This window comes from Ptiloglossa arizonensis, chromosome 12 (genome assembly GCF_051014685.1).
Source record: "Ptiloglossa arizonensis isolate GNS036 chromosome 12, iyPtiAriz1_principal, whole genome shotgun sequence".
Lineage (NCBI taxonomy): Eukaryota > Metazoa > Arthropoda > Insecta > Hymenoptera > Colletidae > Ptiloglossa > Ptiloglossa arizonensis.
Window position 1 is genome coordinate 8,571,996 of NC_135059.1, and position 576,716 is coordinate 9,148,711.

The 576,716-nt window shown below is 41.7% G+C and overlaps 10 protein-coding genes and 2 long non-coding RNA genes across 23 annotated transcripts; 5 read left to right on the forward strand and 7 right to left on the reverse strand.

The window, feature by feature from the left end:
• Nucleotides 1-20,013: 20,013 nt before the first annotated feature.
• Nucleotides 20,014-34,161, reverse strand: LOC143153137 (uncharacterized). 3 transcript variants are annotated; one of them, XM_076324012.1, is made up of 5 exons: nucleotides 33,662-34,094; nucleotides 30,593-30,733; nucleotides 25,224-25,822; nucleotides 20,481-21,804; nucleotides 20,252-20,410 (listed from the first exon to the last, which is right to left on the reverse strand). In XM_076324012.1, exons 2-5 carry the CDS (start codon nucleotides 30,708-30,710, stop codon nucleotides 20,382-20,384), a joined length of 2,070 nt encoding a protein of 689 aa, XP_076180127.1. In that variant the 5' UTR covers nucleotides 30,711-30,733; nucleotides 33,662-34,094; the 3' UTR covers nucleotides 20,252-20,381. The 3 variants fall into 3 exon arrangements, with proteins under 3 accessions (XP_076180126.1, XP_076180125.1, XP_076180127.1); XM_076324011.1 differs by having other exon boundaries at nucleotides 20,014-21,804; nucleotides 33,956-34,161; XM_076324010.1 differs by having other exon boundaries at nucleotides 20,014-21,804.
• Nucleotides 34,162-46,459: 12,298 nt separating this feature from the next.
• On the reverse strand, nucleotides 46,460-52,753 carry LOC143153143 (116 kDa U5 small nuclear ribonucleoprotein component). Of its 2 annotated transcripts, none has more exons than XM_076324025.1 (8): nucleotides 52,648-52,753; nucleotides 51,372-51,646; nucleotides 51,024-51,295; nucleotides 50,259-50,947; nucleotides 49,960-50,189; nucleotides 49,172-49,890; nucleotides 48,076-48,356; nucleotides 46,460-47,508 (listed from the first exon to the last, which is right to left on the reverse strand). In XM_076324025.1, exons 2-8 carry the CDS (start codon nucleotides 51,615-51,617, stop codon nucleotides 47,003-47,005), a joined length of 2,943 nt encoding a protein of 980 aa, XP_076180140.1. In that variant the 5' UTR covers nucleotides 51,618-51,646; nucleotides 52,648-52,753; the 3' UTR covers nucleotides 46,460-47,002. The 2 variants fall into 2 exon arrangements, with proteins under 2 accessions (XP_076180140.1, XP_076180139.1); XM_076324024.1 differs by lacking the exon at nucleotides 52,648-52,753 and adding an exon at nucleotides 51,906-52,119.
• A 214-nt stretch (nucleotides 52,754-52,967) lies between these two features.
• On the forward strand, nucleotides 52,968-56,134 carry LOC143153144 (ras-related protein M-Ras). The gene is made up of 3 exons (XM_076324026.1): nucleotides 52,968-53,168; nucleotides 53,329-53,645; nucleotides 53,742-56,134. Exons 1-3 carry the CDS (start codon nucleotides 52,979-52,981, stop codon nucleotides 53,829-53,831), a joined length of 597 nt encoding a protein of 198 aa, XP_076180141.1. The 5' UTR covers nucleotides 52,968-52,978; the 3' UTR covers nucleotides 53,832-56,134.
• Nucleotides 56,135-66,470: 10,336 nt separating this feature from the next.
• Dtn (transmembrane protein 132C dtn) lies at nucleotides 66,471-325,939 on the forward strand. Of its 4 annotated transcripts, XM_076324340.1 has the most exons (11): nucleotides 66,471-67,223; nucleotides 215,382-215,948; nucleotides 216,018-216,456; nucleotides 253,395-253,538; nucleotides 274,741-275,014; nucleotides 310,491-310,634; nucleotides 315,272-316,117; nucleotides 317,897-318,335; nucleotides 320,664-321,085; nucleotides 323,038-323,318; nucleotides 323,455-325,939. In XM_076324340.1, exons 1-11 carry the CDS (start codon nucleotides 67,127-67,129, stop codon nucleotides 324,209-324,211), a joined length of 4,410 nt encoding a protein of 1,469 aa, XP_076180455.1. In that variant the 5' UTR covers nucleotides 66,471-67,126; the 3' UTR covers nucleotides 324,212-325,939. The 4 variants fall into 4 exon arrangements, with proteins under 4 accessions (XP_076180455.1, XP_076180454.1, XP_076180456.1 ...); XM_076324339.1 differs by having other exon boundaries at nucleotides 215,382-216,456; XM_076324341.1 differs by having other exon boundaries at nucleotides 215,382-216,456; nucleotides 320,751-321,085.
• LOC143153192 (uncharacterized) lies at nucleotides 161,782-166,148 on the reverse strand. Of its 2 annotated transcripts, XR_012993729.1 has the most exons (3): nucleotides 165,524-166,148; nucleotides 163,349-164,855; nucleotides 161,782-162,000 (listed from the first exon to the last, which is right to left on the reverse strand). XR_012993729.1 is itself a non-coding variant. In XM_076324133.1 (2 exons), exons 1-2 carry the CDS (start codon nucleotides 165,741-165,743, stop codon nucleotides 164,713-164,715), a joined length of 363 nt encoding a protein of 120 aa, XP_076180248.1. In that variant the 5' UTR covers nucleotides 165,744-166,148; the 3' UTR covers nucleotides 161,782-164,712. The 2 variants fall into 2 exon arrangements, 1 of the variants encoding a protein (XP_076180248.1); XM_076324133.1 differs by having other exon boundaries at nucleotides 161,782-164,855.
• On the forward strand, nucleotides 193,200-194,077 carry LOC143153403 (uncharacterized; the record flags this gene model as incomplete). Its single annotated transcript, XM_076324524.1, has 1 exon — nucleotides 193,200-194,077. A coding segment is annotated over one exon (621 nt), but the record flags the coding sequence as incomplete, so codon positions are not given.
• On the reverse strand, nucleotides 283,698-301,936 carry LOC143153404 (uncharacterized). Its single transcript, XM_076324525.1, has 9 exons — nucleotides 300,590-301,936; nucleotides 285,249-285,526; nucleotides 285,180-285,183; nucleotides 285,032-285,109; nucleotides 284,908-284,971; nucleotides 284,489-284,584; nucleotides 284,135-284,227; nucleotides 283,949-284,050; nucleotides 283,698-283,828 (listed from the first exon to the last, which is right to left on the reverse strand). Exons 1-9 carry the CDS (start codon nucleotides 301,631-301,633, stop codon nucleotides 283,698-283,700), a joined length of 1,890 nt encoding a protein of 629 aa, XP_076180640.1. The 5' UTR covers nucleotides 301,634-301,936.
• Nucleotides 325,940-330,384: 4,445 nt separating the features above from the next.
• LOC143153316 (uncharacterized) lies at nucleotides 330,385-332,491 on the reverse strand. Of its 3 annotated transcripts, none has more exons than XR_012993763.1 (3): nucleotides 332,054-332,491; nucleotides 331,760-331,910; nucleotides 330,385-331,652 (listed from the first exon to the last, which is right to left on the reverse strand). It is a non-coding gene; the product is annotated as an uncharacterized LOC143153316 (long non-coding RNA). The 3 variants fall into 3 exon arrangements; XR_012993762.1 differs by having other exon boundaries at nucleotides 330,385-331,699; XR_012993761.1 differs by having other exon boundaries at nucleotides 330,385-331,910.
• On the forward strand, nucleotides 331,807-338,219 carry Atf-2 (Activating transcription factor-2). 2 transcript variants are annotated; one of them, XM_076324345.1, is made up of 8 exons: nucleotides 331,807-331,932; nucleotides 335,680-335,775; nucleotides 335,947-336,040; nucleotides 336,123-336,268; nucleotides 336,342-336,670; nucleotides 336,741-336,957; nucleotides 337,045-337,390; nucleotides 337,466-338,219. In XM_076324345.1, the coding sequence occupies exons 2-8, from the start codon at nucleotides 335,725-335,727 to the stop codon at nucleotides 337,867-337,869; spliced, it is 1,587 nt and encodes a 528-aa protein (XP_076180460.1). In that variant the 5' UTR covers nucleotides 331,807-331,932; nucleotides 335,680-335,724; the 3' UTR covers nucleotides 337,870-338,219. The 2 variants fall into 2 exon arrangements, with proteins under 2 accessions (XP_076180460.1, XP_076180459.1); XM_076324344.1 differs by lacking the exon at nucleotides 331,807-331,932 and having other exon boundaries at nucleotides 334,242-335,775; nucleotides 337,466-338,218.
• LOC143153314 (large ribosomal subunit protein uL16m-like) lies at nucleotides 332,624-334,557 on the reverse strand. The gene is made up of 7 exons (XM_076324347.1): nucleotides 333,930-334,557; nucleotides 333,749-333,845; nucleotides 333,616-333,684; nucleotides 333,393-333,550; nucleotides 333,187-333,318; nucleotides 332,936-333,046; nucleotides 332,624-332,862 (listed from the first exon to the last, which is right to left on the reverse strand). Exons 2-7 carry the CDS (start codon nucleotides 333,786-333,788, stop codon nucleotides 332,647-332,649), a joined length of 726 nt encoding a protein of 241 aa, XP_076180462.1. The 5' UTR covers nucleotides 333,789-333,845; nucleotides 333,930-334,557; the 3' UTR covers nucleotides 332,624-332,646.
• Nucleotides 338,195-399,085, reverse strand: LOC143153313 (uncharacterized). Its single transcript, XM_076324346.1, has 3 exons — nucleotides 398,773-399,085; nucleotides 344,726-345,147; nucleotides 338,195-344,492 (listed from the first exon to the last, which is right to left on the reverse strand). The coding sequence occupies exons 1-3, from the start codon at nucleotides 398,795-398,797 to the stop codon at nucleotides 344,148-344,150; spliced, it is 792 nt and encodes a 263-aa protein (XP_076180461.1). The 5' UTR covers nucleotides 398,798-399,085; the 3' UTR covers nucleotides 338,195-344,147.
• LOC143153315 (uncharacterized) lies at nucleotides 339,262-362,225 on the forward strand. 2 transcript variants are annotated; one of them, XR_012993760.1, is made up of 3 exons: nucleotides 339,262-339,845; nucleotides 339,930-340,347; nucleotides 362,176-362,225. It is a non-coding gene; the product is annotated as an uncharacterized LOC143153315 (long non-coding RNA). The 2 variants fall into 2 exon arrangements; XR_012993759.1 differs by lacking the exon at nucleotides 362,176-362,225 and having other exon boundaries at nucleotides 339,930-340,759.
• Nucleotides 399,086-576,716: the final 177,631 nt, after the last annotated feature.

Here is a 576,716-nt window from a genome sequence, read left to right on the forward strand (position 1 = left end):
TCTCCCCCTTCACCCCAACGACGATCGCCGCGTTACCAGCCGGGTTACGAGCTCCCCTCTATTCGTGCTCCGATACCTCACCCTTCTCGCTACCTACCCCTCTCACCGACTTTCGTTCCACTCTCTCTCTTCCCGTGCATCTCCGATTCTCTTTCGTATCCGCGGACGCAGAAACGAATCCCCCGGCTAGACCGCGATCCTTCGCCTATACCTTTCCTTCTCGGTTTTTCTTCCCAGTTCTTTTTTTCTTTTTCCCACTACCGTTTCGTTTTCTTCGATCGTTCTCCTCGACTCGGTAACCTCCAATTACAGCGCGCCGGGAACGGAAATCGGCGCTCGGGACGCGGCCAGATGGGTTTCCGCGTGCGTTACGAATAAACCGTGCGACAAACCCGTTTACGTTGGAAAACCTGTGCCGGTTGGTGTCCTCCTGCCCGCTGCGGGACGTACGAATGGACGACGACCGACCGGCGAATAAAACCAGCTGGATTACAGGGAAACCGTCGCCGGACTTTTATCGCGAATGGTAATTTCGCGCGATCGTATATACACCGGATTGTGTTTACGTCCCGAGGTTTTCGTTACGCGTTCACCGTTTATTCGCGCACGGTTTCTCGTTCGCGCGTCCAATTTCAACGTTTTCGATTCGACGACCGATCCGACGTCTTTCACGAAACGTTCCGCGGCAACGGTGCGCTCTCGACCGCGCGCGTTAATAGGAAAACAAACGAAAGGAAAATGAAGGGCCAGCGTCCTGGCTCCGGGACTCGTAACACACGTTGCGCTCGTATTTCGTTGAATTTTTCGCCGATCTTCGTTTTGTCACGCGTACGTCGAACGAGCTGCTCGTCGACGAAAAACTAATTCAATTTGCGTTTGTAAATTAAAATCGTTCTTTGGATCTTTCATCGCCGCGTTTCGAAATCTTACACTTTTTATCTACAGGGTGTCTCAGGGTGTTCCGATTTAAATTCCGTGGGTGCGTTATACGCGTAGAAACGAGAAAAACCGTATCGTAAATTTACGAGCGTTTCGGTCCAAGTTTGAGCGCGAAATTCGAATCGAGCGAAGACAAACTCGTCCACAAGACGAGCGCGGGGACGAGTTGACACTGTGGGGTTAATACAGCGTATTTTTCAAACAGAACCTAATGGAGAATACAGACGAGGTGTAGGATCCGATTTCGAAACATCGATCGATAATTCTATCTTTTCGAAACTTTTTTTTATCTCCTCCAATTGAAATTCACAATTCGAGGGAACGGGGAAGTAAACTGGAAATTTGACAGTTTCGAGTAACTTTTTCCACGAATATTCAATGCGTACATGCATAAATAGTTCGTTGGATTATTGTCCGATTTGTACGGTAAGACTTAGCCGAGTTTTATCGATACACCGTTTCAAAATGTCGGCCGCTACTCGTCGATACGTTATCGACGTCTCTGAAAAATGTCCACGTGCACTTGTTCGTCGTTGCAACATTTTAATCTCTCGTCGTGCGATTTAAGTTTCGATAACGCGTGTCGTAATCAACAACAAAGTTGCAGCTCTCACTGTCCTCGCGAACGCTTAATTTCTTTTCGAACTATTCACCGTGTAAAAGTTCCTCTTTAATATTTTCAAAAAAATACATCCGAACGTAGACAAGACCCTGTGATTCTTATGTTCGATTTTCTTACCACGAGTCTCGCACGACACGGTACAAACAAATATGTTAACACTACATTTTCCAATCGTTCGAAAAGACTGCTTTCGATCGCTTTTGCGGAGAAATTCACTACTATATAAATTCCACAGCATACTTTCAAAAGACGTTACGTCTTTCTCTACTTCGTAGACACGATCGAGTTCATCGATCTTTCCGCGACATATACGAGGAACACCTTAATGTACCAAAATCTATCGATAATTTTAATATTAACTGAGCGTTCACCACCAGACGAGCACGTCCATGATCTCGTAAGTGTTCCTCCAGAAAGTACGAGGGTAAATTAATCAGAGAAATCGTATTGGTCAATAAACGGAGCGATTTTCCGCCACCGATCGGTAGAAATTCGCTCCACTTCGAGCGTACCTGGAAACACGGTTTCCGTTTGCGTAGAAAGTATTCAAATCGGCTAAACGTCACTCGGTTTACCCGAAATTCGTCAACCGAGGTCTCATCGTTCGTATAATTTACACACTGGCCGAACGAGATCGCCGCGTGCGGGTAATTGTAGTTAGGATGCACGTAACAGGTTAGTTCCCGACATGTTCACCGTCCCGAGTTGCAGTCGAGTGAACGCGCATTTAATGGGCGTGGCGATCGTGTCGAAATTTTTCAACCACCCTAAATACCTGGCTTTGTCATCGAGGAAGCCCCCCTGGTCCCCCACGGTGCTAATTAATACGAACATCGAAGCCCCGTCCTCGAGTTCGGTCGTTGAAGGACCGTGCGTTTTGTATTCTCGATCTCCTCCGAAACGATCCGGAAGGGGCAATTAAGAACACGGAGACCCGCATGGAGACCCGAATCGGTCCGAGGTAACGTTCACGTTTCCCGACCAGTCGGGAAACTAATTGAAAACTAGCCCGAAGCTCGTCGGTTTACAACTCTGCGGCGCGAGTAACAATCGACAAGGTTAACGCGCGCGTTTACTGCGCTTCGAATCGGAGGAAACCTGGTTTGGCCACCAGGTAAACATCGAAAGGTGTTCCATACGTCAACCCTGTTCGCTCTCGTCCATTGTTCCGTTCGTTCCTAATCCGAATCATTGTCCGTACGCGAGGACAGCTCACCGTGCTCTCCGCCATTTTGGTCCCAGTCGAAAAACACCACCTAAGCGTCTCTCGTTCGTATCTAATCCAAACCGTGACGATATCGCGCGACGTTCAACCAATTCGGAGTCCCTCTTGTCTTCGTTTATCGTTCACGAGAGTTATTAACGAGGTTCGAACGAAATTTCTCGAATCGACTCTGTGCGCTTTTCTCTCGGAGCTTTCTACTCAGTGTACCGATCGGTGAGATACTTTTCGAAGAACGTCGAGCGAAAGACACCATCGAAGCTCAATTTTCCAAAGACACGATTTCTTCGCGGAGATGCTCAGAGAACGGTTTCACGAGTAAACACGGTTCACGGAGTTGTTTCGCGGTTATTTCCAGGTTCGAGGAGTGGTTTTCATCGCGAGGGAACGACGACGAACGACCCACGGTGAGAATTTCATCCGAGGTACGTGTAAACGGGATCGCCGCCCGCCAAGTGTCCGTATGCGAGTCTTCGTGTGCAAGTACAGCGTACAGATCTCCGTAACGTGCAACCCGCTCGCTATTTGCGCGTACGCCGCGCTTGCGCTGTCGAACAATCTTTCGATCCACCGACGCTTTCGTCTCGCCCGTGGACACACCGTGGTCTTGACGATCCTCCGGGCTATTATTGGAAAACTGGCGCAATTGGCGCGAGCTCGCTCGTCTGTGAAGCAACGTTCGAGAAGACCACGATCCTTCTTCGGGTGCAACGCCCGTGACGCTATCGCGCGTTTGCTTCGTTTCCCGTGTTCGAAAGCGGTTACCAATCCGTCCCGGTGTCAAGGACGCGCGAACGCGTTCCACGATCCTCGTTGACGATCGGTTCGGTCGAGGAACTCGATCCTGAGCGACACAACGGTCGAGTTTACGGGAATTTCGGCGAACGATACGCCGCGGGACCAAAATGGCGGCCCGCTTCGACGAAGAGCGACGGTCGACGATCGCGCGCACGATCACGAAACAATTGTTACGGTGATTCGAAAAATTTAACGAACAGTGTTTTTCCTTAGTCGGTTCCTCGCTGAACGATGAATACCATCGAACGATAAAAGAGAGATTGGAAAAAATGTCAATTGGATGAAATTTGATCGAGTTTCTTTTGTTCTTTGCTTCGTTCTCGTCGTGTCGATCCATAGATCGAATTCGTCTTTCGATCAGGGCGTAGTTTTGCTACATAGTGATTCATCTCGCGCGTGTTAACGCGTTCGTGCGCATTGTTGCTGGAAAGTCGATCGAATTTGGAAAAATTCAATTCGATTCAAGAGCGAAGGTTTGTTTCAAGGTTGGATTCATCGTGAATTGGAGTCTCGGGAACGAGTGACCGAAGAAACTTTTCACGATGGAAATACGTCGAGAGACGTTGTCGTTACAGGTTCAAATTGTGATGTAAAGTTTATTATGATAACGAATCGTAAATAGAAGAATATAAAGTAAAAGATGTGCAAAGAAATGCAACTTGGTACCCAGAATGATAGTGTCGTGTGGACTTTTTGATTTTCGGCTCGGAACTGAACAACCTGAAGCAAAATCCATTACAATGGCTGTCCTTAAGGCTAACGTCAGCCATTGAGTAACGACGTCTGACACCCTTGACATCGTCGTTGCGTTTGTTCCAACAGTTACCGATACTCTGAAGAATCACTGCATGCGGTGTCGTTGCAAATGCAGTAACGATTGGAAAAATTGCACCACCTTGAAACTATTGGGTTGTTCGGAAAGTCATTTCGTTTCTTTCGATGAGAATGAAACACGATTTTTCTAGAGCGTGTAAACGTTCTATTAAATTATATATTCTCCATTTTGGAAAACGAAATCACTCGAATAACAACCCAATATGAATATTTTTATTCCAATTTCTACACGAGTGGAACTTATTGTATATCGAAGCTTCGATTTGCGTAACAGAGACAATTTAACCAGACCACAGCGTTTGCAACGTATCCGAGTACTCTAAGAACTATATTTTTACCAACCGGTGCAATTTCTCCGATCATTATCGGTAATCGAGACACTCGAGTTGTCCGATTGCACCGTTCGTTCGAATTATTATACTTCCGTCATCGAGGTTCGTTAACCTCCCCCCCATCGAGTGACAATTTCGTTGCTCCGTTACGAACATACCGATCGATCGTGCAAAAACCTTCGTGTACCTACCGGTGGGTGTTCTTAAACGGGTTAAAAATGAGCAAACACTCGTAACGAGGTTGGTTCGGTCGTTAACCGTTGTTTCATCGGTATTAATTCTCGTGCTCCGTGTTTTCATCGGTTTGCCCGAAATCGTTCGGTGTATCCACGGCGGTAGCATTAATTACGGGCGTTTTTAATTACACCAGTCAGCTATGAGCCAACAAACAGCGCACTCCCACCACAACGATCGACCTTCCAATCCTGACACTCCCTGGGTGTACTTTAAGAACTGTTCCCCCTTCTACCTCTCCCGAACAGTCAGAGGACGCCGACAAAAATATTCGCATGGTGCGTGCGTTCCTTTCCCCTCCAGGCCCCCTCCCCCTCCCCCCATTCACCGCGGCAACCGTACGGATCTCCCCCCTGGTATACGCGTCGTTCGGGAACAGCGACCGCGGGCTTCCTCCCGAGGCTTTCTCTGGAAGGATCCCTTGGAGGGCTATCCCCACCAGGAGGGCCTGGACGGATGGTCGGTCGTTCGGCCGTGGAACGCGGCTCGAATCACGAGCGAATGAGACGCCGCTAGACGGCCACCGTCGGCTATCTCTTCCCTTGGTCCTTTCTCCGCTTCCTCGGCTCGTTCTTTGTCCACCGTTCCGCGAATCGTTCCCTTCTTCGTGTACACGGTACACTGTGTAGGTGATACGTGGGCGGCCCCGCGATCGGGGAGCCGTGGAGTCCGAGGATACCCCGAGGACGTCGGTGTGTATTGGTATTCGTGTGCAGGAGGATCTCCAGTGAGTCTGCGCCGCGTTATCGGTCGATACAAGCATTTGGGAAACCTTCCACGTGTTTCGTGGAGCCGCGTGAGGCCGATCGTCGTCCCGTCTCTTCGCTCCCGGCTCCCGGCCGCTCGATCGAACACGAGTCGTCGAAATCGTGCCGCTCCCTCGTGAAACGTTCCGCGAAACGAATCGACGATACCCCCTCCCCCTGTCCCCCGACCCGCCGCACCGAATCCGGAGCGCTGTTGATTCTCGTACGTCGATCGGTAACGGTCGCGCCGGGGAATCGGTTTCGCGACGCGCTCGTTGCGAACCCACCTACGAGGTTACGGGTTATCGTAACGACCGCCGGTAACGCGGGCCACGATTGCGTCCGTCGCCGCGCAGCATGACCGTTTCGCGATATCGATCCACGCGAATATTAAGCGCGCGCGATCGTCTTCTTTCGCGGCATCCTACGATCGCCTACGTGCAATCCTGTCGCAGACGGCCGCGCCGTTTCGATAAACGGCCTACAAAGCCTACGCGGAGGGGGACGGGCCGATGCTTGCATTCCCTGGAGCCCCTCCTGACATCGGCTGTACGTGGGTACATTATTCATTCTCTACTACATTCGGCAGCAGGAGGGTGCGCGCGAGTGTGTGCGTGCGTATCCCTCGTAGCCCGATGACGCGACATGCACTTGCGTTCTCGTTGTGTGAGTGCCAGCGAGCGAGCGCGCGCGCCCCGTTCGTACAGCATACGCGTGTCTCTTCTCTCTTTTCCACCCGACGCGATCCCTCTTTCTCTCCGCCAACCCCCTCCCCTCGTTCTACCGCGACCGCTCTTTTTCCGTCTCCTCGTCTACCCCTCCGGTCTATCGCGTCTATCCTCGTCCCGGCTACCCGGCGTACCGATTCACCGTCTCCGTCGCTCTCCGTCCTGTTTCTTTTCTTTCCTCTCTTTTTTTTCCCGTCCGCCTTATCTATCATCCCCTTCTACGTTTCTCTCTTTCCCGCCTTCCCGTCCGTCCCCCCGGCGCTGCTATTTCTATCCCTGTCGGGTTCCCTCGGCCCGTGTGTACGAGTGTGCGTACGTATAACCGCGCGGCGTAAACAGAAGCCAGTGAAAGGATAGCTCGGTGGGATGGAGGGCTACAAGGGCAGGCCGCGATGGGACGGGAGGTTGTGGAGGGATCGAAGGGGTGGCGGCATTAGTGCGTACCGACCGGGGCAACAGGGCGCGAGAGAAGAAAAGAGGGAGACCGAAATCGTCGCGTTCGTCGGTGGAGCGAGCGAGAGAGGGCGCGCGTCGAACGAAGAGAGCGTGAGGGCGTTCGTCGAACGGAGAGAGAGAGACAGAGCGCGAAGGGAAGTGGTTACCGTAGGGAGCCGATTGCACACGATGCGCGGGACTGGAGTCGTGAGCGCGGTCGTGTCTCGAGCCGCGTACGCGACGTGGTACGAGACCTTTCGCATCGTGTGCAATCGGCTCCGCTCTAGGCGAGCTCACCCCTCTTCACTTCCGACGCTCGCGACGCACTTCCCTGGGGGAGGTTGTAGCCAATCAGCGGTCGAGTTTCCGTGGCCCGCGGCCGCAGGCTGACTCCACGTCTCCCGTACCTAATGTAGGTTGTCGAAGGTAGGCATCCTCCGTACCCTCCTTGCCTTTTTTTTACCTTCGTTCCCTGCCTCCCGCTCAGCCGAAGTAACGAAGGTCATCCATGGGGCCCTGTACCCGATTCGATCGCTCGTTTCTCTTTCTCTATCCTTCTCTCTCTTCCTCTCTCCCTCTCCGTGCCCCCTTCCGACGAGCACCGCGTCTTCCGTGCTCGCTCGCGAGAAACCATTCGTCAACGAGGCGACGCGGTACAGACCATTAGCTCTTGCGAGGCGTTCGGCAGGATCTCGGCGATGTCTGCGAACGCGTTACACGGAGAATTCGTGCAACGATTATCCTCGGAGGGACGACCGTGCACGGTTCGCCTAGATTCTGCCCAAGATTTTCCCGACAGCTGCTCAAGGTTTTTTTTTTCGTAATTTATGCCTCGAGCCCGATACCTCCGTTCCGATCGATTCGACCGAAAATTTGCACATAGGTCGCGCTTTCGAACACACGTTCCACGTCCCCGTTGCCGCGTTTTCGTGTTTAAAAATATGACGCCGCGGTAACTGAAACATTAGCTGTCGCGCATACGCGCGTGACGTGGCGCTGAAAGAATAACGCGAGTAGATATCTTTGGCACGTACGAACGTTTCGAGATCTATCTCGGGGAAACGCGATCGCGTTACCGTGTACCAGAAGGTATTTATGCGACGATTTATGAACGATAGAACCGTCGTTGGATAATAATCGTAGAACGTTACGCTCGAAGCGAAAGAAATGGAGAAATTAAGTCCAGCCGTAGTTATTTGCATTAGCGAAAATTCTGTATTGAACAATTTGACTGGTTGTATATAGTTGGATGAAATTCCTCTAATTTACAATTCGACGCAAAAATGTTGACGTAATCGGGGGTGGTTACCCATTTGGTGCAATAATGAGTCATCGTACGTGAAGATTTTAATATTGATAATAATACTCGATTGGTCGTACATGTGTAATGTTACGAAATTCCTCCAACTTACGATCGATGCATCGATATGCATCGATACATTGCGAAAAATGCATCGTCCGTAATTAGCAGTGATTTTCCATTTTGTCGTAATAATAAGTCATTCGTCGTGAAGGTATTAGGAACACCGAGCGAACGATGGATAAATCGAACAACGTTTCATCGTTTTCTCTAGTTTTTCAACTTCGAATGACGGTGCTTTTCCATTGACGATAAATCAAAATGATCGTTGCGAAATCCGATTTACACGCGTTTCTAGTTTCCTCCCGACGAAGTATAATACGATTACCATTTACTATTTATTCGAGTTTGTCGACAGAGATGCTCGAGTAGATGTTACTCGTGCACAGATGTGAATTTTACCGTACAAATCACGAGCTTTTGCAATCATCGGATCTTTAGCTAACCGATTGTCTAGTTTTATCGTTAATAGAACACGTAATGTTTAACGATACGTACCTTTGGAATATCGGTGTCCTTCCTGACCTTCTTTATTTTTACATAATATTTCTTCACTTCGGTCCCCCATTTCGTTATACTCATTTGTTGTACCCAAGTTCTATCCACTTTGTACTTTAATGATTAACCGAAAAATAAACCGGCTCAACCTATTCCACTTGTTTCTATAATACGCTAGATAAGCCCTTGATACATCTCGAGCTTGTAAATCGTTCTATTTTATAAACAAAATTCCTCGAATTCGGTTATATTCGGTAATCGAATTCCATTTCGAACACTTTCTACGAAGGTAAGCAGTTGCTCGTTATCGGGGCACAAAAATGGCTATACCTTGGGAACGAGATCGAATGGAACACACGTTAGGATAAACTATTATCATTGTTAGTATACTATCCTCTGCAGTAGCACGGAACAACGAAAAATTCGTTCTTGACACGAAACGATTTCGTTAGTTCGGAGGAGTGGTTTGCAACGACTGAATCAACACGTGTCATTTATCTAAATGCTGTGTCATTCGTGTCTTAGGCTTGATAGAAATACAATGTTTCGTAAATATACTCGAAGAATATTTGTATACGACGTTTCTTTATCAGCGGTTGACGTTATTCTTTGCTGAACGTTATCGCGATATTCGAATCCAAAGATTCGAAGTTCTCGACCTTATTAATAAAGTGGTTCGATATTTTATTACATCGTTAAGAACGCTAAGTATCGTTCTTTGATGTACTCCTATTTGAAGCATCGTTTCTTATTTCGGTGTCTTCATTTGAACAACCACGGTTTCCTACTGGTAAAAACTTCAAACGAATTCCTTAAAGTATCGTCCTTTGGTGTGCCTCCATTTGAAATATCGTTTCTTGGTGTATTCCCATTTGGAGAATCATTTCTTGATGTATTTCCATTTGAAGTATGGTTCATTGGTGTACCACCATTTGAAGTATTATTCCTTGATGTGCCCCTATTTAAATTATCGTCTCTTGGTGTACCTCCATTTGAAGTATTGTTCCTTGATGTGTCCCTATTTAAAGTATCGTTCATTGGTGTGCTTCCATTTGGAGTATTGTTCATTGGTGTGCTTCCATTTGGAGTATTGTTCCTTGGTGTGTCTCCATTTGAAGTATTGTTCTTTGATGTGTCCTTATTTAAAGTGTCGTTCATTTGTGTGCTCACTGAGTACTCCATACTTATTTGGAGAATCATTTCTTGATGTATCTCCATTTGAAGTATCGTCCCTTGGTGTACCACCATTTGAAGTATTGTTCCTTGATGTGTCCCTATTTAAAGTATCGTTTATTGGTGTGCTTCATTTAGAGTATTGTTCCTTGGTGTGTCTCCATTTGAAGTATTGTTCCTTGATGTGTCCCTATTTAAAGTATCGTTCATTGGTGTGCTCCCATTTGAAGTATTGTCCCTTGGTGTGTCTCCATTCGAAGTATCGTTCCTTGATGCATTCCCATGTAAAGTATCGTACCCAATTCCAGTGTTCTTACACAAAAAACCACGAAACAATCTTATTTAAACAAATACTTTAAACTTATCGAACAACCTAGTATGTCCCCTCATTTGTATCTTTCGAGGACACGTAACCAAGCTGACAAATAATTTGCACTATTATCGAGGGTTACTCGAGCTACTAATAATGCTATTAATTAGATCCCTTAATCCATACATAGATTCTAATTTACAAACACAAAAATAAGATCAAACAGTAAATAAGTAACCAAGCGCACCAAGTATACGTATATTATCCGTATAATTTTCAAGAACGATCTAGTATAATCTATACTATTATCGAGGGTTATTCGAGCTACTAATAATGCTATTAATTAGATCCCTTAATCCATACATAGATTCTAATTTACAAACACAAAAATAAGATCAAACAGTAAATAAGTGACCAAGCGCACCAAGTATACGTATATTATCCGTATAATTTTCAAGAACGAATTTCCTTCGCACGTAAACAATCCAAATTTGTTCGTATATTTTCGTTAGCATTGTGCTCGGAGGACTGGCGATCCTTTCGAGAATTTAATTTCCGCCATCGCGCGGAGGCCCCCCTTAGTGTGACACCGCTTGCATCGAGTGTTCGATACGGTGCGTTCCACGCACTCTGTGCCCCATTGAATATTTCTCTTTTTTTCTTCGATGGCGTTCGAATCGATTTTCGCAATCATTGAGCAGCAACGTTGACACGAGAATATTCCGACGAGAGTGTCATCGGTTTCTCTACGAATCGCGATCTGCGATATTTGATCACGGTTTCGAGATTTCGCGCACGTGGAACAGACCATGCTTCTGAAACGAGGAAGACGCGAGCGAGCACGTTCCAGTCGGTCTTTTACAGAAGCAGAACGTGCAACAAGTACCTTATTAGGTATTATTAAATCGGGGTTGTTACACCGACAAAAGAACCTCTCGCGAGCTTCCACGTAAGAGCTCGCAACGTAAAAGCTTACTCGTCATTGTTGCCACCTGCACGGATTTCTTCGTGGATCTACGAACGTTCTTATCTCCCGCACGAAACTACGGATCTCGAGTCGAAAACTAAGGATTTCCGGTCTTCCGCCGGCATCTGGCGCCACGAGTCCATTTCCGGTCCGGTCGAACGAATCGATGATTACCGTTGCTTCGTCGTAGGATTACAAAATGGAGTTGGTGATAATTTGGGTAATTTACACGTACGAGTGTGAACAGTAGCTTCTGAACTTGTAAATTACGCTTAGAAAAGAAAATTAGCAACAATGTTTCCATCTTGAATTAAATAAAAATCTGTAGCCTCGAACTGAAAATTACGTGGAATTTCGTGGATCCTTGTTGAAAAATTAATAAATTTACCGTACATACGACAAGTTTTCAATCTTGTAAATTACACTTGGAAAAGAAAATTAGGAGATTTATGCATTTCTACGTAAATTTAACGCAAAGTTTTAGATTTTACGCAATTTGTACAATCCGTATATTTGCGTAGATTAATGTAGATCTATGAAGTTTTGTTTCTAAGTGTAATTTGCAAGATCAGAAGCTACTGTTCACAGTTGTACGTGTGAAATTATACAAATTATCATTAATTTCGTTTCGAAATCCTAAAACGAGGCACGGTAGATTTATCATATAGCCACCGATATTTTCAGAAAAAACTACGGAATTCTATGGATTAATTTTCATAAATTCAACACTGTTACTATATTTCTTTTTCCCGAATGAAATTTACAAGGTCGAAAGCTATTGTTCACGGTAGTTTCACGCGTAAAGTTACACAAATTATTATCAATTTCCTTTATCTTATCCCATAAAGGAGCACCGTAGATTTACAGATTCTTCGAGAGGTAGATACGAAATTCTATGTATTAATTTTCATAAATTCAACGCTATACAATAAATTCAAGGTGGCACCACCGATACTCGTTTCGTGCCCCGATGCAAAAATGGCGAGGAAACGAGCTGGAAATGGAAACAATATCGGTGCATTCTGAACAACTTACACGGTTCGAGTCCCAAAGGTTTACAAATTGTGCCAATAATCGCCATAACTCGCCAAAAGGAATGTTCTTTGTTCCGAAACGAACAATTAGTACACCGTTGTTTCGACGAAACAACGTCAAGAGTAAGGTCTGGGTGTATTGAAACGAAGACACGGTTTGTGGTTATTATACATTATGATTTATTGACGAGCAACGATGCAACACGATTTTCGAAAACAATTTTTTAACAAAATATCGGAGCGAACACGCTAACGGCTAATCAGCGATAACAAATATTGTCGTTATTTGCCGAGAGAACGCAGCACTGGGTAATTTTCGAACGAAATGAACAACCTCTGCGATGAAATTTGTCGTTAACTGGATACTCGAACGATCTATAATAATTACTAGACATACGTTAATATTAATACGCGTTTAATAGTCTCGTTATTATGTTGCGATTTAGTCTACGACAAATTTCGTTTCCTCTTGCGTTGATTTTGATTTAACGAGTGAACTGGCAATGTTTAGGACCGTTTTCTTTTTCTTTTCTCTATTTTTTCTTTCTTTCTCTCCTGCGAGTACAGTTCGAAACAACCGAAGATACAACATACGGGGATGAGAGAAGGTTCGGATACTTTTTAATAATTGTATTCTTAGCGATTATTGATATTCTTACTTCGATTACATTCACAGCTTGCTTATCGTGGAAATACTGTACTGAATTACATAGGTATGTAGTTATTTATGGCGACAATAATATCGATAGTAACTGTAATAATTAGCCGCGATCACGTCTCGGAACGATCTCGATCGCGACTACGTTCTTCACGGTACAACGGATCGCGGTACACGCTTACGAATTACGATCTTAAAATTTTCCAAAAAACGTGAAACGAAACGTAACGGTGCTAGATGATCGATCGATAAAACAACGTAAATCTTTCATCCGGTAAAATCTCAATAACATTTCAAAAATCACGAATAAACTCGCGTAACCTCTCGATCGATCGACGCGATTTCAACGACTTATGACGCGCGCCTTTGTTTCTTTCTTTGTTTTTTTTCCTTTTTTTTTTGGCGTTCCACTTGTACGGGATTTTAAAAAAAAAAAAAAAAAAAAAAAAGTAATCGTCATCGAGATGATCAGCGATTCAAGGGTCACGTTTACGAGATAAAACACGTTTACTTGTGAGAGTTTCGACGACGAAGACGTCACGACGGTTCAACCGATCGAGAAACAAGAAAATACCTCGTCGATAGAAATTCTTGATCCCTCGTTAGGGCGCTGGTACCGACGTACCTGCGCGTTGAAGTCTTTTCGCATCGCTAACGTTAAAAACGATTCGTTACGCGCGGTTCCTTATTGTTTCGTGTCGTTAAACAGGGGAGTGTACAATCGTGTCCTGACTCGCGTTGTTTCAATTCGCGAGACGATATTCTCAATGTTCGAACAACCATATCTGTGATCTTGAGTTCAGTTATTGTTCATCCTGAACAAGAACTAAACTGAACAACTGATAGTTGTTTCTATCAGCGACGTGATATTCGCAATGTTTGAACAACCATATCTGTGATCTTGAGTTTAGTTCTTGTTCACGATGTTTCGTTGTTTCTGTTAACGACTCTATATTCGCAATGTTTGAACAACCATATCTGTGATCTTGAGTTTAGTTCTTGTTCACGATGTTTCGTTGTTTTTATTAACGACTCTATATTCGCAATGTTTGAACAACCATATCTGTGATCTTGAGTTTAGTTATTATTCACGATGTTTCCTTGTTTTTATTAACGACTCTATATTCGCAATGTTTGAACAACCATATCTGTGATCTTGAGTTCAGTTATTATTCACCGTGTTTCCTTGTTTTTATCAACGACGCGATATCCTCGATAATTGTTCAAACAATCATATTCAGAGTTATCCAGAGTTTAGTTATTATTCACCGTGTTTCCTTGTTTTATTAACTTTCTTTCTTTCTATTAACGACGCAATATTTTCAATGTTCGAACAATCAGCTTAAATATCTCGTGTTCAATTTTTCTTCACAATGTTCTCCTCTTGTTTATCTTAATGACCCTACAATCTCAATGTTCGAACAATCAGCTTAAATATCTCGTGTTCAATTTTTCTTCACAATGTTCTTCTCTTATTTATCTTAATGATTCTACCCTCTCAATGTTCAAACAATCAAATTAAATATCTCGTGTTGAATTTTTCTTCACAATGTTCTTGTCTTGTTTATCTTAATGACCCTAAACTTTCAATGTTCGAACAATCAAATTAAAGATCTCGAGTTCAATTTTTCTTCACAATGTTCCTCTCTTGTTTATCTCAATGACCCAATACTCTCTATGTTCGAACAATCAAATTAAAGATCTCGAGTTCAATTTTTCTCCACAATGTTCTCCTCTTGTTTATCTCAATAACCCTAAACTCTCAATGTTCGAACAATCAGCTTAAATATCTGTTCAATTTTTCTTCACAATGTTCTTCTCTAGTGTATCTTAATGACCTTAAACTCTCAACGTTCGAACAATCGTACTCGCGGTGTTCGGTTCGCAATCAAGTTTCGAAGGTACGCGAACATCGAAACTATCGAACACGTGTTTTTCAGAACACGTTTCTAGAACACGCGACTCGCGAATTCGATCGTTCGAACGACAATCGAGAACGTCGTCTCCCGTACACAGAAACAACGCGAGTCTTCTCACGACTCGAAACGCGAACGTCCCTTCACGGATCGACGTTACGTGTAAAATGTTCACCTAATACGTAAAATTCGCGCGGTGGCTGTTCGTGGAAAATGTCGGACATTGAAACGGTCGAGTGATAATATTACATCGTGGCTATCGTTTCGCGAATCACCGAGCTCGAAGGTCGTCTCGCTACATGTTCAACGTGTTAATACCGATAATAGGCGGATCAATGGATAAAATGACGATCGATCGGTGACTTAGGTGCAGAACGTAACTCGTTTCTTCCCTTCGGTGTCGCGATTTCGTTTTAAAAAAGGCCGTAGAAAAATAACGTGTAAAAATCTGGGTCCCTTTTTAATTCGCCATAGATTCTAACGAGCAACGGCTCCGATACGTCCTCGTCTCCGCGAACAGGCAGTTCTATTTCTTTTCTCCGGTTTTCTCTCTCTTTTTTTTTTCTATTTTCGGTTTCTTTTTTTTTTGTTTTTTTTTCTTTTTTTTTTTGATTCTTCACGTTTGATCGAAATCGCGCGATTTCGTCGCTTCCGGCCACGAAAACCAATTGACGCAAATTTCGTTCGGTAATTCGAATATCCGATTCCGTCGTCGAACAGCGGATAACACCGTTGTTGTTCACTAGCTCGCGCTAAACGATGTTCAACTGCACGCGAATGCGTTCGCGTACGCAAGATTAGAGCGGGATACAATTGGACACCGTGATCGTACAAGCTATACATACGTCTATTAATTGATGCGCTGCTTTCCTACACGAATATTATTATATAAATGTGTTCGTCGTCGTCGTTGCGTGTCATTTCTCATCCGTTCTCGTTTCTCCGTCGACGAGTTTTCCCCGTGTGTTTCGATCCGCGTCGATTCAGCGCGGGACAATTCGATCGCGATTGGATACTCGCGTACACACCTTGGTTGTTCGACGATCGTGTACACCGCCGTTTAGAAGCACTGGAACGCTTATAGAGAGCAAACGTAGAATCTTTGCGAATCGAACGATTCGAATATTGAAATATATTTGAAATTTCGTATCGTCGAAGTAAAGATACGAGTAAATTTCATACGAGGAAACTTGAAAACTTGAAATTGAGATACTAGGAATCGTCGCTCTATGCAATATAAAAAAAGTGACATTTTTTTTCTTCATATATGTGTAACGATAACTACAATCGTGAAAAATAATATCGAGAAGTCAGATTCGGAGAAGTATTATCCGCAAGAATACGATACTCTCGCGAAAGCTGAAACTTTACGTAACGATCGTTCGAATTTTCGAAAATGATAGATTCGAATGAAAGAAATTCTCGAATCGTTCGTCGAAGCTTTCTTTCCATGGAAAACAATTACTCTATGTATCTAGGATACCGTGACTTCTAAACGGAAGTGTAAACGTGTACGCTTCTGTTCGTAGAACGTCGCGCTCTCGATCGACGAGGGTTCGTCGAACATCGAACCATTTTCCCTCGTGTTCGAATATCCCGATGGTTAATAATTTTCCGAGTTCCCATCGAATCGAGTTGCTCTTTATCGCCGTTCTCCCCGCGCAAACGGAAGCGATACGACGATCATCGTCGCACGTACCAGCAACGTTTAAAAATCGCGCCCAGGCGTGCACTGTGCGCGTCTCGCTCGATCGTTTCTCGTTCGATCGCTTCATCGAATCGCTTACGTCGATTTAATATATTACTCGGAAATCAATAACAGCGATATGAGTTCATTTTAGAAGTTTTAAAAAATAAAAACTTTGTCGTACGCGCGCGATGGCGACTCGCGCGCGCGCATACCATCCGTGTGATGCGCGCAGGCAAGCGGACAGACAGACAGACAGACAGACAGAGAGACAGACACCCGTGCTCGTTCCCGACGTTCACAAACGCCCGCGTCTCGTTATTATTACAAAAGATCGCCGACGTCTTGTATAATTTACTAGGGGCTAGGATAAAAAACGCGTCTCGTCGCGCCACGACTAGCGTCTACCCCATGTTTCTCTTTTTTTTTTATCTTCTTCCTTTTCTTCTTCTTCGTTTTTCATCACGAGTCGAACCTTACAGTCTTACACCGCGTTGAACCGGTTGTATAATATACATATATATTATATATATATATATTTTTATGTATATTTATATATATATATATATATACTGTAATAGACGTTAATTAAATTGCACTAATACATTGCACACGTTTTCCGACGTTCTTTGGCATCTCTATGAAGTACATGTTCCTTTATGTGTCTAAGAAGGAGTGACAACACGCGAGGGTAGCTGGGCGTGTGGGGAGGAGTGGGGATAAGAAAAGCTTTATCAGTCATACGTTCACCGTGTATTCTTAAACCATTCACCCGTTATACCGTTGTCTCTACGACCCCTAACGGTACGTTTTATATTTATATATTTATATATATATATATATTTTTTATGTATATATATATATATTTATATATACGTTTAATCTCTCTATCTCTTTGATAACCGGTTACGATCTCGCGGTTGAGAGAGTCGTTCGCCGGAATTCTCGATAAATCCTCCGACTTTTTAATAGACACGCATACTATACATGCATTGCAAACATACGGTAGAGCTTAACGCGTCTAAGATGGCGACAACGGGGTATCGAACACCGTAGTCGTTACGCGAACCGAAGACGCCACGGAATGGCTTTGGAATTCTGACTTGAAACGGTTTTGGAATTCTGAAAAAAAGAAACGGTTTAGAATTCTGAAAAAGAACGGTTTTGGAACTCTGAAAAATGGTTTTGGAATTCTGGCACGAAACGGTTTTGAAATTACGAAAGAAGAAACGGTTTAGAATTGAAAAAGAAGCGTTTAGAATTCTGAAAAAAAGAACGGTTTTGTAACTCTGAAAAATGGTTTTGGAATTCTGACATGAAACGGTTTTGAAATTACGAAGAAAAGAAACGGTTTAGAATTGAAGAAGAAGCGTTTAGAATTCTGAAAAAAAGAACGGTTTTGTAACTCTGAAAAATGGTTTTGGAATTCTGGCACGAAACGGTTTTGGAATCCCGAAAACGGTTTAGAATTGAAAGAAAAAAAATCGTGTAGAATTCTGAAAAAGAAAGGGTTTTGGAACTCCGAAAAAATGGTTTTGGAATTCTGACATGAAACGGTTTTGGAATCCCGAAAACGGTTTAGAATTGAAAGAAAAAAAATTGTTTAGAATTCTGTAAAAGAACGGTTTTGGAACTCTGAAAAAATGGTTTTAGAATTCTAAAACGAAAAGGTTTTGGAATTCTGAAATGAAACGGTTTTGAAACTCTGAAATGAAACGATTTTGAAAAAAAACCCTTTGGTGTTCTAAGAAAAAAATACGTTTTAGAAATTTTGGAAAAACAATTTTCAAATTCTTGGGAAGAAAGGTTTTCGAATTCCAGAGGAAAGAAAAAAACGGTTTCCAAAGTTCCAGAAAAAACGGTTACCCGCGTGGTGCACGGGAAAAACGATCATCCATCGTTTATTCTGGATATTCCCGTTTCATATGTCCCGTGTTCTCTCCCCGTATTGAATATCGCGATCTTTCGTTCGCTTTCACTTGTACCCGAGTTGCGGACGTTCTAGTTCTCGCTAGCCGCGGAGGATGCACCGTGGCGTCTTCGCACCCACGCGTAACTCGTCGCGTTTCAACGTGAACGTTCCCACGCGAGCGTAGAAGCGGAACGCGTTTGAAAATCTCGTTTATAATTATTTATTTATTTCTTTTTTTCATTCTCTTCTCTACCGGGTACCCGCCGGGGAAAGAGTCGGTGAAACGACGAAGTAAAAATTGATCTACTCACTCTTCGCATTCCTCTGTAACACGACACTAAATTCCCATTAAAGTGACAACTCACGTAGACAATTCTGGTATCTCCGAAACACACATTGTCTTTTTCAAACTTTCAAATTCATATCCACGAAAAAGATACCCAACCCTAGAACTACCCAAGTGTTTCAATTAGACTTGTTTAAAGTTTCTTTTTAAAATCACTCGATCGTTAACGTTGTCTTTGCCCGCGATATTTACATACAATTATCAAAAGAAACATTCTAATGGTACTCCTAACTCAATCTCCCCTTTCTCTCATCTAACTTCAAAAACACGTACGCGATCTCATAGAAATAGTAATACGTACACACGTTGATGAATAAACTTTCTGAAGAAGATCGATACCGTATGAAATCTCTTTCTTGAAATTCGGACGAACCTCTCCCCGTAGGTACCCACCTAACATCATCGAAGACGTCGGGAGCGCGCGTGGAACGTTCGTAGGAAGCGGGACGACGAAAATATATAGGTATATGGTAACGTACAGCCTTTGGGTTGGTCACATTAGGAATCTCGTTTCTGTAGGAGCGTTCTTACACGTGGTAATAATAGTAGGAAGTAAATGGAAAGAAATGGCAATTATCCCGAGAGAGAAATGGGGAGTCTCGTGGATTTCGATGATTTTCAAACGTGTTATGGAACCCGATACCTCGAGTGACTTTCCCCCGTGAACCGTCGCTCGGTTCCCTCGATATTGACGAACAACAATCGTCACCTAAACGTATTACAGCCACCGGTACGTTCACCCGGTCTAGCTCGCTAAAATCTGACCCTCTGGTGCATTGAAACATTGCAAAATCCACGCACAACGCGTGTCCAAAGTTTCGACTACTTACGTTCAACACGGATCCCTCGTTTGGACTAGATCGATTTGCAGAGAATCGACGCAGAACTGACTCGTCATCTTGTACATTGTCTACCATATATCGCTACGTTGACGTTCGTAAAAACAACGGGTCACGTTAAATTTCCTACTACTATAATTCGTTCAATACTAATACACCAAGATCTCCACTTAACCTCGTGTCGTCCATACCCCAGTTGCGTATCAATTTGTCTAAACTCGAGGGAACGTAAAAGCGATTATTCTGTCCACGTTAACGTACAACATCTGGAGAGACCACTATCTACGTTTCGTCGCGAGGTAGTCTCTATCAGACTCTAGAGACCACGTTTTATAATACTCGAAATCCGCGAGACTCGTTCCTCGAGCAATTACCAAAGAAAGCTACTGAACGGTATCCGTGGTCGTTGAACCACAGCCCGGTTTACGGTGGTTGCTGAGAGGCGGTGTTGAAGTAACTGGCCCTTTGGTTCCTGTACTGAGAAGCGACAACGGCCTGGGGGTTCGGTATGTGCCGGATACCAAGGTTCGGTTTGATCTTCATCCCGAAACCGGAGATTCTCTGATGCGGTTGCGGTATCCGTAGCGCCACCTTGCTGGCGAGATTCGCGGTGCTGAGCACCAACGGATCCACGTTGTTCTTGTCGGTGATGCATCCGCTGAGCAACGAGACCGCTGCATCGGACAGGGTGACAAGATTCGATTCCTGGCCTCGTCGTTGGTCCAGATTCTTCGTTTTCCCTCTCAACGGGCCACCGGTGGAGGCGATCGCCGGTCTGGTCGGCCTGGTGTTCAACGGTGGTACCGACGAGGCTGTAGAACTGGACGAGGAACAAGGTGACGGTGTAGAGGACGAAGCGGATGACGAATTGGCCAAAGGGTTGAAATTACCGGATAGATTGGCCGAGAGATCGAGAACGTTGTTGTGAACGGTGCCACCGCTGCTCAGATCCAACGGTGTCTCGTACTTGGAGTTGTTCGGTTCCAAGATGGCGCTCGATGCGGCGAAACCGCTCGGTTTCGCGACACGTAACGGTGCCAACGGTGGCGGACCCTTCTTCTTCGGTACCACGTTCACCTGGACAGGTGCAGCGACGACGGTGGCGGTTGCGGTAGCGGTTGCGGCGGTGGTGGTGATGGTGGGTTGTTCCTCCTTCGTTTTCGACATGATGCTCTTCAACGCGTCCCGCATCTGTTTCTCGGCCAGTAGGCTCCTCACACGATTAGCTTTGCTCTCGCGCAGTTGTTTCTCGAGTTTCTCCCGGTCGAGGTTCTCGATCTTCTCGCCGTTGCTCGGGCCTCGTTGTTTCGTTTTGTCGCTCGCTTCGTTCACAGCCACCAGGCCCAATCTGCGCAGGATCTCCTCGTCCTTACGAGGTCGGTCCGCGTCGAGATTCACGGTCGTGTTCCCGGTGTCCGGTTCAACGTCGTCCGATTTCGATCTGCATACGGCCGGGTTCCTCGTTTCGGATCGTTCGGTGACCAGTGACGAGGTCTCCTCGCTCTGTGTGCTTATGTTTTGCGCGATTCGTACCACCTCGTCCGGTATACTGTCGATGATCTCCTCGATCGTTTCCTCTGTGTCGCCACTCGGTGGGTCTTTCGCGACCCCGTCCTCCCTTACCGCGTTGCTGGATCGTTGTTGACCGATCGTCGTCGCTTTGATCTTCTCCCTTCTCACCGCCCTCATCTGCAACAGCTTCTCCTTCGCCTGACCGCTACCTGTACTGGACGTGATCCTCGGCGGACACGGGGTCAACCGTACCTTCAATTTCAGTAGATCCTCGCGCGGTGTGGTCGTGATCTCGGCTATCACGCGTTTGTTGCGCCGTTTTCTACGTTTACGGTGCTCCAGTCTGGCCAGCTCTTTGGTCTTCGTGCTCTCCGTGCCGTGGTTGGTCTGCATCGGCACCAGATCCGGTGTTCGGATCACTGGCGTCACCTCGCAACGGGGTTTCTTCGATTTCGGTTCTTTGTCCCGTTCCAAATTCGTCTCCAGGGACCGCGGTGGCTCCGCGCTGCTCTCCAAGATCCTACAGGCCTCTACCTCGCATTCTCGGCTGGGTTTCGGGCTCGGTGGCGGTGTCGGTGGCCTTTGAATGTTTTCCATGGTCGTTGTGTCCTTGGTCGTCTCGTCGTTGTAAGGGCTGACTCGCGGCACGGGGACAACGTCCAATTTTCGCGCCACATGGTAGAACAGCTTCATCGGCTCCTCCTGGAACGTGACACATCATCGCCTCTCCTGTGCTATCTGACTCTGCGGGGTTTCTATGCTGATCTCGAATCGATTTCTTTTTTTTTTTGCGCAGCTAGGGTAGGTGTCCTGATTACTGACGCTTTAACTCTTATCGATTCTATCAGGTTGTTCGATAAGTTTTAGCGAACGATATATCGGGGTGTTCGGAAAGTCATTTTGTTCTCCATAATGAAGAATATGTAATTTAGTAAAATGTTTGTACGCTTTGAAAATATCGTGTTTCATTTTCATAAAAAAAAAAATGAAATGACTTTCCGAACAACCTAATAATTTACTTTGTAGATTAATTGAGCAATTGGTAGGTAAAAAATTAATTAAGGAGTGCAAAGAAAGGAGTTTGGTTATTTTGGAAGTTGACTAAAAATCAATATACTGTGGAGCATAATGTTCATTTGTCGTTCGATACAACTTATTGAACAACCTATTGTATCGAGTGTGGCTCGATATACTCGTCATATATTTTAGACCAGCTTCAATGTCGAGTGCAGCTCAACACAACTAGCTTACTGCTTAATAAAAATGAAAAATATATTTCATAGACACTCTGCACTGTCGCGATACAACGTTTTATTAAAACCCTCTGTTTTTTGTCTACTTTGTAAATTAATTGAGGAGTTGGTAGGTAAAAAAAAATAATTAAGCAGTACAAAGTAAGGAATTCGGTTACTTTGAAAGTTAACTGAAAATCGTCCAACACTCGAGCACAATGTTCATTAAGGTTTCTTTTATTTGTGAAAATTTTTGTAAACGTTGAATATGACGGATTAATTACCAATTGATCGAGAATGGAAATGATTCTTAGGTATCACGATAATTTTCATAATTTCTACTTACGTAAGTTGCTTTTTTACAAATTGCAAATTTAATATCGAAATCAATTATTGTACATTATTCCGTTATTGAATAAAATAATTTAAACGACAGTTATAGGAACACTGACACTTATTGGAACATTTACCTTGGATCGTAAATTTTTTTTTATCAATTAATTTGATCACGAATCGATTTTCTCCAGATAGAATAGTATCGATAATAAAAAATAGAAACAATTTTAATTTTTTCCAAGAAAATCTGATCGTATGTATAAATAAGATGTGTTGGACATACTATTTGTGAATCAATTTTTTTACACAAATAGATCAGTTTTTTTAATCGATTTTTTAGTAAATCAATTTTCAAACTTTCGATCCACATCGAATAAAAAAAAATCGATTTTTTCCAACAAGAATTGACATCCCTATTTCGATGTGTGTAAAATCAGGGGGGTAATTTCGGCCATCTTTATTTTCGTTATGGAAAACGCGTTAATCAACTTATTAAATAGTTACGTTAAGGAGAGGCAACTCTGATGACCTTGACCTTGACACATATCAAGAACACTCACTCGAGAAACACACGATAGGTTTCAATCGTCACTCGTTATCCGTGGCTGTTATCGACTCAACGAGTTATTGTTCATTAAAAATGAAAGACGACGAAAAATCCATTTTGCGATAGAATTTGTCCCCGTTTCGGTAAACACAAAGTTCTTTTAGAAGGGATCGTTGTCCAAAACAATAATAACGTGCCAAGTAGTGTCACTCGACCTTATAGTCGTTGAATCATATTTCTAAAGATTTTGTTAAAAAAATTACTTTTTTCCAGAGACCTTTAAATATCAGTCGACCTAGTTGTCGTTGAAATATATTTTACTAAGACAATTTCAAAGATTTTCTTACAAATATTATTTTTTTCCAGAGACCTTTAAACATCAGTCCATCTAGTTTGAATTATATTCCATTAAGATGATTTTCAAAGATTTTCTTACAAAAATTATTATTTTTTTCTAGAGACATTCAAGTGTCGTTTGACCTAGTTTGAATTATATTCCATTAAGACGATTTCAAACATTTTGTTGCAAAAATTATTATTTTTCTTCTAGAGACATTCAAGTGTCGTTTGACCACGTTATTGTACCTTGTAAAATTAATTTCAAAGTTACCAAAAATTTGTATTCTTTTACAGAGACCTTTGGATTACCCAATTCGTTCAAATTGTTCATTTTATTTTGTTTCTCGTTTCTCGAGAGAGAAAGATTTTCCAGTTTCTATTTATACGTTGCTCGAATGAATACCAATCGCGAATTTATGACAAAAAATCAACTTTACGATGTTCGACCGTTATTAATTTTTCATTATCGGGGAGAAACTGACTTGCCTCGGTGCACGTCGTTTTACACGGTCGTTAACGGATGATTTGTTTAAAATACCAACACGTGGGCGGAGAAAGGACACCTCCTTGCAACACGATGCTACATTGGCAGTAACAATGACACTGGATGAGCAGTAAAACTGCTCTTTATCCGGCCACGGCCTACGGTACAACCACGGTTCGTGTATTGTTTATAGGTAGCTATACCACCTACCTACCTATCAACACATCACACTGATCGGTGACCATTAGTCACCGATTAATACGTACCATAAGTGTATACGTTGTTGTACCTCTGACAGTAGCCTTCGTTAACACAGTGTTTTAATATTAGCAGCCAATGTTTCGTAAACTTTTGATTTTAACTCGTTTTAAATATTTCGACGAATTTGCAAAACTTTATATTGTCGATACTATCATTGATCCAATAATAATAATAATAATAATAATAATAATAAAAATAATAATTAAAAAACCGCTAAAGTATAAGGGTTATCCAGAAAGTAATATTCTTTTTGAGATAATAACAACTATACGATCACATTTTTAAAAGTTTTCACTCGTAAGACACTAACTCTAATATTTGGAAACTATTAAATAATATTACTCTTATTAGTAATTCTATAAAATAACAAGTACATAGATAAACTATCGAATAGTTCTACTTTTGACTCCGTGATATACAAAATCTTAAAAAAAAAACAAAATTTGAAACTTTAACACGTTCAACGTCACGGTGGTCACTTGTGACCGATACTTCAAAGTTACAACGATACTCTAAAGTACTTACAAGCCACGAATTCTAATATTTGGAAACTTTTAAATAATATTACTCTTAGTAGTAATTCTATAAAATAACAAGTACATAGACAAACTATCGAATACTTCTACTTTCGACTCCGTGATGTAGAAAATCATATAAAATCAGAACTTGAAACTTGAACACGTTGAACGTCACGGTCACTTGTAACCGACGCTCTATAACACTTACAAGTCACGAACTCTAATATTATACTTGCAAACTTTTAAATACCATTACTCGTATCAGTAATACTATATTACCAATAAGTCAACGTACCAAAGATATCGATACAAAAAAAAACTTTTAAAACTCCAATCGTACAATTATCTCAAACCCGATATTACTTTCCGAACGACACCGGATATAAGGAAACCATTAGACTCACTCTCTTCCAGCCGAATATCCGTGCAAGGTCCAGGAGTGTCCAAGAATGATCCAGTACTATCGTTTTCGTGACACCGTGTCCCTCGTCGTCGTACTTCTGGCACATCATCTCTATCGTGTTCACGCTCGTTCCTTGCGAATTGCTCTCCTCCCAGCCTCTCTTCAGCATCAGGAGTCTGACCAGGTGTCGAACCGTAACACCGGCCGGACACTTTAGGTATCTGGTATTCCTCACCCGGATCGTGTCTTCGTGTTTCGTTTGGTCTTGGCTCGTAACGTTCCGTGACCCGTCGTGGTTTTCCGGCGAGCGAGCCCGCGCCTCGTCTTCCGGTTCGTCGAGCTCGCACAGGCTCAGACTGACGAAATCGTCCAAGGTCAAGTCGAGGGCACCCAACGGTGGGACCAAAGGTGGACATTGCGGGTTCACCAGCCGGAAGTGACGCCTCCGTTCGAGCTCGGACCGGAAGAGGCCCGGTACCACGAGATAGACCAGTTGTTGTAGCTTCACGTCCGGCAGGAGTGGTGGAGACGTAGCTACGTTGCATACGGGACACGCTCGTGCACCGCTGCTCAACCGTCTGACTATGCAACCTCTGCAAACTGAGCGTCGTCCATTCTTGTATTTTACGTTCGTCGAGTCTGTTACAGTTTTAGGTTTACATTGGGAATTGTTTAGGAAGAGAAATTATATTCTCAACGTCGTTTATTCTTTTTCGTCTTTTAAGAATTGAGAGTCGTTCATCTTATATTTTACGTTCGTCGAGTCTGGTTTAGTTTTAGTAAATTAGGAATTGTCCAAGAAGAGAAATTATACCCCTAACGTCGTTTACTCATTTTCGTCTACTAAAAATTGAAAGTCGTTCATCTTATATTTTACATTTGTCAAGTCTGTTACAGTTTTAGGTTTACATTGGGAATTCTTTGGGAAGAGAAATTATATTCTCAACGTCGTTTACTCTTTTTCGTCTTTTAAGAATTGAGAATCGTCCATTCTTGTATTTTATGTTTGTTGAGTCTGTTACAGTTTTAGGTTTACATTGGGAATTGTTCGAGAAGAGAAATTATATTTTCAACGTCGTTTATTCTTTTTCGTCTTTTAAGAATTGAGAGTCGTTCATCTTATATTTTACGTTCGTCAAGTCTGGTTTAGTTTTAGTAAATTAGGAATTGTCCAAGAAGAGAAATTATACCCCTAACGTCGTTTACTCATTTTCGTCTACTAAAAATTGAAAGTCGTTCATCTTATATTTTACATTTGTTAAGTCTGTTACAGTTTTAGGTTTACATTGGGAATTCTTTGGGAAGAGAAATTATATTCTCAACGTCGTTTACTCTTTTTCGTCTTTTAAGAATTGAGAATCGTCCATTCTTGTATTTTATGTTTGTTGAGTCTGTTACAGTTTTAGGTTTACATTGGGAATTGTTCGAGAAGAGAAATTATATTCTCAACGTCGTTTATTCTTTTTCGTCTTTTAAGAATTGAGAGTCGTCCATCTTGAATTTTACGTTCGTCGAGTCTGTTACAGTTTTAGGTTTACATTGGGAATTCTTTGGGAAGAGAAATTATATTCTCAACGTCGTTTACACATTTTCGTCTTCTAAAAATTGAAAGTCATCCATCTTGAACTTTACGTTCGTCGAATTTGTTACAGTTTTAGGTTTACATTGGGAATTGTTCGAGAAGAGAAGTTATATTCTCAACGTCGTTTACTCTTTTTCGTCTTTTAAGAATTGAGATTTGTTCATCTTATATTTTATGTTCATCGAGTCCGTTTTAGTTTAGTTTTAAATCAATCTACAGTCAAGGCTACCTAACCTTTGCTTCTTTAAAAGTGAAACTTGTTGAAGAAGAGATTACATTCTCAACGTCGTTTACTCTTTTTCGTCTTCTACAAACTGAAAGTCATCCATCTTGAATTTTACATTCGTCAAGTCCGTTTAAATTTTACATCGATCTATAGTCAATTGTACCTATCTTTTGCCTCTTTAAAATTGTCACTTGTAAAAAAAGAAAACTTACACCTCAACGTCGTTCACTCTTTTTCATTTTCTAATAATCGAAAGTCATCCATCTTGAATTTTACAAAAATACTTTTTAACATATTATTTACACGAATTCCTATTTTGCAAAACTGTTTGGAAACTTAAATTCGTTATTCAAAAGTACGCAATTTTCGCTCAAGCAATTTGTTTCTACGTCTCGTCGTTTTTAAACTATCGAGGAAAGTGTGTTTCTCCTCCCCAAAATTTGAGGGTGGATTTCACCCCCTAGAATTTATATAGTAACGGATAATAAAAAAAAATACGTGTCAAATATTTTTCTAAGAACTATATTACACGTGAATTTCGTTAAAATCGACGATTTTCACTTAAATAATCTCCCTTGTCATTTAGGATGCAACTTTACTCGCGCGTCGATACAATATTTTACCGCAAATTTCACCCTGCCGATGAAATCTCTACCGAGTCGATTCCAGCGAATTAGAGCACACGATAGGGAGAAGGGGGTGGTTAGTCACCCTCTTCGAATTTAGACACCCCCAGAGAGCAGAGCGAACGTACAAGCTGTTTCACGCGTGGTTCATTCCATGCCGAATTGGATGCACTTTGGTGCATTGTTTCGGATTCGACTGAAATTTTGATGCACGTAGTCTTTAGCGATATTTAACCTTCGTGATACCGATGTACCTGTCTGGGTCAAAACAGACCCGTAACTCGACCTTCCTTGCACAAATAGAAGATTTTCCAATAAGAATGCTTGTACGATTTACACGAGTAACTGCATTATTTAGAGTACCTTTATACTATAATCAATACATACCTACTTTTACTATAAAAATAAATGCAAAATCTGGAAGTAGTCCACATATTGATACAAACTATTCCATAATAATTATTCCACGTATTGTAATTGTATATGAATTTATTCCACGTACTATAATTTTTCTCAACCGAATTAGATTCGTAGACGTATCTATGGTTTAATGTTGAAATGAAACAATTTTGAATCTTTTAAATTTTGCATTGTTCTTCGATCCCACCTTCGAAGTAGAAAATTTTGGTTTCGTTCATAAAAAATTCGTTATTCGTCGTTATTACGTATATTCGTTTTTCCAAAAGCTGCCCAAAGCTGACACTGCTGGTAAACAAATACATTTACCAATATAAAGAGAAAAAAGAAAACAGTGATTTTGTGCAGTGAAAATGCATCAGGATTCGTTCCAAAGGACTTTCCCTTGGCAACTTTCCTATGGAAAATCGAGCGAAAAGACATAAATCGATCCTTAATTAACAATAATACCTGCGTGTTCTCGAAATTTACTTTATTATTTTTCGATGTTCTGGAAATTTATTACTCTCGAAATTTACTCGATCGTTTCACTCTCAAACTTATTAAACTTATCAAATGTTGTAATTGCAACAGCTGACGGTGAAATTTTCGCAAGATCGCGATCGTTTCTCGAATTGTTTCAAAAATTGCAACAACGACCGACGAAATTTAATTCTTATCGCGCGCATCATTGATTTCGTTCGTTCGTTGCAAGCGATGCAGCAAGGTCAGCGACAAGTTGCGGGTATATTGTTCAAAGTTTTACGATATTCTAATTGCGTCGACGTTGTCGTATCGGTAAATCGTTATTTCGCTCGATAACGTACGCTTCGTAACGCCTGCGCATTTTATCCTCGTTGAACTATGACAGAAACAATTGTCGAAACAATAAAGATACAAGTGTATATCACGCTACAAACATCCACAAACATCTCGTGTCAAAATATTACCACATGTTTGCCACTACGTTACAATTAATAGATCGTTCGATAAGAAATTAAGCTAAGTCATTTTATTTTTCCAAAGACGATACAACTTTTGATGAACATGTGTGAAGTATATTTACAGTTCAAAGTTGAAGTATCAGTATTTTTTTTCCAATGGAAAAAAAGACAAAACATACCGAACAATCTAGTATTATGATATTTTGAGTACAATATTACTCAAGTATACCCTGCAATTTTTCCAAACTTTACACTTAATTTTTGTTTCATAATTAATTGACCATCAAAAGAGATCACGGATTTGAATCCCAGACAAAATATGACCAGTCTCCTATGTTTGTCCCTGTGACACAATTATTGTCAATAACGATGCTCTATTATTCAAGTATACTCATTTTTCCAAATTTTACATTCATTTTTCTCATAAGTGACTAGCCATCTACGGCTAGAATTTCGAATACGATCGTCGTACGTTTAAAGATTCGCTCCCTGATGTTTAGACATGTATTTCTGAATCAAGCTGTGTGGACCAATGGGAAACGAGAAGGTGAAACACTACCTACGAGCTAAACGATGCAATGGACAAGGAGAATCGTTGTTTCGCTCATTCCTTAAGTTCTTGGAGATCAAAGTGCATGGTAGTAATTTTCAAATATCAGTGGATAATTTAGAAATTTGTAAAATACAGGAAATCATAGACGTAGGATTGTCTCATTGTATTGATAAAATATAACGATGTTTGGTAAAATTTTAAATATCTAAGTACATTGGAAATTTCTTAAATAAAATTAATTCTCGTTCTTGAATAATGTTTAATATCGTGCAATGGTCACGTTACGAGTTAAAATAAAGTTCAATATCGCGGTGTAAAAAGTAGAAATGTTCGTTAATTTGTCGATGTGTCTGTTACTTTATAGTACTCTTAACGAGAATAATGCTATTTAAAAGTTTACAAGTATTTGAGCTCGTGTCTGTACGCGCTTTGGAGAATCGTTGTAACTTTAAAACGACGCTACCCAGGGACCACCGTGTCGTTTAACGTGTCAACCAATAATAATCAAGAATCTGAAAAGTGGAAGGGGGCTAGGTGGAGCGGGCGACCGATGCCCGTTTGCCCGTTGCGTCTTTTGGCTCGCGGGTAGTGTTTCATTTCCTCGTTTACCAATAGTGGCTGCTCCGAAGCGTTACGACGCGAAACGATTCACGCGAGAAGTAGATACGGTCGTTCGTGGCACGACGCACGCGCGTCGGACCGATTTACGTTACCGAACACGTCCGAACCGAGTTCCTCGGTAGTTCCGAGTCACCTCGGACGCGTTCGTGGGAAATCGGGCTCGAGCTGCGCGACCGAACGTACACGAGCACCGTAACGTCCCGAGTGTGTTCCGAAACGTCTCTCGGGCGTTTGTTTCGCATCGTCGGCCGATATATCGCGTATGTTCGAACACCGGTGCGTCTTTCCATTGCAAATGAATGCTAATGAGAGGATGACACGCGATTCGGGACGCGCGGTGAATCCTTCCGATCGATTCGCGCGGAGAGCGAGAATTTCTTTTCTTTTTTTTTTTTTTTGATTTATGGAAAAAGAATACTAACAAGAATGGAGGCATTCCACGAGCGTCGTTGCGTCAATGAGGTAGCCCCTGCAGAGAGGACACACGATATGTTCGTTCAAGTCTTTAACCAGCGGCTTCTCCTTCTCCGTTGCCTCCATGTCGCTGTTCGGTTCTGAAACAGCTGTGCGATCCGAACGTTAATTCGCGGCTACCGGACACCCAGCAGCGACGATTGGAACAAGAAAAACATATTGCTTTCGATAATCCGCGAGGCGTCGCACAGTGGAGTACTCGAGACGAAAATCTGAGCAAAATTATTTTAAAATATGATCGATCTTCAAGTTATCGTAAATTCTATACATTATATAGAAGTTCTATATACGTCGTAAATTCTATTTCAATTTTCGAAGCTCGAACCGTCTATTATATTTTTCAAATCTACAACGTGGATTCCGTTCCATTAGTGGACGAATAAAGAAAAAAAATAAATATTCGTGTACACTGTTTTTCGTACCGCTACCAGTGATAACGCGAGAACTTACAATAGTGACAACTTACGTCGAATAAAAAAATAAATGTTCCTGTACTATTTATCGGATACACGATTATTTAAATTGATAAGAAAAATGGTGCTAAATTTTGGAAATGGACTTTTGGTCAATTTTTCGGGAGAAAACTCCACCGTGGTTTGTTTCCCTGGCGAGCGACGACGCGCGCGTTTATTTTACGCGCACGTTGCGTGTAGATACACGTGGTGTGGTTAGCGCGAGTTCACGCGCATCGTCGCGATATTCGTTTCGTCCGCGGGGACAGGATCTTTCGGTTGTCTCTCGCTTTATCTAAAATTAAATCGTGTAACGGTCGCGTTAATACCGACCGCCTACGCGTCGATACGCTTCCTAATAACGGCCGGGAGGATTCCTCAAAATGCCGGTAGTGAGCGTGCGCGTGTGCACGTAATTGGGTTAGCGCGTACGCACACGCGAACCGGCGATTTCCATTTTACGGCGAGGACTCGTACGCGCGCCGCCGATATATTTAGAATAATGAAATATCTCGTGGTAGTCCGGGGGAAGAAACGAGTTACGGCGGGACTTTAAGGTCTATCTCTTAAAGGGGATGTTTTCTCTCCGCGGTCTCCCCTTCCTCGTGGCGGAGAAGCATTCGATAATATTTTCGATCGAGCAACGCGCGCGCGCGCGCGCGCGCGCGCGCGCGTGCGTCCGCCGGTGGGTGTCGCGCGCGAGTGAATCGCGCATTCGCTCGAGCTATGCCGGCTCGCGCGCGCCAAAATCGCTCCGCGGCCGGTCGTCGACGAGTCGGGTTCGTCGTCGAAGATATTTTCCACGGGACCCGTTACTCGAGCATAGATCGTTCCCCTCGCTCGCAACGCAAATAGATTGCATAACTCCGTATGTTTGTCGGTGCCCGTTCGCTCGTACGACGCTTCTTTCCGCCTTTTTCCCGTTAACGACCACCGGTGGTGTGGTGACCCGTGGTCTGCGCGAACGCGCCAACGGTTTTCGAGAAAACGTTTCGCCCCGCGGTCGAACGCGTCGTCGGTGTCCTTCGGTTTATAAATATTCCGGTTTATTCGAAGACACGGCGGGGAATGCGTTCGACGCTCGCCGATACAAAGTATCTCGGATCGGCGGTATCGCGACGAGGGACAAACGCGCGCCGAACAATCGAGGTTCCACGCGCGGAAGAGACGGACGTCGGTGGCTTGGAAAAACTAGGTTTTTAGGGCTCGTATCGAGAGATCTCCCGCGCGATACAACATTAGGCCGACGCGCAACGATGCGACGATTTTTCCGTGGCTCGAGCACAGAATATTTCACGTCCGGAATATTTCGGCGGTGAAGACAAGAGCGTGGACGATGAATGATCCGAAAAGTAATTCGGAAACTCGGGTTCGGCGCTCGCGTGAAAAACAATTCGCGTTCACCAACCCGATAAACACAGCCAAGTGGCACTGCGCATGGCGAAACGAACCGGGCGGAAAGAAAAGCTCCCGACCACCTGCGTCGGCGGTGACACGGTCGACTATTTCGCGTTCAAGCGATTTCGGTTCGCGAACGATACGCCAAGGACGGGAACACGACGGAGACACGAAGTGGGGTCACCCGGGAATGGCAGGGGCAACGAGGAGGTGGTAGAGGAGAGGGTGATAGAGGGAGAGGGAGAGGGAAAGGGAGAGTAGAAGGGCCTCCGGACTCGAACTTGAGAAAGGTCTGGCGCCGTGCCGGGAGAAACCGAATTCGTTCGCGGTGTTCCATGCGAGCGGTATCTCGAGGGAGTCGCGATCTCGATTTTTCATCGGTCGGACGAACGAGAATTCGTTCTCGATTCCGGTCACGTACCGCGCTCTCGACGACCGTCGAGGCCGCGTAAGCGAATCACGGAGAAATAATATCCGATCGCGAGAACGTCCAAAGTCACCGTCGTCACGGCGAAAACGACGCACGTTGATCGGTGTTCGCACACAAGGCCGACTATTTTTCACCTAACCTATGTCGCTGACTGGATCGTACTTTGTTTGCACGAACAAACGTGCGCGAGGTTGCGCACCCTCGCGAGATCCGATTCGCGAAGGATTGAGGTTAACTGTCGAAAAGGAAACGCGCAAAGGAAAAATTCGGGCGAGAAATAACTCTCTGGTTCGTTTTGACGCGTAAAAAGCGTCCCGGCAGTCGTCGGTAGAAATACAAGGACGCTCGCGAGTTCGTTACGGGATCGCGCTCGGTCGGTTACTCGCGGCGTTAACCGGCACTGGTTGTTTACCAAACTTCCTTATCTCCTGCGCGGGCCCGTGTCCTTTCCTCCTCGCGTCCGACATTCTCTCGCACGTTGTTCGCGCCTCGTTCGATCCACGAGTTCGCCGCGTCTCTCCGGCGATTAATACGCGGACCGCGAGCAGCACGGTGGCTATTCCAGGCGACAGGATCTCGCGGATGTAGCATCGCGGCGTTGGCGGCGCTCCTATCTCCCGGTAGAGAATCGCGAGCACACCGTGGAGCGATACCGGGGATCGTTGGGCGATTCGCGCGACCACCACGCGTTTCAGGGGCGGTATAGAGTGGCTTACCGGACGTGTGTAGGTGCTTACCAGCTAAGCGAGAGAGACGATCGTCGTGGCCAGCGAGCTGCCGTCCCGGCTGGCAGCGGAACGTAGCAGCGGACGTGGCAACGACGGTGTTCTTGGTTGCCGTATCGGTTCTCGCGGTGCAGCGGCCGAGGAGAGGTGGCAACGCCGCTCCGTCCGTCGGCGTGCGGCGCCCCGAGGCTCTCTCGCGATAGCGCGCTCGTCGTCGCTCACGCCGTCGCACTCCTCGCCACGGCCGTCGTCACGAACCCGTGACCGCGAGCAATCCTGATAACTTGCACGCCGCGAGCTACGTACCATCACGTCCCTGCCGACTGCGAGCACAGCGCCGCGCACATGTCCGTACGACGACTTCGACCCGATTCCCTCCTTCTCCTTTCACGTCGGTTTCTTCCTTCCTTCCTTCCTTCCTTCCTTCCTTCCTTCCTTCCTTCCTTCCTTCCTTCCTTCCTTCCTTCTTTCCTTCCTTCCTTCCTTCCTTCCTTCCTTCCTTCCTTCGCCGTTCGCGCTCCCTCCCTCCCTTTCTCGCTAGCGCCTACGCTCTTCGCCCTTCCCCACCCCGTTCTCGCTCTTCTTTCGTCTCTATGTTTTCCTCGTACGCGAGATCTCGGTCTCGTCCTACGATCGTATCGGTAAGTTGCGCGTCGTCACTACCGTTTTCGCGCGTCACGTTCTTCTACGTCGCGGTCTCGTCCTCGTCGTGTCGCGGTCGCCGTGGTCGTCGTCGTCGTCGTCGACGTAGTTGTCGATCGACCGGTGGGTCGGTAGGCGCGCGCGCGCGCGCTCACGCTCTCTCGCTCGTCTCTCGTCTCTTCGTTCCTCCTTCTGCCGTACGACGATCTTTCCCTGTCTCGCGCGCCTCTTTCGCGCGTCTCTGTCGCTCTCTTGTTGCTTCCCTTCTCCGCGGGGGGTACCGTCCCTCGCGACTCAACGTTAACGTAACCGCTCTCTCGGCCACGACTCGATTCGCTGCACTCGGCCGACTCTCGAACGAGCGCGACGATACACGATGATATCGCGAGGCGGTGGCGGTTGCGGTGGTGGCGGCGACGGCGACGGTGGCGGGTGCGACCGGCGAGCGGAGCAAGTGTGCGCAGCGGTGGCGCCGAACTGCGGCCGTAGCCGTTGCCAGATTTCGATACGGCGCGATTAGAACGACGCTGCACGGAAACGACGGGAAGACACGGCTCTGTCGCGTATCGACCCCGCCTAAACCCCGCCTCGCTGCGACGGAGTCGCACGAATAACGCCGACCGTCGGCGAGCGTCGACGAACCTGCCCGTTTCCCTTTTCCTCGATCCCCGTGTCCTTTTCCGCGATTCCCTACCTATCCTCTTCGTGCCCCCCCTCCCCCGACTCTTCCTCCGATCGGGCTACTCGACGTACCCCGTACCCCTCCGTGCCCCATCGAATCAACGAATTCCAACGATCTCGCCACGGATCGCGCGCTCACGGCCGTTCGAACGTTCGTCGCGACGATCGATCGCGAAACGCGTTCGCATCGTTTGTACGCAACGCCGATGAACGCACCGACGTCGCGCGAGACGTTCGCGCTCGTGGCTCCGAGGGCACGGGGCCACACCCGAGAAGGAACACGGTATCCTTCGCGAACGAACCGTCGCTAATTGCGAACCGTTTCGCAACGGGTACGGCACCTCGGTGCGAATTGTCGCGACGTCTCGAAGACACACAGCGCACGTCTAGCGTGGCGAGTCTCGTATCTTTCGGCGGTTACCCCCTCCCCTTGCCGCGGGAACGCAACTTCGTGCGTCGAGATGGTCGGTCCACGGGCCAACGATCGGTGAGTGTAAATTGTCCGAAACGAGCGCGTTCCTCGTGTCTGGAAATGTAAGCGGAACAGAAACCCTCTTCGGCCAATCAGCGCGAGAAACTCGTTGGACCGATACATACGCGTACGTCGCCCGAGCGTACGGTCCCTTTCCAACGTCGCTCTAATTATTGGACGCATCGAGTACCGTCGCTGCGCACCAAGCGTAAAAAGAAGCTTTCGAGCAACACCGCCGTGTTGCGAACGCCGACTCGTCCGTGCCGCAATAAAAGTATATCGACGAGCCGCGCACGATAAATGCGGGGGGAACGCGTTCGACAGTGGCACCGCGTGCTACATAGCGAACTACGGTGCATCGTCGGCGGCGTGGCCGCTTGTTATTGGGTCGCTGGACGCGTAACGTCCTTTCCTTTCCGATCAAACTTCGCGCACCGTAAGCGGGTACGCGTCTTCATCGCGACGAAAGCCTAGGAACACGCTACGAAAGCTCGACGAGCGCGCTGTCGATGGACGAGGCCCCGTGTCGCGCCATGGCGCGCTCGTAACGGCAATTATCGACGATCAAGTTCTAGTACGCTCTCAGAGGGTGGATCGTTGTTAGGAGAGAACGTGGAAACGGACAGGTAGTTCGCGGTGCGTTGTTCCCGTGACAACGTAGAGAATCTAGATACCTGTACGGGTATCTCTACGCGTTTGTACAACGAGCGCAACGTTGGTTAGAATCGTAAAGGTGACCCACAAATTTCCATACGGGGTTAAGGTTATATTGTTAACGTGTACGATACGGTCAGACGTACGATCGTATTTCGATTGGTCAATTCCGTTGATTCTTAACGGAAGTAACCAGACGATCGTGAAATTCAAGCTTGATTTGTTTTTATTTTTTTTATATTTTTGCAACTGATTATTAACACAAACGCTCCAATCGGTCGTCGAATCGATGCAAGTTCAAATTATTCTCACGTTTTTACACTCCGTATTGTTCCACGCATTTTTAACACAAACGCTACTATTTGTCGTAAATTTGTCGTAAGTTAAAAATATTTTCACATTTTTACAATCCATCTCGTTTCATCCATATCGACTTTCAACACGAAAACTGCGATCGGTCGTAAAATCGATGCAAGTTCAAGGTATTTTCGATACTTTTACATTCCTAAGGCCGATATCGTAGCGCGCGATTAATTTTTAACGAAAACGCTACGATTGATTATCCAATGCGAAGATACCCAGTCGCTCGAGACTCGTGGCATTGCTCGAAGCAAAGGTTCGCGGGTTTAGTCCGCTTTAGCGTTCACGGCCGCAGTTCATGCGCCAACCATGCTGAGAGATTTATCATCATCGATTATTAAGCTGTCCTTTATATTAAACGTTTCGTTCCGCGAGCGGTAGACAGTTCTTAACCTAGAATAGAAGTTGAATACCTGGTTGTAACGAACTGGTGAACTCCGATTCGAAATCTACGTGAAAGGTTGTTTGGTTATTGAAATTTTTTAACGTGCGATGTAACGATCGGTGACGTTACCGTCGGTGGAGGTACGCGATTTACAAGCGTAAAAGATGGATCTCTTTCGCGTCGTGAACGTCACGTTTTTCTCGGTAGCTTCTTACGGGAAGTGTCACGTTTCGCGAGCGGTATACCTTATATACTAGTCCTTAACCTAAAATGGTAAACTACCTATGTAGATAAGTATATATTAGGTGTCTAAGTAGGTGAGTATCTCTAGGTACCTATACCTGCCAGGGAGTAAAACTCGGACTCGGTGATCGATATTTTTCAAAAAGATCGATTAGCTATTAGAATTATCTATCGCGCAAATTACCTAACGATTAATAACATTACTGCTCCGAAAGAATAATTTGTGGATAAAATTTCTATTCTTTATAGTTTTTTACGGTAAATCTCGTTCCATGAACGATAGATGGTCTTTAATCTAAAATAGTGTGCAGACACTTGGGTAATCTGGTACCTATATATTTGCACTGGTACCTAGGAAGATAACTACCTATATTAAAGTAGCTACACACTCAAGTATCTAGACCAACCAGAGACTTGACTTAGAATTCAACGATCGGTATTTTTGACAAATATTTCTCGCGTAAAATAACGATAAATCGTATCACTGTTCCGAAAGCACAATTTGTAAGGAAAAAACATTTTTTTTGCATCGTCAAAGTCGCTCTGTTCTTTGTAGCTCCTTGCAAGAACTTTCTGGTTACGCGAGCGCTTTCAGATTTCATCACGACGCTATTAAAGGGGTTAAAATGTTTCGTATAGTCGCTCCAGTGCGGTGAAATGTTTCCAGAAGTTCCATCCGATACCCTGCAATCGATTACCAAAGACACGAGTGACCATCGACATTGTGGTTTTCACAAAATCGGTGACCCGTACGATACCGGCGGCACCGGCTGGTTACAATCTCGCAAGACTGGAAACTCGAACCCCGTATCTCGTAATGTGACAGATTTACGATCCGGTTAATAATTCGAGGCGTTGGTTTCTCCTCGATACGCGTATCAACTTTGCACGGAAATGTGCTAATCTACGCGCGTTCGACCGTGTACAATTCGACGACATCTTTCAGGAAAAATTCGTCTCAATTGGATTGCAATCGTCTTTCTAACTTTATGGTATCCGAATGCATCTATTGAAACTGCTGGAAATAATACTAGTTGGCAGTTTCGTGCGTGAACGAGCGAGGGTGTGTGTGATTCTGTGTGGGTCGTCGATCGAGACGATTAAAACAATTAATATTATATATATAATAGTATTATTAATAATATTGTATAATTATGATAATACTTAATAATAATATCATTAATATTATATATACAATAGTATTATTAAGAATATTATATAATTACTATAATACTTAATAATAATATCATTAATATTGTATATACAATAGTATTACAATAGTACAATACATATATATATATATATACAATAGTATTATTAAGAATATTATACAATCATATTATCACTGTATCAATACTTAATAATATTAACGTATGTGAACTACATTATCCGAAAATCGTTTTTGAAAATGTCTTCATTTTGCTCCAAATATTCCACCGAGATTCATTCGGTGATAATGTTCTTATTTGTGAAGAAGACACTGTAATTGTTGCAAATCGTTCGATTGTTACGTTCGGGAGCAGGACAACGCGCGACAAACACGCAAAATAATCGTAAGTGCATCGCTCGTTATCAGCTGGTGCATCCTATGCAGCGTAGGAAACGCGCGCGTTTCAATGTTCCGCGAAATGTTTCGCATCCTCTTGTTCCGTTTCGCGGGCACACGCTCGTAAAGGCGTCGTCGCTCCGCTTGCGACGGTTACGCATACAAGCGCGCCACCGTCCCCCGATAACACGGCGTCACACAACCGAGCGTACCCCGCATTCGAGAAATATCCAGCGTGCAGGAACGTCGCGCGCCGGTACATCACGAGCCATTGTAAATTTAAATTGTCGCGCTATTTATAGAAGCTGGTAACCGGTTGATCCTGATTGGCCGCACGGTCGACGCTTATCGGCGATGTTTCTTCGAGCGTCGCGCACGGAATCGTCCCGAGTTTTCGGCACGATGTCGCTGGAAATTGAGTCGCCGAGCGTCGCCGGCTCGCGCAGCGTCGACGTCGCTGTCTCGACGTAAACGTTCACCCTCCTCGGGCCCTAACTCCAGAGTCGCGGATTAGTGTACCGAGACTTTATTGAACAGGTTGATTTTCGAGTGTTAAGTTTCCTAAGTTTAACTTTTATCGAGACTTTATCGAATGGGTTGATTTTTGAATGTCTATTTTTCTAAGTTTAACTTTTATCGAGACTTTATCGAATGGGTTGATTTTTGAGTGTCTATTTTTCTAAGTTTAACTTTTATCGAGACTTTATTGACTGGGTTGATTTTTGAACGTCAATTTTTCTAAGTTTAACTTTTATCGAGACTTTATTAAATGTAGTCAATTTCCAAGTGTTAATTGTCGAGTCGCGGATTACTGTATCGAGACTTTATTGAATAGGTTGATCTTTAAGTATCAACTTTCCTAAGTTTAACTTTTATCGAGACTTTATTGAATGGATTGATTTTCGAGCGTCAACTTTTCTAAGTTTAACTTCTATCGAGACTTTATTGAATGGGTTGATTTTTGAGTGTCAATTTTTCTAAGTTTAACTTTTATCGAGACTTTATTAAATGTAGTCAATTTCCAAGTGTTAATTGTCGAGTCGCGGATTACTGTATCGAGATTTTATTGAATAGGTTGATTTTCGAGAGTTAACTTTCCTAAGTTTAACTTTTATCGAGACTTTATTGGATGGATTGGTTTTCGAGCGCCAACTTTCCTAAGTTTAACTTTTATCGAGACTTTATTGAATGGATTGGTTTTCGAGCGCCAACTTTCCTAAGTTTAACTTTTATCGAGACTTTATTGAATGGGTTGATTTTAGAGCGTCAACTTCTCCAAGTTTAACTTTTATCGAGACTTTATAAAATATAGTCAACTCTCAAGTGTTAATATTCAAGTCACGTATTGCTATATCGAGATTTTATTAAATACAGTCGATTTCCAACTATTCATTTTCAATTCATATACATACATCAAGATTTTACTAACCCTTTCCACTCGAGGGGCGACTCTCGCTCGCCAACCAATGCACCGAAATTTTTTCAATTTCCCTAATTGCCAAGGAAAACTTTATAACTAATACAAGTTTGAGTACTCCAATGGGATCCATCTTAAGGGCAACAAACTACATTCTGACAAAGATTAAAATAAATAATTTCTATTTTCATTTTTCACGAATAATTTCAGCACAGTATACTTATGAACAATGAAAGCGATACTGGACCAAGTGTATTGCTCTAACGAGAACTAGAGCACTATATTCAATCTATATTTACTCCAACAGTATGAATATAGATTCTGTCGATGAAAATTTATAATTTCATACACGTCTATCTATAACTTGGACAACTTATCTATAACCTAGAAGTTATCCATAATTCATAACTTAGATAATTTAATGAAAATTTATAATTTTACCTATACGTCTATCTATAACTTAGAAAAGTACTATCCACTTGGACCAAGTATTAATCACATAATTCGGGACCAATTCAAGTAAATTCAACGCAAATGATTTTTCAAAATGTTTCCAAATTATTCCACACTCACCGACACGGGTAACTCGACTTCTTCGTTTCTGGATGCAAACGGGTTAACAATTGCCCAGATCGTCACGGAAGAACCAATCTTCTACCGCGAGGAAACCTTGCTCCCTCCAATTAAAATTCACGAGAACATCTCGACCGGAGCAGACTCTCCGCGAACGTATCGTTCGCGACCATTAGCTGGCGGTACACTGGCATTCTTTCCGCAAGGAGAGGGATTCCGTGCGGAAAGAACGCTAGTTGGACGTGTACGAAAGGGTTTTTATCAGAGGTCGAGGTCTCGAACGTGTATGAAAATACACGTGTGTACACGTGACACGTGTGCCCTGTATCGAGGATTTGAAACTCTCTGTTCTTCGAATACGAGTGTAACGACACGAGATACGTGTATCGTCTATTAGGAAATTAAGTATCCGTACGTGTACCACGAATTGTGAATGCACGTGTACGGGGATATTTAAGTGTGTATCCGTGTGCGTACACGTGTACTTTGGTACATTTATGTGTTTATTAATCAATTAGCAGGAACTTGCTAAGTAGGTACGAGTATGTAAATGTGTTGCGTGTAAAACAAAGTATGCGTGTAATATAGAAATACAACGCGGGTAATGAAGTGCAAGTGTAATACAGAAGTACAGGTGTAACACAAAATACGCGTGTGATATAGTAATACGCGTGTGATATAGAAATACACGTGTAATATAGCAATATGCGTGTAATATAGCAATACGCGTGTAATATAGCAATACGCGTGTAATATAGCAATACGCGTGTAATATAAAAATACACGTGTAATATAGCAATACACGTGTGATATTGTAATATGCATGTGATATAGCAATACACGTATAATATAGCAATACGCGTGTAATATAGCAATACACGTGTAATATAGCAATACACGTGTAATATAGCAATACACATGTAATATAGAAATATTTCTTTACCGTAGTTACTTTCTCTCGTTAAAGTCAAAATCATTTTTTTCCAATTTTCGTTCGACGAATACAGTGAACAGAATCTCCAGAATTTGAATTGAAACAAGAAAGAATTTCGGGACAGGTAATGTCGCACCGTTCGAAAGCTTATACGAGCAAACATCGACGTTAATCGTCGTCGCTCCGGAGGCCAAAGCTCAAGATGAGTCAGCATGGAAGAATAGTCGTGGTCAAAGATCGACGTGAGATTGCCACGAACACGGGAAACAGAACGGAGAGGTTTGCGATGAACGCTTTCTAATTCGGCGCACTACTTACGGTGATACGAGTATTCAAATCGCGCTCGAACCAGAGACCGATACAATCATTCTCAAGGTGTATTAATGTTCTTAAATATCGTTTACTCGTGTTCGCGACGCGTCGAGATTCCTGGCGCGAAATATACGGAGCGAGAACGACGCGCCGAGTAGTCGTGGAAAATTTCGCAATTTTGTAAAACATTTCGAGAGAAAAGAAATGAAAGGAACAAGGAAAAGTGTATTTAATCGCGTTCGAGGCTCGAAACTGTAGAGAGAGCAACGTATTTAGGAACAGCCAAAAAAATACGCAATCTGGTGAAACCCTCGAAAACGAAGAAAAAAGAGAGGAACGAAGCAAAAAGAAAAGGGTATTCACTCGCTCGTTTCGGAGCGCAGCGCGCAACGATCACCATAGAGTGAAAGAGAGGGAGAGAGGGAGAGAGGGAGAGAGAGAAGCACGCGATTGCGCGCGGTACGCGGAACGTCGTGGGTGGGGGGTGCGAGACGGAGAGAAGAAACGAGGAGTCGGCCGATCGATCGGCGGCCGCGCGGTAGTCCGCTAACGCGTCGCGACCGTCGCCTTGAAAAGAGACAAACGAGCCGAACGAACCCGGTTTTGCGTCCATCGGGCCAGCCACGGCTCTCTGGTCGATCGCCGCACATGGGCGGACGTATGGGCATGGTTACAGCCGGTAAAATGGCGCCAAGCTCCGACCACTCCGACCACCCATTCCTCTCTGCGCAGTTGCGGCTCCGCCCACTGGATGCGCGCGCAGCCGGTCGTCTCGCGCTCTACGCGCTCCCGTCCTCGAATCTCCGACACCGTGGCTAAGCGCGCGGTGCCACTTGTTTCCTCGTTTCGTTCCTTTTCTCTCTCGTTCTCGCGCGCACGAATTCCACGAATCGTACAGTCTCGCGCGATCGTGCACTCGGAAAAAAACGTGTGTACTGTTTACGAAGATGATCCTCTGGGGCCGTTGAAACCATTAGGAGGAAAGAAATGGGCTATTGCGGGAAGCTGTAACTTTCGGTGATCCAAAATGTAGGCACGCTGCAGAAAGAGGTGGCTCCCTGTGAAGAAAATTCTCGTTATATTTCAAAGACTAATGTACCCCTGGCTGGTTTACGATTGGCTCGTCCGATCTAGATTATATGTTCGAGCGGTGAACACCAGGGGTCGCGATTGTTGGGGATGGAATATTTTGGTTGAACGAAAGTGCAATTTGCGAGTGAGTTATAATTGGAATCCTTTTCTTGCAAATCAGAATAGTTTATTATTATAAATAAACACGTTTTCGATGTTTTATATTCGATATGTTGTACGAGAGAGTTATTTTCGAGTATATAATATATGCGTTCATAGTCAACATCGATAACTTTCCTAAGACACATATGTGTTCATAGTCCACATAATAGTTTTCTCTGGACGCATACATGCGTCCGTAGTCAACACCGGTAACTTCTTCTGAACGTATATATGCGTCCAGAGTCAACATCGATAATTTTCTCGAGACGCATATGTGCGTTTATAGTCAACAACGATAACTTTCTCGAGACGTATATGTACGTTCACAGTCAACAAAGATAACTTTCTCGAGACGTATATATACGTTCGTAGCACTCAAAGGGCTGTCCTCTGTCGAAACAGCGTGCGATCCACGCATGTGCGATACAAAGCCAAACTCTGTGTTGTTCTTTTCGATAGACAAGATCAGTGCATCTTCTGTTGCGTGAATTCTTGACCAACATTTATTTTTCTTTATCGACTCGTCTCGTTGCATTTAAAAATTCTTAACGTCGATGCATACGTTCATGAAAATGATGAGGTTAACCCTCATCGTACCAAGATGGAGTCCCTTGTGTACCTCATTATACGTTTCTTCGATGCCATTCTGTAATTATTAGAAATATATTTAACTTACAATTTCTCTATGGCAAATATTACCAGTCAAATATTACAGAAGGATACAAAAAAAATTGAAAACTTTATATTCGTCAAAATGAAGTTTAATCCCATTCGATATATTAGGGTATACATTCATAATGTGCAGGTCATTGGTTCATCGTTTGCAACGATTTTTACGCGTCACTTGGAAAATTAAAATATTTGAAACGGAAATAATTCCAATTATTGATTATTAATGCTCGTAGGACGAATGTGGGTCGATCGAGACCCGTGTTTTACGACAACTAAAACTTCTACCGATCGGGAAGGCTTGGCGATACTCGAGCCAATCACAATCTGTGTCATTTGAGCCTCCAGGTAGGTGGAAAGTAATTTATGGCCATTTGTCACTCGTTTGACAAACGTTAGCTGCTTTGCAGACCTTACGTTAGTCATCTCTCAGACATTCAACAAAGCAGTCGAAGTATTCCAAGAGTTTCTCCGCACCTTTAGAATGGCCGAACATTTGAATAACGATAATTTTGTGTAGAAATTGCGCAGAGAATTAATAAATATTAATCATTTTCTAAATATGCTGGTTCCTCTTTTCTCTATAATAAACTATTTTAAAATAGTTTAACTATAATAGAATATTTTTTTATAATAAACATGTATTTTTTCCGTACAATAAACCTATTATTTTTATAATAATTAAAAATGTATAACTAAACCTATTTTTTATAATAATTAATAAATTTTTGATAATGAACCTATCTTTTATAATAATTAAAGAATTTTTTATAGTAGACCTATTTTTTATAATAATTAAAAATTCTTTTATAATAGACCTATATACTTTCTCTATAATAAATCTATTCAAAAAATACGAGGAAAAAAATGACACTTTGGAATCTGTTTATGCGTAATTTGGGCATGGGTCAGAAATGATCCAACTTCGATCTTCACGAGATTCGAGGTTCGTTTTTAAAGAAATGAATTTTTCAATTAGTAGAAGACTCTGTTATTACGCGAATTTACTCGATTTTAACATTACGTTGAATCATATTAAAAGAAAGTTCAGCAAGAGACAACGTGTATTCAGTTTAACGATTAAATTTAAATTCTCTGGTTTGTTTGCATACGGTTCTATATATACAGTCTTATCCTGTTTATTTTGGGGTACGGTAGATGAGAATGGGGACTAGAACAAAGTTCAGCTGATGTCATCTAGGCACCGTCATTCCTGGACTATGGGTTGTTTTTGGTGAATTACAAAGGCAAGCTTCGGTTGATGTCATCTGGTGATAGATTATCTCTGAACGATGAGTCGTCGATGCACTTGCATCGATGCATTTGTATCTGTGGGGACCTTTAGTCTCTCGTCTCGAAAGATCTCAACGAACTCGCTGCGAAATCTTTTATTCTTTATTGTTTGTTTCATTTTAAACGGGTTTAACCCTTCAGTAAGCAAAAATATAAGAAAAGAAACAAAGAAATTATACGGTACAGTTGTAGGAGGCTAACAGTCCCGTAACAATATTTCTAAAAGTAACAGGGGAAGAAAAATTCTAAAAGTAACATTTATTTCTAAAAGTAACAGAGAAAGAAAATTCTATCGAAACGATTAAACTGACTGAAAACTGACTGAAAATTGACTGAAGTGAAGTTTTCAACTGAAACAGTTCTATGAAGTACTGAATGTATTAATATTCTTAAATGCTTCGAAAAGTGTAACGGTTCGTTTATCGTATTAATGAACTAACTCAAGAAAAGAATCGTTCATTCGTTTATTCGACCTTTTTTCTTATCTTTGTACCTAGAATCCATACCTGTGATATTTCTCACCTGCTGACAACCAACCTGTACTCGAGAGCGACGCGTCTCGCGATTTAAGTTCTCGAGTCACTGCGCCGGAGTATCGATTCGAACATCGCCATTTTACCTCGGGGACTGCCCGTGGTGCTTTTATTCGATGCCTCGTTTCCGTTAATAAAGCGGGAAACTTTTTATGAACTTCGTGAGAAATCTTCACAGTTATTTCACGGATGTATCGTCGAATGGATATGGAAACTGTAGTAACAGGAAAACGGGGTTTCGTGTGATATTATAATAGTTCTTTAATGTTATATCTTTACATTAGAATCGATAACTGGAATTATTACACAACGATACGTTCGTTACAATGTGTGATTGAAGAGGACATCCTGCAAGCTCGAGTAGTTATTTCACGGATATCCAATATTGTCGAGTGAATAACGAGAAAACGTTGAAATTCGTATAAAATTAATTCTTCAATGTTGTATCTTTACACTAGAATTTGTAACTGGAAATATTAGAAGCGATTCATTCGTCACGAGTGATTAGAGAAAACATCCTGCAAGCTCGAGTAGTTATTTCATGGATAATCAACATTGTCGAGTGAATAACGTGAAAACGTTGATTTCGTATAAAATTAATTCTTCAATGTTGTATCTTTGCACTAGAATTTGTAACTGGAAATATTAGAAGCGATTCATTCGTCACGAGTGATTAGAAAAAACATCCTGCAAGCTCGAGTAGTTATTCCACGGATAACCAATATTGTAGATTGGATATGGAGACTGGTGTAACGAGAAGACGATTTTTCATATAAAATCAGTTCTTTAATATTGCGTCTTTACATTAAAATCGATAACTGAAATTATTATAAGCGATTCAGTCGTTCCAACGAGTAATTGATAAAGACATCCTGTAAGCTCGAGTAGTTATTTCACGGATATCCAATATTGTAGATTGGATGTGGAAACTGGTATAACGAAAAGACTTTGATTGTGTATAAAATTAATTCTTCAATGTTGTATCTTTACACTAGAATTTGTAACTGGAAATATTAGAAGCGATTCATTCGTCACGAGTAATTGATAAGGACATCCTGCAAGCTCGAGTAGATACAAAGAGTAGACTAACGAGAAGATTATTTTCCTTACAAAATTAGTTCGTTACCAGTAACGAGTAATCGAGGAGAGCTTTCTGCAAGCTCCGAGTATATATTCCATGAATGACCAACATCATCGATTACATCCGGAGACTCAGTTAACGAGAAGATTACTTTTTCGTACAAAATTACATCCTTAAACTCTTTTCGCGCGTAAACCAACGTTGTCGCTTGGATACGAATACTCGAGGTAAGGAGAAGACGATTATTCGTAAAAAATTATCTCTTTACTGGTAGATCTTTACACTAGGCTCGGTAACTGGAATTTATTACAATCTGAAGGTTCGTTTACAACGGATAGTTGAGGAGTACATCCTGCCTGGCCAGCTCGAGCAACATGGGATCGTCGAAGAATTTGTTTATCGACACGTCCTCCGAGAGCCCTTTGCGTCTTCGTGTTTTCAACATGAACTCTCTGGCCAGGTGGGTGGCCGGTTGGGGTTCCAGCGGTCGAATCGTGATGCTTTTGTCCAAGGGATCGCCAGGCACGATCTGCCAATGGTGAAACACGGAAAGACAGAACGCCTGGCCTTGGGTGTGGGTACGCAGGTCGGTCTCGAAACCGAAGCTATCGATCGCTGGTATGAACGCCTTGATGGTGTACAACGGGCTACCAGGAACTGGTGCGTCTTGGGTCACGTGTCCTCTTCTTTTGGCCAATACCGTGTACACGGCCGAGACGCAATCAGCCGGGGCTTGGACCTCCACGAACAGGTAGGGTTCCATCAATCTGGGTGTCGCCATAAGGAAAGCGGAGTACGCCACTCTTCTCGCGGTGGGAATTATCTGACCACCTGCAAAACCAATGGAGTCAATCCTTGGTACGTGTTCAACGTTTTCGGTGCTGCACACACGCACACACACACACACAGAGATCATGGGACTTGGGTGCAACGATAGAGGTCGCTGTAGAGGGCAGTGTACTTCGAGGAGGTACATTGGGTTGTTCGTTCAAGTGATTTCGTTTTCCAAAATGGAGAATATAGAATTTAATAAACCGTTTATACATTGTAGCAAAAATCGTGTTTCATTTTCACCAAAAAAACAAAACGACTTTCCGAACAACACGATACATTTCAAACTGTGCCTCGATTTTATCGATGTTACTTCTAAATTAACATTATTGCAGGAATAATATAGTTATAAAAGTACGTTCGTAAACTTTCAAATAGCATTATTCTTGTTGAAAATACTATAAAATAAGTACAGCCACAAATTATCGAATACTTCTACTTTCTACGCTACGTTTCGAACAGATATCGTGACCATTCTTAAATATAGAAAATTGGCATGGCGGTCAACCTGTTAACGATACTTTAATAATAATAAGTAACACTATGTAAGTATAATAGTTCACCAACCCCCTCGATGAAGAGGTTCCTGAGCGATCACCGCGTCCAGAATCTTGAATTTCACATTTCGAATCGGTTCCTCGCACAATGGGCCCTCTCGAGTGCCCCATTGAAAGCCCTGTATGATGGCGTCTCGCGCGCTGTTCAGCAACGATTTGTCCACCTCCGATGGCAGTGTGTCGTCTACCAGAATATTGGGCCCAGTGGCGTCTGGCCCGAAGGCCCATATACTACGCGCAGCCAGCAAGTCCCAGTCGTATTTCGTTTGGAAAAACTCCCCTAGTCGTTTTCTGCAAGTTTCGACAGAATCGAAAGTACGAGAGATACTTAGTAAGAAGAGTACAGAGAGTTGAATTTTAGTTTTTATCGTTTGAGCAGAGATTCTCAAACAATAGATCGAGAGTAATTTAAACGTTCGTCAGGAAAGTTTTCCATTGCACAATTAAATAAATTTGTATATCACCTGAGTGATATTTGTTGTTCGAACCAACACCTCTTTTCGAAGTGTGCAGTACGAGCGAGTGTGTCGTGGAAAAATGACGTGAGATCATTCACTTCGAAATCTTCAACATTTGTCGATTTCACGTTCTTTCGGTAAGCGTCAAACACGAAACGACGCGTTCAAACGTACCTGTTTCGCGTAATTGGAACATGGATACAAGTTTAAGAAACCCTATCTTGGAAAGTAGTTAGCTTCGAGTACATTTGATTTCAAAATCTTCGAAATTTTTCGATTCCATGTTTTTCCACCGATCGTCAAACATGAAACGACGCGTTCAAACTTACTTGTTCACGTAATTGGAACATGGACACAAATTTAATTCCAATTTGATTCAAAAATTTCCGAAGTTTCTCGATTCCACGTTCTTCCATTGATCGTCAAACGTGAAACAACGCGTTCAAACTTACTTGTTCCACGCACTATCTATACATATTCCGTTTCTATATGCTCCATGAGACCCCTTTCGAGCGAATTTAAATAAAAAATACCATTTTCGAAAGCGAATCCAAGTATGAAAATCCTTATCTTGGAGAGTGGTTCGCTTCATGGATATTGCTCCTCTTTCAGTAATCGTCAAACGTGAACCAACCCGTTCAAACTTACTTGTTCCACGTGATTCGAACGTGTTCCGCCTCTATGTCCTCCGCGAGGCCCCTTTCGAGCGGCTCGGCGATCATCGTCAGCTTGTTCCGTTTGTTCGGCGTTTCAGCGAAACACTTCAACGAGCTAGTTTCCACCACTGTCTCCGCAAAAGCGACCACAGGATCGGCAACTTTAATGTCGATCTCCGAATACATGCGACGCAAGTCGTGCATCGCGCAATCCAGGTACAACTCGCCGGTTCCCAGTACCACGTGTTCGCCGCTCTCCTCGACTCTGGTACCCAACAGCGGGTAACTCTTATTCACCTTTCTCAGACCGTCCAACATTTTTGGCAGTTCTGACGGATTGACAGGCTCGACCGCGATCTTGATCACGCTTTGCGTGTTGAACTTCAACGGTCGAAAGATATGCAGATCGTCCGAGCTGTTCAGATCCGTGATCGTGCTGGTTTTCACGATCGGTCTGTCGATACCCTCTATGAGCACCCAATTGCCCGCCGGGACTCTGTTCAGCTCGATCGAGTAGCGTGCCTCGCTGATCCACAATCTACCAACGGTGAGAACGCGCGAATCCTCCTCGTCCGTGCGCGAATACGCTTCACCTAACACGCGAACGCGTTGTCCAGCCTCGAGGGTACCGGACATCACTCTTCCGAGAACGACGAACAACGTGCAGTCCTCGGTGGGGTACATTTTCGTGCTGTGAATCATCAATCTTCCCTGGAAATATCGTTTAACCGTTTAGAATTCTACCAATCGTCTATGAAAATATGTAAATGGTCCACTAACATCAGGATCACAGTTGACCATGTTCTGGGCGAGAGGCGAATCCATTGGTCCTGTGTAGACGTGTTGAACTTTAACCGGTGCATGGGATTGTGGACTGGGAACGTGAGCCACGCACATGTCTACCAGTCCGCACATGTCCCCTAGAAAGCGCGTGCAGACGAGCCTCAACAGAGGTCTGATGTTCATCTTCATTTCCTCCGATGTTAATCTGATGCCCAGTTCGTCCAACACTATGGAATTAAATAACGATTAGTACAACCTATCGATTGAACGCGGTGATACGTAGCAACGTTACCGACCATCGGGCAAAGTCGTGTCAACATCGCCGACAACCTGCGCGAATATTTTGTACAACGGTTCGAGAATGAATTCGATGAAACTGCGCTGCGCCGTATTGTGGGGCGGTTTCTTGGTGAACTTCCGCGTCTTGGAGTTGAAGTATATGTCGCCCCACAATCGTTTCGCGAACTCGTTCGCGTTTAACGTGGGATGGGTCTTTGCGTATAGCGCGGCGAACGATTTCAGGGTGAAGCAAACGTTGTACTCTGAGCTCGCGAAACAAACGTTCCCGATCGCTGGCGACACGAACGACGGATTCTCGTTGTCCGAGTAGAGCGCTATCAGCCCGTTGATTTCCTCGATGATGTGTCTCAGCTTGTAGTACGCGTCCAACGGTGGTAACTTCAGCTCCAAAATGAGACGGTCTATCTTGTTTATGCAGACCGTCAGCGCGAGTTTTTCTTGCAGAGCGTGTTTCAGTAAACGTTCTGTGTTCAACATCACTCCCTCGGCGGCGTCAACGATCAGTATCGCCCCGTCGGACAAACGTATCGCTGCTGTCGCCTCGTCGGAAAAATTTACGTGACCTGGTGTATCGAATATGTTCAAAAGATACGATTTGGACTTGACGTCCTGCAGCAACAGAGTAACGGGCGTTGCCTTTGTCGACACACCTCGTTGTTGCTCCGTGAACAACGTATCCGTGTACCTGTCGAGGCAAACGAGTTTTTTATTAACGAACGATAAAAGGGGATGGACGAAACATCTGTAATTCGCTTGTATACCTCAATGGTTTTTCATCTGTCACGCTGTGCAGATAGGGATGAGTTTGTCTTACTAGACAATCCACCAGAGTGGTCTTGCCGTGGTGTAAATGACCTAGTAAAACAACATTTCGTATCAGATGTGGAGCATCCATCATATCGGCTAAAAATTCTATGCTGTACGTTGTATCTGGAAGTTGTTGTTGTTTTATTTGAAACTTTGGTTTTCTGGTGGGTGCTATCAGTGGTTTGTCCAATGGCTGAGCATCTTCCTCTTGTACCAATGTTTCCACCTGTAACATATCGCTATTAGATAAATTGTAATTACAAAAGCATAGATAGAAATATATCTGTGATCAATGTGCATACTTCTGGTCCATAAACTTCCAATGCACTAGGATAATATCTCTTATCTTCGTGCAATACAACTGCCATAGAATTGCCTTGTTCAGATTGTTCTCTAGATTCGTCTTTGTCCTCTTCCATCTCTTCATCGGAACGTTCTCTGTCTTCGATGTCGTCCCCGGCATTTCCGTATTCATTTTCATCTTCGCTATCGGAGGCCAAATCGGGTCCAATGTAGTTGCCGAATTCGTCGTACAGATCCGCGTCCATGATGAATCTTGCACTAACTTAAATAACAACTGCAAATACCACGGTTCGAGTTTATTTACTTGGCATAGACTACTTTTACTTCGTTCGTGACATATTCTTTGTTTGTTTTATTTTCTTTAAATAACCTTAATTACGATTGTTTACATCAAGTGATTCGCGTACATAACCTCAAAGCCGACAAGTAACCGGTCACGTGTAGATTTGTGAAAGAAACGATTAATCGTTAACCAATGTCACTGAACGCGACGCAACATTTACGAATTACGTTCATTAAGGCCGTACACTTACCAAAATTTATATTATATACAGCGGACGTTTAATCGATGTTGTATTTATAATTGGTTACGGTTATGAAGCGTACATTGCGCGAATCAATGTGATAAAATAAATAACAACATGTTTTTAAATATCTTTAATCGCAACATTAATGGTACGGAATATAGAATTCCACGAAACACTTGTTTACGAATAAATTACACGCGTGTTATTCGCATTGCACAAGATACACAAATCGTGTAAACTGTGCAGAGTGAAGTAAGCGGGAAAACAACATGACGTGCCAATATAACGAAATCATTTCTATCGTGTGATTTTATCCTGTAACGAGGTAATTTCAAAATGTCATCGAATACGTGTATGCGATCCACGAATTTGCGCATTTAGAAGTGGTGACGATTCTTAAATTCGGAATTGTCTTCTCATAGATGAGATTAGATCAGCTAAACATCGTTGGTATGATTGCGAAACACGCCGTGTTGACTGCAATGTACGCCGCTAGGGTAGTTAATGTTTGCGCGCAGGTCGTAAAAGTATACAGGACCTATCATACACGGCACTAATGTTAGAAGTTTACACAAACATACTTTCTACATAGATACGAATGTTGCCCACAGTGGCCCAGACTGACAGCTGGAAGAACGCGAAGCAGGAGTGGCAGATCATGTAAGGTAAGTGTTCTTTGTTTTGTCGAGGAATAGATAGGTTTGAAACGGTTAAAGGACGATATTATAGACCGATCGGCTCTACTTACGCGTCGAAAACTTCTCTTCTAATTTTGTCCTATTAAGTGTAATTGACACACCCGCTACATTACAATGCTCAATGTTACTTTTCGTTTCTCGAGTTCGCGTAAACAAAATTATCAACTCCGGTGTTACGTTAGACGCGTTAAAATATCCGTGAGCAACGTGTTGTCACATTCGTCGTTTTAATTAAAATAACCCTTTCAGGGCACCTTGGCTAGACAGTGAAGCTTGACAACTGACGAAGAGCCACACTGCTAAGAATACATTAGAAGAGTTGACAGAATAGGCAGAAGAAGGCAGAGCAGTGGGGGAGGGGGTGGGAAAACAAAAGGCGGTATGACACGACCTCCTAATAATGACAACCTTATGACCTTCAAGTTGGTCGTAGTTGGCGATGGAGGTGTTGGAAAGAGCGCGCTCACCATACAGTTCTTTCAACAGTTATTTGTTACCGATTACGATCCCACAATCGAAGATAGTTACATTCAACATACAGAGGTAGACAAACAATGGTGCATTCTAGATGGTAAGTAAAACTGCATTACATTCAAACGGCTTTGTTGCGTTTAATTTTTGGTTCTACGGTCCGAGACAGTGCTATCCGCTATTTTCTGACTATGCTTGGCGCATTATACTAAACGCACAATGCATCCTTACATGTACAAAGGTTTATTTGTATCTAACAGTGCTAGATACAGCTGGTCAAGAAGAATTCAGTGCCATGCGCGAACAATACATGCGCAAGGGTGATGGGTTTCTGTTAGTGTATTCTGTGACCGACAAACAGTCGTACGAGAATATCATGAATTTTTATACCCAAATACTTAGGGTGAAGGATAGAGATGTATACCCCATGCTTCTGGTAGCCAATAAAGTTGACTTGGTACATTTGAGAAAGGTTACAGAGGAACAGGGAAGGGAATTGGCACACCGTTTGGGTATACCTTACATTGAAACTTCTGCCAAAGATCCACCGTTAAACGTAGACGCAGCATTTCACGAGGTAGGGGACGAAGAGAGTAGGTGGATAAGACAGAAATTATTGTTCAGCTGGCAAGTAGACTAGAACGGTTAAGAGGCTTGAATCATTTTGTCCTAGGTCGTTCGTATTATCAGAAATCAACCTCCGACCGAATTGGAAAAAAACCGGAGGAAACGGAGACGTTCAGGGAAATGTAATCTTTTGTAAACCTCGAGAATATCAAGCAAGTATATTGGAGGTTGCGCTACGATCACGCGCCGCCTTCCCGAGGAGTCACTTTTTTGTCGCAAAAGTGAAACGCACCTGCCAAAACAAAAACAAAAGAAAAGAAAAGAAAAGAAAAAGAAAAAAAAAGCAGAATGGGTCTTCTGTCCTCCATCGTATATAGGTTACTACGACTTGTGAATTTTTCCTTTTCTTTTTCCATTCACGTATATGATTTCGTAGTATTAACGAGCGTCGAACGATTGATATCCCACCCCTGTATAATAAGTGTACAAAATAGTAACGATAAGTCATGCATTGATCGAAAGGTAAACAATGCTCCACCTATCTTCAAGACGCGATTAGATTTTTTAAATGGAAACCAATTCAGTATCGGGTTAAGACTTGAAAAAAAAATGGAAAAATTCGTCGGAGATATTGACTGTTCATCATCTCGATAACACAAGACCGCATCTCTGTACACGCGTACACATCAATTTTCTACCATCGACGAAACACTATGGAATTGAGCGTTTTTTATTGCACACTGCATACATAATTCTATAGAGAATCTTTTTACTTCTTCACGTAAGATCTTGTCATGAAATGACTATAATGGTTTCGTATATCGACTCAGCTCATTTTTTAAACAGCTGTCGAAAATCATAGCTTTAAGCGTATTTATTTGTGTTCCATTAAATTAAGCGATACTTTTCTTCCGATATTGTTTTCGTATTGTGATATATTCCACGACGGTCCGTCGTTTCTTCGAAACAAGTATTTTTCTTCGTATACTACAATAATTGTTCTTGACCGAATTCACGCGACGGTGTTCATTACGCGTGTATATTGTTTGTTGCACGGTTTCTTTCTTTTTTTTTTCCTTTTTATCGAATTTGTCCGTTTCTTGAGTAACGTTCGTTAAAGAAATCTTTCGGTCGACGAGTATTCGGTTTTATCAGCGATTGTGCATTAGGTGTTCCAAGCCTAATGAGTAATTAATATTCTGAATCAGGAATAAAAGTATTCAATGTGAGGCAATATTGCCTCTGCTATTAGATTACTGGCTTTCGTGCACACCGAGGTCTGATGTAAATTATCTATCGCGTTCGAGTTTACAAAGAAAGCAAATATACGTAAAACATTGATTTTAGATTGCCAGCCCAGCGAGACTAGTGCATTATTAGATAGCTACGTTTTATTTCGACATTGTGCAATTAGCAGAGTATTATGCTTTTGTAACACGGGCAAAATTTCATTGCTATATATTATATATACAATATATAATATCTATAACATGTACAATATATATTGTATATTATATATTATATATCATTCGTTAATTTCGTTCGTCACCGATTTCTGTTATCTTAGATTCGAAACGTTCGTATCGTATCGAGTACAATGCTGCGAACTTCGATTATGTCAGACCTTTTTATATGTATTAAGAAAATAATGCCATGGCCTACATTAGTATTTAAACGTAAAAGAAAAAAGAAGAAGAAGAAGAAGAAGAAGAAGAAAAAAAATGAAAAAACAAAAAAGAAAAAAGAAAAAAAAAAAACAAAACGAAAAAAGAAAATAACGAAAGAAAACAGAATATGTACGTTTAAGGCGAGAGCGCCGCGAAGCGCGCGGGTTGCGCGTGTAAATAACTCGAGACGAGTGCGCGAAATTTATCGGTGAAACGGAGCAGCGCGCGGTACCGGTGACTCGTTACCGCGTATAATAATTGCATCGAGTTATTTACAGTGTGCAACGAACGCGCGATAAAGCGACGACGGGGAGGCAGTTTACAAATCGCTCCGAGATGGTTGTTCACAAATTGTTCCGTAGCGAAGAACCGAGCGCGTTTACGTTATAATTTCCGCCGCCTTTGTGCCCGTAAAAATGTACGAGCTTTACGTTACTCGTTGGAAGGAAGAACTGTTCGATCACGGTATCACGTATATAGGCGTTAACGCACGAAGTGCTTTTTCCTACGTGTAGGACACGATGAGAAACCGATTAGTTAATTTTCAAACGGCACGACGCGATACGTAATTGTGCACACAAACGTCTTGGTGCGAATTAATTGATCGATTGATTAATTAATTCTAACAGTGAAACATATTTGCCTTGAGAGAGAGAGAGAGAGATAGAAATATAATCTGTATTATCGAACAACGGTTAAAGGTCAGCGTGACACACGGACTCCGGGTAGTTGCCATACGTAGGAAATTTGCTTAACTTTTTTTCTTTCTTTTTTTTTTCTCCTTTTTTCTTTTTTTTCTTTTTTCTTCAACAGAGAAACGTTATCGTCCGCGCGTGGATTTCAATATCGTGGAAAATCCGGGCGACGATAGCGTTTCGAATCGAAACGACGACGTGGAACACGTTTGTCCGTACGCAACGAAATATTACGAGTTTAAAAAAAAGGAAAAAAGAAAAAGAAGAGGAAGAAGATGTTCAAGATACAAATGATGCATTTTGCTCCGTTTTGATAGTTTCGTTTGTCGGCGAGAGACTCGTAAAATTAAGAGTATTACTTTAGCCAATGTATTCTCGCAGATTCGGGGACAAGCTCAATGCGTAGTTTAAAAATTGCACCGCACGAATAACGAAATAACGAATTGTACAAATTTTACCGAAACATTCGCACACACCGATCCCGCGAATTTACGAACCCGTGTACGGGTTCGGAGTACGTACGTACGGTACCGTACGGTGAATTTTATCGTTGTACACGTAAAATTGACAAGTTGTACGCGCGAGTATGTTAATTTAGCGCGTTTACAATATCTGTCGGATTTGTGGTACGGCTGATTTGATTTCTATACCGCGCGGACGTATTGTCCGCGCGTAACAATACCGTTTATACATTTCCCACGTGAATTGAAACGAATCGCTGTTGCTGCTACTGCTGCTACTGCTGCTACTGCTGCTGTTGCTGCTGCTGCTGCTGCTGCTTTATGAATGTATGCGTTGTAAATTGATATTTTGTTGATCGTACTGTTATCGTTTAATAAGCACCATATATATATATGAATATAATATAATAATATTGTGTTATACGTGACACGTCTGTTCGAACGTAACGAAATGTTACAAGTTTGAAAAGAAAAAAAGAAAAAGAAGAAGAAGAAGAAGAAGGAAGTAGTGGAAGATAGAGAAGAAATTGAAGATACAAATGATGCATTTTGCTCCGTTTTGGTAGTTTATGTTTATGTTTAGACTTGGATCTTATGTGTAGACTCGTAAAATTAAGAGTTTATATCTATCTATATATATACATATAGATAGATAGATATATACGAAACTATCATATAGTTTATGTTTCATATATATATATAAAGATTTTGAAAGAATTGTTTTGAAAAAGATTTTGAGAAAATCGTTTTGAAAAAGATTTTGAAAATATCGTTTTGAAAAAGATTTCGAAAAAATCGTTTTGAAAAAGATTTTAAAAGAATCGTTTTGAAAAACATTTCGAGAAAATCGTTTTGAAAATGATATTGAAAAAATTGTTTCGAAAAAGATTTTAAAGGAATCATCTTGAAAAAGATTTCGAGAAAATCGTTTTGAAAAAGAATTTGAAGGCATCGTTTCGAAAAACAGATTTTGAGAGAATCGTTTTGAAGAAGATTTTGAAAGAATCGTTTCAAAAGAAAGATTTTGAAAGAATCGTTTCAAAAAAAAGATTTTGAAAGAATCGTTTCAAAAAAAAGATTTTTAAAGAATCGTTTCAAAAAAAAAATTTTGAAAGAATCGTTTCAAAAAAAAGATTTTGAAAGAATCGTTTCAAAAAAAAGATTTTGAAAGAATCGTTTCAAAAAGAAGATTTTTAAAGAATCGTTTCAAAAAAAAGATTTTTAAAGAATCGTTTCAAAAAAAAAGATTTTGAAAGAATCGTTCCGAAAAAAAAGATTTTGAGAAAAAGGTTTTGAAAAAATCGTTTCGAGAAAGATTTTGATAGAATCGTTTCGAAAAAGATTATATATACATATATAGATATATACTCTTAGATATATATGTATATATATGTGATACATATATATGTACAGGTATATGTAACTTTAGATGGTCACGTAGTTACGTGCAACACAATATTATTAATATCGCCGCTTCGTTTAAAGCCCGTGGGTTCAATGGTAGATGTTGTCGCATCGGGGATATAATGTGGACCATCCGTTCGGGTCGTTCGATCGAAAATTTCTCTACAACGATAATTGTATCGTCGACGAGCGCCGCGTGGATTCTGTTATTAAAATTAACATACAAGCGTACACGTTGTTCCGGTATCGACGCGTTGAAAGTTGCATTGTTTCGTTCAATGGATGTTCCTTCTTGTAAATTGGATTACGTAGATCGGAGCGCGCAACAGTTTCCGCGGCAAGCAGTCGCAGTTCGAAACGGATCGGAGCAGCGATTATCGCGACGAAGAGAGAGAAAGATAGAGAGAGAAATAAAATAATTAAATAAATAAAAAAGGGGAAAGAAAAAAAGCTGTGCATACCGCGCGTACGCGTACCGCGCGATGTTTTAGAGACTCAGGATATTTAGCGTTCCTCGCATGTCGTAATAATCTGTAACAAAAGCGCTACACGTTTTTTATCGCCGTCCATGAGAGAGGATCGTGAAAAGGACAGAGGGAAACGGAAGCTCACCTGTCGGTTATACGCGCCAGTTAAGACGATTAGTAGAAACGACCACGATACACACGCATAGAGTCGAGCCGAGTGTCTTCGACGTCGAACGATGAAGAAACCGATCAACGTTGAAGGGACACCAATCGGTGAGGTGCCAGCAAAATTTTCGCGTTAGCGCGCACGCTTTTAGAAAAATTACAAAAATGAGAGAAAGAGAGATAGAGAGAGAGAGAGAGAGAGAGAGAACAGAAAATAAGAAAGATGGAAGGACGACGAGAAGGATTATCTGTAAAATAGTCAATATGTTGAATCATTGTGATATACCAAGTACGAGGGAGATACGATATAGCGAATGCTGTGGTTGTGAGACGTCATCGAAGATCGTTCTTCGACGACACTGTTGCAGACAGGAAGTTCCTTTTCGGATGGAATGAATCGAAGGATCGACCAACGCGCGGATATCGTTGATCAAACGATCGTTGTCCGTGAACGAAACGAGAAAAAAGTATAAAAATGGAAGAAAAAAGAAAAAAAAGAAAACGAAAAAAAAAAGAAGAAGAAGAAGAAGAAGAAGAAAAGTAACCTTCTGACTTCGCCCTCGTTTCCCTCCTCCTACAGTGTTTACTACTCGTTGCTACACAGAAACTATCGCACGTGTCAGTATAGCCGTATAACGTAAAAAACTCCTAAACGAAACGAAGAGTGTAACAAAAACAAATCATATAAATGACGCACAGGAAACAATGAACTACGCGTAAATAAGAGAGTAATAAGATATAAGATGGAGTACGATCGTTGCCACCGTTCTTGTCCTATAGATAGCTACGAAAGGTATATATAAAAAAAAGTACATATATATTTTGAAACGAAACAAACAAAAAAAAAAAACGAGAAACGAAAATTCCTCCCCCCGACGATAGTTATATACTTATATTATATACGAGAGATGCCGACGTAAATACGTTATATATGTGTATGAAAATAATTATGTGTGTACACTGTGCGCGTGTGTGTAATGTGTAACGTGTATGTGTGCGTGTGGGTGTGTGCGCATCGGTGCGATACACGCGTACACGGTAAGTGCAACTACCGCGAGATCTTTTTCTCGGTGTATGCGTGTGTAGTACGTATACGTAAACGCGAACGGTGTGGTATATATTTTTTGTTGTTGGAAATGTGCGTGCGTGCGCACGTGCCTGCCTACGTGCGTGTGTATGTGAGTGTGCGACGCGTGCGTGTGTCACTAATTGTGCAGGTCACTGTATGAAGTACACAATTGATAATAAATTATAAACACGTGTTTACAAAAAAAATTTTGACGAAATGGTTTTGGACAACTGATTTTGGGACAAATTGTTTTTGAGGTAGGATTTTGAAAAAGTCGTTTTGAGAAAGATTTGGAGAAAATTGTTTTGAGAAAGATTTTGAAAGAATCGTTTCAAACAAGATTTTGAAAAAGTCGTTTTGAAAAAGATTTCGAGAAAATCGTTTTGAGAAAGATTTTGAAAGAATCGGTTGGAATAAGATTTTACAAAAATTGTTTTGAAAACGATTTTGAAAAAGTCGTTTTGAAAAAGATTTCGAGAAAATCCTTTTGAGAAAGATTTTGAAAGAATCGTTTCGAAAAAGATTTTGCAAAAATTGTTTTGAAAACGATTTTGAAAAAGTCGTTTTGAAAAAAAGATTGAGAAAATCGTTCTGAAAAGATTTTGAAAGAATCGTTTTGACACAGATTTTGAAAGAATCGTTTCGAAAAAGATTTTGAAAAAGTCATTTTGCAAAAAAGATTGAGAAAATCGTTTCGAGAAAGATATTGAAAGAATCGTTTTGAATAAGATTTTCAAAGAATCGTTTTGAAAAAGAAACAAAAAAATTTTTTTTAAAAAAACCAAATTTTGAAAAATTAAAAAAGAAATTAACAACAAGGGAGGAAAAGAATTGTTTAGCCTATACCAATTCTCTTATCATTCACGATCGAAACCAGCCGGTTATTCGAGCATCTAAAACAGTTTAATATATTGACTGAGATAAAAAAAAAGGTAGAAAGAGCAATTCGCTGGGGAATTATCGGGCGGCAAGTTTCCGCCGCGATTGGAAAAAGTTTAATTATATCGACGCTTCTTGTCGCGGCACGTCGTCGGTTCCGCTTGGCAATCGGCCTCGTCGCGGGAATTATCCGCAAGCTCTTCCAACTTTCCCCCACTCTCGAACGTTTTACGTGGCTTTAAGGGGAGTTAATGCCGTGAATTGTCCCAGCTGGCGGAAACCACGTATTTTTCGACGGGTTTCGCTTACCAAACGACGTCGTCTTCTCCTATTAAACGCTCTAAAAAACACTCACGGTCGTTGTCGGTGTTCCCGGATCGCTTTAATTATCGTCGATTACGCCGTTTCAATCCGTACTCGGCGAGGCCCGCGCGTCGTTAACTTTAATGTTTTAATGATAATATTCCGTGGCCGTGAGTGCAAGCTCGAGCGCGGGCACCGTTCCCTGTTTCAACGGAAGTCACGTGTACTCGCGCGTTACGCAATCGTGGCCCGCGATCGTCGAGCGTAATTCACCCCGTGCCGCGCCAGTTTTCTCTTTGATATCAGCGCGCTTTTCCACGGTCACGCGTACCGTTTTGTTCGTCGACGCGCGAGGATGCTTCGAAACGAACACCTTCCCCTTTTGATCCATCTCGTGCACCGCGAAAGGAAAAAACGGATTATTAACACCTTCGCGGCGGATGACTCGTTATCGCGTTAAATCGGGAACCGTTCGTTTCGTTAAATCGGAAATTAGAGGAGTTTCGTAATATCATCTAAGGTGAATCGTATCATTACTATTATTAATAACACTTTACGTAGGATGATTCGTTATCGCGTTAAATCGAAAACTACAGGTGATTATAAGCGCCGTTATTTTGCGTTAAATTGGAAATTAGAAAAATTTCATACTATTATCTAAGGTGAATCAAGTCATTATTATTATTATTAATAACACTTTACGTAGGATGATTCGTTATCGCGTTAAATCGAAAACTACTGCTGATTATAAGCGCCGTTATTTTGCGTTAAATTGGAAATTAGAAAAATTTCATAATATTATCTAAGGTGAATCGAATCATTATTATTATTAATAACACTTTGCGTAGGATGATTCGTTATCGCGTTAAATTGAAAACTACTGCTGATTACGAACGACCTGTTTTTGCGTTAAATTGGAAATTAGAAGAATTTCATCGAACGATGTAAGGTAAATCAATTTATTATTATTATTATTAATAACACTTTACGTCGAATGATTCGTCATCATGTTAAATCGAAAACTGCTGCTGAATATGAACAACGCGTTTTCGCGTTAAATTGTAAATTAGAAGAATTTCATAAAATTATCTACGGCTACTTATTTTGTTATTATTATTAACGTTTTCACGCCGGGTGAAAATTATTATCGTATCGCTGTCGATTTTCAAATCGAAAATCGCTGATTACGGACGACGCGTTTTTGCATTAAATTGGAAATTCGAAGAATTTCATCAAATTATGTACGGCCACTCATTTTGTTATTATTATTAACATTTTCCCGTCGGGTGATTTATTATCGCATTAAATTGAAAAGCGTTGATTTCGGACGACCCGATTTTGCGTTAAATTTAAAATTAGAAGAATTCCATAATATTCCATAAAATCCTATACGGTCAATCAAATCGTTAATAATATTATTAATATATCTTCGCGTTGGATGACCCGTTATCGTGTCAAATAGAAAACTAGTGCTGATCACTTACGGCGTGTTTTTATGTAAAATTGGAAATTAGAGAAATTGCACGAAATTATGTATATATGGTTAATCGGATCGAAATAAGAATTCAGTCCACGTTTGTTGCATTCGTGAAGAACTTTCAGTTCTCTATCAAATTCTTCAAAGTTTAAATTTTACTGTGTATTCAAGGGATGTCAACGATGTGTCGAAAGCTGAGAAGTTGAGCTCCGAAAGTGTTGGAAAATTATACGTCCCGCCTCAATCTTATAGTCTTTTAAACTTATGGCGATAGATGGCACTATGTGTCGGTAAGTTTTCTTTTTTAGTTAGTTGGTCCGTGTACGTACGAGGGACCGTTCGAAATTGTTACCAAAGTTATTTTTCCTCTCCCGTTTATTGCTTTTTATTTTCATTATCGTTGTAATAAACATTTCGTCTTGTCGAAATTCGTGTAACTTACTACGTGTATTCGATAAAACACTTTCGTTTCGCAACAGGAAGAAATTGAGAATCTTATCGAATCGAACGTTTTGATTGTTCGGAGGCCGGCAGTTAACAATAAGTAAAAATTGATTATCAAGATATTCTGATAATGTTATATTATAGATATAACAAACGTTCAAACTACATTAATTAGTCACTTTACTATGTAGATTCATCCTCTGAAATATGGACATGTATATCCGAATTACTCTATATATCTGCGCATTAACATGTTTCGTGCTCTGAATTGATTTTTGGTTAATAATAGACTGGAATAATAGTTTAGCTTTTGATTAAATATCGTACAGCTTACAATATTTAAAATAATGAAAAAAATGTAATTAGTAAGAAAAGGATGTAGTGTTTAAGATGTGCTAAACAAGAAATCCATAAATTTAATTTTTAACGTTACATATTTATTTACAGTTACAAAGGCACGTTATGGCGAACTTTGTAAATCGTTCGAACGAAAAGTTCAGCGTGGAGCATGTATTTGATTGGTCGAAATCGCGTTGAACATTCGGCGCGTCTATTGTTCGGTGGTCGTCGCTATTATCCGCAGGTTAGATACATTTAGATGCTCAAAAGCGATTAAAATTCGATGAAACTCCGCGTTGAGCGCTTGCGTCGGTTTCGCGGGAACACGCACCGACGCGATCGGCAAAATCGCTCGAACCGCGCGCGAATCGTATAATCGTGAAAATACGATAAACTCTCGTGTAAACGCGAGTTCCTACAACGTGGATTCTTGTAACGCGACGAAGATATCGCGAGTACTGTGTTTTCGTATAACGCGGCTTCTTGTGTTTCGTTGTGGTTTTGTTTTTTCGACCCAGTCACTCTTAACCTAACAGTGCATCAGTGCCGGAAAGAACCGCTGGAGGAACGCGTCAGTAATGTATCATCGGTGCCCTCTATTCGCGATACAAGAAGGTAGGTATACGTAATACAAAAGTATTTTATAAATGAAGTTTACGAAAGAAATTACTTTCGTGGAGAAAGATTCTCGTACGACAAGATTCCCTGTAACGCGAATTCCTGCAACACGGTACACATTAACCGCATTATACGAGAGTTTACTGTATGCAAAAGTACGAAATAAACGGAGCTCGTGGCACGAAATGCTCGTTGGAGCGTGGATCGGTGAAAAAAGAAAAGTGAACATCGTCCTGGTCGGTATCCCCTGGCCTCCCCCTCCCCTAACCTCTCGGTGTACCGACGGAGTCCCTCCCGAGATCTCCTCGGAGACGTTCGTTCGATTACGTCGAGCAGTACGCGCAGCGAACTATAACCGTGCGCCACGTTGCTCGTGCTGTAATTGGAAGCTCGGGGTCTCGCGCCCCGTTTCCATTGGACGTGTACGGCAAATTACGTTGCACGTACACGCGGATATCGCGCCCGTTTCCGAGACCTCTGGCAACGAAACCGTTTCGAGAGATCAAAGGATGCGCGGCCCTCGGTGTGCGCTACTCACCGTCGGGGAGTGAGCGAGAAGAAGAAAAAGAGAAAAAAGAAAGAGAGAGGGAGAGAGAGAAAAAAAAAGAAAGCGTTTGACCGTCAAATGCGCAACTCTCTCGTCTCCCGACAGAGGGGCTTGCGCGATTGATTAATAAACGCCTCGGTTAAACAAAAGCGTCCCGCTGAGCGGTTTCCGCAGCGGTCGTTGGGCTTCGACTCGGGTCGCGTGCGAGCGACCACGACCCGACGACGCCATTGTCGCTAGGGTGAGCTACTCACGACTCGATAGTTTCACGGAGATAAAATCGTAGCGATCGTTTCTTTGTGGCCCTCCCCTGCCCCGCTCCGGGTATACCATTCGGGAAGAAAGTTGGACGCCGAGGGTGGAGGGGGAAACGGTCGAAGAGCGTTGCAACCGTGCTGCACACGAATTCCCTCTTCCACGTGGAACAACCTGCTGGATCTCGGCCGGATCCTTATCCGGCGCATAGATCTCTTTGCTAAGTCCGGAAGGCGTTCGAGCCGTTCCCGAGATCGAATCTTCCGCCGGTAGACGGAGGTATCTGGTATCGATCGTATAAAACTACCGGCGGACCGTTTACCGTGTGTATCGTTGAAATTTCCCTATGTCAATCGTGCGAGGACGATCTCACCGACCGGGGCTCCCTCTCCGCGGAAACGGGCGCAAGCACGCGCGAATCCGAGCCGCGGTTGCTTATCGGAAACGCGGGAACCCCGGCCCGTAAAATATGCATCGGAACGGTAAAAGACTACCGACCCGACGGGGATGTTCCTTTCACTCGTGTATCCTGTGCGTGAATATTCAACGACCCTGTGCGCGCGCGCGAGTGTTGTGTGCGTGTGTGCGCGCACGACGATAAGCGAAACGCGAGCGAGCGAAACGCCCGCGCGGCCGTGTCTCGTTCTTATTGTTCGGTACGCGAAGAACTCGACGGAAGCGACGCGGTGGTATCGCGCGACGTTGTCGCGTCAGTGCCAACGGACCGTTCGTTTTTCTAGTTTTCTGTTTTTTTTTCCTTTTCGTACGACGAACGATAGCGCGACGTTATCGGCGTTATCGCGAGATCTCCCGTCGCCGGTAAACAGGTCCCGTGCACCGCCGTTTCGCTCCGCCTTTGTTTATGCGATCGTACGTACGTACGTCCGCGAGTACCGCGAGTCGTTTTCTCTGTTACGGGTCACTTATCCGCCCCGAGCCGATGGCACACGTTTCCGTGATAACGCTTATCGAATCGCGCAAATAAAAGCGCTTCCGCGGTCGCGAGTCGCGAATTCCTCGCCACTGATGAACGCGGTATAGTTACGCAAGACCTTTGACACTTTACGAACGGGGGTGTCGAGCTTCACCGTTTCGCAGTCTCCGCCAATCGACGTGGCTCCGGTTCCCGTGTAACGACAGGCCGTCGAATTGAAATACGGAGTACGCAACGTTAACGGACTCGTCGTCTCTGAAATCGTACAGTTCGACACGCTCGCGAAACCGTGGATCCGCGAAGAGTCCCAGGTCCCGTGGACGTAACAATTACTCGTACGACGTGTACTCTATAATCGTAAAACTCCCGTGGGTTCCCATGAAACTCGTGCGTTACGTTGCACAGCAGTACGGTGCCGTTCCGTGCGACGATCGTCGCGACTCGACGCACGGATTTCTTGCATTTCGCGACGAATCGTCCAGTCGGTAGGTCCTCGTTGGGCGAGCCAAACGTCTCGATTCGCGACCGGTGTTCGATCGCGAATAATCGACGTTGACGCGAACGATTCGCGTTCACGATTGTCCCGTTGAAAACGGGCATTTCGTTTCTCGGTTGGCCCGCGATTCGTGCGTAAAAACGGCTCGCGCGGAGTGGGAGTTTATATCGAAGGTAAAGCGAGTCCTCGGGTGGTTTGTTTACTCGTGGAACGCCGCAGCGCGTCGCCGAAGAAATACGACGGGTCTCGAGACAGAGGGTAATAAAGAAAAGGAAAAAGGGAAAGAATATATAATATATATATATATATTTATTGTATATATATACATATATATATACGTGTCCAAGGCCCATCGAACGGTTGAATCGGCAGGGAGCGTAGGCATAGGTCGTTCGACGAAGCCGCTCTCGCGAACGTGCGAGTCGGAGTGCGCGCGCAGCCGGTGTAGGTTCAGTCGTACGGTAGTCGTCAGAGGGCAGGCGCCCCCTCCGCATCTCTCCCCGCCTGGTCCGGCCCGCAGCGCGGCGCACCGTGTGTCGAGCCGAGCCGAGCCGAGCCGAGTCGGTCAATACTCCGGGCAACGCGGCGGTGAGAGCACATCACGGTCGTCCGTACTCGTGCACGCCGTCGTCACTCGCAACAGATTCCGTGCGTTTCGCGTCTCGAGCGCGTAATATCGTGGTTCGGCGCCGGGCGTCTTCGGTAGGGGCGCCGGAGTACGGACCGCGGACACGCGTATCTATTCTCGACGGACAGCTCGCGAAACAGACGCGAATGAAACGCCGCACGCGCGTAGCACACAGCGGGACACGCATATAAGAGAGGCACACGCGGTGCGAGTCAGCAGCCGCGCGCATCGTATCGGATCGGATCGGATCGGATCGGATCGCATCGTTCTCTTACGATACACCGTGCGCCGCCGAGCAGCAGCAGCAGCAGCAGCAGCAGCAGCGGCAACAACAGCAGCGGTGTGTGCCCGAGAGAGCTGGCACCGTGTGCCTCCACCGCGAGATACGTTCGAACGATGCGAGCCTGCTCCGTGGGAGAGCCGTAGGGAGTCGAAGGACAGTGTCAGGACACGTTCCGCGGCGTTGAGACGACGCGACACGCGAGACCGCTGAGCGGGTTCTCCACGGATTTTTGCGGTAGTGTGCCGGTGGGCTTAACGCGGACAGTGGGTGCATTCCCGTGCGAGGAACCGACGAACACACCGGGTGAGACCAGCGTGTACCCGACCGACGACGACGCACGACGATGCATCCTGAAGCGTGATGGACAAACTCGCGTACGCAGCAAGCAGCTTCCAGCTACGCCTCGCCGGCATAATCATGGATACGTGGATATTCTTCCTGTTCGTCGCCATTGCCGGTGAGTCTGCACAATAGTCTTTGATAATCGGCGGAGTCTCGATTTTTCTCTCTCTCTCTCTCTCTCTCTTCTTTTTCTCCGTCCGTCTCCCGTGTCTCGATCTTATCGATCGTCGTTACGCGTAATTGGGCCGATCGACGCGTTGTTGTTCCCGTAATTGTTCCACGGGTCTATCGATTCGACGCGGTGGTACGCGCTGCGTGACTCGGTCCCGCGTGCTGTCACTCGACGTGTCAATACGCATTACGTATGCACAACAGGCACGTGCGGCACGCTGAGTAAGTGCGTCGTATCTGTGCCATGGTTGAGAGACTCGATTCATTCAAGAGATCGGAGAGAGAGGGGAGTAATCGACGCCACTTTCGTTCTTAACTCGGTGGATACACCACGATGCTCCGCTTTTCGGAGCGTTTCAAGGCTCCGTGTGGACAGAGTGCCGTCGGTGGCGAATCAGCGTTCGTGGAATCGACGCGCGGCACGTTGTCTCGCGTTCCGTTGCGGTTGCATCGCGTCGCGTAGCGTATCCGTGAGAAAACGATCGGTCTCGGCACGCGTTCGCCGTTTCGTTTCGCCACTACGGATCGCGTTCGGTCGATGTTGTGTTTGCTTTCGCTGCTATCGTTCGACCTCGTGGGGTAGGCGCCACCGGGTACACACACGGACCACCGGTGTACACCGGGGAAGCACGGCTACAATGCCAGATGGCTGACATTCTCGGTGACGAGCAAGGGGATCAGGGAAGTCCTCTTTGTCCCCGTCTGCTCTTCCTTCTTCCTTCGTTCGGCCGTGTTACCCCGCCTCCGTCCGTTTCCGTCTCGCTTCAACTCGAATTCTCGATCCATCAGTCTCCAGCACGTTACAACCTTCTATTTCAACGCATCGAGGCGGATTCGTCTTCTCCTTTGCTCTCCGTGTACCGTCCTCGTCTTCTTCGCTACTTTGACTCTTTCCTCCACGCAGCCGGTTTTACTTGTAATACACCACCGTCCCCCCGGCTGTCCTTTCTCGTTGTGTCTCCAGTTCGCGCAGTCACCCCGTGTCCTCTTCCATTAACTTTGATATACCTGCGTCGTTTTCTTACTTCTCGTCGAACTTTATTAACACGTTGATTGCCGCCAGAGTTTTCCTATGTTTGAGGACGTTCTCGACGTATGGTCGAATTGCAACGCGTAAGGTACAGATACTCGATAGTTTATCGGTGTACTTGGTATTTCATAGCATCGTTAACGATAGTAACGTTACTTGAAAATTTACAAATATTGAAGTTCGTTCTTTAATATTTTACAGCATTGTTAACGATAGTAACGTCACTTGAAAATTTACAAATATTAGCGTTCGTTCTTTAGTATTTCAGAGCATCGTTAACGATAGTAACGTTACTTGAAAATTTACAAATATTAAAGTTCGTTCCTTAATATTTTACTTGAAAATTACAAATATTAAAGTTCTTTCCTTAATATTTTATAGCATCGCTAACGACAGTAACGTTACTTGAAAGTTTACAAATATTAAAGTTCGTTCTTTAATATTTTATAGCATCGTTAATGATAGTAACGTTACTTGAAAATTTACAAATATTAGCGTTCGTTCTTTAGTATTTCAGAGCATCGTTAACGATAGTAACGTTACTTGAAAATTTACAAATATTAACGTTCGTTCTTTAATATTTTATAGCATTGTTAACGACAGTAACGTTACTTGAAAATTAACAAATATTATCGTTCGTTCTTCAGTATTTCGGAGCATCGTTAACGATTGTAACGTTACTGAAAAGTTAGCAAATATTAGTGTTCATTCCTTGTATACGCTTGAAAGAAATGTTTTAAGTTCACAGCGCCGGTTACACGGTAACCACCGTGGCATTCAACGCGTTAATAGCGTGTCGTGGAGCGTTCCAACACCCGACGTTTCCCTCTCGACTGATGAATTTTTTCAGCGGTAACCGCCGAAAACAACGAACGTGTTTTAAAGCTCGTAAATCGCTTTTCGACGAATCCCGCCCGGAGCTCGAGATAACGGTACACGGGGATCGTAGTTTTGGCATCGAAACGTTCCGATTCGATTTATATATTCACGGATAAAGCTCTCGATGTCGTGGCCAAAAGCGAGGCCTAAACGATCACTGAGCGATCGGTTCCACGCGTTCTACGAGCCTGCCCATCCAGCCCCACGATGGAACGATAAAATGACCAGCGAATCGAGCACAGTTGCGAATACAGTCTCAAATATGAATTTATCGCGAAGGACGAACGTTTGTCGTTACAATTGTCCGGTGATACAGCGAAGAACTTGGCATACGTATGATCAGTGAGCAAAGAACGACTCGATGCGAAAATATTCGTTCAATGCGACGACACTGTGCTCTGCACGATTATCGGTTCACGTAAAGCGAAGCTTTACTCTTCTGTAATCGTAGAAAACTCATAAACAAACACCAAGTATCGGTTGAGGTACGTTTTCACGGTGAAAATCGTGACGTTGGTCTTTTGCGACATTGTACGATAACGGTAGTTGTTACGACAGCGGATTCAATGTCGCGACGAGACAACAGTGTTGTTTTCCCATCGGAACTGTCGTGGCAGTAATCTGGAAATTGTAATTTCTTGGTAACAAACTTCACCGTTTCGAGAACGGTACGAACCGGTGGTGAAATTAATTTATCGCATGGTTTATTGTATTGTTTATCAGAAGGTATTGTGGAAGTAAGGAACGAGTCGGAAAATCGTTTCGGTGTTACGACAGTTACTGTCACGTGAGAAGTTACTGTTGTCGATGTTAGGTACGTTTGGTATAGCCAGAAAAGTAAGATGCATCTCATGTGCGAGGAGTGGGGGAAGTTATGGGTGTACTTATTGTATCGGTATATTAAGTATACTGTTATATTGTATACTCTATGATATAACAATTATATTGTAGACTATGATAACACAGTTGTATTGTAGACTATGATACAACAATTATATTGTAGACTATGATACAACAATTATATTGTAGACTACGATACAACAATTATATTGTAGACTATGATAACACAGTTGTATTGTACTATGATACAACAATTATATTGTAGACTATGATAACACAGTTGTATTGTACTATGATACAACAATTATATTGTAGACTATGATAACACAGTTGTATTGTACTATGATACAACAATTATATTGTAGACTATGATACAGCAATTATATTGTAGACTGTAATACAATAATTACATTGTAATCTATGGTACAACAATTATATTGTAGACTATGATACAATAATTATATTGCAGATTATGATATAACAATTGTATTGTAAACTATGATGCAACAATTATATTTTAGATTATGATACAACAGGAACACTCGTTACTCCTAAAAATAAGTAACATCCCATTTGTAAAGTATGGGTGAAAATAGTATAAGTAGAATGGGAGGAGTAAAGGGTGTACCTATTATATTGGTATACCAGGTACAAGCTATAATTGTAAAATAATTATACCAAAGTAAAATAGAATAAGAACACTATTTCCTCTAAAAATCAGCTGAATCCCATGTGTAAGGATTACTGGAATGCAATATGGTTGGAGGAGGAGAACTAAAGTATAATTCTATACCGAACTACAATATAATAGGAACACTCTTACAATTCCCACTCTGCCCATTCTGTCTTCCCCCACTCTTTGCACAATGGGTTCAGCTTATTTTTAAAAGTAACGGGTGTTCCTATTCCATCGTAGTTAAGTATACAATTGTACCTTATACCTGGTATCCACATACAACACGAACATCTGTACTTTTCCAATTCTTACACGATGAATTCAGCTTACTTTTACAAATAACGGGTGTTTCTATTCTATCGTAGTTAAGTATAAACTGTAACCTTACACCTAGTGTACTTATACAATAGAAACACACGTACTTCCCCCACTTCTTACACAATGCACTCAATTTATTTTTAAAAGCAACGAGTGCTCCAATTTCATCGTAGTTAAGTATACAATTATACCTTATACCTGGTATCCCCATACAACAGGAACATTTGAACATCTGTACTCCCCCGAATTCTTACACAATAAATTCAGCTTACTTTCACAAATAACGGGTGTTCCTATTCTATCGTAGTTAAGTATAAACTGTAACCTTGCACTTAGTGTACTTATACAATAGAAACACTCGTAGTTCCCCCACTTCTTACACAAAACACTCGGTTCATTTTTAAAACTAACAGGTGTTCCCATACCAACGTAATCTTGAACTCCTATTCCATAGTTGAATACACAATCATACCGTACACCTGGTATACCTGTATTCGTCGACTTCGTCCACGCCCCTTTCATCCACGTTTTACACCCAAGATTCCACTTATTTTCCCCCTCGAAATTGAACACACCAGTCGTCACCTTCGGTAAGAATTGACGAAAATTTCCAAACCTTTCGTTTCATTTCGACGATCCCATCACGAGACATTTTCTCCCAAGAAACTTACGCGTCGCGAGGTACCGGGGAGTCGGCTACGTGGAACCTCGATACGGGCCTGTACCTTCTATATCCGGTTCGATAATTGCTCGACACACGGTCGACCGATGGACGGATCGGTGGATCCTGTCGCGATGCTCGATTTCGAAAACGATCGAACGCCAACGGATCGAGCGCACACAACTCCGTAGCTTTCTCCCGCGGTTTTGTCCGTAAATGGCATCGCCGCGATACAACCACCACCACCACCATCACCACCACCATCACCACCACCATCGTCTCTTCTTCTGAGCGCAGCACGATCGGCGAGGAGTCGACTACCGGTTAAAAGCCGGGATTTTGACGCAGCGCGGTTCGATTTCGAGGGTTTCGCGGGAAAAAAGGGCAGTCTGAAGTTCCCACTTGGCGAGAGGAAAGTCGAGATAAATACGCGCAGGAAATTCGGTAAAAGCCGCCGGTATACGGATGAAGCGGCACCGCGAACGGAATTTTTCCACGAGAAAACGAACGAAACGCTCGGCTACCTTCGCGGTTTATTTCACGGCTACAGCTTCCGCGCGCGCGCGTCCAATGGGAGAAATAGAGAGAGGAAAAACAAAGAAACACACGCGTGCCCGGGTACACTGAATTGGGGAAATAATTAAGTCGTCGCGAATACATCGCGAGGTGTTTTTCGAGCCATCGAAATTTTTCCGCGAACGAAACGCTCGAGTATCTTCACGGTTATGGTTTTCACGCGTGTGCGAAATGGGAGAAAAAGAGAGAGAGAAAAAATAAAGAAACACACGCGTGTGTGGGTACACTGGATAGGAAAATTTTCGTGAATTCAACGCGAGGCGTTTTTCGAGCCGATCGAAATTTTTCCGCGAGACGACGAACGAAACGCTCGAGTACCTTCACGGTTATGGTTTTCACGCGTGTGCGAAATGGGAGAAAAAGAGAGAGAGAAAAAATAAAGAAACACACGCGTGTGTGGGTACACTGAATGGGAAAATAATTAAGTCGTCGTGAATCCATTGCGAGGCGTTTTTCCGAGATGATCGAAATTTTTCCGCGAGACGACGAACGAAACACTCGAGTATCTTCACGGTTATGGTTTTCATGGTTATGATCTTCACGCGTGTGTGAAATGGGGGAAAAATGAGGAAAGAAAAACACACATGTGTGTGGGTACACTGAATGGGAAAATTTAAGTCATGAATCCATCGCGAGGCGTTTTTCCGAGACGATCGAAATTTTTCCGCGAGACGACGAACGAAACACTCGAGTATCTTCACGGTTATGGTTTTCATGGTTATGATCTTCACGCGTGTGCGAAATGGGGGAAAAAAGAGGAAAGAAAAACACACATGTGTGTGGGTACACTGAATGGGAAAATTTAAGTCATGAATCCATCGCGAGTTGTTTTTCGAGCCGATCGAAATTTCTCCGCGAAGAGACGAACGAAACGCTCGAGTATCTTCACGGTTATGGTTTTCACGCGTGTGCGAAATGGGGGGAAAAGAGGAAGGAAAAACACACGCGTTAGATGAAAAAGAAGAATTATGCACGATCCTCGAGCGATTTGCTCGAGTGCGAGTTCATGCTACAACGGACTTGCTCAAACGGTGAACTTGCTGTTGTAAATTTCTTTAGTCATTTTAATCACCTGTTTTGACTGGCATCTCGCCTTGTAACCTGTTGTCAATTTAGATTGTAATGTATAGTTTATTATAATATGCAGCGATCTCGCGTGTGAAGTAGTATAATGAATTGTACACGCAAGAATATCAAATTAAAATATGTACGGTAATACTAGGTTGTTCGATAAGTTTCGTCGTTCGATAAAACTAGGTTGTTCAATAAGTGTTATCGTTCGATAAAACTAGGTTGTTTTGTCGTTCGATAAAACTAGATTGTTCGATAAGTGTTACGTTCGATAAAACTTATCGAACAGTAAGTACTAGGTTGTTCGATAGTTTCGTCGTTCGATAAAAGTGGGTTGTTCGATAAGTGTTACGTTCGATAAAACTTATCGAACAGTAAGTACAAGGTTGTTCAATAGTTTCGTCGTTCGATAAAACTAGGTTGTTCGATAAGTGTTACGTTCGATAAAACTTATCGACCAGTAAGTACTAGGTTGTTCGATAGTTTCGTCGTTCGATAAAACTAGGTTGTTCGATAAGTGTTACGTTCGATAAAACTTATCGACCAGTAAGTACAAGGTTGTTCAATAGTTTCGTCGTTCGATAAAAGTGGGTTGTTCGATAAGTGTTACGTTCGATAAAACTTATCGAACAGTAAGTACTAGGTTGTTCGATAGTTTCGTCGTTCGATAAAACTAGGTTGTTCGATAAGTGTTACGTTCGATAAAACTTATCGACCAGTAAGTACTAGGTTGTTCGATAGTTTCGTCGTTCGATAAAAGTAGGTTGTTCGATAAGTGTTACGTTCGATAAAACTTATCGAACAGTAAGTACAAGGTTGTTCAATAGTTTCGTCGTTCGATAAAAGTAGGTTGTTCGATAAGTGTTACGTTCGATAAAACTTATCGAACAGTAAGTACTAGGTTGTTTAACAAGTTTTATTGAACGACAAAACTTATCGAGCAATCAACGATAATTTTGTATGCACGAGAACAGTATTGTGTCTTTCTTGACTCTCGACTTGGTCAGAAGCCAAGTGAACAATTCATAGCGAAGTAACTAAACCTTTGACTGTGTAACAAACGAATCTTCGTCTCAAGGGTACAGAATTATAGTTGTAGACTACGGTGGTCCTTAATCCTCCCTTGCTGTACTTTGACGAGTCTGACTCGTGGTATAAATTTTGGACCAAACACTATTATCACGAGTCAGTGGAACGAAGATCGGGCCATATATACTAAAATTAGTTCAATAGAGGAGATAACGATCGAAACATTCGAAACGATTGCCGCAGCAAAGAACCTAATTGAAATTTTTTGTTTTACAATACGTTATTTACTTTCAGATGTATTATTAGATTCCTTCTAACGAAATCACACTTGAAGACACTCAGAGGACTATAATTTCTATTAAAGTATTATCGTTTATCTATAAAACATAGTTATCAAACTTTTATTTATCCATTATGTAGAATTTATAGTATCATTATTTATATTAGCTTGTTCGGAAAGTCGTTTCGTTATTTTGGTGAAATTGAAACACGATTTTTTTAGAGTATGTGAACACTTTATTAAATTATATATTCTCCATTTTGGAAAACGAAATCACTTTCCGAACAATCCAGTAGAATTTATAGTATCATTACTCATATTTCAAAGTATCGATTGTTTATGCGATACTTGCTTTAGTATAATAACAAATTTCATAATATAAAAAACAATATATATATATATATATATATATATATATATATATATATATAACAAATATACATATATATAAAAGAAAAAAGAATTAAATAAGTGTGAATTAAATCTCTCTCTTCCCGGATATCGTCTAGGTAAACGTTACGACATGGAAAAAACTTTAACACAAACGTCCCTCGTTGTTCAACGACCTCTGACACGCGTGAACCTCGTTGTTGGGTTCGTTCGAACGCGCACTAAATAAAAAAAAAAAAAAAAAGAAAAAAGTAAAAATTAAATCGAACCGCTCGAAATATTCCCGCGTTCGCGCGCGATCCTCGAGCGATTCGCTCTAATCGAGGGGCGCGTTTACGCTACAACGGAGCCACTCGAGTAGCAAAGTTGCCGTTCGAGTTCATTCTCAACACTCGAAAACGAACGAGGCGTGCAAGCAACTCGCCGATGATCTCTGTTCGCGCGAATCGCGAGCGCCGATGGCGCCACCGTGCCGGATGAAACGCGTATAACGCGTTATTTTCAATGGAACACACTCTCACACTCTCCTCCTCTCTCTCACTCTTGTTTACATCAATCGCCGCTTGAGAGATAAGCTTCCGCTTCGTCTTGTTTCGCGTAGATATTAGTTTTCATTCATCGAACGTTTACGGGCTCGTAACGAGTCAATTACCGTTGCGCTTGCGTTCTGTGTCGTATTTGAGTTTCAGTCTTTCATTCGTCGCAAGATTGTAGTATGCATTATTCATCGTTCAACGGAACTATTATTCCATGCATTTTATTCACGTTTATCCGCGTTCGTCGTGCCTTTGTGCCTTTCGTGGGTTCGGTGGGGGTTGGTAAACCGTGTATCTCTCTTTGTCGTTGTATCGCGTTCGGTCGTTTCACGCGAACGAAAAAACGTACCGGTGTTTTCGCAATACGAAGTTATCCCATTGAGATCACGGTCCGAGAAACGTGATACGAGCGTAGAAAGTCATCGTAGCTCGGAACGAGTGAACATTTTTTCTCCGATTACCCGTCGTTTCCTGGTTCCGATATTATTGAACGTATCTTGCATAGACGACGAGCACCGCGGCACACCAGTCGACGCGAGATCGAAACTCGTACACGATTCATCGATAACTATAATATTAACGCTTTGATTAATTTCCGATCGGTGCTAAGGCTCGCTTTAACGAGTCGTTCATCGGGATGGTACGCTCGGGGCGGAAGAGTAAAAAATCTCCCGATTGTACGAAACTCGTGTTTTTAACTGTAGATAATACGGATGTGTGTTTCTTTCTTTTTTAGTTTTTTTTTAGCTTTCGGTGCCAGAGAATACTCTTGTATTAATTTCTTGCAGCGTACCATGGAGAACGTTCGATAGTTATTGTTCCTCCATCGTGATAATTATTATTCTTTTCGAGACTCTCATTGTGCACTTTTTTAAAAGGATGCACGATATGTATGATGTATGGTGTAATTTTCGTGTATATGTATATTAATGTTTTTTTTTAATTATTTTATAGTATTATAATTGTAGTATAGTTTTAATATGGATTGCATCTAAAATTTCAAGGGTGTAGAAAGAAAAATTTTGACGCAAATTTTCAAGTATACGAAGAATTGTCTTTTTTTTTTAATTTATTCTACAACATTGATATATGTAAAATTCATACATAGTAAATACACTAGAAAATAAAATTTCCAGTCAATAGTATATACTCCATATATTGCACTTAAAATTTCGAGGGTGCATGAAAGAATTTTACGCAAATTTTCAACTATACGAAAAGTTCCTTTTTCGAATCTATTTTATAATATTAATACATGTAAAACAAATACATAGTATGTATAATATAAAATAAATCTTCCAGTGAATACTATACACTCCACATAATACCTTCAAGATTCGAAGGGTGCACAAGAAACATTTCACGGAAATGTTCAACTACCTAAGAAGTCGGTTTTATCCAAGCCTCGCCTCGCTGGAGAAGCCACTGTACAACGAGAGATACTAAGGAGACACAGGAGCATACCCGGTCGCAATCTGTCACAGTACGACGACGCAACGGGTCGCGAAATAGGGAGGGACGCGTTAGGTTTAAAATTGCCATTATTCGATGCTTTCACGAAACACCGTCCCAGGCCAATAATCTACCCATCCATCCATCAGTTCGCGTGTCGCGAGTAAAGTTTCTCGCTCGGTTAAAGTTTCCGAACTTTAATCCCCACCACTGCTCCCCACCCCCACTCCTCTCTCCCCCCACCCCGTTACTTCCAAAAACGTGCGCGTCGAAATAGCTGCATCGAGTAGTTCCGTCGCTCGCCGATGTTCGTCGTACGCTTCCCGTACCCCCACTCTTTCTGTTTCATTATTCGTACGAGCGATATATCATACTCGAGGCCGCGCACGATCTAGGAATTCTCATTACCTTTTCGCGGCACGGGCACATTCATCAGGTGTCAAATAAAATTCGCGCCGGTTTTCTTTACTTTAAAGTTTAACGAAGATCCACTCCCGGTTACGCGGCTCGCTTCGTTGCGCGTTCACGTGCGCGTTTACGTGCGCGGTGCGCGCGCATGCGTACGCGCGAGACAGTGTTGTTTCGCTATCGCGGGCCGTCGGGACGAATTAAGAAAGTCCGGCTCGGGGGAGCGCGCGGTAATCTGTTATCTTTGTTAACCATTCTAACCCGTCCACCTCGCGTCGCTGTCGACTTTCACTGGCGAACCGAAGTTCACGATGGAGTCTCTCTATTGTTCCATATAACGTCGCCGCCTCGTAATAGTCGCATCAAACTTTAAACTGCCTGAAATAATTAGGGGCTTCGCCTATCTCCGACGTTCAGACGGGGTAGAATGATTTTCTTCCCGTTTCAAGGACCGGTGGCATCTTGAGACGTCGCATCGTCTCCCCAGCCACCATCGACTACGTTTGCCTTCACGTTAGAGGTGTCGGGAAGTTCGAATAGCCGCAGCGATCCGAGGAAACGGAAAAATTGAACTGTTCGAAAGAATCGAGTAGCTCGAAAGGAATTGAACGACTCGAAAGAATCGAGTGGTTCGAAAGAAATTGCATAACTCGAAAGAATTGAGTCTTCACCGTAAACCAGAGTGGTTTATCTTTGATAAAAGATCTCTGTAAAAGTATCTTTGACAAAAGTATCTCTGACAAAAGTTTATCAATCCTTCTTACTCCTGTGAAGTCTCCTTCGTCAACTTACCAGCTCCCTACAGTACAAGATATGCTAATCATCGATCTACTATAGAGAATTAGTTAAATAAACCCAACTCGGTTAATTTTCATCAGGATGAACTCTAAATAATTATTGAAAATCTGAGTTACGTCTGAGTTAGGTCTGGGTTAAGTCCAATACAATTTTCAATACCTATAACCTTTACATTTTCGCACACTACTCATTTCAACACAAACATTCTCTCACACTACTCATCTCAACCCAAACATTCTCTCACACTACTCATCTCAACACAAACATTCTCTCACACTACTCATCTCAACACAAACATTTTCCCACACTACTCTACCCAAACCTTCATCACAAACCAAAGCACTGAAACCCCTCTTACTCAGGTGACGTCTTGTTCCTCAACTGATCATCCCTCTACCATACTCGTACCTTTCGTGTATCCGTCAATTGTTATCGCGTTCGAACCACGTTGTTACACCCCTCTCCCCTCTCCCTCGTCAGAAAGGAACTCTCGTAAAAATTACCCCGTAAGAGGAGGCACGCGTGAAAAAGTACACGGAGGAAGCTCGCTCGATCGACCGTCGGCGCGGGTGCGTCGGTGGTCAGGGTCGACGCCTCTCAAGATTTCGCGATACACGTTAGGTAGGTCGTCTTGGCAACGAAGTCGAACGATTTCACGGGGTTTCTGGTGCCAGCTACTTCGACCGTTATAACGAGCTCCGAATAGCAGGGGGCAGAGGGAGAAACGGATAACGAAGGTACACCGACGATGAGCTACACCCGAACACGCTTTACGAATTTTTTTCTCCAAATAGTTGCTCGGTCACGTATGAAACGTTCTGTGTTCTTTCGTTTCGATCGTACGCTCCAGGATCGTTCCGCTCGAAAAATGTCCCGAACGTATCGGAACTCGTGGTTCTTCTCTTCATTTTTTTTTTTTTAACTTTGAAACACAGAGGAAACACCGTAGGAAAAAGTCTCGAGGAACGCGTGTTAGGTTCAGACTGCGATTCTTTCAGATTTTTTATTCGAGATCTATCTTATTTCAGATTTTTCGAGACGAAACTGTACGAAATTTTTCCATCGAATTCGCACGCGTGTTCTTCGTCGAAACTTTCGGAATATAACAAATTTTTTTTCGTACAGAAGTCATTGAAATTAATGGTGTAACGGTTATTTCAATACACTACCCTTCGTTGAAAGCACCATCTTCATGGTTGTGGCGATTTAGGCCATTCTGCTCGATGGAAATGAAAAATGCAAAGAACATTCTGTTCTGTGTTTTCTCGCAGAAACGATCGTGAGAAAACATTGAAAATGCGAGGTTAAACTGTTCCGTGACTGTACGAAATGAAATAAAAAAGAAGAAAAATTGTTCGGTTGGTAATTTTTCTAAATAGGAGCTCTGTTCGGGAAATTAAATAAAAAAAGTATCGAATTTTTAAGCTTCCAGAGTGAAACGATCCCTTAAATCGTCGAGTAGCTTAGCCACAAATTGTAATGTACGCGGTTGTGGCACGATCGAGCAACAATTTTTGTAAACACGAGCTGTGCACGAGCGTTTCTTTATACCTTGGGATTTTCGGATTACTCTGTTACGGTTCCAGCGGAATACAATTACGCTTATTCACCATATATATTTTTTATCCAACACCCCCATTCGTTTCATCCTCGTATTCGTTTATCGATATTGCACCTGTGCATATTTGTACGCTAGCGCATTAGGTGCAATATTTTCAACGATCACGGAACAACGTTGACCAAGAGTTCAACGCGATAGCTTCTTTTTTCTTTTTTTTTCTATTTTTTTTCTTTTTTTTTCTTCTTTTTTCCTTTTTTTTCTATTTTTTTCTTTTTTTTTTCTTTTTTTTCGCAAATTTTAATTTTCGAGTACGAGTTAATTGCATCCATCGCGCTGGATTTTCAACGAACAGGCCAGTAGGCTTTTCAGGTACACTCTATAAATTTCGACGAAGAGCGTGGACAAATTATCGACATATAGTCATAACGTGTATCGAAGATTGGATGAAATATGGCCTCGCGTGGAACGAGGTGCGGATACTGGGTATAGTATACACTGCTGTTCAAAAGTTTCGAGCGTTCCTCGATCTCTGCAAATGTGTAGCTTTTTTTTTTTTTTTTTTTAAGCGAACGTGTACTTTCTGCTCGTCTTTGTAAACGTTGCACCGTGTCGAGAGTACACGTCGATTAAGTGCGATAGGAATTGCGTATCGTGAATGTTCTTTGTGAAGTTTACAGACTGTTCTCCTCTCCTTGAGAAAACACCAAGTATCGATTTTTATCTCCGCTCGAATTATCCGGTTCTCGTCGATACCGTTTTCTAGATAAATGACACCGGCTTTTCGTTATCGAGCAACAGTGTTTTTATATAGATGAATTTTTATTCCGATAAAGTCCGCGAGAAGAGATTGCCGAGAACTCGTATACCGCAATTGTAATGTTCGGTTTCGAAATTATTCTTACACACTGTTGATACGTTACGATAATATATAAAACTTGTATGTGTGTGTATACGTACGAGAAAGAGGTTGTTTAAAAGTTCGAAGGGTACTTAAAAACTTTCGGACGACAGTGTACATGCCTTGTAGTTCAGGATATGCAAAATTTATTCGTATTGTTTCATTTCGTGAGTTTGCATCGTTGTATTATTTGCAATCTTTTCTTCGAGAATTCGAAATGTGATGAATATTTTGCGAGTATTCAAAATGGAGTTCAAAATGTGGTACATGTTTTGTGAGTACTCAAAATGGAGTTCAAAATGTGATAAATATTTTGTGAGTATTCAAAATGGAGTTCAAAATGTGATAAGTATTTTCCAAGTATTCAAAATGGAGTTCAAAATGTGATAAATATTTTCCAAGTATTCAAAATGTGATGAGTATTTTCCAAGTATTCAAAATGGAGTTCAAAATGTGATACGTATTTGCTAAGTATTCAAAATGGAGTTCAAAATGTGATAAATATTTTCCAAGTATTCAAAATGGAGTTCAAAATGTGATAAGTATTTTCCAAGTATTCAAAATGGAGTTCAAAATCTGATAAGTATTTTCAAAGTATTCAAAATAGTGTTCTGCTTTGGTAATACGTTCTCTCGAACGCAGAGCCACGTGTAACGTTCTTTCGACCACTTCCGGTGTACGTGCAACGCAACCTCCGTTTCTTCGTGTTTTCCTAAGTGGATGGCTTTTCACGGTAATCATCTTCTTTGAGTCTTCCGCGACTTTAATCTTCTCTGCCCATAAAAAGAGATCCAATCGCGTCGGGTCTGGAAACCGAGATGGTCATTTCACTTGTTCGTTATGTGTAACATATTTTATGAAACAACGAATCAACAACGAAACAACGAATAATTACGTGTATCGCGGTGCGTTAGTGTAGGAGTGTATTAACGTCGAAGGACGTCGTTTTGGTTATTTATTCGACCGAACGAGGTAATTTAATTGTTTAATAATCTACACTGGGTGATCAAATTGTTGTAAACACTTTGAAACTACTACTTATTTGAGGTTTGGTCAAAAATGGAAACGAAAGTGCCCTTGAAACAATATTCTGGTTTTTCAAAATTGTAGTGGTACATTCATAATATCGTATAATTATTTTAAAGTTTTCGCAATAAATACATAAATAAAAGTGCATGATACATAATACAAAAGTGCATGATAAAATGTTCATACATATACATCTTTCCAAATATTCATATATATATATTTTTTCATTGTAAAAGCTTTAAAATAATTGTAAGATGTTACGAATGCAACAATACATTTTTTAAAACACTAAAGAGTCGTCTATGAATAATCTCCAGCAGAAAATTTTCATTACTAAAAGGTAATTATCCTATTAGGATAGGAGTAAACAATTTCGATTATTATTATTCCACACCGTTCGATTTTTCCAATTCGAAGTCATTCCAATATCTCACTCCACCGTTAACTTCGTTTCACGATCAGTTATTGAAAAGAATCAAAACGTTTCGTGCTTTTCCTATAAAATCTAGAAACCTGTAAAAGTATCGAGGTTTCTAAACTTGAAAAAAAAAAAAAGAAAAGAAAAAGAAATATTTGTCTCGCGTCGTATTTGCTTCGTAAAATTACGCAAATTATCAACCTCTGGTGGCTGTGTTTTCGCGTCTTCGAAATTACGAAAGCCACTCGAGCGTTTCGTTTCGAGCACTCCGTTGAACAAAGTGTCGAACGTTATATGAAAACCACTTTCATTCGGCGTCCATCGAGCCCACTCAACGTTTCTTTGCACTCTTAATCTGCTCGTGGATCGCGGTTCGGTCGTAGCTGCTAGTTTTACGCCGCCCCTTCATCGATTCATCGGCTAGTGACATTGAAAGATTTACCTAAACCCCGTTAGCGAAATATATGGGACCTTTTGAAACGCTCCCGGGTGCATCCGACCTGTGATCCATTAGAGGGTTGTATCAATGGTAGTGGTAGTATTTATTGTTTCCTTTCGGATTACGATGCTCTCGTTCTCTCTTCTTTTATACACATATCTGTGTTATTTGTTCGTAAACTGTATAAACTATACGAAAACTATACGAATTGTATATAACCATCTAACAATAATAAAAAGGCAATATAAAATACAAATTGACAAAAATAACGCAATAGCAGAAGTAACGAAAATAACATAACGGCAAAAATAATAAGAATGAGAAAATACAACCATGTGACGATAATCAAAAAGCAACGAAAATTATAAAATACAAGCTGACAAAAATAACGCAATAGCAGAAGTAACGAAAATAATATAACGGCAAAAATAATAAAAACGAGAAAGTACAACCATGTGACGATAATTAAAAAGCAACGAAAATAACAGAATACAAGCTGACAAAAATAATACAATGGCGGAAATAAAAAAAAATTACGTGATAGGAAAAATAACCACAACGACAAAATATAATCATCTAACAATAATGAAAAAGCAACGAAAATAATAAAATACAAAATAACATAATGATAGAAATAGCAAGAATAACGTAACAAGAAAAATAACCACAAGAACAAAATATAACTATCTAAAAATAATAAGAAAGCAATAATAATAACAAAATACAAATTGACAAAAATAACCTAACAGCAAAAATAACAACAACAACAAAATACAAAAATAACAGTAGAGGGTTGTAAGTATAAATAAAGTTATCGATCGGGGTGAAGCTATCGCCCGAACAGACTTTAACCCTCGCGTGGGTCACCACGGACCCGGAGAGACTTTTCGTTTCCAAACGTTCAAAATATTGGAAATATTTTCCAAAACTGAAGGTATCTTTTCAAATTTCGCACATCGATTTATAAATTCGACGATTTACTTTATTTTACGGCTAAGAAACCTTCGTGAACGAAAATTTACGTAGTAATTAAACATTCGAAAGTCAGTACACGCATCTATGGGAATTTAAGTTTCGACGAAGTTCGGTATAAATGAAACGATCGCGATATTTCGCTAATTAATTCTTTTTATACATCGAATGTAGTTGCGAAAGTTTCGATAAACTTCGACAGAAAAGATCGCGGTATTACGATAATTAATATTTTTTTTCAAGCATCGATCTGCGTTCGAAGTATCTCTCTAAAGAAACACACCGATATGGACGTCCATCGGGAATACACGAAAACTCTTCCAGCCACTCTGTGTTTTTTACGAGATCCCCGGATACGGTAGCGAAATTTCGACTTGGAAATTTCGCGACCAACGATGACGAATGTTTTTTAAAAGTTCCATCGGTGACGACCTCGGTTTCGAGTACGCAAACCCGGCTACCAAATAGAGCGAATATTCTAACAAATACTGGAATTGAAAAATCGGGTTTTTTCCCGAAAGTCGATTTTCGTACAAACCCTAGTGGGCAGGTAGAATGTAAGCCGTGAGCTACGAGGAAACCCTGTCGAGAGACAACCATGGTGCCTCAGGACCATGGTATCCCTCGAAACTCGAGGGGTAGCAGGTGTTCCGCGCGATGCACGCTTTGTCCTGTTACTTTTTATTTTTACCTGTCTGCCCATGCCACTGTACGCGAAATCCACCCGCGCCACGATAATATGGACAGCCAGCTGCGTTGTTCTCGGTACTGGAAAACTGGGTTCCTATGTTCCAGTGGTTGGTGTGTCATTGTGTGGAACCGCTTGAAGAAAACCTGGTCAAAAGTGTGTGTAATAGAAATAATTTGCATTTGTTTGTTTTCGTTCGTCTGTTTTTCTTCTCTGTTGAAGAAAACCTGGTCAAAAGTGTGTATAATAAATATAATATACATTTGTTTGTCTCTGTTTGTCCTTGTTTGCACAATGTTTTAGACTATTTATCACTAGGAGAATCACTCCAAGGGTTAAATCGTAAACATCCGAGTGTGATCGCTTCTTTTTGATTTTGTATAATTGATGACGTTTGAAATTGTTTGACAAAAATAATTTTATGCGTCACGATAACATGAATAGCCAGCTGCGTTGTTCTCGGTACTGGAAAACTGAGTTTCTCTCTTCCAGTGGTTAGTGTGTCATTGTGTGGAACCTCTTGAAGAAAACCTGGTCAAAAATGTGTATAATAAATATAATATACATTTGTTTGTCTCTGTTTGTGCCTGTTTGTACGATGTGTTAGACTATTTAGCACTAGGAGAATTACTCGAAGGGTTAAATCGTAAACATCCAAGTGTGATCGCTTCTTTTCGATTTTGTATAATTGAAGACGTTTGAAATTGTTTGACAAAAATAATTTTATGCGTCACGATAATATGAATAGCCAGCTGCGTTGTTCTCGGTACTGGAAAACTGAGTTTCTCTCTTCCAGTGGTTAGTGTGTCATTGTGTGGAACCTCTTGAAGAAAACCTGGTCAAAAATGTGTATAATAAATATAATATACATTTGTTTGTCTCTGTTTGTGCCTGTTTGTACGATGTGTTAGACTATTTAGCACTAGGAGAATTACTCGAAGGGTTAAATCGTAAACATCCAAGTGTGATCGCTTCTTTTCGATTTTGTATAATTGAAGACGTTTGAAATTGTTTGACAAAAATAATTTTATGCGTCACGATAATATGGACAGCCAGTTGTGTTGTTCTCGGTACTGGAAAACTGAGTTTCTCTCTTCCAGTGGTTGGTGTATCGTCGGTAGAGTCGATCCAACGGTGAACAGTTTTTTCCTTCTTCTTTATCCAGGGACTTAGGGGAACGTTCGCGTTTTCGGTAGCACGAGAACGTGGAAGAATCGTTTCGGACATGGTCGTACCCGAATCGGGGCAAACCCTTTGAATCGGCGCACGAGGACGAGGAGGCTCGGTAAAATGGAGGATAGCTTGTGGAGAACGTGGTGGAAAAGCCGAAAGTCAAATATAATAGTTCCTCTCTCTCTTTCTCTCTCTCTCTCTTCGTTTTTCCCCTATTCTTTCTCTCGTTCTCTCTCTCTCTTTTTCGTTTTCTCTTTCTCTCTTCGGCTCTTCCGCTTTATTTGAAATCGATCTCCGGCTCTCGGCCACGAGATACCCATATCCGATTCGACGAACGCTGGCCCGCGTATCGAATGGCGGAACGCTTTTTCCCGTGCTTGTCGTATAAACGTTCTGTTGCCATGTCGAGGATTTCGCTTCGGCCATCGCGAACAACCGGCGCACAAAGCCGCCGTTTCGCATGCATTCCCTGAGCTTGTTATCGCGGATCTAAAACACGTTTGATCTCGTTTCGTGTCCCGCCCTTCGCCTAATCGAATCAACTTCTGTGTATCGCGCGCGCCGCTCGCGTGTTCGCTTATCGATTACCATTCTTACTTATCGCGTGCGCGCGCGAGCGAGTAAGAGGGAGATATTTATAGATACATGCGTGTGTGTATATATATATATATATATATATATATATATATATATATATATATATATGTATGTATGTATTTATTTATGTATTTACGTATGTATATATGTATGTATGTATGTATTTATTTATGTATGTACGTATGTATATATGTATGTTATATGTAAGTATATATGTATGTATAAATGTAAGTATATATCTATGTATATATGTATGTATGTATGCACATATGCATGAATGTTTGTAGGTATGTATGTATGTATGCACATATGCATGAATGTTTGTAGGTATGTATGTATGTATGCACATATTAATGAATGTTTGTAGGTATGTATGTATGTATGTATGTATGCACATATGCATGAATGTTTGTAGGTATGTATGTACGTATGTATGCGTGTGTATGTCTTCAACTTTACAAGTAACTCAGTTTTCGAGCAGGTAAAAAATAACAACACGATGACGAATGCACTTTTTGCTACAATCTTTGTATAAATACCCAAAGACACTTTAAAACCGAGTTACTTGCAAAACCGAAGACAAACGTACCGCAATTAGACTCAATTTCAAAGTGTCCATACATTTGTCCTCGGTTTCGCAAGTAACAATTTTAAAGCGTCACTTAACTTTTTCTACGAAAATTATAGCAAAAATTGCATTCAGCATGATGCATTCTCGACCTACTCGTACCTTTTATCGACCTCCATTATTAATATCGTACCCAGTCCATTCCTTCGTTACGCGCGCCTTTTTCTTTAATTTGCGTGCAATCCGTTGCAACCTACTGCACGTTCTCAAGTAAAATTTATCACCACAAATGTACGTGTCTCGCAGCGTACCCTATTAGCATCTACCCACTCTCGCGTCAATGGAAACGCCTACCTTCGTACACCGATATCGTTTGTAACTGCAACCTTTTTTTCTCCACAAACTCCGCGTAGAACAATAAACATCGTACCTTTGGATCGCCGTGTTTCAACTTCTCGATCGTTGCATCGATTTCGAAATCGCGAAACGCGCGAACTCGGTCGGTAACATTCATCAAGAAGAGGTTAGACACGTGGCACGACTACGAGTCGTCCCAGTGGAAACCCGCCTTAAGGTGGAGAACAGAACGACTCTACGCGTTGAAAGATACTACACATTATAAATTAACGCCAAAGCTGAAGTAAACATTCGATCGATACAAGTCTTCGTCGTTCAATTTGCAATAGTACGAACTGTAAAAAAATACCGGGCACATTTTTAAAAAATGATTCCTTTCGTTACGTCATCGCGTTCAATGGTTATTCTTCGTTACGGGGCATCGATGTGCGCGTTTCCAACCAAACGTGACGACGTGCAATGAAAATTCCAAAAAAACTATTGTATAATACGTTCTCCGGTGATTGACGTTCGAACAATTCGATTTTCATGAAAATTGTCGAAACGTTGTTTGTATTCGAGAAGTCGAATTCGGACGAGAAATTTCTATATCTTTCGTTTATACGTTCCGGGGTAATTGAAATTCAATTGTTATCTCGTTACCCCCAACAAATGTCACAATAAAGATATCTTTCGTTCGTACGTTCCGGGGTAATTAAAATTCAATCGTTATCTCGTTATTCGCAACAAATGTCACGATAAAGATATCCGAGAGATTTCAAGGTAATCGATCAGGATCTCGAGATATTCTCGCACACAGTTTCTGACAACATGGTTTCGCGCGAAACGAGTTTGAAGTTTCCAAACGACGCGTCAAACATGGTCATACGTATACACGCAAATCTGTTACGCTCTTTGTACGTCGAGAAATAGATTCGTTTAAAGATTGAGGAGACCTTTCGTGCTTCGTTCCGGAGAAAAGAAACGAAATGCAACGGATTTTTTCCCCCCACTCCTCCCCCTACTTCCTCTCACCTCCACGTGCTACAGTAGATACGCGAGATTGGAGAGATCGTTCTCCCCGCGTCGATAATATATCTTTTTGTTGTAAAGTTCAGATTATAATATCTAGTTTATTATAATATGCAGGAATCTCGCGTATCTAGTAGTGTAGTTATTGTATATATAAGAATATAAAGTTCGAAGAAATGCGTATACAGTGATATGTCTTGATGTGAACGACGACAGTGTCGTGTGGTCTTTCTGATGACTTGGAACTCGAGTAAAAAGAAAAAGCAAATCGAAAACTGCCAAACCATTGACAGTGTCCAATACGGAGACAGTTCTTAAAACTGACATCGACATCTGGCACCCTTAAGATCGTTGTTGCATTCGTTCCAACACTTCTCTTTCCTTTTTATTCCCCACAGAAGCTTCGAACCATCGTTCAAGACGAAAAAAAAGAACTCTCTTAAAAATTTCGAACCAGTTACCCCTTCACTTTTCACCAACGATCGTGGAATCCGTCTCTCGGAGGAATTCGACGAGCGTGTCGCAATCGAGGGAAGGGAGGGGGTAGTCTCGATAATCTTGTCGCGGTGAGATTGAAAAGCACCAATAGCGGGAGTGGGTTGGATCGATGGATCGTACCCGGCTTGATGGACTTTTTGATTGCCGCGATCGAGGGACGGAGTCTCGCGTGTCGTGGCGCTTCCGTGAGATAAAAAAAAAGAAAAAAAGAAAGTAAATATTATCGACGGGTGGAGAAAAAATCTCTCCAATCTCGTCCCGACAGTAGCACGTGGAGGTGAAAGGAACCGAGGGTAGGTGAGGGGAAAAAAAAAAAAAAGAAATCCGTGGTCGATGTTCGTCGCGGGACGAAAGAATGCATTTCTTCGTGCCTGGGATGCAACGGCTGTGAAATTGCATCGGCGCTACTTTTGTCCGCTCGCGGGTACCGGGATAGGTAGGTACCTGCCCGCACGAGAAATTTCTCGCAGCTTCGCCAACCCGTGGCCCTCTCGAGCACACGACGACCCTCCACGGGAGACCTCTAAGCCCGGCAACCCACTTGCACCCTCCTGCTCTGTGTTCCTCCGCGTGTACATAAATGGTTAGGGTGGTAGGGGAAAGTCGAATGGGATAGTTCGCACGGTGATACAGCAAACCGCGCCATTGCTCGTTGGGCTTGGGGCTCGGTTTAATTTCGCGTAATGGCCGATTCGTGGACCACGGTGTGCACGGCTTGTCCAACGAGAAACGATCTTTTATCCGATTGTCGTTCGCGGTGCGTGTTACCAACGGTGAAGCGTAATCCTTTGGGGATGCGTGGACACCGTGGAGCGAAATTTCAGGTGGGAATGGAGTCGGGGTGATTCGGTGGTTCGAAATTAAATGGAAATTGAAGAGTAAGGAATTTGTGTCGGAGGTACTGGTTAGAAGAGAATGCATTTGAAAATGATGTCAGTAACTGAGTACAGTGTACCTAACTGAATGTGTACAGAGTAGACTGAAATTTGAGGTGCAATTGGAGTCAGAGTGATTTTGTGGTTTGAAATGAAATGAAAATTGAAGAATAAGAAACTTGCATCGGTGGTTCTGTTTAAAAAACAAAATGCATTTGAAAATTAGGTTAGTATGGGTGTACCTAACTATATGTATACACACTGGACAAAAATTTGAGGTGAAAATGGAGTCAGAGTGACTCTGTGGTTCGAAATGAAAAGAAAATGAAAAATAAGAAACTTGCATCGGTGGTTTTTTTTGTTTTTGAGGAGAATGCATTTGAAAATTAGGTCAATATGCGTGTACTTAATTGTATGTATACACAGTGGACCGAAATTTGAGGTGCAATTGGAGTCAGAGTGACTCTGTGGTTCGAAATGAAATGAAAATCAAGAATAAGAAACTTGCATCGGTGGTTCTGTTTAAAAAACAGAATGCATTTGAAAATTAGGTCAGTACTTAACTACAATGTGTGTACCTAACTAAATGTATACAGAGTGGACCGAAATTTGAGGTGCAATTGGAGTCAGAGTGACTCTGTGGTTCGAAATGAAATGAAAATCAAGAATAAGAAACTTGCATCGGTGGTACTGTTTAAAAAACAAAATGCATTTGGAAATTAGGTCAGTACCTAACTACAGTGTGTGTACCTAACTAAATGTATACACAGTGGACCGAAATTTGAGATGCAAATGGAGTCAGAGTGACTTTGTACTTCGAAATGAAAAGAAAATGAAGAATAAAAAACTTGTATCGAAGGTTTTGTTTTGAGAAAAATGCATTTAAAAATCAGTCCAATATCCGTGTATTTAAGTGTACATGTGTATACCCTGGATCAAAAAATTCTGTGCTATAAATGGGGATAGAAAGTCTCTGGGACTCGAAATGAGACCAAAACGTGAAATATAAAAATTGCACAGATGTTTCGTTTTCCAGAAAAATATATTTGTGAATCAATTTGCTACGTGTGAATCTAATTGAGTGTGTATACACCGTGGGCCAAAATTCGGAGTACAAATTGTAGAAAATAAATAGGGTAAATAAACTTGCACTGTAGGATTCGTTTTCGAGAAAATACATTTGAAAATCAATCTAGTCCACGTGTACCAAATTGACGATCGATACATGAATGTTACCAGAAACAGTTACCCTGATTCTTTTTTTATGGTATTATAATATCAGGTATTTACCATTAAAACTTATCTATACTAAATAGTTATGAAATGGTTCGTAAATAAATACAACGAACGTAATAATCTTGATGCAAAAATCGTATCTATTGTATATACTTCTAGTTGGTGTGTCGTATCGTGTCGCTCGTTCGACAGTTAATGTCGATGGCATAAATGATAGTCCTGATAGTAAACAGTGCCTGACACTGTATCCTATACAAAAACGATCACAGTACCTGTCTGTTGTAAAATCGCGCGCGAACTATATTGTTTTTCAAATGCATCTTTCTCCTGTGCAGGTCTTTTTATCCTAAAAATCCAGAGAAAAGAATTATGACAATTTTGTGGGAAATAATAATTAGAAAGATTAAGAAAAGAATCTATCAATAAGTAAAGGAAGAATAAACGAATGACCATGTATAATATTTCAATATTTGTTGAAAATTATAGTAATGGTGCTTATTCAAAATCATTAGGAATAGTAACTATAATGGATCACGTTTTCCTAATGTAAATTGAAGCTTTAATAAATATCACTGTAAAAAGAAAAAAATGTCTCGAAATGTGGTTTTCAAACTTGTAACAGTAACCATTGCACAAAAGGATGAATAATGTACCGCGATGTGATATACTAAAAAAAGATTTAAAGAGATGGCATTACCAACAAAGCGAAACCAAGTTTCGAAAAGATTTTTAATAAGCACGACGGAAAGTGGGTTTTGCTTTAAGTAAAGACAAGATCCCAAGATAAGTGCACCGAAACTTACTGTGCTCGAGTAAAAAAAAAAAAAGAAAGAAAAAAAAAGGGGGAAAAAAAGTTAAATAAAAGTATTCACCCTGAGAATATACGGCGGATTTTAAGAAAGAATAATTTACATGGGAGAGTGGCTCGGATGGAACTGTGCGTTAGCGATAAAAATAAAAAATTGAGAATGGAATTTTCGCGATATTTACTCGAGCGAGGAGTTTTCTATTTGGCGATACATTGTCTACACGGATGAGCGTAAATTAATCTCTTTGGTTCGGACGACCGGGCACGGAGTGAAGCAAATTAGCAATATAAAATGCAAAATCTTCGAGCAACTTTGAAACACGGAAATCGGGGCCGTAATGATTCGCGTGTGCTAACGGGGTGGAGCACGCGCGCTTTAACGAGGGAAATACGGACCAGTGACGATATTCGTGTATTCTGCGAAAGAATTTCAAGGAAGGTGTACGAGAATATTATCCGGATAACCGTTTTAAATATACACCCTTTATTGCTCGGGAATGAGCATTGTACAACACCTCGGGGTATTATATTCACCTCGTCGGTTACCTAATTTAACGTAATTAAAAATTCCACTCGCGATAAAGAAAATTCGAAGCATCCCGAGAAGAATGTACGGGAATATTTTATAAATTCTTTTATACATCGGGAGCGTCGATGTCAAATGAATTTAAAATTAGTCAGGGATGTGCTCACCGAGTATTAAATTTTCGTTACTTTTGACATTAACGGTGGAACATTTTTTTTAACCAAAAATCGACCACGTTTTCGTTTACGTTTTCGTATTTACCTCGGTCACCTAATTCAACGTAATTAAAAATTCCATTCGCGATAAAGAAAATTCGAAGCACTCCGAGAAGGATGTACGAGAACGTTTTTTAAATTTTTGTAAATATCGATAACGTCGATGTGAAATGAATTGAAAATTGTACACGATAGTGTCGTTAAATATTAAATTTTAGGTACAATTTTTTTCAGCGATGTACAATTTTTTAAGTAACATCGACGAATGTTTATCGTGACGTGTTCTCCGACGTTGTTTCGTATCCATTCTCGTATTTAACGTACACACTCGATTTAATCCTTTCTCGAGCAAGGAATGTTCAAAAGTGCACACATCTAAGACATAAACTCTGCTTTCTTTTCTTACATTTTCCTATCTGCGAAGAAAAGAGACAACGAAGATACCGACGAAAAGTTGCAAAAGTTATTTTTATTAAATGGAGTACAAAAACCTAGCTCCAGTTATGTAACATAAGCTGGTAGATGACTATATCCTACACGGCGTACATAATCTCGTTCGTATATGTACGTCGGTACTGTTTCGGGCCAAACAATTTTCGTCCAATCGATTCACTTGGTGACCCTTTAGTGCTCTATCGCTTTACAGTATCAATATTATTTTGTAATACGCTTAATTTGAATATGTACCTATGAAATATTTTTCATACCGTACACTGATAGGTTTATCAGCCATACAACGAATAAATAAACAAGTATCGTAACTCTAAAATTGACAAGAGTCCGACTTGCGGCTCGAAAACTGTGAAGGAGTCATTTGGCCGAGAAAAACCACCGCCGTTACGGTTACGTAGATGCGCCGCACGGTCGCATATTTGTGCCAAATTGAGAGTGCTCGTCGAAATTACAAACGGTGCTCTTACGGTCGAGAAGACGCGTTTTCTCGCATGCTTTATACCGCGGAGTCGGTAAAACACGCTAAACTCCATCCCCCACTCGATATTATACGTACTCGGTTGTGCTTCTTGGCTCGCGTGGAAGAATCGTCGAACGGATATATAGGTCGAGTCGAAGAAGCGTCTCGGTTCTATTCAAATGCACACACCGTCTACTTGGACTACGGGTTAAAGCGTCGTCGTCGTCGTCGTCGTCGTCTTATACGCTGGAATCGATCGCACTTGACTCCCCGTCTACACGCACCGTTGCATACAGCTCGAAATGAATCTGGGTCGCCGGGGACAACGATCGACTCAACGACGGGGTTATTATCGAGAAACGAACGCAAGCCGTGCGTGTAAATTTCTATCGTACGAGTCCGCGTGGGCCAGTTGTGGTGGGGGGTTAGAGCCCTTTGCGTGGCCGCAGTCGTATTCACGGAGGCGAGGGAGGAGCATCGGTTCGTTCGCGGTTCGTGAACGCCGATCGCTAACGACGAGCGCTCGGCTTATGGATTTCAAACGTCGCAATCAGCTTGTGTACTTATGTACACCGAATCTGTCGGATCAACTCGAGCGAGGTTTCCTGTCCCTCATCCACGCCATCCCCACCACCGTGGTACCGAAAGTCTGGAACATTAGTCGTCGTTAAATCCGACAGCGACGAGCCAGAGCTTCTGTTAACGTTTTCGTTGCGCGGCTTACGTATCCATGCGGTACGCGAGGGGTGGGGATTGGTCGGTGGGCGGTCGGGTGGGGATAGGTTCGGCTGGTTGTATCGACGCGGGAAGAGAGCGAGTTTCGCTTCGATTCAACGTACCCTGTGCCGTGCGAGCGAATCAAACTTCGTGAATGTCGCGGTAACGCGTTTCATTCGCGAGTGACGCGCCCTGAGTGGCGTTGATCCGGGTGTATCCGGGTTTCCTCGTGAAATTTCAGGCTCGCGTCGGATCCCGCGACGATATGCATCGCACGAACGCGAGGGGTGGTTCAGGGCAGGGTACGCGAGGAGAGTGGATGTTCAACGACGCGTGTCGACGGAAATCTGATTTGCAACGTCGATAGCTTTTCGCGACCGCTAATAGGGGTAGCTATCGCCCGACGCGTTTCACCGAATCCGTACGGATCTCGTGCGGATCGCGTCACACCGTGAGATATTTCCAACGGTTTAATCCCGTCTCTCGCGAAACGCGCGGGAACGACGCAACGCGTCGTCACGTGCACAGCCCGGAACTCTGAAGGTGTGTTTTCACGCGACATTCGGTAACACATCGTTTCTATGCAGTTACGCGTTACAACGAGATTTTGTTACTTTTGGAACGGTTTATGAACGGAGGTGTGCGCGTGGTCTGGAAAAGAACGAGATCCCGACGAGACCGCGAAAGTATTTCGAACGTGTGTAGAAAATTTGGAAAATCTTTAGGTTCTTGAACATTTTGGAAACTTAAACAAGTGATAGGTAATTATATACCTATGTATCTATATATTTATCTATGTATCTATATACCTATATATCTATATACTTATATATATATATATACACACTTATATAACGTATACCTATATAATACCTACATATTATATACTTACATATATCTACGTACTCAAATACCTATCATTTATTTACGTTCTCGAAATTTTAGAGATTCCACAATCCATTCGAGAATTTGGATCTATTCGAAAAAAAAATTCTCCTTTTCTCTAGATTTGAAATTTTCGAAATTTTGCACACCGCTACGTATAATAAATTAATTTTACCATCCGTTCGCGAAACGGTACAGTTCGTTACCGCGAAATCGAAATTTTCAACATTAGTAACTACCGCCACGACAGTCATAAAAGTCACGACGGTCCATACGCGGGAACAAGACTGTCGCACTGTCGCGACTTTGAATTCCCTGTCGCATTGTCGCGACGTTCAATTCCCTGTCGCATTGTCGCGGCGTTGAATTCCCTGTCGCATTGTCGCAACGTTGGACTCCCCGTCGCGAACACCGACTGCCACGCTGTCGTGCAGTGTCATAACGGCCAGAGGCACGACTTTTACCGTTACGTGAAAACGCACCTTAACCCGATCCCCCGATCAGTTGTTGGCTCGTATTTCGTAGCTCGAGGCACATTTGTTTCGAGGGATTTTCTTCGGGCGCCTCAACAAAATCGGAAAAAATGACCGTGTGTTGGGACGTGAGCCGTGTTTACACGGATTTTGAAAATGCGTTTGCGTAGATTTGAAAAGTAACGTTTTTTTTTCAACGCTGCAACTTCGACAGGTTTATCGATTACGAAGACAACGTACCTTAAAGTATTAGGTTGTTCGGAAAGTGATTTCGTTTTTTTTTCGGTGAAAATGAAACACGATTTTTTTTAGAGTGTATAAATATTTTATTAAATTATATATTCTTCGTTTTGGAAAATGAAATGACTTTCCGAACAACCCAATACACAGTCCGCGAATGTTATCCCGTATTAATTTACACGCTCCATCGAGATATTTGAGAAACGTTTCCATTTTCCTACCAGATCTGCATGCTACCTCTCGAGTCGTCACTACTGACCCGGTAAATTGGATTTGTGTGCTCGGTAATAACTATTCGGCAAAGCTGGAATTTTTTCACGTTGAAATTTCCTTATTTGAAAATCGGATCTACAAACTTAATAAAATTATATTTATCTTGTTTCGTAATATGCACAATTCTGATATACTTCTTTTTCTTTCTGCGTGTGATCCGTTCTCTATCGCGATCGAAGCAATGTCTTTTATACTATACATTAATGGGTTTTTACTCATAAAATAAATAAATGAAGTAAATGAATAAGAAGCAACTAAATAAGTAAAGTAAACCAATAATGAGTAAATAAATAAATAAAGTAAATAAATAAGAAACAAATAAATAAATAAAGTAGATAAATAAGAAGCAAATAAAAAAATAAAGTAAATGAATAGTAAGCAAATAAATAAATAAAGTAAATAAATAAGAACCAACTAAATAAGTAAAGTAAATAAATAAGAAGCAAATAAATAAATAAAGTAAACGAATAATGAGCAAATAAATAAATAAAGTAAACGAATAAGAAGCAAATAAATAAATAAAGTAAATAAATAAGAAGCAAATAAAACAATTAACTAAATGAATAGTAAGCAAATAAATAAATAAATAAATAAAGTAGATAAATAAATAAATAAGAAGCAAATAGATACGAACGACCGTAAGGAACTCTAAATTTGCAACGTACGCTCAATTTGTGACTATCTACAGTCTAGATTAAATGATGTTTAATAGAGTGACAGTATTCGTAGTTAAAAATCGTTGCAACGTTCGCTTTCAAGATGTTCGAGCAGTGTCCTTATTGCGACACTATCGATGCGACAATTAAGGCCATCGTCCTTGGTCGAAAAACACACTTACGCGGCGCTCGGGCCGAATATTAAAAATAAACCTATTTCTCGATGCAACATATCAGGTTTGGGCTCGTGCAACACGATTAACCGTTCCAATTTGCGGTTGCAGATCCACTCTTGATATCGGGTGGCAGTGATTGCGGTAACGTTACCGGCTCGATCGCGCTTTGATACGTTCCGCTCTGACTGTCTTCGACTCGATCTTTTCCCGCGAAATTTTGCCACGCGGTGAGTATAATATGTTGCACGTGCGATCGGCTTTCCGCCGTCTAAACCGTTTAATCGTAGCCCGGTCCACCATTTTCTCGAGTTTGCTCGACTTGGAAACGAGCACGCTGCGTTCCGCACCGTGTGTACAGGATGTTTCAAGAATACGTGTTCTTCAGAGGACGCATTAGGACGAGTGAAGAATCTTATACGAACGTACGTTTTATATAATCGAGTTGAGGACGATCGAAGAAATTGTTGAAAGTGTCCTCTTCGTTGTTCAAAATTTTTATTTCGTGGCTGTGTAAAATTTGTACTGTGCGCAACTGAGAAGTTGACCTCTGGAAGAAATTGAAAATTGTATCGAATTGAACGTTTTAATTGGGCTTCAAATGTTAAGATTTACTTATTTTGAGGAATGTTTATCGAAGTCCGTACTTCAGGGAGTGAATCTATATACTATAACGAATAAAAAATGTTAAACAAATGTATGTTTTATATATCTTAATTTTCTACTTGCGAACGATCCAAGAAAATATTCAATGTGTTCCCGTTGTCCTTCAAAATTTTTATATCGAGATTGTTGAAAATCTTTCGTGCACTCAACGAAAGTCAAAGATGTACTGTGCGGAACTGAAAAGTTCTCCGGTCATCTTTTCAGTTCCAAACTATACACGATATACGAGGAAAGATACAAAGTGGATTTGAAACTATTCGTGGAACTTTGAACATATTCTTCGATCGTTCATAACTCGAAAACTAAGGTATATAGAACACACGTTCTAAAGACATTTCTCGTCCATTTTAGTACGTAGATTCACTTCCCGAAGTATGGACTTATATTTCTTGGTGTTGAATTTTCAGTTTCTTCCAAAGGTCAACTTCTCAACTCGGCTCAGTACATTGTTGGCTTTCGATGAATACACAATCGATTTCAAACGACTCTAAATTTATAATAGTATAAATAAATAAATAAATATATATAAATAGTATAAATAAATATATATATAAATAGTATAATTAAATAAATAAATAAATAAATAGAAATAAAAATTTTGAAGGACGAAGTGGATGCTTTAAATATTTTCTTTGATCACTCATAACTTTAAAATTAAGGTATATAGGCATTTGTTCGTGCGAAATTGTTTACTTATCTTGGAGCATACATTTATCTCCTGAAGTATGAATTTTTTAAACACCCTGTACGGTGACTGATGGTGGATTTTTCGAAAGGCGCGAAAACTCTCATTTACATGCTACTTATTATACAATAATTTCTGGAGAAAGTAAACGGAAAAAGCAAGGTCTCACCGTATTCATCGTAAACATACACAATGCAATATCCTCCATCGAAAAGTTTCCTTCGTTGTACCCCAAACCGTTCGATTATCCACAAAAATTTCGTTCTTCTTATCATACGAGCGCGTCGACATTTCGAACAAAAATAGGAACCGTCACGTCGCAACTATAACTTTTTAATCCGCAAGAACATATATCCCGCGCGATTGAAATTCATCTCGGTAAACGCAAACAAGAGAAACACGATACGATTGATTCGATCCATTTTCGGGGATAAAAATCCATTTGCGCGACTCGTTTGCGCTCAAGCGGAGGAAAAACTCGAAATATTCGACCCGTCAATTTCAAACCTGTACCAAACTGGTGAAATAATGATTCGAACTTACCGCGTTTCACGCGTTTGGTATTTCAATTCGGTGAGAATCTCGCGCGTGGAAGCGATCTGTTGAACGTGAAATGATCTGTGAAGAAAAATCGAAAGAGTACGTTAAACGCGTAAACGTTCGAGCGAGTTTCATCGCCGAAGACGAAAATTTGCGCTCTGCTTTCGAACGAAAACCGTATCGATCTACCTGAATAGAGTCATTTACTGTTCGTCGACTGTCTCGTGTACAGTATGCGCATACCAATAGGACATTGTGGATATTTTGCGGTGGTACGACTTTTCTTTTGAGAACGAGTCGAATGCCACTCGAACGGTTTTGTCGAGTCGAGTCGAGTCTGGTGGAATGGAGTAGCGGTTGCACACGTATGGCCCCGTATAGGAGCACGCCTTTTACCACATCGAGCGATACGAGGCGCGACAGAAAGTCGATAGTACCAGCGGCTGGTCTACGCGCTAATAACCGGGGAAATGGAGTGGGAGAATAACGGACTTTCGTACCGTGTACGGTGCATTGATAAGAAGACTGTGGATATTTCGCAGTCGTGCGACTTTTTCCCCAACGAAAGCGCTCGAGTGCACTTGGATTCTTTTATCGAGTCATTCACCAGCGGCTCGGTGAGTGTACGTACTTCGGTGTAAGCTTTGCGTTTTTTTTTCTTTTTTTTTTTTTATTGTATCGATCGAACGATTACGAAACAGCAAGTGTGGTTTTAAGTTGAGCAGTGGTGCATAATTAGGAATTAGGGGGAATCCAAGCGAGAGAGTATCAAACACCATGGATACTTTATCAGTGTTCTCTTTGAATATATTCTATGGGATCAGAATTCCATAGAAGGGTTTACAATTGGTTTAGTAGTTTAGTTATGGAGTATTTGTTACTGTTAAAGGATTTTTTTAGATTTATGTATTTCTTCGTTTCTCTCGTTGCTTTTAGAAATAATGTTTCTCTACGACAATTACGTGCCATTTTTTTGTATCTCGGTTTACCAAAGAGTTCGAAACGTAAATGGGTAAATATAGGTATTTATTGAACAGTCGTGTGGCTGTTTCGAAGAGAAGCACTGGTACGTGCGAATATTTCGGGTACAGCGGGACCAATGGTAACTGACAGACGTTGAGATGATAAAAAATGTCGGTATTCTTATATTCCCGAACGTGGATAAATGGTTACTTGAAAAATAATCGTGAACGAAGTATACGATGATTTTTGTAGTTTTTTGGAAATTAAAAATGTACGGAAAGCTGGCGGAAAGTAAAAACTAGCGAAAACTAATGAAAAATAAGGAAGAATAGTGAAAACTAGTGAAAACTAGTGAAAACTAGGGAAAACTAGGGAAAACTAGTGAAAACTAGCGAAAACTAGCGGTAATTAGTGAAAACTAGCGAAAAATAACGAAAGCTAACGAAAGTTAGCGAAAGGTAGCGAAAACTAGCGAAACCTGGCGGAAACTGGCGGTGACTAGTGAAAACTAGCGAAGACTAGCGAAAACTAACGAAAAGTAACGAAAGCTAGCGAAAGGTAGCGAAAACTAGCGAAGACTAGCGAAAACTAACGAAAAGTAACGAAAGCTAGCGAAAGGTAGCGAAAACTAGCGAAAGCTAGGGAAAACTAGTGAAAACTAGCGAAACCTGGCGGAAACTAGCGGTGACTAGTGAAAACTAGCGAAGACTAGCGAAAACTACCGAAAAGTAACGAAAAGTAACGAAAGCTAGCGAAAGGTAGCGAAAACTACTGAAAACTAGCGAAAGCTAACGAAAAGTAGCAAATACTAATAAATACTAACGAAAACTAACCAAACCAAACCAAAACTAACCAAAACTAACGAAAACTAACGAAAACTAAGAAAACCTATCGATAATATTGGATACTTTATTTCGAACTATCGGAAATTATCCCCGAAGTTGACCCTCGATAGTTTACCACCGCTCCCGAGCACCCACGCTTGGCTATCGCGTCTGTTCCACTTCCTTCGTCCGTAGCTCGTTGTCAGTGGTGGGGGACGTTACTTTGACCAACGCGGACGCTCCAACTCCCACACTTCCCGATGCGTGGAGCGACTCGAACGCACGATTTTTCTCTCACCGTGTGCGCGTTTCAACTCGCAGCACCACCTACCGACTCCTCACTCGGTCGCGTTCGATTCGCCGCTATCGCTCACTCGCGACTCGCGCGAACGGTGCGCGTGTCGCGTGACTACGTTCAGCGTCGTGTTTGTTTCTCGCGCGTCTCTCTCGAAGCCAACTGGGCCGCGTGGTTTTGCATCGCGACCGATTTGAAAACGTCGAACTCCGTACGCGTAATCGAGTTTGCTCGCGTGGGCGAATTCGCGGCTTAAAATTCGACGCGACGCCGTTTGCCACCGCGTTTCTCTACGGTGTCGACGACACGGATCGTAGTTTCGGATGTCGCAGCCAGGCCAGCGTTCCACCTACCCCCACTCCATCTCACACAGATTCTCGCGCGTGTGCCTCTGTGTACGCGGCGCAGGGCTTGGTAACCGAGTTACACGGTGCAGTGCGCTTACCGGTGATACGAATTACAGGCTTGCAGCTCCATAGACGTGCACGGCGTGTATATTACCTCGTTACCGTGGCCTCGAAGTTCGACGTTAACTCCCTCCGCGAGACAACAGCTCGCTCGACTTGCTACCCGCCGTTCTATCCGGAATCGAAGGGTTCACCCGCTGGAACGTGAAACGTCGTTTTTCCGCCGGTTTGAATTTCCCGCCGCGGTAGGCCGACTTTACGCGCACTGGTTCGCGGGCGGAGCGTTAATTTCTTTTTGTTTCTTTCAGCGAGAAAATCGATTTCTCGTATCGAGACGGATCGGAGATTGGAGAATGGATTGGCGGAAATTCGATTGTAAATATGTCGATATATAGGTGGGATGTCGGTCTTTTGAAGAATTTATTTATGATTGGTATTCTTGGGTTAAGAATCTCTTTGGGAAATCGATGTATCGTTGTGTGAATATTAATTGTTTGAAAAATTGATTCAACATTGGTATTTTTAGGTTAAGAAACTCTAGAAAATCGATCTACCTGTGTATGAATATCGATCTTCTTGAAAATCGATTCAACATCGGTATTTTTAGGTTAAGAAACTCTAGAAAATCGATCTACCTGTGTATGAATATCGATCTTCTTGAAAATCGATTCAACATCGGTATTCTTAGGTTAAGAAACTCTCTAAAAAATCGATCTACCAGTGTATAAGTATCGATTTCTTAAAAAATTGATCCCAAATCGGTATTTTTAGGCAATCTAAATTTACACGTACGGTTAAATTTTCTTACAAGTGTTTCGATATGTAAAGAAAAACTGTGGAAAAATAGTTTACCGAAACAAGAAAAAAAAATTGCGTTTTATTTTGAATCGATTCCATTTTAGTATGTTAAAAGAACTGTTTTCTTGGTATAAAAATAATTGGTCTTTGAAAAATCAATCCAAGGTAATCAAGTGATGATAATAATAATAATAATGAAACAATACAATGATTTTTCGCAGACTTAAATATCTTATCTTCGTTTCTGATCATTGAACATTGTCGACCCCGCGATATTAGTTGTATATATACATCTATATATGTATTTTATTTTCTCTTTTTTAGAAAGAAACTTTTAGATCATTCGTGTGGGCAATATTTAACGCGTATTTGCCCGACACCGGAGTTAAAATCGTGCTAATCCATATCTGGGTCAGCGGAGGCATTAAATAATATTCTATCGTCGATTTTCATACATCCGTCACTTACCGTACGGGCTATTTTTTTTTTTTTTTTTTTTTTTTTTTTTTTTTTAAACCACCGAACGAAATTTATTAAGCAGAAAATAACGGGTGAATATCGTCGTTTGGAAAGCTCGCAGCGTCCGATGGAATGAAATTTAACGCAAACGACGTTTTTGTCCGACTGTACTTTAATTCAATCGATTGCACAATCATCCGCCTCGACGTTAATTGGTAAATTCCGTTTTTCTTTTTCATCGAATTGTTTTAACGTTGCCCCAACCTTGAAAGTTCATTATCAATCACAATTACCATTTACTACATTTATACATACAACTTACAAAATTCTCAAATACTATTAGATTGTTCGAAAAGTCATTTCGTATTTTCGGTGAACATTTTATTAAATTATATATTTATCCATTTTGGTAAACGAAACGACTTCCCAAACAACTCAATAAAATTCGACAATTATTAAAATTCAATAATTATTAAAATTAGTCGATTGCTTAATAGATAACTTCAAGATATTATTTCATTTATTCTCGAGGTGTTTGTTGAACAATTTGTCAATTTCTACACAATATCTGGGAATCTCTATACCTCCATACATTGAGGTTCCAGCTTCTTCGGCCATCTTATCTGTTCATTAGTTTCTGCGAAAAGAATCTCAGAGGTTTCACCATTTTGCAATATTTCGTATTTACCGACAATTTGCGTAACAATCCGGTGAGTTTCTTTTCAACAATAGAGAAAGATTCCGTTCTTAAAATCCGAGAAATTGATAACGCGTTGTTTCGTCATCGTCACCGTTGTCGAACAATTTCTCTTCGTGAAATAGAATTCTCAAACGATCGAAAAAGTTGAAAAAAATCCATTGGTCGCTAAGTCGTAATAATATGGCGGATGTTTTACGACGTCCCGACTCAGCGCGCACAATTTTTGTCGGGTTGATCATTTGTTACCCGCTGAAACACCGGTCTATGGCTCTCGGTTAATCCTGGGGCGCTTATCTTCAATTACAGTTTTTAAATTTTTCAACGCGGCGTAATATTTCTCCGCAACGATAGTTTCATTAGCTTTTAACCGTTTTAGCTTTTTCGCGTTCTACGATTCTTTTGCTGTCCCTTCGCGCGCGTAGCGGTGTTTTTTTCGAGATTTACCGACCGATGTCGTTGTCTCTTTCGTTGCGTTGTTTCCTCCGTTGTTAATTCGTCGAGTAACGAATCCTTTGGACGACGAATATTACGTGAAATATCACAACGAGACGCGTAAAGAAAAGACCGAGCAACGATCCGTGTTTCACGAAGAAGTGAAATTGTATTTCTTTTCTTTTTACAAATAGATTGAGAATAAATTGTTTTTCGTATTCAGGAAAATTGATATATTATTGTTCACCTTTGGTATATTTATCATACTTATATTTACGAGAATCTGCTATTTTAGATTCGATCGAGATTCTCGAATACTTCCAAGAACCCGAATATTTTCACGATTCCCGACCTCCTCGAACAACGAGACACATTCGAGATCTCGTCTCGTCTCGAACATCGAGATCTCGATACATTCGAGACCCGGTACACCTCTGGTTCGACGCACCAGTGGTCCGTCTTCGATCGATCCGTTCGTAAATTCGATCGGGCCGTTACCAGGGTCCGCCTAATCGACGGGTATATTAATTAATAATAACAAGAATGGACGCGGGCTCGTAACTCAATTACTCGGTCGGTCCGGCACGCTGGTTGCAATACGGGCTGCAAGGCTCGCGTTGCATCTTGGTACACGCGAACGGGCACGTACATTACCTTGTTACCGTGTCCTCGAAGTTGGCGAGCAACTCGCGCGACGCGAGACACGTATACCAGCCGAGTTGCTCGCTTGCCACCGTGCTATGCGCGACCTGCACACCTACGTATTTCTTCTCAGTTTTCGTGGGGCCTCGCGACCCCCACCACCATCCTTCTACCGCATTCGTTCAACAATAACACGATGAATTGCCACTCGTGATTATTGCCTACCCAACGATAACCTCTGTGTGCGTTTTGCTCGTGTTACTCGCGTAATTTCAATTGCGAAAGTTGACACTGTTCCGCTAAGGGACGATGGTGGGGGGTGTTAGAGAATTACGTCGTGCATCTCGGTCCTCCCCACTCTTTCCTCTCGAAAAGTTTCGTCGCCTGGGAATATCGAGGGCGCGTAATGGTGGTGGTGGTGGTGGTGTAGAGGGAGGGGGGGTTCTAAAACTGCACCGCGAGGGTGAAAAAGTATATCAACCCTCCCTCTACCCAGTTTCGATCGCACAGTTAGGAGAATCGTTTGTTCTCTCGGCTGAGTCGCCGAACCGCGCGAGAGAGGTGGTGGGGGGGGGCGTTGCAGGTTCTCGATGATGCGACGGTGATAAGTCAGAGGGAAGAAACACGAGTTCGAGGGTGGGGGGAGCGCCTCCATCCCGTTCCACGGGCATTAGTCAGCCGAAACAGGCGGCAGACACGTACTACGTTCGCGTATATTGTGCATGCTGCTCGGGAACATCGACCGCTGCGCCTTTAAGGAGGAAAAATGGAACGGTGGCGTCTATGTGTATACACCGTGGACCGAAATTCGCGTACAAACGAGGTCGAGGAGCGGTTCCACGGCTCGGGGGAAGACGTTTTCCTGGGGAACGCGTTTGGAAATCGATCCGGGACGCGTCTACCTAACCGATGACGTTACGGATTTTATTACTGAGTTGAGTCTTTGCATTTTTGCGCGGGATACGATTGTTAGGTATTTGTCTTCCATTGGTGGTTGTTAATTCGTTCTCAGGGTGGGCAGATGGTGCTTTGAATGTTTGTAGTGGAATTCGTAACGGTGGTCATTGGTTAGATGCACCGAATTGATCTTCGAATGCAGTTCTCTCGAGAACGAAGCTTTCGGTGAAGTTTCATTTGTTTATATTTTTCTCCCATTTCTACAATAAATTTTAACTCACTGTGTATACACACGAGTTAGATGCACGTTTACTAAATTGTTTTTTTCGAAAAGAAAGCTGCCGATGAAATTTGGTTATTTTATATTTTCGACTTATTCGGAGCTATAGTTTCCAATTTCTTACCACGACTTTTGGATATACACACATAATTAAATGGACACGTATACAAATTGATCTTCGAATGTATTTTCCACGAAAACGAAACTTTCCATACAGTTTCGTCGTTTCGTACTTCGATCTCATTTCGAGCCACAGAATCTCTCCAACTCCGTTTGTTCTATCAATTTTTATCCACTGTCCGTACGCAGTTCGTGTACAAGCGTTATTGCGGGTCCCCCAAGATGAAAAACTGGGGACTCGGTAACATCGGAATAGGAGCGTTTTGGTGGCGGGCCACTCGTTGGAGCGGGTCGTCGATCCCCGTGGTCTCGAGTTTCAAGTCCCACCGGTCTGTGCCCTTTTCCTCTGCAGCATTATTTACATATTACACGCGACGCATAAAGTAGCGGCGGGAGAGACATGCCCGCGCGCGTTTCATTTTTCCCGGGTTACTTTACGCGCGGATCCACAGCGTCACGGGGGAGGGGAACAGGTGAAAATAACGTGCACTTTTTTCGTTTAGAGGGAAACGCATATTAAAAAAATGTAAAAATTGCATCGAACGGAGATACCTTCGTAGATCTGTGAAAAAATCTTCGTAGATCCCACAATCACTGTTTCGAAGGTGTACTATTATTTGGACGAAACTTTCTCGAAAATAAGTATTATATTTTCAGAAAATGAGACGATGGTACAAACTAAACCTGAAAATGTAAAAATAGTTAACAAATAGAGTTTGATTTTTTCTGGAGATTTTCTATATTCGTTGAACAAATGTTTTCGAAAATTTGAAGGAATAAAAGTATGACGAGTCTCTGTTAACAGTAATATTTCCAAATGAATGAACACATTTGGTTGCAAGTTCAATTTTACAATTAATTATACCATCGTTACAGAGGTTATTTAGTTATATTATATTGGATTGTACGGAAAGTCATTTGGTTTTTTTTTCGGTGAAAATGAAACACGATTTGTTTTAGAGTGGATAAACATTTGATTAAATTACATATTCTCCGTTTTGGAAAACGAAATCACTTTCCGAGCAACGCAATATATTGTATTGGATTGGTCAATTAGGACAAGAAAGAAAACGTACGAACTTTGGCTCTCGAGAATCTTTCGGACGAGCAAAAACACTTTCGTTTTTCAGCTTGAAAAGCACGCGCGAATTGTAGAATTTTTGCTCGCCGGCGACAGAGGACGCTAATTGTTCCATTTGTTTCAATTCCCAACGTATCGCGGTACTTAACGGAGAAACGAGGACCTGGACCGTATTACGACCCTGGTTCATATTCCCAACCCCTCCCCTAACCCCTATCCACGGCGCGTGTCCGCTCGGGGATGAAACGATCGTCTCGCTATCGGGTACAACGAAAATACCACGATAACACGGAGTGTACTGTGCGTTACTGGAAAGATGACAGATGAATGGAGTACGATTGGTTATACTGGATTAGGCGTGTTCTCACGCACACGTGATCTCAATCGCGGTGTATCATTGGTCGAAATGGTTCTCATCCACTACCAATTGCATCGCGTGACGAATAGAGGGGATGAGTATATGTACACGAGTATACTAGGTTGTTTGATAAGTTTTCATCCATTGTAAAAAATACTACGATACTTTGAATAATTGTAAATATACGAAACTTTACACATGCTCGTCAAACAGTAGTACCATCTTTAGAAAAATAAAACGACGAACCTAATAGCTCCGTTTCTTATAGAGTGATGAAACTTATCGAGCAATTTATTACATAACATGAAAGTATTTTGTAAATTATGTTTCTAAAGCAAATTATTATTAAGAACGAGTCGACAGATGTACTAGAAACTTTGCACATGTTTATCGAACGGTGGTACCATCTTTAGAAAAAATAAAACGAACTAATAGCGCCATTTTTTATCGAACGACGAAACTTATCGAGCAACCTACCTATTAATACAGTATTTTTTTAACGAATGCCAAAGCCTTGAAAGAATAGGATTTTCGTTTTAATCGGGAAAATTTAACAAATGCAACGATAACATTTTCATTAACGAGAAACCAATAATGAGAAAAGTTTATTATTGCATTGGTATCGTCTCATCAACACGTGGTGAAGTACAAGCATTTGTTTTATCGGTTAGTGTGTCGTATAAATCGTTCGATTGGTTTCAAGAGAGACACCCTTTAGTAGCGGGGATAAACTTTTCATATTTATCGTGTACATCGGTTTCTCATTTACCGCGACAACACGTACAATAATTTCTCTCACATTGTCCCTGGGCTATTTCTACGCCTATGTGTGCGTTACTCCTACGCCTATGTCAATGCTCGTCGAAATCGGTCGAGCGTGTGATGCGACACGCGACGCGGTTCCTTTGACTAGAATTCACGGCTTGGTCTTTTTTTCTCGCAAGATCAATATGTATCCTGTTTCTTCGAGTCATTAGTTTCTCGAATGTAAGTTCTTCCTTCGCACTCTGTTGAATATACTGTCCGTCCGCGAGAAGAAGGCATATTGTGTTTACATCGTCACTTACAGTCTCGTTAGCTCTCCTGACCTTGCTATTCGTCGAAGACGATGAGGAAGATCGTTTCACGATCGAACGAAACAAATTAATTCGCAGCACAAAACAATTTTCGTATTATTTACGTATTACTAATGAAAAACTTCTGCTAATTGAAAAAGTGAGTTCAATTCAATGTCCTCAATAATCGTTAATGTCTTGAAATTCATTCATAACTGAAATAATTAATTTCCGTTCATTAAAGATGATACAGATCCGTTTAAACTCATTTCTATTTAGATAAACTGTGCATAATTACAATTTACACAAAAGTAAGCCGTATTATAATTGAAAGCATAACTTTTATGTTTCCTTACATTACGAACTCTCCGAGGAGCTGCTCCCATTTAAAGCCCCTCGGAGAATTTGTGATCTGAGGAAACATAAAAGTTATCCTTTTAATTAAGCAACTACAAAGCAGTGGAACGAACAGAGAGACTATTTATAACGGGTCACGAATGACGACTTATAATGAGGCAATATTGTATAATACCATACCTAACTGTATACCAGGTGTACCTATCCATATATCAAGTATAACGTTATACCTTGTACCAGGTATATTTATCTATATACGAGGTATAACGTTATACTTTATACCAGGTATATTTATCTATATATGAGGTATAACGTTATATTTTATACCTGTATATCTAACTATACACTAATACAATAGGTACTTCTCCCACTGCATTCATGATGCCTTCCCCCACTCCTTACAAATAGAATTCGGTTTATTTTTCTGAACAGTACCAACGTACCTGATCCATTACGACCAATCGTATCCTTGTTCCGCCCTCTCGTCAACTTTCCAACCACGCCCAGTAGAAATTGGGCGGAGTCAGGTACCCCTCTCGTTTCCTTTCCAGCCATGATTTGTTTACTGTTACAACGAATTATCATTATCTAATAGGTATTTCTCTTTTACGAACAGATATATAAAGTATAGTTTTACTGAAAACAATACGCGAAAGTGTTACTTACAAAAGTTGTAAGGTATACAGAAATACATAATACAATGAGAATGAATTGTTCACAAGTGGAGGAGATTTAGAAGTCAAGTTTGTTTCTACAAATGGCACAGTAGGTAGAGATTGGGCGGAGTCAGGTACTCTGCCCGCCTTCGCGCCGCTCCACTTACTATCTCTCTAGTCACGCATAGTGGGGGTTGGGCGGAGTCAGGTACCACCCCTCTCGCCTCCGCGCCGTCCCACTGACCTTCTCTCCAACCACGCACAGTACGTCTCGTCGTCGCGCGATGATGCGGTAATAGCGGTTCGCTGTTACGGTGTCGTTTCGAAACGCGGAGCGGTAAAAATAGAACGCTCGCGTGTTTACCATCGACGGAACGCTTTGTTCTCGACCCTGTCGAATCTCGTTTTTCGACAACTCGATTTCGCGAATCGTGCTCTCCAACGGGGAGTCGTTGCTCGGGTATAACGACACGTTGAACTCTCGTCTTTTTTTCTCTCTTTCTCTCTCTCTCTCTATGACGACGAGGTCGTTGTTTTCCGCGCGAATCTCGTTAGGTCCGCCGCGCGGAAACAAAGAGCGACGCGGACTACAGGGACTCGAAATTATTCTTTTTCCCGGACACGTTTTATTAGCGATCGCGTCAAAAGAAGGTTCCAGCGGGCGTCTCAAAGTGACAGTGAGAATACCGGGCGATAAGAGGGCACGAGGGTGAGGCTGTTCCAGCGGTAGGTCGTCGTCGTCGTCGTCGTCGTTGTCGTCGTCTGTGTCGGAGCTCCACGGGACACTCGAGACGAGACCGCCGGCTCGCGAACAGGGTGGAAGCGAGTGCCACTATAGCATCGCGAGTGCCGACGGCAGTCCACTCAGACCTCCTCTTTTCTTCTCTTTTCTTCTCTTTTCGCCCGCTTTCCACCTTTTTCATTTTCTCTCCCTCTCCCTCTCTCTCTCTCTCTCTTTCATTTTCTTCCGTCTCAGAACGAGGCTTTCTCGCGAGAGCTCCTCCACGATCACACGATTATATTGTAAAAGGTTCGCGAGGTCGTTTTGCGAGTCATCGTGACGAAAGCAGGACACAAAAGTCTCGGTGAACGAGACGCGTGAAAATTGAAATTTTCTCCAAGGTTGTACAGTCTCTGTACTCCGGGGGGCGGGGAGAGGGGCGGATCACGTCTTCTTTCAGGAAGGGGGACACCGGTTCGATCTTACGAAAATAGTTGGCGACCAAAGTGGACCGATGGTAGGTCGAAAGGTGGCCCGGGAGGATTTAAAGGGTTGACGAGCCGGAAAGTTCGATATGGCCGCGGAATTTTTTAATTAGCGGATACATCGAATCGAAAGGAAGGGATCCCGATTGAAACGGGATTCCAAGGGTGAAACTTTTTTAATATGCTCGGGGGAAAAGGTTCATCGGAAAAACGTACTCGAACCGGGGGTATTCGAGTTCGAGAAGTACTTAAGGTTAAACTCGATGTATGATAAAACGTTCGTTCCGGAGAGAGAGAGAGAGAGAGAGAGAGAGAAGTGGAGGGGAGGGTGGCGAGTCGTTATCATAGTTTCCGTGGAAAACTCGATAGCTCGTTCCTTTAACGCATTGGACCGTATCAAACTTTCATGGGGGAGGAGCGTATCGCGCGTGGGAGGGGCGGGGAGGCGTCACCGGAAACGGTTGTAACGCTGCGAGTATTATTTGTCGAAACTCGCGAACCCAGTCGCGCGTTGAATCGTTTCGAACTTACGGTATGCATAATGTCCGACGCGGATCTCTCTTTTTCGCGAGATGCTCCGTGTACCGCGGCTGATGGTACTGTGCCAGAGTCACTTTTGACTCGCACCGACATTTCATTAAATATTCGTTTATTCACTTATTCGCGGCAGACAAAATTTTTAGTACAAAAAGAAGGTGAGAGAAAAGAAAAATAAAACTTTGTACGAAAAAGAAGTATTACCGCTCACAAAGGTTGGTAAAATAATTATTGTACAATACGATGCAAGGGTAGTTTTAAACATTTCAAGGATTGTTCATTTATATCTGTTTTTGAGATTCGTGTATTTTGTGGTGGTTTACAGAATAAAATAGCGTCCGATATTCAATATATTCGTACTTTGTCTTCTACCCATCAAAGGGTTTAACCTGATTACTAAATAAATTTAAATTTGATCACAATCTGTCAAAAGCGGATATATACATCTATGTATATTTCTTTTATTATTCGAGAATATTTGCAATCGATTCTCTTTTGACAGATTATGAGCAAATTTTGATTTATTTAGTAAATCCGGTCTATATATATTATTATTATCCGAGAATTTATTTATTATTATTATCCTGTTCAATTCGTTTTGACGTCAGCAACAACCCTATGATATGAAAAACGTACAGTGCCATTTAATAAAGTCAAAGTCACGTGACTTTTTCCACGCAAAAGCTACTTTTTGAGATTCAAAAATATACGAGAACATGTCCATCGAATATTAAAAAAATTTTGTCCAAAACATTTTCCAATCGCACTACCGAAAATGCCTACGAAACGATGACAAATCTTGACAATGTATTATTATTTGTATCAAACGAAATATCAAATATTATCTTCGAAGTTAAATGGGGAAAGGGGAAATTAATTTACGAGTACCATTAGTTGTCAATTTTGATAATTGTCCACGAACATCGTAAGCAAAGACACCGTTAATAATAATCGTTGATAATCGAGCAATTTTAAAAAGAAGTTTCAAATGAATCGAATCGATCCCTTTGGTAGCTAAGTGAATTACAATAAATAAATAACTAAACGAATAAGTGTTTCGCAAGGTTTGTAGAAGCATGGTGGACCCTTTTGTTAGATTTGGTGTTAATCATGCGAGCCTTTGTCCGACCAAAGAAGCCCCGACCGAAATTCGATCGGGCACACAGGACGGTTCGCTTGGATCCCGTGTATTCGTTCCCCTCCCTCGTGTCTCTCGAAATTACGAACCGTAGAGTGCAAATCCCTGCGCGAATTTCGGGAACGAACGATTTATGGAGAGAGTTTGAAAAGTCCCCGTGAGCGTTGCACAACAGGGGTCCCTCCCGTTGCTCTTGCAACTTCGTTGGGGGGCCGGGTGAGTCGCGTTAATGACTTCTGGTCGGGAGTTGTGTTTTTGGAAACACGCGCTTATTCGACGATACTCCTCCGCGGCGAGCGGAGCCGAGCCGAAAGTTTCGGCCGCGACCGCGGAAGAGTAGAGCCAGCCCCGTGGCCCATTAATTTCCGGGGTCGGATTCCGCGAGGATAAACCGCACGGTCGTGCTTTTATTGCGTTTTAACCGCCACTATCCCCACCACCGCGCCAGCCCCCCACCATCGCGCCAGCCCCCCACCATCGCGCCGAGCCCCCACCACCGAGCGCAGCACCACCGTCGGCAATAGCCGTGCCCTTTAAACACTTGCGCGAGAAGAACCCGCGAGGAGATTGTGGAAGCAGATCGATACTTTAATATCCTCGTCGTTGAACTCGAGAATTTATTAATTGGAACGAGTGGTGGTCGGGGGGAGGAGGAGAAGGAGGAGAGCGAGGCTGGCGAGCGCGTGCCGGCCGTAGTATAAAGAAAAACACGAACGGAAAAGAGCGATATTTCAATTTCGCTTCTCGGCCCACTCGACGCCTCGGGCGACCCTTCAACGTTTTCCTTTTTGCGGCGCGTTTCGTCGAGCGCGTTACAGGGGCTCGTTCCTCGCTCGAATATCGGCCGCGAATATTCCGATCGTTCCGGCGCGTACCGCGCATAAACAGAGGGGGTCTCTCCTCCTCCTCCCCTCCCCCCGTCTTCACTCTTATCCCCACCGCTCGTCGGAATCTTGGAAACACGGAAGCCAAGGATCTAGCGCACGATCGTGTGCATACCAGACGCGCGACATGCGCGCGGGTATTCGTTTTGGCTCCGGACCCCTATCCATTGGAATATTTCTTTATTTAGTTATTTATTATCATTTACTTATTTATTACTATTTACTATCATTTACTTATTTACTACTATTTATTATCATTTACTTATTTATTACTATTTACTATCATTTACTTATTTACTACTATTTATTATCATTTACTTATTTACTACTATTTATTATCATTTACTTATTTATTACTATTTACTATCGTTTACTTATTTACTACTATTTATTATCATATACTTATTTATTACTATTTATTATCATTTACTTATTTACTACTATTTATTATCATATACTTACTTATTACTATTTACTATCATTTACTTATTTACTACTATTTATTATCATTTACTCATTTACAAGGGATAAATCATTTGAAATACGAAGAAAAATAGTGATTAATAAGAGTACGAACAACGGAACAATTGAAACTTGATTTACGATACTTATTAACACTCTTTAGAATTGTAGAGGAATAGTATGAATAATCTTTTTTAGAGGCACGAAGAAGATCTAGAGGTCAAGTTTGTTCCTTTAAACGGAGCCACTGAGTTTTTATGTCTCGCGAACTCCGTCCGCCTGAATATCTTTCTTATTTAAAACAATACACGGGAAACTTAGTTGCGAAAGTTGCAAGGTTTAAAGAGGTATATATAATACGGTAAGAGTTGCGTTTCTTACACCTCTCCTCTTACCACGGAGATTTAGAGGTTAAGTTTGTTTCTTTATATGCAACGATTAATTTTCTATGCTCGATTTTGATACGGTGAATTCTGAGTGGACATGTATCGAAGTACGGTTATTCTTTAAGATACATCATTGTGTTCGTTCTATTACTTTCATTACGAAACGTGTTTGAAGATACACCCGGTAGATTTCAAATCTTAAAAACGGTAAATTTTAGGACAATTGTACTTTAGTACCTTTACATTCACTATAATATCATAACGGAGCATAAAAAATTGATCGTCCCCATTTGAAGAAATAAGCTTGATCTGTAAATCTTCTCCACGATCCATTCGTAAAAAAAAATCATTCTCACTGTATTACGTGTTTCTTTAAATCTTGCAACTTTGGTAAGTGACACTTTCGTGTATTATTTTAAATAAGAAAGATATTCCGGTGGACAGAGTTGGCGAGACACATGTGTATGGAGTACAGGGGCGAGGATGTGCACGTGACGGCGGGAACACGGTGCAACGCGGCGAACGTGCACGGCAGCTAGGAGGGAACGCCGTAGGAAACTTGACGCGATAAGGGCGAGAAGGAATTGCGTGAAATTCGGGTTTTGTTCGTTTATTTATTTAAACGGTCGCTCCACTTCACGGGGCGCGCGTACGAGAGGGAAATAATAAGCGCGCGAACGAGCGAGGTACACCGAGCGTTTGAGAAATTAATAAAGTGCAAGGAGATGAAATTTACCAGCTTGCAACCGGTTGGTCTGACGACGAGCTTAAAAATGTAGAGAAAATCGGGGCCGAACTTTTAACGCGGTGCAATGCATACCTGAATGCCGTGTTCCACCTGATCAAAGCGAGAGACGGTTATTAACAACGTTTAAAAATTTCATGTGTCTTTTCTACAACAAAAAATGTTCTATGAAGGTATGTCTTATATACTTTAATTTTCGAGTTATGGATCGAAGAAAATATTCAAAGTATTTCCTTCGTTGTTCGACATTGTTGTCTTGGGGCCGTTTAAAATGTAGATTAAATATTTTTCTTTTATCGAAACGACATTACGTAGATTCGATTTAAGATTAAAACCGTGTATTCTAGTTGTTCGTTGGTAAACTACGAAAGGTTTGGAAACATTCTCGAGGAAACACAAAGTATCGAGTTCGTTCGTTTCGTTGATTGTATACTCTACCGGTGATCGATCGTTCGATGTTGTTTCGACTTCGTTACTGTTTTGTAGACCAGTGGAAAGTCTTTCGTTATCGAGTAACAGTTTATATAAATAAATTTTCATTTCGTCGAAGAAGTTCGCGAAGAGAGATCGTTGATATTTGTAGCGGTAAAATATATAATTACGAGCGCAATTTTCATCTGAAATTATACTCGAGTAACGTCCAATTAATATCCAGGGGTAGTATTTCGTGGAAAACGTTTGTATACCTCCGAAAAAAGGTTAATTTATTTTAAAGTTCGAAGGGTGCTCGAAAGTTTCGAGCTGCAGTGTATATATTCGGTCCTTCGCTACTCGTCGAAACGAGTTGGAGCAAGACGGTTGTGATATCTTTCCGTTAAAAGTGAACCTAACGAGAAATAATTTTGAAGCGTTTCGCGTACGGTCTAGCGAATGTGCACGAATTATACCAGGTTAACGCGAATAAAAAAAAAATAACAACGATGATTGTCCTACCGTTGTTTTTTATTAAGGTATGCCCAGACCCAATACTGTTCTTAGAAAATGCGAGGATAGAAAATGGTCGAAATTTAATAATGTACAATAGTCCTCAACAATTGGAGATAATTACAAAATTATCATACATTGATTGCTATAGTTTATTTCTTTTTTCAGAAAACGTGGAATTAACCGTTAGTATGGAGTAATAAATGCAAACGTGTGAGAGAGAGAAGGAAAGAGTTACGAAGGAGATGTCGAGAGTCTAGGTGTGAAATGTAGTTTATCTTATCCTTATATTAGTTTGTTTTTTTGTACGTTATTAAGTTTCGATACATAGTTTACATGTAAGGTTATCTTTCATTTAAAGATAACTTCAGTAAGGTTATCGTCACTATTAATTTTCTATCCAAACGCAATACTAATAATAGTTTGCTCGGTGGTCAGAAGATAATTCTATAAAGATAACAGTTATAGAACCGAAAAATAACAGTTAAAGAATCTATATGATATTGGTTCTTCAGAATAGTAAACAAAACCAAAATCGGTAAAGAATTGATGTAATATTGGTTCTTCCGAACTGTAACCGAAATCGAAATCGACACAGAACTGAAAAGTAACAGTTAAAGAATCTATATAATATTGGTTCTTCAAAACAGAAAGCAAAACCAAAACTGATACAGAACTGATATAACATTAGTTCTTCAGAACTGTAACCGAAATCGAAATCGACACAGAACTGAAAAGTAACAATTATAGAACTGAAAAGTAACAGTTAAAGAATCTATATAATATTGGTTCTTCAAAACAGAAAGCAAAACCAAAACTGATACAGAACTGATATAACATTAGTTCTTCAGAACCGTAATTGAAATGAACTCCAACCAAATATAAATATCTATAACAATTATAAAATTTGTTCGGTCCTGGTAACTGTTTCAAGAATCCAAACCGATATTCTAATTGTTTTCAATTTCCAGTCGAGACACATATTTTTATGGGAACAGTCTCTCAACTGTTCAAAATCTCAACTGTTCAAAAAAGAAGAAATCGACCATAGATCTTGATTATTTGTAACGAGAAGGTGGAGGCAGGTTAAATAACAACCCGTGTATCCCTTCTGACTACCGTGGCGCGCGTGTCGTTAAGAAACTCGTTCCCCCGTAACGTGGTGTGCAACGATCGACGATCAGATATCGCTACGCGCGTACGCTACTGCCGGCGCAAAGTTCAAACATCGGATAAACGACGTTTCATATGCAACGGTGCACGGAGTGCATACACGCGCAAGCACCCAACGAGTATTCTGGCTACTCGATAATTGAACTGCACCGACAACCAACGGAATCGACGCAGCTTCGAAAGTACCCGGGGGTGCTTTAATTTCACGGCCTTCGGTGAGGGGAGTTGTGGGGTGGGGGGTAGCTCGATAACGAATAAAGTAGGAAATTCGAGACGGTGAAATAAGCAGGAAAAGTCCAACTATTGTCACCTTCGCGCGCAGCTCTACGGGAATGGAAACGCGAACCACCGTACCGGGCGGAGATAAATCTTCCTACAGGAGGGAATGTTAAGAAACTGTTCATTTTTGGCATCGCTCGTGAATGAAAAATTCATGCAGTATCTTTCGGTGTGTCTCCCGAAGTATAAAGTGTGTCTTGATCGTTTCCACGAATAAGGATGAGATAGTTGTTAAAAGAGGAGTCGAAAATGTAAATATCGTGAGGTTGGTGCTCGTCTGTAAAGAGTGTATATAATATTTGATTATTTATTATTATTTTATTATGTACTATTGATCAATTATGTATTACCATTTCATTGTTTATTATTATTTAATTATGTATTATGAATTATTCATGTATCGTTATTTAATTATTTATTATTATTTATTATCGTCAACGGAGGTAAACTCTTCAGATAATACGTACAAGTATCAGCTGATTCCCCTGATATTTATAATAAAATATTATATTTTATTTTAATTACTACTTATTCTATTTACTATTTATTCTATTAAAAAAAAAAGTTCTCTTTTTTTAGAGATCACCCCACTACCCATTCCCTAAGAAACTGTGCAACATTTATCCGAAAGATTTGTTCGTACGATGAATAATTCACGAATTGTCCAAGAAGACATACCCTTTATATTTAACCCTTTCGTAGCCACGGTACTCGATCGATCCACTCGCTCGTAAATATCGCCATTTTCCGGACCTCGAAAAGACGACTCTCGAACGAAAGGAGCCACGATTGGACTAATCTTACCTGGTCTGGAATCGACGCGTAAACGAAGTACGGTGACGTTTTCAACACGGACCGATCATCGCAGCCCTAGACGTCGAGCATCGTTGAAGAACCGTTCGTTTTTCTCCCCGCTCCTCGTTTCTTTTCACGACGAAACGCGAAAGTCGTGGTACGAGCCCCGACAGACGGTTTCCGCGATTACTCGCGTCATTTAATGCTATGGTAATTGCTTCTTCGAACCCGCGCCGACGGCATTACCGCTTCGTGGGATTGCAACGAGCATATGCGCGTATTACCGGGTGTCAAGAGTGTAACGTCGTTGCCACGGGTGTGCGTTGGATCACGGATACCGTGGCGTCGGTGTGTCGACGTCGACGTCGTCGTCGTCGTCGTCGTCGTTCTTGATTCACTCGTTCCAGTTTCCGCGACGCATTCGTTCGTTCGTTCGTTCGTGCATTTGCACATTCAACGCGACATCTGTCCAATATCTATCCGGAAGATCTGTCTCCCCTTTCTTCGGGCGAGCGTCTATTTTCTCGTCTCCTTTCGATTCATAATTCACGTCTAGACTCGTATCCAATCACGACGACATACGTAGATACCGCCCCGAGACGAATCCACGCTTAGCTGTCGCGTGGTTGACGCGATTCGTGGTTCACCCTAGCAAGTCGCGCGAGGGGACGCGCCCCAGCGCGGTCAGTTGCAAGGGGTAATGCTCTTTCGCGGGACGACTACGTGGGGCAGTGTTGCAAGCTGTAGGGGCGATTCGGTGATATGTGTGCGTTATTCAGGAGACTGGGGTGAATCTACGAGAATAGATATAATATCTATATATCCATAGATTGGATGAGAATTGTTAACGAACAATACGTGTGTTTTGTGCTTTGATTTTCGAGTTGCGGTTGATCGAAGGAAACGTTCGAAGGGAACATTGGGAAGTGTTCGCGGGGTATTTGAACATTTTTTTAACGGGATCGTTCGAAATTTGTACCTCGGGGAGTTGAGAAGTACAAGAAGTCGACCTTTGGAAGCAATTGAGAGTCGTATCGAAAGTTTCGATTGACCTTCAAAGGTCAAGAAATACATACTTTAGGAGATACGTATCGAAGTTTGTACTCCGAGAGGTGAATCCACGCGGTAGGGCGGATGAAAAATATTAACGAACACGTGTTTTATATTCCTTGGCTTTCTGAGAAGGGTAAACAATTTTTTTCACGTAAAACGAAGCTAAATTGCAGGAGTTACGATTAATTTGTTGCCACGATTTTGGCCGTTCTGCTTCTCTGAAATGAAAGTCTTGGAAATTATTTTATTCGCTACGAACGTGGCTATAACTGGTATTAAAATTGTAGGAAAATATCGAAAATTTAAAATTTAACCATACTTCAATGTCAGACGATTTTTTATGATTTTTCATCTTTAAAAAAAAAATAATGCTAAACACCGTTGGAATTGAAAAATTGTATTCTCGGCGATAAAGATACAAGTGTTGAAGATTCTCTTCGAACTTGGTTGTCGATTAATATTTAAGATATTTCCTGACAGTAGTTTGAAAAAGTATAGTTTCGAGAAAAATGTTTGGAGTGTATCGTAGCAGTATCTTGATCTTCTCATTTGCATTTCTCTTGCCCTGACATTTCTCGATACGCACTTTACGTTGTTCCCACGATTCATCGAAGAAGATACATCTGACTCGATCGAGCCGGATCTGACCAAGAAACATTTTATTTCTCGTGTCAGATGCACATCTGCGTGCCACGGTTGACATTCTCTTTAAAAGGGGTCTCTTTTAACGTTAAAAATTAAATATATTGCTTCGTTGTTCAACACGTCTTAAACTCTGCAACCTTTCCTCGCTAATTACACTTTTTCCATTATTATAAATAATATGATCCGTACAATATTTAATCAGAAACAAAACTATTAATCACTATAGCGTGGATTGTATTTTTCCTTCAAACCATTTACAAAGTTCACCATAATATGTCTTTGTAAACAAATATGTAAAGTTACAAATTCAATTCATCGGTTTATTATCTAATGCATATTAAACTCTACACCCTGTTCTTATTAATTATATTTCGTTCACTGTTATTAATATTGCAAGCTAGACAATATTCAATCAGAAACAACACTATTATTCACAATAGTGTGGATTGAATTTTTCGTTCGAGTCATTTACAAATTTCACCGTAATATGTCACTGTGACTGTAAATAAATACGTAATGTTAAAAATTAAATACACAGCTTCGTTGTCCAACGCATCTTAAACCCTACACCCTGTTCTCACCAATTATATTTTCTTCCCTATTACATATGTATATTCCAAGCCGTACAATACTTAGTCAGAAGCAAAACAGTTAATAAAGAGGTTAAAAAGTAACGGACCGAGTAAGCTCGGAGAACTCCTGAAATAAATGCTCAGAGACCAGCTCGGTCGTCAGGGAGGACGTTATAATCGAACATCGTGTCTCGTTCCCTCGTTCGGGTACCAGTTTTGGGCGTGCACCACTTGGAAACGAATCTTCCGTTCCCATCGATTCTTCGAAACTCCGTGGCGAGCTTAATTTAAAGTTGACGGTCATCTCGGCGGGATTCCTCGTGGAATTAACACCCAGGTACCGGGAAGCGATACGAGAGACACGTATAGCCATCACGGCTGGTGTCTTCCACCCCCTGGTCCAATTATCTTTTTCTTTTTTTTTTTCTTCTCTCTTTTTTGTTCCCTTCTATCATTTTTCCTTCTCTCCGCGACCACTCGCGAAACGTTTCCTCCAACGGGCTCGTGTACGTGCGTACACGGTCCTTTTCGTTATGAATACTTCATTCGGCCGCGGAGTGTTCAGCATTCAGGCCGGAAAAACAAATATCCGCCTGTGAAATCCGGTCTCGGTATTCCAACCGGGAACGAAGAAACTCCATTTCTTGAGGACGGATGTACTTCTTCACGGCGCGGGGACAGTCCCCTCCCCTTCCCCCACTCTTGTTCCCTCTCAACGTCATTCCGCATTCCGTGCATCAGACGGATTAAGTTTGTGCACGGAGCATAGTAGACTGCGGCTCTTAAATTGCGCTGATCCGGCCCGGTCCATCCCCCTTCTGTTCCAACCCCTTCCGTTCGGTGTGGAGGACCACCGGCATCCGGCCTCCAGTCAGTCGCCAGTTTTCTGGCCAAGAACCCTTCACCATCCGCCGAGATCACCGTGGAGATCACCACCGCACGTGCACACGTACAGTGACACCGGTTGTACGTGTACATATGGTTCGTCCGTTAGCTTTTCACCGAATGGCGGCGCGTCTCGAAAATTAGATCAAGCCGCAACGAGGCCTCGTTAGGACCGGTCACTCGCGTGGTCCACTTAGCCGGTCTACGCGGAGGCCACATGTAAACACGCTTCCGACTTGGCTCTCGCTTTGAATGCAAAGGCGAAACGCCGCCGTGCGCATTTAGATGCGGCCGAGAGGAGTAACGAGACCCCTTATGAATAAAGCGCGATGGAGACGGGAGACGGAGGCGGAGGCGGCCACTGGCCTACGAAAGGCTACTCGGTTTCGAGAAACTGTGTGCGTATGTATGTGTGTATGTGTATGTATGTATGTGTATGTATGTATGCCGAGAAGACGACAATTAGGACAATTCTGAAGTCGTTTCGACGCGTTTAAGTCGCGTGGATTGTTCTTTTTTTCTTTTTTTTTTGGGCAGAGTTGGCGGAGAGAAGGTTTCGGAGAGTGAAAATGGGCGAGGAGGGTTTGAAAATTTCGAGACGAGACCGGAGAACTTTTTTACTCGGGAGATCGGGACGAGAGCCCTCGCGAGTGTGTCGGGTATGTCGAGAATCTTGACAGTCGTCCGGGTTCTTGAAAATATTCGGGAATCTCGAATGTATTCGGATTCTTGAGAATCTCGAGAAATTGAATTAACGATAGTTAGATACTAGTGTAACTGTATGTCTTTATAAAGTGTGTTTATAGTTGTAACACATTGATAGTATGTGTTATAGGTATGTATATACCTACGTAACTAGAGACCTATATGCCTATAATACCTGTATGCCTATAATACCTGTATGCCTATAATACTCATATGCCTATAATACCTATATGTCTATAATACCTATCTATCTAATATATCTATATGCGTATATGCTTATATGCCTATATGCCTATATACCTATATGCCTATATGCTTATATGCTTATATAATATATCTGTATATTTGTATATATGTATATTTGTATATTTGTATATTTGTATATTTGTATATTTGTATATTTGTATATTTGTATATTTGTATATTTGTATACTTGTATAACTGTATACCTATATACCTGTATAGCTTAAGTAATGAAACGTGTATGTTAAATTGAAGCATTTGATGTGCTATGATACATGAAACAAGAGACGAGTCTCAAGATTACGTAAGTGAAAGTAAAATTGTGTACATATGTTTGAATGTTTTTACAACATTCTCTGTACCGTTTCGTTGATTTGTACCTTTTTCAAGATGAAACCTTCGATCATTTTCACGCGAATCGATTCTTAGTGTAAAAATTGGAACGATGAAACTGAACGATCGTTGGGAAAGGGTGTAAAAAATAGACTTGGGAAATTATTAGGATTCTATGGCAAAAGGTTTGGAAAAAGATTGCGTTTCTTCGGAGTTCGTTTGATCATTCTGCAGGTAAAAGTACGACCGATTGAAAATCGAGTATTCTTACGAGAGACTTTGTACTATATTTTGTACTCTTACTCGAGAATTCGATCCCAGTGTCGAAATCGTATTTATCGTATCAGATCACATAGCGGTGATAACCGTGACTATGGGTACGTTGGTATGTGACGCAATGCATAACGGAAACTTCACGAGAAAGATGGCCCGACGCACGAAGGTACCACACCTTGGTCGTATCGTTTGTTTCGATTTGAACCTGCTCGGTTCTTTTCTGTGTGGTCTCTTTCTTTCGACGACTTTTTCTCGTATTTGCCTGTTACATTTTTTGTATCTAGTGTGTTCTATTTGTATATACTAGAATATATAGATATCTTTCTCTTGTATTTTTCTTTTTTTTATAACTATATCTTCATTCGTGTCAACCTTCTTAATGTTATATTTTTTGTATCTAGTGTGTTCTATTTGTATATACTAGAATATGTAGATATATTTCTCTTGTATTTTTCTTTTCTTTTTATAAATACATCTTTATTCGTGTCAACCTTTTTAACGACTGTTACATTTTTTGTAGGTAGTGTGTTCTATTTGTATATACTAGAACATATAGATATCTTTCTCTTGTTTTTTTTCTTCTTTTTTTTATAAATACATCTTTATTCGTGTCAACCTTTTTAACGACTGTTACATTTTTTGTAGGTAGTGTGTTCTATTTGTATATACTAGAATATATAGATATCTTTTTCTCGTATTTTTCTTCTTTTTTGTAATTATATCTTCATTCGTGCCAACTTTCTTAATGTTACATTTTTTGTAGGTAGTGTGTTCTATTTGTATATAATAGAATATATAGATATCTTTTTCTCGTATTTTTTTTTTTTTTAAATAATTATATCTTCATTCGTGCTAACATTCTTAACGACTGCTCCATTTTTGTACGTAGTGTGTGTCTTCTTCTATTTGTACTAAGTTGCTCAATAAGTTTTGTCGTTCGAACAGTATCGTTCAATGTAGTAACTGTTCAATGTAAAACATACTCAACAATTATGTACCAGAATCGGAGCACATATTAGAAACAAATTTCTCGAAAGTAAGCGATGAATTTGAAAACACAATGAAAAGTATAAAAGAGGAGCGAGTTGGAAATTAAAAGAAACGTGAAATATCCCGCGAAGAATTCCATTTTCCATGGTGTTGTACCTCGACACATTCGTTGCGTAGTATTTTTCATCTTTTAATAGAATTAAAAGAAAATTGTGAAATTTCACAAATTCTTACGTATCTGTCATCAAATCTGGTACCAATGTTTCTTTTTTTCGGATTATATGTATAATAATAACAATAATAAAAAAATCGATTCGTGTTTTATCCACACATGACTAAAATTGGTAAATTTTCTAAATTTTTTACAAATTAAAGGGTTCCTCCGTTCGCACCGAATAAACAAACGAATACTCGAGAAAACCACGACACTTTCGACAATTCGCGCGAAAGAATATCGGTGACACCGTTTAAAAAAAAAAGAAAAGAAAAGAAAAAAGAGAAAAAAGCTGCAACCGTACGTTGCACCACTTACCCAGAAAGGAGATTACAACGAAAAAGATTCTCCTTCGTGAGGCATTCAACTTTTTTTTTTTCGATCTTCGCGTAGGAAAGAGCTTGTTCCAGATTCTAGAATCATTCCGCGCGGAGTATTATTAATGCGACGCGGCGGTGTCCATTTGTTTGCCCCGCTGTCGCGGATGTATGCTCGTGGATTAATTTCGCTATTTGGCACGGATTTGACAATTTGGAAGATGAATCGCGAGAAATCCAGTCGCAGATTAGCCGTGTCCGATGATCGTTCGCGACCAATTTCACCGACTGAGAACATACATTTGGAACTTTCGTTAAAGATAATGAAATTCCGTGAGAAACGTTCCGTGACGTGTCTCAACGACGAATAATATCTCCCGGAGTGTATTTTTAATATTTAATCAAGGTTCCATCGATTTGCAGAAATCATTAATGACCATGTGTGTTCTACATTTACGTGCAACAAATACGTTTTCACAAGTGCGTGTACATTTTGTTCGATCGCACGATTTATTTATGACTGGAAGGAACTATCGCGATTGTACATACTTGTACGAAGTTTGGTTGAGAATAGAATTGTTAGTGTCTTTAAAACTATACTTTGGTTTCTTTAAAAAATGTACGTGTATATATGTATATATATTTCTTTTTTCTAAATAAATATATATTCTTTCTCTTTTAATGTATGTACATACATTTAATGTATGTGTACATATAAATACAATTTTTGTTATATGTATATTTTTAAAAAATAAATATATATTATATATATGTACATAACAAAAATTGTATTATATATCTACACATATATTAAAAAAGAAAGAATATATACTTATTCAAAAAAATATATATATACATACATATACATTTTTTAAAGAAACCAAAGCATCGTTTTAAAGACACTTTCGATTCAATTCTCGATGAAATCTCGACAAACAACTAATATCAAAATGTTCATAACAATTCGATCGTACTCGTCCGAGAACATTCGATATTCACACGAGTGCATCCGCGAAGTTCGAGTACACGGTATTTGTTTCGGGTTTCGCGTTTAGGTACGGGTCGTGCAACGTAATAACCACGATTTTATCGCCAAGTCGGTAAAACCCCGAGATATTTATTATACCGAGCCATTCCCAGAAACGCTGCGTACGGATAATGCACGCCCGGATAGCGATGCATTCGGAGCCAACGTTGGTACGAGTTGCAGCACCGAGATGCACCGATCAATTTGCATCTACGACTACTTTTCGACGCCTCTGATTCCATCGTTTCGTTTCACGGAGCAACCTCGAAAGGAAATACGGTGGATTAAGTGGCGCGATAACGAGCAATAATTTGATGGGATCAATTATATAACGCGGTGGCGTTATCGGGGCAACGGAAAGCTTAATAATTCACGCGCACGGCGAATCGATACCCACAGCTTTCGTAGTAATAATAATGTACTACTAATTATACAAATTAATCGATACGTTAGTTCGGTGCATACGAAACGGTGCAGTGCGCGATGCAATCGTTGTTGCACCGAGCGAACCGCGTTCAAAATTAACGGGAAAATAAATCGCACTTACGAACGAGTGATAATCGAGAAATCGTGTCTTCGATTAGTGTAAAAATTTGCACGATGTAACTGAACAATCGTTGGAAAAGTGTGTAAAAAATAGACTTGGGAAATTATTAGAATTCTATGGCAAAAGATTGCGTTTCTTCGGAGTTCGTTGCACCGATTTGACGTATTGATTATTGGACGGAATTAGTATTATTATTATTCATTGGACGAGCCGAGTTTAAAATTAGCAGAGGAGGAATCTGAATTTGCGAACGAGCGACTGTTAGTGCTGCGATTAGTGTAAAAAGTGGAACGATGTTAGCGAAAGACCTTTGGGAATGGTTTGGAAAGCTTGATGAAGAAATGACAAGTAAATTATTTCGATCATATGGCGAGAAATTGAAAAAAGAATTGAAATTCGATAAACTGACGTTCAGAATTAGTATTGCATTATCATTACCATTCGACCGATGAGTGACGTTTGAAATTAACAAAGAAAGAAAGAAAGTTCGTGAACAAGTAACCGTTATGATTGCCTCTGATTGTTATAAAAACTGGCACTGAACGATTCTTGGAGAGTATGTGAAAAAATGACACGTGAATTATTATGATTCTCTAAGTTTAAAAAAAGGTTGCATTCCTTTAAAGTTCAGTAGATAAAATGACGTTGCACCTGTACCGATCTAGTGTACCGGTTGATTTTTATAATTATTACGTACGGTGTTATTACTATTAATATTCCGGCCAGTTTGATCGGTACAAAATCCGGAACAATATAGGTTGCAAATTCCCTGGAAAAGTGACATGGAAATTATTCCAATTCCACGCGAAGAATTCGCGATGAAAAGGAAAATCTTATTACTTAAATATAATATTATTATTATATCAAAACCTTATGTTAATGTTCCGTTCACTCTGATCGGTTCAAAAATTGGAACAATATAACCAACGGTTGTGAATAAAAAGAAAAATCTTATGATCTCATTACAATATTATTATTATTATACAAAAATTTTATACTACTATTTCGTCCACTCCGATCGGTACAAAAATTGGAACACTATAACCAACATTTGCGGATAAAAAGAAAAACCTTATTATCTCGATACAATATTATTATTATTATACAAAAACTTTATACAATTATTCCGTTCACTCCGATCGGTACAAAAAACCGGAATAATATAATCAACGGTTGCGAATTCCTCCAAAAAAAAAAAAAAAAAAAAAAAAATCAAATATAAATTACCCGAATCCCCGTGCAGGATCAGCGATAAAAAGAAAATAAACCCGATGTTCCGCCGGAGGTTCGATGGTGAACCGTTTCGCGCCCACCGGTCTTCGTCGTTCTCTCGAGGAGACCATGCGCGCGCGGTAGGTAGGTAGGTAGGTAGGTAGTATTCCATTTTTAAGAAACAAGCGAGCGAACCGTTTGCGCGCCGGTTTGCAATTCTCGTCGGCAACGGAGCGAGCATTATCAGTCGAATGCCTCCGCGTCCTGAAAATTAAATCAGACCTCGACAAGACCTCGTTAAGAACCTCGGGGCGCTCGCCGCCGCTTATGCTTGTTACACGAGCGCACCGAGTGGTGGGAGGTAGGTGTTTGGATCGAGGTGGGTCGGTGTACACGTTACGTTGATCTTTTATATTAAATCCGTGCCGCGCGGCTCGCGAATGCAGAGATGTGTACTACTACGTGTGGGGTGGGTGGTACGGGAACAGTTTCGAGGCGACAAAGCGATCCCGTTTCGCGAACGTGTATATTCCGAAGCCGCGTGTATAATTTTTCCAACGACTTTCACAACGTCGACGCGGTGCTCGGGTGCTCTCTCGTATCGCGCACAGAACCGACCGACCGACCGACCGACAGGCGATACACGGTCCTTGTATTAACGAGGATACCGGCATCGCTCCCGTATATTAAATCGCGAATTCCGTGTCAAGGTTTCGAACCACTTCGCGATACAAGAGATACGGGACACGGAGGGTTGAATCTCGCCGAGAATTTCCATAGTTTGCGAATTAAATCGTGTTTCATCGGTATCCTCGTTAAGCGAGGATCGGGTCGCGCTCTCGCTTCTGGCCGCCCCCCACCCCATCCCCGTTTCTCACTCCCCACCACTCCTTGTCCGATGGAGCACGCGCAGATGCACACGGACAAGTGGATTCTATGCATTCCAACCGATTCCGCGAGGTGTTCCGCTCTGCCCGCGCGTACCGTGTTTTCGTTAGAATGCGTCGGATGGCGCTGCTGTGAAATTGATTAAGATTGCGCCGTGAGCGCGACTCGCTGACATTAAATTACTTTGCCAAGAATTTCGCGAGTAATGGGACACGTTCGCCGTTCCAAAAATATACTCTCGCAGGCGTACATCTCGCGATACAAACACACAGAGAAACAGGGGATGGGGGGACGTTAACGGTGTTCTTAACGGCGATAAGAAGAGGGCGAGTTTTGTTACCCGGCTCGTATTTTCTTACATTATCTTCAGCGACGTTGCGATACGATTGCGCGTTATTCAACCCCCCCTTTGTTGCGCGGTATCGGGCACAATGCGAGGATAATTTCGTTTCCACGGCGCGACGATCCGACGACGTTATTTCTGCGCGAGGTTCTTGTTTTCATCGAACGTATAGCGAGGGAGGATATGAACGTTGTACGGATGGTTGGCTGCTCGTGAGTTTTCGTATAAATTAGGTTATGGATTTCAATTGGCATTAGCGTGGGGGATAGGTTAGGTTTAGCGAGTAGTACGACTTGGTAGTTAGGGATTGCGAGTAGTACGAGTAGTTACGAGTAGTGTGTTAATTTTTATTTTAATAAACATGGAAATAGATACAAAGAGAATTTCCCTATTGTTCTTATTTCCTAACAATTTCAACCGTCTTGCGAGTCACGTCCATCGTGGTTGTCGCGGCTCACCAACCCCACCATCGACCGTCTGGCTCCTCTGGATATTACACGGTGATTGCGAGCTTTTCACCGGAAGCCTTCGCTGCTTGAAAATTAAATCAAGCCTCGACGAGACCTCGTTACAACGGACACCGGCGCGCGTTCCCGGTACTCGTCTGCTACTCGTCGGTGCATTTTACGCGCGGGATTTTCGCAGTAGGAGGAAGTTCACCGGAATGGGTTCTCGATTTTAGGGTGAAGGTGTCGATTGGAATTTTTGAAAAATTTATTTATTTATTTTTTGTGATCTTTCACAAAAGATATCGTATAAAGTATACCAGGCTGCAAGAATAAATGGTTCGGGGTGTATTTCGATATTTTGAAAGTTGTCAAAGTTGTAGGGTTTCGAACAGGGACTTTCGAAATTAATTTCTTTTATATATTTTACGCAATGGGTACGATCCGCTAAAAATACGAGGTTTAAAGAATATTTCGATATTTTGAAAGTTGTCGAAGTTGCAGGGTCAAAAAGTAGATTTTTTTTGCACTTTTCAATTTTCAGTTGAAAGTGTACTTGAAAATTCTGAAGGTTAATAAGCTGTAGGTTTTCGAGTGTGAGCTTTGAAGAAATCAATTTTTTATGTTAAAAAATAGATTTCTTTTTGCACTTTTCAATCTTCAGTTGAAAATGTACTTCAAAATACTGAAGGTTAACAAGCTGTAGGTTTTCGAGTATGAGCTTTCGAAAAATCTAGTTTTTTTACACTTTTTATTTCTTCGATCTTTGGAAAATACTAAAATTGTAATTTTTTGAGTACGACCTTTCAAGAACTCGATTTTCTTTCACACTCTTCACTTCTTCGACACTCAAAGAATACTCATTTGAGAGAATACCTAAATGTATCACAGTTGTAAGCTTTTGAACACGAACTTTCAGAGCAACGAGCTCTTTGAATTATTTTTTCACTCCTCGATCCTCGAAAAATACACACTTGATAGAACACTTCCCAATCGCGAAGTTTACCAAAATAGTAATTTTTCGAGCGCGAGTTTTCGAGAACTCGATTTTTTTTTCAACATTTTTCGCATCTACGACGCTCGAAGAACACTCATTCGAGAGGATGCTCGAAAATCTCGAAAATTACCAAAGTTATAGGCTTTCGAGTGGCGGGCACCGCTGCCACGGATGTAAAACGTTGAAATGGCCGAGCAACGTGGCCAGCGATAATCTGGTAATTTGATCATTTGATCGTCCTCCGTCGCCGAACGACGAAGTCGTTAAAGCAATTTGACCGGTATACAAGAATTTAATATCGAACGATCCACTGGAAAAGACGTACCATGGTGAGGGAACACGTGGAATAATATCGGGAGTTAAACCCTAGAAATTCCCCGAAATTATTCACATTCTTAACAATTTTATCGATGCTGTTAAATTGAGCACAAAGAATCTTGGAAAGTTCCCAACTTCGAATAAAATCACGTCTCAACCTTGCAATGGAAGTGTTCGTATCGAAACAAGAAACAATATCAGGGTAGGTAATGGTATCCTTCGAAACATTAAGAACAAACACTAATTGGGTAATTAGTTAATGAGACACGATGACAGAGAACGGTTTCTTAATTAAGAGTTAGCCATCTTTGTGGATTCTGCAACCTAAAAACAAAAGAATTTCTATTATTGGATAGGAATACTAGTAGGTCTACTGGTAGGTGTTACTGTTGGCTACTCGAGAGACAATTGTGTCCTTGTTTCTTGGACTTGATGAACTTTTTTGGCTCACGTTACCCAGATGCCATTAGTTTTCTATTTCACACAGTTGTATCGTCCAGAGCTGCGCAATGTTACCTAATAATTAGCTAATAGGTTTTCGTTTTCTATCGATTGCTCGTCTGCTCAGTTTATGGGGCAAAACAAGTCCAATAGACTCACGAGCTATCTGGTGGATCACCTTTCTACATCAATGCGACCTTCATCGGTTATAGACAGTCTTGTGCAACCCTTTAGTTTGTTACCTAAGTCCGGTTAAGTGGAACATTAATCGACGCTACTTTAGAGGCAAAAGCTTGAAACAAGTTGATAGTTAATGAAGGGGATATTGCGATAAGCTAACCGTGTATAGTCTTCTCGAGTACTCAGTTAAAATTGTTTGGAATTCGTTCGCGTTAACATGGAGAATAGTTTTACGAGACGAGTGTTGCATATGCAAAACGGTCCGTGGTCTGAGAAAGGAAAACGAAAATTATATATACGTAAATTAATTACCGCGGAAAGTATACCGTAATGTAACATTTAAACTATTCATCGAATCGTTAATATTATTTCGGAACACCTTTTCTTTAAGCGAGGTCCGAAAGTTGATTTTATCGAAACGATAAAATTGAATATAAAGAAAAGTATAAAGTATGTGTTATAAAATATTACAAATTAATAATCACAAAATATATATCGTAAAGTTAAATTTAAATGAATCACCGAATCGTTAATATTATTTCAAGACACCTTTTCTTTAACCGAGGTCTTCGGTTCAATGTCCAGAAGTTGATTTCATCAAAAGGATAAAATTGAATATAAAGAAAAAGCATAAAAAACATGTTATAAAATATTCCAAATTAATTACCGCGGAGAATATACCGCAAAGTAAAATTTAAACGAATCACCGAATCGTTAATATTGTTTCAAGACACCTGTTCTTTAATCGAGGTCTTCGGTTCAATGTCCAGAAGTTGATTTCATCAAAAGGATAAAATTGAATATAAAGAAAAAGCATAAAAAACATGTTATAAAATATTCCAAATTAATTACCGCGGAGAATATACCACAATGTAAAATTTAAACGAACCCCGAATCGTTAATATTATTTCAAGACACCTTTTCTTTAACCGAGGTCTTCGATTCAAGACCCAGAAGTCAATATCATCAAAACGATAAAATTGAAAATAAAGAAAAAGTATAAAATATATGTTATAAATATTCCAAATTAATTACTGCGGAAAATATACCATAATGTAAAATTTAAACGAATTACCGAATCGTTAATATTATTTCAAGACACCTTTTCTTTAATCGAGGTCTTCGGTTCAATGTCCAAAAGTTGATTTCATCAAAAGGATAAAATTGAATATATAGAAAAAGCATAAAAAACATGTTATAAAATATTCCAAATTAATTACCGCGGAGAATATACCACAATGTAAAATTTAAACGAATCACCGAATCGTTAACATTATTTCGAGACACCTTTTCTTTAACCGAGGTTCGCGAATTCTCGAAAACTCGTACTCGATGGCCCGTGTTCCAGTCCAAGTTCCATAGCATCGCGTCGGTCCATTGTTCGCGTTAACGTTCGCGCCATAAAATACGAAAGATCGAGAGAGCAACGGGGAACCGGCACGGGGTGCAAATAAAAAGCAACCGTTAACTTGGAAGCATTGCCCGGCCGTACGTTCGCCTAACTTCGATCCGAAGTTGCATTGTACACCGTCTCGAAGTTTCCGTCGTCAGTTTTTGAAACACCGGGTGTACATGTTTCCGCGCCGGACAAAATGTTTCCGTTAAAACGCTCCGTTTCTTCCGCGACTGTTGGCTCTTGCATCTGTTGCGTTCGTGTTGGAGCGAATAAATTGCGGATCCGGTATTGATTTTACACGCGAAGCACAACCGTTGGAAAAGAAGAAGATGGAGAAGCAACGACGACGTTGACGACGACGAGAATAAAACGAACCATCTCGCTTTGCCTCTATTAATCGGTTTACTTTCCGAAGGGACCGAGGGGGAATGGGCGGTTGGAAAAAAACATTGAAATTTACATTCACCCCCCGGTGGGGGGTTTTGGAGTTCGTTTTTTGCGGGTCCCAGTCGCCTTTTCCCTCGAGGTCGATGTCGTTGAATTATACGAACCAGGAACGCGGGAGCCTCGGCCACGTCGCAAAGATTTACATTACTCCCTCCCTGCGTCGAATCGCGTAACGCTAAGCGGCTTAACCCTTTCTGCTGGGCGCCGCCACGACGAGAGCTATAAACCGAAACATGGAACACGGGGGATAAAACGGGCGGGGACCCTCGTACGTAACGCTATCGCGCATGCGCGTATCTTACGCGATCGCGGGTCCACTGGGTGGGGGGTATTGCACTGGGTGGGAGTCGCGAAAATGGGGTTTTCAATGCCGAGGAATGTGAAACGAGGAATTTTTAATCATTGAAGTTTTTATCGTACTCTCGATAGGGCCCCACAGGTTCCAGGTGGGGCATCTTGTAATTGTAATTCAAGGGATAAAAATGTTCAACTCAGAAAAGTGTGGATCGGAGAATTTTTGATGGTTGAAGCTTTTATTGTACTCTTGATAGGGCCCCACAGGTTCCAGGTGGGGCATCTTGTAATTGTAATTCAACGAATTCATGAAAATAAAACTCTTCAACTCAGAAAAGTGTAAATCGAGGAATTTTTAATGATTGAAGTATTTAATGTACTCTTGATAGGGCCCCACAGGTTCTAGGTGGGGCATTTTGTAATTGTAATTCAAGGGATAAAAATGTTCAACTCAGAAAAGTGTGGATCGGAGAATTTTTGATGGTTGAAGCTTTTATCGTACTCTTGATAAGGCCCCACAGGTTCTACATGGGGCATCTTGTAATTGTAATTCAAGGGATTCGTGAAAATGAAAATCTTCAACTCAGAAAAGTGTGGATCGAGAAACTATGAACGATCGATACGATTTTCATCGCCATCGCGGGCCTCAGATTGGGCCTTAGCTATCCTAAGTGAGCCGTCTTGTATTATTATATAATCTAAGAGAGTCGTGAATACAAACATCTTTGGCACAGAAAATGTGGATCAAGAGATTATCAATGATTGAAATTTTGATCTTAAGCTATCGTGAGTCCTAGCTAGGGCCTTAGGTGGGATGTTTTTTTATTTCAAGAGGTTTGTGAAAACGGAAATTTTCAACGCAGAAACATGTAGATCGAGGAATATTGGATAATCAAAGATTTCATCATACCTTATGATGATCGTTGGTCCCTCTTTGAGGGGCCTTGTAATCTCGGGATTCGTGAACAAAATTTTCAACCTAGAAAAGTACGCATCAAGAGATTACCAATTACACAGTCGTTTCTCCCGTGAACAGTAAAAACATCTGAAAGCTGCAACGAGCCACACAATGATTCCTTTCTCGCGATCCAGTTTCTGATATCGCACGCATAGATATATTGTTTCTCGTAGGAAAATCTACATTTATTAAATTCACTATGTGCTCCGCACGCGTACAATATCATCATTCGATCATCCCCCATCGAGAGAAAAATACAAATACCGACTAGCAAAATTTGTTTGCATCCCTCTCGATCGTAGACCGAGATGAGAAACACACTACGACGCAGCCTGAACTTGAAACGTCGAACAGGACGCGTCTTTCTCGAGTAGAGGGGAGAGCGTTACGCGCGACATTGTCTATCCCCACCCTTGGCCGCGGCAGGGGGCGGGGAACCACGAGAGCGACATCGTCGGGCGTGTTCGTGTCTGGTCGTCGTACGAGCGAGCGAGTGAAACGCCCGATAACGGACCACGAGTGAGATCGTGTCGAGGACGAGGGTGTAGACGCGACCCCGAAAGAGATCGTGGGGGGATGACTCGAGCGAGAGGTGACTTACGTTCACGGAACATCGAGGTAACCGAGAAAAGGGAGTTGTAACGCGTCGGTGCCGGTGAGGCACGATCCGCTGAGACAGCAAAAGGAAATCCTCGGCTTCGCGGTAACTGACAAGAAGACTCCTGCTAGCTCGTTGTCAGCATCTTCTTCATCCACCGTGTCCCTCTGTTTCCACAACCCCGCCCCCCGTTTGTCCCTCACTCCTCCCACCACCCCACCCTGGCTTGAAACAAACCCGTAGGGCGGTGTTAGGGCAATGCGCGCGCGGCCACCTGCTTTGCCAGATTCCCGGTATCGCTGATGAAGCGTCTACCCGTCAATTAGACGCAATTTTGGCAGCAATTAACGGAGTTAGACCGTCGGGCCGAGTATCTTCCGCTTTCTTACCACCGCAGACCGAGATACCGCCGTTTTTATTCACCGGCCGTCTCTGCGGAGCCTCGTTAGATTCGTTCCCCCTTGCACCGATAGCCGAGATGTTGGCTTCATTTTACTCGAGGAACTAATTGCGTCGAATCGAGACCGTGGATAGCCCCACGATACGGAAGAAGAAGCTCGTAAGAAGTTTGTTTCGGTGTTTAGCCTCGAGGGGTCTGTTCAGCTCGGTAGGTAACAAAGAACGTTTCCTTCGTTCCTTTTTCTTTACATCTTCGCAAAGATACGGACAATGGCATCGCCTTGAAAAGATTACGGCTGGAGTTTGGAAAATTGGAAATGTTACTTCGAATCGAACCCCTCGTGTACGGGGTAGCTTGACAAACACTTTCGTAACCGGCTATATCTCCGGAACCAACCGACCGACTCGAAATTCGAGACGCGTGGAAAGTAAATGTTCCACCGTGGACCGAACGAAAAGTAACCCGATATCTCCCGGAAAGCTTCACTCCACGTTTAAGGGAATTAAACTCGATGAAATCGAACTTGGTAATTATTTGGAAAAATGGCCTCCTCGTCAATTTCGATGCGATCGAAATATGTTGTCAAGGGTGGTATTTCGAAGAACTTTTTACTATACGTGTTACCATCGCTCGTCTTTAGTTTGCGAGATATTTGCAAAAAATGTTTGCACCGAGGAATATACAACTGCGTAGATTGTACAATTAAATGCTTTGTCATTTTTTGAACGTATCTAGAGTAAATTAAATACACGTAAACATTCGTGATACTATTGAAGTAAGTTTAAATTCTACTAGAGCTTCTTTCAAACTTGTGTTGCTTAAGTATCGTAATTTACGTACTTTTAATGTCCGTGACTGACCTAAGTACGTTTTACGTGTGTCTACTTCGATGCATGTAATTCTAAGCACACCGTGTACTTTTTCACGTCTATTCAAACACAACCGTAGTGTTTCGCACGTATTTAACCGTACGTGTATCAACGTGGCCGGTATTTTAATTCGTATAAATTTGTAAAACACGGTTACTAATTTGCGAAAGGGGAGCACGATTACACGAAATGTTCATGTTACAAATAGAAAAATAAATTTCAAAACCACTCTCCTTAATGCAATTTATTCCATCGATCCTCCGGCTTGCTACGAAAATACCTAACGTTTTTATACTTTGTAGCGATAAATTTACTTTGGGATAAAAATATTCCTAGCTGTTGAAAAACAGTATTCGGAAGCAACCGACGTTGCTAATGCAATTAGATGGAATTTGTAATTTTCCGCATCCGCGTTTTCTCTTGAATTTTCGGGATTTCAGTTCATTTTCGTACAACTTCAAAATTTCGTAAAACCGTGTTCTTGTTTTTCAAATTAGTTGCTGTGTTTCGAAGATTGTACGAATTATACTACGCATACGTTAATGCACGTGCATTTAAATATTCAAATATATACCTGTACACCTGGTATATACCTGAAATAATACATACGTACTCTAAAATTGCACGGTCTTGAGTATGATTTTTATATATTGATAAAATTAAAATTAAATTAAAAGTACGCATCCTCAAGACCAATTTTAGATTACGTATGTATTATTTCAGGTATATTTAAATACACGTGCATTAACGTATGCGCACTTTAATTTATACAATCTTTCAAACTCAGCAATTTTATACATATATAGTTACACCAAAATATTTCTGTGCCCTGTGCTTCATTCACTCTCACACGTGGCATCGAACAAAAAAACAAAAAATTCTACATTATTTTGTTTATCCGCGTCTTACTAACTAGTGTAACTATTGTCTATTTTACAGGTTCGTCTAATTCTTTACGAAACAGATGAATAAAAACTGATGATTTTTATCTCAGAAAAGTTTTCGTACATTACTGTATAATACGATTAAGAATGCCACCTTGTTCTTTCCAATGACCTTGTTCTTCGAAACATTGTATAAAAAACACATACGATTCAATACGCGTTCAGAAGCACGATTCCTGGTACGAAATGGTCCGATCGTTCCAACTCACCGATAAAGCTTCCCCCACCATAGGTTCGTGTCGTTTGGCTACCGCCCACCGCGCTGTCACTCGTCTCGCGATTCACGGTGGGGGGAGTGGCCTTGAGCGGCCAGTTAATTCCGATCAAAGCGCAGCGAGCCCCCGATCGCCGAGAACCGCAGATTTCGTCGTCGGCGTTATCGGCGCGGCGTTATGGACGAATATCCGCGGGTCACGCTGGCGATCCGGGCGTACATCGCGATGAGTATAAATTGCGTTCAGACCGCAGTTAACCCGAATAGCCCCAGCCGCTGCCGGCTATAGAACGGGCTCGTAACTCCCGTCGAGTTTTCGTACGTGTGTACGTGTGTCGCGCGTGCACGCTGGCGCGAATAAACGCGCGGAGCGTGCAACGGCACGCGAGCAGTCGCGCATTCCGCGCACCGAAAAACCAGGGCTGCCCCCCCCCCCTCCCCCACTCCTGTGAAACGAAATAACGAAAAATTGCAACGGGCCACTCTTTTGTGAAAACTTACGCGCCAACGGAAATAAATAACCACCGCCCGGTGTTTCCGCGAGTTCTGCGGAACCGTGCGTAAAAATTTTTCTCGCGCGTGTTTGTTCTTCCCGAGCCGGAACCTCGCGAGGCAGCGTTTTCTAAAATTTAGCGGAGGGGTGGAATTTGCAACATAAGGGAGCTGCGAAATGGAATTTAAAACGCAGGAAATTTGGATGATAGATGTACTTTTATAGTATCTTACGCGATCGTTACCATTGGTGGGGCCTTATGACAGTAAGTGGGAGGACTTGTATTTCAAAAAGGTAACGAAACGAAGTTTTCGATGTAGGAGGATTTGGATCGGGAAATTTTGAACGATAGAAGTTTTTATGGTAACTTAACCGCTTGTGAACACACTTGACGGGGCCTTACGGCATTGGGTGGGGGGCTTTATAATTCATGGTAGTCGCGAAAAAGAATTTTGAACGTAGGAAATGTTTGAATCGATGAAATTTGGACGATAGAAGTTTTTATGGTATCTTAACCACTCGTGGGCCCCCTTGATGGGCCTTACGACAGTAAGTGGGACGACTTGTATTTCAAAGAGGTCGCGAAAAGGAGTTTTCAATGTAGAAAGATTTGGATCGAGAAATTTTAGTCGATAGAAGTTTTCATGGCATCTTACCCACTCGTGGTCCCCTTGATGGGGCCTTACGTTACTAGGTGAGTCGTTTTATAGCTCATGGTACTCGCGAACCAAGAATTTTCGACGCAGAGGAACTTTGATCGAGAAATTTTCGCCAATGTAGTTCTCAACGTATTTTACATAATCATGGACCTTGGATGGGCCCTAGCGACCCTAGGTGGGAGGTCTAGCAATAAAAGAAGGTCTCAGAAAAGAATTTTTAACGCAGAAAGATTTAAACCTAAGGATTATCACCGATTGATGTTTCTCTCGTATTTTAAGCGATCGTGGAATTTAGGTGAGGCCCTAAAGACCCTAGGTGGGGCACATTGTCGTTCAAAGGAAACAAAAAAATCCACATTTTTATTCCTAGATCCTAAAAAATAGAATCGAGAGATTATCGACGATCCAAGTTTCTATCCTATCGGTTCAACCTCCTCGAGAACGAATTACCATGCACGAGGTGATCTAAAATTTTAAACAGTATTGACCCGTGACATCTATCAACATCGCTACCATAGTGTGTTCGTGACCATGTTGGATCACTGGCAGCATTAATTGTGAATATTTATTCACAATTGTACCGGTTACTTCCACGTTACGATATTTAAAATAAAAAAAAAAAAAAAAAAAAAAAAAAAACGAAACTAAACGTGCACATGCGCCGCTACTTATCCTCCGAGGGGTTTAAACGTGTCACTTATCTCGTTTAAATGTCCTGGTTCCGAATTTTAGCCGAGAAAAATCGCACAAACGCGCTATCTCACCGGATTTTCGTTATATTTATCCCTCCGCCGTATTATTTGCAATATTTATCCAACGTGGTAAACATACGATGTATTCGTTATTACGAACGTTCCACGAGTATTTTTTTCCCCAGCCAAAGGCTTTTTCCTTGGCTCTCTCTATCTGGATTGGAATGGAAACTCGACGAACAACCGTGCTGAAAAATCTCTGACACAGAATTTTTTCTCTCTTTGTTCCATCAGAAGGGGTGGTGGGGGTGCGCCTTTTAAAAATCGCGAAAAGCGACTGACACGGTGGTAGGTCTGTCACCGCGACGTTCCAAGTTCGATTTCGACGCGTGTCTCTTTGTATTCGATTAAAAGCGTTCTGTCGAGCGTCGCGCGGAATATTATGTCACATTGGGCGCGGTTCCGCGCATAAATCGGAAATGAAATTTTTACGTACCGTGTCCCGTGTCGTTTCGTTGTTCCACTAACACGTTTACCGGCACGCCAGTTTTCCATTCTTAGGGGTGTCCACGATATTTGTTCGATAGTGTAACTTGTGTAAACATTCGATAATTTGTCAATGCACTTGTTATTTCATAGTATTACATTACTAAAGAAAGTAATGCTATTTTTTTATTTGTACGTTCAAATATATTTTCTTGAAAATATTAAAAAGAAACCATAGTGCAAAATGTGTAAACATTTGATAATTTGTCAATGCACTTGTTATTTTATAGTATTACATTACCAAAGAAAGTAATGCTACTTTTTATTTGTACGTTCAAATATATTTTCTTGAAAATATTAGAAAGAAAACATAATGTGAAATATGTAAACATTTGATAATTTGTCAATGCACTTGTTATTTCATAGTATTACCAACAAGAGTAATACTATTTAATGTTATTTTTTCATTCGTACGTTCAGAGATATTTTCTTGAAAATATTAGAAAGAAACCATAGTGCAAAATGTGTAAACATTCGATAATTTGTCAATGCACTTGTTATTTCATAGTATTACCAACAAGAGTAATACTATTTAATGTTATTTTTTCATTCGTACGTTCAAATATATTTTCTTGAAAATAGTAGAAAGAAAACATAATGTAAAATATGTGAACATTTGATAATTTGTCAAAGCACTTGTTATTTCATAATATTACCAACAAGAGTAACATTATTTAAGTTATTTTTTCATTCATACGTTCAGAGATATCTTCTTGAAAATATTAGAAAGCAACCCTTACGTAATGTCTTCAAAAAGAAAATTAATCGTTCACGAGGACAGTGAGAATTATATTTGTGTAACCGACATATTGAAACTTATATCGTAGAACAAGCAGTTAACTAATTATTACAGCGCGAAGTGCATTTTATCTATAAAAATTTTTCACGAAAAAACCACCTCTAGCAACATTATCTCTTACGCACGTTTAAACATTCTTACCCGTACGAAATAAAGAAGAAGTATACGGAAGCATTGGAAGAAATCAATCGTAATCCGATACGCTCACTAATCACCCGTTTGAAATCCCCGCGCATCGTTCCCCCCAAAAACCATATCACCAATATTTCGTCCAATCCGAACGTAAGACTCTGGAACTGAATTCTTCGCGTATTACGTAACAAGCAAAAAAGAAAAAAAGAAAAAAAAAGAAAAATAACGAAAGAAAAGAAAGAAAAATAAAAGATTCCATTCTTTGCTCTTAAATTGGAAATCCCCGTTTAATCGGTAGACGGTTTTTCTCGGCCGCTCGACGGTGCCGGATCGCTCGTTGCGCGAGCCGTTCAAAGGCTATTCGTCCGCGTCGCTTTAATATCGTTCCACGCCACTTTCGCATCCTACTTACGCGGCGACTATCTACCGCGGTAATGAAAATGCCTGGCGGTCGTCCGGTGATTAACGTTCGAACGGGAATAAATCGTTGCTCGTGTTTCAGCTCCCGACCGACAGTATTTCAAGTTTTTTGTTCGCCAGTGAAGAGCGACAGGCGTATATCAATCGTGTAGAAACGTTACCACCGTGGCGCGGCGCACCGCGGCGCCACCGTCGCACGGTTCGGGGTCTCTTTGCAATTCCGCGCGTGATTCAGCTACCGGAATCCTCTTACCGTTTGCCTCTCCTGGCCATTGTTCGACCGCGAAGCTCGGTTCGATCGTTTCCGGTGGCGGTCGTCGGAACGCCGAGAATTCCTGCATCGACTTAATAACGTCGGGTGCGTGTCGATCTGTATTCAAATTGGCCGAAGGAAACGGGCGGCTGTGCTGCTGGCCCGTGTGTCCGTAACAATCGAGCCGGTCGCTCGGTCGCTCGGTCGGGGAGCCCTCGAGAGTAGTGCCATCTAGGCGCTCGTACCGGGAATTACGTTTCTCGATTTCCTCAGGGCGTAACCTAACCGCGTTTACACGGGCTGCCTCCTCTACGCGCGCACCGCGCTGCGAGAAAATTGATCGAGCAATTACGCGAACGGGCTACTCCTGACCGTTTATCGGATTATCGGAGAACGGCCGCCGGGGGGTCGACGGCCCCGACTTACCTCGCTTCCGCTCGAAAATAATCGAAACGGAGAGACAGCCAGCAGGAACCGGCGCGAAATCGCGATCGATCCCGGCCACGATCGAATAACCTGCATTTGCCAAGCCGATGTGCCAACCTTAGCGTAAAACGGCCGTTCGACCGTATAAGCTGGCATTCGAACTCAGCCCGGCTCTTGTTCGATGATCGATCACGGTTTCCGTCGTTTTATCGCCCCACCGTTTCTCGTTGCGCGATAAAGTCCACGGTACTGTCGGGAACGATGCAACCGCGAATTCTTCGCGCTCGGAGCCCGGCTGGCTGGAGGGACTCGAGACAGACGTCTCGCTCGATCGGCTCGTATCGCGAACTCTAGCGAGGGAATATTAAGGGGAGGGTGGAAAAGAGGCGTTACGGAGAGCGTTCGTTTGAAAACTTGAAACTTTCGTATCTCGAGAGTAATAGGTTTTTCGGGCACGGTGTTAAATGTAAAAGTTTCTCGGGAGGGTTTACAGAGGGAATTATATAATTGTTTTTTTATTCGTGGAACGCTCTCGAGGTTATTCGAAGGGTAAGTTTTCTTAATGGGAATCTGTATTGTTATTTAGAGATTTTTATTTCACGTGGAGAAGGAACTAATTTTTGCGCGGAGTAGGTTTTTGTCAGATTTTGTTTTGGAGTGATATTTCATGAAGTAACGAATTTTTTCTACTTTGACGAAACTTTTTTATAATTTGTTACGATTATATGTATTCAAAGATATTTCGTATATTAACGAAACGATTTGAACGTGTAAGTTACTTGTGTGATTTATTATGTAATAAAAGTAGAATTTAAAAATTTACAATTATTATTGATTTGTAATCGTTCAATCGTGAGAAATTATAAAGAAGCTTTGAAGAAGCTTTGAAATAGTTGTAAATGTTAAAAAGTTGCTACGAATCGAGTTCGTATTCGATTCTATTCTCGTCGAAATTTCCAACAAAATAAATAGTTAGTAAAGTCATATCGTTTTTTTTTTGGTGAAAATGATACACAATTTTTCTAGAGCGTGCAAACATTTGATCAAATTATATATTCTCCATTTTGTAAAGTCACTTCGTTTTCTTTTAATGAAAATGAAACAAAATTTTTTTAAAGTGTACAAACATTTTATCGAATTATATACTCTTCATTTTGGAAAACGAAATCACTTTCCAAACAAACCAATACTTTTAACGCTTACTTTGAAAATTGTATTGTTCGTCCTTGAGAAGAATGCCGACGAGTGTCACCATCCCCACTCCAGCTCACGCGAGTTGACCACTCCCCTTTTCCACGCGCTGCGTCATCTTACAGTGCGCCGGTCAACTTCTCGCTCGCCAACAGTACATTCTTCCCGCGTAGTGCTACAATTAATCCATAAACTTTACCGATGCAATTATCCCATATATATATATCGACAATCCGATAAATTAGTGATACTCGGACCGTCTTTTAGCAGTATAACGTGGAACGTTGCTTTACTGAAATCAAGAGCGAAGCGGAATCAAAAATCGACAATTCGCTTCTGCGCGCACGGAGGGGCACTTTGAAGCGGAATTCGGTGCGTTGTCTCGTGTTCGATCGGCAACGAAGCTTCTAGAATTGATTGATGAAAAAAATAAAATAAAAAAAAAAAAGAAAAATATGCAATAACGTTCGACATGGTGCGTGGAGCGACTGTTTTTTCAACGCATTGTACTGAAGCGTACACGTGCACGTGAAATTCAGCTCGAGGGGTTAACGCGGTTTAACGTAGATATATACTACCTCGGCTTGTACAGGCGCACGAAAATGTACGCGTTTCTGGCTCGTACTCTTATCGAAGATAAAAGGGTAAATAAATAATGGCGAGTTTCGTGATCTCGTCGAAAATAAAACCGTTCGGAGACTCGTCTGGTCGTTTGAGTTGTTCTCGCGGAGTTGTTTGCGCCGCGAGCGCCATCTAGATCAAAAATGGAGGTTGGACACTGTGAGGACAAGTGGGACTTGCAAGTGGGACTTACAAAGTGCACAAAGATGCGTTTTGAGTGCACATAGTGCAGGATTTAGGAATGGATGAATTTTTGTCGAGAAATTAGCAATCTTTGAATAGTAACTTCGTTAAAAATTACTGTAGAATCGTGATTTTTTTTTTAAACTAAAGCTCGAAGTTTATACTTTACGATGCTGTATTTTTATTCTCGATATCGTGCATCTTCGTTACTGTAGTCTCCGAAACACAAGGGCATGTTCACAATACCGAAGAATTGTAAAGTTTAACGTTTTTTACGCAGTTGGAAAAATTTTTTCATTGCATTTTGCATAGACCGTTGCAAAGTTTGGAGTATCCCCTTTAATCTGAGAGGTGAATCGAGTCGCTGCGATTTTTTCTCGTAAAGTTACTGCACTTTAAATGAAAAATGTACCGCATTGAAACAACCCCAACACCACGTGGAGGTTCCACGGTCAGACACGTACTCGATGTGTGTATGCGTGTGTTTCGAGTGGTCTTTTTGGGTGTTTAATGTAAGTTGTTCTAAGTGGGTTTTGTTTGAAGGTGTTACATTTGTGTTGAGTGTAGTTAGAAAACGAGTATTGTCTCCATGCTGCTTTATAACCATACGTACATTTACGACAATACTCGCTTTCAAACTACACTAATCCCGAAATTTGCATAAAATCGGGTAAGGGCTACACCGAAGTAACTATTTCGAGCAAATTTGTGCAACTAAGCTCGACGTAACTATAAAGTTCAACGCGTGTTAAATACAAATACACAAAATCATCGAGGTACTTTTCGGTGCTTTTGTCAAAAGTCGATTAAAAATTTTACGAACATTGTCGTCGACGAATTAGAATTATTTATATTCTATATATTTATATTTATCGTAATCGCGTAAAATTTACCTTCTTTAAGTGTATTATAACGCTCGATTCAGTTTGCACGGATCAAATTAAACGAATTTAAATAAATTCAATTAAATAAATTCAAATTAAATAAATCGAATTCGTGGAGAAAGTTCAAAATTTACGGTAAATATTTGCATTCTCTTTTAATAACTGGTTCGATACATTTGAAAATGAAACAATTCGGATAATATTAGAAACTACGTCGTTTTATTAACGCGTTAACATTCGTAGACATTGAATTTTTTATTTTTCATCATTGGACAGAAATCGTTATTCTCCAACCACGTACGAGGAAATTATCCATACGAGGTACGGATCCCGTACGAGAGGGGTTGAAAATCGTCATCCCCTTTGATGGTTACCTTTTCTCCCCTAGATGCTCTATCGATTCTTGAAATTAACCTTTTGCACTCCTTAATTTATTTTTTACCCAACAACTCCTTTAATTAACTTCCAAAATGCATAGAAAAAGGGGATCTCGATAAAATATTATATCCCAACAGTGTAGACTGTGTAGCAAATATATTTTTCGTTTATATTAAGTAGTAAGGTCATTGTATAATGTCGAGCCACACTCGACATAGGAGTGATAAGGTCAACAACCAACTTCTTAATTAATTTCTAAAACACATGGAAAAAAAAGGCATCTCAATAAAATACTGTATCTCACCAGTGTGTAAGAAATATATATTTCGTTTATATTAAGTAGTAAGGTCTTCGTATAATGTCGAGCCACACTCGACATAGGAGTGGTAAGGTCAACTACCAATTTCTTAATTAATTTCTAAAACACATGGAAAAAAGTGGAACTCAATAAAATACTGTATCTCACCAGTGTCTAAGAAATATATATTTCGTTTATATCGAGTAGTATGGTCTTTGTATAATGTCGAGCCACACTCGACATAGGAGTGGTAAGGTCAACTACCAATTTCTTAATTAATTTCTAAAACACATGGAAAAAAGTGGAACTCAATAAAATACTGTATCTCACCAGTGTCTAAGAAATATATATTTCGTTTATATCGAGTAGTATGGTCTTTGTATAATGTCGAGCCACACTCGACATAGGAGTGGTAAGGTCAACTACCAACTTCTTAATTAATTTCTAAAATACATGGAAAAAAAAGGACCTCAATAAAATACTGTATCTCAACAGTGTGTAAGATATATACTTTCGTTTATATCGAGCAGTAAGGTGATTGTATAATGTCGAGTGTGGCTCGATATTGGAGCTGGTGTAAGAAATATAATGTCGAGCGACACTCGACATAGGAGCGGTAGGGTTAAACCTCGAAATTGCAACGGTACGCTCGTAGCCGAGTTATCACTGTCTCCGTGCTGTCCGTCGAAGCGTTTGCTCTAGCCAAGCCCGTTTGTGCATCCCGTATAAGCTTTCGCGCAGCGAAGCGACCGAGTTGATCGATGACGCGTCTCTCCTGCAACGCTTGTCGTCATTATCCCCCGTGTCAGTGCGCGCTCGACTTTCCAGGGATTATGAAGCGTACTTCGTAATCGACCCGCGTCAAATTATCGATGATTTCGAGCGGGTGGAAAAATGCTCCGTCCACAGCAATTGCGTTTTTTCATCGAGCCGTCACTTGCCCCCGTCGAGCGCCAACGCGTAGAGTGTTGGGGGAAAAAGGAAAAAAGGAAAAAAAAAAAAAAATTGAGGCTAAACTTCAACGACACGTACTGTACTCCGTCGAAACAAACGGTGGGCTTAGCTTGGGTCGCGGCGGAACACGCATTTGCTGTAAATAGAGGAAAAAATCGTTCCGTGGTGAGAAAATTGCTTTAAAAAATTATCAAAATCGGCGAAGAAGAATCGATAGGTCGACTTGAAGTATTATTATTATTGTGATCAGTATCTTGGAACGTGAGAGGGATTCTTTCGATCGACTCGGTGGCCGAGATTTTCGCACGTGACGTAATACGATGATTCTACTTTCATTTCTAATTCGAAACAGGGGAAGGTTTGAAAAGAGGCAACTTTCAGACCAAATTTCCTCTTCGAGACCCCGATTGTTGCAAAATCGGTGCACGGACTTTTTCGATCGTTTCCTTTATTGATTCGGTGACCGAGATTTTCGTATGTAAGGTAATACGATGCGTTTACTTCCATTTCTATTATTTACCAATTCATCGGACAAAATTTATCCTTCGATCCCAGTTTGGACCGATAGCTTCTTCGATTGTCTCCTTTATTAACTCGGCGACCGAGATTTTCGTATCTAACGACACGACCATTTCTATTCCTAATTTAAAACAGGGGTAGGCTTGCATCGATCAAAATCTATACTCTTATCCCAATTTTTCACCGATCGAATGCTTCGATCATCTCTTTTATTATCTCGGTGACCGAGATTTTCGTATCTAACGACACGACCAGTTCCATTCCTAATTCAAACCAAGGAAATCCTTGTGTCAACCCTGTAATGTATCCATCAAAATCTATGTCCTTACCCCAATTTTGCACCGATCGAATGCTTCAATCGTCTCCTCCATTAACTCAATAACCGAGATTTTCGTATCTAACACAATAGGACGCGTCCACATCCATTCCTAATTCAAACCAAGGAAATCGTTGTGTCGACCCTGTAATGTATCCATGAAAATCTATGCCCTTACCCCAATTTTGCCCGATCGAATGCTTCGATCGTCCCTTTGACCGATTCGGTGACCGAGATTTTCTCATCCGACATAACGCGTCCGCGTTCGCTTCGGAGCGTATCGCTTCGAACCCTCGGCCCGCTCGTGAAAATACGTGTTCCTTCGGTCCCGATCACGGAACGATCCGTGGACGATTTCATTGGCGCGGGGGAGCGTAACAATTACCGTGGAAAAAGCGTAAAAGGGTCCGGCGGAAACCGGTCACGAGAGCATTCGTTACGGTTTTATTTGTTTCGGCCGGGGCCAGAGGCGACGATCGATCCTCGCCAGCGTCGCAGCCGCCTTTGCCTCCTCCTCCACCACCTCCACCTCCACCACCTCCTCCGCTGCCTCCGCCACCTTCCGTCGCCTCTTTCTCTTGGTATCTCGGTGACTTCGGCTCGCTCTACCTACACCAACCTAATCGATACTCGACCCGACTCGTCTCGATTCGACAGTGCTCTCTTTCCCTCCTCAAAAGAGACTCACTCGAAGAGGACGACCGCGTCAACCGTGTCCGTGTTTCTTCCACGAGCTTTCGAGTCGCGAGCGGGAATCTAATCGCTCGATCGCGCTTAGGACTCGGCCCGCAACTTACGCTCGGTCTTCGCCGCTCGACGTTCCGCTCGGTCCTCCCAAGACGGTTCGTAATTATCGGACGCAAACTGAATTGAGCCGGCCACACCGCCGAGGGTGGTTACGTACCGTGGCTTCGAAACGCACGAGGTCTCTCTCTCTTCTCTTCTCTTCTCTTCTCTTCTTTTTCTTTTTTCTTTTCCGTCGCGGCGACGTCGATTCGTTTATCGAGATAGACTCGCCCCCTTGGTATTTTCCGCGTCGCTTTTACTTCTCTCCGCTTCAAACCCCCTCCCGTCATCGTATATACACTCATTGGACTGGATTTCCGCGACGCCGGTTCTCCGCGAGGCGTTAAAACGGATCCCGTTGTTAAGCGAAAGGGTTTCTCGGACTACTGGCAGAAATTTCCTCGAGGAACTTTCTCTCTTCAGCTATTTCTCTCTCTCTCTCTCTGTGTCTCTCTCACACTCTCTCTTGAGTTATTTTCTCTCTTTTTCTTCAGCTATTTTTCTCTCACTTACTCTCCCTCTTTTGAGATATTTTCTCTCTCTCTCTCTCACTCTCTTTTGAGCTATTTTCTCTCTTTCTGAAGCTATTTCTCACTTTCTCTCACTCTCTTTTGAGTTATTTTCTCTCTTTTTCTTCAGCTATTTTTCTCTCACTTACTCTCCCTCTTTTGAGATATTTTCTTTCTCTTTCTTCAGCTATTTTCTCTCTCACTCTCTTTTGAGTTATTTTCTCTCTTTTTCTTCAGCTATTTTTCTCTCACTTACTCTCCCTCTTTTAAGATATTTTCTCTCTCTTTCTTTAGCTATTTCTCTCTCTCTCTCTCTCTCTCTTTCTCTCTTGAGCTATTTTCTCTCTTTTTCTTCAGCTATTTTTCTCTCACTTACTCTCCCTCTTTTGAGATATTTTCTCTCTCTCTCTCTCTCTCTCTCTCTCTCTCTCTCTTGAGATATTTTCTCTCTTCTTTCTTCAGCTATTTTTCTCTCTCTCTTGAGATATTTTCTCTCTCTTTCTCGAGCTATTTTTCTCTCTATCTACCTATCTATTCATCTGTTTCCCTCTAACCCTCTCGCGAGCTATATCTCTCTCTCGAGCAATTTCTCGCGTTCTTTCCCCCGTTAGGCGCACAATGTAAAACGGTAATCTCGTTTTCCCGGGCGTCGGATGATCAAAGAAAACTCGGCGGAAAGCTCTCCGCTGAAAAGAGTAACGGGACGACAATTTGCAATTTCATCGAGTCCGGTGTTTCGCGCGATGGAAAATACGACATTTAAATTGGAGGGAAATCGTTCGGGGCGCCGCGTTTTTTAATTCGACGACGACTACGCGTTAAAGGAACCCGACAGGGGGAGAGGGGGTGGATTTTTCGTCGCGGGAAAAAGTGTCTGGGAAAAATGAAAAACTTTTCACTTTTCACCTCGGTTTTGGATTCGTTTTGTTTTCTTTTTTCTTTCTTTCCAACGACATCGATTCCACGCGGAAAATCGCGTCTGTGGAAAAACGAACGTCTGGGGAGACGAGTTTCCCGCGAGGGAGGAAAACTCTTTATTTTTTCCGCGACTTTCGCTTTTTTTTGTGTATTTCTATATTTTATTCTTTTTTTTCTGTTTTTCCTATCGACATTGAGTAGACGTGGGAAACGAATTGTGAAAAATATAGGCGCGATGGAGGAAAATGCATCGCGAAAAATATACGCAAGATAAAGGAAAATTCATCGCGAAAAATGTGCGCAAGATAAACGAAAATGGTTCTTTATTTTCTCTTGCATTTTTCGATTTCCCTTGTCGTTTTCAACGACGTCGATTCTACACGGAAAAACGCGCAAAACGAAAGTCTGGGGACACAGTTTTCCCGACACGAAGAAAATCTCTTTTCCGTGTTTTCCGATTCGTTCTTGTATTTTTCTTTCCTGTCTGCATCGAGTAGACGTGGAAATTGCATCGTGAAAAATCTACGCACGATAAAGGAAAACGCTTCTTTATTTTCCATTGCATTTACTGATTTCCCTTTTCATTTCCAACTACGTCGATTCTACGCGGAAAATCTGAAAAACCAATGTCCAAGGATACGATTTTCCCTCAAAGAAGAAAAACCATTAATTTTTTCCGCCTTTCCCGATTTTTCTTTTCATTTCCAACTACGTCGATTCTACGTGGAAAATCGGAAAACCAACCTCCGGGAAGACGATTTTTCCGCAACGAAGAAAAACCATTAATTCTTTCCGCGTTTCCCGATTTTTCTTTTCATTTCCAACTACGTCGATTCTACACAGAAAAATCGGAAAAACCAACGTCCAAGGAGACGATTTTCCCTTAAAGAAGAAAAACCATTAATTTTTTCCGCCTTTCCCGATTTTTCTTTTCATTTCCAACTACGTCCAACTACGTTCATTTCAAAACCAACGTCCAAGGAGATAATTTTCCCGCAACGAAGAAAAACCATTAATTCTCTCCTTGTTTCCCGATTTTTCTTTTCATTTCCAACTACGTCGATTCTACACAGAAAAATCGAAAAAAAACCAACGCGGAAAAACTCTCTCATTTCTTCTCTCCCTACCTCTCCCCCGTGCCTTTCGATTTTCATTTTATCCCTTCTCGTTTTATCCTCTTCAAGCACGTCGATGAAACGGCGAGGGGCCGTAGAATTTTCGTCGATTCGTCGCGCGGCTACGTTCCCTCCGTCGGTTTTAATTGGACGACGCGATGTCGCGTTACAAGATCGCGCGAGCGGGCTCGGGCTCGGGCTCGGGCTTGGGCTCGGGCGCGTGCTCCCTCTGCTCGCGTCTCCGACTCTCTCTAATGTGTTATGAATTATGCACTGGAGGGTTAAGTCCCTTTTAGTCCCCCGGCTTACTTTGACGAGCCTCCTCGCCCTCCTCTTGTATCATTATACTGTTCAAGTAGAATTACCAGCGCCGCCCGCATTTCGTAGAGACACAGTTATTGCATAATTTCTCCGCGCTCGCTCGCCCTCGTCTTGTCCCCTAAGCCTTTGAAGACGAGCACAGAGCGGTTTACGCGAAACACACCAACTACGGGAAGCGTTTCATCGTGGCACCGCGACACGCGTTTCTCGTACCGCGGTACACCGAGGATGGGGGCACGCCAAGCAACCGGGACGTAGTCGGGGGTAGATAGAGAAGGCTTGGGGGCGGCTGGGGCGGGTGGGTTGGGGTGGGGAGAGAAGAGGCTTTTACTTTTGAAAATTGGAAACGCTTAATCCCTTTCGAACCGTACCAAGTGGTTCTCCTTGGAAAATTCAACGTCGTAGACGGTGTTCCGTTTTGTTTCCCTTAAGGTGGGTTGGTACGTACCGTTTGCTAAGGTACCTAGAGCGTGTACGAAACACAAGGTATCAACTGAGAACCAATGAATAAATGCTTGAACGTGAATGAAAGATTCGTGGATTTGGAGAAACGATGAATTTTCGACCCGAGAAATTTTGTATACGAAAATTACTTCTTCGGAGAGAACTTTGTCAATTTCTAATAGTTTTTCAACCGTACTTGTAACGTACGTGTAATCGACAAGTTTGTTTTACACCTGTGGAGCAAGTTTTTTCTTTTATTTTAAAATTAGATAGCTCGAGGAGGGAGCAAATTTTTGGATAAAATGTCCTCTTTTTTTTTGTATTTTGAAGTTGCGTAATTTTCCCGTTGGTTTTCAAATTTTTAAATTCACCCTCAATTTAATTAAATTCCATCTGTTTTCAAATACGATCGTTCTTCTTATCGGGAAAGCTTGGAAACACTTGTAAAACGTTGTTACCAATTTAGTGATACCTGATCAATCTTTGAACAATCTATTCTTACTTAAACGTACCAAATGTATCCCGAATAAAATATACACTGACTCGTTTTATTTTAAATATGTCCAATTCGATAGATCCCTCTGTAGTAATCACTAATGATTACCAATGGTTTCGAAGCATTCGTAATAATTTAATTATCCACTTTATATCGATAAAAAGATATGGACACCATTTGGAGCAGTTTTGGCAACGGAGATGGTACAAGGATTTCGATAGATCCCTCTGTACCTTTACATCTTCTAATAAAATCATCACTAATGTTTACCAATGGTTTCTAAGCATTCGTAATAATTTAATTACCCACTTTATATCGATAAAAAGATATGGACACCATTTGGAGCAATTTTGGCAACGAAGATGGTACAAGAAAGAAAAGAAGGCTTTCGAAGTATCGAAGCATTAAAGTATCCAAGACCCTATATACGACCTGTTATCGCGATATGTACCGGGTAGTACGAAACTTTTCGTAACGTCTCTGGAGATACGTTCGGTACCGTACGATACGTATGTACGTATTATTTCGACGAGTGTTTCCTTCGCGTTTGCCACACGAGCCGGTGGAAACTCGTCTCTCACGATTAAGAAGTTCGAGACGAGCGGTTTAATTGAATTCCGTTAATGCGGAGTCGAGTTCCGTTCTCCCGATATCCTAGGATCGAGTGGCTCGTTCGGTTCCCAGCATCGCCGCACGTTAACGCGTCGATACGATCCCGCTAATTCCGAGCTCTCGTGCGTCGCTTCGAGTCGTTCTCGTCGTAGACGACGCGAATTGCCACTTCTTCGCTCTTCGTACGGCTCCTCGAGCCTCGTAATCGCGGCGAACGTTTAACAAACACGAACGATCGAACCGACGAGTCTGGTAACGGTACAACGCTCCGGGAAAAAAAAATACGTTTTTGAATATTCGACGGGGGGGGGAAAATTGCACTCGATTCTTTCTGCAAAAGTAACACTCGAGGGATGAATCATGGATGTAGGGTATCTCTTCTGTACTGTTTTTCATTGTAGAGTGTAGTTTGTAGGGAGTATTAATTGTAATAAGAATAATAACAGTATTAGTATTATTAATAATAATAGTTGTGATAGTAGAGTGTAGTTTGTATGGAGTATTAATTATAATAAGAATAATAACAGTATTAGTATTATTAATATTAATAGTTGTGATAGTAGAGTGTAGTTTGTATGGAGTATTAATTATAATAAGAATAATAACAGTATTAGTATTATTAATAATAATAGTTGTGATAGTAGTATAATAATAGTCGTAGTGGTAATAATACTAGTATAATAATAGTAACAGTAGTATAATAATACTAGTATAATAATAGTAATAGTAGTATAATAATACTAGTATAATAGTAGTAATAGTAGTATAATGATACTAGTACAATAATAGTAATAGTAGTATAATAATACTAGTATAATAATAGTAATTGTAGTAGCAGTAGTAACAGTAGGAGTAATAATACAATTATAGTAATATAATTGTTATTATGTTTATGATTATTATTACTACTACTAATTTTACTACAATTATTATTATTATTGTTTTTCTTCTTTTTCTTCTTCTTCTTCATCTTCTTCTTCTTCTTCATCTTCTTCTTCTTCTTCTTCTTCTTCTTCTTCTTCTTCTTCTTATGATTATTATCATTATTACTGTTGTGGTTAATCTGTATAATTACACTTTGGATGAACCTTCCAAAAGAAATACCTTGCCAATCTATGATTAATAATAATAATAACCATTATTATTATATTAACTTCATTTTACCGATAATTGTCGTAATATTATACGAAACAATATTTATTCTACATATTTATAACGATACTTCAGTTTCTCATACATACTTCGGTATGTATCGATTCAAGTAACGATACTTCAGGATACATTTGAGGTTATTTTTAAAAAATTACACTTCGGTTAAGAATCTCTGTGCCTTTGGTTTCGGTTCCATTGAAAAAGAAATCTATTTATTTATACACTATCGAACAATCTTTTTTTAGTATTTTGCGTCTCGAGAGTGGACAAACTTGGCGCTCGAAATAATGTACATAAGCGCGACATGGAATCGAAATTTGTTCTTTTTCAATTAATACTCAAAGATGGACTAAATTCGCGGATCCGGGAGACTCTTTGATACGCTAGGTCGGCGCCACATATTTTGGACGCTCAAGGTCGCTCGCTCAACCGCGAGCAACGTCGCAAATTAACCCCTTTCTCGTGGCGCAGCTACATGCCTCGGTAATTAACGGCCATAACCGAGGGAACTCGGGCAACGTCGGTTAATTGAGCGAAACTGTGCTTAGCGACCGAAATAGTAAACGATGAAGTAAAAAGGAGGGGTGCTATAAATTTTCGAGCATGTTTAATGGGTAAGTAAAAAAAATTTTATTAAACCGACTACCGAAAGTGGATCGAGTCAGCGGGTTTGGACGAGGAGGGGGGGAGCAGCTGGACCATGTAACGAGATTCGCCAGAAAATATTTGTCCCGAGTTTTAATTATTACGAGAATTTGTATCTCGTTCAATGTTTTTTTCGTAAAATTTCGAACGTGTGATATTTCGAGTCGGTCGATCCCCATAAAATCTTTGCGCAGGAAAGAAGAGTCTGATTCTTTCTGTTATTGAAATTCAATGGATTATTTTATCCTATCGGTACACTTAGAAGTAAATTAGTAATCCTTCTGCGCAGAAGCATTGCCACGAATTCGAGAAATACTATATCTTACGCCATGTTTATCGCTAAAAATTTGTTTCATCGAAAACGTAAATCAAACGAACGGTATTAAATCAATTATCTCTAACTCAACTATCGGTATTTCCGTTTGTATCTCGGAAATAAATCGATCTACAGTACGTGTAATATTTTTTGTTAAAAATAATCTTCTAAACACGTTGGCAAAGTTTCGTCGATTTAGATACGGAACAGTATGTGTTGTATCAGAGGTATGCAAAAGTTTTCGTAATTTTTGAATGAATTTTCTTTATCGCGAGAGCTCGAAATACGTGCCCGTGATGTGAAATCGATAGGTTTGATACTTTTTTTTGTTGTAATTAACACGCAAAGAAAGACTAAATTTAGTTTCTCCGGGCTCGAGTACTAACTTGATACGTTAGGTCAACGCCATTTTGGACGCTCGAAATGTTTCCAGGGATTAAAAGGCAGTATCCCAATGCTCGCGTGTCGATTGCTGGAGATTACAATCTTACCAACCTTGTTCTTCCCTCGTCGACTGAATTTAATATTTGTTTTTACTCCAAACTCTGAATATCATTTATTTACAAATACTCGTAATATCTACTGTTTCGAACAGATCGATAATATCTACAACTCTTACGATTTTGTTCCTAAATATATTCTCAAAGTTTTTATCGAACAATTTTGCGAATTTATCGTTCAATCTGACACATATTATTCACATGTATTTATATATACAAATACGTCCTCTCTGCGTTCAACGTATGATTTTACACACTACGATTAATATGTATTTAATTATTCACAGATTAACTATTTTCCACGGAATGTAAAATAATTTAAGTTCAAAGTGTGCAGAATTTTATTCGTCTGAATTTCTAAGATTGCTTTGTACACATTATTTTTTATACGTTTATTTTTATCAGTTGCCTTTTTTCTTCGATGTTATTTTTTTTAATATCTATCAATCGCTTTTTTTCTTCAATATTATGATTTTTAACTTTTCATCTGTCGCTTTTTTTCTTCCGTGTTATTTTTTCTTTTTATATACTTAAGTTATGTTAAATTTTCCAACGTTTCCACGGATCGCGTGGATCGATCGAAAAGGGTGGACTAAATATGCAAGTCCGCAAATACTCTTAGGAATGAATTATTTTTCTTCGCGATTGCGACACGCGTGGAAGCATTGCCCCGAGTCCGAGAAATATCTTGCTTGATATTTATTACCAACGTGTACGTAAGAATTCATCTAGAATTCGTTTCATCGTTGTAGGAAACAAACGTACTCGCTCGAAACGTTTCCATAGATCTCACAGATTTATTAAAAAGGGGTAGACGAGATATGTAGTTCCATTGACCATTATTTTTCAGGAACAAACTAGTTCCTTCTACGATCTGCATAGAGGCATATCCACAGATTCGAGAAATACCCTAGACGAAGTGTTTATCACCAAAGTGTCTTCAAACAATCCACCAACCTAGAAAACAAACTTACCCGTTCTAAATGTTACCATATATCGCACGAATTAATTAAAAAACGAACGAATAAAACATACAATTCCATTGATACACTTAAGGATCAGTTCCTTTTGCATTTACAAGGCGTTTCGAATTCTCACATATTTGAAAAATAACTTACGCAAAGTTGATCACCAAAGTGTCTTCAAAAACTCCACCAACCTAGAAAACAAACCCACTCGTGCGGATTAAAAACAGATGGGGTCTGCTTACAGTCAGTCTGTTTAACAAAAAAAAAAGAGATCACTGCGTCCTCGAACGAATCCGAAGGTCCGACTCGTCGTTTTCAGGCTGTTGAACCGACCCGTACACCAACGTTTCTTTCGTCCTGGACGAGGAATTATTGTTCCTGAAAACGTGCTCGCGAGGCTTATCTCGCGGCCGCGTGCACAAGTTGGCGTGACGGAAAATGGGCGGGTGCATCTATTTTCGTTCCCCGGTCACGTAACCACTATGCGGACGTGCATTACGCGTTGCTACTCGGGGGTATTCATCGAGGCTGCGGCTTACACCTCGCCTCGGTGGCTCCCAACAACGAGTATATTCTTCCACGATCGTGTACCGTGTACAATCGATCGTCCAAAGAATCGATTACGCCGCGTTTTCGATACAGGGACCGTGCGATTAACACCCATCGCACAGACCGTGACAGATGACCCGCGAGAACGCGTACCGACGACGTCAGTTGCTCGTCGCGGCAACTCGCGTCCCCTGTTCCACGCGGTGATTGCACACGGGCTGGCTCGTGGCGCTCTTAAAAAAAAACTTGTCTCTTTGACTTTTACGCTCAATCGGCCACGTTCCGCGACGATTTATCTCAATGCTCCAGCCAGTGTTCCCCACTCACCGGCCACGTGTCGCGGATTATCAATCTTCCCGCGGACTGGTCCGAACCCTTCCGGATCGGTGCTCAACTTTTTTCGATTCCGCTCCGGATCGTCGCCTCGCGAGTTTACCGATCGATCACCCGTTCATTGCGCTCGGCAAAGTACAGGGTGATTCGTAAATGTACGTTCGCTACTTCAGCGGGTGAATGCGTTGAAAGGTGTATCTTGCGGTTCGAGTTATGAAGGATCGTAGAAACTGGTCCAAACGTCTGTCTCGTGTTTCGACAGTACTTACGTATATCATTGGATATACGTAATTTTATGAAACTCTTCTAATTGTCACTTGGACGCAAAGATTCGATAGATTTTGTTATGTAATGCTCTGCAGATTTTAAGAATATAAATTCCTTAAGAGCCTTGTATTCCAGCTTAATTAGGTCACGTCTGGAATATGCATCGATAATCCGGTCCCTCGAACTGGTAGGCATAAATATCTTATTGAACAGGTGCAATATAGATTTCTAAGATTTGCATTTTATAAGCTTGGATGCTATATGAATATTTACGATCATGTTTACGAGCCTTTTCCATTCAAATGTAAAATCTCTCGAGTTTAAGTGACTCATTGCTGACTCCTTGTTCATTTTTTAAATTATTGACACTCATATACGCAGTTTGCTAGTGTTATCCGGTATTAACTTACCGGAGTACTTTGGGTCCAAACAGACCCACGCGCGATACGATTAGGAAGATTTTCTTTAATTCTTCGTAACTTGAAACAAAGGTACATAGGATACACGTTTATAGGACGTTTTTTACCCATTTTAGTGCGCGAAGTATGATCACGCATTTATGAATCACCCTGTACATATTTTCGATGTCTGTGTGTTCGTGGCCTCTCTCTGTCCGATTTTGCGCGTATTTATAGACGCGCGCGTTTTTAGCTGCCACTTCCGCGCGCCGTGACGTATTACGCGATAAAAATTGCCGACCCGACCTTTCGTACGCGGTAATTTATGCCACGATAATCAACGTAACGAACGTTCCGCGGAATAAAATTCGCGTCTCTCTGAAAGTTCCCGTGGAACTTCGACGGCCACCAAACGGTCGTTTTTGAATATCTTTAATTAAATAAACTTTCGACGACCTTTTCAACCAGTCGTGTTTTCTCCGTTTGCATACTCGCGAGACACTTGTTCTACCTGGTACTCCAAATTGTCGCACGTGTCTCTCATAGTGTCTTCCTCGACTCGTTTTTCGATACCTTTAATTAAAAAAGCACTCAACAATATTTTCCACCCGTCTTTTCTCCGTTTGCGTACTCGCTAGACACTTATTTGACCTGGTACTCCAAATTGTCGCAAGTGTCTCTCATAATGTCTTCCTTGACTCGTTTTTCGATACCTTTAATTAAAAAAACATTCGACGATATTTTCCACCCTTCTTTTCTCCGTTTGCGTACTCGCTAGACACTTGTTCGACCCGGTACACCCAACTGTCGCACGTGCCCCTAATAGTGTCTTTCACGACTCGTTCGTCCGCGTAAAATGCACTCGGCGAGCGTCGCGTCGCGGGCGTCGTTCACCTGGCGAATCCTCGGAATACCTGGAACTCAACACGTGTCCCACAGGCGCGCTTGACACTCGAGTCCCCCCGCTTCCTCCGTCCGTGTGAACTGCGCGTGTATTTTTATTCTATCGTGGAACACCGACCGGCGAGAAATCACGCGGCGGTTAACGAAAACTCTACTTTCGGCCGTATTGTGCAACGCGCGTGTCTGCCAACCGCTCGAAAAACGAGGGCTGTTTGCAGTCGTGGACGGTGCAAAATTTTTGGCAGGAGAACAATTTTTTTTCTTTTTCTTTTTTTTTTGCGGAAACGAATTCACCGAGAGACACCGTGTCTTGTCCACTGATGGAATTGTGTCGAATTTTAACGGTGAACGTGCATCGAGAGGAAACATTCTTGCAATTGTTGGGGACCAGAGTAAAGGGTCTTCTATACCGTGGACGATACGAATAGGACGATGGGATTGGTTGTTCAGAGTCAAAGTCTCCGGTAGTGGTGGCTGCTACATTATAGATACACTTTCGTGGTTCGTGATCTTCCAACGATCAAAGTATAGGCACAAGTCTCGGTACTCGTGAGTACCACGGTACAGAATTCATGCTTAACGGCTAGGTGAAGAATTTGATGAAATTTCAGCTACAAATGACTCTTCTTTAGAGTGAACATCTTTGCAACTGATGAAGACTGGAATAAGAGATCTTTCAGGAAAGTCTCAGGAAGAGGTAGCTATTAGGATATAGATACTTTGGTGTTCGTGATCTTCGATCGATGAGGTTATAGGCAAAATCCTTGATACTCTATAAGTGTTATGGAATGACACGTCCAATAGTTGGGAGGAGAATTTTGTTAAATTTCAGCAGCAGAAATAAACCATGAGTAAAAATATTCCTACAATTTCTGGAGACTAGAATAAAGGATCATTTGTACCATCGATGATTCAAATAGGATAATAGGATTGGTTATTCAGAACTAATGCCTGCGAAAGAGATGGCTGCTAGGCAGTTCATCATCTTCGATCGATGAAATTACAGACGAAAAGTCTAGGTACTCTATGAGTGCTACGGAATGATACTCACGTCCAATAGCTAGGTGGAGATTTTTATTAAATTTCAGCAGCAAAAATGACCCTTCTTGAGGGTAAACATCTTTAAAGCTGCCGAAGACTGAAGTCAAGGGCCCTTCGTACGAGAGGACTAATTATTCCGAGTCAAACTCTCCGGTAACGATGGATATTAGGGGATAGATGATTTTGTAGTACGTGATCTTCGGATCAATGGTGTCACAGGCGTTAAAGTCTCGGTATACGTGAACACTACAGATTGAAACTCATGTTTAGCGATTAAGCGGGTGGACCAGGTAGAATTATGTTAAATTTCAGCAACAAAAACGATCCTCCTTCAGAGCAAACATTCTTGCCACTACTAGAGACAACTGGGTAACTTTACCAACTTACGATCTGTGCACAGTACTTATCTACAGTTCCTCGAAACGTTGCGTTTCATTTACCTGGAGCATTTTAGCAAAAGGTATGTAACAACGATGCAAACGAAAGTAACGTAGTCTAAGCAAGACAGGCGCTACTGCTCGAGATTGCGCTCGAAGCTATACAGGGTGGGGCAAAAACTTTCTCCACCTCGAATACCTCCGTTATTAATGGTCCTGTGAAAAACTCTGTTAGGGCAAAGTTACCCCTTTTCGAGAAGCACATAAAACATGAAAACAGAATTTTCTCCCAAGGTCTTCACTTTACGAGTTTTCAAGGTGGTTCATATCTTTTTTGAACGAAATGCTATCTTTTGCAACATGGTATACGGAACAACTCGGTCCCTGAGATCTTCGATTCGATCGAATAATTTTCTAGAACAAAATAGTAGTTTTTTCATCTACAAAATTTTTTTTACAAGATTTCAAGTTCCTTCCAATTTTCTCGAACAAAATACTATTTTTTTCATGAACAAAATTGTTCTCACAAGGTTTCAAGTTCCTCTCAATTTTCTCAAACAAAGCACTATTCTTTCAATCACGATCTACGAAATAATTCTCTCTTAAAAAATCTCAAAGTAATTCCTATTTTATTCTCGCACGAAATACTATTTTATTGCAATTTCGTTGATCACGACGCGCGGGAAAACTCGGTCCGCGAAACCGACGATTCGTGCAATATCTCCGACTCGTATGAGTCAGTGTCGGCGATGGTGGGGGGAGCGGTGGCGGTGATGGTGGCAGCACCGTCGATAGGTTTGACGCGGCTGATTATTTTCCCGGATCCGGGGGCCATTCAACGGACTCTCGCCATTGGTTCCGGCCGGCAGCGATGCCAAGGACGTTCCCGCGGGACACTGGAATTGCTTCCGCTCGCGTTCGAACCGGCTTTCGATATTCATGCCCGGACGAAGGAACACGGGAGCCCTATATTCCGATGGGGGTCCGCTGCTATGGCGGGGAACGCGGGCTGCCGCTTCGATGGATTTGTTCGCGTGCAGGGGTGTCCTTTTTCCGTACTCGACGCCGACTGAAGTGCACTCGTCGCGATCGATCGATTGGAAACTATTCCCGGCCATTACGTAGAAGTAGTCACCGGAGGGAGAAGGACGACTTTAAACGTTCGGTGGGGAGCAAAAGGGTAGGGAAGAGAGACGGGGAGGGGAGTCTGGCGGCGGTCGTGGTTTCAGAGGACGACGGGGGACGGGGGAGGGGGAGGGGGAATTGAAACGCGCGCGGAAGGGGAGACGAGCATCCGCTCCCCGCTCGGGGCGAACGATTCATTATGCATCCGAACCGAGATCTTCGCGAGTGCAAACGACGATAATGCGTACGAAGCTGCCGGCGTGTACACGTAACCCCGTGCCACCGGTCGCGATAACGACTAATAACCGAGGTACAATAGGGCCGCGCGGTATCAATCGGAGCTCCTTGCGTTTCATTATTTTATCAACGTGTATTTACCCATTTATGAATCGTATTAATATGCATTCGATCATTTATGGATTAACTTTCAATCTGGGATTGTAAAATAATTTACGGTTCGAGTGTGCAAAAGTTTGCCCGTTTAAATTTCTATCAATTTTTTTCTTCAGTGTTGAGGTTTTCAACTTTGATCTATCGCTTTTTTTTCTTCAATGTTATTATTTCGAACTTCTGTCTGTGGACTTTTTCCATCGATGTTATTTTTCGTTATGTACTTAAGTTACGTTGGATTCTGCAACGCTCCCATTATTTATTTACACATTGACTTTCTCTCTTGGAATGTAAGATAATTTATGTTTAAAGTATACAAAGTTTTTTCCGTATAAAATTCTAGCTTTGTTTTTTTATACATTGATCTTTTGAGTCGGTTCATAAGGGCTTATCGAAAGTATAGCATTTAAATTGTTATGTAAAAAATAATTGTACACTTCCGAAACGTTTCCATGGATCACGTGGATCGATTAGAAATGGATCGACAAAAATATGCAATCTCAAAGATGCACTTAAGAATTAGGTTTCTTTACGATTACAAGGGGTGTAGAATTCGTACAAAATTTATACAAAGTTTATCACCAAAATGTCCCCAAAACATCCATCAACCTAGAAAACAAACCCCCTCGCTCTAAATTTCTCCATACATGACGCAAATCGATTAAAAATGAATCGACAAAAATATGCAATCTCAACGATGCACTTGAGAATTAGTATTCTTCGCGATTACAAGGGGTGTAGAATTCCCATGGATTTGTGAAATAACTTGTACAAAGTTTATCACTAAAATGTCCTTCAAACATCCACCAACTAGAAAACAAACCTACTTGCTCTAAATATCTCCATACATGACGCAAATCGATTAAAAATGAATCGACAAACATATGCAATCTCAACGATGCACTTAAGAATTAGGTTTCTTCACGATTACAAGGGGTGTAGAATTCGTACAAAATTTACACAAAGTTTATCACCAAAATGTCCTTCAAACATCCACCAACCTACCAACTCTAAATATCCCCATAGATCGCGCAAATCGATTATAAATGAATCGACAAAGATATGCAATCTCAACGATGCACCGAAGAATTAGTATTCTAGCTGCACTTCTGACACGATGCGTTTCTGACGGAACGAGAAACGTCTCATCGCGACGTGTATCATCGAAACGTCCCCAAATAACGATAATGTGCACAAAGCACTGGCGACGTGTATACGTAACCCGTGCCATTGGTCGCGATAACGAACCAATAACCGAGAGACAAAACGTGGAATCAATTGGTGCTTTTTTCCCGACGTCTGACGCGCCCCCGGGGGCGAATCGTTCCGTGGAGCCGGGGGAGGAGGTGGGGGCGGTTTCCTCCGTTTTTCAACGCCAGTGTATTCCCTTTGATACGCGCTTTATGACCCTCGAAGAGTTACAAACGAGACCGGGGCGAGGTCTCGGTACACGGTGACGGGAGCACAAAAGCTTTCGAAATTGCGAACACAATAAGACGGAGCTTGGGTACACATAGGCGCGGCGATCATGGGAGCACACTTCACGTGGAAATCTGCGTGAAACGATCCGCGATTTTTCCGTGAATTTTCCTCCAACGTTTAAAGGAGTGCGTGCCTTCGTATCGATGGAAAATGATATCGCCTCGAGGAAATATTCCAGAGAAATCACTCCGCGAATTAATTGCATTTTTGTTTCGTCAGAAGGGGGTTGCGTTGTGGATTATTTGAAATAATTGTTGCAATTGTAAGTAAGCAAATGTGGTTGACGAAATTTATTTTGATAGTGATTCTAATGATCGAATTTGAAAATGAATGGAATTTTATTAAATTTTGACGTTGGCTATGGAAGGATCTATGGAAGGATAATTTTTAAAGTCGAAAATTGCGAGAAAATTATGCTACTTTGAAATAAAATAGAAGATATTTTACTTTTTATTATTTTACTATTTTACTACAATTTTTGGTCATTTTTTGTTACGGTAAAATTTCGAGGAAACTTTTCCTCATTTTCCACGTATATGTATATTCTTTAATATTTTAAGATATTTTTTTTTCTGTCACAACTTATCGACATTTTGTCGAAATAATAAATATTATTGTCCATGGACCTTCTTATCGACGACGTGCAATGGTATCATTTTTTTTACGTTGATCTGGAATAAAAAATTAAACGAAATTCCTTTTGTAATAAATTACGCATGAACCTAACTCCTGTTTAAGAAATATAATTTCTTTTTCTAAGAAAAATAAATATTAATTCTTTCGATTCGAGAGAGATCCCCGAATCGTTAATTTATCGTTAATTTCGTATTTTTAGTACAGAATGCAAAATACGTTACTAAATAGTTTTCGAATAAATCAAACTATTTCAGTCACTTTAAAAGTGTTCACTTCTCTTTGAAAACACCTTCTATCTCCAAATTCACGTAACGATTCCAAACTATGAACTGCATTGTACGTAGCTTGCAATTTCCCTGTGTCTTATCACTGATCTCTATCATTAAGGGCAGAAAAGGTAGGAATCGACTAAAATGATATTTGCAACGAAAATGAAGAATCGTTTTATTTTCTTTCGCTTCACTGGCTAACTGAGTTATATCGGTAATGAGTCGAGATTGTATCGAAATAGCGTATTACGAAGCACTTGAACGACTTTCAAAATAGAGAAAAAATCGCGAACCAACTTCTACTCGGTACGCATATTTTATTCTCGATTGTTACTTTTTGCTCGAATCTCGTACACTGGTACCTACACTCTAGGTGGTACAAAAAAAGAGCTGGAAGATAATTGAAGGGAAAACGTGGAAGGCAAGAACGCTTGGGGTAGCTGGTTATCGAGAAACCTAGAAAAAGTTGGTTATCGACGTAAGGCTTAACGCGTTTGCTGCCGTATTATTTATACATCGATACTTTTTACGATACGAATGTCTCGGTTGGCTCCGTTTTCGTAATACGACCTTCGTGTACGAGTAATATACACGTAAGAATGCAACAGGGTGAGTGTGTCTCTTACGGAATATTTTCGTCGAATTGGTCAAAGCGTGCTAATTCGTTACACGCGGGTACACGTTTCCAGAGATAAGGCTCCTGTTACCAAAGGTACGTTCACACCGTGGAAGCAACGAAATTACAAATACACGTATTGTCGGTCACAAAGCCACCGATGTCAAAGGTATAAATTACGAATAAACTTGGAACAGGGAACAGAGGAACTATGTATTCCAAGATTATACCCTGCACTTATCCTGCCGCTTTTATGCGGGACACGTGTTACCATTTTCAGGCAAAAGTACGCGAGAAATATCCAAGCTTTGTTTCCTACGCGATAAGAGAACCTATGCCGATTACAGGCTCTGTGGGACAAATTCAAGCCTATGGCATGAATTTCTACAATCTACCGTGAAATTATTTACGGTCTGTTACACGGACCTGTTTACATTATCGACCATCTAAATTTCATTATTATCGTTTATTATTCATTAGTTATTGTTACCTACTTACTGTTCGTTGTTCATTGTTCACTGTTCATGGTTTGATGTTTGTTTATTGTTCACTACTTGTTGTTCATTAGTTATTGTTCATTGTTTATCGTTCCTTACTTATTGTTCTGTTCACTACTTGTTGTTCATTGTTTATCGTTCCTTACTTATTGTTCTGTTCACTACTTGTTGTTCATTGTTTATCGTTCCTTACTTATTGTTCTGTTCACTACTTGTTGTTCATTAGTTATTGTTCATTGTTTATCGTTCCTTACTTATTGTTCATTGTTTATCGTTCCTTACTTATTATTCATTGTTGATTGTTCATTATTTGTTGTCCATTGATTATGGTTCATTGCTTATTATTTCTTACTTATTGTTTCTTACTAATTGTTTTTTACGTATTGTTCATTGTTTATTCTTCATTACTTACTGTTCATTGTTCATTGTCTATTCTTCATTACTTAGTGTTTATTGTTCATTGTTTATTTCTCATTACTTACTGTTCATTGTGCATTGTTTATTCCTCATTACTTACTGTTCATTGTTCATTACTTGCTGTTTATTGTTCATTGTTTATTCTTCATTACTTACTGTTCATTGTTCATTGTTTATTCCTCATTATTTACTGTTCATTGTTCATTGTTTATTCTTCATTACTTACTGTTTATTCTTCATTGATTATTCTTAATTACTTACCGTTCGTTGTTCATTGTTTATTCTTCATTACTTACTGTTTATTCTTCATTACTTACCGTTCGTTGTTCATTGTTTATTCTTCATTACTTACTGTTTATTCTTCATTGATTATTCTTCATTACTTACCGTTCGTTGTTCATTGTTTATTCTTCATTACTTACTCTTTATTCTTCATTATCGATTGTTCATTATTTACTTTTCATTATTTATAAACAAAATAAAGAGCGCACGAAACGCCAATAACGTAACGTCACTAATGATCCGTGTCCCTTCTAGACGTTGATTAAACTAACAGAACCTTGGGAGTCGCCTTCGGGGCGATTGTGCCATAAAATATAATTAATAGTAAATTGGTTCGAAACTTTTGACCGACAGTTTATATCGAGACAAATTGTACAATTTACGGCAAGTCTACTTGTATAAATGGTTCGCGCGAGAACCTTAACGTTTACAGCTGAAACTTTTTCCCAGTTTGGATTGGATTCTCCTTTAAACTTCATTTATGCGACACGATGCTTGTGCGTTAATTCACCGTTTACGTACCGCTCGAAACTTTCGAGCACTCTTCGAAATAAACGAACCACTTTTCCTGCATTCGTAAACACTTCGAAAATATTATCCTTCCATACTATTTTAACCGTACTTCGAATATAATTTCGAATGAAAATTTGGAGGACCGCCGTCTATTTATCCGCAAAACGGTATCAAGGTTGAACCAAACGTTTCGTATTTCCTCGAGGAGAGGCAATTTGTAAATTTTCCTCGTCCTTCCACAGTATATTTACAATACGTAATTACACGTACCTGTAGACGATCGTAAATACGTGTATCTGTACCGGGAGAAAATTAATTCGTAACTATTCGTGGAAATATTTATTTTTTTATTTACAACACACGTTTCATTCGTGAGTAGATTTATACGTATTTCTGAATCTCCCTGTATAGTATTGTAGTATTGTATTTTACACAAGGACGTACAGGTGAAAAATAATACTGCACAGTAACCCGATACGTACACGCGTATTTGTAAATTCGTATAGGTTAATTTCTCGTTCGCTTCCCTCCATTCGTCCCGCGGGGATCAGCTCCCGGCAAAATAAATAAATAAATAAATAAGTAAATAGATTTCTCTCCGCGGAAGTGGTTCCGGGTTCGACGTTGAAAATTGCCCCGTGTGTCGGTGACGTTTTGAGATATTACGGGTAAAGCGGAAAATGTAAGTGTCTGAAAGATAAATATCCGTCTCCTGCTTGGAGATCAACGGGTGTATCAATATTTGGTCGTCCGAGAGCTTCGTCTGCGCGAGGTATTTTTCCAACGATCGAGTATAAATAACGAATACACTTCTGGTTGATAACCAGACTCGTGTTTATCTCCAGAAACGAGGGAGGGGGAAAAATCGGGAAAGGTTGAAAAGGTAGCGTAGCGAAAATCGTTCCGAGAGCGAACGGAGGCAAACGAACGCGATAAATAACCTTTTTCAAGCGGGGAAACTTACCCTTTTCGAGGAAGTAGACTCGTTGCACGGCCAATTTACCGTTCCCGAGAAAGTAAATTTTTGCGTAATTGAAATACACTTCCGGTGCCTGGCTCCTGTACGAGAAACAAGGACCAGTCCCTCTTGAACGTACGTTTTCAAAGGCTGTTGCTTGCCACGGTCGAAAACGATTCAATCCGGCGTACACGCGAGACAAAACGGACCTCTGCACGTCGAACATCAAAGCTCATCTCGTTTGCAATTCTTTCCGCGGAGTGGGGGGGGGGGAGAGGCTCGTGAGCGAACTACGCCGCTAACGACTCTCGAGAACTCGATCGACACTCGCGACTCGTCGTTCGTCGACTTATTTTTCACAACACATATACAGAAGCGGATTGGTCGAAGATGTCGGACGTTTACCAGGCCGAGCAGATACAGATCCCGGCGACGTTCCCTTACATTTTGCGACTGTACGCGAAGAACGCGATACGCACGCAACCGTACGATCTGCTGCGATGGACGTGCGCATATTTTCGAGCACTCGCGGCGAACGAGCGACCACCCGTAAAAGTAAATACACTTGACGTTTCCGTATCTAGATTCTCTTTTTCCGTGGATTAGGCACGGGCCTAATATTACGTAAGTTAGTAGAGTTACAGTAGAACCTATAACTACGAAGTTATTAACCGTTTGTGTTCGAAGACGCTTCGAAGCGACCACGTGGTCGAACGACGACACTCGAAGCGAAGGTTATGTACGTTACTTCGTACAAAATCGTTCTTTGTTTTTTATCGTTTCGCGTATCTCGCGCGGAAAAATGTTCCCTCTGTGTGATCGATAGCATCGCGGCGTGTAATTTGTGCGGAATTATTTATTGCATTTTTGCACTAGTTTGTAACAGTGAGAAACGATGACGCTACTGGTACGTCACACGTTTCTATAGAACGTGTCCCGTATGAGCTGTCTCGGGCACGTTAGTCGTTCGGTCCTGTTTCTCGATTTGCGTGCGCCGTCCATTACTGCCAGCTGTCATTTTAGGTTACGTTTCAGTTGCTTTTCGTTTTCTTTATTATTTTTTTTTTTTCATTCGTTTTAACCCCCTTTACCGCGAAAACCCAAAAACACGAGTCGAAGTTTCGAAAACAGTCCAGATTGGCATTTATAGCATTTGCGAATCGAAGCGAACGAACGAAACGATGTATACTCGATTCCATAAAGTTACACATTGAATAGAATATTGCGTTTCGAATTTCTACGAACGATTCGAAACGAACTTTCCGAATAATTTGATACATGTAGAAAATTCGTTCACAAAGGTACGAGGTTTAAAATTCGCGAAAGCTAACACGTCGTTTTTCATTCGTACAAATTTGCGATTGGAAATTATCTCGCAACGAAAATTGCGAGCTATAAACGAGGAAGTACATACACGCCGATCAACGACCCGATATTTACTTATCTCGATCACGGTAAAGCGAGTACATAAAATTAATATTTATTTTACTTTGTTTCACGATGAAAGTATGTAACGGTGGTACGTCAATATTTGTGACACGTTGGAGTCAAATATTTCGGATCAGAAAACAATTTGAAAGCGTTCATTATGTATATATTGACACTCTGGTAAAAGTCGATGGCGGCAGGGGAGGACTTCGTTCGATACGCGTTCTGCCATCGTGATTTTTCATTTTGGAGAAATTTCATTTTCTGTACACACAAGAGCATCGCAGTATTTCCGAATGATCAACGTTCAGCTAAAATTCTTGCGCTCGATAGCTACGAGCTCAATTTTCAGCGTATGGCGAGCAAACGATCGAGAGATCGATTTGTGGAAACTTTTGATATACGTTAATTTTGTCACAAAAATAACAAACACTCCAGGTCGTGGTAGAAAAGGACTAGAGATTGCAGAACCCAGAATTTCTATTCTAATATAATTAAAAAATTATCAGATGCTGACCTAGATTAAAAAAGAATGGAAAGTTCCAACTGATACAGTTACGTTCGTTTATTTTTTATAAAACACGAAAGTAACAAGGGAATGGCTCAGGGTAAATGTTTCTGCGGAGGAAAACAATTTTTTTACGGATAACCGGAAACGTACTTTACACAGGAGAGGGATGAATCTGGATAAAAATTTCGAACGAAAAATAAAGAATACTCGATTCGTTATAACTTCGCTAAAAAATTGTTATCTAAGTTCTGATAACAAATTGTGTTTCACATTGAACAAATATAAGCTTACCTCGATAATTGTTCACTGGTATAAACACCGAGAATAAATTCCTGCACGGTTTTTTTTTTTTTTACTAAACATTATTGCTTCGATAAAATATTGTTCATCCCTGTTTTACGTTCGACGTGAAAAAAAACTCGACTTTTGCCCTTACTTGATTTCTCTATAATTGACTTTACTTAAATTTTTTGCGTAATTTTTTTAACAATTAATATCAATGTTGTATCGGTGACAGAGAAACGGAAAATTGATTCGAGAAAAATATAGTAACATTTATCGTGTACTTCGTTACCAAAATCTCGCGTTGCATCGAATTTACACACTTTGGAAAAATATTTTTCAATGTAAATACTGTTAACGACACTTCGAAGTGGATCGGTCGATTGGTTTTCATCGACTCGAAAATCCTAATTTGTTTTCGATTTTTGTATAAGTAGGGTAGATGACTACAAATTTAACGTAGTTAATATGCACGTACAAAATGTGGGGAAACGTGAAATAACAAGTCGAAATTGCTTTCCACTTTGTTCGAAAATACATGGGATTCGATATGCTAAATTGAATGCATCACGAACGTTAAGGGGTTAACGAGACATTGTTGCTAGACGGAGAATCGAGAAATAATTGGCCCGTATCGATTGTTACCCGCTTATGTAAACTGCTAAACAATGATACAGTATTTGTCGGTTTTGGATAATCAGTTTTCCATTTATTTACGAGGTTTTATTTAGCCTTTGAGCAATCGACCCTGGGTCGATTTTTTACCTGTAGCTTATACACCTTTGCATAGCATTGCATTCTTCGGGAAAGTGCATCATTGCACTTTTCTCGCTTCGATGTATCGTCTCTCCCTCGAAACAACGTAAAAATCATCGAACGTATCTTATAAACGTTCGAGACGTTAAGTTTCCAATAATAATGATAAAAGTATAGATTTTACATTAGACGTATTTACAATCGAATAAATATTAAATAATAAATTTTACAAATAGACGTATTTGTGATCAAATAAATTTCAGATAATAAATTTTATAAATAGACGTATTTCTAATCAAATAAATTTCAAATAATAAATTTTATAAATAGACGTATTTCTAATCAAATAAATTTCAAATAATAAATTTTATAAATAGACGTATTTCTAATCAAATAAATTTCAAATAATAAATTTTACAAATAGACGTATTTCTAATCAAATAAATTTCAAATAATAAATTTTATAAATAGACGTATTTCTAATCAAATAAATTTCAAATAATAAATTTTATAAACAGACGTATTAATAAAATTTACTCCATGACAGATTATGCTATTTTGTTTTTCTACGAATAGAAAATCGATTTTGTTTCCAATTTATTTTATTTTCTTCGAACAATTAACATTCTAATGTCACTTCTGTTCAAAATTCACTAAGGACGGAATGTTCTGTCATGAGAACTGTCATGAAACATGAAAACTGTTTCTGAAGTATACAGAGTGATGAAAAAAAAGGGTCCAGAGCTTGAAGTACATACGGAGTAAAAAAATGTCTAATCGATACAGGTTCCACGATACCCTCGATGTACGGTCAATTTTTATTATTCACGAACATTTCGACACGTTCGATGTAAACTTTCCAATTAATTTAAAAGTATTTACGTTAATTCAGCGTTGCTCAACGTTACCGGTATCAATAGAGATTATCTTCGTAAAAGCAAACCTTGTGAAAATCTTCGCTATTTATCCAGCACTGTAAGCGTAAGCGTTGTTCCATTTTACAATGTCCACTCACTGTTCTAACGTGGAAATGGCAAATATACATTTTACGTACGGCCTTTGCCAGTGAAAACGCTTACTTGGCACGTTGTTTGTACACAGAGGAATATCCTGATCGTCGAATTGTTTAAAAAGCTTCGTCGACGTTTACGCGAAGTTGGTTGTATCGTGGTAACTTGGAACAACCATAATCTGTTTTTACAAACGCGAATCGTAACTTCAACGATATTTCTCGCTTTGTTGTAGCGCGAACAACGTATCCACATTGTCTATTAGGCTGTTTCTCGAAGACCATTGTGCTTATTATTGTTGTTTAAAATTACGTTGGTTGGACAATCAGGTTCTACCGTTCTAAAGGTCTAGATGCATGTTTCAAGGATGGACATACCACTTGGAGGTATAATAAATTTACAAGATGCTCGAGTTGTTCCTCAAACACTTTGTCGATATATTCTAGGTGCAACATTAAGAAAAATGTGTCATGGGAATGTACTAGATTGTTCTATAAGTTTTGTCGTTTTTTCCATTGTGGAAAAATACTGTGACATTTCCATTTTGAACAATGGTAAATATACTACTTTTAAGAAGTAAATAGACGACTTTGAACAATGGTAAATGAGTCGTTCGAGTTCATTAAAAATAAAATTACCTAATTGCTCCATTTCTTATCGAACGATAAAATTTATTAAGAAACTTATTAGATTCTTAAATGATTTATTACTAAGTTATAGCAAAGTATACGAAACGATAATGGACTGGTATTTCGTTAAGGTACCGTAATTATGTAAGCATTGTTTATGTTTACATAATATAACAAAACTGAGCTAAGCGAAATCTATTTGTGTTTGCATAAGCATATTCTGTGAGCAGAGTTGCGAACAAAATACAAAATGATAATGGACTGTTTTCTCGACGTATTCGAAAGTTTATGTTCGTGTAATATTTGTTTCTTAATTTTGCTTGTAGAATGTTGGCAAAGCTTTGCGGAGAAAAAGCTGAAACACCCTATAGGTAAAGTTTCAAATTTTTTTTCATGGGTAATTATCAAATGAAAAGTTTCGTATTACTGAGAGAATGTAAACGCAAGTTTCAGCTTTATTTTTTAATTTTTTTAAGAGTAATAATGTTACAAAATGACGAAGTTGTTATTGTTCTCGAAACCTCTTTTGGTAAAACATTGATCGATTTTTCTGCTTTTGTGTAAAATCGATATTTCAATCTTCAAAGCGTTTCCATTTTTAAAAATTTAAACATTTTTTTATTCTTTTTAGTTCAAATCATAACGTGACGTTCAACGTGTTAAAGTTTCAAATCCTATTTTTTATGACTCCGTATATCACGAAGTCATGAGTAAAAATATTAGAGTAGTACTATTTAAAGCTTTACGAGTATTGGAGTTCGTTTTTTGTAAATATTTTGGGGAATCATAACTTTGGAGCGTGGGGTCATCGGTGACCACCGTGACGTTCAACGTGTTAAAGTTTCACATCCTATATTTTATGACTCCGTACATCACGGAATCAAAAGTAGAAATATTCGATTAATAGCCGATATACTTGTTATTTTATAATATTATCAACAAGAGTAGTGCTATTTAAAACTTCACAAGTATTACAGTTTGTGTTTAGTAAATATTTTAGGAAATTGTTGCAACTTTGGAGCGTGGGGTCATCGGTGACCACCGTGACGTTCAACGTGTTAAAGTTTCACATCCTATATTTTATGACTCCGTACATCACGGAATCAAAAGTAGAAATATTCGATTAATAGCCGATATACTTGTTATTTTATAATATTATCAACAAGAGTAGTGCTATTTAAAACTTCACAAGTATTACAGTTTGTGTTTAGTAAATATTTTAGGAAATTGTTGCAACTTTGGAGCGTGGGGTCATAGGTAACCACCGTGACGTTCAACGTGTTAAAGTTTCACATTCCATTTCTTATGACTCCGTACATCACGGGATCAAAAGTAGAAATATTCGATTAATTGTCGATGCATTTCTTATTTTATAGTATTACCAACTAGAGAGGTGCTATTTAAAACTTCACAAGTATTACAGTTCCTGTCTAGTAAATATTTTAGGGAATCGTAACTTTGGAGCGTGGGGTCATAGGTGACCACCGTGACGTTCAACGTGTTAAAGTTTCACATCCTATATTTTATGACTCCGTACATCACGGAATCAACAGTAGAAATATTCGATTAATTGTCGATGCATTTCTTATTTTATAGTATTACCAACTAGAGAGGTGCTATTTAAAACTTCACAAGTATTACAGTTCCTGTCTAGTAAATATTTTAGGGAATCGTTGTAACTTTGGAGCGTGGGGTCATCGGTGACCACCGTGACGTTCAACGCGTTAAAGTTATGACTCCGTATGGTATCACGGGTCGTGAAACCGTGTCAGAAACGGACGTCCGTCGATCGGTCGGCGGCTCGAGGGTTAAATCACCGTGTAACATCGCAAGTGGTCTCCTTTTTCGGGGATAACACCGTGGAAAACAATACCGTGAGCTCGTAGAATACAGAGGGGCGTGGAAATTGCATCCGGCACGCTCATTTTCTCACCGATTCGTTTCGTCGGAGATTTTCGTGCCGCGTGTGTGTATCCGCCGCGTCTTTTCCGCATCCCTATTATCTTACAAAGGGTCGATTAAAGTTGATTTCACCGGTGCTCGTTCGCCTCCTCGTTCGAGCTCGAGTGGCGTCGTTAACCGTAATCTTTTCTATTGCTTCTATTGTACGTTGTGTATGTTTTATTCCGTCGGTTCGTGGCCGTGTAATTAAGTGGATAAGTAAATCAATCGTCCCGGCGAATTTAATTATTCGAACGGGATTAACGTCGTTGACCGGCTTACATAATTGAGACCGTGCAATCGTTACGACCGAATGGATGCCTCCAACGATCCGATCTCGTACCGTGCGAGACATTTTTCCAACGAAGAAACGACCTCGCGATTGTAAAATTGTTAATAGATTCGTATCGAGGCCGTTACTCTGAAAAACAATCTTGCACGGGTTCTTTTGGAGCACGATCGCACCTGGACGTTAAATTTAACCTTGTAACGATAATCTTCGTTGGCTAATCGTAGCAATATAATACAGTTGACCCCTTGAATAACGCGGATTTTGTTTTACGATTTATTTCGTGGATTTTTCACAGTTTTTAAAGTCGTCTTTGAAGTCGAGTTGAAACGATGGAGGTTCGGTTTTTTTATTCGTTGTTTAAACTTACTTTATTGTAAGAGATATATAACACGTATAAATATGTATATATTTATTCTAAATATGTATATATTTATTCTAAATATATATATATTTATTGCAAAAAATACATAACACGTACAATATATACATCTTTATACGTGTTATCGTGTTCCTTTACAATAAAGTAAGTTTAAAGAGATACGTTTCTAATATATACTTAAAAAATGGAAAAGTAAATTTAAAAAGTATACATTTTTACAGTATATATTTATTTTCTAATACATACTATTTTCTATTGGAAAATAAAATTCTGGAAGGTCGTTTTTATAATTTCCAATTTTGCGCAAAGATACGTTTCTTGATAATCAACGATAGTTTGCATATTGAGGATACAATGAATCATTCAACGTGTAGGTGTTAGAGCGCAACAAAGTCCCGAGGCGAATAATTCTCATTGGTTCCCAACCGTACGAAACCACTCGAAAGTTTCCTTCTCGGTACTTGAGAGGGTAGTCCGTTGTTTCAGCTCGAAAATTGAAGGATTCGTAAAATTCTTTCTCCATTAAGAAACAATCGAATCGGAACGCAAATTAGCACACCTGTAATTAGACACAATGTGTCTTTGATACAAATTGTCTTTTCGAAATGATTTTTCGTTTGTCTTGATTCGAAATATTACAAAAGAATTTTCCTCAGGTAAATTTGATATATATAAAAATAAAGAAAGTTGTCAATTTAGATCAGTTTATTTATTCGGTAAACCATTATGGACGTTTCAAAAATTAATCTACTCCATTTTGATCGTAAGAATTTAATTTCTTCTTGTTTTTTTTTTTTTTCTTCTTTTCAAATTAATCGAAGAATACAAAAATTCGACATTTTGGACCGATGGTGATTCGTTGCACAAATTTTTTTCTTTTTTTTTCATAAAATATTTGAAATTTGATCGTGAAATTTTTGAGATATTTCCACCGTATCGAAAAATGTCATTCAAGGTGTACCAACACTCGGCGATATTATTGCGCAATATCGAATATTGACAATAGTATTGATCTTCCGGGAACAATATTGTAGATTAACGCAATATGGCGAAACGATCAAAAAGTGTTCGATATGATTGAAGCCTTGTCAATACGCGAAGATGTGTGCAGGCAAATATTGAGCAATATACCAAGAATATATCGTGTGAGGAGGAAAATTGGGAATATTGTTTCAATAATATTGTGCCGTATCTGCGAACCACCGATCCTCAATGTTATTGACACAATATTATTGCTCCGATGGTATTGATCGTACGTAGGTATTTTTAGAGCATATAGAGAGTTCGTCTCAAAGCTCTGTAACATTGGCAGTTTTTCGAATTTCACGACCACCTTTCCAGAATAATGTTTCGATACCGTGATTATTTAAGAAATTGCAGGAAAAGTGATTTTTCTCTTTTTTTTTCCAATCTAAAATCACAAACTTTCTTAAGGGGGTAAGACAATTTAGAATTACAGGAGTTTTTATAAAAAGAAAAATTTATTATTTACGCTACATTTTAAATAATAGTCTGTACTTTATGAATCAACAACATTTTTTTTATTTCAAACCTCCCAGTTCTGGTCAACTGTGGCAGCCAACAAACAATGTTTTACCAGTGGGGGTTCTGTGAATAGTAAATAACTTCGCCATTTTGTACGATTTTCATTTTAGCAAAATTGTAAAATGAAGTTGAAAGTTGTATTTATATTCTCTGAGAAAAATTACATTATTGCTTTAGTAACCACTCGGAAAAAAATTTGCAAAATTTACCCATTTTTTGACAACTCGGATCGGTGTCCCCCTTAACGTTAAAACTAACGACAAGGGCAAATTAATTTACGACTACCATTGATTGTCTACGTTGATAATCGTCCACGAATATCGTAAGAAAAGGCACCGTTAATAACTGAATAATTTTGAAAAAAATCAAATTGTCCCCTTGGTAGTCCAGTGTTAAAAAAGAATAAAAAAAGAATCATTTTACGCTTTATTGTAAGAAATACATAACACGTATAAATATGTATATATTTATTCTAAATCTATATATTTATTCTAAAAAATACATATTTATTATGTTCCTTTACAAAAAAAGTAAGTTTAAAAAGATACGTTTCTAATATATACTTAAAAAATGTAAAAGTAAATTTAAAAAATATACATTTTTACAGTATATATTTATTTTCTAATACATACTATTTTCAATTGGAAAATAAAATTCTGTAATGTCATTTTTATAATTTCCAAATTTACGCAAAGATACGTTCTTGATAATCAGCGATAGTTTGCATATTGAGGATATAATGAATCATTCAACGTGTAATAAAAGTAAGTTTAAAAAATACATTTTTTATATACGATTGTAAATACATTTTTACAGTATACGATTGAACCACTGTCCCCCGTTTGGCCCTACGTAACCGTGGTAACCGTAGAACAACCAAGTCGGTGAACGGGTCCGATTTCTATAAATTAATTCGGCCCCGATGATCGTTTCGCTACGGTTCCCTTTGTCTGAGATTTTTCTCCGTGTGCGCGTCTCAGATATATTATGAACGTCGTCCGTGACCGGACGCGAATAGAATGAAGCCGGGAGATTCGAGCCTTGAACTATCGGATTCTCCTATTTTCCTAGTCGTTCTCTCAGGATTTTCCCGTCTACGAGAGTGGCGGAGCAACTTCGCTTCGAAACAATAACCGTTGTCCGTGACCCGATCCAATGCTCCGGGGATTACACCCGAGATATCATCGGCGATATTTTTCTACGCTATATACGCTTGTGTATCTAGATTTGTCCCCGTATACGCGCCACCCTTAGCTTTAAACAAATGACGTTGAATAAGCGGGCGTTAACCGGCGTGCAAGGTCGGTGGAAAAAAAATTTCACCCCGGATACGTCGCGTTTGTTTTTGAAATATGCGCACGCAACACGCGATCGTTTATCGGCTTATGAACCCGTGCGCGGTTTTTATCTCTCTTTGTTTCCCTTTTTCTGCTTTGCTTTACGCGGAGAGCTCGATTTTTCCGTTGCTCGTCATTAATGTTTTTCTTGTACGTTATTATCGGTTTTGTTGCTCGTTGTTATTGTGAAAGTGTTTGTCCCATGTATTAGGAGACAGTGTGTCGTGAGGCCCATTTTTTTTTAAGTTTGTTTTACCTGGAAAGTTGCATTTTTGTTTTTACTTGTCTGTTATTATCGTTTCTGTTGCTCATTATTATTATGAAGTGTTTGTCCCATGTATTAGGAGACAGTGTGTCGTGAGGCCCATTTTTTTTATGTTTGTTTTACCTGGAAAGTTGCATTTTTGTTTTTACTTGTCTGTTATTATCGTTTCTGTTGCTCGTTATTATTGTCAAGTGTTTGTCCCACGTATTAGGAGACAGTGTGTGGTGAGGCCCATTTTTTTTAAGTTTGTTTTACCTGGAAAGTTGCATTTTTGTTTTTACTTGTCTGTTATTATCGTTTCTGTTGCTCATTATTATTATGAAGTGTTTGCCCCTTGTATTAGGAGACAGTGTGTTGTGAGGCCCATTTTTTTTAAGTTTGTTTTACCTTTAAAGCTCCTTTTTTTTTTTACCTGCCATGACTGTTTTACTTGTCTGTTACTATCGGTTTTGATGCTCGTTATTATTGTCAAGTATTTGTCCCATGTATTAGGAGACAGTGTGTCGTGAGGCCCATTTTTTGTAAGTTTGTTTTACGTGGAAAGTTCGATTTTCTTTTTACTTGACATTACTGTTTTTCTTGTCCGTTATTACCGTTTCTGTTGCTCGTTATTATTGTGAAGTGTTTGTCCCATGTATTAGGAGACAGTGTGTCGTGAGGCCCATTTTCTGTAAGTTTGTTTTACCTGGAAAGCTCCATTTTTTTTTTACTTGTTTGTTATTATCGTTTCTATTGCTCGTTATTATTGTCAAGTATTTGTCCCATGTATTAGGAGACAGTGTGATGTGAGGCCCATTTTTTTAAGTTTGTTTTACGTGGAAAGCTCCATTTTTTTTTTGCACTTGTCATTACTATTTTTCTTGTCCGTTATTATCGATTTTGTTGCTCGTTATTATTGTGAAGTACTTGTCCCATGTATTAGGTGACAGTGTGTCGTGAGGCCCATTTACAAGGGCCTCAGAGGAAAGTGGTAGATATTTTTTCAAGCTTTTATCATTATAGTTGCAGCACGTAAAATTGTAACAAGACGTTGTTGTATAAATTTTGCGAAACGTGAAAAGTATAATTATTTAGAGAAAATACAATGGGAAATTTATAAAAAAAAATTATGTAAAAGTTGAAACAAAGAATATTTCGTTTACGTAGCATCGGGTAAAGATAAAAATGAACTGTTTTCAGTTTGTTAGGTAAACGCGGTTACAAAATTGAATCGTTTTTGTTGCTCGCACGTTACAACAATATTATGGTTCTCCGTGAATCATTTACACGAGAACTTTTTCGGTGATTATTTTATACTATTTTATATTATTCGAGAAGGAGGGCAACGAATACCATATAATAATTATTGGCGATCGATACGATGTTTTTTGTTTTAGAAACAAGTTTTGGTATAATTGGAAACGTATTTTCTGGAATATGAGTATCGTTATCAATTATCTTAATCCGACGTTCGCTATGGTTATTAATTAATACTTTTAACCAAGTTTCTTTCGCAAACATAAAATAACGTTCCAATTTTTTCGTTTCGTTCCGTTCTTTTTAATAATTGTAAATAATTGTACCTTCATAATAAGGACTATAGAACAATGCCTCGTTAAAATTTCAGAAACCGAAACTACGTAATAATTTCATACTTTTCCACCATTATTCATTTGACGAGAAAGTTGATTAAGAAAGTTTCACGTTCTCGTAACAAATTTTTGACTCGGTAATAACACATCAACACATGTTTAATTTTATCTACTGTAAGGGGTAAACAATAAGTGGGATGGTATATTTTCGGCCCAAGAGTGTATATCTTTACTCGTATATTTACAAAGTATGTAAATTGAAAATTCATCGCGAGTATAATTTTTTACTGTCGTTTAAATCTTCTTACAGATTAGGAGATCGTTTCTTTTTAAGTTTACAAAATAATCACCGTTAATAGTAATTATATTTTTTTAATATTAATATTAATAATTCGGTAGTAATTTCTGGTTTAATATTAATAATTTGTAATCAAATGGCGATATTAACACGTTTCGTTCAGGATTCGATATACGAATTCGTCGGTAAGGTTTATCCGGTAAATCCTGTCTCAGTCATGGCGCTATTAATAGTTCGAACAATCTGTCGAACTAATAATTACGCACTAAGAAATTATTGAGTAATTGGAAACTGTTGGACAAACACTTAATTACATCGCACCTGAGCCCAGGATATATCGAGTAAACCACGATATTTTAATACCAAAAATAGTACATAAATAGTTACAAGTATACGGATGAATATATAGATAGTTATAAAAACATAGATAAATAACAGATACTTATAAGTATGTAGTTAAATACACAAATACTTATAAGTATTATACTTAGATAGATAAACACATAGGTATAAAAATATAGATAAATACACAGATACTTATAAGTATGTAGTTAAATACACAGATATTTATAAGTATGTATTATAATTAAATATATAGATACTTATAAGTATGTAGTTAAATACACAGATACTTATAAGTATGTAGTTAAATACACAGATACTTATAAGTATGTAGTTAAATACACAAACACTTATAAGAACTTAGACAGATAAACACACATTTAGAAGTACACAGTTAAATACAGAAATGCTTATAAGAACTTAGACAGATAAACACATATTTAGAAGTACACAGGTAAATACACAGGTATTTATAAATCCATATGTAAACACATGGATACTGATCGCGCGAAATAGGATACCTTTTTAATATTCACGGGCCCTCTGAACGGACGTGGGGTCGTCTCTGAGAGGCCCCGATCGTAATAAAGCGATCGTTTAATTACCTACAAGTGGGGCACGGTCGAAGACTGCTTTGAAACCTAACCTCAGAGTAACGCACGAGACCGAATATAAGACCAAACAAAACCGGGTGAAATACTGGAAACAGTTAAACGAAGCACTGGAGGATAAAAGATGTGGCGGCGCTTTCAAATGTAGAGTAGGTCGGAAGGGTACGTATTTCTGTGGAAAAGGGAATTGTAACAGCCTGAGAATATATATATATATATAGCAACACGACCACTGGAATTTGTTTCTACGACGACAAGGACCGGCAATAACACGTTACACTTAGTTCGAGTCTAAGCTATTAATTTCGATGACGAGTATTGGTAAGATCAATCGGTTGTTTTCTTTGAATATTTTCCTCTCTTTTTTTTTACATTTTAAACAATTCAAGATTTCTATTTAAACGCTGCGAAACAAGGGTTAACTTTGACAATTTAACAAGAAGAGACAACGCAATCGATTAAAATTCACCACGCAGGTTTATCAATCGATAATCATCGAAAAATATATTTTTGCGTATTGCTACAATCGATAGTTATTTTTAGAAAATAGCCAAGGAACAAATGTTTCTGGAAAACATTTGTAAATAATTAAGAATTGAGAGAAGAGGTTCTTTTAAAAGATAAATTAAACAAAAATAGATAAATCTTTTATTAAAAATAGAAAAATTGGGATTGGATATTGTTATAATTCTAGGTGAACGAATGTCGTGTTTTGTATAAACTTTTTGCCTCGATACGTTCTCTTTAATACTTTCTTTTTCTAAAGTCGATATATTTTTCAAACTCACTGAAGTTCACGAATTTTTTATTTAAAATTTTAACACAAACCGTACAAAAGTGCGAAGAAATATGTATTTTTTCTCACAGTTGGCGTATTTCTAAGAAGATTAATTAAAAGAAGGTTTAAACGACCTAACGAACTAGAAACTGACCATTGGGAAAATACGTACACCCCGCTTAAAAGTCATAGAATACTTAGCCATTTGAACAAATTTTAAGCGTACAAGTAATATAAATTATTGAAATATTTCTTTTCCTATATTTACGGATACACGTTCGGTATTAGATAAATATAAAAAAAAAGATATTTAGTACTTCGAATGGTTTAAATAAATAACGAGATACGTATTCGAACCGTTGAAAGAAAAATGTTCAAAGTTAGAAACTCGTGGGGCATTCTACGAAACGAATGAAACGGTATTGAATCAAAAAGTTACGTGTACCAACTACAATGAAACCAACTTCGTGTATTACGTTAACAAATTATTGTCGGAAATTCAAGTCGACGCTACTACTAACGAACAAACCGCACGAACTTTTTCCGGTAGCTAGTAGAAGTTTATCAGGTAGCCAGAAAAGTTTGTGCCCACTTGAAGTTGGTCACAATTAGGGATTTTCACGACTGTCAAATAATGTGTATACGCGATATACAACTTGCTGTTACGTTATTTAATATCGATAAAGAAATCATAAGATCTGATCTACATCAGCTAGAAGAGAAACGAAAGTTAAATAAATAAATGTCTCATAATTTGTTACTTTGGAACGAACTATGATGATTTACGATATGCTTTTTTTCATACGAATTTTAACATACGATGAAAAATGAATTGTAAAAAGTCATTGCTCGTCACCAAATAACTTTGCCACAAATATAAAAATGAAACTAACTCCAGAAAAGAGTTTTTAATATCCCCCCCGGATAAAATAAATTCTATTAATTTTGTTTTATTTAAAAATAAATAAATTTTTGTTTCCTTAATATTACAATTTATTTTACTCTAATTAAAAGTAAATATGCATACTATTTCTAATACAATTTCATCGTGTATCTATATATTGAATAAAACAGTCTATTCTAGTCAAATTAGAAATAAATATACATACTAATTTTAATACAATTTCATCCGATATCTATATAACAAATAAAACAGTCTATTCTATTCAAACTAGAAATAAATATACATACTAATTTTAATACAATTTCAATGTATATCTATATATTGAATAAAACAATCACTAATATATTCCATTCAAATTACAAAATAAATATACATAGAAATTTTAACACAATCTCATCGTATACCAATATATCGAATAAAACAATCACTAATCCATTGTATTCAAATTAGAAATAAATATAAATACTAATTTTAATACAATTTCATCGTATATCTATATAATAAATAAAACAGTCTATTCTATTCAAACTAGAAATAAATATACATATTAACTTCAATAAAATCTCATCGTACACCTACACATCGATTAAAACAATCACTATTCCAAGCACTAAGTATATTTATCTTCGAACATCTTTCCTCGTGTTAAAATTTCCATCGCGTTCGAAAATACCATTCGAACCGATGTGCGTGGTCCGTGACCTAACATTATGTAAATAATCAAAGCCAAGCCACTGACCGTGATTCGTGACCGCGTAACGATATTTTCTTAGGAGAGATTGGAGTACCCTCCGTTCAGCCACCCGTCAGGTATCACGCCCGGCTACCTGAGAACCCTTTTGAACGTGTTCGGTCACGTGGAGAGTGTCTCCGCGCTCGCACTGTTGGACAGATGGCAAGGGATCGCGATGTCGGAGACGAGCCTCTACCGGATCCTGGTTGTGGGCAAATTTTTCCCCGCTCGCGAGTGTCACTTTTACAAATTCCTCGCGATCGCTTGCGGATTCCTGGCCAAGGTAAGAATCCGTCTGGCTCTGGAAATAGAGACCCGCTCGCGAGATTCTCCCATGAAATACCGAAAATAGAGCGTGCCGTTAGTTCACGTCTCTCTCGCACTCGCGCTGATCTTCATCGGCCGTAACCCCCCACCACCACCGTACGAACGATATATATATAAACGAGCGGTTAATCGATTCAGCGCGGGGCCATCGGTGAGCGTGATCGATGAAGGAGAGGTGTGTTTCTTTTCATCGCGCGGTCGTGTTAACGCGAGCCCGATGTTTTCTTTCGTTTTTGTAAACGATCAGTCGGCGGTCAGGGAAGTCGATTCCTCTGGTGTTTTCAAAATACGGATGAGAGTTTTTCCAATACTCGAAACACGGAAATTGTTTACTATTTAACGCGTTCCGTGTCGTTTGGTCGGTGATTAGTATTGGGTTGTTCGGAATGTCGTTTCGTTTTCCAAAATGGAGAATGTATCATTTGGTAAAATGTTTGTACATTTTGAAAAAATTGTATTTTGTTTTTATCAAGAACAAAACGAAATGACTTTTTGAACAACTCGATAGTTTTGTTTCTAAGTACTGTACGATTTGTAATATTTATAACAGTGAAATAAGTATAATTAGTGAGACAAGGGTGTAGAGTTTGAGACAACGAAGTAACAAGTTTAATTTTTAACGTATTTTTTTACTGTCTGAAAAATATATGATGAATTTTTTATATGGTTTGAACCGGAAAGTTCAGTGTGGGTCGTACACGACCCACGCTATTGTGATCAATGGTTTTGTTTCTGGATAAATATTGCACGGTTTACAATATGTCCAATGGGGGAAAAAATATAATTAGTGAGAAAAAGGTGTACAGTTTAAGATTAGACAAGAAAATAATATATTTAATTTTTAACGTATTTGTTTACTGTCAGAAAATCATAAGAAATAAGAAAAAAGATCGTAGAGAAATCAAATTCAAATATCCCGCGTAGGAAATTTTTCCCGCGCGATTTCGAAACCACGGGATTCACCGCTCGCTCGAAACTAGGGGTACCCAGAGAAGCTCGTAATTTCTCCATTACGAAGCTCGTTAATATCTGGAAATTTTGCTCGTCGTTTTCACCGTGTTATCCACGATACGAGATTTTCATCGATTCACCGACAACTTGTATTTTATCGAGCGTGTGTCGTTCGCGAGTTCGTTCGGTCACGTGCCAAATCGTGTTAGTCGATCGAAGTGGGTCGTGCAAACAACTTCGGCGGGTTGTTCGTCGCCCGGTGTAACGCACGAAAACGGGTCGCACTTTGCGCGTGTAATCTGCCCGCAATTTCCGCGCAACGCGATTTACAACCGGTCGAAATATTCCCGGATTGATTTATTGATTTTTATTTCTCTTTACCGCGAAGAATGACCATTCCGATGGCGCGGACGCCAATGTTTGCCCACTGGCGCCTACGTAACGCGTTGAAGACACTTATGTACGAAATCGTTCTGTTTCGACGCTTTAATACTATCGGATACGAATGAATCCCAAGACATCGACGATCATTGCAGCCATTGGAATTAAACTCGTTCTTTCATTAGGAGATGACAATAATACATAAATATAGATATAACCGATTTAAGAATAATATATAAATAGGTTAGAAATCGTTCGGTTTGGACACTTTCGCTCGAAAGCAACGCTACGAATGAGTCCGTCTCGTTCGCTCTCGAAGCGATCGTCATTGGTCCTCGTCATCCGCTTCGGCCAATAGCGAGCCACGTCTGTGACGCGTAACCTTGTGGGTTGCGAGTGGAGTGGGGATGTAAATACAACTGTGTCTCCTAGCGACGGACCATACACCCACAACGGTGCGCTGATAAAACTCATCCCGTTTTCTACAAAAATAAATACGTTATAAATAATACCAACGGGGAAATCGTTCCCGCGGCTGTGCCCCGTGTATTTAATTCGCGGACTTCAACGCGAATCAATGAATCATCGTTACTACCGGGTTGAATTAAATTAATCACCGACCATTGTCGGCGCGGCTCCGCGATCCGCGGTGCGATTCACCTACACGCGTACCTTTGTGCCCGCGCAGAACCTATTCGAAACGATGATATACGTGTGCGAATTGCTGACGGAAGAGCCCGAAGGCGGATCGGCGATGATACCACTGCCCACCTTCGTGCGTCTGTACGTGTATCTGGCGGAGCTCGACTGCAGCGGCGAGCAAGAAGACACCGAGGAGCTTTTTCGTACCTACGGCTCGACTTCCGTTTCCGATGAGTCCTCCAGCACGTTCGACTCGAGATTGTGCCGCGTGCCGGCCGCAGACACCGCGGAAGAGGTAGCCCCGTTTCTCGTTCAATCGATAAAACGTCGACGGATTCTTTCGACGGTGGCCGGTTTACTTTGGAGAGGAAAATATACAGCGTCGGTTGAAAATACAGAACGGTGTGTAATTCGTGGTACGGACCACCACGAGGGAATTTTACCAGTGGAAATCGAACGGGAATCGAGAACCACGGGAATCGTTGCCCACAGGGACGGTCGATACATTGGGGAGAAATCGATTCGAGGAATCGATACGTATCGTTGGTTAGAGAATTGATTCGATGAAAGTACAAATATTGAGATTTCTATTATTATTGTACGAAAGATTGGATCGGTTAGAAAAATTGATTTCTTGGAAAATTGCTTCTGGATTTATCCGTTTTATTTATACGGATGATAAATGTTTTCTAATAAGACGATAATAAATATTTCAAATCGAATCTCGTATCGAAGAAATCGATTCGAGATCAAATTGGTCGACGAAAGATCGATTTACTGATATGAAGAAATCGATGACTTAAATATCGATTTAGGATCGATATTCCTAGTCGGAGGCATTGCTTTCGAGAAAAATACGTTTGAGTTCGATCGAGTACGCCTAATCAATAATTATTGATCTTATGGATTTTGCAACATACCTCTACTGTCATCGTTTTTATTAAAGGGCTCTTAATACATTGACATCGGTTTTACATGTTTAATTTACATTATTAATTTTTTTAATACAATAATAAAAAATAACCATTTACTACAAAGATTCGAAATTTCAACAGAAAGAAATAACAATTTTATTTAACGCGTTTTCTCTATACTAACGATAAAACTGCTATGTTTAGCCACTTTGTTCATTTTTGATCAGAACATTATTCAAGGGGTGCAAGAAAATCGAGTGAAGAATTTTTCTTCTAAGGTTTTGTCTTTGTTACAAATTTAAATGTTTTCTTTAATGTATCGGTTTTTCTTATCAACCTATTTGACCTAAAATACCAGTCAAACTTATAATTATCGATCTCGAACAATTTCTATTTGTAGCTACCGAGAGGAAAATATTAATTTCTTTATTTATTATACGGTATAACTCGTTAGTTTGAACAATAAGATACATCACAATATAAAGAAAAACAGAAAATATTATCTATCTAATTATATAGAGATACGTTACAAACAAGTCTGAAAAGATTGTCCGAAGAAATCAACGAAAGAGTAAGAATTATTAAAATTAATTACCATACGATTACAGTCAATGTGGTATGCAAATATAAATTTATGTAGTTACACACGAAGACATTTTTCTTGCATGGAAAGAGTGCTCGAGTAAAATTCTTTTTAAATATCAGGGCAGTCTAGCCGACCATTCATCGCTTTAAATACGATTATTATAACTGCAGTATTACGGTTATAACATTACTCTGATCTCGCGACACATCGAAGTAAATTGTTGTAAAAATCATGGTGCAATTCGTCCACGCGAAACACGGAATAAAAACGCTGAACGGGTCAAGGATGTACTCGACGTTTGTTCAAATTGCGGCGTGAAAAGTAAAAACATTCAATAGTTTGTCGGTGCACTTGTTATTTCACGGCATTGTTAACGACTAACGTTATTTAAAAGTTTACGAGCACTATTATTCTCTGCAAGCGCGTTAACACTCGAACTACCGATAGAATTCTGTATATTAAGGTGTTTCTCTGGAAAATCGATTATCGTGGAAAAAAGAGGAATTTACGAAATTGATTAAAATTTATAAATATAGTCTGTAGAATAGAAAAAGTTATGTTAAATTATGAAAATACGCTATGGAATTTGAAGTAAATTTCTTTGCAGGAACATTTCTTACGAAAACATTTCTTTGTAAATTTCTTCGGAATTGATCGTTAAGATTGGTTGGTAAATTTAGTGTTAAAGAAACGTAAATTTGGAGCGCCGGTCACCGGTGACCACCGTGACACTTGACGCGTTAAGGTGTGCAGAAGACACTTTAATATACAATATCGTGTGAGACTTATGGTGGTAAGAACCAAGAGCAAGTCTTGTCTACATTTGTAAGTTCAGTAATATTTTTTTTTTTAAATATTAAACAGAAATCCTTACATAGTGTCTTGAAAAGGAAAATTTAACCTTCGCGAAGACAATAATAGTTGCGAACTACCTTGTTGTTGACAAGGGGGGAGATTCTAGTAAAACGTTAAAATAAAAGTGATTTTCAGCAATGTTTCTATAATGTAAAACCTCGATGAAACTTTTTATTGCTCACTATATACATACATTCTTCAACGTTCCAAGATACACATTTTTTTCCTGTTAAAATTTATCCACTTTCACTGAAAATTAAGGAAAAATTCCAGAACCGGGTATTATCATTAATTTTACATTTTTTAATCAAGATTTATATTCATACGGAAAAAAATTCCGTTTGATTTTGTATTTCAGATAAAAAAAATACCAGAATGCCGCGGAGAGTAACGTTTATTACTTGGGAAAAAAATGATAAATTGTAACAGAGAAAAGAATTTATATCTTGGAATGTTAGGGAATATATATGGAAAGTTTCATGGAGATTTGAAGTTGTAAAAAAACTCGCCGAATATCACTTTTATTTTAACGATTTACCCTAGTTTCCTCCCTTAAGCGTCCATATTGGAATTCGTAACGTCAATGATTAGGTGCACGTGTTCTCGATTAGCGCACATTTCTCGAAAACGATGACTCTGGTGTAATTTCGTTGTTCTGGATTCTCTTCTCACTTGAAGTCGTAAAATTTCTCCGATTTCATCTGTACCACGAATTACAGACCACCCTGTATACGTCCACACACGAGTACGAGATGTCACGTGTAATGGACGAACGACAGAATTATTTTACAGAGTGAAACAGGACGATACAACTAGTATCGTGTACAATTTTTTATTTTTTTAATTTTTTTTTTTTATTCGTATAACTACAACAGACTCACGAAAAAATCTACCAGCAGTTGCTATTAACGAATATAGACACATGAAAGGGAAATATCAATTGGAGTTCCTTCAAGTTTGGTACCATTGATATTTCGTGTGATAAATGAACAGAAAATGTGAAACCAACTTTTGGTAATATATAATATGTTGTTCAATAAGTCGAACGACAAAACTTATTGAACAACCTAGTATTATACTGTTCAATAAGTTTGGACGAAAACTTATTGAACAAGCTAGTATTATACTGTTCAATAAGTTTGATCGAAAACTTATTGAACAAGCTAGTACTATACTGTTTAATAAGTTTGATCGAAAACTTATTAAACAACCTAGTAATTTGTTCGGTGTTCTCGAGCATCGTTTGTGGATCATCTTTGCAATTGTCTGGAAATCGATAGATATACTAAGTATTGTAAAACGAAATTAACAAACTTTGTCGATGAATTTTGGGGTGTTTTTTGAACAAAAAGTATCATTCAATTATTTTATTTATTCAATCGTTGGTTTCAAGGGCTGAGAACTCTCTAATATAAATAAGACTTGAACGAAGAAAAAAAGTATACAGATATTCTTGCTTGAAAAGTCAAAATTATATAATAATTAATTGGAATACGATAATTAAAATAGGATATAATTTCAGGAGAATTAATAAAACCATTTAGTATTCTGTATACAAAAACAGAATCACATATTCGACGATTGCTCTCAAGGTACATTAGTTATAAATTATCTCGAATAGATGTACAATTATGGTCGTACTAATTGCAAGTATGTAGTATCTTTATTGAACAATTTCAAAAGCTTTGCAGATTTCTGAATCAGGTGACTAGACAGAGTTAAGAAAAAATAAGAAAAAGATTTGGTATAACATTTTTTTTTTTTATTCGACGTTTCGTTTTCGGGAAAATCGAGTTTAAAATTTCTCTTTGAGATTGTTTTCTATCCTTTTACCAAAATTCGAGATATTCTGCCGGAATGATTCGTCGAATAAACAATGGAGTGTGAATTTCCAGAAAGAAGATTTATAATTTAATCGTCACCGTTAAAGATTAATATTAAACGAAATTCATTTATACTCGGACGAGCGAACGCGTTAAGATGTACATACGTCAATAACAGTCGCGCGAGATTAAATTGAAATTGGCAGGAGTCACGGAGATTAAAACGAAATAAGAGAATATATAATAAATGAGAATCGACATCCGAGTACGGAATTAAATATACACCTTTCTATAAAATCGATGCCTGTATAGTTACGAAGATGACCCAAAAAGAATACTCGGGAATATCGAACAAAGAGTTCCTCTCTCGACATTCTTTTTCCATCGTTATTTATATATATATTTTAATTTCATTTCTAATTCGATATTATTAATATTTCTTTCTCCCATTGTTTCTCTTAAACGTACACCTACAATATAGAATTTCAATTTCTGGTTTACAAGTTACACGATTTTCCTTTCAATTCGATTATCTTTTTATTATTATTTTATTATTATTATTATCTTTTCTCTCATCGTTTCTCTCAAACATACTCCTACAATATAGAATTTCAATTTCTGGTTTAGAAGTTACACGATTTTCCTTTTAATTCAATTAACTTTTTATTATTATCCATTTTATCTTATTATTATTATTATTATCTTTTTCTCTCATCGTTTCTCTTAAATATATTCCTACAATATAGAATTTAAATTTCTGGTTTACAAGTTACACAATTTTCCTTTCAATTCAATTATCTTTTTATTATTATCCATTTATTATCTTATGATTATTATTATCTTTTTCTCTCATCGTTTCTCTCAAACATATTCCTACAATATAGAATTTCAATTTCTGGTTTAGAAGTTACACAATTTTCCTTTCAATTCTATTATCTTTTTATTATTATCTATTTACTATCTTATTATTATCATCTTTTTCTCTCATCGTTTCTCTCAAACATACTCCTACAATATAGAATTTCAATTTCTCGTTTACAAGTTACACGATTTTCCTTTTAATTATCTTGTGAATTACCTTTCAATTATCTTTCAATTATCTTTTTATTATTATCTATTCATTATCTTATGATTATTATTATCTTTTTCTCTCATCGTTTCTCTCAAACATACTCCTACAATATAGAATTCCAATTTCTGGTTTACAAGTTACACGATTTTCCTTCCAATTCGATTATCTTTTCATTATTATCCATTTATTATCTTATGATTATTATAATCTATTCCTCTCATCGTTTCTCTCAAACATACACCTACGATACAGAGTCTCAACGTCACGTTTACAAGTTATACAATTTCCTATCAGATTCGCTATTATTCCTACATTCTTCCCCAATCGTTTCTCCTAAACGTACCCCACCAATTAGAATTCCAATTCCTCGTTCGCAGAAGTGGCACGTTCGCGTTTGTTCGCGAAATGATCGGCACCGGACTAAAAAAAAAAAGAAATTAGTCGAAGGCCGATTAGCAACATCGGGAAACGTGGTCACTGGAATCTCGATATTTGTATCGATACGACAACCAACGAACCGTGTTCGATGGAAATTGTTATCTTTCTCACGGTCGGTTCGAACTATCAACGTAGTTATTGCGACGACACGAAGCGCTAACCGCGAATACACGAACACGGTGTTTACATTGAGAAGCTCGTAGTAGGGACCCGGCGCACGTTCGAATTCGAGTTTCGCGAAAATGAAGCTCTCCGCGAACCGTACGTATCCCAATATCTTCGACTTATTTTTACACGTGAAACTATCCATACCGTTGGCGGGGCAAACGTCACGCCCCACCGCTGTACAAAGTCGACAAAAGATATTACGAATGAAAATAGAAACGTTTTCTCTTAAGAACAGTGGGGTAAATTCGGTGTTTGCCAGGCAAATACCCGCTCGCGGCTCACGGCTGTATCGCGGACCACACAGCGCGAGATTATTGACTGCGTCAGCGGCTTATTCGTGGAAGCGAGTCATTTTTCGGGCAATTCGTGCTCGCACCGCAATTAATGGAACCGAAAAGGTTACGAGCGAGCGAGCGAGCGAATGCGCGAGCTCTTTTCCACTCTCTTTATCGCGTATGCGCGCACACGTCGTTCTCTCAGCTCTCGTCTCTCGTCTCTCTTTCTCTCTCTCATCTGTCATATTCCACTCTTTCGTTTCTCATACTTTGTACAGAGGTATATACATACCTCTCTAATTTCTCTCTCGTGTTTCATATTCTTCTCTCTCTCGTCTCTCACATTTCTCTCACATTCCTCTCTCTCGTATCTCTCATATTTTTCTCTCTCTCTCTCTCTCTCTCTCTATCTCATATGTATCATATTTCTCTCTTTATCTCAGCTCTTATATTCCTCTTTCTCATCTCTCATATTTTTCTGACATATCTCTCATATTCCTCTCTCTGATATTTCTCTCCCTCTTTCTCATTTCTTATATTCCCATCTTTCATCTCTCTCTCATCTGTCATATTTCTCTCTCTCACATCTCTTGCTCTCTCATCTTCCACATTCCTCTCTCCCATATCTCTCTCTTTCATATTTCTTCCTCATATATACCTTACATCTCTCTCATATATATTTATAAAGTATCATTTAATTATTCTATTTATTTAATCTCTCTCTCTCTCTTACACATCTCTCTCTCTCTCATTCACCCACTCACTCACTCACTCACTCCCCGTGTGTCGGTCGACGATAACCAAACATAATTTCGTTAATAACGTACCCGATGCAAATGGAATAGCGCGCAATCGAAACGGCTTCCCGGGGAAATAATTACTCGAGGCGCGTCGAACGCGGTGTTTCCATCGTTCGAAATCGGCCGGTAACGGCGTACCGTGCCCGGCGTAAATTTACAGAACAATCCTCCTCTACCCTCCCGTACGTCGTTTACGATTGCGCGGCGTGTTTCAGCGGGACGATCGTCGGGTCAACCCCGTACCGAATCGATCGAACCGCGCGCGTGTACCTAACCTACGGCTCTCGACGCTCGCCGCGCTGTGCGACGATTTATCGGGTGCCCCGGTTAATTGATGCCTGTTTCCGGGGCCTGCCGGTACCCGTCTACTCGCACGGGATCGCAGCGACCGCGACCGCGCATGCGCGTGCGCCTGCGCGTCGAACGAACGCGCGTCATTCCCACCGAACCATCGTTAGGCGGAGGACACCCGATCGGACGTATGCGGATCGGTGACGAACAGAAGTCGATCGTTGGAGGAGTTGTACGTTCTGAAGGCCCACGATTTGGTGACGAGACACTCCGAGATACACGAGGTGCGTTACGAGAAGACCTCTTCCTCGATCGACGCGTCGATTCAACCAACGACCAACGAAGCGAAAATCGTGGTTCGTGAGTAACCGAGAGGACGGGGACACGAACGGGGACGGTGGGGGATGGTGACACGTTCCAATCCGATGAAATATGTACAACCAACCTCTACCCTCCTCCTGATCAAAGTCTCGACGGTTTAATTATGTCCGACCGACGATACACACCGTTGGATGTTTAATTTCCCTGACCCCCTCGAGAAACTTCGGTACGGGGCTGGGGAGAAAAGTATGGCGCAACTTTGATTCTCGTCGCTGGAAAAACGAATTTGTCGATTACTTGTTTCCGTTCGTTGCGACGTTTTGCTTTTAACAACGAATCGATTTCCCATAAACCAACACGGCACGCGGTGTTTACCGTCGCGTCGTGGCTCGCTGGGGAAGAAAAAAAAAAAAAAAAGAAACGAATCCGAGGGAAAGGTGGAAAATATTCCAGTTTTGGAGAGTTCGTGTCACGTTTCGCGATTAAGAAACGAAACGCAAGATTGTTTCTTTATACGAACATTTTATCGTACGAATAAATTATGCGAGCTCCGGATAGCGATCTTGATTTTTCGAAAAATCAAGTTTTGCGCCTTAGTTTTGCCAATCAGTTTTTTCACTTTCGATTCGAGTCGAAAAATCGATTTGTTTAACGTTCTATCGTCATCTGGTTCTTTTTTATTGAACAATTTTCTTTGTAGGAAAATCTTGTGTCCTTGGTAAAGCTTAAAAAATACCTGGATGTATTCTTTAGAAATAAGGAAGCTTCTTTTTGGGGAAAATATCGTGTATCTATTATGGGTTAAGGTTGTAGAACAAAATGGTGGATATTTTAGTCGATAAAGTTAAATGAAATATCGTGTTTCGAATTCGTATAAAAGACACGAAACTTTCCGAACAACCTACTGTTCGTCCACGAGAAAAAGGCTGACGAGCGTTTATATCCTCGCTTTAGGTTACAGTCTACTATCTACCCCACCATCGCACGCACTAACGCTATTGGTCGCTGTCGATCTTCGTCACTGTCCTCGAGCAACGAGTGATCACGTCCTCGCTGTAGTTTGGAGTTTACTAAATCCCCCACCATCGCATGTATTGTTGTCATTGACCGCTGTGGATCTTCGTCACTGTCTTCGAACATTAGCGAGCAATCGTGTAAGGATAGGGGATTTAGTAGACTGTAAACTAGAATGGAGATGTAACCACTCGTCAATGCTCGAAGACGGTGACGAAGATCAACAGTGGTCAATTGCAGCAATGCATGTGTACGATGGGAGGACCTGGTATACTATAAATCGAAGCGAGAATTTAAACACTCGTTGACCTTCTTCTCGTAAAGGAACAGTATATTTCCACAGTTTCTCAGTGGAACTAGTATTCTATAAACCGGAGTGTGAATGTAAACACTCATCGGTCTTTTTCTCGTGAATGAACAGTATATTTCCATAGTTTTTGGGTAGAGCTAGTATTCTATAAACCAGAGTGGGGATAGAAACACTCATTGGCCTTCTTCTCGCAAACGAACAGTATATTTCCACAGTTTTTGGGTGGAGCTAGTATTCTATAAACCAGAGTGGGGATAGAAACACCCATTGGCCTTCTTCTCGCAAACGAACAGTATATTTCCACAGTTTTTGGGTGGAGCTAGTAATTCTATACATTAGAGTGGGAATATAAACACTTGTCCTCTTCTCAACGACGAACAGTAATATTTCCACACATTTGGAGCGAGATATTTTTCTATAAAGAAGAATGGGAATGTAAACACTCATCGGTATTCTTCTCATGAACGAACAGTATATTTCCATAGTTTTCGAGTGGGAGCTAGTAATCCTACAAACCATACTGGTTATTTGAACACTTGTCTTCTTCTGAAAGACGAACAGTGACATTCCCCCACATTTGGAGAGAACTATTTTTCTACAAACTAGAATAGGAATGTAAACACTCGTTGACCTTCTTCTCGTAAAGGAACAGTATATTTCCATACTTTTCCATGAGAGCTAGTATCCTACAAACCATACTGGTTATTTGAACACTTGTCTTCTTCTGAAAGACGAACAGTGACATTCCCCCACATTTGAAGAGAACTATTTTTCTATAAACTAGAATAGGAATGTAAACACTCGTTGGCCTTCTTCTCGTAAAGGAACAGTATATTCCCATACTTTTCCATGGTAGCTAGTATCCTATATACGTCGACCTTCTCGCGAACGAACGATAATGTTTCCAACGCTTGTCGTTGGCAACCGATATATCCTACGAACCAGACCTGTTACGTAAACACTCGTCGGCCTTCTTTTCGCGAACGAACAGTACTATTTCCGTGCAGCCCGTGTACGAGACCGAGATACGCAAGACGGAGCACGTGCACGATCAGAGCCCGGATCAGGATTACTTCGGGGATTTTTACGACGCGTACGCCAAATACGATCGAAGCGACAAATACACCTCATCGGACTTCGACACGGAGGAGGCCTCCAAAGAAACTTTACTGGACGAGGAAATCGACGATTACGAGCCAATAGGTCTCGAGAGTATTCTTCGCGGGATTTGCGAGTGCCTCGAACCGGTTCGCGACATCCAACGAGAGCCTACGCCTCCACCATCGGATCCATTCGGCGAGTTCCTTGACAGGATGAGGACCGAGGTGAAGGAAGGCCGTCTGTCGATGATTTTTCGAGTCCCTGGAATAGGCCCGAAGGTCTCGAGCAATCGTATCACCAATGTCGGACTCTGGTTGGCGGATTGCGCTCGTCGACAAGACGGAATGGTCGGTCCGCGAAATATCAGCCATTTTCTATGCCCGGATCTCCAAGACGAGCCCAACGACGAGACTGTCGAGTGAAAACGATAACTAGATCGTTCTCGATACTTGGTCAAACCGAGAACAACACGGGGGCTACTCTGTATTATTTGTAACTTTCTTTAGGAATTTTTCACGAGGAAACTACTACACCTTTTGACGTCAAATTTCGAACGTTTGTTTGTACATGTTTGAACAACATTTGGAAATTTTTTGGATCGGGTAACGTCGAAGTCGGTGATATTAAACGGTTACGAACGTTGTCGCTTTTCAGAGAGAGAGTTTCACAGTGATCGCGATCGCGGCCATTTTGTTCGCTCCGAATGAAAGAATTTGTGAGAAGACTCTTAATTGGTACGTGTTTGGTTATGTTTGAGCCTAGAATGAAACGATAAGGAGTGTAATTAGAAAGATGGTGACACTTTGAAACTCGATCGTCGATTTTTCGTTTTTGTTTCTCGGTTTCGGAGTCTAGAGAAATGTAAATAATGAAGGGTTCGGGTTGGTTCTTGTACGAGTTATAGATATACATATACTTAATGTACACCATAATTTTTATGGTAATTGATCGAGTAGATTTTGAAATACGGTGGTGTTATCGTTTTAAAAAATACAGTTTCGAGAAGATCGCATTTAAATTCGTTTACTGAGGTAATAATAATGCTAATTGCATTTGATAGAGATATTTCTGAAACTATATTCTTTACGAAAATGTAAAATAAAAGTAGAGTTTTCAAAGATTCACACCAGAGTAATTTCTCAAGTGAAAATAGTAGATTGGAGCGACCAGAGATAGGAGCAACAAAGTATAGTATCTTTCTTATTTTTATGCGCTGGACATAAATAATAATACGACATCTTGCTATCGTAAAAATTGACCATTCTGTAAATCGATAAAAAGGTATAATCAAAGTTCACGCTCTTTGGACACTCACGTGCGACGTGTTTGTACCGTGAAAGACATTTTGGTTTTATTATTCCTTATACGACGGGTTGATGGCCCAATTTGTACACAGGTTTGTCGCAAAATTATTATCAAGACGTAGTAAATAACTAAATATAAATTAAGGGGAGGTTCCGATCTGGGAGGCTTGAAAACGGTTATTTTTAAGTATTTTCTTTTTATAACAAAGTAAACAAGCCGACAGTCTATAGTTTTGACATTTCATCCTGCGTCCTTTAAACGTATAAAAAGTGTTGTAATTTTTTATTTTCTCCAATAATTAGAGCAGACGAGCCACGTTCCCCGTATCAATACACGAGGAATTTCTCTTCGAATAATGGATCTTACAGCTCCTCGATTGCAAAAAGTATATTTTTAAACTACGTGAAATTTCCAAGGCAGTGAATCTTTAAAATTGGAAAAAAAATCATTGTTTTCTTTTAATTACACTGGGACACTTTAAAGTTGAGAATTATTCTCTTGTCGTTTATACCACAGCTTTCTTTCTTATAACCATGGTTGTTTTAATTTTAAATTTTCATAGTCGATGTACGAAGACGTGTATCGACGAATCGAACAACTCGATTCTATCCGATATTTCGATCGTATTGGTACGTAAATAAACGAACGAACAAATTACTCGGACCAAATTTCGTTCCAGGTTGTGGTAGAACATTTTCGTTTTTTTTATTGACAACCTTTTCTTATCTCGTGTGGTTGTACCAAACGAGGTGAGAAACTCTTGCTCGAGTACACGCGAATAAAGAGCTTATCGTTTCACCGGCAATTTTTTGTAAATAAATTTTCACCGATGTTGCTCCTGACCCCTTGGGTCGAAGCTAGTAACACGGAACCAGGTAACGCGATAATAACACGCAGTGAATGCAAAACTCGCGTTATCGAACGAAACTTTTTAGTCGAACTTTAAGTTGAATAAAAGATGGGCGGGGAAAAAGTGTAAAAAAGAAAATTGGAAAGTAGCGTTACTTTAATCTAGAATTACCCGGAAGAGATAAGTAGGTGTACGATAGTCTCGAAGAAACAATAAAAGGTAAAAGTCCCCGCTATTGATTAACACTACTTTAGATATTTTATTTTTCACGCGATTAGAACTCTCCTGTAACCGTACGAATATTAACAAAATTATCATTGCAGAGAGTACTTACTTCTCAGAAAATACACAACACTGTAATTTTATAAGACACATCGAAATTACTTTCCTTCGAAGCAGTGTAAATGTTTCTACTCAACTGTTATTATTCTCGTCTGTTAAGAAATTTCAAAATACAAACACCGTTACAACCTGCTCCCATTACTTAGATACCCGCGCTCGCCTACTAATTTATCAACTACGAGAAAACTAATTAACTCTTCGAGCAGTACGATCGTACGTTCGCGCCGCACCATTTTGTGCCAAAACGTTACTGCAGTTCATTTACGTCTGTCCTTGACATTTTTATACGTTGCTGCAATGTTCTCCAAACTGTGTTTGAGAAAAGGTCGTATTCGATAATTGAAGAAATAAAATAAATAAACTTCGAGAGATTGTAATTTTCAATATTATCTCTACCGTAAGTCGGTAAACAATCGAAGGAACTTTTTAATTCATTTTACACGAATGTTGTACACTGTAATTTACGAACACCTAAAAATGCAATGTAATTTATTTCTTTCTTTGAAAAATCGTAATACAGCTACGGTTGAGTGCCACAATAAATAGTTTTTAGTTTAGCCAACATGGTAGAATTTTTTATTTTATATTTTATGCATTAAATATAAGCATAAAAGAAAGCTCAGATTTTATAATCTTTATAGTCCATTTCTGTCTACCTCAGTAGTTACAGTCAAGCTTTATATTTATATACCTATTAAAATAACGACGCAATTGAAATCTATTCCTACTACTATGGCAGAGGGTGTGGCTAAGGTTCAGAACGCGTGGTTCAGGTGGGGATGGGCGGTCCGACTCCTCCTCTTTTCCCCCTCTTTGTACCGCGGGACTTCAAGTCAGCGAAAGACTATACACACCCTCTTAACCTCTTCGCCTACAATATCGTAAAACTCGTAATAAAAAAAAAAAACAGCCTGAACATAAGAAACACGAGTGAGTCTTGTCTACATTCATACGTACAAATATATTTTCAAAATTATAATTATAAATTAATTATAATTATATTACTTTTTACAAATTATATATTTTCTTCAAAATATTCAAAAGAAATCCGTATATAGTGTCTTCGAAAAGAAAATTTAGCGTTCACGTGGATAGTGAGAATTATAACCGACCTTGCCCTTGATTACGACACGCGTTATCGAAATTTAAATCCTAGGGAAAGGGTTCAAAGGTACGAACCTACTCACCGAGCCCGTGTTTAGTGTATTACGTTGCCCTACGCTCGTTCGCGTCGCAGTGGCCACGGATATATGCCTATTTTGCATCGTCGGCATAAAAAACTTTTTACGCTAACTACACGGGCGGTGAAGCGTTAAAATAGGTTAATTCAATTCTTGTTACTTTTACGAGCGCCTGTCAGCCCCCTCGTAACAACACGCTCAGGGGTACGCGGCCCTGGCTCGTCACGGCCCTGGTTCGCACCGACGACTTTGTGCAAACTTTTTTGCGTCAATTTAAATTGTCTTCGCTTCACGCTTCAACGATAACAATTATCGCTATTTTCTTTTTTTTTTCTTCTTTTATTAACCGCGTATTATTGCAGAATAAAATTTCGAAGAGACGAAATATAGAAGCGTTATAGAAAGAAGAACACATATCGAAATGTGAAATTGCAAGTTCGACGATTCGTTTAAAAGATACGCGGAGTAGTATCGGTATTGCGTAAAATTTATTTAAGTTTTCAACCAATAAATTACACCGGGGAAACTTTCACGTTGGAAAATCGCATTAATTTAACTGTAATCAAAGTTTTCCCGCACTTTAAATCCCTTAAGTTTAAGAATAAAATAAAAACGTAAAAGACGAACGGGAACGTATTAACGAAGATGAAAGTATTTGCTCTGTGAAATTTCGATTCTGTGAAAAGACTAAGAAAATTTCAGATTTGATCTACTTCGCAACAAAGTTCATCTTTGGTGTACTGTTCGTCTGTGACATGAAGGCAAACGAGTGTTTACATCCCCACTCTACAATCTTCCAGTTCCCCCACCATCGCATGCAGTATCGCTATTGGCCGAGGACAGCTGCCAATGGCGACAATGCGTACGATGGAAGGGGAACTGCTAAACAAGTAGAGTGGGGATGTAAACACTCGTTTGCTTTCTTATCGCGGAAGGATAACATTTTTGATCGATAATAACAAATTTCGGTAACATTTGCACCGAATAGACTGTCTACCCTTTTCGCAAGTATATTTCTCGATGAACGAAACGTAAACCGATAGCACCCCCGTTTTCCAAAATGGAAAATATATAATTGAATAAAATATTTATACACTCTAAAAAAATCGTGTTTCATTTTCACCAAAAAAAAAAACGAAATGACTTTCCGAACATCCACTTCGATGGTCCGCAATTCGTGAAACAAGGTATACAAGCCACTTTTTACTCATCTTAACGCGATGAACTCACCCCTCCCTTAGTGTAAGAACACGTACTTTCGAATCACCCTGTACACTGCTCCAAGTCCAATACCGCTACAAACACAACCGTGCAAACGTGAACAATTACAAATGTAAACCGTTAGAAAATATAACCCACCCCACGGTGAAATCGGTCGTCGAAACCAATCGCCCTCAGAAAACCCTCAAAAAAAAGTGTAGCTCGCGGAGATTAGCGCTAGTAGCACGATCCGTCGATGTACTCGCAACAGCGAACGATGTACTCGACACTCGCGATCGGTAGCCGGTGTAAATTCGAGCTACCCGTGTTTCTTGGCGGGACAACACGACGCGCTAGGTGACACGTGTTGCTGTGGGATCCCCGTATTTATCGGGAGTCCCGATACGAGGCGCTCGTTCGTTATTTAAATCCGAGCCGTGCGTCGTACGTGGCGGCGATCCACGAGATACGCGATCGTGTCTTCCCCCTCCCCGACGCACGAAATTTCATAGAAACGGAAAGAAGTCATTCGTCCGTTCCATAGAAACGGAAACAAGTTCCCGTTGGCCGCTGCCGCGAATCGAGTCGTCTCTATCCCCTCCACTGGCGCGGTTATCAGCCGAGCGATAGGGTGCGCGCGCATTTAATCCACCAGCGATAAATACACATCGCTTACGAGACACAAAGACGCTCGCGCCGCGTTACCTACTCGGAACTGGCTATAAAACATCCGACAACACAGCGCACGGTGCCGTGCCGCGGCGCACTCGTACGTTTCATTTCGCGCCGCCGCGTGGCGCGGCGAGTTATTAACTCGCACCGAAACACCGCCGCCGCTCCCGCTGTTTACCTTTTAACGCCGCCGGTATAAATTACACCGCGCCAATCGGAAAATTTATGCGCGCGTCCCGCGGCGCGGAGCTACCCCGGTGTTTCTTGTCTAGGAGCCCTCGTAGACAGCGACCGAGACCCATCGGGTTTCCGTAACCGTTCTCTTTCCCTCGTTCGCTAGTTCTCCTTTATCGAGGGGAGACGGATAAAGAGCGATTAACCGAGCTCCGTTTCGTACACGTTGCGCGTAATTCTCGCGATTAGATGCGAAACTGGGTCGAAACGGGCGGAGATAGGAGAGTGGGGAGAAAGGGGAAGGGGGTCTCTTTTTTTTCATATAAACCCACCGGGGTATAGGAGCGACCGGTTACGGGTTTCTCGTTCCACGAGCCGGAAGGTACGACTCGGTTTTCCCTCGACGAGGCCCACACACTCGGTCCGCTTCTGAGTTCGCGTTCTCGAGGCTGCTCGTGGTCGTTTCTTTTGTCAGTACGTTCGTTCGTCTAGTCTCGTCGCGATGCTCGTACCGGGACCGTGGTCGATCCTCGCGTTCTGCCTCGTTCTCGGCTCGGTCTCGGTTCACGCATGGGTGATCTACTATAGCGACGACAATAGAGTCGGCGCCGAGGACCTACCGGGGACACCGGACCGTAGAATGAACTTGATATTCCCAGGTAAGCGGCGGTGGGGGGATCGGGTGACCGAACGTTGCCGGAGACGATCGAACACTACGCGAAAGATCGAGACGTACCGGATTGGTGTGCACGGTGTTGGTGGATACAGGGAGGGGGGACTGTACGTAACGAGCTTTCCCGTTCTCTTGCTACTTCCTTCCGGCAGGGACGAAATGGTGCGGAAGCGGTAACGTGGCGACGAGTCCGGACGACCTCGGAAAATTTATGGAAACCGACGCGTGCTGCCGGGAACACGATATGTGCGACGACGTGATCGAGGCAGGACAGACCAACCACGGTCTGACCAATCCCACCTTCTATACCAGGTCTTCCTTTTTTCTTTTTTTTTTTTGGAAAAAAATTCTTTTTCTTTTTTTTTGGAAAAAAATTCTGTTTTCCTTGCGCGGAGAATTTTTTTTTCTTTCCATCGGTGCGACGTGCGTTGCAGGGAACGTTCGAGGGTTTTTTTTTTTTTATTTGTTCGTCTCTCGGTCGGGTGTGCGTTCGAGGGGATCTTTTTGTTTTTTTTTGTTTTTTTCTCGGATGTGCGTTGCAGGGAACGTTCGAAAGATTTTATTTGGTTTTTTCACGGCCGGGTGTGCGTGCCGGGAACATCGCGTTGTTACTACGAAGGTTTATTTCTCTTTTCGGTCGGGTGCTGGTTCTTCGGAACGTTTGGAAGGTTCGTTTTTATTTTATTTTTTTATTTTTTCAAGGTACGCGTTCTGGGGAATATTCTTACTTCGAGGAACTTTTTTTTGCTTTTCTCTTCTCGGTCGAGTGTGCGTTCATTGGAACGCCCGAAAGGTTTTTTTCTTTTTTTTCTTAATTATGTGCCTTCTGAGGAACGTTGTTACTTCGAAGGGCTTTTCTTTTCTTTTTTTCTCAGCTGAGTGTAAATTCTTGGAAACTTTCGACAAATTTTCTCTTTTCTCTTCTCAGCAGGGTGTGCCTTTTTCGAAACATCCAAAGTGTTTTTTCCCTAATTTTTCTTTTCTTCTCTCAGAGATGTGTGCATTCTGGGTTAGGTCTGAGTTAGATCTGAGTTAAGTCTGGAATAACGTAATTGCCCCAAAGTTTCTTTCATTCTCATTTTCATTTATTCCTCTTCTCAGTCATCGTTCTTCAGAACACCCAAAAGATGTTTTTTTCTCAATTATGTGCGTTCTGAGAAACCTTGTTACTTCGAAGCCTTTCTCTTTCTTCTTTTCTCAGCTGAGTGTGAATTCTTGGAAACGTTCGACAAATTTTCATTCTTCTCTTCTCAGTAGGTTGTTCGTTCTCCAAAGTAATTTTCCCCCCTTTTTTTCCTTTTCTTCTCTCAGTCATTCTGAATTAGATCTGGATTAAATCTAAGATAACGTAATGCCCCAAAGTTTCTTTTACCCCAATTTTCATTTATTCCTCTCCTCAGTCCTCAGTTCCAGAAACATTCCTCTTTCATCTCCATCATTATACAGAACGTCACCCTCGTTCCCAAATATATTATAATATTTTATTTTCTCTCTCCTCGATCAAACCTCCATTTCCAGGATCCTCCAACAAAGATATATTTCTTCATATATATTTTTTTTTTGCCATATTTCTCACCACCGGGTGCTCTTTCTGTCAAACGTCATCGCTCCGAATGATTTCTCTCTTTTTTTCTCTTCCTCCCGTTCCTTTTCCCTCGTCAGTGGAGCGTGTGTCCCGATGAACGTCATTGCTTCGAAAGATTCTTTTTTTCTTTTTTTTTTTTTCTCCCTTCCCTGTGCGTTCTTCCTTGAGAACGCGAAGCCCGCGGCGGCTCGTCTTTCGCGGGGGTTAAAGTTTCTTTCGGCTTCGGCTCGCGTCTCGAGGCGGTGGCCGCTTTTAAATTAGTTCCTATTCCTCGGAGCGATGCTTTTTTCTTAGCCGGTGCGCGGTTTTCCCTCGTCAGAGAGGCCGCCACTGGTGTTCCTTTTTTTTTTCTTCTTCTTCTTCTTCTTTTTGTCTTTTCTTTTTTTTCGAAAACGAGAGACCTGCTGCAGGCCGTTGAACGGTTCCAAGGTTCGCAGGGTGGCTCGGTAATTCGTGGCACCCACCGACGTGGAAACGATACCGCTCGAGGATTTCGGTGGCAAGTCGTCTTCTTTGATCTTGGAACGTTTCGTTCTACTTTGGCACGAAGACACCCGGTTTGAAATTTTGAAACGCGAAAGACGGGAGCAAGGAAACAGGGAAGCACGCAGTTGCATGTATTGTGACAGCTTGGATTATTCAGTGACCCGTGTAAATGGTTGCAAGTAGTTTTCGCGACAAAAATTGAAATAGTTTCTTTTTTTTTTTTAAATTAAATGATTCTAAGAAGAGTTAAACTTCGGGGAGGGATGATCGACAGGAGGGAAAAATGTTTTTTTTTTCTAGAGTTTCTAGATTGATTTAATTAGACCAAAGTATCGATTGTTTGTCGTTTGAGTAGATCTAACTCGAAGTGAGTAACGTTTACCTTGTCCATTTTGTTTTTTTTATTGTGCATAATTGGAAGAGACACCTCGAAGGTTTCAAAGTGGTCGAGAAATGTTAAAATTGGAAGGATATTGAGAAATTTGAGAAATTTTTTATTGCACAGATACTTTGTGCACGTAAATGTTCCACTAGTTACTTACTCTTTTGTATCACAAAATTACGAACTCGAGTGCGCACGTTTGGTAAATTTTTTACGCGGAGACCTTAACTTTAAGGTTAAGGGGGACGCGGTGTACCTCGGGGAGACAGTAATTAGAAATCTGTGTTGCGGTGATAATTTCGGTTGCGGTGGAGCATTTAGGCCCACTACCGCTGGAGGCTATGGTATTCTGTTGGGAAGCTTACGAGTACAGTAGTCCAATAAGGGTGGCCACGGCTACCACAAATGTCCCATTCAGAAAATATAGGTTAAAATGTGTAGACCCAGTACTAGCTTAGGTGGTCGTACCCTTGTCTGGTCCTACTATTGAATATGAGTTGGGTGAGTAGTGTTCATAGCTACTTAAGTTTTAACACTACATCTAACGTCATTGATGTCCCATTCAGAAAATACAGGTTAAAATGTGTAGACCCAGTACTAGTCTAGATGGTCATAGTCTTGTGTAGCTCTACTATTGAATATGAGTTGGGTGAGTAGTGTTTATAGCTACTTAAGTTTTAACACCATATATGACGTCATTGATGTCCCATTCAGAAAATATAGGTTAAAATGTGTAGACCCAGTACTAGCCTAGGTGGTCATAGTCTTGTGTAGCTCTACTATTGAATATGAGTTGGGTGAGTAGTGCTCACAGCTACTTAGGCTATAACACCATATCTAACGTCATTAATCTGAAGATTGCTATGAACTACTACCAAAGGGTTTGAATAACTACATCTTTCATCATATTTCAATGATTCCAGTCTCCAGTAGTTGCAAGGATGTTTACTTTTGAGTAATTTTTGATCCTGAAGCTGAATACATTGAGTGTGAGTTCGGTGAGTAGCTTTCATAGGTATTCCAGGCTAGTGATCTTGAATTATAAGAGTTGAACTTTCTAACATCAAATACTATCAGAAGGTTTGAATAAGTAGACCTCTCATCGTCTTTGAATGATGAGTGACCCTAATCTCTAATCCCTAATTTTTGCAAAGATGTTTACTTTTGGGTTTCTCCTGATCCTGAAATTTAATACATTAAGTGAGTTCAGTGAGTAGCACTTGTAGGTTCTTAAGCTTCAACGCCATATATAACCCTAGTGATCGCAAATTATAAAAGTTGAATTTCTTATTATTTATTACAATCAGGAGATTTAAATAATTAGATTCTCATCGTATTCGAACCGGCGAAAACGTGTACGAGAAACTCTACCGATTATTCGTCAATTTTGAAAAGATTCGAGCTCGAATATCGTGAAGTCGACACGTCGAATACTTTATGGGAATGTGTATCATCGGTGTACATACATATAGCATAATGTCTAGCAACGTGAGTCGAATAACACCGGATCCAGTACAGAATTTCATATTACAACCGTCGAACCGGAAACTGGATGGAAACTCGAACGAGGAATACTTACAGCAAAAGCAAAGAACTGAATAAAAATTACCTCGGTTTAAAAATAAATTTCTGCAACAATTTCGTACGCAATTGTTTCGACGAAATATCTATATTTAGTTTAGAAAGATTTCAAAGCACGGTTCAAAATTGTAAACGTAGTTCTATTTGTGTTATTTGCGCACAAATTTTTTTTTCAGAGAGCAGATACTTTAAAATTTATCGCGCGAAAATTAATAAACTTAACGTTTAACGGATCGTGCGATAGCAGGGTAGTTAATTCGAGTTAATTTTCGTACAGTTAATTTTAAAGTGTAGCCTTTTATAAAAATTGGTCCACGAAGGGGTGAAGCAGAACCATATTAGCAATCTTTCTCAGATTTTAAATGTACACGTTAATTCGAGTTAATTTTCGTAGGGTTAATTTCAAAGTATAGCCTTTTATGAAAATTGGCCCACAAAGGGGCGAAGTAGAACCGTATTAGCAATCTTTCTCAGATTTTAAGTACGCACATTAATTCCAGTTAATTTTCGTACGGTTAATTTTAAAGTATAGTCTTTCATGGAAATTGATCCGCGAAGTGGAGAAGTAGTGGAGCCATATTAGCAATTTTTCACAGATTTTAAGTACAGACATTAATTCCAGTTAATTTTCGAAGGGTTGATTTTAAAGTCTCTCACGAAAATTGGTCCGCGAAGGGGTGGAACAGACTTCTCCATTTTGTTCAGATTTTAAAATTCAACCGGTTACTGCAAAATGATCGTAAGGAACATAATTACAACGTACGATCGACCCGATACCCTTTGACTTGTCGTTAACTTCAATTAACGTAAGCTAGTTAATTTTCAAGTGTCATTTTTTTTTTTTAAATTACCTCGAAAATGGGACACAAGCACGATCACTTATTTCAAAGTCTTCTCAGTATACATACCTTCGTACGACATTTTTTCAACAGTAACAAATTTTACATTACAATCACTATGAAGGAATACACCGATCCAAACTTTGCACTTATTTTTCTCAGAACTGACCGATCATTTACGACTATAATTCCGGGTATGATTGTTGTACTTGTAAACCTACGAGCCTGCCAAATTTCATTCGAATCGGTGAGAGCCACTTCTAATCAGTGTAATTAGAAAAATAAACTGAACTTTATGTGTGAGGAGTGGGAGAAGTAACGAGTGTTCCTATTGTATCGTAGTTAGGTGAATCGTCACGTATAAAATAAAGATACTTTTTCTAGCTGTTTCTGACGTTTCCCTTGTTATACACATATTCATCAATTTCTCCCAATTTTCACAAAAGACTGTACTTTAAAATAGTCCCCTTGCGATGTAAATATACAATCGGTAACAATGACGAAACACTATCGACTCGTGTTTCGATGGTGTCGTTTCGTGCTCGAAACAGAAATAAACTTTAACAATAACAGTAGCCACACTTTACGTGTAGGTATTCTTTCCGTGACCGGTCCTTTAACCAGTCATGAAATAAAGATCATATTTTTCCAAAAGGAATGCAGGTGATACCGAACAGTATAAGAATTTACATAAAATTGAATAAACGAAAGAGACGACGATCAATGTAGAATTTTAAATCGAATTTTCAAAGTTTGACCAGGAGTCAACGATCAACGTAGAATTTTAAATGAAATTGTTAAAAAATTTGAGCCAGACCTAACTCAGAACTAACAATCAAGAAAGAATCTTAAATTAAATGTTAAAAAAATTCTAAATTAAATGTCATTTGACCGTTCATGGTAATATTAACGTTAATTCGATCATATTTTTCCGAAAGGAATCCAAGTGATACCGAACAGTATAAGAATTTACATAAAATTGAATAAACGAAAGAGACTTTAGAATTTTAAATTGAATTTTCAAAGTTTGACCAGGAGTCAACGATCAACGTAGAATTTTAAATGAAATTGTTAAAAAATTTGAGCCAGACCTAACTCAGAACCAACAATCAACGAAGAATCCTAAATAAAATGTTAAAAGGGTCATTCGACCATTCATGGTAAGATTAATATTAATTCGACGCGAGAGTAATAAGCAACGGGTCCACGTGAGACTCACAGCCGTGTCCCACGTGCGATACTTAACAATACAAGAATTTCTTTAAAGTTGAACGAAAGAACCAACGCTCAATGTACAATTTTAAATCAAATTTTAACCCTTTGGACTCGAGAGGAGATCCTCGGTCGCCACCTAATTCAGTGTATTATTTTCGATCCGGGAAAACTTGGTGGTTTGGAATTCAAATTGGAATGGAAATATTACGTTCTTGTGGAGTGTAAACGCGTGTATGTAAAGTATAGAAAAATGTTTAATTTCGGATTAATTTTACGACTTAAAGGATTTTCTCGAGGCGTCGATTTCCGGTAGCAAAGAAGCCTCGAGTGCAAAGGGTTAAAACAGGGTGAAAGAATTAAGGGTTAAGGATCAAGGGTTAAAAGGATCGTTTGACCATTCGTGGTAAGACTAACGTTGATTCGACGCGTGTGTCGAACGACTCGTCCGCGAGAGAGCCGCGCTCCGACTCGTGTCCGGTGGGCGCGAAAGTACGAACACGAATGGAGCGCGAGATCCGCCACGACAAGGTACGTACCTACCTACCTACCTACCTACCTACCTACCGCGAATTACCGGGACACTTTACGGCCGTTCCACGCCAGCGTTAACGATCGCGGTAATACCGAGTTCGCGTGCACGCCCACGCGGAATTTTTCCCGAGCGTAGTGTCCGAGCGTTCGGTGAGAAATTGTGCGGCGATTAGGCGTTACGTTGCGCGCGAGTTGTAGGCGTGTCGGGCAGTCTGCTCGCCCGGCATGAATCACGCACGGTGAATATCGAACGAGCGAGCGAGTCAAGATCAGCGACCGTCGCCCGTCAGATTCGTGCGCGGCGAATTAATCGTCGGTGAAGCGTGCTGCTCGGTCCGGTGTGGTGGGGGAATAGCTACCGTGGTGGGGGAATAGCTACCGCGGTGGGGGAATAGCTACCGTGGTGGGGGGAGCTACGAACGTTTTCTCGTGCGTTTCCGTGAACGTTGCGTGGGGGAACGAGAGACACGTAACACGCGACTACCGTGACAGACAGGGGAAAGCGACGCGTGATCGATGTCGGAAACGAATCGGGAATCTGTTTAACAGGTTGCTGTGTTCCTGCGACGAGAGGTTCATCGATTGTCTTCGTCGATCGGAGGACGGCGCCGGCGCAAGCGTCGGATACTTCTACTTCAACGTTCTGGACACGAAATGCTTCCGCGAGGATTATCCGATCGTTGGTTGCAAACGGGCGACCACGTAAGTTTCGAGCGTCGCTCCCGCTGGCTATCGCCGGCTCCGAACGTTACGTAGTCTTGTCGTAAGTTCTGTTACGGTGCATCCACCTTCGGCGCTGTACAGTTAGAGTTAGAGGGTGGGGAACGGGGCAACAATAACGCGCGATATCGAATATTGGCGGTAATAGTGGCCGTCCAGGGACGATATTATGAATCGACGTCATGTATCGAAGCGATCGAGGAGCGTTTGATATTATTGTACAGTGTGTGTCTCGATTGGAGAAGGCGCGGAGAAATTCTTATGGGAATACTGATTTGATTTCATTTCGAAAGAGTGGTAGGGAGAAGTTTTCTTTTTTTTAATCGATATTCTTTTCTGTGAGAATACATTAAGTATTTAAGTCGTGAATTCTTTGGACGATTTTGTACGTACAAAATGTGACGTAGGTTAACGTCGAAGGATGATTGCAAGGTAACGTTAAGATGGTACCTGGATCACGGATTGCCACGAGCTTTCGTTCCTTTCTGGTAGGATAGCAGCGCAAGCTCTAATTATGCGATTTAACGTGATCTTTGGAGCGATGGGTTGCTGTTGGTAAACTTCTTCCTTCAGTTTCCTTCGAAGGAACAAGTCTAACGGGGTCAGATCCGGTGAACGTCCTGGCCAAATTGTAGACCCATTACGTCCGATCCAACGATTTGGAAATCTTCTATTCAGTGTCTGAGTAGCCGTCTGTGAGTAACGAGCTGTGCAATCATTGTGTTGGTAATACGTAGTGTTGCAAACACTCGAATGAAACGGTTTCGTTGCATTTTTGGTGTTCAAGGTTGTTCCCAGGTCAATGCAAAATATTGGGTTGTTTGGAAAATCTTTTCGTTTTTTTTTTTGGTGAAAATGAGACACGATTTTTTTAGAGTGTGTAAACATTTTATTAAATTATACATTCTCCACTTTGGAAAACGAAATGACTTTACGAACAACCCAATATATTTTCCAGTCGTTATAAGATACGGGTACAAGAAAAATATTAATTGGGAAAAAACATTTTTTTGGATCATTTCATAATTTTTAACCTTCATAATTTTAACAATTTTAGTAATTTTTTAAAGGTTGTTTCAACCTCGAAAGGTTTATTTAGGAATCTGCATTAGTAACCACAGTTTCCATTTTTTATTAAGGTCATTAGTAACCTTCATAAAATTTAGTAACCTCACAATTAAATTTAATTTTGCAATATACAAAAATTACTAAACACAATTTACTAGATTCACATATTAGGTTGTCCGGAGAGTCATTCTCTTTTTTTTTTTAATAAAAATGATACACGATTTTTTTAGACTGTATAAACATTTTATTAAATTATACATTCTCCACTTTGGAAAACAAAATGGTTTCTCGAACAACCCGATACTTCTCTCTTCGTATACAGAGCATTTCGAAACACCTGGACACAACTTCGGATACGAATTACTGATAATAAAACACAACTAAAATGGAGAAAAATGGTTTCTATAAATGTATGCTCGATACGAGTCTGTTTCCAAGTTACAGCTGCTTTTATCATATCGGTTGCTCAACCATCTTTCCAGAAATTGTTCGAAGTGGGCACTTTCGACTCGAATGCAGACTCCTAAACGTCTTATCCTAGACCTCCTCGTCCGTTCAAAAGTACCAGGTATTGTTCGTACTCGCTGGCAACTCCCTTGAATACGCAGTCGAAGTACCTCGACGTAGAAAGAGCTCGTGGAGGAGCTCGGTTTATCGTAGGAGTTATCGGAAGACAAAAACGTCTATAACTGGGGAAAGAAGGTTGCATCGAGCATACGTTTATACGAATTTTCTTTCTCTTATACTAGTGTGCTGAATTTGCCTCTTGTGCTTCCATGTATCGAGACCCTCTGTATAATGAGAGGACTGTGGAAATAGAGGAGAAATTTATCGTCATAGTCTATCGTGAAGGAACAATACACTATCAGGGTGCAGTGGGTCGAGAAAGACCCAAATCTACGACCTTTCTTTCTCATTTCAGTTGCACTGAAATTATGCAACTGTGTTTCAGAACACCCTGTGTATCGTTGCATCGACGAACAGAGTAGAAAACTACAAATGTTATATTTGGTACAACGATTATGGAAAATTAACTTGATAGTTAATGTTCTTTATTTCACTTTGAAAAGTGATAAAGTGTATCGATGAAAAAAATAGAAAATTCAAATTTTATAATTCAAACTTTCGATAAATATAGATCATTTCCAATAGTCGATGCAAAATTGATTTCCATCTCTGCGAAGAAATCGTAAACATTGTCATTTATTTACACGACCACCGACGAAAAAAAAATTAGAACTATTATACAAAACGTTCATCTTTCTCAGAAACGACACTTCGCGAGGGACGTCTTCACGGTTATTTAAAAAATTCCTTTCTATTTGCAATCTTTCATCATCGAACTCGTAAACTCTTAAATAACATTACTCTCGTTGGTACTACTATAAAATAAAAAATACATCGACAAATTATCGAACATTTCTACTTTTTACACTACAGTTCGAAGCTTTCACAGACATCCTTAAATATGAAAAATTAACGTTAAATATTAATTACAGCTTCCACTGTACACTTCACAATTAAATGATTATCGAATCGTGTAATATTCGTTCGCGTTGAAAACCTTCCGCGTTTTTATTCCGGATACGTAAAGTAGCGCGAGATTGGGCGAAGAATGGAGATCCATCGGTGAAGTTTTACGATATTTCGACAAGAACGTGGCGAACTTTTGCACGAAAGTGGGCAAACGGTGGCCGGGTATACGGTTATCGGCACAAGGGTTAAAAAGGGCCAACTGGCGAACGACACACGGCCACACGGTTATCGGGACTGGTAGGGTCTTGGAGGTTATTTCGGAAGCTGAAACTTTCGTCTCGAAAGGCTAGAAATTTTTACGAGTCCTCTACAGGCCACGTTCTCAGCCACTGACCGTGGTTTACGATCGAGGGTATTCGAATCTGGTCCAACGAGAGTGAGTGTCGGTCTTCGGACGAAATTAACTTCTGTTCCGTAATCACTCTCGAGTTGTTTTTGCTCCGCGAGCTGGGGACAAAGTCTCGTTGAAAAATCCACGAAAGAGGCTAGTTCTCGTCAGTTTTACTGTACCTTACCGAGGGTCTTTGTTGGTACACTTTGGTCCTGGTTTGAGAGTCTTTTTCAAACGCGGAAACGAAGCCGCGTCGATGGCACAAATCTTCTGCAAAATCATTGCTGACTTTCCGACACGTCGAATTATTGGATTGTTCGGAAAGTCTTTTTCTTTTTTTGTGAAAATGTAACAAGATTCTTCTAGAGTGTAGAAACATTTGATGAAATTGTGGACAACTTGACAGAATCCATTTACGAACGATAAATTAATAAATTGTAATTGTGACTTAACAAATTGCAAGCAGTGGAATATGACTTGTATACTTTTCGTGGAAATTTTCACGGAGACACTGTACAATAATTATTGGAATACACCACTTTTACGCGGTATTTAGCACGTTTTGGAAGAATCCAACGCGTAAAATTCGTCCTACATTTACAATCGAACAATAGTAAATTACCTAACGTAAAGACGTTAATAATAATACTTTGCTCAGCCGTACATAATTGTACGAAATGCTTCTGATCTCCAATTTCACGCGCAAAAATACGTCATCCCTAATCAGAAGTAGTTTCATACTTGACGCAACAGTGAGTCAAACGTCATCCAATATGAAACTATTGCGTGGAGGCAACGAGTCGGAAAAGACCCTAAGAGAGGATCTAGCTCAACAAATTAACCGTGTCGCGAATTGGTCGAGTGTATTCTCATTTTTCCCCAGGTCTTGACCCACAACCGTAAATTCAAATCGTTCGTGAACGTTTCTCGATCGTTTCGCGATAGCCCACGATACGCTTGTAACTGAACTTACGGGACAAGACTAGTGTATTTATCGATCGCATGGGGTTGGGTTCGACTATTTCGAAAGCTCGAGACCGGTTTAAAGAGGACCTCCTAACGATCCCCGACAGCTTTCCTAGACGATGTTTGGAGTACCAGCTGGACGAGAGCCAACCGAAAAGGTACCAGTGGTTCGACGTGCCACCTTACAAGTGAAGAGGAACGGTATCGACTACTTCGACGCGGAGGATCCACGTTCGAACGAGCATCGACGATTCACGGGCCCCGTGGAACATATTGTAAACGAACGTTGAATAAATTCGTAAACAGTGAAACAACAACACCTCGTCGTCGATAAAAACGGAGGACGAGATCGTTCGCGTCGTATTCGATGGGTAAACACAGAGGGGACTCGCGGAACGAAATCAAAGGGCTTGTCGCGGTTTTACGACATCGACGCGGACGATCTCGGCTCGAAGTCGAACGAAATTCTATTTGGGCTTGTAAAGTAGGTTTTCACGTGACGGTGAAAGTCGCAATTTTTGTCGTTACGACACTGTAAGACAATGTGGCGGTCGATGTTGCGTCAGTGAAGCCATTGTGTGGAAACGTGTGACAGTCTTTAGATCAGGATTGTCGTGGTTAGTGTTGCTTGTGACTTTTATCGCTGTCGTGGCAGTGATTTGAAAATTTCTATTTTCTGATATTGAATTAGATATGGTATTTAAAGAACTGGTGCTAAATTTAATTCAATTTCGTCGAGATCGAGAAAAAATTGGGTAACTGTCACGAAAGTTACTATCACGTGAAAACGTACCTTAAAAGTTGCAATTTTGGCTATTACGAGTGTCACGACACTGAAAGATAATGTGGTCGATGTTACGTCAACGAATCCAATGTGTGGAAACGTGTGACAGTCTTCGAGTCACGATTATCGATTTGAAAATTTGAATTTTCTGATACCGAACTTTAGTACTTTTAGTACTTAACCTAAGTATTTCAAGAAGAATATTTAGTATTTTACAAAACGAACAAATGATAAATTTATTATAAGGTATTTTAAATTGTCGTATAACAGACAATTGCACAGAGATGGGAAATAGACTGCGTAACTGTCTCGAGAGTTATCGACACCTGAAAGAGTACCTTAAAAGTTACAACTTTGGCCGTCATCACATTGTACGACAGTGAATTCATTGTCGCGAGAGTTTTCACGTCAGAACTGTCGTGACTCTTATCACTGTCGTGACAGTAACGTGAACATGATTTTCCGATATCAAACTTTAATATTTCAAGAATAATACACTAAAATTCAATTATTACAATACGTACTAAGAGTGACGAATGTCATATAACACACAATTACAAAAATATCCTGCATAACTGTCGCAAGTACAACCACGTGAAAACGTACTTTAAAACTCACGATTTTAGCCGCCATGACAGTGTAATGACCAATAATACGACATCGAATCCAATTTCACGAAAAAGCGACAGTTTTCGTTTTCATCAGGACCGTTACAATTTCTACCAATGATACTAATCCGAAAAATTGTAAGAAACGATTTCGAGAACGATACGAACAAATTTTAAAATGAATTTATTACAAGTATAATAAATATTGGATTGTTCGGAAAGTAATTTCGTTTTCTTGTTGGTGAAAATGAAACACGATTTTTTTAGAGTGTACAAACACTTCGTTCAATTATACATCCTCCATTTTGGAAAACGAAATGACTTTCCGAACAGCCTAATATAATACGCAACCGGCGCGATAATAGTCGAGAAACCGTACGATTGGTTCACAGTTGCACTGCCACGTGAAGACGTACCTTTAGTTCGCGAGAAGAGTCCAGAGAGGGCGCGGTGGGCAGAGAGAGAGAGAGAGAGAGAGAGAAAGGTACAGCTAGACACGAGGATCGCGTCGAACGAGTCGCGCGAAAGATAAGCGACCGGTGGTAGAGTGGGCTGTGGTGGGGGAAGGCTGAATTGGCCTCACCTTTCCGCGTGTTCCCCTCCTCCTGCTCCACTGTTCTCCGGAAGGGAGTGGGGGAAGCGCGCAGGCAGCTGGCGCTTAGCGAAGGATTTCCCCCGGAAATTTATGTCCGAATCGAGCCCGGTCGCCCCGGCTGCCCGCGCCGATTTACAACTTCTCCTTGTTCACCTGTGCGCGGACTTTCGAACGCGCATAAGTACGCGAACTTTGTTTCAAGAGGGGTGGATGCGAGAATTCACGAATAGAGAATTTCCAAACTGTACCTTATCGAAAACGATCCCGCGACCTGCGATCCAAGCGTGTACCGAATTCTTCGATTTATCGGAAACTGGCTAGGATGGGGGGGGGGGGTAGAGAGCGGCGATATTGTGCCCGGAAAATAATGCGTCGTACAGAGAAAGAAAGAAAGAGAGAGAAAGAGAAAGAAAGAGAGAATCGTTGATATTTCTACACGACTTTTCACTCGAACTTCTAACCGAGAAATTTTTATCGAGACGCGTCTCTCGAGCAAGTTAGGGGGTCTCCCCCTTGTAATAAGCCGGTCAACGTGGACCCCGGATAGTAGACTCGGTTGAAAAGTTTGATCGTCGCAAGCGTGCGCGCGCGCGCGCGCGACGACGACGACGTGCCTCGCCCGTGTTCGTTTCTATGTTAATTTAACGTGGATATAAATTCTGTAAATTACACGGAGTGTAATGGAAACGTTCCCGCCCTTCCCGTGACACGAGACCAACGGATTTATTACGGTGTTAAGGAAAACACGCGCGTATCCTCCGAGAATTAATTTCGGTCTTCCAGAAAGAAACGGATAATTAAATGTCCCCTACGGCTAGAAGCGTACGATGTAAACCCGATACCCCGGTGGAGAATGCCCCCCCCCCCCCTCCTTCATGGAATGATCGTATCGGTTCCACTCGTTTATACGCGTATAAGCCGGGGGAAGAGAGCCACGTGGGTTTTTATAGGCGTCGACCTTCTTTATTTCGGACCTAGGTTCGCGTGCACTGTCCAAGGAAGAAAATAACGAGGATGCAACGAGAGCGAGCGTGGAACGAGTCAACGATAATTAACATTTTTTTTTGTGACGAGAATATTAGCATCGATTCGACGACTTCTCCACGATAAAAATGAGCCCAAACACGACCCAGTTCCGAGTATTTTTTGTTAGGCGTTATTTGGCAGTTTTTCAAAAATAGCGATTCGAAAAAAGTATGTATAATTAAATATGGACGGAAGTAGGTCGTGTTTGGGCTCGTTTTCATCGGGAAAATACTACCAATTTATGGATTACGTTCTCCACGAAGATACAGCGACACTGGCTGGGATTGCATCGTTTTTGTTTCGAACAAGGAAATCACAGCATTGTCCATCCATTTTTGTAAAATTCCAAGAAATATTTAACCCGTGTTAGATCGTTTGCGTCGACACGATAATTTTTTAGACGTAGAACAATAAATACTTCGATTTTTCGTTTAAAATCGGACAATAGTTCAGTGTAGAACCACACTGTCGTAGAATATCTGTCCCCTTAAACTACTCTGTTCGAATTTATACGAGAAATAAAATTTCATAACCGCTTCTTCGCGCCGACTACATTTTTTTATTTATTCGAATTTTTTCCGAAACGATTCCTCTCTCTCTCACGATCCTTTCTTTTGCGATTTTTTTATTATACCCATCGTATTCTCGCGAGTGGTATTTATCGTAAAAACCTTTGAAAGAGACCTCTCGCGACAAATACCAGAGATAAAAAATATTCAATCGTCATCGAAGCGATAGTTTGTAAATGGTGACAAATATTTTGATAGCGCCCGATGCATTCTTTGTGTCTGGAAAATTAGTCGTTATCTGACAGTGTTTGGAAGGTACCATCGAACGATTATAATATTTAACGTTGAAAAGATATTTGTATTTTTGAAGAACAAGTAACAATTCGCACATATATACAAAGAGAAAAGTTACTCCACATCGTATCCTCTGTAACATACTCACAGTTAATCGAAATCGGCGAGTAGGCCAAACTTCCGAATAATCTCAATATCTGAGCAAAACTCCTATTACAATACTTCCCTCTTCCACCGTACAAAAAAAATCCAATTACCTATTCCTAGTACCGTGAAAAACCTTGAAAAATCCACAGCCGGTAAAATGTTCGTTTCTCCAACAAAATAAAATAAAATAAAAAAAAGTAATTCTTCTTTCCCCGTACCCCGAATCGACGTTCCGGTTAAAACGACTCGATTGAAAGAAAATCGGTCCACCAGACCGTGAGACGTGTCGCGTGTACGATATATAATAGAAACAACCGAAATCGCGATCCTCTGTTGGATAAATGCCCATCAGCTGACCGTTGCACGATCCTTTTGGTTTTCAGACGTGGCGGCCTCGGTGGAGGTTCACTTCGAGAACAAAGACGGTGGATTCTTCCTGAAACACACGCCGAGGCAATTCTATCCAGCAAGAGGGGACGCGGTACCTGCGATATCACCGTCCACGGGAACGTCGTCGTTGTCGAGCAACGGGGGGGCACCGTCACCGCCCCCGGGCTCAGTTCTCTCGATAGACAAGTTCACGGTCTTTCAGACCAGCGAGCCGGTCTCGGTCCGCGCAACGTACGGCCCGTTCAGCACCAAGCAAACGGTCCCTGCCCGTTACATAGTCCCGGACCCATTGGACGCGTTACCGGGCCCGGAGACGCGACGAAACCTGACCGCGGCGACCATATTGGATGCGCAGGAGCTCGGTGCGCGTCACTTGGACATGTCGGCGCATCTGGTCGGTAGCAGCGTGCCCCGTGACTCACCCGTGCTGAGAGTGTTATTCCACGCGGGGAGCGAAGCGGGCGGTAGGCGTCAGTTGCTACTTGCCAGGCATCAAAGGGTATGCGTGGTGTTGCACGCCAGCCTGGCATCCCCTTCCAGAAGCAATGCAAGGACCAACGGTAGGAGCTACTCGTCCTCTTCTTCGTCCTCGTCCTCGTCCTCGTCCGTTTACACGTCCTCGTCCTCAGCTTCGGTGTTGACGGCGGCTTGCAGCCCCGACGGAGAGAACGGTGTCTGTCTCGCTCAGATCACCATACCCGCCGACTGGTGGGCACCGTTACCACCTCCAGGCCGGGTCAAGGTCGCCAAGAGTCTACCAAGGCTCGTGCAGGTCGCTTACTCGGTCCTCGAGCCGCGTACCGAGGACACTGGTTCCGCGGACAGCGGGGCTGGCTTCTGTCGGCCGAGGGTACAGATACAACCTGTCACGCCGCTCGGTCAGGTGCCCCTGGCACCGAACCGTGCTGAATACAAGGAGCTCAAGGCCGATGATTCGCTCACGCTGCTGGTACCACATGGACCTTTGTACCCGAGATCCAAGCTACACGTACCGGTGTTTCTGCATCCGTTCAATCCGGCCGATCTGAGAATGGAGAGACCACCGTTGGTCATCGCTGTCTACCTCAGGTGAGTTTTTTTTTTGTATTGGGAATATTTGGTTTTTTCTCTTTTCTTTTTTTTTTACCTGGAGATCTAGTTTTCGTTGGACATTGCGAGAGACGAAGGTGGAGGGAACGAGGAGCGTGCAAGTGAAGTTCGTTTATGGGCTGTTATATGTAAATTTAGGGTATCGATCTTGAATCGGTTTTTTAAAAGTATGAGTTTTCACGCAAGAAGATACTATTTTTGTAACCGGTTTCGTTGTGCTCGATTCTCTGGCAAATCGAGTTTCGAACTTTCGATTCGTTACGGTTTGAAAAATCGATTTCTTTTCACCGGTGGATCGTTTTTTCTAGATTGTTTTTGTAGTTGATTTTTTAGCAAATCGATTTTCGAACTTTCGATCCGTAATTATTCGAAAAATCGATCTTCTTCCACACGTAGATCGTTTTTTCCTGATCGATTTTTTTTATAGTTAATTATCTAGTAAATCGATTTTTGAATTTTCGATCCGCAACGATTCGAAAAATCGATTGTTTCCCCACTAGTATCGTTTTTTCCTAATTCATTTTTTTTATAGTTAATTATCTAGTAAATCGATTTTCGAATTTTCGATCCGCAACGATTCGAAAAATCGATCTTCTTCTACACGTAAATCGTTTTTCCTGATAGATTATTTTTATACTCGATTATCCAGTAAATCGATCTTCAAATTTTCGAAATTATACAATGGTTAAATCTCGGTCGATCGAGATCGCGAACGATACGAAAATCTGAACAGTCCAAGTCCGGTTAATCGAGTTTCTACCGTATAACAGAAGACAAATAGAAGAGAAAAATCACACACGATGTACACAGAAACAGTAAGATATAAATCTCGTATAATCGAGATCGCGTAACATTTAAACGTGGAGAATATTCACCAGAAAAATTGCTCATATCCCATTACAAATTATTAAGAACAGAATCCTTGGCAAAATGATCGTATAAAAATCTATTTCTGCGATGAAATTATTCTCATATAAGTATATATTCAAACTTTCCACGTTCAATTTACACCGTAACAATATTTATATTACATTACGATCCATTTCACCTCGTTTACACCGACAAACTGTTCTCGTTTTTCTTTCGTCGCGAAACTACCAGAGGTTTCGCGAAAATCGGTACGGTTTCTTAAATTTCTTGCGGCTTGAAGAAAATTCAATTCGCACGGAGTATCGAGGCGGGTAATTAGATGATCGATTAGCTCGTGTACCGACCAGGAGAGAACACCACTGATTAGTCACCGACACCAACGAGCTTTCGCGCGCTTAATCGAGAACCGTTTCCTCTGGTGTCGCCCGATGTTCGAGATTTGAAAATTTAATCATTGCGTGGCGCACCCGCGTACGATTTGAATGGAAATCTAACCGTGCATTTGTTGTGATAATGCTCGAACGATAACGAGCGTGCAAGGTACAGGTCGATTCAAAAATACACGTCCTTACTTCGAAGAATGAATCAACCCACCCTATTGAATTAAAATGCAACGATAGCTGAGACATTGACATTGGCGTAGAATAGTTAAAAAATTCACGTATCGAAACGAATGATAGTGTCTGGAGGAATATTTTAATATTCAATAGTAACTGACGAATTGCTGGTAAATATTATACAAAGTGTTTTAAAAATACATGTTCGTACTTCAGACGGTGAATCTGCACACTAAGACGAACAAAAAATATTGCACGAACATGTCTTAGTTTTAGAGCTTTGCGAATGGTCGAAGGAAATGTTTAAAGTGTATAAAAGACATTGATTTTTTAAAGCCGGATTACCTGAATAACCTTTCAAGGGGGATGTAGTAACGTGTTATAGGGGGATATGGACACTAAAATGAGTGAAATATATTCTACGAACGTGTATCGTGTACGTGAATCAATAAGAACTGTTATCGAAATGTTTCGTTAGCTGTTGATTCGATAAAAGAGAAACATTTCGTCAGCTGTTGATTCGATAAAAGAAATACATTTCTTTGTACGTTGATTCGATAAAAGAGAAACATTTCGCACGAAACAACATTGTACACGAACAATCGAGTATTTTTTTAATTTTACTTCGACAGAATTGATTATTTAAAATTGGACAAAATTCACGTGGCTTGGAATATCGTACAGAAGAGATACCATATCGAATATCGTTAAATTTTTTAGATTTCTCACTGGATACGCTCTTGAAATCGTTGCAAGTTTGCGCAAGAGGTCGCGCGTAAAGTTTTCTCATGGGTGTTCCCGCATATTGTTAAATAATAAGAGAACAGCAGCATCGAGAACTTTGGCACAGCCTCTACCTCCCTCTTTATCTATTTACGTTAGATTAGACCATGCTTCTGTATTCTCGTTAAACTGGTAATCCTCGAGTATAATTCACGAGAGTTCGTGGTTTTCGTTCACACGCCGCACACGACTCCATTTGTTTCTATTCAAGTAGGTTAACATTTGAATTTTCATGATCTTTCGAGGACCAGATAATTGAACACGGTTACGCTGATTTATGCACGGCTGGAGAATAACCGGTACGCGATCATTTATTTCGTTGCGCGATACGAATCTTAATGATAATAATAAATGTAACGCGCATAGTCATTTTGTATGATAAATTACATTTCAATCGTGTTGTGATACTACTTTTGTACCTCAGATTTTGTACCTCATTTTATTTTCTTCTGATTCTTCTGAGTACCATTTTTTTATTGAAAACACTGTAGTAAACTGCTTTATTGTTACTGCTTTATTATTATTATTATTATTCGCGCTATTTTATTTTCATCATACTGATCTTCAACTTATTCTTTTGCAATATTTGTATCAGTATTTTCGAACAACCTTGCACCTTTTTTTGCGATATATGAATAATATTAATATAAAAATATTCTTCTATCGGGTTGTTCGGAAAGTGATTTCGTTTTACAAAATGGAGAATATATAATTTAATAAAATGTTTAAAAGAGTTTATACACTCTAAAAAAATCGTGTTTCATTTTCACCAAGAAAAACGAAATAACTTTCCGAATAACTTGATAGTAACATAGACCGTGATATCGATCTCAATTTCCAAAACTGATTTGAAATATTTTAAACCAAAGATTTGTGTTCACGTGCACATTATTACTGAAATTGATACCTGGAGAAAACCCAGGTGTGCGACCCCTCACTTGTACAATTGGTAACGCGACCTGCGACGGGTTAAAGGGTTTGTTTAATTTGGAGCCTTGAAAATTGGGCGATACTCGATACTTTTCTTTTTTTCTTTTTTTTTTTTAAGAATACCGCTCTACCTACAAATTGCAAACTCGATACGCCTGTTTTTTTGTTTTTTTAATGGTTTTCCAAGCTTTACGAATTTTTTTCATTGTAAATAATTGATATTATCGAAGTAAAATCGGTGCATCGTAAATGCACAAAAATGCATACTATATATCCACGATTGACGTAGCAATTTTTGCCTTGGTCTTTCTAAAAGAGAAAACGAAAAATAATAAATAAAGAAAGTTAAAAATTGAATAAATAATAGCATTCGAAAGAAAAGATTCGAATTGTTCACCGTAGTCTGTAGTTTTTATTATACAAGGGGCAGAAGGAAACTGTCACAGATATCGAGTGTATCGGTTCTCAAGATGTTACGCCAATTAACTTGACAATCGTCGTTTCGAAAGAAACATCTTCGATCGACGTTTAGCGCGACATATTGAAGTATATAGAGAATTCGTTCCGCAACATTGCCAATATTAAAAATAAAAACTTTCCGATTGTAAAAGAAGAAATACAGTGAAATTTTACTTTTATTAATATTTAATTGGCACAATACTATATGATAATTTAATAGTTGTATTAAAGAATTTCATTGAAACACACCGAGCAGAGATATTAAATGTAAAAAATAATATTCTGACAACAATAATTGAAATTTTAAGATTACAGAAGAATGGAGAAGATTGGAGCTAAATATCATTTTATTAATATTAATGAATGCCGTACAATGTGATAATTTAACGATCGTATTAACAATGAGATCGTTGTAACAAGTACACATTGATTGAGAAATAAATTAAAATTGAAAAAATACACTGTCATAGAAATGTAGTAGTAGCTAACACGTTGATAATATTATATATTATGGATGATTGAAGAAAATGTTTAAAGTATAAAAAAAAATCGATTGTTTAAAGCTGGGTTATTTGAATACCTTCTTAAAGGGAATGTAACATGTTATGGAGGAAAATGGATAACTCCGAGCAACTTTTATTTATTATTAACTGCGAGTCTTCGAAGGTCGATTAAAACGTTCGACCCAGAGGTCAACTTCTCAGCTGCGCACAGTACATTATTGACATCTGTTGTGTATACGATAGATTTTAAACCACTCCGAGGGAGAATGTTAAAGGACGAAGAAAATACTGAATATTTTCTTAGATTGTTCATAACTCGAAAATTAAAGTATACAGGGTGAGTCAATAAGAAATATTATCTGAAATATTTCGTTATTTATCAATTCGATCAAAAAATATTCCATATGAAATACATTGTACCTAAGGAGGTTAATTGAATGCCTTTTAAATTTTTTACAAAATAAATACACATAACAAATTAAAAAGCCCTTACACAATGAGTCCCTTCGAATACAATGTATTTTATACGAAATGTTTCTTTATCGAATCAATAGATAACGATATATTTCAGATAACAGTTCTTATTGACTCACCTTGTATAGGACATACATTCATATGACATTTTTTACTCATCTTAGTGTCCACATTCCTCTATAACATGTTATTACATCCCCTTCAAGTATTCCAGGAATCATCTTTCTACTTTTCGACTATACATGATCTGCAAGAAAGAATAGATTGGAAACTATTTGTGGAATTTTGAATATTTTATACAATCATCAATAATTCGAAACATTCTTCTATAATATGTTACTACATCCCCCTTGATCCAGGTGTCATCTTTCTACTTTTCGACTATACATGATCTGCAAGAAAGAATAGATTGGAAACTATTTGTGGATCTTTGAACATTCTCTTCTTCCATCCACAATTTAAAACATTCTTCTATAACATCTACACCCCCCTTGATCCAGGAGTAATTTTTCTACTTCTCGACTATACATGATCTTCGAGAAAGAATACAAAATAGATTGGAAACTATTTGTGAAACTTTGAATATTTTCTTCGATCATCAATAATTCGAAAAATTCCTCTATAATATGTTACTACATCTCCCTTGATCCAGGAGTAATCTTTCTACTTCTGGACTATACATGATCTTCGAGAAAGAATACAAAATAGATTGGAAACTATTTGCAGAACCTTGAACATTCTCATCTTCCATCCACAATTCAAAACATTTTTCTATAACATGTCACTACATCCCCCTTGATCCAAAAGTAATCTTTCTATTTCCCACCTATACACAATCTACAAGAAAGCCTACAAAACAGCTCTAAAACTATTCCTAAAACTTAAAACATTCTCATCAAAAACAAAGATACCCCAGTACACACCCGTTCGCAGAACAAGTTTCTTTCATCCCCCTACGTAAATTCACCCCCTCACTTACAAACAATCTCCCAAACGAAAGATAAATACCTCGCTACACCGTCCACCCACCGTATTCGTCTAAATCTCTAACCCGTTAATCCCGAGCAAAATACCCATTAAAAAAAAAAAAAAAACAACCAAAATCGAGACACCGACCTAACCGACAAAAGCGACCTCGTCCACATCCCCCGGAAGATTACCTCCCCGAGCGAAGCAATTAAAAACGTTTCCGTCCGAAAAATTGTCGAGCGTCTCCGCGTTCGGATGAAATTTCAGCAGCCGACTATAGCAATTACGTAATGGCAAACGAACTCGACTCGTCGGTCGAGGGACGTCGCAGTGGCATCTACTTACGACCGAGAGAGAAAGAAAGAGAAAGAGAAAGACAGCTCGCTATTTGCCATACTTTTGTTGGCGGTGGTTACGAGTATCTGGAAGAAGAGTAATTTAAAAAGACGGAACACCGGGCTGGTACACCGCGGGGAAACTTGCCAGACAACGGTACCTGGAAATTGCTCCGGTTGAAGACAGTCGCCGCGGAACACTTTGCAAACTTCCATCCCGTTTTTTGTTAATACACACGCAACGGTCGGGAAACACGCGACGGTAACGCGGAGCAAAGACCGTCGAGTTGAAATTTCCCTTTGCCAGCTTTTCTCTCTCTCACTCTTCTACTTTTTTTTTCTCTTCCTTTTTTTACGCGAACGTTCCTCGAAAACTGTTTTAATGCACCCTCTCGAGAGAAACGAGAGGAGTCCTCCTCGCGTAGGCAAAAGTGGAACGGGACAAAAATGTCCTAATTGGATGAATTGTCGAGCACCGGCCGCGAACTTATAACCTTTTCGTTGTTAGTAAACTCCTCGTGGCGGAGCGTCGTCGTGGACGTTTCCATCGCGTTTCGTTAGCGCGATCCTCGCCGATGCGCGATTTCGCGCCGAATGCCGGTAACGAGGCCCGGTCAACTTTCAACGATCGCACTCTGACCCGGTTTCCCCGGCTCGATGTATATCTACGCGAACGATAAACGGTTATCGGTTAGGGGCGGGTCGTGAAAAAATTGTGGGGTTCACGGGACCATCTCGCGCGACCATCTTCCACGATTCTTTTGCCTTTCGGTTTCGTTTCGCTCCATTTCCCTCGGATAATGAGTCCGCTCGGTGGAAGAGTACAGTGTGCTCGCGAAACGTAAACGTTGCGTTTACACTGCACGGGAGGAATTTTAGAGTTTCTTTTTTTTCTTTTTTTTTTTTACGCGTACGTCGATGAATACTTGGATGGAGAACGTTCGGTGCGTTCTTTGGAGAACGTTCTCTCGTTGTAAACGTTTTCATTTACGGTTTCGATTGTTATTCGGTGGTATGTTTCTTATTGGAGATTCGGGGTTTGGAAATTTGTCGTTTGGTGTGGATTGAATTGGACGATTAGGGGGAGTTTTTAGTGAATGGAATAATTGTAGGTGATTTTTTGAGTAATATTTCTGGGTGACGAGGAATTTGTAGTATTGGAAGAATTGAATGTTTAAATTGTAGTAATCTTGATTTACATATAGTTTTTCGTGTAGTGCGAGTATTTTGAATTAGTATTGTTTGATAGATTTCGTATCGATAATTGAGTTTAGAAATTTGTCGTTAGGTGTGGATTGAATTGGACGATTAGGGGGAGTTTTAAGTGAATGAAATAATTATGGGTAATTTTTGGAATAATATCTCTATATAACAAAGAATATGTAATAGTGGAAGAATTGAATATTTAAATAGTAGTAATCTTGATTTACACATAGTTTTTGTCTAGTGCGAGTATTTTGGATCATTATTATTTTATACATTTCGTATCGATAATTGAGTTTAGAAAATTGTCATTAGGCATGGATATAATTGGACGATAAGTGAATTAAATAATTATAGGTAATTTTTTGAATAATATCTCTGGACGACAAGGAACACGTAATATTGGAAAAATTAAATATTTACATATTAGTAACCTTGCTTTACACATATTTTTCGTGTAGTTAGAATCTTTTGATTCTTCATTATTTCACTCGTTTCGTATCGATACTTATTTAGAAATTTCTCATTAAAAAATAAATGAAATAACCTCGGTATTCCATTGATTTTATATTTTTAAAACAGAATTGAATTTCGATACTTCCATTACGCAAGAAAGCTCCGTTTGATTTTCCATTCCAAATCAACCTAACAAAACACTATACCATACACAATCGACAGAAAGATCCATCTAGAACAACATTCATTACTTTCATCAAAAGTCAAAGAATACAATATACGAAAAGAAAAATTTCATCGAGAGTTTACCTTACACAAGAAAAATCCTGGAGAAACACGTTTTTGTTTAAACATTTTACTCGATTTTCTCTCCCCCCCCCCCCCTTCGATATAATATCTAAAATTATTCCCGAAACGTTAAGAACGGATTTGGTCGTTTCGCGAACAAATTTCTCCGGTGTTCGTTCGGTCGTTCGTTGGTTCGTTTCGTGGCGCATCGAATCGAATTTTCATTTATCGGATGGGAATCGATAACGGCTAATTCGGTCGACGTTCCATACGTAGGTAAAGCCGTGTTCGCGGAAATTCAATTTCTATTCCGAGGACGTATTTGGAACACCGAGGCCAGCTTGAAATACAGCGTGTCGCGGGCTAGGTGTAAAAATTGCCGCTACCGGTGGCGCTGGTTGACGTTAGTTCCTTGAAACAAGATACACAGAGAGCTAGGCAGTTAGCCTGTCCCCTTAACGAGAAATCAGGAGCAGAGACGACGGGTTCTACATTAGCCGTAGACTGTACGGATCTGGCTCGCTTAGAAATTCGATTACCGTGGGGCCGAGTTTACTCGCGCGGCTCGGCAGCCGGCCGAGATAGAAGAATTTTCGCTCGCATAGTTTTCCCGGGGTCTTATCCGGGAAACGTCGAGTTATTTTATGTACCGTGGCCCCGAGACACTTACGAACAGATTCTCGAGTGTTATTTTTACGATATCGGCAAGCCACGTCGGTCAAGAATTTTACATCGACCTGTGCCCGATCGGTGCTAGACGCGCGACGATACATGGTGTTTCGCGCGCGATCGGGATCGCTCGAAAACGCGTACACGAGAGGGGATAGATAGATAGATAGATAGAGCTGTCTCTAGAAAGAGAGAGAAAGAGAAATAGATAGAGCTGTCTTTAGAGAGAGAGAGAGAGAGAGAGAGAGAGAGAGAGAGAGAGAGAGAGAGAGAGAGATAAATAGAACTGTCTCTAGGGAGAGAGAGTGAGAGATAGATAGAGCTGGCTTTAGAGAAAGAGATAGATTGATAGAGCTATCTCTAGAGAGACAGAGAGAGAGAAATAGAGCTATCTCTAGAGGAAGAGAGATAGATAGAGCTGTCTCTAGAGGAAGAGAGATAGATAGAGCTGTCTCTATAAAGAGAGAGAAAGAGAAAGAGATAGAGCTGTCTCTAGAGAGAGAGAGAGAGGGATAAATCGAACTGTCTCTAGGGAGAGAGAGTGAGAGATAGATAGAGCTGTCTTTAGAGGAAGAGAGATAAATAGAGCTGTCTCTAGAAAGAGAGAGAAAGAGAAATAGATAGAGCTGTCTCTAGGGAGAGAGAGTGAGAGATAGATAGAACTGCCTTTAGAGAAAGAGATAGATAGATAGAGCTGTCTCTAGAGAGACAGAGAGAGAGAGAAAGAGAGAAATAGAGCTGTCTTTAGAGGAAGAGAGGTAGATAGAGCTGTCTCTAGATAGAGATAGAGAGAAAGAGAGCTGTCTCTAGAGGAAGAGAGATAGATAAATAGAGCTGTCTCTAGAGAAAGAGAGATAGATAGAGCTGTCTCTAGATAGAGATAGAGAGAAAGAGATAAATAAAGTGATTAAATGCTACTTTTAAGAAAGAACTATGCAAGAGATATAAGAGAAGGTGTGTAATTATATGGAGCACCAACGAAACACAGAGAAAGGAAAAGAATCCATAAGCCATAAGCTGAATCCCATGTATAGGGAGTGGAGGAACACCGTGTAGCAAGTGGCAGAAATAACTGATGTACCTATTGTACTGGTATACAATGTACCTGTACTCCAACAGTAGTCTACATACTGTCTTCAGGTGTAAGTTATCACGCTACACCTAACTATAATACTATAAAGAGCTAACGAGATATACCTGTTGTACTGTTATACAATCTACCTATACCCCAAGAGTAGTCTACCTACTGTCTTCAGGTGTAAAACATAACGATATACTTAATAATAATACAATGGAAACACCTTCTCCCAATCCTCACACAAGGTCTTCAGCTTCTGTTTTTAGCTACCCTGGTCATCGTATAAAGCACCAAGAGACAGAGAGACAAAAAGAAAAAGAGACAGATAGAGTCATCCTATAGAGAGCCAACGAGAGACATCCTATAGAGACATACCTGTTGTACTAGTATACAATCTATCTATACCCCAAGAGTGATCTACATACTGTCTTCAGGTGTAAGTTATAACGCTACACCTAACTATAATACTATAGAGAGCTAACGAGACATACCTATTATACTGCTATACAATGTACCTATTCTCCAACAATAGTCTACATACCGACTTCAGGTGTATGGAATAATGATACACCTAACTATAATACAATAGAAACACCTTCTCCCATTCCTCGCACCAGTGGCTTCAGCTTCTGTTTTCAGCTACCCTGGTCATCGTATGGAGCACCAAGAGACAGAGACAGAGACATCATACAGAGAGCTAACGAGACACCATGAAAGAGAGAGAGAGAGAGATCGTTTGTGTCGCCAACGAGATAGAATGACAGAGAGAGAGAGATAGGTATATTCGATGACTCTCTCTCTCGCTATTTCGATCATAATTATCGGCCGAATTATCGGTGACACGTAGAAGCTTAATCGAGCGTACATTCGTCGCGCACGGACCGGTTACGCAATCGGCCGGGACGCCCTTTACGTTTTGGGAGATCGATAGGTAGCCGCGGTGGCAGTCATTGAATAAATTGTAGCCACAGCTCCGAGCCTGGTCGTTCGTCAACGCGATCCGGGAAGCGCGAGATCGTACGATACCGATCGCCATACCGCGGTTCGCACTTCGCCGATTTGTATGTAAATGTCGTCGATCGTTTCGCGGAAATAACTTGGATTCGGACTCGTAATTGCCCCTGACGGAAACCAGGCTCGCGTTCACGCGTTTCACGGTGCGTTTCCAACACCTTTTTCGCACGCGGATACGGCAGACTATCGTGCAACGCGGTCAATGTGCACCGTGTTCTAGAAAATCCTGCCCTAAGGGAACTTTTCTTCTTGATAATAACAACTTGCTTCGCGAATCTAATTTGGGAAGTATTCTTGGATTATGTAATAGGTTGCTCGATAAGTTTCATCGTTCGATAAAGCTTATTGAACAATACTGTTCAATAAGTACTGTCCAATGTAGTACTGTTCAATGTAGTACTCTTCAATAAGTACTGCCCAATGTAGTACTGTTCAATAAGTACTGTTCAATGTAGTACTCTTCAATAAGTACTGTCCAATGTAGTACTGTTCAATAAGTACTATTCAATGTAGTATTATTCATTGTAGTACTGTTCAATATAGTACTGTTGAATAAGTACTGTTCAATGTAGTACTGTTGAATAAGTACTGCTCAATAAGTACTGTTCAATGTAGTACTGTTCAATAAGTACTGCTCAATAAGTACTGTTCAATATAGTACTCTTCAATAAGTACTGTCCAATGTAGTACTGTTCAATGTAGTACTCTTCAATAAGTACTGTCCAATGTAGTACTGTCCAATGTAGTACTGTTCAATGTAGTACTGTTCAATAAGTACTGTTCAATGTAGTATTGTTCATTGTAGTACTGTTCAATGTAGTATTGTTCATTGTAGTACTGTTCAATGTAGTACTGTTCATTGTAGTACTGTTCAATGTAGTATTATTCATTGTAGTACTGTTCAATATAGTACTGTTGAATAAGTACTGTTCAATAAGTACTGTCCAATGTAGTACTGTTCAATGTAGTACTGTTCAATATGTACTGTCCAATGTAGAACTGTTCAATAAGTACAATCCAATGTAGTACTGTTCACTAAGTACTGTTCAATAAGTTGTATCAAACGAGAAAACTTATTGAGCAACCTAGTATTTGAAGTAGAAACTTCCTTGAATCACGAATACAAGACCCTGATAATACATTACTGATTCTTTGGATGTTCTTTTACCACTGATACTCATATACTTATGTCATTAATGACTGCATCGAAAAAACGAAACAATAATGAAACATAAGAAACCGGTAACGATGAAGAAAACAATCTAATACTCGACTAAAGCAGATTTCATTATTAAATCGAATAATTCCTGTGGTTATTGTTGCTAAAATTGACATTTAAAAATTCTTTGAAAATATTCACCGCTGTAATTTAAAACCGAACACCGAGTAACTTTTCTTTGAAAATTTCGTTATCAGTCTCACGGAAATACCTGAAAAATTATATCAGTCATTTCACACGTTCTCTAGTAGTTGGAGAGATAAATATTGCAACTTCGTGTATATATATATTCGAAATGTTTCTTTTATTTGGTTTTCGAATATTCATTACGTAGTACGTGAAATGTGAAAGGTTATACAGAAATGAAAACGTGTGTGGCCGTGCCTTGGAGAGGAAACGCGTTAATAACGATTTGGACTAATTTTCTCCATTTTGCGTAAATTCGAGCAATTAAGCTTGATACGAATGTAAAGTTTAATGTGCCCGAAAGTAATATATGTGCAAAAAATCACGGAGATACTTTTCGGGTAGATTTTTTAAAAAGTCACTCGGGAATTCATAAATATTTTGTACGAAAAATTACCACGATTTGTTATTATTAAAATCAGCACAGTTTCTTATTATTAAAATTAACACAATTTTTTATCATTCATATTACTTACCATTCTCGAAGGTATCGCAATATTGAATACAACGTTTAAAAATCGAAAAATAAATATTCCATTAATACAGAACATTTACAAGGTATCCATTGACATAGAATACTTACAAAATTTTACCAAAAAATCACGCAGCTGTATGGAAATTTCGTATATTTCGGAAAATGAAATTAAAAAAATATTGATTTTTTAAGGTTCCAGGGTAGAATACTTTTTTCAAAAAAAAAAAAAAAAAAAATACAACCTTTGGAAGTAGTATAGGACCGAACAAATCGTCTCATTGCAACGCGAAGATCGTTTCCTTGGCCATCGAGTGAAACGATTTCTTTCTCGTAGGAGAATCACTTGGCGCGAATTTCAAAATGACAAAAATCACGTCGTTGGCGACCAACGGTGCATTCTCTCTTCTCGTATTCAATGAACGAAATTGCGTCAGAGATAACCACGATGGTGGTCGAAAACCATAAAAATCCTTACGTGTCGCGCTAACTAGCGTTCTTTCCACTTGGAATCCGATTTCCTCGTAGGGAAGAATGCCGGTGTATGGCTGGCCAATACCACTTGTATGTTTTAAACCGCGCGAATCGTCGAAGCTGAAATACATTTCGTGTCTGTGGTTTCACGGTATACGAAATTCTATATTGTTAAACCGAGTGATGTTTACACGGAAAAATACAATTTTACACATCATTTTCAAGCCGTACGATATAAAAATATATTTCAAAACCGCTCCAGTTAATAAAAATTGTACGATTAATCCTCTGCTCTGGTGAAAACGAATCTAACGTGTTTACATTCTCTAGTAATTGATAAATGAATATATATATGTATCTATATAAATGTATGTATATTTGTTTATTTATACGTGAAAGATTCAAGATAGTTGTGAAATATTGTTATGAATATAACAACAAATTTAAAAAAAAAACAATGTATCGTTCTAAGGTTTTCAATTCCTTTTTGAAAAAACCAAAGTATCAGTGTAAGAATATTTTCAATTCCTTTTTGAAAAAACTTCGAATAAGTAATATTTTTAAAGTGTTAATAATAATTTGATCTAGAAAGAGAGAAACTTATAAACGAACCATTTGTTTAATTTATATCATTTTATATCCCAATTTTTGTATCCTCGTTCTGTAACATTGTTCATCAATTGAGATCAATTACGTTTCCCTCAATTGTTAAAAAATGTATAGACTTATCTATGAAAAACGGATAATTACCTCGAAGATTTCGAGAAAGAAAAAAGAACTCGTAGAAAATGTATCGTAATCGTTCTAAACACTTTTTTAAATCGTGTTACGCGCAGAAAATTATTAACGACGAAACGATCCATGGTGATTTAATTAAATGGTTCACCCTATATATAGGGATAAATCATTGTGACAATATTCACTGAGCAGCAACTTTAACTGTTCAATGACACCTACGAAATTTCTTTCCTATTGAATTTTGCATTCGATTAAAATTTCAAACCGTCGTTTAATTTATCGAAGGAATGCTTTATTTAAACATAACGCTCGGTTATTTCCGTAACACGTGAACGCGTCCTTTCGCCATTCAACCGTTCCCCGTTCGTTGTTTATTTACATTTTGTTCTAATCGATAATCGAGTAGTAGCTGCTCGATGTTACAATATTATCAAAGTGTCGGGTAATATTAGACAATATTAACAAGGAACGAGGTCTAACATTGGATAAATTACTGGGATTCGATCATTCGGACTATTAACGGGCTGGATTGATACGTATGAATATAATTATCGCAAAGTGTATCATAAATCGACGTGACTGGAAATGTTTGCGTACTCTGTAAACGGTGATAAATTATTAAACCGGAACGTAACATCGGAAAAACATTCGAACGTTTCCACATTAATAACAAATCGTGCTTGAAAGGCCATCACGCTGACACGTTTAAAGTTTAAGCTTCTAGAACTATATGGTAATTATTTAAGTGGCTCGGGATCGATGAGACGGATGAATTGTTGATATAAAAACATGTGATATTTCAACGTTTTGTATTCACGAACGTGTGCTTGATGTATCTCCAATATCTTTGTGCAAGAATTTCGGATATACGAAATTTCATTCAGTCAACAAATTACCCGATAAGACGTCGACTTTTTATTTCAAACTAACCAATAAGATAAAATAATTTATTTATTTTTTTTCCAATTTCCATATACCGTGTTTCGGACGGGAATACGTTACTCGAGTTTTTTTCAATTTATTGTTTCGTGTTGCATTCGTTACATACAGCACGGTAAATATTATTTATTTCTCGATGCATGAATTTTACATTTAATTCGGCCAAATGATTTTTAACGGGTTGGCTACCACCATGAACACATACAGTTTGTTCGAAATACCAAATTACCTAAATCGCTTTATTTTATAGAGTTTGTCCAATATTAAATGTCATATCTAGTTATTTTAATTATTTTTTATAGATAGAATCCTACTCCGGTTAGATTCACGTGTCTGCACTTTTTACAATATTTTTGTATCAAAAATTTGCAATACAATTTTCAGTTTTCGTTTTTTTCCTTTTTTTCCTTTTTTTAAATTAGTAAAAAGAACACTGTTAAGTACGAGATAACTCGTAGTAATTCGAACAATCGATCTATTGAATAATTATTTTTTTTTTATATTCGATCGATCGAAATCAATCGATACTACACGATTTTTAATTAAAAGAAGATAGACGTAAATAAAAAAATCCGAATTCGATTTGTGAAATCTGGAAGAGTGGAAAATCCTTTTTTCTAATCACACACCATTTCCAAAAAGTTAACGCGTTAAATAACTTCTCGTGTTCAACGAACGAGAAGTGCAATCGATCAAAATCGACCGTTATATCACAATTTCGATTTAAACGCAATACAGCCTACCTACCGGAAAAATACATTTTACTCGTGACTTTTGATGGGCAGAAATCCTCTCCATGTAACATGTGCACTTTTCAAAAAGTTCGCGAACTGCCACTACAGACAGATCGGTGGTGCACATTGCACCTGCATCGTTACTGCATCGCTGCAACATTCGATCGCGCTCGAGACACCGAAAAAGGGAGTCGAAACGAAAGTATCCGCACTGAGGGGTTCAAACACAGGTGTATTTACCTTTTTTTACGATGTAACAACATAAAAATTCATAGAAACATCGAAACGTTTAACGATGAAAAGGACATTTCACTTTAATAACTTCGATAATTTTATTCAGTCAAATTCTAAGAATCTTCGAACAGTAATGAAACATATAGCCGAAGTGACTATCAGGTAAAAAGATTACACCTGAAAAAATACTAATCGTTGATTGGTATACTGTTTGGTCATTAAATTACTATATAAAGCGTAAAAGAACAATCGATCAACAACCAGTGTATCGAGACGTATTGTGCTGTCAATTTTGTATCATTCAAATCTCAGTTTCCAACATTTATATTAAAGTTAACTATATTTTATTTGAACCCTTTGATAATTTAGTACAAGTATCGAAAAGTTTATCCCATTTGTGTTCTATTGAGAACATTGACAAAATTGTTGATTTGATGTACGTTACATATTTAATTTCGACGTATATAATTAAATTATTAAAACTTTTTCTCATTAAATGTTGTCAGTTACTTGTAATCTTAACATTGTGTCTTCTGCTAAAAGTAGCATCTATTCTGTACTTTAATTTTGACGTTATATTTCTCACAAATTACAAGACATTTTCCACAAATTTTTATCGATTTTGATACGTTAACTATCCTGCTATGAAACTGCATTATAAAATATTCGTTTAGTCTACCATAGATGTATCTACCATACGTTTAGTTTACCATAGATACCATAGATCTATGTTTATTATTGCATGCTCCACTTTCTACAGACCTGTATTGTATTCTGTAATTTATTTTTAATATTTTATCAATTTCGAATTAGTAAATTTGATAGCAATAGAAACGAATTGCTCTATTGCTATCAAATGCAAACTAAAAATGTAATACTAGACAGTTTCAAACTTTATCGCGACATAAAAAATGGCAAGAAACTAATGCAAATGAAATATACGTTTTCCAGACACTTCGTGTACTGCACAATAGCGCAAAAACCTTATTTGGAGTGATTTCGATACTGTAATCAATAGTGCAAATTTTCGATACTGGTCGAAAAGATATTGATTTTATTCAACAGTTAACAAAAAAAAGTCAGCAAGACAATATGTAGCTCACTGTTCAAAACTGATGCTAAGATTTACAAGATTCATAAGTTACAAGAGAGACCAGATATTGTTCAAACCGCAATACCGTGAAACTTTGTTGTATCCCGTGCATCGAAATTCACCGCGCACGAATCATTTATCAAGAAAGCTACCGGCAAAACGTAATTTCTTACGTTTCGTATCACAAGTAGAATGAGAATTTAAACGATAAAAGAAATGTTCTAAACACCGTTTCACCGTTTCATAAATTTATTAGACCGTTAAAGGTTTAATATTCGCTCGAGATTAGTTCCTCGACACGACGCCGAGCGAAATCGGAGAGCATCTTTCATTAAGTTGCTCTAGCGCAACTATTACCTCGTTTCGCGCGACACCTTGGGTACACGAAGCCAAAGAGTTTCTTCTCCTCGTTGAAACGAGGGACGATCGACGAACAAAATTTTATTTCCGCTAGAAAGTTCGGTGACCGTAATTTCGGGGCGAAAATTCCTCCGGCCGTACGTTCGTTCTCAGCCTGGGAGCGACCACAAAGGAGGACGGGGGCAGAGGAGCCCCCTTTTGCGTCGATGGTTCTTTTCAAAAGCTTGGCCAATTCTTGTCTCTCTCTCTCCCTGCTCAGGGAACCCTGTTCCTCGTTACCCCCCACCATGCTAGCGACTGGTCTTTTCGCTCGTTGGATGAATATCGCGGTTAACGCAGGGTACCTACTCCCTGCAACCTTCCGGTAACCCTAATTTGCTTCTAACCGAGCTTAACTCGATTATCCGGCGGGCCGGGGTTCGTTTGCTTCGGATACTCGGCCTCGACCAGGTGTAATTCGATTTGGTAAAAAGACGAGAGAGAGGACTCGCGTGAACACACACACACAGGCGCGCGTGTACTACAAACAGACGGGCACATACAGAGACACACGAGAGCAAACTTGGGGACATTGTCGTGTGGGTGTACTAGGTTGTTCGATAAGTCGGTTTTTACATTGTGAAAAAATATTGGGACACTTGAACTTTGGACGACTGTAAAGGTACGAAGTCGACGGATCTACGCGAAGCTTCACACATGTTCAAACGGTGGTACCATCTTTAGAGAAATAAAATGGTGGAGTTGATGGCTGTATTTCTTATCGAACGACAGAACTTATCGAGCAAGCTATTACATAGGTACGCGAAAATTTACGGATATCCATTGATATGAATACATCGACAAACATGGGCTCAAACCTACGGTCACACACGAGCAAACACGGATACACATGAGTACATAGATACACCGGCACACTTGGGTACACACAAACCTACGAAAATAGGATCAAGAACATTTTGATAATTATGTCACTTACTTACCTCAAGATATTCAATTATTTAATACTAGTGTTAAGGCTAATATTACTCGCATAAGATCACATATAAGCATTCAGAGATCTACGGATACATATAGGCACACATAAACATATGGACAAACATGAGCATGCAGAAACTCACGAACGCAGATACAAGCACAGATACACAGATAGAGATACAAGCACAAACACACGGTCACACACGAGCAAACATAGTCACACATGAGCACATAAATATACCCAGGCACACTTGGGCACACACAAATCTGAATTCAATTATTTAATACTAGTATTAAAGCTAATATTGCTCGCACAAGCATTCAGAGATCTACGGATACATATAGGCACACGTAAACATATGGACAAACATGAGCATGCACAAACTCACGAACGCAGACACAAGCACAAACACACGGTCACACACAAGCAAACACGATTACACACGAGCACATAGATACACACAGACACACGAGGAGAGATACACACAGACATATACCGGCATACGGGCACAAACACGGCCATACAAAGCCATACAAACACAAACACACATACACATACACGTCGTTCGTTCCCCTTGATCGCGCGTGCTTATCGATCTCTAGCGTGCTTCCGGAGCTGCGTGAAACTGTCAGTGGTGAAAACGAGGCCGCGGCAGAAGACTTACTCGATCGACGGGCCCAGCAAATCGAATCCACCGCTTGTTTTGCATCGTCGATCGAATTAACTGGCCGCTTTGCTTCCCCCCTCTTCCTCCGACGCCTCGCCCACGGACAGCGGTGGATTCTATTTGCATCGAGGAGACGGTCTCTTGATAATTCATGCGACCGATTTTCCCTATCCTCCGCCGAGCCGCTGGTATCGATCTCGTCCTAGAACGATTGGACTCTTTCTCTCCTTTCCGGTACGAGCATGTGGCTATTGTAAAAATGGAAACGGGATTATTTAACGAGGAACGACGAGACCGGAGAGCGAAAACTGAGAACGAGGGTAAAGTAGCAGGAACACGAGGAAACGGAACAAATATTGGGCGATGAGGGAAGGTGGACGACGATGTGGAAACGCCGCGTAATGGAAGCGGAAGTACGACGATGCTTGTGTCGGGGCACGGTATCGAGACAATCGGGAGGTAATAGAATGAACCGGGGAGGAATTTACGAGAGAAGATGTGGTTCGTAGGAAGCTAACGGGGCGTGGATAATGAAGCGTAGAGTATTTGGAAAATTAATCTCGTGTTTCGATTGTAAGTAACTGCTGAAGGATAAGGAAGAATGATTTGTATATGGAACTATTTATCGGAGCTTAGAAATTAAATATCGAGGCAATTGGGGGCGTGATAGAATGAGTGAGGAGGAATTTAACAGAGATGTGGTTCGTAGGTGTAACTTTTATCGAATGATAACACTTATTGAACAGTACTACATTGAACAGTACTTATTCAACAGTACTACATTGAACAGTACTTATTCAACAGTACTTATTGAACAGTACTTATTCAACAGTACTACATTCAACAGTACTTATTGAACAGTACTTATTCAACAGTACTTAATCAATAGTACTACATTGAACAGTACTTATTCAACAGTACTACATTGAACAGTACTTATTCAACAGTACTTAATCAATAGTACTACATTGAACAGTACTTAATCAATAGTACTACATTGAACAGTACTTATTCAATAGTGCTACATTGAACAGTACATATTCAACAGTACTACATGGAACAGTACTTATTCAACAGTACTTATTGAACAGTACATATTCAACAGTACTACATTGAACAGTACTTATTTAATAGTACTACATTCAACAGTACTTATTCAATAGTACTACATTGAACAATACTTATTCAACAGTACTACATTGAATAGTACTTATTGAACAGTACTTATTGAACAGTACTTATTGAACAGTACTTATTCAACAGTACTTATTGAACAGTACTTATTCAATAGTACTACATTGAACAGTACTTATTGAACAGTACTTATTGAATAGTACTTATTCAACAGTACTTATTGAACAGTGCTACATTGAATAGTACTGTTGAATAAGTTTAGTTGTTCAACGAAACTTATTGAACAACCTATTATACATTATAAGATATATGTTCATAGGACATTTTTAATTCCCCTTAGTGTGTAGACTTACCATCTGAAGTATCGGTATGTATTTTTGAATCATCCTGTATATTTATCGAAGCTTAGGAGTTAAACGTGGAAAACGAAGCGTATGTTCGAGCACCGTGTCGAGACAATCGGGAGGTAATTGAATGAACGAGGAAGCATAGGAGCGATGATGCGAACCATGAAAACCGAACCGGGGGATGGTTAACGAAGTATAGAGTGTTTCAAAAATTAGTCTCCTATTTTGTTTTTATAGAACTTCTAAACAAAATAAAAAAAAAAAACAAAAAAAGAAACCTTGCGATCAGTATACACGTGCATTCATCGAAGCTTACGAGTTAAATATAAAAATAAATCGTGTATCGTAGCACCGTGTCGAACCACGTCAGAGAAATGATAATTGATCGAATCATAAACTGATTTCCGGAACAATTTGTCCAATACAATATAGAAGATTGAAACTCCGCTCGTGCACAGTACTTAAAAACTAATCGATCGAAAAAAGCACAGGACTGATTTTCACTTTGTCCGATACGAGACGGGTGATTAAAAAACCATGTGTGCGTACAGTAATTAAAAGATATAAATATTTCTCGATCGTGTATACGAAGTGGAACATCGACTCTGTCCATTTCGTGAAATATCGTACATTTCAAGAAACAGAACAAAATTTACAGTAAAATCAATTCAATGCACAATGACAATTACTTCTTCGTGGAACCGTGAAGGAAATTTCAAAGTTAATTTCATTTTTGATATTAAATCTCTGTATTTTTTCTTTGTGGCGATAACACGAATTCGCGTCGCGAATTCGAAGGCAAGAGAGTGTCGCGGTACGCGTGTCTCAAAATTAATGGTCTTCGTGGTACTTGCACACCGGTGTTCCATTTTTAAGAAATTGGAGTTGCCCGAGTTCTTCGGGGAACAAACTTCTCTCTGCCAACCAACGGTCTATGGATGCAAATGGTCGTCGCTCCGAACATTTTTTGCAACGTAGCATTCCATTAGAAAAATTGATGCGAACCCGATGTGTCCTCCACGTTTTCCCTCCGCGGTGCCGCCATTGTTGGCCGAGTTTACAGCCACGGAACAAAAATCCACGCGTTGCTGACGTTGATCGACAAATCGAATGTCTCGTGTAACACGTATTAGCTTTTGACATTCGTATCGCAATATCTACAGTCGGAAGTTGAGAAGATTACTTCTGAATTAAGGAGAATGTACACTCCATCCAAAAAGTCGAGATACCAATGTTTATATTAACGTCTGCGTGATCGGTTAAACGATCTGCAGTTATTGGTATATTTTCTTTAGCTCCAGAAACGACTCTTGCTTGATTGTAAAGTGATATTGGTCAATTATTATATTTATATTCGAACGGTTCGATATTTTTTTAAGGAACCCAACATTATTTGGTTGGTAACAGTGGTGGACGTAATAGTAGTTCAAACTGCGATTTGGAAAAATTTTTAATAAAAGAAAAAATTACTTTTTCTATCTTTTCTCATTAAATCTGGTACTATTTTTTATTGTATTTTTTTTTTAGAAGTGATTGCTCGAAAAAATAGTTTCTTTATTATATATTCTGTTGATTGTACGAATAATTTAATTGGGAATAAAATAATTTAAATTACAAAAGAATATAAATGAAGTTTAGAAAAAGGAGGACGTGGACGAACAATTTTGGTCAGAAGCCAATTTCTCACTTACGAACAGTACATTTTCTTTCTCAGAATTCGCTGTACGGAGGAATTTCATCGTAAAATGTAAATTCTAGTAAAATTTCATTAGAATGAAACGAAGTTAATCTTGAAGTCCTACACTCGTAATCTTGAAGTAACGATATTACGTTGCGATTATTATATAGGGTGTCTCATGTGATATTATTTCAATTTACGTTGTTACTATTAGATATTAGTAAAAAATCTATCGGATGAAAGTTACACGGTTGGAGGGAGGAAATCCTCGATGTTATTAATTTTTACGTGGGCGTAACTTCACTTTTTTTAACGAAATTATATATTATCGAATTCAAAGAAAGTATGAAAATTTTTAGAAATTGTGGAAAACGCGCAGTGCATTTACGATCATGTTCCTTGTACCGAAAGGGTCAATATTTGATATTCAAACAAAAATTTCAATTTTTAGAAATGTTCAAAAACGCGCAATCCAATTACGAGCAAAGCTATTGTATCGAAACAGTTAATAGGTATGTATTTGATATATCAAAAAAGAAAATTCAATTATCAGAAATTTAAAAAAAAAAGCGCAACTCATTCACGATCGAATATATTGTATGGAAAATGTCGATGCACGATATTTCTAAAAAATATTCAATTTTCAAAAATTTTCCAAAACGCACCTTCAGGACCAAATCCATCCTATGGAACGAGTTTCTTTTTAAAATTAACGCCACTTTTTCCTGCAACATTGAATGACAATTATTCAAATAAAAAATTAATTATATTCGTAAATTAATTCGTCCTTCCCCCTTCTACTCTCAAAAATACGTACAATACTTTGCTCGATAAATTTTATCGTTCGATAAAAAACGGAGCTAGTAGATTCCTCGTTTTATTTTTTATCTAAAGACAGTACTACCGTTTCGTGTATTTACAATTGTTCGAAGTTCAAGTGTCGAAATATTTATTCACAATGGAAAAAACAACAAAACTTATTTAACAACCAAGTAAAATCTAGAAGGATTTTACTCTTCACTATCGGCTGTTTTAATGTTAAACAAGATTCGATTTTCGGTAAAAATGTTTAGAAGCACGCGCCCGTCGCGCTTTAAAATTACCCGATACAAATCCCCTTTCACAGAGGGTGTTCATCGTACACCCGACTCCGAATAATTCTGCAATTTCCACGGCGGGGAAATGGGGCCTCTCGACGCGCGAATTCCGTCGCAGCTCGGGAAAATCCTGCCGCGTGAAATTTCAAGACGCGTCGTCGAATTCGCGAATTTCCTTGCCACCTCGGCTACCCCTTTATCCGCGCGAGCTGGGGATCCTTCGCGATTCCCTTTTCCGCGGCAACGCGAGACGCGCCGCCGGGCTGAAGGATAGAATTCGATAGCGAGGGTACGAGTTGAGGTAGTCGGCGCGGCGGAGTGGGGAGAGGAACGAAACGAGCGGTGAGTTTGCCGTGAGGGGGTGGGGCGTCACCGTGGCCGCGCCCCCGCGCCCTCTCCCGTCCGCGGGACGAATCGTGGAGACGGTTCCGTAGGAGTGTCGCGACGCGTCGTGACTTCGTGACAGGGCACGCTCCTGAAGGAAAGGAACCCACGCTGGATAATCATTCGATACTGCGTGGCACGGTGAACCGAGTCGGTGAATTTCGCAGCTCGGCAGAACATGGAATTTCTTTCGTATCGACGAGCCTGGAATATCTATTTATTTTAAACAGGATGTTCCACTGTTGGAAAAGGGCAAGGGTTAATGGGATTTTTTACCTAATATTAATATCGAAAATAAAAATGGAACAGGAAAATGGGCACAAAGTGCAATTAGAGCTTTTCCAGTAAATGAAATTTTCTCGTACCGTTGAGTATAGAATATTTATTTATTTTAAATGGAATATTCCATTAGTGGTACGATAGAAGAAAAGGGCAAGTGTTAATGTAATTTTGTATCCAATATTAACTCTGAAAATAAAAATGGAACTAGAAAATGAGCACAAAGTGCAGTTAGAATTTTTCCAGATAATGAAATTTTCTCGTAGTGCTGAGTATAGAATATTTATTTATTTTAAATGGGATATTCCATTGGTGATAGGTTAAAAGAAAAGGACAAGGGTCAATGTAATTTTGTACCTAATATCAATATCGAAAATAAAAATGGAAAGAGAAAATGAGCACAAAGTGCAGTTATAATTTTTCCAGATAATGAAATTTTCTCGTATCAATGAGTATGGAATATTTATTTTAAACGGGATATTCCGTTGGTGGTACGGTAGAAGGAAAGGGCAAAGGTAAATGTAATTCTCTACCTAATATTAACACCGAAACCAAAAATGTAAAGAGAAAACGATGTAACAATGGAAGAATGAGCACAAAGTGCAATTACAATTGCAATCATTTTGAAACGTGTATTTTAAAAGTGGTAGCGGTACTGTTAAAAAAATTCGAGCCCGTACGGTATAAATTAGCAGCTTCAGATAAACGAGTAATAGGGTCAGAGGCATCGAACGCGAATACACAAGTAACCCGGATGGAAAATGTACATAAATGTAAAAGACCTTTGCGATAAGTTGTGGAAAATTGAATAAAAATTACATTTGCCGCGAACGTATAAAGTTGAACATTTTGAAGATAGTACTTTTCAAACGAGAAGCATCCTTTTGCACTAAATAAATACACTTTCTACTAAAAACGATCGTTGGTGATGCATTAGAAATATAATAATGTTCGATGCAAGAGAGGGAATTGTTAAAGTTCTTCGCACTTGAAAAGGAACATTTTCATTTCCTTGAAATGTGTATTTGAAAATCGATCTAGCACGCGTGACACTCGACCAACGTTACAGATTCCATCACAGATGTTTAAAGTGTCTTCCGCATGCCTTAAGAACGCACTAATAGATAAGTATCGAGAGTGGACAGTGGCTGACATTGTATCCTGAGCAAAAAGTATCACAGTAGCCGTCTGTAATGAAATCCGTAATGAGAATCATTAGTTGGGTCTACCATACCGGATCAATCATTCAAATGTAAATACTTTCCACGAAAACTGTCAATGCAATTTCGTTATTCATTATTTCCGTTTTATTTCGAGCCTCGGAATCTCCACAATCGTATTTGTAACAGGAATTTCAGCCCGCGATGTATACAGGGTGATTCATAAATGCATGTCCATTTAGGGGATGAATTTGTGCACTGGAATAAGGTAAAAGTGTCTTGTGAACATTCCTTATTTTTCGATTTACCAAGAATTAACTGGACAGTGTCGTATTAACTTTCATACTCGCTCAAAAATGTCAGGTATTTCTCAGATAGTTTAGTATACATTCGTGTTGTATCCTTTCTCGTGGATTGTGTACTGTTGGGAGCTGGAAAGATGACTTATGGATCAAGGAAAATATAGACAGTAATCAGTAGTTTTAGTTGCAAGTAGTCGCAGGCCTTCAAAGGTTGACTTCAACGCTCGACTTGATATCATTCTCAATTTCTTCCGTAGGTCAACTTCTCAATCGTGCACACTACATTATTGGCTTTAGTTGAAAACACGGTAGATTCCAAATAGTCCCGAAATAAAACTGTCGAAACACAAGGTGGACACTTTGAAGATTTTCTTCTCTCATCCGAAATATACAATTAATGACTACGCTGACTACGCTGACCACACTGACTTCACTGACCACGCTGACCACGCTGACTTCACTGACCACGCTGACTTCACTGACCACGCTGACCACGCTGACCACGCTGATCACGCTGACTACACTGGTCACGCTGACTTCATTGACCACGCTGACTACACTGACCACGCTGACCACGCTAACTACACTGGTCACGCTGACTACACTGACCACGCTGACCACGCTGACTTCGCTGACCACGCTACTCTTATTTTACCCAATACACAATACGCTCCGGCCCTAAACACTCTTTTCTCGCACCTTATATCCTCACACGCATTAATTCCCTTTCACTCTAATTCTTAATCTCTCTCACACCATACGCCTAGTCACATGCACCAAAAATTTCCCAGTATGGTTATCTCAATCGCTACTCTTCCACACTTCACCCGCTCGTCCATTCCAAACACTTGAGATTCTCTCCAGACCACACGCAATCCCTTTCATTCTCACGCATTACACCCTATACAATTACCACCAAGAATCTCGTCACAATCCAGCGCAAAAAATGACTTCTCTGTTTCTCGAATTACGATCACCCGGAGCTAGCAACGTTACGTCGTTTCGCGTTGCTATAGCTAACTATGCAACGCATTGGTTAGTCGATGTCGCGTTCCTCGAGCACCGTAACATCCCCCGTGACGCCAACCCCGTGACCCGGTCACGTAACTGGAGCGTGAATTCTCGAAGCGGAGTGTGTAGGCGAGCCAAGCGTCGCGACGCCGGGGAAACGTCCTTTGGAGCGGTGAACTTTTTTTCTCCTTCTAGCTACGAACACCCCACACCCCCACACCCCCAATGCCCCAATGGGTGCCCGTAGATGGGGGTACCGTCGATCGGTATGCGTCTCCAGAAGCCTGGAAACTTCGTTTCGATCCTGGAGCCGCGCGAACGCTGGAACGTGACACGGTGGAAACACGGCGTTTCTTACGCCGTTTCGTCCCCGTCTACGGGGAAAAATTCCGCGCGCGTTCCGCCCTTCGTTTCGTTCGCCGCCATGTCGCGACAACTGGAAAAAAATTCCGCTCGCGTTGCGTACGATGTTTCGTTCTCCGCGGGAAAAAGAAGAAGATGAAAAAAAAAAGAAATAGAAGAATTCCGCTTCCGCGTTTCGACCGTTGTTTCGTTTTTTATGGGGAAGAAAAATTCCGATTGCGTTTCGACCGTTGTTTCGTTCTTTATGTGGAAAAAAGAATTCCACTCGAGCTTCAACTTTAAAGAAAAGGAATCCCGCGCGCGTTTCGACCATGTGAAAAATAATTCCGATTGCGTTTTAACCGTTGTTTCGTTCTCCGCGTGGAAACAAAAATTCCGCTCGAACTTCAACCTTTAAGAAAAAGAATTCCGCTCGAGCTTCAACCTTAAAGAAAAAGAATTCCGTTCGAGCTTCAACCTTAAAGAAAAAGAATTCCACTCAAGCTTCAACCTTAAAGAAAAGGAATTCCGTTCGAGCTTCAACCTCAAAAAAAAAAGAATTCCACTCGAGCTTCAACCTTAAAGAAAAGGAATTCCGTTCGAGCTTCAACCTTAAAGAAAAAGAATTCCGTTCAAGCTTCAACCTTAAAGAAAAAGAATTCCACTCGAGCTTCAACCTTAAAGAAAAGGAATTCCGTTCGAGCTTGAACCTCAAAGAAAAAGAATTCCACTCAAGCTTCAACCTTAAAGAAAAGGAATTCCATTCGAGCTTCAACCTTAAAGAAAAAGAATTCCATTCGAGCTTCAACCTTAAAGAAAAAGAATTCTATTCGAGCTTCAACCTTAAAGAAAAAGAATTCTGCTCGAGCTTCAACCTTAAAGAAAAGGAATTCCGCTCGAGCTTTAACCTTAAAGAAAAAGAATTCCGCTCGCATATTCGACCGCATTGAAAACAATTCCGTTCGCGTATCGCCCGTTGTTTCGTTCTCCACGCGGAAAAAAGAATTCCGCGCGCGTTTTAACCGCAAAAGAAAAGAATTCCGCTCCCATTTCAACCGCATAGAAAACAATTCCGCTCGCGATTCGCCCGTTGTTTCGTTCACCGCGCGAAACAAAAATTCCGCTCGCGTTTCGTCCGTTGTTTCATTCTCCGCGCGGAAAAAAAAAAATTTCCCTCACATTTCTCCGTTTTTTTCGTTCTCCACGCGGAAAAATGAATTCCGCAATCATTTCAACCGCAAAAGAAAACAATTCCGCTCACGATTCGCCGTTGTTTCGTTCTCTGCGCGAGAAAAAAATTCCGCACCCGTTCTACCCTTAGTTTCGTCCGCTTCCACCCCCTAAAAACCAAAATTTCGCTCCCCCGGTTGTTTCATTTCCCGCGCAAAAAAAAAAACCAAAATTCCACATGTACCTACCCGATTGGTTCCGCGCGCGGGCGAAAAAAAATGTCGCTTATTTTTCGATCGCGGAGAAGAACGATTCCGCTCGCGTCCGCTCGTCCGTTGTTCCGTTCTCCGCGCGCGAAAAGGAAACAAAAATTCCGCACGCGTTTCGACCGTGCGAAACGAAAAAGAGAAAAGAGTCCACTCCGCGCGCGTAAAAAAAAAAAAAAAAAAAAAAGAATTCCCTTCGCGGCCACCGACACGCGCCCGTTCTCCCGCGCGCTATAATTAACGCAAGGGCTTTAATCCTTTCCTTTTTTTCCCAATTTTTTTCTCTTTTTCTCTCCTTTCGCTATTTTTTCCCTTCCTTGGATTAGGCGCGTTCGCGGAACGCGATTCGCCTCTCTAATTAAAACGCATTACCGTTGCGGTCGAAGCCTGCCTGGCTGCCTGGCTGCCGACTGGCTGTAGCGGCGCGCGCCAACGTTAATCTACGTTTTCGGGGCCGTTTTAATTACGTCGGCCCGGTCCCGTGTACCGTCGACAGATTTGTCATTATTAACGTTTCGATATTGCGAGCAACGGGCGGGTGCTCCTACGTCTGGCACCGCGGCCGATCGCTTAAATTGCAATCTTGCGCAGCAAACCGCGACGCGACTATGCCCACGGATGAACGATTCCCCGCATTTCTGCGGCGCGGATAGCTGCACGAGGATCTATCCTCGCGCGCGATATTACCTACCCGCGACGCGGACAATCCCGCCGATAGATTGTCACTAGGATGATAGTTGTCTTCGTGGACACGGGGAATCGATCACCGGAACGTGTTCACCGTGACGATGGAGAACGGAACCACCGTAGCACGTCGAAACGCAAATTCTTGTAATTTATTTAACCAATAACCGATCGATTGACGAATTAATCGAGTCTCGCGTGACCCGGATCCAATGGAACGTTGAAATTTTCATGTTTCGCGCGCGAAACGCGAGCCGCGAGGCTTTCGGGAGCTGGAAACGGTAGTCCCTCGATAAAAGGAGCCCCCAGGGTTCTCGAACGGTTACTTATAGCGAGGCGGTGACGAATTTCTTCTCGGACGCGAGATCAAGCGTTTAGGGCCCCTCGACAGTGTTGGGGAGATATTTTGAACGCGTGGTGAGGTTTTGTTACATGAAAACGAGACCAATTTTGATAAAAATTAGTACAATTGAATAAAAATTAATAACGAATGGTGATCGATTTCCAGAGAGTTTATACTTCATTTTTGTAGAAATGTATCGGGTTGTTCCTCAAGTGATTTCGTTTTCCAAAATGAAGAATATATAATTTAGTAAAATATTTGTACACTAAAAAAATCGTATTGCATCAAAAAAAAAAAAAAGAACGAAATGACTTTTCGAACAACCTAATATTTTACGCGAAACGAGCTCGGATTTGGATAACGAGTAGAATCGACGAAAAATCTACTCGCTTCTCACTCCTGTTCTCCTCTTCGATCGTCGTTTGTTCTTGTTTCTCCATTTCGACGAGAAAAGAACCAAAATCGCGATCTACACGTTATAAGGTCCCACCCGGTCCCGAGTGACGATCGCGCAACGAGGATTCACCGTGGTTCGAACAGGGTCGTGTGGGGTATCGTTTTTCTCGCGAGAATCTCGCCGATCCGTTGGCAATGCTCTCACGAAGCTAGAACCAGCGATGTAAAAGTTTTTGGTTCGAAACTAACCGGGAAACACGGGCTGCTTCGAAGTTCCGTCACTGGTAGATTTTTAAATCCACGATCGAGTCATGGGATCTCCAAACGGTGACTAGTCGTTCGTAAAAGTCGTTTACAGAGGGGACAGTGTGGCTACTTAACGAGGTGTTATCGTAGTTCTCACCGAAAAAAGAGTCACTTCGTATATCCGTGAGAAACGTAACAGATTTAGAGCGAACCAGAACTGTGTGAATACGCTATTAAAATATGAAAGTCTCGACGGTATTTTTAGTATTCTCCGGCTGGATACAATACGCGTTCCTCGTTTGCAAAGCTATCAACGATTCGAGTGCTGTATCCCTTCTGCTTTTCACTGCTTCCTTTACGTTCGGTATCGACCAACGTATTTAATATACCATTGTCTGCGTATCGTATTCACGGCTTCCTGCAAATAATGGCCCTCGTTCCATAATCGAATCGAATAAACGAAACGCGCCGGTTATTCATCGTAATAACGAGATCGGTACGGATCTTTTTCTTTTTTTTTTTTTTTTTACTTTCTTGCGACGGTTCTCGTTTAAATTGAATTATAAACAATGCTCGCCGGCTTTCAACGTGAAAATAAATTACCACCTCGAACAGTGGTGTAACGATATCGTCACCGTATGCGTGGAACAAAATTGGATAATTTACTGTTCCTTTGTACGATGGAAACCGTAGAGAGCGTAAGTCCGCAAAATTTTAATGAAAATTGACATTTTATTAGGTTGTTCGGAAAGTCATTTTGTTTTTTTTTTTCTTTCTTTTTTTTTGGTGAAAATGAGACACGATTTTCTTAGAGTGTACGAACATTTTACTGAATTATATATTCTCCATTTTGAAAAACGAAATCTCTTTTCGAATAATCTAATAATACGATACTAACGTTTAATATAATAATATAATATACGTTTAAGGTAGAGACTTTGCCTTTTTTTTGTTATCTGAGCTTCGATATTTTATAAATGTAATTCTAACCTACAATCTTTGATAATTCATTTCTTCCAGGTATGCTCATTCTGGTTCGAAAAATCAATTTTTTAACTCAATGCGATGGATCGAAATTTCGATAATTGATTTGCTAAAAGATCGAACAAAAAATTGATCCACTTGCGTGAAAAGAATCGATATTCTGAGAATCGATTTGAAATCGGTGCCTCTGGTCTGTATTATTCATACAGATTAGATTCTTTTAGAAACGAAGAAAATTGTGTGATTCGTTTTTCAAATCGATCCGATTTTGTGTTGAAATGATTGTATCGCTATAAAATTGATCGATGAAAGAACAAGACGAAAAATTGATCGGTGTAAAAAATTGGATTTTTTGAAAAATCGATTCGAAATCGATATTCCTAATCTATTCCGTGGGATATTGAATAAATGAACCGCGTATTCGATAACGACGCGAGTGAAATTGTTTTTCCCGGGATAAAAATCAGTGCGTCGATCGTGGCGAAGATTACAACGAAACAATCGGAACGGACGATTGTATCGGATATAATTGTTCGTTCCTCGCGAGGAACGTTTTAAATTTACAAAAACGCGCTTTAATCGCGGAGAGGGGAACAAAACGATAAATAATTACCCGATAATTACAATAACGCTACTAACGATAATAGAAATAATCTTTTCCCGTTCGATGGAATAAGTTTTCCGATCAAGATAATCGTTGCAACTTAAAATTTTATTTTTCTCATACCGCGACCATTTACGGTGGTATTGTTTCACGATAATTGTACATCGTTGAAAAGAATAATTTGCTACGCGAATTTACGAGTCGAATACTTAGTATTTGTAAAATACAGAATGTTCTTTATATGTTTGAATTATATGTTTAATTATCTTTATGTCTTTAAATATTTTTAAACATTGTATCGTTAAATAGTCCAGAATGGAGCACACTCTGATATTGTTTCTACGCATCTTTGTGCATTAGTTGTGTCTGAAAAAATTCAGCTGCATTTATTTCTTAAACAAAGAGTTATATTATTTGTTTATTTCTATTTGGTACGATAACGCTCGAAAGCAAGACGCAATAGATACATATCTAACACAGTGTTTTGCAACTTTTTCGAATTGATAATACACTTTGAATTTTTTAATAAGTTTCCTGTAACGCGCAATAATTTTTCCAATAAAAAGTGTACAAAATTGCTACACTTTTATATGTTTCTATTCGTTAGGAAAAAAAAAATGCATCATATATAAGAAAGCCGAGTATAGTTAATAAAATATTCGTTTATTCGATGAAAAAGACGAAAAATGTAATAAAATTCTAAGAACACAACGAAACACCCGTGACACGCGACTCCAGTAAAACCGATCCAACGTTACAATTTTTGCAAAATGTACCTCGTACGACGAATCGTGCACGAAACGAGGTTTGGTCGGTTCAATTTTCGCGCGCGCGCGCGTTCGAGTTATCATCACGTTCGTAGCGTCGAACAATATCTCGTCCACGAGTAGCAAAAGGGTTGGAAACGCGATCTCCCCCACTCTCCGCGAACCGTTCAATGGGATCCCGTTTAAAACCGGTCCGAAATTGACTTCGATCGCGTTCGTAACCGGGAAAGTAATTTCAAAAATTTCGCATTCGGTGATCCGCTCCTGGCTCGTCAAACAGCGAGCTCCTCCGTTAACGAAAAAATTCGTACCGGAATGCTATCATCGCGTGCGCCGGGAACGAGTACTCGGCACACGTACGCTTCGAGCGTAAACACGAGCGCGTAGAAATTTTCCGGTTGGTCGTCGAGCAACGAGCTACCGCTCCTCCCCCTTACCCCCCACTCCGGCTCGCTCGCGTCGAGTGGTGAGAACGGTTTTCCGCGGGCGTCGAAAGGGTTGAAAAGAGCGTTGTAAGCTACCCGTCGGGAAGCCGGCGATTTGTCCGGAACGAGGCACCGTGAACGGCCACCCTCGGAGCCCATATCTCACCGGTGCTCGTGGAAATTCAATTTCCAATCCGGTACTTTGTAATCGAGGGGATAAGGCGAACGCGGGATAAACGATTCCCGTAGCCATCCGGCGTGCGTGCACGAGAGCCGTTCTCGCGTGGAGTATCGTGGAGCGGCTACCGATGCACGTAAAGAGAAAGGGGCACGGGGAGTGGGGAGAGGACGAGGAGTGGGGAGAGAACGAGGAGTGGGGAGAGAACGAGGAGTGGGGGAACACTAGACGGTTATTGCAACGATACAACCGAACGAACCGCTGTGAAACTGTGCCGCCAACGTCGAGGGTACTCGCTCGCGGCGATGACGCGATCGAACGGAAATCCAATACGTTCGTACGGAGGTGATGCTTCGTTTGCAACCGGTCCGGGATAATTGAACGAACCGTGTGGCTGGAAAAGTTGACGAGCGCCCGCATTGTTCCAAGGAATCGAGCCTTTGGGGAAGGGCACGTGGTAATCGAGGCGAGTCCGAACGTAGGATGGGGGGGGAGGGGGCGGATCCCCGTGGCTGAATAAGCACGTTACTCGCACGGAACCGGGACGTCTCTCGCGTCGGGACGTCAAACGTCGCGGCTGTCGGGATTTTTCGGGAGGTCGAGGCCTCTTCCCGCGCAATTATCGGACCTTTCTTGTTCGATTAAATATAGCGCGGCGGGTCGTCTGTACGTAAGATAGTACTCTGGAGATATTTATATTTACGTGGTTGGAAACGATGTAGATATTTGTCTCGATCGTCTGTTTGGTGTTTGCGAATGTATTTCTCGAAAATTAATATTATCTGGGGAGAAGTTGGGAACGTAAACTGGGTTCTTGTTTCTTCGTTAGGTATTATAATTGACGTTTGTTTTTAGTCGTTTATGATATCGAAAGTAATCGGTGTAATTTACAGCACACGTTTAACCGTGCATTATTTCACGTGTATTGAAATCAAATTATATCGCTTCGGGTGCGTTCGATTATTCGTGTGTTAACGTATCCGTGTTTGAATTCGTATCGTTTTTAAAACACGGCGATGAATTTACAAAACGAGAATACGGTTTTACAAATTGCGAGGTTGTAGGTAGAGAAATACATTAAAGGGTCGAATCACCAAAATTTCGAAAAAAAAAGGCGAATGCGGAAGATTTTAAATTCTATCTAACAACAACATCGATTGTGTTTTTGAATGCTGGGAATATAACTCTGGAAGAAGTTGTTTATTGTTAGAAAATGCAAACACGATTCGTTGTACCAGAGTAGAGGATTAATCGAATAAAGTGTGTTGATGGAAGTGGTTTTGAAATTTATTTTTGTATCTTGTAGCCTGAAAATTTTGTATAATGGTATTTTTCTCTCGCAAATAGGAAACCGTGTTTTAAAAATTATACGAATTGAAATACGGCTATGTTGGTGCACCTGTGGTTAAGTACACGTGAAATACAATATGTATATATAAATACACGGAAAATAGTACAATAGTATTTAAATACATATGAAATAGTAAAATAGTATTTAAATACACGTAAACTGGTACAATAGTATTTAAATACCCGTAAAATAGTGCAATAGTATTTAAATACACATGAAATAGTAAAATAGTACACTGCACACTACATTAGGATAATACAAAAGTATTTAAATATAAATAAAACAGTACACGGTTAACCGTGTTCTTGAAATGACACCCACAAAAGTACCTGCACGTTAAATACACGTGAAATAGGGATCTCTGATAGAAACATAATAGTACGACAGCCATGGAATTGCTTGTTCGCACCTTCCGTTAGAAAATGTAATTGGTATTCTTCCCGTGAAGAAACTACGTCATATTTCCCGTCGTTACATTCCTTCGATAAAGTCCAAGGAATTACAATCGCCTCGGCGCTCACGAACGCGGAAACTCTGCCATTGATTTTCGTGTCGTATCTTCCTATCGCTATATCCTCTCGATATACGAGAGAAACGTAATCCCTTTGTCGTACGCTAACGAAGAACTCGACACAAAAAAAGTTACGATAAAAAACCTTTCGTATAATATCAACTAGCATTCTTTCCACGCTGAATACATTTTACACTAACCAGTATATGGCTAGCTGATCTTTAGAGTAATCAAAAATCTCGGTTGACCCCGTTTTGGTGCAACAGTTATAGTCTCGCAAGAATTTGTTCGCGAAAATGAAATAACTGAAACAAGGTTGCAGCCATCGTTAAAACTTTGAATAGATTCATTTTTCTTCAAAATGACCTACTAAACATACCAGTTACTCGATTTCCTCCTGGGGAAAATCATAACACAAACTGGGACAATTTTTCGATAAAAATAGTTAAACGTATTTAAAATTAGAACGTTCGAATATATATTAATAACAGTCTTAGCCAGTTATTTCTTCATGATATCCATTTCAATAACAATGATTTAATGTATCAAAAATTATAAAGTTCGAACTTTAATAAAATACTTTCTTTTCCCGTTGAATTTGACCCACGTTTAACAAACTTGTGACAGTTCGAAGATCAAGTATATATTAAAATATTCTTCGTGACACTCGTTTCGATAAAATTGTTTTAACGTATCAAAAACTAGAAAGTTCGTACTTTTACGAAATGCTTTCTTTTTCCGTTGAAGTTGGCCCACGTTTGGTAAACTTGTGACAGTTGGAAGATCAAGTATATATTAAAATACTCTTCGTGAAACTCGTTTCAATAAAATCGGTTTAACGTATCAAAGACTAGAAAGTTCGTACTTTTACGAAATGCTTCCTTTTTCCGTTGAATTTGACCCACGTTTGACAAACTTGTGACAGTTCGAAGATCGAGCACACAATAGAACAATTTTCGCCGCGCTTTGGAGCCGCCTACGCCACTGTGCGCCGCGCGCCAAAACATTCAACAACCTGCAACACGAACAATTCCCAAGAATTCGAATCGCAAGTATCCGCGTAGGACCTCGCGTTTCGGGGCATTTGCCACGGTATGGGGCACCTCCTGTCGTTAACCGTGGAAAATAACCCGTACCGGTATCCAGATTTTCCGTGCCGTCAGCTCCGGATGGAATTGGCGAACGATTAATCGCCGATGTAGCCGGGACAGCTGCCGAGCCGATAATTGCCGAGCAGCGCGAAATCGCGGCCCCGAGTTATTGGAAAAAGTAAACGCCGTGGAATTATCTCACCCTTGAACTCGCACTACCACCACCACCACCACTCTCTCCAAACCTCTTCCTCGTCTTTCCGCGAACGTGTCTCCTCTCTCTTCTTTGCTCCCGACTTTCGTTTTTTTTATCGAGTTTCTTTCCTCGTATCTGCTCGCGCGCTCTGTCTGGCTCGATAACGTTATTATCGTCTCTCTTTTTTTTTTTTTCTTTCCATCTATCTCGTTGGTACCTCGTACGATGACACTCTCTTTCTCTCTCTCTCTCTGTCTTTTTGTCTCGTTCATTCTCCCTCTCACTCTTTTCTCTCCCTTTCTAGCCTTTAGTTGGTGTTCCATACGATTGACACTCTCTTCTGTCTTTCTGTCTCATTGGTGCCCCATTAAATGACACTCTCTCTATCTTTTCATCTAATTCATACTCTATACAATGACAATCTCTCTATCCCTCTCAATTTTTTCATCTAATTGATACTCTATACAATGACACTCTCTCTATCCCTCTCTATCTTTTCATCTAATTGATACTCTATACAATGACACACTCTCTACCTCTCTCTATCTTTCCATCTCATTGATACTCTATACAATGACACACTCTCTATCTCTCTCTATCTTTCCATCTAATTGATACTCTATACAATGACACTCTATCCCTCTCTATCTTTCCATCTCGTTGGTACTCCCATACAATGTCACTCTCTCTGCCTTTTCGTCTCGTTGGTGCACCATTCCATACCATCGCGCTTCTCTGTCTCTCCCTGTCATTCTGTCCCAATTGTGCCCCCTTAAAGTGACACTTTCTCCTTGTCTCTCTCTACTTCTCTCTCTCGTCGATACTCCACGCGATGACACACTCTCTCCCCCCATTTCTCTCTCTTTTCCTGTCTTTTTTTCGTCCCTGGTCCCCCCAAGCCCCCACCCTTGAGAGGATTTCACAACGAGAGCGCTAAACGGGGACATGTTCAGCTTCCACGTTGCTCGGTGTATTTTCGTTGTCGGCGCGAGGTGTGTTTGCCCGGTCGAAATTCGGGCTGTTCGTGTTCGGGCATTGTGCCGCGGTACTAATCGGATTCGCTCGTTTCATGACGTCACCCGCGGTTTCTGAATAATGTAACGTTCCACCGATTTATGAACCGTTCGAGCGTGGGATTTAACTGGCGGCTCGGCAAACCCGCGACGCGCTCGCCGACGCGGCTCTGGCTTGTCGTCGAACGAAATATTTGTTCTGGCTACCGATTGATTTTCCAAACACCGGATCGTCGCGAGATATTAACGATTAATCGGCGGTTATGCGTTGGTTCCAGGGCCAGGGTGAAGTCCGGCGTGAAGATACTGGATGCCACGTCCAGCAACCCGGACTGGATCGTCGACAGCGACATCAACGCGAAGAACACGGTCGCAACGTTCACCGCGAGACGTAAGGAGAACGCTTCGCGGGTACCGAGCGCGTAAGTACACCAAATATTCATCCGGGGGACCGAGAGGAGCTCTTATCGGTGAGGAGTTTTTATCGATGAGGAGCTTTTATCGGTGAGGAAGTTTTATCGGTGAAGAACTTTTATCGGTGAGGAGCTTTTATCGGTGAGGAGCTTTTATCGTTGAGGAGTTTTTATCAGCAAAGAGCAACTCACCGGTCATTCCGATCAGAGGAGTTCGAATACTCGAACATTATTCGAGTATTATTTACTTGGGATATTATTTACTTGGAATATCGAAGGGAGTCTCAATTTGGAATTTCAAAACAATCCGTAAATAGTGAAAGAATCGAATAGTTCAAAAATTCAAAAAAAAAAACATGTAAGTACGTCACGATTGGTCGAGGAGTCGCGAGGAGCTTTTATCGGCGAGGAGCAACTCGCCGGTCATTCCGATCAGAGGTGTTCGAATACTCGAATATTATTCGAGTATTATTTACTTGGGATATTATTTACTTGGAATATCGAAGCTAGTCTCAATTCGGAATTTCAAGGCAATCCGTAAATAGTGAAAGAATCGAGCATTTTGAAAAAAGCGAAGCGAGTTTAAAAAAATCGAGTAACTCGAAAGGATCGAACCTTGTAAATACTTGCAATGGATCGTACGTTATTTGGAATAGTTGTCTACACTATTACGTATGATTGAAACGTATATCCGAACAACTCTTTTCTTTCGAGTTACTCAATTTTTCAAGCTACTCTTTTTTTTCGAAGAGAGCTCGGTTACAAGGTTTCGCTCGTCGAGAAACTCTCTCGAGGGTGGGGGGAATGGGGCGAAAGAACAAGTCGTGGAGACGGATAAATCGATCTACACTTGCACTTTATTGCGTCAATCTTGGGAAACAGAGGTCGTGGATTCGAGACATTAAATTTACAACCGGCGATCAGATCGATGGCGTCGCGTGTACACGTGAGTGTTAACACATCCTATATTTGTTCGTACAAAAAGCTTGTAAACCGTTTCAAGGAAACCATGATTTTCACTTTCGAGATCGTTCTCAATTGGAAAGAAGGATTAAGGCATTCTCCTTATTCATCTGATCGTAAACAACAAAGACGGATATACAATCTCGACAACAAAAAACTGCGCAACTCCTCCCTCGATATTGGAACCATTTTCATTCGAAAAGAGAGGTTAGGTCCACAACCTAGTATCGCAACGGGAAAAAAAGAAATATCTTTTCGCGCCAATAGTAAATTTTTCTTACCCCTTCGATCGAGAACAACCGAGAACGACAAAGACGGCTATACAATTGCCAGAAAAAGAAAAGAAACGTAACCCTAAACGTATCATACACGCGTTGCACGACTCCCGACCAGTGTCCTCTACACGGTTCGCGTGTTCTGTTCTTAATTACATCAAGCCGCTCGGTTTCTTTTTCTCTTCACTAGACGAATCACTCTTTGAATTCTCGTCCAGTTCAGCTTCTGCAGATCTCTTCCACAGTGGTGTCTTCTTCTTCTCTTCAGACGAGGAATCACTTTTGGAATCTTTGTTCAGTTCAGCTTCTGCGGATCTCTTCCACAATGGTGTCTTCTTTTTCTCTTCAGATGATGAGGAATCACTTTTAGAATCTTCGTTCAGTTCAGCTTCTGCAGATCTCTTCCACAATGGTGTCTTCTTTTTCTCTTCAGATGATGAGGAATCACTTTTAGAACCTTCGTTCAGTTCAGCTTCTGCAGATCTCTTCCACAGTGGTGTCTTCTTCTTCTCTTCAGACGAGGAATCACTCTTAGAGTTCTCGTCCAGTTCAGCTTCTGCAGATCTCTTCCACAGTGGTGTCTTCTTCTTCTCTTCAGACGATGAGGAATCACTTTTAGAATCTTCGTTCAGTTCAGCTTCTGCAGATCTCTTCCACAGTGGTGTCTTCTTCTTCTCTTCAGACGAGGAATCACTTTTGGAATCTTCGTTCAGTTCAGCTTCTGCAGATCTCTTCCACAGTGGTGTCTTCTTCTTCTCTTCAGACGAGGAATCACTTTTGGAATCTTTGTCCAGTTCAGCTTCCGCGGATCTCTTCCACATCGGTGTCTTCTTCTTCTCTTCACTCGATGAGGAATCACTGTCCAAGACCGCGCGTCTCGCGCGATCAACGTCGTTTCTCTTCTTCCTGCACTTTTTATCGTCACCATCGTCGTCGCTGTCGTCGCTGTCGTCGCGACCCTTGGAGCACTTCCCGCGCTTTTTGTCATCTTTGTCGTCGTCGTCACTGTCACTGTCGTCGCTGTCGTCGCGATTCTTCGAGCACTTCCCGTGCTTTTTCTTCTTCTTATCATCATCGTCGTCATCATCGTCATCATCGCTGTCGTCCCGATTCTTCTTTCCATCGTCACTGTCGTCGCTGTCGTCGCTGTCGTCGCAGGCCTTCTTCTTCTTTCTCGACTTTTTCTTATCGTCTTCATCACTGGACGAACTACTACTACTACTACTGCTACTGCTACTACTACTACTACTACTACTGTCGCATTTCTTCTTCTTCGTCGATCGTTCCAACCTCTCGAGAACCAGTCCCTCCTCTTCGTTCGTCATTTCGTCCACGCTTCTCTTTACCTTCGTTTCGTCCAACGGGGACTTCACTTCCGTTACGCTCTCATCCGGTGTATCGTGGATCGTGGTTTCGGTGCTCTCGACTCCCAACTCGGACAAATACTTCTCCTCGTGGTTCTCGACGATCGGGTTAGCCTGGACGTGGATCGTCGCGACTGCAACGATCGCTCCGAGAGCGATCAGTAACGCGTCGGCGGTACGCATGATGATCAACTCGGTTGTCGCGATTCGTCGATATCGATTCGTTGAACTCGTTCCACGGTCTCCGTGTACGTGTCTTATATAGCGTGGCGCGGCGAACGATAAGGAGCCGCGATCGAAAGAGCACAACGTATCCGGAGCAATGCCACTCACGGACAGTGACGCCCGTTTACTGTGATGGATCGCTGGCTAAGAAGATTAATCTATTATTAGGTTATCCGCGGTACGTGTACGAGGAAAATCGTGACGCAATCGAGCGCGAAGAATCGCGTATCCGGAACGTAATTCGGGGGAGATGGCGGATTTTCCGCGCGAGATCGAACGCAACGACCCGCGTCGCTCGAGTCGTCTTTCGAGCGGACTACAAGTTACGATTCGAGGAATCGTGACACGTTTTATCGCGGATCGAACTTCGTAATCCATAAACAAAATTTCCACCTCTGAGAATCGTTTTTCTTGCGCGATAAGGTTGTTTCTTTTTTTGTTTTTTTTTTTCTTGGAAATTTCGATTTTACCTTTGAACCCTTCTCGCTTAGATTCAACGGGGGAGATTCCAGTGAAACGTAAAAATTATTTTTGATTTTATGCTTTTACAGAGCGTAACCTCGATGAAACTTTACGTTGGTTTTATTGATACAAGATACGATTATTTTTGAAGGAAAAATTTTTTAAAAGAATTTTTCAAACGAATTTTTGCTCAACGACCATCGAACGAATTGGTACAGTAGTAATTGAATATATAAAAGAAAATTAATAATATTGAGTGCTTATTGCTCGATATTAATTGTGCAATTTTGTTATTGCAGCTTAATTTTTTACTACTAAATATTTACTTCGCACTACTTATATTTTTCTGCTCTGTACTATATATCTTCGTCTATCAAATAAATTATTTACATGTATATATTACATATATATATTTAAATTAAATATATATACATTTAATAAAAAAATTCATTTTAAACACTTGTAAAAAATTAAACAAGAGAGATATACGGTATACTCTGCTACATTGTAGAACGCCACGAGAAATGTCTACGAAAATATTTAAAGCAATTAAATTCGCTACATAGTTCCAGGAAATTCGCACGATGGCCGGGTTGATAAATGTAGTTTCGTGGCAAACGTGCAGGAAAGAAAAATTAACTTTAAACGCTTGTAAAAGAATTAAATAATCGAGGTATCAATAAAAAAAAAAACACCTCTGTTACATTGTACGACACTCTGCGCGAAATGTCTCCGTAAAAATTTGAAGTAAATCCGGTACGTAATACCGGAGATTCCTCTTGAAAAATGTAGTTTCGAGGAAAACGCGAAAGAAGTTTCAAGAGGAACGAAGCACCGGGGCTTCTGAACAACGTCGAGTAATTTTCGCTCGATCTCGAGTCTCTCAACCGATTAAAGCGATCGACGCGATAGGATTCTCGATCACCGATCTTTTCCACCCGAAATACAGTAGTGGCTGTAAAAATTGCACCATCTTGAAACCGTTAATATTACAATTTTCTGCAACTTTCGTGCATACTCTTTTATTTTCGTTCTCGAACCGTTATTACTACTCCTACTGAAAAAGATTATTTTTTTTCCACTCGGTTGCAAGCACTACTTTTTTTCTCCACCACGAGCAGTGATCGTTCGTGTCACCAGGTATCAAAGTTTGAATCTACATTGCGGAAAATGCGATGTATTGTAATAACGAAAGTGTACAATACTAGAATTACGATTTTCGATAAATATTTAAATACATAGTCGTTCATTTTTGCTCCCTTTATCTTTTAATATATTCTTTTTTCAATTTTCAATCGTCCTTCACAAAATTTTCATACTTTTTTATCTCTCAAACCTCGTCAAACTACGTCAAACTCACTGGTATGTTTACTCAAACTACTTGGTATGTTTCTCTTAGGTACGATCGTTTCGATCGACACTGAAAAGATTAAAACTTCGATTCAGATTACGGAAAACGTGAGCTATAGCTTTGAGACTTTCCCTAATAATTTCAAATAAACGCTATTATCAATAAATGTTCGAACACACAGTCCTTAATTTATTCTCCCTTTACTCCATAATATACCATCTTTTAAATTCTCCACATATCATTTATTACAAAAGTCTCGTACTTCCTCATCCTTCAAACCTCGTCAAACTACGTCGAACTTGTCTATGTATGTTTCTCTTAGATAAAAAAATTTCTATCAGCACTGAAATGATCAAAGCTTCGATTCAAATGACAAAAAACATTGCACTGACACTTTTCTTAATAATTTCAAATAAACGCTATTACCAATAAATGTTCAAACTCACAGTCCTTGATTTATTCTCCCTTTACTTCATAACATATCATCTTTTAAATTCTCCACTTATCATTTATTACAAAAGTCTCGTACTTTCTCGTCCCTCAAACCTCGTCAAACTACATCCAACTTGTCTAGGTATATCTCTCTTAAATACAAACGTTTCCATCAGCACCGAAAAAGATCAAAGCTTCGATTCGGACAACAAAAAACGCGATCTATCGCAGCAAATGAGACCAATGTATCTCGCTAGGTTTCCGGAGCCATCCGCGTGTCTCTATTCAACAAACTGTATTTTTACGAACTGGCGCGATTTCTATGGCCGCTGGTGCACAGTGTCGCGCCGGATAGATCGATTCGCTCGGTGAATTTTCGACTCGGTTGTACGGGAACGAATTCAACGACCGGTACGTAATCCGCGATATGATCCCCTTCGCGCTTTCGACGAAAGTGAAGGAGTGGAGGGGGAACGGTTCCACGAAGGCGTGAAACGAAAGAGGTTCCGAAAGCTGTTCGAGAAACCCGGAGACAGACGTAAGGGGCCGCGGAGGTATGCAAACGACACCGTAAACGAACGCCGGGAAACCCATGGCGCGCTCGTACCGGCGAGAATTGGAAAGAGATTTTATCGGGTCGTCGCGTGGAAACGTTCGTCGCGGAGCGGTCCGCGCGCGAGTGGGGGGAAAAAAAAATAATAAAAAGTAAAAGTAATCGAGTATCTTCGTATGACCGAAGACGTTATCTTCGCGTAACCCTGCGATGCTCCGGTTTGATATGTTCTCTCTTTCTCGCTCTCTCTTGCTCTGTTTATTTCTTTCTCTCTATCTCTTGCTCTCTTTATTTCTTTCTTTCTCTCTCTTGCTCTCTTTATTTCTTTCTTTCTCTCTCTTGCTCTCTTTATTTCTCTCTCTCTCTCTCTCTCTCTTGCTCTCTTTATTTTTTCTTTCTCTCTCTTTGTTTCTCTCTTTTGCTCTCTTTCTTTGTCTCTCTTGCTCTATTTATTTTTCTCTCTTGCTCTATTTATTTCTCTCTCTCTTTCTCTATTAATTTCTTTCTCTCTTTCTCTATTAATTTCTTTCTCTTGCTCTATTAATTTCTTTCTCTTGCTCTATTTATTTCTCTCTCTTGCTCTATTTATTTCTCTCTCTTGCTCTATTTATTTCTCTCTCTTACTCTATTTATTTCTCTCTCTTGCTCTCTTTATTTCTCTTTCTTGCTCTCTTTATTTCTCTCTCTTGCTCTATTTATGACTCTCTCTTGCTCTATTTATTTCTCTCTTTTACTTTCTTTATTTCTCTCTCTCTTGCTCTCTGTATTTCTCTCTCTCTTACTCTCTTTATTTCTCTCTTTTACTTTCTTTATTTCTCTCTCTCTTGCTCTCTGTATTTCTCTCTCTCTTACTCTCTTTATTTCTCTCTCTCTCTTACTCTCTTTATTCTCTCTCTCTTGCTCTCTTTATTTCTCTCTCTCTTGCTCTATTTATTTCTCTCTCTTGCTCTATTTATTTCTCTCTCTCTTGCTCTCTTTCTCAGTTTCGTAGAAACGCGAGAAATCAGCGCGGTTTATTACCGTGGTTTTCCGGATCATAGATCGGGGCAATACGCAATTTCGAGACCTATGTCCCCGATAAAGCGACGCTTCGGAGGCCTCGTTATCGTTCCTGGAATCTGCCCTCTTCTACCGCTGATTCTTCTTCGGAATACACAGAGTGGACGGTTGTGTATAACTGTGTACAGCGTATAGCGAATATCTAGAAAAATTATTGCGACTGGTACAATTTTTCCCAAGATCCCTTCTTTTCTCGAGATTTTAAATCTTTCAAGAATTGATACATGCAAAGTCGCTTGTTATACGTTATGGAAGTATATAATACAGGGATTCGAAACACGAAGTTATCGTAGCTTGGTCGAGTTTTCTTTCGATGTACACAGAGTAGGTCATTTTGTACCAGAACGTGAATTTTAAATAAATTCTAAATATCTCTTACGGCAATAGAGAGATTCTCCTTTCAAGAGGAATACACAGAATCGACCACTTTAACTCTGACGATTGAATATCTTCGTTGCTCGCCAATACATTGTGGAACTATTCTAAAATTTACAATTTTACCCAAGATCCCTTCTTTTCTCGAGATTTTAAATCTTTCAAGAATTGATACATGCAAAGTCGCTTGTTATACATTATGAAAGTATATAGGGATTCGAAACACGAAGTTATCGTAGCTTGGTCGAGTTTTCTTTCGATATACACAGAGTAGGTCATTTTGTACCAGAACGTGAATTTTAAATAAATTCTAAATATCTCTTACTGCAATAGGGAGATTCTCCTTTCAAGAGGAATACACAGTATCGACCACTTTAACTCTGACGATTGAATATCGAAACTATTCTAAAATTTACAATTTTTCCCAAGATCCCTTCTTTTCTCGAGATTTCAAGTTTTTCAAGAATTTGGTATTTGTAAAGTCTTCTCGTTTATTCTATTTTATCAAAGGGATCGATGCATGAAATTATTGTAGCCTTATCGATAGAGTGTATCATTTTAATTACACAACGGTCGAATGAAAAAATTTCCATTACTTGTAAACATGTGGGAAAATTATTTCATATGGTACACTTTCGATATCCTCTTTTCTCAAGATTGTTTCTCCATGTTTGTTCTCAATGGAATCATTATTTATTTTCGGATAAAGTCTTCTCCTCTATTCTAGGCTATCGATAATACAAGAGATTCGAGAAAAGAATACAAACTATTAAAGTGTTATAACTATTAAGCGTAATAAACTATTAAACCCTAAAATCTTGACAATTTTATTTCAACTTGTACAAGACTGGACAGTTTCACACACAGTGAGTTATTTAAGTGAACTCAATAATAAGCACGACGATCATTGGTAAGCAACGAAAAGAATTTTCAAATATCTCAAACTCAGATGTAAAGTATCGAACGTGAATCTCGTATAATCGTGTTAACTTTTTGTCTATAATTCACTCCTTTGTAACTTTTCCAAGTGTAAACAAACAGCTCTGCACCTGAAATAACTGAAAGTAAATCCACCGAGTATTTTCTGTCTTCAATTTCAATGATTCCACAAACTCTGCCTACAAACCTAGTACACGAATCAACCGAGAAGACAGAATGTTCGGTTAATTAATTTTTTTCCTTTTTCTTTTTTTCTCGAACGATCGGAGGATCGAATTTTCACGAGAGTGGTGGAAGCTCGTTCGTTACAGAATATTCTAGCTTGGAGGTAAAACAGAAAACTTGGAACGAAACTTTCGCAATTTCCATCGTTCTTCGTTTTCATTTCCCAATGTTTCTCTCGCGTACCAACTGACACATTCTTCTTAACGTCGTTGCCTCGGTGAAATTACTTCCTGGTTAGGTCGGATATCGTTTCAAAGTTATCTCCGAGGCCGTTAAATGCTCCGAGGGTGTGCTGGAATATTATTAAAATTATCTTCTTCTTCGTCGTTCGGGGAGCTTACGACAATTTTTTCGATAATTACATCGACCCTCGCTCGATTACACCTATCGTTCTCCATCAATTTCTTCGTTGGAATTTCCATACCGTGGTGCATCTCGCGAAAATGCAAAAGCGTTTACCTTAGTTTTCGTTCGTGTCTTATAATGTACAAGAAAATGCAGAGTGTCCAGTTATTGATCGTGCAATATTGAGTATGCTCATTCTACGTGAAAAAATGAATCGAAAACATGGAGTAAATTTTTTTTATAGGATGCATTATTTACGAGAAAATTTTACAGCTGTAAAAATCTACTTATGAATATATTTTACAAAGAGTGTTTAATAATTTATGGTGCAAGCCCCAATATGGTCGTTGTACGTGAAAAAATTAATCGAAAACGAGGAGTAAATTTTTTGATAGGATGCATTATTTACAAGAAAATTTTACAGCTGTAAAAATCTACTTATGAATATATTTTACAAAGAGTGTTTAATAATTGATGGTGCCCCAATATGGTCGTTGTACGTGAAAAAATGAATCAAAAACGTGGAGTAAATTTTTTTGATAGGGTGCATTATTTACGAGAAAATTTTGCAGCTGTAAAAATCTACTTATGAATATGTTTTACAAAGAGTGTTTAATCATTTTTGGTGCAAGCCTTAATATGGTCGTTGTACGTGAAAAAATGAATCAAAAACGTGTAGTAAATTTTTTTTATATGTTGTTTTCGAGAAAATTTCGTACCTTTGAAAACCTACTCGGTGTATATGTGTTTTACACAGAGTATTTGGTAATTGATGGTACAAGCCCCAATATGATCGTTGTACGTGAAAAAATGAATCGAAAACGTGGAATAAATTTTTCTGATACGACTCGTTGTTTTCGAGAAAATTTTTCAGCTGTGAAAATCTATTCATGGATACGTTTCGTACAGAGTATCTGGTAATTGATGGTACAAGCCCCGATGTGGCTATTCAACGTGAAAAAATGAATAGAAAATGAAAAATAAAATTGTTCGATACGATGCATTCTCTTGGAGAAAATCAATTTCGAATATTTTCGGAGCATGCGTGTATTACAAGAGGTAAGAGAGATCGTTCCCAGGAGAAATTGTAAGTCGTACGTTTGGTCGGATGGTTTACTCGGTCTTCGTAAGCCCCGAGACTAAGAAATTACTCGACACTGTCCATATTCTACTTACTCAAGACACAACATTCCTTTTAACCAAAAATTGATCTTTCTTTCTCTCTGGAACACTCGACCCTCTCCACGAGACCGATTTCCTCGTTTATTCACCTTTGTATTAATTCTATTCGGTTCTGGAATATACACGAAAAATAAAATTTCATTCTTCGAACGGTTGTATTAATTTTCTTTTGGTACGCTATTGATGGTATACGATAGATCGTTATTGACTTAAAAATGTTAAGATAACACTGTTCTCTGTACTCGACCGTTCGTAGTCGTTTATCTCGAAAACAATGTCTCGAGAAAAAATTGTTATTCTATATTTTCCATCGTTTTCCCTCGCGTAAAATAATCACATTGCACCGGCCTGTGTAACGAAACACTGCGCGTTCGATGTTTGTTTCTCGTACGAAATCGAACGTTCGAACGATCGAGTCTTTACCGTGCTTCGTGAAATATATTTCAAATGGAAAACGACTTTTTCCATACGTCGCGAAAAATTGGAAAAATGTTCCCTTCGTTTTCGTTCGTCTCTCGAGACGCACGGAAACCTCGTGTAAGGAAAAATGAACGAAAGGTTCGGTTTCGTTTTTCGTTACGAAATCGGACGCTCGGTTAAACCACGTTCGGATAATCGAGTCTTCAACCGTGTTTCTCGAAATATTCGAAACGGAAAAGGTCGCGAAAAGGGCTTGGAAAATGCTTTTTCGCGCGATGGTGGAACGAACGCTCGAGCGTCTCCTCGAACGGAGCGCAGGTACGCGTTATTAAGAAATTTTTGAAGTATGTACCACGAGGGAGCCTGGACTCTTTAAAAGGGAGGGGAGAACTTTCTCCAGTATTTTTATTGCGCGAAAGAATCGATTCGTTCGAAAGAAATACACGGTTCCGTCGCGAACGAGGACTTACTGGTACAAAAATACACCGAGTGTTACGGTTGGTAACTCTACGTGAAAAAATAAATGGAAAATGTAGAGCGCCATTTTTTTTTTCTTTCTTTCTTTTTTCGTACGGAGCTCCGTTTTCGAATAAATCGATGTTACGTATTCGTGGAGTACGCGTGCACTGAACTATGTTAAGTGACACTGAAACAACATCGAGAAACATTTTGTTCCATGTTTCTCGAAGAAGTCGTCGCTTACTTGTCGAGGCATGTTTCTCCAGGTTTCAACGTGTATATTTTCGCCTTTCTTCAGGTTTCAACGTATCGTTCGATAAGTGAAATATTATTATTTACCAAGTGAAGATATTAAGTTTGCATAAATGCTCGCTAAATGAATAAATATCGTCCGAATTGTGCCGTGTTTGGTTTCATTTTAATCAGGAATATCTTGCAAATATGTTGATGTATCAACAGAGATGTCGAAATAGCTGTCGAAATAGCTATCGAAATACCGAACGAGGTGTAGAGTTTCATGAACGGTCCTTTATAAATGTGAATTTGCACATTTATCGAGAAAATACTGTATATGCAAAAAAAGGTCGAAAATAGGAACGTGGAGTGAGTGTGAAATTTTTAAGGTTTCCATTCTTTAATAAATCGTCGTGTTTCGTGGCATTTATAATCTCTATTCGCTCCATTCACTCTGCTCAACCCACTCACTCCATTCACTTTACTCAATTCTTGTCAATTCTATTCAATTTACTTGCTTTACTCACTCTACTCGTCTTACTCGTCCTGCTCACTCCACCCACTTTACTCAATTCTTGTCAGTTCTGCTCAGTTTACTCGCTCTACTCACTCTAGTCACTCTACTCGATTCTTGTCAATTCTACTCAATATACTCACCCTGCACACTCCACTCACTTTGCTCAATTCTTGTCAATATACTCACCCTGCTCACTCCACTCACTTTGCTCAATTCTTGTCAATATACTCACCCTGCTCACTCCACTCACTTTGCTCAATTCTTGTCAATATACTCACCCTGCTCACTCCACTCACTTTGCTCAATTCTTGTCAATATACTCACCCTGCTCACTCCACTCACTTTGCTCAATTCTTGTCAATATACTCACCCCAATCACTCCACTCACTTTGCTCAATTCTTGTCAATATACTCATCCTGCTCACTCCACTCACTTTGCTCAATTCTTGTCAAGTCTACTCAGCTTACTCACTCTACTCACACTACTCGCTCAATTCACTCTACTTACTCCACTAATTCCACTCACACTACTCACTCTACTTACACCACTTACTCCACTAATTCAATTCACTCTACTCACTCTACTTACTCCACTAATTCCACTCACTCTACTCACTGTACTCCTCCAAATTTCCACCGGTATAAACTCAATTTTATACTTTTCGTTCCTCCTTCCTTTTCCCACCGATTACGATAAACGTCGCAGCTGCAAGGGACACGAGTCTTCCTCGTTAATTTTCCCTCTCTCTCGCTCACAACTTGGACCAAACCGAATGCGGACGATTCGTTTTCCGCTAAAAATGTAGCCGCGACGTAGAAACGATTTTATTGGCGTATACGTAACTTTATAGCCTACTCTTTATAGCCTACTCTTTACAGCCCACGCGTCGTCCTTGGAGCTTACGAACAGTACCGATACCACGACTTGTTATCGTATCCGATTCGAGAAGTAAATTTTCGTTCGGTGTCCATTCCCCGGTATCTCTGAAGCAAGAAATCGAAACAACGATTCGAGCAACACGGTGATATCCGGAAGCACGTGTGAGCAGCCACTTGCCAACGAATATTTAACACACAGCGAATATTTAACATCGATTCGTTCGATAACGAGACTCCGTACGAAAAAAAGGTATCGCTCTACATTCTCGATGTATTCTCTCGAGCATGGTCGACCTCTTTCGACTTGCAGGTACCACCGATACAGTAACAACGTGTACATACATCGTGACTGGTATCAGAAACTTAAAGTCGAGGTAACGTCGGCTCGAGTATTACCTTCCCTCCCTACTAATTGTATTCCAGTTTCCTTTCGTTTCTATTTCCCTTCGATCTCGTTTCATTTTCGATTCCGTCGCTTTCGCAGTCGTCGTTATTGCCCTCGGCTGGTTTAATTTGAATTCCTTTCCTTCGGAACAGCGAAAAATTCCCTGTTTAATTTCGTTCGTTGGTCCCTCTCTCTCTCTCTCTCTCTCTGTTTCTTTCTCGATTTCGAGCGATTTTATCTCGAACGGAATATCATCGAACGACTCGAAACGGAAACGAAGGGACCTCTGCTCGAGAGCAGCTTTACAAAGAAGCAACAAGAAAAGAAGAAAAAAAGAAAAGAAATAAAAGAAAAAGAAACAGACCCGTTCTTAAAACGTTGGAACGGTGCTCCGAATTGTTTCCATTCGTTCCACCCCGCTTTCGTGCTCCTCGAATTCTCGAATTTCCATCGCGACAAGACAAGAGGGTCGTGGGTGGGGGTTTAACGATTTCAACGATCCTCGAAACAAGATCCTCGGGACCAGAAGGTTCTACTCTTCGATTTCGGTCACGATCGTTGCTTGTACACCAACTCGTGAATCCATCGGTAATAACCGCCTGTTTTCTAAAGAGATTCTCTCATTCGTGACACACACACACACACACACAAGTCTATAAATCACAAATTCTTCTATCAACGTGTCGATAGATAAACTTTTTGTTCGTCAAAGAGCCAAGATTGCCTCAAGTTCTCCAAACGAAATTGTTCTCTTTTTGATACATCGATGGGACACGTTTCTGTACTCTGCAAAAAAATTATTAATGGTAATAATTCGATTAAATATTGTACTGAATTTAGATTAAAAATCGATTAGTTAAAAAATGACGATGTTCGTCCCGAATATACAGGCGAAACCCAATGCTTGGCAACGACGTGTTGCGCTCGCGTTACAGCTAACACATCCCGGCCATTTGTAAACTGGAAACTCACCCTCGTAACTCGCCGGTCGTCGTTCCCGTTAATCGTCCAAGTTTCTCGTTAGCTTCTCGAACCACGGCGCAAACACTCGACGCAATCGACGTTTCAACGTCGTGGTGACGTTCGTTGCTTTTCCTCCCCACGGCAACCCACGTCGTCGTAACCAACCGTCTAGCCGCGACTATTTAAGCGGATAAACTCGTATCGTTTCCCCTTGCATTTGATTTTTCCCGTTTGGATCCAATTACACGGGCCCCTGCGCCTTTCGTTTCGTCGAGAGACGTGCAATTTAACGTACGAGACGTCGGCCAACGTCAGACGACGTCCAAGAGTAGCTTGGAACTCGTCTACGAGACCCCCCCGAGCAACGACTTCGAACGAGTTTGGGAATCCAACCATGATCGACCGCTATCCGGTGTTTGCGAGTAACCACGGTCCACGATCGCGAACGTCCTCAACGTTGAGATATCGTCGCTGCAAACACTGTTCTAAATACGGTTCTACGTACACCGTGTTACGAGATACCATCGTGAAACGTTCTGTTGGGAACTATCGAAATCGCCCGACGTATTTATCGGTTGCCTTCGCGGTGGCGAATTGTTCCACGCGCTAGGTTATCCTTTCGAGGATTCCGCGCTCGGCGTTCCCAAGTTGCGAAACTTTCATCGTGGTGAACACTGTTGATCCAGAGAGATCGCCAAGTACGGAACTGCCTAGTTTCGGCATTACAGGAAACTTTGAATTGGGATAACTAGTCTTCTCTTACCGAAGACACTTCACTGTAGGATTCAACTGTTGTGAGGATGTTTATTCTTGGGGCATTTTCGTTGATGAAATTTAGTACAATTCTATTTGGTGTAACCCCAATTGGATACAGAGATGTTAATAACTGTAAGGATAGATTGTCCTTTCGAGGATTCTGCGTGTTGCGTTTGTAAGTATCGAAACTTTCATTGAGGATCGCGAAGAATTGAAGTGCCTAGTTTCTGGTGGACAGCGTTATAAGAAAGTTTGAATTGGGATAACTAGTCTTCTCTTACCGAAGACACTTCACTGTAAGATTCAACTGTTGTGAGGATGTTTATTCTTGGGGCATTTTCGTTGGTGAAATTTAATACAATTCTATTTGGTGTACCCCCAGTTGGATACAGAGATGCTAATGACTGATAGAGTGTCCTTTCGAAGATTCTGCATGTAGCGTTTGTAAGTATCGAAACTTTCATTGCACATTATTGATCCAGAGATCGTGAAGTACGGAACTGCCTAGTTTCAGCGTTACAGGAAACTTTGAATTGGGATAACTGGTCTTCTCTTACCGAAGACACTTCACTGTAGGATTCAACTGTTGTGAGGATGTTTATTCTTGGGGCATTTTCGTTGGTGAAATTTAATACAATTCTATTTGGTGTAACCCCAATTGGATACAGAGATGTTAATGACTGATAGATTGTCCTTTCGAAGATTCTGCGTGCAGGGTTTGCGAGTATCGAAACTTTCATTGCACATTATTGATCCAGAGATTGCGAAGAATTGAAGTGCCTAGTTTCTGGTGTACAAGAAAGTTTAAATTGGGATAACTGGTCTTCTCTTACTGAAGACACTTCACTGTAGGATTCAACTGTTGTGAGGATGTTTATTCTTGGGGCATTTTCGTTGGTGAAATTTAGTATAATTCTATTTTGTGTACCCCCAGTTGGATACAGAGATGTTAATGACTGATAGATTGTCCTTTCGAAGATTCTGCGTGTACGGTTTGTGAGTATCGAAACTTTCATTGAACACTATTGATCCAGAGATGGCCAAGTACGGAACTGCCTAGTTTCAGCGTTACAGGAAACTTTGAATTGGGATAACTATAGTCCATCCAGAGAGATGAGATACCAATATTTGCATTAATGCCTGTGTGATCAGTTAAATGGTCTGCAGCTGTTGGTCTATTTTCTCCAGCTTCAGGAACGACTCTCACTCGGTTATAGAGGGCTCTTTGAACTAGTTGAAAGAACTGCGTGTCTTCTTTCGAGCCACTTCAATTCGAACCGTTCAATTTCCCTCAAATTGGTCGATTTATTCCAACGGTTCGATATTTTTTAAAAGAACCCATTATTCGGTCGGTGGTGGTAGTGGACGTAATACTAGTAGTAATAGTAGTTCGAACTTCGATTCGGAAAAACTTTTAACCCTTTGGACTCGAGAGGAGAGTCCTCGGTCGCCACCTAATTCAGCGTACTATTTTCAATCCGGGAAAATTTCGTGGTTTGGAATTGAAATTGGAATTGAAATATTACGTTCTTGTAGAGTGTGAACGCATGTATGCGAAGTATATAAAAATGTTCCATTCCAGATTAATTTTACGACTTGAAGGATTTTCTCGAGGCGTCGGTTTCTGATGGATACAAGAGGTATTTACCTTTTAGTATCCATCGCTATTAGGAAGTTTCACTTGGTATAATGAGTCTTTTTTTTACGAAGAATACTTCACTCTAGGATTCAACAGTTTGATGGATGTTTATTGGTAGCTCATTTTTGCTGATGAAATTTAATACAATTCTACTTGGTACATCTCCACTTAACTGTTGAGTGCAAGTTCTGTACCGTACTACACGTGAATAGCGAAACGTTAATGGCTGTAACGCTAGATTGCCCGTTTGAGGATTCCGTGCATGGGGTTCGTGAGTATCGAAACTTTCGTTGAGGTGAACACAATTGATCTCGAGATCGCGAAGTATGGATGCATCGAGCACCTGGTATCCACCGCTACCGGAGAGTTTCACTCGGGATAGCTAGTCTTCTCTTACAAAGGACACTTGACTCCAGGATTCAACAGTTCTAAGGATGTTTACTCCTGGGTCATTTTCACTGGTGAAATTTAATATAATTCTACTTGGTGTACTTACCTAGTCATTGAGTGTAAGTTTTATGCCATAATGTACCGAGACTTTAACACCTGAAACGCTAAGTTGTTGTTTTTTTTGAGAATTCTCTACCTTGTGGTTCGTTCAAACTTTCGTCTATAAATCTCATTGATCGAATACCACTAAGTATGGAAGCATCTCCTGGTACTTGTCGCTACAAAAGTGTTTGACTTGAAATAACTAGTGCTCTTGTGCAAAAGACACCAGGATTCAGAAGTTGCAAGGATGTTTGCTCATAAGTTATTTTTGCTACTAGAGTTTAACAATTCCACTGAGGATAGAAGGATCATTTTTGCTACTAGAGTTTAGCAAACAATTCCATTGAGGATAGAATGATCATTTTTACTTATAGAATTTAATAAACAATTCCACTGGAGATAGAAGGATCATTTTTGCTACTAAAGTTTGCTACTAGAGTCTAACATACAATTCCATTGGACATAGAGGGATGTTTACTCAAATAATTTTTGCTACTGGAGTTTAACGAACAATTCCATTGGAAATACAACCCTTTACTTAATACGTAGTTTCTTGAAAAATATAACTTTTCGAAGCTGTCAACACTTGCAAACTTTTTAATCATATTATACAGGAACATCAATCTCCTGCAATCTCTAGTTACTTTGGGGCGTTGTAATCTCTGGAGGTGGCATTGCTGGCATGTTGAAATTTTTCAGAGGACGAAATTTGTAACATACGCCCATCTTCTACATCCGATTACCAGATAGACCCCGGAACATTCCGAATCCTCCTTCGAACATTCCCTCGCGAAGGCTTTGCATTCCCGACATACATAGCCAAACACCAGAGCTCACCCCTATGTTAACATCAGACTTTTCTTATACGATTAACTGTTGTTGATTTCGTTATGGTAAATGTTTATTTAACGTACAAGAACAAACTTTATCACCTCGATTATAGCTCACAAATATGGAATCCCTTTCAACAATGTTGCGTTACAATGTTTGAGACGATAGAACACAAATTTACAAGTTTTGTATGGTATGAGATTGGAAATCATGTACCGTATCTTTCTCACAATTATAATTATATTCCAAGTCTTTTAAAAAAATCGATCTAACGGTGCAAAACAAATCGAGCAACTTTAGATTCGTATTATTTATTAATACGATCAGATTTCTTTTAACAAAGAGACAACTGTGTCTTTGTTTTTCGAATCGATTTAATTTTGTGCTGAAAAAATTTATTCGTGACAAAATTGACGAACGAAAAATCGATGGAAAAAATCGATCTGTCGAAACATTGATAAAAAATCTATCTGTCGAAAAATCGATTCAAGATCGATGTCTCTACAGTTCGTCCAACGTGACGAGACACCGAATGCAACGAGTGCACGTGACGATGCAACTGCACAATACTCGGATGCAATGATTGCATCGAACATTTTTTCAAAACTTCATCGTTATTTTTTTGTAATTTAAATTATTTGATTTGTAATTAAATTAATAGTAGGCACATATAATAAAGAAACTATTTTTTCAATCACTTCTAAAAAAAAGAATATAATAAATACAGGATAATAACGAGATTAATGAAAAACGTTAGAAAAAGTAATTTTCTTTTTATCAAAAGTTTACTCCGAATTGCAATTTCAACTACCATTACTACTGCTATTACGTCCACTATCATTACCAACCAAATAATGTTGGGTTCCTTTAAAAAATATCGAACAACTTGAGGAAAATCGAATGATTCGAATTGAGCCAAGAGACTCGAAAGAAGACATGCAAAATTCGTTGTATTCTATCCAGAGCAAAAAATTTTTTACAATTAAGCGAGAGCGGTTCCCAGAGCTCAAGAAAATATACCAATAGTCACAAACCATTTAATTGATCGCGCAGGCGTTAATGCAAACATTGGTGTCTCGTCTCTTTGGATGGACTACAGTTTGGTAAAACAAACGAACGTCGAAACAAAGAAACACGAATAACGCCCAACGCGCGTAGCTTTTGAAAAAAAAAAAGAATCTCGAACAAACACTGGTCCGACTATTTCTCGCAATCCCGGTGCAATGGTGGCCCGATTGCGACGAAACATTCGTAAAAAAATATATATACGACTCGCGTTGTTTTTTATCGGTGAGAATATACACCAAACACTTATCCATACATTAGAAATGACGAAAAATGACGAGAAAGTTTCTAATTTAAAAATGTTGCGTATTTACGAGAAACGAATTACGTACGCAGTCGGAAAAATCCATTTTGTTTAAAACTTTGAACGATGTGTCATGCATATATGTATGACGCTAATGCCTCAATAACCGCGGTGTCATATTTCAAAGCACGCCATTACGAATACGTACAATGCTGCGTAGAAATCCATCGAATGTTTGAAAATGCGATCTCTGGTGGAAACTTTTCAACAAATTGGACCAATGGAGCAACGAGGCTCGTGTATTTAGGTTTAACGTTGTAAAACGTGAACGAATCTGGAACGACCACGAAGGAAGTTTCGTCGAGTCAATTTTCAAACATCGAAACAATTAAGTTCATACGTTACGTATTATGTCGTGAAATATTAATAAAAATACGTGAATTTTAATAAGTGGATTTAGATAAGACTACTTATCATTTGTACAGAATTTTTCCAGTTTGTCTTTCAACGAAATTTACATTCTAAGTTTGTTCCAATTGTCGGGGAATTTTTTTAAACGCGTCTCGTTTGTCCGATTGATTTGATTTTTATAAATTATGTTTAATATTAGAAGAGCTTTGAAACTCGTTGATAACTGTGTGTTTTAATTTTCCGTTAAAGTTGATTCGAGTTTAAAAAGTACAAAAAAATTGATTCGTGAATTTTTTTGGGTTTATTGTAAGCATACTGGGCTTTAAATTAATGTCAATTCTAGTTATTCAAGTTTGCTCGTGACACGAAAGAAAAGAATCGAAATCATCGCTAATGCGGTCATCGTTCAGGCATTCAGTATAATCTTTAGGCCTCCACGTGCGTTCCATGAAACACGATACAATACTTAATCTAATCTGAATATTTCACTTCTTGTTTTTTATACATCGTAACGATAGTAAAGAAAAATAATTAGACCGCTAACATGTTTTTAAAGTAAACTTAAAAATGATACCAAATAAAAAAAAAATATATATATACAGTTTCATTAAAGTGAAACATGTATGAAAAATGTATACGATTTTGTTAAATTTTCTTTGAAGACACGAATAAAATCACGTGTGATTTTCTGTTGGCGAACTATCGATCGCAATTCGAAGTATGGATATTTTATAATCTATATTCCGCGAATGATCGTATTCATAATATCTTCGAATTTAAACCAGCGCAATTTTCGTCTAACGCATTCTCGCATTTTCGATTTCAATTCTTGGTTTTTCTCAACGTCTGATAATTTCCCGAATAGATATCGAATCAGAAAGCATTTTACGCCAAATGCCAGCGGGTAAAAGCGATTTCGTTCAAAATGGGTGGACGTTCGAGCATTAACCTTAATGCGTTTTTTTATTCGACCATACGCAAGCTCTTTGAGTTAAAAATGTCCCAAATGTGTGGAACTCGTATTTTTAACTTTGTAACACAATGGGAGAACTAAGAAAGTACAGGAACATCCAGTGGTATCTACAAATAGCTTTGACGGTAGAAAAAGGTTATGGTTGAGAACTCTTCTTAACACGTAAGAGTACTATATATCGTGTACGTGTTCAACCGTTGGTTACTGGGTCAAGAGTGATCCATATTGGTAGATTCAAACTCATCTAATATTACCTCGTGAATATTCTTACCACACGAACAACGCAAAACAGGGTAATACATTTGGATATTAGAAATAAATAACATTTTTTTGTATACAAAATAAATAATATGTATCGTTTCTTGACCTATATTCGCTCCTCTAACAATCGTCTTTCATGCCTAAGATAAACATAAACAGTGCTAGGAAATGTGCGCGTTGTATCTGGGTCTAAAATGACCCGAGAAGGTTCAGAATTAATAGCTAGCCGTACACTGACATTCTTTTCCCTACGAAAACGTATTCCGTATGAAAAGAGGCCTATTGTCACAGCACGAGACGATTTCTATCGTAACTTTGATAATTATTCAGAAGTTTGGCCTACTCACCGATTTCGATTATTGGTGAATATATTATAGAAGACAAGATTTTGAATAACTCTTTCCTCTGCATGTACCTGCGGTCAGTCTTACTTTTCGAGACATTCGCAAAACACTTTTTCTAATACTACATCGAATCTGACTTACACGTCGCACACGAGGAAAGAATTTTCAAACAATTATCCTAATTCTTTTACAAGTTCTCCGTTAAAAGAGCAACGAAGACATTACGTTCCTCTTGTACATACAATCGAGAACGTACACCGACAGAAAAGAATCACACGCAAATCAAGGGAAAAATTTCCAAATTATAGTTTGGCGACGCCATTGTAATTCCATCCACCGGGAGAAAAATGTGTAACATCTAGCAAGTATCGTGAGAAAAGGTGATAAGTTTTTCTCACGCATGGAACGCCAATGTACGACTAGCTAATGTCCAATAGGAACCCGGATAAAGTTTGCCCGAGGGTTCGATCCGGTCGTAGGCGTAAATTTTCGGCGAGAAAAGGCGAAACGAGAACCGACATTGGGGTTACGATCTACGAGCGGTGAAGGGTCTTGTCGCACCGAACGACATTTTTGCTTCGTTTCCAGATCGGCGGAGGAAATTCTGACGATGCTTTTGGAGGCGAACGAGGAGGGGGTGGAGGGAAATTGGGACGGTGGTCGCATCGTGTGGAGCGTGCGTTACGCTTTCGAGGGCGAGGAGGACAACGACCCCCAGTTGAATGGAATGGATCAGCTGCAGCAAAGATTACAGCAGAAGCAGATGCAGCACCATCACCATCACCACCCCGAGAGACGGAAGCTTCAGGCGCGTCTTGAGATACAAAAGGACGATATACAGGCTGTTCTGCCTATTTCGAAGGTAAGGTTTCCACGCGATTCGTTGCCTCCATTCGACAAACTGGATTACACTGTCGGAAACAGTCCACTATATACTCAGTTCTCGCGTAGAACCCAATCAACGAATCTCTGCTTGCTTTTGGGACCTCCGCCTCCCCCCACCCTTCGTTATTTCCTAATACGGAAACGTTCGCTCGATCTTAAGGGGAACGACTCGGCGGAAGGTTGAGATAAAAGTGATTATTCTTCTGCATTTTTTTTATCGCGTAAAAACTCGAGGAAACTTTCCGTTATTTACCATGTAGATTCTTTAACGTTCCAAGATTGAAGTTTTTTTTTTTTGTTTGGTTACAATGTATCGACTCTTCGCGAAGAATATTATTCTCCGTGGATCTTTCTTCTGTTCTGTTCACGAAGAAAGAAAATAAACAATTTTTCATTTCTTCGTTTTGTATTTGTAATAATGGTATCAATGGATCGGTGATGTTCTCCTGATTAAAATGAGTCCAAACACGACGTGAATCGGACGAACTTTATTTTTAAGAAATTTAAATATTCTAAATAGTGGTAATAATAGAACAGTGGTGAAGTTTCTCCAATTTGTGCCGTGTTTGGGCTCATTTTGATCGGGAGAATCTTACCGATACATTAATAGTGTTATTATAAATATAAAATGAAAAATGTAGAAATTTAAATTTTCGTAATTGGACAATTCATCGTGATGTGTGCTGCGTTCCATCGCTGCTTGGCAAGCTTTCTTTCCACACCTCCTCTTGTTATATTTATTCACTGTCTTTCTTCATAGACTCGGATTACAATTTAGCTCGAGATATTGAAATTCAGGTGAAACTACTCTATTAAAATTTAAGCAAGCATTATTGTATATCACGGAGCAAGGCGTATAACGTTGTCGCTTGGAAACTCCCCGTTTCGTTTGATAATACGAAAATACAATTCTCGAGGAAAAAAATTGCCAAAATAATACGGAATCTCTTCTTCGAGTGAACGAATTTTAATATCGAAAAAGTGATGATTCTAATGTTAAAAAATTCCATTATCAAATCACCTGTCTCCCTATCGGTTCTGATACGAGAGACTATAGTAATATTTTTCGAAATTCGAGAAACGATATTTCTTTTTTCTCAAAGTAACTGATATCGAGAAGCATTCAAATATAAATAATAACTCGACCTTCGAACTGCCTCTCAGTTAGAAAGTACGTTCTAAGAAAACACTCGAGAAACCGCAACAAACTGCAACCAGTTCAGGTATGCATTTTTGTACGCAAGGTCGTTCGTGGATCAATGGTGTCATAGATCGTCGACTTTGTCTCAATATCGAGCGATACACCGTGTGCAAAGTATAGTAATACACCGTAAGTAATACATCGATCGTTGCGACACGGAATCGCGATACGACGAATCGGCTCGCAACACGCGGGCTGGTCTCTGGTTAATATCCCGGGAGTATTACACAATTTACATGTGTTACAAAACCGAGTACATTTGTACGATACGGATAATCGAAATAACACGAGATACAACGATACAAGCGTAATTCTTGTCTCGAGCGTATGGCTAACGTGTTCCGTCGCGGTGCGTTGGATACCATCTCGAGATCAAGAGCAAGTTATCGCATCGGTGTGCGTTTCGTGCAGTGGCGTAGCGCGTCGGGGCGCTCGAGTAGCGCGCTTGCAGTGGCACCGAAAAGTATTCGTATTGCAACGAGATTCCACTTACCTGTCAGACTGATTTTGATGAAAGTTTGTATGCACGTGGAGCACAACAGTGCACACATAAATAAATGTTTTCGTCCACAGAAAATTTCTTTATAAAGGTGAAATCAAGTCTCGAAGGTTTTGATGCTTTTTTCATTTTTTTCATGCAACTTTCCTTGAAACTTTGTCCCCCGAAAGATTGTATTAAAGAAATAAAGAAACGTTGAATTTTCAGGTCTTGATTTGATCCTCTCGAGAACATTTTTTGTCGATAAACAAAAATTATGTCGTATGTGGTCCAGTATCCTTCACATACGCACAAACTTTGATCAAAATCAGACTTGTAAGTTAGAGAAATTTCCTTATTATTGGAATTTACTGGTTATGGTTGTAATTAAATCAAACTTGAATACTTCGTCTCTATTGATACTTGATTTTTATTCAATTTGGAAACGGTATATCTTTGTCGTTCGTTCTATACGTGACTTGGACTAACTGAGCGATACATTCACTGAAGAAGGCAAGTGTGAATCACAGTTCCCCCCTGATGACGAATTCTTATCTCTGTATAATAAACACCACGAGTTCTTAGAACCTGTGGTCCAGATGACTTTGTGTATAAAGTAATCGGAGATTATTTATTTAGGGATACTTTTTCGATCCACTGCGTATTCGTGGAGAAGATGACATGCACGAACGGTTGTTCTCGATGTTATCATTGGTGTGTATTGTCCTGGGAGTCTTGGAAATTGGCCCGCGGCAACTACGAATAATTGTACCAACGATCCACCGTCTAACCACACGAGGTGTACAATTGTTCGAGAATCCAAGTTTACGGGGTCGCGTGCGATAAACAATTTGTATTGCACTGTACACTACCCTCGTACCGTATCGTTCGAAATTATAGATTCCGATTCTCGAGAGATAACCACCGTTCGAGAACAAACAATGTACGGGATCGAACGTCTTATTGAATGTTATCAACCGCGCAAATTAAATACAAGTGGTTTAAAAATACGTGTACGTACTTCAGGAAGTGAGTCTATGCACTACGATGAGTAAAAGAACGTCGTGCGAGTGTATGTATTTTGATTTTCGAGTTATCGAAGAAAATATTCAGTGTGGAGAAAAGAAAAGATTTTTTTTCTCAATTTTTAATTTCTTCCAGAGGTCAATTTCTCAAATCCAAAGAAAATATTCGGTGTCGAGAAAAAATAAGATTTCTTTTCTCAATTTTTAATTTCTTCCAGAGTTCAATTTCTCAAATTCGAAAACAAATATTCGGTGTCGAGAAAAAGTAAGATTTCTTTTCTCAATTTTTAATTTCTTCCAGAGATCAATTTCTCAAATCCGTACAGTACACGAGAGTGTATTTTGGCTACCATTGTATGTACGATAGATTTCAAACGGTCCGGAAATCAAAATGGAGAACGAACGGCATATTTTGTACGTAATTCGAAAACTAAGGTACGTGGAAGGTACATTTAGGTTCACAGGACATTTTCTACTCGTTTCAGTGCGTGAATTTACCACCTGAAGTATGGACTCTAATAAACGACTCTAATAAACGAAACGAATCGCTAATGGTCGCGGATCTAGTAACTTTTACCTCGCAGTGTGTCGCGGCAACGTCGCATCGGACCACAGTGGCGTAACTCTAGTAATATCGAACATTGAAACGAAATATCAAAGTGAAAATTTGACGATTTGACTCTATTCTTTTGAAATTATTTACCTTTCGCAATTGTTACATTCCACGGTATTTTTACATTTTGCATTAATCGTTCTAAGGTATCGAATGATAAATATCTTTATAAATTTTCTTTTCTTTTCAGAATTCGCAGATCAGTCTCTCTATTTTACGACTTTGCCCGAAACTGTGACCGACACGTAATATTGTGGTTTTAAAAATTTCAAAATTAATGAGAGAAAACCTGAAACTATCAAAGGAACTTTGTTACACTTCGTGATAATTGTTACAAAAATTTTACTCGATTACGAAAATTGTCCACCTTCAGCCAGAAAAAGTTTTTCACCATTTGTTTATGACAAATCTACAGACTGTTGCCATTCGAGTACTTTTTGCACGATGGTGCTTTTTCGTAAATTATTCAATTTAATTCTCATAATTGCCCTAAATTCGGAATCTCGAATCCGACTGTACAGAGTGGCGGTTATATTCGTTGAACAGCAATGGTATTAACGCATTCGATATCGACCACCGGGGATAGATACGGTGAAAATAAAAAAGATAAAAAATTAAAACCGAATAGAAAAAAGTTAAAAAGCGTATAGATTTTATCACAGTTTCTGTACGGAAAATAACGCAAATCTGGGCCACGATTTTCATCTCGGTTAGTATGCAATTCAAAAATTAATTATTCTTATCCTCCAGAAGAATCTATTACTCTTATGCAAAAAAAATGGAGCAAAAATAAAACTACAAACTTTATCAGACCGTGCAGTTACATACCATCTCAATTTCCTAAGATTGTTATCAGATCGTTCAGTTATTAGGTGTATCTAATATTTACATTTTTATTAACACAGAAAAAACGTTACCAGTAACCAAAGAACATGTCGTGGAAATAAATATGGATCCTTGAACGGTGGACGATCTTCGATTATCTTTCTCCGAGAACAATTGTTACGAACAATACGGTTAAATATCTCACGAAAACTAACATTAAGAATCGCGTCATTTCGTTTCGTGTATTTAATAATTATTCGCTCCAATGTTCAATGGTGGTCCGCACTCGCCACCATTGGCGTCAGTACCGAACCATCAAGTTTCACATTGTGCTCGGGTTATAGAATAATACCGCTGATCTGAATATTTTCTCGAGCAATTTCTTCTCGAGAGTGACAACGTTACCACAACCCTAAACGAATCGTTACCACGGGATCGTGTCGCGTTGAAACGTGCCCGCGAAACGATTTGTGAAAATCGATTCCACGAAAATGTACGAAACAACGCGTTCGCGATTCGATACACACGCGACCACCGGCACCGGGGTTCGAAAACGGTCGCCGATAAGTCCGATGTAATTTCGAATGGTTGTTCGAGGAGCCGATCACGTGGCATGGATACGTGCGCGACGATTTTCATTCCTGCCAACTGTGCCCCGAACGTGCACTCGCCTGAATTCCGCGACACGATCGCGTCTGCCCGGAAATAGAAAAATTCAGCGTTGTGTGTGTGTGTGAATGAGTGAGAGTGAGTGATTGAGTGAGTGAGTGAGTGAGTGAATGAGTGAGAGAGAGAGAGAGAAAGAGTGTGTATGTGTCATAGTATGAAGTCTCAAGGAAACAAAGTGGCATTGTATGAGGCATTAATGAGCACAGAGGGCAAGAGTTTGTGTCTTCTTATGGAGTACCAACAAAGCAGAGAAAAAACAGAGAAAAGTGTATATGTGTTATCTTATGGAACATCAATGAGACAGAGAGCCAGAGAAGGGGTGGAGGAGATAGAGAAAGTGTGGGTATGTGCCATTGTATAAAGCCCCAATGAAACAAGTGTCATTGTATGAAGCACCAATAAACACAGAGAGCTAGAGTTTGTGTCATCTTATGAGGTATCAACAAAGCAGAGAAAAAAAGAGAGAGGAGAGAAAGTGTGGGTGTGTGCCATTGTATGAAGCCCCAAGGAAACAAAGTGTCATTGTATGAGGCACCAATAAGCACAGATAGCTAGAGTTTGTGTCATTTTATGAGGCACCAACGAAACAGGGTAAACAAGAAAGAGAAGAGAGAAAGTGTGTGTATGTGCCATGTTATAAAGCCCCAAGGAAACAAGTGTCATTGTATGAGGCACCAATAAACACAGAGAGCTAAAATTTGTGCCATCTTATGAAGTATCAATAAAGCAGAGAAAAAAAGAGAGAGGAGAGAAAGTGTGGGTATGTGCCATTGTATGAAGCCCCAAGGAAACAAAGTGTCATCCTATGAGACACAGAGAGCTACAGTTTGTGTCATCTTATGAGGCACCAATAAGCACAGAGAGCTAGTGTTTGTGTCATCTTATGAGGCACCAATAAGCACATAGAGCTAGAGTTTGTGTCATCTTATGAGGCACCAACCAAGCAGAGAAAAAAAGAGAGAGGAGAGAGAAAATGTGGGTACATGCCATTATACGAAGCCCCAAAGAAACAAAGTGTCATCATATGAGGCACCAATAAACACAGAGAGCTAGTTTCTGTCATCTTGTGAGGCACCAACGAAGCAGAGAAAAAGAGACAGACAAAGTGTGTATGTATGCCATTGTACGAAGCCCCAAGGAAACAAAGTGTCATCGTACGAGTCACCAATAAGCACAGAGAGCTAGTTTGTGTCATCTTATGGGGCAGCAACGAAGCAGAGAGGAAAAGTGCATGTGCGTTATCGTATGGAACGCCAACGAGTCAGAGAGACAAAGAAGAGAGTAGAAAAAGAGAGAGAAGAGAGGAGAGGAGAGAAAAGAGAGAAAAAAGGGAGAGAAGGGCGATGGCTAACACGCGAACCAATATCGCCGCTCGACGAACCGGCACGATTTTCAACCCCGGCCACCACCACCTACCCCCTCCCCCACCCCCTGCCCCCGGTTCTCTCTCCTGTCGTTCCCGCGCGCGCCCACGCCCTCCTCGAAACTCTCTTGAAAAAGAATCCGCTAAGTTGCGCGATAACCGCCGACGAAAGTGCCGATCGATACCACCGAACGAGACTATACGCGCGGCGTATGGCCTCCAACGCGCGAGAATCCGCTTCCGCGCGGTCGCTCGATCAACGAGGACCGCTCTTTTCAGGTACGAGAAGGGCCAAGGTACCAGGCGACCTCGAAGGGTAATGCCCCGGTCCCCCTCCCCCTTCTTCGTCCAACCCCGTTCAACGAAGATGACAAAGCAAACGACGCGGCGAACCGTACTCCTCGTACCGACGAAAGGTTTTAGAATCCTCGCGTTCGTAAAATTTCCATTAAAAGGGCCTTATTCAAAATCGACGAAAATCCTTCCTCGACGCCTCTCCGCTTCTTTCATCATCACGGTGATGCGGATTTGCTCGATATTGTCCGCGTTCGTCGATCCTCGCGGTCGTCCTCGTTCCTCTTCGTTGGAAATTCGCCCTTAAGTAGGGGCCGGAGTTACCGAGATAAGTGCCAACCGGTGAAAATCGAAACGAATCGGTGAGTTTTCAACGATCGAAGACGTTTCGAACGGGACGGGACGTTACCGCGGATTATTAATTTCTTTTCTTTTTTTTTTCGTTCTTCTTTTTTTAATTTTTAAAGTCGAGGGAGTTTCGTATGGCCAGAATTGGGGGAGAAACTTACCAGAGGGATCGACAACTGCAGAGATCCACGGATGTGGAAAATTTGAAGCAATAGATATTCGAGGGTAGTTTTCGAGGTTCTCGAACAAAGATGCGTCCTCGGGGTGTAATATTATTTGAATATCGTTGGTAATTACAAGTTTTTAAATGTAAACATTGTGATATATACGTAATTTGAATATGTGATTCATTTTGTTGTACAGGTAATTTAAATATGTGTTTCATTTTGTTATATACGTAATTTAAATATGTGTTTCATTTTGTTAAATACGTAATTTAAATATGTGATTCATTTTGTTATATACGTAATTTAAATATGTGTTTCATTCTGTGTCGGTTAATCGATCATTTGAATAATCGACGTTCTACTGTATTTGTTCAAATTCGGTGAAACGGATCGTCTGATTATTTTAACAGAGACGATTCGATTTCGATGTCGTTTCTTTGGGATTTCGAAGTTCAATTGTGTTTATTTCGCTTCTTTTTATAAGGAAAATTGTTTCTTTCTCTGCAGTGTGTTTCAATCGACACGATGTATTCGACGATGCGTGATATATATTTACCCTTGTGCACCGTTGAAATAATTGTTATAGCTGTTCGGTTCGAATGGACCCATGTTGGAAAAATATTAACATATTTAAATTTGATCTCCGTTCACGCTAAGTGGTTTGTGACAAATATGGAAAAACGATTTATGTATTATTTATGCATATTATGCTCGTATAAAGTATAAATGATACTTTTATTAATATTAAAGGATATAGTTGGACTTCCTAATAGAAGTAGGAATTTAGATTATGATAAACGTAAATTAAGATTTATTCACACATTTTCTATTTTGAATCTAAAATTTATCAAATCTGGGCCTAAATCGTTTAGAAATAATTTGTATAATTTTACGTTATTCCAATTCGGATTTATTTTTGTCCATATATATATATATATATATATACATACGAAATTAATAATCTCGTAAACAAAAGAGCTAATTAAGTAAAATTTTTCACAGAAAAAATTAATTATGAATATTTAATTCGGAATAATACTTTTATTAATACTAAGAATCATAATTAAAATTTAACAACTGAACGTTATTAGTTTTTGTTCGTATTCTCGTATGCACAAAGAGCTGATACATCGAGCATATGATAAAATACGTATGTATATTTCAACTAAGGAGGTAGAATTATAATGTATAATAATTTCTGGTTTTTGGTCCAATTTTATAAAAAGTTTTTCACTTATTATTTTTATGCATTGTAAGTACATACAATATTCGACTTTCCTCCACGCTATTATAATTATATTAACTTTGATCTGTCTCCAAATATCCATTTTACGTTATTATACATTTTCGTTTCGTTATCAAAATAAGAAATATATCTAACCAAAAGTACACGTCCATTATTTTCATAAACAAGTGAAATCAGGCTACCAGAGTAACAAGTATGGATATCTAGTACAAAATAACACTAAAATGCATTTCTCCTAGCCTGTCATACTCTCCGAATAATACTGACAAAAGTCAGTAAAGTTCATGTAAATCGAATATTTTGTCAAGAAGTTATTCAACGTCAAAAGTTTGTTTTGGATCACATTGGTCCAAACTGTGCACAAGGTCTAACGCGATCGCGAACTCGAAAATTTAATTCAAAATTTGTAACTTATTCTGAAGTGTGTACGTTTATGCTTCCGTTGTCGTTGTTATATTCGAACAATATATCGCAACGACGAAATAATCGTGTCTGGCGTTCATCGTCGCGATAATGCAAGAAATTAAATCAACATTTGACTCGTCGTTTCTCTCGTGCGATGCTAAACGTATTTATTTACATTCGTAGATTATCTTCCATTGTCGCTAAGATCTGGAGCTTCGAAGGCAATGATTCGTGTATTTGTCTTTAAATTTTCTTGCCAAGTCGTTTTAAAATCCACTTGGAAAATTAATTTGCCTATTCCTATCAACGAACATAAAAAATATATGTACTTTTATCAATGAACAAACACAAATCTTGACCATGTTTCGTATGGTCGTAACTAGGAGAAGATAATTAAAATCGCGTGATAATTATTCGTCTTTATTATTTTTATTGTTAGATAACACATTTGATATACTTTTACGTGCGATCATATAGTTCTTCCTGGTTAATAATTTAACCAGTATTGAGAGAAAATTAACGAACTTAACAAAATACAGTATTATATTTAAATTACCTATATAACAAAATGAATCACATATTTAAATTACTTATATAACAATGTTTACATTAAAAAACTTGTAATCGCAAACGATGTTCAAAAATAGTTAGGCAGAGATAAAAGTAATCTCGTGTAAAATTATACGTGACAAGAAATTTTGGTTTCTAATCGAAATGATAAACACATGGTGATACACCAACTTGACTGCTATATCTAAACATTGGATATTGCATTGCAACAAATAAAAAAATAAAAAGAAACACGCAAATGCTTTACAGATGTTTATTTCAAGAGACGTCCGTAACTTGTTGCCGTTCAAAGATTTTTTATAAATCATTTTATACATTTCTTTACCGTTACGTACTCTTTGACCTAATAAGCATCCCGTATATTTGAAAATTGTTTTATTCCCGGTTATTTTGCGAGATATTCGCAAATTTCATCCTTCCGGACCGATTATCCGTAAAACCGCTTATTCGAACGGATTTAACGGATTTGTTTCGGATAATTGACCTTCTACCGTGTACTTTCTCATCGTTCGATGAAAAGCTACGGAAAATATATTTAAACATTCAACGCGTCTGCGTGGACGACGATTAACCATTTAATGCTGAGCTATGCATCTCGCAATCCGTGGTCATTGATGTATTTTTAAACGAGACCAACGTTTGTTTATGTACGACGTTGTGGTTAACAGGGAGATGAATTCAACGGTTTATAAAAATATAATCCGCGAACGATCACGAGGATCGAAATTTTCTAACATTAAAACACGATGTGACAAAAATTTTCCCCCTCAAAATTAGTCGAAGATCTCACATTAACTTCTATTTCTTTGTATTGTATTGGAATACAAAACAATTTGGAAACAAATGGTATTGTAAATGGAGAGTTCCGCTGAAACAGTAGATAATAAAATTTATATACCACAATAACAAATTCCTCGAACAGTATTGGTTCAGCCAACCGGCCTGGAAAATATCACAGAAAATCGTTACCGAATTCGTGGATGCTATCAATTAAAGTTTCGATTCACCATTTTTCAACTTTACACGTTACAAAGTTCGCTTTACAATCCACATTGTAAACTTCCGGTCCGCACCTTCCGGGAATGGAAGTGGAGGCTAAACCGGAAGTCAGGGCCAGACTGGAAGTGGAGGACCAAACCGGAAGTGGAGGACCAAATCGGAAGTTGAGGACCAAGGCGGAAGTCCGGGACCAAACTGGAAGTTGAGGACTTTGGTACCAGGGGACTTCCGGTATCAACCGGAAGTTAAGGACTTCCGGTACCAGGGGACTTCCGGTTCCAGGTGACTTCCGGTTCGAAGCGGAAGTTGAGGACTTCCGGTACCAGCCGGAAGACTTCCGGTACCAGGGGACTTCCGGTTCCAGGTGACTTCCGGTTCCAGGTGACTTCCGGTTCCAACCGGAAGTTGAGGACTTCCGGTACCAGGGGACTTCCGGTTCCAGGGGACTTCCGGTTCCAACCGGAAGTTGAGGACTTCCGGTACCAGGGGACTTCCGGTACCAGGGGACTTCCGGTTCCAACCGGAAGTTGAGGACTTCCGGTACCAGGGGACTTCCGGTTCCAGGTGACTTCCGGTACCAGGGGACTTCCGGTTCCAACCGGAAGTTGAGGACTTCCGGTTCCAGGGGACTTCCGGTACCAACCGGAAGTTGCGGACTTCCGGTACCAGGGGACTTCCGGTACCAGGGGACTTCCGGTTCCAACCGGAAGTTGAGGACTTCCGGTACCAGGGGACTTCCGGTACCAGGGGACTTCCGGTACCAGGGGACTTCCGGTTCCAACCGGAAGTTGAGGACTTCCGGTACCAGGGGACTTCCGGTACCAGGGGACTTCCGGTTCCAGGGGACTTCCGGTACCAGGGGACTTCCGGTTCCAACCGGAAGTTGAGGACTTCCGGTACCAGGGGACTTCCGGTTCCAGGTGACTTCCGGTTCCAACCGGAAGTTGAGGACTTCCGGTACCAGGGGACTTCCGGTTCCAACCGGAAGTTGAGGACTTCCGGTACCAGGGGACTTCCGGTACCAGGGGACTTCCGGTACCAGGGGACTTCCGGTACCAGGGGACTTCCGGTACCAGGGGACTTCCGGTACCAGGGGACTTCCGGTACCAGGGGACTTCCGGTACCAGGGGACTTCCGGTTCCAACCGGAAGTTGAGGACTTCCGGTACCAGGGGACTTCCGGTTCCAACCGGAAGTTGAGGACTTCCGGTACCAGGGGACTTCCGGTTCCAGGTGACTTCCGGTTCCAACCGGAAGTTGAGGACTTCCGGTACCAGGGGACTTCCGGTTCCAACCGGAAGGTGAGGACTTCCGGTACCAGGGGACTTCCGGTTCCAACCGGAAGTTGAGGACTTCCGGTACCAGGGGACTTCCGGTACCAGGGGACTTCCGGTACCAGGGGACTTCCGGTTCCAACCGGAAGTTGAGGACTTCCGGTACCAGGGGACTTCCGGTACCAGGGGACTTCCGGTTCCAACCGGAAGTTGAGGACTTCCGGTACCAGGGGACTTCCGGTTCCAACCGGAAGTTGAGGACTTCCGGTACCAGGGGACTTCCGGTTCCAACCGGAAGTTGAGGACTTCCGGTACCAGGGGACTTCCGGTACCAGGGGACTTCCGGTACCAGGGGACTTCCGGTACCAGGGGACTTCCGGTACCAGGGGACTTCCGGTACCAGGGGACTTCCGGTTCCAACCGGAAGTTGAGGACTTCCGGTACCAGGGGACTTCCGGTTCCAACCGGAAGTTGAGGACTTCCGGTACCAGGGGACTTCCGGTTCCAGGTGACTTCCGGTTCCAACCGGAAGTTGAGGACTTCCGGTACCAGGGGACTTCCGGTTCCAACCGGAAGTTGAGGACTTCCGGTACCAGGGGACTTCCGGTACCAGGGGACTTCCGGTTCCAACCGGAAGTTGAGGACTTCCGGTACCAGGGGACTTCCGGTTCCAACCGGAAGTTGAGGACTTCCGGTACCAGGGGACTTCCGGTTCCAACCGGAAGTTGAGGACTTCCGGTACCAGGGGACTTCCGGTTCCAGGGGACTTCCGGTTCCAGGTGACTTCCGGTTCCAACCGGAAGTTGAGGACTTCCGGTACCAGGGGACTTCCGGTTCCAGGGGACTTCCGGTTCCAACCGGAAGTTGAGGACTTCCGGTACCAGGTGACTTCCGGTTCCAACCGGAAGTTGAGGACTTCCGGTACCAGGGGACTTCCGGTTCCAACCGGAAGTTGAGGACTTCCGGTACCATCCGGAAGACTTCCGCTACCCGGGGACTTCCGGTTCCAACCGGAAGTTGAGGACTTCCGGTACCAGGGGACTTCCGGTTCCAGGGGACTTCCGGTTCCAACCGGAAGTTGAGGACTTCCGGTACCAGGGGACTTCCGGTACCAGGGGACTTCCGGTTCCAACCGGAAGTTGAGGACTTCCGGTTCCAGGGGACTTCCGGTTCCAACCGGAAGTTGAGGACTTCCGGTACCAGGGGACTTCCGGTTCCAACCGGAAGTTGAGGACTTCCGGTACCAGGGGACTTCCGGTTCCAGGGGACTTCCGGTACCAGGGGACTTCCGGTACCAGGGGACTTCCGGTACCAGGGGACTTCCGGTTCCAACCGGAAGTTGAGGACTTCCGGTACCAGGGGACTTCCGGTACCAGGGGACTTCCGGTACCAGGGGACTTCCGGTTCCAACCGGAAGTTGAGGACTTCCGGTACCAGGGGACTTCCGGTTCCAACCGGAAGTTGAGGACTTCCGGTACCAGGGGACTTCCGGTTCCAACCGGAAGTTGAGGACTTCCGGTACCAGGGGACTTCCGGTACCAGGGGACTTCCGGTACCAGGGGACTTCCGGTACCAGGGGACTTCCGGTACCAGGGGACTTCCGGTACCAGGGGACTTCCGGTTCCAACCGGAAGTTGAGGACTTCCGGTACCAGGGGACTTCCGGTACCAGGGGACTTCCGGTTCCAACCGGAAGTTGAGGACTTCCGGTACCAGGGGACTTCCGGTTCCAACCGGAAGTTGAGGACTTCCGGTACCAGGGGACTTCCGGTTCCAGGGGACTTCCGGTTCCAACCGGAAGTTGAGGACTTCCGGTACCAGGGGACTTCCGGTTCCAACCGGAAGTTGAGGACTTCCGGTTCCAGGGGACTTCCGGTTCCAACCGGAAGTTGAGGACTTCCGGTACCAGGGGACTTCCGGTTCCAACCGGAAGTTGAGGACTTCCGGTACCAGGGGACTTCCGGTTCCAGGGGACTTCCGGTTCCAGGTGACTTCCGGTTCCAACCGGAAGTTGAGGACTTCCGGTACCAGGGGACTTCCGGTTCCAACCGGAAGTTGAGGACTTCCGGTACCAGGGGACTTCCGGTTCCAACCGGAAGTTGAGGACTTCCGGTACCAGGGGACTTCCGGTACCAGGGGACTTCCGGTTCCAACCGGAAGTTGAGGACTTCCGGTACCAGGGGACTTCCGGTACCAGGGGACTTCCGGTTCCAACCGGAAGTTGAGGACTTCCGGTACCAGGGGACTTCCGGTACCAGGGGACTTCCGGTACCAGGGGACTTCCGGTTCCAACCGGAAGTTGAGGACTTCCGGTACCAGGGGACTTCCGGTTCCAACCGGAAGTTGAGGACTTCCGGTACCAGGGGACTTCCGGTTCCAGGGGACTTCCGGTACCAGGGGACTTCCGGTTCCAGGGGACTTCCGGTTCCAACCGGAAGTTGAGGACTTCCGGTTCCAGGTGACTTCCGGTTCCAACCGGAAGTTGAGGACTTCCGGTACCAGGGGACTTCCGGTACCAGGGGACTTCCGGTTCCAGGGGACTTCCGGTTCCAGGAAGTTGAGGACTTCCGGTACCAGGGGACTTCCGGTTCCAACCGGAAGTTGAGGACTTCCGGTACCGGGGGACTTCCGGTACCAGGGGACTTCCGGTACCAGGGGACTTCCGGTACCAGGGGACTTCCGGTTCCAACCGGAAGTTGAGGACTTCCGGTACCAGGGGACTTCCGGTACCAGGGGACTTCCGGTACCAACCGGAAGTTGAGGACTTCCGGTACCAGGGGACTTCCGGTTCCAACCGGAAGTTGAGGACTTCCGGTACCAGGGGACTTCCGGTACCAGGGGACTTCCGGTTCCAACCGGAAGTTGAGGACTTCCGGTACCAGGGGACTTCCGGTTCCAACCGGAAGTTGAGGACTTCCGGTACCAGGGGACTTCCGGTTCCAGGTGACTTCCGGTTCCAACCGGAAGTTGAGGACTTCCGGTACCAGGGGACTTCCGGTTCCAACCGGAAGGTGAGGACTTCCGGTACCAGGGGACTTCCGGTTCCAACCGGAAGTTGAGGACTTCCGGTACCAGGGGACTTCCGGTACCAGGGGACTTCCGGTACCAGGGGACTTCCGGTTCCAACCGGAAGTTGAGGACTTCCGGTACCAGGGGACTTCCGGTACCAGGGGACTTCCGGTTCCAACCGGAAGTTGAGGACTTCCGGTACCAGGGGACTTCCGGTTCCAACCGGAAGTTGAGGACTTCCGGTACCAGGGGACTTCCGGTTCCAACCGGAAGTTGAGGACTTCCGGTACCAGGGGACTTCCGGTACCAGGGGACTTCCGGTACCAGGGGACTTCCGGTACCAGGGGACTTCCGGTACCAGGGGACTTCCGGTACCAGGGGACTTCCGGTTCCAACCGGAAGTTGAGGACTTCCGGTACCAGGGGACTTCCGGTTCCAACCGGAAGTTGAGGACTTCCGGTACCAGGGGACTTCCGGTTCCAGGTGACTTCCGGTTCCAACCGGAAGTTGAGGACTTCCGGTACCAGGGGACTTCCGGTTCCAACCGGAAGTTGAGGACTTCCGGTACCAGGGGACTTCCGGTACCAGGGGACTTCCGGTTCCAACCGGAAGTTGAGGACTTCCGGTACCAGGGGACTTCCGGTTCCAACCGGAAGTTGAGGACTTCCGGTACCAGGGGACTTCCGGTTCCAACCGGAAGTTGAGGACTTCCGGTACCAGGGGACTTCCGGTTCCAGGGGACTTCCGGTTCCAGGTGACTTCCGGTTCCAACCGGAAGTTGAGGACTTCCGGTACCAGGGGACTTCCGGTTCCAGGGGACTTCCGGTTCCAACCGGAAGTTGAGGACTTCCGGTACCAGGTGACTTCCGGTTCCAACCGGAAGTTGAGGACTTCCGGTACCAGGGGACTTCCGGTTCCAACCGGAAGTTGAGGACTTCCGGTACCATCCGGAAGACTTCCGCTACCCGGGGACTTCCGGTTCCAACCGGAAGTTGAGGACTTCCGGTACCAGGGGACTTCCGGTTCCAGGGGACTTCCGGTTCCAACCGGAAGTTGAGGACTTCCGGTACCAGGGGACTTCCGGTACCAGGGGACTTCCGGTTCCAACCGGAAGTTGAGGACTTCCGGTTCCAGGGGACTTCCGGTTCCAACCGGAAGTTGAGGACTTCCGGTACCAGGGGACTTCCGGTTCCAACCGGAAGTTGAGGACTTCCGGTACCAGGGGACTTCCGGTTCCAGGGGACTTCCGGTACCAGGGGACTTCCGGTACCAGGGGACTTCCGGTACCAGGGGACTTCCGGTTCCAACCGGAAGTTGAGGACTTCCGGTACCAGGGGACTTCCGGTACCAGGGGACTTCCGGTACCAGGGGACTTCCGGTTCCAACCGGAAGTTGAGGACTTCCGGTACCAGGGGACTTCCGGTTCCAACCGGAAGTTGAGGACTTCCGGTACCAGGGGACTTCCGGTTCCAACCGGAAGTTGAGGACTTCCGGTACCAGGGGACTTCCGGTACCAGGGGACTTCCGGTACCAGGGGACTTCCGGTACCAGGGGACTTCCGGTACCAGGGGACTTCCGGTTCCAACCGGAAGTTGAGGACTTCCGGTACCAGGGGACTTCCGGTACCAGGGGACTTCCGGTTCCAACCGGAAGTTGAGGACTTCCGGTTCCAACCGGAAGTTGAGGACTTCCGGTACCAGGGGACTTCCGGTTCCAACCGGAAGTTGAGGACTTCCGGTACCAGGGGACTTCCGGTTCCAACCGGAAGTTGAGGACTTCCGGTACCAGGGGACTTCCGGTTCCAGGGGACTTCCGGTTCCAGGTGACTTCCGGTTCCAACCGGAAGTTGAGGACTTCCGGTACCAGGGGACTTCCGGTTCCAGGGGACTTCCGGTTCCAACCGGAAGTTGAGGACTTCCGGTACCAGGTGACTTCCGGTTCCAACCGGAAGTTGAGGACTTCCGGTACCAGGGGACTTCCGGTTCCAACCGGAAGTTGAGGACTTCCGGTACCATCCGGAAGACTTCCGCTACCCGGGGACTTCCGGTTCCAACCGGAAGTTGAGGACTTCCGGTACCAGGGGACTTCCGGTTCCAGGGGACTTCCGGTTCCAACCGGAAGTTGAGGACTTCCGGTACCAGGGGACTTCCGGTACCAGGGGACTTCCGGTTCCAACCGGAAGTTGAGGACTTCCGGTTCCAGGGGACTTCCGGTTCCAACCGGAAGTTGAGGACTTCCGGTACCAGGGGACTTCCGGTTCCAACCGGAAGTTGAGGACTTCCGGTACCAGGGGACTTCCGGTTCCAGGGGACTTCCGGTTCCAGGTGACTTCCGGTTCCAACCGGAAGTTGAGGACTTCCGGTACCAGGGGACTTCCGGTTCCAACCGGAAGTTGAGGACTTCCGGTACCAGGGGACTTCCGGTTCCAACCGGAAGTTGAGGACTTCCGGTACCAGGGGACTTCCGGTACCAGGGGACTTCCGGTTCCAACCGGAAGTTGAGGACTTCCGGTACCAGGGGACTTCCGGTACCAGGGGACTTCCGGTTCCAACCGGAAGTTGAGGACTTCCGGTACCAGGGGACTTCCGGTACCAGGGGACTTCCGGTACCAGGGGACTTCCGGTTCCAACCGGAAGTTGAGGACTTCCGGTACCAGGGGACTTCCGGTTCCAACCGGAAGTTGAGGACTTCCGGTACCAGGGGACTTCCGGTTCCAGGGGACTTCCGGTACCAGGGGACTTCCGGTTCCAGGGGACTTCCGGTTCCAACCGGAAGTTGAGGACTTCCGGTTCCAGGTGACTTCCGGTTCCAACCGGAAGTTGAGGACTTCCGGTACCAGGGGACTTCCGGTACCAGGGGACTTCCGGTTCCAACCGGAAGTTGAGGACTTCCGGTACCAGGGGACTTCCGGTACCAGGGGACTTCCGGTTCCAGGGGACTTCCGGTTCCAGGAAGTTGAGGACTTCCGGTACCAGGGGACTTCCGGTTCCAACCGGAAGTTGGGGACTTCCGGTACCAGGGGACTTCCGGTACCAGGGGACTTCCGGTTCCAACCGGAAGTTGAGGACTTCCGGTACTAGGGGACTTCTGGTACCAGGGGACTTCCGGTACCAGGGGACTTCCGGTTCCAACCGGAAGTTGAGGACTTCCGGTACCAGGTGACTTCCGGTACCAGGGGACTTCCGGTTCCAACCGGAAGTTGAGGACTTCCGGTACCAGGGGACTTCCGGTTCCAACCGGAAGTTGAGGACTTCCGGTACCAGGGGACTTCCGGTACCAGGGGACTTCCGGTTCCAACCGGAAGTTGAGGACTTCCGGTACCAGGGGACTTCCGGTTCCAACCGGAAGTTGAGGACTTCCGGTACCGGGGGACTTCCGGTACCAGGGGACTTCCGGTACCAGGGGACTTCCGGTACCAGGGGACTTCCGGTTCCAACCGGAAGTTGAGGACTTCCGGTACCAGGGGACTTCCGGTTCCAACCGGAAGTTGAGGACTTCCGGTACCAGGGGACTTCCGGTACCAGGTGACTTCCGGTTCCAACCGGAAGTTGAGGACTTCCGGTACCAGGGGACTTCCGGTACCAGGGGACTTCCGGTTCCAACCGGAAGTTGAGGACTTCCGGTACCAGGGGACTTCCGGTTCCAACCGGAAGTTGAGGACTTCCGGTACCAGGGGACTTCCGGTACCAGGGGACTTCCGGTACCAGGGGACTTCCGGTTCCAACCGGAAGTTGAGGACTTCCGGTACCAGGGGACTTCCGGTACCAGGGGACTTCCGGTACCAGGGGACTTCCGGTTCCAACCGGAAGTTGAGGACTTCCGGTACCAGGGGACTTCCGGTTCCAACCGGAAGTTGAGGACTTCCGGTACCAGGGGACTTCCGGTTCCAGGGGACTTCCGGTTCCAACCGGAAGTTGAGGACTTCCGGTTCCAGGTGACTTCCGGTTCCAACCGGAAGTTGAGGACTTCCGGTACCAGGGGACTTCCGGTACCAACCGGAAGTTGAGGACTTCCGGTACCAGGGGACTTCCGGTACCAGGGGACTTCCGGTACCAGGGGACTTCCGGTTCCAACCGGAAGTTGAGGACTTCCGGTACCAGGGGACTTCCGGTACCAGGGGACTTCCGGTACCAGGGGACTTCCGGTTCCAACCGGAAGTTGAGGACTTCCGGTACCAGGGGACTTCCGGTACCAGGGGACTTCCGGTTCCAACCGGAAGTTGAGGACTTCCGGTACCAGGGGACTTCCGGTACCAGGGGACTTCCGGTTCCAACCGGAAGTTGAGGACTTCCGGTACCAGGTGACTTCCGGTACCAGGGGACTTCCGGTACCAGGGGACTTCCGGTACCAGGGGACTTCCGGTTCCAACCGGAAGTTGAGGACTTCCGGTACCAGGGGACTTCCGGTTCCAACCGGAAGTTGAGGACTTCCGGTACCAGGGGACTTCCGGTTCCAACCGGAAGTTGAGGACTTCCGGTACCAGGGGACTTCCGGTTCCAACCGGAAGTTGAGGACTTCCGGTACCAGGGGACTTCCGGTTCCAACCGGAAGTTGAGGACTTCCGGTACCAGGGGACTTCCGGTTCCAGGGGACTTCCGGTACCAGGGGACTTCCGGTTCCAACCGGAAGTTGAGGACTTCCGGTACCAGGGGACTTCCGGTACCAGGGGACTTCCGGTTCCAACCGGAAGTTGAGGACTTCCGGTTCCAACCGGAAGTTGAGGACTTCCGGTACCAGGGGACTTCCGGTTCCAACCGGAAGTTGAGGACTTCCGGTACCAGGGGACTTCCGGTACCAGGGGACTTCCGGTACCAGGGGACTTCCGGTTCCAACCGGAAGTTGAGGACTTCCGGTACCAGGGGACTTCCGGTTCCAACCGGAAGTTGAGGACTTCCGGTACCAGGGGACTTCCGGTTCCAGGTGACTTCCGGTACCAGGGGACTTCCGGTTCCAACCGGAAGTTGAGGACTTCCGGTTCCAGGGGACTTCCGGTACCAGGGGACTTCCGGTTCCAACCGGAAGTTGAGGACTTCCGGTACCAGGGGACTTCCGGTTCCAGGGGACTTCCGGTACCAGGGGACTTCCGGTTCCAGGGGACTTCCGGTTCCAACCGGAAGTTGAGGACTTCCGGTTCCAGGTGACTTCCGGTTCCAACCGGAAGTTGAGGACTTCCGGTACCAGGGGACTTCCGGTACCAGGGGACTTCCGGTTCCAACCGGAAGTTGAGGACTTCCGGTACCAGGGGACTTCCGGTTCCAACCGGAAGTTGAGGACTTCCGGTACCAGGGGACTTCCGGTACCAGGGGACTTCCGGTTCCAACCGGAAGTTGAGGACTTCCGGTACCAGGGGACTTCCGGTACCAGGGGACTTCCGGTTCCAACCGGAAGTTGAGGACTTCCGGTACCAGGTGACTTCCGGTACCAGGGGACTTCCGGTTCCAACCGGAAGTTGAGGACTTCCGGTTCCAACCGGAAGTTGAGGACTTCCGGTACCAGGGGACTTCCGGTTCCAACCGGAAGTTGAGGACTTCCGGTACCAGGGGACTTCCGGTACCAGGGGACTTCCGGTACCAGGGGACTTCCGGTACCAGGGGACTTCCGGTACCAGGGGACTTCCGGTTCCAACCGGAAGTTGAGGACTTCCGGTACCAGGGGACTTCCGGTACCAGGGGACTTCCGGTTCCAACCGGAAGTTGAGGACTTCCGGTACCAGGTGACTTCCGGTACCAGGGGACTTCCGGTTCCAACCGGAAGTTGAGGACTTCCGGTTCCAACCGGAAGTTGAGGACTTCCGGTACCAGGGGACTTCCGGTTCCAACCGGAAGTTGAGGACTTCCGGTACCAGGGGACTTCCGGTACCAGGGGACTTCCGGTACCAGGGGACTTCCGGTACCAGGGGACTTCCGGTTCCAACCGGAAGTTGAGGACTTCCGGTACCAGGGGACTTCCGGTTCCAACCGGAAGTTGAGGACTTCCGGTACCAGGGGACTTCCGGTTCCAACCGGAAGTTGAGGACTTCCGGTACCAGGGGACTTCCGGTTCCAGGTGACTTCCGGTACCAGGGGACTTCCGGTTCCAACCGGAAGTTGAGGACTTCCGGTACCAGGGGACTTCCGGTTCCAGGGGACTTCCGGTTCCAACCGGAAGTTGAGGACTTCCGGTACCAGGGGACTTCCGGTTCCAGGGGACTTCCGGTTCCAACCGGAAGTTGAGGACTTCCGGTACCAGGGGACTTCCGGTACCAGGGGACTTCCGGTACCAGGGGACTTCCGGTTCCAACCGGAAGTTGAGGACTTCCGGTACCAGGGGACTTCCGGTACCAGGGGACTTCCGGTTCCAACCGGAAGTTGAGGACTTCCGGTACCAGGGGACTTCCGGTTCCAACCGGAAGTTGAGGACTTCCGGTACCAGGGGACTTCCGGTTCCAACCGGAAGTTGAGGACTTCCGGTACCAGGGGACTTCCGGTTCCAGGGGACTTCCGGTACCAGGGGACTTCCGGTTCCAACCGGAAGTTGAGGACTTCCGGTACCAGGGGACTTCCGGTTCCAGGGGACTTCCGGTACCAGGGGACTTCCGGTTCCAGGGGACTTCCGGTTCCAACCGGAAGTTGAGGACTTCCGGTTCCAGGTGACTTCCGGTTCCACCCGGAAGTTGAGGACTTCCGGTACCAGGGGACTTCCGGTTCCAACCGGAAGTTGAGGACTTCCGGTACCAGGGGACTTCCGGTACCAGGGGACTTCCGGTTCCAACCGGAAGTTGAGGACTTCCGGTACCAGGGGACTTCCGGTACCAGGGGACTTCCGGTTCCAACCGGAAGTTGAGGACTTCCGGTACCAGGGGACTTCCGGTACCAGGGGACTTCCGGTACCAGGGGACTTCCGGTTCCAACCGGAAGTTGAGGACTTCCGGTACCAGGTGACTTCCGGTACCAGGGGACTTCCGGTTCCAACCGGAAGTTGAGGACTTCCGGTTCCAACCGGAAGTTGAGGACTTCCGGTACCAGGGGACTTCCGGTTCCAACCGGAAGTTGAGGACTTCCGGTACCAGGGGACTTCCGGTACCAGGGGACTTCCGGTTCCAACCGGAAGTTGAGGACTTCCGGTACCAGGGGACTTCCGGTACCAGGGGACTTCCGGTTCCAACCGGAAGTTGAGGACTTCCGGTACCAGGGGACTTCCGGTTCCAACCGGAAGTTGAGGACTTCCGGTACCAGGGGACTTCCGGTTCCAGGTGACTTCCGGTACCAGGGGACTTCCGGTTCCAACCGGAAGTTGAGGACTTCCGGTTCCAGGGGACTTCCGGTTCCAACCGGAAGTTGAGGACTTCCGGTACCAGGGGACTTCCGGTTCCAACCGGAAGTTGAGGACTTCCGGTACCAGGGGACTTCCGGTACCAGGGGACTTCCGGTACCAGGGGACTTCCGGTTCCAACCGGAAGTTGAGGACTTCCGGTACCAGGGGACTTCCGGTACCAGGGGACTTCCGGTTCCAACCGGAAGTTGAGGACTTCCGGTACCAGGGGACTTCCGGTTCCAACCGGAAGTTGAGGACTTCCGGTACCAGGGGACTTCCGGTTCCAGGTGACTTCCGGTACCAGGGGACTTCCGGTTCCAACCGGAAGTTGAGGACTTCCGGTTCCAGGGGACTTCCGGTACCAGGGGACTTCCGGTTCCAACCGGAAGTTGAGGGCTTCCGGTACCAGGGGACTTCCGGTTCCAACCGGAAGTTGAGGACTTCCGGTTCCAGGGGACTTCCGGTACCAACCGGAAGCTGAGGACTTCCGGTACCAGGGGACTTCCGGTACCAGGGGACTTCCGGTTCCAACCGGAAGTTGAGGACTTCCGGTACCAGGGGACTTCCGGTTCCAACCGGAAGTTGAGGACTTCCGGTACCAGGGGACTTCCGGTTCCAACCGGAAGTTGAGGACTTCCGGTACCAGGGGACTTCCGGTACCAGGGGACTTCCGGTTCCAACCGGAAGTTGAGGACTTCCGGTACCAGGGGACTTCCGGTTCCAACCGGAAGTTGAGGACTTCCGGTACCAGGGGACTTCCGGTTCCAACCGGAAGTTGAGGACTTCCGGTACCAGGGGACTTCCGGTTCCAACCGGAAGTTGAGGACTTCCGGTACCAGGGGACTTCCGGTTCCAACCGGAAGTTGAGGACTTCCGGTACCAGGGGACTTCCGGTACCAGGGGACTTCCGGTACCAGGGGACTTCCGGTACCAGGGGACTTCCGGTTCCAGGGGACTTCCGGTACCAGGGGACTTCCGGTTCCAACCGGAAGTTGAGGACTTCCGGTTCCAGGTGACTTCCGGTTCCAACCGGAAGTTGAGGACTTCCGGTACCAGGGGACTTCCGGTACCAGGGGACTTCCGGTTCCAACCGGAAGTTGAGGACTTCCGGTACCAGGGGACTTCCGGTACCAGGGGACTTCCGGTTCCAGGGGACTTCCGGTTCCAGGAAGTTGAGGACTTCCGGTACCAGGGGACTTCCGGTTCCAACCGGAAGTTGAGGACTTCCGGTACCAGGGGACTTCCGGTACCAGGGGACTTCCGGTACCAGGGGACTTCCGGCTCCAACCGGAAGTTGAGGACTTCCGGTACCAGGGGACTTCCGGTTCCAACCGGAAGTTGAGGACTTCCGGTACCAGGGGACTTCCGGTTCCAACCGGAAGTTGAGGACTTCCGGTACCAGGGGACTTCCGGTTCCAACCGGAAGTTGAGGACTTCCGGTACCAGGGGACTTCCGGTTCCAACCGGAAGTTGAGGACTTCCGGTACCAGGGGACTTCCGGTTCCAACCGGAAGTTGAGGACTTCCGGTACCAGGGGACTTCCGGTACCAGGGGACTTCCGGTACCAGGGGACTTCCGGTTCCAACCGGAAGTTGAGGACTTCCGGTACCAGGTGACTTCCGGTACCAGGGGACTTCCGGTTCCAACCGGAAGTTGAGGACTTCCGGTTCCAACCGGAAGTTGAGGACTTCCGGTACCAGGGGACTTCCGGTTCCAACCGGAAGTTGAGGACTTCCGGTACCAGGGGACTTCCGGTACCAGGGGACTTCCGGTTCCAACCGGAAGTTGAGGACTTCCGGTACCAGGGGACTTCCGGTACCAGGGGACTTCCGGTTCCAACCGGAAGTTGAGGACTTCCGGTACCAGGGGACTTCCGGTTCCAACCGGAAGTTGAGGACTTCCGGTACCAGGGGACTTCCGGTTCCAGGTGACTTCCGGTACCAGGGGACTTCCGGTTCCAACCGGAAGTTGAGGACTTCCGGTTCCAGGGGACTTCCGGTACCAGGGGACTTCCGGTTCCAACCGGAAGTTGAGGACTTCCGGTACCAGGGGACTTCCGGTTCCAACCGGAAGTTGAGGACTTCCGGTTCCAGGGGACTTCCGGTTCCAGGGGACTTCCGGTTCCAACCGGAAGTTGAGGACTTCCGGTACCAGGGGACTTCCGGTTCCAACCGGAAGTTGAGGACTTCCGGTACCAGGGGACTTCCGGTTCCAACCGGAAGTTGAGGACTTCCGGTACCAGGGGACTTCCGGTTCCAACCGGAAGTTGAGGACTTCCGGTACCAGGGGACTTCCGGTTCCAACCGGAAGTTGAGGACTTCCGGTACCAGGGGACTTCCGGTTCCAACCGGAAGTTGAGGACTTCCGGTACCAGGGGACTTCCGGTACCAGGGGACTTCCGGTTCCAACCGGAAGTTGAGGACTTCCGGTACCAGGGGACTTCCGGTACCAGGGGACTTCCGGTACCAGGGGACTTCCGGTTCCAACCGGAAGTTGAGGACTTCCGGTACCAGGGGACTTCCGGTACCAGGGGACTTCCGGTTCCAACCGGAAGTTGAGGACTTCCGGTACCAGGGGACTTCCGGTTCCAACCGGAAGTTGAGGACTTCCGGTACCAGGGGACTTCCGGTTCCAACCGGAAGTTGAGGACTTCCGGTACCAGGGGACTTCCGGTTCCAGGTGACTTCCGGTACCAGGGGACTTCCGGTTCCAACCGGAAGTTGAGGACTTCCGGTTCCAGGTGACTTCCGGTACCAGGGGACTTCCGGTTCCAACCGGAAGTTGAGGACTTCCGGTACCAGGTGACTTCCGGTTCCAACCGGAAGTTGAGGACTTCCGGTACCAGGGGACTTCCGGTTCCAACCGGAAGTTGAGGACTTCCGGTACCATCCGAAAGACTTCCGGTACCCGGGGACTTCCGGTTCCAACCGGAAGTTGAGGACTTCCGGTACCAGGGGACTTCCGGTTCCAGGGGACTTCCGGTTCCAACCGGAAGTTGAGGACTTCCGGTACCAGGTGACTTCCGGTACCAGGGGACTTCCGGTTCCAACCGGAAGTTGAGGACTTCCGGTACCATGTGACTTCCGGTACCAGGGGACTTCCGGTTCCAACCGGAAGTTGAGGACTTCCGGTTCCAGGGGACTTCCGGTACCAGGGGACTTCCGGTTCCAACCGGAAGTTGAGGACTTCCGGTACCAGGGGACTTCCGGTACCAGGGGACTTCCGGTTCCAGGGGACTTCCGGTTCCAACCGGAAGTTGAGGACTTCCGGTACCAGGGGACTTCCGGTTCCAACCGGAAGTTGAGGACTTCCGGTACCAGCCGGAAGACTTCCGGTACCAGGGGACTTCCGGTTCCAACCGGAAGTTGAGGACTTCCGGTACCAGGGGACTTCCGGTTCCAGGGGACTTCCGGTTACAACCGGAAGTTGAGGACTTCCGGTTCCAGGGGACTTCCGGTTCCAACCGGAAGTTGAGGACTTCCGGTACCAGGGGACTTCCGGTTCCAGGGGACTTCCGGTTCCAACCGGAAGTTGAGGACTTCCGGTACCAGGGGACTTCCGGTTCCAGGTGACTTCCGGTACCAGGGGACTTCCGGTTCCAACCGGAAGTTGAGGACTTCCGGTTCCAGGTGACTTCCGGTTCCAACCGGAAGTTGAGGACTTCCGGTACCAGGGGACTTCCGGTTCCAACCGGAAGTTGAGGACTTCCGGTACCAGGGGACTTCCGGTACCAGGGGACTTCCGGCTCCAACCGGAAGTTGAGGAATTCCGGTACCAGGGGACTTCCGGTTCCAGGGGACTTCCGGTTACACACATTAGCCGGTCTAAATAAGCTTTCTTCTACCCTGGGTCCAAATTCCCCACTAGTTTCTTTTAACACCATAAATAGGGGTGACAGTAAATGACCGCTCGCGGAAATGGTAGGGAGAATCGTATAACTATGTGTAGTTGAGGATACTGACTGCACGGATGCTTCTATGGTCTTTCTACCACGGTACGATAACGTACGACCAGAATGAATTTCCAAATTAAATCCACTCTCATCAGCGTTGTAAACGTTATTTGGATTGTACATAGCAATGTATGGTTTTACCCGGTTTACGAAGTCGGTGGATGTCAATTGTAATTGTTGCTTGTCCCGTTGTGTGGAACGACTGATGAATTTTGTAACCTTTCTTGAAACGATATTGTGCGCTTTTTTGAAATTCATGATCCAGGTATGGCCAGCTTTAAATGTAGGAAGGTCGACGTCCTCCTTTGCTTCTAGCGCCCATTGCTTTATATCCATGTCATGCACAAAGGAGCCCTGATTCATAGCAGCCTGAAATTTGTCCAGTACATACTTCACTATTGATAATATCTTCTCTCTGCGTGTACCACCTCTCGCCAATGTTTCTTCCCATTGATACAGTTGTTTAACTGATTTAACTTTTCTAAATTTATGTTGTACACTGTCGAGAGTCCTGCGCGTTTTTTCACCGCTTCTCCAAAATTCAACAGCTCGAGATTTATAATTGAGGTCTACGTTACCACTTTCACCCGAGACACACCTCTCATCAAATTCATTGCTACTAACGTTTTCCTCGATATTACCCTCTTCAACAAACTCACATTCTTGAGGCCGCGCTAGATCTTCGTATTCCAGGGTCGTAACATAGTCGGTTGTAAATGAAACTTCGTTCATACTATCAAGTATCATAGTATGTATAATTTCTGATAGTTCGATTTCCCTATGATTAACAGGAGACGGTGGTTTACTGGATATATGTAGAGCCGTTACCAGTAAATTAATTACGTTTGCCGGATTTATGTACACCATTTTATCGATAACTAATGCTACATGCAGTTGAAAGAGTACCAGTGATACTGACAATGAATTCCAGTGACGAAGACTAGGTATTTATAAGGAAACAGGAAGATAAGAAAAAGAATATCTTAACAATTAATACAAAGAACTGTCGGATGACATGCGTTTTCCGTGAATCACACTATCTCGTATTTACAGAGCATAAGATATGAGATTAATAACATCACAAACAGCCATGCAAAATTACCAATAATTGATTACACGGTTGAAAACGCAGGACCATCGGGGGAACGCGATAGCATTCTTGAAACTCAATTTTTTTTTTTATATCTCATTAATATAAAATATATAGATTAAATATATCTCATACAAAACAAGTACAGTTATGAAATTTAATACATTTTAATAACTTTGAATATGTTATTGTATTTGTTATCGTCATATATTAGGAAATGCAACGAAAACAAGATATCTGAATATGTAATTTACTGTGTGTTTTTAGCGCGGAATCGCGCGCACGGTGTACGTTTCGTCGTGTATCTGCATAAGTCGGTGGTGTATAGTAAAATTAGTATACATGGTTGAATTCAGAATAAAACAAGTAATATTTTTAGTTATTATCAAAATGTAGAAATTCTTTGAAATAACGTAAAAAAAAATTTTCTTTTTAAGAAAAAAAACTTGTTTTAAAATTTTCTTAATGTAAATTTATAGCGCTCATTGTACCATTAAACTTTTACCTAAAACATTTTTTTGTATTTCATGTATTTTAAAAGATATACGCGAAAAAGTGGAAACGCCGATTTGACTTCGAGGGTTGTTTTCACACCCTTAAAGGGCGATTGGGCACGAATGAAGCATACCGTTATTCTTGTCTTGGATCACTCTATAAACCTACAAAGTTTCATTCAAATCCGGGAGTGACGGTTCGCGGTGTTCCCTTGTCAGTATCGAAACTCGTTAATTGTGTCTCAATTCGTCGTATCTATGGTTCACAATGACGAGTAAAATGATAAATGGTAGCCAAAAGAAACTGTATGCAACTAAAGATAAAAGAAAATGAAAGTTGGTATTGAAACTCTACCGAAAATAAAAAAGAAAAATATTGAAACCGTACCGAAAACAAAAAAGAAAATTTTCTCATATAAAGAAGCAAAGTGTAACGCCCCGCCGATATATTTATTTTTCGAAAAGTCATTTCGTTTTTCAAAATGGAGAATGTATAATTTAATCAAATATTTATACACGCTAAAAAAATCGTGCTTCATTTTCACCAAAAAAAAAAAGAAACGAAATGGCTTTCCGAACAACCTACTAAAATTCTCTATTATCGAATACCCTTAATTTTATTTCAATTTACCCTGTCTGTGTATTACCTACGATGACGAGTAAAATAATAAACGATGCGCGAAAGAAACCGTGCACGACGACGCGACGTAAAAACGAAATCGAAACTGACGTTGCAGCTCCATTGAGAAGGAATAAAAAAAAGAGACGTGTAAAAAATGTAACTGTTATCGAGGACCGAAGGATCGTCCGAGTGACATCAACGACGCGTTCAAAAAATAAAATTGATCGATCTGGTCTCTTTGGAAATAAAAGAGGGTGAACGTTACATCGCGACTCGCCCTGTACGTATAACACACGGATGCCGATAATAGAGTGCACGGGGATTCCTTCGTATTACAAAAAGGGACAGCCCCGTTAAGTTAACGCTCCCGAGTGCAACCGGGGTTGCGATTTTCGTTTCGTCCCGGAGATAAAGTTCCATCGTCCCTGTAGTTTTTATCGTCGGTCTGCCAGTGATACGACCCTCGAGAAAATTTATTCGACGCTCGACTACTTTGACCGGGATTTTGCCAAGCTTAGAGCTAGCAGGGTTAATTGATTCCGTTCTTAGTTTCTCCGGTTTCCACCCACCATCGATCCTTCCGCTCGTTAAACGACGCGAAATTGAGGCGTTCGCTCGGACCCGTGGAATACTTTGCATCGCGACGAAAAGGATCTTGGATAATTATTTAGAAGTTTGGCCTACACAGCGATTTCGTTTATTCTTGAGTATGTTTCAAAGGACCAAATTTGGAAGAACTTTTCCCTTTGTACGTACAAGCGGAGTGTCTTAGTTTCCGAGATATCCGCAAAATTTGATCGGTATTGCTACGTTGAATTGTGACTATGATAAGTTGTTCAACGCGTTACTTTCAACGAACGACAAAGCTTGTTGAACAACTTGTATGCAGGTTTACAGCAGACTTGGATTATCTGTTCTGCGAATATCTCGAAAACTGAAACATTCCGCGTATATACTTAAAGAGAAGAAGTTCTTCCGAATCTACTCTTCTGCGACATATCCAAGAGTGATCGAAATTGGTAAGTAGGCCAAACTTTCGAATAATTACCGTACCGTCTCGTTGCAACGTCTGGATCGATTAATCGGTTAATTAATTCGCTCGCGTTCACGATCCTTTGAAAGTATCGTCGCGACGAAGTCGTTGGACGCCCGTTTCTTGATCATCCTCGTTCTAATTGCCGGCGCGGACCGCGTAGCGAGGGGTCTCGGGGTAAGGGTGAGGAAGTTTTTAATTAAAAGGGAGACCCGGAATCGTGCTTTCCTCGTAAACCCTCTCGTCCGAGCTTAGCGCCAACATTGACACCGGGCTCTCCCGGTAACCTAACCGAGAGGAGTCTCGGAGCGTTTAATCAACGGGAAGAAAATATTTCGGCGTCCGGTGCGCCTAAATATTCAGCCAGCCAGTACCACGAGGATAAGAAAACCGGCCGGGGAATTCCACTTGGGGCCCCTGGAGCCCTTTGACGCGCGCAGCCAGCCCACCCTCGCCGATAATGCATAGCTAAATCTCGGCGAGACGGAGAACCGAACTCGCTAAGTGGATCAGAGATTTCCCCGATAAACTTCGCCGGTTCGAAGCCGACGAACTCGACCCCGTAGAGGCGCCGTGGCCGCGGAGTAGTTCGCGGAGTTCCGTGGAACTTCGACTCTCCATGACCGAACAGCTGCCTCGGGTTCGATGTTTGTCTCAACCGGGGCTCGAGGATCGCACGTGCGGTCCAGCGATACGAGAAACCGGGTAGTAACGTTTCGAACGAACGAGGCTCGAAGACACGTGGAGGTGTCGATGTTGGTGGAGAAAGAGATTCGTTTCCTCGGTCGCTGATCGATTTCGATTTCGTTAGTGGGAGAGAAGGTGGACGTTCTTCCGAAATTATACAGTGGGCAATTGACACGAAATTTGGGAAAGAGGGGAAGTGGAATAAATGTTAAATGTACAATTTTAATTTTGTATGTTCTTTCGAAAAGTTCGAGTGGTAAATTGGCAACAAATTTGAGGAAAGAGAGGGAGTAGATTCTAAATATACAATTTTCAGTTTGAATGTTCTTCTCAAAAGTACCAGTGGGCAATTGACACGAAATTTGAGGAAAGAGAGGAAGTGGAATAAATGTTAAATGTACAATTTTAATTTTGTATGTTCTTTCGAAAAGTCCCAGTGGGCAATCACTACCAAATTTGGAGTAAAGAGGGGTATTAAATTTTAAATATACAATTTTCACTTTGAATGTTCTTTTGAAAAGCCCCAGTAGTCAATCGCCATCAAATTTGGAAGAAAGAGAGGGAGTAAAATCTAAATATACAATTTTAACTTTGAATGTTCTTCTTAAAAGCCCCAGTGGTCAATTGGCACGAAATTTGGGGTATGGAAGAGAAGGAGAAATAAATGTAAAATTTTTATTTCAAAAGCCCGAGTGACCAATCGGCGCAAAAATTTAGAAGAAAGAGGAGAAGCAAGTTTTAAATATATTAAATTTTCGTTTTGGAAACCCCACTGGCCAATCGGTACAAAATTTGAGAAAGGGGAGGAAGAGTGAGTCCTAAATATAAAATTCTAACTTTGAATATTTAAGATAATAGTTTCCGAAATAATAATAGAATTCCGTACAGTATATGGTATTCAGTTTATACGTACGTTACGCAGGCAACACCAGTGCAACTGACATTCTCTGCATCAGTTTCGTCGTCAGTTGTTCGGCAGCTGACTGCACAGTAATAATACAGGCTTTCGTATCTATAGGGTGATCGCGTAATTTTTTTTGTCACGAGAGAAAAACTAATTCAACACATTTCGTAAAAATTGGTATTGATTACAAGATGTTTCGGCGATCGAAAATTATTTACAATGACGTAATGCGGAGATTTTTTAAGTAGAATATCCTGAAGAAACTATGGTTCAATATATAGGCTATAGGCTATTCGATACTCAACAACAAACAATGGCTGCGACTTCTACAATGAAGATAATCGCATTAATAATGTCCACATAGACAAAAGTCAATTTATTGCAGGGAAAAATTTTTATTATTATCTCGAAAACTGTTAAATACACGAAGCTAAAATTTTGTAATTAAAATCTACCCTTTCTACTTCTTCCTTTCTCAAATCTGACGCAGGTCAGTCATTAGGACTTTTCTAGAAGGATGGTATGTAGATCACTCTTTTCGATTCTGGGAAAAATTTCAGAAAGATGAAAATTGTAGTTTCAAAGTAATCGAGCACATGGACGAGACACAAAGTTGAAAGCTGCTTTTTAACCTGGAAGATACCGCGCAAAATGAAACAAAGTCGAACAAAAGAGCCAGAGGAAAATAAACAAAGCTGTGATGGATGAAAGATTCACACTGTGGTGCTCCATACGACTTTTATGGTAGACGATTTAATCGTAATTAACCTTAATGCGTTCTTACGCTCAATTGTGTTCTCGGGGTATTCGGATAAAGAATGTCCCGAATGCAAGGAACTCGTGTGTTGTTAAGTTTATAATAAGTAAGGAAACTTTATAATAGAAGTGGAGCATCCGGTTCGGTGTATTGCGATATCTTTTATCGTAGAAAGAGGCTGCATTAATAGCCATAAAAATTGCACTGGTTCGTAAAAATACAGTTTCTGGAACATCTGGATACGTTGTGAACGTAGTAATTCCATTCCACAAAAGGGAGTATATCAGAGTTTAATATCGAAGAAATGACTTTAATAGCGTTTCCGCTTGACGTAGAAGAAAAAGAAGGTATTGCCTGTGCAGAAGTCGACGATAAAGAAAAATCGAGGGTGAATTCCATGCATTATACGAGGTGTCTCTGCAATCGTGCGTGGTACAACCAGACATGGACTGATCCCTCGTGAAAAAGACTCGTCAAAGCTTTACACTTTTATTTTTGATGAAACTTTGAAAATTCGTTGCCAAGTATAAATTTCGAGTCGAACAGCCTTTGTTTCTACTCGTACTTGTATTTATAAACACGTGCAATCTACTTTTTCTTGTTGCTATTATTTGTCGATCCGTATCGGTAGTCCCTTTTGTTTCGTATTCGATTGGGACAATTTCACAAACAGGGATAATTTGACATTTTAAAATTAATCTCGTTAACGAAACAACGTATACGAAACGTCGATCGTTGCATACGTAATTGTCCTTTTCGAGGTGAATTGTTTATGCAATCCTTGTAACGCGTGAGAGGTGTGTTTTTTTAATTTATCATACCTTTGACAACTCCACTGTACGTGTATTTTATTTCAGATTTAAGAGAGACACTTTCGTGAAGATTTCCCTCTGTTCTTGCAATTACGCGTCCCTCGAGACGACGACGACTACGACGACGATTCGTAAAACGTTCTGTGCGAGGAATTCGCGGCAGATGTGTTGCCATTGCATCCTCAAACGTCCTTTAAACAAAGGACTACGTATTCTCGAGTAGTTCGAATTAAAAGGGGGCTAGTGATAGAGATCGACGGTGAGCACGTAGCAGCACTGACATTAATTATATAAATATAAACACGAGCTGAAAGAGGGGTGCGTCGGTACTTGCAGTTGAAGTACGCGTACATACAGTGACTCACGAAAGTATTCGTACGTTCTATTATGAGGGAATTCCCCTAATCCGTAAGTCTGATTTTAATGAAAGTTTTTGCGCGTGTAAAGCACATTGGATCGCTCGTGACATCATTTTTTTGTCGACGAAAAATGTTCTCGAGATTCCTCTGTATCTATTCAATTTGTTGCGAGGAATCGAATGTTTGTAACTGACAAAAGTTAATTTTACGTTGGAAGGATTGATCGTAGGATCAATGTCCTTCGAGTTTTGGACTCTATGTTGAATAGACATTTTTTATTTTTTTTTATGAGTACTATTATCCCTTTAAATCTTGAACTTTGTGTTGATTAAACATTGTTTATTCTTCTCGATGAGTACTATGAGTCCTTAAAGTCTTAAACTCTATATTGATTAGACATTTTTTACTCTTCTTGATAAGTAATATTATCCCTTTAAATCTTGGGTTCCATGTTGAATAAAAATGTTGTATTCTTCTCGATGAATACTACCATCCCTTAAAATCTTGGACACTGTGATTTTTATTCCTCCTGACGAACACTATAAACTCTCAAAATCTTAAACCCTCTTTTCTCACCACTCTATACAATGCCACGATCCAGCTATGTCACCGAATGAACAACCTCGACAAAATTCGCTCTCTCTCTCTCTCTCGCGAAATCTCGTGACGTGGTTCGAGGTTAACGGAGGAGAGAGTGGCCGATTTTTCGTTTTCTTTTTTGTCTGCCCCCGCGATAGAAGAAAAAAAGAATCGGAACGATTGCGCCATCCATTGAAATAACTGGGCCTCGATGGGGCGGCGGAATGCACAGCGCAAGAAAAGAGGTATTCATAGCTACGGTCGCTGTTGATCTTCGAGTCCTAGATCTCTCCTCCGCCGCGAGATCGCCAAAACCAGTCCGCTCGCGTCTATAGAGAAGAGTGCACCGCACACAACTCATCCACCTTGATTATTTTCGTCGTCGTTGGAGCGACCTAAATCTTCGTTTCCATCTCGAATGGCCGAGTTGGGGCGATGCCTGTGAGGTATCTTCGAACTTTTCGAAATCGGATAGGGGGTTACGCGAACTCGCCGCCCCCTTAGGCAGGATCCTCGATCCGCGGATGAAATCTTTGCGAAAAATCTCTCCGATGGGATACTTCGTCCTCGATGTACGCCGCTGGATTTATACTCTATAACATTGGTTATATTACACACGGGACGAGACAGAGGTAGAAAGAACGTACCAATCGCTACCCTTGGTCCCCACTTTTCACATCGAGGAACACGCGACCAACGTAACGAGAAAAATAAACGGAATCGCGTGTGCAAGGAATGGGGTAGTGTATATTGCATTAACACTGGATATAAAGTGTAACAAGCGCGACATTAGATACAAAGTGTAACCATTCCTCGGTTCCATTGTTCGATTACTCGACCATTTAATTGTAGAACAAAAAGTTCATTTGCTGCAATAGCGATACAGTTCGAAAGATACAACTTTATAATTGTAAATCGTAAATCACAACCTTTCGAATTGTATCACTGTTGCAGTAACTGAATAGCGTTCGAAAACATTAACGAATTGTCATTCTCCTGTTCACCTATCTATTCAAAATTCAACTAGACGGATATTCGTGAGATTTGTTATTTAATGTACGTTAAATAAGATAGGTACTGTACCTTAAAAAAGTACACATTATGCCAAAGTATATATTTATACTGTCAATCGTCCCGAGGAAAGAATCCCACCGTCCCTATTACATCGAGTAATCGAGAGTCTATCGTATATTGTTTGTTAATTAATCGTGGTTATTCGATCGATCCACTCGCAGCTGTCTCTGGGGAAACTAAGCTACCGTTACTCAAGCTATTAAATCAGGCTACTGAAACTCTTCTTGCCCCTGTGACGTCCCGCGCGTCGACTTACCAACTCCCCGTAGTGCAACTGGCCAACTGCAACCGCTACTGACAACGTAAAGGAGTAACCGTCGCGTCAGAAGCAATGCAAGTGGACGACCACTCCTACTCCTCGTGTCGGTTCGCCTGTTACGAGCAACGTGTAGATCTCGCACGGCTACGGTTACGGTCCGAAATCACGTAGGGAATATTCGATGCGGATAGGAGGAAAAATTCTGGGTACAGCCCACTCGAACCGGGCACTAGACGCGGCTCCTTTTTCGCTGCGTTAAGAACGCGAGTTCGGACGCTCGTCGTCGTCGTCGAGCCGTGAGAGCCCCGAGGGTTGGTTGTATAGGTGTGGCCGTCGCGACACGTACACAGGGTGACGGTGCGGGGTATGGGTGGATGGATAGAGAGCGGCTCTCGGGGTCAGAGATTTAAATTCCCTCGCTGCAATATCCGAGTCGTTTGATGTTCCTTCCAAAGGGCAGACTGTACGGAAGCCAACTTGGAAATGGCTTCGTGCACCGGACTCGCGCTCGTCCCTCGTCCTGCCGCCTGGTCCCCTTTTCCACCCGGTCTGTTCGTTGCAAGGTGCACGTACACACACGTACCTACACACAGACATACATACGCAAACTGTACGAGGTGAGCGCGCGCGTGGAATAACTTCTATACCTCGTACGCGTGCACCTTAGCAATCTATATCCGTGTGTGTACGTACGTGTACGTATGTTTGCACGTGTGTACACGCGATGCTATGAAACAGCCGACCGATTCCAGCAGGCCTGGCGGAGACCCTTTAAAAGCCTTTCCTCGAGCTTCGAGTCCGCGGCCATTCGCGAAACTTTTCCGACAGCGTGTGCCCCTCGGGAGCAAACAAAGCCAGCCGCGGGTATTCCCGCCGAAACGATCGCGCCTCTAAATCGAGCCAACGAAGAGGGGGTGGGGGTGGGGAATAGGTAGAGATGGAGGCGACTTTTCCTAAATGGAGTTTCGGAGCGTTTTAACGAGCCCCGCGACGACCGCGTCGCAACAAAGGCGACGCTTTAATCGTGCACGTTTGTTGCTGTTCGTCGTCGCAGAACTGGGAGGTGATGAACACCGCGGTGCTGACGGGCCGGCAAGTGTCCCAGGGGATGAAGGTCTTCATCGTGAGCCAGGCGGGGACCGTAGCCGACGTCACGCTGCAATCCTCCTGTCACTCCGAGGACGAGAGCGTGCTTAAGGTATGTACATAGGCTTCCGTCGTGGAAACTTTTCGACGCGTTCGCGATACGGTAGGAGACTCGTCGAACTTAAACCAGGTACACGTGAACGTTACGTTCTTATACGCTCACGGAGAGTTTACACGCGCTCGTAGCGTTGGAGCCACATTCAACGTTCGATGTACAATGGCCGATCGAATTATTACCAACACTTTGAATGGTACCGTTTGTTGGAAGTTTGAACGAGAATGGAATTGAGAATTTTGTTGAAAGGATACTTTGGCTTTTAGAAATTGTATCGGTATGCTCGTAACAATATCTTACGACTATTTTCAAGCTTTTATGATTTAAAAAGATACATGTAGTATGGTGAGTGATCAAATGATTACGAACACTGAAAGTAACGTTTGTGGAAGTTTGAACGAGAATGGAATTGAGAATTTTGTTGAAAGGATACTTTGGCTTTTAAAAATTGTATCGGTATGCTCGTAACAATATCTTACGACTATTTTAAACCTTTCAGAATTTAAAAATAAATATATACATAGTACTATGGTTCGAGATAAGACGAAGATATGGAATAACGATATTCCATTGAAGACTTCGTTTTCGAGAGAAATGCATTTTATAGCATTACAGTCTGACACTGAAGAGCATTATGAGCACGAGTATACAACAAAATATTAAAAAATTTGGGCAATACGTAGAGCTTGAAAACGAAGCTAATCTGTGAAAAGAAACATTTTAAGATCATTGTCTAATAAAACTAGCACTGCAGTCGTTAGATTTTCAAATGCATTCTTCTCGAGAACGAAGTCCTTGTTGCATTTTCGTTATTCTTCGTTTTCGTTTTATTTCGAGTCCGTAGACTCATCCTGACCCCATTATGTACCATTAATTTTGGCACACGGTGCACAGTTTCGCGATTATTTGAAAATGGCTAATTTTGGATTTGCACTGTGCTTTGTGTATTCGATTCGATTATAACTTGAAAACTATCCCGTTTTCATTTTTTTTTCATTCTTTTTCGACCGTTGTAGCTTCGCAATATACAAGAGGAATATAATCCCTTCGTTACTCGCTAACAGAGAACTCGGAATAACCGTGACGGTACACGAAACGATAAAAGTCCTTTCGAATCGCGTTAACTAGCGCTCTTTCCATAGAAAATCTGTTTTCCTCTCGGAAAAAAATGCCAGTGTACTGCTAGGAACTCTCAAGAAACAAAAAACTGTACTTGTCATTTTTAAAAGACGTTTAGTACCCCTTGGGTGACATTCCACGACTGAGACACGTTGTGGAAGTTATTTTGCCAATTGAACGAACACTTAGTTTTGATATTTGAATATTTGTAATTCACTTCTTGCTGAAGTTTCAAGGCAGTATCTTTGATGATAGTTTTCCTTACATTGTTTTTGTAGAAGCAATCGAAATAATTTCAAAAAGGAAACGTTTAAAGTTAAATTTACAAATGTAAATTCAATTGTAAAATTTACAATGCATATACACAGTATTCTTCGGATAACTGAAACGATTTTTCCCCGGATAACTGAAACTGAAACTTGAACTCGTGCAATCGACGATCCCACACGAGAATATAAAGCTGGGTTTATACTATATAACAAAACATTGTTTTATAATATAACAAATATTTCGGTAACTTTGTTGTATTTCACGTTATAACAAGTTCGTAAGAACAACTTTGCAAGAATCACCTGTACACGAAAGATAGCAAGCGCTTTAAAACCGTGTTATGTTCTCTAACTTTCTTCGAGCTTTACCGTTACTCGATAGATACCATATAATTTATCACATAACGCGAAAACTGTTATTCAACACGATGCTCGAAAATTTTTTCCACTTCCTTAAAAAATGTTACATCCATTTAAAGTTAAATTCTCTCAGTAAAATAAAATCGTTGTTCTTTGGAGAGTCGCCATTTTGTTATTTTTCAAAATAAATGAAACATCATACGTTATAATTTAAATATCTCTGTAAGGAGTAACGTGTACAAATTTCAAGTCAATTGGATAAATACTTTCTGAGATCAAAAACAATTTCTTTATATTACTTGATAATTATAATACTTCAGAAAACAGATTTAAAATTCATTTCTTTTTACAAGTCGCCTAAGTCCCTTAACACGATGTACATTTTTCTTGTTTCTTCTTTAAAAATCTCTACAACTTTCCTACAAAACGCGTTACGTTGTATAATGTAAACGTAGCTTAATACACGCGGATCGAACTTGGTCGAGTAATAAAAATTCAAATTTGTGTATTTACTGGTTGTACTTTTATAGATGGATTATTTGGAGTACCTTTAATTATATGTTAATGAATGTTTTCCAGAAACGATGAGTGTACGAGAATACGAGGAGAAATATAAAAATTTTAATTTTCATTAAAGGATGATTCATCTCGAACACGTAGAGCGGACGTAATCCGAGACTCGCTAGCTGTTGCTCTGTCTCACTCGCTCTCGTTGTACACCGTTCACTCTCTTCGTATGTGGGTGACTCGATCTCGGTTCGAAATGAAAGGGGCTCGATTCCTGGAGCGAAAACTCGACCTTTAGTTCACGACACTCGGGGCAGGCTTTCGTTTCAGTTTTCCGGAGATTACTAAATAAAGCTGTATAAAAAATGGCTCGGATAGAAATTGAATGGTTTTGGAAAAGGATCTACTGTAAAAATTGAATGGATTCGCGATCCACTGTAATTAATTTTCCTGTACAAGAACACGTAGAGATCGTACGTGAGTTTTCTTAAATAAAATTCTACAATTTTTGCAACACCAATTGTACGCAATTCGTTATCTCCTACGGAAAAGTATTAACCAATTCGTGTCGAGAAATTGTTACAACGAAAGATAATCGAATTTGAACATTTCGAAGTGATAGCAACATAGATTCCTACTGTCCCGAAATAACAGAAAGTAATTGTTGACTTTGACGAGGATTTCCGGGCGGTATAAATAAACACAACTGTTTCCTATGTCATCACACTTTGTCCGAAAGCTGAGCTAAGTTTGGTACACGTTCACAAATAGATTAGTAATATTTTATAGGAAATAACGAGCTGCACTCGTCGATACGTGAAACATTACACGATTCTGAGAGAAAAAGAAAATACACCTCGCCTTTGTACGAGTTCTACGCGGCCCTTGTGCAGAGAAACTAATCCCTCGAGATTATGTAATTTTTGTATAAAGAAATTAAATGGTTTCGTTTAATTATAAATAAATGTAGAATAAGTGAAATTGTACGCGTAATTAAATTTTCAAGATAAATGTATCTAGAGTGAAAGAACTTTCGGAGAATATTCGTAGGAAACTTTAAACGAGCTTGGTCTAGAAATATTACAAAAATTAATTAAGACAGAATGCCCCTATTAGTTCGAGCCATCGTTTTACACAAAGCGGGTACTTTGACGAAAAGAAAATTTAAATTTGTAACATCTTGGTAAAATCCTTCTCGCAAACACGATTTCAATTTCCATTATGACGTAAAGTATTAAAGAGTGTTAATTTCATTTTGTAATTTATAATGCATCGTCTCGTAATGTCGATACGATAAAATTTAATATTTCCAAATTTTCATATTACGTTCGTTCTCTTATGTCCACCAATTATTCGTACACGTGACGTACCTAAGGGTCATAAGGTTTTTTCGGTAGGTAACTGCACGTAGAAATAAGTGATTCGAGAAGCGTACAAACGCGTGGGATTTTGGATTTGAACGTTCTCACGAGGCTTCCGGGTATGAGCAATGTAGCTGGGAGCTGGAAAGATGACTCCTGGATTAAGGGGAATGTACTGCCTTGTGTAAGGCGAACGTGGACAACGTCGAGCAATTTTTGCTTATAAGGGAAGGGTTCAACTTGTACCCCTCTGATTTTAATGTGTTTTCTCAAACCGGTACAGTGTAGGCCTCTGTTGAGATGTGCAGGACGTTGAATGTAGATGCACGATAATTTTAGAGATATAAATATTGGGTTGCTCGGAAAGTCATGTCGTTCTCCAAAATGGAAAATATCTAATTTAATAAAATGTTTATACGCTCTAAAAAAATCGTGTTTCGTTTTCACCAAAAAAAAAAACGAAATGACTTTTCGAATAACCCAATAATTGAAGTTTGATATATATTATATATTTGGTTATACGATATGCATATTATCTTTATCGTATCAGAGTAAAAAATCCATAGGAATCCATGTTAAAAATAAAAAATAAGATACTCTTGTACAATATTAAATAACAGTATCTGGAGAACCATAGCCAAAAGAATACTTTTGCTTTCTTTTTTCTTTGTATAGTTACAATTATCGAGTATCTATTGATAAAAAAAAAAGTCAAACTAACATTTGGAGGTATCCAATTCTTTTGTAACGTACATTCTGAACTACGTCACTTTTGTGGTAAATTTAATTTCGAAACTGTATCAACAACGTTTCCAAAGCACCCTGCACGTAATAGAGACTTGTAAACCTTTCAATTACATTAGAATAGGAACAACGGGTCCCATGATCGCTAGGGCCGGCACTGCCCGGACAAATCGCTTTCCCCCCCGCTGACACACCCAAAAGCCTCGACAACCGTGATACCAGGTTTCGCTCACCGACGGTAAGCCTCGTCTGACGAGATTGGTCCACGTTGCAGGTGTCTTCCTCGTGCAGCAGCGTGTACGTTGATGGTACAGAGATCCGTGGCTCCAGCAACGCATCGGTCCTGGTCAAGTACGGTACCTACACAGGTCTGGCCAAGTTTACGGTCTGGATGCCGGAATTTCCGTTAGAGGTCACCGTCGGGGACACCAGGTTGAATCAGATCAAGGGCTGGAAGGTACCTGAGGAGCACGCTGTAGGCGCCAAGAGCAAACGCAGCCTGAACACCACCGGTTCTCGAACGAACGAATCCACAACGAAAACGAAAAAGAGGAGCGCGGCCGAATTGGAAGATTCGGTGGACGACACCTCGATAGACGTCGAGGACGCGGATGTGATCCTCGAAGAGGACGAACAGGAGGAGAGATTCCGTGGGAACGATCACGGTTGGGATGCGATCAATTCCATCGAGAGGGGACCCTCGACGAACTGTAGACTCCGATTCCAGCAAAGCCCGGTCGAGGTGCACGCTAGATTCCTAGCCACCGATCACGACTCTGGAAGGGTCTCCTATTTCGTGAACCGTCGAACCTGGCTACGCGTCACCGATCTGGTGATGGGTATGCTCCGTGTCTCTGACCCGAGAATAGCGAACCTGTTGCAAGGAAGGATCGTACAAGGTCGTGGAGTGGGGAGAACCGAAGTGCAGGTCCTCTCGCCGATAACCGGTAGGGTGATCGGTGCGAAGGAGGTGCGCGTTGGGAACGATCGTGTGGCTGTCAACAGGCTTTCAGTGAGGGTCGTATCCGGTCTCCAACTCATCATCAGTCCGGACACCGCCATAGAGAACGGTTACGTCGCGGAAACCTCGGTCACCAGGAGATTGACCGCCAAGTATCAGGTGAGTTGCACAACTGCTTTGCAACTCGGCGTTCGGTAACGCAGCTTGCGCGTCACTAGCAACGTCACGGGGACGGGCTACGAATCACGACCGGTATACTCGGTGAAAGAATCGCGACGAGGTCGTAGAAACAGCACAGGGGGGGGGGGGGTGAAGAAACGGTAGCACGCTCGAGTGTCGAGGAATCGAGCGAATTTGTTCCTCGGGTACACCGAGGCTACTTACCGGATCTGGGTTAGGGTCACTTGAAATTTTTTTCTCTCGAGAAACTTGACACGACGTTGTAGGGAGTCTTTGTCTTTGGTTAAATTATACGAGGAATGTTCTCTTTTCGCGGAAACGAACCCTCCGTTGAAGAATTTTTCGTTATCGAGACACATGGTGCTTTTTGCGATGCCTCGGTAAATTAAAGAGAAAGAATAAGTTCGGGAGTTTGAAGTGTCTCGGGAAAGTTTCAAATAGAGTTTCCTTTTTTACGAGGTTTCTTTGTTTTACCGTGATCAAATTATGTTTCGAGCGTTTACCCCGAATCGTCGAAAGTGTAGGAAATAATTTAAATGGTACGTTTCTGACTCGACACGGTGCACGTATTTTTGATTAAACGCGTCATTAACCCGGGCACGAGGTTCGCTGAGGTTGACTCCTGGAGTCGTTAGAGACTCCTCTTGAAATTAAATTCAGCCGATTTAAATCGGACGAATTTGTATTTGTGGAAGAAGATTGATATCATCTAAAATTTAATTATTTCTATATTTTCCTTGCCGGTATACAATAGCAGAGGTAAAAGGAGTAGAAGAATAGAAAGTTTTTCCGATAAACGTAACAAAAACGATCAAATTGATTCGAAACTTATTTTTACCTTTATCGAGTCATAACTTTCGTTTTCTTTCTTTTGTATTTCCTATTGAAAATTTCCTATCTTGATATTTATATTAGTTTATTACATATTCCCTCTCGTTATTGACCATCTTTTCCCATTTATTTAGTAATTTGTCGATTTCCTGTATGTAAACAAATTTTCCACGTACTGCTGCACTTGTTAATCGTTTGTAAACTGCTTTCCATTTAATGTCCAATAAATGTTCAGCTTCATCTCTGAGAGTTGTATCTCCCGAATGAAATTTTACGAACTAATTTCGCATTCCCTTATCACATTATTATTGTCTACGTTCGGATAAAAAATCATCCAAAATACGACACCTAAGGTTTCTAAAAGATTAAGCTATCTACGATAAAAATTATTTATGACTCGACCCAATATATTACAACACTTTTCTTCTGTATTTTAACGTTTTATATAATATAACAATTTCACAATAAAGTAGCTACAATAACATTCAGCAACAGAAACTGATCGTTAAAATAAGTCTTGTATAGAGTATCTCAGAAGAAAACCGAATTGTTTTTTATATTACGTTTTGTAGATTGTTTTAAATCTGGTTCACCCTGTACAATCTAACAATGGGACCAGTCAAGATCTAGGGTTAATCGTGGACTCCATTTTGAATCCTACGACCATAGCCACTTGAAAGAAGTGTGCACTTTTAACGTTTAAACTCCATTTCAACACGAATACTTCATTCAAACATACTGGTGAAGTTATCCACTTACCTTCTGGGTCACCCTAACAATCTAAAACTGGAACCAGTCGAAATCTCAGAAGTCCTAGGTTTAATCGTAGGCTCCATTTTGTATCCTACAACTGTAGCCTCTCGAAAGAAGTCTGCACTCGTAACGTTTGAACTCCATTTTAACACGAATATTTTTATCGGTACACAGGAAGGCCTTCTGGACATAGACGTCGAGTTCTCGGACGGAACGAGAACACCACTGAGAGAGATCGCCGTCACCGATTACCACTTGTTGGTGGAGAGCTTGGACCCAGAGGTGGTAGCCTTCGCGCCGATGGTAGCATCCCATCATCCCCGTGTGATCGCGGTTGGCGAGGGCCGTGGCGATTTGTTACGAGTGAATCTTCAGCTGGCAGATGCCTGTCGTCTGGGCGGCAAGAGGTCCGGTAAAGGTTCTCAAAGGGCCACTGCGTCAGCACTGGCCAGTGCATCGGCCAACGTCGAGGTGGACTTTGCCTCGAGCGAGCTCCCGAATCGTCCCGAATTCGTGCAGAACGACGGAGGCGGAACGGTAGGCTCTCATCACCACAGGGAAAGGAAAACCAGCAGAGGAGAAATGGCGCCGGATATGCGCGACATTCTCATCGGTAAATAGAACCCTGTTTCCGTTTGCCTCTCGCTCTGCTTTCGTTTTCGAGAACGCCACTGTGTACGCTTATCCCCGGGTCCTTACCCCCGATAGAATTGCGTCCAACTTCAGCGGTAAAATTGACCCAAGAGTAGCGACGAGATCAAGTCCAATATGTACTCGCGAATCCGAGTCAATTCCAACACTCGCAGCTCGCTTCGGGGGTTCGAACGCCACTCGTGAGAAATAATTTTGCATCCGTTGCGCTTGCATAAGTGTAGAAGTCCGCGTTAACTGTTCTCGAACCCCGGATTCGAGAGTGAATCGGTTCTGGGAATCTCCAAGATTCGAAGATGCCTTTGCAAGTTGCTCGATGCTCCGCGGAACCTTCCGCCAGTTGCACACGCGCGTAATAATCGTTTGTTTCGAGAACTGCTGCGGCACACGTAAACTTTCCGACGTACTCGTTAAAAGTTCCGTTTTCACCGGGACGGAGTCGGAACCTACTTGGGAGCACTGCTTTTTCTTCGAAGTACTTACAGAGTGTTCGAACTTACGGCAGTGCTCGCAAAAGTTGCACCGTCTTCGAACTGTCAATATTTTTAATCTAGCTCCTAGCCCTTGAAAAGAATACAACGATTTTGAGTCGATTAAGAAATCAACAATACTTTTATTAATTACTTCTAGGATTTCGAAGTCGCATATCAAAATTAATGAAAGTCTAAAGGAACTAGGTCTGGTGAATAAACCAGGTAAAAAACTTTCCAAATCAATGATTCTTAGTCTCAGAAGAATACAGTGTCTAATATACTATTACTAGATCATTGTACTTACCACTGTTTTTTAAGAGTATGTCGGTTATAAGATTGAGTTCTACCGTTTTAAAATTAGCCGTACGCGTAGACTTTAATAACGTAACGTAGCAAGGGAAAAGAGATTCGGTTTAAACAAGTACTGCGATTAAATTAATTCAGGGACCGTGGATTAATTTGTACACCTAGTGCAACATTTACGCATTTGAGCTTTGATGTGATTCGTCCAGGGTGAACGTGAAAGACGAAAGCTGTGGTACTTAAACCGGCTTGAAGATCAGATTCTTTCCGGTAGTTCTTCAAAATGTCGGCGAGTAAAGTAACGAATGTCGGGATTCGGTAAAAATGAACATCGTCGACGTTCTGGGCATTCGCTTTGATTAGCGCGCGGACGAAAACAATCTTGAAACTTTTTCACTGTTGGATGCATCGTGCACGTACGAAGTGCAGAGTCGAAATTCGTCTTCGTTTTCGCGCTGAACGTAAAAACGAGCTGCAACGGAGAAAAATTTCGTTCGGAACTAATCTCGAAAGGCGATTAAACCTCCAAAGAGTTTCGAGTGGCCAATTTTGGTCGTTAGCGACTCACTCGACAGCGCGTAACGGCTCTTAGTTACTGGACCGCTTATCCCGCAATTGTTTGGTCGTCCCCGATGAAACTAACGGTCCGAGGATTAACAAGGAATTAACATGGATTGCTTCGGTAATGACCAAATATTTTGACCGTGCCTTGAACAGTGCCTCCCGGTACACCGGCTGTTCCGTTACACTGGATCTTGGAGGCGGTGATAACGAGGAGATCGTACGCATTACGAGTCTCACGATTACAACAACGCTCGTATCGACACGGGGTACGAGCGTTTGGCTAGCCGTGTAACGACCTGTCCTACGATTCAGTCGTTTCTTGGCAGCGTGGTACGAACGGTCGCATCGAGCAGATGGTAACGCGTCCTTTACGAGAGTGGGGAATCCTAACGCGTGTGTTTTCTACGGGAGGGTAGAATTTCAACTCGTGTGTCCTCTACAAGAGGGTAGAATCGTAACTGCGGATGCCTTGTGCAATAGGGTAGAATCGTAACGCGTGCGTCCTCTACGAGAAGGTAGAATTTCAACTCGTGTGTCCTCTACAAGAGGATTGAATCGTAAGGCATGTGTTAAACTTAAAGAGGGTAGAATAGTAACATAAAACCCTTTATGAGAGGGTAGAATACACGTCCTCTACAGAAAGGTATGATCGTAACGGGTAGATCCCTTACGAGGTGGGTATAACCGATGACGTTGTCAAAGATCGAAAACGTAAACGGTGAAAACTAATCGGAGGTGCAGGTTGGTCCCAGAGCTCCCCTGATCCTCGACTCGTCGGTGATGAACGTTTCCCTGTGCATGATGGGCCGGGCCTTTCGTCTCGCTTTCCGCCAGCCAGCTGGTCGCGGCAGAGGATTTGCAGCAGCATCGGTAGCCCCCGTGCTCCATTCAATCTCATTGTTTCTCACTCTTCTCCTCTCTGTTTCTGTCTCTTTGTTTTCTTTGCAAAGGGCTACCGCTGAAAGACGAGAACGGGCACGAGCCTTCGGTGCAGGCACGGCATCACCGCACGGCTATAGCTAATGGCATGTCTTCAGGAGGAATGGGCGGCGTCGGGATACGGCATCACGGTGGAGCGCGCATGAGTCCACTCGAGATCGGGATGTACGTCCTCCTGGCGGCCTTCTGTTTCGCCATCGTCGTCTTTGTCGTCTCCTGCGTGGTCTACGCCAGCAAGTTCAAGCCCCAGCCCCCTGACTCGCCGCTGGCAGGATCTGCGCTTCCGGTTCTCTCCGGTGCAGCGAGGGCAAGGGCAGCGGCCAACCAGCTGGCGTCCGGAAGACGACCACCCAGAGAGTCCACCACGAACGCTCACGATTGGGTCTGGCTGGGACGGGCCACACTCGAGAGAGCCGCTTGCGGACCTCAACAGGTAGGAATATCGTTCACCTATAAGATGATTCCCTCGTTAGTAGAATTTAAAGGAGTATCGTCGAAAAACCCCATGATGGTAATCCCATATTTGGGTATAGTGATTCGTTGATGTAGAGGTGTCGCTCTGTGTCAACGGTTGGTTGCGATAAGTACTTTAGAAGTGCCGCCACTTGGTCGTGAAAGATCGTAATAATAGTCTCATATAGTGGTATAGTGGTCCGTTCGTGTAGAGATGTCGCTGTGTGTCAACGGTTGGTCACGACGACAAGTACTTCAGAAGTGGCGTCACTTTGTCGTGAAACACCGTGTCGATAGTCCCATATTTGGATATAGTGATTCGTTGATGTAGAGATGTCGCTGTGTGTCAACAGTTATCATGACAAGTATTTCTGAAGTGCCGCCACTTTGACGTGAAACACCGTGTTGATATTTCTATAGTTAGGTATATTGATCCGTTGATGTAGAGATGTCGCTGTGTACCAACGATTGGTTACGATGCGAGTACTTGAAAAGTGCCATTTCGTCGTGAAACTCCGTGGTGATGATCTTGTATTTAGGTGATTCGTTGATGTAGAGGTGTCGTATCAACGGTTAGTTCACTGCGACGAGTACTACCACAGAGACGACTATACTTGTAAGAGGGAGACAGAATATACAGAAGATAAGATGTACAGAACAAGGTGGCACTCCTTTGTAGTCCACGTACGAGAGAATCATCCTGTAGTATAGTTTTCTCTTACGCGCGCTCTCACCATCGAAATACACAACTCGTCGTGTATATACCCCTCGTTCGTAATGCACAAGGGGCGCTCCCTGTCGTCTGTTTCGAATAATAAAACACATCCGTATCGATCGCGGCGATAAATTTCCTTCCATTAATGTCGTTTCGTTCGTTCCTAAGATTTACAACGACATCGGTCGGTAATACGTCGCTCGGCCCTATTTTATCGCGCACGCCACGCGACTCGTTCCGGCCGGATATTCGTCGCGTTCAACGAACGAAAATGACACGAATCGGAACCATCGGCGATTAATAACGGTTCGTATCGATTTTACAAATATTTAATGTCGTCTATTTGCCAACGAAAAAGAAAGAACGGATTAACCCCACCGCTCCCCCCCATGTAACAAATGGGAAGCGTGTGTCCGACTGTGTGCGATAAAGCAAATACGGGCAGATCGCACGTAGCGAGGATAGCTTTTAGTTCGTACTATCGACCGCTAGGTGGTTCTGGGGTATCCACGTTCAAAATATTTCTTACATCGAGAAAGTCGATATCGCGACTGGAACTTCGACAAAGATTCTTCTTCCGATATTCGTCGATGGTTCGTTCGCCAAAAACGAGTTTAACCCTTTGCACTCGAAGCTTTTCTGCTACCAGAAACCCTCACCTCGATGAAATCCTCCGAATCGTGTGATCAATTTAAAACGGAACATTTTCGTTTCAACGTTTCATATACATATGTTTACACCGTACAAGAAAGTTGTAATTGAATTTTAATTTCAATTCCCAACCACGATGGTTCTCCGAATCGGAGAAAGTACACCGAATAAAGTAGCGGCGATCGAGGATCGCTTCTCGAGTGGAAGGGTTAATTCGCGAACGTGGCCGCTAGATGGCCATAGTTTGTCCTTAAACCGATATCGTTCACAGCGTTCTGCAATATCCGGACCTGAAATCAATCGTTTTCGATAAGGAGAACACCAACGAGAATATTCTTTCCAATTCGACTCACCTCGTCAAACTTTCATCGTCGTTCAATCGCCAAAAGATCGAGTCTACGACTTCGTATCACCGTTACCTTAGTTAATCCCTCGTCGGTCCAGTCCACCGGTCCATCCGATCCGTGCTACAATCAAGCACGCGTCGAATCCAACGTATCACCGCGGTCCGTGAACGGTAGCGACATCTACCGGACGACTCATCAGGTCGCGCGTTCTCGTTCTAGGTACGTGTGACCAGCAACCCGCTCGCCAACGAAGCCGAGGATGACTCGAGCGACCTGGCGACATGCTTCGACAATCCGAACCACATCGAGCTCCCGTCCGCGGGACAACGGAACAACGGTCCCGGACCGATCGACACCACCACCTACTGTAAGAGGGACAAGCTTCCCAGGAACAGTTTCGCGGCGAAACCTGGAACGAAACCGTCGGCCGCGGTGACGGCTACCACGGTGACCACCCCGGCCTCCATGGCGACATCTACCGTGACCACCACGCGAAACGAGTAATTTACTTAGCCGTTGTTTCCATCGCGTTACGTGACCGATACGCGTTGAACAATGCTCACCTAACCTCACCACCCCACCTCCTACCGTCGACACTACCGCCACCGTCTATAGCGATAAAAATTCTGATCGCAGCAACGACGATATCCCGCCGCCATTGCCGCCTCACGGGGTGCCGGTCGTGACAGCCGCGATCGCGACGATGACGACCGCGAGCGTCCCCGGTGTTCAACCGGCGGTCGGTGGTACGTCTGTCGTCGTCAACAACAACAACAACAACAACAACAACAACAACGGGAACGAGGACTACAAACCGCCGGTACCGCCCCACAGGAACACCGGTGTGATCGTACGTGTGCCGGACACACCGAGGAAACATCGTCACCGTGGCTCGTCGAGCGGTAACGCGGCCGGCAGCCATCACGGGAACAACCAACGTCACGGGAAGCAGATCCACCATATCAAGCCAACGCACGGTAAAGCTAGAGTAGGTAGTCCGAAAGGGAACGCCGCGGAGGAGGAGGAGGAGTTCGTCGAGCTAGTGACTCACGATGACAACAGGCACTCGAAGGACGCGAGGGCCAGAGAGGTGAAGAGGGCGACGATCGTCGGTAATCCAATGTTCTCGTCGTTCTCGACCGCGGCTGTCACATCATCGATGAACGTATGCAGCCCGACACTTGCCTCATCGTCCTCGTCACCGCCCAACTCGTCGCCGTCCTCATCGTCCGCCTCGTCGTCCTCCTCGTCGTCCTCGTCGTCGTCCTCCTCCTCGTCGGCGTCCTCCTCCCAGGAACAGGAGGAATCGGTGGCGTTGGACGATCTAAATCTGGGCATGGACTACAACCAGATCATGCAGTACTTCGACAACCTGAAGGAGTCGAACGCCTAGGTGACGGAGTTCGGTCTTCCCGAAGGCCGAGAGTAGTCAACGTCTATACGAAACCCACGGAGACATCGTGACGAGGCTCGTTAGTAACGGTTGCGCGTAAAACACGAGACCCGTGCCTCGTTATAACGCTTCCTCTCTAATCGCCATATTAGCACGTCCGCAGACACGAGAACGCGGCCAAAAACCGAGCGGGCTCTCGAGCGTACTCGGACGACGCTCCGGACGTTTCGTATTCTAGGCTATAATCTAGTCAGCTTCCTAGCAGCACATCAAGAGTATCGCGCAAAAGAAAAGAAAAAAAACACACACACGCATCGACACACACACACATACGCGCGTACACGTACAGATGAACGTGTAAGCGGTCACGTGACCGGGGATCACGCGTCCTATCGTCATAGTTGTATATAGTGGGTGGAGGAGATCGGACGTGTAAACCTTTACAGTGGATTTGGTCTGGGTTACGTATAGGTTAGGTCTGGATTAAGTGTGGGTGAGGTCTAAGTTAGGTCTGAGTTAGATCTAGGTTACATTTGGGTTAGGTCAGACCAAACCCACCTCTATTTCGCTCGACAAACACGCGATGAAATTTTTAATGCCAATACAAACAAACCAACGACGTTTAGATCTATTTTTATTCATATTTTTTTTCATTCTGACAAGTATCTCCTACGTGCTCCTGAAATTTGACCTTAACTTTCCGAATCACCCAGTAGAATTTACTCGCGTAAAAGTTACGAAAATTCTTTCGTTCAAGGCATAGTGGTGCCCTCTGTGATTTATTTTAGTAACCACTTAGTATCCCTTTCATGGACAGTAGGCGTGCGTATGGCTGGAAAGGGGGATACAGAGAAACGTGTTTGAGATAAAATATTTTTCGTGTCACTTTAATCGATATCGACATTAAAGAAACATTCCTTTCGATTTCTCATGGTAAAACAGTTCCGTAACGACGCTTGAGCAGTAACGAAGAAAATGGAACGAATGATAGTGTCTTTTATTTATTTACTTACGAGAACAAGGATTTCGAGTTTCGTGTCCACCGTGTCTCGTGGAGCTCGACGTTCCGCTTCCACCGACTATACGCAACGTATATATACACACAAACACACACGTACACACACACATATACATGTATACTCGCAGAGGCTTTAAAGGTGTGATCGTCGGTGGCCGGTTGAGGTTAGGTAGATCGCGCGCTCGATTCGACCAACTTTCTCCTCTTTTCTCCGACGATCGATCGACCGCCGATCCTCGCTTCCGCCTCCGTGCACTATCGATCTCTCGCTCAAGCCCTCGCCTCGCGGCGATCGAACGGAGCTCCTCTCGTTCCCCGCGCCACGCGACAGGGCATTCACCAAAAAGTGGCCGAACAAAAACCGACTTTTTTATCTTGAGATCGATCTCGGACTCTTCAACGGTTACGTCAAGACACCAGGTGCTTGTTTTACTCCGTTCCTCTTTGCTTTTTCTCTTAATTTTTTTTTTCCCATTCCCCTTTACCTTCAGTCACCTTTCGAAGCTTTCCGCATCCATCCATCATCGTCCGTGTTCCCGGTGGGAGAAGAAACAAGAACGGGGACGTTTTTCGTTTCCACGTCGACGTTTCGGCGCGTTGTCCTTATTTTTACACGGTCGCGTCGTCTTCCTAACGTTCAATGTCCGACACAACCGAGATCGATACCGGGACGAAACGGAAATCGGCCGGAGCCGGCCATTTTCTTTCCGATCTGCGCCGGAGGAGACGTATAATAATATTTATTCGATCGACCTGTGCGTCGTAATGTTTGTAAATTTTGCTTTGTAAGACTGTGTACATATATATATATATATTATATATATATATACGCGACCTAGCGCATGTTGATTGTGGACTCGAACGGATTTAACGATTAAACGGATTCGCACGGCGAAGCCGTAGTGCACAAATCGCGCGCATCGGACGGAGACGAGCGAAAGCGCGAACGCGGGCACCGGGCACAAGTTCGTTCACATCTCGGGATTCTCGACTCGATCGACCACGAAAAATCTTACGATCGATCGATCGGCGACCGGTTATACGCGCGAAACATAAATCTCCGAGCGTTCCGCTTCGTACAACGGACAAACGCGCGCTTGTTATTGCATTCCAAATAAGGTGCAGCTTGTGGCTCCCTCTGGATCGTTGCACGCGCACCTTATCGAGCAAAGAGATTATCAGCGATCGCGCTCGTACCAACACCGGGCTCCGCGAGACGAAAAACTTCGATCCTGCCCATTTACTCGTCACATTGGCCGCTATAGTTGTATCGAACTCGACTCGACTCGACTCCCAAGGCCTCTTTCCCCATCTCGCGACCTTTTCTTTCGCGTAACTCTAGCTGGCCGTACATTGGCACTCGTTCCGCGAGGAAAACACATTGTCTCGGCCGTCGTTACTTCAACGACAAAGAAATTACGATCGCGTCGTTCGCTGCTAACTCGGAAACTTTCTCGTCGATTTACGCGTCGTTTCCACCGGTCGTTACACCCTCTCGATATACGGTACATTCTTCACGGATTCGATGAACGAAATTACGGCAATAACCGGTCGTTATATCTGGCCATACACCGGCACTCTTTCCCGTCATTACTTTTCGTCGGTAATGGCAAAGGAATTACGATCGCGTCGTCACTCGCTAACTCGGAAACTTTCCCGTCATTTTTTCCTGTCGTTACATCCTCTCGATATACGAGAGGAACGTAATCGCTTCGTTGCCCAGTAACTGAGAACTCGATCGTACGGGAAAGGATAAAAATCCTTTCGTATCGCGTTAAGATTCTTCCCACACGGAATTCGTTTTCCTCGCGCAAAAGAACAGTGAATTTACGAACACAGAATACGAAGAATCGCGAGTTAACGACGAACGAAAAAAAAACAGTACGAGGACGGATACTAACCTCGAGCGGGCTCTTCGATTGTTTTGACACGATTACGACGTCGACTGTTATCGTTCCGGCCGTCCGGTTTTCGAGAACTCGATTCTCTTCGATCTCGGCGTTCCCCAGCACTTTGATACTTCGTCGAACACGACAGAACTGAATCCTTGTTTTCTACGAATTAACCCAAACCGATCCGTGTCAAATCGTTCGTCCGTCAGCGACTGAAACGCGCGCGCAATTCTCGCGACGATCGCGCCGCGAGCAAGAGCGGAGAACGATGTTACTAGCCGACGGAGAAGGAGAGGTTAGGTTAGGAGAGTCGCTCGCACGTGGACGATCGGATCGATTTACGAGCAACGATTTACGGGAAACGCCGCGTTGAACGAACTTTTCGTCCAGGACCCGCGACGCTGTTCCGCCACTCCGTTGCTTTATAATCACGATTCATCCATAACCCCGTCGATTGGATTCCGCAATTGTCCGCGAACGCCAAGCGCGTCTGTGCCGTCGTTAGTTCCATCGCGTAATGCGTTCACGTAAGTACGTGTACACCACCTGTAGACGCACCGAAAGTGACACTCGAGTGAAAGAATGTGCGCGCGCGTATACGTGAGTGAATGAAAGATTTGCAAAAAAAATACACGCACACCCCCAGACCCATGGTAGCGTTCGTTCTTCCGCACCAATTCGATGTCCTGTTTGCGAATCCAATCCGCGCGCCGCCACGCCGTATGCACGCGTTCAGCCAACAGGAGCGCAAAGTGGGGGGATCTCACAGTCCCACCTAACCCTGTCTTACATAGGCGTCTAAGGGCTACGTGTCTAATGTATGTATGTATTCGTAAGTTGTGTGTTAGCACGTTTAAGCGTGGGATATAGTGATATGTAATGTTGACGAGCACCGAGAACAAGGAAGGAAACGCGCTCTCGAGCGTTTCCAACGCGGGCCACGTGCGTTAACCCTTTGCGGTCTTGTCGTCGTCGAGTCTTTCCTATTTATTCAAATCCGTGCCCTGGTACGTTTCTAAACTCGACGCGACTGCCGTTTAGTTTAATTTTCTATTGCGAAAAATCGATCGACTCGCACCGCCGCGATGGTGTACGGTAATTTTTGTTTATTTCCCGCGCGATCGAAACGGCAGGTTTATCCTTTCGTTTCGCGAACACGCTCGAGGCTTCTATATATGGAATATACACAGGATATTCCCGGATATGCGTGCTACTCGAGAGAAGGCTCCTCGAAAGAAATCGCGTTACGTTTTCGGGGCAACGGCACGTATCTCGGAATACCCTGTGCCTGTACTTTTGTAAATATCGTATACACGGGGAGGCGGATCTCCGATGAGAGAAGCTCGGTTCCGTTTTTTGTACATTCGTTGTGTTGATCGTCGGCCGCGCGCCGAGGTACACTGCAAAGGGTTAAAAAAAGGTCGCCGGAAACGGCGCGAGATACCCCCGCCGTGAATCTAGTCTTATAGCGTAAACTAATGGATTTATTATTAAATACCGAACGAGTAAATGCGTGGGCGCGATCCACGGTCGCCTTTTTAGGCCGACGTCGCGCATCCACGGGATCATCTAGGCGGGGCCCCAAAGCGTATTATCGGCGTCGTTCGTCGGCTCTGCCCGCGGCCCATCCCTTTTCCCTCTTCTTCGGGGAGCACCGAGAGAGACTCCTTGTCAGCGAGATGGTGGAACGTCGGACGAATCAATCATATCCAGTAACGTGAGTGGGAGAGACACGCGCTAATTTACTTATAATCGATCGTGCGCCCGGGATCCGCGTCCCTCTCGTAATCCACGGGACGTGTGTGCCGTTGGCTTCGTTTTTGCATCGGCGAAACGAATCGAGCACCGCAAAAGACGCGGCGTCCCGCGCAGAGCCGGACAAAAATAGTATTTACGATAGAAAATAGTGGGAAGCTTGCGTAGCCGTTTCGCCGCAGAAACCGATTGCGCGCGCCGTACTCCTTGCGCGTGGAGAATCGGTGTCGAGAGTTCGCGCGTTTTTCGCGCAGCGAGCGGACGATCTTTTCTTCGAAATATGGAAAGGCGCCGAAAGTTTCAACCGAGAAACACCACGTCGAACCAAACATCGAGCTGGAATGTTCAAGCAGATCGGCTGCGAAAATTAAGAACGCCCACGGAATGCGTCCGAAAATCTACGACGAAAGTCGCATCGACGCATTCGTCGACTATTCGGCGAAAAAACGAAGCGTTTAACCGTTCCGAAAAAATTCCGAAACGTGTTCGACTCCCGACGATTTTTCGAAAAAGAGACCGCACGCTGTATTTTCAACGAGAACTGCGACTAGCGAACTACTCGAGAGACGGGACAAGAGTATCAAGGTGCTCTCAGACTGACGCGCAATTTTCGCAGCGGTGGCGAAAAACTGAACTAAATAGATGGCGTTTCGCAACGACGCGAGAAACTTTCGCCGCGACTACGAATCTATAACATTTTCTTGCGCGGTGAAATTAACTCGCTCGCTGAGATGTCAGTTTCGCTGCCGCTACGAGTTTACGATACTTGGTAAGAAAAGGATTAGATCGTCCGTTTGTGTTTTCGTTGGTCTACATATTTATATATCTGTGTCGCGAAAAAATCGCTCTTCGCTGTTCAACGTACTGAATTTCGTCACCGCCGTGTGAACATTTCGCGTTGGTCCGCGGGGGAACCTTTATCGGCTTCGTACCAGAACGGTTGTTTGTCAAGAAATTCGAACGGACCGGTGATAATCCACGGAAAAGGAGAGTATTCGATCGATTACGATACACGTAAGAGACGAGACGTTCCAAGAGTACGGTACGCGCAGTTCTTGCCGTTCTGAATGTTCGCTTGCCGCGATGTCAAGGAGAAGAAGCGAAACCACCTCGATATCGCCGTCACACTATCGACGTACAAAACGATCGTTACAGTTACTATTTTTTACTTAGAATACTATTTCCTCCAGCTCTGGCTGCGGCCAACTGTGTATATATACATGTACGCGCATTTTCCTTCTTTTCGTCGGTTTGGAAGTCGTGCAATCGGCCAAGAGAGACAGATAGAGAAAGAGGAACACGCTATAAAACGTCCCGTGCAAACGTTTCTCAGCTCGCTTCTACGTAGTTTGGCTGCTCGCTCGATCATTTCTTGCCGATGATTTCGCCGCGGACGTTCGCGAATCGCTTTTTTTTTTTCTCGGATCAGCCTCCGGGATCGCGAACCGTTGCAGAATCTCGACGAAGGATCGCGGAGGGACTGTTTCGGGGACAAAGGACGCAAACTCGCGGCGCCGAATTTTCTACACGATACATGACTCTCGAGGAGTTTAGTTCAACGCTCGTTCTCGAGACACGGGAGCGCCCGCAATGACGGCGCCCTAAAAGTCGAAACTACTGCCGGTCTCTCTTTTCCCCTTTTTTTATTTTTGATAAGTTCCCACCGATCAGGGAGGATGATTAATATTATAATATAAATATATACATATACATATATTGTAATAGACTATAATCGCGTCGCAATGCTGACTCTGCATTCACACACATTCCTCAAGGACACACGATGTCGTCGCTGTATATCTACGTTTAAGTGTGATAAATGCGGAATTACGATAGACAAACGATTGACGAGGCGACGGCGACAAAAAGAAAGAAAGAAAAAAAAATGAAAAGAAAAATACGACGAGGACGGCAACGACGACGACGTCCACGACCACGATGGCAACGATCGACTATCCTCTTCGCGTACCGTCTATGTATATCCGTCACTGATACGCAGAATGGTCCGCGGTAAAGTGATGCAAACTGTTGTTTACATTCCACTTGACGACGCTACAGACGGTATACGTTTCGAACGAATCTTATTTGATTTTAAATTCAACACGTTGAACGCCGTGTTGGTCACCGGTGACCGGCTTTTCAAACTTACGTTTCTCTAGAGCGCTCTGAAAGAACGAATTCTAACATTTGTAAACTTTTAAGTAACATTACTATCGTCGACAATGAAATAACAAGCATACTGACAATCCAGTATTTTTCTTTTGTATTTTTTTTTTCTTTTTTTTACTTTTCAAATTAACAACTATCGAGGACATCTTTAGGTATAGAAAATCGGTGCGACAGTCAACGTGTTAACCATCGACGAATCCAAAACGTTGCGCGTCGTTTCGTTTAATAAAATTAAGAGAAATGACCCAAATTGGACCCCGAAACACCGTGAAATAAATTGATCGCAATCGTTGGCGGTTCTCAAGTAAACAGTTTGTATCACTTTCTCGTGGACTATACTGTACGTTATCGTTACCGTAGCAGGCACAAATTAACGATAAACGATGATATATAACGATCATTCATTGTACTTATTCATACTGTATTATTGTATTGCGATGATTATATTGTCCCTTATATTCTATTGATCACGATCTCGTACGTCATCGTTGCTGTTACTGTTATATTGTTACTAAGATTGTTGTTGTTGCTGCTGCTATTGCTGCTGCTGCTGCTGCTGCTGATGTTATCGCTGTTTCCATCGCCTTCGCCCCGTCGTTGGTGTTGCCTGTCGTCGTCGTGAACGTCGCCATCGGCATGGGCGTAACCGATACGCTAATTAAACTCAATAAGGTACGACTATCGCCTACTCAATGTACAATATGTAGTATTTACCTGTTGTTACCACCAAACCGTCATCAAAGATATATAAAATATTGTAATTGTAACATATCGGTGTTGCTCGAGTTTTATTTTCCGTGGCGACCTATCAACGCGCGACTTCTGACAAGGACAGCCATCTTTAGATTCTTCGCATCTCGTCTTACTAATTACAGCCACAACGAACAGTAAGTTGTATCCATTTACTCGTATATAATCAGGTAAGAAGTCTATTTTTATTCTTATATTAATTCTCCAGCGACCAAGGTCGCAGAACGAAAACTCTCCTATAGTAAGGTAATAGCTTACCTTAAAAATAATGCAAGATTCAAAGTAGTCATTTATGCACAGTCCCCCGTTAGTCGTCGCACTGTTTATGGGCAGTATCTCGAGTCTTTGTTTTTGCCCTCCTTCGTACAAATTATACAACGCCTGCGAATTTGATTTTGTCCACTTCGGTGCAATTTTTCAAATAAAATGTTACTTTACACGAGATATATCGGTGTATATTGCTTTTCCTTGCCCGATATTTATATATATATATATTACAAAACTCGAGTAATAGTTCTTCTGTTAATGTAATTTGGTAATCTTCTCAATAATTTTAACAAAATATATTTTATTTATTTTGTATTGTACGTATACTTCTTTGGACGAGTGGTCCAAACAGTTCCTATTTCGAAGTCACTGTTTATATGAATGAACATCAGATGTGATCCGTTGCATATATATCAAATAAATATGGATCTGAGCGACGTATGAAAAACAGGGTCCATATGAGTTATGGAGGGAGTCGCTAAGGGATTAACACTAGTTGAGCCCATGAACGAAATATATAGGGAGTATTTAAAGTGTATGGAATAGATTACAATTCTCATCTCGATTGTTCAATTTCTGTATATTTACAAATATTCGTTGTACCACCGTCTGTCGTATTTCGATATCCAGTCGTGGGAACCAAGCATATTATTTTGAATGATGTACTTCCAAGTCCAAGGATTTAGATTTTCTTCCTTCATTTTCTGCTTCAGTTTTGCATTTTTATCTAGTATTTCTTGACTGACCGGTATAGCAGCAAAAGGTAGCTTGTTTGCTATGTCCTTCAAAACTCTTTTTACCTATCAAAATTATTTCAGATATTGTATATATACGACAAAATATTAGGAGTTCGTTGTAAAATTTGATTGTTACCTCAAAATATTGTATCTTTCCTCCAACTTCTATAATTATTTGATCCTTTTTTACTGGGGTGACATAATGATCAATATTAGCCTTACCGGATCCCATACGCGTTCCTAGACTCTAAATTATAAAAAAATGGTTATTTTTTAATATTCTCCAATTAAACATTGTAATGTAAGAACTTTATATACATATATTATATATATATATATATATATATATATATATATATATATATATTATATTATATGTATAAAAACCTTCTTTGTAATCGGTTGCCATGGATCCGTAACTCGCCAAATTGCAAATGCCACATTAAAATCTAGATTCCTCAATATAGAATATCGTATCATTTCAAAATGACAGAATTTCAATCTGCCTCCTCCTCTTGCCTAAAATGTTATATGCCTTTACGTATGTATCAAGTATATGGTAAACCTTTTAACTTTAATTCCTATTTTCTAACCACTATGCCATATTGCTGATGTAGAAGTGTATTATGATATAATTCTGGACCACGCATCAATCTCAACTTTTTCTGCATCTTGAATGGACGCATATTAGCAGGATATTGTGGTACTTTCCGAACCATTCTGAGTTTGTTACGCTCAGGATATTCAACATCTATAAAGCATAATTTCCACAAAAAGTATCGTTTTTGTATTACTGTCACTTGTTAATTTTATTACCTTTAATAACAATTGGAGCAGCGAAACATTTCAATCCAGCTACTAGGACAGGTTTGAACAAAATATGTGCTGCAATATAAAGTAAATGTTAGCAAGAGTAAATGCTTTCCATAAAGAAGGTTTGAAAACTTACGCGAAAGGAAGAGTTTCATTATACTCCTGTTTGCTTGCATCTTTTACACCTTGTAAGTTGTAATTGTATGGCTTTCAAAATATTTTTACACCATAACCTATGTAAGCAAAAATCATTTCTCAATGTATAACATAAATTCTATATTAAAAGATTACTAAAAATATACAGAGAGTACGCAGACCTTTCAATATTACCACAATTTATAGTTGACTTCTTACACTGTCATTATTTTTTTATGTATGTAATTTACATTACAGCCCGTTCAACGAGATGAATGAAAGTCTAATGACGGGGCATTGTATCGCGACTAGACACGTATCTGGATTTGATCGAAGTTGTGCAAAGTATTATTTATATATAATAGTTACAATTCTGTAGTGAAAGAGTCAATAAGAAAAAATATATAAAGATATAAAAATAGTAATGCGAATAAAAATATATTTAAAAAACAAAAAGTACTAATATATTAAAGAAAATGTTCTCAAAAACTGACGTTATTATTGTATATAATTTAATAATAGTTAAAATAAAAATTTTAGAAAACGTAAAAAAATAACAAAATCGTATTAAAAATGTAAAACATTGGTGTCAATTTCGTGTGAAGACTTTTTATATTACGATCCACGATACATTCCTGAACAGAAACATAGCAGACCAATAAAATCCTGTCGCAAGTTACGTGGTTGTTTATCGAAATCTTCTATCTCGCTGAACAAAGTGTAGTGTGATAACTATAATTACACAGATTTTATTTCCAATTTCATTCGTTTTAATTAAACTAGCGATTTAGCAAGAGGAAAATAAACGAATATCAAATACCGAGAGACATTAATTATTATCATAGAAATACCGATCTCGTAAAGCATAAGTAATTTTAGAGCGACCTCTTTGTTTAAGAACAGTAATTCTAGGAACTATATTCAACTGAATCACTGAAGTCGGTAAGGATAATAAATGTAAACACTCGTTCCTGTATATTTATTTATAATTCTTTCAAATTTAACAGTTTCAGAAAATATGGTAACAATAAGTTTCATTTATTCTCACAAATGGAACCTTAAAGTTTGAACATTTTAACAACATGATAGTAAGAATATTTTCAAAGTTACAACTATTCTTATAGCTTATTAAAGTTTTCCGTTTTGCAATATTGTATTTATTCTTATATTTTAAGAAAATATTTTAAGTTCGCAACCAATTAGCTCAGTATTAACCGTAACGAATACCGATTCTACCAGGTCTCATTACGAGAAGGTTACTACCAGTTAAGATAGATGGAATTAAAGTTCCATCGATTTCTCTCTATATATATTACTAAATTGTGGAGATCAAAGAAACCAAGGTTCGATGTCCTTGTTTAGTTCTGCCAAGCTATTACATTAACAAACAAAATGAGGTAAAATTGGAAAAGACGCAACGCGAATCATGAAATTGGCCCTAGGATCGGTGCTAACAAAACTTCCTTTTGCAAGAAATGTCAGTACTTGTGTAAAAATCTACATCAACAAAATGCTATTTATTTTAATGTAGTAGAAGCATTTTTCGTTTCAAATCTAATGCATGCGCCAGTCGCGCCGGTAAATCTTTTACTAGAATAAAAATGAAATGTTCCTAGACAGTGATTTTGTTGCGCACGCGTACTGTAGTAATATCTGCGCACGCGTTCACTATCGTTTCGTTACTGACTGCTGCTGACTGCAATACAGTGTAGAAACAGCTGATTCGAGATCAAGTATCAAAATTTGTTGAAAACTTGTTCAAAATTTGTTTATTTGTTCCTTATTTGATTTCAATCAACATAAAAAGTTATTAATAATTATTACTTACGCAGAGAATGTGTTGCCGTCACGGAAATCCCGAAAGAAATAATGGTTTTCGACGCGTTGCATTCTATTATATACATTTTCAGCTTTGTTTTTATCTTATTACATGCTACCCGTGAATTGCGATGAGACATCCGGCAATACGAAACGACAATGGCAGATACTGAAAAACCTTTTGCTTGTTCGTCACCCGGTTGCAATATGGTAAATATTTATTACATATAGTCACTGCTCTTAAGGTGTTTACATTTAAAATATAATAAAATTTAGACGAAAGTTAACTCAACTTAATTCGGCTTCCTATCAATTTCTGTTTGTAAAACTGTTGATTTTAAATTTCACATAAGAAATATAGTCTCTGTTTTATTTTCATAGAGTTTTACAAACGAAGATCAATTAACAGTGCATAAGAAAAAGCATGACATGATGTTGAATCTAGGAAACAGCTCTAAGAATGCTGGTTTCATGGGTAAGGATCATTTGTATTTTTGTTAATTGTTGGTAAATAATAAGAATAGAAAATGATAAATGTTTTTGTAAAATATTTATAGCGGATCAAACTCCAACGCCAACTCGTTTCATCAGAAATTGTGAAGAGGTTGGACTGTTCCAAGATTTACAAAATGTAAACCCTTTTGAAGAAACATTTAGAAGAGCAGTCGAATCGGGGAACACTGGTACACTCACAGTACCGGAGGTAAAAAACATTTTAAGATAAAGTCAAATACTCTACTAATGGATTTATGTTTAGTTCATAAGTGTTTTTTTAGGCTGGGATTACAGATGATACATTACACACACCTCACATATTTCCCCATATAGCAGATGTGTTGTCTGCCAGCAATCAAATTCTATCTGAAAACAGTATTCAGGAATGTTCTGGCAGCATCTCAATTACAGAGAAGAATACAGAAGATAGAATCACTGTTGACACAGAAGTCTGTACTAGCATAAAACTCTCTGTATCGAACGATCAGGATTTAATGAAGGAAAAACTAACAGTCGAGAAGAACAAGACACTTACAGAAAATATTATTCATCAAGTTACAAACACACCAATAATACCAAGGGTTTTACAGGAACATGATGGTCCACAATTGTATGTAGATAATTCCGATTCGCTGTAAATTCGATCTTTCGTATTAATTGTGAAATGCTGTTTCACAAAGGTCTATAAATGGAGAAGAAGTTCAGCTGCTTTTAAAAACATCCGATGGTAAACTTATGCAGTTGTCGGCGATTCCAATTAGTAGTTCTACTAACATGAATGCCGTGCAATCTCAGAAACATCCAACAGTTGTGATAAAGACCGAACCTTCATTACAATATACAACAAAAGGAGATCTTAAGAAATCTCTGGGTTCCACATTGTCCTTGGCAAAAATGGTATTTAGTATTTGCTAGTACTTTTTTTTAATTAAAATACCTTCTAGCTATACTGTATGTGAATTATATTTTCGTGCGTAATTGCAGAAATTAAAACAAGCTTTAACGAAAAGTACAGGCTCAAAAAACCAGAGATCCGACGACAACTCTGGGAAAATTGAGTTTAATAACTTGAAAAAACAGAATCGAAGCAAAACGATGGAAGAGCAGATAAAAAAAAAAGACATTCTTGAACGCAATCGTGCTAGTTCGATGAGGGCTAGAGCTAAAAGAAAGGCGTGGATACAACAGCTCGAGAGGACGGTCGCTAATGTTAATGAGACTAACGTGGCCCTGCAAATGGAAATAAAGGTTCTGCGTGCAGAGGTCACGAAGTTGAAGACCCTTCTTTTGGCTCACAAAGATTGCGCGGTCACAAAGGCGATGCAGAAAGGTACTTGAATTGTGTGAGAATGATCAACCGTCATTTCACTTATTCTATTGTATTTATGCACGCGTACCCTTATAGGAAGTGGCATGGTACTGGGCTCCAAAGTAATGTTGAATACAGATATGGCGAATCCGACAACTCCATTGGGAATTTCGATGAAACGATCGACATCGTTTACATCTACGGAAGTGCCTATCGTGCCGAAGAAAAAATTGTCCTTGACGCCTTCGAAGAATGCTGTTATCTATCCAAAAGTGGATTCTAACACGAATCTCTCCATCTCTAATGCGACGCTGATTAAAACGATACCCAGTATCAAGATTATGGGCATTAGTCAGCTTTTAACGGAAAAGGAGGAAACAAAGCAGATCTTAATTGTGCAAAATCCACGTAGGAAAATCATGAGACCTTCTAGGCAAATAATTCATATCAATCCTAATTATGAAACAGAACATTGCGCAACGAAAAGTACTGAAACGTAAAAACAATAAAATCGTTTTAATAGTTAACTTGATTGGAGATTTTAAAATTTTGCTCAATCACGTGTAAAAAATAAGAGGCGTGTGCAATAGTCGTTGAAATAACATTGTTAAATTTATTTTCGTCAAAAAAAAAAGAAAAAGAAAAAAGAAGATAGGCGTAACATTACGCGTGAATGCATGTGTGCGTGTGTATATGAGTCAACTTTTTTTTATTATTATTTATTTATGACGATAAAGAGAAGTATTTTACAATTAATTTTTTTTCTATTCTATTCCATCTTGTTCTACAAATACGTGCAGGTATTAAACGACAAATATTTTTTACAATACATTTCACAGACTTTTATTATTCAGCAGGGTGTACAAAATTGTCTCCATCTACAAAAACATTACATGTACTTAAAACGTATTCCTTTTGTCGAATGAGTCGAGCCAAGTCCCACGATGATTCTGTGACCCTCGGGCCCTTATCAGTTCTCCGTCCAGTCGTCTAAAAACTCAACACCGGACAGGAGAATGATAAGGGACTTCGGGCACGGAGCGCGTGCGCGCCCATCTTGAACGCGAGATTACCAAAAAATTCCGGTTGCCCTCTGATAGTCAACGATTTTGAGGTTTACAACTTCCGTTGGTCTTGAATATACCATTTCCATGAACGTCGAAGTGTTCCCGCCTAGTTATATCGTTTCTCTCCCCTTTTTTCCTCCTATTTGACGAACGACGGTATCGTTAGACGAGAGTAACGATCAACGATGCTTTTTCCAGGGCTAAATGGCATGCATATTTCTATCACGGTAATATTATCTAATCGCGAGAGAAATTTGTGTTTGTTCCTCGATTACAGAATGCGCCGCGTTAGCGAGTAATCTCGCGTTTTGTCAGCGAGTCTGCAGCTTCTCCGAACACGACCGGTAAAGAGATATCGACTAAGCGTGTTCGAAAAACGCTTGCTTTTCGACAAACAAGATTTCCGTCCCTTGAGTCACCCCCGTGACTCACCGCATCCTGAGCACAACGGGTCGAGTGAGATGTAACCTGAATTATCGGTTACTCGGTAAATACTAACGGCATTCCTATACCGATAAGAGAGCTCGATACGGTAAAGGAATCCTTTTCATACATTTCAACCAATTTTATCGTTTACGGAAAAAGTTGCAGACTCGCTGCACGCTCCTCGTGAACACGCAAGTATATCAATTAGAAAAAAAGAAAACGTTCATCGAAGGGAACGCAACGGATATTGAAATCGTAGGTTGCTTCTCCAATACGAGAAGAGAAGCGACCTGCTGCGGTGACGCGAAACGTTGGTAAACATGAGCGTTCAATGACGTCGGAAAGAGCGCCCCAATTGACAAGTTCGAACAAGATAACACAAATTGTACAATATTTACATCGTGCGCGCAAATTACAAAATTATTCGCTCGCTAAAAAATACAATAATACAAATCGATTTACATCTCTAACGATCGAGTTTGAAGGGAACCCTTGATAATATCGACGAGAATTTTTCCACGGTCGCTCGTTTCTTACATTCGGGTTCGAACTTTCGAGACACGAATAGGAACCATATTGTTCTCGGAACTCTTACACTGTCACGGTTCACGCTCTCAATTCGGAGATAAAAATAGATCTCTTCCCGTACCGCGTGTACGCCCGACTTTTACGGCCCTGAATCGAGCCCCGCGTGGCTATTATACAACACGCCCGCGATCTCCTAACCTTGGACCGGACTAGCCAGTTTCTTTCGTTTTTCGATCATTACAGGGAATCGTGCTGTGGAACTTCTTCGCGAGCAGTTCGCTCGCGATGTCTTTGATCCGTGGAAAACGCTACGAACTTGCCCTCGAGAAAACCTTGCACGATGGAGTTTCTACCACTTCGAAAGAACTCGGCCGAGTTCCCTCGAAGCGATCTACTTTTTGTACAACTCGACCAGGCCGACCTTGCTCTCGGTACGGTTGCGTTTGGACCGAAAGGTAATTAGCAGTGGTTTTTCTCGAACACGTGTATGAAATCTATTTCGCGAAATATATCCATTTTTTTGCGCATTAAAATTCTAGGAAAGAAGAGGGGGATGAAATTTATGACAGTTTCGGTGTGTGTTCACCGGTGCATCGGAAGCGTGTGAAAAACATCGAGAGCCTGTGAACGAGTGTATTTACTAGTAACGCTAAGTCGCGGGTGGTGAAATTTCCGGGAAACCACGGTGTGTCGAGGTTGCCCTCTATGGGGTTTCCAGCGATTTAGATCAGTAGGCCGTGACTTAATTGACATCGATCTGATTGGTGACGGTTCGCAGCGACTGAGAATACAGTGATCGGTGATCAGAAGCGAACGCGCGCTATCCATTTGTATACTTCGTGGGGCTAGAATTTTCTCGAACGCCGATTTCGATCAATTTACAACACCGCGTCGTAACAATACGTCACCGAGACATTAAAAAATTCCGTTACAAGATGGGAATTCAGAGCGAACGTGGTGAGTTAAATTAATCTAAAATTCTCAAGGTTTCGTTTGGCGAATCACGATTTGTTAGATAAGTTACACGTTATCTATCGCAGACTATGTGATATCCGGTACAAGTGTTTCGAGTTTTCATCGTTCGTCTTAGAAGTAGGTATTACACCGAACAATTCACGGAGTTAATCGTTGTTGCCGTGAAGTCATCGTAATTGATAATCGACGTTGGCTATAAAATGTAAAATCATTCTAACGCTAAACTTTCTATAAATAGACGCGAAACGTTTCGTACAATAATTCCACTGTTTTCCAAGGCTCGACAAGTATATAGAAACGAGCCTGAAGGTTAAACGCATCGGATCTCGTAATGTTACAGAAACAACACGTGGCTCACGATGAGGTCACCGATGCGATGTACACGTGCAACAATGTCAGCGGCGAAAGCGAGAAAGAAATTTCCGTGTCGGGTTCGTGGTTCGGTTGAACGCGTTCGAATAGCTTAGATATTTCTTTGGCTACAATGTATGTTATTTCCGCGGTTGGTATTGCTATGAACAGTTTTGTGCTATTTTCCGTCCTCCTCGTTGTAATTCTTTGTTTATTGGGAATACTATTACGCGACTTTGTAACAAGGCTTCTTCGCGATAAACGAGTTTAAAGTTATCTACGGAAGCCTAGATATCGTATCGTGGTCAAACCGCTCGAGCTCGTAATCATTAACCTTCGTCGCTATCGAACGATCGGTCGCCAAACTTACAAGAGACCGTACCGGTCGGTATACACAGCAAAGGCGATCCGCGGATTGTTTCTCTTTCTTCGAATTCTGTCGACGAGAATTTCACGCACGAACAATCCACTCGTTCGTTTCTTCGCCGTAACGTTCTACCGTTTCTCGTCGAAAAGGACCGCGTGAGAGAAATTGGAAGTACGTTCGATTACCGGCCCTGTCGAACGGGTTTATCAACAGAGCAATTAAGCGATGGTTCGTTGTATCGACGCGTTGTAAAGTTTACGGTAACGGTGGTGACAAACCTATGAAGAACGAGGCGATCGGTTTCAAGGATTCGTTCAAGGTACAATTTTTCCGGATCGAGAGGAAGAAGGCGTCGGGAAAACGTTCTCCTTGAAAGAGCTTTGACGTCGTTCGTAAACGTATATAGACTTACGCTACGGATATGGCCGCATTCGTGTACGCGAGCGAGCGCGCGCGCGCGCACGGGCGCGGGTATCAAAGGATATCGGTGTAACGAAATAAATTGCAGAGCAGCGGACGCACGATTTTACGGTCCTGGTTGAGACAATACGCGGCCAGATAGCCTTGAGACACGTCTGCTTCCTTTTATTTTTACATCTGACCCGAGACAACGATTCTCTCGCGCGCACCAGCCGGCTTTCCCCTCGCGAACGAACCGCACAACCCGTTAGAACGAGAAACGCATCCCTAGTTGGCCGACACGCGCGATAACGAAAACTGGACGAATCGGATCTCGTTCGCGTACAATGGACACATCGTATCATCGATCGTGGTCGGAGATTTCTCCAAGTGCGATGCCACGATTTCCACATGCTTCACGCGCGGCAACGGAACCCGTTTGAATCCCTTAAAATGTCGCTAGCTCGAGATACCGCGAACGTGTGCGTCGAACGAGGCGGAAACGTCGTAGATATTCGTTTCTTTTTGTTTCATCGACGAAACTGACGATTGTCCGCGTCGAACTGTTCGATGTACCGATAGCGCGGATGACAGACAACCGCGAGTGATTTATTCGAGTTGATCGTACGCGTAATATTCAACGCCCGTAAAGGTAATCGAAGAAGGCGATCAAAGAACGAATTCCGGACGAGTTCGGTCACATTAGACACGACGTTTCTAACCTCCAATCTCGCACGAAGTGGTCTTTGACCGGTCACATGGCGCGAACCAGAGCGACTTCGGTCGATCGATCTGCGTCCAAAATACCCTCTGTGCTCCGCTCTCTGCTCCGTGGTGGGTCTGGGCGCGTAGCGACGCGTTTCCTCTCGACGAAAATCCCTGCGCGGATCTCCGTTACGGCCACGGAACGGCACACACGCACTGCTCTGCTCGGTAAAAAAAAGCCACGGGACACACGAACGGCTCTTCGTTTCTCCGTAGAGAGAGACGCAACGGAGCCAATCGACGGGGACCCCCAGAGTCGGATGCTGATGTAACAGAACCGGGGATTGGTCGTCGCGTACGTTCCTAGAGCTCGTGAACTGTCGACGGAGTATCGATACACCGAGGATACGTCACGTAAAGTGTCTCGCGCACGACTGAACCATTCGCCGATCGGATTTGGTCGTTCGGTCCGGTCGGATTGTCGAAGGTGGTGGGGAAGGAAGTGGACGTCTTCGCGTCTCTCTCTTTCACGCACGTCTACCCGTTCCCGTCGCGCGTGTCGCGTGGCGCCATCTTTGAATTTCCCTCTCTTTCGCTCTCGCTTTCTCCCCCACCCCGACGGGTTCAACCGTTTCCTCGCCCCTCTGGCGGAACTCGTTCATCTCTTTAGCGCGCGCTTCGCAAGCGCGTCTGTTTCTAAAGATGCTATGGAAAGAAGCACCCTGTGTACCACTCTGGGTCACGATCCTGTGCATCTTTCCCGTGGTAAATATCTCTTATTTTTCAAAGAGAAAGACAGAGAGAGATAGATCGAAAGAGAGATGTCACTCGTTGAGAAGAAAACGTATTTCAGGGACGGTTTACGTCGACGTTTCGACGATTAGTTTCGATCGACTTTAACGAAAACTAACACCGCGTTTCTCGTAGCTCTATTCGTTTCCCTTCTACACCTTTCCGTACCGTGCTCGAACCGAATCTCGTGCTCGTAATACCAAGAGTCTATCATTTCCAAGTTTCTCTTTTTTTCTCTCTCTTCTCTCTTTTTCTCTCGTCTCCCATCAATTGCTCCGCTCGCCCCGAGGAAGCGGTCCAAACGCGCTCGGAGGTTGGCAGCGCAGACGCGCGACTATTTCACCGGTGGGGGGCAAATAAAGAGGCGGATGGCTTCCGGGAGGGCAGCCGTAGGGACGAGGAACCGCGCCAAGAATCTCCCGAAACCGTGTAGAAAGAAACAGACGGTCCCGTATGTATGCCTTCCAACCGATTTTCTCGCTGCACGGTGACAGTATAATTTTGCGCGGTCGGTTCCCTGAATCGTGCGGCAATTACACCGGCGGCGTTCACTCCACCGAAATTCAACGGGGTTTTAATTACGTATTTAGAGCATTGCCTCCACCCGGACGTTTTCTTTTCGGGCTAATTAAAAAGCACCGGGAGCCTCTTTCTCGCTTTTCTCTCTCTCTCTCTCTCTAGCGCTGTCTCGTGGAACGTCGCCAGGAGTTCGCTTTTCATCCTGAAAACCGCGTTCCCGGCGATAAAGAGCTCGGCCCGCTTAAAGACACGATTAATGGCGCGAACCGGGGCCAAACGTGGGCGCGAGCGAGACAGGATACGATTCGAGGGTTTCGAACACGAGCGTGAGTAAAACGAGTGCTTCGAAAGGACTTAATTTTTTTTCTTTCTTTCTGTCTCTCTCTCTTTCTTTCTTTCTTTCGTTCGTTCCTTTTTCTTGTACGATTTTAGAAATGACCTACTGAAACGAATTCGAGGATCGTCCGGGGAACTATTAAGAGGTAAATTAGAAATCGTTCGAGGGTGGTGTACGCGACGTCGAGTTTCGGGTAAAAGTGGCCCGAGTACAGCGAAAAGCTAACCGAGAGAGGGTGGTAAGCAGATACTAACACCGGTCCGTGGAGCAAAGTGACTCGATATCGGGGAGTGTCTCGGCGTTAGCCCCGAATTAATTCCTCGGGGCGGCTGGAGTTGGGCAAAGAGGGTGGACGAGCAGGACGGTTGGGAGGGGGGTGGGTAGGCGGGGAGGGGGATTCTCCATTACCAGCGTGGAACGAGCAGCAGTAAAGTGTTCCGCCTTAAAAAGAATACCTGTACCTCCTCTCCGTCTCAACGTCCGAAGGAATTGCTCCTCGGTCTCCCGGCCCCTTTCCAACGGCGACCCCGTTCCATCCATCGCGAAACGAACTGTCTGAAAAATTTCAAAGACTCTCCCCGTGTCTCGTACCAACGTCCGCTGTGCTCGTGCATTCTCCACCGGGGGGAAAAAATGCACCAGGCGAGCGTAAAAATCCTGAAACATTCAACATTCGTCTTCTCGGTCGCGCTCTGTTCCGAGACTACGGAATTGTTATTGCAAAACTTGCATAGCGATCGAACGAAACGCGACAAAGGAAGTTAAAACGACCAAAATAGGAAACAAGGTTTATGTATGTACCTCGATCGGTGAATCGAATCGGTCGATGTACACTTGTCCGGTGGAAGACCTTGTCGGACTCGTAATATATCGCACGTGTGTCTAATTACCGGGAATGTGTGTTTTTTTTTTTTCTTCCTCGATCGGTCGTTTCGTATTTGGAAGAATCCCAGTCGGCCGGAAAAGGCGTGCAGGAAGTGATTCGGTGTCTGTGCCACGTGTCCCTTTTGAAAAAAAACCCGATCCACCACCCTCCGGGGATTTTCCAAGCGGCGTTGGATGTTTCCCGCTGGTCGGTGGTGGGGAGACGGGGCCGCCAACGCTAAAGAAAGAAATAGGCTGGTTGTGGTCCGCACGTGTTCGCACAAAGCCCGATTTCCAAGTGCTCCGTGAATCTCTGGGGCCACCGTGGCGACTCGCGTCGGTGTTTCAGCGTACCCGTAGCCGGTCTGACGGTCCATAAGTGGCGGACTAATTATATTCCCATGGCCGGTGACCTTCGCCGCCTCACCGTGGCAGCTGTTTTCTGGATCTGTAATACGAACGAGAAACGATCAACGGGTGAACTCGCTTTCGCGGTACGTGATCGGGGATCTCGGTTGCTATTGCAAACGCGAAATTGAGTAACGAGTGCGCATTCACGAGTTTGTACTCGGTAGAGACGTGTCGGTTGAGAGAAAGAAAACGGGGATACTTTTTTTTAAGTGGGTTTCAAATATTATACATACATAAATATTATACATACATAAATATTATACATACGGATGAAAAATTGTAATTGTGGGTACCGAATTTAAAATCGTGTTATTATTCGTGAATGGTTACGCGTGTGTTTTCTATTACACGTGTACTTTACTTCTGTAGTAGAGGTGTAGTTTGTATTTCGAGGTTATGTGTATTTTATGTTACACGTGTACTTCTATGTTACACGTGTATTTCTATGTTACGTGAGTATTTTGTTCCTAGTGTATTATTACGTATTACAAGGGTATTTTGTTTTATGTGTATTACGTGTTACAAGTGTATTTTGTTCCATATGTATTATATATTATATTACAAGTGTATTTTATTCCATGTGTATTATATATTACAAGTGTATTTTGTTCCATGTGTTATATGTATCACAAGTGTATTTTATTACGTGTGCATTATGCATAATACGAGTATTTTGTTCTATGTGTATTATATATTAAAAGTGTATTTTGTCCCATATGTATTATATATTAAAAGTGTATTTTGTTCCACGTGTATTATAATATTACAAGGGTATTTTGTTCCATGTGTATTATATATTACAAGTGTATTTTGTTCCATGTGTATTATGCATTACAGTGTATTTTTGATCACAATTGCTAAACGTGTGAAACGATACAAAATAACTAAAATTAAAAAAATAGATTAATTAGATATTTAATTACAAGAGGAAATATCAACAGTCTCATCTATTTTAATTTTTCACAATGGGTTGAAAAATATCCCTCCATGTATATCAGGATATTAAAAAAATGTCTCAACTCACTATGGCCCAAAGAGTACGAAAGGATACTCATTGACACGTGACTAGGAAACTCGAAACAAAAGAACTAGATTCTCAACGATCGTGTTTTCTATCAGTGGAACATTTGTCGCCAGACAGAAGAAGAAACCCAAAGAAACATGAGAAATAAAATCACAATTTTCCAAGAGGACAATACGAAAGCTTGATCACTAAATTCAGTGATGATAATCGCGAAGAGGAATATTCTCAACGTTAAAACTACCGATAAATTGAGCTATCCCTCGTAAGTGTCTCAGAAAAAGTCGCCAATTGAAAATTGGAATTTACGAAATTAACGAAATTGATTGTACGTGTAAAATAGATAAAGTAACGTCTTTTGAAAATATATTACGGAATTGAAATTAAATTTCTTAAGGGTAGTGATCTCTATAAAACGTAGTCGAAATCAGTTAGTTTTACTGGTCGGTGGTAAATCTGGCGTTAATTTAACGCGTGTGGGATCGAGGAATCGTGAAAAAAGAAACCGGAGGTGATGATTACCTCTCGCGACGAGGACCTCTCGACAAACACAAACGATCATTAACCGTATTTAGGTACATAATGTTTCAACGAATCGCGAATATCACGGTCGAACACGGCGTTGCACGCAGGCTCCGCTTTAATTAGCCTATTCTGCCATTGGGGGCGGTCGGGCTGGCGCAAGCGCGGCTGGAAATGCAATTATTTAACTTTCGGCGCATCTTTCGTTCGCTTTCCTCTGTTGAATAATTAAAACACTTTTTTCTCCCGCTCTGGCTCGCGTTCACGCGGTTCTGTTTGCACCTAGACTTCTCCCCTAACCCAGCGAAACAAATTCGGCCAACGAACGCTCGAAAGGGAAAACACATTTCTAGTCGTCGAATGTACAGGGTGTTTCCGAACTGGTGGTGCAATTACGAATCTATGTGAAAAACTCGATCGAAAACGTAGAGAGACATTTTTTATTTCGAGGCACCGTTTCCGAATAAATCGATGTTAAATACTCGTGGGGCACGTGTGCCTATACGATTTCGTGTGTTACATTGTGAGAAAATTCCTCTAACTTGTAAATTTGATTTTAAAGAAAATTTGCACGCGTGTGAAGCATAATAATGAATAATAGTATACGAAGCAATTTTTCTATCCACGGGAAATTTCTTCAGGAAGTTGAAATCGAATCTCGAATGTTTCAAGGGTTTCTTATTTTTTCAATACAATTCCTCGTGGGAGTTTCTTGCAACAGATACGAATAACACAGTGATATCTGTGAGCACGAGTGATCTAACCCAGGGAATCTTTAACATCGATTCATTTGAAATTCTGGATCTCTGTACGAAAAGACGTCACCTTACATTTCCGACTTGTGTTTTTTTTTTTAAACACCAGAATCCACCCTTTCGGCTGTAGGTACTACAGTTCGCCAAATGCGCCCTGTAAATCCACGTTAATCCCGAGCGCAACGCGTATTAACCCTTTGAGTGTTATGGACGCGTATATGCGTTCGTAGAAAGCCATCTGGATGAACTATGAACCCGTATACGCGTTCAGTGCAAGCTATCGACGTGAACAACGGACCCATTTGCAAAATAACTTTCACCCGTTATTTAATTCGTGGCGATAGACTTACAATTGTGACTCGGTTACGGCTCGTAAACTCGATCGACGAAGTTCACATTGACGAGAAAAAAAAGAAAAAGAAAATTCTCCACGTAGATCGTATCGACCGGAAATATTTAACAATCGAAGTTAAACAGGTTAAGGGGTCTCTATTCGTCCTGTTACAAGGCTGTTCTTGGCTCGAGAGGACGCAATAGGAAATTGGAGGGCCTCGATAAATCAATGGAGCGGTTCGAAAACCGAACGAAGATCTTCCAGAGAAGTTCATCTTCAGGGCGTGGCGAGTTTCGAGTTCCACGAGGGTCAAGGTTAAACCTCCGAGCCCCATATGCACACCATCGGTTGGTACTGTTTCACCCTGTTACTCTCCCGTCTCTCCTCCAACCCTCTTCCGTCACTCTCGACCACCGTTTTCCCTTCTTTCTCCTATTTTTGCCCGTTTCTCTCCCGCCTCCTGTACCTTTTCCGCCCCTCTGGTTCAACGTCTCCTCCTCACTGTTCCGGGAGAAAGAATCGAGCCTGTCAGAGCAGATAGGTGGTCTGCACCCCACTCGGAGCACCCCTCGACCCATCGTTTTCTATTTACGGCGACCGATATGGTCAATCTCCGGGGACACGAGCGGGCAACTTGGGCGATCGGTACCGGTATACAACACAGAACAATCTTTTTGTCCGCCGTTCGAGCCAGTTTCGGCTGGACGAATGAGAAAGGACGACCACCACCACCACCGAAACGACGAAAGTACTCCGGAGTGGAAACGCAATTCCTCCGTCTTCGTCCCTCCTTTCCTTTTAATTCATTAGCGGCCAGACTCGGCCCGCAAAAGTTCATGCAACGTGGACTGGTTGGGACGATGTTCCTATTCGGTTGTTCGGAAAGTCATCTCGTTTCTTTCTCGGTGAAAATGAAACACGATTTTTTCAGAGTGTACAAACAACTGGGTGGGACGATGTTCCTATTCGGTTGTTAAGAAAGTCATCTCGTTTCTTTCTCGGTGAAAATGAAACACGATTTTTCAGAGTGTACGAACAACTGAGTTGAACGATGTTCCTATTCGGTTGTTAAGAAAGTCATCTCGTTTCTTTCTCGGTGAAAATGAAACACGATTTTTTCAGAGTGTACGAAGAAAGTTTCAGTGAATTGTATATTTCTCCGTTTTGGAGAACGAATTTCGAACTTCGAACGTGCACCCTTGCAACGTACGAGCGACGCGGCGATGAGAGACCAGCTTGGGTCCAAACAGACCCGTGATCACACGCAGATGTTTCGAACGAAGATTCTATTGTTTCGTCCTGCTTTATCTCATTTCTAAATGTAGCTACATTAATGCATCGTGCCAGTTTTCCATGCTTAAGGATGTTCACGATGTTTGTTTAAATATTAATTTGAATATTAAGTTCAAATATTATAATATTCGATAATTTGTCGACGTATTTGTTATTTTATGGTGGTACCGCTATCTGGTTGTCAGTGACCGTCGTGGCGTTCAAGGTGTTGATTCATTGTTAAGAAGAGTTTTGCTGGGTCATAAAAGACCCGGGTGTGGTACGACAAGGGTCAAAGATCGCGGTATTATTATGTAAGTATTCGTGCGAATGAAACGTGAGAATCTTTCGAGCGAAATAATCTCGTTGTGGCGAGCGAGTCCTTATCGATCACGATTAACGTCGATACGATTTCGGTCGAGTAAACAAAATTTGTGTGTATATCTCCGATAACCAAATTTCGTAGCTTCTCGCTTGTAAGTGCACGTACACGCGTAGAGAAGCAATTTCGTACGACGAAATCGAGGCAGCGCCATCCGAGTACTGGCGCGAGTAATTCGAATTCGAAGAATATTTTACCGTTCCAATTATCCGGATATCTTGCCACTCGAGTTTGTAGAGCCATGATGGACGATATCAGAGAAAATGCGATTCATTTCGTAACACGTACTCGAAAAATGCGATCTATTTCGTAACACTTGAAAAGATGCGATTCATTCCAAAACAGTACGGAGTATGGTGACCACGACGTCGAGATTCAAACGAAAAAGAAACTCAGTAGCGGATAAAAGCTACCCGAAGTAGCTTTTGTATTCAGTGAGCGAGTAGCGTTCTCGAGAAAGAAAGTCAGCAAGTAGCTAGACGTCGAGATTCGAACGAAAAAGAAGCTCAGTAGCGGATAAAAGCTACCCGAAGTAACTGAAGCTACCTGAAGTAGCTTTGGTATTCGTACAGTGACCGAGTAGCGTTCTCGAGAAAGAAAGTCGGCAAGTAGCGTAAAGACGCGGTTATCGAATGTCGTTACCGCTGGAGTTCTTTCGACTATTCGCGATCCAATCCACGTGAAGTGGAAACGAGGACCGGGTGAACTCGACGCGGGTTTCGGAACACCGAGGGAAGAAGTAGTCGGAAAGAAAATATTTAATTACGGGTGGATGGGGGTCGGTACATCGCGCTCTTTCGTTCGAAACAGCGTTGTCCGACTCGCCGAGTCGGCACGAAATCAATTGGTCGCTCAAGGCCACTTACCTCGCTGTGAATCGCCCCAGACGCGACCCCCCACTCCCGCGCCGCGAGCGGTTTGTCGTATCGTTCGCGCGACGAGGAACGCCTGCCCGTTCCCCCACCACCGCCACTCGACTGGCTGGCACGGAGTTTGCGCGAAGAGACGGGTGGGACTCCTACCTGTCGCGCTTTAAACGACACCGAATTTAACCTCTCAGCCCCCTAATTTTCCGAAGATCGACGCGATCCCAGGGGTAAGCGTGGATTTTTGCGGATAATGAAACGTAGATTCGGTCCCACGATACCGCCGCCACCGTGCACTGATTACGCAAAGAATTGCGCCGGATAATACCGATTTCCCATGTCGATACGTCACTCGTTAATGAGACGGTCTCGGTGTCGCCTCGAGGTTCTCCGAGGGAAAAGAGAAAGTACCGACCGTCCTCTGGAGACGAGAAAGGTGGGGGTTGCGGGTGGGGTGGGAGTAGCGGGTGGAGTGGGGGGCTTGACGATCGAGCGGCGACCGTTTCGACGGACAGATATCGTCGTTCCATTAAATGCGTCTATAGTTGGCCGTGTTAAGTGGATTTCGGTGGCAAGGTGCTATTTATAGCCGGGCACTCGCGCCCCGAGAATCATTTTATAGGAACACTCGCGCGTTGGAATAATTTTATAGCGATGCTGACATCTCGGCGAAGGAACCGATGCGTTATTTCCGACCGAGCTCGCCTACCATCGAAATTCGACCCTACCCCCACCTCCCGACTGTACGGTGTCCCTCTCGAAGCCTCCAAGTTATCGCCGTTAATTAACGCGCTGCACGATGCTCGGTGCAGCGCGCGCGTTACCGCGATGACGAATTTTCGATCGCTCCTCGCGGTTTCGAAACGCGCTCGCGTGCACTCGCGTAAATCTTGCGCCCCGGGATGCAAACGGGGTTCCGCCAAACGTTTTCGTGTACCCTGACCGCTAATTGAAACGTTCGATCCACGTTGCAAGCCGATAATCATCGCGAGCGGAACTAAATTAACCCCCTGCGGACAAGAATCTATAGACACGAAGACGGTTGCTAGGAGAGGATTCTTCGACCTTCCGTACGATCTTTTTTCGTAACGACTTCTATGATCTTTTAGGGATATTTTTATACGCGAGAGTCCGGTGTTCTCCGAGAATTGTTTTCGTATCGTTTCTCATTATTTTCGACGGATGGTTTCTGACCCGTATTTTCTTCTACGAACTCGGTGTAAGGGAGAAGTTCGAGGGCAGATATCTATTAGGTTGCTCGGAAAGTGATTTCGTTTTCCAAAATGGAGAATATATCATTTAATAAAATGTGTACTCACTCTGAAAAAATCGTGTTTCATTTTCATCAAAAAAAAAAAAAACGAAATGACTTCCCGAACAACCCAATAGTTTGATGTTTCAAGAATTCATCCTTTTTGGCACAATTTCTTGTAATTTTTCACAAATATTTTATATTATTTCATTTCTTACACGGATTCGATTTTTGCACACGATTTCTTGTAATTTCTCACGTGTATTTTGTATTATATTTTATTTCCAACACGAATGGATTTCGAGAGGGCGAAAATCCTTCTACTTAGGGCGACATCTACTCAATTATGATTCATTTGTTTCAGGGGATATCTCTTCGATGTTTCAAGAATTCATCAGTTTTGGCACCAATTTCTTGTAACTTTCCACAAATATTTTATATTATTTTATCTCTTACACGGATTTGATTTTTTCACAAAATTTCTTGTAATTTCTCACGTGTATTTAGTATTATATTTTATTTCCAACACGAATGGATTTCGAGGGCGAAAATCCTTCCACTTAGAGCGACATCGTTGCTTCGGGGCCAGACCGACGGTGTCGCCACCTTCGACGCAGCCATCTACCGGTAAATTGAAATTATTGGCGCGGCCCGCCGCGCATTACCGGCTCGTTAGCGAGCTATCGCGTTTGCGAGCTGGTCTGCCCACTTTTCCGTCGCTGTTCCACAACTTTTTTTCCGTGCCTCGATTCCGGGCGTACATTTACGGGCTCCCCGTTCGATGGGTCTCGATTTCAACGACTCTTCGAGAAAAGAAAAAGAAAAGAAAGAAATGGACGGAAAAGGAAGAACGGTGCACAGAGAAAGAGGGAGACGATGCTATCGGGAAATTATGATTCATTAAGGAGCAGATTCGGGACACGTTCGATGGCGTGTAATTTGCAATAGAAACGTGAACGAGTCGTTGAGAACCAGAACGGGAGAGAAGCCACCTGGCGGGTTAATTATTGATGGACTTTGAAATTCCTATTGAGAGATCGGGAACGCTTTTTATCGGGCTACCTTTCGCCAATGAGAACAAAGAACGATAAAGGCTCTTCTTCCCTATCGTGATTAATTTACCGCCTACTCCGACGGGGTACCCTGAGATCGAAATCGAAGCAGGAGTCGCGTACGACTGAGAACCAATTCCTAACAAATTTTCCGTGCACCGTCGGAATAAAGCCCGTCGCTGTTTGTTATCGCGAACTTCGCGCCGCTATCTCGATCGAACTTATCGCGCGGTTGGAAGTTAGATAACGGATAAAACGAGGATAGCGCCTCGAGTGTTGGCCAACATCGGTCCCGCGACTCTTGGAATCGAAGTTTGTCGTTCCTACTTCGTTTCACCGAGTTACACGCGGAAGCGTGCGTTACCGATACACCGAATGATTGATCTACTAGCGATACGATAACTTCGGTGGCACGTTCGTATCTAATCGAAATCGTTGCTGGCCACTCGTGGTTCAGCGCGACTAACCCTTTGCACTCGAAAGGCGACTCTCGGTCGCCAGAAATTTTACATAGTAACTCGCGTTACACTGTACCGTGAAGAATTGCAAGATTTCGTGTATGAATATTATATTTCGTAGAATGGAAAAAAAATGAAATTTACCCAATTACTTAGCAAATGGGATGAATGACAATTGGCTGTGCAGAATGGTAAGGATAAGTTTCTTTAGAATTGTATTGTAAATGTAAAAGTTTGTGAGTTTCTTTTCTTTGTTTTATATGTGTTTTATATATATATTTTTTCTCTTTTTTAATTGCAGAATCTGGAACACGGAATTTAGAATCTTTAGTTTCATATTCAGTTTCAAATGTAACAGAAGAAGACCGACCGAGCGAACCGCTATTATAATTTCTTCGTCCCAAAGCGTCGAAAAACACATAATGAGCTTCTCTCGAGCTTTCTCGGGCGTCCGGAACTTTACTTGTACTTCCCTTCGAGGTTCTTGACGCTTAAAACAGGATTTCCACCATCTATTTTTCTACTATCGCAACACGATAAAGAAATTCAAGTTTAGTCGAGGAATTATCGTATATGAAACGAAAATGCCTGAAAGTTTCTGCTCGAAAGTGGATTTTGCTGAGGAGGATCGAGGAACCATCGAACACGGAATTTAAAATTTCTAGTATCAAGTTCGCTTCTTAGGGTAACAAAAGAACAACCATATCAACTATTGAACGTTGCTTGTCTCAGTATGCCAGCTCATACTTTCCTTCGTTGTTCTTGACTCTTAGAAGAGGATTTCCATTATCTTTTCTAGTACCACAACACGATAAAGAAATTCAAGTTTAGTCAAAGAATTATCGCTTATAAAATGAAAATGCCTAGTACCAAGTTCGTTTCTAAGAGTAACAAAAGACTCATTATAGCAACTATTCAATGTTGCTCGTCTCAGCATACCCGCTCATACTTTCCTTCGTCGTTCTCGACTAATAAAAAACGATTTCCACTATCTTTCCTACTAACACAACACGATAAAGAAATTCCAGTTTAGTCAAGGAATTATCACTCACAAACTTAGTATCAAATCCGCTTCTAAGAGTAACAAAAACCAACCATATCAACTATTATTCAACGTTGTTTGTCTCAGCATACCCGCTCATACTTCCCTTCGTCGTTCTCGACTAATAAAAAACGATTTCCACTATCTTTCCTACTAACACAACACGATAAAGAAATTCCAGTTTAGTCAAGGAATTATCACTCACAAACTTAGTATCAAATCCGCTTCTAAGAATAACAAAAGACCAACCATATCAACAATTATTCAACATTATTCGTCTCAACGTACCCGCTCATCATACTTTCCATCGACCCCGTCCTCAATTTGTCCCACGAGCGCGAGCGCGCGCGCGCGCATCTACCCTCGAGACTCGTCTCGGCCGAAAGGAGCAGAACGAGTCGTAGAACGTCGGATAAATCGATTTCTTCCAGAGTCGGTCGTCAGCCCCCAGTTGCGTTGGTCGGTGTCTGATGGCAATGTCATCCCAAAAGCAACCGTGTAGCTTCGTTGGTCCTCGTCCTCGTCCTCCTCGTCGCGAGCTTTTTCTCTCCCGTCGAGACGAATTAACGCTTCGAAGCGCTCTTCTTCTTCGGTCGAAACAACGCGCGCCGCCCGAAAACCACTCGGCCCGCAACCAACAGCGACAGCGAGGCCGCGTAATTAGCATATAATTCGCGTAGGAAATACGAAAATTTCATCCGGGGACGTCTGCCGCGTCACTCGTGAATCGCGCGCGCGGATTCTACGAGAAGGAAGAATATCGCTCGGGCTGGCTGTACGGGCCCTTCAAAGTTCATCAGCCGCTCGAAAACTCGGCGTTCTCATAGAGGGAGGCCGGATGATGAAAATTCCTCCTTGCGTTTGCCCCTTTTCGAGAATCCTTTTCGTCGGTTACGTTGCATCGTGCTTCTTTTTCACCGCGGGAAACCGACAGATTCACCACCGACGGACGGGTTCTCCTAATTAAGTATAATAACCCATCCGCGCGCCTCTGTAATCAAAGGATCCACCCTCCACGCCCCTGCGGAACCACCCACTCACCCCCCACCACTTTTCTTCTCGCTCGACTGCCTCGAAGAACCCGGGTGTTCGCAGGCGATTCCGCGTGCATTTCGAACGCGATCGAACCACGTGAATGGTGGGTGTATATACTTGTAGAAAGGGGTGTGTATTTACTGTAGAAAGGGGTGTGTATATACTGTAGAAAGGGGTGTGTGTATGTATATATATGTATAAGTATTTTCATCGAGCAGATTCACGGAGAAAATCCACCGTGAGTTATCCATCGATTTCTGTGTCTCGAGAGCGCGAGTTCCGGATCGCTAGACTTTTATCGAGGTGTCTACGAGTCGAGCGACGAACGAGTCGCGAATCAGTGACAAATCGAGAGGCGTTCAGCTCGCCCTTTCGCCAACATTTTCAATCGACCTTGCAATTCGAAGATCAGTGAAACGAATTAAATTCGATCGAACTTTTTACTCGTGTACTTTCGGTTTCTTCGCGTTCGGTTTTTGTTTATTCGAGGAGAACGGTGGTCGTTCGGAAATGGTGAACGAGCAGAAATTTGAAATTACGTACGGTAAAGTGGTGGCTAGTTTTTGATAAATATAGAGTGACCACTGAAAGACTAAATAGTTTTTAAGAATATTTTTTTATGCTAGATATGCTTGGAGAATATTTTTTTAAGGTTAAATAGCTTTTGAGAATTTTTTTTTTGAGACTAAATATCTTTCAAGGATATTAATCAAAGTTGTGTATCTTTTAAAAATATTTTTCAAGACTAAGTATCTTTTTAGAAAAGTTTTTTAAATTGGCAACGTCTCTCACAGCTATTCGTCACCAAACACTTACGTTTGAAAAATCGTATCACATTGTACGGTGCTAATAATTACTGAAGAAGATTATTCTAAAATATACTAATAAGTATTGCGAATATATTGACTTCTTCTCCAATTCGGTTAATTTTAAATTTCAAATTTTCCACGGTATACATTCTTACGATTAATCTGTAATTTTCTTTCCATTCTAAACGGTTTACCTCGTTAATATATACATAAATAAATAAATAAATAAATAAATGAACGAATAAATGAATAAATACATAAATAATTAAATATTCTTCTTGTTCTTTATCCAAATTTCGAGCAATGTTTCTCCTCTCGAAGACGTTAACTTACGAACGAACCCAATCTCTCGGTAACTAAATTGTTTCACATTCTCTAAGTCTACTCAATTTTCGCTATATTAGCGAGAAAAAATATTCAACATCGCCAATTTTTCGAAAACGAACAAGCTATGACTTTTTTCAATTCTTCGGTCTTTCAGTGGTCAGCCTTTCGAAAACTAACCTCAAAATCGAAGAGATAATTGGTCCGAAACTCAAGATTCTCTCGTACCTCGATAAAGCACTCAATGAAAGTTTTTTATTTCAGACGAAAACTCAAGATTCTCCCGTACCTCGATAAAGCACTCGTCGAAAATTTTTCATTCCGGACGAAAACCCAAGATTCTCCCGTACCTCGATAAAGCACTCGTCGAAAATTTTTCATTCCGAACGAAAACCCAAGATTCTCCCGTACCTCGATAAAGCGCTCGATGAAAGTTCTTTTGTTTCGGTGGAGCAAAAATTCGAAAAGGAACCTCTCTCGGTCGACGAGGCGCTTCGAATCCGCTCCGCGGATTGTTCGTACCACCCCCCACCTCCCTGGATCTACGTTTTCGTTGGAAACAGAGCGAGAAACCATCCGAGAACAAGAATCTCTCCGTTCTGTCTCCGTCAGAATCCAGGCCAACGGTTCCCCTATTATTTCGAAGAAACCGACGAACGGTTTTTTCTCCCTTTTCGTTAACCAGTTCGCGTACCTGGCAACGGTGGGAAAAGACGATTGGAGGTTATGTGCGCGCGTGCGTGCGCGCGCACTCGCTCCTCCATCGCTCGGAAGTCGTTTCGTTGACGGGGTCGGAGGTGACAGCGGTCCAAAGGGTCACGAAATGCTAATGAAGGGGCCATTGTATTCGAACCGGTGCGTTATTATGTCGCCGGTGGCGCGTGTTTTTTTTTCGCTGAAAATTAACGCGCGAATCTAGAGTTTACAACGCGCGGCGAGGCGTAAAAATAATTTCGGAACGCGATTCATTTTCCGAATAATTTTCGGTGCAGTTTAACGAGTTTGTCTTGAATCGAGGTACACTCCACCAATTTGAAAAGAGACTATTCTCCCTCGTTTATTCGAGCTGTTCATTCGGAAATAAAGTTCATTCACGATGCAACTGAAAAAGATGCAACTTGCGAATCTGAACGGTGTACCGAATTGTTTTATCGATCGATCGCGAAGCAAAGTTCATTCACTGTGGTGAAAGTGTGGTTAGAAGAAACGCAACTGGTGAATTTTTCGCCAACTTACTTTATGGTCGTTAATCGAGCTTCGCAAGCTTTCGAATTGTGTCGCTATTGGGGTGAATGAGTAGCTTTCGGAAATATTAATAGCAAAATTGTCAAAAAAGTCATTCTACTCGTTGGTAATTTCTTTTCAAAATTACTCAATTAATAATTGCGTTCTATACGGTGTTAATTCTCGAAATAGAGAAATAATTATATTCGTAAATTAATTCTTCCCCCTTCTACTTTCGAAGATACATACGAAAACGATAGAGATAGAGATACGTTCACTGTCGATCCAATGTTCAAAATTGTAAATTCCTTCTTATTGAATTCGGTTCGATAAGTTCCACCACGATCCTTTACGATTCTTCGCGAACATAATCGGTGTACCGATCGAATTAGAAAAAGAATTCGTTCCTCGTGTATTTGAATGTTTCTCGAAACTAATTAAAATCGAGCCTCGACACGGTCGCAATTACGATGAGTACTGTCGCTCGTGGAATGTATCGAAATAAAATTTTTCAATTTAATTAGCGTCGCCTAGAAGTCGGTAAACATTGTTCAGGGTCGAAGACCGACGCGTGTCTCTACCCTCGTCAATTGTATATGTCGGAACTCGTTCAAACAACGGTCGCGAGGTTCGTTTGTTCCATGGCGGATAATGGAGAGCACGAAAACGAGCGGAATCGAGAATAACTATCGCGAAGTTACTGTAACAACCATCGTCGAACAGGTAACAATACTAACAAGAATCCGGGGAGTTCATACTTCCCCCGTGAACGGAAACCGCTGCTTTGTTCTTTGTTCTAGAACAGTGAATCTTTCGTTTTTCTTTTATTTAAACTTTCTTCGCGGTAGTTCTAGCGCCTGACCCAGTCCACGGGAAACGTGGTTAGTCGTTAATTTCCGGAAATATAGCGTAGAATATCTATAATTAAGTTTCGACAAACCGACCATTCCGGGATATTTGTTTTTGCGCGATTCGAGCGCCCTCGCGGGAGAAACTGCGCGTGGGTCCGAACGGACCCGTAATTTGACAAAGCTTCCGCAAGTATTTTGCAGTCAAATATACAGATATACGTGTTGAGCACTGTAGTAATCATCGATGATTGAATTTATGTTCCTCTGAAACGTTTACAAGGAATAAACACTAATGTTTGTAAACTTTTAACTAACATTACTTGAAGTATACAAGGAACGAACCTTAACGTTCGTTAATTTCTAAGTAACGTCACTTGAAGTTTACAAGGAACGAACTCTAATATTCACAAACTTTTAAATAACGTTACTATCGTTAACGAACTATAAAATAACAAATACACCGATGCACTATCTATTTTCCACTTTTCCACGGCAATCAACCTGTCAAAATGTCACCGTGTAAGAAGTTTATCACAGAAAATAAAAGTGTATTATTACAAAGATAGCACAAGATACACAAAGACTTTTTTGCATCGTTAAATTCCAAGAAACTCGTTCCGCCATTTTGAACAAAGATTCTATTAATTTATCGTATTTCTCATCACTTCTACGAACAGTCGTACCGACATTATTAACATTATACTCGACAGGTTAAACCGTGTATTCGAACGCAGAATACTTTGCTGAAGCTTTGTCGAGTTACCGGGTCCGTTTGGACCCACGCGTAGTTTCTCCTGTGAGGGCGCTCGAGTCGCGGGCAATCGAACTATACGAAACTCTGGGTCGGAAAATACCCAGACACAACGAATCGAAGTTCCCCTCATCGTCTTTATGCGTTTCGTTTCGATCCAAGATCGAGGTACCCTCGAAAAAGAAATCTGCCCAGCTTGAATCCCCTGTCTCACCCGCCGATAAGTCAGCGGTGCCGTGCGTTCATTTGTATATTCATTTTTCCCGCGGCCGACGTAAGTGAAATGCTAATCTCGGAATCTGAAATTATAATTTTCCCCGGATACGCTAATACGCAGAAACGGAGCCGCGCGCGGACTTTCGTGCTTTATTTCTCCGTTTGAAACGCGCGTACCCTTGATTTCTAGTCGCGCGGAACACCGGGGTCGAATTAAAATTTCAAATGATAATCCGCGCCCCCGAAATCGAGACCGAAAATCTCGAGCGCGAGATTATTTCGCGAACCTGGCTCGCTCGCTCGTTCACTCGTGAAAACAACGCGCGTTGTGCGCGCGCCTTGACCTTGGACGAATTGCCTCGATATTTGTCATCACGAACAAGACCACGAGGTCCATGGAGAACATAACCTAAACACGAGGGTCGTTAATCGCTTAACGACGAGCTCCATATGCTATAGATTGCCATTTCTTCGTTTGTTGATTACCTCTATACTGTTGTATAAATATTGTATATCAACTTCCATATATTGTAGGTTTAGAGATCGTTGGATTCCGATCGGTTTTTAATCGACTTCGGAACAAAGAACGTTTAACACATTCCGTGCCGGATTATTGGTTAGTTCCTACTAATTATATTTTGTTCACTATTATAAATACTATACGGTTTACAATATTTATAATAGTGAAAAAAATATTATACTTGATTATACTTTTTTCACTATTATAAATACTACACGGTTTACAATATTTATAATAGTGAAAAAAATATTATACTTGCTCGCTGGAAAGTTAAGATGGCGCCATACGTTCCACTCGAAAGAATAACGTCAATTTGTATCGATAATCGACCCTTATGTCGAGATTCCGTTTGTTACGCGTTCTCCGCGACGAGTTTGCTCGTGTGATCACACCGCGGCGCCACTGTCGTTGACTATTTACTGCTTGCGAAATTTTTCTGTGGAAATCGCGAGCTTCAGAGAGAAAAAAACCACGCCTCCCTCTCCGCTATTGAACGCGGAATACGTTTTTAAAGCTGTCGTTAAAATAGAATAAAAAAAAAAAGGAAAAAAAGAATAAACGCAAAATCGGAGCACAAAATAAACGAGAGCATAAAAGAGAGGCAGAGTGCGCGCGAAACAAAGACTGTAGCGGCGAAAAAAAAAGGAGGAGGAAAAAAATTGGATAGCCGATTTTACGGTTTGTGTGAAATATTAAAGCCACCCCTTCTCCACGCACGCCCACTGCCATCTCTTCACTCCGCCCTGTTCCCTCCCCCCACGATGATTTTGTCAGTCGACGGTCGCTTCGCGGAAAAATGGCGTACGCGATCCAACTCGGCTCGATGGAGGCTTTATCCTTTTGTATATCGATATTAAAAGGCCGCCTCTCCCGCGAAGAATTTACCTTTTCGGTCCGAAGTTTACCCGCACACACGCCGGACGATTATTATGTTTCCCAAGTAAACAGCGATATTAGCTTGTCGGCGCATGCAAATATTGCTTCCCGCGGAAGAAATGAGATTTTACGCAGAACTTTTTAAAAGCCCCGAAATTACGACGGAAAATTGAAACGGTACAGGTGGATGGGCGTGGGTGGGGGCGTAGGCGTAGCGGGTGGACCAGGAGTGGGGGATCGGTAGCACGTAGTGGTGGGATTGCCGATTCACACGTCACCTTGAGACTCAATTTTTCTCACGAGCATCTTTCAACGATTCGGGGCCCGTTCACGGCGGTTGGAACTCGCCGCGGAATAAAACGAAATACATGTATATAGTTGTTCATCGATTGTCGATTTCGTCGTTAACGCGTTGAGTGGCATGGTGGTCACTAGTGACCGGCACCACCTTGAACTTAAAACGTTTCTCTGAAGCGTTTACAAGGATTGAACTCTACGACCAAATGCGATGTTGTCAAACATTACTAACCTGGTTACGACCAAATGTGACGTTGTCAAACGTTATCAATCCAGTCACGATTAAATGTGACGTTTTCAAACATTATCAATCTAATCACGAGCAAATACGACGTTGTCAAACAGTACCAATCTGATCAGGACCAATTTGGATACGATCAAATGTGACGTTGTCAAACATTACCAATCTGGTCACAATTAATTTGCACACGACCAATCAGAACACAACCATAGATTATCCTTTATTTCTTTTTCCTCGTGGTGATCGATCCGTTAAATTTGTCGCTGCACGACGTTCAGTCAGTACTTGGGATTCTCGTATGATTGATCATCGCGATTGCAGGCTGTTTTTTCACGGTTTTATCGACATGGTTCTTCTGGAGGGGGACGTGTAAATTTTCCAACTAGGTTGGAAAATTGTTGCACCCACCGACCGAGAAATGGGTGTACACGTGCGAGTGTTTGCCCGACCGCGTGCAACAGCGCGTCGCCTGACAAATATTCGGAAAGCCACGCGAAACGACAAATTAAGCAAACATTTGTTCATCTCGCGATTGGGGAGTGCAGGGGGCGCCACAGAAAACGCAGCTCTCGATTAAATCCTCGTGCATCCTGCTCGCGACAAATACAAAGCGATTCTCTCGTCAGTAGATACTAAAAAGGAGCGTTGTCTTATCTTCTTTCTATCATACAGAGGTCTGCAGTACCACCAATCGCTGACACATCAACGACACCGATGTCTTCATCGACAAATCACTACAGGGTGACTAAGAATCATTGCAGATCAAATTATTACCAACACTCTGAAACTACTTATCCGAAGTTTGGTAAAAAATGGAATTGAAAATGTACATTAACGTCTAATAATTATTTTAAAGCTTTCATAATAAAAAAAAAATAAACCTGTCAGTAGTCGCGCCATTCTTCCCATCGATAATTCCCTGAACACATCCCTATGTGTATTTGATATTTTTTCGATTGTTTTAGAGCGTAGATTCATCCCCTGAAGTATGGACGTGCATTTAGAAATCATCCTCTATAAGATGGCGCGATGTTTAACAACCAAAACTCAAGCGCATCGAGGCACCAGAAGGATGCTTCGAACATTTTCTTCAATTCTCCCAAACTTGAAAGTTAAGTAAGACATACAATCGTACGAGATTTTCCTTTCTTCTGATTCCTCTGTACACAAACACAGGACTATCGTCGTGATGTATAAACACCTTTGGAGTCCACCAATGAGAAGAATCACCCTGCACAAACCAGCCCTGGGCGCAAGTGATACGTGCCACGAAAGACGGGCTTCCCGCGAGGTTGGAACGTGTACTGAGTGCAGATCGCCAGCGGAGACAGCGTACTCGGTCGCGTGAGTTGCTCGTGCAGCTCGAAGGGATCGCTCGTTACGTATGCAAATTCCCAGCGACCAGACGCGTCGACCGCGTGCTGACACTCTTGACCCCATATTCGTCGTTTCCGGGGGTGGGTGGAAGGGGTTGGGTACATATCTCGATGACCCCGTGGCGTTACCGCGCGATGCATTCGGACACCGAAGGATCGGTTCGCCGCGAGCTTCGTCGACCGATGTGCCTCGCCTAATTAATTCCATCGTTGTCGGTATATTTAGAAACACGACGGGAAGTCGGCCGCGAACTCCCCGGGCAGGAGTTCAAATATTCAAATATTAGAATTTGAAATTGAAACTCGATCGCGTCGGTCGCGATCCATCAAGGGGGACAAGGATGGCAGTTTGCGCGAAGAAATAAGTGGAAGCAGTCGGTTATAAATCGGTAACATCCCGATCTGGTATATCGACGATGTACCCGTGTGGGTATGCGAGGATAAGGGTGTGTGCGTGTCGTGTTCGTAAGAATAACCTCTATTGCAAACACGTGCGTACAGAACTGTAGCAAATCGATAAAGTAAAACGGTAAATATATTGGGTTGTTCGGAAAGTTATTTCGTTTTTTTCTTTTTGGTGAAAATGAAACAGGAATTTTTTAGAGTGTGTAAACATTTTATCAAACTACATGTTCTCCGTTTTGGAAAACGAAATGACTTTCCGAACAACTCAATATATGTGTATAATATTCGATGTATATAAAATTATAACGCATAAAGTAAAAGGTATCGGTTCGATCGACGTTTCATGCGAAGTTCACCGACGAGATCTATCTTCTTCGAGCTGAACCGTGTATAGATTTTCACTTACAGTGTGTACGATACCACCACCACAACCGTTCATTCTCGGTTCGCGGAACGAATGAGAAAATAAAAGAGTCGGTAAATAGAACATCGGTGCGTTTAATGGGTTAATAGGGTGACTTTCCCGCCACCGGGCATTATCTGTTTCCACTCGATTAGGGATTCAACCGTGGTTCCCGTATATGCAAATTCGCTCGATTTGCGCCGCGAGGACGGAGATTTTTCATCGAAACGGTGCGCTCGATGTATATGTATAATTAACCGATTCGTTCGCGGCATCGTATTACCGCTACCGTGGATCAGAGTGGGGGAAGGTAGTGGGCGGAGTTACGCGGAGTGGGGAGAGGGGGCGTTTCAGTGAAAGTTGCCGCGTTCGGCTAGACGAATGACTGGAAATGACGGTCTACGTAAGGTCGGGTTAATTACAATTGATGAAGCACGCGGTGACCGGCGGGAAAGAACTTTGTTCAACCGAGAACACGGCTCTTCGGTTCGTTGAGTCGTGAGTAATCCGCGTTGACGTTGCAGTTGACAGTCGGTCCGTAGGAAACGTCCGACGAGGAAATTGCTGCAATATATATGTATATATATATACATAGACCGGAAAGTGACACCAGACGGGAAGAATATCCCGCGAAACTGATCGGGAATATCCGAGACGTTTTCGTCTGTGGAATCTGGTCAATGTCGTCTTCGCAGAACGTTTCCTAGACATTCTTTCGTAGGAACATCCATATAGGGGCGCGCGGGGATGAAACGCGAGCCATCGGACATCGTCGTCTCGTAAAACCGTCTCGATTCGTCCCTTGAAGGGTCGTGTCTGCAGATTTCCGATTTTTATTTCAATCTTGGAGCATACTTAAGCTCCACTCGCACACGTCTTATTCGTGCTTATCGATTACGCACTGTATTATTCGAATCGCTGCACAGTGCTCCGACTGATGCTAATTAACCGTGAAAAATTCATAACTTAATTTCGCAAGAAACTAATGGTCACCTAGTGGTCATTTTGAGTAGAATTGAGTAGGTTTGAGTAGAATTGAGTAGAATTGAGTAAAACTGAGTAGAATTGAATAGAATTGAGTAAAATTGAGTAGAGCTGAGTAGAATTGAATAGAATTGAGTAAAATTGGGTAAAATTGAGTAGAGCTGAGTAGAATTAAATAGAATTGAGTAAAATTGAGTAAACTGAATGGATTGGGTAGAGTGAGTAGGGTGAGTAGAGTAAGTAGATTACGAGTGCATTGAAATACGATGATTTATCGACTGGTGGACTTCTTGAAGACATTTTCGAAATTTCTGCACACATTTCCGGGTGTAACGTTCGCTCGGAAGAGAAACGTATTCCTCGAGCAATGTATTCTGAACAGATCTATATTAAAAGAGGTCAATTCAAAGCTAAAACACAATTTCGCAATTCTACTACTTTTAACCAATTAAACGCGTGCTGTTTCAATCGTTGAAAAAATATCACCGTCGCGATCTTTTTCCCATCTCCGTTCGAGACCAATTATTTATTTAGCAAACACTTGCGCAACTTGTTTTCAAATTCCAGCCCTCCCGCCCTTAAGGAAATCCCTTTGTCGTCGTTCACAGCGACGAGTGAAAATTTTCCTCGAAATTGTATCATCCGTGGAATCTTCCCGCTTTCTCTGTTCTCTACCCCCTGGCTTGTACCGACGAGCATCCAACCTTTCAACAAATAAAACGAACACCATAAATTCTCTTCCGCGATAACCGAGAGCAGCGAGGTGCTCTCCATTCCCCAAAGGTTTTTGCTTTCTTGGCGGAACCGAGGCGGCGGCGGAGGTATTAAGTAAACCGTGGCTAAAACGACGGTTAATGGATTCGGGAACACTTCTGCGGCTCTATTCGAGTATGCAAAGCGAGAGCGAGAGTAAACAGAAGCATTCCAACGATAGCAACGACGAAACGGTGGTCGACCTTAAACGATCGGACACACTTCGGCTAATCGGATTACCGCACGGTCTAAACCCTCTAGCGTACACTTCTTCGGTATTCTTTCTGACGAGAGCAACGCGAAACTCGTCCGCATCGTTATTGTTCCCAAGAGGGGCGATCGTCGAGTCACGAAAGATCCGTAGAGATTGACCGAGAAACGATCCCGCGAAGTAAACACTCTTTCGGGCAAGACGACCCGGTATAATTCTCGAAGAGGGCGGTGTTTCGTTAAAGGTGTTCGTTAATCGATAAATTGCCAGCGTTTCCGCGACCCGTAAAGAATTTAATCTGATCGAAGGGCGTTCGAACTGCCGGCAGGGGTCGTCGAACGCGGCGCATCGTCGAGAACGAGCATGCGCGCACGAGAAGAGATAGGGCGGGGTGGGGGGAGAGGCCGGGAGAGAAAGAGAACGTACGCGTCAACGAGAAACACTTCTCTCCCGAAAAGTGATAAATTATACCCGATTATGAGCGATGCTCGGTGCCGACGGTGCATTATTTCCCGAAGATCGTTTCTCGTTCCTTCCAGTCACCGCCCACTATTTAAGTTTCCATCGAAATCCGATAACAATCGCGTTCGGCGATACAATGGAAAACTCGGCGAAGAATGCATCTGGAAATCTCCCGACGAACGGTGGCTCCCCCACGGTGGTTCCCCGTCTCGCGAACGCGGCGTGTATCGGTAACGCGCGTGTTCGCGTACCGTTCGCGAACTTCTTCTCGTAGTAGGAGTTGGTTGAGTTCGACGTCGAAATTCTCGCGAACGCGAAACGACGCAAAATGGACCGCGAGGCGGCACCGAGAAATCGATACGGAAACGAGCATCGAGCGATCGGGTCGCTCGCCGCTGTCGGGCCGGGTGGAAGACGCACGTGTCGCTTTTCGTCAGCGGTTCTCAACTCGAGCGAACCCGCGACACCCCGACGACCCTGACGGACACGAGTCTCGAGAGCGTTGCGGCACGGTGCTTTCGACCGCGCTCGCTTCCGCTTTCGATTCATCGTGGACCCGATGAATACGGGATGCGTACGCGAGAGCACGAGGCAATCTCGATGCTAAGGTCAATGTTATTGGGACGGTCGGATGGCGGCAAGGGCGAACCCGACGTAGAACGGGAGAGAAAATAAAGAGAGCGACTTGGTGCCAGAAAGGGAGAAACCTGGCGAGAAAGAGACGGTGAAGAGAGGAAGGGAACGAGAGAGCTATGGACAGAGAAGAGAGAGGGGTTGCCATGGAGATCGTGAAGAGAGGGGTTGGCGAAAGGGAAGCCTGCCGGTGAGAGAGACGAACATGTTAACATGTTAACGGGCGAGACGGAGAGAGGGAGCCTGCCACAGAGAAAAGGGGGAGATCTCTCTCCTGGGAAAACTATTACTCTGCTCTCTCACTCGCACCCGCTCCGTTCCACGCTTGGACGCGGTCTCGTTCCGTTCTCCGTCTCGTTTTCGTCCTTCGTCACTCATCGGGCGGAGGGTTTGAAGCCCAGAGTGATGTTAATTGCACCGCTACCGCCAGCAGGCAATATGTATTCGTGTACAGAGCGATGTGCCGTGAGAGCGTAGTCGGCTCGTAAACAGCCGACCCGCTTCGAGCGGGGCACCCCGACTCGTTGGAAAGGCCGGAAAAGTAACGCCGACGCCGACGACGTGGTCTCTGATAAAAGTGGGCTAGCGTCGCCGGGGCCACGCTTGCTCGCTTCCTCGCTCTCTCGCTCGCTCGTTCGCTCGCTCACGGAAACACGGTGTGTTATTTGCTCGCGAGACCGCGCCGTGACGTTTACCGCGTTCCACGGATTTCGTGTTTCGCGTCGCGGCACGTTTTCCTTTGCCACGCAATGTTGTCGTACACGACCCCGTCGTGCTCGATAACGCCGCCCGTCGCTCTTCAATCCGAACGCGTCTCGCGTATTCGCGAAACCTTTCGATCGTTCTCGCGGACCAATGGGGAGGGGGAACGACACGGAGCACTAGTGTGCTCTTGCGGTCTCGTAACGGACCGCGCGAACCTTTTCCTATTTTACGATTTATTTATCAGGTTGTTCGGAAAGTTATTCTTCGTTTCTTTTTTAGTGAAAATGAAACACGATTTTTTCAGAGTGTGTAAACGTTTTATCGAATTACATATTCTCCATTTTGGAGAACTGAATGACTTCCCGAACAAACCAATATTTACAGCTCGTACCAGTTCTCAAAGTTCCCGGGCCGTTTCACGGACAAACGTACACTCGATTACCAATATTTTTCCGCGGGCTTGATCGAAGTGCTCTCCCAGGGCAATTAACCGTAGAGGGTTCGATTGCGCGCTAGAAGTCTTTGAAATAAATATTACCTACCGGATCTATGAAACTTTTTTTAATTTTTTCACCAAATGACAGAACTGAGGAAATATGTGTGAGTATTACGGAGCATTCTATTGCTGGTAATTTTAGATACGGGAAATGTAATCGATACGGGGATGCAATCGATGGAAAAGGACCCGGTTAACGGTATTCTTCCTCGGAGTTACTCAAAGAGCTCTCTAGAGTTGATAAACTCGGAACTCTGGGCCAATTAACCCTAGAGGGTTCCACTGCGCGTTAGAAGTCTTCGAAACACTTCCCGGATATATGGAACTCGTTTTTTTAATTTTTTAATCCAATGATTAAACTAAGGAATTATAGCATACCTGTGATTTTAAATATGTGACAATTAATATGTGAAAATTAATATGAGAAAATTAATATCGGTAATTAATGTAAGAATTAATATGTTACTATTACTATTATTATTATTCATGAAGTAGTAACTCTATAAATTTTACAAGAAAGACCCAAAGAACGCACAAAATAAAGGAAAATGCCGGGAAATTGGAAACGTTTCTCAGAAAATTTTCAAAAATGTACAAACTTACACCAAAGTGTTTTACTTTGAACATTGCGCGATCTATTACGTTTTCCATGGTTAACCTCGATAACTAATACATCTACGCGATTTAAAACTAAACCATAACTGTTATTTTGTATTCAGTCGTTCCCTCGCATCGAAAACAATTTTCCATTGAACCGAATGATAGCGAAACGAATCAGTCAGACGAGTAACAACAACAACAATAATAATAATAATAATAATACACGTGTGACAATTTTTATTTCGAAAACGAAACACTGGATGAATTTTTGCATCGCACTGTACAATCCGTATCATCCAACCGCACGTGTTTCGTGCAGTCGACGACTCTCGCGAGGGTCTTCCGATGCACCGAACGTTTCCAATATTGCTTTTTCATTTGAAAATTGTAAACTTGGTATTTTTGCACGGGTACTCGGCTTTTATTAAATAAAATTAACCAAGTATCGATTTTATACGTCCGTGTGGCTCGTCAGTGTTACTTTAACTCTTTCGTCGAACGCGCGAAACGATACCAAGTAACTAAAACTAAAACGAATGAATTAATCAGATATTTAATCACTAGGTGGAATATCAACAGTCTCGTCGTGCAACTTTTATAGAATCGTTTTAAATTTTAAACATCAAGGCGCGAGAATCGACTCACAGTAGTATTCTCGAAATTTTCTATTTTCCAGTTACGAATTTCCACGAATTGAATCATCGTGCACAATTAACGCGAGGAATGTCCGTTTTCTCGATCGTGGCGCTCCGATCGAATCGAAACGAAACGAGATCGATTACGAACGGTACCAATGGTTGCTGACCGAAGAACCAAGTGGTCAAGGACGTCACGAGTATAGTCACAAGGAAATACAAACGTTGATATCGCAATGAACGCGCGATACGAGATTTCGAAACGCTCGAGTCAAAACACACCGGCTGATAACCGCAGAAGTCACGTATTCGTGACAGCGGCCGTGATCGCAACGAAAAAAGTATTATTCCGTTCGCTTCTCGTTGCAATTGCATTGAAACGTAGGGTGGCTCGTTCGACTTGCGAGCTGCGTGTTACGTAAAACTTACGATACCTCGTTCGTTGTTTGTTTCCACAATAGAAACGAACATATCGAGAATTGTTGCAAATATAAATCGGGGAAACTTTTCTGTGGAGATGAAAAGAAAATCGAACATAGCAGAGATACCGATCCGGTCATTTCCGTCTTTAATATTCTACGTGGATAAATAACGGAGCTGTTTATTTACTCAACCGCGAAATTAAACTAAAGACAACATTGTGGAGCTGGGGTGTCGAATTGGTGAGTCCTTGGAATGCTTTCTGAGGCCCAAAGATTCATTTTATCGAAACGGAATATTAAAATAATATGAAATATATATTTTAGAATATTGAGAATTAATTACTGTGGAACATACTATATATTGTAAAGTAACGTTTGAACGATTTATCGAATCGTTGATATTATTTTCAGGCACTCTTTTTCTTTTTTTTTTTTAATTCGAGGCTCGTCGATGTTCCAAAACTGCACCGAGTGCAGTTCATTAACGAGTTTGATATCGTTGTTGTGAACAAATACACGAAGCCACGAGAGAATCGAATTAAATGATTTAACGACGTACCGATAACCTCTACAAGCAAGATAACCTACCTAATTCAGGAAGAGAGTCTTAAGAGGGGAGACTCGAACGAAACGTTAAAGTCACTTTAAATAAAATAGCTTCTTTAAAACGTTAAACTCGCTTTTATTTTAACCTTTCATTCGAGTCTCTCCCCCCTTAAGCCGCGTCCACATTGAAGCAACATGGAGGAACATTTTGTCGATGTTCCATGTTTCTTGAAAAAGTCTTGCTCGAGTGTAGACGCGGCTTTACCTTTTATTATTATTATTATTATCAATAATATTATTATTGTTACTATCACTATTATTATTATTATTATTATTAGTAGTAGTAGTAGTATTAGTATTATTATTATTATTATTTGTATTATTTTTATTACTTTATTAATATTATTATTATTATTATTATTACTTTATTCATGAGCAAGTAACCCCTTATAAATTTTACAAGAACAATACGTATATTCCGGAAAGAGATATTACACGGTACCAAACTTGGTAACAGATAGGGTAGATGTCCCAGTTACTGTCACTTAAACTTATCGCGTAACTTCGTTTAATTATTTTAGAAGTTATTTAACTCGAGGATCGTTCCGGATCGATGCACAATATAGCTCAACGTCTCGTTTATTTGCGATAACTGCGTTTATTTAAACCTTGAACACGACGATACGATTACTAATTAATCGAAAATACACAACGAGGTCCCAATGTCCCTAATACTGTCACTCGAATGGAAACGATTCCTCCATATTAGCAATCCAGTTTTACGTGTAACAGATACACGACGAATAGTAAAACGATCGCCTTTGTCACATTACGACAATATCTATTCTTTTCACTTGTACCAGTCGCGTTTTCATGCTCAAACGATACACTTGCTTCGTAATATTTATCGAGTATAAACAAATACGCAATGTCTACGCACTGTTGTTTAAAAACGTCGTTTAAAAACGATTCTCTTATTCATTGTCAATAAACACAAAATTTCTTTATTATAAAATAATTTCATATACATATAGAACATCCACTCAAATAATATTCTCATTCTTTATCAAATTTCGAGCAATGTTTCTCCCCTCATAACCTACAAATTAACTACAAAATCAGCCCAATCTCTCGATGACTGAATTGTTCCCCAAAATTTCTAAAGTTTATCTAAATTGTCACATACGAGTTTCTCAATTTTCGATTACAACAAGTTTCTCAATTTTCGTTAAATTCGCGAGAAAAAAAGCTATTAAACATCTACGATTTCTCGCGAACGATTCACGACTATTTCGACCCCTTTGATCATTCGGTGGCCATTCCGTGTGACACGTATCCTGTACTTAATCGCGAGTGTCTACACTTATTAACTCGCTCGGATAAAACGGTAGCTAACGTATCTCGAGCGTGAAACCTTCCGTAGGAGACGTTGGTGATAGTCGAGGTGAGCACCAAAGACGATCGATTCGTTTCAACGATTGAGTCGTGCTGAACTCGTTTCTTAAGGCGTTGCCGCGTTTCAGGAAACGCGGCCAACCGTGGATAATCTTTGCAATTAATATCGCGCGATTTCGCGGCGTGAAAGAGACGCCGTGTAAAAAGAGACGTTACTCACCACGGTCCGGGGGATAGATTGTTAATTTCGCGCGAATGTTTTAATTAACCCGCTCGGTGGATGCGAGCGCTATTAATGACGCGAGAAAATAACATCGGAACGAGCTTTCGGACAGAACTGGGCCGCTAACTTTACGACATTAATATTACGGTGCCCTGCAGGGTGGAACAGCGTGGAAAAAGTAATGGCTTCGGGGATACGACAGGGGTGACGGTGAGCTTTAATGGAGGCTTAATTGTAAAATTAAGTAAATCGGACAAACCTATCTTCCGACGAAAACTCTGGTTAATACAGGGTGTTTCGTAATACGCGGTGAAACGTAACCGGAGGGTGTATTCCTCGGTCGAAAACGAGTAGGAACAGGGGTGTTTTGTTCTTCTGTGTACTACCTTCTTTTTTTTTAAACGTACAAAATTTGAAACTTATTTTTCATGTTTAGAAACAGGGGTATGTTTTGTTCTTCTGTATACTATCTTTTTTTTTTTAATCGTAGAAAATTTGAAAAATAAGTTTCGAATCTTTTTCATAATTTTTCATGACTTTGAAAGTATTTTTTTGAATTCTTCAACTTCGAAAGTATTTTCTTCGTAATTCTTCAACTTCGACAAGCTTCGACTGTGATTAATACAGAGTGTTTCCTAATACATGGTGAAATGAAACTAGAGGATGTATTTCTCGTTCGAAAGCGAGTAGAAACAGGGGTGTTTTGTTTTATACAAAATTTGAAAAATAAGTTTCAAATTTTTTTCATAATTCTTCAACTTCGACAAACTCCGACTGTGGTTAATACAGAATGTTTCCTAATACATGGTGAAATGAAACTAGAGGGTGTATTTCTCGTTCGAAAGATAGTAGAAACAGGGGTATGTTTTGTTCTTCTGTATACTACTTTCTTTTTTTAAATGTACAAAATTTGAAACTTATTTCTCATGTTTAGAAACAGGGGTATGTTTTGTTCTCCTGTATACTACTTTCTTTTCTTAAACGTACAAAATTCTAAAAATAAGTTTTATATTTTATTTCATAATTCTTCAACTTCGAAAGAATTTTTTTCATAATTCTTCAACTTCGACAAGCTTCGACTGTGATTAATACAAACTGTTTCCTAATACTTGGTGAAACGAAACTAGAGGGTGTATTTCTCATTCAAAAGATAGTAGAAACAGGGGTGTTTTGTTCTTCTGTATACCACTTCTTCAGTTTGAAAAATAGAAAATTTGAAAAATAAGTTTCAAGCTCGAGGCTGACGTTCCAAATCAACTCGCAATGGTAATACTTTTTCAAAGTATTCCAGAACCACACGATACCTTCAAAGTATTTATTTTTCAATCCGCAGGGGTTGTACGTAAACAATGAAAATATTATCCTTAGGAACAATAACGGTTAGTCTCGATACAATATTTGTTTCCTCGACGTTAAATTCCAAACACGATGGCGCGAAAAGGTAAGACAAAGAGATCGAATTGGTCCGTAGAGTAGACGTGGAAAGTTGTCGAAAAGAATACAGGCAATCCCAAGGTAGCTGGTTTCAACGTTCCCGAATCAACCACGAAGAAAAATGGTGGCTTTGGGAAGATCTTCGTGAACGTTCAAGGTTAGTTCGGGACTGCGACAAACAGTGTTTGCTCTCGAAGAGGACGAGGACGATGATGCTTGTGCTCGTGACGTGTGCAAATACTTGCCCACCATCTAGCAATCGTCACCACGACCGAAATTATTTCTCCTTTTCGCGTACGACTTGGAAATTTTATTATACTGTACTTCGATGACGATACCCCTCGTTTGGTATTGTTTATAAATACATAGTCGATAAATGAAACGTTTCCAAGTGATTTTCACTTGGTTCTTTATCTTGTCTCGTTTACTTCTATTTTCTCAAGTAGAATCGTCGCTGTAGATCATTTTTCACCCTAATTGAATCGAACGTGTGTATGAAATTTTATTTCACTGTACGTCGATGACGATACCACCTGTTTGGTATTGTTTATAAATACATAGTCGATAAATGAAACGTTTCCAAGTGATTTTCACTTGGTTCTTTATCTTGTCTCGTTTACTTCTATTTTCTCAAGTAGAATCGTCGCTGTAGATCATTTTTCACCCCAATTGAATCGAACGTGTGTATCTTTCGCGTAGCTCGACGATAATTTTATTCACGATAGTTTTATTCGTTGCACGCACTGATTTTTACACCGCGAGGAAAAACTAATTCCGTAGAGAAAGAACGTTAGTTAGCGCGGTACAGAAGGATTTTTATCCGTACCGTGTACCATAGTTGTTTCCAGTTCTTTGTTAACGAGTATGTTCGTTTCGTGTATCGAGAACCGAACGAACCGTTGTAAACTATTACAACGGCTTTAAAATTAAAATTTACTCACATTTACAATTTAGAGCACTTTTTCTATTTGCAATCGTGTATATCGATGGTGATACTTGTCGTCTCGGAGATTATCGGTGAACGTATCGAAACTCACCTTGTTATTCTAGAACAATTGTACGTTCAGATAAGAAATATTTAACAAAGGAATCAAAGTAAGAGAGAATCGCTCGCGGTGGAGATTATCGATAAATGTATCGAAATCCGTGTTATCCTAAAATAATAATATGCTACGATAAGGAACATTTAATAAAGGCAGAAATAATAATATGCTACGATAAGGAACATTTAATACTAAAGGCATTAAAGAAAGAAAGAAAGAAACTTTGCCCTCGGAGATTATTGGTAAATGTTACTCCAAAACAATTATATGTTGCGATAAGGAACATTTGATAAAGCAATTAACAAACAAGAGAAACTCTTGCCTCGGTAAATGTATCGAAACACGCGAATTATTTTCAAACAATTGTGCATATCGCGACAAAGAAGATTTAATAAAGCGATCAATGGAGAAATGAAACTCGGTATTTGGTAAACGTATCGAGACTCGTATTTCGTACTAAAATAATTGTAAATTGCAACGAGGAACGTTTTGTTAAGGAATTGAAGAAAAAGAATATATCGAGAAGATACGGTAGGAAAAAATGGCGCGGGAAGATGACGTGCTTTCTTCGCTGAAAGTGTACCAGTGTATGCTTAGCTATTTTGTTCCAAGAGTATACACAAAGTGTCTGTTGCCGTACGGGTTTAAGTACCACAGATATGGATTCTGGACGTGGAAATAAGAAAAGAAGTTTGTATAAACACAGTGTCCGATACCGCTTTGTTTTCGAGTTATTTTGCAATAATTGTTCATCTATCTTTAAAGAAACTGCTCCAAGTTACCATCAGCTTCGTATACAGCCACGAGTACGTCGTATAATCGATTCTCGAATGTGTTCGAATAAGTCAGCTGTTGTACAGATTTGACAGCAATCTTCGTTAACACTTTGATGGAGTGTTTCGATATTATCAACTGGAATTTTGTAGACTTTAAACGTCTACGTGGATAAAAATTAACTGGATTTGAATCCGTAGGGTTATCAGGAAATTTTCATCTTTATTTTCCAGAAAATTCAAGTATGTGTCTACCTTGGCGGTCGCGATGAACCATTCGATCAATATTTATGTTGTATTGTATCTTGCACGCGAAAAGGATTAAAGTGAACTATAACTTGGTAACTTGGAAGCTATTTTCAAAAATGTCTTTCCCTTATTACTTTTGTATCTAGAATACACATGGTACTCCCTCCAAAGTGAGAAACACCCTGTATAAGAATTCCATCAGAGAGAAAAAATCATGTAATTAAAAACGTCAACCACCCTCGTTACAAACTTCCGAGTCGTCTCACGCCAATTTGGTAAACGAGAAACGAGGTTATATTCAACCCTGAATCGTGTCTGGGTCAGTATAGACCCAGTTCTGGCTTCTGTTTCAATTCTTCCTACTATCGATCGTCCGACAAACTTTTTTCCCCGTTTAAATCGCTCATCGCGAGTGGAGTAGATCGACGAGGTTTTCGTCGCGCGTGGGTCAAAGCAGACCCACGCGCGGTCACCGTAGGGTTAGACACGTTCGGGAAACGATCCGGACGATTCGTTGTTTCGAGTGTTGGTCGAGTTGGTATTGAAAAATTGTGTAAACGATCGTGTTCGATCGAGTGTAGCCGTTTCTCGGACGATTTTAATTCGACTTGAATAATTTCCGGCGTTCGCGCGAGACGCGATCGCACGATTATCAACGCACGTCGTTGTTCGCGGGACGCGAGGATTTAATATCCGATTCGAGTGGTCGACCAAGAGACCGAGGAGGGGGGAGGGGGAGACAAGGGTCGTTTGCACGGGCGATTCAATGGTCGAGAGAAGTGCGCGTTCTTTGCGACGAGAATTTCGTAACTTCCGCTCGTTGGTCGAAACTTGGGCGACCTTAAAAGCGTACGCGCGCGCGCGAGCGCGCGCTAGCGAGCGAGTGAACGCGCGAGCGCGCGCACTTGGGGTCCGAGGAATCGTATGTGACCCGATACAGGACGAGACAATTGCGCCCAATCTTTTCATTCGTTCCTAAATGAACCGTGCCGGTGTGAAAGGCTCGCCAGCGTGTGGTTAACAGAGGAGAGACTAGACGTTCGCGCGACACTGGGGGCCTTGACAATTTTATTCGCCGTCTCGTTAGCCGGGCAATCTGGCCTACCGTGGCCCCGACTATAAACGTTCAATCGTAATGTCTCACGCGACACGGATCGAATCCATTCCGAGCGGTTTCGGTGAGATTTCAGTGGTTATGGATTCGATGTGTGAGACGATCGTATATGGTTGCAGATTCGAAATATAGTCGATTCAGAGGTTTTAGATTCGAAATGTAGTCAATTGAGCGGTTCCATCGCGATTTGAGCGGTTCTAGATTCGAGGTGTAGTTAATTGAGCGGTTCCAGAGCGATTTGAGCGGTTCCAGATTCGAAGTGTAGTCAATTGAGCGGTTCCATCGCGATTTGAGCGGTTCCAGATTTGAAATGTGGTCAATTGAGCGGTTCCACCGCGATTTGAGCGGTTCCAGTTTCGAAATGTAGTCAATTGAGTGGTTCCATCGCGATTTGAGCGGTTCTAGATTCGAACTTCAGTCAATTGAGCGGTTCCATCGCGATTTGAGCGGTTCCAGATTCGAAATGTAGTCAATTGAGTGGTTCCATTGCGATTTGAGCTGTTCCAGATTCGAAGTGTAGTCAATTGAGTGGTTCCACCGCGATTTGAGCTGTTCCAGAGTAGAAATGCAGTCGATTGAGCAGTTCCAGATTCGAATTGTACTCGATTGAGTGATTTCAGATTCGAAATATTCTCGACTGAGCGGTTCCAGATTAGAAATATAGTCGATCGAGCAGTTCTACATTTGAAATATATTTAATTGAGCGGTTCCAGATTCAGTATATAGTCAATTGAACGGTTCCAGATTCGAAATATAGTCGATTAAGCGGTACTAGATTCTAAATATAGTCAATTGAGCGGTTCCATTGCGATTTGAGTAGTTTCAGCACGATTCGAAATACATAGTCGTTCGAGTGGTTCCAGATTCGAAATGTAGTCGATTGAGCGGTTCCATTGAACTTTGAGCGGCTCCAGATTCGAAACGTAATTAACTGAACGGTTTTATCGCAATTTGAGCGGTTCCAGATTCTAAATCTAATCGATTGAGCGGTTCCATCGAACTTTGAGCAGCTCCAGATTCGAAACCTAATTAACTGAACGGTTTTATCGCAATTTGGGCGGTTCCAGATTCTAAATCTAATCGATTGAGCGGGTCCATCGAACTTTCAGCGGCTCCACATTCGAAACGTAATTAATTGACCGGTTTTATCGCAATTTGAGCGGTTCCAGATTCTACATCTAACTGATTGAGCGGTTCCATCGAACTTTGAGCAGCTCCTGATGCGAAACCTAATTAACTGAACGGTTTTATCGCGATTTGAGCGGTTCCAGACTCGAAATGCGATCGATCAAGCGGTTCCAGATTCGAAATGTAATCGATTGAGCGGTTCCATCGAACTTTGAGCGGCTCCAGATTCGAAACGTAATTAATTGACCGGTTTTATCGCGATTTGAGCGGTTCCAGACTCGAAATACGATCGATCAAACGGTTCCACATTCGAAATGTAATCAATTGAGCAGTTCCACAAACTTTGAGCGGCTCCAGATTCGAAATGTACTCGATCGAGCGTCCTCAGGTTCGAAATGCAACTCGTTCACGAGGTTTCAGCGCAATTGAAAATACATTGTCGTTCGAGGTGGGGGAAAAATCCGAGAAACGGAGGCGTTCGCACCGTCGCGACGCATCGTCGCGGCAGCCACGATCTCTTTTGTCACCTGCTTAAAGCACTGCCCACACGCGAGAAGACGTGTTCCACGGTTCTCTCGAGAATATTAATGCGTCCGTTTCGTCTCGCGCATTACGCGAGCGGTTTCCCCCCGCCGCTACTGCTGCGAGCGTTAAACACGGGCGCGGATTTTCCGTTGAAAAGACGACGCCGAGCACGATATCTCTCGCGAGCCACGTAATTCGAGCGAGATTGGATCACGTGCGCTTTTTACGGAATCCCCCCGGTGAATCGAGCTGGAGATTTAATCTGTGTACACGTATTGTTACGAATGTTGCGTCCAATTGTCGTTGCATCAAGTATGAGAGTATAATAATATCAAGACGATGAGTTACCACGGAAAGGATCGCTTTCGTTATTACCAGAGGGTGTTTCGCGTTGATCGCGAAATGGAAAACTACGAATGTGAAACTTGTAACCGAGACTTGCACGTTGTTCGTTTAAACATTGTGTGCAAGTATGGAGGAGAGTTAATATTTCACAGATTGGAATTTTTTCGAATTATTTCCATAATTATTCTTCTTCTTTTTATTTCTTTATTCTTGTATTACTAGTGTTATTACTTTATTCACGAGCTAGTTCTTCTAAATCTTAGATGTACAATGCATTGTAATTCGAAAAAAGTTCTGTGGCAAGCAACGAGAAAAAATTCAGTATCTTACAAGGTTCTAGAAATTGACACGATCGTAGTTCTTGAGAATAAATGAAATAAATAAAATAAAAAAAATAAATAAAACTTTACGAGTGTCAATAACTTCACGAAAAGGTCAATGTGACCGGTTGTTGCTCCGTGACATATTTATCGACAATGATACGTAACATTTAATTATGGAAATATCCCAATAGGTACAATTTTGGTACGTGTCCCCCTTTGGTACTTTCATGGTACAATTACTGTGATCGTAACAAGATGCGCGAGATGATCGATGTATGTACTAATGGTATGTAAAGTGCTTGTTCAATGTCTCCAGTGTCATGTCTAAAATTGTTCCACGTGACGCGTTGAATTGCGATCTCGACGTTAACAGTCGTATTTTCCTATTGGTTATTTTTACACAGTGACGGTGGACGTGTATGGAAACGATCGGTGCAGTCTCATTGTTTTCTCGGTTAGCTTTAAGATTCGGAGTAAACGACGATAGAAGAATTTGACAATTTTTTTTTCTCGCGTGTAGCTGTTATCTTGTGTATTTTAGAAGGTATCGTTGCTCGAAGGATGTTGCTCAGATCAGAGGAGTTACTCTCTGAGCTTCCATTGTTGTAACATTTGTATTTACTCAGGTGTCGTGTATTGAGCGAATAATACTCCCAGGATTGTTGAATTTTAGTATAATGTTGTAGGGTTGAGAACCCTTTCGGATTGTTAAGTTTAAAAAAATATATATTGTTTTATTATCAAAGTGTTCTTCCATTCGATTGTACGTGCAAAAATCTACGAAGATAAAATATCTTGAATGTATGGTACTCGAGTTTCTTAATTTTTTAATACGATAACTAAGGGAATAGTGGTTTTCTAAACGTTGAAATTAAAAATACCCTCTCAAATGTTCTGCACGTGGAAGGATAATAAGAATTGCTAATTTTGGCTTTCAACTATCGAGCAAAAATTGAAAAATCGTAACGATCGAATACATTTTCTGAATCTCAAATTTAAAAACACCCTCTCAAATGTTCTGCACGTGGAAGAATAATAACAATTACTAATTTTGGCTTTCAACTATCAAGCAAAAATTAAAACATTGTAAAGATCGAATAAATTTTCTAAACTTTGAACTTAAAAACACCCTCTCAAATGTTCTGCACTTGGAAAGACATAGACAATTACTAATTCTTCCTTTCAACTATCGAGCAAAAATGAAAAATTCCTAAAGATAGAATACATTTCCTAAATCTCAAATTTAAAGACCCCCTCTCAAATGTTCTGCACTTGGAAAGACATAGACAATTACTAATTCTTCCTTTCAACTATCGAGCAAAAATGAAAAATTCCTAAAGGTTGAATAAATTTTCTAAATCTCAAATTTAAAAACACTCTATCAAATATTCTACACGTGAACGTACAAAGACAACCACCAATGCTCCCGACCACTGAATCGAGATTCTCGAAAATCGGCTGAAAGTGACTCACGAGGTTGCTCACTCGTTCGAGAATCCCATTATTCGTTTATACATCCGTATGTAACAAAACCGGATATCTCAGAAAAGACACGCAGTACTTGGTCGTAGCCACTGGTTGGATTTGTGAACGATAGTTCTCGAAGAACCGACGCGTCAAGAATCACACGATTTTCCTCGTCCAGCGATAACCTTATCGCGAGAGATCTACATTGAGAACAGCGCGAGAAACCACCGTACAAGAATCCGGATCGTGGGTTCTCAGTGGCGGTCCCGTCGAGCAAACGGAAAAGAAACAAAGAGAAGGGTAGAGGAAAAGCAGCTGCCTGTTTCGGTCCGTGTTCCTTTTGTAGATTACTCGCCTCGTATCGGACACATAGGAAATAAGATGTCGAGCGGGTCGGCGAGCGTGACGTTGTTGTCCGGGCCCTTTCTCACCCCCACCCCACGGCGCAGGCCTTTCCCACTTTTCTAGCTTCCGCGTGGCCGGGGACCCTCGCTCTCGTTCCTCTCTCCTAGCGAGCAACCCCCCGTGGTCGTTACGTGGCAACATCGTGCGAACGCGTACACGTTCCTCCCTTCCGGCCACCGTGTACACGACCGGGACTGACCTGAACGGAAAACGCGTCGGGAGACACGCGGGCCGATTTCTTTGTCGAGAAAAACCCGCGTCAGGAGACACACGGACCGATTCTTTGTCGAGAAATAAACCGCGTCTAGGAACCGTGGAGAGGGTCTTTTTTTTTTATTATTCTTCCGCGGGAATACCGACCGTTTCGAAACTCGATGCTTCGAAGCTGTTCCGTTGTCGCTGCGGCACTGTCCGTTCTGTTTTGCGGTCAGTGATGGGAATTGTTCGAAGAAAATTTCATTCCATCATTTTGAACTTGTTTTTTTGGATTGTGGTGTTTGTAGAAGAAATTCTCCGAGTCAAATTTTACTCGAGTGACATTTTGGATTAAATTTTATTCGAATTACGTATCGAGGGTTTAGAGTAAAAAATATCTCGAATTCTTCGATTCAAATTTGATTCGAATTACATTTTGAATTGAATTTTATTCGAATTACATTCCGAATTCTTCGACTCAAATTTTACTCGATAACATTTTGAATTAAATTTTATTCGAAATACGTATCGAGTTTTTAGAGTAAAAAATATCTCGAATATTCCGAGTCAAATTTTATTCGAATTACATCTCGAATTCTTCGACTCAAATTTTACTCGAATTACATTTTGAATTAAATTTTATTCGAATTACATTTCGAATTCTTCGACTGAAATTTTACTCGATAACATTTTGAATTAAATTTTATTCGAATTACATTTCGAATTCTTCGAGTCAAATTTTATTCAACATTCCAACATTTTCGATCCACAAACATCGGTCCACTCAACTTTTCGCTCGGTACATCCACCTACAACACTACTCGACTCTTTCGTAGAAAAGATACAAGTAAACCTCCGAATCTTTACAAATCTTTGAATCTCGGATCGAGAGTACATCGCACTCGTTGCATCGAGCTTTTCGCGAAAGATGGCCAGCAGCTGTTGATAGGAGTATCGATCATTCTCTGGTTCCCAGACCGCGACCATGATCGTTCGACGACGTACACGTTGCTCTGGTCACCGATAAAAATACCAGCTGCCGAAATTTTTCGAGCAGAGATTCTCTCTCTCTCGTTTCTGTTACCACGAAGACCAAAACAAGATTAAACGGTCGTTATTACGATTACATCGTATCGTTATTGTACGGTGCACAACGGTTCCGAGTTTGTATCGCGAAGAAACGGTTCGACGACCAATGAGAAACAAGGAGGGGGTGAGGAAGGGGTGGATAAGGGACACTATTTCGAGAAAGAAACCGCGCACGGCCGCTGAGATCGCGAACGAGAGAGAGACGCTCGAAAGAGGACAGGGGGTAGGGGGCGGGAGGACGAAGTCGGCCTCAACATGGCCGTCGAACGATAACGGCCCGCTGATAAGGGCCTACCCTCTCTTCGACGCTTTAATATCTCTCCCGCGCCTGCCTTTTTAATTATCTCTCCAGCGATAATGGGCGGCCTCCGCGGCTCGAGCTTTCGACGAATAAATGTGAAAAGAGGAACAGGAAGAGAAGATGAAGTACGGGGACGAAGAGAGAGATACTGTACAGAGACACAGACAGAAAGAGAGAGAGAGAAAGAGAGATACCAAGGGGGTGCAAGGAAAAGAAATTCTTCCGGGATGCACCGGTTGCAAACAGGGGGTTCGCGAACACGCGAGCGAAAATTCGTGGATGCATTCGTGATAACTAAAGGGGACCGCGAAGAGTTTGCTCGGTGGCTGCTCCTCCTTCGTTCCATGGTCGAGGGGGGTTTGAAGTTACTTGGGAGAATTCCAGAAAGATGATTATCGGGGAATTGTAGCTCGTCGCATCCCCGGGGCGAACCATAGGAGAGATATAATGGCCTAGGGACGAAGTGTTTTCCGATCGCTGCGCCGTTTCTAACCCCCGTTGTACCAAGCGTGGGTCTTCTCGGACCCGGAGAGATTCTGGTATAGTTCAAGTGTACCGTTGATAGGTGAATGACTCGTTATTGCGTTAAATTGGACATTAGAGGAATTTTATGAAATGAATTTATGATCGATCGAATTGTTTGAAATGGAATTCCAAGCGTGGGTCTTCCCGGACCCGGAGAGATCGTAGTATAGTTCAAGTGTACCGTTGGTAGGTGAATGACTCGTTACGGCGATGAATTGGATATTAGAGGAATTTTATGAAATGAATTTATGATCAATCGAATTGTTTGAAATGAAATTCCAAGCGTGGGTCTTCCCGGACCCGGAGAGATTCTCGTATCGTCCAATTATACCATTAGTAAAACATTAAAAATTAACCTTCACGTTGGATGACTCGTTATTCCGTCAAATTGAAGTTTACAAAAATTTCACAACATAATGTATAATCGAATTAGTTAAAACAGAATTTTAATGTAAATAACTTGCAGCGAGATTTAATTTTTTCGGTTCTTTTACTGACCTCGAGTGTAACGTTCTACCAATACCAATGTTTTCAAATGGTACTAAAGCAAAAGTATTCAAAACTTTCGAACGTCCTTGATTTTTCAGCCGTTTAAAAAATGGCTGCTAAATTTTGTTCGATAAATTATAACCGTCGAACAGAATGTCAAGAGAAGTACGATGAAACGATACAATGGAATCTTCGTTTCAAATATTTGTACGAGGTCGAATTACGGGTCAATTCGGACCCAAGGGCGTGGTTTCACACCGGGGGTGAAACTGTCGGTATCGCGAGGGTTAATTCGTTGGCGAACGATTTCGCGACGAAAATTGAAAACCAGCTTGAAATACGTTCGATGGGAAAAACTGTGGCCGTTACATCATCGCGGCACGGGGTCGTTATCGGTGATTTACGATAAGCCAGACACACACCGATAGGCCGCCGGTTTAACGTTGGCCGGATAGTAAACATTCGATATCATTCGATATCCGTCATCGTGGGCAGACTTTGCGCTCTTGTGCTCGCCACGGAGAATCTTTGCAGACGCGCCCGATTCGGTGATTAAAGGCGTGTTTCCACTTGGGAAACGTTTCGGCAAGTCCGCGATAATGGCGTACGAGAACAACGCACAATTCTAACGAGACAACATTTAGGCAACGTGTTGCACACGACAACGACGTATAGTTCGAGAAGTAGTTCTCTTCTCCGCCATCTTGGTTTTTTCGTTCCCTTCTTCTAATATTAAAAGCTATCACCGAATATACAGCCGCTACTATTGCTTCTAAAGACTCGATGAACATTGTTGTAACGCATGGTTTGTTGATTTCGTCGCATATCGCAGAAAAATAGGCGACATTGGACGACACGTGGCACGCTGTCGTCCAAATAGAAATACGCCTTAAGCCTGCAGTGGTACGATGGTTTAAAAATTATACCGATCTCGACGCGCGCGCACACACGGCGACCACGTCGAATAATTGAAATCACAAATCGCCGCAGGAAGGACGCGGGGACACGCGTTCTAATAAATTTCGAAAACAATTTCGTTGCGAACGGGGATCCGGCGGAGTCTACGAACGCGATGGGGTGGGAGGGTAGTCGAGACCTGGCGAGAGCGAACAATTTCGTCCCGAAATTTCCATAAAGGCGAAAACGAAGGAAATCCGTGCCTGCAGTCGGTGTTAATTTTTCATCAGACCGTGCACTTAACTGCAGCTTAATTTCGTGTCTCGTGAGGATGATCGCGCCCCGTCGCGTCGAGTTTAACCTAAATGGACAACGAAAGGGGTGAACGGCGGAAGGAACGTTGCGTCTACGGGCTTAAAAGGTGTCGGGGCGACTTTTCGCCAAAGACCCCCGAGCTTTTCGAACCATTACTTTTTATTGGATTGTCCAGATCGAAGCTCCCTTCGTCTCTCGGTTCGTGGGACGTTCTTCGATCGTGCGCCCCTTCTTTCTCGCGAGAAAGCATTTCGTCGCGCTCACCGGTTGCCCGATCGCAGTGAACAACCGTGAAAAGGCGCTACGAGCGCCCGTTCACCGTACGTCGCGTCGGTGAAAACCCGACGAAAGCTCACGACGAGTCACGAGCGAGTCAGTCGCGTTACGCACGCGTTGCGTCGATAGAACGCCGCGACCGAGATCTCGTCACGGGGACGCGCCTTTACCTTCTCGGCGATCGGTGTTCGGCGGAAACGGCCGACCGAGGCGACGCTTCGATGCGAACGCGCCCAAATCGACTCGAACCGGTCTGATCACTGTCCCTTCACGAGTTAGTTACTTCTCGAGAAATGTCATTTCGTTTATCGTTTCTCGAGAAATTTTACAATTTCTCGTTTCTCGTGGAATTTTACAATTTCTTGCTCCTCTTCCTCCAGAAATTTTACAATTTCTTTCCTCACGTTTCTCGAGAAATTTTATAATTTCTTGTACTTGTTCCTCGAGAAATTTTACAATTTCCTGTTTCTCGTTTCTCGAGAAATTCTACAATTTCCTGTTTCTCGTTTCTCGAGAAATTTTACAATTTCTTGTTTCTCGTTTCCCGAGAAATTTTACAATTTCTTGTTTCTCGTTTCTCGAGAAACTGTACTATATGTTGTTCCTCATTTCTCGAGATATTGTAGAATTTTTTGTTTCTCGTTTCTCGATTCTCGAGAAATTTTATTATTTCTTGTTTCTCATTTTTCGAGGAGTAATGTAATTTCTTGTTTCTCTATTTTGTAAAATTAATGTGATTTCTCGAGAAATCAAGCCTGTAATTATGAATCTCGTTTATTTTGTAAAGCGAGCTTTTTGTTCAAAATTTTGAGTAGATTTTCCGAGGGATATAAGAGTAACGATAATTTTCTCGAAAATAGAAAAGAAAGTTGAAATCCTCACACCGAAGAATTACCATTAAAGAACAATTAAAGTTAGGAAGCTAAATTCCGAACTTTAAAAAAGGAATTTTATATTTCAGAATCCAAGAAATTTGTCTCTAACTATAGATTTCGTTACAAAAGAAGTAGATTGGCTGACACTACATAGAATACGTTGTATTTTTTTAAAAACTATTTTAAAACTGAAGGATGATATTTCACTTTGTAAAGATTTTGATTAAATAAGTAAACTTATGAATTATTTTTATATCGAGAATTCTAGAAAAGTGTGATACAATTTCTCGTTTCTCGAAAAACAAAAATGTCGAAAAATCAACACTGGTCGAGATGGACCGAGAAACGATCAGAGAAAATTTCTTTTTCAGTACCTGGACAAACGTAACGCGATTGGTTCTCTAAAGTTTCTAGTAGTTGTGTTCGCGGAACGAGCGAGATCGAAATAACAAGTAACACGATTGGTTACTTAAAGTTTCCAATAGTTGTGCAAGCGAAACGAGCGAGATCGAAATAACAAGTAAATAACAAGTAACGCGATCCGTGATCTAAAGTTTCCAATAGAAAAGAGAGAGAGAGAGAGAGAAAAAAAGAGAGAGAATTCAAAATAATAAATAATCAACAATAATTCTGTTTTATAATTCTAAGATTCGGTGTGTGCTAAATTCGCATTCCCTCGTTAATCCATCGAGTTCATCAATGACAAATAATCTCATAAGTAAAGTATTATATTAATATTTCCGTAGTTCCATCCAAGTTGGTTCTGGGCCCATTTTGACTCATGAAATGTTTACATCACAAGTGCGAAACAACGCTGTTGACCTGCTTTCGCGTTTGCCATAACCGTTGAAATGAAGAACGAGAGAATTTATGAATTTAATAACACGAAGATTGCATCGAAATCCACATATTCGAGGGCGAATTGTTAAAATGTAAGTATGGGTCAGAATGGACCCATTTTCGAGCTCTTCATAAACGTTGAAACGAACGACGAGAGAATTCGTGAATTCAATAATGCGAAATTTGCATCGAAAACCACGTATTCGAATACGAATTTGAAAGTTCTGGTTCGGGTCAAAATTGACCCGTTCAAGAGTCGCACGAATTACGAAGTAATTTTCGGTTTCTCGTTTCGGATGTTGCACGACCGCATTGGCGGTACAGATGGAACGTTAACTCGGAGGAAAAGCTCCCGGAACGGGGAAAACTTGCGAGTAATTCGTTAAAGAAATTACCATTAGACGGGAAGCGAAAGTTGGATCTAAATTAAGCAAATTTTCCGGTTGTTCCCGGGGTTCATTGCCAAGTGGTGTTGTTTCTCTAACCGAAACATTTGGACTCGGGTTTCGGTAGGATTTTAACTCCGCTGAGAGATAATTAGCGATTGTTTTATCGTTGTATTTCGATATTAACGATAAAGGCTGAACAGTGAACACCGTGGAGACCGTGGTTCTCAACTTGGAACGTTTCTCGTTTACAAGGAACAAATCCCAATAGTTTTCGAATAAAATTTTTTTCAACAAAAATTAGTCGTTTTTAAAACTATGAAATAACAATTACACCGAGAAACGATCGAATATTTCTACTTTTCGCACCACAGTTAAAACAGGTCTCGTATTTATTCTCGATAACTTCTACATTTTATCAAAAATAAATTAACGTAATTACACTAGCCAAGACATCAAAATTTTCTTTATTGCACTTATAGAACTGTAACGTTCTTCGATTAAATTTCAGTTAGAATCTATACCGACGAAATCGAGATGTTACGTAAAATTCAATTTCGATAAAAAACATAGTCATTTAAAGTACAATTACACCAAATAGCGGTCAGTGTTTGAAAATTTTTCAATTACATTGCAACATCGAACTCAACGATTCCCAGTTGCGCAGGGCGCCAGGAACTCTAGAGGCGTCAGTGCTTTTCATCACCGAATGCTACGCACCGTGTCTCTGCGGTGCTGATGCATCGATGTCGATACGTTAAGTGGCATACAATGTCGGTACAATGACAAACCATCGTCGCTGGTCGGACGTTGCCCCGTTAAATGGACGACAGCCTCCGAAATCCTTTTTTTTACCCCGCTAACAACCTTTTTTTCTCCTCGAGAGAATCCTTCCGTTTTTTCCCCTCGACAGAATCCTTTCTTTTTTTTGTTCCCTCGAGGAAAGAACGTCACGTCAGTGCTCACCGGCCATCTTGTTTCGGTAGGTTCCGGACGAGCGTTCGAGTCGACGAAAGTTAGCTCGAGTGAATTGCAAATATCGTCGAGTTTGAAACGCGGTTCTGGAATATTACACGACAGACGAGCGCGGACCTACCTACCGGGTATCATCTGTCAATCAGACACGGAGGAATCGCGCGAGCGAGGGGGGAGCAAAAAAAAAAAAGAAAAAAAAAAAAAAAAGGCGAAAAGTGCACGCGACCCGACAGCCATGTTGCGATTTTTCCGCGCGGCGCGGGAGGCATTATTTCCAGCATCGGTTTTGTGCTTTCCGGCCATTGAACCACACTCTCCGCTCGCACCGCCTCTTCCCAAAACCCGCCGCCCCCGCAGACTTGTTTTGTCGCGTCCCACGCCCATCGTTCGTCGCTCGAAAATTTTCGAATCCTCTCGTTAACGTCACGCGTCACCTTTGGTGGCACCGTTTCCGTGATCGGTGTCCCGGTGCGTCGTCTTTCGTGTACTTTGCCGCGCTTATGGTTGTCTGGAAGTTTCGCTGTTCGAGTGATCGGAGATCACGAACCGTGGACATACTATCTAGTAGAAGGTTCAAATCGGAGCGAGTGTTGCGTTGATCTCGATGACGATGTAGTTTTTCCTTGTATTCGAATCATTCGAATCATCGTGGCAAGAGGAACTCTCTAGAACTCTGGAACTCTTATCCAGCGAGTCTTCAGTGATTGGGAGGATGTTTGGGTCATTTTTGCTACTGGTGTTTAACACGAGTTGAAACTTGGTGTATTATATTGTATTTTAGTGCCGATGGGTGTAGTAGCTTTTGTTTATGGTCCTGGTGATCAGGAAGGAGGAATTGTAGAAGTATCTGGTAGATACAGTTCTGCTGGGAATGAGTAGTCTTCTCAGTGTGAGAATCATAGAGGTCAGATATGGGAAACCTTGGCACTTTGGTCTTCAATTGCAAGGGTAGCTACTTTTGGATCTGTTTTGCTATTGGAGTTTGTGAGCATTCCATCAGGGGATAACTATTATCATTGTGATCCATTCATCCTTTGTAAAGTACTGTTCTCGAAAAGAAACAGTAGAACTATTTAGTGTTCTATAATGAATATAAAATAATAAGTATCCTATTATAAACATAAAATAGTATCCTATTTACTATCCTATAATAAACATAAAATAGTATTCTATTTCGTATCCTCCTAAAATCTATTTAGTTCTATACGAAATAAGTAATCCTCTAGAAATACTTCTCAAATCTTTAGTTGTAAGGATATATGCTCTCGAGTAATTTTTGCTACCAGAGTTTAATTTAACACGATTCCTTCATGGACACGTGGGTAACCAGTGTCATTGAACCATAGAACTACCTAGTATTTAGTTCTATATATAATCTATATATAATCTTCTAGAAGTACCTCTCAAATCTTTAGTTGCAAGGATATATGCTCTCGAGTAATTTTTGCTACCAGAGTTTAATTTAACACGATTCCTTCATGGACAAGTCCATGAATAATTAGTGTCATCGAACCATAGAACTATCCAGTATTCAGTTCTATATATATAATCTATATATAATCTTCTAAAAGTACCTCAGAACACTTTAGTTGCATGGATATCAACTCTCGAGTAATTTTTGCTACCAGAGTTTACCACGATTCCTCCATGGACACGTGGGTAATCAGTGTCATTGAACCATAGAACTACCTAGTATTTACTTCTATATATAATCTATATATAATCTTCTAAAAGTACCTCAGAACTCTTTAGTTGCAAGGATATCAACTCTCGAGTAATTTTTGCTACCAGAGTTTACCACGATTCCTTCACGGCCACGTCAGTGGATAACCACCGTCATCGAGATCAATAGATCCTTCGCGAGACACTATCCCCGAAACGAATCGTTGCACCGTCTCGGAACATTGTCTCGCGCAAATAGTCCACCATCGATCAAGACAACCCCGTCCCCTGTTGCCTCTCGCTTCGGAAACAACGAGTTCGTCGCGAGGAGGTCGTTCGCTCCGGGGACAATTATCGGGGTGGAAAGACGGTCGTCTACGGGGTATGCGCTCGCTCGCGCTCGCTCGCGCCTTGTCCCACGCTTTCTCCAAGAATCGCGAAAGATAATCCACTTAATTGTTCTTCCGCGTCCCCGTGCGTCCTTCTCCCAACGTCCCAGAACGCTTCCTTCCTCCGATCGGAGACGAAGACAGAGAGAGAGAGAGAAAGGGCGCGTGAAGGGAGAAGACAGAGATAAATAGATAAATAGAGAAAGACGGAGGGGAAGAGAAATAGAAAGGGACACAGAAAATAAAAGCAAGCCGAGAAACATAGTCGAAGGCGCAGGAGCGGAAATGGACCATTAGTCTCGTGACGAGAGTTCAACGCGACGGATTCTCGTCGCTCGGATGGAAATCCGGCCGAATGGGTGCGCATCGACCCTGGGTAGTCCCCCTTCTCTTCCACCCGCGCACCCTTTCACCATCACCATCACCACCGAGCCCTCTGCCCCCCCCTCCTTGCCGCGAGAAACCGCTCCTCTCGCCTCGGTTCGCGAACGACGGCTGCACGTTTACGATAGTATTTACGTTACTGGAGCGGGGCCAGGGGTGGGGTTATGATAAATTTCCCGTGTACAAACTAATTTCAGGAAGCGTAAACCCTCCTCCGTCCTCCCGGCCTCCACGCGGGAGGGCCGCCACCCATTTTCGCGAGCTCTGCAGCCACCGTCTCCTACTCCTACTTCCTCCTCCTTCTTCTTCGCCTACACCTTCGCGAGCCGCGCAACAACACCCCCTTCGGTCCGTGAACTTAACCGCGAGTTAATTTTTACCATTTGCACTCGGAGATTCTTCTGTGAGAGAGAACTGGACGCTCGATGGAGTTTCTCGAGATCAAAAATTGCACGCTGTTTCGAATATAAGTTTCTTAGCTTTGTATTTCAAACGTTTTTATATTCAACTTGAAGATTCTTCTGTGACGAAGAACTAGTTCTTCGATGAAGTTTCTTAAAATTAAAAATTGCACACTGTTTCGAATATTTCTTAGCTTTGTATTTTGTATATCTTTACAGTAAACTCGAAAATTCTTTTTTGACAAGAAACTAGTTGCTCGATGAAATTTCTCAAAATTAAAAATTGCAGACAATAATTTTCTTAGCTTTGTATTTCGTAGATTTTTACATTGATCTTGAAGATACTTCTGTGACGAAGAAACTAGTTGCTCGATGAAATTTCTCAAAATTAAAAATTGCATACAATAACTTTCTTAGCTTTGTATTTCGTATATTTTTATATTGAACTTGAGGATTCTTCTGTGACGAAGAAATAGTTACTCGAAATTTCTCAAAATTAAAAATTGCAGACAATAATTTTCTTAGCTTTGTATTTCGTATATTTTTACATTAAACTTGAAGATTCTTCTGTGACGAAGAACTAGTTCGATGAAATTTCTCAAAATCAAAAATTGCACACTATTTCGAATATAATTTTCTTAGCTTTGCATTTTGTATATGTTTACATTAAACTCGAAAATTCTTCTGAAATTCTGACGAAGTTGCTCGATGAAATTTCTCGAAACTAAAAAGTGCATACAATTGCATACAATTCATTTCTCGAAACTTCGAATTGCATATAACTTTCTTAGTTTCATATTTCGTACATTGTTACATTTTGGGAGATATAATACTCAAATGCGAGTTCTTGCAATTTTTCATGGCACAATACGACGTGAGTTACTGTGATAAATTTACGATGACTGAGAGTCTCCTGTTGAGTGCAAAGGGTTAAATCGTAGACGCTCGAGCGAAGGTTCGCCCAAGGAAACAACTAAACAATGAAACAACGAAATAACGAAACAACATTGTTTGAATGAGTCGAGTCGAGAATCGACGTCTGTTGGTACCATTCGTCGCGACTGACCGCGATTTCGATGATTGGATGTACTATGGGGGTGGATCCTATTTGTTTATGATTGCATCGTGAACGAAAACGTTTGGAATATGCTGTGTCGATGGTTTAGCCATTGAAACACTTTATCTCGAGAACGACAATGCAAATAATGTTGAAACCGCGAGTATGTTGATCGAAAATAGTCGAATAACGATCTATTGTAATTTACATCGTTCTAAAATAAACGAGCGATAAAAAGTGTAGAAATAATTACAATTGATGAATGTAGTTCAACTTTTGGTACTTTGGTACCACACTGGTATAAATGGTCAATGAAGAAAAGGGTAGAAACAATAATTAGTGAAATATCTGTGTGAGTTAGAAATAACTCTGACGTGAAATTCAACTGCAGTAGTTTGACTGGTTAAAATATAGAATCAGTTTTACGTTAGGACATTGGAATCGAAGACAATAATTATAATTATAATCAGAAGGCATCGTTTGATCAACCAGAGATCTCCTTTTTTCATCCATCATAATTTAATTAAATTAAATCTAATTCAATTTAGCCTCCTTTTCCTTCATCCTCTCGTTTGCATCCTGACACTCTTTCAGATGCACTTTTCGTCATCCTCGTATCATTCTCAAAGTTTCTATATTTTCTTAAACGTTCGATTGTGATACCACTGCTCTCAATTTTGTTCCTATTGGCTCTAACCGCTCCATTCAAGCTACAAAAGTTGAACTCGTGAGCAACAAAATTTAAAAAACCATATTCATCGTACTAGTTCGACAACCTTTGCTTCGTTCCCTTCACACGCTTCACTTAAATCGTATTCGTGTCGTTTCGATACACCGTTATTATCCTAGCGTGTAAATTTCATACCCTTTATTCATCTTTGTTATTATTGTCACGTGTAAATTTCATACCCTTTATTCATCTTTGTTATTATTGTCACGTGTAAATTTCATACCCTTTATTCATCGTTCGGGCAACATTAATTTATCGTACGACACGTGTCAATTATTATACTGGACGGGTTACATTCGATCCAATCAAGAGACGTTTCATCCCTCGAACTGAATTTCGAACAAAACAATAGCAACGAAATGAAGTGAACAAGTCCTGTCGAAACTTTCTCGATTTTTTATTCAATATTTCGTGCCTTCTCACTTCGTGTTCTCATTCGTGTATCCTTTCGTGTATCCTTTCGTCAGATCCTTCTTCAGATGCACCTTGCACGAATCCTCCAGCAACCCCTTTTAACAATTTCTATATTTTCGTAAACACTCGTTTTCGTATCGTTCTCAATTTTCTTCTCATTGGCTCACGACTCCTTCACCAATTAGAAGCTATCAGACTCCAGCTAATAAGCGAAGACAAAATCTAACAAGATCACCCTCAGACTTCATCCTTGACAGTTCCTCGTTAACCAGCTACCTTCGCAGACCTTCGGTTCTAATTCACTCGCTCGTGTACCTTCGTTACATCCGTTGCAAGTTTTACTCGCATTGTATCGCGTTAAGTTTTAATAAACCGTGTTATTCCACAATTTCGTACTTCCTTGTTCGTCGTGCAAGATTAATTCGACGTGTGACACGTGTCAATTAACACGTCAAACGGGTAACATCCGATCGAGGCATATTTATTCGAATAGATTCGAATTTGACACGAAACAGATCGTTCCTTTCGATTTTTACGTATCGATCGTTTTATCCTCGAAAGTCGAACGATCTAGGAATATTTGTCTCTGAACGATTTAGGAAAATATGTCTCTGAACGATCTAAGAAAATTTGTCTCTGAACCATCTAGGAAAATTTTTCTCTGAACGATCTAAGAAAATTTTTCTCTGAACGATCTAGGAAAATTTGTCTCTGAACGATCTAGGAAAATTTGTCTCTGAACGATCTAGGAAAATTTTTCTCTGAACCGATCTAGGAAAATTTGTCTCTGAACCGATCTAGGAAAATTTGTCTCTGAACGATCTAGGAAAATTTTTCTCTGAACGATCTAGGAATATTTTTCTCTGAACGATCTAGGAAAATTTCTACAGATTGGCCATTGAATTGCTAAATATTTATCCTGATTCTTTATCAAATTTCGAGCAATATTTCTCCTCTCGAAGACATTAACGAACCCAATCTCTCGTTAGGTAAATTGTTTCACGTTCGGTAAGTTTCTAAATTTTTGCTAGATTTGTGAGAAGGGATACGTCGTTAATATTTTCAAAAGGAACGAGTCACAATTTTTTCAAACCTTTCGGTCTCAGCGGTCACTCTGTACAGTCCGTTTGTTACCGCGAAAATGGCCGTAGAGATCGCGACGAAACTTGGAACGAATCCACGGGGTGAGTGCGAGTTAATATTTCAGGCTCATATTAGCTGCACAAGGCCCTGAAAGTTTTGCCTCGAGCTACGAAACTCGTGAATCTTTTTGAACTACGACGAACCTTTTTGAATGATTAAATTTGGTAACGTTTTTCTTCGACGATTACCGTGAGATACACTGTGTCTCTGTTGCTCCGCGAGACCGAGTAACAGAAGAGTGTTTATTCGCGCATTAAACGCGAGTTTCAAACTCAAATTCACCGCAAGAATAATATAGAGTCGTACTTCGAACAACGCGGTGGATATGTTCCCCGAGTAACCGTGTAGTTGAAAATTGTTGTAAAATAGTTGCTCTCACCCCCTCCCGTCTTGGAACTAATTACGGTGTACAATTTACTCCAGAAATTTATTTTCCAACGCGTACTATGTATTTGTACGCGTTTATAAATATATAATTTATATATTTTGAGAAAAATTCCTTTTAAGAAAAATAAATAAATATATTATTTTTAAAATAAAGTAACTTTACGAAATTCATTGAAGAACGGTCGTCATTCGAAATCGTTATGATCGTTATCGCGATTTTTAAACTTACTTGAGTTTAGAAAATTAATTAAAGAAAGGAACTAACGTTATTTGAAATTATTTTGATCGTTATTGCGGTTTTCAAACTTACTTGAGTTTAGAAAATTAATTAAGAAATGGAACTAACGTCAATTGTAATTATTACGATCGTTCTCACGGTGATTTGAGGTTATAGTTTCGTAACGAAAGAATTGTATAAAATCACGTTCAAAATGGCGTCGTTCACGGGTCAGATATAGTTCTAAAAGTACAATTAACACTAGATTTACCAACCAGTAAAAATCACTGATTTCAGCTACTTTTACAAAGAAATTTACTTTAAATTTCATAGCATATTTTTAAAAGACGTTATGACTTTTTCTATTCTATAGATACAATCAATATTTCACAAGTTTCCCTTTTTCCTCGATCATCGATTTTCCTGAGACACGTGTAAGGAACACTTTAATATACAGAAATCTATCGATAGTTCTGGTGTTAAATAAAGACCAATTTGTCAATTGGTAACTTTGATTCCAATTTTGAAGATTTTTTAACGCGTCTCTAATTCGAACATGGTCGGATAATTCGGGCTGGTAATGGAACAGAGCGAAACTTGTTCGAAGATTATTCGAAAACGTTTAATTGGAGCATGTACAACGAGAATCGTTCCTACGAATTTCGAACAGTGCTCTTTACTCGTTAGAAGCCACAGTCCCGAGTTATTTCATTACCCCGAACGACCGTTTCTCCGACAGCACACGTTGCGAGGGCCGATACGGTTATAAATATAGAAACTGGTCACCTCCAGGGTCCCATTGAACCGGTACTTCTCCGTATCAAAGGCGATGAACTTTTTCTAGCTATTTTTCCCCTCAAGAGTTACACTCAACGAGAATATCGTTATTCGACAAATTCTGATTTCTCTGAAAATTACTCGAGAATATTTCATCTCTTTTAGAAAGAGAAATGTTTAATCTCTCTTAGAAAAGAGCCTCTCTTTTCAGCTTTTAAGAAAGATTATGAATCCTAGGTTCCAATAGGAAGATAAATTGATCTGAAAATTTCTCGAATGTACTTAATTTCTTTTAAGAAAAATCACGAACGAGATTTCGAACACTAACGTTGAATTCTAAAAGAAAGGTACACCGATTTTAAAATTAATGATTAATCGCTTTTAAGAAAAATCACGAACGATATTTTGGGCCTTAACATTGAGTTCCAAAAGAAAAGTAAATCGATCTAAAAATTCCTCAAAAATAATTAATTCCTTCTAAGAAAAATCACAAACGATATTTTGATTTCTTGAGTTCTAATAAGAAGACAAACCGATCTTAAATTTGTCAAAAATAATGAATTCCTCTCAAGAAAAATCACAAACGAAATTTTGAATTCTAGCATCGAGTTCAGATAAGAAGTTAATCCGATCTCGCGAGACGGTGCACGCTCTATCGGCGAAACAACAAATGTCTCCGCAAACGGACATACACCGACAAATAGAGAACATTTCTCTTGAACGTGTACCGTTGGTCTTCGATCGGTTGTAACACAGTTCCCCGATTTTTTCGGTTTTCCACGACCGTACGATTTACCGCAAAATAAAACCAGTTTTCCCCAGTGTTCACCGTTCAAAGTGTTCTCACCCTCTCCATCTGTCCACGGAGCTTCACCGCTACCCCGTGATCCTGTCGCGTCTCGTTCGACCGCGTTACGTTTCGCTTTTGTCGACGCGAGATGTCTCTCTTTCGTTTTTCCTCCGTACCCTTTCGCTCCCTTTCCGTTTCCGTCTGCTTCCCCCGTCTGGTCAAATTAGACCGGGGGCAAACCTGTATCTGAAATGGGAAACCGTTTCCAGGCTGTCGGCGAGAAACGATACCCGACCAGAGAAAGAGAGAGAAAGATAAAGAGAGAAAAAGAGAGGGAGAGGGAGAGGAGGGAGTCGTTTTAAGATGGCAACCGTCTCAATTGCGCGAATTAACCTCTAACGAGAAATCTCGTCCCAGACCGAGAGAAGTGGAAGAGCGTGGATCACGAGGAATATCTTAACTGGCTATTTTCTTAAGCGACTCCCGGAAGGGGCAGTGAGATTCGATGTTCACAAAGGGTTAATAGTTCGAAACGAACCACCGAGAGTTGATTTTTTTTCTTTTTTTGCTTTCTACCGAATTTTCAAATCGAGCTGTTTGCGATTTGGGAAAGAGTAACGTTGTTCTAGATGGTGGTGCCACCTGGTGGCTCCGGGGTTGGTTATTTTTGTTCCGGTGTGAAGAATTTTTAGGTTATGGCCGAGGTGGTTAATTTACTTTAAAAGAATCGAGTACTTGGGTTTGGTACGATTGAGTTTGTTTCATTTTTGTGAAATGGGGAAATAATTAACAATAAGGACACTATAATGGGGACAGTAGACAGTTAGAGATCGATTATACCTATTATAATACATTGTAGCTTGATATTTCTATTTTAGAAAATTCTCAGCTGTTGATCGCTATTGTGGACAATGTACTTTAAAAATGTTGAAACAATTGGATACTTCGGTCGATACAATTGCGTTCGTTTCATTTTTGTAAAATGTGATTGTAATTAAGGGCCATCAAGTGAAGTCTGCTATTCCTATTCAAACGTAGGGCTCTTTATTTCTATTTTAATAGAATTGGAAAGTTTTCACGTGTTGATCGTTCTAGCAAATCTATTTTAAAAATCTATATTTCTTCCAAAACTATATTTTACAGCATTTTTCGACACCGTTGATACAGTTTCTAATTTAAATTCATCGCAAGAATAATACAATTCTAAATAATATAATTCTAAAGGTACGTTAAAACGAGATTTAATTTTCGCGCCAAAAACCTATCCTAACTGGTGCCCTTTCCTAACTGTTTGAAACACCGAGCTAAGATTGGTCAAACTAATCAACAATTGTATACTTATTTCTTTTTTTTTCTATTAATATTCATTAACACCGAAATAGTATCGAATTATGTATCTCTCGTAACAACAGAAAGCTTGTTTATAACGATTCATTGCCATCAAAATTAAATGGCAAAAAATAGTATATATAATTATTGAAAATATTTCGATTGAAAAGTATTCAACGGTTCAAATGTCAATAAAGAGGATTGGTCCAAAAGGGATGGAAACTTTCGTTCGGTTGGTGTAATTACTTTCGTTTATTTTTCATAAAATGTAGAACGAAAGACAAGCTCGAGGCACAGGGCAAATGCCCCCTGTGCCCTGTGCGAAGGGCGCCACTGATGATCTCAGCCATTGAACGTGTGCACGTAGAGTATGGCGCGAGAGATTCTTATTGGTCAGGCGATATCTTCGTTTCGTCGAAAGGAAAGAATCACGGGGTCCTTATCAATGACAGCTTGCAATTCCCGGTTGGAAAACACCACGGGGATAAATAGAGGGGGCGGTTCACTGTGGACGTGCCACGTCGCGGAATCTAATACAACCGATGACATAATAGCGCAAAAAGCCAGTTGCACCGATAAGAGACGGAAACACGCCGTCTGCTTACCACGAAGGCTAAATAGTGACGCACGATACGTGTGCGTATAATAAACAATAGATATCAAAGTCCTTCCTTTTAAGTAAACAAGTTTATATATATAGAAAGAAAAATATATCACAATGTCGGTCAGAAGTAGCACACAATGCCAATTAATAGCTTGCTGGATAAGGTTTGTCGTTCGGTAAGAAATGGAGTTAAATTGTGAAGAAATTTTTTTATTGAAAACTCAAGGTAACTGGGAATTTTTTAAACGAAATGTTTTTTGCCTACAAATTAAGTAGTAAAAAGTTGTATATATAATTACAGAAAATATTTCGTTTGAAAAGTATTAAACATTTCAAATGTCGAAACTGTTGCACACTTCTTATATGTAGGATGTTCCAAAAAATGTTATGTACACCATGAGTCGATTCGTCTTACAATTACTTGTACTACTTTCGAGATACGAAAACGTGAATAGTAGTAACCAATTAACTTTAAAAATAATCATTTACTCGCAACTATGTTTTACATTTATTTATACCGGATTAAACCGACTTGAAAAAATTGCCCAACATCTTGCACGTATACATGCAACTAGACGTGCTTCCATAAAAATCCCATCTACTAAATATTACAAAGATCGCTTTTGTTAATATTAAAATTTTTATCATTGAGTCTCAACCTAAGTACACCTTTGATTTTGTGCAACCTCGTAAAAAGAAGTCTACCGCAGAAAAATCAAATAATCGACGCACAACTTCAACGAGTACAGAAATACTAACTAGCCTAACTCAACTATCAATACTTCTAACTCAAATCTCGAAAACGAAAACGAATCGACCCGTATCGTACATTCAATACTTTATCCCAAAAACGACTTCTCAAATATTAGATTGTTCCTCAAGTAATTTCGTTTTCCAAAATGGAGAATATACAATTTACTAAAATGTTTATACACTCTAAAAAAATCGTGTTTCATTTTCACCGAAAAACAAAAAAATCAAAATGACTTTCCGAACAACCCAATTGACAAAAATTCATCGATTCAGATCTACAAAACTACACATTCGAACATCGTCTTACCGTGACTCGTGTAATCCAAAATCATCAAATTGTCGAAGAATCCAGATCGGTATTGAAATCAATCACTTCGAAATTAACCGCGTATGGGTTTAGTCGAGATCGATATTCGTCAATAAAAAAAGAAAAAGAAAAAGCAATTCAAGCTCTCTTAGAATTCGATCGTCTCCAGATCCAGATATTTCACCCCGAAAGCGATTTCAATCGGGCACCACGATCGATCGACTCTGCGAGCAATAATGTTTTACAACATCGCGGCCAGAGGCTCGGATCGCTCGAGTTAAACTGAGAGATAATTGTCCGCTATCAGCTGACCCTTGTCGTTCGTCCAGTTCCCTCTCGTCGACTCCTCTCACTCTCTCTCTCTCTTGTTCCCGCGTACGCTCTGTCCCAGTCTACGTCGGTGTCGATGCAACCGACCTCGCCAAGTTAAACGCGCGTTCGTCACCAGTGCGGCCGACAAAAGGCATTTTGTCACGAGCGCCACGAGAGGAACCGAGACCACCGCTCACGGTGGACTGACCAGGGGTTCGACGGGGGTATGAGGGGGGGCGGTGGTGCACCAGTCTACGCGATAATCGGAACGCGTGGAACTCGACAGATACGTGCACCAACACGGCGTCAATAAGGATGATTATGTCAGCCGATATAATCTCGATGACCACAATACGGCGTCGATTCAACAGACGTCGAACAGGAGACCGCGAGACCGCGCCCGTTCGGAATTTCCATTTTCCGTTACGTTCAAGTGTGGCACACCTGGAAGAGTTGGCCAATCGTTCGAAAATCATCGCGAAGAATCGATTAGATTTTTCTCATTTCGTGTTTTCGAATTTTCCCTCCGAGTTGAACGCTAATGAGCCATCGATGTTCGTGGACGGTGATAATCAAGAAGGAGTCACGATGGAGGAGTCATGATGGAGGAGTCACGATCGATGGATCACGAATCTGATCTTTTTCGGTCAAAGTTTTTTTTTTTTTCGGCGTATTCCGTAACTCGACGGTTCAATTAATTTTGCGCGAGCTCCGTTCCTACTTCGTCTTTCCGGTGCGCGATACGCGACCGATGGCGGCCATCTTTAGTAAAAATCACTTCGCGGGGGGGATTTCGAACGGACAAAAACTGAGCCGGGACAGACACCGTACTTAACGGTGGTCATAAATTTAAGAGCGGAGCGCGTGCGCGCGTGCACGGTGCTATGGTTCGCGTCTTTTCTTCGGTACGCGGATTCTGGCCGATCGAGCGAGCAATGCCGCGATGGCGATGGCTTTTTGCACGAAACCGGAGAACGGTGGATAAAAACCGTTTCAGACGTAAAGAGTACCACCACCCCTCTTCGGGCGGATATTCGTCTTCCTTGTGTGCATGCATGCGCGTTCTTTGTTTCCAAGTTTTCCGAAGGGTGGAGGGGTTGGTCAAGAGAGTTCACGTCGACCATCGATTTCGGTAGTGAATTCGATAATTCGGTTCTAACCGAGATATCGAAAAATCGGGTGTAGAAAGATTTGGGCTGAAAATGTAGATGTAATTGGGGAAGAGAGAGGGGCTTGGTCGAGAGATTTTTCGATCACTGACTACCGATCACTGATTTCGGTAGTGAATTCGATAATTCGGTTCTAACCGAGATATCGAAAAATCGGGTGTAGAAAGATTTGGGCTGAAAATGTAGATGTAATTGGGAAAGAGAGAGGGAGTTGGTCGAGAGAATTTTCGACGACCACCGATTTCGGTACTGAATTTGATAATTCGGTTCTAACCGAGATATTGAAAAATCGGGTATAGAAAGATTTGTGCTGAAAATATAGATAAATATAGATGATACAGAAAAATATAGATGTAGTTGGGAAAGAGAGAGGGGATTGGTTGGGAAAACTTTCATCGACTACCAATTTGGGAATTGAACTCGGTAATTCGGTTCCAACCGAACCGAGATATTCGAAAATCAGGTACAGAAGGATTTGTATTGAAAATATAGATGTTCTTGAGGAAGAGTGAAGGGACTGATCGAGAGAATTTTCGTCGATCATCGATTTCGGTACTGAATTCGATAATTCGGTTACAACCGAACCGAGATATTGTAAATCGAGTATAGAAAGATTTGTCCTGAAAATATAGATGTTATTGAGAAAAGTTGAGGGGGTTGGTCGAAAGAATTTTTGTCAACCATCGATTTCGGTACTGAATTCGATAATTCGGTTACAACCGAACCGAGATATTGTAAAATTGGGCGTAGAAAGATTTGTGTTCAATCTGGCAAGAAATCCCATATTTCACCATTTCTCGTACGAATTTTTTTTCTTTTATTTCTCCCTTTACTAACATTACCATTCATCTCTTGATAGCAAGTAATTATTTTTAACCCAATTCTTTTCCGTTTTACTTGTTCCACTCCTTTAGAAATTGTAAAAAGTAATTGTTCGAAACTGAACAGGCATTGTTTTTATCGGGTTTCTGATAATCTGTAATTGTAACTTCTAAAGAAACTATTACTTGATCTTTAACGCGTTCCGTTCTCCTTTTCATCAAATAATCATTCTTTCCGAAATAATTATTCGGTGAATTCTTTGGAAAGTCTGTAGGTTGCCTAGCAAAATGGAGGAATCGCGAAACTGTTGTTACAGGGGAATAACAGCTACTACCCCATTCGTCGAGTTTGCGTCTGCGCGAAATGGTGCAAAATGACTGCTACGTGTGCCCTTACGTCGAGTAAAATTGTTACGGGACACGAACATTCAGACTTTACAATATACAGTGTACAATCGTTTAACACCGACGATACGTTCCGTGTTGCGGAAAACTGCTTTGTACGAAGCTGGTAGTAAGGTATTTTAGGTTAACGAATAAACAATTCGGTCGATTCTTTCTGAAAACGACTGAACCGTGACACTACATTCTATATAGTGTTGTCTATAGAAATTGCTTTATCATTACTCCATTTAGCTGGACGTCTCGAAAAATTGCTAAACAATTTCCTAAATAATTATTTCATCGACCAATAAGACGAAGTCGAAGCACGTTAGTGTGTTTTCAGTGTACTAGAACGAATACACGTATTTGAAATCTTTTATAAATCTGAATTTAATAACGCTTATCGTACGCAAAATGAGGTAAATTGTTTCTATAAAAATCGACAAATTTGACTAAACCGTGACACTACATTCTCTACACTCTACAGCAATTCTTTTACGATTACTCCATTTAACTAGACGTCTCGAAAAATTCCTGAACAATTCCCCAAATAATTATTTCGACGATCATCTTTCCAATAAACCACGGTCAACACATTAGTGTGTTTTCAATATACTCGTCAAGGCAGTTTAGACTCGACAAGTACACAAATCATGCTTTAGATACTTTACTTTAGATACTTAGGTTCTCCTATCTTTCTGTTTCCTATTGCCACACGAATGTAAAATTCTCTATTATCCATACCATCAATTACTCCATCATAAAACCTTCAAAACAGTTGTAAGATATCGTAAGAAGTCGTAACAAACATACCAATACCGGCCATTTGAAAACCAAAGTGTCGTCCCGGGGCAATGTTCAATACCATTTTCCACGAAACATCAAACAAGCAGCACTTTCAAAGCGTTCGTAATAACTTGATCACTGTAATAAGCTACTTTGAAAATACACCGGGCATCTCGTCGAACGGATTACAATCACCGCCACAGCAACCGATCTTCTTTACCTGGTTGCTAATTGGCTCGATGAAAAAAATAGCAAGCAGTCGGTTGTTCGTATACTAGAGCGTAAAGCTTCTCCTCAGGTTGTCGTTCGAAGGGGTGGATCAATGAAAAAAATTCTTTTGCATTCGCACACTTTGTTTCCTTCGATTTCGTGGCACCGGTGTGTGTATCGTGGCTCGCGACTGTTCGTCATCGGGTACTCGTTGGTAATGGATTGTTTCTCTTCAATTATATTCCCGGTTTACGGTTTATAAAGACGACGACGACGTCGACGAGGACGAGGACGAGGATGGCGGTGGTAGCGTCGGCGGAGGCGTGTTTAAAGAGCCGGATAATTTAAAAGCCGAGAAAAACGAACGCGGACGAGAAGTTACATCGCGAGGAAAATTACGTTGATGGAAAACGCGCTTCGGGATTTCTCAAAGGCGGCTGCTCTTGAAAAATTAAAATCCTCCGCGAATCTTCTCTCCTCGGGTCTGGTCGTTATTATAAAGGACCGAAAAAATTGTCGTCTCCTCCTTCGGGACGATGCGAAGGAGACCTCTTTGAAATTCAAGAAAATACTGTACAAATTTGTACTCCAGTTATTAACCAGGCTTGCGTGTACTACAAGCGTTGATGTAACTTTTAAGGAGACGTGCGTCTGCCGTGGAGTCGACCCTCGACGAATTGAGAACGTCGATGGCTGCTTTGGACGTGTGTAAATAAATAAGGGTAGTTGTTACTTTTTTGCGGGGTGACGAATGTGGAAATTGATAGGTTAGGTATTTTTTTAGAGAGTGGGAGAAAAAAAGAGTGGGGACCATTCTGGTTTTTGTACGATACGATTCAAGAGGGAATTAAATTAAGGATGGTTATTTAGCGGGATAGAGTGATAGATTAATTTTTTTTTTAGGGTAATAGTGTAATAGAATAATTTATATTTAGGGTGATAGTGTAATAGAATAATTTCTATTTAGGGTAATGGAGTAATTTGTTCCACGTATTAACAGAATTTGTCATTTAGCAAACATTGGATTTTTCTCTATGATTCTCTAAGTAAGGAATTAAATAAATTAATCCGATTTTATTTTGTAAGAAGGTACTGCTTTAATCGAAGTAATTAAAAGCACTGACTTTTCCCTGGCCTCGAATGAGATTAAATAACGAGTTTCGAAAATGAACAGGAGTCGTCGCAAAAGAGACTCTTTGTTTGTTAATTCCGTTTTGATATCAAGAATTTTTCCAAGGTATATTTAATATACAGTATACGAGAAAATCATTAAAACTTTCGCAATGAGGAACAATCTTTTCTTCTATTTTACGTTAAAACGTGGAGTAAAAAATATGTGCGACAATGTGCACAGAACTTTACCAACAATCGTTAATAATAATTAGATCTTTTTTTCGTCTAGATATCGTCTTGCTTTGAGTACTGCTTCCTGATACCTGATACCTTTGATACCTGAAAAGGTATCTTTTTAGGTTTTCAGTCTCTGACTAAACAAAATAATTTGATAATTTACATCGTGTGATCAAAATTTGTTAAAATGATTTCGTGGCCTATGATTTTTTAATCAGAATATACATTTAGATACGTTTAGGTATCTTTTTAGATCTTCAGTCTCTGACTAACCAAATAATTTGATAATTTACATCGTGTGATCAAAATTTATGGCAGGAACATTTGATCCTGTTCTTAGATCTTCAGTCTCTGCCTAAACCTTATTTTCTAAACTCAACTACTACCAAACTTACGCTCTCGTACAAAAGTAAAACAGAATAATTAAATAATCTACATCTTACAATAAAACTTTATTAAAATACTTCCGTGTCCTCTAATGTTTCAACAAGAATCTACATTTTCAACAAGAACGTACATCACCCAGTTTCAGCGCTGCAAACAAACCCGGAAATGGTAATTTGCTCGCGACACGTCTCGAAGAGATATTCGCGTTAACAAAAAACCAAATAAAAAAACCCAACACCTTTCGGGACTCTCGCTACTCGACGAACCGTTTAAAAGAAACACGTTGAAAAATTTCGGAAAATCCGAGCATCGCCACCGTACAAAGAAAAAAAGAAAAAAATCGTAACGATCCGCGCGACGTAACGGAACGGAACGGAACGGAACGGTACGAAACGCGGTCCCGATTCACCGAATAATTCCCCAGCTGCAGGTATACGTCGCCGTGGCTAAATTGCCGTAGTCTCCTCTCTCGCGGCGTCGTTTTTCGCGCTTCCGTCGCGCAACCCCCACCCCTGCCCCCACTCCACCCAGCCACAACGCTCGCCGAATATCGCGCGGCGCTCGTCTTTTTTTCGTTGGATTTCGCCGGAGGATATCGACAGGAAACGACGAACAGGAAACGGAGCGAGCGAAACGAGAAAGGAAAGAGGCAGTGGCGTAGGGAGCGGAAAAATGGGGGTGCGAAGGGTACAACGAGTTCGAACTGAGGGGGTGGAGTAGAGTGAGAGGGGGCAGGTTGGGAAAATGAGCGGAGAAAGGGTGGCCAGAACGGTGTTGGTGTTCGATGCGAGGAAAGAGAGCAAGAGAGCTCGCCTACTGCGTTGATGGAGGTAGTGGTGGTGGTGGTGGTGGTGGTGGTATTGTCTCAGTGATTATTTATGGCGAATTTTAAGCCCCTAAGTGTGGCTGCTGTAATAATTAACAAAAGGCATTATGCCGGGCGGAGAACGAACCTCGACCCTCCCCCTTGCTCTCCATCGTTTTCCAACTCTCTCTCTCTCTTTCTCTCTTTTCTCTCTCTCGAGTCTGTACGTTACCCTAGTGCGCGGCCCTATTTATACACAGCCGATGGGACGCAAAGGTGGCGGCTGGTCTCGTTCCAGGGTTTCGTTCGTAGGTTGGTACGTTCGCTCGCCAGGAGAGATAACACCTGGGACCCCGGCACTCGATTGCCCAGGGCTCATTTACTAATGAGTACGTCCCTATAATCCGCGCGAGAGCAACGCGGGGCTTCTTCTCTGCCTCCCTTTCTCGGTCGCGCGCGCACGTTCAAGAGTGTGTTCGTGCACCGCGTGGCGACGAGCGTGCGTCGCGGCGAGAGACCTCCTCGAAAAAACAGAGATACCCAGCGTTCGTTCGTCGTCGTCGTCGCTTGTAAGTACGTGTACCGCGCGCACGCCTCTCGCTCTCCTTTGGGCCGCGATTCGTCACGAAAGAAGAACGTAAGCCGGATGACTCGGTGCGGCCAACGGGCGCGGGCTATTCATCGGATGCCACTCGAGAGCAAAGACCCTTCCTCCTTTTTTCTATCGTGTAAGCTGCCTCGACAACGAACAGACACGGACGCGAGAGAGCCGACTCTTCGCTAGCGCGCTGGCTACGCAACCCCCCACCCTCGATACTTCGTGAATAGGAGACGCCCCCACTCCGCGGACCGCGAACTTACGGATGTATACCTAGCTACGTTCGGCTCGCTCGCGACGAAAATGCACCCGAGAGATGCATCGCGTACGGACGATCGATTTTAAACATGCATCCCTGGATATCGTTTCTTTTTCGTTCGAAAGGAATCGAAATTTAACTCGATCAAGTTTGCGTCCCCTAGAAATGTAAATTCAACCTCGGCGAATGGGTAGAACGCTTCGCAACACTCACTTTGCGGGGAAAGGCGAAGAGTTTCGATTCGATGGAATTCAAGTTCCTTCCGGGAGCATTGTTCGTTAACGGTGACCGAGTTTAAAACCATAAACGATATAAACGATCGATCTTACTTACGCGCGTTCGGACACACCGGTTTTGCGCCCGCACGGTATCTAAATGCTACAGCGGCCGATAGATGGCGCACCCCGTGCGTATTATCTTATCGAAAATGGGGTAATTTCTAACCTATTCTTTTCTCGTCGTTTCGGCGCGCAGCGTCCACGAGTCCCGCGAGTACGTACGAAACGTAACGCGTCGTGGTCGTCGTTAACGACGCGGTTCCAGCGGTAACGAGATTAATAATTGCACCGACGAGCCAGTAATCCGTCAAATTGATTTTAATCGCAGGAACACGGTCCACCGTCCGCGTAGCACCGCCGCTAGCACCGTGGGCGCAGTCGTGCCACGAGCGAACGTCTCGATTGGAGGGAGAGACGACGCGCGTGTGTTCCTTTCGTGTCGTTACGCAATTCGTACCTTCCCTTCTCCGTGTATCGCGCGGGGTTTACGGGCTCGTGAACGACCGGGCCGGAGGCGCATACGTAGGGAGTTAATGGTTGAAATTTAGAACAGTTTAAGTGGCATATGGTGGCATTTTAATTGACAGTCTGGGTTAGGTCATCGCGGCACTCGGCTATCGTTCGTCGCGACACATGGACGGGAAAACGACCGGGACTCGGAGTGATACGAGACGCGAACCCCGCGCGCCACGTGGGGAGAACGGTTCATGAGAACCGGGGCATCCCAGGGGCGTGTGCGATGCCTCGTATCGGCCGATACACATAGAGCACGCATGGTTTCATCTCTCTCTTTCTCTCTTTCCCTTTCTCGTTTACGCGCGCGCATGTTCGCCGCGTGTGTCGTTCCAAGTTCACCCCGATCGTTCGATTTTCGGAAGATTGCTTCTTTAATGTATGCATTAAAAATACACGGCGGTGCACGCGCGTTATTAGCCGGGTCGCTTAGGAGCGACGCGTTATCGTTTTTCATTCCGCGAAAGCTCGTTATTTTTCGATCAGTCCCGCGTCACCGATAGGCGAACCGAGAAAAAGAGGAAGCAGCGGCAGCGCGCGCCCTATCGATGACCAATACGACGTACGCTGGCGATCACGAGACTAGCGCGGAACTCGTACGTTACCTAAACGACAGTACCTCCGTCCTTGTCCGATGGGATCGACGGTCGACGGCTCACAGCGGTACTGGACGAACGGACGGGGATCAATCGGTGTCTTCCTCACTTTCGAATTCGCTCCAAGCTGTTTTATCTCGCGTACCACTCGTATAGGTTTGTCTCGTTCAGCTCGCACAACAAACTCCTCCAATTAGGTGAGATCGTACCCCTTTCTACCGAGCTCCCGTCACACGATAAAGACACGAACTGTTGCGCAGACCTACGAGGACTGAATCGAATCACGGAGTCGTCCCCCTGTGCCACCGGCAGCACCGCCGCCGACCAGACCCGAGACGCTCCGAAACTTATCGAGCGACATCGCGAAGACGTCCGAGTGATCTTCGTGACGTTTCAGGACGCAAATGCATTCGATTCCCCATCCCTTAGGTGGGGAAACTCTCTTCGTCCGTGCTCTTACACATTTAGCCCCCTTTTTTCTCTGTCGGGTAACACCGGACGCGAGAGATGCTTATTTCGATCGCGTTCGTTAAACGTACGGGTTACCATTTTGCATCTCGAACGCTCGCGCTCGAATTGGAGGGATTTCGATTTTGTCGGACTCGATTTCAACAACGAAAAGCGCCAGTTACTCCCGACGAATTCCAGTTACACGGTGACAGAGGGCTTCGAGGGTTGCTCCAGGCTGGGGAGTCCCTATATTTTCCCATAGTTTTACGATTCTTGAATTTCGAAACGCTCGATACAGGGGAGAGTGCGTTCGAGTGAACAAAATTAGGGAGGGAGGTTAGTGGATGGTATGCAGAAATCATTGGGTGACGAAGAAGTCGGTGAACATATTAGAAAATCTTCTTCGGAAGGTCATTTCGTTTCTTTTTGGTGAAAATGAAACATTGTTTTTAGAGCGTATAAACATTCTATTGAATTATACACTCTCCATTTTGGAAAACCAAATGACTTTCCGAGTCAATACAATGCACAAGAAATTATTCAACGAAGGGCATTCTTGCTTCTCAATTACTATTAAATATACAAAAAAGAAAAAACAAAGTTTCCTTCTTTCATCAAGTACCATTTACGCTACGACTTATTCTTTCAAAATTATATTACTCTAGCTCGGATTACAAAAAAAAAAAAAAATACACACCTAAAACGATACCTTTTTGCACATTTAACGAACACGGTGAGGAACCAAGAACGTCACGGGGCTGCGGAATTGACGCAACCGCGTGCCACGGTATGCGTCGCGTGGCGAGTAATTAACAGTTTGACGAACGATCGTCGCGGGGGAAGAACAATAAATTCGGCCCGCTCCTCCGTACGATCGAAACTTATTTAGAGACGCACCGCGCAGCTGCCGGTCATCGTTCGGATCGCGCGCTATCTCGGGAATTATTAATTCGGCTAACTCACGCACACGGCGACACGAGCGCGCCGAGTCGTTACGATCGGAAACGTTCGATTCCCGTGTCACGCGAGTCGCCCGTGCTCGAGTCTAATTTACAGAAATCGGAGGCGACTTCCCTCTTAACCCATCGAGCGTTAAACACTCCCTGCCGTAGCAATCCACGTGTACGGTGAGCGTTTAGTAATAGCGATCACTGGGGAACGGAATATTTTTCCATTAACCTGATCTCTGTCTTTCGAACGCGCCATTCGCGACTAACCTATAATCGCAATTATTTTGCTCCGAATGAAACTACGAGAGAGCAATTTTCAAAAATTCAAAGTGTTACCCGCAGAATATTCCCCAAACGAAACTAAGAAAACCATTACGGACACTCTTCGTATCGATGATTCGTTGTGTAATTGTAACGAAAAATATAAACAATGTTCGTCGATACAGTGCACGAAAGTATAATATCTACTCGTAACTACGCAAACACGAATTATTAACCCTCGACGCCTTCTCGTGTCTCTGTATTCCTCTATTTACGATTCTTGAACGTAAGAGATACTCGTTACGGGGGAAGGTGGTGGAAAAATTGTGTCTTCCGTTTGGAAAATGAATTTTCCAATTTGTTTGGAAGGAGCACCGGACACGAAACGGGGTCGACGCGCACGGCGCGCGACGAGCTCGATTCTTCTCGAAATTCCGACGAACGAAATCGAGAGGGGACAGAGAGAGAGAGGGAGAGATAGAGAGTGGTGGTGGGGGAAGACCGACGGGACTTAATCGTTAGTGAGTCACGAGTCGCGACTCGACTCGAGGGAGACTCGTTGCGTGGCACGCCGGTCGATTCGGCAGACGCTCTCGTGGTACGCGGCTCGTAACTTCGGAGCTGGTTAGGGTCAAACGGGGTCGTCTAGCGAGAAGAGCTCGTAGCAAATTCATTAGTCACCGCAGAACGGACTATCCGTCGTTCCATGAGCGAGTTTCTAGGCCGGTTCGGGAAACCCCTTTCCACCACCCCTCGAATACACACAGACGAAGGGAGAGTCTCGTCTACGCGACGAGACGAACTCTTGGATACTTGGTCGAATTTTTGAAAGAGTGACTTTAGAGATTCTTCTTTATCGGTCACGGGGCAAGCGACTTCTCGATCGTGAGAAAAGTTGAGTGAATGACTGGGTGTCCATCAGAGGGGTTCGACAACGAGGAGAGGTGGAAATCGACGGATCGACTCGATGACGGTTTGTTCAGAGAGTTCAACTCCTTGCTTTTGAGGATTGTTCTGTTACCTGAACTGGCGGCCGGATAGAATCCTTGAAATCGTAAGATTGATCTCCAATGGAATATTTTTCTTTCAATATTTTGTATATGTATGTTTATGTTTTAGATGGATGAAGTATTTGTATTGCTATTGGAATTTTAAGGTACGATGTTCTTTCAAATTGGAGAAAAGGATACTGAATTGGGGGATGTCGAACGAGAGTCTCTTTTCGTGTTCAAAGGGTTGATGTTGTTTTCTGTAGCACTGCCGAGACTTGGTAACGATTTTTTTCGTCCAGCGAGTTAGTTTTTTAGGATTTGCGGTTGTTTACGACACATGTGTATTTTAATACTAACTACGACCTTCACTGTGCTTATACTAACACAATAGATATCGCAATCTACTGTTCATCTATTATGTTAGTATAAGTATAGTAAGCAAATAGTATTTATTCTACGTTATAACAAAATACTCCAAAATCTCATAGTTATTGACGAACAGCAATGATCAGTAACATCTATTATGTTAGTATAGGTATAGTAGGTAAATTGTATTCTACGTTATAACAAAATACTCCAAAATCCCATAGTTATTGTAGAACAGTAATGATTAGTAACATCTATTATGTTAGTATAGGTATAATAGATAAATAGTATTCTAGGTTCTAACAAAATACTCCAAAATCCTATAGTTATTAATAAACAGTAATGATTAGTAACATCTATTATGTTAGTATAGGTATGGTAGGTAAATAGTATTCTAGGTTCCAAAAAAATACTCCAAAATCCCATAGTTATTGGTGAACAGTAGTGATCGCGACATCCATCATGTTAGTACAGGTATAGTAGAGAGATAGTATTCTACGTTACGACAAAATACTTAAAAATCGCGTCGCGGTGCCCGCGTTTCGAATTCCCGCTCGCGGAGGAAGCGCGACGCGAACAGAGGTCCACGAAAGAAGCAAAGTTCCGTGGAAATCCCGCGTAACCGATGAAAGGGTAGATAGAGTCACGGAGGTGTTCCAGAAACCCGGTTCCGCGAAAAAATACTTTCGCTAACGACCTAACCGACCGCGTCGAACGGAATGATCATTAACTCGGGGGGCCGCGACGAACTCGCCGGATTATCAGGCTTTTCTACGGTACCGACGAGCCACGCGGTAGGTGAAGGTGTTGGTGGGGGGCTGAGGGGGTTAGACACGCTAATAGCGGCGTCTAATTACGAGAGGAGAATTTTCGTAAGCTGGAGCTCGCGAAACACTGGGATCCGTCGGAAGATCGGAGCGAGAGAGAAAATGAGAGAGAAAATGAGAGAGTGAGAGAGAAACACGTAGAGAGAACGTTCTGGAGGGGGCACGGGGGGACAGGCAGGGGGTTCCGGTCGCGTCTCCGGCAGTGGGCGCATATGGAACTTGGACCCCTGAATGCTTACGCCGGGCTCTCAGAGAGACAGAGAAAGAAAGCCTCGCGCGGAAAGCTCGGCCCGGCCAGGCCTTTTGTGAAAGAGGGTCTTTTGTCGTCGCGACAAAGCCCGAAGAATATCCATCCTTCAAATGTGGAACAGCTGCCATCGAATGGCCCCGGCCGCCTTTTTTCAGAGTCCCGTGCACACACCGCCTGTACACGGTGTGCAATGTGTGTACAGGGCTTTAAGCAGAGAGAACCTACGCGCGCGCACGCAAGAGAGAGAGAGGGAGAGAAAGAACGATAGGAGACGGAGGGGTTGGGAAACGAGAGGCCTGGAGAAACCGTGGCTAGAAAGGGAGGGAAAAAATGAAGGACAGGGAGAACCCTGGGGAGAGTGATAGAAAGAGAGATAGAGAAGAAAGAAGACAGAGGAGAGAAGGAGGAACAGTGTTTCCAAGTGGGCGAGATTCGGTCCTTTTGAAGCGACCTGTAGTGCGAGGCTTTCTGCACTTCAGGCCGTCTCCTTACTGTGACGCGCGACGCGCCCAGCGGCTCTGAGAAACAACGAGGGACATCGAGATGAAAGTGTCTCCACGCCGGGGTGGTAATGCGTTCGTACCCCCGGCGTTCGAACGCGCGAGGACCGCGAAATGGAATACGCGATAAAGCGATAAACCGTGCGGTCGATTCGCGCGCGAATTCATTCGCCGAGTGATGCGTACCGAGCGCGGGGGAACCGATTCCAGAGACCGCGGACATTAACGTTGCGATTGCATAATTCGCGCTATCCGCTCACCGGGATTACCCGCTCCTGTTTTCCACCCAGAACGCCTCCTCGTTCCAACGGAACTTTTTACGGACGATTTTCGTGAATTGTCACCATGGGACTTTTGGGTATTCGTCGGATGGGAATAATGGTTACGCGAGTCGACGCCATTGATTATTGGAACGGTTCGGGTGGTTACTGGTGAGACCACGCGTGGGTCCAAACGGACCCGTGTTGATCGAATTATTACGAACAGTTCGAAACTAGGAACAGATACAAAGTTTGATCGAGAATGGAACCGAAAATGTGGTTAAAAGGGCACTTTGGTTTTTTAAGAAGTGTATTGTTGGAACGGTTCGGGTGGTTACTGGTGAGACCACGCGTGGGTCCAAACGGACCCGTGTTGATCGAATTATTACGAACAATTCGAAACTAGGAACAGATACAAAGTTTGATCGAGAATGGAACCGAAAATGTGGTTAAAAGGGCACATTGGTTTTTTAAGAAGTGTATTGTTGGAACGGTTTGGGTGGTTACTGGTGAGACCACGCGTGGGTCCAAACGGACCCGTGGCGATCGAATTATTACGAACACTTCAAAACTAGCAACAGATACGAAGTTTGATCGAGAAAGGAACTGAAAATGTGGTTGAAAGGGTACTTTGGTTTTTTAAGAAGTGTATTATTGGAACGGTTTGGGTGGTTTCTGGTAAGACCACGCGTGGGTCCAAACGGACCCGTGGTGATCGAATTATTACGAACAGTTTGAAACTAGTAGTAGATACGAAGTTTGATCGAGAATGGAACTGAAAATGTGGTTAAAAGAGTACTTTGGTTTTTTAAGAAGTGTATTGTTATACTTAGTAACGTATTGTAATTATTTTGAAAATTTTACTACAGAAAAGAGTATATGTATATGAATCCATACGCAGGAAGTGTGGATCGAGCGAGAAAGTTATATTTGTATCACGACCCGGAAATATGAGAGAATGCGATGCAAAAGCTTCTACGGGTCAAAAAAGACCCGAAACGAGGGTTAAGGAAAGTGGAATCAATAGTCATCGGATTTTAAATTCATAGTTAAAATTGTAAAAACTTATCTTACTCGTAGTAAGCAGATATTGCTTGGAAAATAAATGAAAGATAATATATGATAATATCTGCGTAAACGAAAAGTATATCGAAGTTTTTCAAACATGTTTAAAGGTTAATCGAGATACAGGAAAATTGGTAACGAGCGTGAATGTTGAAATTTCGCAGGTAGTGCAATTAATTCGATTAACGTGTTCGTAATATGCGCTTATAAATTTGTCGATTTTCATAGAAAAATTTACCTTATTTTGCGTACGATGGGCGTTATTAAACTCAGATTAATAAAAGATTTCAAATACGTGTATTCGTTCGAGTACACTGAAAATACACTAACATGCTTTAACTTCGTCTTATTGGTCGTCGAAATAATTATTTAGGAAATTGTTTAGCAATTTTTCGAAACGTCCAGCTAAATGGAGGAATAGTGAAGCAATTTCTATAGACAACACTATATAGAATGTAGTGTCACGGTTCAGTCGTTTCCAGAAAGAATCGACCGAATTGTTTATTCGTTAACCTAAAATACCTTACTACCAGCTTCGTACAAAGCAGTTTTCCGTAACACGGAACGTATCGTCGGTGTTAAACGATTGTACACTGTATATTGTAAAGACTGAATGTTCGTGTCCCGTAACAATTTTACTCCACGTAGGGGCACACGTAGCAGTCATTTTGCACCATTTCGCGCAGACGCAAACTCGACGAATGGTGTAGTAGCTGTTGTTCCCCTGTAACAACAGATTCGCGATTCCTCCATTTTGCTAGAACACCGATAGAATTCCCGAAGAAATCACCGAATAATTATTTCATACCAGAGAAACGCTCCACCCTGCGACGAGAAAAATGGCGACGGTGATCGCTGGTCATCGACGCGGTGGTGACGTACGAACCGAAAATTGGTCGATAATATCCGAGGTAAAAGGTTACGGAGTCACAAGATCGGAGATTCACCAGGCCTGGTGAGTTCCCTTCGATTCGAGGAAAATGCAGTCGGCACGAGCCATCGTCCGATCCGAGAATATCGTTAAAGGGGTCGCAGAGATCGCGGGCATCCAAACAACGCATCGAACGGAGCGGCCATAACGAACCGCATCGTTGAAATGCATCGGTTCTCCGTGACCACCGGCGAGCCCGTGCTTCGCCGAGATTACTGTCGCCGAAATTCCCCCGTTAACGTCGGCTCCTCGTTATTTACGCGGGCGAGCGGGGGGGAGGGCGAGTATTTATCGAAAGCTACCCAGGGGCACGCGCGCGCCCTCTCTCTCTCACTCTCTCTCTCTCTGTGGAGCTAATACAAAGTTTCGGGGCAAAGCGACGTTTGCGCGTGCACAGCCTCTCTCTCTCGATCCCCACCCTCGGTACTCTCAAACTTGATACAATATCGCGACGTTTACGAACCGTGCACGCGGTGTCCCGAGCTCCGCGAGGATCTTATTAATATCAGCGCGACGCTATAACTCCGGAATTCCGCGCGACGCGATAAGATTTCGGAAAACTTTGCCCGGAGTTCCGGAGTAATTAAAACCCGGGGACCTTCTCGCTCGAGTTTCACTGCGACGGAATACAATTTCGCGAGAACGAAAAAGAGAGAGAGAGAGAGAGAGAGGGAGAAAGAAAGAGAGAGTAACACGGATGGAGACGGAAGATCGGAGAGAAAGTCATCTCACCGAAGACGCGAGAACGAGAGAGAGAGAAAGGGTGGTGGAGATACGAGGGTAAAGGGACACGGACGGAGACGGAGGACCGGGAGAAAGTTACCTCGCCGAAGACGCGAGAACGAGTGGTGGGGATAGGGAGAGAATATATCCTTAACGAGCCGCCGCGAATAAGAGCGTTCGAATAATACGCCGCGCGGTAAGTGGTGGGGGGTGGCCACGGGGCGCGCGCAGCCACCGGGAGCGAGTAGGTTAGTGGAGTGGGGGGAACGGTGCATCGCTGAAATAGCGATTAGTTCCGTGATTTCGGCGAGCAGCTTAGCTGCAGTTCGCAACAAAGTTGGTGGAAAAGAGGAGGTTGGTAGGGCCGAGGGGTGGTGGTGGTGGTGGTGGCGGGCAATGGGGAGGTCTGCGGGTAGACGTCGGAATCTGGCCGACGGCGGGAAGTTCCGAAACGCCGGATGGAAATGCCTCGGTCGGATTAGCCCCTGCCGGCCGATTGTTCCCGGTGTCGGCCGCCTAATGTGGACTGCACTCGTGCCACGAGGGGGATTTCCTGTCTGCGCGCGTTCCTGCGCGTTGCCCGCCTGCCTGCCTGCCTGCCCGCTCGCCCGTCCTATGTGTATATATATATATATATATATAATCCTGGTTTGGCCCCTGCGGGACGAAGCGACGGCCACGGCCCTGCGTGCACGTCCGAGAACGTGACCGTACAATTAAGCGGTCGACTCGAATGGAATTAAGTTCGGAAAGTAGGATGCGTTTAATGGGGAGCGACGCACCCCGAGCGAACCACCAACGACACCGTCGATGATCTCTTTCACCGATGCCCTCCACTGATTCTTTCCCTTTTCCCGCCCGCGCCCAGGACCGCGTTTAATACGCGTCTTTGTCCGTCGATTTACGAAACGACGCCCGGTGACGCGTCATCGAGAACGGGGCTCCCCTTGGACTCTAACCATCGCGCTTCGTGTTCTTCGCGCGTTGCCTAATCGCGTTCGGTACCTCTTGGTCCCGGTACACGGTCGAGAGGAATAATTTTAGGTCGTTGAAATTTTTTAGGTTAGGTTTGCGATCTTAAACACGTTCGATACCCCTTGGTCCCGGTACACGGTCGAGAGGAATGATTTTAGATGGTTGAAATTTTTTAGGTTAGGTTTGCCATCTTAAACGCGCTCGATACCCCTTGGTCCCGGTACACGGTCGAGAGGAATGATTTTAGGTCGTTGAAATTTTTTAGGTTAGGTTTGCGATCTTAAACGCGTTCGGTACCCCTTGGTCCCGGTACACGGTCGAGAGGAATAATTTTAGGTGGTTGAAAATTTTTTAGGTTAGGTTTGCGATCTTAAACGGAGTTTATTCATCGCAGTTTAGTATCCGAATTAAAATTATATTAGGTTGTTCGGAAAGTCATTTCGTTTTTTTTTTTTTGGTGAAAATGAAATACGATTTTTTTTAGAGCGTGTAAATATTTCATTAAATTACATATTGTTCTTTTTGGAAAACGAAATATTTGACGATCAACCGAATATTTGACGATGGAAGTGGTAACGAGTGAAGTAAAAAAAAGCGTGTGTTTTCGAGCTGGAATGTTCAGATTTGTACGAGAGTACGACTAAAATTGTGTTTTTAGGATTAGACGATACGAGGATATTGGAAATAATGCAAAGAGTAACAGAAAGGAGGACTTTTGAATTGGAATTTTGTATATAGTAAAATGAAAGGAGTTGATTATTTCAGGATAGAAATTTTTCAATAAATCGAGTGTAGAATCTTTCGTCACAGAGTGACGAGAAGTAACAAAATTCACTGAAATTTCCACCGGAAGTGTCTTCCAAGTTTCATTCGTCCCGCTTCTCTCTATATAAATATACACCAATATATTGTCTACGCAAATATATTTATCTATCCACAAAAATTGCACTTGGCGACGAAAGTAAAAAAAGAAAATATAATTCACAAGCTTCAAACAAAGATTTCCAAACACTATCTCGTTAAATTTACTTTCAACCAAAACTACACACATCAACGAAGCTACCAAAGAAAATACCATACATAAATGATCAAAGGTAGATTTTTAAACATACTCCCGTCGCAATTCCAACGAAGATTGTCCACCGATGGAATTAACAATCGGTAAGGGAACGAATTTAAAACGAGAAAATTGATTTTAGACGAACGTTTTCAGAGTTCAAAGACGTCAGGCGGGGAACGCGTTTACGACGAAGCGTACAAGAACGCCAGTCGAGTCGAGAATCGCGTTGCTTCGAGGAAATGACAAATTAACCGTAGTACGGTACCCCCGTGACATTCGTTCGACGCTCTTTGCGCGGAAACACCTCTCGTTATTGCGTTATTAATTTATTACGCGGAACGAAGACGCGGGGAGAGCTCGAGAGCTGCGCGCAAAGTGCTGGAGGAGCGTTTCTCGCGCGATGCCAATCGAGTTCCGCCAATTGATAAATGATTACCCGTGACCAATCGCGACCACTTGGAGGAAATTACGAGCGGTACACTCGTCGTTCGTGCAACGACGCGAAGAGACACGGCGGTGTTTCGTTCGCGTAATTATTACTCTTTTCGAGCACGTATCCCGCGACTTCGACCAGCTCAGTGTGTACACGGAGACACCTTTGCGATTGCACGGTTCGCGGCGGCGCATCCGAAAGATTTCCCCGGTGAGTACTGTTCTCGATGTTTCACATTTCTGTCGTCGTTCTCGCGCTAACAAACCTACGTTATCGTACGTAACGTATCGTACTCGTCGCGTACACGCATTTCCGGAAACGGTCGCACGCTCGCGTAACCGTAGCTAGTCCAGGGAACATTACACGAATCGAACGTTCGAAGGGGATGTGTATTTTATGAAATGGTTGTACTTGGTACTGGTGATTTTATAGTGGTTTGTAAATGTACGTTTATGCTTTAGGGGTTGAATCTAAGAATTAGGTAACAAATGTGGTACGAGTGTGTGTTTTACCACAGTTTACTTTTCGAGTTAGGAAGAATCGAATGAAATATTCGAAGCGATCATTTAATGCCTCGACACACTTAAGACTAGATCAATTTATAAAGGGTGATTTGTAAATGCATGTCTACATTTTAGAAGATGAATCCACGTATCAAATTAGGAAGAAAAATGTGCTACAAGTGTATGCTTTACCATAGTTTACTTTTCGAGTACTTTACTGGGTAAATTCGCTCCCTCTGATTAAATTTACGTAATATTTCTTAATTGAAAATAAAGTGTTCTTCGATTCTTTCCATTTCTAAAACCAACGAATATAAAATAAAAAAAAAATACCTCCATAAGATTAGTCGTATTTTCAATCTATTTCTACGTGTTAATTCACCCCTTGAAACATAGATATACATTTACTAATCACCCTGCATAAATTTTCCCAGTACCTAATAACTAAAAATAAAATGTTCTTCGATTCTTCCTATCTCTAAAACCAATGAATATAAAATAAAAAAAAGAATACCTTCATAAAGTTAGTAGTATTTTCAACGTGTTAATTCGCCCCTTGAAACATAGATATACATTTACTACTCACCCTGTATAAATTTTCCTAGTATCTAATAACCAAAAAGTAAAGTGTTCTTCAATTCTTCCTAACTCTAAAACCAACCAATTTCAATCTATTTCAATGAATTAATTCTTCCCTTGAAACCTACCTATACATTTACCAATCACCCTGCATAAATTTTCCTAGTACCTAATAACCAAAAAGTAAAGTGTTCTTCAATTCTTCCTAACTCTAAAACCAACCAATTTCAATCTATTTCAACGCGTTAATTCGCCCCTTGAAATATAGATATACATTTACTACTCACCCTGCATAAATTTTCCTAGTACCTAATAACCAAAAAGTAAAGTGTTCTTCAATTCTTCCTAACTCAAAAACCAACCAATTTCAATCTATTTCAATGAATTAATTCTTCCCTTGAAACCTACCAATACATTTACCAATCACCCTGCATAAATTTTCCTAGTATTTAATTCCTTAGTATCTAAACCGAAACTAAAACGTTCTTTAATTCTTCCCAACTGAAAAAATAAGAAATACAATACACACGTTCACAGGACGTGTTTCATTTATCTCCTTGCGTAGATACACCCCTCCCCCGCACCCGAAGCACGAATATTCATTTACGAATTACCTTGTACAAGAAAAGAGAGAAAAAAAGAAAAGGAAAAAAATTCCCGACACACGATCGCGGAGAATAACGATGAAATCCCGAGAGTGGAAGCAGACGGCGAGATACTCGAACACGACCCACATCGACGCGATCGTCCGACCACCGTGGTGTAGTGATTCTGTTGTCGAACGAGTGGGTACACTTCTGCGTAATGCTACTTGCGAGGTAGCGTTACCAACGCGAGTAGATCCTGACGGAAACAAATTCCGTGAATGATTCCACGGATTTAATCAATCGCGGAATTTAATTGTAGGCGGCGGCGATCGTTGTATAGGGGAGGGGAGAACGCGTAGTCGACTTTGAAAAAAGGTCGAGCACCTTTGAAGCTCCGAACAATTTCCAAGCACAATCAATCCGGTCCTAATTAAAGCATCGACCTCGCCGCGCTAGCGTCGATCGCAATTAATTTCGCTGCAACTACGTCGCGGCGTCCAATCCGCGTCGGTTATGTGTGTAGAGAAACCAAGAGAGAGAGAGAGAGAGTGAGTAGTGAAAAAGTGAAAAAGAGAGAAACGAAACGAAACGAAACGAAATGGAAAATAAAATAAACTTCTCTTCGTGCCAAACGCGATTATACCTAGGCCCCCGAGTGTTTCTATCTATCTCTCTTTCTTCCAGTCTCTCGTTTTCTCTCGATCCCCTTTCTTCTTTCACTTTCTCTCTTTCACCGATTCTCCCCCGCTCTATTTTTCCCCTCCACACATTTTACCTCGCGTTTTCTCTCATTTTCTCTCACGACTCTTTCACCGATTCTCCCTCGCTCTATTTTTCCCCTCCACCCATTTCACCTCGCGTTCTCCTCTCGTTTTCTCTCATTTTCTCTCACAACTCTTTCGCACATTCTCCCTCGTACCCTGTTCCTCTCCCTACCCCCGTATACGGAGTGTACGTTTATTACCGGCGTTATACCACGCGCGCGCGGTTTATTATACACCTTCGTAGGTGGCAGCTTTATGATAGCTTAGCCCGCAGCGGTTCTCAATGATCTCCGCGAAAACCGAACCGCCCCCGTTCCCGCTCAACGGCCGCGTATTAGTCCTCGCACAAACGGCACATTATTATTCTATCGCGGCGGTGAATGCAGCTTCTTGGCCGAACGGGGCTGCGGTTTCCGTTCGAATGCGCCGCCAGGACACATTGTTGTATAAATCTCGAGCTTTTTCCAAGGCACCGAAACGGCCTCGGCGACAATGCGACATCTTTGAATGGGCCTTCAATGCCGCCGCGACGCGGCCGGTAATGGGCGAACTTTTTAATCGGGCAGCTGAGAGGGAAAGAGAGACGCAGAAAAAGAGAAAGAGAGAGAAGAGAGAAAGAGAAAGAGAGGAAAAGAGATGAAGAGAGACGCAGAAAAAGAGAAAGAGAGAGAGAGAGAGAGAGTTCATAAAAAGAGAAAGAGAGATGAAGAGAGACGCAGAAAGAGAGAAAGAGAGAGAGAAGAGAGATGCAGAAAAAGAGAAAGAAAGAGAGAAAGAGAGATGCAGAAAAAGAGAAAGAGAGAAAGAGAGATGCAGAAAAAGAGAAAGAGAGAAAGAGAAAGAGAAAGAGAAAGAGAGAAAGAGAAAGAGAGAGAAGAGAGAGAGAGAGTGAGAGAGTTTTTCAGCTTTCAATAAATCATAGGCGCACGTACGACTGTATTAAGGGCGGCGGTTGGTGAACGAAGAGGCGGGAACGGGGGGCAGGGAGGGCGGCTAGACGAAATTCCCCGGAGGCAGAGTCGGTTAAAATATCGACAAATTTCCGATGACTGCCCCCATCCCCATTTTCTCCACTCTCTATCCACCCCTTCTCTCAACGGTGGCTGCAAGAAAGAAATATCTCGCGGACCCCGTACCGGGCACGTATTTCTCTTTTTCTCTTTTTCTTTTTCTTTTTTTATTTCTAAAGCAGCCCCCTTATCGACGGAGATTCACCGGCGGTGATAATTTCACTTGAGAATTTTTTGATTCGACGAGTACGCGGTTCTCACGCCCATATTTCGCGATCTTCCATGCGAACGATGCTTTACGATTCGGTTCTGGCGATTACGGTGCGTAGAATTGTTTTTTATTGGCTTGTTTGGAAAATCAGTTCGTTTTTTCTTTTTTTTTTTGGTGAAAATGAAACACGATTTTTTTAGAGTGTATAAACGTTTCATTGAATTATATATTCTACGTTTTGGAAAACGAAATGATTCTTCGGACAACCCAATACGTTGAGGTTATAATTTGAACGAGAATGACGAGTCGAAGAACCGGTGCTAGGTCGATCGACGCCATTTTGCATACTCTTTTCGATTTATAAGGGAACGGTTGATTACTCGAGGCAGAACGAGTCACGTATTTAAATTAGGTACACGTAACAATGTTTGTAGGTCGAAATTGACCATTTTGCGAACTTTTTTCGATTTATGAACGAACATTATTCGAGGCAGAGCAAATCAAACTCGGTACATATAACGATGTGTATATTTTGAATTTAGAAACTGATATTCAGTTAAGTGATCATATTTGAAATTTCTTTTCTTTTCAATGCACTCGATATCGTTTTAAACCACGTACAAATGCCACAATTGTTTCTAACAAATAGAATTTGACGATAAAAAATTACTTTCGAACGAACCTTCTCTTCCAAACTTACTTTCAACAGAAGCACACAATCCTTCACACAATTGCAAAAGTAATTACTCTTAAAAAAAAATTCCAAAACGTGGTCCTAAAAAACCAATTCCACGGTAATTCCAAAATTTATATCATTCTTCCCCTCATCGTTTCAATTTTAACTAAAAAAAAAAAGAAGAAAAATTTTTCCATTTTTCGTTAGAATCGAACGTTAGAGTCTCTTCGAATTCGAGGAATTCAATCTTCGTCGCTCCAATGTTCAGAGTGAACGATTCTACGGTGTCTCCGTAGAATTTTCCAGACTCGGTAATTAAAATGTCAAAGCGTCGCGTGGCGTCGGAACGGCCACGGCGCAAACACGAACCAACGCGGTGGAACGTGCGTCGATCGTGTGGGCGTAGCGGAGAACACGCGGAAGCGCCGAATTAGGAAGGTTAGGAAGTCGCTTTGCGGCTGAATGTTTGGCATTCTAATGAGGAAGGCGGCGTTTACACGCCTTATGCTTCGTTCACGTTGCGCGTACGCCGCGATAACAATCGCGCTCACGCTGGTTCGTTTGCTCGCTTGCTCGCTTGCTCGCTCGCTCGTGTGGGCGACACGCGTCGATTGTTCGAAACCGCCTTGTCCAATTTCCGATTTACTAATACGCGTCGGTCGATAATCTCCCGATTACCGGGTTTCGCTCGTGTTTCGCGGCCATATTGGCAGGTTGTTGCTCCTACGGAGCGTGTGGTTCACGACGAGCACTCGTAGTTGCGCGAAAGCTCGAGGAGAACGCTCCGAATCCGACACGGTGCATACGCGACGAGCAATACGCTCGCGATTGGTGTTACGCGTAAATCTGTATTGGAAGCGCGCCGAGGATACCGGAAATCGACGAAACTCGGAGGGAGAATCGTGACGGGACTGCGAGAGAAAGGGTGTTTCGACTCCGCGGTGAGAACGCGGCTTAAGGGTAGCTGTGGTTGGAAATAGGATTAACGAAGAAGTTCAACGAGGGTGAAAAATTATGGAAAAGTTAATATTCAACTGTAGAATGTTTTGTAGGATAATTGTGAGAAATTTTTTCACGTGCAGATGAAAATATGACGTGAGAATGCGGCTTAAAGGTAGCTGTGATTGGAAATACTATTAACGAAGAAGTTCGACGAGGGTGACGAATTATAGAAAAGTCAGGAGGAAAATGTTTTGTAGGATAATGTTAAGCTATTTTTTTACGTACAGAGGAAACCGTGGCGTGAGAACGCGGCTTAAGGGTAGCTGTGGTTGGAAATACGATTAACGAAGAAGTTCAACGAGGGTGAAAAATTACAGAAAAATTACGAGGAGAAGTACGTAGGATAATTTTGAGCTCTTTTTCAACGTGCAGAGGAGAATGTGTCATGAGAATGTGGCTTAAGGATAGTCGTGATTGGAAATACGATTAACGAAGAAGTTCAACGAGGGTGGAAAATGATAGAACAGTCAACATTCTCCTCCGGAATGTTTTCTAGGATAACGTTAAGCGATTATTTCACGTGCAGATGAAAATGTGACGTGAGAACGCGGCTTAAGAGCTGAGAGCGCGGATACGACAAGCAGTGGCGTCCTCTCACGGAGTCGAATTATCATCTGGTTGTCAGGATGTATTTACGAGTGATCGGTGACCGATGAAAAGTGTACAGGATGTTCAACATCTACCGATCGGTAAAATGTTAATAACGCAGATAGTGAGAGAGAAAGAGAGAAAGAATTAACACGCGGATCCGGCATGCAGTGGCGTCCTCTCACGGAGTCGAATTATCATCTCGATTTGGTCGCATGATTAACCCCGAGAGGGTCACGGTAACAAGCGGAGAAACCTCGAAGAGAGATCCGTTGCCTTCGCCGCGCTCGATTACGCCGCGCGCCGATATTTCACGTCGCTTCCGGTTCCACAGCCACTCCAGCCGGCAGAGGTTACGAGACTTTATTCGCGAGGGAGCCACGGAGAGATGGCGGGGACATGGAGGGCACAGGGGGCGGGAGACAGAGACGGAAACAAAGAGCCTTCGCTCGAGAATTAATTTCAATTGGATTACCGTGAATATTGTCAGCGCCGCGTCGGCACGACGCATTCCACTCGGAGGCTGCGCGTCGCGACGCGCAAAGTCACGACTCTTTCATCTTATAACGAACTACCGTGGAACGAGCAATTATCGTTTAATGCGAAGTAATGCCCTCGAAAGGTTCTCAATTTTTCCTCAGGACTTCTTTCTCTAACGTTTGCTCGTCGGTCGCACGAAAGGCGAACGCTCGGATAAAAGAGCGATCCGTGTTCAGGACGAGTGAAACGCACACCGGGAACTTTTAACGTAAAAACGATCCCTTCGCGTCGTGATCGCGTTAGGCGATGACGGCGCCCCTCGATTGGTTGCGAGCTCTTCGAGAATTGAGTAGTTTTCTTTTTACAGGGATGGTGAAGTCGAAGGCGATACGCGACGATGAGGTTATGTCGATGTCGATGAGAGTAATGAGAATTTTTGGAGGCGAAAGTTTCGTGTGTTGTTGTTGTTTAAGTAACTTAGATAATGGTGCAAATGGGGTGAAGTTGTAGGGGATGAGAAAAAGAGAAGAAAAATATAATATGGTATGCAGAAAACAATTTGGTTCAAATACGGCGCGAAAAGTCCTTTTATAACACGGTTTGACTCTTTGCATTCGAAGTTTACTCTGTGAGGGTGAACTATTTGATTGATACTACGTTTTTCCGGAAATCGAGTATTTTTTTTTTAAGGGAAATTAAATTCGAAGACGTTATGCAATAATTGTGAGAATTTGTAGAGGCAGAAGTTTATTGTTATTTAAGTAAAAATTGTATAAGTACAAGTATTGAAAATCTTACAATTTCAAGTATTGAAAATCTTACAATTTCTAGTATTGAAAATCTTACAATTTCAAGTATTGGAAATCTTACAATTTCTAGTATTGAAAATCTTACAATTTCAAGTATTGAAAATCTTTCAATTTCAAGTATTGAAAATCTTACAATTTCAAGTATTGAAAATCTTACAATTTCAAGTATTGAAAATCTTTCAATTTCAAGTATTGAAAATCTTACAATTTCAAGTATTGAAAATCTTACAATTTCAAGTATTGGAAATCTTACAATTTCAAGTATTGAAAATCTTACAATTTCCAGTATTGAAAATCGTACAAAGTGGAGTAATAAAGTAGTAGAAGTTGAGAAAAATAGGAGAGAAGTATAATACAGTTGACTCTCTTACAACACGGTATTTTGAAAATACTGTTTTAGTATTACCAAATTTGATTTATAGAAGCAAAAGTGTATCCTTACTTTATCAACTTTGAAAACAGAAGGGAAATGTAACACACCTGACTCTTTTATAATACGTTACTCCAAAATCACGGCTCTGATATAATGAAATATTATTTACAGAAGCAAAAGCTAGTGTATCGTTATTTAACTATCTTCGAAAACGGTAGAAAATGGAGTAAAGTAGTAGAAGATAAGAAAAATAGAAGAGCCCCAATGTCGCCTTTGGAGACTGCAGGGCTCGATTATCCTATTCCGATATAATTAAAAAGTTTTCAAGAGTTGACTGCTACAGTGTACAATGTACTTTAAAAACCTATAGTTTTCAGGAAATCCCGTCGGTATAGTTTCTAACTTACATTTACTACGAGAATAATATAAAAAAAAAGGTCAATCTGTCGATTAGTGGCTTCCTCTTCGATTTTAATAATTTTTAATATTTACATTCCGAGCAATTTCTTTCCCGTACCAATAATAGGCGGTCAGCCTTAATTTCCGAGATATTCGCAAAAAAGTTTTGCCACTCTACGATTGAACGAGCGTATCTCCATCTCTACTTATCTTTTATAAACTTATGAATTAAAATCGACAGTGTCTTCCTAGAAATTTGCTGTTTCCATTCTAATATAATTAAAAAGTTTAGAGGAATTGGCAACTGTCTTCACTGTACTTTAAAAGTATATTTTTTCTAAACAACACCACAGTTTCCACCTGAAATTTACTACAATGAAAAGTATGTTAACAAAAAAATTGAATACCTTTTGTACGATTACACATTCATTTTTCATCAAATGTTAAATTAACGATAAGTGTGTAGCAAATCTTTCGTTCGCACCGACTTGAAAAACACGCTCAGATCGGCGTCTATTCGTCACGGTAAATAAACATTCTTATTCTAAATGAAAAAATTTTATAACTCCCATAACCGTGCTCCCGATTAATCAAGATTCCTCCGTGCAATATCGACCCTTCGTGCAAACAATCCAGCAACGGTCTTCGAGCAAATAAAATCGATGGTCGAGCAGAAAAAATCTTGACACTCCCCCGTATAAATAATACTAAACGTTAATCGAGATGTAACCCATATTGTTATTCGTCTAAAAAGAACCAATCGATTCGAAAATGAACAATCCTGTAGACGCGTACTTCGAACGAAAACGGTTAAATTTATTCGCAATGAGAGAAACGAATCCAAGGGAGATTCCCGCCAAAAAAATAAAAAAACAGATAAAAGAGTCTCCGAATACACCGATAATCTTCCATAGTCGAATTTCCCTGTCGCGAACGACAATCGAGCGTTTTCCTCTCGTTAGCCGGTATCCAGTGTCGTGGAACGTCGTTCATACGAAGCTACGAAGAAGTCCGGCACCACTGACGGTGTATCTCCGCCAATGAAAACGGATGCAACCTTTTTCCACCGTTTCAAAGGCAAAAGTGACATACACACACATAGATACATACATATACACGCGGGAACAAATACATCGTACGGAGACACTGGCGTGGAAAGAGGCCAGAGAGGAGGCCGATACAAGGCTCATTGTTGCCACGCTGGCGAGCCTATTGTACAGGAGTTTCGCCAAAGTTCGCCAATTTGCGTTTTCTCGAACGCGACAAAGACGACGGTCGAAGGACGCCGCCTTCGGATAATATTTCCATGCTCTCTACCCCCACCCCAGCTTACTCTCGCTCCCCACCCCAGCCTACTCTCGCTCCCCACCCTTCTCCTCTCGCTCGACAATACTTTCCAGCCGTCCGTTCGCGCTTCTTTTACCCCCACCCGCGCGCTCCGCTACCGACTACCCCCACTCCTCCTCCACCAGTATCTACCCCAGCCTACCTACGCGCGAGCGAACCATTCTTCCTCGTTCTTTCGACAGGACCGCGGTGGAGGATCCTTTTATGCGGACCCATCGTCGCGCGAGGGGCGTTAAAAGGAAACTAAAGACGGACGGTGGGGGGAGAGGGGGATGATAATAATCATCGTCGCGCGTAATGACGATGATAAAGGAGACGATAATGGGCCTTCCGACGCGATGGTGGTGGGGGGGAGAGACGACCGACCGACCGGAGGCGAACCGACTCCAGAGAAACCCTTAACGGGGTATTCTTGTCTAGAATTAAAAATAAAATTGATTTCTTTTTTTCTTTTTTTTTTATTGCTTTCCCTTAACACGTTAACTGTCACGATGGATTGTGGGGACCGGGGTTCCAATGTTACAACGATTTTATATAAAGTGTGTATAAATGTTTTCGATGTTGATCGAAAGTGGAGTACCGAATAATGAAAAATCATATTGAATTATTGAAATCGATTTTCAAAATCGGGTAATAATGGCTGGTATTGGAATATTGGATAATATAATATTTAGCCCGGACACCTATAACAAAATTTTACTTTCTCACTCTACACGTCTATATCGTACGGTGGTCGACAGAGAGGGAACATTTTAGGATGCGCGTAGCTGGGGAATTATAAAGTGCACAAATACGCGTATACGGTGCATAAATAGGTAACAGTTTGATAATAACGAATAACAGATGTCGCGATTATTAACTTACACGGGTGCTTATAATTGAATACTTAAAGCGTGTATTTCGAAATCGTAACTGTTGTTTAATTTCACATAATTCTCGTTAATATTGATAATAATTGCTTCGATAAAATCAATTTTCGTGGCAGTAATCGCTTCAATGAAATCAACCTTTGGGCAATAATTGCTTCGATAAAATCAACTATCGGGCAATAATTGTTTCAATAAAGTCAACTACCCAGCAATGATTGCTTCAATGAAATTAAATTTCGAGCAATAGTTGCTTCGATAAAATCAACCTTCGAGCAACAATTACTTCAATGAACACAGCTTTCGGGCAATAATTTCTCTAGTAAAATCAACTTTCGGACAATAATCGTTTCAATAAACTCAACTCTTCCACAATAATTTATTTAGCAAAATCAACTTTCGGGTAATAATTGTTTCAATGAACTCAACTTTCGGGCAACAATTTCTTTAGTAAAATTCGGACAATAATTGCTCCAGTAAAATCATCTTCCAGGTAACAATTGCTTCGGTCAAATCAACATTTGGACGATTATTGCTACGGTAAAATCACTTTTGAGCAATGGGCCGCATTCTAGGGACTTACGGGCCACTCATGTGACACTATCGCAGTCCACAGGGACGTTCCGCGCGACACGATCGCAGTTGTACATTCTCGAGAGGCCAGGGCCTCGTTTTGGGGGGGCGTTGCGTCGAACAAGAGACGCCTACGCCGCGGGCTGAACGGGGATTGGAGGGGGGTGAAACGTTGATGGAATCTGTCGCGAGTACGAGACGAGAAGACGAGGGAACCGCGCGCGGCCGGTCCTGAAAGACTAAACGGCGCGACGAAAAAGAAAAAAAAAAGAAAAAAGGAAAAAGAAAAAGGAAAAGAAAAAACGAGGAGACGAAAAGCTGGAAGCGGCGTTGCACGGAGAGGGGGGAGCGAAGAAAGCTCCCCATACACGACGTAGAGAACGGTAGAGTGGTTCTCGAGCCTCCGGCGATCGAAAAGTATCACGGAAACGCGTCCTCCGGAGAGGATTTTCGACGCGTTCGAGGCCGCTCTGCGGCGAGCCGCGAGACCCGCCTCGAGACGCTACGCGCTCGAAAGAAGATTGAAAATTGTGCGCGCGAGTTCATCGATAATCTTTCGTCTTAAGTCTCGTAACGATAATGCACGGTTTTGTGAAAATCTGCACGTTTAACTTTCCACGATTGGAAATTGTGCGTGGGAGTTTTCCTATAATCTTTCGTCTTAACTTTCGTAACGATAATGCACGGTTTTGTGAAAATCTGCATGGTTAATTTTCCACGATGATAAACAATTATGCGTAGGTAGAAAGAAAAATAAGTACAATAAAATTACGCGTATCATTGAATAAAATAAAAATGAATTTATACGATTTAATTAAGAATATAGATCTGGTTTTTAAATATGGAAATTTTCACACCGAAAGATTCGAGCTTTGTCGAATACTCGACAGTCAGCGTGCAAATCCTATTTCCCGGGTCAGTAGCGACAAGTCGAAAGGTAGTATGCGAATCAGGAATAAAAACGACAAAAGTTTCTCAACTACCTCAACGGAGAAGGTAAATTAATACAGAATAACACTCGCGACCTACTTATACGAGCGTTAACAATTTCGAAAGAATCTTAGAATCGACAGATTTCAAATCGAACTTGCATCAAACAGGCAAAAGATACTCTTTGAGCATCGTGATCTCCCAATTTCGCCCGAGAAGCAACCAGTTGACGCGTGCAACTGAACAGGGTGCGTGTGACGTGTTTTAAGATTCATAAAAAAAGAAGAAAAAAAAAAAGAAACCACCGATCGATCGAGTCAATTTCCCCTCGGTAACGTTGTAAACTCCAGTGTTTCTCGACAACACTCCCCCTCCCCCCTCCCTCCCCCACTACTCGACAGGAATCTCCATCGTCGGTCGAATTCGGGACGAGAAATCGAATAAATTTCGTATTCACCGGCGACCGAGCGGAGAATCCGCGCGCGCGATGCCCCGCGGCCGCGAAAAAACGCCGTAAATACTCGGCGGCGAGATCGTTTTGAATACATTCGGGATGCCCCGGCCCGATCGAATTTCCTGTTCCGGGCTCTCACGGCTCGATGAAAAGCACAAAAGTTTCCGGCCTGGCGCTCGTTAAAGTAAATTTTCGTACGCGGACAACGTCGACCGATCCGGGTCACTGTTACCCCCACCAGGAATATTTCTACGAAGCGGTGGGGGTAGTGGAATACTTCTAAGAGGTGGTGGGGGACCGTGGAATATTTCTGAGAGGTGGTGGGGCGAGGGGGGAGCGACGAAAGGATCACGGAGCGAGGGTAGGCCGAGGCATCTCGAGAGACCGCGGTGCCTACGACAATGGTCCCGCATGCTTGCTTGTCGCAGGACCGCCTTTGAGCGCGAAAACCGAAGGAAATTGAACGAGACTTACCGTATCCACGCTCGTGGACGATGCTACGAAGCCGTGAAAGTGTAAACGATGCTGCTGCTGCTGCTGCTCTGTGTTCAGGGCGAGGGAGGTCCTGGAATCTACGTTGATTTCTCTTTCTCGAGCCACCAAACCCCCGTGTAGGATTTCTGAAACGCACACGAAGCGAAAATTAGTATCGTGGAATCGTCTTCTACGAAGTTCATTTTGAATTTATTTCAAAATGTTTAGTTTGTTATTTTGTATTTTCTTCGACTCGGTTATCTTTCTTGTATTTACAATAGCGTCCGACTGAAGTTTTATTCACTTTATCGTTCGCTTTTGTTCAATTTTGTTCGCTTAGATTCTTGGAAAGTCATAAGTGAGGTTAGATGTCGAGTAATTAAACGTGAGACAATTTTGAGGGAGAGTTTGTATCGTGTAGCTTCGTTTTGGTGATTTTTCTACTTTCTTTTTCACTTGCACGAATTCGCGGAAATTACCTACCCGGATAAATGTTCGTGCTCGGATTACACTAAAGCGGGTACTATTGTATAGCTGGATACCGGTGTTTCTTAACGCGAGGAAAGCACGTCTATTTTGCCGTTATTATTTCGTTTGGATTATGTTAAAAGAACGATAATGTGTATTAATAATTATAATTATAATTCTTCGAATTTATTCCAACATTTAGGGGCTGTCTATGTTCTTTGTTTCGTTTGTATTTTCATGTATTATTCTCAACTGGACGCTGATGGGATTTATTTCGTTTATGTATAAATAAACAACTAAATAATTCTTTATGTATAATAATCGATTACAGTACTGAACGATGTATTAATAATTCCATAGTGTACAACTACTGAAATTATAACGGTTGCAGATTTCGTTTAAATTTGTAAAAGACTCGACAAAATTTAAAAACGCAGCTATTAACATTGATACGATCACTATTATTAACAATTGTACAACAATTGTTGTATAAACAAAAATTATACAGCAATCGAATTAACAATTGTAATCGCATCGTCGGTTGATACTTCGAAAATTTTCCTGTTCATTTCCACGTCATTTTTTGTTCTCTAACGGAAAAGTTATAAAAAATAATTACGTTAGAAATCCTTTTATACCTCATTGACACACGTTCGTTCAACATAAACAACCTTTTCCTTGTTAAATAATACCGTTGTATATCTACTCATAGCCAAAGAAAAGCATGTCACTATCGCTATTTTTCTTTGACTTTTCCCTTGACTTTCAAGTTATGTTTTTCCTCTCGATAACCAATTGTAACTATCCTCACGAGGAAAACGGATTCCAGAAAAAGAACACCAGCTGGTGAAACAGGTTTACAAACAGTTACCAATGATAATCTGTTCGTCCACGATTAAAATTCTTCGTTAATGGGCAATAAACAAATTACGTTCCTCTTGTAGTTAGAGAGGACACGACCGTAGAAAATGAGGTGAAACTCAACGGGAAAGGTTCCAAGAGGACGTCCACGCGATTACGATTCCCTCGACTTTGCCCAAGAAGAGGAAGTACTTTGGAACGCTACTGTATGGCCAGCTAATAGCTACACGAGAGGAAGTTCTTTGGTCGAGAACTCGAGAAACAACTACGATGGTACGCGAAACGATAAAAATCACCGACCTGCGTTCCCTCCGCGCGTAAAGAACGTCGCGACAAGGCCGGTTGAATCATCGCGCCGATTCTCGAGCGAGCGAGTGCCACGTATGCTTCAAAGTCGATGATGGAAAATCTTACGAGCGAGTTGATCGTCCCCCGTCACCCTCCCCTACCCTCTCGAAGTCTCGAAGTTCGTGCTTTACAATGTTGCTACGTGTTTCAAAGCGCAGCCGGTAGTTTCAAGGCGGCGCGTGTAACCGCATCGTTAAACTTCGCGCACACGCTTTGTAAGTCGGAGGTATGAATATTATGGCAGGCAGGGAGTTACTGGGGCACAACCGGAACGTTAAACTTCAAACTTCGTTTTCGACGGATATAAAATAACGCCGAGCGATCACTCCGCGCGTGTATGTACTGAGCGAAGATGAGAAGTTGACCTACGGAAGGAATCGCGAATTGACTCGGGGGTTTCAGTCGGGTTTTCAGGATCTGGATCTCAGTTAATATTGCTCAAAGATGTTTATATTTTTATACAACACGGTGTGTATTCAGGAATTGTTTTCTCAGTTTTCAAATGTACTGTGCGAACGTGAGAAATTGACCTACGGAAGGAATCGCGAATTGGCTCGGGGGTTTCAGTCGGGTTTTCAGGGTCTGGATCTCGGTTAATATTGCTCAAAGATGTTTATATTTTTATATAACACGGTGTGTAGTAAGGAATTGTTTTCTCAGTTTTCATATGTACTGTGCGAGAATGAGAAGTTGACCTGCGGAAGAAATTGCGAATCGTGGTTGGTTCAGACTTTTTAGTAATCTGCAAAGGCTTGCGATTTGCCAAAAATTATTCAATATTGTCTACATACGAAATCACACTCCCCTCGTTCCTATTACACTTGATAATTACACTATCCTAAATTCAAGAGTAATCTTTCCAACTCCCAACTGTATTATGCAGAGTTAAGAAGTTGATCTTCAGAAGATCTTTCAATCATCTTCAAAGGCCTGCAATTGACCAGGATGATTCAATATAATGATTCACTTTCCCTTACACGTGATAATAAGACCCCTCTAAATCCAAGAGTAATCTTTCCAACTCCCACCTGTACAATGCGTCGCTCAGAAATCGACCACTAGAAAAAATTCATTTATTTGTTTCAATCGCCTTCAAAGGTCCATGACCGAGGAAAAATTATTCAATATTGCTCCACACTGAACACAATACCGTACTCCCCTCGATCCGTGAGTCATCTTTCCGTTCCCCAGCTGTACTTTCGTTGCGCGTTTCCCGCGGTTAGTATCCGTGGCGCGGTACGAAATCCTACGGACAGATGGGAAGCCGTACGAATACTGGTCGTTGTCGAGGTCAAGATACGAGCCTCATTTGCTCGCGATTCGCAAACGGAGCGCGTACACGGGTGACGAAGGGCGGAAATCGCGGGCCAGAGCCGGACAGCGAGAAAACACGTTCACCCGGCGGTCGTTTGAAAAAAGAATTTAATCGAGAGTGCGAGAGAGCGAGCCAATCGCGAGGCTCGGCCCGTTCGCGTTCGTAATTGGTTTCTCGTTCCTTCGTGCGCCGCTTTAAAGGCTCGCCCTCGATTCCTCAACGTCGCCTGCGAGCCACCCTATATATTCCCCGTCCGAATATCCCTCAAAGAACGCGTACAGGCGAACAACCGCGCATATATGTATGTATGCGCGCGCTGGCGCTCACGTGTGTGTGTATGTGTGTGTGCGTGTATGTGCGCGGGCGTTCACCACTCGGATCCCCCCTTCTACGAGTACATCCATCTCCGCTATCCGGACAAAGCGAAGGAAGCCGTATGTGCATTGAACATTGATTTTAAACGCGAGCCGTGCTACAAGACTGCGCGCAAAAAAGGCCTGAATCCAGCCGAGATTTCCAAGTGGCACGTTCTAATGGAAAAATCTGGAAGCGGCGCAGATATACGACGTATTCGATACAAAAGGGAACACAGATCCCTAGGAGAGATCTCGTAGATCTGTACGAGAAGGTAGGTCTCTCGTACGGGAACGGGATACCTCGCGCGAAGTTAGGTCTCTAGGAGAACGAGATTTCTACGGGAACGAGATCTCTAACGGAACGTGAGTCTCTACGAGAACATTGATCTCTATGAGAACGAGATTTCTACGTGAACGTGGATCTCCGCTAGAACGAGAACGAGATCTCGATGAAAACGAGATTTCTAGTAGAATGTAGATCTCCTCTAAAACGAGATTTCTACGAGAACGTAAGTATTATATCTACGAGAACGAGATCTCTATGGAAACGAGATTTCTACGCGAGAATTTAGATCTCCTCTAAAACGAGATTTATACGAGAACGAGTATCTCGATTAGAACGAGATTAATACGAGAACGAGTATCTCGATTAGAACGAGATTTATACGAGAACGAGTATCTCTATTAGAACGAGATTTCTATTAGAACGAGATCTCGATTAGAACGAGATTTCTATTAGAACGAGATCTCTATTAGAACGAGATTTCTATTAGAACGAGATCTCTATTAGAACGTGATTTCTATTAGACCGAGATCTCTATTAGAACGAGATTTCTAAAGGAACGAGATCTCTATTAAAACGCAAGTCTCTACAAGATCAAGATCTCTATAAAAACGACATTTCTACAAGAACGTAAATCTCCACTAGAACGAGATTTCTAAGAGAACCAGATCTCTATAAGAACCTAGATCTCTATGAAAACGAGATCTCTACAAGAACATAGATCTACACGAGAACGAAATCTCTACAAGAACATAGATCTACACGAGAACGAAATCTCTACAAGAACATAGATCTACACGAGAACGAAATCTCTACAAGAACATAGATCTACAAGAGAGCGAAATCTCTACAAAAACATAGACCTACACGAGAACGAGATCTCTGCAAGAACGAGATCTCTATCGACTCGACTCAGCGACGCAAGGCAATGGCAAGTGCTCTTACGAGTTAGGCTCGATCCGGACGAGCGACTCTCGTCCTCGCGACTTTGTACCACCGCTTACGGTCGACGCGTCATTAGATGGATATATACAGTGTCTCGTGAAAGTATTCGTACGCTATATTATAAGGAAATTCTTCTAACCTGTAATTTTGCCTTTGCTTAAAAAATTTTGTTCGATAAATGGAGCAATGTTTTTGTCCACAGAAAATCTCTTCAAGTAGGTGAAATCAAATTTCGAAGGTCCCAACGGTTCGAAACAGAATCGAATAGATTTCCATTGTAAAGATTCGATTTGTAACATATTTACAAAAACCCTTAAAGTTGGAAAAAATGTCGTTTCGCAAAGAATAATTCGAGTATTCATTAGAGTTCGAAACCATTCATAATTGTACGTCAAAAAGTCCAAAATACGCTGCAAAAAAGCAATACCCAACATTCCTCAAAACATACTCGTATCAAAAATATTCGTTTCAAAGTTACAACAGTTTCTTTTAACGTAACAAGATTGCAAACAATCGCCCAAAATTCATCCAAACCCGGATCGATCGCTGATCGTTCATTTGCAAATGTGTCAATATCCAAAGAAAAAGTACCATAGTTGCAATTGAGCAAAAGTCCCTATGGGTCAGAAAAGACCCACGCGTAGTTTCATCGATGGTTAACCGTTACGAAAGTCGACGTATCGCGGGTCTTTGTACACGAGATTCGACGCTGGTTTTTTCTAGACCACGTTCCTAAAAGCGGTATAACCTCTCGTGGAACCGTTTTATTACTTTTTTCTTTCTTTCCAGCCACTCCACCGATGCGTGTTTCGCGTTCGAGGATAACAGCCTTCGTTCTACCGAACGCTACTATATTACCATCGAGCACGAGTCTCGAGTTTTTCGCTGTACTCGGAATTGTTCCCTCGGACCCGTTTCTCTCTTGTTCGGGTATATGTTCTTCCGTGGAATTATTTTCCAGGCCGAGAGAAGAGGCTCGAACCACCGAGGATTCACTCATGATATCGAGTAGCAACGACTGAATCGTGTCAGCTAACCGTTTTTACTCTCTTGCGCTTAAATTGCAAAATTTTATATTCGGTCACCGTGCTCGTATAAACGTACACATAAGCTATGTACATACCACCTGTTCCATGTGGAACAGGCTCAAGGTTATTTAAACGAAGCTATAGAATGTAGAGTGAACGATAGAGGGTGCCGAGTCGAGAGGGTGAGATAGAAGAAGTGTGATGGCTATGGGGTTTATATGGAAAACGTGGTCAAGTGATTTATATTTCAAACTCTTTTCGTATGTGGAGCAAGTGAAATATTAATAAACGATTGTAGCGTTAATTATAGTTTATTCGTTTATCGATCGACAACAGTATGGATCGAAATGTTTATTTCGTTGCTGCATGGATTTATTTCTAAGAAAATCTTACCTGTTGATGGACAAACATTGTTGAATACTCGTGTATATTTTTTGACAATAACGAGGTTAACGATTCGAGGTAATCTAGCAACAAGTTTTCCAAATGTATCTTCTTGAATCTTCCAAGTGGTTTTTAAATATCTTCACGATTGTTTTTCAAATTTTTAACTTTTAAGTTTCTCTATCGCCAATTTTTCCTGTATTTTAATTACTAACACCGTCTGTACACGAGGATGTGGAACAACAAATAGAAGTATAAGTTACACTGGTAAATCTTACTTTGACTTTTGTATATTTTCAATACATGGTCAAACACTTATGAACGATAGTGTGTTGCACGACTTGTAGAAGATACTAAGCATATGCTTCGTTTTTCAGCTTAGAAGACTGGACGGTCTTAAAAGCGACTATTCGAGATAACAAACAGGAATATAGGTTACACTAGAAAACCTTACTTTGACTTTTGTATATTCCCAATACTTATAGTCTGTATAGTGTATACGACTTATAAAAATTACTGGTTGCCTCGTTTTATCGCCTATAAAGCGGGGTAGTCTTAAAAGCGACGATTCTCAGCCAGTAGATAATTTCTATACATCTACTCTTTGTCATAGGAGACATAAACGATTTTTTTCTTTCTCTATTAATTTCTCTAAAATAGTTAACGGTAAATAATCTCTGCGTTACCAAATTGGTCAATTTTAAGCACCAAATCGACTCACGAAAATTCTATTACTTTATAGGTCTCCACGATACTCCTCGAGATTCTCTTGTACAAACCCTTTGAATAGGATTACCACGCTTACGAATGGCTTTAACGATCGGATTGAATTTTTTGCGCGTACAGTACATTTAAAACCGATGTTCATAAAATGAACGTAACTCGATGTTTCGATTTCATTTGTACACGTTTCTTTCATATTTTTTTTACAATCTATGGGACCCTGATTCGTCGAGATGAAATTGTTCGATTTTTTTCGATACACTTTACTCGAATGAAAAAAAGATACAAATTAACAGCAACGACAAGTGTTCTCGTTCGATCTCGGTTTTGAAACTCGAGTTTTGAAACAACAGAGATATTTTCAATAGTCCATATTCCAGAGGAGTTTTAATAACTGTTTCGAAATATACGAGACAATATTCCATATTCCAGAGGAGGTGTTTTAATAACTGTTTCGGAATATACAAGACAATTATAATCAATTGTTCGTTAGAATTTATTTTCAAGACTTACTATTAATTAGAAAGGATGTATACATTCTCCAAAATTCGCCTCCTTCTCTGTACAAGAAAAAAATTAACAGTAAATATTACATTCGTCAGTTCTTATTCATTTATAAAATCATTTCTTTTTCTGCTCGTAAATGCACTAAATCGATAAACGAATAAATAAAACGTACCATCGACACTTCGACGTGTCTCTTGTTTAAACAACTGCTTCAGAATATACAAGTTCATTATAATCAATTGTACATTAGAATTCGTTTTCAAGACTTACTATTAATTACAAAGAATCTATACTTCCTCTAAAATTGGCCTGCTTCTCTCTACCATAATCACTGTACAAAAAATTAACAGTAAATACCACATTCTTATTCGTTTATAAAATCACGGATTTCTTGCCCGTAAATGCACCGAATCGATAAACGAATAAATAAAACGTACCATCGACACTTCGATGTGTCCCTTTCGTGTCGTTGAACTCCAAGTTCGTTCCCTATCGGTGATTCCCGACAGAAATGGAACGAAACGAAACGAAAACGGCGAATAATTTGCGAAACTGTATTTAAGAACGTAACCGCGTTAACTCTTGAACGCGTTCCGCGCGAGCGGTGAGAAATACGCTCGCAATTTAATCGCGCGTCGTGGAAGGAGATCACGGTTTCGGTACGGTTCCTTTTTACAGCCACGGGTGTATTATTCAAAACCGTAGTAAAGAAACGTCGTGTCTCTACCTTCTTCGGTTATTTAAAGGGTAAAAATATATTCTCCGCCAGGCGCACGGTTCCCGGGACCTACATAATTCACCGGAGTTATTTTTCGAGGGCCACGAATGCTATTTCAGGGACGAGCTAGATTTTTCCCTGACATATTTCGCGCTGAGGTACCTACGGAGAATGTGAACGACGTTTATGCAACGATCGAACCGTTTATCGAACCAGACCGAAACGTCCCAGCTCGTACGGTTCGACGAACAACGCGTACACCCACAAGCTTGAAACAGTACCACCCATGGGGCTACATAGAGCTACACGAGGTTCGAAAAATCGTTCGTGGAATAACGAAGCACAGCAAGGCACCCATAATTAAACGTAAGTTTGAGTTCGAGAAATCTCAAAACGATAAATTTGTCCCACGAAATTTCATATATGGGTTATTTTTATTGATTTATGAGTAAGTAAATAAATATGTGTGTATAGGTATTTTTTACACGTTAATACTGTATATACAAAAGTGTTTTGTTTAAAAATTTCTGAAGAGTGTTTAGACGGTAACGTGCAATAATTTTTTAGGAAATTTTGGAGTGATTGATAAGTTTATACATTTTTCTGATTTCTTTAGTTTTTTGGGTGATCGAAAATTGTACAAATTTTAAGCACATTGTATTTGTGCTTTTTGTTTAAAAGTAGCGAGATTTTTTTGCGATTTTTAAATTAAAAAATTTACCTACGGAGGAGTGTAACCGACGTGATAGAGTTTGATGAAATTCCATAGATTTTCGAATCGTATTATTGCGAACGGATGCTAAAATTAATGTATTACGAGGTGTTCTAAGAATAACGTCGTGTAGTACGGAACTGCATAGAAATAGTCGAAAAAGCGTTACTCTGTCGCGAGAGTCACTGCCACGTGAAAATTCACCTTCAGCATCTAGCACATGGTACACTAGTGTTGAACTTATCGCTGGTTACTGGCAAATTTGATGAAAAATTAACGTCCAATTTTATTTTCAATCGACTTGTCGTTCAGTGGCACTTTTTCACAATTTTCCAATACCTTGATGGATAAAATATCGAAGAACTCTTTCCTCCAATAATAAAACTAGACGATTGGCTTTAGTTTTCGAGATATTCGCGAATAAATTTTCTAATAATAAAACAGGCGATTGGATTCAGTTTTCGAGATATTCTCGAATAAATTTTCCACGTATCAAGAAACACGGTCAACTGTCCCTAATTTTATTGCCTCGTCGTTGTTGATTCCTAGAATTCGTCAAAGTTGGAGAGGTAACGCGAAAATTTGTCCCCTCGCGAAGTTTCAAATAAAGGTAAAGGGAATATCGTGTCTGTCTTTCTCTTTGACAGGTGACATATCTCCTCTCGCCGTGTCTGTATCACCGTCTTTGTCTAAAAATGAACAAAAATGGAAAAAGAAGTAAACGACGAACGTAACTTCTCTGTTTGAAGAAGTCCCAATTTTCGAGAAACAAAAGTTTGGAAGACGTGACCGTGGTACGTGATAATACCAATAACGATGTATACACGAGTTGTGATTTGTTTGGACGCAAAGGCAAATGTATAAAATGGAAAATAAACGTAAAGAAAGAATGATTATTTCACAGAGTTGTCGATATCTGGACTAAACATAACCTTTAGGAATTCTAAGAATCAACAGTGACCAGATCATCAAATTTGGGACAGTTGAATTAGGTTATGTCTGGGTTAGGTAATAATACCAATAACGATGTATACACGAGTTGTGATTCGTTTGGACGCAAAGGCAAATGTATAAAATAGAAAATAAACGTAAAGAAAGAATGATTATTTCACAGAGTCGTTGATATCTGGACCGAACATAACCTTTAGGAATTCTAAGAATCAACAGTGACCAGGTAATCAAATTTGGGACAGTTGAATTAGGTTAGGTCTGGGTTGGATCAGTGGAAAAGTTGTTAAAACGTTGAATTAGGTTAGGTCTGGGTTAGATCGGTGGAAAAGTTGTTAAAACGTTGAATTAGGTTAGGTCTGGGTTAGATCAGTGGAAAAGTTGTTGAAACGTTGAATTAGGTTAGGTCTGGGTTAGATCAGTGGAAGAGTTGTTAAAACGTTGAATTAGGTTAGGTCTGGGTCAGACCAGTGGAAAACTCGTTAAAATGTCCATGTTCGAGAGTCAGTTTCAGTAAATTCAATCGTTGCATATTTTCTGTTTGTGAAAACAGTAGATCACAGTGGCTCTGAAGTGTGTTTCGAAGTTCGTCGTTTCAATTTTCGTAGCTTTAAACGGAGCTTTGCATTGGTTACGTTCTAAAATCATCTGTCCCTTGCTGATTAGTTTTTCAAGAGTGTTCCTCCTATAGTACACCCCTGTATTATTATTATCGAGTGTCCAGGTTGTACACTTTGTCGATTTTAGGAAATTTCGAACGATACATTAAGGTATTTCACAGGGGCGAACGTCGAAGTGCTTTATATTCGGAATTTGAAATTCGGATACGGGGAACCTTCGCATGAAAAATTGAAAACTAGATGCGTGGCTCTCTTTCGATCTTCTCGGTTTCGCTCGGTGTTTTCCCGAACTACTACGACATGCAGGGGTGATGTACGGTTCGTCGAAGAATCGAAAAGGGGGTGATTTCTCTCGCGAACTTTCGCGTTACTTTCGAGCTCTCTGTTCGATTGCGTTTGAAACTACGTGCTCCACGTAGCATTCGGTGTATTCCTCGACTACGAATATCACCGATACACGGATTGCCAGGTCCCAGAACTGGCGATTCGTGCAACCGTAGTTAAGGCGAATTATAGAATATAATTGTATACGTGTATACAATATAGCTCGATAGAATTATTTTGCAATCGAGTTCCGTGTCGCGAACTTACGTTTCACACTCTGCTTTTCGTTACGAGTAATCATCGACACGTTGATCTCGAGTTTGATCTGAGCCTGATATATATATGACAATCACGAAATGTAGTAATGATGTCCAGTTCGTGGAAAAATCGAAAAAGTGTGATTTCTTTCGCGAACGATCGTGTTGTTTCTGATACAACAGCTCTATATTCGATTAGATTAAATAACTAGGATTTATTCTTACGAATGACGGTCTCGATTTCAAATTTCAAGTGATCAAGATTCTATAAAGACATTGAAAACGTGGCAAGATCTTAGAACAGTAAAATTATTCGATTTCATAGACAATTTGCGTTCCCGGACAAATTGAAAAGGGATGATACAAAAGCTCTCTATTCGATGAGATTGGATGACTACGCTTTATTCCTTGCTGGGAACATCGCCGATATATCAGTTTCAAGTCTTACCGTTTCGTTTCAGCGTGAAATGGACACACAACACGATACGATACTTTCCATTCGATCACTCTAGAAACTATTCTACACGCTCTATCCTTCGCTCTAAATATCACCGATACGTCCAACCTTAAGTTCTAGATCCGTTTAACGGTTCGACAACTCTAAAAACTACTCTACACGCTCTATTCTTCGCTCCAAATATCACCGATACGTTAATCTTAAGTTTCAGGGTTGTTTAGTACGACCATAAGACGAACTCCCAATACGATACGATACTTTCCATTCGACGACTCTAGAAACTACTCTATACGCTCTATTCTTCTCTCTAAATATCACCGATACATCCAATCTTAAGTTCTAGAACCGTTTAGCGCCACTGTAGCTAAGATAGACTCTCAACACGATACGTAACTCCATTTGACAACTCTAGAAACTACTCTAGTTGCTCTATCCTTCACTCCAAGTATCATCGATATGTTAATTTTAAGTTTCAGGATCGTTTAGTGCGATCGTTTAGTGCGTACGACGAACTCCCGACCCGATGCTCTCCATTCGACAACTCTAGGAACTACTCTCTATATTCTATATTCTTTACGTTACTCTCTATGTTCTATATTCTTTACTTTACTCTATGTGCTCTATCCTTCGCTCTAAATATCACCGATACACGAATCTCAAGTTCCATAACCGTTTAGCGCGAGCCTAGTCAAGACAGACTCCCAACGCGACACTAAACTCTCCAATTCGACGACTCTAGAAACTACTCTACGTGCTCTATCCTTCGCTCCAGATATCACCGATACACCAATCACAAGTTCTAGAACCGTTTAGCGCGACATTGGGTATTGTACGACATACTCCCAACGCGACACTAAACTCTCCATTCGACGACTCTAGAAACTGCTCTACGTGCTCTATCCTTCGCTCCAGATATCACCGATACACGAATCTCAAGTTCCATAACCGTTTAGCGCGACATTGGCTATTGTAAGACAGACTCCCAACGCGACACTAAACTCTCCATTCGACGACTCTAGAAACTACTCTACACGCTCTATCCTTCGCTCTAAATATTACCGATACATCCAATCTTAAGTTCTAGAACCGTTTAACGGTTCGACAACTCTTGAAACTACTCCATTCGACAACTCTAGAAACTACTCCATTCGACAACTCTAGAAACAACTCTACACGCTCTATCCTTCGCTTCAGATATCACCGATACACGAATCACAAGTTCTAGAACCGTTTAGCGCGACATTGGCTATTGTACTCCCAACGCGACACTAAACTCTCAATTCGACGACTCTAGAAACTACTCTACGTGCTCTATCCTTTGCTCCGAATATCACCGATCCATCCCACCCAAGTCCCAGAATGACGCAAGACGTTGATGCGTCCCGATACAAATATTATCGCGCCTGTTCGACTATATTCAATTTAGCGTCGCACGTGTCGTACAAACGATCCGAACGGCGCACCGTACGTCTGTCTGCTTTCCTCGGTTATTTAAGGGGTCACGACACATACAAACCGTACATAACTACACACACATGGACACACCCGTGTACAAACGGCCGTAGACGTACGCAAACGTATATAACGCGAGCCAGAAGTCTTTCACTGCCACGCGCATACGCCACTGTGCGTAGATACGGTACTCCAAAGTTATTTCGCGGGGGGCTACCGACCTGCTCCCTATGCACATACAATTTCCCTATGTACGAGGACCAGGACTGCGCGCGTGTCTACGCGAGGGGAGAAGCACACGAACGGAGGAGAACAGGAGACGGAGAAATATGCGACACCGCCCAGAGATCGACAGAGAGAGAGAGATAGAGATAGAGAGAGAGGGTTTGGAATGAGGGACGGATAGTGGAGCGATAGAGGGTAGGAGGAGAGCGAGAGATACGTAGAGTACCATCGGTACTATGCAGAAAGAGAAGCAGAAGGGGTGGACGGACCCGGAGCAGGGGCGCGAAGGGGTACGAGCGTAATATCGGAACCCCAAACGGTAATCGATATCACATATATCTCTCGCGATGTATATTCAACCATCCTGCACGGTTTTCCGAAAGGAACCCCTTAATAAAACTACTTACGAGACCCGGACGTCTCTCTGGTGGTTCTACTTTCTCTCTCTCGCTCTCTCTTTTTCTCTTTTTCTCGTTTGGTATCACTCTTTCTCCCTTTCGTCTCCTTTTCGTTCGTTGGTTTCTCGTCCATTTCGTTCGTATATTGCTACCGGCCTAAGAGAGCCGAACGGTTCGGCTTTTACGAAGGAAATACGAAGAGTCTACGCCCTTAGACGGTTGGTATACCGCGCCGTGGCTCGCGAGAAATATTAAAACGCGTCTGAAACGATCCAGCCTCCTTTGGGACGCGGCTTCGAAGTCCACCGATTAACGAGCGCGTGTAATAAAGTTTCGTTCGGGGAGAAGCTTTGCCTTTTTTTTTTTTTTGCTTTACCAGAGACGCGTCCGTTGCGAGACTCTGCGAAGAGTGTTCTCGCGAACGTCGGTGGAAATCTTTGTTCGTTCACCGGGATTCGATCGCGTTCAAATAACTGAGGGTGATTCCTGAATGTGTGTTCGTGCTTCCGGTGGCGAGTCTAGGAAATTGAAATAAAGGGAAAACGTCTTACGAAGATACTGTTTTACTAAGTTCTAGATTGTTTATTTTTCGAGTTGGGAAGAATCGAAGAATATTTCATTTTTTGTTATTAATTACTAGGAAATTTTATGCAGGGTGAGTTGTAAATGCAGGTCTATACTTCAGAGGGTGCATCTATGCATTGAAATAGATTAAAAATACGTTTTACCAAGTTCTGGATTCTTTACTTTTCGAGTTGGGAAGAATCGAAGAACATTTTATTTTTAGTTATTAAATACTAGGAAATTTATGCAGGGTGAGTTCTATATGCAGGTCTATACTTTAGAGGGTGCATCTATGCATTGAAATAGATTAAAAATACGTCTTACAAAGATACCATTTTACTAAGTTCTAGATTGTTTATTTTTCGAGTTGGGAAGAATCGAAGAATATTTTATTTTTAGTTATTAATTACTACGCAAATTTATGCAGGGTGATTGGTATATGCATCTTCATACTTCAGAGGGTGCATCTAACGCATTAAAATAGATTAAAAATATGTTTTACCAAGATACTATTTTACTAAGTTCTAGATTCTTTATTTCTCGAGTTGGGAAGAATCGAAGAACATTTTATTTTTAGTTATTAAATACTAGGAAATTTTATGCAGCGTGAGTTGTAAATCTATTTCCATATTTTAGAGAACGAATCGTTAAAATACGTTAAAAATACATCTTATGAAAGTATGTTCTGCATTTCTTACTTTTCGAGTTAGAAAGAATCGAGAAATGTTTTATTTTTAGTTTAATAATTAAAATAAGTAGTATTTAATAATACTACGAAAATTTATGCAGGATGATTCGTAAATGGATTAAAAATATATCTTACTTTAGCAAGAATTGAAAAAAATATTCAAAGCGTCCATCCCGTACCTCGATACACTTAATTTTTGATCGAATCTGGTTATTATAATAACAGTTAACGTTAAAAATAATCCATTTATTATTCAAGTCCTACTGAATGAACCTTTTCACGTTTTACAAGAATTCACAACATTGTAAGAGGTAAGATACAAAAGGAGATATCGTGTTAAGCTGGATAGGATTGTTGTAATTGTTTGTAAAATATTTTGTAAGTGTATTTTGTAAAATGTATTAGTTTGTAAAGTTCGATGATGAATTTTACCGACAAGATGAGTAAATATCGTGCATTGGCATAGGAATATTTTCTGAATTCGAGCGAAATGATTCGTTCTCTAAGAGGGGATATTCAGAAATATTGTTTTCCTATAATTAAGTATACATATAGGCAGGTATCGTGTATAAACCCTATAGAAAAGCGTAGAGAGATTTCTGAGATGGAGACTCGTTGATCAAGCCTGTATCTGGTCCACGATCTTCGAAATTCATTTTCTCGAGAACGAAGCACCGAGTAAAAAAAATTCGATTCCACGTTTCGACTCATTTTTCTGTAATACGTAAAATCAGTTCCTCGTAGGTTATATCCTGTTCAAGAGTCGTCTAGACGTTCCATCGAGTTAGGTATTGGACGAACCACGTAATTTAACTTTGAATTTCGATAAAACTTATACCGTGTAAATTTTGTCCTACGTGTGTCTCGTCACAAGATGGACACTTTGATCATTTTCCTTAATTCTTCGTAACTTGAAAATCAAAGAATATGGAACGTGTATTCGTGAAACGTTTTTTTACTTATTTCAACACACAGGTTCACCCCTCGAACTATCAACACGCGTTTGTGGATTACCTTGTGTAATTTCGCATGGTATTTATTAACTAAAACCTTCATTTACCTGATTTCGATCCCCCATAGAAGCTACGAGCAAGAATCCAGAGTCAAAACCATTCTATGTATCGAGTTAAGAAGAAAGTATAAACAATATTTTCACAATCCAATAGTAAATGCTCCCTGGTATGCCAGGATCGATGCAAATAATTAAACTTTCGTTTCGTACAGGAAGAAATCATTTACAAATATTTCTAAATGTTCAATAACAGCCACAGCCAATAAAGAAGAGAATTGAAAAAGGAAAATAGAAAATTTTCTCCACAGTGAAAGACGTTAATCGTTCAATGAAATTTCTATCAGAGAAGAATCTAAAATTAAATATATACGTAAAATTAATTATGTATAATATTGTATAATTATGTATATAAATATAATTATAATTACGTTATTCAATATAGATAATTATAAGATCGATCTCGAGGAAAATCCACTCTCGTCCATCCCGAATTACTCGCCCCGGATTCTAGTTCGCGAAACGCCCGCAATTATGTCCGCGAGTATACGCTTTCGAGTCGAGGATACGATTTCAGAATTCTCTCTCTCTCTCTTTCTTTCTCTTTCCCTCTCTTTCTTTCATTTTCTCTCTCTTTTTCTCTTTCTTTCTCCATTGTGAGCCGCTGACCGCGCGAACGCGATCGTATTTGCATACATCGCGTTGTAACGAGACCATCGGCGCGAAAGAGCCTTGAAAATTTGCCCCGAGATCAAGATCTCGTCGCGGACGACAAGAAAACGTGCCATCCGAGGGAATGGAGGCGTTAACGAGTCGGTGATCGCGAATCGGTGAATCGGGGCGCGAAAAGAAGGAATGAATACGAAATTAATAGTATTCCGCGAAAGTGCATCCTGGCGCGACTGCATGCACTCGTGTGCACCAAGAAAGTCTTCGCGCCTTCGTCGACTTTTCTCTCGGGTTCGCTTCTCTGTTATCCCCCGCTTCTGTTCACGGCCCTATTTCAACTTCTTTCTTTCATTTTCGTTATTTTCCAACGATTTTCCACCTAGCCTCGTTATAAGTTTCGGTGTCGAATTCGATTAACGTAATCGGAAAAATAAACTCAATTCTATGTGTAAGAAGTGACTGATGTTAGCAAGAGCAGATTGTGGAGAGTAATGGGTGTACATATTGTATTTTGATTAGATATTGTTGTATCTTATATCTGGTGTATCAATGAATAGATACACCCGTTACTTTTCTCGTTTCGTCCATGATTTGACACTAGACTACCGACAGATTTATTAATATTAAAGTATATATTATACACGTATCTAAAAGAAAATCAATCGACGAGGAGAAAGAAGAATTTACTAAATTGATCACACGAATAGAAAAATCGTAACGTCTTTGGAATACGTACCATGGAATTTAAAGTAAATTATTCTATTATGAAAGCAGGTGGAACCAGTAATTTTAACCGATTGGTAAATCTAGTGTTAAGCTACGTGTCCATTCGAGGGTAAAACTATCGCGAGTTGTTCTGGAGAGTGTTTTTCGTCAATGGGGACGAAGGTCTAAGGGCGACTGTTCGACTCTGAAAGTCTCCATTGGCGAGAAGCACTTTCGAGAGCAACTCACCAGTTTTACTCTCGAATAAGTAAAGAGTGATTGTTCGAGTCTGAAACGTAGCCTCCATTGGTGAGAAACACTCTCGAGAGCAACTCGCGACAGTCTTATTTCAAAATGGACACGTACACCGGCCCACGAGAGTGAAAAACTGAACATTTCTTTGCAAGAAAATTGTTGCTCTATCTGGCACGATAGCGAAGTTATACAGAAAAAAATTGTTGCAAGCTCTCTAATCGTACGAAGCGAAATAGAGCAAAAAATTTTCTTTCCAAGTTTCTTTTTTTTTCAGCAAAAAACTAAAAAGAATTTTTAGTTTTTAATCCTCTATCATTCTACTGTGGGAATGGACCCAGAAGTAACTGTATTAAACGAATGAAAAATTATTGAATTTTCCGCGGACTGATTCTCGTACACTCGAGAACATTTTTTATCGATAAAAATATCGTGTCACGTGAGGCCCAGTATGCTTTCCACGCGCACGAACTTTCATTAAAATCAGACTCGTATGTGAGGGGACTTTCTTCATAGTAGATCGTATGAATACTTTCGTGGCCCACTAAGCTTTACAGATGCGATTCGGCGAACAAAAATTTTCTTTCAAAAGAATGTTCAGTTTTTAGTTCTCTTAAAATTGTATTAAAAGAATGAATCAATGTTGAATTTCCAGGGTTTAATTTAATCGTCACGAGGACATTTTTGGTCGACAAAAACAATTGGGTCATAAGCCAATGAAGTTTCATTAAAATCAGACTTATAGGTTAGGGAATTTTTCTTGTAATACTTTTATGAAACACTGCAGGGTAGAATATTTAAATTGAATAAGATTAATTTAATGAAATCTGTTGGTAGTCTAGTGTTAATTTTCAAATGTGAAAATTAACACCAAGAATTCGACTTATTTTTCCTATTACGTTGAACTCAACGAACGACCAGCACTTGAAAATCGATCGAGTTCCAACCCCCTTAATATTGTTCTTCCTTTGTATAAATGTATATCTATATTTTCAGAGGGCGAATCTACGCACTAGAATAGAGAAAAGAAACATCCTATGAAAATGTTTTATATTTCTTACTTTACAAGTTAGGAAGAATCGAAGAATATTTTACTTTTAATTATTAAATACTACGCAAATTTATGCAGGGTGATTCGTATATGTCTATCTATACTTCAGGGGGGAGAATGTACGCATTAAAATAGAATAAAAATACGTCTTACGAAGACATGTTTTTTACTTTATATTCCTAACGTTAGAATTAGGAAAAATCGAAGAAAATTTTATTTTTAGTTATTAAATACTACTAAAGTATATAATGTGTGTCTATACTTCAGGGGGAGAATCTACGCATTAAAATGGAGCAAAAATACGTCTTACGAAGACATGTTCTTTACTCTATATTCTTTACGTTAGAATTAGGAGGAATCGAAGAAAATTTTATTTTTAGTTATTAAATACTATTGTAGTATGCAATGTGTGTCTATACGTCAGATTGGAGAATCTACGCATTAAAATAGAATAAAAATACGTCTTACGAAGACATGTTTTTTACTCTATATTCCTTACGTTGGAATTAGGAAGAATCGAAGAAAATTTTATTTTTAGTTATTAAATACTATTAAACTATATAATATGTGTCTATACTTCAAGGGGACAAATCTACGCATTAAAATGAATCGAGAATACACTCTACAAAAGTATATTTCACATTCCTTACATTTCGAGTTACGAAGCATCGAAGAAAATATTCCAACCGTCCATCTCGCGCCTCGAGATTAATTAATTCAACCGATTTATGAATAAAAATTCAACTTATTTTTTCCTTTACCTTAAACTCGACGAACCTGAAGGTACCTGAAGATCGAGCGTGTACCAAGCCCAGGTGAGTCGAGATATTGTTCTTCCAGTGTCGTCTCGTGATAACTCGTAGCGCTCGTCACGACTCGTTCGCAGAAATTGCTTCTCGCTCCGGTTTGCCGCGCGTTATTGCGTCGCACTGTCCGATTCGATTTGTTTTTCAAATGTTGCGCACGTCGAGGTGAACGACGACGTCGCGTTTGACGGATTTATCGACGCAACGATCCCGTACCAACGAGACGAAACGAGACATACGAACGGAGCTTGGGTTCCTTTCGTCGAACGCGGATCGAATTTATGCCATCTTGTACCCGGATACGCCATTTCCTCGACGAGAGTTCGTTAAAACGACCGTGCGACCTCGTTAAAGCGTCGCGACATCAATCAGCCTGGATAACCGTATTTACACCAGCGACAGCGATCGATCGATCGATCGAAAAACTGTCGATTCGCGGTACCAACCCCTGTCCTCCGTGGATGAAACTAATAAACGGTTACCAACGGTACGTGGTGTTTCCTCCGTCTGCGTCTCTCTGCTTGTAGTTGCATCGGGAAATGCATTTTTGATGAACTTCGCGAGGAAAGAGGGGATTCTGATCTGGAATCTTTGACAAAAATCGATTTTCGTGTTTGTGATTTTTTTCACTCGACGAAAGTCCTCGAAAATATTTCTGCCAATGTGCGTTACCGAATTTAAAAATATAATTTCATTTTAGGAAAGTGTACGTTATTGAAATGTTCTCGTACCTTGAGAATTTTTCTGACGACGAATATTGCGACGGATAAGAACGAAGAAGGAAATTATAAGCGTTCGGGGACGGGGGTAGTATTCTACTCTGGAATTTTCACGAATCGATTTTCTTTTTAAATTTCATTTTCTAGAAGCACGCGTTCTTGGAAGTATTTCGGGTAACGAATATTGTCGGATAAGAGATAATAATGACATTATGAGCGTTTGAAAAGAATGTACGTGTTACAGGGTACCGTAACGATGGATATTTCGCTTTTGGGATGATTCGAAGATCATTCAAAATTTTCAAAACGACTTGAAGATCATTCGAAACGTTCGAAACGTCTCAAAGATTATTGAAAATTCTCAAAACTACAAGAAGATCGTCAAAAACTTTCAAAATTACTCGAAGATCATCTAAAACGTTCAAGATGTCTCACAGATCATCTGAAACTCTCAAAATGACTCGAAGATCGTCAAAAACTTTCAAAATGACTCGAGGGTTATCCAAAACTTTCAAAACGACTTGAAGATCATCCAAAACTTCCAAGACGATTCGAAGATCATTCAAAACATCCAAGACGATTCAAACATCATCGAAAACTCTCAAAACGACTCGTAGATCATTCAAAACTTTCAAAACGACTCGAAGATCTTCTAAACCGTCCAAGACATCTTAAAGGTCATCCAAAACTCTCAAAAGGACTCTAAGACCATCCAAAACGATTCGAAGACCATTCAAATTTTCCAAAACGACTCGAAAATCATCCAAACCCTCAAAAACGGTTCACAAAACCATCGAGAGCCCTCTTTGCTGTAAAATTCCCCTTCCTCGATCGTAAGAGCTCCGAAACGAGAGAGACACAGTTCCAACCACCGGGTGACAAAGCGTTCGGCAAACGAGACCGAACGAGTGACCCGATTACGGGAAAGAGAGGGCCGAGATCCACGATAACCGAGCGTTCCAGTCGTAATTCAAAACTGACCGGTTTCCGGGAGCGGTGGTGTTCGGGGCCGCCTCGAAATCTCTATTAAAGCGTCGCTTTACTCCCACCCGCCCGCCCCCCGCCCACCTCCCCACCCGTCCCACCGCGCGCCACAAGACACTGTATGGTAATTAGCCGGAGAAACTTGCCAGGGCGAATTGTAGCGGGCGCCGTGGCGAACTATGCCCGCATGCCCCTTGGGTACCAAATACCAGCACCGGGTAGGTGGGTTAGGTGGTGCCGACATTACTAAAATGTCAGAGAATGTCACCCATCTCATAATCTATGCCCCACGCCCCTCCGTCTCCCCTGCCGGCGGCCTCTATCCAACCGCTAACCTCGAGGTTTCACCGGGCAGAGCCCTCGGTTAAACCCTCCCTCCCTTCCTCTTCCTCTCTCTCTCTCTCTCTCTCCCCCTCCTCGACAACCGTTCGGTCCTAGCCGCTTGCGGCCCCTCTGGAACTCACCCCTTCCCCCAGCGCCACCAAATCCCCCCACCCCGCCTCTCCAACGTCGTCGTTGCACTCTCCAGCTACCCCCACCACTTTTCTCTTTCCACTGGGTAGGCTCCCCGGGTGCAGCGGCCGCATTCTCGCGAGAAATTAATTTGGCCCTATTAAAATGATCACTTCTGGATTTAAGTTACGATCCCTCCGGTCTTCGTCGTCCTCCACCTCCTCCTCCTCCACCCCCGTACTTCTCACCGTTGCTCCCCTCTACGTCTATCCAGAGCGGTTCAGCGTCGTTCCAGCGTTCCATCGGGAGAATGGAGGCCCTCCCCCCACCCCATTCACGGCTCGCATCCCTCTCCACGGCTTTCTCCGTGTCATTCGTCGCGGTAGCGGGTCCGTGACGTTTCGCCGGCACGATTGCCAGCTCGAGGGTGGCTCGAGGTGGCGCGGCTGGCTCTGCCGACGCTGTTATGTACGAGCACCGAGAAGAGGCTCCCGCGCGACCCCCCACCACCGCCACTACCATCGTCACCGCCCACTCCCACTACCCCCCACCCACCGAGACATAAGAGGTTTTAGCTGCCGCGTAAACGGAAGAGAGCGCGTTCGTCGACTGATGCGAGGATAAAGGTCGACCCGGTATATAAGCTCCGAAGTGTATAACCGCGGGATCCTCGCGAGCCCGTGAAATAAAGGATAATATATGACGCCCGCGTCGCTGGATCATCCTTACCATCCACGAGGGGCGATTGTGGAACCGTATACGTGACCTTCGTGACGCGTTACACTCGGTTGCTAGTTTTTTTTTTTCGATGACAACGAACGCGAACAACGACTCCACAGGAGAATGATTTCGTGATCGTGGAATTTTCAGATCGGTGCGAGTAGAATTCGAACGGTACACGAAGGTACGGTATTTTCTTTCGGATGAAATTTCAAGCGCGATAAGTTCGTTTGTTTCGATTGTCCAGCGAAGTGGATGGAAACTCTGGTGCGCGGAAGAATAGCAAATGGAATTGGATGGAAATTTTGTTTCTGAATTCGATCGTTGCTTCGGAGGAACAGCGAATGGAATTCCGTCGGAATTTAATTTTTGAAATTTCATGTATCGTTCTTTTGCTGAAATTTCGTACGATTATATTTTGCTGCACGAAAGAATCGTACGGAAATTTCATTTCTTAATCGTGTTTTCTCTTTCGCGAACATTTCGTACCGTTGTTCTTTAGTGTACGCTGGAAGAACAGAGAATAGAATCGTATGGAAATTTTAGGTCTGAATTAGATACTTTTCTCATAGAAATTTCGCACCGTCGTCCTTTAACGTGCTAGAGAATTGTAAATACAATCGTATGGAAATTTAGTTTCCAATTCACGACAGATATCCATTCCAATCGAAAATAACAGTTCAACGATCGAACAGTTTATTATTTCGTGAACAGGCGTTGTGGATAACAATTCAACGAGATATTTTTCACGGTAACCAATAAACTTCGTTAAATATTCCACGCGGTTAGGAATATTTCTCGTTAGTTTTTAATATTTTTATTCTCGTTAGTCTTCGATATTTCATTATTCTGGTAACGTATTTTAATTAACACGGTATTTTAACAACCGGTATTCCCCAACGAATTGAGTTCCTTTTATATCAAAATGTCGGAGAACCTTACGTTTACGTATTTCATTATAAAGTTTTTCGAGGTATATTATATACGACCAAATAGAAACCTCGCGGAAGATATATTGCACGCTGTTCGAAAAGAAACTAAGGAAACAAGAACTTGACGTGTGCAACGCAACGTTAGTTTATGCATGGAACCTTGCTTTACAATTTATCACATTCGTCCTACATTTTTCGTTTCTCGCACAATGAAAATAGAAAATCGATCAAATCAATTTTTGCTTCAAGTTTTGCTTCCTCCCTCCGTACAAGAAATACAACACCTGGTAAATATTCAAACCGTTAATACAACACCTACAGTGAAAATAATACTAAAATAACCAGTATCGAAATAATAATTAAATATCATTCGTGTTTTTCAGATGAAAATTGGAAAAATCGTGATTCTAAAATTGTTACTTTTAATATCATCAAGGATACCATTTCTCACGTTTTACATTGTCGTTTTAAACATTTTATTTACTCGTATTTCGACAAATACAATTGGCACTACTATATTCTTCCTTTATTTCGAAATACGTTTCCTTTTCAATTTTCTCGATATCATTCTTGTTTTGTTTTTACAAATTTTTCCCAAACCTTGGCAAATTCGTCAAATTGGTCAGGTATACTAGTTCGCATATGTACGATACTTTCAGTCGATACTAAAAGGGTCGAATACCTGGATATCGCAAATACCTTGGCTCCAATTATTTGCCATTCCAACGTATTTGTTATCTCGAATATCCAGTAGCTAAAACGATCGCAAAATCTATCGAAATCGAATGCACCCCTCGTTCGAAGGGGTATTAAAAGATCCTCTGTATACACAGGTTGATCAAAAAGAAGACACAACAACCCAGGTGAATGTTTTCGACGTATAATTCGAAGCAACGGCACGTTTCCACCTAATCCTCGCATTGTGGAGGAATTATTTTTTAACGCATCGGGACAACAAACGGTCCGCTACTCTGACAAAATGCTCGTGAATTTTTCCACTAGGTTGACGTGAACTATACTCTGTCCAACGAGACGAGGCAGAAGATAACGCGAGTGCACGTGAGGGACGCGTGACCAGGCCAGGACTGGCGGAGAATTTTAGATAAACCTGAATACTTAAAAAGAACAAACTACTTTAATATAGAAATATTCGTTGAGAATATAAATAATATAAATATATATAGAAATAATGAAAGAAGGAAGAGCATACACACCCACAAGAGTAAGTAGTGAGAAAAATCAATTCTTTTAATATTTACAATTCAGCACCGAATGTACATTGAAAATTATATAAATAGAATTTAACTCGTGTTCGAATTTCAAATACCAGAATCATTTACATTTGCAATAAATAATTCCAAAGTATTTTCAATCGTGCCATTCAATTCCCAGAATTTATTTTCTACATTAGAAGGTTTGGATCCTTTTCTAATGTCGATGAAAAGAAACAGAAGAAAAGAGAAATTTCCCATGTGACCATGATGAGCAAATTTGGAAGTCATTAAGCATTGACTATTCGAGGGACAGTTGTCGAACACGGAAAATGATACAAAGTAACTAAAACTAAAAAATAGATTAATTAGACATATAATATATAGAACTACAAAACTTATCGAACAACCTGGTACTATACTGTTCAGTAAGTTTTATCGAACGACAAAATTTATCGAACAATCTAGTAATTATAAAATGGAATATTAACACTCTCACCGTGCAACATTTTTCAAGTTACTTAAATTTTTCCCACACCACGTGGCATATTTCTTAACACGGTACGTCCCAAAGAGCATCAGAAACAGAATTCAGACGTGTGTTCAACACTTCGAGGTTTCAAATTCGTTCTTCAGTGGACAGGAGAGCTCACGGTGAAAACCCACTGTAAAATCATCCCTGGTTGCTTAACTGGTGTCGCAGCGTCGATCACGTGGACAGTTTGTTTATTTCCCCTGCCACGTATCATTGGACTTCTCACGCAGAGAGTACAGAGAGTTCGACGACCTTCGAATTCTAAGAGAGAGGGGACGCTCGTAGGGTTTCCCGGAAATAAGCAATTCCACGTTAAGGTTACCGACGATGCGCAAAACGTACTCGGGTCACTTTAACGTGTCGAAAAATTAATTAAAAGCAAACGAAGACGCGAAGTGTAACGGAGACTACTTCGTGAAATTGGAACGGAGCGAGTGGTGGGCGCGAGGGAAAGTACCGGTCCGAAAAGCGCGGGAAACGGTTCGTATTCCCATTGGTGGGGTGGCAGGTACTCGAGTCGCGGCCGTGGCGTGAATAAAAAATTCCTCAACGCGCTCGCGGTTGTTAATTCCTAAGGTGGAACGGGGATTTATAAATTACCCGGCATCGATACGTACTCGCGTTGCTGGAGAGTAACCACCCCACCCGCCAACACCACCGCCGCCATCGCCGACCCAGCCCCAACGGGGGATGCTTGCACCAGCCGGTGTACATGCATAGTGGCTGAATAAGTAATAAAATATGTCGTCCACGCTCCTGGGATGCTGAGCGTGACCGCGCGTAATATTACGCGCCCGGTGCATGGTTTACCCCCGACGGTTGCTTGCCCGGGGAAACAATTTCCTTCGACGTTGTAGAAAATGGTCAGCGTAACGCGACCGCGATGAACGCGGATCGGTGAAATTTCAGTGGAGGGAAATTACTCCGTACGGTGGAGTGGTCGTTGGTTGGTTGAATTTTCGAGCTTTGCGTTTGACGCGAATTGAATTATCTCTTGACGGGGAGGGTGAACGTTCACTGTGTGAAGAGTGGGAGATTCTTAAGAGGGGAGGAGGGGGAAGTGGCGTTCCAATTGGTTCCGAATCGGGCCTGTTCGAGAAAGGGGACTTGTGTGGTGTTTGTGGTGTTTGTCGAGGGTAAGGGACGGGAGTAGTTTTGACAGAGAGGAGGGAGGGAGAGAGAGAGAGAGAGAAATGCAAAAAAATGGGCATTAATTGTATTAGGTGTGTTTAGACGATCAACGATTATGTATCTAGGTGGTAGAAACGGAGTGGAGGAAATTCTAACCTTACAATTGGCTCGAATCGGGCCTGTTTGAGAATTGGGCTCTATTTAATCTATGTCGATTGTAAGGGACAAAAGTAGTTTTGGAAAAGAGAAATAGCGAGACGAATGCAAAAAAATGGGCATTAATTGTATTAGGTGTGTTTAGGCGATTAATGATTATGTATCTAGGTGGTAGAAACGGAGTGGAGGAAATTCTAACCTTACAATTGGCTCGAATCGGGCCTGTTTGAGAATTGGGCTCTATTTAATCTATGTCGATTGTAAGGGACAAAAGTAGTTTTGGAAAAGAGAAATAGCGAGACGAATGCAAAAAAATGGGCATTAATTGTATTAGGTGTGTTTAGGCGATTAATGATTATGTATCTAGGTGGTAGAAACGGAGTGGAGGAAATTCTAACCTTACAATTGGCTCGAATCGGGCCTGTTTGAGATATGAGCGAATTTGAGAAAATTAGGCGTCTCGACTTACGTGTTGAAAACATAGAGACGAAGGACTGAAAAATCGGGACTCGAATTGTCGAAATTGGGTACGGAAGACGATCACTTACGCTTAGTAACCTTTAGTAATGTTCAATAATGTTTAGTAATCTTTAGTAATATTTAGTAATGTTTAGTAACGTTTAGTAACGTTTAGTAATGTTTAGTAATGTTTAGTAACGTTTAGTAACGTTTAGTAATGTTAGTAATATTCAATAATATTTAGTAGAGGTGGGCGAGTATCCAACATTTTCAGGTTTCTGCACACCTCTAATGTTTAGTAATGTTAGTAACGTTTAGTACCGTTCAGAAACGTTCAGAATCGTTCAGAAACGTTCAGTAACATTCAGTAATGTTCACTAACGTTCTACAACGTTCAGAAACATTCAGTAATGTTTAGCAGTAATGTTTAGAAACGTTTAGTAACGTTCAGTAATGTTTAGTAACGTTCAGTAACGTTTAGTAACGTCCAGTAACGTTCAGTAACGACTAGTAACGACTAGTAACGATTAGTAACGATTAGTAGCGATTAGTAACGATTAGTAACGATTAGTAACGACTAGTAACGATTAGTAACGATTAGTAACGAGTAGTAACGATTAGTAACGACTAGCAACGACTAGTAACGACTAGTAACGATTAGTAACGATTAGTAACGATCAGTAACGATTAGTAACGTTTAGTAACGTTTAGTAACGATTAGTAACGTTTAGTAACGTTTAGTAGCGTTACACTAATGTCTATCAATCGAAAAGAAATTCGCTGGCTCAATAATTTCCCTCGTTCGAGTTGAGCGCAATCCCATCGGGAGCCGGAGCATCGGTCGTTATCGATTACAGGTCGTCGCGTCGATTGATCGAAATTCGTTCACGGTGACGATGACGGGGTCCGGGGCTGGACAGGCGGGCGTATTTCTAAGTCGATTCTTCCCGAAACGGAGCAAAGGCTGGCCCTTCGCGATAATAACAGGCTCGAATGTTTCGTTATCCGCGCGTGCGATCGTCGTATCGGACGAGAGCGGTAATTGGTTGGGAGGTTGCGTGGTGGCGCGCGGAGGCGGGCCCGCCGCGATATGCTTTCTAATATTTGCACACTTTGATTGGAGTTTGCCCAGACGCCCCTCAAATTAATTACACCCTTTTTTCGCGTGTCCCGCATTCGACGCTGCAGCTACTACGTGAAACGGGGTTGATGGGTGGGGGCGAGAAAAAGAAAAAAAGAAAAAAAACACGACGAATCCTCCGCGAAAGGTCGTGTCGTCGATCGTTTGGAAACAATCCGCGGAAAGAGTGTTACCGAATTTTATACGAGTTCGTCGCTCGAATCGTGCCTATGGACGATTTCGCGCGACGAAACCGCGACGATCGCGGTTTTATTTCCATCGGCGATTTTCTTCGATGGCGAACCAACGATGGAATTACGTTCGATATCCTCGGTCAGTTGCCCCGGTAACGAACGAATTTTCAGCGGCCAATTACATCCATTGCCGCGGGAGAGAAAGGGGGAAACGAAAAAGAAAAAAAAAGAGAAAAAGAAAGGAGAGAAAAGGAAAACAAAACACCGCTTTTATCCGTTGTTCGATAAACACGATGCTCCTTCAAAGGCATCTTCTCAATTATCAATGCCAATTGAGCCAAGATAGCGGATAGAACCGATTTCATCGGTCTCGGCCATCGAGAATCGCTTTTGATCAGCGCTGAATCACCGATCCGATCCCGAATAATTAAGTACGCATCGCATTTGATCATTAGCGGACCATCGAGCCGGTAATCGATGCTGAATTTTCACCGACTCGTTCCCGGTTGTTTCGTTTGTTCAGCGACGAACGACGAAGACGGGTCATTTTCGACCCGTATGATTCTCGTGCCTGGTGAACAAACTTAGAAAAAAAAACAGGCGAAGGTGATGTACACGGACGTTGTACAATAGTACATTTGTGGAAGGTGTGTTTACGGTATACGTGTGTGTATGTATTGTAATTTATATGTGAATTGTTAAAGTGTATGTACCGTTCACGAATCGCGCTCCGATTTCGAAACGGTTATCCAGAACATTAAATTAACTTACTCAGATAAAATTTCGACTAAAATATCGCACTTTCCATGTATAAATGGATCTTAGAGCGGGTCAAATGTGACCCAATTTCATCGCCCCTCTGGTTGTAAAAAAGTTATCGAAAAGTCTAGATTAACGATGCACGAACGCGTCTTATGACGGGTCAAATGTGACCCAACCTCACCGCTCACGAAGCACGCTCCGATTTCGAGAAATTTAAATCAACGTATCCGGATACAATTTCGTCCAAAACATCCATCGTTCCATCCGTACAAGTGCATCCCACCCCGGGTCAAACGTGACCCAGTTCCACCGTTCATCCGATTTCGAGGAAGGTACCGATAAATTTCAATTGATCTGTTCAGATAAAATTTTACCAAAGCATCGATCCTTCTATGTGTGAATGCATCTTACGGTGGGTCAAACGGGACCCAATTTCACCGTTCATCCGATTTCGAGGAAGGTACCGATAAATTTCAATTGATCTGTTCAGATAAAATTTTACCAAAGCATCGATCCTCCGATGTGTGAATGCATCTTACGGTGGGTCGAACGGGACCCAACGGGAAACTTCACCGTTCTTTTAGTTTCAATGCGTTTCACATGGTTACACGGGCGACCGAAACGCGTTGTCGTCGTGCTCGTACGCGCCGCGTAAACGTAAACGCAGAACGAGGAGAACGATTTGCGCGGGAGCGTGACGCGTATCGAATTAATTAAAATTCGCCTCTCTGTATCGAGAGCCCGTGGCCGCTTTCTCACGCGGCGAGACGTTCACTTCTCCCGTGGAGATTTCGACGGTAATAATTGCTAATTACGCGGTATCGACGTCTCGCTAATTAACCAAGGGGGCGAGAAGAAGGGGGTAAGGGGGGCTGAGCTTTAATTAACCGCGCGTGCCTCGTCGGACTCGGTTCGCGAAAACGGAAACTTTCCCACGACGAGATGTTGACTCGAAAGAGCTCAGGAGGCGAGCATGTTTCGAGAATTCCGCGAGATCGTCCGAAATCGTCTAAAATCGTCGAAAATCGTCAAAAATCGTCCAAAAATCGTCCAAAATCATCCAAAATCGTCCAAAATTGTCCAAAATTGTCCAAAATCGTCAAAAATTGTCAAAAATCGTCCAAAATTGTCCAAAATCGTCAAAAATTGTCAAAAATCGTCCAAAATTGTCCAAAATTGTCCAAAATCGTCCAAAATCGTCCAAAATCGTCCAAAATCGTCCAAAATCGTCCAAAATCGTCCAAAATCGTCCAAAATCATCCAAAATCGTCCAAAATCGTTCAAAATTATTCAAAATTATCCAAAATCGTCCAAAATTGTCCAAAATTGTCAAAAATCGTTCGAAATCGTTCAAAATCGTTAAAAATTGTCCAAAATTGTCCAAAATCCTCCAAAATCCTCCAAAATCCTCCAAAATCGTCTGTGCTCGGTACTGTCCCCGATTATGCGAATTTTACCTCGGTCCAGAGTGTCTTCAGAAACGAGAATCAGAACGGTTGAAATTTTTGTCGAACGTAGACATTTTCTCAAAAAAATTCTTTCTCTTCGATTTATTTTCAGTTAGTTGTCAAAGGGATGTCTCTATTTATTTATCAAACGGGATACATTGTTCGATATAGAGTGTGAGAAACGTTTGAAAACCGATAAATGAAAAATGTATTGCATATATATAGTGGAGGTTGAATGTTTGGAACTCGACGAGATTTTTACGTAGGGTACTGATAAACAATTATTTATGGTATTATTTATAGAATCTCGCGTCACTTTGGCAAGATGTATATAAAACGTACGGTTCGATGTTACATAAAACAATTTTCTGCCCGTGTTTTTCTAAATAATTATTTTCTTTGGACCTCTGTACCGTTCAAGTGATTCCAAGTATCTTTTTAATTAATTGTTCCTAACGGAATGTTCTTGCAACGTTCGTTTATCACCTTCCACGAGCGTTGGCGAACATTTCGATCGAGGTCTTCCCAGCATGATTCAATTGACGATAAGTCGACAAAAGAGACACATACCTACAGAGAACAACGATAAAGTAATTCATACCGCTCGTTTCTAGACACGGATTAAAATAACTGAACCGTTATAGTCACTTTTCACTAATTATCCCATCAAATGTAGATCATAGCAACGAGTCACTAAGATCGTAAATAAATTACCGTAATCGTAACAAAAAGAAAATCATCTCTGAGACCCAATGATCGACGAATCGCATTCGTGGATTCGAAACGAATTTTCGACGCGTCATGATCGAGTTTCGTTTTGTACATTTAGGTTGAAATTAATTATCGAAAGATTCCGCGGGATCAACTATTTTCGAAAGTTTAATCCTGTTCGCGGTTGAACCGACAACCGACTACCAAAGCACGCTGTGTATAACTGTATAGGTCGATTTAGCCGTCAGTCATTCGAAAAGCTCATTTGAGTTTTCGCGTACGTACCTATTTCCCTCTGTGAACGTTTAAGGAGAAAAATGTCGGAATTTCTAACCGAATGAACTTCTCGAGCGGGCTTGGTACCGTGTTTGCTCATATCCATCCTGTATAGCGGCTATCATCATCTCCCACGGAGTCTAGCTCGATATTATTGGAACGCGAACAACCCTCTCCCAACGTTCTCCGCGGAGTATAACGTAAGCCCTTAAGAAACCGAGACCTTCTCCATACATCATCGGGAATGACGGGGCACGTGACGCAACGTGACGCGAAACGGCCGAGGCGACACGGTGAGCACCACCGCATCGAGTGATCGTTCATCGTTCGCATAATGCCGCAAATATTCTATTCTTTCGGCCAGTGTCGACGCGAGATCAAGCGATGAAACAATATCTCGACACGGGATTGATTAGCGGCTGTATCGAGTCTCCCGGGATCGTTGCAACCGCGGTTATTAATTACCATTTCGACAAATGGAGAGTTCACTTTATCGAATGTTCAGTTTGCTTTTTTTTCTTCGGTGGTACACAGAAGTACAATTTTGTAATTGTCGATTCTTTCGGTGATTTTTTTCCTACGTTTAAACAATTTGTGTAAGTTTCTGTTTTTACCTGGTTTTTCATTTTGTAAGATGCAACCGCAATTATTAATTAACATTTAAGTAAATGGAGAGTTCATTTTATTGAATATTCATTTTTCTTATTTTTTTTTTTCGTTAGTACACAAGCAAACAATTTATCGAACATATAGCTATTAGAGATTCTAACAAAAGTTACCAATTTAGTGAAAGTCTATTTTGGCACATGCTATAATAAATAAGAACATTATCAATGAAGAAGTATCGTTGCAAAACAGTTTCTCGTGATAGGAAATGAAATCGAAATTATATTCAATTACAAATGATTTTAACGAAAGTTCTAGTTTCTATACCAGTGGTTGTAATAGTAAAAACAAAATTACATAATTAGTAAAGGTACATGCTATAATAAATAACAACACTATGAAGAAGTATCGTTGCAAAACAGTTTCTCGTGATAGGAAATGAAATCGAAATTATATTCAATTACAAATGATTTTAACGAAAGTTCTAGTTTCTATACCAGTGGTTGTAATAGTAAAAACAAAATTACACAATTAGTAAAGGTACATGCTATAATAAATAACAACACTATCAATGAAGAAGTATCGTTGCAAAACAGTTTCTCGTGATAGGAAATGAACAACTATACTGGACAGAGGGAGTCACATTTATTGTTAATTGTGGGCCTAAAAACGGAGCGAAAAATATAAATAGATATTCCAACTTGCTTTCAACTATTTTTTGATAAACCTTATTGCCGAGGTCGTTGTAACCTCCGAGTGGAGAAACTAGCGTCAGTAACTAGAGTCACTATCTTCCACGTGAAGAAACTAATAAAGCGCATCTTCCTTCGCTGAGAGGTTAAAAGGTAGAAAAAAATCTAGCCACCTCGCGTTTCAATCTCGATTCTACACCGAAAGCTACGACTACTTTGCGCGCGATTGTCCGGCGTTAAAAAGAAGAGGAAAATTTTTTGAAAACCATTTCCTCGCGGCACGTTCGCTCACCACGTCCCACTTATCTTGCGAGACGCTTTCGCGGCTTTCGAACGGAACTTAAATTCATGGAGCGAACGAGCACGAATTACACCAGATGGAACATTCATTTTGAAAGAACTCGAGTACACGGACAAAGAACGGACCAGACCGAAGAACCTGACACGTTTGTCGCGATGCTGCTTGAAACGCGACAATTGTCCGCGCCGTAAAGCGATTTATACGGGGTGGGTTGGAAATAGCGATACAACAAAAAAGGAAACGAGTCTTTGTGTAAAAATATATCGAAAATGTGCAGTAATATTTGTTCACAAATATGGCTTCGTTCGACCCTTGGCAAGTGAAAAGCGACCTAGACTCACCGAACGATGCGATCGGATTTTTCTAATTTTTCTAAGTTTTCTAAGTTTTAATTTTTCAAGAGGGAAACTTCCTTCGTGGCTCGAGATAAATTGAAGTATTTTTTATACGAAATATCTCGATGAGATCCCAAGTTTATTCCACGATTTCTTTTCATATTCCATGTAAAAGATTTCTTTGAAGTTTCTTGCGTAGGGGAAAAGAAGATTTGTAGGTTATGTGTGCAGTTGTGTCTAACTTGACCAAGGCATCAATCTTATTGTTTTGTACAAGGTGGGTTGGAAATCGTGATACAACAAAAAAAGGAAACGATTTTTCGTGTAAAAACAAATCGAAAATGTGGAATAATATTTTTTCATAAATAGCTTCGTTTGAAAGAAAATCGATGTTAAAGATTTGTAGGTTATGTGTGCAGTTGTGTCTAACTTGCCTAACGCATCAATCTCGCTGTTTTGTACGATATCAACTGGAAATCGTGGTATAATCGAATAGGGTGCGATTCTTCGTGTAAAAATAATTGAAAGTGTACAATAATTTGTTTCTTAGACGAAGCTCTTTTGAAAAAGAATTAATTTCGAACATTTATAGGTTATGCATGCAATCGTGTATACTATTTCTTATACACACCCCTATTTTTGCTTGTTTGGTGTTTCTAAACAATGGTACAGTACTATCTACTTTCCGTTAATCTTAGTATTTTTCAACAACACCAACAAACCCTACACAAATAATAATAACAAACCGTGGTGAGATACCCCCCGAATCCTTAAGACCAATTTACACGAAAAAGAAGCCTCCTGTGTGAAAATATATTATTTCACACATTTGCTACATTTTTACACGAAATTTTTTAATTGTACTCAAATTCCTGCTCCACTTTATCATTCTCCATCGAAAGTTGCACGAACTATTTCGGTCCAAGTGTCTACAATATTCCAAGTTATTAAGTTCCACTTGTCGACAGGGTACGTCTGTATTAAATTTTCGTTTCGCTCTGCGTCTATATTAAAATTTCGTTTATCGTAGCATATAGTATAAAGAAGTACCTACATCCATGACAAATCGCGTTTGGACTATTCGCCCTTTTCGAGGCACAAATATCTCGAGTTTCTCTTTCAAAAGGTCTACCAGAAAAGGAAAAGCTGCTTATCACACATCGAAGATTCATCTCGAAACGGTTGAAAGCTTTCGACGCGTTTCGAGCGTACGCGTGGCGGATGTACCCACAATGGTTCACACACGGTGCTGCTCGTAAGTAGGTATTCGAACGCTTTTATAATTTCGAAGAATAGAATTTTCGAGCCGGTAAATAAAATATTTATTCGACAGACGTTTGTAACGAATTGGCTGTAACACCGATCGAACAGCCTTCATCCTGGAGAACGTACAACGTATTCCTATCGAAAGCTGTTTTCGACATTTTGTTCTCCGGACTGTCTATTATTACACATAAAGGGTGATTGTTATGGTAAGCAACGAGAGTCTCTTTATTTATACAATCTCGAATCGCATACGTTTGTTATTTTTGCATTAATAACGCTGGACGATAAAACGGACCAATAACTGTAAAAAGACAATCGAGGAGAATAAAACAATGAGAAATACTCTGTACAGGGTGTCTCGTAATTTATGAAATTAGGGGTACACTTAAAAACAACGAATGGAAACAATTTATGTAAGGGTTGAATTATTGTTCTAGGTCCTATTTGTCTTTCGTCAGGAACATTTGCAGAATTGTCGAACGGTCGTATAAAATACGTTAAATATTATTTGTAAACAGAGACCACCATGTTTACCAAATTATTATACCTCATAAAGGAAGACAGGTAGGACATAGGTTCCTATGAAGTTTTTCCGTTCTTTTTGGGTGTACGATCAACTCTTGAAATGGGTCTTGCAAATTGCGGGATACCTTGTATAATACCGACCCGAGGATAGTCTCGCGGTGACAACAGAGGATAATAATCCCGTGACGAAGGTTCAGGGTAGGTATAATTATGATAAACGTAACGCGTATTGTTCGAAGAGAGTCGTCCGTGTGGATAACAGCACGGGAGATTTGTCTGTATTTAAAAATTGGAGTAAGTTGAAAAAAGGGTAAAAATTGGAGTAAGTTGAGAAAGAGTAAAAATTGGAGTAAGTTGAAAAATAGTAAAAATTGGAGTAAGTTGGAAAAGAGTACAAATTGGAGTAAGTTGAGCAAGAGTAAAAATTGGAGTAAGTTGAAAAAAGGGTAAAAATTGGAGTGAATTGAAAAAAGGGTAAAAATTGGAGTAAATTGAAAAATATATAAAAATTGGAGTAAGTTGAAAAAAGGGTAAAAATTGGAGTAAGTTGAACAAGAGTAAGAATTGGAGTAAGTTGAAAAATATATAAAAATTGGAGTAAGTTGAAAAATATATAAAAATTGGAGTAAGTTGAAAAATATATAAAAATTGGAGTAAGTTGAAAAATATATAAAAATTGGAGTAAGTTGAAAAATATATAAAAATTGGAGTAAGTTGAAAAATATATAAAAATTGGAGTAAGTTGAAAAATATATAAAAATTGGAGTAAGTTGAAAAAGAGTAAAAATTGAAGTAAGTTGAAAAATATATAAAAATTGGAGTAAGTTGAAGAAGAGTAAAAATTGGAGTAAGTTGAAATATACATAATAATTGGAGTAAGTTGAAAAAAGGGTAAAAATTGGAGTAAGTTAAAAAAAGAGTAAAAATTGGAGTCTGTGTATTTCGAATAATTATGGTAGGTGGAATATGTTTGGAAAATTGCATTCTTTGAATTTTTCATTCGAAATCGAGGAAAATTTCGAACGATTCGTGTGAAAAAAGACCTCGAGGAACGATTATCGAGTAACGTCTCGATGTTTCCACGTCCTTCGTGGTTTGCAATAAACCTACCCACACACGATTTTATCTTTGCAAACGTAACTCAATTTCAACGCGGCTGTATCGTATTACCGCTTAAATGGCCAGTCGCGAGTTCTATCGCCTACTATCAATGGTCGACGATATTTTGCAAGTTTACGAAAGAAGACGAGTAGTCGTGGAAAGCTTTGGAATGTTATGAATTTTACACTCCCAGGAATAATGTAACGTTTCTACAATTTTCTAATGACAAAATTTAAACTGTCTAACAATTCTATTTTTAGAATATTTATTGGACAAAGTGATTCTAGAAACTGGAGAACGTTTCGATGACAAGTAGTCATGAAAACCTCTGGAATATTATTTTGGAACATGATCATCTTGGTTTTAACATTTGTAAAAATTTCTGACAAAAGTGTAAACTATCTAACAAATCTACTCTTAGAATATTTATCGTATAGAATGATTCTAATAATTGGGACAATTTTCTGTTTTTTAGATTTCGTATATTAAAAAAAAAAAAACAGAAAGATAATAAATATCCTTCGAAACGTAATTCTTTAGAAAGTGGGCGAGTAAAGTTCTTTCAAGCATTTTGGTTTCTCTATAAGTAATTATTCTGCCATTTTGTGTGTTTGTAAATCTCGATAGAACAAACGGAGACGGTTGTCCTAATGATGTGTTGATTAAAAATCACGTTTCAGTCGGAATACATCGGACGATATAATGTTACAATTTTGGACGAGCGTTATAATGATTATTACGTTAATTACATATTGCGTTACTCGACCATTCGACTATTCGTTACCATTGTGTGCCAAAATGCAGTGTCCCGAAGTATGTGGAAATAAAGTGCAATGTAATTTTGCGCGCGATGCTTCGTTTTCAAAACGATCCAATTTGACGATACGCGAGCGTTTGATTGGCGTTGGGAAATTTCGTGACAAACGTGTCACTGTAAATCAACGGAAATTAATTTCCCCGTTTCGTCGAAATAAATTTTACAATTTGTACATTGGACGTAATGATTATCCTGTCATCTGCTCCAAAAAGTGTTACTCGGCCTATCTAATGTTTATCCAAAATGTCCGCCCATGAAGAAATAATATCAAACTTGTATCCTATGTAAAATTTATCCACCAGTTTGATATTAATTTTACAACCGACCTAACGTTGATCCAAAATGTCCGTCCATGAAAAAATAATACCAGACTTGTATAGTGTGCGAAATTTATCTACCAGTTTGATATTAATTTTATAACAGTTCTCCATAAAAAGAAAGAAGAGATGTTTACACGCCTCGTATAAGAAAAAGGACATTCCATAGAATCGATTCGATAAATTTTGTCGTTTGATAAGAAATGGAGCTATTAAATTCCTCGTTTTATTTTTCTAAAGATAGCACTATCATTCGACGAGCATGTGTGAAGTTTCAAGTAAATCAGTACAACTAAACATTTACAATTGTTCAAAGTCGAAGTGTCACAGTATTTCTTAACAATAGAAAAAACGACAAAACTTATCGAACAACCTATTATAAATGCTTGGTACGATAAACTTCATCAAACTGGACGTCACCACGATATCTCAAACTGTAATCGATCGATCTACAAGTTTGGAGAGAACCATCGACACACGTGTTTTCATCGAACAAGTATTTTCGAAATCAGAAATGTTTTACTATTTTTCTTCAATACGTTACAAATAAAATAAAAATAAAAAAGAACACATTCGAAGTACCGTGAAATTTTTAATCTTCGATACTTTCTCGCAATTCTAGTACCGGTTGCAACCACCTGCGCACCAAGGGAAACGGTTGTGTACGTTTGCCCGGAATACAAATAGAAATTCATCGCCGGTGGTTCCAGTGGCAAAGTGTAACAAGTACGATTCCCAAGGACTCGGAGGACAACCACGGTCAACGGAGCGAAATTAAGGAAACCTGGAACGCCCCGAGAGACGTCGAATCGCTCGATCTGTAAAGTCGCTCGACGAGCTCGATGGAGCGACGAAGAAGTTGACGCCGCAATGAGAGAAACAGATTCGAAAGGGGAAGCGAACGAGGTAAAGAGGGAACAGAAACGAGGAAGTGGAGCAAATACAGAGACATCGAGATTTGCAAGGCCGCTGGTGCGGCGCGAGGGTTATAGAGATGGGGGGCAGGGTTCGGGGTTGGGTTGGTTTCGTAGGAGTGAACGAAAGTATGGAAAGAGGAAGCTCGATTTTCCCAGGGCTGGAAAAATATTTGCACTCTCCTCGCTCCCTCCTCGTCCTCATCGCGGAATCTCTCTCCTTCGGGTACCGGGAGTGTCGCGCGGGCCTCCTCGTCTCTTCGATATCGGTTATTCCGTCTCCATATTCCGAACTTTCACGGCCCGCAGCGACTTTCACGCCGTGCCACCGCTTTTTTCCAACCCCCCACCCCCCCTCCTCCACGCCCCGACCACCCTTCAACCCTCACCACCCTCGGTTTATCTCCGTCCGTGCGCCAGCCAGCCCATCCGCGAGAGACCTCGCTCTGGTTTCTCTTATTCCGTCGTTCGTTCGTTCTCTCTCGCTCTGTCGTGTTCGTTCTCTCGTTCCGTCGTTCCTTCTCTCGATGTCGTTCGTTCTATCGCGCTATATTGTGTTTGTTCTCTCGTGCTCTATAGTGTTCGTTCTCTAGCGTTCTGTAATGCTCGTAGCGCTCTCTAGCGTTCTCTAGCGCTCTATCGTGTTCGTTCTCTAGCATTCTATCGTGTTCGTTTTCTAGAGTTCTATCGTGTTCGTCTTCTAGCGCTCTATAGTGTTCGTTCTCTAGCGCTTTATAGTATTCGTTCTCTAGCGCTCTATCGTCTTCATCCTCTAGCGTTCTATAATGTTCCTTCTCTAGCGCTTTATAGTATTCGTTCTGTCGCGTTCCATCGTGTTCGTTTTCTAGCGCTCTATTGTCTTCATCCTCTAGCGCTCTATAATATTCGTTCTCTAGCGCATTATAGTATTCGTTCTTTCGCGTTCCATCGTGTTCCTTCTCTCGTGCTCTGTCGTCTTCGTCCTCTAGCGCTCCACATGTTCGTTCTCTAGCGCTCTGTAGTGTTCGTTCTCTAGCGCTTTATAGTATTCGTTCTTTCGCGTTCCAACGTGTTCCTTCTCTCGTGCTCTATTGTGTTCGTTCTCTCACGGCTCACGTTCGTTTTTCCGCCCTATCGTTCGCTTCTTTCGCTCTATCGTTCCTTTGCTCAATTGTGTTCGTTCTCTCGTTCCGTTGTTTGTTTCTTTCGCTCTATCGTGTTCGTTCTCTCGACTTTTGTCTCAACTCTTGCCCTGTCGTTCGTTCTCCCGTTCTGTCGTTCGTTTCTTCCACTTATTGTGTTCGTTCTTTCGCTCTATCGTTCGCTCCATTGTATTCGTTCTCTTGTTCCGTCATTCGTTTCTATCGTATTTGTTCTCTCGACTGTCGTCCGTACTCTTTCTCTGTCGTTCGCTTCTTTCACTTCTTTCGCTCTATCGTTCCTTTCGCTCCATTGTGTTCGTTCTTTCGTTTCTTTCGCTCTATCGTGTTCGTTCTCTCAACTTTCGTCTCTACTCATGCCCCGTCGTTCGTTCTCCCGTTCCGTCGTTCGTTCCTTCCGCTTCTCGTGTTCGTTCTTTCGCTCTACCGTTCGCTCCTTTCGCTCCATTGTGTTCGTTCTCTCGTTCCGTCGTTCGTTCCTTTCGCTTTATTGTGCCGGTTCTCTCGCTCGCGCGTCGTTGTGTGCGTATCTGGCCGGCGTGGCGCGTTGCATCGGGAAATATGAATCCTTCTCGTCCCGTCCGCATTGTCTGGGACCCGTGTTTGCCGCGGGCACACACGCGAAACCTGTTCGGACCGCGCGAACGCGTGCGCGTGTGTGCGTGCGCGGCTGTTTGCTCGCAGGTGGTGACAAAGATCGATCGCCGGATGGGTTGGTGCACGAAGGGTGAGGGTGGGGTGGTGATGGTGGTGGTGGAAAAAAAAAGAAAAAAAAAAACGAACCGAGGGACAGAGGACAAAACGAGAGGGACGGAAGGAGGATCGCGGCGTTGTCCGACCAAACGATGATATACCGCGGCTACCTTCGAAATTTTCGCAATTAACGTCGCGTATCTGGCCACGTGAAACACGGCTTTTCGATGGAAGCACCAGCTAACTCTACGCGCGAAGATGATGAACGAGGGGGCCAGTAAAAGGGGGCTGTCACCGCACCCCCGCGAATTAAGTCGACACCAGTCCCCCGCGAACTTACCAGCCAAGGACCCGTTTCGTCCCCCTACGTTTTTAACGCGCTTTTGCACCATGGTAGAGTATGGTAGACATGGTTTGCACTATGTCTTTGAAGGAACAGACGGAACATTGGGTGTAGATACTTTTTTCCAGTACGATAACTGGGATCGTTAAACATTGCTGTGTAATCTCTTTGCGCTTGCAATTACGAGGAAAGAACACAATCTGTCTCTGTACGATTTCAAGGTGCTTTTGCAAAATGGTAGGACACATGTCCTTGAAGAGACAGACGGAACATCGAGCGATACTTTCGAGTTTCGTAACTAGGATCGATAAGTATCCCACGCGTTGTGTAATCTCTTCCTGTTTGTACTTGCGGGTGAACTCGATGTGTCTTCTAAATAAAATAATCCGGATTACCATCTAGATGTATCTCCATTCTGTAGATATGAAAATTTGAATTCAAGGGACATCTTTTCCTCGATATTTTCTCCGAGTGGTCTCTTTCATCGATACAAAAGGTGTGTATACCCTTAAGCTCCGTGGAGAGCTCGCGCCAACGACTCGATTAACTCGTTACCGACCATTCGTTCGACTAACTCGAAACACCCGAGTTTCGGAACGTCCACCCGCCTGACTGATCTCGCAGTTACCGCCGCTGGGTTTCGATATCGAGTTCGAGTTACTTCGAGCAAGTTGGGACCGTGCCGCGATATCGATTGTGTTCCGCGAAAAGACGACGTCCGACAAGATTGAAAAGAACCAGAAGCTTCGAGTGAACCTACCTACCTTGTTCTCGTTTCTATTGAGTCTGCGAGAATAGTGTTAATTGGTAGGTTTGTTCCTGGTTTTTGCGTACTTGGGTTTCTTGACACGTTGGATGTCATGTTATGGTCGGTGGTGACCGAAAATTTACTATTTGTGAACTTTTAAATAACGTTACTGTCGCTAGTAAGGCTACAGAATGATAAGTACACTTTCCTTGTTTCTGTCTCTATTAATTTTACAAAAATAGTGTTAATTGGTAGGTTTGTTCCTGGTTTTTGCGTACCTGGGTTCCTTAATACGTTGGACGTCATGTTATGGTTGGTGATGACCGAAAATTTACTATTTGTGAGCTTTTGAATAACGTTACTGTCGTTGGTAAGGCTACAGAATGATAAGTACACTTTCCTTGTTTCTGTCTCTATTAATTTTACAAAAATAGTGTCAATTCAAAGGTTGGTTTCTAGTTTCCATGTAATTGAGTTCCTTAATACGTTCAATGTCATGTTATGGTCAGTGGTGACCGAAAATTTACTATTTGTGAGCTTTTGAATAACGTTACTGTCGTTAGTAAGGCTACAGAATGATAAGTACACTTTCCTTGTTTCTGTCTCTATTAATTTTATAAAAATAGTGTCAATTCAAAGGTTGGTTTCTAGTTTCCATGTAATTGGGTTCCTTAATACGTTGGACGTCATGTTATGGTCAGTGGTAACCGAAAATTTACTATTTGTGAACTTTTGAATAACGTTACTGTCGTTAGTAAGGTTACAGAACAATTACATCGAGAAAGTGTTGAATATTTTCACATTTCACGTTACAGTTTCGACAAACGTTGAAAACTTAATATGTAAATTAATGTGGCAGTTAACAGAGGACTATTCGACCACGATCTTCGAGGCTATATATTCGAATTGTAATTTTCAACATTACTTTTCCTAGCAAACACTAAGATCAAAATTTACACTTTGCAACGATATCTATGAAAAGGTGACAAAAGTAGCAGCTTGAAAAATGATAATGTGTATCACTTTAGTAGATAATTTTCAATCGAATTTATAATTTGCACACATATACTCCTGTTTCGTTCTAGGAGATAAATTGAAATAAAATTGAAATAGCCACGAAAGTTTGGCCAACACTGGCCTGTTTATTCGGAAACGCCTCTTGTAATCTCTCTTTTCGATTAGTGTAACATTGTACGTGATTCTCGTCTATCCTCCCATTTTGCCTTCCAGTGAGCAACCTATCCAAAATTCTTGTCTCCAATTTGGAAATTCTTGTCTCCAATTTGGAAATTCTCGTCTCCAATTTGGAAATTCTCGTCTCCAATTTGGAAATTCACGTCTCCTTTGCGCCTCGTCGTAAATTTAATTGCATCTTTCCTCGTTTCGAAAAATGTCCTCGACTCGAGGCGAAACAGAGACGTATCTTTGATCTTTGTTACGGAAGTCCCTTAACAGTGGCTCTCCTTCGCGCCAATCTCACGCGTACCAATCTTTCGCATCACTCCAGCGATTTCTACTTCGTCTCGGCGTATTTCTAAATTCCAGGTCTCGTTTTCCTACTCATCCTCTCATTATTACAACTTCCTTCACTACGGAATTCGCGATGTGCCGACTTGCTCCGCTTTCGAGCGCTTCGCTGATTCTTCTGTCCACCGAGCTTTATGTATAACTCTTCTCTACCACGGTTGTTCTATGTTTCTATTTTCTTTCGTCCGGACGATAATTACGGTAACGATAAGAAAAATCGATTGGCGATTTTTCGAGTCGCTCGACTCGATAATAATTACACAAATATTTTATATACGTTACTCTTTCTTTCCGGGTTGGTCTGTGTTTCTATTTCGCGTTGTCTCGACGATAATTATTGTAACGATAAGAAAAATCATAATTACAAATACTTTATATATACATGTAAGTATTTCTTTCCGGGTCGTTTCGTGTTTCTATTTTTTCTTGGCTCGATGATAATTATAACAATGATAAGAAAGATCGATTCGCGATTTTTCGAGTTGCTCGACTCGGTAATAATTACACAAATATTTCATGTATATAACTCTTTCTTTCTGAGTTGTTCCATGTTTCTATTTCTTTTTTTGGCTCAGTAATAATTATAATAATGATAAGAAAGATCGATTCGCGATTTTTCGAGTTGAAAATGATTCTCAGACACGTTCGTCTTTCGACTCAGGTCGATTCGGTTACAATCAACAATAAAAGAAAAAGAAAAAATCAATCCACGAACTGAGCTGAGAATTTCAATAGAGAAGTTCAATAGCTGAGAATTTCATCTTTGAGACGATGTTCGAAATCGCGGTAAAAGTGACGGTTAAAGGTCCGGTTGAAAAGCGAGGCAACATTTATCCGCGCGGTGAGTTAACGCATTTTTCCCTCCGTTGTTAAGTAGCGGATAGTAGGCGTAGCCGGAACGTGAGCGGTTTCGCGCGCTCGGTTACGATACTCCGTAATAGCTGTAAATAACGGAAGGTTGCTGGTAGCCATCACGGCCATTGTACTTGATCCGTGGAACGTGTTTCGAACGCGTCCTCCAAGGTCCCCATCGCGGCGAGCACCGCGCCGCGACGCTGCTCGTCGGACGTCGGGCCAAGCCCGAACGTACTTCCGCTTCTTCAACTTCTTCTTCTCAAGTCGTCACATTGTACCCGCGCGACGAGTCGCGCACTCTGTTGTGCCCGTAAAACAGCCACTTTTCCCGCTGCTACTCCCGAAGGACCCTCGAGCTTTCATTGTTCGATTTCGGAGTACTGCTCTCTTTCTCTCTCTCGCCCTCTCTCTGTCTCTCTCTGTCTTTCACACTCTCTCCCTCTCACTTTCTTTATTTCTCTTTTTTTATTTCACACTTTGTCTCTCTTTCTGTCTTGCACACTCTCTCTCTCTTTCTGTCTTGCACTCTCTCTCTCTCTCTTTCTTTATTTCACACTTTGTCTCTCTTCCTCTGTCTTGCACACTCTCTCTCTCTTTCTTTATTTCTCTTTTTTTATTTCACACTTTGTCTCTCTTTCTCTGTCTTGCACACTCTCTCTCTCTTTCTTTATTTCTCTTTTACTTATTTCACACTTTGTCTCTCTCTCTGTCTTGCACACTCTCTCTCTCTTTCTTTATTTCTCTTTTTTGATTTCACTCTTTCTCTCTTTCTTTCTTTCTTCTTTTTGATTTTACATTTCCTCTCTCTCTTTCTTTCTACTTTTTGAGTCCACTCTTCCTCTCTTTCCTTCTTTCTTCTTTTTGATTTTATATTTTCTCTCTCTCTTTCTTTCACCTCTTTGATTTCACACTTTCTCTCTCTCCTTTTCATTCTACTGTTTGATTTTACATTTTCTCCCTCTCTTTCTTTCACCTCTTTGATTTCACACTTTCTCTCTCTCTCCCTTTCATTCTACTGTTTGATTTCACACTTTCTCTCTCTCTCTCTGCCTGTCTTGCTCACTTTCTCTTTTCTTATTTCACATTTTCTCTCTCTCTCTCTCTCTCTGTCTGTCTGTCATGCTCACTTTCTCTTTTCTTATTTCACATTTTCTCTCTCCCTCTCTCTGTCTGCCTTGCACACTTTCCCTCTCTTTTTTTATTTCACACTTTCTCTCTTCCTTTCTTTCACTCTTTCTCTGTCTCTTTCTCTCTCTCTCTCTTGCTTTCCTCTCAATCAGATTTTCATTCTTACTATCCGAGGTCAGTACCGAATAGAGAGACTCCATCGCGTGGATTTTCGCGAGCCGCGACGCGTACAAAGCGAGAACGCCGCCTCTTTCGCCGCAAATTGTCCCTTAACCCTTTCACGCCTAGCGCCGGGTATATATCCGACGTCCACAAAGTGATTCACAGTGAAGCGGGTCGGGTGTATCCGGCAGCCACAAAAGATGCACAGTAGCTGATGCTGACTATATCCGTTGTCTGGAAATAATGCACAGTGGCTAATATTGGCTACATCCGCCATTTACGAAATGATGCACAGTGGTTAACGTTGGCTACATCCGCCATTTACGAAATGATGCACAGTGGTTAACGTTGGCTACATCCGTTATCTAGAAAATCGTGCACAGTGGCCAAAACACTGGCTGTGTACGACGTCCACGAAGTGACGCACAGCGGTTGATGTCAACATCCACGAAATTGTACACTGTGGCTAACATTGACCCTATCCGTCATCTACAAAACGATGCACAGAGGTTACATCAGTGGTACATCTACCGGATGATGTACAGTGTACAATGATGTTTCGCTGGCTGGGCTCTATCCGCCATTTACGAAATGATACACAGTGACCGATGGTGTCTACAGACAGAACGATGCACACTGCCCAGTGTTCGGTATATTCGACATTCGTAAAATGATTCACAGTGGTTAACGTTGGCTATATCCGCCATCTATAAAATGATACATAGCGGCCGATACTAGCTACCATTCGCCATGTACAAAATGATGCCCAGTGATTAATGATGGCTATATCCGCTATCTACAAAATGATACATAGTGGCTAATACTGGCTATATCCACCATCTACAAAATGATGTACAGTGGCTAATGCTGGCCGTATCCGCCATCTGCAAAATGATCCATAGTAGCAGCCAGTGTCTACGTGGATATATCCCGTATCCATGGAAACGATACACAATCATTATGAATCTATAACAAAATGTTAATCGTAACTATTTCAAACCGTGGAAGAGCTCCGAAAATACGAAACACACTGCGTATGATCAATTCCCTGGAAGGGTTAACATCATCCGAACATGCTACCGGATTTAACAGAGCGCAGAGACTCGTATCCGTTCCTTTGGCTACAACTTTACCACTACCGTGAAACTGAGCCAAGTTCCGGTTCCACGACTCGATCACGTTGTTTTGAAGTTCCTTTTGCGCTCGATCTTCGCAAACGTCTTCAAACACTCAACGAGCTCGTAGTGTTTCACGGATTAGCTGACTCCTCGAGGAGTGATAAATTTGAAAGAATCGAGAAGATATTTGAAAAGGAATTTCTAAAATTAAAAATTAAATCTACTTGTTTGATTAATTTCAAATTTTTGGTATACGTAAATGACGCGATTACACAATGATAAGAAATTTTAAAATAAGAATTTCTCCGTTACGAATTCATAGTGAACACCTTATAAGATTAGCTGACTCTTCGAGGAGTAATAAATTTGAAAAAATTTTGGTAAATTTCTTCAAAAATTATATCTACTTGTCTGATTAATTTTAAATTTTTTGCATATGTCAATAACGCAATTACATAATGATAAGCAATTTTAAAATGAGAATTTTATTGAAGAAAATCTCTGTTACGAATCCATAGTGAACACCTTGTACGATTTCGTAGTTTCTCAGGTGATTTCGTAGATTCGTGGTATAATTTGGTTAGAAACTACAAGTTGCAATGTAAAATGCATATGTATCGTGTATTGTATAGTTTTACGAGAAAATATAAAACATTCTTACCAAATAAAGTTCACTATATACATCAAATATGGAGGTACGGTGTACGACCAGCCGTCTCGAGAGGTTTGACCTCGTTGCACGGAGCAACGATTGAATTCTTTCTGCTTTTTCCGCTAGATTTCCCTTCGTTCGACACCCCCGTGTGTCTTTCCGATATAGACTGTAAAATCGTTGTAATCGTTAACCGGTTACATTTTTTCTATACCGGAAAACAATCGACCAGAGCTAAAATTAAATTATCGACACACAGTCCGCGATATTTCACTTCTTTTCGAACAAACGTACGATTTGTCACAATGTGTTTCGTTGTTTAAACACGTGAATCTCCTCTCGTTGATCTGATTTTCTATCGTACTAAATCTTCGATTACTAGATTTCGTGTTATGGTTTGCATCGAGTCGATGGGAAAGTTTTCTCGTATTTTAAACCATTCGGTTTCAAATACAAGTCAGACTCGTTATGTATAATGTTATCGAGGATACGAATGTTTGTATAAAAGGTTGAGCGATTATAAGATTAGGTATAGAGTTGGTTAAAGATTTGAGAGGTTAAGTTGAGAAAGAAACCTTACTTAAGAAAGGTTTAAGTTGACAGTGTATAGGATATGTGGGGTTGAGAGAGTGACATGACTGTGTAGTTGAGAATTGCGAAAGTATGAAGGTGTGATCCATATTTGATTCCACATCATTGAACAACATCAGTCAGACTCATGATGTTCACTTTTGATCCACGTCTAATTCCACGAGTCAGATTCGTGATGTTCACCTTTGATCTACATTTGATTCCACGAGTCAGACTCGTGATGTTCACCTTTGATCTACATTTGATTCCACGAGTCAGACTCGTGATGTTCACTTTTGATCCACATTTGATTCCACGAGTCAGACTCGTCAAAGTACAGCTAGAAGTTAATTGGACATCCATCGTATCTCATCCTAACCTAAGTCTTCGCAGGACCATTCTTCAACCACTAACGATAATACTACACCCACATAATATCGACTTCCGAGTGCAAGGAATGCCAAAGATCTCCAAGACTGATTCAAGTGTACGACTTTGCGTCCCGAAATTGTCAGATTTCAAATCTCTCGTAATTCTTCGTCAGAAATGGTCGCGATCGAGGGAACACGGTCAGAGTAGCTTGCACACGACTCGTGAAGTGCCTCTCCCCACCCGAAAACCGGTATTCGTGAAATACTCGTTTCATCGCTCCGCTCCGGTCGTAGCAGGAGTGTAGGAAACCGTTTGATCCCACGGAAACACTTTGAAACGTCGTAGCCCGCGATCGGCGCGAGTATCGCGTAGTCCCTCCACTTTCTTTCTCCGACCTTTTCACTACCATCTTCGCGACGGTGGCTCGCGATGAAACGAGAACTCGAGCTCGAGACACCGAACAAGAAACAGAGAGAGAGAGAGAGAGAGAGAAAAGAGCTCGTGCTCGCGCGACGAGTCCCGATGTTTCGTTGTGTTCGTAAAACAGCCACTTTTCCAGCCGATACTCCCCCGTAGGAGGACCCTCGAGGTTTCTTTGTTCGATCTCGAAATACCGTTTACTACCTTGTCCCTTTTTTCTTTCTTTTTTTTTCCCCTTTCTTTTCTCCCTTTCTCACAGCCACCGCCGCTACTCTTTCAGTCTCCAGACACGCTGCCGCCTCCTCCTCCTCTTCATCCGCTTCCTCCTCCGCCTCCGCGACTGTCTTCTCGCGAACGAAGACGAGAGTCCGAGAGACGGTTCTCTTCGATCGAGTATCGATTACGGTTGATTTGAAACACGGGTAATGAGAACTGGAACCGCATTACTTTCGACCGTGTACCGTCCCACACCCTCCACCGTGTCGCTATCGGGACGAAACCCCGGTGGAAAAAGAACGAACCGTTAATAGTCGCGGGGGAGAAAAAGGGTAACGTCGCGACCGAACTAACCGCAAAGAGCTTTCCGATACGCTGTAGAAAACATCGCTGTGAGAGAGGTAGAGAGGATGGCTGGATGACGATGGTGATGGTGGTGGTGGTGTAGGTGGTGGTGGTTGCTCTGTGCAGGGACGAGCACCGGGAAACAATTTGTTGGTCGCGAATCGCTCGTGGACTCCGGACCGGTGTTCGGTAAATCGATCTGTCGAGGTGAGTATTGCTTTCCGCGACGAGCACATGCCTCCACTATTTTAGCGGTAGCAATTAACTCGATCGCGCAAATACCACGAAGGAGGACTTTGGTGTTTTATTGTACAAATGTACGAAAGATACTTAGAGATTAAAGAAGGTTCGGTGTTCGAGGAAGGCTGTTGTAACGGTGTAATTGAGGAAAAGGGGGCTCCGGGTCCGAGGAGACCCACGCGTAGGGTCTCGAGGTTTAAGGTATCGGTGTAGCTCTGTTTGTCGATTTTTACCGACGCGATGGATAGACTCTGGTCGAGAAACAATACCGAAAGAAAGTTGTACAGGTGGTATAATTGAGTAAGTGTTCTGTGGGTCTAAGAAGACCCACGCGTGATTTCTTGAGGGTTAAAATATCGGTGTGTCTCTATTCGTCGACTTTTCTCCTGCACGTTGGACAAACTCTACTCGAGATCAATATCGAACAAAAATTATACAGAAAGTATAATAAAGTAAGCGTTTCTCTGGGTCCAAGAAGACCCACGCGTGATTTCTCGAGGGTTAAAGCGTCGGTGTGCCCTCATTCGTCGACTTTTCTCCCGCACGTTGGACGAACTCTGCTCGAGAAACAATCTCGCAAGAAAGTCGTAGAAATTACTCGTGTTAATTAACTTGGAATATAATTGAGTAGAAGTTCCTCCGGGTCAAAGAAGACCCACGCGTGGTACCTCGAAGATTGAAGCGTCGTTTTACCACCGTTCGTCGTTTTCTCTCCTCCGCCGTGAACAGATTTCGATCGAGTGACAATATCGAGGGTCAAGGGTGGACCGTGAGAAAGAAATTCGACGAAACGCGCATTCAAGCGGGGTTTGGCTAATTCGAGAACGAATTCACGGGTCGACGAGAGAGCCGGGGAACGACGTGGGTTTTTCTCTTTCCCTCTCCTTTTGCCACGGCTTCGCGAAAAGAGATCCTCCTCCGATAACCTCCACACCGGGATTGAACGTAGGGACAAGGAAACAATTACCGGAGACCATGTTACCCTAATCCGAAAATCCTGTTAGCCGCGATTCTCTCTCTCCTCGCACCACGATTTTTTCTTTACGAAGACAAACTTCGCCCTTGGCTGTCGGGCGAGACCGCGACATCCCCCTTTTTGCGTCCGCTCTCTACCTATCCTCTTCTTATTCTTTACCCTCTTCGTGACAATTTGCCGGTGCTGCACATTTTCGACGACACTCGTCCCGTTTAACCGTCGAAATTCGTCTCGGTACTATTTACGCACTGGCCACGGTGCTTTTTTAAGAACGAGGGCAGACGAGACTCGACGCTGTTTGATTTCGGGACAACGACAGGGACTCTGGTAATCGAGCACATGGCTCAACGGTTTGGAAGACACGTCCATAGTAATGGCTAATAACTCCTGTGGCTATTGAGAGCGTAAGGGTATATTCTTGTCTGGAATTAAAAAAGAATCTGTTTTTTTTTTCTTTCTTTTTTCATTGCCTTCCTTTAAAGAATATACCGTCGAATATACGTCCGCAACAGGATTTGCTCGAATTTGTAATATTTAAGAAATTACGGTCGTTTAAAGAGCACGACTGACAGTTGGACTGATAAGTAAAACTTTAAAAGCGTTTCTCTCGAAACCTTGTTTCTTGAATTGGTGTGTAGGATATCTCAAGTTACACTTCATCGTTTAAATTTCAATTTGCAGAATATCTTCAGCAGACGTTATTGTATAAACCAAGGTTTTTAAAAAATGTTTTTTATTTTGGAAGTTCTATCGATTTGCGATATTTTTTCACGATATTTGCGAAAGTAGGCGAACAATACCGAGCAAAGTCGATGTAGTTTGTTAAGGTTCGGGAAGAAAGGTATTTTATAAAAAATTCTAATTAGAAAATTGAAGAAGGAAAGTATTAAGGAACAATTGTTTCGTAACTACGTAAAGTGTATACAACCCATGTGTATAAATATATATCCTACGTTGTAAAATCATCGTGTCGAAAAGAGTCAATTATTAATAGTTTAATAAAATCAACGCAATTGATATTAACACCATTAACGGTGAAAATATTTCGATCGGTATCGGATCGCGTATTTATCTTCGAAATTAGATGGGGAAAATGGCAAATCGATTCGCAAATATAATTAATTCCCCGTTTCGATAAATGTCGCGGAGTATCGCTGGCAAAGCGCCGTTAATAATCGAGCAATTTAAAAAAAAGTTCGAAACAGGTCAAATTCTCTCTGTTACCGATCGAGTGATTCGCGATAAAAAGTTCGAAGCCCTTCGAACGCATCCCGTTACCAATTAACTAATTCGAGGTGAAAATTTTCGAAACGCGCCAAATTGGCCCTGATGCTAATTTAAAAAAAAAAAGAAAAAAAGAAAAAGTTCGAAACAAGTCGTATTAACCCTTTGTTAGCGTTGAAGAGACCATTAGCCAGATGACATTAGCGACACGATCGGTATCAAAAAGGTTGGCACGGAACAGAGGTGTGCAAAATTTTATTCCGATAACAGATATCGAACGTACATTTATTCCCGCCTTTTGTTCGCTCGACCGTTCAAACTTTTATTCGTTAATTGGGTAACACCTCGTCCGTTGGTCCGACGTTTAATTTTTATTCGCCGAGTAGACGGATAAACAGTTTACCCATCGTTCGAAATTTCATCCACGTGTTCACTTGTCTCCAATTTTGGAATTTATTTTTTCCGAATTTCTCCTCATTTCTCGCCAAATACGATCGTCAGAAATTTAATATCTCGCGGTGTATTAATTGCGATCGTTTGGCGCTGGTGCGCGACCACGCGTGCGCATGCGCGTGCTCCGTTAGCATTCGGTGAGTGGAGGGGGTACGGGTAGAACGCGACGCGTTGTCCGAGCGAAATCCCGCGCTGACGATATCAAACGCAGTTACTTTCGAGGTTAAAGAGGCATGTTTAATTTTTATTCGCTGAGTAGACGTATAAACAGTTTACCCATCGTTCGAAATTTCATCCACGTGTTCACCTGTCTCCAATTTTGGAATTTATTTTTTCCGAATTTCTCCTCATTTCTCGCCAAATACGATCGTCAGAAATTTAATATCTCGCGGTGTATTAATTGCGATCGTTTGGCGCTGGTGCGCGACCACGCGTGCGCATGCGCGTGCTCCGTTAGCATTCGGTGAGTGGAGGGGGTACGGGTAGAACGCGACGCGTTGTCCGAGCGAAATCCCGCGCGGACGATATCAAACGCAGTTACTTTCGAGGTTAAAGAGGCATGAAATTCGTCCCGGGCAGAAATTCTAACACACGGCTCGCGAGAGGAGCTGGAGGAAATCGGCGTAGCGAAAAAAGAAGAGATTCGAACTCGGCGTGCGAGGAGGAGCGCGACTGTATCGTTTCGCGAGGAATTCCAACGCTATTCCCCCCACCACACTTTTCTCACTACCCCCACCCATTTTCTCTTTCTCCTTCCGCAACGCTCTCGAGTTACCGCAGCGGTTAATTAACCCGTCCAAGTAGGGTGGCTCTGTCGCTGACCGTTCTGCGCATCTTCATCGAATTACGGTGAAATTAACACGGTATCGGGCAAATGGTCGCAAAAATCGGAGATTCGTGACGATATTCGGGAATTTGCGTTTAGGAGGTTCGGGATGGGAGGATTTCTTCCGCGAAGGTGAGAATTTATGGTTAAGTTAGGTTAGGTTCGTGTTGATGATTTTTGGAAGGATTATACTTCGAGCTAAGAGAACATTGGCGATTATTGGTTTATTGTTCGAAGAAGTACGCTGTTATGGGTGAAGAAAAAAAATTAAGAGAAGAAAGTAAAGAATGACGTAGGTGAGAATGATCATCGAAATTTTAATTCCACGATGATAAATTTTGAAAAGTTTGGCCTTCGAATAAAGGGAAAATTGGCGACCATTGCTCGAGGAACTCTCAAAGCAGGTTACAGACGAAAAAAACAAGAAATAAAGAATAAAAACTAAATAATATACTAACGAAAAAATAAAGAAAACAAACCTAAAGAAAGAATGACGAAGATGAGACTAATCATCGAAATTTCGATTCCGCGACGATAATTTCTAAAAGGATCGTCCTTCGAGTAAAGAGAAAATCGTCGACCATCGCTCGAGGAACTCAAAGTTACAGACGCGAAAAGACAGAAAAAAAAAAACAAGAAAAGTGAAAAGTTGCGGGACAAAGACGCGAATGATCATCGCGATCGACCACGCGTCGAAACCGTGACGATGATTCGCGTTCACCTAGGACGATGTTCAACGAGCAGCCGGGAAAATCCAACGGCGATCGCGTCCATCGTTCGAGATGGCTAGCAAGCCGGCGAGAAGCCGGAAAAGCGCGGCGTTACGGACGAGGAAAGGAAAAAAGGAAGAGGAAAAGCTAAAGGGTGAGCGACGAAAGTTCCGGCGTGTAATGGCTTTTAAGCGCGAGACCGTTCTCCGCCACGGTGTCGTTCCCCAGATTTCCCCTGTCATCTGCGTTAAAAGGTACGACCGATCTATTCGCTCGCGACGAAACACTCCATTTTTTTTTCTTTCTCGTTTTTTTTTTTCTTTCGCTTCCTCCTTTTTATATCTTTTTGCATCCACCAATGGCGGATACACGAACGCGGGAATCGCGAGGAGACGAAACAACCCATTCTTTCTTATTTATTTCCCTTCCTTTTTCACTTCTTTTCAGATCTATCAATGGCGGCTACACTAACGCGAGGAATAGCGAGGAATCGAAACACTCAATTCTTTTTTTCTTTACATTTTTTTTCGCTTCTTTTTAGATCCATCAATAGCGGATACACTAACGTGAGGAATAGCAAGGAATCGAAACACTATTTTTTCTTTCTTTTCTTCCTTTTTCCTTCTTTTTGCATCCAATGATGGTGGGTACACTAACCCAGGAATTGCGAGGAATCAAGAGAAGACGAAACACTCCATTTTTTTCTTTCTTTTCCTTCTTCTTGCATCCACCAATAGAGGATACACTAACCCAGGAATCGCGAGAAGACAAACTACCCCATCCTTTCTTTTTTTTCCTTCTTCTTGCATCCACCAATGGTGGGTACACTAACCCAGGAATCGCGAGGAGACGAAACACCCCATTCTTTCTTTTTTTCCCTTCTTCTTGCATCCACCAATAGAGGATACACTAACCCAGAAATCGCGAGCAGGCAAAACACCCCATTCTTTCTTTCTTTTCCCTTCTTCTTGCATCCACCAATGGTGGGTACACTAACCCAGGAATCGCGAGGAGACGAAACACTCAATTTTCCTTTCTTTTCGCTTCTTTTTCCTTCTTTTTACATTCACCAATGGTGTCTACACTAACCCAGGAATCGCGAGGAATCGTGAGGAGACGAAACACCCCATTCTTTCTTTTTTTCCCTTCTTCTTGCATCCACCAATAGAGGATACACTAACCCAGAAATCGCGAGCAGGCAAAACACCCCATTCTTTCTTTCTTTCTTTTCCCTTCTTCTTGCATCCACCAATGGTGGGTACACTAACCCAGGAATCGCGAGAAGACAAACACTCAATTTTTCTTTCTTTTCGCTTCTTTTTCCTTCTTTTTACATTCATCAATGGCGGATACACTACCCCAGGAATCGCGAGAAGACAAACTACCCCATTCCTTTCATTTTTCCCATTTTCTTGCATCCACCAGTTCATGATACACTAACCCAGGATTCGCAAGAAGACAAACTACCCCATCCTTTCATTTTTCCCTTCTTCTTGCATTCACCAATTCATGATACACTAACCCAGGAATCGCAAGAAGACAAACTACCCCATCCTTTCATTTTTCCCATTTTCTTGCATTTACCAATTCATGATACACTAACCCCGGATTCGCAAGAAGACAAACTACCCCATCCTTTAATTTTTTCCCTTCCTTTTTCACTTCTTTTCAGATCCACCAATGGCGGATCCACTAACGTGAGAATCGCGGTGGAGATCATTACACCTACATCGCCGACGGAAGATACTTCCAGTCGATATAGGGATGGTTCGGGGGTTGCGGAGATTCCCTCGGCGCCGGCGCTAAGCTACTCTCCGCCGTGAGGATTTGCATCCGGCCCGTTTGTCTTTTCTTCGCCGAATTAGTATGGATTTAACGGCAACACGGAGAACGCCACCGAACCGTGGAACGATTTTAATTAGCCAGCCATGGTTACCGCGAACACGTATGCCCGTGAGTGGAAATTGAAACGACCTGGGCTCGATTTCGGGATTCGAGTCAAAGGAACGCGTGCCCGTACACGGTGAACCAGAAATACGAACGAATGAAATTCCTCAGACAAATGAAAAGTGTTCCGTGATACGGTATATACTTGTACATATATATTTTACGTGCAATTTTTTCTTAATTTTGATGCTACGTAGCTGTAGATTCTTAAAATTTAGTATATTTACGAGAGATATGAGCAACGTGGGAGAAATGACCGGTTTAACAATTTTACAGGTGTAATTGTGTAATTAATTATAAAACGATACAGTAAGAACACCAGTTACTTCCCCCACTCCTCACACATGGGATTTGACTTACTTTTCTGGCTGTGCTGGGTATAATCTATCGGGTCGTTTGGAAAGTCATTTCGTTTTTCAAAATGGAGAATATAGAATTTAGTAAAATGTTTATACATTCTAGAAAAATTGTGTTTCGTTTAAAAAAAAAAAACAATAAAATGACTTTCCGAATAATTTAATATAATCTGACATCTCGTCAAGGTCTAGATAGAACCAAAGGAATATTGCAATCTCTATTATCTCTCTCTTTGATAGACGAGATGTATTTTTCTTGCACGTAGAAATGTCTTTGTAGAATTGTAGAGATGGTTAGAGAAAGGTAAGCGTGTCCTAAGAATATTATATTCGTTGGGAAGAATTATTATTATCGTTCGAAGCTCGTGAGAATCAAGTCCGTGGTACACGGTAAATTTAATCCTTTCTCGCGGATGTTGGATACCTCAACGCTACCAACGTCGAGTTAATTAAAACGTCAAATCCTCCGGGATCCGAGGGACTCCGTTGCTTATCCGGCGTTCGTCGCTAATGACTCGAAAAGTCCCTTAACTTGCTCGTCGATGAAATTATACCGCGTGTAATCGCACAACACGACCGAAATCGTCGAAAGAACACTACGGTTTAACAGTCGGTGGACTATCTGTGCGTGAAACGATACTGGGTTCATTCCGGACACCAATGTAAGCTTGTATCATTTATTTTTACTTATGCGTTGAAACTACAACGCGGACAATAATCGTTAACAAGAATAAAAGACGAAATAAATGTATTTAATATTGAAATGCAATAATAATCGATAATAAAAATAAAAGACGAAATAAATACATTTAATATTGAAATGCAATAATAATCGATATTAAAAATAAAAGACGGAATAAATGTGTTTAAATGCAATAATAATTGATAATAAAAATAAAAGACGAAATAAATACATTTGATATTTAAATACAATAATGATCGATGATAAAAGTAAAAGACGAAATAAATACATTTGATATTGAAATGCAATAATGATCGATAATAAAAATAAAAGACGAAACAAATATATTTAATATTTAACTATAGTAATAATCGATAATAAGAATAAAAGATGAAATAAACATATTGAATTCTGCCTCGATTCGCGATGTACTGTTCCTCTATGAGAAAAAGGCCAACGAGTGTTTACGTCTCCATTCTGGTTTACGATTTACTTTCCCCACTATCGAACGTATAATTTTGTTCACCGAGGTTGAATACACTTCCCTCTCCGAAATCACACGGAACACCGTCTACAAATGCATCTTCAACGCGGTACTTGGTATCGAGTATTCGAGAAGCGAGTATTCGACGTCCACGTTTGGGTCCAAACGGACCCGAGCGTTAAACCCGCTTGGGTTCCGTCGAGGATCTCCTTTCCTCGCGTTCTGATGGAACAAAAATCAAAGTTGGTGGGGTAACCGATAGAATCGGTGGTCGTTCGAACGGTTCATGACGCGATACACCAGCTCGTGGAAAGATCATTACGATATCGGCCGACGGCGGTGGTCTCCCTGTCGGTTACCGTAGACGAAGATGGTAGGTGTTCGGTTAGCGCCGGCGCTAAGCTTCTCTTCGTCGGCTTTGGACCTGGACGGTTTGCATTTCACGCTGCCACGGGGGCCAGACAATGACGTAGCTTATGAGAAAGGGAGGGAGAGAGATAGATTGATAGAGAGAGATAGAGAAGAGAAGAGAGAAATGAGGAGAGGAGAGGAGAGAGACATAGAGAAGAGAAGAGAAGAGAGAGAGAGAAAAGAAGAGAGTAGAGGAGAGAGACATAGAGAGATAAGAGAGAGAGACATAGATATATAGAGAGAAACATAGACATAGAGAGAGAAGAGAGAGAGACATAGACATAGAGAGAGAGAGAGAGAGAGAGAGAGAAAAGAGAAAGAGAGAGAAGAGAGAGAGACATAGACATAGAGAGAGAGAGAGAGAGAGAGAGAGAGAGAGAGAGAAAAAAGAGAAAGAGAGAGAAGAGAGAGAGACATCTATGTAGAGTAGATATATACTCAGACATCTATGTAGAGTAGATATATACTCAGACATCTATGTATATCTATATAGAGAGAGAAGAGAGAGAAGAGAGACATCTATGTAGAGTAGATATATACTTAGACATCTATGTAGAGTAGATGTATACTCAGACATCTATGTAAAGTAGATATATACTCGGACATCTATGTAAAGTAGATATATACTCAGACATCTATGTATATCTATATAGAGAGAGAAGAGAGAGAGACATAGACATAGAGAGAGAAGAGAGAGAGACATAGACATAGAGAAAGAAGAGGGAGAGACATAGACATAGAGAGAGAAGAGGGAGAGACATAGACATAGAGAGAGAAGAGAGAGAGACATAGGGCAAGAGAGAAATACAGAAAGAGAGACATAGACAGAGAAAGAGAGACACAGAGAGAGAGAGAGACATAGACAGAGAAAGAGAGACACAGAGAGAGAGAGAGAGACATAGACAGAGAAAGAGAGACACAGAGAGAGAGAGAGAGAGACATACAAAGAGAAATAGGAGGAGGAGGACGAGAGAAACCGACAAAAGAGAGAGGGGGTAGCTCCAGGAGAGACAGAGAGCGAGAGAGAGAGACAGAGAGAGGGTGAATCGGAGAAACGCGAGTCGAGTGGGAGAAGAACGGGACAGAAATAGAGAGTTGAAGAAAATGAAGGTTGGTGGAAAGGGTGGGAGAAAGATCGAGAGGGTGGAAGCAAGACACCGTGTCCGTGTATACACGGAAAGAAACAGAGAGAAAGGGCGCGCGGAGGGTGGGATTAGGGGATGGAGGACTGAGAGTGTATATGAGCGAGCGAGAAAGGGGGCCGCGCGGTGGGTGATACAGTGCGAGGGGGTGAGCCAGAGAGGGATAGAGGGCAGCAGCCCGAGGCCATCGCTAACGACGCCATTGTCAGCGGCCTGGCCATTGTGCGAAGCGTCCTGTACGAAATGCCGATTTCTAGCTGCGATCGCGGGCCCTCGGTATACATTACTCGGTGACGACGACGCCTCGAATAAAACAAATCATTCCGACGATGACGAGAATCGATACCGGCTAAAATCCGCGGGAAAACGAGACTGGTATCCACACACACGCGTACACGGTCAGAGGGGATGAAAAGCGGTGTCAAGGGGAGGTGGAACCAACAACGACGCGTCGACGAGGAAAATAATAAATCTTGTTTCCTCGAACGATGATTCGAACAGAGAATACTCGCTGTATCTCGTATGTATTTCTATTGCACTCCGTTGAAACGAACCTGACATTTACACAGAAAAATGAGATAAGAACGATTCGGAGAAATGGTCTCGAAACGTATCGATGAACCTCTGCGAAATTTGTTCTCGTTGCACGAACGAAAACGGGTTCAACAATTCGGATAGAGGCCCGCGATAAAGGAAATTGTAGTTTGAATAGTAACCGCGGGCGTCGAGCGGGTTAACGCGAAAATTTCAACGAAAAAGCCAACGTCCTCGGTTTATTTATTAATACCACGCGCTCGCGAACTATACGAACGATATTAATTCAGAGTTCACCAGCACTGGATAAGCTCCCGGCCACTTTACGCCCACGGAATATTATTTAATGCACGGATCGAACAGTTGTCCCGAAGTGACCCCGTCCCCTGTCAAATCCCATACAGTGCCACCCCGTCCCTCCGTTAAATAAACTTTCGAGTTTATTCCGTAGGAAATCGATTGCTCCCCGTCTCTATCGAGTTCCACGACCACCCTTGTGGAATCGTCTCGCAGGAGAACAATTTCGGATCGAAGTTACCACGGAATTCCGCCAAAGAATTCCTTCGTACTTTCGGACCGAGGACCGATCAGCCTCGTCCAAACTTTACGGACGCTCGATATATTTATTCGACGAAAGAAAGGGGATCAATGGGGTACGAATCATTGCGGTTACTCGTGCCACGTGCTCTTAAAAACGAATTTCCCAGTCTTGAGAAGAATTACCGCCATGGGGGTTGAATTCTTCGCGACCGGTTCGAATTCAACGCGCGCCGATTTGAAATTTTTCGTTGGGGATGATTTCTATGAAACGTGTGAGGAAATTTTTCTCGCGGAGAAGATGCTTCTGGGTGGAAAATAAGAACGATATTTTTTCATTTGATAGTTTGTTTAAGAGAAGATTAATTTTTAACGGTAGAACTACCGATAGATTTTGGTATATTAAGGTATGGTATGTTATGTCTTGTATGTGTCTCTGGAAAATCGAGGATCGAGGAAGAAGAGGAACATGTGAGATGGATTGTACAGAGAAAATTAGGCATAATGTCTTTTGGAAATATGATATGGAATTTAAAATACATTTCTTTGCAGAAACAGTTGAAATCAGTCTTGAAGTAATGTCGTTCGAGTAACGATTAGACTTCTATAGGAAACGCACGTATAAGAAAATTTTTGTAACAAACAAAATATGGTTTGTAACAATTTCTCATCCGGTAATACCACCGACATTACCAATATTGTTTGGAACATATAAAAAAAAGTACACAAAGAGGATATTCCAAACGTTACGTACTTGAAACGAAAAATTTCAAAGATTAAAAAACCACAAGACGTTACACTGTATTCAACAATTACAAGACATATTTTCAGCAATACTTAAATAATGAAGGAATAAAAAAGACGAATAATGGATAAAAATACTTTGTCTTTTAATTTAATCTCCACACGTGCTAACGAAATACGCGACAACGAAATGGTATTTGATCGTTTAAACAATCGAACGTACTTCAAAATTAATTTTCTCGTGAAGAAAGTACCGGATAGGAAATCTTTATTGTAAATTTTTTCCTTCTGTTTCTTTTCGCGTATCGTACGATTTTCAAGCCGCCTTATACACAGGTTAAACATTCATAGAACGAGTCAACGAGCGAAGAACGCGGAAAAATTCAATGTGAAAATTGATCGAATCGTTCGAGACGAAGGTCGATTTGCAAGAACGTTTCGAACGATTCCCGTACGCGAATAATATTTCGTTCGTCACTCGAATCGATTTTACGTATCGCCTTTTGCACACCATAGTGCATCCTGCAGTCTGACTGCAGAAAGGAAAGCGAAGCGCGGCTCATTCCTTGAGATACGTCAGTTTCATTGTGAATGCACCTGAATCCCTGTCGCGAGCTGAAGGGAAACGCGGCTGAAAGGTAGGAGATGACAAGCTCTCGTTTCGCCTCTCTTTCACAATACGATTGAATCGATGCGGCTTGGATACAAGCTGTCTACGCGGTGTGAATATTTAATGAATGTAACCGTTAATGAGGCACGGTCATATTAGTATTAATTAACGGTAGGACGCTTTTCGCGTTTCCATCGTACTGAAAAAAGAATCTCGATGAAAAGAGCCTCCAAGATGAGTAGAGAGAGAGAGAGAGAAAGAGTGTGTGCAGGTACGAGAGAGTACACGATAGAGAGAGAGAGAGAGAGAGTCCCCAATCGTTGAATACGCACAATGTTTCGTTTCCTTATTAATTCGCGCACACAGACATGGAAATATCTTTCATTGTTGTATCGTCGAAGGATCTTGTCCATTGAAAATAAACCGAGCTGCGCGAGGTGAAAAAATTTAAAAAAAGAAGAAAGAAAGAAAGAAGGAAATAAATAAATAAAAACGAGAGATCGATTTTTCATTAACGTCGCCCAGGAGTTCATTATCGCGGTAAAAAAAAAATATATATGTTAACAAAAGTGACGCACCAACCGTGCTTGTTTTCTATAGCTCGAGTGGAAAATGTATGGGAATTATCGCAGCCGAGAAACAACGAACGGTGAATTCACGGTGTAAAAAATAATGCACCGGCGCCGTTCCAGTTATATCGAACGCGGGGATTATGCTCGCTGCTGAAAGATTACCCTATTTGACATTTAAGGCATTCGCGTACCAAACTCCCGGACGGAGGAATTTAATGGGATCGAGAACGAAGATATCTTTATACGGGTGTAAAAGGCTTTGAATGTGTTGATAGGTTAACAGGATTAAGACGGGTTCAGCGTGACCCTACAAAGCGGATACTACGGTCGAGTCGCGTCACCGAGCGGAGACGCGAGCTGAACATTTCTCGGCTCCAACACCCTATTGAAAAGGGGCGGTCCAGGCGAGAGAGTATCATACAGCGAGTTGAAGAGAACCGTCTGGGTCCGAACGGACCCGTGACTCGAATTTCCGTAAATACTTCGAGCGTAGTTTCTATGTTTCTCGTAATTTTCTTCGTTTCTAAGATAAGTTACACTAACGGTTGAAGAGACCTGTCTGGGTCCGAACGGACCCGTAATTCGAATTTCCGTAAATACTTCGAGCGTAGTTCCTATTAGTTTCTCGTACTTTTCTTCGTTTCTAAGATAAGTTACACTAACGGTTGAAGAGACCTGTCTGGGTCCGAACGGACCCGTGACTCGAATTTCTGTAAACACTTCGAGCGTATTTTCTATTAATTTTTCGTACTTTTCTTCGTTTCTAAGATAAGTTAGCCTGACGGTATAATTGAGCAAAAGTCTCTCGTGGTAGACTCTATTTTTTTATTGTATTCTGCTTTATTTGAAAATGAAAATACTATCGCTTTAAGCGAAAGTTTCTTTGGGTTTTCGCTCTTTTACAAATACTTTGAACGTAGACTCTACTTTTTATTGTATTTTTCTTTATCTAAAAAAAAGAAATACTATCGCTTTAAATAAAAGCCTCTCTAGGTCCTTGAATTTACACAAATACTTTGAACGTAGACTCTATTTTTTATTGTATTTTTCTTTATGTAAAAAAAAAAAGTACTATCGCTTTAAATAAAAGTCTCTCTGGGTCCTTGAATTTACACAAATACTTTGAACGTAGACTCTATTTTTTATTGATTTTTTCTTTATCTAAAAAAAAAGTACTATCCCTTTAAGTAAAAGTCTCTCTGGATCCTCGAATTTACACAAATACTTTGAACTATTTTCTTTTCTATTTTTCTTCGTTTCGAAAAAACAAATACTATCGATTCAATTCAGGAAAAATCTCCCTGAGTCTTCAAATTTACACAAATACTTTGAACGAAGACTCTATTTTTTATTGTATTTTTCTTCGTCTCCAAAAAAAAGACTCGTACTATCGCTTTAATTCAACAAAAGTTTCTCTGTGTCCTGGACCTTGCACGAAACAATTCCAAAGTAGATAGTACTATACCATTTTATCATACTTAATTTCTAAAATACTTATACTATCGCTACAATTGACCAAATGTCACTCTGCATCCACGACTCTGCGCATATATTTCCAACGTAGACTGTCCTATTTTATTCTACATTTCTTCAATTCCAAGAAAAGTTATACCAACGGTATAACCGATCAAAAGTCACCGGGTCGAAGAAGACCCATACGTGTCACGCCAAACATAAAATCGTAAACTAAAATTCGTTCGAACAGTGTTCGACCGGACACGCGCAACGATTCCCGGCTTCGTTAAAGATCCAGGGAGCGGATTAAGACGAAAAGTTCCACGAGCGATACGGCAGCTTGGAATAAATTTAACTCTCGAAACACGATGGAGCGTGTTCACGGTGTACCAGGGACGATTCACCGGCTACGAAATAATAAATTTCTCTCACCGCGCGAACGAGAACAAAGCGTTCGTTTTAACTTCGCCGGGGTACCTAGCTAACCACCTACTGCTACCTACGGGACGAATTTCATTCGAAATCGAAACAAAAGCTCGCGTAAGAAACGCGAACGAACGAGCGCGCTCTTTAAAGCACAAAAGGTCGCGTAACGCTCTTTCGCTCGAACGGTGTGCGAGCGCGTAAACGTGCTCGATGCTCGCGAAGAAATATCAACTCGGGACCGACCTGTTCGATCGTAGTGTACACATTCGTTTCGATGACGTCCCGCTCGGACGATTTGACCCAGTTCGCAACAGATACATTAATATCATCGAGGCCGATAAACGACGACCAACCGAAAGTCCCTTATTAACCGAGAGTCGCGTAGAGTCGAGTCGAGTTGCGTCGAGTCGAGTCGAGTCGAGTCGCGTCGCTCGTACGCCAGACAATTTCATTCAGCGAAAATATTCATCTACTCCCGACTTCCTGCCGCAGCTGGCAAATATTATATCGCGCGTGGAACATGCGCGCGCGTTAATCCCAGCGCTCCTGGCAACGAACACGTACCATTGCCCGTTATTTACCGACCAGTTGTGTTGTCCCGCCAGACAAGAAATTCCATTCTGTTCGGTTAAATGGCGCTCGATCCCGAGACTTTTTAAGCGGCGTGGGTCTACCCGTTCTCGTTCGGCCACCGACCGAGGGGTGGGGGGTTCATTGTACCGGGAATTGAGAACGACTCGCGGGAAAATTTTCTACCGAGGGGTGGGGGAAGGGGAGAAATGTCCGATGTAAGACGAGAGAGAGAGAGAGAGGGGAGGAAAATGTTGAGAGGGAGAGGGGAAAAGATTGAAAGGGGAAGAGAAAGGGAATTGTGTGGGACGAGAAGAGAAGAGAAGAGAGAAAGGAAATTGTGAGGGACGAGAAGAGAAGAGAAGAGAGAAAGGAAAAAGTTGAGAGAGAAGAAGAGAAAAGATTGAAAGGGAAAGAGAAAGGAAATTGTGAGGGACGAGAAGAGAAAAGAAGAGAGAAAGAGAAAGAAAAAGTGAGAAAGAGAGAGAGAAAATTGAGGAGAAGAAGAGAAGAGAGAAAGAAAAAGGTGAGAGAAGAGAAGAGAAGAGAGAGAGAGAGAGAGAGAGAAAATTGAGAGAGAAAAAGAGAAGAGAGAAAGAAAAAGGTGAGAGAAGAGAAGAGAGAGAGAGAAAATTGAGAGAGAAAAAGAGGAGAGAGAAAGAAAAAGGTGAGAGAAGAGAAGAGAGAGAAAACTGAGAGAGAAAAACACAAGAGAAAAGAGAAAGAAAAAAGTGAGACAGAAGAAGAGAGAGAAAGAAAAAATCTTGAGAGAAAAAGAGAAGAAAAAGGTGAGAAAAAAGAAGAGAAAAGAAAGAGAGGAACCAAAATTGAGAGAGAAGAAGAGAAGAGAAAACGAAGAGAGAGAAGCAAAATTGAGAGAGAAGAAGAGAAGAGAAATGAAAGAGGGTGAAACAAAAGTGAGAAGAGAAGGGATAGAAAGGACGAAAGGGCGCGTAAATGAAAATAATTTCATTTTTTCGTACAACGTAGCTCCTTCCTTCTTGTTCCTTCGTTTGTTTCTATTTTTATTGTTTTTTTCCATCGAAAAGAGGCACGCAACGCGCAGTGTTCGGTCCACCGCACCGAAACGCGCAACGCGTTTCGACGACCCTTTCGACGGGACGCGAGAGCGTTAATTTCGATTGGAGTTTTCCAATTTCGGTCGTCGATCGGGCACATCGGGTCCCATTATTGGCTTTAATGTCGCTAAATTTAACGGCAAATATTAACGTCCGCTCGACAGTTGCGAGTACTATTAATAGATTAATCCCACGCGGATTACGTCCGGCTAGTTAGCTCGAGACGAGTTCGACGCGCGGAACGAGCGACCTACCGGTGAAAAATTTCTGTAATTGGAACGCGTACGGTGGGGAAAAATTTGTACTCGTATCCGGGTTTAACCGGGCGAATACGTGGAAAGTATCGGAGCATTAACGAAGCCCCTGGAAATTCACCGAAACGTGCTCCGGAGAGGCGGGAAATTCTACTCGAATGAATCTTCTCGGTGAATCGATCCAAGTATCGTCTCGATTTGCAATTTCGTTTCGTAGACTCTCGACATCGTGAAAATCTTACGAAGCGTTGACACGGGACGTTGAACACTTGCGTATCGAAATATATAGATGGAACGACGAAAGCGTTTCGGGGTGTAGCACGATCGACGTGTGCTCGTCGACGAGCCCGGCGAAATGCCTACGCGCGTCTTTTACACTGGCAGCCAGGGTCCAGCTCAATCGATCGATCGATAATTCTCGTCGGGCGTCGATGATTCCGCGTCGACGGAACGAATCGTACGCGTAACGAACGGAGACCTTGAGATCGATTGCAACCTCTAACGTGCACGTCGGTGATTTTTGTCAATGAAATATCTACGATAGTTTCAAATTCACCGAATTCGCGAAGACAAAACAGGAAACGGTAACTCCGGCTCGACCTAACCTCCCCAGCTATGAAAAATTGCGTCCCAACGCGAACAGTTACTTCTTTCGATTACCCTCTCGACGTTACCCCGCCTAGTCGTTGCGCGGCTTCCGTGCTCGGAGCACGTTTCAAGGTTATGCAAAAATTGTATAAACCGAACGACGATGTACTTACCAATCGCGGTCGTTTCCCAAGAGGTTTGGAAACACCTTGAATCTCCGTCCGGTGTCGAGGCCCCGGCGTGTGTCCCGTTCGGCGTGCGCCAGTCAGGTAGAGAGAAGCCCTTTTTGTTCGTCCCGGTGGCGGACGATGAAGCACGGCGTCGTGTGTTGGTATGTGTGTGTGCGTACGAGACAAGTCCCGTGCTCCGTGGGATTCTCGTGAACGATCGTCGAAACGACGTGACCGATACGCTTCTCTTGGACGAACTGAGCTCTCCCCCCCTCACGGCAGCCTTATATAGCACCCCCACCCCTCTAACCTTCCCCTGAGTATCCCTTCCACCGGAGCAACCCCTGCACGCAAGACGCCGGCTACGTGGGGATGAATCCTAGTGGTCCACCAAGGACTCGATATCTCCCTTTCGCTCTCCGCTCCTCGCCCGTCGAACGATCGTACCCTCTCCCTTCCACCGAGCCACCGAAATTCTCCCTTTCTCTCCGCCGCTGCCCACCACCCCCGCGCGTTCTCTTCCGTTTTCTGTTTCTACTTTTCGCTCTTTCCGTTCTCCCCTCCACACGGACCGTTTCCGTTCTCTTTCTCGCCGATTAGCGCGCGTAAACCTCTCCCTCTCTCACCGGTCCGCGTGCGCGACGATCTCCCTTTCTCATCGGTTCGCGCATGCGATCTCTCACTTTCTCCACGGTTCGCGCACGCGACCTCTCGCTCTATCCCCGGTCAGCGCATACGACCTTCTCCGTTCCTCGTCCGTGCGCGGTACGCGCGAGACTGTCTCGGTCTCTCCGGTACGCGATACGCGAGCCTCTCTTTCCCCCTCTCTTTCTCTCCCGTACGCGATACGCGAGCCCCTCTCTGTTCCACTCTCGGTACGCGATAGATACGCGAGCCCCTCTCTTTCTCCCCGTTACCCTAAACGCGACTCTCTTCGTTTCTCCTCGGTACGCGAGGCTCTCTTTCTCTCTCTCTCTCTTTCTCTCGTTCTGTTCGATCAGTGGTACGCGAACCTCTCGCTCCCGCTTGTAGTCCGCGTACCTCTTCGTTCGTCGTTCGGTTTCCTCCCTCTGTCTCGCCGTGTCCCAAATGACAATGTGTAAACTTCGTGCTCGAAACCCCGTGGCTCACCAGCCTAAGCTCTCTCTTCTCTGCCCCGTCGTCTGGCTCTCCTCGTCCCTCGCCGGGACAGACCTTACGCGTCATGCCAGGAATGTCCCTCAGGGTCAGATCCGCGGCGAGAGCGAACGGGAGGGAGTGAACAGAGACGAAAAGTTCCACGGAGCGAGAGAAGCCCGCGCTCGGGATACGATAAGCGTAAGAGTCGCGACGAGAGCGGCGTTCGTTTCGCCTCGACTCGACTCGCGTCGCGATTATTCGCGATAAATATTTACGCGCTCGCAGCGCGCTTTCACGTTCATTGGAAAGCGCAACCGGCGCGGTCGAGGTTCGAGCCTCGCTTCCGCTCGGAACGTTTAATCTTCGCGCGCGTGGAACGACTCGGCTCGCGCGGGCGAGTAACGTTCGAAATTGCGAGCGAGTGTGCAGGGACGCGGTGTGGACCCCGCGAAATTGGAGAAGACGTTGCGTACTCCGACTTGGTCGTCGCGAAGAAACAATTTTTGTTCGTAAACCGAAACGGAAACGTGTTGTGTTTTTTTTTTTTTGGTACAAAGACTCCGCTTTTAATATCGCAGTAATTAAAGGTCGCGAGAGGAACGACGCGATTAAACGCGGGAGTAATGATATCGCTCTTACAGTTAAGATTACGTACGGTCGCCGGCGGTTTCGCGGCGCGTATAAAGGTACACGTATACACGACTCGTATCAAAAAGCGGAGGGACAAAGCGTCTCGTAATAAAGGGAAAAGAACAATGCCGGAAAAATAACCCGACTCGCGTTCGCATCCCGTTAGTGTCTCCTCTATTCTGTCGCTGCATCCCTTGCACACTTTGCCCGCCGGTACACGAATTTCGATGTTCGTTTATTTAGTTGCTGGCCGAATTAGCGACGTCGAGACGCTAGGTGATGAAAATTACCACGACCATTCGCAATGGGCGATATTGTCCGGTTTCTCTCGCCTCGCGACCAAATCGAGCCGTGTATAAACAATCATTTTCTCGAGATTGGTGGAACTTATGAAAAATTTTTCAGAGACGAAAAAAATTGTCTCGCGCGGCCTCTAAGTTTTTAGGTTAGGAAACTATTCGTGGAAAATATTCCACGAGCTCGCCGTAAATATTCGTCGAACCTGAATTTTACACTCGTGAGCAGAGTTATCCTCCTGTAGGACGAAAATCGAAGGACATAGCCGAGAGTGGTTCCCCGAATCGCGCGGAACGCTCGAAATCTCCGGCAAGCGTCGCGTAGACGCGCACAGGCGAGTACGCGGTTCTCACGGGACGAGCGTGCGACACATTTTCGTAGTTTGCCGGTGTTTTTGTCGTTCTGCCTGCTCTCCGCAGAAGCATATGTGTGAACCATGTGCGGCGGACCACACATCATACACTTGACGCGCATAAATATCATTATCTCCAACAGGCCGCGTAACTCGATTTGGAGGCGGATCGAATTCCCTCCCTGTCTCTCTCTCTCTCTGACAGTTTCTCCCTTTCGCCCCTGTGTATCGTCGGCCCTCTTTCCTCCTCTCGCGTTGTCCACCTTACCGATCCTCCTTTCCGCTCGCACACGCCCACGATCCCGTTCGCCTGGAAAACGCGCGCGTGTCGCGAGACGGACGCGCGGAAGCCACCGAGTGGATCGAGAGATCGTGCGACCGAGACGTCACCTATTTTTGCGTTTCGGGGGGATTCTGGTGCTCGGAGAGGTTCGGGCGGTAGATCGGTAACGATCGTGGCGGTCGAATCGTCGTTGACGATCGGTGACGATCCGATCGACGATCGAGAAATCGCGAGTCGGTGGCGAGTCACCTGACTCGCGATCTGCGCAGCGTGCGCGACAAGGACGCGCAGAGACGATCGCGGAGCGAGCGAGACGCGCGCCGAAGGGGGTAAGGAGAGGGCGAGAGAGAGACGGAGAGAGAAAGAGCGAGTGAGAGAGAGAGAGAGAGAGAGAGAGAGAGAGGGTCGCCGTCTCCCGCACACCCTAGGAATTTCTTGCCGCGGCGGCGACAGAGGGCGCTCCGTCACCCCTTTCGTGGCTTTCGAAGGTTCCCCCACCACCGCGCCCGCGTACGCCGCGGTGGGGGCTTGTAGGGATGCTGTCGCTATGGTAACCGGTGTAGGTCGGTGGGGATGAAGCGTAGAGGGCCGACGGTGGCATTGATCGCTGCGCCCGTGGACCATCACAGTGTTGCCACGGATGTAGAAGGGGTGAATACAAACCCCCCACTCTCTCACCTCGCTCGCTCGCTCGCTCGCTCCGCGGGCTCCCGCAACGCACACGCATTATGGACTTCGTATTCGTACGGAAGCACGCCTCCGAGTATGGACTTACGTGCTTATGCGCGGCCGGCGTGAATGATTCGCGACGCGAGAGCCAGCTTTTCGTGCCGTTTCCAGCGCCCGGCACGCAGTCGACCGCTGTTTCCTTCGTCGATCGTCCGACAGTCCTCGGCCTGCCAGACAATTTCGAGCGATTTGTCCCGTGATCACCGGTCCACGATCCGACGGTGAGCAACCGAGACGATCGCTCGCGTTCGCTTTACACGTTGAACGCTACCGAAACTCCACACTCGTCTCGCTCTTCTCGCGTCGAATCTGTCGTTCTCTGCGTTCAACGTTCCAGGAATCGCGCGGTTGCTCGTCCCGCGTTCCTTCTCGTCGAATTTCTCGCTCTCCGCGTACAACGCTCCCGTAATCGCGCGATCGCTCGATTTTGCATTCGTCCACGTCGAATCTGTCGCTCTCCAAAATTTCTCGATCTCGCGTTCGCTCTCGTCGAATTCGAACCACGCGAGCGACGTTACGTCGTTCTCTGTACCAGATCCGTGCAAGATCGCGGTACACGATGACGGATAGATTTCGATGAAAGGAAACGGAGACCAAAGGTCACAAATTCCCGCTAAGTCGTCGGTCGTTCGAGCGAACGACGGAAGCTTTATCGCGATCCGGGATGACATTATACCCGGATAAGTGAGGTTTTTAACACCGTCGTAACCCCATTACGCGTGGCGCCACCCTTGCTCGCCCCATGGCCAACAGGACACCGCCGTAACACCGCGGGGGGGCGCTACGAGAGAGATAAAGATACCTAACGAATGGTTATGTACACCGATTCGATGTTTCGCGTTACGGTTCGTGAAAGCGCGCGAAACTCGAGAGATATTTCGAATCGGTCACGATTTCATTCTTCGTTCTTCTATTCTCGACTCTGTTCTTATACAGTGCACCGAGCGAATAAAATACGATTTCACGATTTCGAAAGCTGTTAATTTCAACGTTCTGATCAATTTTTCGCCAACACCGATCCATCTCTCGTCGATTTCATCCACCCGAGTCCGTAACAGAGACGATCGTTCCGGAATTTCGACGTTCCGTTCCGGTTACGCGATTTCGGAAATTCCTAGAATTACTCCGCAGTGATGCGCACCGATATTGTATAATTCCTCACCGTTTCGATCTTTTCTCGCGGAACGTCGGGAGGTTCTCGAATTCTACCGCCCTTTTTTTCGCCACCGTGAGGTCGCGATACTCTTAAAAATGCGGAGTAAGAATGGTAAGTGTAGCTTGCATCGTGTTGATCGATGAAAATTTGTCAAAATTTTGGAAACCTTTGTCAGTAAACGAAGTACCATCAACTGATAACCCAAGCAGCGTTTATTCTTAAGTTGTATACTACTCATCGAAGTACTATGTAACAAAATGTTATTATAGTCATACGGAATCTTTAGAAACAACTAACAGTGTTACAATTACAGATAGTTGGTTTTTTCAGTTTCAAACATCTAGATGTAATACAATTTATTTTAAAGGAGAATATTTGATAATATTTCAAAGGAGAATATTTTTTACAAAAATGTTATCTAATCCGATTTTTTGCTCAGCTACGTATAATATTGTACAACTTACAGTTATCTCAACGAGGGAAATTGAAAAAAAATGTTATTACATTCGACTCGTACGAAATTTCTATAAATAATCAATAGTTTTACAATTCCAAATAGTCGGTTTTTCCTACGTGTAACTTACAACTATTGCAATGGTGAAATTTTAGAAAAAAAATGTCATTCTGTCCAATTCATACAGAACCCCTATAAACAACTAACAAATTTACGATAATTCCAGTCGCGTTTTCCACTTTCGTCCACTCACATTTTATACAACTTATCGACACATTATCAAAATGATGGAAATTAAAAAAAAAGTTATTACAACCAGATGGAATATAACTTACAAATTTATTATAGTAGCAGGGGAAATTTAGGAAAAAAAATTATTAAATCCGACTCGTACAGAACCTCTATAAACAACCAATAGTTTTACAATTCCTTACAGTTGTAAGTTATAGCTTATTGCAATGGTAAAATGAAAAAAAAAAATTGTCACTCTATTCGATTCACACAGAACCTCTATAAATAAGTAACACATGTACAATAATTCCAGACAGTCGTGTTTTCCAGTATCATTCACTCAGATATAATACAATTTATCGACACACTATCAAAATGGTGGAAATTAAAAAAAAAAAACAACTTATTACATCCGACTAGTACAGAAACTGTACACAAACAACTAAAAATGTTCAAATTCCACACAGTCGTGTTCTTTCAATTTTATCCACCCAATAGTGCGTCCGATGCGTTCTTCCCGCGCGGTTTCTTCTTCCTGGCGCGGAAATTATTTTTTTCTTTCATTCCAGAAATTTTCAAAAAGTCTCGACTCATTCCCCTCTTCCCGCACTGTATCCCGAACAATTACACAAAATATCGTGTTGTTCGGAAGATCATTTCCTTTCCGGTAAAACTAAAACACGATTCTATTAAAGCGTACAAACGTTTCATCAAATTACACAATCTCCATTTTGTAAAACGAAATCACTTTCCGAACAATTCGATACAATTATTGCTCGTTCGATCCACACTGGACGAGGTCAGTTTTCGTAGCACAGCAACCAGGCACGCGGCTCTCGTCGAAGTAGCAAGTGCAATAATAAACACCGCGAGTCGTTGAATCGATATCTCGACAATTATCGAGGATCGTCCGACGAGGTTCGGTGTTGGATCGCGTCGATCCGCGTTGCATTCGCGCGTCGATGACTTCATCCTCTGCCCCCCACCACCACCACCACAGTACAGTTCACGGGGCGCCACCGTCGGATTTTGCTTTTGCTAATTAAAAAATTCCACGCGAAGTCAGATTTCCGACCCTCTCCTCTCCGTCGCCGCAGAGAACGCCCCTACGAATAAATCCAATACCGCACACCGTGCACCGTCCCGACCCGCCCCCTTGCCGACCAACCGCCCCCGAATCGGTCGCCGTAACGCGTATTTAATTCGTTGTATATCGCGCAGACCGAAGGCATTAGCCCCGGCACTATTATCGCGGCATCATAGTCGCGTATTAAAATAATTTTCTTTCGACGTAAAATTATCACCGTAACGGTTTTTGCGTCACGTGGTTTTTGCAATACGACCGTCAACGAACCACTCGAGCCGACGAAATAAATACGACGATTATGCCGTGAGCCCATGCACCTCCCTGCATCACCAAACGAGATTCGAAAAGTCGAAGAAATGAACGGGGACGATGGTAAATTTACAATTACCATCGGTGGAGTTTCAAACGTTGTTTGTGCGTACTGTACATGGTTGGAAAATCAAAATGGGGGTAGGTGATCGAACAGGAGGAATTAAGACAAATATTTCGTATAGAATTTTCCATCGGTTGCTTCGAGGAAATTGATTTTGAAAAATGAATTTTGTAATTTGTTTTTGGGAATGGAGAGATTTTGAAACGAAGTGCACGTGTGTGGGAGAAAATGTTTCTTTTTTGAGGATATGCGAAGAAATCGAGGCACGATCGTACAGAGGGTGATTCCATGTGAAAAAAATGGAGGACATGTGGTGTAGAATTTTTTCATCCGTGGGTAAATTTACAATTACTACCGGTGGAGTTTCAAATATTGTTTGTGCGTACTGTACATGGTTGGAAAATCAAAATGGGGGTAGGTGATCGAACAGGAGGAATTAAGACAAATATTTGGTATAGAATTTTCCATCGGTTTCTTCGAGGAAATTGATTTTGAAAAATGAATTTTGTAATTTGTTTTTGGGAATGGATAGATTTTGAAACGAAGTGCACGTGTGTGGGAGAAAATGTTTCTTTTTTGAGGATATGCGAAGAAATCGGGGTATGATCGTACAGAGAGTGATTCCATGTGAACAAAAATGGAGGACGTGTGGTGTAGAATTTTTTCATCCGTGGCTTCCTTTTCGAGAAAATCGAATTTGAAGTTTGCCCAGCTGGACGATGCGATTTATTTGTCGCGTACTCTATTAGAGGTTGTCCGTGTCCGTGCTGGTATTTGTAAATATTGATAATGATAGGATACTGCGGGAAGTACACGCATAGTTCGGTGTCTGAGAGACGTTTCAGTTTGTCAGAGTGTGTAACCGTTCTTTTCGTCTCGTTTGTTGCAAATTATTGCGAATTTAGCAAACTCCTACCGCGAATAGTAACTAAAAAATTATAATACGTTGGAATATGACGAGTTGTGTTTAATTCATAGATATGTATACAACAACGGGGAGGATATTTATATCAATGTTTGTAAAGTAATAAACTAAAACAAAAGTAAGGAACTTCGAAATCAAAGTCTTGAAAAAATTGTGTAACACATTTTCTTCTCATTTCTTTTTTTACGTAGGATTATCTTCTGGTTCTTTTATTTTCTTGAAATAACGACTGATTTTCTTCGAAAAAACAAAGTAATTGTACACTATTAATTTTTTAACGAGACTATGCGATATTATACATTTATATAAAAATATTCAATCGATCCGAGAACCTCAATGAAATTGAGGTTATGATACAGGTAATTTTGTTTTCATTCCCCTCAAATTTTGTACCAGAGCAATCCTTATATTTATAAGAATTATAAATTATAGCTTAATATAAGCTTTCCTTATATTTATTATTTTTTTCATTGTGTCATCACCTCTTCTAGATACGTCCCGATGAAAAAAAAATTCAAAATAATGTAAAATCGAATTTTACGATAATATTATTGCTGGTACTTAATAAACTAGGAATTTTCTTCTCGAATAGACCACGAATAACCGAAACTTTTAAAACGTTTATCTTTTATAAAGTTTTTAATTACGTATATATTTATTACTAAAAAAATAAGCTTCTACTATTGAAGTTCATTTACCAGGGTTAATTCTCGATTTATAATCAACTCGTATGTGTATAAACACTGTACAAAAAATTTCGAGATTAGAAAACTTAGAAAAAAATAGATTTAAATGCACATTTGTCTCGTTAAATGGATAAAAGTTAGCAAAATTGATAGGAGAGAGGTGTAAAAGATTGTTACAATTTTCTTCGTAAATTCAAAGTACGTCGAAACGAAAGCGTTGCACGTAGATCTAGTATTAACGATCATTGCTAAAATTTCAATTCGATTATTTTGTTCAATTTGTTAAAATTCACGAGATCGTCTTGTAATTCGATATTTTCTTTCTACTCTGTACTTTCGTTGAAACGAAAACGTTGCATGTAGCTCTAGCGTTAACGATCATTGCTAAAATTTCAATTCGATGATTTTGTTCAATTTGTTAAAATTCGCGAGATCGTCATGTAATTCGATATTTTCTTTCTTCTCTGTACTTCGAATCGTAGATATAAATTTGATTTCGTTCCTTCGAGAGAGATATTGTTTCTCGGTTATTTGAACGTCGATGAATCAATTAGCACTCGAACTAAACGATAAGTGGTTGTAACTGCGGAGCTATTATGCGTCTCCGTAAGAAAACATAATGGACAAATTTCATAAAATTGCCTCGGCAAATTTTACCGGGATTGTTTTTATTGGTTTCCGATCGGGCACATTATGCAGTGGAGGGTTAATAGCACGTTACTTGCGGTAACTAACAAGTGAACTAACCTCGGTATGTGTGTTACGCACGGACGTGATCGCGTTTACGTCGATGTTATTGTTATTTGTATCGAAATTGCGCCGAGAAATACGGAAAAATATTTTCCAAGTGTATTTTCTTACGAACTATCGATTTCACGATTCACGAACCTTAAATTTTCGTTGGAAAATTATTAATCCGACTGCAAAATGATTTTACAGGTCGAACGTGAGATTATTCCTCAGGGTGAGAAATGATTATTTTTGCGAGTAAAAATGATTGGAATCGAAGCTTGGACATTTTTTTCGAAGCATGAATTTTTTCGAAAATACATGTAAACAATTAATTCGATTATTTTGTTCTATTTTTACCGCGAAGAATGTAAGAAATTAAATGGGTGGAAGATGTTTAAAGCTTGGATTTTTAAATTTGCGGATGTGTGCGGATGAATTGTAAAATGTTTTAATAAACGTGTTAACGAAAACCCTTTGCGTTGGTGCAAAAAGAGAATTACAAGATCCAAAATTTTAAACGTGTTGATACAGTAAAAGAAGTTTACCTTTCAACAATTACATTTAGAATTCCAAGATCCAAAATATCAGAGGTCTCATTATAGCAAACTTAGGTTAAGTAACCTAAGTTACTTGTCAGTAACTATATTTCCAAGATCCAATATTTCAAAGGTGTTGATACAGAAGAAAAAGTTTACTCCTCAACAATTCCAATTCCAATTAATACAGCAAAAGAAGTTTATCTTTCAACAATTACACTTGGGATTCCAGGATCCAAAATCTCAAAGGTTTCACTATAGAAAACTTATATTATCTCTCAGTAACTATAGTTTCAAGATTCAACATTTCAAAAGGGTCGATACAGCAGAGAAAGTTTATTCCTCAACAATTCCAATTCCAATTGATACAGCAAAAGAAGTTTATCTTTCAACAATTACATTTGGGATTCCAAGATTCAACATTTCAGAGGTTTCACTATAGCAAACTTATATTATCTCTCAGTAACTATAGTTCCAAGATTCAACATTTCAAAAGGGTCGATACAGCAGAGAAAGTTTATTCCTCAACAATTCCAATTCCAATTGATACAGTAAAAGAAGTTTATCTTTCAACAATTACATTTGGTATTCCAAGATCCAACATTTCAAAGGTGATGGTACACCAGAAAAAGTTTACTCTTCAACAATTCCAATCCCAATTGATACAGCAAAAGAAGTTAACTCTCGGTAACCATAACTCCAAAATCCAATCTTTCAAAAACATCAACAAAGCAAAAAAATATTATCCCTCGATAACTAAAAATCGTAAAAAATCTCGAAGCTGTCCGAATACCAAAACAAGTACATCTTTCGACAATTAAAACTTCAACCTATACGAGAGAAAAAAGTTCACGTCTCGTCAACAACAATTCTAACCTCCAAAATCTCGAACTCATCTACAAACCCAAAAAAGTTTATCTCCCAAAAATCACAATTCCAAGCCCCCTAAAAAATCTCCAAATCCCCATCACCCATAACGCTCCATAACTCGTGTTAAAAATAATTGGAAAATAATTCGGAAATAATTCGAAAACGACGAGGTTATGTTACTCGACTCGCGAAACGCGCGTCCACGTTCGAGAGAAGTTGAGGTGCGGTTCGAGAGAACGTACGGTTGTGAAATATTTTTATTCCATCAGACTCCGGCAAACGTATCGAAAGACGGCTAACCGAAACCCATCGGCTGAGTAAACCTGATCCAGGTTCTGTTCGGTAAGGTAGGCTGGAAACCGAAGAAGAAGCGTGCGCGTTCGCGCTCAGAATTTCGGGCGCAATAAAATGGCCCGGGTTCGAGCTGGCGCAGGCACGCTTGGAACGCTTTTCGGCTAAGAGGGTTAGGGGGTAGATGAGTGTCAGGGGGTGAGTCGAAGGGGTGCAACCTCGCGCGCGCATTCTTCGCGTGAGCGAAGCGAAAACCGACTCGCGAGTCCTCGCACGGAAGCACCGGACACGAGGCGGAAAGTTTATTCGAACTGGGTCTGCTGTAGCGAGCTTAATCGTAGACGGTGGCAACGATGTAGGGTTGCGCAGAGGGGACGATAGTGCAATTTTTAATTTGCCCGTTGCAATTATCCGCGCCTCGAGTCTTTTCTCGCGTGACCCTCCCCCTCCTTACTACCGTTCGCGAGGCTTTTATCTCTTTATTTTTCGGCGATAATAACGGCCCGTGCAGCTCGCCACCGCTCGGGAAATTAACCGCGGAATGCCGGCTAATATTTACGCGGTTCCTCGCGAGCGGAGAGAAACATCGCGAACCACCGGGAGGACTTGTTAAACATTTTTTAATTAAATCCGTGGCCACCTATCGACGTTAACAACGCCGCGACGACCTAACGAAATTCACCAGCCGAAAACTCGTAAACCGGGCGTTGGGGAGGGGGTGGGTTACACGGGGAGGCGTTGGCAGCTGGAAGGGAAAAAAATGTATTCGAGCCGCAGCTGGATAACCGTCGAGCGCGTCGCGATTCCTACTTGCTCTTTCAACCCCACGTGGAACGATGAAAGGGAGTAATTTCCAATCGAGACCGGGACCGATGCTTCTGTTCTCTCTTTTCTTCCCTCGCGCAAGTTCCCTTTTTTTTTTTTTTCTTCTCGTTCGGCCGCCTTTTTTTCTTTTTTTTTTCGTTTCTTTACGTTGCTTCGCTTTTTCTTTCTTGTTTGTTTCTCGTTTTGGTTCATTTAGTCAGCTACCTCGCGATTCGCAACGCGTCGTGGTTGCGTCGTGTAACGGGCGGCTCGAGGGCAGAGGGAGCCACCGTGATACGAACGAGAAACGGTCAAAGTGTGTCGGATTGTACGAAAATTGATCGGTTTATGTCGTGATAACGAAACGAGGACGGAGAACACGCTGGATCGAGGATTTCCGATCACTTCTGTCGGTTTTATCGTCGCTCGGGTGACGATTCGTGTTATAACGTTGCAAGTAGTTTCTACTTTCAAATGCAAAAGGAATTGTTCGAATTCGTCGATAATTTCTCATTGGACGATGTAATTCTCACGGAACGATTCGTTTGGTTGCCGAGAATTAAAACGAGATCTGTGGTAGGGTTTTTGTTTAGAATTTTCGATGGGTGTGCAATTGACGTTCAAATTTGTATCTTGTTCTTTTTGACCGCTCTGATTTCTGTACACAATTTTATACTGGGCGAAACTTATGGTTAATCCCTCGACGATAGTGGATAAGTGGAAAAATTATTTGTGGCTATACTTTGAATTATGTGAAATATTTGCAATACTATTAGGACTTGCGAAAGGGGTGAAATTGACGCTGAAATTTTAATATTGTTCTTTTTGTCGGTTCAGATTTCTGTAGATAATTTTTAAAACTATGAAAATCGTGGTTCAATTCTTGACAATCAATTGTGACTATACTTTGAATTATGTGGAATATTTGTAGTATTCTTGGGGCTTGCAAAAGGGGTGAAATTGACGTTGAAATTTTAATATTGTTCTTTTTGTTGAGCCCAATTTTTTTAGATAATTTTTAAAAACACGAAAATCGTGGTTCAATTCTTGACAATCAATTGTGACTATACTTTGAATTATGTGGAATTGAGAATACTTGCAATACTCTTAGGACTTGTGAAAAGTGTAAAATTAACGTTGAAAATTGAATATTGTTCTTTTTTACCTCCCTCATTTCTGTACACAATTTTGTACTACTCAAAACTTATGGTTAATCCCTTGACGATAGTGTATAAATGGGAAAATCAATTGTAACTATACTTTCAATTATGTGGAATTGAGAATATTTGCAATATTCTTCTAGGACACGCGAAAATTGCAAATTAATGCTAAAATAGAAATTCTTCGCTGTTTACAGTCGCCGTTTGTATTTATAATTTTGTAAAGCATAAAAATCTTGGTCGACCCCTTGAAAATTATAAAAAAGTATCAAAAACTAAATTATGCCATTGATAAAAATTTGAACAACTAATCCGTTATATAGTACTCAAGAAATCTTATTTCAAAATTTTTCCATAATACGTTATGGAAAATTTGACGCGTCGTTCCATACACTACTTACTTTCACATATTATTTCCACTCTACACACATTACTATTTAATTTTTATAATTACACACATTCGTGTAAATGCCAACCAGTAAACGTTATCTTCCAAAGAATGCACCCAATATCGATTAATTAAATTTAAAACGAAACGAGAACGATTCCTAATCGAGAAATCAACCTTTCCATTAATCGTGGATTTAGTTTAATTCCTTTTCACAATTTATATAAACTCTGCCGCACGAAACCATGGTTCGAGACCGAAGAAATAATTGGCTCGACTTTCCTCGAGCATTTTCCGTGTTATCGCCGGATAAAATAAAATCTAACACGTGCAGTTGCGTAAACCGTATATGGTCGCTTTCACGAGTTAATGAAATACACAGTCCCTGTTACAATATTGTTGTTCGTATCGGTACAGGGACAGTGCAAGCAGTCGGTTGCATGGGTTCGTATCTCTTATTGACGCCGGGCGACGTGCGAGGGGGTTAAACACCAGATTTAGGCGACTTGGAACAAAGCCGGTGAAAATCTAATTCCACGGTGTAATCCTCGGGTTGCGCTGACTTTTCCACAAGTTCGTGTTAATTTCCGCGCAGAAACGGGGAAGTTCGCGAATAGAGTACGCTTCGGCGTGAAATCAATTACGCGCGACAGTCGAAGGAAGCGGTGTCGCGTTGTTTGGATATTACTGTCCAATCACTCGGATTCTTGTCGTACGCGTTCACGGATTTTCAACGTCTGGTTGCTACGAAATTACTGCATAATGTGCCCCGTTTCACAGTATATGCTTTTGGTTTTTTTTCTTTTTTTGTTGTTTTTATTGACGAGTGAGCTTGTGTACAATTTGTCACGGGGATTTGGTACACGGATTGATTTAAACGTAACGTTGAATATTGTGCTTGTGTCATCGGACGAATTATTTTCTTGGGGAAAGATTGGGAATTTTCTTGGGGAAAGATTGGGAATTTTCTGGTTGCAAAGATCAAGAATTTTCTTGTGGAAAGATCTGGCATTTACTTGTGGAAAGCTTGGGAATTTTCTTGTGGAAAGATTGGGAATTTCCTTGTGGAAAAATTGGAAATTTTCTTGTTGTAAAGATTTGGAATTTCCTTGTGGAAAAATTGGTAATTTTCTTGTGGAAAAATTGGAAATTTTCTTGTTGTAAAGATTGGGAATTTCCTTGTGGAAAAATTGGAAATTTTCTTGTTGTAAAGATCGGGAATTTTCTTCTGGAAGAATTGGAAATTTTCTTCTTGTAAAGATTGGAAATTTTCTTCTTGTAAAGATTGGGAATTTCCTTGGGAAAAACATTGAGAATTTCCTTGGGAAAAAATTGGAAATTTTCTTGTGGAAAGATTGGGAATTTTCTTGTAGAAAGATTGGGAATTTCCTTGGGAAAAACATTGAGAATTTCCTTGGGAAAAAATTGGAAATTTTCTTGTGGAAAGATTGGGAATTTTCTTGTAGAAAGATTGGGAATTTTCTTGTTGTAAAGATCGAGAATTTTCTTGTGGAAAAATTGGAAATTTTCTTGTTGTAAAGATTGGGAATTTCCTTGTGAAAAAATTGCGAATTTTCTTGTCGAAAGTTTGGGAATTTCCTTGGGAAAAACATTGGGAATTTCCTTGGGAAAAAATTGGAAATTTTCTTGTGGAAAGATTGGAAATTTTCTTATGAAAGTATTGGGAATTTTCTTGTTGTAAAGCTCGGGAATTTCCTTGGGAAAAACATTAGGAATTTTCTTGTGGAACAATTGGGAATTTTCTTGTGGGAAGATTGGAAATTTTCTTACGAAAGTATTGGGAATTTTCTTGTGGAAAGATTGGGCATTTCCTTGTGAAAGACACTGGGAATTTTCTTGTGGAAATATTGAGAATTTTCTTCTGAAAATTAATACATAAATAGTGCGAACAATTTATCACACGTTTATTTGGTACATGATAATAAAATTTGCCAAATGTTAGAAAACAGATTGTACATTACAAGGAGGGGACAACGAAAAACTTAAATTCACTGAAAGAATAATGCAATTCTAAAAGTATATTAAAAAGAATTAAATACATCGACTGATACAATTACGTTGATTTATCTCTTGCAAAACGTGGAAGTAACTAATAATAAATACAGCTTCTCCTTATGTCCAAGACCCGTTGGTAAGGACAATATTGCACGTGACCGGTACGAGTCGTGAATAAACAAATAAATAAATCTCCCACGCTCCCGGTTCTCACTTGTGAAACAACGTGCATCTGTTCGAACCGATCGAACGTCCTTCAAACCATTCGTCAAATCTACTGGACCGAATTTCGGTACATCCCGTATTAGAGATCAGCAACTCGAGGACACGAAAAACGCAAAGTCCATTTCTTTTTTTTTCCATCTAACGCGAAACTCGTCGAGCGGTATTCAATTAGCGTACAAACGCCAGGGAAACTTGTTCGAACCTTGCGCACGTGTGAATGATAAACAGATTGCGAGCTACCTCACGGAGCACCGTAAGCGAATTAGGTGTCTCGCGAGGGGCCCAAAGATAGTCACGATGTCACATCGTCACTCATGTTAGCGAGAGTAACGCGTTTCATCGTGTGCCGTATCGAGTAACTAAGTTTCGTCCCCCACCTGGGTTTGTCTGCCACCGACAACGGTGACAATACCGCAACAGGATCGTCTACGCCATTGTGCGCGATTAAATCTCGAAGACCGAAGCGATAGCTCGCTGCGACGTCACCGGTTCGAGACGCGTGCACTTTCGAGCGGAGATTTTCTCCGAACGAAAACACCGAAAACGAGATCGTGAATCGGGGGTCACTCTTTCGTCGAGACGTCGAATAGAAATCATGGGAAACTGTTTAAACTTGGAAGCATTCGGCTACTTGTGTTCGTCTTTACGATAAGTGCATTTTGCTCGAAAATTGAATAGATAGGAAATCATGGAACGCTCGAAATCATTGACGATGGATGGAGTTGAGGTTCTTTTGGGATAGAAGCCTAAATGTTGAATGGAAATTATTAGAAACTGTTTAAACTTGGAAGCATTCGGCTACTTGTGTTCGTCTTTTCGATAAGTGCACTTTGCTCGAAAATTGAACAGGTAGGAAATCATGGAACGCTCGAAATCATTGACGATGGATGGAGTTGAGGTTCTTTTGGATAGAAGTCTAAATATTGGAATGGAAATTTTTAGAAATTGTTAAACTTGGAAGCATTCGGCTACTTGTGTTCGTCTTTACGATAAGTGCACTTTGCTCGAAAATTGAACAGGTAGGAAATCATGGAACGCTCGAAATCATTGACGATGGATGGAGTTGAGGTTCTTTTGGGATAGAAGCCTAAATGTTGAATGGAAATTATTAGAAACTGTTTAAACTTGGAAGCATTCGGCTACTTGTGTTCGTCTTTTCGATAAGTGCACTTTGCTCGAAAATTGAACAGGTAGGAAATCATGGAACGCTCGAAATCATTGACGATGGATGAAGTTGAGGTTCCTTTGGGACAGAAGCCTAAATGTTGAATGGAAATTATTAGAAACTGTTTAAACTTAGAATCATTCGGCTACTGTTCGACTCTTCAATTCGATAAGTGCACTTTCTTCGAAAATTGAATATATTCGAAACTATGGAACAGACGAAATCCTTAATAATCGAAGGTTGAGGTTCTTTTGGGATAGAAGTCTAAATGTTGAATGGAAATTATCAGAAACTGTTTAAAGATACGAGCATTCAGCTAGCGTTTGACTTTTTAATTCGATAAGTGCACTTTGTACGAAACTATGGAACAGACGAAATCCTTAACAATTGAAGATTGAGGTTCGTTTGAGATAGACGTCGAAACGTTGAATGGAAATTATTAGAAATTGTTTAAATTAAAATAGTCCGCTATTTTTTTATAGATTTTTCAATTCGATAAAATTTGCACGAAAAGGAAAAAAATACACGAATAATAATGAATACAAAATGGTACTTCGATCCGAGTCGATAGAACGTCCAGTGTCGAATATAAACCTACCTATAGAGCCATAAACAAAAGACTGATCGATGACGCTTTCGCGTAGCATTTGTTTTAAGTCGGTCTCGCGTTATCGAACACCGACAATTTTGAACGCTACGATAGTCTTCGAGGTCTCCGTGGTCCGAGGAACTCGTAACACAGAAGGGCGTATACGCTCCTCGGTGTTTAATCGCGCGAAATAGGTACCGCGATCCTATCCAGCCGCGGCTGGTAGTTACACGCGGTGGTAAGCGACAGTAAGTGTTACAGGATATTCTGTTAACGAGAGGGAACTCGTAACTCGATGAATAGCACAGTTAATAAATGACATGGGTGATAGTGAGCATAGTCGACGAGTCGCGCGTTAATGCTTCGTTATACGCGTTAAACTTAGTTCGCGGAACTATTTCCGCGCGGCACATCTGTATTCGGGTTACGTCCGTAAACTATCAACGAGGAAAACCGCTCTCCGTTTTGCTGCCCTTTAACCATTTCATCGTGGACAATCTCGACGCGAAACCCATCTGTGCGGATATTCTTGCCGCGTATGGAATATGTATGCACGCTGAACGCCCATAGGCGTTCACCGCACGTGATCGAGCGCCGGGCGCCCATAGGCGTCGGTAGCGGCGAAAGGTGCTAAATACTGTCTCTTATAAGGAGAGTTTTTTCTTACAAAACGAAAGTCTCCTATTATCCAAGCACACCAGATAAACGAATATTCTAAACTTTACACTTTCCTCGTAACTAATTAACCATCTACGGCCACAGAGAGTCGCTTTTTATCTTCTCTTTGTCACCATATCCAGTAGCCATTGCACGTTCCTTTCGCACGAAGAAACCAACGACGTCAGTTGCAATTAGCCGCGCAACTGACGCAGATATCGAAAGCTCTCGTATTTGAAGCGCAGATAACGACAATCCCTTGATCTGGTTGTCGAATTTTCTAAACTTTACACTTTCCTCATGACCAATTAACCATCTACGGCCATAGAAAGTCGCTTTTTATCTTCTCTTTGTCACCCTATCCAGTTGCCATTGCACGTTCCTTTCGCACGAAGAAACCAACGACGTCAGTTGCAATTAGCCGCGCAACTGACGCAGATATCGTAAGCTTTCGGGTTTTAAGCGCAGATAACGACAATCCCTCGATCTGGTTATCGAATTTTCTAAACTTTACACTTTCCTCATGACCAATTAACCATCTACGGCCATAGAGAGTCAATTTCTATCTTCTCTTTGTCACCGTATCCAGCTGCCATTGCATGTTCCTTTCGCACGAAGAAACCAACGACGTCAGTTGCAATTAGCCGCGCAACTGACGCAGATATCGAAAGCTCTCGTGTTTTAAGCGCAGACAACGACGATCCCACGATCCGGTTATCGCGCTATCGTTCGTAAGAATTCACCCCAGACGGGAAGGTTGCTCGGCGCGTGAAAAAATCACCGAGGTCGTCGTCGTAAATGGCGTGCAACTGGTGGGAGCAAAGCTCGCGGTACCTGCTGGGCCATCGCGGTTCGAAATGTCGTTACTTACGCAGGGTGTGGGGTGGGGTGGGGGGTGAGAGAAGAAAGTTATGTATCTCGATGCACGCGTCTGCCACGCGCATGGTATTTAATACCGCGACGCGGAGACGACCCGCGGTTCGACGGTGTTGGTGGAAAACTAGCCTGGTAATGGTGCATAGAACGACGACGATAGGCGCGCCGGTGGTGGTGCACTGTCAGTGGTGCAGGCCCATTGTTCGTCAGACACAAAACAGTCGGCGTACAAAGTGGCTGCTGCGTTCGCTGCGGCGAAGGCGAAGCCGAGGAGAGGGCGGTGGGTGACGAGGGGGTGGGTCGAGGGTTGAGGGTGCCACGGTGGGTGGAGATGGTTAGCCTACGCGTGCAACAGAGTGAACAACCAGAGGGAACGATAGAGAACGAGAGAGACAGAAAGAGAGAGAGAGAGAGAGAGAGAGGAATCACAGCGGTATCAGAGAGTGGGTATTGTCTACAGAGCTAATCAAAACCAGCCCTTTCAACAGACCACTCTCTCCCCCTTCCCTTTCCTCGCAAGTTCACACACATGTACCCACGCATACCTACGTATGAAAACGGCCGAGCGATCGTGTTGGTGACCGGTTCTAGGTAAATAAGAGTCGGCTCGGAGCTAAGTTTCCGCGTGGGCGTGGGGGATTCCGCATACACGCAGCCCGGGTCCGCAATACCGCGGAGAAAGGGAGAACACGAGGAACGAACGGGTGTAGGTGGAGGGGGTGGGGATTCGTCAGGGATATTTTCGCCGCTGAAGCTTACCTTTTTCCGTGCGCGAGTAATTTCATGGTCGACAAGTTCGCGGGGATGAAAGGGTGAAAAGGATGAAAGTCTCCGGGCCCGGAGGACACAATGTCTCAGGAAATAAAGGCCGCGAATGAATTTTTTAGCTTTCTTCCGGCTCCGCGCACCGATGGAGCACACACACCCCTCACCACCACTGTTGGACACCAAACCGGATGCTTCGAGAAACCGGTAATTATCGCGCGAAAAAGTGTCGGGGCGATTCGACACCGATTATATCGCCTACGTGTTCCAGTTCCGATGACTGATTAAAAGCGAACGGGTAGCGGGGGTTGGGGTTGTCGAGCCGCGGCCGAGATTCGTATTTGATTACGGGCAGAAAGCTATTACGTGGGCAACGCGAGTTGCTACATGCTCGTAAAGCTTCGCTGCTGGGTGTCGATGGTTAGGAGAGGAACGATACCAGAGATGAGAAAGAGAGATAATGTTTCTAATTTCCGTGTCGCGCGCCGGAACGTTTAGCCGAGACGTCGAAACGCGCGACCCGGTGTTCCGTTTCTATTTCGTTCGAACGGGACCGATTTTTCAACCGTTGGCCGAGGGTATCGCGCCCGATCTTAAAATAGCGTCTTTCCTCGCGATCGAACGGGTTCTATCGCGAGACTGTTACAAACGTGTGAAAATATCATCCGGACGTATCGAATCGATCTGCTCGATTTCACGATGCAACGAGTTGGTTATTGGAAATACAGATTAAAAATAGGGTCTATTATTCGGTGAGATTAAAGCGTGGCGAATTCTGGAGCGCGATGGAGGAAGAGCGAAAATAGGAAAAGGAAGAGAGAAAATTTGTGTATTTTTTTTTTTATTAATTCTAATAACACGTGACACGATCAACAACAAGATCCTCGCGCTGAATTCTCTTCTCGAAGACATTACACAATGTTTCCTTTCCAATATTTCCAAGAAACCTTCGACTCCACGAATGTGGACAACACTCATCCATGGTTCCTACGTTCAGCTCGATGTCCTTACCACGAGTCTCACCCAAAATTGTAGACCAAGGTGTTAAACCTTCCAAAGGTTTCGTTGCCCCGTAATCGATCGTCAGAAACGATCTTGCATCGTTCCGCTTTCAAAGTACAAGGGTATACCCAATAACAATTGGGAAAACCGGCTCTAGTTCATAAAATCGTCGCATTTCCATTCAGGAGGGTTTCGTAAGGGGGCCAAGGTGAACGAAGAAGACGAACAACCGAGAAACGGGAGAAGAATGTGGATAGAAAACGTAGAAAAGAGAGAGATAGAGACAAGGGGGCAAGGGTGTAGAATTTCATAAAGTTAGATGTGCCATTCGTATTTGCCAGGGACGGTGGCTCGGGTTCGGACGAGCAGGGGGGGTTGTATCTCTAACTCGAGCGCCTATAACATCCATATCTATATCCCATGTACCGGGTGTCCAATAAATCTATTACCCGGTCCCGTGGGGGCTGGAGCCGGCGGGTGCCATACGAACGTATACACCCGGCCGCGATACACACGTACGCGGCCTGGCGGCGGTATAGACCGCATGAGGGATTGCTCCGATGCGCGTCTATCTCCGTTATGACTTCCAGCCGAGCGCCGCGAAAGACGATCGCACCTTTTTCCGCGCGACCGTGCTCCGGGTGCCGACTTTTCCTTTATTTCTACATTTTTCTTCCGTCCGTCCGCAGACCGGTTCGCCGCGGGTCCGTGTTCCTCCGTGGCGATATCTCTGTATACTTCTTTTCTTTTTTTTCTTTTTTTTTTTCGCTTTTGCGAGACCTTCGGGAGAACGTCTTCCTCCAGGGGGGCAGCACGAGCGACATCTCTCTCCAGGACTGTCGCGTCCCGGAGCGTTTCGACGCTCTTGAGGAACGTTACTGCGCGAAGACTTCGGTACGAGCTCTGGCGAGAAGGTGGCCCTTGTTTGGAGATTGTTGACCAATGTTTGAGTCGTTTTACCATGTTGGAGAGTCTCCAGGTACTTTGGTAAGTTTCGTCTGTGTAGACTTTGTTGCGACCTCTGGTTCCCGCGCGAGAAGATGGCCCTTGTTCAAAGATGGTTGACGAATGTTTGAGGCGTTTTACCATGTTGGAGAGTCTCCAGGTACATTGGTAAGTTTCCTCTGCGTAGACTTTGTTGCGACCTCTGGTTCCCGCGCGAGAAGGTGGTCCTTGTTCAAAGATGGTTGACGAATGTTTGAGGCGTTTTAGCATGTTGGAGAGTCTCCAGGTACTTTGGTAAGTTTCCTCTGTGTAGACTTTGTTACGAACTCTGGTTCCCACACGAGAAACTTTCCCTTGTTCAAAGATGGTTGACGAATGTTTGAGGCGTTTGACCATGTTGGAGAGTCTCCAGGCAATTTGGTAAGTTTCTTCTGTGTAGACTTTGTTACGAGCTCTGGTTCCCACACAAGAAGCTTTCCCTTGTTCAGAGATCGTTGACAAATGTTCGAATTGCTTTACCATATTGGAAAGTCTCGAGGTCCTTTGGCTACCTTCCTCTGTGTAGACTTTGTTACGAACTCTGGTTCCCACACGAGAAACTTTCTCTTGTTCAGAAATCATTGACAAATGTTTGAATTGTGCTACCACATTGGAGAGTCTCGAGATTCTTTGGTCACCTTCCTTCACGTAGACTTTGTTATGAGCTTTGGTTCCCACACGAGAAACTTTCCCTTGTTCAGAGATCGTTGACCAATGTTTGAGCCGTTTTACCATGTTGGAGAGTCTCGAGATACTTTGGTCACTTTTCTCTTTGTAGACTTTGTTACAACTTTTGGTTTCCGCGAAAGAAAGTGTTTTCTAAGCAGAGATCTTCGACGAAGGTTCCAATCTTGCTCTCGATAGAGTTCTGGGGACGACCTCTAGCAACCTTTCTACGTGTAGACTTTGTTACGAGCTCTAGTTTCTGTGGGAGAAGGTGTCTTCTAAATGGAGATCATCGACGAAGGTTTAAGTCAGTTTGTTACGTGTCAGAGTATCTAGATGCTCTAGGAACAAGGTGTTCTCCAACCAGAGATCTTCCACGTAAGTTTTAGTTGCTTTATTACATGTCAGAGTATCTAGATGCCCTAGGAACAAGGTGTTCTCCAACCAGAGATCTTCCACGTAAGTTTGAGTCACTTTGTTACGTGTCAAAGAGTCTAAATGCCCTAGACACAAGGTGTTCTCCGATCCTAGATCTTCCATGTAAATCTGAGTCGCTTTGTTACATGTCCAAGCATCTAGATGCCCTAGAAACAAAGTGTTCTCCAACCAGAGATTGTCAGCGATCATTCAAGTCATTTCTCCACATGTCAGAGCACATCGATATCCTAGAAACAAAGTGTCCTCCAACCAGAGATTGTCAACGATCATTCGAGTCGCTCTGTTACCTATCAAAGCATCTAGATTCCCTAGGAACAAGGTGTTCTCCAACCAGAGATCGTTGATAATCGTTCGAATCCCTTCACCACGTGTAAACGTCACCACGATCTCTAGGATTCCCGCTTAAAAACACATTTCCCGATAAAAAATCATCCACCTTCCCATTTCCATCGACCCTATAGCATCCTCTTCAACAACCTTCCTCAGACTAGACATTGCCACGATATTTCCCACGCAAATAAGATATCTCCCAACCTTTCTCCTCCACGAACCTTCGAATCCTTTCACCACGTGTAAACGTCATCACGTACTCTAGGATTCCCGCATAAAAAGACACGTTCCCCGTGCAAAAATCCTCAGCGTTGAAATTCCCGTTTCGATCAACTCTGGGACACCCTCTCCGTTAACCTTGCACCGCGTAGACTTCGCGTCACGCTCCCCTGAGGTGTACCCTGGAAGAGAAATTATCCCGGTTTCTGAAAAGATCGTCGATGTTTGACGTTTCCGTTCTTGATCGAAACGCGATCGTACACGAGCGATCGGTTGGCTCTACGGTGGCGCGGTGGAGTACGACGCGACGGTTGGAAAAAGCGGAAACCGCTTTCCAAGCAATTGTCGTGGACAAAAAAAGCCGACGTTTCGTCGGAACGACGACTGGAACTGGTAAGCGATAACCGTCGACGGATGGACACGCGGTTGGTCGACGAACGGAGGCGCGGCGTAGACAAACGAAACGAAGCCCGGCTGAGACCGGCTAGAAAACGAGAAGGGAGCCGATGGTTGGGAAACGATGAGGGGGGGAGGGTGAAAAAAAAAGAAGGTGGGGGAATGAGGTGGTGGGCGAAGGGGGTGGGGTGGGGTTGGACGGCGGAAAACGTCGAGGAGCAGGGAGTAGGAGGGCACGGTAATACGCGAGACGGAAACGGGCGGGAAAAAGGCAGTGCCTAGCGGAGAATAAAACCAGAGAAATTGTCATTGTGCTGAAGAGGTCCGGGCGTATAACAATGACAGCGGCTGACGCAGCATCCCGCAGCTACAGATCATCCCTGGATATTAAAAAGTCGGCCTACCGCGCGACTCTTCTCTCTTTCTCTCTCTCTCGCTCTATCTACCACTTTCTCTCTCCCTCTCACTCACTGTCTCTCTCTCTCGTTCTCTGTATACGGCTGTCTCGCTCGCGAGCTCGCAGTCGTTCTCCCTTATTTCCTCCGTCTGTTTCTTCTTCTTTTTTTCTACGTTTCTCTCGCCCCCTTTTCGAAGTAACGGAGAAAGAAGTGGGATGGCGGTGGTGGGTGGGTGGGGTGGTGCTCTATCCGGCAACGCGTAACCGATACCGAGACCAATGAACGCAAGAGAGAGACAGAGTAGGGGGACTTCGACGCGGTGGTACCCAGAGAGAACCACCGCGACCACCAGTTCCTCCTGCTTGTCCTTTCTCCACTCGCTATGCGAAAACAATGGCCGCGGTACTTGCGATTTCGTGTCATCGACTCTCCCTAGCCAACGGGGCGGCCGTAGAATTGTCCTTGCAACGCGAGGAGGGTACTTGGGGGTTATCGAGGACGCTGTCCTGTATCCCTGGTGCGGTTCCCCGGGACCCCGGGGCTCGTTGGCCGGGGCGGGAAGGAAGGTTCGGGAAGAAAGGGGTCAGGTTGAGCGGTTCCGGATGACTTCGACGAGAACGGATACGTCGATGCGACTAGATGGGGGCAGGCGGGTGGCAGGGTACGGGGCGAAGGGGTCGGCGATTGCACCGGGAGGGTAGTATTGACATTCCTGTGGCACGGAATGACTAGAATGGAGCGCCGGCTTCACGGACGATCTTGCTGCCCGAACCGGAATAACGCCTGCCTTTGTATCGCGGACGCGCACGCCGGGGTAATCGGACTCGTAGGCACGAATCAACCAAGATTTACCCTAGGAGCTAAGTATTATTGACTAACGGAGCCGCGACGAGTCGTTTACGAAGCGTTGGTCCGATACTCCGTGACCCAGGAACCGTCGGGCACGGGTTATTAGCGCTTAGGTGAGCGCGAACGAACGACCGTTCGCCATTTCTTTCGAGAAACTCGGCCATTGTTGACGCTCGACTCGACGAAACGGTCGATCGTGCGAAGTGTTTTAAATTTCTTCGGTCGCCTCGACCCTTTTTGCCCTGCGATTTCAATCTCAACGAGGTGTGTCGTAATTAACAGCAAGGTCGGAGGAATGTTGCGCCGACGGGTATAATTCAATGATATGACGCGGTCTCTGCGGGTCAGAAAAGACCCACGCGTGGCACGGTTAAAGTTGACACTCGGACGACGGATTACTCCGAATGGAAATTTGATTATTTTATCGTACTTTTCTTCGTTTCTGGGGAAAGTCGTACCATCCGTACAATTGGGCAGTATAAAGGTCCCTCTGGGTCCGAGAAGACCCACGCGTGGCACGATGAAGGTTGGTTAACCTTCAAATAAATAACAATCTCATTTCGATGGAATAATCAGCGACGATAACTAGTCGAAAACATCGAACAATCGTTACCTATTCGCTAAAAATTACACTTGGAATTGTGAAACGGAATTGTAACATAACCTCTAAATAAATAACGCTCTCATTTCGATGAAACAATCATCGACGACAACTAGTCGAAAACATCGAACAATCGTTACCTGTTCGTTAAAAATTACACTTGGAATTGTGAAACGGAATTGTAACATAACCTCTAAATAAATAACCCTCTCATTTCGATGAAACAATTATCGGCGACAACTAGTCGAAAACATCGAACAATCGTTACCTGTTCGCTAAAAATTACACTTGGAATAGTAAAACGGAATTGTCATATTTCACGTCGAATGAACGGTAAAGCGTATCTCGGTGAATCGTTCGATGGAATAATCGGCGAGGATAACTCCCTATACGGTGTTCTCGTCGGTGGTCGATTATTCGAATTAAAATGTTCCCCATACCCGTGCGAGTCTAACGGCCCTTACGCGCACAGTGGACTTTCGGACGATTAACGCACGACGATACCAGCCGCGTCACAAGGATTAAAGCGTTCCTTTTCGAATTCGCGCGCAGGTGGCTGCAAATGACGCGAAAAGCGGTGGGGTAACGACAGAGATTTTGAATTCTGTCAGCGTCGAACTGTCGATAGCGTATCGTTGCCTACACGGCGCGAATCGCGGTGCCTCGTTTGGTAACCGAGAACCGCCTGTTCGGTAGAAATGAAATATTTCCATTAGATCCGCAACGATAATCCGGTGAGCGCGTGTGCGCCGCCCGGCAATCGCCTCTGATGTAGAAATTCATCAGAACGCTCCTCTCGTGAAGTATTCAGGAACGCATTGAATTAATACCGGTCAACCAGGCATCGTCGTGATGGCTATTAATGGCCGTGCCGCGAAACCCTGCTCGGGGTTTTCGTCTACGCGTCGATTCCACGGTTAAAAAATCGAAAGACTTTCCAACCTCGGGTCCGGTTACCGATCGCTTTGCGGAGAAAAATTACTCGCGTTGATCGAAAATGGTTCCTTGGGTCGACTACGAACGGATAAGTTCCGAAGTCTCGGATGTACGAAGTTTGAAAATGTTGATAGATTGCTGAATAAGTTTGTGTCGTTCGATGTGAAATCGGAGCTATCAGGTTCGTAGTTTTATCGAGCTAAAGATGGTAATATTGTTTGATGAACGTGTGCGAAGTTTCGTGTAGATTTGTTCAAACGTTGAAGTGTCACAGTATTTTTTTTACGATGGAAGAAACGATTAAACTTATTGGACGATCTAGTATTGTATCAAGTAATCGAAAATGTATTGTATAATGATGTTTTAGCGATGAAGGGATAGGTTTTCGCTGAGCGAAAAATACCGAGCAAGTTTGACGTAGTTTGATGATGTTTGAAGGGAAAATTTTAGAAATTTGGTAAAAATCGACAATTGGGAAATTTAAAAAGGAACGTATGAAGAAACGGAGGGTGAATAAATTAATGACAAATGTATTTTAACGTTTGTTGAACATCGTACTGATAATTGGTTTCTTTAAAGTTATTAGGAAAAGTTGAAGATTCGGGTGTCTTTTATAAATAGTGTTTACAAATGAAAAGAGTTGTTTGATCATCATTTAAAAAATTCCTCTTTTTTCTCATCGATTGGTTTTTTTTTGTAAGATACATAAGAGCTTTCTGTGTTTGCATACTTCTGACAAATGTGTTGCGTACGCGCAGAATGCTCCACTGTTTGTGGCACATCTGAGCGCTCAACGCTTTACTTTGCGTAAATACATCCACAGCGCTCGCAGCGCCCAATACGTAAACCGTGTATACGCGTCTACAGCACATATGCGTACCAATTATTAACATACACGTTTACAGTATCGAGAGGTTAATAGATATCACTGTGATGGATATATGTATCCTTTCCGTGCTGCACACTTTTGACGAGTATGTTGCATTCGTGCTGAATACTTTGCTGTTCGTAGTACTATATGCTTCAGTGCTAAGAACTTTGCTTTGCTTTAATTTCTTTCACTTTGCTTTATTTTCTTTTTACTTTACTTTACTATGCTTAATTTTTTTTAACTTTACTTTAGTTTACTTTACTTTACTTTATTCTTTTTAATTTTACTTTACTTTATTTTTGTTTTACTTTAATTTGCCCTAACTTTTTTTTACTTTAGTTTACTTTGCTCTAACTTTAGTTTACTTTGCTCTAACTTTATTTTACTTTGCTCTAACTTTATTTTACTTTGCTCTAACTTTATTTTACTTTGCTCTAACTTTATTTTACTTTGCTCTAACTTTATTTTACTTTGCTCTAACTTTATTTTACTTTGCTCTAACTTTATTTTACTTTGCTCTAATTTTATTTTACTTTGCTCTAACTTTATTTTACTTTGCTCTAACTTTATTTTACTTTGCTCTAACTTTACTTTACATTACTTTACATTACTTTACATTATTTCACATTACTTTACATTACTTTACATTACTTTACATTACTTTACATTACTTTATATTACTTCACATTACTTTACATTACTTTACACTACTTCACATTACTTCACATTACTTTGCATTATTTTACTTTATTTAAATACGTCCACAGTGTTAGTAGAGCCCAATTTTGGTAACGTGTATACACGTTCGTAGCGTACATGCGTATCAATTATTAATGTAGACGCTCGTAGCATTGGAAAAGATTAATAAGCATCGCCGTGATGGCTATTAAACGGTTCGGTGCTGCGTACTTTCGACAAGTGTGTCTCGTACACGCAGAATACTGTTTGTGGCACGCCACAACGCTGAACACTTTACTTTGTGTAAACGCGTCCACAGCGCCCAATTCGGTAAACGTGTATACGCGCCCATAACGCACATGCGTACCAATTATTAGTATAGACGCTCCTAGCATCGAAAGGGTCAATGGCCGCGCCATGGAGACCGTATTCAGCAATTAGTCTATACATCGATACCACCTTCCCCAAAAAGTCCAATAACTTTTGAAAAATTATTTATGCGTTCTCACAAGTGGAACACAAAAGTTGACTCTGAACCCCACCGAGTGGTTCGAATTTCAACGAGCTTCGATTATGTTCTTCCGACCCACGGAGACAAGTGTTTTTGAAACGTACCAAATATAATTATAAAATTGCAACGATTTATTTTAGGGTGCGTTCCAACTGAACATTGCACAGAGACACATTCGACTGATCGATGAAAAAAAATAAAGGATAAAAAAAGATGTTGATTGGACAATATTCAATTAAATAAAATTCGATTGGATAATATTTAATTGGACATAATTCATTTGGACAAAATTCGATTAGACAAAATTCAATTGGACAAAATTCAATTAGACAAAATTCAATCGAACAAAATTCAATTAAACAAAATTCAATTGAACAAAACTCGATTAGACACTCTCCAATCGAACAAAATTCAATCGAACAAAATTCAATTAAACAAAATTCAATCGAACAAAACTCGACACCCCCTTTTATCCTCTGTTTCATTTCGACCAAATTCAATTGGACAATATTTAACTGAACATAATTCAATTGGACAAAATCCAATCGAACAAAACTCGATTAGACAAAATCCAATCGAACAAAATTCAATTAAACAAAATTCAATCGGACAAAACTCAACATCCCCTTTTATCCTCTGTTTCATTTCGACCAAATTCAATTGGACAATATTTAACTGGACATAATTCAATTGGAGAAAATCCAATCGAACAAAACTCGATTAGACACTCTCCAATCGAACAAAATCCAATCAAACAAAATTCAATTAAACAAAATTCAATCGGACAAAACTCGACATCCTCCTTTTATCCTCTGTTTCATTTCGATCAAATTCAATTGGACAATATTTAACTGAACCTAATTCAATCGGACGAAACTTAATTGGACAAAATCCAATTGAACAAAACTCGATTAGACAAAATCCAATCGAACAAAATTCAATTAAACAAAATTCAATCGAACAAAACTCGTCATCCCCTTTTACCCTCTGTTTCATTTCGACCAAATTCAATTGGACAATATTTAACTCAACATAATTCAATTAGACAAAATTCAATCGAACAAAACTCGACATCCTCCTTTTATCCTCAGTTTCGTTTGATCGGTGGGTCAAGTTTATCGCTGTACGACGTTCAATTAGAACGTAATCCTGGTTGTATCAACAAACGATCGCGTCGCTGTGTAACACTACGGAACGCAGCTGCAGATTCGACACTGACCAACAATTTCTCGTCCATGATACGTACATTTTTTCCTTATGTTTCCCATTCGAGGAGCAACGAAGTCAGCCTGACGATCGTACGTCGAAAAGTCGCTCGTTCTCATCGATACTTATCGCGATGTTTCGCGGATTCAAGGTAAATCGAAAACGCGTACCAACGAGCACGAGGCAACGCAACGGAGCATCGAGTACCGTCGAAAATTCGAAGCGAGAGTCCTAGCGCGACCACTCGACTCGGGGAGGGTAACACATTGCGTCGCAATGTGCATCCGTTGTTCCTGGCTGCTCGTGGTGTGCGTATACAGGATCATGCAAATGTGACGCGTATGCGATACTCGTGTGGCCCGTGACGTCTAGTGTCCTGCCGATGACGTTTACTGCAACCACGCCCTGTTCGTGCTCGTTCGACGTCCATCCTGGACAGGCATCGACCTCCTTAATTACCAAGGATTCGACCGACCAATTGGATCTTTCGATGCCAGGAATACCAACGCGCGCTCGAACCTCTCGAATCTTTTCCCGCGCTTTGTAACGGTTCCGCGTTTCGAAATTTTTCCTCGATCTCGTGGTCGAATTTCGATTTTTTTCTTTATCGTTAAATATCGTTCACCGTGTGTTTCATAATTATACGTTAATGGTGAGGGCGTACAATTTTAACGTTAATATTTCTTTTGAATCGTGCGTCGATTTCCTCGATGTAGGTTGGTATTTTTTTTCAATCGATCGTCGATTTTCTCGAGCGATATTTTACCAATTTTTTTTCTTTATCGGTAATTATATGTTTTATAATTCTTTATTAATCGTAGGTCATTCATTTTTAGCGTTAATATTACTTTAGCAACTTCCGTGTGCTTCTACAAAAAATTACTTTTCTCATTGATAATAATTACCCAACGTATATTCTACAATTAAACATCTCGCGGATGTACATACATCGGTTTCATCGTCGGCTAAAATTTCATTCAAATTTTTCATCGATTCCGTCACGCCGAGTTCCGCGGAATCCTCCGTGAAACTTGTTCCATTATCCATAATTATCGTCCGGCTGGTGTGTTTCGTAATTACGAATCGATCGCGCGGCGTAGAGTTTTCCCGCGCGCGTCGATACGTGCTTCTTTCGATCGGAAAACGAGGCCACCGTAGGCGGGCCGAATTCCATAATGACGTACAAGCTGGGAATTTCGAGCACGATTTAGCAATAGCTGGTAAGCCGCGGCAACCGACGCTCCCTGGCCCCCCGGAAATGTGTTACAGTTATGCGCGCCGAGCCAACAAATTTTTCATCGGAACAACGCCGCGAACTACGTACGTACGTTGATCGAAGCGCCCTACCCCACGGGACCGCGTTCAGCGAACAACCGTTGAAAACCACCGCGAGCGCGTGCCTTTTTACGTAACCAATCGCTCTCCACGCTACCCCCTCTCCTCTCCCCTCACCCCCACTATCGCGAACGTTCCGCGGCGCCTTCACCGCGAGCACGCTGCAATAAAAACGCGGCAAATTGTTTCACTCACTAGCCTCTCGCTCGTCCCCCCACCCCACCACCCTTCCTGCCACTCATCCGTCCGTCGTCGGTTCTCGTTCCGCGTTGTCGTGCGCGCGACTCACCGTTTTAAACCGGTGAATCCGGACCCACCGACCGACATCGAGAAGTCGAACATGACAATGATATTCGATAGGAGTTTCGAGCACGACATCGAAATATCTGGTAGGCCACAGTGGCCAGAGTATGTACCTACTCGGGTACGGAAATGTCCAGCGAGATAGCCACTCGTAACGAACAATGGCCGATTCTGGTTTCGCCAAAGTCGAGCGTCCCTCCCGTGTATATAGCCTCTCCTCTCTCTTTTCCCCCCGGTCCCCGACCGCCTGCCCCCTCCCCACCCCACCCGTCGTCCAACGTCGGTAGCTACCGAACCGCCATAATACACGCCGGTATCGCTACTTCTGCCAAGTGAGCGACTTCCGACTTCCTTTTCGTCCTGCACGACAATGGGACACAAATTTAAGAGTGTCTGCGAGAAACCGTCGCGTACGCCCGCCCGTCTTCGGGAACCACTTCTACCTCGTGAACGCCGACCGGGGGATGCGTTTTCGTGAATAGACACATCCCTTTCGACTGACGTACCTCCTTCGACGATGCTCGCCGCTGCGCTCGCTACGCGGGGAGAAATAATTCGGGGCTTGGAATTTCACCCGATGAATTCTTCGTTCGTATTTCCGTCCGTGACGGAAAACTCCGTGAGACGAGAGATAAATTGCCCGGTGAACCTTCCCGGGACGTTGCAGTATCCACCCGGCTTGGAAATTTACGTTTTTAGTTTCGTCGAGCCGCGAGACGGTCACCGTGTGCGGAAACTCGGGAGGTGGGTCGTTGTACACGCTCTTCGGCCGCCTATAGGCGTTCGACGCAAATGGGGGTTACCGATTGGTAGTATTTTTGTTCAAGGGTTGAATCGATTTAGAATATTGTAAGGAAATGGAAACTGTGATCGAGGTCGATTATAGTTTCATTTTCTTTCATTTGATCGTAAAGATGGTGAAGAGGAGTCATCGATCAACCGAATTCTTTTTCATGTTTGCAGCCGAAAAATTAATACACTTTTATGTCTACGTGAAAACCATGGACTACATAGATCCCAGTTCTGCTATCTTTTATCAGCTCGCGAAGATCATAACGTATATCGTTCTTTGAATATTTCTCATAGAATGATAAATCCAACTTTCATCGATTCTTTCGGCTCAAAACGTTTTTAACGACCGTACCGTATGCTACACCCTCCTCTGAATATTTTTAATAGACTGAAAAATTGAATATTTACGTTTCAACTTTTATTCATCCTTACGACACTCGCCGTGTGCGGAAATCCAGAAGTATATTCGTTATACACGCTCACCGGTCGCCTATAGGCGTTCACCGCACAAGGGGATACCGATCGGTCGAAACCTTCTTAAAGTCTGCACCAAAAGAATTAATACACCTTGAAAACGTCGAAAAGAAACATCTACGTGAAAACCACGATCCACACACACGCCAAGTTCTACTTTCTTTCGCCACATCGTAGAACTGGCGACGTATCGCACTTGGAGGATATTTTAAACGATAAATTTCACGTCTCGGACGAAATAATTGAAAATAGTCACCGGTTTTTCTCGACCGAAGCTCACACGTATCTCAACGAGAACTTATGCGAGAGACCTGGACAAACGTATCGCGTTAATCCCCGCCATTTTTCGTCATTCCGGCATCGACCGGTGCAAAATCTTCGGATTTCCCAGCAAACGTCCCTGGAACCGTTCCACGGTGTTCACCGCGGTGAAAATCATGGTCGCGGGCTCGCCAGATGCCAGAAACCGAAAAGCAGAGCAGTGGAAGGGAAAACGATGTGTCAGAATCAAATGTTCGAGGAAAAGCGATTGATTATGATTTATGGGCGAAGAATTTTCGCATCGACGGAGCAGCCACCGTGTCTCGCGATACGGAAAATTTCATTTGCCGGGGAAAATCTGAGTGCGAGCGTAATCGATAACTCTTGGACACTGCGGACAGGAATTCACCTAAGTCCGATCCAACCGATGGAATTCTACCGCGGAACAATTACTTCCACGAACAGGAAACGATCGCTCTAATGAATCGTCGACTCGGATTACGATTAAGGCTTCCGAATTCATACAGAAAAGATGGTAATTGCGTACATCTACCGACATATTTATCGTCCCACGGGAATGTACCATAGCCCCGTGAAACCAAGGGGTGAAGCTCAGACATTAAATTAGAAACGCCGAACTAATTACCCTGCTCCTTTGGAAATGATGAATCGGTAACTTTGCACGGAACTCGTCTCGATGTATTAAACTACCGAACGAGGATTATTTTTTTTTTGTGAAACTCCATTAACTTAGGCACGAAATTAAATGTTATGCTATGTACATTTGCATGAATTGTACATCGACTGAATATTTTACTAATTGATTCTCTCCTTTTTGCTGTAAATTTTGTATTAAAAATGGGGGAACTCATCTCTATCTATTAAACTACGAAACGAGGATTATTTTTTTTTTTGGTGAAATTCCATTAAACTAGGCACGAAATTAAATGTTATGCTATATTCTAGGTATAGAGTATGTGAATCTTTTTCCATATTGAGCCAAGAATTCGTGTAGAAGTTATTACAAATATCATGAATTGTACATCGATTGATTCTCATCCCTTTTTTGTAAATTTTGTATAAAAAATTAGGGAACTCGTCTCTATGTATTAAACCACGAAACGAGGATTATTTTTTTTTCTTGTGAAATTAAATGTTACATTACGTGGAATTCTAACAATAATGAACCTTTTACCCAAGAGTTTACGCGGTAGATGCTACAAATATCACATAAAATAAAAATTAATAAAATTGACATTGAATTCTGCATCGATTGAATATTTTGCAAATAAATTCTCATTCTTTTATTATATGTAATACGTAACACAAGATCTTTACTCACTTGTAGACAGAAGGCAGCCATATTGACTCTCGAGTTTCAGTTGAAAATTCGCCATTCTGAAACACGAGTTAAATGGTTGAATTTTTTTAGCAAAATTAAATTCAAGAGCATTAGTTTTGAACTATACTAGATGGTATAGCATAATTCTTAATTGCACATGCACTGTTGTTGAAAAAAATCTTAGGTCCTACAGATGTAGAACTCTTCGAGCTATTTACCTTCTTCCTTTGACATTTTTTTGTAAATCCATTAATAACAGTTTGATTGTTCAAAAGTAATTTACCCTTAAATGTCTTTTCTTCTTATTAAAATTGTCGACACGTAAAACCACACATATTCCACACTAATTTCACAGTGTATTATATTATATTTTTATTCCTACAAGTATATCATATTATCAGATTATATTATACAGTTTTACATTCTCCTTATCATTATTTATACAAATAGAAAATGTAGTAAGTTAAAAGAAAATCTTCAGTTTTGTTAAAAAAAAAAGTAAAGATACCATTTCTTCGAATTGCCATTTGCGACATTATTTACCTCTTTTACCATCATTTCGAAACATTCAATCAAGTTTAACTATTACCGTACGAACATTCACCAATTTTGTCGTGTTTTAATGGTCAGTTCCACAAGAAAAGAAAAAAAGAAATATTTCTTTGTATTTCACGAACTTTGAAAATCGAGTGTCTCGTGTTACCATACAACATCTGCATTCGATCGATCTCAAAATCTTTCGTAACGTGGAATCACGACACATCTTACGTACGTCACGATTTTCCAAAGGTCGATGATTGTCGTGGAAAAAAAATCGTCGAACGTCCCTAAATGCCACGGTACGCGTCTCTATCGTGAAAGAACTTTTTTCCCTGCATCCTTGCACTATCGATAATGTCATACTCAGTGAACTCGCCAGTGTGCAATATATTGGCATTGCTTTCTCTCGTTCATCGTCCTTTGTGGAACATTGCCAAAGAATTAAATCCACCGTTCGAAGTGCATCGGTTTTCTCGATAAAATTATCCATCGACTTCAAAAATCCCAAATATCTTCGAAATATCGTAATCTGCTCTAGCATGTCTTTATTTCGAATATTGTTTCCTTCTATACGAGAATTTTATCGTCTCGTTCGTATTGTTTCTTTGGAAGACACCCAACGTAAGGTTTTTTACAATCTTGAAAATAAATTGGTACAACATACTCCAAAGACCATGTGTACGCATAAATTGTTCATCGACTTCAAAAATTCTAAAATCTTCGAAATGCTGTACACTGGTTTAGTATATCTTTATTTAAAATATTTTATCATCTCGTTCGTATTGTTTCTTTGGAAGACATCCAACGTAAAGTCTTTTACAATCTTGAAAATAAATTGGTACAACATACTCCAAAGACCATGTGTACGCATAAATTGTTCATCGACTTCAAAAATTCTAAAATCTTCGAAATGCTGTACCCTGGTTTAGTATATCTTTATTTAAAATATTTTATCATCTCGTTCGTATTGTTTCTTTGGAAGACATTCAACGTAAGGTTTCGAACAATCTTGAAAATAAACTGGAACGTTTAAATTATACGTAAAATTTCACGTAGGTATAAATTTCTTCGTATCTATTTACACTCGGACAGCGTGGCTGGGCTTTAAATAGTTATATCGATTGTCCTCAAATCGTGAAACTTTTTAATCTTAATGCTTCACCTAGGATACTCGGGAAATTTTCTCTCTGATGTTTAATGTTACGCTTCACAAGTTTGAAATAACAAGCTGAATGACAGCTATTTAAGACGGTGTTATTATTGCGAAAAATTATTGGAAACACAGTTTGAATTCAACTATATAATGTAAATGTACACGTTCGAAAGCATAGTGTAGGATAATTGTATGAAATATGCAATGTAAACGTACATATTCGAAATGTATAATAACCAGGTAAAAAAGCGTAAAATTAACATAAATGAAAAAATTATAGATAGATAATTTCTTAAGAAGGAAACAATTCGTGTACGTTTAAATATCATTGAATTGCAATTTACAGAATACTGTGTCGAAAGTTTAAATAAATACGTTGAATTAACGGACAAAATTGAGAAAATCAATTGTAATTGGTGCAACGGGAATCATTCCACAAACGACAGTTGAATAATTGAAGGTGTTAAACATATCCACTGCATTTGTTTCAGTCGATGCAGATACAGGTCACTTAACACGACGATTCTTGACACGGATGCATTGTGCAGGAACATCGCACGATATTTAACGATAGAGTGTCAAAAAGAGAAAAAAAAACAATAATGATTTATACTCCATACTTTCTTTACCACAGACATTGTACGTACCGAAAGGATCTTTATTTGTATAATAATAATGCAATACGTTTCTATTTCGACTAAAGATTCTACTCCTTTTCATGCAAATACGAAACACAATACAGTGCAGAAAGCATTGTGCGATACTTGATAATGGAGAGTATTCAAGAGAGAGAAAACTAATAATAATTTATTCCACACCTTCTGTTCGCTACGGATATTCTACCTACCAGAAGGATTTTTATTTTTATGACAATAATAATGCTAATAATAATAACAACGACAATAGTAATAATAATACAAATTAAAATATACAATACATTTCTATTTCGACTAAAGAACCAATTTTCATTGAAATACCAGATATGAGCCTAACCCACACCAAAAGAATTTTTATTCGTATAATAATAATATTATTATTATTGTATTATTATTCTAATATTATTATTGTATACATTATCGTATAATATTATTATTATTATACGAAAATAATATTATTATTATAGAATATGTTCCTATTTCGACCAAAGAACGAATTTTCATATAAATACATAATATGAACCTAAACCAGATCAAAAGAATTTTTATTCGTATAATAATAATAATATTCTTATTATTGTATAATATGTTCCTATTTTGACCAAAGAACGAATTTTCATTGAAATACGAAATATGAGCCTCACCCACACCAAAAGAATTTTTATTCGTATAATAATAATAATATTATTGAATTATATTATTATTATTATATATCTTCTTATTTCGACCAAAGAACGAATTTTCATATAAATACAAAATATAAGCCTACGCCAGATTAAAAGGATTTTTATTCGTATAATAATAATAATATTCTTATTATTATATAATATGTTCCTATTTCGACCAAAGAACGAATTTTCATTGAAATACGAAATACCAGCCGGTCTACTTTTCAACTTTCTTCTTGCTCGATCGACTGCTCGCGTGTCCAAAGAATCGCACGACGAAGCCGTCAATATTTCGCCGCCATTGGAGCGGTAGCTGGGTCGGTCTTATTCAATATTAAGGAACTGACCGCACCGAGCGCTGGACAATGCGTCTCACTATCGCAGCTGTCGACCTGGACGAGCACGCCAATTGATACCCCGAAGGACTCGCGAATAGTTCCCCAGGGACGCGAAATTCTGCTCCCTTCCCTTCACCGTCCCGTTGAATTAATTCCACGAGCCTAAAGACGACCTACATTCAGTGCTGGCTTCGCTTTTTCTTTTTCCGTACGCGTCGATCGAAACCGAGCGAATCGTTGTCTACTTTAAACCTCGTAGCGGCACATGGGTCAGGAGTGACCCGTGCTAGTAGATCCAAATTTACCTAATTTTTCCACGTGAACTGAACGTGGAAAAATCGTTCCATGTAACTTGCCTATATTGATGTATAGACGGTGAAAAACGGAGTAATAAATTTTCAAATTATAAGTAGATTGATACTGGTTTTATTTAAAAGCAATACAGTTACGTATAGCTTTTATAGCTGTACGAAATTCGACTTAGGTTCTGTCTTCTCTCGTATCGTTGTTAATGTACATTTCTCGTAATAAAGAAATCTTCTTGTCGATTTCGATGAAGTTGTATTATTGTTTAACTCAATTTTATATCGAATACTTGGACCAGTACATCCACTCCGCAATATTTCTCGTTCTGTCCACGTTGATATTTACAAACATATTTATCACAATTACCACGCGTTAAGTGACATCTATCCTCATTCTCAACGGGACGTGTACGATCGATTTTTCACACCTAAACGCGCAAACGTGCGTTACCATCGATTTTTTACCTTCAACGCAAACGTGCGTTACCATCGATTTTTTATCTCTAACGCAAACGTGCGTTACCATCGATTTTTTACCTCCAACGCAAATGTAAACGTGTCTAACTTACATTGACTCCAGACTATTGGGTCTAAAATGACCCACTCGCGATCATGAATAGAAAAGAAACTCTCTCTCGAATCTTACGTTAAATAATTCCCTCTTGCCTAAAAATATTAGAAAGAAACCCTAATGTAACATCTTCGTGAAAGAAAATTAAACATTCGAGGAGAGTGAGCGTTGTGACCAACTTCTGCTTTTCATTATAACACACCTTATCAAAACTTATATTATAGAACAAGGGGTTAAAACATTCCCTCTCGCCTAAAAATATTAGAAAGAAACCCTTATGTAACATCTTCGTGAAAGAAAATGAAACGTTCGAGGACAGTGAGAGTTGTGACCAACTTCTGCTGTTCATTATAACACACCTTATGGAAACTTATATCGTAAGACAAGTGGTTAAAACATTCCCTCTCGCCTAAAAATATTAGAAAGAAACCCTAATGTAACATCTTCGTGAAAGAAAATGAAACGTTCGAGGACAGTGAGCATTGTGACTAACCTCTGCTGTTCATTATAACACACCTTATTAAAACTTATAGAACAAGTGGTTAAAACATTCCCTCTCACCTAAAAATATTAGAAAGAAACCCTAATGTAACATCTTCGTGAAAGAAAATGAAACGTTCGAGGACAGTGAGCGTTGTGACTAACCTCTGCTGTTCATTATAACACACCTTATTAAAACTTCTATCGTAGGACAAGCGATTAAGATATCCCCTCGCTTAAAAATGTCCAGAAATAGCGTCAACGAATAACCCGTCAACCCGAATATCGAATACGGATGCTGGGTACCAGGAGCGCGGATCCAGCCAGTTACTTGCTAATCCACGGATTAAGCACAGACCGTTTGTTTAATTCGAGCGCGGAGTTAGCGCGCGAATTATCTGTAAGCCTTCGTTGAAGGGTGGGCAGTGCGTGAAATTGCCGAATCGATCATTAAACGTCCAAGCCGTTAAATTAACCGCCGTCTACTCGGTCGCTAATAAAGTGGCCATTCTCCGACCCCACCTAGACGACACCGGTTACACACACCCGTGACGCGTTTCTAGGTTAGTTGGTGCGAATGTGGCGCCCCCGGGACGCGCGACTCGATCGTAGAACACGTTCAACGGTCGAATGAAATTTAAACGAGAGTCTTGGCCAGCGATCTTGGACGAAAAGTAGAATGAACTCGGTTCGGTGGTTAATTATTTCAAGGACACGCCTGTTCAATCTCGCCAATCTTCGACGAAGCCACCGCCGCCATCGTTACGAGGAACATCACGATGCCGTTACCCTTAAACGAGGTCCGTTCCCGTGTTAAAACGGGGCAGGTGGTTCTAAAACACGGGGTTCGACGTCCGTGTAAATAAATACCCCCGAAATTAACCTACAACAAGATCCCGGAGCATCGAGGACACGAAGTCGAGCGAAGATACGACACGAAGTGGTCCCCCACCTTCGAGAAGTTTTCCGTGTCGGGACGATTAAACGGAACCGTAAGGTAACGGTGGGGCTCGTTAGGTAGGGCTTGCCCTAAGTGATCTCGTATAACACGGGATTTTATGGAGAGTGCATCGGGGTCGGTTTGCATGCATTTCGAGGGAGGCTTGAGTGCCCCTGGTATCGAAATGACGATTATCGTCCATCTTGGCACGAGACGCGGAGGCGGTTGGCCCGATACACCGTTTCTCTTCCGGTACGCCCGAATTTACTTGCGGAAGATTTACAAGCATCCACGTACCGGTTCCTCGTGGTCTCCGGATGGTGGATTCATCAAAGATTCATCGACGTAACCGGGCTCTGCCACCGGATTCATTATATAGCTCGTTGTTTTCATAGTGCGGCCCACGGTGGTTCGTATCAATATCTTAGGGTACCGGGGACACTTCATAGTTTCGGATCGGAATCACTGGAACCATCAACGGGCATGTCATTAATACACATTGGCCTTGAGACGATGCCCCACGTGTTGGCCTGATTGAGTCTGTAATATTAAACGCAATTCAACTTCCCAGACCGGGACGTCCAACAAGCGCATCTCAGGGAACCATCGTGTACGACAGAAGGGGGGTTCAGGTTAAACTCGAAACTGTTTTCGAAATCTCTGGGGTCGAACGACTTCGATCGATCCGAGATACGTCCGGACTCGAAACGAGGATCGTGTCCACGGAATTATACGTGTTCGTTGGCTAATTTACCCGCCCTGGAACTTTACTGTCGGGTTTACGCCGATGGAGACGTATCTTGTCCTGGGGGATATCGGTTCTCGAAATTTGTTTGCCTTGTTTTACGAGTGGGCCAGGTTGCATCGTCTTATTGGATTCCGACACGACGCGGTACACACCGTGTGCTCTCTGTGCACACACCGCGCCTAAGTTCCCGTGGAAGAGTTACGAGGGATTTGTATCAGCGAGAGGAAGAAAGGTCGAAACCCTTTCGTTTTGATGGAAGCTTCGGGAATTCGTGGCGCGCGAGTAACTGGGTTTCCTATCACGGTTCGTTCTTGTCGCGGTGTAAGAAGAAGAGGTCACGTTCACGAAGGAAAATTCACTTTTTTTTTTTATTTAAAGAATTGAAGTGTAGTACGGAAGGATTTGGATATTTTGAAAGTTGTTCAGAAGGACTTGAACATTCTAAGAGTAGTCCAGAAGGACTTGAGCACTTTAAGAGTAGTCCAGAAAGATTTGAACATTCTAAGAGTAGTGTAGAAGGACTTAAGCACTTTAAGAGTTGTTTAGAAAGACTTGAACATTCTAAGAGTAGTCCAAGAGGACTTGAGTATTTTAAGAGTAGTCCAGAATGACTTAAACATTCTAAGAGTAGTGTAGAAGGACTTGCCTCGAAAAGATATGGGGGATTGGGAAAGACATCTAGTTGTGCGAGATGTCTAAATCGACTTCCTTATCACCGCCGCGGAATTGTTGCGATTTTAAATGGAAATTTCCAATCATACGTCAAACATAGAGGATTTCTACCATGTTTCATTTAATTTCTTACTATCGCTACTTTCTCATGTTCCTCTAAACTTCTACGACACCTTAGCTAGGTGTTACATCGTGCACAGAAAATTTTCAACAAGTTTCATTCAATTGCTTTCTATCTTCGCTTCCTCATCATCCCTCGAATATTCACATCCTCTGAGCTAAGCATTGCAACCATTCGTTAGCGAAAATATGTCCACATGGGCTGTCGATTCCTCTTCTCCTCTTACTCATCCAGCCTGGGATGCTGTTTCAGCTTGCAGTAGCAGTGTCTCGCGCAGCTACCCCGTGGTACCCCGTTGGAAAGTTTTCGACGTGTAACTTGTTCGCCGGAGGTAGGCCACGTGTCCTCGCGAACGGATAAGACAATCGGGGTCCGTAAGAGCAGTACGATGTAAAAGGAATGGCAAGGTAAGAAGAGTAGTCCGGGGCGGCGGTGCGCAGGACGAATAGCAAGCAGCGTCTCGTGGGAGTGTGCACCAGGTGCCGGGTTAACCCCTGCGGCTTAGATGTCTTTAGGCGGCGCGTTACCCTGTCGTTTCGCAACCAGAAGGTGGTAACCAATCGGCCCGTGTACGGTCTGCACGGGGACGAGAAACTGACGGTGGTAGGGGGTTGGAAACAAGGTGGATATAACGTCTAGACGCGTGGAGAGAGGGGGGAACCGTTTTCTACGTGACCGAGAAAGTCATTCTTCTTCGAGGAATCCATAGAAGATGATCCCTGGAAGGTGGCCTTCTTCTCTTCTCGTGCAATGGGAGTATTGTAAATTCCGATACTGCCGCATCCTGCTCACTGGTGGAACGAGACAACGTTTATACACGACTTTATCGTGTTACGTTTATGTACGAATTTCTCGCGTTTATATACGAGTTTGTCCCGTTACGTTTATGTACGACTTTCTCGTGTTTATATACGAATTTGTCATGTTACGTTTATGTACGACTTTTTCGTGTTTATATACGACTTTTTCGCGTTTATATACGACTTTGTCGCGTTACGTTTATGTACAACTTTCTCGCGTTTTTACACTACTTTGTCGCGTTACGTTTACATACGACTTTCTCCCATTTATACACGACTTTTTCGCGTTTATATACGACTTTGTCGCGTTACGTTTACACAGGACTTTGTCGCATCTACATACGACTTTCTCGCGTTTATATACGACTTTTTCTCATTTATATACTACTTTGCCGCGTTTATATACAACTTTGTCGCGTTACGTTTACACACGACTCTCTCGCGTTCATATACGACTCCGTCGCGTTACGTTCACACACGACCGTCCCGCGTTACGTTTATATACGACTTAACGCGCACGTAGAAATTTATTAGACCACCTGAACGTTACGAAAGAGTCACCGTTCCGCGGTTCAACGTTCCGCAATAAAACCGTCGACTCGTTTCCAATGAATTCTTCAGCGACACGACGTTCCCGCGGCCGTTAAGTTTTCGCGGCTGGCTCCCACGTGACCCCTAAAAACGCCGAACAGAGCGACGCGTCCGGACATTAAACGAAAGAAACGCAGCAAGGGGGGATGAAAGGTAAACGGTAACTGGTTGCGACGACGTGGACGGAATTCGAATCGCTCGCCTAATCGTTCGTAATCCTGTTACGGGTTTCTTCGTGGACGTTGAATTTTTCCAATTACCAGAGCTTTATTCGCTCACCTGGTTTTTAATCGCCACGGTTGTTGCGCGAAACTTTGTTTTAATGTACGGAGGACTCGATGGCGACTCACGTTGGTGGGCGTTGGCACGCGCCATCTTCTTGAAGCTTAGACTCAACGATCGTCGAAAGTGTGTTTTATTGGCGTTCGTGAACATTGATGCGTTTTTCGTCTCAGTGCAGGTAAAAGATTGCATTGTGTATTTATCTTGCTATTTTTTGAGCGTAGTTAGAAGTTTGTATTGTGTATTTAACTTGGTATCTTTTCAGTGCAGTTAGAAGTTGTATTGTGTAGTTATCGTGTCATCTTTTCAGTGTAGTTAAAAGTTTGTATTGTATACTTATCTTGCTATCTTTTCAGTGTAATTAGAAGTTGCATTGTGCACTTATCTTGCTATTTTTTGTATGCAGTTAGAAGTTTGTGAAAATATTACGTTTTATTGAAATTTTTGTACCATATTTTGGTAATTATTTACAAAAAGGGAGATCTCGATTTCAACGGTCTTGATATATCATAGATGGAGCGAGTGACTAAATTAGACGTGAGCAATAATTACTTTTTGCGCAGAAACATTTGGGAATTTAGATTAATCTGATTCCTATCATTCTTCTTATACGAAGCTAAATAGTATCTTGATTAGTATAGAAATGATACTAACATGAATCACGGAGAAAAGATTCTCGAAAATTCAAAAGACTATTAGAATTAAAAGAAAATTAAAAGCTTTTGAAGTTCGAATATAAATTTCTTCGTATATTTTTCCCCATTTAACGAAATTACTCAATGGTCAACTGTGTTCACCAGTAATATCCATACACAATTATCAAAATGGACAACTAATGGTACTCGTAAATTAATTTACCCTTTCCTCGTTTAATTTCGAAGACACATGCCTAAACAGGAATACCTTCACCATCGGTGGTTCGTGTTGAATCGTTGGGAAGCAACCATGGGCTCGCTTCCCAGCGACACGCAATTTTGATAAAAATCGAGAGACGTCTAACGAAAACGAGCGATCGGCTCGTTTCGCCCTCGAATTCGTCCAATAACTCGCATACATTCCCCGGAAGACGTAGCCCGAAGGCTGTCGAAGAAGAACGAACAAGAGAAGGTCGTTGGAAAGAGGATGGGCGCTGGTCTGGTGAACCGAGGGGGGAAAGAAAGATGGTCGGGAATGCATTTTCGTCGAAGATGGTGTGGGGGGGGGGAGGGTAGAGTTGGTCGAGACCCCCCTCCCAATCTTCTCCATCTCCCCGTCGAGGAGATCGAAAAGGTATCGCGACGTAGGAGCGTGTTGGCGCGGTGCACGTTAGGGCCGTTGCAAAAGGAGCAGGAAAGGCGCGCGTGCATCGAGGCCGCGCGATAGGTAAGTAAAATAATAAAATACAAGCAACGTCGGTTGTACCGCGTCGATACGACGGGACCAATGGGGATCTGGGAAAGCCCGTGACGTCGTTGGACGCACGCCCGTTGCTAGGAGGGTCGTAGGTGGAGCTTGCAACAGCGACGCCCCAGGAGGACAGGTGGAAAACGCAGGTGAAACGCGAGATTCCTACGGGCCGACGCCGAATTCCTCACGCGTATACGGTGCACCCTTTTCGCTATACCCCCCCTACCCTTCCCCCTGCAGCTCTCACCGTTATAACCCAACCCTCCGTGTCTACCGGTCCTTTGTCGACGCGGTACCAACGCCCAAGTTTCGACCAAGGGGGGGTCTCTCTCCGTAGCGGGGTGATGCCGAATGACTCTCCCTTACCTACCGTTCCCCCTCCATCCCCGTGGAAAAAGAAGAAAACACGAGCAGAGACGCTAATCCTTAAACCGGGCGCCACTCTTCCGCGTTAATGATCGAATCCAGCTTTCTGGAGCGAGAGTAAGCCGCCGCGAATGACGAACCATCGAGGTGGTCTCGAGCCGACCACCGACACGCTCGCACGCTCGGGCCCCGAGAGATGAGTGGGGATGAACCGGGGGACCGTAGAGTGGGGGGAGGAGCCCGCTTGAGATCGCGACGCCACTACCGCCGCCGCCGCTTCGAAGAACTTGACTTAAATACCGGGAACTCGTTCGAGTTCACGCTCCGTGAGCCTGTTCACGGTTAGCCAACGGAGCGCAATTTTTTTGTCAATTCTCTACTTCACCGATACCATCCCTCCTCCATCGTTACTAACTCGTCTCGCGAACTGTCTTTGTACAAGGAGGAGAGAGAGAGAGAAAGAGAAAAAAGAAATGGCTTGACGGACGGATTCATCGCGGTCGCGTCACCGGTTGTTTCCTCGTCGGAGAAAATGTCACGACACTTTACACAGCTTGACGTGCATTCGGCCGTAAATATTATTACTGCGATCAGGGAAACGGTGGGGGAAGGGGTTTCCAGCGGGGAACACAACGGGACTCGAAACCTCGACCCTATTTAACGCCGCTTAACCGGTGGTCTGTGTTATTTTTTGTTTTTGTTTTTGTTTTTTTTTTGTTTGGACGCTTTCTTTTCGCTTCGTTCGCGTTTTCGGAATCTTGGTGGATATTTTGTACGTAGCTTTGATACGGTGGAACGGAGAGAAAGAAGCGGATGTATAAATGGAGAGATAATGTCGCGGGTTTTTGTTACTTTATTGTGAAGGACTGTACGTATTATAGGAAGAGAGTTATCGCAGTGATTCTTATCCGTTAGTTGACAATTGTCAGTGTCTATATTTTTGTTTTCTTCTTTTCACTTTGTGTTCTGCATTTTCGAAATTTTGGGTATATTTTGTATCTTTTTGTTAAGGTGAGAGAAGTTGACGAATAAATGGAAACATAATGTTGCGTTTTTGTTACTTTATTGCAAGAGATTGTACGTATTATAGAAAGAGAGTTATTGCAATGATTCTTATCTGTTAGTTGACAATTGTCAGATATTTTTATTTTCTTCTTTTCACTTTGTCTGTGTTCCCCTTTTTCGAAATCTTGAGTATATTTTGTATCTCTCTTTGTTAAGGTGAGAGAAGTTGACGAATAAATGGAAACATCCGTCGACAGTCGTTACTCGGACAATATTATTCCCGTCTCGTTGTTAAGAAACGATATCGTGCATTGTACATCATTCTGTTGGTAACGAATTATCCTGTTCCAGCGCTGATCGCTTTTGTTGAAAACAGATTAGTATAATTTATAATACGTTTAGGTACGATTTATTTAATCGAGCGTCGCATCATTTGCGTACGAATGGCACCATTGTTTCTTCGCGGGTTACGCGATTCGTACACGAATTGCGGTTATTATTAGCTAAGTAAATGTGTCGTTCAACGCGCGAATACAATAAAAGCTTAATTTGTTACGGAATGATAAATCTATTGTCGCATGGTACAAGAGCGTAAGTTACGTGTGGGAAATTTACGAAATTTAATACCAGAATCAGAGAGATTGTTGTTCAAGCCTGTAACGTTCACTCGGTTCGTTTCGTGATAGAAAAATATCGTATTTTGAGGTAAAAGTTGGGAGAAACAAATCAGAATACGAAAATTGGTGTGTAAATGGAAGATACAGGTGGATTCTAACATTCGAACGCAATCTCAAAATTATTACGAGACTGAAATACGCTACACGAATTATTATCGAATGGAAGATAAATTATTTTTTCAATTTTTTTTAAAATCGACGAGAAGAACAATAAAACGTTCGTAGGTTCGAAGCACGAGTGTAATTCTTGTTACCAAACGCACTTGTGAGATTGTTCAAGGAAAATTTACTTTTTCTTCGATTTAAACATTGTAAAAGTAGTCTAGAGGGACTCGCCTCGTCTCTTCCGATAATCAGACTTTCCAATACGTAATAGGCTTTTTTAAGATCAACAATCGCCGTTCCGATAATGAACGTTCCTTTGTATGGATACAAAGTAAGAGAGAAAATGACGAAAAATTAGAGTGTCTTCAAATAAAGGAGCTGGAAACAAGTTTACACCTAGTCGTTCGATAAAATTTATTGAACAGTACTGTTCAATGTAGTACTGTTCAATGTAGTACTGCTCAATGTACTACTATTCAATATAGTACTGTTCGACATAGTACTGTTCGATATAGTACTGTTCGATATAGTACTGTTCAATATAGTACTGTTCAATGTAATACTGTTCAATGTAGTACTGTTCAATGTACTACTATTCAATATAGTACGGTTCAACATGGTACTGTTCGATATAGGACTGTTCAATATAGTACTGTTCAATGTAGTACTATTATTCAATGTACTACTATTCAATGTAGTATTGTTCAATGTACTACTATTCAATGTAGTACTGTTCAATGTACTACTATTCAATGTAGTACTGTTCAATATAGTACTGTTCAATGTACTACTATTCAATATAGTACTGTTCAATGTAGTACTCTTCAATGTTCTACTATTCAATGTAGTACTGTTCAATGTACTACTATTCAATGTACTATTATTCAATATAGTACTATTCAATGTAGTACTGTTCAATGTACTACTATTCAATGTACTACTATTCAATATAGTACTACATATAGTACAATATACTACTCAATGTAGTACTGTTCAATGTACTACTATTCAATGTAGTACTGTTCAATGTACTACTCTAGAATAACTCTTAACGAACGACAAAACTTATCGAACCATCTATTACAGTATTCGAACGCAAAGTCTTGGAATCTTTCACGGTACAATACAACACCAATTCCTCTGCTAAATTCATGACGACCAGAAATCGCCCTTCCAGTGCAAAAGTTTAACCAATTAACTAAAGATTTAACCAACCCAACCTAATATTAATCCATTTAAAAAATTCCCTAAAAAGACCCACTGGTATCGAGAAAACCTCTCCGAAATTCCCCGAGAACAAAGTGTCCCGAGTTGTGACGTGTCTGTAAGTAAAATTCCCTCCCCCAGTGTTCCGAAGCAAAGGTCAAGAGACTTGTTCGCAGACTCTGGCTTCGTCGAACGACAAGCGTCTCGAGTATTCCACGTACAGCTCGAGGATACGGAGGCACGTAGATACGTATGTATCCCAGCGAAGAAATACCTTTTTGGTGTCCCCTTTACCCCCCATCCACCACTGAATATCCTACGGGGGAGGTAACGGGACGAGAGAGAAAGAGAGAGGGGGAAGAGGTGATAGAGGAACCTGGGCCATGGGTTGGAACCAGACAGGTCGGTACCTGTGTGGAAACGGTGTGTTGCACGGTTCGACGAGCACACGGAGACGCCACGCGCCTGTCTGGCCCACGTATGGGCGTACCTCGAAAGACGCCTGCAACTTTCATGCCGCGAGACGTTGCGGAAGATGGCCGCCGGGTAACAGCCGGCCGCGAATAAACTGGTAAATGCTACCGTACGTAGCCACGGGGCCAGAAGCACGGTGAAATCCATTTTCGATTTGTTTCCCGCGGCTCTCTCTTACATCCAGGCTGAAATTTCTACCACCGGGTCGAGCAATGGCGCCCGAACCGAACCGATCCACCACCCAGCGATACCTACTACGAGGTAGGGACGAAACGATGGTTTTCCAGGGCACAGGAGGGCGGGATTACTTCTCGAAAATTCCCGTACACTCTCCTAGATACTGTCGTGTCTTAAATAATTTCCCCCACTCGACGCTCTAATTTTTAACAAGAACTTCCCCGGCCACGAAACCGGAGGGACGAAGATGCAGTCGGTTCGCGAAGAAACACGGATTTCGTAATAGGTATTTATCTGGTGGTATTTGTAATTGTTGAGAAAGAGATTGTAATAGTTTTATATTGTGTGGGTGTGGACGTTTTTCGAGCAATTTTTCCAACTTTGTTTATTACGCGAAATACGGAATAATAGAGGCGAGTATGTTGTACGTGTTGGAGAGTAGAATTCTGGAGGAGATTGTGCGTTTTGATTGGTTCGATTAGGGGAGGGTTTTACGTGGGTAGTCGAGGAACGTAGAAAATAAAATTTTAGAGTAGATTGTACGTTATATTTAATTCTTGTGAGAATGGAATATTTTACGTGGGTAGTCGAGGAACGTAGAAAATAAAATTCTAGAGTAGATTATATATTATATTTAATTCTTATAGGGATGAAATATTTTACATGGATAGTCGAGGAACGTAGAAAATAAAATTCTAGAGTAGATTAGACGTTTTATTTAATTCTTGTGAGGATGAAATATTTTATGTTGATAGTAGAGGAACGTAGAAAATAAAATTCTAGAATAGAGTATATATTATATTTAATTCTTATAGGGATGAAATATTTTACATGGATAGTCGAGGAACGTAGAAAATAAAATTCTAGAGTAGATTATATATTATATTTAATTCTTATAGGGATGAAATATTTTACGTGGATAGTCGAGGAACGTAGAAAATAAAATTCTAGGGTAAATTATAGGTAACATTTAGTTTTTGTAGGTATGACAAATTTTACGTGGATTTTTGACTACACTATTAGCCAAGAAACGTATAAAATAAAATTCTAAAGTACGTCGTACGATTTTCGACTACATGGTTAATCCAGGAGCGTGTAAAATAAAATCCTAGAGTAGACACGGTAGTTGATTCTTGAGAAGGAATGAAAAATTTTACGTGGACAGTTAAGAAACATAAAAAATAAAATTCCAGAATAAATTACGCGTTATGTGTATTTCTTCTAGCTATGAACATTTTCTCAACTACGCAATTGATCAAAAAACGTGCAAAATAAAATTCTAAAATAAATCACACATCGTAGTTAATTCCTAACGGAAATATAACAAATTTTACGCGAATTTTCGACCGTTTGTTTACTCAACCGTTGTACCGTATATTCTTTGTTAAATTTTTATCAAGCCCGGTGAATATCCAGCGGGATTAATTGTACGGGGAGAAGTCGGGGCACGATGTTCCCGAAAACGTGTTAAGATCACTGACGATTAGGCGAAGATCAATAAAGCACGTACGCGCATTCTTGCGGTGTTAAGAATCGCGATCGAGTCTATCGAAAATTGAATCTTCCGACGAGGAGGACCGTGGAGCCGTAATCTCCGAAACTGTACGGTGGAAGGTACAGCGGAGTGGAAATGTTTAATAAATTAGAAAAAAAAAAACAAAAAACATGCGAACGAGACGGCGAAAAATAAAGGACAACCGGGACCAATGGCGGGTGTCGCGAGCAACGAGACCGACTCGCGCGAGTACGTTTATTATTTATTTTCTCGTATAAATTCGAGAAGTTGGACACTTTAATCCGCGGAAACTTCGAAGTGCCTGTCAGTTAGGCTCGCGTACTTATTACTACTTAAGCGTTTTAATGGACAAGTTATTATTCTGATATATTGGCTTTTAAGCCTCGCGGCGTCTCTACGGCCGAGAACCGTGATCCTCCCGCGTACCGCGAGCAAATTATTCGTCAACCTTCTTTGGCTCGCGCCAATTGATCGACGCGCGTGCCTCGAAGCTGCATCTACCAATATTTTCATCCCTTGTATTCTCCTTCGTCTCGTTTCGAAGCTACGTCAACTTTTGGTACAGGTGAGAGTCGTGGAAGTCGTACCGCTCTCGATATTTTATTACTGGTGTGTTTGACACTGGAACTACCGACAGATTAAGATATATATAGATAGATATAAAAGAAAATCAATCGATGAGGGGAAAGAAGAATTTGTGAAATTGATCACATGCGTAGAATGGAAAAATTATGTCTTCAGAGAACGTGCCATGGAATTTTAAGTAAATTTTATTACGAAAGCATGTGGAATTAGTCATTTTGACTGGTTGGTAAATCTAGTGTTAGAAGTATAGAATAGATTATAGTGATTCAATTGATATGAACACTTCGAAATCACTGCTTATTCAAAGTTTAGTCGAGAATTGAATTGAAAATGTATTTAATTCGTAGGAATATTTTTCAAATGTTTTAAAGGTTTTCTACAGTCCATTAACAGGTTCTGGTGATCATCGACACGTTAAATTTACAATACTTTGTTGAATATTTTCGACGAATAAACCTCAATTGTTCGTAAAGTTACAAAGAACGTTATTGTTGTTAGGAATGGGGCTAAGCAACAAGTACAGTGGGTAATCAAGTTATTGTGAACACATTGAAGCAACTATTTTTTCGAAGTTTGATCACGAATGGAATTGAAAATGTTCTTAAAACGATACTTTGGTTTTTTAGAAAATGTATCGTTGCATTCGTAACATCCTACTTTGAAGCTTTTACTGTAAAAAATGTGTATGAATATTTGATCACATTGGTTAGATCGATATGGCATCGCGACCCAGAAATATAAGAAAATATATGCGGATATTGATATGTATATATTTCTTCATTGTGAAAGCTTTAAAAAGGTTGTAAAACGTTGCTACGTAATATGTGCATTTTAAATATATGCGTAAAATCGATGGAAAATATTCCACAATAATCATAGATTTGGACAAATTTAACGAAACGGATTAAAAGTACGTTAGATTAGTATTGATTAAATAAGTCGAAAGTTACATCGAATATTTTAAAAAAGAATACCTATACTTTAACGAGAATATTTTTCAAAATATCTATACTTAAACGAGAATATTTAATTTCTACTTCTCGATAGTCTACATTTACGACATCGATGACGTTCATATTTACCATTTAGTTAAGAAATAATTTCTCAAGAATGAATTCAGTACGAAACAATTGCATCGATCAATACGTAATTTACCCTCTATCGCATACAGTGATAAAGTCTTGATAATTTAATCCACGAATGTTGATAATGTATCCCCTTGAAAACCATTCTTCAACAAGTACCTCCTTTCTCGAACCGAAAATATAATTCACGAAGCACAATGTGAACGCACTCAGAGATTCGCCATTCGAACGCGAAAACCCCTACTCGATCGATTCACCGCGTGCGTTGAACGCCCAAGGGCGTTCTACTTACACGTCCACCGAACGCGTCTGCGAGGATCCCGCACAGGCGTGTCGAAACACGACGAAAGGGTTTGGAAAACGAATTTCCCGGCTCGTGGTCCTCCGTCTGTCCCCGGGTTGGCGATATCGCTTTCAAAAGCTCGTTCACCGGCTTGTTGCGCGGCACCACCCGAAAAGCTGCGATATGGGAACAACACAATCGCGATATCCCCGCAAAAAGGAGAAACGTCACAGAGAGAAGTAAAAGTTCACTCAGGATCGTGTCACTTACCCGTCGACTCTTATCCCGGAAGGAGGACGGATCGCGCGCGATTGTCGTTCTCTTTCAAGCGGCGGTCGTTAGGCGTTCAGAGGAGGGTGGTGGGGGTGGGGGTAGCGGGTTCAGGGACAGGAAAAATGGGCTTTGTGCGGGACTCGCAAATGGCAACAGCGAGAGACAGAGAGAGAATAAAAAAGAAATAATTTCAAATGGAGCCCGCATGCGATACACGCGGCGGTGGCGGGGTCCGAGTATCCTTCAGCCGGCGTGCACACGCGTGTAACGGGAGCGACGGGCCGACAGCGTCGTCGTCGTCGTCGTCGTCGTCCTCGTCGTCGAGGACGACGACGACGACGATGTACGCTACGCTCCCTTTTTCCAGGGTTCGCCGCGAAGCACCGTTTTGCATTAAATCGCCGCTACGTGTGTAATCGCGAACCAAGGGCGACAGAAAAGGGGGAAAGGCTTCGCGTTCCGAGTTGTAGCGCGAGTACGCTCGCGCTAGACGATCGTGTATGGGGGCTCGACGATGGTTTACGAATGAAGACTTCAAAACGCACGGAAGATCCGCGAGAAACGATTCCGACTCTCCCTTTTCCCCTCCATCGCTCGCTTCCATTCTATCTGTCTTTAAATATCTCTATATTCAACTATCTAGACCTCTAACTATAGTGTCTCAATCTCTAACTCTCTCTATCTATGACTCTATCTGTAACTCGCTTGAATTCTCTCTTTTCATAACTATAGTATCTCAATCTCTAACTCTGTCTTTAAATCTCTCTATATTGAACTATCTACACCTCTAACTATAGTGTCTCAATCTCTAACTCTCTCTATCTATGACTCTATCTGTAACTCGCTTGAATTCTCTCTTTTCATAACTATAGTATCTCAATCTTTAACTCTGTCTTTAAATCTCTCTATATTGAACTATCTACACCTCTAACTATAGTATCTCAATCTTTAACTCTGTCTTTAAATCTCTCTATATTGAACTATCTACACCTCTAACTATAGTGTCTCAATCTCTAACTCTCTCTATCTATGACTCTATCTGTAACTCTCTTGAATTCTCTCTTTTCATAACTGTAGTATCTCAATCTCTAACTCTGTCTTTAAATCTCTCTATATTGAACTATCTACACCTCTAACTATAGTATCTCAATCTTTAACTCTGTCTTTAAATCTCTCTACATTGAACTATCTACACCTCTAACTATAGTGTCTCAATCTCTAACTCTCTCTATCTATGACTCTATCTGTAACTCTCTTGAATTCTCTCTTTTCATAACTGTAGTATCTCAATCTCTAACTCTGTCTTTAAATCTCTCTATATTGAACTATCTACACCTCTAACTATAGTGTCTCAATCCCTAACTCTCTCTATCTATGACTCTATCTGTAACTCTCTTGAATTCTCTCTTTTCATAACTATAGTATCTCAATCTCTAACTCTGTCTTTAAATCTCTCCATATTGAACTATCTACACCTCTAACTATAGTATCTCAATCTCTAACTCTTCCTATCTATGACTCTATCTATAACTCTCTTTACCTATAACACTCTCTATCTTTGAATTTCTCTATTTCTAACTCTCTTGCTCTCTATCTCTAACTTTCTGTATTTATTATTCTCTCTATATCTATTATTCTATACTTTCTCTATCTGCAGCTCCGAATCTCTATCTTTCAGTCTCCCCTTCTCAAGTCTCTCTGTATCTAACTCGCTCTATCTCTCTCTCTTTCTTTCTCCCTATCTCTAACTGTCTCTCTACCTCTAAATCAGTCCGTATCTCTAATTCTCTCTTTTTCCCTCTCTGTCTCTAACTCTTTCCCTCTCTGTCTTTCACCGTTTCAAAGAGATCGGGTTACAAGAGCGTTGTTTACGCGTGTACTCGCAACGCGTAACCAATTCGCGAGCGGCATGACGCGTATCGGTGAGGAAAGTTCGGAACCGGGGCCGCAACCGTCCAGCCGCGATCGGTGGCGCGGGATTTTAATTTTAATTACCGTGCGGTGGATACGGCCGCGATTAAATCAATAGCGGTGTTTGGATGCGATATCGATCATACGGGTGTTGGGAAAATAACGAAGTTATTTCCGCGACGCGGCTGCGGTATTGTTCCGGGATTTGTTCGCACGCGATCTAATGCGTGTCGCGCCGCTGGGAGCTCCCGTTCGACGATTTCCCTACTAATGAAATACGAAAAAAAAGGCCCACAAACTCTGTTCCTAAACTTCGAGAAACTCTTTCGAAGAGTCTTCTTGTTTCTCCGAAGAAAGAAAAATTCACGGCGAATAAATATCTCTATCTCTAGCTCTATCTTTCTATAATTCTATCTCTAACTCTCTATAGCTCTATCTGTAACTCTTTATAGTTCTATCTCTAACTCTTTATAGTTCTATCTCTAACTCTCTAGAGATCTATCTCTAACGAAAGTTAGACCTCTAACTACCTCTATAGTTCTATCTGTAACTCTTTATAGTTCTATCTTTAACTCTCTATAGCTCTATCTGTAACTCTTTATAGTTCTATCTCTAACTCTCTATAGCTCTATCTCTAACTCTCTATAGTTCAATCTCTAACTCTTTACAGCTCTATCTCTAACTCTCTATAGCTCTAACCTCTCTATTTTTAACTCTATCTCGAACTATCTTTACCACGAACTCTCTCTATCTCTAACTCTGTTTCTCTCTACCTCTAACTTTCTCTATTTCTAATTCCCCCTATCTATAACTCTCTCCGTTTATAATTCCCTTTACTTCAAAATTTCTCCGTCCCAAACTCTCTCTATTTATAAATCTCTCAATCTCTAACTTTCTCTATCAGTAGCTCTAACTCTCTCTATTATTAACTCTATCTCTTATTCTCGTACATCTTCTCGAACACTTGGAGAACAACGACATTGAAAGGAAACCAGATGTACCATAAATTTAAGAGTTCACGATGTCAGAGTCGAGTGATGCGATTCGGAGCAAGCACGAGTACTTGATCAACTGTGTGATCGATAAATGCATTTCGTTGTCAAAGAAATTTGAAAAATTCACCGATCGCGTACCCGACCAGCTTCGTTATCGCCAAATATGTTCCATTATGAAAGATTTGAACAGGAACGATTCACCGATCGACGTGCTCCACCATGACGATACGCAATAGACGACGAACGCTGACGCGGGTCCGAGATATTTGTCGCGATAGCCGCGCTACAGACACGGCTATTCAAATTCCAGAACGAAAAATGTCTCGCGCGCCGCGGCGGCGTGGAAGTCGTCTTCCCCGGTAATGCCCGTTCTGATATGCATCTACGTGCCTGCCAAGGGCAGAGCCTCCCCGGCTTATTAATATTAAACAGCGCCACTTTCCCGAACACGGGCGTGCTATTGTCGATCGAGCCTCGCCGCGTTTAACGCGGGTCCGGGGGACTTAACTTACCCGGTGCACAACGGAGAGGACACTTTTAAATAGCGGAACAAGCAATCCACGAGTGAAGGGATTGTTCCCCGATCCCGATGGATACTTCATCCCCCATCTTGCGCTCACCACCGTGTGCCCAACCCCCTCTCTCTCTATCTATCTCTCTTTCTCTGGACCCCCCGAGCATCCCGTTCCCCCTCTAGCCGGCTACGAAATTTTTATCGGTAGAAGTTAGAGCCGCATCAAAGAGTTCGAACGCGACGGAGGAAGTGTGTCCCTTTGACGGACCGACTGGCTGGTTTCTCTCCGTTAAAAGAGTTCGTCTCCGAGCGTGAAACGTCGGAGAACATCGACATTCGAGCGCCACGTTCGTAGTCGTTCCGCGTTACCACGGGGAGCGTGCATCCCTGAAAACAATCATTTTGTTTCTCGATTAAAGCGCAAACCGCGATGGGGAGGCACGCTCTCAACGAGTAATCAGACGGTGGATCGTTAAAAACGTTAAACAGACGTTTCTTTGAAGCTTCCATAGCCGTGCATCCCTCGTTGGACGTATCATCCTCGGATCCACCGGGACGCGATATCTCGACGACGACGAAAATATTCTCGCGATGCGACGCGACTCGACTCGACGCTTTGAAACGCCCGTTTCTTTTTTTCTTTTTACTTTTTCTTTTTTTCTTTTTACTTTTTCTTTCTTTCTCTCCTCCCCCGTGCTTCTTTTCTCTCTCTTGCTCTCTTTCTTTCGTTCTTTTCCATTCGTGCTCACTATCTTTCACTTCTTCTCTCTCTCTCTCTCTCTTGCTCTATTTCCTTCTCCTTTTCTCTCTGTTGACCTCCTTCTATCTGTTGCTCTGTCTCACTCTCTCTTGCTCTATTTCATTTTCTTTTTCTTTCTCTGGGCCCCTTTTTATTGCACTTTCTCTCTCTTGCTCCATTTCATTTCCTTTTTCTCTTTCTTGACCTCTTTCTATTACTCTTACTCTCTCTTGCTCTATTTCATTTTTTCTCCATCTCTTGCTCTATTTCATTTTTCTCCCTCTCTTACTCTATTTCATTTTTCTCCCCCTCTTGCTCTATTTCATTTTTCTCCCTCTCTTGCTCTATTTTATTTTTCTCCCTCTCTTGCTCTATTTCATTTTTTCTCCCTCTCTTGCTCTATTTCATTTCCTTTTTCATTCTCTGGGCCCCTTTTCATTGCACTTTTTCTCTCTTGCTCCATTTCATTTCCTTTTTCTCTTTCTTGACCTCTTTCTATTACTCTTTCTCTCTCTTGCTCTATTTCATTTTTTCTCCCTCTCTGGCTCAATTTCATTCTCTTTTTCTCTCTCTTGGCTCCTTCTATCTATTACACTTTCTCTCTCTTGCTCCATTTCATTTCCTTTTTCTCTCTCTTGGTCTATTTCTATTACTCTTTCTCTCTGCTCTATTTCTTACATTCATTCTCTCACTTACTCAATGCGTTTTACTCATTCTCTCATTTACACAATTTCTTTCACTCTCTCTCTCTCTTGCTCCATTTCATTTCCTTTTTCTCTCTCTTGGCTCCTTTCCATTGCACTTTCTCTCTCTTGTTCCATTTCGTTTCCTTTTTCTCTCTTGGCCCTTTCTCTCTGTTGTTCTCTTTTTTTCACTCGTTCCTTCGCTTACTCAATTTCTTCTACTCGTTCTCTCATTTACACAATTTCCATCACTCTTTCCATCTCTTGCCCTCCTCCTTTCACTCTTTCTTTCTTTTGCTCTATTTCTCTCACTTGTTCCTTCCCTTTCAACGTGTCGTTTCTTCTTTTTCCATTTTTCTGCCCCCTCCTCTCGTTGTTCCTTCCTTTTTCTCCTTTCTCTCCCCTCCCTTCCCGCTGTTTCTATTCCACGATTAACCTCGTATTCGATCCCCTCCCATTATTATCGTCCGCCCTCTTTCGTAATATCCACGGGTAACCGTGGAGCCAACCGGCGTCCATGAAATATTAATCGACGCGCTGATCGCCCGCGCTGATGCATTAAAGGAAGAGCAGAGGTGGTTTTATTTTTCCCTTTTTTTTATTGTTTTTGGAGCGTGCGACTCTGATCGCGGCAATTGTCGCCGCGGTGAACTTATTGGCACAATTTCTTTTATCTTCCCGATCCCAGGTGCATCCCTTCGCCGAGGAAGGTCTCGACTTCGTGAAAACGGGGGAGGACGCGATTGGGTCCAAGGGATGCGCAAAGGGGGACGAGAGGGGGATAAAAAGACACGGAACGAGAGCGAGAGAGAGGGGAAGGAACGGAAAGAAAGAAAGAGTGTAGGAAATCGAGCAGAAGAGAGAACGAGTCCAAAGAAATAGAGCAAGAGAGAGAGAAAGAGAAAGAAATAGAGCAAGAGAGAGAGAGAGAAAGAGAAAGAAATAGAGCAAGAGAGAGAGAGAAAGAGAAAGAAATAGAGCAAGAGAGAGAGAAAGAGATAGAAATAGAGCAAGAGAGAGAGAAAGAGAAAGAAATAGAGCAAGAGAGAGAGAAAGAAATAGAGCAAGAGAGAGAGAAAGAGAAAGAAATAGAGCAAGAGAGGAAAAGAGTGAAAGATGGAGAACACGAGAGGGGAAGGAGTGAAAGAAAGCGTGCAAGAGAGAGAAAAGGAGTATGAAATTGAGCAAGAGAAAGGCAGAGTGAAAGAAAGAGGACAAGAGAGAGAGAAAGAGAAAGAAATAGAGCAAGAGAAAGGCAGAGGGAAAGAAAGGTGACAAGAGATAGAGAAAGAGAAAGAAATAGAGCAAGAGAGCAAGAGAGTGAAAGATGGGGAACACGAGAGGGGAAGAAGTGAAAGATAGAGCGAAATAAAGAAAGAAAGAGCGGAAGAAAGCGAGCAGAGAAGAGCAAGGGGGAAAGAGAGAGAAGGAGGATCGGTCGGTAGTGGTGGAAAGGAGAGGTGCGGTGACTGCGTGCGAGAGAGAAGAAACAATGAACGAGGGAGTTATCTGTAATGGAATAAGTTGGCAACAATGGCGCATTGTTTGCCGGGACGTTCGCATCGTCCCTGTTGACGGACATTATCGCCGGACGTTGCGTTTCCGGCGCACAGGAACGTCCTCGTCCCGTCAGAAGACGTGTCAGCCGGCGTTGATTCGCGGTGGAATGTATGCCACGCGAGCTACTCCGGCTGGCAGAAAGCCACCCATTCAAATTTGCGACCGCCTGATCGAACTATCGCGCCACGGCCCGCGAATAGAAACGCGGCCGCGGCACTCGCGAAACGGTATACGCGCGATCGTGCAGCAACCGCGAGCATTTTACCGCCCGTCGACACCTACCGCCTGTCGTTCGACTCTTCTCTCCTTACGATCCACCGATACAACAACCGGCACGGTTTTCTCGGCCGAATCAATTTCCAAGCTCGCGAGGGGGGAAAAAAAATCTCCCTGCAACCGAACCATCGCGCGAAAACTACCGATCGATCCGCGCGATTAGCTCGCGATTATACCCGATAGGACTGACGCGATCATCGAACTGACAGACAAGTTTTTCGGATCGACAAGTTCTGATCAATATCCGATAGACGAGTTTTTAGAGAAATAATAATGCATGGACTTTCATGGAACGATTGATGGAGCGAATCGGTGCGTTCGATTTTTAGCAAATTTCATAACGTGCGAAATGTTTAACTTCTATTTGGGAATTTTTAGTAGGTGAGAGTTTTCGAAGGTTTTTTTTTCTTAGATATGGACGATACGTAAATAATTCAACGGTGGAATAGTTCGTTGAAAGTATTTATTAACGGGTGTAAACCCTTTAGATTCTTCTTGTCGTAAGAATATATACCATGGAAAAATTGAAACTTAAATATAGCAAGAATGGAAAGAAAAGCAATATAGTTACAGTACTTATTAACATATTTTAGAATAACGTTCAGTATCAAAAGTATCAATATCGAAATGTTAGTTACGTGGTATTATTACCCTCGATTAATAACGTAAATTGTTGCGTCTAATTGTTAATAAAATACAAAAATTTATCTTTCATTCGAGATTTTTAACGAGGTAAATATTGTCGACCGTTTCTGCAATTATGTATTAAACAACTCGTCCACATTGTCCATAATTCTATACAACTCGTTTATCCTCGAATTAGAAAGTTAGTGTTGCAAGGTTAGCTTTCTATCGAAGCTGGAAAGTAGACAGAACTTAAAGAACGATTAAATATTAACCGTAAGGGTCGCGATAAAATGAATTTGCGTTCTTCGTTTAAAATGGGGGAATACCATCGTCGCCTGGACCTGTATTAATATCAAGAGAACCGAGACCCTTGAAAACTTCACTCTTACGTTTATGGAGATGCGAGCAATATCAATGAGATTCGTTTCTGCGTTGGTATTGGCCGATACGGTGTTGACCGTAGGGAAATAGACAGATTTGAAGTGCTTGGCAAATAAATTAGAAATGTGTACTCTGGTGGTAGCGACTTTATCGTTAGATTTAATAACGGTGGGGATACCTTCGTTGTATTCGAGTAAAAAAAGTTAATTCGAAATATGGCGCGGGAACATTTTCCAAACGATTGTTCGCACCTGGATCGTGGTAAATACCGATAATATCAAAAACGATACTAGACGTTAATTTCATATCGAATGGAACGAAAGATATTCATTTACCTTTGAAAGAAAGTATCGAACTACACACTTTACTCTATAGAAATATATTATCCTTAAAAAATAACATTTCATCGATACGAATGTATCGAACTACACACTTTACTCTATAGAAATATATTATCCTTCTAAAAATAACAATTTTTCGATACGAATGTATCGAACTACACACTTTACTCTATAGAAATATATTATCCTTCTAAAAATTACAATTTTTCGATACGAAAGTATCGAACTACACACTTTACTCTATAGAAATATATTATCCTTCTAAAAATAACAATTTTTCGATACGAAAGTATCGAACTACACACTTTACTCTATAGAAATATATTATCCTTCTAAAAATAACAATTTTTCGATACGAAAGTATCGAACTACACACTTTACTCTATAGAAATATATTATCCTTCTAAAAATAACATTTCATCGATACGAAAGTATCGAACTACACACTTTACTCTATAGAAATATATTATCCTTCTAAAAGTAACAATTTTTCGATACGAAAGTATCGATAAATATTCGATGCATCTACGAAGATAACGATACGTGTTCGATGCATCTACGAAAGCATCGATGCACATTCCGTGCATCTACGAAAGTATCGATAACTTTTCGATGATTCCCCAATAGTGTCGTTTAGTTCGAGTAGACATCAAATACCATGGATCTTCGAACAGTGTTACAGTGACATTGTGTTATAGTGTACGATAAGTGTCGATATATTTTTTTTACAATAAAGTTTCTTTCCATCTTTAATTGTATCATTCTCGTCGCTGGTGATGACACCACGTATCGTGTTCCAGAAACAGAGAATATATAATTCGATAAAATGTTTGTACACTCTAAAACAATTCTGTTTTATTTTCACTAAAAAAAAAAAAAAAAGAAAAAAACGAAATGACTTTTTGAACAATCTAATAATATTTCTATTACGTAAACCTTTATTTCTATTATACAAAACCTTTATTTCTATTACGTACTCTACAATCGTTTTTTCTCGAACGAACTAAATAACAATTACGCTCCCGATAACGCATCGAAAGTTACGGGCTTTGTGCGAAGATTTTCAATGAATTTTAAATTCCCCGTAACTTCGAGAACCCCGTATTTCTTACTTGTACTTCCACGCTTAGAATTCGCGTCGATCGTTCGGTCTCCCCTTTATGTCAAGTATATTAATATGCTGGAATCCGCAAGACATAAATTCTCATGGTATGCGGCATTCGAATCTGAACAAGCCGCGTTGTGTAACAACCACAATTATGAACCTGTTTCGTAGCATCTCGCGATGAATAATTTAGCGAACCGAAGGAAAATAACTATGATATTTCCGTACGGAGAAAGTTACAATTTTCGTTTATGCTATAGTGAACTTATATCAGAAAATACTCCATTAAGAGGATAATTTCATAAAGTGAACAAACAATATGGATGGTCATAATTGTATTTTTTTCCTGATGCTGAATTAATTTAACGATACCTGTTTCGTAGAAATTTGTCAATTTCTGTCTGTTTATTTTGTTTAAAGATTTTATCCATACTCGAAAGGTTGTTTTAACTTTGATTGATACAATAGTCTACGTAATCTCGAGTCTTTTTCAAGCTACTGGGTTGAAAAACGTAGCATACATTGTTTTTTCATAATTGAATCGACGAATTGGAGAACAATGCAATTCCAAAATTTATCATTTTCAAATAATTTCGAATCTGTGTGTAAAATTCATAGAACTACCCTGAGTTTAATAAGTACGAAAAACTGTTGTTTCAAATATTCTAAAATGTGGTTTCTGAACTTCTGTTATATTTTGACTTTAAAATTCAATTAAAACTCTCTTCAGCACAATAAATTTTAATTACTCTTCTAATCATTCGAACTCAAGAAATTCCTCCTTCTTCTGCTTTCAGAACCACGTATAATCATTAACTTTGAATTTTTTAAACAGAAATTAGCTTCGTAAGACGCATAATTTTATTAAAAACACTCCGTTTGATTTTTTCTTCCAGATCTTCCGAAGTAAAAAAATGTTGAACCATGCAACTGATCAATACACTTTACAGAGAATTAAAAATTGTCGCTTCTCAAAAAGTCGATGAATTTTATAAAAAAAAAAAAATAAAAATTCCTATATCTTGGAACGTTAGAGAATACGTTACTCAGTTTAATAAGTTCCTGAAATGATTTTTTCCCTCTTACACCAGCAACATTGCAGCTCTTTGTGCAACAGGGGGTGTGGAACCGACAGCCTTATCTATCAGCAGCTCGAGTTTCACGAACGTGGAACGTATGGTTCGTTTGCAACAGAATTTCACTTCTCGTGACGTTCCTTGTCACGCTCGTTGTTTGTGAGTCTCTCGCTAAATTTAATATTATCGTTCTCGATCGTTCGCTCAGTTCGCGAAATTTCGTCCACGTGTCCCAAGTAAAAAAACTATCGCAGAGATACACGAAGGAATCAACTAGAAGCAACGAGGCTGTTAAGGGACATTCTGAACAAGGAGTTCCAGGAATGTTTCGAATAATGGAAACCCAGCTGGACTAAGTGAGTGGACTCGGATGGGAACTACTTCGAGGCTGACAATGTAGATTCTGACGAAGAATAAATGAAATCATTTTTGTTAACATTTTCACGAACCTTTCGACAGAGCAGTATACGAAAAGTGAGGAAACGTTTCATCGAGGTTTTGTATAATAAAACAATTATCGAAAAATGATTTTTAATTTGGAATTTCCTTCGAGGGGCATCCTCGAGTACAACATCGAAGTAAAAATGATTTTTGGCAATTCTTTTACAATGTGAGACATCGATAGAATATTTTCTGACATTCTAAGATACAAATTTTAATTTTTTAATTCACAATATATCGGCTCTAAGGGAAGTAATAAATGTTATTCTTCTTCCTGTCGAGAAGACTAACATTTTCTTCTGTCTGGAATACAAAATTAAATAAAGTTTTCTTCGTAACTGAACTATACGCATCTGATGAAATAAAATCCTGTTTAAAAAGTATAAAATTAACGATAAACACTTTTCAATTTCTTTTATTCGAAATAAATGACGGAGAAACTCCAGAAGCGCGTATTAACATTCATTTTATACTTTTCAAACAATATTCACATTCGTACGATACTTAATTCTATTACGAAAAAATACTTCACTTTAAATTAACCTAAAGAATACTAGACGTCTTCTCAGGAAGGTCCACGTAGACCAACAATATATCACTCCCCGAAAAGCTGTAAAATTATAACAAAACAAAAAAATATGCACCCATGGAACGTTAAAGAACCTAAAAATCGACGAAAAAATTAACCCCAAAAAAATACTAGACGTCTTCTCAGGAAGGTCCACGTAGACCAACAATATATTCCTCCACGAAAAGCTGTAAAATCATAACAAAACAAAAAAATATGCACCCCTGGAACGTTAAAGAACCTAAAAGTTAATAAAAACTTCCCCAAAGATTTCACCTAATAGACAAACCTTTAAAAAATTGCTTCCATGTAACTTTTCCCTAGAATCTCCACTACCCCTCTCAAAACCGATCTCTCGATGAATTCGTGCCCGATGAACACCGGATTCGAAATGGCTGAGTAACTCTAGGAGCCAGAAAACGAAGAACCTAACCTTCGAATGGAGTACGATTATGGTTTGGCGGTAAGAAGAGCGATTCGTAATCGTTCACGAGTCACGCCACGTTGAACGTCGTCGTCGTCGTCAGAAGAAGAAGAAGGGGGATGCACACGCGAAGAAACCGTTGTGTTTCGGGGATTGTTCTCTTAACGCTGTAATACCACCGAACAGACGTCACGAGGATTAAGACGGGCAACCCCTTCGCCATTACGCGTTCCGCGTCGGTTGCAACCCCCTCGAAGGAACCCCAAATGGAAGGGGGCTCGGCTGGGATTTGGTCGTTGTCTTACCTGCGAAAAGTCGGCTTCCTAGATAATCAGGGGGACGGTTTTTACTAATCTCGTCGAGCGTCCTCGTTCCCACGACGATACCCCCTTACCTCTTCCCCCTTGCCCCCCTCTTCCACGATTTTATCGAGCCGTAACCGGGAATAACGGGACGAACGTATTTTCACGACACGCGCGCCCGTAATTATTCGTTCTCGCGGGAACGAGAACACGCGCGCGCGCGTGCACATCCACATCCCCCCTCCGTGCCCCCTTACCCCTTCCGTGGCCCCCCTCTCTGATAACGAGAAACAAAGCGGAGCGGTGTACAGTCGCAGCGAACCACCGCGGTAAAAATTGTCCCGTCGAACGACCGTCGTTGAAATTATCTCGAAACTCCCCCCCGTCAGCCCCCCTCTGTGCCCCCCTCGGTGCACACAACGAACCCTCCCGCGGTTTTCAGCTAACCGTGGCCGGTAAGAGGGTAGAAAGAGAAGAGACGCGTACGTATATCCACTTCTCGACCTAAATTGCGAATGGCCACCCCCTTGGTGTCTTGTTCGGGGGTCTCACCCCCCTCTCTTCGGTGATGTTTTCTCTCTCTCTTTCGCGCGGATACAGGGGGCCTTCGTCGCCCGGTATAGGCAGAAATGAATGGCGAAATTACGCTCGTGAAACAATTCGCAACCCGGTGTGGCGGTGTGGTCGATGAACGTCGGATGCACTGCTAGCTAAGCGTGGGAGGGGTTAGGGGAGGGGTAGGGGCGACACGATGCGCTTCAGAAACCCCCTCGATGGATCGTGGTAGGGGAAGTGACGATGGAGTGGGGGAAGACCACCGCGAGAAAGAAGAGAACCCCGGATACTGGTGCACCACCGTGGCACGAAACTGTGTGCGGCATTACCGGTTTCGCGTGGTTGTAAAGCGGATTACAAAGATGGTAAAAGTATTAAAATCACGATGTATTTTAGAGCGACGACGACGTAGACGACCACGACAACGATGACGATGGCGATGGTCGGTGGCTCGCGTCGCGACGGTTGTATTCTCGAAAACTACGATACGAGGGGGAACGGGGGAACGAAGAAGACAGAGGACGTAGGCGCGCGCAAGAGAGAGAAAGATAGAGAGAGAGAGAACAGAGGGGGGAGAAGGACGAAAAATGACGAGGGTTCGAGGCCGGAAGACGAAGAACGTTGGAAGACTGGAGTGGTGGTTACGAAGCGCGGAGAAAAGGACGGATACCAGCAAAGAGACCGAAAAAGATGGCGGGACGGAGGGAAAGGAAGAACGGTGCAGGAGAAACAGACAGAGAGAGAGAAAGAGAGAGAGATAAAGAGACCGAGAGGAGAGTACGAAGCGTATAAGTGCTCCGACTGCAGAGACGAGAGATGAAAGGCGTAGCGCGCTCGAGGACACAGATACATTTGTCAGGGAGGATACTAAAAAATAATGAAAAAGAAAAAAAGGAAGAAGGAGTCGAGGGTGGCGGACGGGGGTAGGACGTTGGTGGTGGTGGTGGTGGATGAAAGAGTGTGTAGCTCGCAGCACGCCGGAATTTTCCGTTCTCTGGAGAAATCTTTTCGTTTCGCGCGCTGAAACGTTACACCGGACCGAGTTTCCATTCGCGACGCTGATCATCGGATATGGTTCGTTAAGGGACGTTCGGGTGTCGGTGGAGAGGGGATGGATAGATGTCGAAAACGGGTAGAGCGAGAAAAAAAAAGAAAAAGAAAAATGAAAATTGATCGACGTCACTTCTGGTTTATTCTTCGCCGCGTGAATGTTTACGCGAGATGAATACGGAAAGCGTTTACATATCCGCAACGTTTAGATACAATTTTCAGTCCATCCGACGGGAAGGAGAATTAAAGAACAGAGGATTATTCCTCCGGGGGTGCAAAGGAGGGGTTAGGGAGGGGAAGCCGGAGGGTGGTTGCAGAAGAACGGGGTGGAATTAAGCATCTCGCCTGAAGAGACTTCAAGTCACTTCAGCGTCGTTCCCTTCCCTTCACGGGTACGACAAGGATTAAAATCTGCCTGCTATAGCGTCCTACCGCCCAACCCTCGCTCTTCCGATATTAAACGGATGTTTCGATACCTCGATGCCGATCAGTCGCGTCTTTTTAAATATTTCGCGCAAACTCGACGATCGCGATCCGAACACGAAGTGTTTGACGATTGTTGTTCTCGTTGCGTGAGAATTTGCGAGCCGATTTGGTATTTTACCCTCGGATCGCGAGTTTCGGGTCCTTTCGGACCCAGTTTCCAACGGAACACGTGAGATTCTTCGGTATTGGAGTCCACGGCTTGGAAGAGTGGAGTTCGGGTAAAATCAGCGGGCAAGGGCACTCGCCGATGCCCGCGGCCAGTCTCGGGAGATATCGAGGACCAGCGATCAATATTCAACGAGGACTATGAATATTATTCTAGTGTGTTAGAAATGCTTCGCGATCAATTTTCGTATCGTTTGGAAGATTTATTTCGTTCAGAATCGGAATTCGATATTCTTTTAGCTTCAATTTGGAGTAGACTTGACAGCAGCACTCTTACGTTTATGTATAGAATTCAACGATACGAGATACCATGGGGAAAATTTCAATTTGAAAAATATGCGGATAGTGTAAGAGAATTTTAGAAACTTCTATTGCGGGGAAAATATTGGTACGCGGTGTAACAGAATTCTACAAACCGTAGGAAAAATACACGCGCGATGCACTAGAATTCTATTGGGTTGTTCGGAAAGTCGTTTCGTTTTTCAGAATAGAGAATGTATAATTTAATAAATTTTTATACGTTTTAAAGAAATCGTGTTTCATTTTTTACCAAAAAAAAAGGAAAGACTTTCCGAACGAACCAATGTAAACTTTTATCGCAGGAAAAAAATAGAAGTATTCTATAAATTTCTACCGCGAGAAAAATATGTACGTAATGTACCAGAATTTTATAAATTTCTACCTTGGGGAAAATATGTACGTAATATACGAGAATTCTATAAACTTCTACCTTGGGAAAATTATATACGTATTCTATAAACTTCTACCGCGGGAAGAATATATACGTATTCTATAAACTTCTACCGCGTGACAGATATATACGTATTCTATAAACTTCTATCGCGGGAAGAATATATACGTATTCTATAAACTTCTATAGTTGAGAAAAATGTACACGCATTCTATGAACTTATACCGCGGGAAAATTATATAAGTGTTCTACAAAAATTCTACCGCGAGAAAAATATGTACGTAATGTACAAGAATTCTATAAACTTCTATCGCGGGAAAAGTATTATATACGTAATGTACTATAATTCTATAATTCTATAAAACTCTATCGTGGGAAAAATTTATAGATATTTTATAAATTTCTACCACGAGAAGAATATGTGCCTAATGTACAAGAATTCTATAAACTTCTATCGCGGGAAAAGTATTATATACGTAATGTACTATAATTCTATAAAACTCTATCGTGGGAAAAATATATAGAGATTTTATAAACTTCTACAACCAGAAAAATATATACGTAATGTACAAGAATTCTATAAACTTCTATCGCGGGAAAAGTATTATATACGTAATGTACTATAATTCTATAAAACTCTATCGTGGGAAAAATATATAGAGATTTTATAAATTTCTACAACGAGAAAAATATATACGTAATGTACAAGAATTCTATAAACTTCTATCGCGGGAAAAGTATTATATACGTAATGTACTATAATTCTATAAAACTCTATCGTGGGAAAAATATATAGAGATTTTATAAATTTCTACAACGAGAAAAATATATACGTAATGTACAAGAATTCTATAAACTTCTATCGCGGGAAAAGTATTATATACGTAATGTACTATAATTCTATAATTCTATAAAACTCTATCGTGGGAAAAATATATAGAAATTCTGTAAACTTCTACCACGAGAAAAATATATACGTAATGTACAAGAATTCTATAAACTTCTATCGCGGGAAAAGTATTATATACGTAATGTATTATACTATAATTCTATAATTCTATAAAACTCTATCGTGGGAAAAATATATAGAGAATTCTATAAACTTCTACAACCAGAAAAATATGCTCGTAATGTACCAGAATTCTACAAATGTCTACCTTGGGAGAAATATATACGTATTCCCTAAACTTCTATCCCGGGAAGAATATACATACAACGCGTTAAAATTCTACAAAGCGTAGGAAAAATATCCTCGTTCACCCTCGGTGAGGTACCCTCGATAATTGATTAATTTTAGAAAGGAGTTCCGAACAGGTGAAATCGATCCTGTTGTTAATTGAGTAATTTTAAAAAGAAGTTCGAAACGGGTCAAATTGACGGTGTCGCTAATTGACTAATTTAAAAACGAAGTTCCAAATAGGTCAAATCGACCCCTCTGGTAGCTGTAGCGTTAATATCCACTCGCAAACGTTGCCCTCTCGAGACGCTCGCGTAGGCCTCGAACGTTACTCGCGCGAGCGCTGCCCGAGGAAAGTAGACCGAGTTATGACGCAACCGTGGGATATATTTTGGGAAACAGTTTCTTGCGCAATAGAGAATTACAGTACGGTGTAAAAGCTTGCACCAATCGATGAACTCGACAAGTTCGTCTACCGACTTGTAGGAACTCGACAACAGGGACGATCGAGTGCAAACCATTTGCATCGTTAGCGTACACGTACGCACAATTTTCTTGGTCATTATCACCAGAGTGTATTTATACACGCTTCTGTTATACATCGTGAATAAATATCGGTGGCCGAGATAACACGGTTGAATTGTGTTTTAAACATTTTTCACTCGGTACTTAAGAAATTCACTTGATTTTATTTCGATCTTCGATTTCGAATTTGTTTTTACACTGTGTTATACACATACGTAGTGCGTGATATTACCAACACGAAAAGACAAACAAATATATAATAGATACGTACGTGCGAACTTTCTTCTTTAGTTTCATTCTTCAACAATTTTTCTTCGGATTGAATACAAGAAAATATTACTCGTTTGGGTACTCCTCGAATATACTTAAAAAGCGCGCAAATCTCTCGATTGAATGTTAATTAGTTAATCCATTAATAAACGGTTGATAAAAACACTTTGTACACAATAACACCACGCTCGAATGTATCTCGAGCAAAAGAAATACATCTCTCGATTATCAATCAATCCCATGATACAGGATCTCCAAGTCACAGAGACTTAGCTTCGACAGTTCGAAAATAATCTAAAAATCGTTCAAATATGTTTCTTTTATCATCAGAAACTTCTTTTATCATTGATCACCAGTGCAGAGATTCTCTGGTTTTTGGAGCGGTGTTATTCAAGAAAGTTTGCAAACTACCGCACCGGTCGCGAGACAGTAAGAACACGATAACGAGCACCGGTTTTGGAAAACAATTGGCAGAGTGAGGTTACCGGTCGAGTGAACTGGATTACGAACTGGAAGAAAGTTGCTCGTCGAACAACGTATCCCATTGGGTTTCGATCTGCTTGATTCCGTCGCTAATAATTAGCAACCGTTGGTTGTTCTAGAAACAAAACATACACCGTTATCTTGCACCGCTGAATTAACAGCACGGTGTCACCCACAGGCTCGACAATTCCGGAAATGTCTATATCAGGATCGATGCGAGTACTGCTGATTACATGCAATTCGCGCTTCACCGTCACAACGTCAAGATAGCGTGATCGCATTATAACAACCCTCCAGCGATGCTATCGTTCCCGGTTACAAGCGCGGTTAGTCCCGATTAGGCCAAGGTGTGGACGATACGTATGTACACTCCCTTCAAACGATTCTGTCCATTCTAGCCAGAGATGCACGGAAGGCGCCAAACGCTATCCGACTACCGATCGGTAGCACTCTGGTCATCGATCTCTGCTCTCTAACGATCGATCGAAAGTCACGTGTGTGGCTGTGATCGAAGATCATCCGAGTTTTATTGGAACAACGATCGATAGAATACTCTGTACAGGTATTCGTTTGATTGGCAGTTATTCGACTATGCTATCTCGTGAAATATAAATTGATTCTATAACTCAGATTGTAATTTTTATTGGAAGATACGATGAGTATTAACTCTATGGAAGTATTTTTTCGGTTGGTGATTATTCGAAGAAGATTTTTTTTCGAACGTGAAATTTAAGTTGATTCTACAACTCAGATTGTAATTTTTATTGGAAGATACGATGAATAACTCTATGGAGTATTTATTTGATTGATAATTATTCGAAAAGGATTTTTTTTTCGAACGTGAAATTTAAGTTGATTCTACAACTCAGATTGTAATTTTTATTGGGAGATACGATGAGTAATAACCCTATAAAAGTATTTACTAGGTTGATAATTATTCGAAAAGGTTTTGTTTTTTTGTTGAATGTGAAATATAAGTTGATTCTACAACTCAGATTGTAATTTTTATTGGAAGATACGATGAGTATTAACTCTATGGAAGTATTTTTTCGGTTGGTGATTATTCGAAGAAGATTTTTTTTCGAACGTGAAATTTAAGTTGATTCTACAACTCAGATTGTAATTTTTATTGGAAGATACGATGAATAACTCTATGGAGTATTTATTTGATTGATAATTATTCGAAAAGGATTTTTTTTTCGAACGTGAAATTTAAGTTGATTCTACAACTCAGATTGTAATTTTTATTGGGAGATACGATGAGTAATAACCCTATAAAAGTATTTACTAGGTTGATAATTATTCGAAAAGGTTTTGTTTTTTTGTTGAATGTGAAATATAAGTTGATTCTACAACTCAGATTGTAATTTTTATTGAAAGATACGATGAATAACTCTATGGAAGTATTTATTTGATTGATAATTATTCGAAAAGGTTTTTTTTTGTTGAATGTGAAATATAAGTTGATTCTACAACTCAGATTGTAATTTTTATTGGAAGATACGATGAATAACTCTATGGAGTATTTATTTGATTGATAATTATTCGAAAAGGATTTTTTTTTCGAACGTGAAATTTAAGTTGATTCTACAACTCAGATTGTAATTTTTATTGGGAGATACGATGAGTAATAACCCTATAAAAGTATTTACTAGGTTGATAATTATTCGAAAAGGTTTTGTTTTTTTGTTGAATGTGAAATATAAGTTGATTCTACAACTCAGATTGTAATTTTTATTGGAAGATATGACGAATAACTCTATGGAGTATTTATTTGATTGATAATTATTCGAAAAAGATTTTTTTTTTAAACGTGAAATATAAATTGATTCTACAACTCAGATTGTAATTTTTATTACAAGAAGATACGATGAATAATTACTTTATGGAGGTATTTGTTCGGTTGGTAATTATTTGAAACAAATTTTTTTTTTTCGAACGTGAAATATAAGTTGATTCTATAATACACATCATATTGTAATTTTTATTCGAACAACGACGAATTATACTAATAATGAGTACAAAACATGTTCCACTAGAATGTCCAGTATTATATTATGCAAGGAGAAAATTCAGTATGCAACCTAAAAGAGACACTAAGCAATGAAAAATACCCCACAACAATAATTCATCAGTGACATACGATATACAGAAACCTTGTTTAGAAAACAATCAATTATCATACATGTTTTATAATTTACATTGTTTGATAATTTACACGATCTGAAAACAGAGAGGTCGTTAATAACTTACGAAATGAATGCGACCTCAAATCGAGAATAAAAAAAAAAAATAACTCAAACTCGAACAGGTAACGAAACGTTGATAATTCCTCAGTGTTCTTTCCGTGTCTGATTCTCGCGACATTTGTTTCGGTTGTTTATTCTATCGTACGGTGTTTATCCGTACGAACGTGTCACCGTTGCTCGGTCCCGTAAAATAATCTTCGCTCCGGCTCGGAAAATCCTTTTCCGATCCCTGCCCATAAAACGTGAATGAAACGGAAAATTTTCCCCGTGTCTACTTCGTGATCGCGTTTCGGCATGCCTCGGTCGAAGATCGAGGAACCAATGCTGGTCGAGGCTCCTACATAAGGTATGAACACACACAAACATACATAAATATACATACTCGTACACATTCGTACACATTTGTACATATTCATACACATTTGTACATATTCGTACACATTTGTACATATTCATACACATTCGTACATATTCATATACATTCGTACCCACTTGTACAAACTCATACACACTTACATACACTCTCGTACATGCTCATATACAGATATACACCCTCGTATACAAACATATCCTCATACATACTTATATACAGACATACACCCTCATACACACTCGTATACACACATACATCCTCATACACCCTTAAAGACACTCGTACATGCTCGTACATGCACAAATATACATCCTCATAGACACTCATATACAGACATACATCCTTATATACACTCGTATACACATACATCCTCATACACCCTTAAACACACTTGTATATGCTCATACATGCACAAACGTACATCCTCATACACATACAGATTCATATACAGATTCAGATTCTCATACACATTCATATGCAGACATACATCCTCATATACACTCGTATACACATACTACATCCCCATACACCCTCATATACACTCGTATACACATACTACATCCCCATACACCCTCATATACACTCGTATACACATACTACATCCCCATACAACCTCATATACACTCGTATACGCACATACACGATCGTGTACACTCACACACACTCACAGAAACGTACACATTCCCGTACGAACGCACGCGCTACCGCGAAAGGTCAAAATGCGACGCGCGAGTTATGAGGACGTACCACCCGAGTGGATGTGCCATGGGATCACCATAAGGCGGGATATTTCGTGCGGCCGTATCCGTGCCACGGACGCGTAGCAGGCATCCGTTCTCCCGCGGGAGTTTCGGGATCACCCGTTATATCCGTGGATACCGACCGAGCCGACGAACGACTGGAAAATAATTTGCAGTTCCCTCTCTCGTGGGGAAAATGACCATGAGACGAGAAACGTCTCTGCGCTGCCACGTAACTTTCGTTTCGTCCTTTGGCTCTCGTTAACCACCACCCTCTCCTTTTGTTTCGTTTTTATATCAGTCGATAATCGAAACGAAATTACCCCGCGTTCTTCCCCGATCGATTCTCCATCGCTGGTTATTAATTATCCCTGATCGCGAAATGCAACGAAATCGGAGCAGAAACGAGCGTGCGTCTCTTACCAGAGATGATTTCGAGCCGAGGGATTCGTCGAATTTTTTTTGTGTTCGAGCCTCGAAGCTCGAGGCGCGATAAATATTTCCGCGGGATCGGAACAGACGAAATTGGAACTCGAGGGAAACGGAGATGACGCGCGAGGAAAAGAATAAAGGATTCGAGGAGTATCCCGGAGGAACTGTGCGAGATTTTCAGCGTCCATGTGTCGTATATTTATGTACCCCGGTCTCTACTTATTGTTATTGTTATAACGGGGAACCCTTTGGCGCGAAATACATAATACAAGGTACTTGTGAATAAAAAATAAGAAGAATACGGGGAACGAAAGAGACCAAGAGAAACCGACGAGGGATGTAATTTCGAAATGGGAGAAAAGAATATCAGGGACGGTAATATGTATTAATTTTCAAGCTTCCAGCTGGTGGAAAATGGGAAAATAAATTCGGCAACAATTGCTCGAGAACGAAACGATCACGATGTAAAACGGTCGATTTTTTAGTGGAAATGTACAATGGGAAAATAAATTCGTCAATAATTGCTCGAGGACTAAACGATCACGATGTAAAACGGTCGATTTTTTAGTGGAAATATACAATGGGAAAATAAATTCGTCAATAATTGCTCGAGAACGAAACGATCATGATGTAAAAAGGTCGATTTTTTAGTGGAAATATATAAGGTGTTCCAAGTTTTATATTTTGACCTTGAAATTTAAAAACAAATGACCTCTCGAAAAAATTCTCTCCATGTTTACACGTGGTCCTCGAAACGATGCAACTCTGTCAAGAAAAATTTCTTGATGCAGCAAAAGAATTAGTAAAAACATGTACATTTAGGTAATCCCGTTTAGACACCCTGTATAATAACACTCACATCATTGAACTGTGGAAGATTTATATTTTTCGCACCGAATTTGAACAATCGTCGAGAGCATCTCTGAAAAAAGACAACCCCACGATAAATGTACTAATACGTACTCCATTTCAATGCGATCAAGCGTTTCAACGCCTCGGTTCGCCATATTGGAACGTTGTTGGGAAAAGACCTCTCCAACCCCGTTAATACTGCAAGTGTTACTCCGTTTCGTTATTTTACAAATCGACGATCCATAACAACGTATTCCTCGTGGTAGAAAATTTCCGAAATCGATTCATTCGAAACATTCGAAACCTCTTTAAAAGTACACGCAGAGTGTTCCTCTCGGGCGCTGTGAACGAATCGAATGATATCGAATCACGAGGAGTGCGTTTTTGAAAACGCAGAAACACGCGGCGACTAAACGTTTATAGGCACTTAGGGCAACTTTTCCTCGCGCAACGCTATATGAATAAGTGATAAAGCGATGGGAGGGCAAGGGAGAGGGCCGTAGTATAAATTCCAGAAGGTTGTCCTTTCCTTGCTCTCCCAGGGGTGCACCACACCCTCTAACCGCCGGCATAAGGGTTATATTTGATAGATACGGCCGGGCTAAGTGCTTATCGTATTTCGTTTTGGATGCCGCTACACTCGAGGCCACGATCTTTGTGAACGCACCTTAAAAGCACCGGGGTTTAAAGGTCTACCTTGAAGGATCGTCCGAATTGGAGCCAAGCCAAGGCAAAATTTTCGCTGAGCGGAAATATATTAACGACGAGTGTTCACCGTCGAGCTGAATTATGAAATTTTTTGTTAGCCGTAGGCGCAATAGCTGGAGAGAGACTTGGAGGTGAAAACGGTTGATGTAACGCGCAAAGAGCACAAACCACGGTCGGGGTGTTTAACACTCGCAACATCAGCGGTTTGGAAGACCAACGGAGAAACAGCAACCGGGTCCAAACGGACCCGTAATTCGAGATTGCTTGCGCAAACATTTCCAATCGGCGTTCTGTTATCTTAACGTACCTTTCTTCATCTCTAAGGAAAGTTGTACTAACGGTACAACTGGGAAATGTAAAGGTCTCTCTGGGTCCGGAAAGACCCACGCGTGGCACGACAAAGGTTAATACTAGACGACGAATTATTTCGAATGGAAATTTTACTATTCAATCGTACCTTTCTTAATTTCTAAAGAATGTTGCTGACGATATAATTGAGCAATGTAACGCGATTCCTCTGGGTCCGGAAAGACCCACGCGTGGCATGAAAAAGGTTAACACTCGGACTACGAATGATTTCCAATGGAAATTTGACTATTTTATCGTATCTTTATTAATTTCTTAAAAAAGTTGTACTAACGGTACAATTGAACAGTATAAAGGTCCCTCTGGGTCCGGAAAGACCCACGCGTGGCACGATAAAGGTTAACACTACAAGACGAATTATTTCCAATGGAAATTTTACTATTCAATCGTACCCTTCTTAATTTCTAAAGAATGTTGTGCTGACGATATAATTGAGCAATAAAACGCGATCCCTCTGGGTCAGAAAAGACCCACGCGTGGCACGGTAAGAATTGACGCTTGAACGACGGATTATTTCGAATAGAAATTTTATTACTTTATCGTATCTTTTTGAATTTTTAAGGAAAGTTGTATTAACGGTATACAAACCCTTTTCTCTAACATTTCTACAAAAATATATCTTAACATATAATTATCGACAGGACTTACCCACGGTTTTCACGTTTGGCTCGATCGTGTTCCTTGCCGCGAATCTCCCACTATACTCTTCACTAAAGAACTACATCTAAAGAAGTTAAATAACCCGTACAAGGGTGGAATTTAACGAACAATGCGTCTTTCGAGAAACTTTTCACTTCGCGCGACACTCGAAGACGCCGCTGTCGTGGATTTGTCGGGCATGATTGATAAGGCAATCAGAGTTTCGACACACCGAGTACGGAAGGGGCGGATTTCGTTCATTTCGCGAGGCTAACGACCCATTAAACACCCGACGGGTGGACCAACCCTCGCAGTGATACACAACGTTACCCACTTCATTAATAATCGATCGCCTCTTTGGACCATTACGCGATTTGGACGGTGATAATTGATAGAATTCGTTCGCGAATTTAAGTGTTTCGCGAGATAAAAAAAAGAAATAAAAAAGAGAGAATTCAGATCGTCGCGTCGTTCTTTCGGCTCGTGACGAAACGAACGTTAAAAATTCCGATTCGTCGAAATAACGTCGCACGGAACGCGTTATTGTCACGCGCGAAACGTTCACGAGCTTTAAAATGTTAATAATTCGAATAACGTGGACCGCGAGTGAAACACGATTCGAATATTTCGTGATAATTCTCCGTTCGATTCTGAAACTTTATTTCGTCGTTTCTGCCCGTTTAATTATTTCGATCACGAAGCGGTTTAACCTTGCACTACGATAACGTTGATGCACGCGTACAATTTGATGCGAATAATATACCCGGCTATTGGGCGAATCATTGTTTCGCTAATAGAGCGTTTATACCTTTATAGTGGTTCCAAAAGTGTGGACGATCGTTAAAGGGCTATTATGCGATCCGAGGGTGGCGCGGGGGACAATTTTTAACGTGGAAAATTGTCGATGAAGTACTATTAGATAATTATCCATTTGTATTTAAGTTATTTAAGTAACAAGTGTTTATTATTCAAAATAGCATTATTTTAGTATTTAAGTAGTATGTGTTTATTACAATTTTTAACGTAGAAAATTGTAGATGAAGTACTATTAAATAATTATCCATTTGTGTTTAAGTGAGAAGTGTTTATTATTCAAAATAGGATTACTTTAGTATTTAAGTAGTATGTGTTTATTACAATTTTTAACGTGGAAAATTGTCGATGAAGTACTATTAGATAATTATCCATTTGTGTTTAAGTAAGAAGTGTTTATTATTCAAAATAGTATTATTTTAGTATTTAAGTAGTATGTGTTTACTACAATTTTTAACGTGGAAAATTGTCGATGAAGTACTATTAGATAATTATCCATTTGTGTTTAAGTAAGAAATGTTTATTATTCAAAATAGGATTACTTTAGTATTTAAGTAAGGATTTAGTATTTAGGAAAAGTAAATATTTTGTTAGTCGTTACCGAAACAATTTTCAATCCGGACACAATGCAACAAATGCTGGATACTCTTCAATAACTAATTATGTAACCGAATCTCGATCAAATATTTAATGTAACGTGTACGTTACAATGTAGGCCACTCTCTGCGCTAATTGTAACCGTTCCCGCGGAATGTTTGTTGTACGAATTTTAAATTATCGCTTTTCCAAGAACTCTTTTTACACAGAACCGTTTCGTCAATTTCCCAATGACAAAAACAATATATATTTCCTACTTGTAGAAATATATAACAGTCTCGAGCAATTCCTGTAGTCAATTTTATTTCTCTTCGACGAATAAATATACTAACACAATTATATAACACACTAAACGAAGAATACATCGTATCGTGACTTCTAATTAGAATTTCTTTCAACTTTGAATTCTCATCGTGGCGATAAAAAAATGATAAATTTATCCCTTTCGTTCGATCTCTGATTTCTAGATCACGGTGTCTGAAATCGTACACGCGTATTACGCTAAAATTAACATTGTATCGGGAGACCTGGGAACTTGCGAATTCTTCGAGTCTACGGTTGCTCTTTGAACAAAGCCCGGAGTTTTAAGGGCCATTTGCACAATGCGATTGTAACGTTTCTTGAAGCGGAGCGAGGAGTTGTAAATAACTCTCGGATCTCGCACCGAACTTACGGTGGATAACATTTTACCATTAATTCTACGAGGGAAGAAAAATGATGTACTCTTCGCACGCTTCGTTGAATTAAGTTTTTCAATATCGAACGAAAGCTGGTTTCCTCCGCGGCGAGAACTCGAAACATTGAGATACTTTTGCAACAGGCTCGTATCCAATTTCGAAACTCGTTGCTTAAGAAGTTATCCGTAAATACTAATTCAGGGGCGGGAGTGGGGAGGTTAAGAGTAAGGTTACGTATCGTTAACAAACAGGATAAATATTAACGGACCTTGATACACACGAACAAATTAATTTTGCAACATGCTCGTATCCGTTTCTAAATTTATTCTTGGTAAGTGATCTGCAAATATCGTTCAATGTAATTCAGGGGGTACGGTGGGATATTGTTAACAAAAGGAACATTATTAGATTTTTATCATTCAATTTCAAAATTCATTCTTAACGGTTTCTTTATACAGATCTTTATGCAAACGACGAAGATAATTTTGCAACTTGTATGCAATTTCAAAATTTGCTCCTAAAGATTTCAAATCTTTAATAGTACTCTTTGTCCAATCTCCATAAATATTAATTCAAGGGGTAAGATCTAAATACAAAAAGGATAATTTTGCAACATAACCGTAACTATTTTAAAATTCACTCTTGAGAAGTGATCTGTAATTAGCATTCAATATAATTTATAGGGTAAGGTGGAACATTGTTAACAGGTTGAAGATTACTGGATCTTCATGTATACGAAGAATACAATTTTGCAACTCGTATTCAATTTTAAAATTCATTCCTAACAATTTCAAATCGTTCGTAAACATCGAACCAAGGTTTAAAATGAAGATATTGTTAAGAAACTTGGCAGACATCGGTGAACTTCAACATGAACAAAATAATTTCACAATACCCTCTATATTGTAAAGAATAAAATTTTGCAACTCGTATTCAATTCCAAAATTCATTCCTAATGGATTCAAATCGTTCATAAAAATCATGTTTAATCATTCATGAATCTCGTTTAAGCCAGAGTTTAAAATGGAGATATTTTTAAGAAACGAGACGGTGAACTTCAATACGAACAAAATAATTTCACAATATCCTCTATTCATTATGAGGAATAAAATTTTGCAACTCGTATTCAATTTCAAAATTCATTCCTAATGGATTCAAATCGTTCATAAACATCAAGCCAGAGTTTAAAATGGAGATATTTTAAAGAAACTGGACAGACACCCATGGACTTAAATATAGACAAAATAATTTCGCAATATCCTCTATCCATTATGAGGAATAAAATTTTGCAACTCGTATTCAATTTCAAAATTCATTCCTAATGGATTCATTTCGTTCATAAACATCAAGCCAGAGTTTAAAATGGAGATATTTTAAAGAAACTGGACAGACACCCATGGACTTAAATATAGACAAAATAATTTCGCAATACCCTCTCTATTGTGAAGAATAAAATTTTGCAACTCGTATTTAATTTCAAAATTCACTCTTTTATAGATTCAAATCGTTCATAAAAATCAAGTGAGAGTTTGAAATGGAGATATTTTTGAGAAACTGGACGGACACCGGTGAACTTCAATATGAACAAAATAATTTCACAATATCCTCTATCTATTGTGGAGAACTGTGAAATTTTGCAACTCGTATACATCGACTCGGGGTCCAAAACGTAGATATCGTTAAGAAACGGGGTCCGAGCATCGTTGTATCCGGTGGCGAACCCTCCGCGAGAACCCTTTATGAAAAAAAAAAGAAAGAAAGAGGGTTGTAGTAAAGAAAAAAGAGAACGAAAGGAGGAAACGTCGGTACACGAAGCCGGTGTTTTAGGCGTGACCAGGTGTTACCCGCAAATCTGTCAAGGATTTCGATTCCGACGTTCACGGCGGGAGAGCCAAACACAGAAGAGGCACCGTAGAATGGGACGAGCGCGCCAGTCGAAGAGACCGGGGATAAAGAAACCGGGAGTAGGCTTACCCGGGTGTTCTCGATCGAAGCCGCCTTATAGTATGCCTTTTCGATGGTCGTACGAAGGCCTTAAGGGATAAGGCCTCTACTCCTCCGCCTCTTCTTTCATTCGCGCTTTCGTTCGTTTCGAAAGAAGAGCTCTGCGGAGGGGTACCCAAGGTACGTTAGTTTCGAGTCCTCCTTACGGCCCGCTGGGGGCTGCATTAAAATGCCTCGAATTGTTTACTGCTCGCCCCCGCGAGCAGCTCGCCTGTAATATCCACTGTAAACTACGCCTGGATAAAACTCACCCCTCCTGACCCCACTCTCGCTACCTTCTTCATCGTCTTCGTTCCACCGCCACCGTAACCACGCTCTCGGTTTCTCTCTTATAAACGCCACCGGTCCTACCACTTCGCGAGCCAAGCCTTCCGCCGCTCGGAATTATTTATAAAATTACAGTGGCCCGAGAGCCCACCAATGCAAGGACGAAACTTTCTCTATAAAGAGCGTCGCGCGTACCGACGCTCGGATATACCCCCGTTTTCTTTTACCCGGGTTTCCATCTCACCGTGAACACCGCCGAGACGCGGCTCGCCGAGGCGCGTCGATCGTCCAAGTTATTTTGGCACCGATCCCGGCTCGCGGGGACCAATTCGCGCTCCTACGAGTGCCATTTTCTTCGTTAATCGAACCGGAAGGACCACCCCGCCTACACCCGCCGGAGCGCGCGACACCCACACCCACACAACCACCCAACGTGGCCCACAACCCCCTCCGGGGGTAATTGCGGAACGGGTCGCGACCGAGTTCGCGTATAAATGGCTCCGTGAAATGGAATCATGACGCGGATAAGTCGACGACTGGAGTTTATTGGGTAACGTATCGAGAAAATGGCTTCGAAACGAGGAAATGAACGGTATAACGGGTGACCCACGTTGTATCGATTCGACGAACACTCGGGGTTAAAGCTCGAGAGGTATTTGCAAGGAGGCGCGGATCGTGATGGGAGATAACCGCTCGTTAGCGAACAGTCACGAGTGGAGGTGAATAAAAGATTTGGAAATATCGGGGATCAACGGTGGATATGACACAGGGACCGGCCAGGGTGCAACGGAGTTTACTACGAGGACACTGGGGGAGAAAGGGATGCTTGGAAGGATAATTTCGAATTTAAGTGTGTTGCGGCGACTGGGGGTAAATTCTTGGGAAGGAGTGTGACTGATTTTACGGGGCCTTGGAACGAGAGACGCTGGTGAAGATTGAAAGGGTAGTGACTGTTCACCGGTTATTTCGATCGTTGTTTATGAAATTTGTAAACGATACATTGGACAGTACTATATTGAATAGTACTATTTTGAACAGTATTACATTGGACAGTACTACGTTGAACAATACAGTATTGAACAGTACTACATTGATCAATACTATATTGAACATTAGTACACTGAACAGTATTACATTGGACAGTACTACACTGCACAATACTACATTGGACAGTACTACATTGAACAGTACTATATTGAACAGTACTACTTTGATCAGTAATACATTGAACAGTACTATATTGGACAGTGCTACGTTGTACAATACTATATTGAACAGTACTACATTGGACAGTACTACATTGATCAATACTATATTGAACATTAGTATATTGAACAGTACTACATTGGACAGTACTACGTTGTACAATACTATATTAAACAGTACTACATTGGACAGTACTACATTGATCAATACTATATTGAACATTAGTACATTGAACAGTACTACATTGGTCAGTACTACACTGCACAATACTACATTGGACAGTACTACATTGAACAGTACTATATTGAACAGTACTACTTTGAACACTAGTACATTGAACAGTACTACATTGGACAGTACTACGTTGTACAATACTATATTGAACAGTACTACATTGGACAGTACTACATTGATCAATACTATATTGAACATTAGTACATTGAACAGTACTACATTGGACAGTACTACCTTGAACAATACTATATCGAACAGTACTACATTGAACAGTGCTAC

Bases quoted from the DNA above. Each gene is read 5' to 3' on its own strand.
- LOC143153144 (XM_076324026.1), top strand. From the start codon at position 52,979: ATGACACGACCTCCTAATAATGACAACCTTATGACCTTCAAGTTGGTC. The intron at 53,169-53,328 runs GTAAGTAAAACT...TGTATCTAACAG, and splicing joins ACAATGGTGCATTCTAGATG to TGCTAGATACAGCTGGTCAA. The intron at 53,646-53,741 runs GTAGGGGACGAA...ATTTTGTCCTAG, and splicing joins TAGACGCAGCATTTCACGAG to GTCGTTCGTATTATCAGAAA.
- LOC143153137 (XM_076324011.1), bottom strand. From the start codon at position 30,710: ATGGAGGCAACGGAGAAGGAGAAGCCGCTGGTTAAAGACTTGAACGAA. The intron at 25,823-30,592 runs GTTAGTATTCTT...GACGACGCTCAG, and splicing joins CGTGGAATGCCTCCATTCTT to TTTGCAGAGGTTGCATAGTC. The intron at 21,805-25,223 runs GTGAGTCTAATG...GTCACGTTCCAG, and splicing joins GGATATTCGGCTGGAAGAGA to GAGGAGCCGATGAAGCTGTT.
- LOC143153404 (XM_076324525.1), bottom strand. From the start codon at position 301,633: ATGGTGTACATAAATCCGGCAAACGTAATTAATTTACTGGTAACGGCT. The intron at 284,972-285,031 runs GTGAGATCTTCG...TTTTAATGTTAG, and splicing joins ACAAAGAAATAGAAGTTAAT to AAAATTTCGATCCTCGTGAT. The intron at 283,829-283,948 runs GTGGATTTTAAA...AAATACGTTTAG, and splicing joins TAGGCAAATTAATTTTCCAA to CATCGCACGAGAGAAACGAC.
- LOC143153313 (XM_076324346.1), bottom strand. From the start codon at position 398,797: ATGATTTTGGATTACACGAGTCACG. The intron at 345,148-398,772 runs GTAAGACGATGT...TTCGTATTACAG, and splicing joins TTTGGATTACACGAGTCACG to ATCCAGAAAACAGCTGCCAC. The intron at 344,493-344,725 runs GTAATTAGACAC...TGAATGTTTCAG, and splicing joins AAAAAAAACACACATTCCCG to GATTTTTACGCTCGCCTGGT.
- LOC143153192 (XM_076324133.1), bottom strand. From the start codon at position 165,743: ATGTTCGACGTGCAGAGGTCCGTTTTGTCTCGCGTGTACGCCGGATTG. The intron at 164,856-165,523 runs GTAAGTTTCCCC...CTCCCGGTACAG, and splicing joins AGTCTACTTCCTCGAAAAGG to ATACACGTATTTACGATCGT.
- Atf-2 (XM_076324345.1), top strand. From the start codon at position 335,725: ATGGCAGATACTGAAAAACCTTTTGCTTGTTCGTCACCCGGTTGCAAT. The intron at 335,776-335,946 runs GTAAATATTTAT...TTATTTTCATAG, and splicing joins CGTCACCCGGTTGCAATATG to AGTTTTACAAACGAAGATCA. The intron at 336,671-336,740 runs GTATGTAGATAA...TGTTTCACAAAG, and splicing joins GAACATGATGGTCCACAATT to GTCTATAAATGGAGAAGAAG.
- Dtn (XM_076324339.1), top strand. From the start codon at position 67,127: ATGGACAAACTCGCGTACGCAGCAAGCAGCTTCCAGCTACGCCTCGCC. The intron at 310,635-315,271 runs GTATGTACATAG...TCCACGTTGCAG, and splicing joins AGGACGAGAGCGTGCTTAAG to GTGTCTTCCTCGTGCAGCAG. The intron at 321,086-323,037 runs GTAGGAATATCG...TTCTCGTTCTAG, and splicing joins CCGCTTGCGGACCTCAACAG to GTACGTGTGACCAGCAACCC.
- LOC143153143 (XM_076324025.1), bottom strand. From the start codon at position 51,617: ATGGACGCGGATCTGTACGACGAATTCGGCAACTACATTGGACCCGAT. The intron at 50,948-51,023 runs GTATACAAGCGA...TTGCCTCGACAG, and splicing joins ACAGATGAAAAACCATTGAG to GTACACGGATACGTTGTTCA. The intron at 50,190-50,258 runs GTCGGTAACGTT...TTAATTCCATAG, and splicing joins TGACACGACTTTGCCCGATG to TGTTGGACGAACTGGGCATC.
- LOC143153314 (XM_076324347.1), bottom strand. From the start codon at position 333,788: ATGCAAGCAAACAGGAGTATAATGAAACTCTTCCTTTCGC. The intron at 333,319-333,392 runs GTTAGAAAATAG...ATAACATTTTAG, and splicing joins ATCAGCAATATGGCATAGTG to GCAAGAGGAGGAGGCAGATT. The intron at 333,047-333,186 runs GTTTTTATACAT...TTTATAATTTAG, and splicing joins GGCAACCGATTACAAAGAAG to AGTCTAGGAACGCGTATGGG.